General features: G+C 40.3%; 7 protein-coding genes and 2 long non-coding RNA genes across 20 annotated transcripts; 4 read left to right on the top strand and 5 right to left on the bottom strand.

The window, feature by feature from the left end:
• Window positions 1–6,238: 6,238 nt before the first annotated feature.
• LOC100559158 (cathepsin Z) lies at window positions 6,239–18,125 on the bottom strand. Its single transcript, XM_062978980.1, has 6 exons — window positions 17,733–18,125; window positions 13,539–13,702; window positions 11,697–11,876; window positions 10,161–10,311; window positions 7,655–7,817; window positions 6,239–6,912 (listed from the first exon to the last, which is right to left on the bottom strand). Exons 1-6 carry the CDS (start codon window positions 17,846–17,848, stop codon window positions 6,787–6,789), a joined length of 900 nt encoding a protein of 299 aa, XP_062835050.1. The 5' UTR covers window positions 17,849–18,125; the 3' UTR covers window positions 6,239–6,786.
• A 12,899-nt stretch (window positions 18,126–31,024) lies between these two features.
• nelfcd (negative elongation factor complex member C/D) lies at window positions 31,025–52,726 on the bottom strand. Of its 4 annotated transcripts, XM_008120491.3 has the most exons (16): window positions 52,709–52,726; window positions 52,370–52,471; window positions 43,248–43,360; window positions 43,000–43,109; window positions 41,683–41,792; window positions 39,519–39,626; window positions 38,873–39,025; window positions 38,392–38,522; window positions 37,279–37,444; window positions 36,823–36,957; window positions 36,150–36,289; window positions 35,500–35,614; window positions 34,748–34,843; window positions 33,178–33,318; window positions 32,522–32,651; window positions 31,025–32,405 (listed from the first exon to the last, which is right to left on the bottom strand). In XM_008120491.3, exons 2-16 carry the CDS (start codon window positions 52,376–52,378, stop codon window positions 32,371–32,373), a joined length of 1,692 nt encoding a protein of 563 aa, XP_008118698.1. In that variant the 5' UTR covers window positions 52,379–52,471; window positions 52,709–52,726; the 3' UTR covers window positions 31,025–32,370. The 4 variants fall into 4 exon arrangements, with proteins under 4 accessions (XP_008118698.1, XP_062835047.1, XP_003227364.2 ...); XM_062978977.1 differs by lacking the exon at window positions 52,709–52,726 and having other exon boundaries at window positions 43,248–43,357; window positions 52,370–52,463; XM_003227316.4 differs by lacking the exons at window positions 52,370–52,471; window positions 52,709–52,726 and adding an exon at window positions 44,723–44,871.
• A 9,503-nt stretch (window positions 52,727–62,229) lies between these two features.
• Window positions 62,230–312,614, bottom strand: gnas (GNAS complex locus). 4 transcript variants are annotated; one of them, XM_062978978.1, is made up of 12 exons: window positions 312,386–312,614; window positions 198,325–198,397; window positions 145,361–145,415; window positions 145,155–145,274; window positions 112,441–112,538; window positions 71,430–71,484; window positions 69,753–69,826; window positions 68,971–69,029; window positions 68,219–68,339; window positions 67,633–67,763; window positions 66,548–66,618; window positions 62,230–65,994 (listed from the first exon to the last, which is right to left on the bottom strand). In XM_062978978.1, exons 1-12 carry the CDS (start codon window positions 312,597–312,599, stop codon window positions 65,848–65,850), a joined length of 1,218 nt encoding a protein of 405 aa, XP_062835048.1. In that variant the 5' UTR covers window positions 312,600–312,614; the 3' UTR covers window positions 62,230–65,847. The 4 variants fall into 4 exon arrangements, with proteins under 4 accessions (XP_062835048.1, XP_016852845.1, XP_062835049.1 ...); XM_016997356.2 differs by having other exon boundaries at window positions 66,548–66,615; XM_062978979.1 differs by lacking the exon at window positions 312,386–312,614 and adding an exon at window positions 204,223–205,727.
• On the top strand, window positions 207,228–213,410 carry LOC134298525 (uncharacterized). Its single transcript, XR_010005634.1, has 2 exons — window positions 207,228–210,154; window positions 213,045–213,410. It is a non-coding gene; the product is annotated as an uncharacterized LOC134298525 (long non-coding RNA).
• Window positions 234,518–269,104, top strand: LOC103280685 (uncharacterized). The gene is made up of 3 exons (XR_010005633.1): window positions 234,518–234,893; window positions 250,578–250,686; window positions 266,907–269,104. It is a non-coding gene; the product is annotated as an uncharacterized LOC103280685 (long non-coding RNA).
• Window positions 312,615–333,306: 20,692 nt separating the features above from the next.
• On the top strand, window positions 333,307–341,612 carry LOC107983526 (piezo-type mechanosensitive ion channel component 2). The gene is made up of 8 exons (XM_062979784.1): window positions 333,307–333,313; window positions 333,669–333,770; window positions 335,005–335,047; window positions 336,823–337,057; window positions 338,404–338,596; window positions 339,619–339,832; window positions 339,973–340,135; window positions 341,380–341,612. Exons 1-8 carry the CDS (start codon window positions 333,307–333,309, stop codon window positions 341,500–341,502), a joined length of 1,080 nt encoding a protein of 359 aa, XP_062835854.1. The 3' UTR covers window positions 341,503–341,612.
• A 1,187-nt stretch (window positions 341,613–342,799) lies between these two features.
• Window positions 342,800–393,647, top strand: LOC100558965 (piezo-type mechanosensitive ion channel component 2). 3 transcript variants are annotated; one of them, XM_062978975.1, is made up of 44 exons: window positions 342,800–343,031; window positions 343,987–344,117; window positions 345,114–345,377; window positions 346,525–346,633; window positions 347,951–348,132; window positions 348,594–348,742; window positions 349,959–350,132; window positions 350,399–350,440; window positions 351,269–351,301; window positions 354,017–354,090; window positions 355,822–355,985; window positions 356,869–357,045; window positions 357,732–357,875; window positions 358,729–358,929; window positions 362,703–362,907; window positions 363,120–363,221; window positions 364,446–364,611; window positions 365,431–365,674; window positions 365,828–365,924; window positions 366,801–366,963; window positions 368,315–368,404; window positions 369,246–369,346; window positions 370,309–370,380; window positions 370,837–370,952; window positions 371,986–372,115; window positions 374,324–374,386; window positions 374,954–375,120; window positions 375,525–375,682; window positions 376,217–376,459; window positions 377,384–377,642; window positions 378,464–378,652; window positions 379,351–379,534; window positions 380,937–381,063; window positions 383,190–383,337; window positions 383,631–383,845; window positions 384,429–384,587; window positions 385,421–385,568; window positions 385,833–386,021; window positions 386,564–386,656; window positions 388,267–388,436; window positions 389,369–389,485; window positions 390,644–390,723; window positions 391,059–391,287; window positions 392,922–393,647. In XM_062978975.1, the coding sequence occupies exons 1-44, from the start codon at window positions 342,896–342,898 to the stop codon at window positions 393,175–393,177; spliced, it is 6,660 nt and encodes a 2,219-aa protein (XP_062835045.1). In that variant the 5' UTR covers window positions 342,800–342,895; the 3' UTR covers window positions 393,178–393,647. The 3 variants fall into 3 exon arrangements, with proteins under 3 accessions (XP_062835045.1, XP_016852843.1, XP_062835046.1); XM_016997354.2 differs by having other exon boundaries at window positions 374,951–375,120; XM_062978976.1 differs by lacking the exon at window positions 386,564–386,656 and having other exon boundaries at window positions 374,951–375,120.
• A 1,084-nt stretch (window positions 393,648–394,731) lies between these two features.
• On the bottom strand, window positions 394,732–415,769 carry npepl1 (aminopeptidase like 1). Its single transcript, XM_003227312.4, has 12 exons — window positions 415,583–415,769; window positions 411,717–411,902; window positions 409,596–409,766; window positions 408,273–408,362; window positions 407,859–407,940; window positions 406,504–406,646; window positions 405,717–405,794; window positions 400,807–400,907; window positions 400,059–400,182; window positions 399,158–399,334; window positions 398,138–398,248; window positions 394,732–395,789 (listed from the first exon to the last, which is right to left on the bottom strand). The coding sequence occupies exons 1-12, from the start codon at window positions 415,730–415,732 to the stop codon at window positions 395,631–395,633; spliced, it is 1,572 nt and encodes a 523-aa protein (XP_003227360.1). The 5' UTR covers window positions 415,733–415,769; the 3' UTR covers window positions 394,732–395,630.
• Window positions 415,770–425,841: 10,072 nt separating this feature from the next.
• Window positions 425,842–445,353, bottom strand: stx16 (syntaxin 16). 4 transcript variants are annotated; one of them, XM_003227311.4, is made up of 9 exons: window positions 444,583–445,353; window positions 438,660–438,671; window positions 435,275–435,382; window positions 434,508–434,648; window positions 434,001–434,163; window positions 433,355–433,446; window positions 432,726–432,869; window positions 430,894–430,974; window positions 425,842–429,504 (listed from the first exon to the last, which is right to left on the bottom strand). In XM_003227311.4, the coding sequence occupies exons 1-9, from the start codon at window positions 444,715–444,717 to the stop codon at window positions 429,400–429,402; spliced, it is 981 nt and encodes a 326-aa protein (XP_003227359.1). In that variant the 5' UTR covers window positions 444,718–445,353; the 3' UTR covers window positions 425,842–429,399. The 4 variants fall into 4 exon arrangements, with proteins under 4 accessions (XP_003227359.1, XP_003227357.1, XP_008118696.1 ...); XM_003227309.4 differs by having other exon boundaries at window positions 444,637–445,352; XM_008120489.3 differs by lacking the exon at window positions 438,660–438,671 and having other exon boundaries at window positions 444,583–445,352.
• Window positions 445,354–464,972: the final 19,619 nt, after the last annotated feature.

The following is a 464,972-nucleotide window of genomic DNA, read 5'->3' as shown; positions in this document are numbered from 1 at the left end:
AAAGCAGCGTGAAAGGTGCGCGTGGGGTGAGAGAAGAGAGAAAGGCTCATGCCTTTTCCTCGTCCCACACACACCTTTCCCGCTGCCGCCGAGGAAGGGATGCACGGGGCGAGAAAAAGGCATGCGCCTTTCCTCCCTCGCCCTGCAGGCATCTTTCCCGCCGCCGCCTCTGACAAAGGCCTGCACGGGGCGAGGGAGGAGGGAAAGGTGCACGCTTTTCCTGCCTCCTTGCTCGCCTTGCATGCTCCTTTTCCGCCTCCTCCCCCACCTGGGATGGAGGAGTCAAAACAACAATGGAGGCATGCCTGTGGCAAAAGGTAGAGACCTCCCGTTTTATCTTGCCAAGTAGACTCCCTCCTTTGCAACCCTGTCATGGATTCATTTTTCTTGAAGGCTAGCACTCTTCCAACCCCGAACATTACAGTATTATTATTATTATTATTATTATTATTATTATTATTATTATTATTATTGCCATTGTTGGTCAGGGGTGCTTTATGTTTTGGTTCACAAAGGGAGAAAGGGGTTGGACTCTATGGCCCAAGGGGTCTCTTCCAACCATGTTTATTATGGTGTTGTTGTTGTTGTTGTTGTTGTTGTTGTCATTGGGTGGCTATCTGTCAGCGGTGCTTTGATTATGGTGTGGTGCACAAAAGCAGAAGGAGGTTGGAGTAGATATCCCAAGGGGTCTCTTCCAACCCTCTATTATTTTTATGATGATAATGATGATGATGATTAACATTGAATCTGTATTTGTTCCCTTTTTGTTTTGTTTTTTACTTCAAAATAAGATATGTGCAGTGTGCATAGGAATTTGTTCATAGTTTTTTAAAAAACTATAATTTGGCCCTCCAATGGTCTGAGGGACCGTGAACTGGCCCCCTGTTAAAAAAGTTTGGGGACCCCTGATTTAAGGCATGACGGTTTAAGTGGTATCAAATTGTATTGCTGATGTGTTGTACAGTGTTGATGCACCCTCAAGCTCTGATGACCAGGATTCAAATCCCCACTCAGCCACATAACCATATAATAACCACGATGGTGCACACCTTCTTCTGACTTTCTATGCCAATATGGCATCTCCATATTATAACTGATTGGCACAAATATGAGCTGTTTGTTTCGAACATCTGTGCCAAACAGTTACAATAAAGGGCCCAGCACTTGGAGATGTGCCAGGACCTGAAGAGATTGCTTCATATTTGACGTCCGGAAATCACAGGCCATGTCCTCATTTCTCTAACATTACAGGAAGGTAAAACTTTTGAAATTATGTCTAGACATCCAAAGAAAATGGGTGGGTGGAGTTATAAAAGGGAATGGGAACACTGTATCTTGAAGAATTCAAGGTGCAGACCATTTTCACTGTCTCACTCTCTGCAATGTCAGAAATTTGAGGATTGAAAGAAAAGTCTAGGTAGGGGAGAGAACTGTTATTTTGGGGCGGGGGAAATGCCTTCTTTGACCCATATTACATTGCTGAATACAAACAAGACTGTATGGAAAGAAAGGGGCATGAGATTGTAGACCATGCATGGGCAAACTTCAGCCCTCCAGGTATTTTGGACTTCAACTCCCACAATTCCTAAAAGCCAGTAGGCTGGATGGCTGAAGTTTGCCTATGCCTTCCTTAGACCCAATTGACAAACTTGCAATCTCTGTATGTCTTTAAAAGGAAGAACAGGGCAGACTTCCTCTCTCTTCCATATTCCTTGGGGCCAAAGCCAGATGAACCTTGGAAGTGTTGAACCTGATGGGTTTCCCATGCTCCCCCCATCCTGATTTGCATTTTGGGTGGTGGTCTGTGTGGTATAATAATAATAATAATAATAATAATAATAATAATAATAATAATAATAATAATAATAACACCTGCTCCTTATCATTTGTGCAATGTCTTACTTCACAGATTTCTGCTCCAGGAAATTGTAGGGAATTCAACATGATGGATCACTGATAGCTCTGTGCAAAGTGAAGCAATGAAGCTGTGAAAAGAGATGGACAATTGGATGCAATTCAACCAACAAGTGATGGAATGTTTATTGTCTATTTCTTCACGACAGGAGGTTGGACTAGATGGCCCTTATGGTCTCTCTCAATTTGACGATTCTGTGAGTCAAGGTAGCACATCTATATACAGTAGAGTCTCACTTATCCAACATAAATGGGCCAGCAGAACGTTGGATAAGCAAATATGTTGGATAATAAGGAGGGATGAAAGAAAAGCCTATTAAACATCAAATTAGGTTATGATTTTACAAATTAAGCACCAAAACATCATGTTATACAACAAATTTGACAGAAAAAGTAGTTCAATACGAAATAATGCTATGTAGTAATTACTGTATTTACGAATTTAGCACCAAAATATCACAATTTATTGAAAACATCGACTACAAAAATGAGTTGGATAATCCAGAATGTTGGATAAGCGAGTGTTGGATAAGTGAGACTCTATCTATATATATAAAAGGGTAATGAAATTTCGGCCTAGGACAAACAACAAAACTACACATCCCAGAAACACTAAACTTGGCAGCACAACCCCTCATCCATGCCTCTACATTCATACAACAAAAAGCTCCAGCTACTACAGAAAATGGCCAGGCTTTGAGACTGCAAGGCTATTCACTGCTATTCCACCTGGCCAACAAAGGATTCCCATAAGCCACAGCAACGCGTGGTCGGGCAAAGCTAGTTGTATATAAAAGTCAAAGCATGTATGTATGTTGATTAGTTGGTTGGCTGATTTGTATTACAGAGGTCTTACATGGATTGGTGGATCTGGAAGGAAAAGGAGGGAAAGAAGGAAGGGAAAGGAAAGGGGAAAAGCTATCAGGAGATGAAAGGAAAGAAAGAGAAAGAAGGGAATAGAAGGGAAAAAGAACAGAGGGAGGAGAAAGAAAAAGAAGGGAAGAGAAAGGGAGAAGGAAGGCGGGGGGGGGGGGGGGAGAAAAAGGCAAAAGTAGGTTAGCAGTCCTGTCAAGTATACATTAGTACTTTCAATAAAACAGCTATGTGTGCATGTGGTTCTTGAACTATTATTGGATTGTAACTCCCATCAACCTTAACCATAATAGCCAATGGCGAGGCATGATGGAAGTTGAAACCCCACAACATCCAGGATGCCATGTGATCCGGCCCTGACCTGTGCGGTGTCACTGGTGTGTTGCCTTCCTCTGGCTAGGTCTTAGCGGCAGGGGATGTCTTACTGCCCTTAATACTGGTTTGCAGCTCAACTGCTCATGTGACTGCGCTGTAATTACAGAGAAGCCAAGCTGACAAAGGTCAGGCTGTAGTTGTCTTGACCTTCTGTGAAAAATAGAATAAACTTACAAATTTCAGCAATAATCTGGCGCAAAAATATTTCTAGAGAGTGCCATCTTGCTCTTTGTTATTATCACCTTGACCTACGATTTTTGTCTCTTCAACAACATTGGCCACGTAGAGCTGGAAATTTAGGACAAGGATGTATTTGCAGGATGAGTCACCCCCAATCTCTCTGGATACTGACGCAAGACCATGACAGCATTCTTGGACTTGGGATAAGAAACTCTTGAAGGTACAGAAGGTCTACATCCTCTGTATCTTGATGCAATTGTGACAAGACTAATCACTCGACTGCTGAGGCTGGCCAGTTATCACAAGCTCTTCTGTCACTATCTGAAGCAGTGTTTAAAATTCTCCTTCTTGAGTGGATCACAGCCGTCATTCAGAAAAGGACAGCCATTGTCAGCTCCTTTGGATTGACCTGGAAATTTCTTTTCCAGGTCAATCCTTTGACCTGGAAAAGAGGCATCCTTTTCGGTTCTTTCAAGGCCACAACTGGTCAGACTTCATGTGGAATACAGTGTCCAGTTCTGGGCAGCACCATTCAAGAAGGACATTGACAGGCTGGAAGGTGTCCAGAGAAGAAAAACCTTTAGACTGCTTCACCATTTTATTTCCCTGTTTCCCTTATTCCTATGTCTCTCTCTCCTGAGTTTTTAATTAAGTGTTCATGTGGCCTGCCCTGGTTTTCATTGTTTTCTCCGATTTGTGTTGTAATATATATATACGATGATTTTGCACTGTTATACTGTGTTATGATTTGCTGTTTATTTTGTTATATTGTATGGTGTCTGGGCATGGCCCCATGTAAGCCGCCCCGAGTCCCCATTGGGGAGATGGTGGCGGGGTATAAATAAAGTTTTTTTATTATTATTATTATTATTATTATTATAAATAGTAAACGGCCTGGAGGCAAGTCTAATGAGCAGCGGTTTAAAGAGCTGGTACGTTTAGCCTGAAGAAGAGAAGTTTGAAAAAGAACTTTGTAGTCATATTTACATTTTGTATGGCTGATATATTGAAGCTTGATTTCTGCTGCTATAGTGACTAGGACTGCTGATTTTTTAAGATCTACAGAGATACTCGCAGGAACACCTCAGCAAGTGAGAGTCCAAAAGTGGCAGGCTAAAACCCGGAACCTCAATCAGTGGCTGACACTGAATGAGAGAATCCCTCTTCCTGGGCACACAGAGGACTGAGTGACTTGGAAGGCGCTGAACAGACTTCGCTCTGGCACCACGAGATGCAGAGCCAACCTTAAGAAATGGGGCTACAAAGTGGAGTCCACAACATGCGAGTGTGAAGAGCAAACCACAGACCACCTATTACAATGCAGTCTGAGCCCTGCCACAGGCACAATAGAGGACTTTCTTATAGCAACACCAGAGACACGCCAATTGGCCAGCTACTAATCAAAAGCATCATTTAGTATAATGCCAAGTTGTTGTTCTTTTAAATTTTGTTTGTGTTTACAACTTCTACCCTCAGTTTGCTTCTGACATGATAAATAGATAAATAAATAGTGACAAGGACAATGGATTCAAATTAAAGGAAAAGAGATTTTGCCTGAATATTAGATGCTGTCTTCTTTGGATGTTTTCAAACAGAGACTGGGTTACAATGTTGGGTGTGCTTTGTTTATTCCTGACTGGCAAAATGAGATTAGTCTCTCCAATAATCCTGTGGTCTATCTCCAAACTCTTCTGTCTTTTCCTTTGTTCTTGATTGGAAGTTCTCTCCTGCCAACCCTCAGGAACAGAGGACACTGTCTTACACAGAATTAGACTTGGTCTGTAAACCAATCCAGTATCATCAACCCTGGTAGCCACACTGTGCTGTTGCAGGGAAATCGTTTCCAAAGGAATCTGTAAAAAACATGCATGGCATAGCCTCCAGCCTTGAGCCCTGTCCCTTCCCCATCCCACTCTCTCTGCTTTGAGGAACTTAAGTTCAGCTTCGCTGTGTCTCTTGAGTTTTCCTAGGCTTTCATCTGCTCCCTGAGTGTGGCAACTCTTCCAACCAACACCCTCCTATTTCGGGTGCCTACCTTTCTACCAACAAACCTTATCTGATCCATAAAGGTCATGCCATGGTTCTGATTCCTTTCTAGTTTACCGCAACACAGGACCCTAACTCCTCACCACCTCAAGAATGAGATGCCATTTGCCTTTAAATGACATTCTCCATAAAGCCTCTTTTGTGGAATATCTCTGGCTGCATCCCACGTCTTTTATTCTTGGGCACCCCACTATCTAGAAGAAAGGGTTTAAATATTGATTCATGTAGTACTTCTGTATATTTCTTCATTAAAACTGAATAAAGACGTTTCTTCAAATGTACTTGTTTCTAGACTTGGGGCTGCAAATGAAAGGATTTCTCCTACTGATAGAAAAATTTAACTCAATCCCATGAGGCATATGTTCCTTTCATTCAGGTTCTAAATGTATACAAATTTGCATGCGTACATATATATTTAATGCCCCAATTGAGTGTGATAACAAATCTTTCAAAATATAGCAATATTTTCTCTTCTGTAATCTCTCGGGGCATTTGTAAGTACTTTCACATGCTGTAATCTTCTTCTTTCTGTTGGAGAGATGGATCTAAGACCAACTTCCAAAGGTGTATGCAAAACACATAAGAAAGTGGGATGTATGGCCATGTTCCAGAAGCATTCTCTCCTGACGTTTCACCCACATCTATGACAGGCATCCTCAGAGGTTTCGAGGATGCCTGCCATAGATGTGGGTGAAACGTCAGGAGATAATGCTTCTGAAACATGGCCATACAGTATGACTATACCCCAAACTTCTTAAAAACTGAACAGAATATAGAAATGAATTGTAAAATATAGAATGGTGATACTGAGGCAGGAACGTGCCATAAAGGAAAACAAGTTATTTCTGGGTGTTGTCAAATCATGTTTAATTTCACTGAATCTTTAGCTGGGTTGGATCTATGCACTGCATACCAAAAAGGCCACTTTAACTCATTCTGTTACAAATTTTGAACACAAATGTTCCCAAGCAGAATATAAATGTATTTCATAGTTTTGTTTCCTTTACCTGTATAAATAATACGTGTCCCTCACTGGATATGTTTATCTCAGAGCTAACATTTTATTATCATGTTGTTGTCTGATTGCCATCAAGTCAGCTTTGGCTGACAGCGAAGGAGAGACTTCCAAGGCTTCCTGCCATTATCATCCCTGTTCAGGTCTTGCAAACTCATGGCTGTGGCTACCTTCCCTACCTGTAATATGGTTGCTCCTCTTTTCCTACAGCCTTTACAGAGCATAGCAAAGCCTTTGATTCTTATGTATCTCATGTAAAACTCTGGATCATTAAAGAAAAAAATGGTGTGAAGCACAACTGAAACTCTATCCTTCCCTTTTGTTAAGAAGTTTTAAAAAATCTTGCTACAAGATCCTTTTCATTTCAAAAGTGCAAAGACAGCTCAGCTGTGGCCACAAGGAAGGATGGGGTCCCCATAGGCGCAGCTCTGTTCCACAGCCAGGTTGTATTCTTTTCCTCTTCCTCCTTTGTATGCGCTCGTCACAATCCGAAGCCAGCCATGTTCCCCCTGCAACATATCCATTTGTATTAGTATATTTCTTGACATACAAGTCATGCAAATAATATTTGTGGTTTAGATTAAGGCAACACAACATGGATGTCTCTCCAGGCATAACATTGGCCAATAGTTCACCAAGGCTTAGTGCATAGACCTATTTTATTGACTCCCTTGGATGGCAACACCTTTAGAGGGAAAGCACATGGTGGTGCATTTGGCCTACCAGTCCCGAATTATGTATGCTGGTTCAGTAACACTGTAAAGCAGGCCTAGGCAAACTTGGGCTCTCCAGGTGTTTTGGACTTCAAATTCCACAATTCCTAATATGCCTTCTGCAAAGAGATCTGTTTTCATTCTATGCAGGAAAATACAGCCCCACACTTTTGCAAATGCTTTCAACCACTGTTCTGCATTACCAAAGTCTGCCATGGTCTATCTGGGAAATTCAAGCCATATCCCAATGCACCTGCACTTGCACCTCCACCTCCACGCCCGACATTTCCATTATTTATTTATTTACAGCATTTATATTCCGCCCTTCTCACCCCGAAGGGGACTCAGGGCGGATCACATTGCACACATAAAGGCAAACATTCAATGCCTTAACATAGAACAGAGACAGAGACAAGACGCATGCACGGGCTGGCCTCGAACTCATGACCTCTTGGTCAGAGTGATTTGTTGCAGCTGGCTTGCTATCCAGCCTGCACCACAGCCCGGACTTATATATTGAAAATATTTGGATTCTTACCCAGGGCTCTCCCCAAGAGTTCCGTACAATCCAGTATTCGGTTCCATTTTCTACTCCCCAGCCAGCAACGGAGACAATGTGGTTTATTATACGCAATAGTTTGAATTCTGCATAGAGTCCTCCAGTGTACTCATCCAGCTTTGATGTGGCCATAATCCCACAACTGTTGAAACATGACGAATAACAACAAAACTCTTTTAGGGCGCTAGTTAAAACAAGCAGCACTGAATGTTCAAAAGCCACAATCTGGATCTTGGGTTAAGAGCTTCAACCAGCACTTAGAGGAGGGAGCAAAAATGACATCTACATTAGCCTTTAGAATTTGGAGCTGTTGGCCATGATTCAAGCAGCCCACTAACCAGCTCCACCGGAAATCTTATAACGGTGGTTCAAAAGGCAATGCCTGCTATTTCTTATGCTTTGTAACAAAAAACAGCCAGGGCACTATCAAGACTAAGAAAAGGGCTCAGTTATCTGGTAGCATCACTGTGTGGGGCAGGATATTGACTTTGGCATGACAGTAAAAGCAGAGAGAAAAGGCAAGGTGCCGTGGTTGCTTTTTCTTCCCTTTCTTGTGTTTGGGCACATCCTTGCAGCCAATCAGTGTACGGTATGGCTCCTTTATTCACAGGACTGGTATCTCTAGATTCAATTAACCCATGACTACGTCCCCCAGGCAATTCTTTGATATGCTTCCACCAGAAGCTGACCACAGAGTCATGCTGGGAAGACCTAGCAATGCCTAGAAAGGCGATCTATTTAGGCCTTTCTTAGGCTGTCCAAAACAACAACTACTGCATGGTTTCACCAGAAGTCATTTGTTCAATATGGTTTGCTATTACTAGTGTTTTGGAAATTCAGGAACGTATTCCCTGTGGACATAGGGGTCATACTGTACTAAATACCTCCTACTGCAGTATCTAAAGTTGCATGTTCACTGGCATTATTGAGGGTATATGCTGTCAACAGGAATCAAACTGCAAAAATCTTTTGTTGACAATTTTCCCCAGATTTTACAGCAATGTTGAAGTCTATGCCTGAAAAGAGAAGTTAGACAAATCTGCTCAGAGACAGTCAATCACAGTTGCTAGAATGTTATGAAAGAGGGTCTATTGGGGAGAGAACAGCAATAACCTTGAGCAATGGTTCTCAGCTTTGTTCCTGTGGGTGTTTTAGACTTCAGCTCCCAAAATTCTTGACCACTGGTCAAGCTGTTTGGTGCTTTTGGAAGTTGTAGTCCCAAACACCTGGAGGACGAAAGGCTGGGAACCATGGATGTAGTAGAGGCTTGTTTGGAAAAGAGTCAGTTAAGTCACTCCAAGTCAGAATGAAGCCAATTAGGAAGAGAGGAACTGAGAAGTCCTGAAGCTGAAAATGCATAAGGAGGTGGGGAGTTAATATTTGGCTTGTTATATAATGAATATTTATTGGTTTTATTTTCTACAATTGTGTCTATCATTTATGGACTGAAAGAGAATTGGCCACACTTTACCAAAATGAACCGATAGATCACCATAGCCTCTGGCTCAATACAAAGGTCATCACGAAGCACGAGTACTAGATCCAGGGAAGGATCCTGAGGGTTAAAGGGCATAATGAATGACAAGAGCCTTAGGGTTGGAATTGTGTGGTCATCTTAGATAGAATTATGGTATATCCCATCATGATTTTTTGTATCCCAGTAAATCTCTAAGACAACTGAAGCACCAAATCCTTCTTTCTATAAGCGTTCTTGGTCTGTTAGCATAGGAATGTTTAACCTTGTTGAATCAGTGGACATGAGTGCTCCAAATTGTTTGTTCATTTTTGGGCAAAGCTTAAGAGCTAATTCCCAAATAATATAGTCTTAATAAAATAGAACATTCCAGAGTCTCAAACCACCTGAGTATAGGCAGTCCCCAAGTTACAGAGATCCGACTTACAAACAACTCATAGTTAAGAACAGGGGTGAGACAACAGGAAGTGAGAGAAACCTAACCCTCGGAAGGGAAATTCACTCGGGAAGAGTTATCATGGGGAAAAGGTGTCTCCACTGAAGTTTTATCACCAATCTTTGTTGTCATAATTTGGGGACTGCTTGGATCTTTAACTTTTTATATAAATTTGGATGTATACAGATGTCTCAGCAAGGTGGAATTCTGATGAATTTCAGCTCTTGAGGATTAGCCAGCATACTCTACACCAGTGCCGCTAAACAACCCACAGAGAATAGCTAGCAAGAGATGGTGTTCGGTCTTGTTTTTGTTCCAACAAACTAGTCTTCCAGCAGCACTGTTTCTGGTTTGCTGGGGGAGAAATAATCCAGAGTGTCAGGTCATGACAGGTTTGCTAAACAAATCACAAAGTCAAGGTAGCTGATTTGTTTAGAGCCTCCCACTGCCTGAATTCCTGTGGTTTCCTGAGTTGTTGTGTAGTGTGTCCCAGGACACTGTGGTAGATTGTTCATGGGATTCCGATTCCCGTGGTTGTTATACAATTTCCTGCCATTGAGGCTGCATTGCTTTACCTGATAGGGCCATTTGCATAGATTTCTGCCATCATTTTTTCTCGCCCGCTGATCGTTCCATAATCTGCCACTTTCCAGAGGGTGTAGTTCTTCACCACATGGCATTCGTCAAAAGTAATGCAAGTTCCACACTGGTTAAATTTCTTGCACTCTACAAAATTTAACAAAAAATATATAATTGATGCAGAAAGCAAACTCTCTTCCAACTGCTATATACAATGGGATGGATTTCTCCAACACACTGTTTTCTAATTTTCAGTCTGTCAAGGTAGACATGGCTAAGCAATTGTGTGTGTGTGTGTTCAGAAGGAACTGGAGATTCGAAATTTCCATCCTCTCAGAACATGCAAACAGTTTAAGGACAGTCGTTCTCAGTTTGATCTTCGTTGCACAAATGGAGCAGCCTACACTGTCTCTTCCTGTGCACCTTGGGTGCCTCCACCTTGCAGAATTAATGCAATTTGACACCACTTCAACTGCCATGGCTTAATGCTATGGAATTGTAAGAGTTATAGGTTTATAAGCTCTTTAACCTTTTCTGCCAAAGACTGCTCATTCACCACCAAAGTATAAATCCCAGGATTCAATATTTTTTTGAGTTTTAGAAAAGCCTTAAAAACATGGCTATGTGCTCAGGCTTTTAACGAATAAAAAACAAAGACGACCCAGACTGATGTATGGATAAAGCATGAGGATATTGGATGAACGGATTTTAACAATATGTTTTATATTTTATACTGTATTTAACTATTTGTAATAGATTTTATATGCTGTTTGTTTTAATGATGTGTCGGCATTGAATTGTTGCCAATTGTACGCCGCCCTGAGTCCCTTCGAGTGAGAAGGGCGGGATAGAAATATTGGAAATAAATAAATAAATGTGCCCCGGGTTTAAAAAACAGAAACTGGATATTTTAAAATATTCCATAAATAATGCCATTACATTTTATCATCAATGGAAGTGATTCTAAGCATACTTGGTAACTGTCACAAGAATTTGGAGAAACTGGGGCTGATTTGTTTTTGGAATACCCTTCCCAGAATCTTCTCGCTACTATGGATGCTAAACATTCTGGTTGAGAGGTTCTAGGTACCATAATCCACAAAAGTAACTTTTGCAAGATCTGGTTGTTAAAAAACTTCATGCTCGATAGTGACGACATTGTCTCTGGGGCCACAGTGCCTTCCCCTTGGCTCTGTAGCTTTCTGATGGTGTCTTTTGGGAAGCAAGGTCAACTAGCTGATGTCCAGGGATAGGTTAACAACACAGGCTTCCTATGGAAACCCCTATGCCCAATGTTGTATGAATGACAAACCGCTTTCTGCAGTCTGCAGGCATTCATACCGTTAGAAAGAAACTGGAGCAGAAGCATCCTTAGCACATGCGACTCCAACCTGCCCTAACATGAGGTAGGATGCGGGAATTACAAGCAGAAAGAGGAAGGAAAAAGTGGGAAGCGGGAATGCACGAAGCGAATAATGCACAATATCTATAATAAAGCAGGAATGCACCCCAGGGTTTCCCCATAATCTCACTTTGGTCCTTGGCCTGGTAATTGTTGCAGGTCTCATCCGGGATGCCGTGGTGATGCGCATACTCCCAGACGGCCAGGTGGTCCCCTCCGTGGCAGCTCCCTGCCTCGGCACAGTCGAGAACATGCTGGACGGAGAGGTAAGCCGAGGGCCAGGCAGCTTTTCTCTTGATATTGATGCGATCTGGAGAGAGGAACACAACCAGCACTTGGTGTAAGGCATAAAGGCGAGAGGTAGCATTCTGTTGTTCAGATAAATGTGGCAATGGTGGGAAGCTAAAGACAGAAACTTGAATTGGTGGTAATAGGGAGAAGAAGATAAGGGTTTTAAAGTAAACAGAAAACAAACTTAAGATCCAAGCAATGAGAGCGGATGAATTAAATATGACAGCTCTATGAGTCAAGCAACAGGTATCAGGTCATTTGATGGGTGGCAACTTTTGCTATATCATTGTTGGTACTGTATGATTACTGCAAGAAACGGGAAGGCTGTTTGTGGGAGTCTGGCCTCCCACTGCAAAATACTTTAACTTGCTTTAGATCTAGGACAGGCAAAGTAAGCTCTGGGTCCCAAAGCTTTCCACATTGAAAAAAAATTGCATTGACTTTGGAGTTATTTTTCTGCCTGAAAACAAGCCAAAACATACCCCAGATGTCTACAAATGTGGCAGTTTAATTTCCAAAGCTAATCACATCAATCCCACCCCCCAAAGAAATAAATAGAGCCAAAGGGCAACAATTATCCCAAAAACCAGTCAGAACTCAGGGAACATCACTGCTGATATACTAAAATGTAGCCATAAACGTGATTCTCCCAGACCATCTTTTTTTCCTCAACTTTTAGTGGCAGGTAAAAACTTTTGCTGTCAGACATTACTAAACTGAAGTGTGTTGAAAATGTTTAGAAAATGTATGATTAGGATTGTAAGTAGGTATAAAGTTTGAATGCATTTTAATATTTTTCAATGTTTAATGGCTTTAATAGTATACATTGTTTGATTGTTTCTCAGATTATCTTTTTCTATTTTATGTGTTCACATTGTTTTAAATAGGGGCCGTGGTGACACAATGGGTTAAACCCTTGTGCTGCCTGAACTGTTGACTGGAAGATTGAAGATTCGGATCCATGAGACGTGGAGAGCTCCCGTCTGTCAGCCCTAGCTTCCATGCAGGGACATGAGAGAAGCCTCCAAGCAGGATGGTAACACATCTGGGCATCCCCTGGGCAACGTCTTTGTAGACAGACGATTCTCTCACACCAGAAGCGACTTGCAGTATGTTCTCAATTCGCTTCTGACATGATGAAAAAAAATGTTTTTAATTAGCATTGTTTTCTATGTGTTTGTTAGTAGCCTTGAGTCCCTTGATTAGGAAGAAGATGGGACACAAACAAAGTAAATAAATAAATAAATGTATAAATAAAAATAATCTGCACCTCCTCAAGGCCTCTTGGAGCACCAGTTAGTTTTGTAAATAGGTACAGGGATAACAAAGGAAACAATTTAAAATATTTTAAAATGTAAAAAAATGTTTAAAATCAGAAATGGATTTGTTTGCTTGTTTGCATTATGGGCAGTTTATATAACCTTTGTAGCAGGAATGGGCAAACTTTGGTCTTCCCTCCAGGTGTTTTGGACTCCAACTCCCACAATTCCTAACAGCCTACCAGTTGTTAGGAATTGTGGGAGTTGAAGTCCAAAACACCTGGAGGGCTGAAGTTTGCCCATGCTTGCTCCAGCGGATCCTGGGACTAAAACCTGGCCCACATATCCGGCACTCTTACTATTCCTGGATGTAAAGAAAAGCACGAGAAGGCAACCACAACCCCACTATGAAAACCACTTACCTGCCAAGGCACTGGTGCTGCCGTGAGCCCAGCAAGAGCCGCAATACTTTGGGATGTGCTGGTTGCGAGTGGAGCTCACGTAATTGACTCCGTCTATATTTCGCCAGTCCCAGCTCTTTGGGAGTGCCGAGATGTTCAAATGTTCATGTGGACGAGGGTATGTTCTGTTTGAAAATGTAGGGAAGAAGAAGAAGAGCAAGTTAACACTTTTTCCCCATCCTCTGGAATGAGGAACAAAGTCATCCTCTCCTGACCTCAGTTTCTTTGATTGGTTGGCAGTCACAAGACTTTTCCCTGCAATGAACTTCCTTCCAAATATCAATGCTTTAGAAGTGAGTTATACACTTTTGTGCCATTGTATCCCATTTCTTAAGGGGTCTCAGTAGCATGATGGTGTTGCCTTCAAGGCCTTCTTGAGCCTCTCCACATAGGCATGTGGTTGTCCAGATGAGTGGTCCTTTACTCGGATCTAGTACTGTTCTTCCCAATTTCTATGTAGCGCTGTGAAAACTGAACAGTGATGAAAGCTGATAACATTCTGTAACACAATTTTTGTTTCTGGGTTATAAATGTCATTTCCTAATGGTTTCTATCATAAGAACATGGAAAAGGCTTATTAAACTGCAAATAACTTTGTTTTTGTGGGACATGCTTCAGCACATTTTGCTATAGTTTTCCAATGGATATCTCATCAAGTCTCAACCAATTCAACATAGTTTGTGGTAGCCACAAAAACAGAGTTTCTGGAGTATAACAACTACTTTCAAAGTAAGTACCACACAATTAAACAGAAAATAATGTTTCCAAACCAGGAACAGAAAATGTGTCATTTTTTTTACATAATGTAATAGAATCAGTTTGTTTGGAATGTGGGGGTGGAGAAGACTTCTATGGAGACCATGGACTGCCAAAAAGATCAATAAATGGTCCCTAGAGGAAATCAAACCTGAACTCTCCCTGGAGGCCAACATGACTAAACTGAGATTGTTGTAATTGGTCCATACTATGAGGATATGACTCATTGGAGAAGACAATTATCTTGTAAAGGTGGAAGGCAGTTGGAAAAGAAGACTGCATGGATCGATGGGTAGACCCAACCAAAGAAGCCACATCCTCAAGTCTGCAAGATGTGAGCTGTTGACAATAAGGTGCCTTGAAAGGTGTCTCATAAACTGAAGTCTTGATTTGACACTATTTGAGAACAACAAAGACTGTACATATTTACTGTGGGGGAAACTCTTCTGAGTAGCAATGAGCAATTAGGGAACATATGCTCCTTCCACAAGGTAAAAGGTAAAGGTAAAGGTTTCCCCTGACGTTAAGTCCAGTCATGTCCGACTCTGGGGGTTGGTGCTCATCTCCATTTCTAAGCTGAAGAGCCGGCATTGTCTGTAGACACCTCCAAGGTCATGTGGCTGGCATGACTGCATGGAACACCGTTACCTTCCCGCCAGAGCGGTACCTATTGATCTACTCACGTTTACATGTTTTCGAATTGCTAGGTTGGCAGAAGCTGGAGCTAACAGCGGGTGCTCACTCCGCTCCCCAATTTGAACCTGGGACCTTTTAAAGTTCAGCAGCTCAGCACTTTAACACACTTCGCCACCAGAGGCTCCTTCCACACAGCTGTATAAAATCCACATTGAATCGTATTATATGGCAGTGTAGACTTAGATACCCCACTTCAAAGCAGATATTGTGGATTATCTGCCTTGATTTGTCATTTTCACAAAGTGAAATGTGCTATTTCACAATGAAATTACATGCCTTCCACGCACACACAACAAAACAACACACCCATCCTTCTACACCCCCATTACCACCACACAGCCCCCAATGCCACATCAGTATGAAACCACAGAGATCAACATAGCCGCAGCTCTAGGATAAAAACTATCCTTCAGTCTGTTTGTCCTTGTCTTTGTCATCCTGTAATATCTTCCATATGGCAATAAGTCAAAAAATAATATGCTGAGTGAGATGGATCCCCAAGAATGCTCTGAGCTTTCTTAAGGCAGCAGGAATCACACAGTTCTTCCAACAAGGGGAGAGGGCAGCCAATGATTCTCTGTGTAGAAATAGTGACCCCTTAGAGCGCCTTCATATCTGTTGAATGAATTTCAACAAGGACAAATGTAAGATACTCCACTTAGGCAGAAAAAATAAATGCAACGATACAGAATGGATGATGCTTGGCTTGACAAGTCCATGTGAGAAAGATCTTGGAGTCTTCATGGACAACAAGTTGAACATGAGCCAACAGTGTGATGCAGCAGCTAAAACGGCCAATGGGATTTTGGGCTGCATAAAAAAGGAGTATAGTGTCTAGATCGAGGAAAGTCATTGTGCCTTTGTATTCTTCTTTGGTTAGACCTCACCTGGAATACTGTGTCCAATTCTGGGCACCACAGTTCAAAAGAGATAAGCTGGAAGGTATCCAGAGGAGGGAGACTAAAATGATCAAAGGTCTGGAGACCATGCCTTACGAGGAGCATCTTAAAGAACTGGGTATGTTTAGCTTGCAGAAGAGAAGGTTGAGAGGAGACATGATAGCCAGGTATCAATATGTGAAAGGCTGTCATAAGGAAGAGGAAGCAGGCTTGTTTCCTGCTGCCCTTGAAACTAGGACTAGGAGCAATGGGTTTTAATTACTGGAAAGGAGATTCCACTTGAACATTAGGAAGCACTTCCCAATCGTAAGAGCTGTTCAACAGTGGAGTGGAAGCTCCTTCCTTGGAAACTTTTAAGCAGTGGCTGGATGGCCATCTATCAGGGACACTTGTATTGTGCTTTTCCTGCATGGCAGAGGGTTGGACTAGGTGGCCCATGTGGTCTCTTCCAACTCTATTATTCTATTATTCCTATCTGCCACTGTGCAGCTACCAAATCATGCGCAGATGCAGTAGGTGAGGACACTCTCTATAGCACCGTGGTAGAAAGTCACCAGCAGTTTTTCATTCAGTTGGGGGGTTCCTTAGGAATCTCAGGTAGTACAGTCTCTGCTGGGTCTTGGGTAATATGGCTGTGTGGAATCACAGAATTATAGAGTTAAAAGAGACCTCATGGGCCATCCAGTCCAACCTCATTCTGCCAAAAAAAAATAGGAAAATCTCATTCAAAACACCCCTGATAGATGGCCATCCAGCCTCTGTTTAAAAGCATCCAAAGAAGGTGCCTCCACCACACTCTGGGCAGAGAGTTCCACTGATGAACAGCTCTCACAGTGAGGAAGTTCTTCCTGATGTTCAGGTGGAATCTTCTTTCCTGTAGTTTGAAGCCATTGTTCTGCGTCTGAGTCTCCAGGGCAGCAGAAAACAAGCTTGCCCCCTCCTCCCTATGACTTCCCTTCACGTATTTGTACATGGCCATCTTGTCTCCTCTCAGCCTTCTCTTCTGCAGGATAAACATGTCTAGTTCTTTAAGCCGCTCCTCATAGGGCTTGTTCTCCAGACCCTCCTCTGGACGCATTCCAGCTTGTCAACATCTCCCATCAATTGTGGTAGGAGCCCCCATGGCCTAGTGGATTAAAGCCTTGTGACTTGAAGTTTGGGTTGCTGACCTGAAGGCTGCCAGGTTCGAATCCCACCCGGGGAGAGCGGGGATGAGCTCCGTCTATCAGCTCCAGCTCCATGTGGGGACATGAGAGAAGCCTCCCACAAGGATGGTAAAAACATCCAGGTGTTCCCTGGGCAACGTCTTTGCAGACGGCCAATTCTCTCACACCAGAAGCAACTCAGGTTGCTCCTGACACGAGAAAAAAAAAAATCAATTGTGCCCAGAATTGGACACAGTATTCCAGGTGCGGCCTGAAAAGGCAGAATAGAGGGGTAGCATGACTTCCCTGGATCTAGACACTAAACTTCTATTTATGCCTTGAGTTGGTCAACCTTGGTCCAAAAGAAATCTTGGACCAGGCTGGAGGTTGTTGGCTGGAAAGAGCTTCTGAGATGTGTCATTCTAAAGGATGAGGATAGAAGGGAGGAAGGTGGAATGAGGTTAGCCCAGGCATGGGCCAACTTCGGTCTTCCCTCCAGGTGTTTTGGACTTCAACTCCCACAATTCCTAACAGCCTACCGGCTGTTAGGAATTGTGGGAGTTGAAGTCCAAAACACCTGGAGGGAAGGCCGAAGTTGGCCCATGCCTGGGCTAGATGGAAGAGAGAGAGAAGGAGGAGAGAAGGAAGCGATGCCTCACCTGAGTCCCGGAGTCTTCCCCGGCTTCGGCTGGTGGCAGCTTCGCCCTTTCTCCCAGGAGAGGCCGGCGGTGCCGAGGAGAAGCGGCAGGAGCAGGAAGAGGCCGGGGGCGGGCATGGCCCCTCTCCTTCCTCCTCCTCCTCCTCTTCTTCCTCGCAGGGCGGTGGCAGTGGGTCTTGTGCCCGGAGAAGCCAGGGCTGCGGCGGCTGAGTCTTGCTCCGCCAAAGGCTCTCTTGGCACGTCCGCAGCCTGGGAAGGAGAAGTCGGGCGAAGGAAGAGGAGGAGGAGGATGGAGCAGGCGCCCAAGGCAGTCACCGCCCTCACGTTGGCCTGAGACAGACGCAAAGGAGAAGGCTGTAGTGTGGAATAGGCATGGGCAAACTTGGGCCCTCCCTCCAGGTGTTTTGGACTTCAACTCCCGCCATTCCTAACAGCCGGTAGGCTGTTAGGAATGGCGGGAGTTGAAGTCCAAAACACCTGGAGGGAGGGCCCAAGTTTGCCCATGCCTGGTGTAGATTGTGTCTGGTGGTAGGTGGGAAATCCCATCATCCTTTGTCATTTCCTCCCAGTATTTAAAGTTGGCCATGTTTGGGTCTGTCCTCTGTGTGCCACGTTTGGTTCACTTCCATTGTTGATTGGGCTCACAGTGGATGTGGGTGAACTACAACTTCCAAAGATCAAATTAGATACTCCCCAAATCCACCAGTATTCAAAGCTAGGCATGCTGAATATGTGCTCCAAGTGTGGTTCAGATCTGTTGTTGGCTAGGTTAACGGGGTGGGTCAGTGCCCATTGTTGGTTGGGTTCACAGTGGATGTGGGTGAACTACAACTTCCAAAGTTCAAATTCAATACTCCCCCAAATCCACCAGTATTCAAAGCTGGGCATGCTGGATATGTGTGCCAACTAAGTGTGGTTCAGATCTGTTGTTGGCTAGGTTAACCGTGTGGGTCTGTGTGCCAGGTCCACATCCATTGTTGGTTGGGTTCACAGTGGATGTGGGTGAACGACAACTTCCAAAGTCCAAATTCAGTTCTCCCCCAAACCCACCAGTATTCGAAGTTGGGCATGCTGGATATGTGCTCCAAGTGTGGTTCAGATCTGTTGTTGGCTGGGTTAACGGCGTGGGTCTGTGTGTCAGGTCCACATCCATTGTTGGTTGGGTTCACAGTGGATGTGGGTGAACTACAACTTCCAAAGTTCAAGGCCAACCCCCCCACCCCCCGGACTCACTAATATTCAAAACTGGGCATGTTGGAGATGTGCACCATCTGTGGTTCAGATCTGTTGTTGGTTGGGGTAACGGTGCTCTCTGGATGTATGTGAACTAATCCTTCCCAAAATCAAGGTCAATTCCCACCAAACCCACCAGTATTCAAAGTTGGGCATGCTGGGTATGCATGCCAAATTTGGTCCAATCAATCATCAGTTGGATCTGGACCACATTTGGATAGGAGTGTAGAACTCCCTAAATTCAAGGTCAGTTCCCCCCAAACCCCACCAATATTAAAAGTTGATTATTTTGGGTATGGGTGCCAAATTTGGTCCAAATTCATTATCATTTGAGTTCACACAGCTCACTGGATGTTGGTGAATTATAACTCCCAACATTCAAGATCAATCTCCAACAAACCCCACCAGTTTTCTAAGTGGGCCATGCTGTGTATCTATGTATCTATACCCGTGTTTAATGGGATCGCACTCCCTCTGAAGACACAGGTCCACAGTTTGGGGGTCCTCCTGGATTCGGCACTGACATTTGATGCTCAGGTGTCAGTGGTGGCCGGGAGTGCCTTTGCACAATTAAAACTTGTGCGCCAGCTCGTGAAGTCTGACTTGGCCAAGGTGGTCCATGCCCTAGTCACCTCTAGACTGGACTATTGCAACAAACTCTACGTGGGCTTGCCCTTGAAGACGGCCCGGAAGCTACAATTGGTTCAACAATCGGCAGCCAGACTGCTAACAGAAGCCAATTGCAGGGAACGGTCAACTCCCTTGTTTAAGGAGCTCCACTGGCTACCAATTATTTTCCAGTGCAGGTTCTTACCTATAAAGCCCTAAACAGTTTTGGACCTGCCTACCTTCATGACCGCGTCTCCCCCATGAACCTGCACGATCTCTTTGATCAGCTTCGGAGGTCCTTCTCTCGCTCCCACCTCCATCACAAGCTTGCCTTGTTGGGATGAGGTAGCGGGTCTTCTTGGTAGTGGCCCCCCGGATCTGGAGCTCCCTTTCTAGGGAGATCAGGCAGGCTCCCACCCTAGCATCTTTTAAAAAGGAGTTAAAATCTTGGTACTTCCGGTGCACTTTTGAATAGCCTAGTCCCCATGAGCAAAATCCCAAAAATTAATGCACCATATCTTGCACTTTTCTATGCCCTCCTAGACTTAACTGGATTTTCTACCTCACCCTAATGTCAAGAACGCTTGCACTTTATCTCCTCACCCCAAAGCACTTTACAATACATCATTGCACCTTAGTTTTAATTGCCCTCCCTGTCACTCCTTTCTCCAAATTGGTGGTCCTCTTTATCTCATTATTTTATGTTCCATTTTTTTTACTGTTATGGTATTTGCATGCATTGTACTCATACTTGAATTTTCATTGTGTTCTATGTATTTGAATATGTTGTTTTATCTGTTTTACCCTGTTTTACTGTTTTCGGGCTTCGCCCTGTGTTAGCTGCCCCAACTTCCTACAGGGAGATGGAGGTGGGATAGAAATAAAGTTAAGTTTGGGTTCAGATCCATCATTGGTTGGGTTCAGTGTTCTTTGGATGTAGATGAACAACTCCCCCAAATCAAGGTCAATCCCCGCCCCCCCAAACCCCTCCAGTGTTTTCTGTTGGTCATGGGGGTTCTGTATGCCAAATTGGATTCAGATCTGTCATCGGTGGGGTCACAGAGCTCTCTGGAAGTGGGAGCCAATGCATGCATGCATACATACGTATGTTTTTATTAGCTATATATAGGATATATAGATATATTGATAATTTACATTTCATTTTATTTTATTCCAAAGGGGTGTACTCCCTCCCCCAAATTTATACATCTTAAACCATTTATAATTCTGGTATTATTTGCGATGTCTTCCCCAAACGTGTATACACCTGATAGTAGATGACAAGATAAACTTATATGTGAGGTTTGCAACTCTGTGCTTTGACTTTGCTGCATAGGAACGATTCGAACATCTTCAATGAAATTGTGATTTAAGATGGAATTGCAACTCTGATTAAACCATTGTTCTACCACATATTCTTCAATATAAATGCATTTGCTTCCTTGCACCATGGCTACTATTTGCTGTTAGGGGGATGCATACATTTTTGGAAGGCACTTTCCCAGCTGCCCTGTGCCTCAGAAGGTAATTTTGCCTTGAGGCATAGAAAGGTGCTGATCCCAGAAGCACAATTAACCTGCTGATCAGAATAAACAAACAAAAGTCTCAAACCCTTATCAGCATTCAGATAATTGTGTGTTTCACCAGTTTGTCCTGTCATCAATAATTTGTTCATAAAGTTTAATAAGAACTAGTAAGGTGTATGGATCTTGGCCATCAAGAATTGTTCAGATTCCTTGCACAGATGTGTGTGTGTGTGTATATATAGTATGTATGTGTGTACACACACAAACACACACACACACACACACATATACACACACACATACACAGAGAAGCATACAAATATATAAATGTTTACTTTGCATTTCTAGATCTCTTGCAAAAATTAATGTACACAAGTAGGTTCACTTTTTTTTACACAGCAGGTGTTGTGCGTCTGTAGTTCCATGCTGTGCACATAAACACTCCACCCCAATCTTCTTTGTGTTTGAGGCCAACCCAGGACAAATGCCTTTGCCTTACCTGCATTCAGTTGACCTGGATGTATTAAGTATTTTTAGGGCAGAGTCATAATTAGAAAAGGTAGCTTCAACTTAAGCTCCTTCCAATATCCTTCTGTCTCTGTCATTCTGTGTATATATATACATGTGTGTGTGTGTGCCTCCAAATCATTTGCTGACTTACGACACCTTCAGTTTCATAAACTTTTCTTGTGAGAAATGGATCCATGTGTTGCTCTTTCAGCAGCCCTGCCAACATATTAGCAATGAAAGAGATGAGACTTTCTCTTTCCAGGCCCTCCTTAAGACCTCGTATCCTCAAAGAGCACTCACAGGCTTTCAATTCTTGCATCGCTATGGCATCTAAGACCTGTTCATGGTGGTCTTCATAGGTTTGACTCTGCTCTTCCAGTCTTTCCACTCTTTTTTTAACAGATTTTTGGTCTTTGTCCAGTTTTGCAAGTTTATTGTCCATTTGGTCTTGCCTATTAGCAATTTTTTGTAAGTCCTGCTGCACTGCTCCTATTGCTTGTGTCAGATTTTCAAACATTGATCTAATCTCCAGGAGGGTTTGGTCAGGTGCTGCTGCTGCTGCTGCTGTGGAGACTTGTTTTTTTATTTTTTCAGATGCTGCAGGGACTGTGGCATAAGATGATATCAGGCCTTTCATCCCCGGCCCCGTCACTTTGGGGGAGCGTTTATCCATTTTTTTCCCCACTCCTTTTTGTATCTAGATCTTGACTTTTTTTTTCCTTTTCCTCTCCTTCTTTCTCCTCCTTCTTGCTCAAGGCCGTTCAAGGCCGTTCAGTTCTGTAGACAAAACAACTATTCCGGAGAGTGCTGCTTATTGGAATCTGCCAAGATGGGTGGTGGTGGGGATAGGTATAGTTAAACCTCAAACATAAGAGGAAAACAGTGTCTTTTAATCCAATTATTATTCTTCTGAATCTTAGTTCAATTAAAGTCCTTGCAACTATACATCTTCTGGATTGGAGACATCTGGATCAAGCCTCCTATCAGGCATGGTCAGTAGCATGCATATTCATAGTCTTTTGTTACGACCTGCCTCTTTCAGCACAGTATTACAGTGCAGCTTTTAAACTTTGGAATACAATACTTTTAGGCTCTTGTCTCTCAAGGAGTTAGCTTAGCAAATTATCTTATCTCCAGCAGGAAAAGTCCAAGCTTTTAATTGTCAAAGGAACTTATTTATAGCTTCAGTGCTCAGTGCTAAATCAAATAAACGTAAATCATGTGCTTACTTAAGAGAAGAAGAGTTGGAGCCTTATGCGGAGAGATCGTGGAGACGGGAGGATTTCTCTGTGCCTTCGAGCTTTCCATTCGAGATGCTCTTTGCCGGCAGACAAATGAGGAATTTGAGGGGTGAAGATAACCTTTCCCCTCACCGTCTATCTCCGATGCACGGAGCTGAGGCTCCATGCGGCTTTCTCTCCTCAGCTCCAACCGGAAGAGCAAGATCTGGACATTATTCATGCTTCAATTTCGTCTTGTTTCAGAATCAACTCAGCCTTCGCAAGACAAAAAAAAGTACCTAGGGACTGTATAGTACAATTTGTTGCCAAAACATTTAAGGAGATAGTGCTGAAAAAACAATATGAAACCCCAATTGTGATTGAGGGAAAGAAAATATTAATGATGAAGGAGATCCCGGGAAGGCTTCTTAGAAAAAGGAAAGAATTCAATGCACTGGTGGTTAAACTGAAGAACAAAGGCACCCCCTTTCGTTGGCTCTTCCCAAAGGGTGTCTCCTTCTACCATAAGTCAAAGAGACACTATATTACAGATGCAGGGAAGGTTGAACAGTTCCTAAGGAAATATGCCCAGGACTTTCCGGGGGGAGAACAACAGCTTGCAGGCGATGAGAGCCAGGGGCACAGAAGGGGTAAAGGGGTGCCACAGGAAAGGAAAGAGCGAAAGCAGAAGGAGCAGGAGGAAAATGAGAAGGAGGGCACCCAGACAGATGAAGAAAAAGAAGAGGAAGATGAAGTTGAAGAAGTGGAAGAAGATGAAAAAAGTGGGGGAACAGACTAACAAATAAAGGGACATTAAGAGTAATGAACTGATTATTGGGAAATACAATATGTTTCTTTTGCTGACTGGGATGGGGAATAGGTGGGGGGATGGGATTGAGTAGATTCAAATGTCTGTACAAAATTTAAAAATCATGTCTTGTAACATTAACGGTTTGAATAATGGCTATAAACGTAAGAAAGTGGTTCATTTCTTGCAGAAAATCAAATCAGACATAGTGTGTTTGGTTGAGACACATCTGATATACAAGGATAGTCACCTGTTAAAAAGAGAAAGGCTGGGCCATTTATTCACAGCATGTAACAGTAAAAAGACCAATGGAGTACTCTTTTATATAAAAAAAGATCTGGCACCAGAGAAAATATTCTGTGATGAGGATGGCAGAATATTAATAATTAAAGTATATATACAAAAAGCCCCGGTACTATTAGTTGGAGTCTACGCACCAAACAACAAACAAAAACTGTTCTATAAAAAATTGACACGTATATTAGCAGAATATGGGGAAAAGGAAATGTTATGGATGGGGGATTTTAATGGAGTCATGGTGCCCAAAGAGGACAGAGATAGTAAAGTTAAAAAGGACAGGAAGGAAGGCCGACTCCCAGGATCCTTCCTAAGGGAAATTCAGTATTGGGAACTTTATGATATCTGGAGAGTCCACAATCCAACAAGGAAAGAGTATTCATACTATTCACATAGACATGGCACATCCTCAAGAATTGATCTGATATTTGGCACTAAGGAACTAGTGGGTAAAACAGAGAAGATTGAATTATTACCAAGAGTATTAGCCGACCATAATCCGATATTAATGAAATTAAGAGTGGGATATAAAAGAAACAGAGCCTGGAGAATGAATGATTATATTTTGAAAATTAAGTCACATAGGGAAAAAATTAGAATGGGGATTAATAATTACTTTAAGGACAATGCTAAAGAAGAAATGAAGGAGGGAATAGTCTGGGACGCTGGTAAAGCAGTAATTAGAGGGTTATTGATACAACAAAACTCGATCTGGTACAAAGGAAAAAATAAGGCCCAACTGGAGTTGTTATCAAAAATCAGGACAAAGGAATTAGAAATAGAAAAAGAAAAAGGTACAAAGACAAGACTACAAGGTGAACTAAAAAAATTGCACCAACAATACGAACAGCTAATTGCTAGTGAAATAGAAAGGAAAGTTATGTATAATAGATACAACTTTTTTGAAAATGCAAACAAACCAGGGAAATTATTAGCTTGGCAAATAAAAGATGCAAAGAAAAAACCATTGATAATGAGGATAAAAAATAAAGGAGAAACTGTCACCGATTCACAACAGATACAAAAACTATTCGAAGAATATTATGCCAACTTATACAAAAAAACTCAGGGGGAGATTAAGACAATCTCCCAGTATGTGGAGGAGACAAACTTAGAACAAATTTCAGAAGCAATGAAAGCTGACTTAGACAAACAAATTACACCAGAGGAAGTAATCAGGACAATAAATATGGCTAAAGTAAATAAGTCCCCTGGGGCAGATGGACTTTCGACCCTATACTATAAAACGTTTAAGGAAGAGCTAGTACCACAGTTGGTGTCAGTGATGAATGTGGTCTTGAAAAAGGGGGAACTTCCAGAATCTTGGAAGGAATCCATAATTGTTTTAGTCCCTAAACAGGATAAAGATTTAGACTTAATTAAAAATTATAGACCAATATCATTGCTGAACTGCGATTACAAAATATTTGCCACTATATTGGCAAATAGAATTAAGCAAGCTCTAGCACAGATCATTCATAAAGACCAGGTGGGGTTTCTCCCAGGAAGACAAGTAAATCAAAACATCAGACTGATATTGAACACCCTGGAAGTAGCAGAAAAAGACCCAAATAGAGATTTGGCATTGTTCTTTATTGATGCAGAAAAAGCCTTTGACCATGTTAGATGGGATTATTTGGAAAAAGTGTTAGAAAAATTTGAAGTTGGCCACCAATTCAAAAGGGCAGTAGGGGCTATATACACTAATCAAAGAGCAAGGTTAAACATCAATGGTCAACTATCAGATTACATCGACATACAAAAAGGGACCAGACAAGGTTGCCCGCTGTCCCCACTATTATTTATTATGGGTCTGGAAATCTTAAATGTCAGAATAAGAGAAGAGAAGGAAATTACGGGTTTAAAGATCAGTGACCAAGAACTAAAAATTAGGGCTTATGCAGACGATATAGTCTGTATTCTAACTAACCCACTACAAAGTATTAAAAAAGTATTGGACATTATTCAAAGACATGGTGACATATCAGGATTTATTATAAACAAGGAAAAATCTAAGTTTTTAGTAAAAAATATAGATGCTAAAAGCTGTAAGAAACTGGAGGCCGCAGCAGACTGCGAGGTGATCCCAAAAGTAAAATATTTAGGTATATGGGTCACAAACAAAAATATCAATTTATTCCAGGATAATTACGTCAAAGTATGGGAAGACATTAAAAAAGATCTTACTAGATGGCAAACAATCCCACTAACATGGATGGGCAGAATTGCAGTAATAAAGATGATGGTACTCCCCAAAATGCTATTCCTGTTTCAAAATATACCCATTATCAAAGGAATAAATTTTTTTTGAGAAATTGAAAAGAAAGATTACAGATTTTATTTGGGCTGGAAAAATAGCGAGGATAGCATACCGGAATTTAATTGATGATAAAGGAAGAGGGGGGCTAAGCTTACCCGATCTAAGGACCTATTACGAGGCTGCAGCTCTGTCCTGGATGAAGGAATGGATACAATTAGAAAATAAGACCCTATTAAATTTGGAAGGATATGAATTAAGATTCGGCTGGCATGCATATGTATGGTACGATGGAGACAAATTAAATAAAGACTTTAATAAACATATAATTAGAGGGGGACTATTAGACATTTGGAAAAAATATAGAAAAGGTATGGAACCGAAAACACCCCTTTGGTTGAGGCCATTAGAAGCAGTTATAAGACCAGCCTTAAGTGTAGAAACAAGAACATATAAAGAATACCTTATTAGAGAAAATGAAGAATGGAAATTAAAAGGGCGGGAAGAATTGGAGATTAATGATTGGTTTCGATATCACCAATTGCATGAAAGATATAAAAAAGATATGAGGGTTGGTTTCGCAACTAAAAAATCAGAACTGGAAAGAATATGGGAAAAGGGAAATAAAGGGTTAATATCCAGATTATACAAATACATATTAAGTTATAATATGGAGGATAATACAGTCAAGACAGTAATGATATCCTGGGCCAAGGACCTAGGTAGGCCAATAGAATTGGATAACTGGGAGTACCTATGGAACAAAGAATTCAAATTCACAATATCTGGATCAATTAGGGAGAATCAATATAAAATGTTTTATAGATGCTATATCACCCCAGCAACATTGGCAAAAATAGATAAATCACAACAAGGTATTTGCTGGAGGTGTAGGAAACAGAAAGGGACATTCATCCACATGTGGTGGACGTGTATGACCATACAGGCATTTTGGGACAAGGTAATTAAAGAGACTAATAAAATGCTACATAATAAGATTTTAAAAAGCCCAGGATTGTGTCTATTAGGTCTACATAGAGAAAACAATAACCAAAAGGACCAATATAGCTTTGCGGCAGCAAGATTGACCATAGCCAAAGACTGGAAAGGGGAAAAAGGTTTAACTAAAAAGGATTGGAGAGAAAGAATGCGGGAATATATGCTAATGGCCAAACTTACCAACAATAGGAAGAACAAAAGTAATGAGGACTTTTTAGAAACATGGAAGCTGGCCATAGCATATCTGAATAAGGAGTCAGTAACATAGAGGAGTTCCATTAGGAATTTAGGGTTACTATTAACAAGGATATATAAATTGGCTTAAAGGCTTCATAGTGCTTCAGGGTTGGAAGTCATGGTGAAGGGTGCACGGGTGTGGGGAAGGGGTTTTATTTTATGTGGGATAGGGGTTTTGGGTGCATGCAGGGTTTGTTGTGTGTAATACGTTGTATGTTTTTGTTTTGTTTGAATATTAGGGTAAACTCTTATATTTAATTTCTAAAAATAAAATAAAAATGAATAGAAATGGATCCATGTGTAATGAGAAGTGGGGAAAAAAAGAAATTAATGGATGATGTTTTAAAATTAAGAAAGTGAGGACTTATTTTGCCAGCTGCAATACATGTGATGGTCAATTTTTGTGGCAATGGGTTCAGAGAGCAAAGTTGAGATAGAAAACCATATGCAGCTGAACAATGGAATTAAGATGTTGCTCAAATGATTAAGCAACCATCCTGGTCAAATATTTCATGTTAACAAGTGGGTGTATGGAAAAAACAGAACTCCAGCTAAAAATGGCCAGTGCAAAGTAAAAACTCAGACTGGTGAGGAAAGACAAATGGTAGAATAGACTTTATAAGGTCCTTATAAACAAAAAGTAACCCACAAACTTACTTTTTTTCCTTGCAATTTTTGTTTCTACTTGACATGGACTGACAAAATACCCAAATGAAAAAATGCTATAGATTCACAGTAGCACAATAACTAAAAGTGATACTACTAGGAATATACAATACTTAACTTGTGTGTGTGTGTGTGTGTGTGTGTGTATACAGTAGAGTCTCACTTATCCAAGTTAAATGGGCCGGCAGAACCTTGGATAAGCGAATATCTTGGATAATGAGGGATTAAGGAAAAGCCTATTAAACATCAAATTAGGTTATGATTTTACAAATTAAGCACCAAAACATCATGTTTTACAACAAATTTGACAGAAAAAGCAGTTCAATACACAGTAATGTTATGTTGTAATTACTGTATTTACGAATTTAGCACCAAAATATAACAATATATTGAAAACATTGACTACAAAAAATGGCTTGGATAATCCAGAAACTTGGATAAGCGAGGCATGGATAAGTGAGACTCTACTGTATATATATATATATCTATACACACACACACACACACACACACTTAACGTCAGGGGAAAACCTTTACCTTTTACCTATATATATAAAATGCAAATTCTTATGACTGTAAAATAACTACTGTTTAATTGGGGAGAGAATTTCAGTAAGTGTTGCTTATCCTTTAAAACACAATTTAAACTGCTGAAGATCTGGCCTCCTTTCCACCTTCCTACTCAAGCCAGAAGCTGGGTGAAAAGCTGATAGTATGGCATTTCAAACGTTTCCGTTCCTCCATCACTTTAAAGCTTTCTTCTTTATGTTGATACTCCCTGACGGAAAACGTGAGCAACAGCTACATTAGCAGGCTGCAGTGGGATTGCAAATGAGGAATTCCTCCTGAATTAGTTCCTCTTCTTAAGCAAAGCAGAAAGCATGAAGCTGCTCTTATCATCTCTCCCCAATGGAAATCAGGCATGCCTACATAAATATTTGAATGTGCCAAAACTGCACATAAACTGGAGAAAAGCTGAGCTAAAAGGTGTTTCACAGAACTATCACTCAGATCTGATTTTGATAGAATGCTTCTCAACTAGAAGCCAATCACAGTCAAGATGTGACATCGTTTAAACGTGACCTTGTTTAAAAGGGAATGTCAGCAAATGTTGCTTCTGTGACGATCGATCCCTGCTGAAATTCCTTCTTCTTCACAAAGAGTGCTGTTCCTTAGTGAATCTAGCACCACATTGTCTTGGGGGGGGGACTGCTGCAAGAGGCCACCTGAAACCAATATGCAGCCACAATGACCATGCACAGTCTCTTTCTCCTGTTATTGCTTAACGTCTCTCTGTTTCCAGCCCATCTCTACAACCAGGCTTTCTTGGGCCAAAGAATGGAGCTGCTACAAGCTGCTGTAAGGTCTGATGGGGCGACTATTCTGTCTCTCCACCTTTGTCCTACCACTTCCATGTTGCTGCTGCCTTCCAAGTCAACTGGACGCTTCTGACTTCGAATAGCACTGAAATCACAATAAGTGTATATACATCCTGTGGCCTTGGCCTCTATCAAGAGGCATCCTTAGGGACCCTTAATGTATGTATATTAAGGGCCCTAAGGATGCCTCTTAATAGAGGCTGGGCCACTGGGTGCTAAGAGATCCAATATCTACAGTGTTCTCCAAGTTATAATACAAGAGAATGGCAGCTGCCTTTGAGAAGAGGGGCTCTCACGAATTTATGTTCTAGTTGTGGCTGGAAAGTGACTTCCTGCCTCCCAACGATCATCTGAAGAATAACTCACTTCCTCAGAGGCACAGAACTGTTGCTGTTCCCCTTTGGACTCACTTTTCCGTTGTACTGCATTATAATCCAGAGGAATGGAGTCCAGGGACTCCTGGTTCTTCCCTCACTGTGGGTTCCATTAGTAGCCATCTATATATTTCCCTTCTAACTTTCTTCCAAGAAGTTTTGAGAGTGGCCCATAATCAACTTACCCAATTGATTGGGTAATTTTTACTTTTAAAAAAGATTTGTATACAGGTATATATAGTTCTAGCAAAGCATGATTGACAGCATGGATATTGGGAAAGAAGTTCATTGCAAGGAACAGTCCTGTGTTTGCAAACCAATCCAAGAAGTTGAGATCATTGCAAAAGAGAGGATGGCTTTACTTCCTCATTCCAGAGAATGGGAAAAGTATGACCTTGCTGTTTCTCCTCCCCCTTTCCAAAGAGAACATAATTTTCTTGGCATTCACATCTCTTCATTCATAAACAGTAGGTACTAGTGAAATATGTGGTTGTGGTTGCTTCCTTGTGCTTTTCTCCACATTCAGGATATGTGGGAAGAGTTTTCTCTCCTGGAAGCTCCATAAATGGCACATAATGTCATGAGAAACAATTCAGAATCCAGGAAAAACAAATAACCAGGAAGAGATGCCATTCCAATAAAGATGTTTCAAGCTACAGAGGAAAGAGCCACTGAATTTCTAACTATGACATAAAACGAAACAATGGTCAATTGACTGGAAATACTCAGTATATATTCCAAATTCCAACAAAGTGGACACAAACAAAAGTTACCATTGGATCATGGTCTACCTACCACCTAGTCAATTTTAAACCATTAATTTGAAATCTTCAATTCTATAACTATGTATTGTATTTTAATCTTTGGTTGACGTATTTTAATATGTGTATTTTATAGAAATATGTTTTAATATATGAATTTTATAGAATGCATTTTATGGTGCTGTGATTTAACTATGTTGTGCCCAGCCTCAAACTGTGAGGAGAGGTGGATAACAAATAAAATTATTATTATTATTATTATTGTTATTATTATTATTATCATCATCATCATCATCATCTCCCCTGAAGGCAATCTATATTTAGGACAAAGAGCATGTCAGGCAAGGTTGCATTTTATCCTATTTCATATATAAATATAACGCAATGTTGCTAGAAATTAAAAATAATGACCACTGATTATTTACTTCCATTTAATGCAAATGGTAAAAATAAAACAATTAAAAGACTTTCTACAACTCGGCTCAGTCGTCACTCAAAATGGAAACTTTATCAAGAAAACCAGATAAGAAGAACTGGAAGGGCACTTTGAAGAAACTCTAACCTTCAAGTTTAAAGTTAAAATATTAAATACCAAAGTCAGGATCATCCATGCCACAATATTTCTGATTTCTATGTCTGGTTGTGAAAGCTGGAAAATGAAAAACAAGCTGACAGAAACAATATTAACTCATTTGAAATGTGTTGAGAAGGAAAGTTTAACAGATTTCATTCCATGGATTGTCAACAAGACAAAGCCTTGAGTCTGTAAGACCTGAGCAAGGTTTACAAATCTTTCATTCATACAATCAATAAGCATTGAGGTTGATCGGATGGCAATTAACAAATGGGGTTAAGAGGAAGAGACTTTACATGAATTCCAGTGAAGAATATTCTGTGCTTGGTAGAACTATACTTTCTGCACCCATGACAAAAAACCTTAGTATGAATATAGTATGGCATCATCTTCTTATTCAGTATCTAGTTTTCTTATTGTTGTGATTTATCTAACACTCGGACTGTTAAAACTATAAAATCAAAGTATTTTTTTACCCAAAAGATAACTGGTTCCAAATTAGTCTCCCATGTATCATGCTGTTTTTCATTCTACAAAAGTAATGTCAAAGATGCACTATTGTACTATTATGTGGCTGCTATGCAGTCAAAGAAATTTAACTGTATTTTCACACAGCATTGCAATATATCATCAACAGATTTAAAAAGAACTATCATTATAGAACAGCAAAGACTAATTCTTTTCTAGGGGCTACAGAAAAAGATTTGGATAACACATAAACATATGTGGTAGTCAGATACACAAATCTTACAAAGAGATACAGATTTGTGAACCAGGCTCACAGTGGTTTTCTGGAATGCAATGGAAACCAAGTGTCTTGCAAGTACTTGGCAACTGAAAATTCGTGCTATATTTTTTCAGACTATAATGTCATTAACAACATCATTATTGCCTTGATTAACAACTAATCTGGAGTCAAAAGTAGCATTTCTCGATGCGCTTCAAAATGCTTAGGTCTTTTGGACTGGCGATCCAATAAATTCAGGTGGAAGTGGCAACATTCAAGAAAAGTAAAAATAAATTTGGAAACACACCAGAGCAACCTTACTAAGTCACCTGAAACATCAACCAGCAAACGGTTCTTTCGTCTTTTTTTCCCCACGGCTGTTTGCATTATCCTCTGCTGTAGTGCACAAAGAAGGGATATATAATCCATGGCATCATCAGCGAATAGGATGTTTTCTCCAATTCAGTTGACCACAATGAAATTTGATTTACAGTGAGCTTAAAATAGGAAACAAAAACGAAACAGGTTGTATTAGGAAGCCTTCAACTGATGCAGCTTGTTAGAATGGGAGTAAACAGAGATTCCAAACGCAAAACTGTGCGAAATATTTTACCTATGAATTCGGTGACAGGGTCGTGTTCCCCTTCCGTCTTAATAGTGCCGGCAATGCTGTCATTCTCCAGAATTGGAAGGAAAAGCTGCACAAAGTCAGAAGTATATGGAGGAGCGATCACATCCAGTACCTGATGGGATGTTAGGTGGCAAAAATAACACAGGTTAAGCAGGAGTCAGTATACAACAGCAACAAAGGCTCTGGTTGTTACGTAAGTTTGTTTTCTTAAGAAGAAAGGATTTCACAATTTTACATCCATATATGTTATTTGTGATTTATATGCAAATATAACAAGGAGCAAAAAAAAAAAAAAACCTTGATGATCTTTGCCAACAGAGAAACAAGTGACAAACACTCTAGAGCTGTAATCATGAAATAATGTGAGAAATGTAATTATCCAAAGATCACCAAAAAGATGCACTTGAAAATTCAAATGTATTTTGGCCTTCACTTCTTCACAACAGAAGCAAAAACCAACCCTTTGAGAACTGAGACGAACTGAAGGGAAGCATACTGTATTTCTTAAAAAGTTAATAAACATGTTATTAAAATATGATTTCAACACAGAAAAAGTAAGCACCATCATTATCCAACTTAATTCTCACCAAAAAACAACTAATATCATAATTCTAGACAATGAAAATGTACTCACTGACCTCTGTCACAAAGTATCTGATCAGTGAAATGTCTGTGTCCAGCTTTTCCAGGCACTTGCGGATGTAGCCGACCACCGGAAGGACATATCCACGACTCAGCAAGTGTACCATCCTGTCCAGGAGTGTCTTCTTGAGCTCCAGCTGAAAGGACGGAGAAGAGAATACTATGCTTGATGCTCGGTTGTGAAATGGTACTATATATTCATTGCAGCCAAAGCAAAAATTAGAAAAGTGGAGACCAGCAAACATTACTCAATTTCCTCCCAAGGACTCATAGGGATGGAAGGACTCTATGAAAGCCATACAACCCAAAGATATGAAAAGTGTGGTTTGTGGGCCAAATGAACCCATGAATCCCGTTTGTGCAAAATTTAGCACAATTTTTAGGTGACCTACACACTCCAAACTATACTAAATGTAGTGTTTCACCCTTCCAGGTGCCCCTCTTCAGCTCTAAATGATGAGGTGAAGCAAGTTCATCAAGAATAGATAGACAGGGGACATCCTCCTGGAAATTCCCAGCCCTTTATCTAGTACGAATCCCTAGAAAGAACCCACAGCAAATGCAGCTCTGAGAGCAGGCCTTCCAACCTCTGCTTTTTAAAAATAAACCTTCAACAAAAGAGAGCCCATCACTTTCTGACTAAGAGTGCCTCTATATTATCAACCTGTGGATAGATTTTTTGGCCTTCAGCTCCCAGAAATCATAACAGCTAATAAACTGGCTGGGATTTCTGGGAGTTGTAGGCCAAAATGCCTGGGGACCCACAGGTTGAGAATCACTGCTCTATATTGTAGAATTAATGCAGTTTGGCACCACATTTAAAGGCTCAATGCTATGGAATTTTGGGAGCTGTGGTTTGATAAAAGAATTTACACTCTTTGGGTGAGATGGTTGCAGACCTTGTAAAAGTACAACTACCTTTGTTTCAAGCAACTAAGCCCCAGGAGACATTTTGACTAAACAATGAGATTCCATTTAGCTATATAAAACCATTCATAAATATTAACTTTCATGGCCAGAATAATTTTGGAGCCTTAGCGGGAGAAGTGGCAGCTGTAATCTTGTACTCCCTTATGCAAGTTGTTTCCCCAATTCAACCAAATGGGGTGGAGGCAGAGCACCATCATCCCACCCCAGGACCAGAATGGGACTTGCTATGACTGGCAAGCTACCACCATCATCACTTACACTATGGAGCTTGTGCTATGTATTATTATGCATTATCTTGGTCCACATCTCCATCTAGTCCAGAATCTATGATCCACCAAGATATGGGACTCCCAAACTCCCATCAATTCCAGTCAGTAGCAGTGAGGAATAATGGAAGCTGCAATCTGAAATCATTTAAGACCTGCATGGGCAAACTTCGGCCCTCCAGGTGTTTTGGACATCAACTCCCACAATTCCTAACAGCCAGGGAGTTGAGGTCCAAAACACCGGGAGGGCCAAAGTTTGCCCATGTCTGATCTAGGAGTTCTAGAAATGGACAGCTTTGAAGAGTCACAATATTCAAGAATCTAGGCTACATCTCATGACTGACCCATGATTGACCAGTTTGTTCCTCACCTGCTCCATGACATCCAGTTGAGAGTGTTCTGTCTCAAAGAGTTTGACAAGTAGCTGCAGGACAAGAGGATGAAGCAGCTGATGGCAGGTACTGATCTACAAACAAAGAAACAAACACATTGCATATACCTAGTGTTGCCTGGGCACTGGGAGAAGCCCCCCCCCCCCCCCGCTTTCTCTTTCTTTCCTTCCCTCCCTTCATACCTTTTTCTCTTTCCTTCCTTTTTTTTCTGCTCTCCCTCTTCTCCTTTTCCTTCCTTTCCTTTCTCTTTTCCATCTCTGAGAGGGCCTACCTCACAGTGTCTCTATGATAAGAAAACCCTCTTTGTGACTTCTTCCTTCCCCCTATACTCATGTCACTTTTCTTTCCCAGTGACATCAAAGAGGGTCAGTTCACCTGGCCAACCTTTGTCTATCCAATGACATCAAAGAAGGCTACTTCACCTAGCAACAGCCTTTGTGGTATAAAAAGACAAACAGACTGACAAAATTTGACTTTAATAGATAAGGATGGTCATGAGACAACTGTCTTCAAACCAACATGTTTAAAACCTAAAGCTACGTACTGCTGTCCCTCATCACTGTGTTAGAAAGTTCATCAACAAAGGTAGATTACTACAAATGTCACCCCCCCCCCCTCGGACTAGCAGGATTACAATGAATCGTACAGCATTACAGACTTCAAATTTTTGGGGGGAGGGGGAATTCAATGTTGATCTCAGTGTAGCAAAACTACAAACCCTTGGCCCTACCTCGTCAAGTAACGCCAAGTGCACTGGAGTGTGATCAGTCTGAAGTTGGAAGTATCGGGGCTCCGAAACTGTCCAGTCGACCCATTTCAGAACACCCATCGCCACTACTGGAAACCTAAAGATCCAAGGGATGAACATAAAAAGTAGAATCCAATAAATCTGTGGTCAATTGGAAGTTTCCAGCTCTGAATGCCAACCAGGACTTCTCTATTGCCCTCTTAGGTAGGTACATTTTTTTCACTCTTGGGGACAACCTCTAAGACAGCTCCCAAACATTTTGTAGAAGTGAGTTGCTGTGAGTTTTCTGGGATGTATGGCCATGTTCCAGAAGCATTCTTTCCTGACATTTCGCCCGCATCTATGGCAGGCATCCTCAGAGGTTGTGAGGTCTCAACCTCTGAGGATGCCTGATATAGATGCAGGAGAAACATCAGGAAAGAATGTTTCTGGAACATGGCCATACATCCCAGAAAACTCACAGCAACCCAGTGATCCCAGCCAAGAAAGCCTTCGACAACACATTTTGTAGAAAACCTTAAATACAGAAGAAAAACTGCACACTTCCTTTAGATATATTTAGTCAACATGCTTTAACGCAAGCTTCATTTGGAAGCAAATGAGTCCAAAATGTCTCTGAAGGAGGCCCATACCTGATGCACTGGTAGAGGGTACTCAGTTCTGCCACAAGTTCAGAAGCTCCTTTGTTCTCGTTACAGCAAAGATTGTGAACGGTTTCCACTGCTTTCGAAGTGGACTTGAGCTCATCTTTGTTGATGCTGACCCTTTTGTTCTAAGGAGATAAAATATGGTTTCAAGAGACAAAAAGAGTCATGAATGCTTTTACCGTTTGCTACTAGTGCACAACTTTATTTGCCAGCTTTCCCAAAAATCTAATGGTTTTCATGTTCCCATATTCCACTTTCCGATTCCGGATTATGTGGAGTAAGAGGAGTCATTGACTGTTAGAGCAACAACTAATCCAGCAACATAAAATGGGCCATTTCACCTAGCATCAGCCTTTGTGTTATAAACAGACATATTTTGACTTTTATGTAATTCATATTTCTTCAACTGTAAGATGCACTGATTGTAAGACGCATCCAAATTTCAGTACCACGACTGTCAGTCAACAAAACTGCACCTGAGATACTCAGATGCACCCCATTTTTACAGATGTTTATTTAGGAAAAAAATGAGTCTCAGAACTGAAAAAATACAGTATATAGATGAGAACAGATCATAATCCTAACACACCCCTTCTCTCATGCTGATGTACCAACTATGGGGCAATTAAGCAGCACAAAAAAGCCCATTGATTTTTACCTTTTTCCATGTTTCCACAACACTGGCTGCATAGGCTAAAATATGGATATATTTATGCTTATGGTCCTGATTGATCTTAGCGCCAGGTTTAAACAATGACAGCATGAAGAGATCCAGGAAAGCAGGAACTCTGATCTGCAGGGGGAAAATCATGGCAAGAGTGAGAGTCTGCATAATAGCATTTGAAGAAAAAAATTAAAGCTGTTTTTATTTCCCCCAAAAAAGCCATGACTAGGCAAGTAAAGAGCCTACTGTTAAGACTACAAAACAGAATGAAGAGCAAATAATAATTATAATAAATAGCTGCACACTGTCTTCACAGGGGACATGGAATATGTGGATAATAGGAAGGTTATATACGACATTTGAATACAATTAGAAAGGGTTAAAATTATGAATAAATCTGGGGACGCAGCCCACGCTGTTGAAGGAGAAGCACAGAAAGCTTCTACTAACCAGTTCTACAGGTGGAGGATCCATGCTGGTGAACATTTTGAAAAGGACAGTGATGTCTGCTGGGTTCAGAGCTCCCTTTGACAGCATGGCTCCGAGGGCTTGACAGGCACGAGGGTATGAAGCAGCAGTTCCCAGCGCTAAGGTTATCTGACTGGCATCATGGCCCCTTGGTAAGAAGAAAACAAGAGCGGAATCAACAGAGAGGGCTTGTTTTAAGCAATCCACAGAAAGTCTGGCATTGGACCGATAGCACAAGAAACTGATTACTATGGAATCATTAAAGCTTGATGGCTGTTTAGAAGAACTGAAACACATTGTTAAGACCAATTATGGGCAAACTTCGCCCCTTCAAGTGTTTGGGGCTTCAACTCCCGCAATTCCTAAAACCTCATTACATTTTTGGATATAAAATGAGTAATGAAGAATCTCACACATTATGCTAAGGCAATGTTTATTTATTTATTTACAGTATTTATATTCCGTCCTTCTCACCCTGAAGGGGACTCAGGGCAGATCACATTATACACACATAGGGCAAACATTCAATGCCCATAAACACATCAAACAGAGACCGAGACAGACAGACGCAGAGGCAGTTTAACCTTCTCCTGAGGGGATGTTCGATTCTGGCCACGGGGGAGCAGCTGCTTCATCATCCACTCTGACGGCACTTCCTCATTCCAGGTCATAAATTAGTTAAACTTGCCTCCCCACTTTTTTTTATAAGTGGTACCTTATTTCCTACTTGATAGAGGCAACTATCTTTCTGGTTGCTAGGTCAGAAACGAGCAGGGGCTATTTTTTATTTTCAATTGACGGGTGCTCACCTCGCCACGGGCTGGCCTCGAACTCATCACCTCAAGGTCAGAGTGATTTATTGCAGTTGCTCAACAGCCTGCGCCACAGCCTGGTCCCCCTGCGCCACAGCCTGGCCCCCCTGCGCCACAGCCCGGTCTGTTCTCAGAGTACAATGAGTCCCCTCAGGTGAGAAGGGCAGGGTAGAAATGATAGAAATAAATAAATGATTCATGTTTCTTTCTGTGTTGGGCTAACCCAATAATGAAGGCTGTGGAGCAAATCAGGAATTAGTTTCAAAGTATAGTAAAACCTTACTTCTCGTGAGCAAAGCGTTGCACCTCCTGGGCGATCCTGCGCACCGCAGAGCCACCTTGTTCTTCTTGGGCTAAGATGGACATGATGGCTTGGGCAAAGAGATACGTGTGTTCACCATGGCACACCATTTTCTGCAAATCCACCAAGATACATATTCAGTGAGCATGTTTCATTCTGTTTTATTATTATTATTCATTTGGATATTGTGATGATTGCAAAACCTTGAAGAAAGTAAACTGTTTGTAGGCCTTAAGCTTTATCAAAATATATAGGCAGTGGTTCACTGCTTCTCCAGCATCAACAGGGAAATAGGAGGCATGGAGATGTAACATCCTGGGCAATGATCTAAAAGATGGAAAGGGTATCTAAGCACTCTTCAGGAAAGACACCTTGCATATCAAGAAACTATGAGACATTGTAGACATCACAGTTCCAAACCCATCCACTCTCACTGAAAAGGACAAAAAAAAGCAAAACTCACAGCAAACTCAGGTAGGTTCTTTTCCAGGTTTTCTTCTCCACCATCTAAGATGGTGGCCAGAGAAGTACGCAACACTCGAGAAAAGACTTCCAGCTGTTGGCATGCTGTTGACACGCTGGTTATCTCCCCTTGGTAGCCAGCGTCAGATATAAGCTGTGCAAAAAAGGACCATCAGCTGAGGTAACTTTTCTAGTCATGGTTCACTACAAGATCCATATACACTTTTTAGCAGTTAGCATTGCATTTTGCTATGAAAGAACTGAAAGCATTGCATTTTGCTATGAAAGAAACTGAAAGAACAGTTTAACAATGCCAAGTTTCCAGAAGAAATGACCCAAACCAGAGGAAATGTAAATAAACCATCTTCTCATAGTCAGGGGTATTCGCTTGGATCAAATCCTTTATCTTAGAGACAGAACTGTTTCACAACTGCACATAATATGTAACAGTGATTGCTACTCTCTCACTGGCATCTCTGCCATGAAAACTGAGCAAGTATTCCATTTATTCTTGCTGACACCCAAGGCAACAAACAGCTCCAATTAAATAACTGCTCATGTTAATGTTAATTATTCTCTTGTTCTATCTTGACAATAATAGGGACCTGACATGATTTTCAAGCTGACCAAAAGACAATATTCATTACCTTGACAGTAAAGTTTAACATAAGGCAATCTGGGTGAGCTTCAGCAAGTTTGTAGAAGAGGTCCCGCCATGTTGTGTGTGCTATCATTTGCTCAAGCCATGCTGGAGTCTGGCAAAAATGAGAACAAGAGAATGACATGGAATAAGGAAAACCAGTCTGAGCTTTTAGAAGGGCATCAGCATTACTGAAAGAGAAAACAGGGTAGCATTGCAGAGAATCATTAATTTGCACACTGGAGATCTGGGCTCAAATACATAATCAACCATGTAGTCACTACCAGTCATTTTGGAAGTATCTTATAAAGCTATTTTTCAAATCAGAAAGAGGATCTGCAATCCTGCACTTGGTCCTAATCAATAGAGGAGACTATGTAACTAGAAGCAAAACATTTCGTACTTTAGGAGAGAATGACTAACTAGTGCTAGAACTCATGATGGAGGGAAAGGCCAAAGAAGAATTGAGTCAAACATGAATCCTGAATGCCAGGAAATTTGATTCATCAAGCTCAGGGAAATACTGAGCAGAACCTCATGTCTAGATGTGCTAAAAGATAAAGACAATTTCATGAAGAATGTACTGCTGAAAGCACAACCACAAACAATTCAATGGGGAAGACGAATCAGCTGAAAAAGCCAATGTGACTGCACACTAAACTCGAGATGAAAGCAAAAAGAAAAGTCATGGACAAAGAATGAATCACCAAGGAAGCATAGAGGTGTGTAGCCCAAGCTTGGAGGAACACTATTAGGAAAGCTTAAACTCAAAATGAGTTGAGACTGACCAGGGAAGCAAAGAGCAACAAATAAAATTCCCTTCCAAATACATTTGAAGCTTGTTCAACTTGGTGAAGAGAAGATTGAGGAGCAACATGATCATGAAGAGTGTGATCATGTCACTCCTCAATCTTCTCTTCACTGAGCTTCACCTCAAAGGCAGCCACAAAAAGGAAGGTGCAGGAGTGGTGTTCTCAAGTATGTAACTAAGTTTAATGGTTTTAAGCTACAGGGTAGACTATAAATGAACATTAGAAGGAACTTCTTGACAGTAAGAGTGGTTCAGCAATGGAATCAATTGTCTAGAAGGGCACTGAGGTCTCCTACTTTGGATATATTTTGAAAGTGTGTGGATAGACAGACCCTGCTGGGGATGCTCTAGTTCAGGCATGGGCAAACCTTTTGCCTTGGGGCTGCATTGTGGGCCCAGGCAGGAGGGCCGGGCCGGGAGGGAAGGTGGCCAGGCACACGCTGAGTGGGACAAGCCTGGGAGGGAGAGGGCTTGGGAGAGAGAGGGACTAGGAAGAGGTGGGGCAGGGCCTGGGTCATCCTTAGTCTGTCCTCCTGGCATAATGACAGGGATGCTCACCCCATTCTTATGCCAGAAGTAAAACAAGACATGTGGTGACTGCCCCGATCCTCCTCCCCAATACTCCTCCCTCGATCTTCGGGCTGTCCTCTCGACATTATGCTAGGAGAAGGGCAAGACAGGTGGCGTTCGAGAGTGCTCTGGAAGGCTCTCAACTACTGCGTGCCTTCCTCCTCCATCCTTTCTGCATAAGGATGCAGTGGGCTGCCATATCCTTATGCCAAGAAGACAGGGAAAATGAGAAGGGCCTGAGGTAGGTGCCTAGGGAGCCGCATCCGGCCCCCGGGCCTTAGTTTGCTCATGCCTGCTCTAGTTGGAGATCCTGCACTGAGCAGAGGGGTTGGACTTAAGGTCTGTATAGCACAGGCATGGGCAAACTTCAGCCCACCAGGTGTTTTGGACTTCAACTCCCACAATTCCTAACAGCCGGTAGGATGTTAGGAATTGTGGGAGTTGGAAGTCCAAAACACCTGGAGGGCAGAAGTTTGCTCATGACTAAAAGAACCTTTAAAATCTATGTTTCTATGATCATTGATCTTCATGTCATTAAAATAATAATGAATGAAGCAGAGATACACCGAGTTAAGCATACACCAGTCGCAGAATCTGTTGCATGTTGGTAAAATCAAGTCTGAAAAAGATGCCAACATTTCTAGCACAAGACAACAGCAGCAAGAAGCCCTTCGCGCCATTCTGAGGCCCCCGTGTCTTTTCTACTGGCCTCATTTAAGTCCTATGAGATGGAACTGTTCTGAGAAGGACACTGATGTATAACATTATTTAGCTGCATTGTGTGCCTTACCTCTCCTTCCTCTGTGAAAATAGAATCTGCTTTTCGGGGATCAAAATGTTTAATGAGCAAACTTTTTAAGTGGTTCTCCACTGTCTCCTGGACTTGAATTGGCTCAACACCTGAAGCAACAACAGCAACAACAACAACAATAATAGAAACAAGTGTATTTGACAGATGAATATACATTTGTCAAGAAGGAATTCCTTAAGTTTTCCTGTGATTATCTCTAATGGGAAAAGAAAAGGCATCTTCTACCATATGTAACCAGGAGGAAATTAGTCAGAAGACATTCCTTTTACAATGATTTAACACAATAGTTCTAATGTGAGGGCCATATTTCCATTTATAAATGTTAGCTACTCAATTAATTTGTTCATTGAAAGTACAGCCAATTCTAAACCATGGATGCTTGTATCCCGTCAAAAGTAACTCCAAAAAGTAACACCACTAGGGAGATTATGGGTGGGATTTTTGGGAGGGTAGTGGGCTTTGAATGTAATTTTATTTATTTTTTGGCTTGTAACTGTATTTTAACTCTTGTTAAACAAATGTTTAATTATTTTTACATTTTTGTATCTGTCTTATTTTAAATTTTATTAGGTACGTTATATTTGTTAGCCGCCTTGAGTCCCTCTGGGGAGACAGACGGGGTTGAAATAAAGTCAATAATAATAACAATAATAATAATAATAATAATAATAATAATAATATCATCATCAGTTTTTATTCGAGTCTAATGCATTATTGAATCTAATGTGCACCTCAATTTTCAAATCCCTGAAACCCAAAAAAGTATTCACTATATTGTGCAAATCTAATTCGCTCCCTAATTTTGGGAAGGTAATTTAGTCAAAAAAGGTGAACATTAGAATGGAGTAAATACATTTTTTTTCCGTGTCAGGAGCGACTTGAGAAACCGCAAGTCGCTTCTGGTGTGAGAAAATTGGCTGTCTGCAAAGACGTTGTCCAGGGGATGCCCGGATGTTTGATGTTTTACCATCCTGTGGGAGGCTTCTCTCATGTTCCTACTAGAAGCTAGAGCTGAAAGACGGGAGTTCCCTCTGCTTCCGAATTAGAACCACAAACTTTCGGTCAGCAGTTCAGCCAGCACAAGAGTTTAAACCATTGTGCCACCGGGAGTTCCAGTAAATATGGTAATAATATTACACTCAGAATATTTTCTCCAAGTGATCAATAAGGAACAAGGACTATAAAGGCAACAGCAATTAAATTCCTATTGTTCTGCTACTCTTTTTTGGTATACTATTATAAAGGGGGCCTTGATGGAAATCAGTAGGCAAATAATTAAAACAGAGGGGAACAAACCTGTCTGAATGAGCCACTCAGCCAACAAATTTACTGTCTGGGCCACAGCAGTATAGTTCTCCGATAAGAGCTGGATCACATTTTCTGGAGAGCCACCTGCCTGGAAATACCTGTAAAGAGAATACAGCCATCCTCATTCAATGCAAATCTCAAAGAATCAAACACTATTAGATTTTAAGGGATCTCCATCTGCTTATAAGTACTAGAACCTCCTCTTCCTCTCACAGCTCCTCTTTGCCTGCACTCACCTTTTCAAGGTATTAAATATGGAGGGCTCCATGATATAGTCTCGGGTAGAAAATTTGTGCAAACACTCCTGCTGGACCTCAGCATCATCTTCTTCCCCATAATCATCATCCTGCTGTTTGAAAGGAGATAAGTGTTTTGTTAATGGTGATTTTCTTAGATATGCCATATTTGCTTGAGTCTAAAAGTTTTTAAGATCAAGTCAAGGGGTGTTGTGGCATACAGCTTTGAATATATTTTAAGGATTTTAAATACAGTAGAGTCTCGCTTATCCAACCTTCATTTGTCCAACGTTCTGTATTATCCAGTGCAGTCTGCCTTTTAGTAGTCAATGTTTTTCTAGTCAATGTTTTCAATACATTGTGGTGTTTTGGTACTAAATTTGTAAATACAGTAATTACTACACAATGTTACCGTGTATTGAACTGCTTTTTCTGTCCATTTGTTGTAAAACATGTTTTGTTGCTTAATTTGTAAAATCATAACATAATTTGACGTTTAATAGGCTTTTCTTTAATCCCTCCTTATTATCCAACATTTTCACTTATCCAACGTTCTGCCGGCCTGTTTATGTTGGATGAGTGAGACTCTACTATAGTACTGAAATGCTTTTAATGTAATCCGCTTTGAATCTCCTTTGTGGTGAAAAAACGCAGGGTATAAATAAACATAATAAGAATAATGCTCACCTTTTTTTGGCTAAACTATATTGCCAAAAATGAGGTGCGCATTGGGTTCGATGGTTGCATTATACTCGAGTAAATACGGTAGTTGTGTTAGTAGTTTAGCTTTCTTTATCATGAAAAAACCTTTTTCTGAAATTGTTTTCTTAATTTGTTGTCAAAGTATCATTGGGTTGTTGTGAGTTTTCCGGGCTGTATGGCCATATTCGAGAAGCATTCTCTCCTGACGTTTTACCCACATCTATGGCAGGCATCCTCTGAGGTTGTGCGGTCTACTGGAAACTAGGCAATAGACCTCACAGCCTCAGCTTAAATGGCTGAAGGGGAAAAGGAAAGGGCCTGAGGCTGTTAGGAATGGTGGGAGTTGAAGTCCAAAACATCCGGAGGTCTCAAGTTTGCCCATGCCCGAGTACATCCACACCATAGAATTAACGCTGTTTGATACCACTTTTAACTGCCATGGCTCAATACTATGGAATCATGGGAGTTGTAGTTTTGCAAGGCCTTGAGCCTTTTCACCATACTGTAGCTGCCACGATTCCATTGCAGTCCAAGTAAAGTCAAACTGCATCAGTTCTGAACCCCAAGGAAGCCTTTCTGGCCTTCTGGACGTTTTGGACTTCAACTCCCAGAATCCTTCACCATTGGTCAAGGCAGCTGAGGCTTCTGGGAGTTGAAGTCCATATATCTATCCTGGCAGAGATCAATGCTGTGTTCTCCCTCTGTTTGGTTTTCCAAACACAAGGGGAGAGACTTCCCGCCTGCTTTTGCTTTGCCCGCCTTTATGGCCTCACCGCCCCTCCGTCGGTGTCGTCGCCCCACTCGGCTGCGCTGGCGCTGAAATATTCAGGCTCCTCCATTGAGCTTCGCTGGCCACGCCCCCTGCCGCGGTAGCCCCTCCTTCCAACTTGGACTGAACCATTGCTGCTAACGGAGAGGGGGGGAGTCCTCACAGTGGTACCGCCCAAAATGGGGAAGCAAGAAAGAAACTAAAAAATATGGCTTCCAAAGCCTCAAAAAGAATGCATCTACACGCAATGGATTTAATGCAGTTTCACACCACTTCAAGAGCCAAAGCCTGGGATTTTTTGTAATTTTGCAAGGCTTTTATCCTTTGCCAAAGGCTGCAAGTGCTTCACCTTGATTTCATATCTTTGAGTTTAAAAGTGGTATGAAACTGGGTTAAAGCTACAGTGTAGATTACAGTAATCATGTCTTTAAATCTGTATGAGGGATATCTTAGAGATGGGACAAAACTCAATTTTTGCGCCATTTTAGAGTATATAGATATATGTGTGAATATATTTAATATGTAAGTAAATATTATATAAATATATACTTATAAAATAAAATATACTAAATATAATATAAAATATAATAATGTGTTGGATGTAATTCAGTAAGATTTATCTTGAGAAGTGTTGAAAGGCATGACAAGTCTTCTCGTAGGCCTTTCAAACTACATACAATATATATTTACATATCATTTATATATAAATTTATATATATACATATGTACATATCAAATATATTAAATATTATGTTTATATAAATATAATAATATAAATAATATGGACTTCCAACTCCCACAATTCCTAACAGTCTCAGGCCTTTTCCTTTTAGATGTTTATATAAATATAATATTTAATATTTAACATTTTATATAAATATAATAATATAAATAATGTGGACTTCCAGCTCCCACAGTTCCTAACAGCCTCAGGCCTTTTCCTTTCAGATGTTTAGATGTTTATATAAATATAATAATATAAATAATATAATATAAATAATTAATACTATAAATAATATTTAATTTGATATTTAATATTATGTTAGATGTTTATATAAATATAATAAAATAAATAATATATAATATAAATAATAATATAAATAATATTTAATTTAATATTTAACATTATGTTTGATGTTTAGATAAATATAATAATATAAATATTATATAATATAAATAATAATATAAATAATATTTAATTTAATATTTAATATTATGTTAGATGTCAGAACCCTGCTACTAGAGCCTGGATGTGGCTCTGAGTTTCAGGGTCACTGACAGTGATAAGACACCTGCGTCCCAGGACTCGGAGGAGAAACGGCTGATGGACTTGGCGGGGAATTTGCGCGGGGTTTTACTGAGCGGGAAGAGACTGTTCAAATGAGGGGGAGGGTATATAAAGGAGGGTTGGCCGGAGCCTCCCATTCTTGGCTTTTCTGATGTTCATGTTTCCTACAGTAAAAGTTCCTGGTGATACCACAGAGAGTCTCGTGTGTTCATTCAGGAGCGGCTGTGGTGAGCTGACACTAAGCCAAGAATGCGGACACCATCCCGCTGTAGCGGTGAGGTGTAACATGCAAGTGGAGGATGAAGAGCTCTTGGGCGCCGGAGGAGGAAGGTCGGAAAGGGCCACTCCCGAGACGGACGCTGAGTTCCACCAGCTGGCGGCCCTGGCGTCATCCACCGCTTATGCCCAGCCAAATGGGGTAACCCAGAGGCGCGGAGTGGTGCGGGGAGATAGCACCGGAGGAGAGGAAGGTTCCCCTTCCCCAGGCCCGCAAAAGATGGTGTTTCTGGAGGAGAGGATGTCGGCGATGGAGACCACCCTGGCAGTGATGTCGAGGGCGATGGAGCGCCTGGCGGTTTTGGCGGAGCCGGAGCGAGGAAGGGAACTCCGGGCTAGCTCAATGTGGGACGTGAGCATGGGAAGCAGCCAGGGCTTTGCAGACCTCCCAGCACCGAAGGGAAGGGAAATGCGAAAGGAGCCCGGTGCCCGGCCCAAGATCCAAACGAGCCTGACGCGGGTGGAGGAGAGTGACGACGAAGGGGAAAAGCCTCCGAGAATCCCGGCTACGCTCCCAACTGAGACCCTGGTGCCCCTGGCGAATGCCGGGCGTGGCACAGGACAAAGGGAAGCAGCAGCGGGGCCCACTGGCCCGCAAGGGGGCTTGCGACGGGCGGAGAATTGGGGATTGCCACCACAGGGACCCCTACCGAGACGAGAGGAACTAAGGATCGAGTTTGGGGGAGAGTCCTCTGAACTGGATTTTTTCCTGACCACGGTGAGGGGCTATATGGAGGACAATGCCCACACTTTTAGAACGGAATCCAGCCGGGTACGGGCCATTGGTGCAGTGTTGAAGAGGGGAGCGGCCAGCTGGTACGTTCAACTACACGCGCGGCGCGACCCATGTCTGGGGTCACTCCGACGCTTTATGGGGGCCCTGGAGACCCGTTTCCGAGATCCACTGGAGCAGATCCGGGCGAGGGAGGAGTTGAAGACCGTCTCCCAGGGGCAGAGGTCGGTATCTGAGTATGCGGAGGAGTTCCAATGCCTCGCTGAAAAGGTGCCGGAATGGTCTGCAGTGACAAAGATAGAACTCTTCAAAGAGGGGCTCAGGCGGGAGATCCTCTCCTGGGCGGTGCATCGTGATGAGCCTGACACACTGCGCGGATGGATTCAGCTGGCGGGGCGCATCGAGACATCGCTGGCCCAGGCGAGGAGGCACCGAGGAGGGCTACAGCAGCGGCCGCAGATGAAAGAGGGGAGCCGGAAGGAGGGATCAACCCCAGCCGGGAGGAGAACGGAGCCGACAGGGAACGTGAGCACCAGCAGGAGGGGCTGCTTCGTGTGCGGCCGTTTGGGCCACAGGGCTGCCGAGTGCTGGCAGAGAAAAGGGGAAGGCGGAGGCCCGCCCAAACCAAGAGCCGTGGCAGGGAAACGCGCCGAGGAAGAACCACCGATGAGGCACCACTCGGGGGGGTTGGTAAGTCAGGACAAAGCCATGATAGTGGTCCCCATTCAGCTGGAAAGTGGCAGCAAACAAGCAACCTGCAAAGCATTTGTGGATTGTGGATGTTCCAGGAACATCATCTCCCCTGAATTAGCCGAGGGATTGGGGTGCGAAAGAACGAACCTAGAATCCCCAATAGCTTTTTCGCAGTTGGACGGATCCACAGCATCGGGATCATTAGCTAAGTACAGTGCCGAAGATGTAAAGTGTAAGATAGGGAGTTGGGAAGGAAAGGTGTCATTTGTGATATCACAAATAGCCAGCTATAATGTTATACTAGGCATGCCATGGCTGGGGCAGGCCAACCCGCAAATCAACTGGGAGGATAAGAGCATGATCTTCAGGATGAAGTTGGAAGGAGGGAGCCAGGAAGTGGAAAGGGAGCCGGGGAAAAGGGGGGAGGAAGACTCTATCAGGATAGCAGAACTGGCAGATAAATTACCCCCAGAGTATCGGGATTTTGTGGACGTATTCGATGAGAAGGAAGCAGACAGTTTCCCACCGAAGCGGAGAGTTGAAGTGAAGATAGAGCTAGTCCCAGGAGCAGAGCTTCCTAAGGCAAAAATATACCCAATGTCGGCTAGGGAAAAGGAGGAACTGAGAAAATACATTGATAAAAACCTAGCGAGGGGTTTCATAGAGCCTTCAAATTCCCCTCTAGGGGCGCCTGTGTTGTTCAGGCGCAAAAAGGACCAAACGCTGAGGCTCTGCATTGACTACAGGGGCCTGAATGCAATCAGTTCTGGAAATAAATACCCCCTACCTTTAGTGAAGGACTTGATCGCCCAGTTATCGGAGGGACAGATATTCACTAAATTGGACTTAATTGAAGCGTACCATAAATTGCAGATTAAACCAGAGGACAGGTGGAAGACGGCCTTCTCCTGTGCATTCGGATTATTCAATTATCGTGTGCTCCCTTTCGGTTTGTGCGGCGGAGGCGCCGCGTTCATGCAATTAATCAACGAAGTGTTGCATCCATTGTTGTACAAGGGAGTCTTTGTTTTTTTAGATGACATATTGTTAGTATCTCGGACTAAGGAGCAACACATAGAACTAGTCAGGGAAGTCCTGCAAAAGTTGAGAGAAGCAAAACTGTATGCGAAGCTTGCCAAGTGCGAGTTCAATAAAGACCAGATAGACTTTCTGGGGTATAGGATTTCCTCCCAGGGAGTGGCGATGGACCCTGCGAAGGTAGAAGACGTGAGGGGGTGGGAAGCCCCCAAAACACGGAAGCAGCTGCAATCCTTCCTAGGGTTCGCAAACTTCTATAGAACATTTATCAAGGACTTTGCGCGCCTCACTTTGCCATTAACGGATTTGTTAAAGACTAAAGGTAGGGGAGAAACAGCCAAAGTGAAGGCCCCAGGGGCCAAACTGACCTGGACAATAGAATGCCAGGAAGCTTTCGAAGCCCTAAAAAAGCGTTTTACTGAGGAGCCTGTCCTACAGCACCCTGATATGTCTAAAGCCTTTGTATTACATTGCGATGCGTCAGACCGGGCATATGGGGCAGTTCTGCTACAGAAAGACGAGGGGGGGAACCTGAAGCCATGTGGCTATCTGTCAAAAAAGTTTAGCGATACAGAAAAAAACTGGCCGATTTGGGAGAGAGAAGCCTTAGCGATTCTAAAAGCACTAGAGTGCTGGAGACACTTTCTGGAAGGAAGTGGAACACCGTTTGAGGTGTGGACTGACCATAGAAATTTACAGTATCTAAGATCCCCTCGTAAACTATCAGCGAAGCAAATTAGATGGGCCCAATATTTCAGCCGTTTTGATTTCAGACTCAGATTCTTCCAGGGGAAACATAATATACTCGCTGACGCTCTCTCTCGGATGCCTCAGCACGGGGGAGGAATTCAGGAATCTGAAGGGAGTATTTTTCTTGATAAGCAATGGGGCCTGGCAGTACTAACTCGAACACAAGCGGCCAAAGAAAACAAACGTACTGCCATTTCCACGGGGGGAGGAGAAATATGGGAGGAAGAGTTGAAGCGAGCGTATGGAATGGACAAATGGTTACAAACAAACAAAGAAAAGGGAGAATTGTGTGGGGATTTGGTGTTTGTAAATAAGAAATTGTATATTCCTGAATGTTTAAGACGAGAAATGTTAAGGAAGTACCATGATAACAAGGGTGCGGGTCATCTAGGCCCCACCAGGACTATTAAACTGTTGGCCAAACAATGCTGGTGGCCCGGAATGAGGAAAGACGCCAGGGGGTACGTCACGCAGTGTGAATTATGTGCAGAGGGAAAAACACCACCGGGGAAGCCCCAGGGGCTATTGCAGAAGGTGGTGGAGGCCATGAGGCCATGGGAATGCGTAGCCATGGATTTTGTAGGCGAACTACCCCCCAGCAGAGGCCACAGATACATTTGGACAATATTGGACCTATTCTCAAAACAGGCACACTTTGTGGCTCTGCCAAAACTTCCTTCAGCTGAAAAACTTGCTGATTTGTATGTGAAGCATGTATATCGCCTACATGGGTGTCCCGACAAGATAATTAGTGACCGGGGAGTCCAATTTACTGCAAAATTTTGGGGAAAATTCTTACAGCTGTTAGGAGCAGAAAGGAACCTGAGCTCGGCCTTTCATCCCGCGACCAACGGGGGGGTCGAACGTACCCAACAGACACTGTGCCAATTCTTAAGGATGTACACCAATTATAGACAGGATGATTGGGCGGACCTTCTTCCGTTTGCTGAGATGGCTTTTAACGGGGCCGTACATTCGGCCACAGGTCGTGCCCCATTCGAAATAGTATACGGACAGGAGGTGGCACCTTTCCCCAGGCTACCCGAGTGGAAGGAAGGGGAGGGCCAGACCGACGAGGAATGGCCGGCCAAAATCAAGCAAGGGTGGCAAACCGTGGTAGAGGCATTGCGGGAAACACAAAAGAAGTACAAGCTCTTTGCGGATCGTAGGCGCCGAGAGGGGGACAAATTGGGCGAAGGAGATCTGGTTTGGCTGAGCACAAAAAACCTGAAATTGGGGTTCCCATCCAAGAAATTGGCTCCACGCTATATAGGGCCATTCAGGGTAGCAAAAAGAATAAACGAAGTGACCTATGAGCTGAGGCTACCAAAGGACCTAGGAAAGGTACACCCGGTATTCCATTGCAGCCTGTTAAAAAAGTATAAAGGAACTCTGGACAGCGGAGAACAATAGTTGTGTTTAATCTTTTCCTTCCAGGACGAAGGGGAGGAGGACGCCATGTCAGAACCCTGCTACTAGAGCCTGGATGTGGCTCTGAGTTTCAGGGTCACTGACAGTGATAAGACACCTGCGTCCCAGGACTCGGAGGAGAAACGGCTGATGGACTTGGCGGGGAATTTGCGCGGGGTTTTACTGAGCGGGAAGAGACTGTTCAAATGAGGGGGAGGGTATATAAAGGAGGGTTGGCCGGAGCCTCCCATTCTTGGCTTTTCTGATGTTCATGTTTCCTACAGTAAAAGTTCCTGGTGATACCACAGAGAGTCTCGTGTGTTCATTCAGGAGCGGCTGTGGTGAGCTGACAGTTAGATGTTGATATAAATATAATGCAAATGTGTTGTCGAAGGCTTTCATGGCAGGAATCACTGGTTTGCAGTGAGTTTTCCGGGCTGTGTGGCCATGTTCCAGAAGCATTCTCTCCTGATGTTTCACCCACATCTATGGCAGGCATCCTCAGAGGTTGTGAGGCCAGCCAGGAAAACTCACAGTAACCCAATAATAATAATGATGATGATGATGATGATGATGATGATGATGATGATGATGATGATGAAGAAGAAGAACAACAACAACAACAACAACAACAACAACAACGATGATAGACCCAAACAACAACAACAACGATGATGATAGACCCAAACCTACAATCCAAGACAGTTACAGTAGAGTCTCACTTATCCAAGCTAAACGGGCCGGCAGAACCTTGGATAAGCGAATATCTTGGATAATAAGAAGGGATTAAGGAAAAGTCTATTAAACATCAAATTAGGTTATGATTTTACAAATTAAGCACCAAAACATCATGTTATACAACAAATTTGACAGAAAAAGTAGTTCAATACGCAGTAATGTTATTTTGTAATTAAAGTAGAGTCTCACTTATCCAACACTCGCTTATCCAACATTCTGGATTATCCAACGCATGTTTGTAGTCAATCTTTTCAATACTTCGTGATATTTTGGTGCTAAATTTGTAAATACAGTAATTACTACATAGCATTACTGTGTATTGAACTGCTTTTTCTCTCAAAAATTTGTTATATAACATGATGTTTTGGTGCTTAATTTGTAAAATCATAACCTAATTTGATGTTTAATAGACTTTTCCTTAATCCCTCCTTCTTATCCAACATATTCACTTATCCAACGTTCTGCTGGCCCGTTTATGTTGGATAAGTGAGACTCTACTGTACTGTATTTACGAATTTAGCACCAAAATATCACAATATATTGAAAACATAGACTACAAAAATGCATTGGATAATCCAGAACCTTGGATAAGCGAGTCTTGGATAAGTGAGACTCTACTGTAATAATGATGATGATAGACCCAAAACTACAATTCAAGGCAGTTATTGGTAAGAGGCACTTTCCAGGTTCTGTCCAAATTAGAGAGAGTTTGTAATCAGTCTCACCTGCAACATGTTTGTAGAAGCGAATGGGCCACAAAGCTGCAAATTGCAAAGCTGTTTCTATGTTGGCGGCTCCCTTGGCCTCAGTGGGACTTCTAGTTCGCCCTGCAATGCAACCACACTGGAGAAGAAATGTGGCTCGACACCATTTTAACTGCTATGGACTCATGGGAGTTGTAGTTCGGTGAGGCAGCCGCTCTCTTTGGCAAAGAAGGCCTTGCTCAATCAGAGTGCTCACCAGAGCGGCATACAGGGAGCATACAACCGGCCTGTTACCTCAGCGCCACTGGCTGCCAGTGCTGGCTTCGGCCTATCAAGCCCTAACGGTTCTGGCCAGCTTACCTGTCCGAACACATCTCCGTGTATGATCCACCTCGGAGGTTAAGATCTTCTAGGGAGGCCCTGCTCTCAGTCCCACCTCCTTCTTCAGTCGTGACTGGTGGGGACGAGAGACAAGGCCTTCTCAGTGGTGGCCCCTCGGCTGTGGAACTCCTTCCCCAGTGATATTAGGTCAGCCCCCTCCCTCTTGACATTCAGAAAAAGAGCAAAAACGTGGCTTTGGAATCAAGCCTTTGGAGAATAATTATAGTGCAATAAATGGATTCGGAATTATGTGCAATGACTACTGGAATGGCCTGGATTACGATTGCGGATAGAGGTACCTTTTTAATAGTGATTGCAAAGTTCTTAAATGTTTTAATGTACAGTAGAGTCTCACTTATCCAACCTTCGTTCTGTGTTATCTAACGCAGTCTGCCTTTTAATAATCGATGTTTTTGTAGTCAATGTTTTCAATATGTTGTCGAAGGCTTTCATGGTCGGGATCACAGGGTTGTTGTATGTCTTTCGGGCTGTGTGGCCATGTTCCAGAAGTATTCTCTCCTGACGTTTCGCCCACATCTATGGCAGGCATCCTCAGAGGTTGTGAGGTATGTTGTATGTCTTTCGGGCTGTGTGGCCATGTTCCAGAAGTATTCTCTCCTGACGTTTCGCCCACATCTATGGCAGGCATCCTCAGAGGTTGTGAGGTATGTTGTATGTCTTTCGGGCTATGTGGCCATGTTCCAGAAGTATTCTCTCCTGACATTTCGCCCACATCTATGGCAGGCATCCTCAGAGGTTGTGAGGTATGTTGTAGGTCTTTCGGGCTGTGTGGCCATGTTCCAGAAGTATTCTCTCCTGACGTTTCGCCCACATCTATGGCAGGCATCCTCAGAGGTTTTGAGGTATGGATGACGTTTGGGTGCTTAATTTGTACAATCATAACATAATTTGACTTTTAATAGGCTTTTCCTTAAGCCCTCCTTATTATCCAACATTTTTTGCGTATCTAACATTCTGCCGACCTATTTATGTTGGATAAGCGAGACTCTACTGTATTTTAATTTTAATCTTGATTTTAATTTAAATGTTTATTTTAATTGTACAGTAGAGTCTCACTTACCCAACACTCGCTTATCCAACGTTCTGGATTATCCACCGCATTTTTGTAGTCAATGTTTTCAATACAAGCAATTATTCCTCTCCCTCTAATTAGGACTTTATTTTTCTTTTCTTTTTGTTGTATGAACATAGAGGCATGGATGAGGGGTTGTGTTGCCATTTAGTGTTTCTGGGATGTGTAGTTTTGTTGTTTTGTCCTAGGCCGAAATTTCATTACCCTTTTATATATATAGATTATTAGTATTATATTGTATTACATTATAATATTATTAATGTTATATGTATATACAATACATTATTAATGTATATAATATTGTATATTATATAAAATATATCTATATATATAAAAGAGTGATGGCATCACGGCAATTCACAAAACAACAAAAGTACAGGCCCCCCAACCTCAAAATTTGACAACACAACCCATCATCCACGCCTCAAGGTTGATACAACAAAAAGAAAAGAAAAATAAAGTCCTAATTAGAGGGAGAGCAATAATTTTTTTTATCCAATTGCTGCCAGTTTAGAGGGCTAATCTCTGCCCACTTGGTTGCCTAGCAACCAAGGGACAGCCAGGTTTCAGTTAGGGGACAGGCCGATTTAGGCCTCACTTAGACTTCTTCCACAGATTATCTAATTTGCACTGGATTATATGGCAGTGTAGACTCAAGGCCCTTCAACACAGCTATATAACCCATTTATAATCTTATATTATCTGCTTTGCACTGGATTATCTTGACTCCACACTGCCATATAATCCACTTCAGTGTGCATTTTATACAGCTGTGAAGAAGGGGCCTCATATAATCCAGTTCTAAGCAGATAATTTAAGATTATCAATATACAGTAGAGCAGGGGTCCTCAAACTTTTGAAGCAGAGGGCCGGTCCACCATCCTTCAGATGGTTGAGGGGCCAAATTATCATTTGAAAAAAAATACGAAAAAATTCCTATGCACACTGCACATGTCTTATTTGTAGTGCAAAACAGCAGCAGCAACAACAACAATGAAAGAACAATACAATATTTAAAAATGAAAACAATTTTAACCTACATAATCTTATCAGGATTTCAATGGAAAATGTGGGCCTGCTACTGGCCAATGAGATAGTCAAGTTAATTACGATTGTTGTTGTGTGCCTTCAAGTCATTTCAGACTTTGACTGAGCTGAAGTTTAAAATTAATTATTTATTTACTGCATTTATTTACTACATTTATATCCCACCCTTCTCATCCCGAAGGGGACTCAGAGCAGCTGTATGTACATACAATATATTATATTATTAGCATAGCACAATATTAGCATTATATATTACTATATTGTACTATACCACAATACTGTAATATTCTATGTAATATATAACATATAATTAATATTATTATATGGTATTATTATTAGTATTATATTGTATAACATAATATAATTATCAATATTATATGTATATACAATATATTATATTATTAAAACTGATATAAAAATATTATATTATAAAACTGAGGGCGGGGGCCAGGTCAATGACCTTGGAGGGCCGCATCTGGCCCCCGGGCCTTAGTTTGGGGACCCCTGCAGTAGAGTCTCACTTATCCAACGTAAACAGGCCGGCAGGATAAGTGAATATGTTGGATAATAAGGGATTCAGGAAAAGCCAATTAAACATCAAATTAGGTAATCGTTATACAAATTAAGCACCAAAACATCATATTATACAACAAATTTGATAGAAAAAGTAGTTCCATGCGCAGTAATGCTATCTAGTATTTACAGTAGAGTCTCACTTATCCAACACTCGCTTATCCAATGTTCTGGATTATCCAACGCATTTTTGTAGTCAATGCTTTCAATATATCGTGATATTTTGGTGCTAAATTCATAAATACAGTAATTACTATATAGCATTACTGTGTACTGAACTACTTTTTCTGACAAATTTGTTGTCTAATATGATGTTTTGGTGCTTAATTTGTAAAATCATAACTTAATTTGATGTTTAATAGGGTTATCCTTAATTCCTCATTATCCAACATATTCGCTTATCCAACGTTCTGCCGGCCCGTTTATGTTGGATAAGTGAGACTCTACTGTACTGTATTTACAAATTTACCACTAAAATATCACAATGAATTTAAAACACTGACTACAAAAACATTGATTATGAAAAGGCAGACTGCGTTGGATAATCCAGAACATTGTATAAGCGAATGTTGGATAAGTGAGATTCTTCTTTAATATGAAATAATTACTGGGATAGAATAATGCAGAACAATATAATCTCTAAAACCAGGACAGTAAATAAACAAGGGAATTCCAGACAGGAAACAATCAGGGCCAGCTAACACCTCCCAACAAAGTATTCCCATCATCAAAGTCTGGAAAATCCTCTGTTTTCTCAGGGCCACAGACAGTAGAAGCACATAAAATATCGCAAACAACACCACTCTGAAAACAAGGGAATTCCAGACAGGAAACAATCAGGGCCAGCTAACACCTCCCAACAAAAAATTCACTCAGGGAGGAAACAGCCAGGCTTTAAAGCTGCAAGGCCATTACATCCTAATCATTTTTCCTAATTGCAGCATTCATACTTGCCTCCAACAAACAAAAAAAAACCAATCAGAAATATTGTATATTCACAACCTTTAGGAAATAATATCCCCTGATGGCGCAGCGTGTTAAAGCGCTGAGCTGCTGAACTTCTGGACCGAAAGGCCACAGGTTTGAATTGGGGGAGCGGAGAGAGCCCCCACTGTTAGCCCCAGCTTCTGCCAACCCAGAAGTTCGAAAACATGCAAATGTGAGTGCATCAATAGGTACTGCTCCGGCGGGAAGGTAACACTGCTCCATGTAGTCATCCCACATGACCTTGGAGGAGTCTACGGACAACGCCGGCTCTTCGGCTTAGAAATGGAGATGAGCACCAACCTCCAGAGTCAGACACGACTGGACTTAATGTCTGGGGAAAACCTTTACCCTTGACCTTAACTACTACCAATTCCTCAATACTTTATTTCCCATACCACCATACTTCGCCACAGCAACGCGTGGCCGGGCACAGCTAGTTATATATATATTATATTATTCGCATAGCATGTTACAGAAGATATTTTAAATACATATTAAAATGAATTTTGTTTGTGCTTATATTAGAGTCTCACTTATCCAACATTCGCTTATCCAACATTCTGGATTATCCAACGCGGTAGTCAATGTTTTCAATATATTGTGATATTTTGGTGCTAAATTCGTAAATACAGTAATTACTACATAGCATTACTACATATTACTTTTTCCTTCAAATTTGTTGTATAACATGATGTTTTGGTGCTTAATTTGTAAAATCATAACCTAATTTGATGTTTAATAGGCTTTTCCTTAATCCCTCCTTATTATCCAACATATTCGCTTATCCAATGTTCTGCCAGCCCGTTTATGTTGGATACGTGAGACTCTACTGTATATTGTATAGTATTATTATATTGTATTATTATTAGTATTATATTGTATTACATTATAATATTATCAATATTATATGTATATACAATATATTATATTATTATTTATTATTGTATATCATATTGTATATTATATACTATATATATATATATAATATTAGCATAGCATGTTACAGAAAATATTTTAAATATATATTAAAATGAATTTAGTTTGTGCTTATATTAATGAGCCTTGTTAGCTCCAAAACCTTGTCTTTCGCCAATGATATCTAATGGCACTTCTGACTTCTATTCCAAAGAGGCACACAAAAAATGGTTTCTCAAAGCTAACCCGGAATAACGTTGCCAGACAGCACGAGGTTTTCCTCTTTGAATTGTTTTATCTATGGTAGTCTCCTCTCGCGGAGGTTTGTGGATAATGGCGGGAGGAGGCCTACGAAGGTTAAGTGGGCGAGGCCAAAGAGAGTGCAGTCCCAGCCTATCGACAACACTTCCGGTTATAGAGTGAAGCCATTCGAATGCATGCCTGGGAGAAGCGACTAGTCCTTCCCTCCCACTCTTAAGGATCTGTAATGACTTCATGTGGCCGCTTGGTGGCAGCAGTCGCTGGTCTGCAGACACTTTTAACACCGCTGGCGGAGTAATACTAAGGAATCAAAGAACTACATAGCCTTGAGCCAGGGGAGTTAAAAGCGGTGCCAAACCGCATTAGTTCCACAGTGTAGACGCCCCCATAGTTTTGAATAAAGCCCTGTTTGCTTATTAATACCACGAACTGTATCCATGCCTCATCTTTCTAGCAATCAAAACCTTTTAAAACAAATCTATTCAAATGGAAAAGGTTCAACATTGGATGCATCTGTACTGTAGAAGTAAAGCAGTTTGACACCACTATAACTGTGATGGGATTTCTAGTTTGGTGCCTCCCCAAAGCTACAAAATCCTATGGTTTCACAGCATTGAGCCGTGGAAATTAAAGTAGTTTAAAACTGAATTAATTCTATAATATAGATGCACCCAGAGACAATAATGATCTAGGTATAAAGCAGCCTTTTATGTGTCTAAATCAGGCCTGGGCAAACTTTGGCCCTCCAGGTGTTTTGGACTCCAACTCCCACAATTCCTAACAGCCTACCGGCTGTTAGGAATTGTGTGAGTTGGAGTCCAAAACACCTGGAGGGCTGAAGTTTGCCTAGGCCTGGTTTAAATGGTATGGTTTCCGAAGCTGGAGTCTAAAAAGCCTATTTAGCTTCAGAAAATGAATTTATAAACAGCTGACTTCCTTGCTGGTTTTATAAGCTTGTGTTTTCCCAATCGAATTACACACAGCATGATTGCATATCATGGGATGTTTTTGCCCCCATCTCTTCTAACTACCTTCATGGGACTTTGAAACCTCGCTGTAATCTTATGAAATTTGCCATATAAAGTAAGATGCGTTGTAGCCATAACAAAGCATAGAAACAGAACAGTGGGGATTTCCAGGAAAGGGTTACTAAAAGTAGAAGATGATAAATATGGCTGTCTTGCACACAAACAATAAAAGTGCGGAAAGCTGAAGTGATCAGGAATACACCTTGCTGGCCTTGAGAAGGAAAACTAAGTACAGTAGAGTCTCACTTATCCAACGTTCTGGATTATCCAACACATTTTTGTAGTCAGTTTTCAATACATCGTGATATTTGGTGCTAAATTTGTAAATAGAGTAATTACTACATAGCATTACTGCATATTGAACTACTTTTTCTGTCAAATATGTTGTATAACATGTTTTGGTGCTTAATTTGTAAAATCATAACCTAATTTGATGTTTAAAAGGCTTTTCCTTAATCCCTCCTTATTATCCAACCTATTTGCCTATCCAAGGTTCTGCCGACCCGTTTATGTTGGATAAGTGAGACTCTACTGTATCTGCATTGAATTACTATTATCAATTAAGATGAGCAAAAACCGGACTGGGAATGTGGTTTCAAGCTTATAAAGCTGGGAATCTACTGCAACTGGTTGGAAGAAAACCCCAACATCACTACAACAGAGTTGTTAAGGCTGGGGAAAATATAGAGATAAGAAGCACAGGAAAAGGCTTACAGCACAAGCTTGGTGACATTTGAATGCCTATTTCAAAACTAGACATTTTTTGCAAGATTGGATTAGAAAAGAGAGAGGTACATATCTCAGTCTATAAACCTCCCTTGCTTAGTTTCCAATATACCTCACAATCTCTGAGGATGACTGCCATAGATGTGGGCGAAACGTCAGGAGAGAATGCTTCTGGAACACGGCCATACAGCCCGGAAAACTCACAGCAACCCAGTGATTCTGGCCATGAAAGCCTTCGACAACACAAAATCATCACTGTATTGGATTTGGCATATTTTATTGAATATAAAGATTTCTACTATATAAAATGAGGATTTAAAACATTTGTCTTCAGATGTGCCTTTAAGCTAGGTAAATAAACAGTAGTCACTTTTACATAAGGCCATTCAAAAAAGTGGAGATAATCTGTTATTGTTGGTGGTTTGTTATTATATTTAAATAATAATTGCACGCGATTTACTATTTTTATTTTGGTTGGGGACTTTTGGCCCTTTCTTCTCCATCTTCCTTTTCTGCTTTTCAAGCAATATGAAAACGCTAAAGCTAACATCATTCTTTAGTTCAACCTTTATTCCTTTGGCTCGTATTCTTAGCTAAAAACAAATGTCAAGGTGTTCCAAACCTGGTTGCAGAGTATGAAATCACAAAAGACAAAAGCAAAGGAACAGTCAGCTATAATTCTCATTATTGCTTTTGGTGGTTATATACCAGGCATGAACAAACTTCGGCCCTCCAGGTGTTTTGGATTACAACTCCCACAATTCCTAAGAGCCGGTAGGATGTTAGGAATTGTGGGAGTTGTAGTCCAGAACACCTGGAGGGCCAAAGTTTGCCCATGTTTGGTCTATATAGCCAACTCCTGTCAAGAGCAGGAAAATGGCAAATCAAGCAATCCAGCTGGGCAAATTTTTGAATTCCACGAAAATTTTCTTTCTAGTACTAATGTTGTCATACCCCCCACCCTGCAAAAAAAAAAAAGAATCAGCAAATATGCCTACTTTAAGTGAAGATGCAGATTTTGGTCCTACATTCATTTGCAGATTCCATCGCTAACATGCCAGCCTTGGTGAGCTTCCTAAGTTATTCCTTGCAGCTTTTATCTATTTTTTTCTATTAGATTCGCTGGAATGTTTGCAACTTGCCAGTGTAGCTTTAATGTAAAAAATGTTTTCATACTTAAGAACTGCACATTATATATATATGACATTGGGCACACTTTAAAAATGACTATCTTCGCAATTCATCATCATTCTCAAATTGTTTTTTTGTTTCAAGCATGGTTTGTCATGCACAATTAAGGAAAATAATTAGGGTTTTAATCCGTAATGTGTAATGACGCTTATTCTTAGGTTGCAATGAAGTAACACGGCGTGTTCTTGGGGTACTGCTTATCAAGGGCAGTCGTGTCCATGTTTTTTCTCAGTAGGATATATAGTCATAATTGGTGACGTGTGTCCAAGACCTGAGTGATGGATGACTTCAGATGATTCACCAGAAATATAATTTTGCACCCACAAAAAAGGGTCCTGCTCTTTCAACCAATAGGCATTTTTGCATAGGTGGAGAAATTTACCAATGCATCTCTGCTGACTTTAAAAAATATATAATAATATATTTGGACGCTTAAAAAAAAAAGAATCTCATTGTAACTATTTTAAGCTCTGTTAAGAGGTAGTTTAATTTTATGTAAAACACTGTAAGACATATGCAAAATAGGGATATAAACTTTTACAAAGAATCTTTTTTTAAAAAAAAAATATCGAAGGTATGCTCCATTATTTTTGTTTTTATGTGCCCTTCTATGGTAAGAGATCCAAGAATGATGTGGGACATAAAAACTTTGTGGTAGTGGGATCTTTTCCCCACATTCACCATTACAGAGTTTTGCAGAGAAACCATATTCCCTGATTGATACCTTACCTTTGTAATGCCGGAGACACTTGTCCATGTTCTTGTTTTGCCTCTCTCCAACATCGGAAGAGGGAATATCTGTGCCACAGAGCTGTTGTCACAGTTTACTGGATCAAATGATATAAAAGTAGCTTCTATGTTGGTGAAGTGAATTATGATTTGGGCCCAATGGCTTATGGGGTGACGATGTTGGGAATAAAAGATGTAAAAACGGAGGTATTATGACAGATCATGATTATATTCCTGAAAAATCATGATCAAAATTTCACTCTAAAATGCTTTATGAAACATCACTCCATTTCAATATTCACTGAAATGCACAAGGGCTAAAATATTTTGGGGGAAACATATTTTATTCCTAGTTACCATCATCTAGTGATTTTTAATATGCTTTGAATAAATCCAGTCAGGCCTCAATGCTGTTTTCTTCCCTGCTTTTCCTGTCATGATAATGATGAAAAGGAAGGTGGTGACCATCTATTCCTGGAAATGCCCAGTACTCTAAAAATCCATTTTGCCAAATGACAATGTTGGTTGGGTTAAAGATGTTACTTCAGTAGCCCAAAGATTGGTTTTTAAAACAATAGCATTTTTACAATTTATTATTCAAACAAACTTTCTCAAGTTGTAAGACTTGATTGCAGAATGTCAGCAGAGTAATTCAAATGGTTTTGAATTACATGTTTGCAAAAACACCCTCTTCAACTAATAAAACAAACAACAAACCCCAATGTTTGGCTTACCAAAAAAGAGTTGAATAACTTTAAACCCTTAAATGAAAATATTCCCTTACATCATCTTGGATTTTTTTTTCAAAATGGAAAACCAAGTATTTGCATGTAGTATCAAAAATTCAGCCCTGGAAAAAATGTAGACTTTCACAATGAATGTTACAGGTAGAACAGAGACGCAGCCTGCTCAATAGTGAAGATGCAAATGTGACCCTAAAACTCTTGAGGTGGTTTTATTATTAGAAATTATAGTGTCTTTATTTGTAGCTAATGCACATATTAGACATTGTGATGAATTCTTAAAAGGTAAGAAAAAATCATCATGGCTGTTTATGTCAGACATTCCTGAAAGAGATGACAGATGCAAATTTCTCTAGGTTCATGACAATTAATTGAACAGGGTGTTCAAATAAATAAGTGGGAAAATAAAGGTAAGTGTTAGATTGTAATGGCTCAAATTACTGCAAAATTAAGGCAACTAAAGTAGAGACAAAAGAAAACACAGAATTGAACAGCAAGCATTGAAGCTTTATGGATTTTTTTGTATTAAAAATAAAAACAAAACAAAGAGAAAAGTTGTTAAAAATAAGACTTGTGTTTACCAGGCCACTAAACTGCATAAACTTAAGAGACAGACTAACAGAGGCAGTATGAAAATAAGACACACACACACGTCTCTCTCTTTCACTCTCTCCCCATACAATGTGCAGCCCAAATTCATTTAAAAATACTGCCTTCTTCCAGCAACTTTAACAAGCATCTCAAACATTTCCATTCAGATAAAGCTTTATAGAAAGTGAATTTTAATGGGGTGCTATGTGCGCATGCATTGCACACACACACACACACACTTTTGTTACATACGCTTGCTTCATCTTTTCACCAAAGGAAGATGTCTCTCTTATATAAGAGGTGATAACCTTTTTTGTTTTTCTCAAAGCACATATTACATTCCTTGCCAATAATTTGCTTTCTGGTTTGGTTCATCTGCCGTATTATCCCATCCCCATCCCTCCCCTCCCAGACTTTATGAGATAATAAAATACATTTGGCACTAAACTCAAAAAGGATTTTGGCTTTTGTAACAATAATTAAGGCTCACATTTTATACTATTATTATGTATGTATACTTCTGAAACCTCTGACTTTACCTCTGAAACCCCTGCAATAGGCACTAGCTAAAATTCATATACTGGCAAAGGTGTATTTCTGGGTCAGACATTGCCACCGGTTCCAAATGCTCACAAGGCCGTTCCTCCTTAAACATTTTAAAATGGTTAGTTTGGTAATTTACATTGGCTTAACTTCAGGCATAATAGGCTGCGATCCAAAGCAACTTATTTATAGTTGTGACAGGGAATGGCACACATGGTCAAAGCCTCCTCCTAAACAAGGAGGCAAGTTAGGTTTTGTACTAAGACATGGCTTAGCTCTCAATGAGCCCATTGGGAACTGCAGCAATAGAAAAAAAGAGCATACTGTGCTCTTCCCTTCATTATTACATGCAGCAGCAGGGCTGAAATGTGTGCTCTGTGAAGGGCGATGCAATAGTTCCCATTCTAATAGGGAAAGAGGCATTGTCATCATGTAGATCAGGCATGGGCAAACTTTGGCCCTCCGGGCATTTTGGACTTCAACTCTCACAATTCCTAATAACCAGTAGGTTGTTAAGAATTGTGGAAGTTGAAGCCCAAAACACCCGGAGGATCAAAGTTGGCCCATGCCTGATGTAGGGGAAATAATTTTCTCACTGCAGCTTTAATTCAAAAATGATCTTTCCTATGCTCCCTAATACACACAGGTCTTAAAGACATATCTGTAAAAATTATTGGATGCTTCTATAATGGGACCTTTCTCTAAGTGAGATGTTTTGTGAAAAACAAATACTAATGCATAAGAAGCAATTTAAAAATAGTTATTATATTAAGACCCATCCACCCTTCATTTTTCAACATGGGGCAAAGTGGAATATAGGCTAACACTGTTCTAGACATGTTATTATAGCTGTAATTTTTGACCATGTAGAAATTTGTACATGTATGTTTAGAAGACACATGAAAAAGTAATATGCTCACAAAGACATAAAACATCTAAGTATAAAATATAAAGCAGTGAAGTAGTTACTAAAATTACATGCTCTTATTGCTACAGTGATTTTTGCTCTCTTTTTGTTTAACTGTACCACATGTTGTTCTAAGCATATAATTTGCATAAATTATTCAAGTTTAAGAAAATATCCACACATCATTTTAAGCTACTTATATAGTTAATCTAAAACAAAGTTTTAAGGTATCTCTTTATTGAAAGAGAAATAAAATGTCATTTTGGAACTGAAATTCAGTGGCCAAATCTAGAGGCAAGGTATATATTGTCATTATGGGGAACTTATGCCCATTATAGAAATATTGTAAGGTGGAAAAGTATCTGACCCAGCATGAAGATGGCCAATGAGGCCTATGCAATGCCTGTATATTTGCTTTTTTGTTCCATTTTTTGTCTTTTTGCACACAAAAAAGACTATGAATGACAAAGACTAACATGTATAATTTGTAGCAAAATTTGGTTTATGTAGAAACAAGCCATGTTTTGCATTTGGATAGAGATTTAAATGAGTTAAAGCTAAAAATTAAAAAGCATGATGCTGCAACATCTGGTCACTTGTTGTAGACCTCACTTTTAAAGTGGTTAAGTTTGCACGATTTGTACTTTTTTCATATACTAAACAGTATTTTCCTCCTTCTTTTATAAACCAGAAAAAACCCTAAACTACAGATAATTTTCCCTACCTTGAGCAAATGCTGCCGATAGGGTTGACAAAGCTGTACAGCGCAATCAAACATACTTACATCTTAGCTCATTGCACAGGTACAGCCATAATCAAGGCACAAAGATCTTCTACAAGTTATTTTTTTTCAATAAAGTTGTACAAAATAATACATTTTACAGTCTGTACAAGAATAATAATCCAGCAGTAAAATAAAAATTGGGGGGGAAAGGGGGTAGGAAGAGGGAATCGGAAGGCGGGAAGAGAAGAGAAAGAAGGGTAGATTGTGAGGACTATAGTCCAGATGATTTGTTATATATATATAGATATTTATATATATATTATATATAAATATATATATAGCAGACAGGATCATCAATGGACAAACTGAAAACAGTGTGTGGTTAACTCTTTCTGCAATCACAAGCCATAATGCAGTTCATTTTGCAACATCCCCGGTCATCTTAAGACCGCCAAGGTTCAACAACACCTTTCTGAAGGAAGCAGTTGGTTTTGTACTGTCTAGGTTTCTTGTAGAATTGAATTGTCAGTCCTTCCACTCAAAAAGTCACATTCGGAGGCAGAGGACCGAACTCAATCGCCTGTCCTTTCAACTTGGTCTGTGACTTGGCACCTTCTTTAGTCTGATGCAGTGAATAGATACAAAGTTGAAATCATGGGATATATGATTTACGCCCACAGCAGTGCTAATTACCTAACATTGTCTCTCTCGTTTCCTTCGTTGGCTTTTTAATAGTTAACTTTTACTCCCAAATCCTCTCAGATGCTCCACCTTCAGGGCGTTATTAATTTTGTTTGTTTGTTTGTTAATGACAGTGTTAAGAGAAACCCACCCCCTCATTGCAGAAATGGCCTCTTACATTGCACAGGCCACTTACAACTGTTCCAAGGGGGTGAAACAAGCAAGCTTAGAAGTGCTGCTATTTGTCCAGCAAGGAGAAAAGGTCGAGGGATGCAAATCAGAGGGAGATTGCAATAGTTCTCTTCCACCCTATGTGGACTAGGGTTTTTTTCTCTTTTTAATAAGGAATAAGGAGTTCAAAACAGAGAAATGCTCTCCATCACAACAACTCATACTGGCGAAGGTGCATCCGTTGAATAATGTCCCGACAGTCATTGAAAACCCTCCGAATGTTTTCTGTATCCACTGCACACGTGAAATGAGGATAGCAGTAGTGCCTTCCATCTCCACTTGCTGTGCTGATTCTCTGCGGAAGCAACAGATATACAGTCGATGTCAAAACAGGTGGACAGCTCGGAAAACAGAGTAATAGTGGGACAGAATAAATAATCAATAACTTGTGGAATACTGTAATAAGAACTGCCCTTCTTATCTCATGTGTTCTCTAAGCCTCTCTATCAAGTTTTCAGAATTTAGTTCTTCCAGCATGGCAGTTGACCACAGTGTCACATTGGAAGACCTAGAGCAGAGCTTTCTAGACTGTGTGCTGCGACACATTCGTGTGTTGGCTGCAGTGTGCCTTATGTAAATGTAACAAGAAACTGAATCTATGTGAAATAAGCCATACATCGTACATTTTAATATACATGAAAGGTTTTCATGGGATGTTATGTTCACAAACATTTTGTTATTAAAATGTACGTATGTTTCTCTATCTCATGACTACTTGGATTGCTAATGCAGTCAGACTGATCCAGGCAGTCACTGAATCTCTTTTTGAATGAAAACAAAAATGTACTTGTTCTAAAACAAATTGATTGGAAAAAACAGAAAAACAAGTATGAGGAATCCATACTTACAAGAAATTCATCTCTAATAAAATACTTGGCCCTTGTAACTCTAGGATCCTCACCAGGTTCCGGTGTTGCTGCTCAATTAAAAATAGAATGACAGTTATCTTAAAATAGGAATTCGTGTAAATATCTTATTTTACATCCAAAGCAACAAATTGGAAAATATCTCAGTGCCCTGAAAATCCACTGTATGAGGTGTTTCAGAAAGATAAACCCGATTTGAAATCACTCTCTCTCTCTGCAACCACGAACGGAATTCTTACCACCTGAAAGGTAAGAGTTCCGTTCCAAAGCATTACCGCTAGATGCCTCTCCCCAGCCCTCAACCTCAGTCATTTGCAAGATAGCAACTCCATAACGTAAGAAGTTATTTCGTAGATTTCTTTCTGGCTCAAAATTGTTAGTAAAACCTGAAAGTCAAACCATTTGTAACTGTTTGTGTAAGTGTAACATGTTGCCATTGTGAAATATACTGCTTTGAAATTGGGTCCATCATTTTGAAACATATGTGTTACATTACAGAAACGGGGAACAGGGAAGGTACCTGCAGACTCTAAATGTGGGTAGACCCTTTTAAAAAAAGGAATATTTTTGTAAAGTGGACAGCAAGGAAGGGTTTCTTTGGACTTGAGAGGTCACTTTTCTCATACCTTTTGGAAAGGAAAAACAGCCTTTAATTAAGAAAATGAATAAAGGCTGATTAGGGTTGAGCAGCTGTAGTTCTCAAGCTTAACAGAATAGAATTACTTTATTGTCATTGCACAATGTACAACAAAATTAAATGCTTTCCCCAGCACACATCACAAAACACCACACCCATTCCTCCACATTCTAGCCACCACCACACAATCCCCAATGCTGTGAGCTGCCTTGAAGAAATGTGATCTAACAATTCTCAAAGATGAGAGAAATCTTACATTTTTGAAAAGTTAAAAGAATGTAATTATGAACCAGTTAAATTATGAAGCAAATAATTATAGGGCTCTCAAGGGGGGGGGGGGCTAATTCAATCCTTCTTTTCCTCCACTCCTCCCCATGTAAGGTTTTGTTTGTTTGCTTAATTAATGTATGCTGAACATCAAACTCCTTACCATCTTCTGGTGTGGTATAGCGAGCAAATTCTGAAAAGTAGTCTTCGATTTTAGATTTCCCTGCCAAAACTTTCTCTGCTAGCAAATCCTGTTTGTTCAGGAAAAGAATGACTGAAATGGTCCGTAGCCACCTACAGAAAAGCGACATCAAAAATCTATTAAAAATGTGAAAAAACCAACCATGTAAAAGAGGTATAGAGCATGGGGTCTAGTTTAGGGGTTGGGGGCAACCGCTCCACAGATAAATGATGCCAGGAAGTATAGTAGCCCCACTGCCTGCCATGACTAGGTAGATATTTGGCTAGTCTTGTTCTCATTTGTCAGCAATATGTGGAGCACAAAATAAGGAATACCCTTTTTGTTATCTGCAGTCAATGATTGCAGAACAATGAGAATTCCCTGCTACAGTACAGGAAGCAAACTTGGAAGAAGAGCAGGGTTGAGCTGCTCAATAGGGACAGGCATATACAAAATATACAATTAATGCAATCTTTATTTTACTAAACCAATGTATACTCCCTTCTATTTAACATTAAACACAATTCTAGCATTTTATACAAGTGAAGTGAAAATGAAAAGGATGGACCTGTTGTTCCAGATACTCTTGAAAAGGTTTAATGCTTCTTGAAGCCGGTTGGTCTGATTGTCCTCTCGTATAACCATGTTGTAGCTACTGCTGGCCACCACAAATATAATAGCAGTCACATCTAAAAAAAACAAAACAAGCATCAAAAATTCTATATAATCTTAAAGAATGTCCCCGCTAATCTTATTATGTTACTTTTATTATTCTACCTTCTAAAGGGGAAAAAAACTAGGAGAACCTTGGAATTAATGACGATGATGCAATACAAGCTCCCCTCTGCACATTGGGGAGGTCAGAATATACAGTAAAAATTACACAAGGAGAAGAAACAAGGTCAAAAAAACAAGTATGTGCAGAGCTGAAGAAAAGAACTATGCTGATGAAAAGGAGAAAGTATAGTAGTTAAATTGAAGTTCTAATGAGCTTGAGAAGAGAGAAAGCAAAGGTATCTCTTAGAGGAGCTATCACTTTTTGGACTACAGACATTAATAGGTACCAGACCCTTTCAAACACCATGTGCTCCTTCCTGTCAAATAATCTCGAAAGTAGTATTTACTGGAGAGTACAACAGAAATAGTAGTCTCCCCTCCTCCTTCAATGGACTGAAATAGAGGTTTGCTGATGTGCAAATTGTCCCAGCTAGTAGACATGCAATAAGCAGTTAACGGAAGTACTGTGTCCTATGCATGGAGGATATATGTATGCAATTCAATCTTCATTATGCAGCTGGTTTAACACATGCTGAATCTTACCATTAAAACACTGGATCCATTTTCGGCGTTCATCTCTTTGTCCACCAACATCAAACATACTACAAAAAAAATAAAATAAATAAATAGAACTGTCAGCAGCATACTGGAGTTTCCCTTATTTTACCTATATACATCTAACTCAAAGAAAGACTGCTATATAAGACAACCAGTGAAACAAGTTACTCATGTTCTCACTCCTACAATCAGAATCTTTTAAAAATGCCAGAATTAGATGGCATGCAACTATTTACAAGGGACGTGAAGAGCTGAAAGTGCTATTCCAAGTAACACACAAGTTAAAAGATAAAAACTGAGGCATATTTTGTTCAAAAACAACTTACACAAAAATGGATTTGTAAATTTCAGTTTGAACAAGGGCAAAACCCGGAAGAAAAGCTAATTCAAAGCTAAAATGACTTTGTCCAATTATAATTTTAACCACCATACTTCCACATGGTAGTCTACAATTAACACATGAGAAATGCAGTTGAATAAACTGGATTTATGTTATAGTTAATATCCATTCTGAACTGAAGCACCACTTTTACTCAAATGTGCTGTGAACCTTCAGGCCGTTTCCAATTTATGGGTGCCCAAGGCAAATCTATCACAGGGGTTTCTTGCAAAAAATTGTTCAGTGGGGGTTACCATGGCCTTCCTTTGTAACCTAAACTTGTTCAAGATTCAGTGGGTTTTCATGGCTAAGTGGGCATTTGAACCCTGGTCCTACAGAATCCTAGCTCAAGGCCTAAACCATTATGCCAGTTCATGCTTTTACTTACTGGAAATTTACTTTGTCCACCTGAAACTTGGTTTCAAATATTCCTGATGTCAGAACTCTGCATCTGAGAAGATCCTTTAAAAAAGAAGAAGTAAATAAACCAGTCATTAAGGAACCCCCTAACTCCAAAATGGTGACTTCTGGAAAGCATACAGGACTTAGGAATGGATTGTTCTGAATAATCTAGGTGGGGAAAGACAGTAAGCAGCACAGTTAGTTACAGTTTGGCTTCTACTTGTACGCTAGGTCTGCATACTATGCAAGGGATCCATTCTAGTACCATTTGCATAATGATTTTTGTGTAACATGGAACCCAATATTTTTGTTGAAATGAACTATGTCTTTGGGGTTCTGACTGAAGCATACCATATAATCACTTTGGATTCTCTGCCCAGAGAAGTGTTTTCTATAGCCTTCAGTGCAATTCTATGGCCAGTTTCTGGCAGAATGTCTGGTATAAATTGACTGTAGAATTATGTTGAAGGCCTTCTATAGCCATTTCCTAGGTCCTCCAGAGAGATCCTATGGTATTAAAAGCTCTTTGTGTATAAATGAAGAAGAGTCCAACAGACTTATGTAATAAGCAAGACCACTGTGTGACTTGTGAAATCTGTTCATTCTCTCTTTATATATCCCTTTTTCTCTTTTGCAAAAGAAAACACAAAATATTGCAGCAGTAACAAAAGTAAAAGCAAAAACTCCAATGCATACACAATAAAACTACAAGAATCAAATGTTACCAGCATTAACGGACCAAATCAAATTGCGAACCTAAACTATAGACCCACAGAATCAAAAGGATTTCTATTAAGCATTGACTCACCACTCACCAATTGAATCAATGGGTCTACTTTATTATCACACCTGATTATGAAGGCTTTCAGCTAAAAATCACTTCTGAAAGCATGATTATAGTAAAGCTTTTTTCTTTAAGCAATAATTGCTATAGTGAGCTGAATCAGATGGACCTATGTCTGGATTAAATTTGAGCTCATCTTTAGTATTATATGCGAGTAACATGATACCACAAGAAGAATGTAGGAATGTAGCATATGTGCACATACACACAGAAAGAATGAGTGTGAGAGAGATATGCAAACAGATTTCCATTACTAGTATGATTTTTCTTACTACTTATTAATTACAACTGCAGAGATTAAATACATAAATGCAAAAACTAAGAAATTCCCTAAATAAATAAAAAATAAGGTAGTGACAAGAGGAGGTGAAATTTAAAACTAGACAGGAAATGCTCTCAGGAAGTATACTGTATGTTGTCATGTATAAGTCGACCTCATGTGCAAATTGAGAGCAGGTTTTGAGGTCAGAATGACTCATGGATAAGATGAGAGTCATTCCACCGAGAAGGTAAAGTGGCATGGCTGCCTCAGGGGACCAACTGTTCTTGGCTGCAGCCACCATTTCCCCATCTAGACATTCAGAACGGACAGAAGCAGTTCCGCAGAGGAGAGAGCAGAGAAGGCCAGCAGCTCTTTTAAGCTCTTGCCTTTTGCCACTCTATTCAGAGAAGAGGATTGTTCCTTTTTAAAAGAAGAATAGTGAAGATGCAGTACTTATACTGACCCATGGAAAAGTCATTCCAGGGTTTTGGGGTTGATTTTTAAACTAAATTTTCAAGACATATACATGAGTATATAGGGCAAACATATCTCCTCACCTGGTCAGATGGTGTATAGTCATTTTGCTTGACTATGTCAATCTTGTCTAGAAAACTAGAAGGGAAAAAAGTCTCCTTGGTAAATCTGTCATAACTACAAATCATTTATAACTTAAATATAGCATTTTCAAGCATTTATTGTCTTTTATCAAATACTTTTATAATCACTGAATTTTATATTTTGATTTTTCTATAGGCCAAGAAAAGCTTACATTAATGTATATAGTGTACTTAGTACTGTCATCCAGCAGAGGGCCAAGAACATGATATTTAGCACTACAGAACTGAAATAGCCACTGTAATGAATGATAAGCTATAAATACAGCCAAATTCAACATTATATCATCACATTAAGAAATTAGGCGCATATCACATTTAAAAATAAGTACATATCGTATATTTAGACATCATTTAAGGATTTTTCTATCTGATTAGGGAACAGAAATTATACCTGAGACACCTTCCTTATTAAATAACAAAATAAATATGGCAATCAAACTTTGGAGCAGTTTTTACATAATAATAGATACCAACCCACTTGGACCGAGAACGTAAAGGCACATGAAGAGGAAAACTCATAACTGTGTTTATTAATATTAATCAGCCATTATGGGTTGGGAACAAATAACCTGATTACTAGAATAATCTGTAATGTAGTGATGCAAGGTTTCCCTTCCATACACATTAAATATCCCACAACTGGGATTTGAGATGCATCCATATTTAGGATATTTATATACATGACCTGCTATTCCAGCCAAAAAAGAGAAAGAGAAAAGGGAATGAAAGTGGGGGAGGCACAAGGAATAAACAACAAAAATGACAGAGAGACAGAAAATGTTGTGGAGTTTAAATAATTATGATCTCAAACCTGGGAGAAATAACTTAAGGGGATGTGATATAGGAAGGAGGAGTAACAATGTCAAGCAAGTGCATACAGATACATTTTCTCACACAATGTGCGATTACAAACAAAAACCCGACATAAGTTCAGTGAAACACTGTTGGGTACAATAAAGGGTTAAAATGTGGGGGATAGTGAAAGAAGAAATGTGGATTGTTTTTTTCAAGCATAAAATAAAGTCTATCAATGAAACAATAGTAAAATTTTAAAAGGCACAACATGTATTATCCTACCTGAACTCACTTTAATAACAAATATAATTTGCCTTAATTGCTTTTTAAAGGGACATGGAATATATACTACAAGTAATCATACATAGGCAACTGTTTGCTATTAGGTAGAGTATTCAAAATCAATTCCTGTTTTTATAGATAGGACTATTTTTGGCATGATGCTAAACTATAGTATTTAAATAAGTGAACTTGCCTTAGCCTCTGTATTCCTGTATCTGCCAACCTGGCACACAGCAACACATTTTAACACTGTATTATGATTCTCTATAGACTCATCTACACTGCCATATAATCCAGTTTCATAATGCAGATTGACTGCACTGAACTGGATTATATGGGAGAAGACTCATATAATCCAGTTCAAATCTGTTAATCTACATCCAGATGTAGATCCAGTTTATGATATCAACATATGCTGGGTATAGTTCTGTGGTACTTGCCAGTGGAGAGCAATGTGAAGAAAGTAAAGGTTGGTTACCTATAACCATGTTTCTCTGAGTGGTCACCTGTGAAATTCACACATATGGTATTTCTGGCGCCTGCGCAGACAGCTTCGGAATCTTCTAGAAAGCTCTTTTAGTACAAAATGGCAGTAGCCCCACCCACTCTCCCCATAAGTATATATAGCTAGTGGGAGGTGCTACTGCCTCAGTTCCTCCGCCGTGAATAGCAGCTTGAAGAACCGAGGCATGACAAAAGTGGGGAGGATGGGCGGGGATGTGCAAATTTCACAGGTGACCACTCGGAGAAATACGGTTACAGGTAACCAACCTTTACTTCTCCGTCATGGTCCCTGTGAAATACGCACATATGGTAGACTAGCGAGCTATTAATCATGGGTGAACAAGGGTGAACAGGGAAGCGAGGCAGCTGTCCTGGCAGAGGTCTTCCAAAGACACGCCCCTCAAGAAAGCCCATGGATTGGCCACCGCTCTTGTGGCCCGTGATTCTCGGAGGCAAGTAATAACCTGACAGCTGGAACACCAACAGATAGTGACTACAATCCACACAGAAAGCCATTGGGGCTAGAGTGAAAGGTCACTGGCACACTTCCAGCACCTGGGGAAGAGTCTGGGAAACTCTAAGTCCAGACATTCTGTGTATATAGTATTCTAAACCTTTGTAAACATCCAGGAAGTGAAGGGATTGTTCCAGAAGCAAGGATGGATTCTGAAGGAGGGGTGGTAATAATATGTCATGTGACATGCAGATTTCTAGAAAAACTTGGCAGAAGGCAATGTCCGTCCCAAACTGCACCTTATCTTTGAGGAAGTGGCGGTATGGTGCATCTCCTCAGAGTGGACACAAATCACCGGCTCGTCGTGCAGAGGTGATAAAAACAAGGAAGGTTGTTATCCTGGGGAGAAAGGCTACATCCGTTGAAGAGGCGAAATCAAAAAACAGCTTCGATAGACATGAGAGGATGATTTCCAAATCCCAAGCTGCAACATGAGAGGTGACAGAACGTTGCATGTTTTTGAAACCATGAGAAAAGCATAACCAAGGGGTCAGAGAAGCAATGAGGGCATCCTGATTTCCTCTTGTACCATAAAATGGTTGCCAAGTAACATTTTAGAGAAGATAAAGAGAGGCCCTTGTCCAACAAGGATAGCAAGAAAACCAGAATCACTGGAGTAGTGGCAGCAAACAGAACAACTTGTTTCCCTTTAGAGGCGTAGTGAAGCTGTCTCGCTTAAGATGTAAGGATACTTGATGGAGACCTCTGGGATGCCCTGATAATGGCTTTACTATTTAGAGAAGTGTTGGGGTCTATTCGCTGAGTCGCAAGGCATAGACAGTGCATATCAGGATGGTAGGCTTGACTTCCTTGGTTGGTCAACAAGTTAAGGGAGAGTTCGTAGGTGGATAAATTTCTACTAGAAGCCTCAAAGAATGAAGTGAATTGAGCCTGTCGAGATCACCAAGGGCGATCAATACGCGGATTGTATCTATTGCTCAGACTGAGCACAGCTTGTGTTAAGAGAAGAATGGAGGGAAGGCGTACATGAAGGTTAGGATCTAAGTAAAAGGAACATGACTCCTAGGCAATCATCTACCCATCTGACAGGTAGCTGTGTACAGCAGTGAGGGCAGTGAGTGGTGTCTGATGATGCAGACAGATCCACATTGGGAATGCTGCAAGCACCCGAACAGGGAAAAAACCTATTGAAGGTGGAGGCACCGTTCTTGGTTGGCATGAGTTGCTCTGCTCAGTTGGTCAGCTAGCACATTTTCTTCCCCTAGGAGGTGAAGGGCAATGAGTTGAATCCCTCTGGGGATGCACTAGTTCCAGATGCAGAGACTTAAGTGGTAGAAGCGAGAGGGAGTGCACTCCCTTTTTCTCATTGATATCGAGTTGTATTGTATTGTTGTTGTATTGCCCATTAGGATTAAAGTCATATTTCCCCCCAGGGAGGGTACAAACCCCAGAGTTTTCTTGACCACTAATGGTTCGAAGAAATTAATAGGGTTGAGGGCCTTCACCTTGGGCCAGGAGCTCTACACCTCAAGGTTTTCTGGATGTGTTCCCCATCCATGGAGGGAAAAGTCTGGGGTTCTGAGGAGTCAGAGGGCGGAGTGGGGGTTCCACACATTTGGACACATTTGACCGTCTAGTTCGCCAAAGGGGTATCTGACGGGCAACTGGAGGGATGGGGAGAAACGTACGTGTGCTGTCATGAAGGGGGTCACACAGTTCCAGAAGCCAGACTTGTAGGGAGAAGAGCTTCAGTCTTGCCAGAGGGGTGACCATAGTCGCTGAAGTCATAAGGCCCAGTACTGATTGGGCGAGCCCAGCCATAACTGACATCTGCTGGATTGCCTATGAGAACAACTATCTGAAGATGGAAAGTATGGGAGAGTGAAGGAATGTCAGACTGGAGTCAGGAGTTAGATTTCACAACCAGTAGCTCACTGTCAATAAAAAAATAAGCTGTTATGTCCGATAGCCTAACATAAGGGATAGGGGCCTGCAACGTCAAGAGCCAATCAGTATGCGAAAGTAGGCATCTGTAAAACGACAGTGATGAAGCCACTCCCTTCTTCAACTAGGGGAATATGATAAGGAAGTCACTGCTGTGCCCCTGAGGCAAAGAGGGTCACAACAGTGGCCATTCATCCAGTGAAAACATGCAAGGGGCAGCAGTGAGGCCAATGGCAAAATGTTAAAACTAAGGTCCTGATAAGCTATCATGAAGGAATGAAACCTACAGTAATCTTCCTGGATGGAGATGTGCAAATAATGGGTCCGTTTTTTACACATACAAGTGTTTAGTGGTCCATTTTTTACACATACAAGTGTTAAGACAGGTAGGCCACATAATCAGCAGAAGTGAGGTCAATGCGATAGAGAGGGTCTATTAGCTTGGACACAGTGGGAATGGGAGCCGGTGCAAGATCTGATGATCTGGCTAGCTGCAGAAGGAATGGCAGCGTGGGCAATATTGTAGGTGCCAGTGAATGTTGTTGCTCCGAAGAAAAAATGGAATCATCGACCGCAGCAGGTACTTTAGCCGTAAGCAGGCACAAAGCCCTTGTCATGTGCACCATCAAGGCAGAAAAGAACGTTGGCTTCATCAGGAGAGGGTAACTCCGGTTCATTTGGAATAACCATGGTTTCTGGGATGCTTTCTGAAGAGCCAGAGTTAGTGCTAGGATCCACCAGTGGGTGGAGTGAGAAGACCCGGTTGAGCTGAGAAGAAGCTAGACCTTGGTGCAGTTCCATAGAATGAACCATAGAAGGCGCCTTTGAGGCAGTAACCCGAGGAGCAACCATATAGGTGGCAACATTAGCCATGGAAGTGGAAGCTGCCATTTGGGTGGGAGGCATAGGGGCAGCCATTAGTGTGGGCAGAAAGTCCATAATAAGGGTACTGTTCTTGGGGGGGGGGACCATGCCAGAAGCCACCCTGGTTCGGAGGGGGTAAGGACCCCCATAAGACATCTCCCTATAATGGCCCCCCTATAGGGGCGCCACCTTGCATCCATTTGGCTGATGGGCCTCCGCTCGTGGGAGGAGCCTCAGGACTGACTCCTGCTCGAGCTTGACAAAGGAAAGGGTTCGAATCCAGTGGGAGGGGTCTTCGGGAGTTCCAATAGTGAGGCCATGGCAAGTAGGTGCAGGCCGCCTTTCCGGGCATCCAACACCAGCAGGTGGTCCCCCAAGCGGGCCCGATGCTAGCAGCAGGCCCAGTATTGGGGCTGGGTTGCACACACTCCAGCAGTTGAAAGATCGACATGAAGATGTGCCTGACGGCAGCTCTGCAGCCAGTGGAATGGGCTCGGCCATTGCCAAGGAAGCCAAGCTAGATTGGCCTATTGGCCCTTCCAATAATAATAATAATGATGATGATGATGATGGTCCATTGGTTCACTGGCCACTATAATAATAATAATAATAATAATAATAATAATAATAATAATAATAAGTATCAGCATCTGCACATAGGCAAATTGACCATTCCAATAATAATTATAATAAGAATATTGACATTGGCACATTGGCACATTATCCATAATAATAATAATAATAATAATAATAATAATAATAATAATAATAATAATATCCCAAATGTAGACTCTGCAAGGAAGCAGATGAAACAATAGATCACATCCTCAGCTGCTGCAGAAAGATCGCACAGACAGACTACAAGCAGAGGCATAACACTGTTGCTCAGATGATTCACTGAAACTTGTGCCACAGATACCATCTGCTTGCGGCAAAGAACTGGTGGGATCACAAGCCGGAAAAAGTTACAGAGAATGAACATGTCAAGCTATTCTGGGACTTCCGAATTCAGACAGACAGTGTTGGAGCACAATACTCCTGACCTCACGATCGTGTCAAAAACAGGCTCAGAGGCCTCCGGCCAGTCAAAACCAGCAAATTCCATACAAGCCAGGAAGATAGAGAGACGCCTGCGCACGCCACCACCATATCAGCCACCAGGGGCAGAGTTGGGGAGCTTTTTATCAGCAATTCGTGGAGCGACTGCTTTAGCTCTGCCCTTGCTCCCAAAGGAGGCAGAGGGGCGGAGGACGGTACCGAGCTGCTCTGCCCTTGCTCCTGAGAGAAGCAGAAGGCGGTACTAGGCTTCTCTACCCTTGCTCTCGAAGGAGGCAGAGGGGTGGAGAATGGTACCTAGCCGCTCTGCCCTTGCTCCTGAGAGAAGCAGAGGGGCAGAAGTGGGGCCAACCCACTCTGCCCTTGCTCTGCCCTTGTCTTTCTCTGTGGCTGAGAGTCTGTGACATGACCAAGGATTTCCATGGATGAGCAGGAGTTTGAACCATGTTCTCCAGAGTTGCAATCCAACACTAAACCACCATACCATACTAGGCTATATGCAGGACTGTACTACTGGTCTCAAAAAGTTGATCTGTTTTTTAAAGAACATGCATGGAATTTCAGTATGAATGTTCCTTCAAATGTATAAACAGATCTAGTCAAGTTTTTTTTTTTGTAATTTACAAGTTCACTGGCAGCACAAATTAAAACAAGTTCAAAAGTGAAAGAAAGGGATAGGTGAATCATAAATTTGTGAAGGAGAAAGTAGAGTCATCATAATGCTATATACCAAATGCAAGGTTATTATTATGGACTTTGAACTATACTGAAGGACATGTTTTTCATAGGGCATTCACGTTTAATTTTTACAGCAAATACTCAAAAACGTTTTTACTTTCCTGTTAAGCAGCAATGATTCTGCATATACTGGCACAGTCAGGGAATGAGTAAGATGTTTCTAAATATTGAAGGGGCAGTGGCACAACTGTCTTGTTGTCGTTTATGCAGACTATTTTTAGGTCTGTGATTTCCTTAAAAAACATCAGCCATCCAAAAGTAGTAGAGCAGAACTGGGGAAGGAATTCTATGACTACAAACATCTTAGGTAAAAGAAGCCTGGATGCCATAAGCATTCCTTCTGTCCCAAAACATGCCCCTACATTGAACAACTGGCCAGCATTCAAAAACAAAATATGTTTAGTGAATATCCTGACATTGTGCAGCAATTGCTAAGCAAGCCCACAGTATTTCCAGCTGCAATGTTTTCTCATTTGAAGATGTGCATGGATGTTCATTTCTGCACAATGGTGGCAGTATACTCCAAAGCGGCAAAGAGCACAAAAGATGCAGAAAAGGGGACAACCATACTCTTAACTGTATCAGTAAAGCAGAAGACTCTCCAAGAGGAAGCCACAACTTATGCATCTCCGGCAACTTCGAAGACATTAACTGAAGCAGTTTCATACTGGCCTGGCTTCAGACCAGGAAAAAATTGTACAGCTCAATTTCTTAATCTGGCTGAGCATATCGAGGAAGGCTATGAGAAAGGCCGCATTACTGGAACAGTTTTTGTGGACCTTATGGCAGCCTATGACACGGTGCAAAATAGAAAAATGCTGCATAAAGTCCCATATTACCCAGGACTATGATTTTACAAAAACTGTTCAGACCCTCCTAGAAAATTGCAGCTTATATGTGGAGTTTCAGGGCAGGAAAAGTAGTTGCAGGTGGCAAAAGAATGGTTTACCCCAAGGCAGCTTTCTTGTACCAACCTTGTTTAACATCTTTATGAACGATCAGCAACAGCCACCACTCACAAAGAGCTTTATATATGCTGATGACCTTGGCCTAACAACACAAGCAAACAGTTGAAAACCAACTCACTAATGCCTTGAAAGATCTCTCCAACTATTACAAAGATAACCATCTGAAGCCTAACCCTGCCAAGACATAAGTGTGTGCTTTCCATCTAGGTAACCATGAAGCCAACAGGAAACTGAAAGTTATCTGGGAAGGCTAAGAGCTCGAACACTGTTTCCACCCTAAATATCTTGGTGTCACCTTAGGTCGAACACTAACAGTTAGGAAACACTGTATGAATACCAAGCACAAAGTTGCTGCACGCAATAACATCCTGCAGAAACTTACTGCCAGTGAATGGGGTGCAGATCCAAAATTAATAAAAACATCAGCCCTGGCCTTGTCTTACTCAACTGCTGAGTATGCCTGTCCTGTCTGGCACAAGTCTGTCCACGCGAAGCAGGTGAACATAGCACTGAATGAAACATGCAGGATAATCACAGGATGTCTTAAGCCTACACCTGTTGATAAACTCTATAAGCTAGCTGGCATTGCCCCCTGATGTGCAACGGGAAGTTGCTGCTAACTGTGAGAAAAATAAGGTTGAATACTGTGACAACCATCCACTGCATGGTTATCAGTCTCCTTCCAGTAGACTCAAATCAAGGAAAAGCTTCATGATAACCACCACTCCTCTTAACGTTCCTTTACCAACAGCAAGAATATCCCTTTGGGCAGCTAAACCAAGGCAATCCCAACTGGATGGCCATCTATGAGGGTCTGCCTCCAGGGGCAAACTAAGAATGGGCAACTTGGAAGTCCCTGAACAGACTCAGAAGTGGAGTGGGCAGATCAAAAGACAACCTGGCAAGATGGCACTATCTGGAGGAATCCTCCACCTTGTGTGATTGTGGAGCAGAACAAACAACTCTGCAAATGTATGCTTGCCATAATGTCCTGCCTCATGTACAGAGGAAGAGTTTTTTAAAGCTAAGAAAATGCGGACGCTTTTGGTCTAAAACTATTTAGCTGCGCTTGTGATCTCTTTATTTTATCAGTTTTAAACGTATTTATTAAGCAATGCTTTTGACATGAAATGAATAAATATTGTTATGGTACACTATCATGGTCATTACTAAAGGCAGAATCACTGAAATGCTCTGCTGTTGCAATTCTCCTTTTGAGGGGGGGGGGGGTCCTTAAACACAGAGTGGATAGGCATCTTTCAAAAGTACTTTTGTTTGGTATTCTTGAACATCAGGTGTTGGACTAGATGTCCCTTGTAGTCCCTTCCAGCTCTTGTGTTTTTATGACAAATTAAGAAATAAATCTGCAACTATATTAAACTTTCATGCCTTTTACGTAATCACGTAGTCCATTTCAGTAAGCTAATGACCACTTTATGAACTTGGGATGGTGAAAATGCAAGATATTCTCTAGTGAGAGCATTTCCCTCAATGTCCCAGCTGCCACTTCTGTGGCCTCTGAGGGAAAGAAGAGCTGCTGGGCACAGGTCCATCATGCCTGAGGTCTGGCAGCTGGTGAAAACCACTGGCTCCAACATCCAGTGGAAAGTGATCACAGAGTCATCCTGGAGAACCTTGAGATTCCTAGAGAGGTGTTCTCTCAGGTTAAAAAAGGCTGAAAAAACACTTGTAGGAGACTGGTTTTTTTGCCTATTGCAAATCTCTGGGTTTCCAATGTTAATAACAATTCTAGATGTCTCCCTAGCAGATCTGTTGGTCACTCTTCCATTCTAGTGAAAACATGCTGTGCAAAAGGTCACAGACAAGTAAACTGCACAACAGAATGGAATTGTAAATCTGTTCTTAAACTTCAGCTTTTATGACCCCATGACAGATTGACATTTAATTCACATGAAAAATGTAGAACTATAATTTTTTATTTCTCAATAAAAAAGAAACAGAATTGCTAACTTTAAAAATGATGCTTTCTAACTAAACTCCCATCAATAGCACAGTTTGTCTCATCAAGAAGGAGACTGTCCCCAAAATAGCTCACTTAAAAATTAGATTGTATTAGCATTAACACAGTTCATATGCAACAAATAACATTTTGCATTCCCTCTGGACAAGATTTAGACTGTTAAAATGAACAAAAGTAATTGTGAATACCTAAGAAGCCATTTGTATTTTGCTTTACAGGCATGGATTTTATTGTCTGAAGCACATGAATATATTCTTTCCCTGTGAGGGAGACATTATTATTATTATTATTATTATTATTATTATTATTATTATTATTATTATTATTATTATTACTACTAGTACTAGTACTACTACTACACTGCACTAAGCAGGGGAGGGGTGAATAACCTCCTTACAGCCACTCAATCTATGCTAAAATGAGAGATCAATTTGAAATTTTCCAGTTTAGAGGTCAAGCACTGAAGAACATTGATGTTCTAAAAAATAATGATACGGTTTAAATTATTCAAAAGAGAAAGAATGTTCAACTGAAACACCTGCCCAATTCTTTTCACACCTCACCCCCCCCCCCCCTTTAAAGCCATTTAGAAATATCAGTTGCTGGAAAAATAGTCTATTATATAAATTGAGACAAGAAAGGGAGACATGTAAAGCAGCATTACACACTAAACTTTAGTTAGAAGCAGTAGTAAAAGAATCCTAATAATAATACTATTTATATCATTGTAGATAGAAAAACTGAAATCTCCTTATGTAAACATAAACATGAAACATACTCTATATATGTTCCATGCTCTACACCAGGGGTCCCCAAACTAAGGCCCGGGGGCCGGATGCGGCCCATCGAAGCCATTTATCCGGCCCCCATGACACAAGGGCAAAAAGGGGTTGGGCTAAATGACCCAAGGGGTCTCTTCTTCTCTTCCAACCCCCCCCTCCTCCTCCTCCTCCTCCTCCTCCTTCTTCTTAACATTGAGGCTGGGTGGCCATCTGTCAGGGGTGCTTTGCTTGTGCTTTTGGTGCACAAAGGCATAAGAGGATTGGACTAAATGTCCCAAGGGGTCTCTTCCAACCCTCTTTTTATTATTATTATTATTATTATTATTATTATTATTATTATTATTATTATTATTATTATCATTATTATTATTATTTTATTATGTCACAGCAAACAAGATAGATATGCTGGATTTCATATCACAAAATCACAAGTCGAACACTTCCCAAGTGTCTAGGACTGTATGATTTATTTTCAGATGATGCGCGCAGATCCCAGTAGGGTGGCCTTTTGCAGTTGGCAGATCGTTATTATTATTATTATTATTATTATTATTATTATTATTATTATTATTATTAACATTGAGGCTGGGTGGCCATCTGTCAGGGGTGCTTTGCTTGTGCTTTCGGTGCACAAAGGCAGAAGGGGATTGGACTCAATAGCCCAACGGTTTCTCTTACAACCCTCTTTTGTTGTTGTTGTTGTTATTGCTCGGTGGCCAACTATAGTCCGGCCCTCCAACGGTCCGAAGGATCATGAACTGGCCCCCTGTTTAAAAAGTTTGGGGACCCCTGCTCTACACTTTGAAACTAATGACATATAGTGAAGGCTAATTGCACAGATATCTTGCAATTTGTTTCTATAAATAGAAGTACACTAAAATAGTGTAACTTCATTCAAAATTACATACATTAAATATATATATATACTTTGGGTCTGTGGGAGACAGCAAATGTGGGCATAAAATAGCTTTCAGAGAGGAATGAGATTCAATTACGAAATCACTGGAGAACATTCCAGCCACTTGGAGGCAGAGGGGCACCACTGGTCAAATTTTCAAGCAAATAATGAGAAAGCAATGAAGTATGACTCTATATATCTGGAATCATCTTGTGTTAATTATTTTTCAGTTCCTTATATGGTCTGTGAGTGCACAAATGCATATATTTAAAAAATAATTAAAACCACTAAATATGAAGCTGATGACTACTGCGTTTGAGAAGATTACTGTATTGCACTGTGCTGGAAAAAAAAGAGAATGATTAAAAAAAACAAAGTCTTCCTTGAAAACTTTTGATTAGATTGTGTCCCTCCCTCCCCAAATGCATAATTCGAAATGCAAACATGCAAAATGCACAACAAGACAGCAAATGCTGTGTTTCACAACTGTGAGAGCAGAGGAGATTTGTGCCTTTTACAAATTGCTGGGGCCCTAAAGACCACCATTAGATAAAGGCAGAGAGAGAAAAAGAAAATCTATTTAAAGAAACTGTGAATGTCTGTCTTTTTTTTTTTAAAAAAAAATTCTGCCTGTCTAAAGTTAGTCTGGCTTAGAGGATGCACTAACTTTTCCAATCAGTTTTACATTACAGCACAAGTCCAGAAATAGCTCCCAGCCGCCTTGGCCTCTTGCACGGTTGTCATGACAATGGAACCACAGTGCTATAAATAGATCGTCAGCACCAAATCTTGTGAGACACATCTGGAACCGGGCCAGCCCAGCCCCAGCTTGACAAATAAAAATAGGCACAGGCGGTTGGAGATGCTGGAAAGGTACAATACATCTCTCAATCCGCGTACAAAGACAATCAGAAACCAGGCAGGGAAATAACTCTGATTGCTTTTTAATGCAAGATTAGTATTATGGTAGGGTTATAAAAACACGACAGCAACGTTATTTATACAAAAGCTGTAGTTATGTGTTTATGCCATTTTTTCCCCTTCCCCTTCTGCAGTCTGTGGCAAACCATGTCATTTGGAGATGCTTAACAGTATAATTTTTTTTCCTGTGAGGGAGGGTGTGTTTGTGTGTGCACACATGCACTCATATATAAGAAAGAAAGAAAGAAAGAAAGAAAGAAAGAAAGAAAGAAAGAAAGAAAGAAAGAAAGAAAAGAGGGAGAGAGAGTGGAAGAGATAGATGTTGCTTTTCTAGTATTTTTAAATATTATAGACTGAGGCTAGTTATTATTTTGGGTGAAAGATGACAACCCAGTTGTTTTAGAAGTTGGGAGGCAAGCAGGCAAACAGTCACAATTTTCAGGAATTCAAAAGGTTCCAAATGCCGTGTAACTGTCCTTCCTTCATTCTGCCTAGATTTATTTTAAAACATCCGAGTTCTGTTCTAGTTCTTAAAAAGTGTCTTCTGCCATGTGTGTGACTGCTCAGGAATTTAAAAAATGGAAAAGCTGATTAAAATTTACTTCCTGCACCCAAAAGGAAAGATTTACATCAATCCAGGCCAATGGAGCAGGGGAAAAAAATATCATGATATAGCCAAATTACTCTACCATATAAAAGGAGACATGAACATAGGAACACAATTTTAATGTTTCTTTTCTAGAAAGTACTGCAGTCAGTCCTGTCCTGGTCAGTTTAGATTTACAACAGCCCATATCGCTAATGATTTAAAAAAACACAAATCATATGAGTATTGTAATCTCTAAATAAAAGTATTTATGCTTACAGTGTGAACAGAATTAAGGTTAGAAAAAAATTAAGTAGGTTGGATGTCATAACAAGCCATGAACTTATTATGCTATGCTTGTACTCTTGTCTATTGTATCCCACCTCAAGCCTTAGGGAAAGGCAGGTAAGAAATAAAACTTATGATGATGAAGAAAAAAAAAATAAGTCACAGCAGGACTTGGACCCTTTCCTCCTCCAACCATTACTGGAACGAGGTGCTTTCAAAAACAGTATTTGCCTCTCTTGTTGTTTTACTAGAATAGCCAGATTTAATAAACTTTCAAATTTCAAACTTATAAATTTGACTTGTGTGGCAGAGAATGGAATCCCTTCAGATCCCACCGCTGCCACCAATTTATGTGAGGAGCCTTGATGTGGCAGGGAATGGAATCCCCTTTGAATCCCACCGCTGCCACCCATTTATGTGGAGATGCTGAGGTGACAGGGGATGGAATCCCCTTGAATCCCACCCACGCACACACACACACAGATGCCACCACTTAATAAAGATGTTTTATGAGAGATGATGTTAATTAATTATTTGTTTAATTATCTTCTTCGCTGCCACCAATAGAAGAGACGTCAGGCAGATGGCACTGGTTCTTATAAGCTTTCTCTATTTGTTTTACTTCAGATGTTGTTGTTGCTTAATGTAATATGAGAGTATGACAGAGGCTTGGTTAGAATAAAAACAAAACAAGTTTATTGCAGGTACAGAGCTTGATGGTTTCAGATAACTTGGTAAAGGCACTTCGCTTAATGGTTACAAACAAATATGAGGTGGTTAAACTTTCAAAAATACTTCTTTCTCTGGATTACACTAAACCCTGATCCTACTGGATCCCCTGGGATTAATGTTCTCTAATCCACAGGCTCTATAAAAGACCCTAGACAAATCACCTAACTTGCCTAGACTGGTCTAACCTAAATCTGACTCAAATCTTTCTATTTAAGCCAGTCTGATTCTCCACACAAGAATCAGATCCACCACTGTGACTGGAAAATCACAGACTCCTAAAATAAATCCTTTTATTTTAGGCCTGACTCAAATTCTTCTGAGTCACCCTGATTCTCTACCTGAGAACCAGTTCCTTCGCTGTGGATGGAAATCACAGACTGCTGGGTTTTGAAACATTCCCCTTTTCCTTTCCAAGCGGCGGTTGGCTCCGCCCCTGTTGCTATGGTAACCTGTTCTAGCATTCTAAGATGGCTACCTTCCCCCATACATATGGTCAACTGAAATACTCACCATTTTAAACTTAGCCAGACCTGGCTGTATAAACAAAATCAAATACACATATCATCTATAAACAAAATACAATTATACACTTCTTTACAACTTGTTTCAGACCAGCCATAATTAATGTTAACCACAATTTAATGTTCAAAAAGAACAATGAATAGTGGTTATTTAAAAAGAGAAAGACGACAAACACTGTGGTGGTGCAGAAGGAAAATATATGTGCCTAAAGTCTACCATGGTTCATTCTTGTTACAATAAACTATGGATCAATTTGACCCTTGGAAATTCTCAAAATCCTTCTACCCATCATAGGAACTATTTGAATGAATAGTGCTTTCAATAACACCTCAATTTCTCTCACTTCTGTGCCAGGCAAACCTGAAACGAAACACTGTTGATAAAAACCACAAAAGCATTTCAAGCCATTTGGTCTGGTTTTTTAAAAATCAAACTAAGTTTCATTCATAACAATAGAGGGATTGAGTATTTTTAGAACATCATCTCAGTCACCCTAGTGAATTACAAGATCATCAGTTTAAAGAATGGAGAATCGAAAAGATACATGTAAGTCTGCCCAAGTCCATAGAAGGCAAAGAAATCAAACCAGTTTATGTGTCAGTGTTCTACGTATAGAATCCTAAATCATATCATCTGCAAGTTATGGCAATTTTACATTACAGCATAATGAAAGCAAGAAACACATTTCATCAAATAGCTAAAAACATTGTAATTGCAGTTTAAATAGTCACAAAACTAGGCATATGAGTGTCATAACTGCTCTTTTAGAAATTGCAGAAAAGTATTGAGCCAACACACAAAATGTTAAACCGAAAAAGATTTGGTGTAAAAACAATGGGGTTTATTTGAATGATTTGTAACTAGTGCGGCTGTGAAAAATATTGAAAGAAAAATGAAAGGCTGCTCTAACATTATAAAGGAACTAATATAGGCAGCATTCAATGCAAACTGCACCATCAGCCCACAGGATTCCTTTAGGTCCCTACATGGATATTTTCATTTCTAAAAATTGTACAGTAAGCTTCCTACACACTCATGTCTATATGCAAGACTTCATCTCCCTCCTCCCTGCAACCACATACAATTTTGTCTGCATACAATCTGAACAATGTACATTTCAGAATGGAGCAGCTTGCATATAAATATCCTGGAAAATTTTACACTGTTAACATACTAGTTACATGTCCATTCAAAATTTCCATTTGTTTTTGCTGCAGAACCTAACATACCCAAGTGCCAAGGATTCAAATACCTATAGTCAATGCCAAGTGCTATTAGGTTAAGAAACTACACAGTCAGAACACACTTTTCAGTTAATCTTCAAAGCAATTATCCCACAAACAAAATGTGTTTCCCTGGCTTTGTATATGCAAATACAGAAGAGGGAGAAAAATGTGATCTTCTGCCGATACGTTACTGAGCCCAATTCAAAGTGCTGGTCTTGACCTATAAAGCCCTAAACGGTTCTGGCCCAATTTACTTGTCCGAACGAATCTCCTCCTATGAGCCAGTAAGATCACTAAGATCATCTGGAGAGACCCTGCTCTCGGTCCCACCTGCCTCACAGGCGCGGCTGGTGGGAAAGAGGGACAGGGCCTTCTCGGTGGTGGCTCCCCAGCTGTGGAACACCCTCCCTGGAGATATCCGACAGGCTCCAACCCTTCTGGGTTTCAGAAGGGCCGTAAACACATGGTTGTGTGCCCAAGCTTTTAATGAGTAAACGACAAAGTCGACATGGCCTGATTTAAGGATGAAGCATGAAGTTCTTGGACGAATGGAATTAATTATATATATATATATATATATATATATATATATATATATATATATATATATGTGTGTGTGTGTGTGTGTGTGTGTGTGTGTGTGTGTGTGTGTGTGTGTGTGTTTTTAAGGTTTTTATAATGTATTTTAACAATGTTATTAACGGATCTATATGTTTTGTTTTGCTTTTATGATTGTATTCTTTGGGCATTAAATTTTGCCAATTTCTGTAAGCTGCCCTGAGTCCCCTCGAGTGAGAAGGGGGGGGGGGTATAAATGTTGTAAATATGTATATTTGAATGAATGAAAATAAATAAACATTATATATATAAATGTTGTAAATAAAATAAAATAAATAATAATAGCGACACTGTAAGAACCTCTGATATCAATTTTGGTCCAATATAAATGAAATTATCTATGCTAGCTATCACAGCAGTGGCTACACAATATTTACACACAGAATAAAGCCCACTGTACTGAGCCTTTGGATCACTTTATGGACTAGGCATAGGCATGCTATATTTTACATATTTTGGCAGGGCATTATTAATTCCGAAGACTTTACTTCTTGAAATATGTACACAAAGCAAATAACTGATGCAAGCCCCTTAAGCTTATGTATAAGATCTGCTTGCCCAAATGGAAAAACTGATAACAGAGGGTAAAGAAATGAGGTAAACTGGATTATCTCATTACTGTCCCTTTTTGTAGTATGTGAAAATGATCCTGTTCTTTGAAAGCAGAACATTTAACTGCACTGGTTCCACATGTTTATGGAAGCTTGGACTTGAGTAACAGCAGGACTACATCACTTTGCATAGCAAGCTGAAGTGAGTTTTCATTTTATCACATGGTAGAAGAGCCTGCTTTTCAAAGAATTTTTTCCCCTATTACTTTAAAAGCTTCTTGAGGGGGGCTTTTCTGAGGTTATTTTTTTTTTGAAGTTTCTAACAATTTCTGTCTTTTTATACTATATATAGACATGCTCATGGACCTCCTCCCATATCAAATCATACTACAGTATTGTAGCGAAAATAACAGAGAATTTGACAAAATCAGCTCTATAAACATGTAGAAGCAAGAAAAACAATAAGTGCTTTTAGCGGACACAGATGAAAACATGTAATTTGAAGCATTTTGTAACTGGGCAATAATGACAACTCCAACAAGAGTGCACGTACATTAAAAGGCTCAGAAAGGAAAAAAGGAAGAAAGGAAGGGAGGGAAGAGTTTTAGCCTTCTAGATATATTGATATTGTACAGGTAAGCTGGGCTTACAAAAATGTTTTTGAGGTAGTTCAGCAAAGCAGAAATGAAATTCTATTTTAAACAGTAAATGCCATGGTATATAAAAGTAACAGGTTCATATTAGGCCCTACATCTTTGTTCACTTCATTCTAGGCATATAGAACAGTAATAAACATAAAGAAGTTACCTGTATTTACTCAAGTCTAGTGCGCCATTGAATCTCACCTCAATTTTTAAAACCCTGAAACCTAAAGAAGTATTTGCTGGCAAATGTAATGTGCAGTGGCAAAGAGTACACTCTTGATTTGGCCAAAATGGTGTGCATTACAGTTGCTGTGTGCTTAGAAATTTTTTCTTTAAAACACAAAAATTTTAGAGCACCAAAATTCTTAGCAACAGAAAGGAAAACATTGGGATGTGTCTATGCTGCAGAATGAATCCACTTTAACTTTCTTGGTTCAATGCTATGGAATCCTGGGGGCTGTAGTTTGAAAAGGTCTAAAGTTTTCTCTGCCAAAAAAGGCTGATGCCTCAATTAGAGATGAGATCCTTTAAAGAGGAGCTCCAGGTGCAGCTCCTAAAGCACCTTCCCCCTTTGCTTTGGTTCAGTACTAAGATGGCTGTATGACACGAATCTAATGCACACCCCAATTTTGGCAAGGTCATTTAGCCAAAAAGGTAAGCATTAGATTTGAGTAAATACTGTATTACAAATACTAAAAAATTAGTTTTCCTTCACATCAGATGTAAAAGTCTAAATGTAGAAGGGACAGGTGAGGGAGGGAGATTGCCAAAACATCACAATTTTTGAACCTTCTCCAAATATTTAACTGACCACTGTTTTTCATTACTGATATAAATGTAAGCTATATTTTATTTTCAAAAATCCTCATGAATCCAGTATCTAGTTCATGCTCCTGTAATAGTCCTTGGACAATTAGTCAACACATATCAATATTATATTTATTCCCAAGGTACAAACATTTTTGCAATACATAATACAATATCTAGTTTCTAAATTGTTCTGAGTGCAGTGAAATGGGGAATAGCAAATTCCCATTGCATCAAGGTGAATAATGTCTTGGGATATGCCACCTTAATCTTCTATATATATAAAAGGATAAGAAAATTTCGGTTTAGGACAAAACAACAAAACTACACATCCCAGAAACACTAAACTTGGCAACACAACCCCTCATCCATGCCTCTACGTTCATACAACAAAAAGAAAAGAAAAATAAAGTCCTAATTAGAGGGAGAGGAATAATTGGTTTTTATCCAATTGTTGCCAGTTACAAGGCTAAACTCTGCCCACTTGATCTCCTAGCAACCTATTCAGCCCAGAGAAGAGGCACAGTTAGGCCTCAGGCCTCTTCCCCACTGCCTATAAGATACAGATTATCTGATTTTGACTGGATTATATGGCAGTGTAGACTCAAGGCCCTTCCACACAGCTATATTACCCATTTATAATCTTATATTATCTGCTTTGAACTGGATTATCTTGAGTCCACACTGCCATATAATTCACTTCAGTGTGCATTTTATACAGCTGTGTAGAAGGGGCCTCATATAATCCAGTTCTAAGCAGATAAGATTATAAATATACAGTAGAGTCTCAGTTATCCAACATAAACAGGCCGGCAGAATGTTGGATAAGTGAATATGTTGGATAATAAGGAATTCAGGAAAAGCCGATTAAACATCAAATTAGGTCATGATTATACAAATTAAGCACCAAACATCATGTTATACAACAAATTTGACAGAAAAAGTAGCTCAATACGCAATAATGTTATGTTGTAATTACTGTATTTACAAATTTAGCACCAAAATATCACAATGAATATAAAACATTGACTACAAAAACATTGACTACTAAAAGGCAGACTGCATTGGATAATCCAGAACACTGGATAAGCGAATGTTGGATAAGTGAGATTCTACTGTAATATGAAATAATTACTGTGGTAATCCAGTCCAACCCAATTCTGCCATTGGACGATACAATCCAAGCACTCCCAACAGATGGCCAGCCAGCCTCTCAATAATAATAAGAATAATAATATCATACAATCCTAAGGTTAGCAGATACCCCTAAGGATCATCCAGTTCAACTTCCTTATATCATGCAGGAGGACACAACCCAACCACTTCTGACAGATGGCCATCCAATATCTTGACAATAATAATACACATCGAATCATAGAATCACACAGTTAGGAGACACCCCTAAAGGCCATCCAGTCCAACCCAATTCTGCCATGCAAGACACAATCCAAGCACTCCCAACAGATGGCCACCCAGCCTCTCAATACTAATACTAATACTAATAATAACAATATCATCATACAATCCTAAGGTTTGAAGTGACCCCTAAGGATCATCCAGATCAACTTTCTTCTACCATGCAGGAGGACACAATCCAAGCACTCCTGACAGATGGCCATCCAGCCTCTACATAATAATGATGATGAAGATGATGATGATAATAATAATAATAATAATAATAATAATAATAACAGAAACATAAAATCCAAGAGTTTGGAGAGACCCCTAAGGGCCATCCAGCCCAACCCTTTCTACTATGCAGCAGGACACAATCCAAGCATTCACAACACATGGACAACATATAAATACTATACAATACTACACAGGGACATTGACCCCCTCTACCCTCACCACTTTCACAGTATACAAACAACCAAATGCATACTAAACATAAAGACAACCATACAACAGACATTCAATACCACCACTACCTCAACAAGTTCTCACCAACACCACCAGACAACGCCACAGCAACGCGTGGCTGGGCACAGCTAGTTCCCTATATATTAGGGGAAAGGTAGGATAAAATTAAAGGAAGCAAGCAAATAAATATGGGGCCATGAACCAGGCATCCTACAGCCTTGAATATGTTCAAGATCCATTTAAAGCAGGGATGGACAACTACATTTTTTTTAACCCTATGTCTCCAGGCAGGCCCCATGTGATCTGCCAGCAAACTGAATTATCAAAACTAAAATGAGAAGTTACTTCAGGTTCAATATAGGGGTTATTTTTGTTTTGAGGGGAGGGGGCTTTTGCTTTGTGCTACTTCTTTAGTTCTTTAAGTTTGGCACTCTGAAATCTGATGAACAAATTTTGCAAGAAAAGATGGAAAGAGTCTTGGGATCTGGGGGAATGCAAAAATGTCTCATGGGGACAGTTTTCCCGCCTTTGTTTTAAACAAATATAATCTGTGCCAGAGACAGAGCCTTTCTATCCCGGCAGCTCTTCAAATGTGCAGGATGGCACAGCGATGAGAAAAACAACCCTGCAACTATAAATGTCCCTAATTCTACTTATCTCTTATTTACTGGGCTTCAGAAACTGAAAGAAACTGTAGCATTACAGCTCTGAAAAGCTACTCCAGGCACATAATGGAAAGATAGACAGGTGCTATTAAATTATTCAGCCAACAGATGTCTTAGCAATAATTCATAATGCGCTGTTTTAACCAAAAGGGAGGTTTTTTAAAAAATAAAATAAAACAGATTAAATAAACATTGCCAACCCCAGTGGAAATTAATTTGAATTTGTTTAGACTCTAGGAAAATAAATATGTTAGTGGAAGTTACTTAATATAGAGTTTTCTGATCCATAACATTATACAAGTCCACATGTCCAGAGTAGTGTTTGTGCGGACAAAATCATGGCTATTACATGATACCTAATAACTAAGAGAGAGAAAGAGGTTTACGTAAAGATTTTTTTTTTTTGCTTTTCTAGTTTGCAAAAAATGTAACCAACACAAATAAAACATTCGTTAGTATAATTTTTGTCTTTAAAAACAATACAAAATTGTACACGGAAGCTGCCTGAAACTTGAGGATACTATGATCAGAACAATACTAACAAATGTCATAAAATGTCTACTTTATAGATTTGTGAGAAATATGTAACAAACCTCAAGGGGGACTAAAATTTCCCATCAGCATGGATAAGGATTACATTTAACTTTATATAATCTTTAATTTGATTCATTAATGATTGGAAGATAACTTAGAAGTTAATTTAAAACACTGTAAATATCTATATATTTACTTATGATACACCATTAGTTTATACACCCAGAAATAGATTTAATTTTAATAAAACAGCAGGTACTCCTGAAAACATCTTTCACAGACATAAATCTGTCTAAAAAAGCTAATGTGATACTTAATCTTATTTATTTATTTATTTATTTACAACATTTCTACCCCGCCCTTCTCACCCAAGGGGACTCAGGGCGGCTTATAACAACCGGCAAAATTCAATGCCAAACAAATCAATAAAAACAGCAACACATCTAAAACCATTAACAATAATCCATAAAATACATTAGTCAAGCTTATAACATATAGTTACTTATTACCATTCTTCCAAGGAACCATTGCACATAAACCTAAGTTCAGACCATGTCAATATAGTACTTATTCATTAAATGCTTGCGCAAAAAGCCATGTCTTAATGTTCTTCCTAAAGCCCAGAAGAGTTGGGGCCTGCCGAATATCACTTATCATTTATGTTCAAATATATCTATTTCAGAATGTATAATTTAAAAAATTATTTTATACAATTTATATTTCAGAGTATATATACACTTTTTATAAATGTACTGATTTACTTATTCATTCCTTTACAATAATATAAAAAGTACTGCTATCTTATACAGTCTGTTAGTTTACAATAACATTTATTGTTTATTAATGAGGCATTAAGAAAACCAAGAAATGACTAAAAAGTTTTTTAAAAGTACAGATGCTCAAGACTGAACAATACTATCTGTCATTGTTTTTCTGTCAAATGGATATAGAATTTCTTTTCCTTGGGAATATAAAAAAATTGGTGGGCAAGAGGATGTTGCACTATAGAAAATTACAATATCACAATAGCACATAATATATAGTTAATAGGATAAAGTAACAGATATCTCCCCTGTCCTATATCTAAAGATTTTAATACAATAATATAAATTTAGGATAATTAATAATTTTAAAAGACTAACATATATTTTAACTATAATTTCTAGATGTATACATGAGTATATAGAGTAATTCCTCTTGTCATTAGAAGCTTACCTGGCAGAAAAGCCTTAGTACTACCCAGGACCAGAAAAATATGGTAATTCTGGAAAGTTATGGGAGCACATAAATATACATGGGAAGCGGTCAATTGTGAATATAAATTACAATTTATTGAAATAATTATTTTTAAGGAATTCCTTGATTCTTCCCAAATGTATGTCAAGACACAAATCACTAGAAATATGCAGAGTGGAATGCTTTGGCTTTCTGACTCACCTACTGCTATTATACCTGTACTACTCTCTGTTTCAAGTACAGTGTGTGCACATGCATACACAAAACAATTCCAGGATTTCCATTTGTTTTGCAGTACTATAATTAGAGCTTCCGGATTGTGACTTGAATTCTAAAGAGGAGCAGGGATTCTGGTTAGTATATGGAATCAAATAGCAGAAAAAGGCAAAGGATTAAATCTAGCTGTCAAAGGGTAAGTGTAACTGCACAATACTATGTTTAATTTGCATGCCAAATTTTGTAGCAAAACAATGTACTTCCCAAACTGTTATCAATTCATTGCTATATATGCATTGGCCCCAATATGTCAACACAAGAGTGGAATAATAAAGGAGAACTAAAATCTCTAGAGTGAAAAGTCATATGAGGAAACCTAAAGAGACTGAGTGCTTACAAAAAGACTTTGATACCCTATCAGTTAATATAATCACTATTATTTCATTTAGTAGAATTGCCTTGTTAAAATAGGTAAGTCCAAGAATAGAAATTAAAATGCTACCCAATTCTTTAAACTCTAGAATTTGTGCAAATATTGTGGCAAATGATTTCCACAAATGTCCCTTCTCCCTACCTCTGATTATTTTTAACAGGTGTGAGTCTCATACCTTCACTAATACTCATATACTATTTTCCTCAAGGTGCATCTACACTATAGAATTAAAGCAGTTTGGTACTACTGTAAGCACCATAGGAATTGTAGCTTGGTGAAACACCAGAATCCTTTGGCAGAGAAGGCTAAAGGTCTGGCAAAACATGATTCCACAGCAGCCAGCTATACCAGCTAAAGTGGTGTCAAAATACATCAATTTTACAGTGTAGATGCACCCTCAGTGTGAGCGAGTAAAAAACAAAACCAGGATTACTATTGACTGGAAGAACTGAGGATGGAAGATCCAAATTTATATACTTCAAGTATTAGCTAAATCAGGGATTCTCAAATTTTTTAAGCTGAGGGTCGGGTTCACAGTTCCCGAGACTGCTGGAGGACCAGACTATAATTTGAAAAAACCAAACAAAAAACCAAACAGATTCCGATGAACACAGCACATATTTATTTTAAGTACAAAAACATGAAAGACTACAACATTTAAAATGAAGAACAAATTTAACCAACATAAATGTACTGCTTTTGGCTGATGAGATAGTCAAGTTAATTAGGACTGCTGTTGTATGTCTTCAAGTTGTTTCAGGCTTAGGGTGACCTAAAGTCTAAAGTTTAGGGCGAGGGCTGGGTAAATGACCTTGGAGAGTCACATCGGCCTGCAGGCTTTAGTTTGGGGACCCCTGAGCTAGATACTTAGAGAGGTGGTCCCTGGACAATTTGTCGATGGTTGCTGGCAAGTTTCCAAGAAAGAAAGGAACAATTGTGCCAAAACAACATAAATTTAGTGTCAATCCCTGGAGCATTGCAAGCAAATAACTGCTGGTCCTACACATGAGATAGCCTGAGATGCATTAAGAAACAACATGTTTCATAAAAACACAAAAATGTAACAATATTACTTCTATTAATTAATCCAAATGATAATATCAGTTGACTTTCCATAATTTCTATGACAATTGTGATTATTGGATATACTTCCAATGACAAAATCTGAGGTTCTGTCACATGCTCAAGAACTAGCTGTGTCAGAGAAATGAGTCAGTTGTCTAAAGTTGTTCACATCTTCAGGACCTGAAGATTTCTCCTCTCCCACCTCCTGAAATGGTCTCAGGAGTGATTCCTTCCTGGTAACTGAAAACTAATAATGCATAAATCAAAAAGAGAGGAGTCGACCCCATCCCTACCTAATATAATCGGCCAGAAAGGTTGAAAAGCTTTTGGAAGCAAGTCAGCAAACCCAACCAAATACTGTGGTAGCCCTTCACAAGCTGGCCTACATAAAATTTGCAATTGTGATATATGCAAATGATTTTGTCTAATAAAAGGTCTCAGTTCACTACTAAGTGTTCAGATCAGAATTCCCATTAGTCAATAATCTCCAAAACACAAACCACAAAGGCAGCTCCACTGGAAGACATGCAGTGGATGTAAAATCTTTTCTTTTACTCATCACGACCACAATGTAAGCTTGATCATAAGCTCTTAGCTATGTTCAACTAGATTCACAGATCATTTTTTCTTGAGTATTATTCTAGTCACCTTCAAACTTGCTTCATTGCTCTCAGCTTGGATATATAATGAAAACATGTTTGAGTTTTGCATCCCAATTTTGCATTTATGCTTAAAGGAGCTGAGTTAGCACTAACCAACTAGAAAATGACATAGATGTTATGCTGATTTTACACTAGTTGCCATTTGAATATAGTTCTATTAACTATGAAATTGAACTTCACAGACACGGTGCATTATTTTTGAATATATACATTATGATTGTATGTTAGATTGTCAAATCAATAAAAAGGACTTTACTCAATAAAGAAAAGGAAAGAAAATCAATCTTGGATTTGTGGATTTGTGGCTAATAGCTTATTGAAAGTATTGACCTTGCATGCCATTCTACAGATTGGCACAAGGATCACCAGTATATAAATATATGGTACTATATAGTATTGTTAGTATTGTGCATACTAACACACAATAATTCAATGAAGGTGAATTCATTCAGGAAGCACGAAAAGACAGACACAATTAACTTCAGAATTTGCTATAAGAAGTAGTGATTTGCAGCAATTTCTGAATGATGCAATTAACATAACCAGAAGGAACATCGTTGTGACTTAACTTGTGTTGTGAATTTCTCCATAATAACCAAGGATTAAATTAACTATAGGTTTTTACCCAATTTTTTGTTACACACAACACTTGTCTTCCTATCAAACACAGGAAACAATTTAATTCCCTGTGCAACAAGCTAGGAAAAATAAATAAAATAATTAATTCTGGTATTAGAGTTATATTATATTGAGAAATTTCCTCAATTCTCTGAAAGACACAATCCCAAAAAAATTAGAACTCAGGAGACAAGATCGCTCTAGATCAGGCATGGGCAAACTTTCTAACTTGGGGGCCACATGATGGGTTGGAGCGGGGTGGGCAGGCCAGGATGGAGGGGGTTCTCCCCAAGTCCCCTCCCTGCCCTTTCCTCCTCTTCCTCTTCTCTTTCGGAGGCAGAAAGTGAAGGAAAGATGGGAAATGTTTGGATCCCAAAAGGGTTGGCCTTGGTCAGAATGAGATGGTGGACGAGAGAGAAAAAATGTATCCTTGAGACCTCATATTGCCTACTCCTGATATAGAATCCTAGAATCCTAAAGCTAGGAGAGACCCCCAAGGGCCAACCAGGCCAATCCCTGCTATGCAGGAAGGCACAATCAAAGTACTCCCGATAGCCTCTGCGGAAAAGCCTCCAGAAATGGAGACGCCACCACACTCCCAGACAACCTAGACCACTCTCCAGGAAGTTCTTCCTAATCTTTTCAGTCAAATCTCTTTCACTGCCATTTGAATCCATTGCTCCCTTGTGCCCTGGTCTCTAAAGAGCTAAAAGTTTTCCCCTGACATTAAGTCCAGACGTGTCTGACTCTGGGGGTTGGTGCTCATCTCCATTTCTAAGCTGAAGAGCCGGCGTTGTCTGTAGACATCTCCAAGATCACGTGGCCGGCATGACTGTATGGAGCGCCATTACCTTCCCACCAGAGAAGCACATATTGATCTACTCACATTTGCATGTTTTCGAACCGCTAGGTTGGCAGAAACCCTGGTCTCTAGAACAGCAGAAAGTCAGTTTTTCTCCTCCCTCCTCCTCTTCAATGGGACAGTCTTGTAAATCTTGAAACATGGTTCTCATGTTCCCACCCTACCTTCTCTTCTTCCAGTTAAACACCCCCCAGGAGGAAAGTAGGAGGGAAAGGGGGAAGGAAGGAAAGAACGAAGGAAGAGAGAGAAGGAGGGGTGGAAGAGAATGGGTGGAGGAAAGGGAGGGAGAGAGGGAGGAAGGGAAGGAGGGGAGAAGGAGGGAAAGACAAAAGGGAAGGAAGAAAGGAAGGAGAAAGAGAGAGAGGGAAGGAGGGTGGAAAGAGGGAAGGAAGGATGGAAGGATGGAAGGGAAGTAAGAAGGGAAAGAGAAAGTGGGAGGGAGGGAAGGAAGGAGAAAGGAAAGACAGAAGGAAGGAAGTATAGGATGGTAAGAGAGGAAGGCCTGAGAAAGGAGCCCAAGGGGCCACATCCGACCCCCAGGCCTAGGATTGCTCATACCTGCTATAGATCAAATGTGTCCCTGATGCTTTGCAGCCTCTCCACCACGTTGTTTTTTGTACGCTAAACAAATTGAGGTACACTAGTATGGATGCAACATTTCAGACTATATTTCCTTACATTTGTAGAGATGGAATTTTATTCTACTGTTTTTCTCACATTTTATCTTTCCTGGATATTCCCAAATTCTTTTCCCAGATAAAGACCAGAGGAAGTAGAGAACATAGCTGGTAAGTACTGCACAAATTCTTCACCCCATAATGCCTCTCTGACTTGGGTCAGAAGTACTTTGAAGGAGATGAGAGGGCCTTTCACATCATGATGTAATATTAAGCATAAAACCCGAAACACTTGAAACCAGGAATGTTCTGTATCTTTCCTGGATATTCCCAAATTCTTTTCCCAGATAAAGACCAGAGGAAGTAGAGAACATAGCTGGTAAGTGCTGCACAAATTCTGCACCCCATGATATCTCTCTGACTTGGGTCAGAAGCACTTTGAAGGAGGTCAGAGGGCCTTTCACATCATGATGTAATATTAAGCATAAAACCTGAAATACTTGAAACCTGGAATGTTCTGCTCCCCCTCCCAACCCGAGCTTCATATATGGGGAATGTTCCAGTATTTAAATTGTCTTGTTTCTCTCTGTCTATACATGGACAGGATTACAGAATACTTTTCACACTTCTTCCAGAAGTGTAAAATATTATGTACAAATTACTTTAAAAAGTGCTTTCTCACTACTTCTAAATCAGATTCTGCAAGTTTCATTGATTGACCACAAATAGATGCTTTTATAATTTATCATCAGCACAGAGGAAATGGGACAGTCGGGTGTATATCACCTCTCTCTGATTGGTGGGCACTTTTGCTGATGTCAGCATAGGGAGCCCATGATGGCTAGCAGCCCTCCTGGAGCTTTGCAGCTGTACAGCAGCAATGACAGGGAAGGGAAGGTGATGTCCCAGTCAGGCTGAATCAATGTTTTTGTTCTGGACTGGTCTTGAAATAATTGGCCCTAGACAAGCCCTAGAAGAGGCAGAGCTTAAGATAGGTAGCTCATGTAGATTTGTAATTTTGGAAAAGGTATTCAATATTACCTCTGGACCTAGAGGTAACTGTCAGGAGCCTCAAACAGTGTGCTTTATCCCCCCTCATTTATATTTTGTTTTGTTTCTTCTTCTTCTTCTAGTTTTCTAGTGCTTGTTAGCTAAAATGTTATTTTGGGATGAATTCTTGTTACCAAGACTCTGGAGAAGAGGCTGTAGCCAGCCTTACTGGAGAGCTGTGAAACTGGCCAATGATTTTGTATTACATCTGATTTTTCAGCACTAGTCTGTTGACAAGAAAGTGCTTAACTCTGATGTCAAACATGCTCTTCCTTTGCATTCTTGCTCTATTTTCTTTTGGCCTAGCTGGATATGCTTTCTTGTTCATATCATTTTGTCTTAAAACTATTTCTTAATCTCTTTTAACTTTATTTTACATTTTTGTATAAGTTGCATTTGTACACTAAATTTTTTTTTTAGAGAATGGACTAGAACCCTACTATCTTTGGATTTCCTGCAGTCTAAAACTGATGGCTTTTTCCTTTATCTGCTTATGTTAGATTTTCCCTTTTTTCATTTTAAGTTCCTTGAACAGAAGGCTTATTTACCATTGCAGCAAAATAATGTAGTTGAGTTAGTTGTTTAATATTTTTAAAATTGGTATCTTTTGATAACCCAGTTATTCACAAGAGGTTGATAGGGGTTCCATGAGAGATGATCGTTGAAAATAAATTGAAAATAAATAAAATAGTGTATGAATTTTTATGCAAGGGCTCCCTGAGACTCAAAAATTGTTTCATGGATTCTTCCATGGTGAAAAGGATGAGAAAAAGTCAGCTGTATTTATTTGGGTGGACAGAAGCTCTTTATACTCAGACAACAACTTTTTAAAGTGAGTCATCTGACCAACAAACAGGGCCCTCATCAACTTATGTTGATTACTAAGGAAATCAGTTATTAGGAGTGAAGCAGGATTCTTATCATAAGCAGAGGCTGGATACGGAGTAGGTTGGAGGGGAAATGAATCACAATTCTCCACCCTAAAAGCACTTATGAGAAAAGGTGTTTAGAGCTCTGAAAAAAATGTAGGCTGGCTGTGCTGTCATCTACATTAAAGGGTTGTCTTCCATAGAGACTAGTTTTACAATTAACAAATGTTTTGAGGTGAAGTACCATCTGTGTTTGTGTTCACATAGATTTCATAACCTTTGATTTTAAAATCAAATGTTGCATCAAAGCTGTTTTAAATATTCACATACTAAATTTTGATTTAAATATTTGAGGAAATGAGGCCTTAGGAATTTGTCAGAAAACAGCACACTTTCTCAAAGAGAGGATAGGATATGGTTTTACTGATACAGTGGTTATAACACCACTATTATTTATGAGATCATCACACTACACTGTTAATGTTATATTCCACTGCAACTGATGTGGCTGCCTCTTGTGAAATTTTGGGATTTGTAGCTTAGTGACACCCCTCCTTAAACTGCGAATCTCAGAAGGCAGCCACAACAGTTAAAGTGGAATAGCAGCACTTTAATAGTGTAGTGTAGTAATCTCCTTAAACACAGTTTATCATGAACCTACTCAGCTGTGAGTTGAACTACTGGTAATCAATTAAGGGAAACCACCGTCATGTTCTCAGCAGACTTATCTGGCAGAGTTTCAGCCTGCTTAACAATTTTGTAAATACAACAAAATAGCAGAGCATGTGAAAACTATCAATATGGTAAAAAAAGATTAAATGGAAAGACAACTCCAGTTGCTACAGTAACACATACTGAGTGGTAGCAACATCAACCTATTTTTAGGTCTTTTTCTTCTTCTTTTTTTTTGAAAAAGAAAACGGAAGCCAGATAAAAAATAAATTTAGTGACAAATGTAATAGTATGCATATTAAAATACTAAATATAGTAACTGTCAAGTCATCTTCAAAAATGGGAAGCGCAGTTCATGCAGCTCTGAGTCTGCGGCATACAAAGGCCTGTAGCAGACACTGTACTGGGAAATCAATCAGTCAGTGGTTATTTTCATAGCATTGGCTGCAGGCCACTTTTATCTTCTAAGAGAAATGGCCCTTTGCTTGCATTCATCCTATGGCTACTTGACCAAGTTTGTGTCATTCACCATTATGCTTTATTTTGTGAAGTAAACATGCTTTGAATGCACAAAAAAAATGATTTGTGGGGAAAGGTCTATGCACTATTGCACTGCTTAAACACTGTAAGCTGCTTCAACTTCCTTTAAATAACATCACTAGCGCAATCCACTTGAAAAAAAAAACTATTCTGACACCAAGGGAGATGTAAGTTTAAAAACTCCTCATATCTGAAGCCAAACAAGATTTTTTGGAATAAATGGTAAAACAAGATTGTGCATATTGGTTAATAAAACTGCTAGTTAGAATTCTGTATGTGTTTACATATACATGGCACCTGTTTATGCTTTTCTGTCTTATGTGCAGTGCATATGTGTATAAATGCTGTGACTTTTTCCCATTCTCTTGTATGTTAGAAGCATACAAATGTACTACTGAGCATATTCCAATTTTTAGAGGAAAGCTGCATTGGTTGTTTTTAATGCAGTACCAACTAAGGACACACTTGACCAATCCCTTCTGTTACAAAGCAGGAGTTGCTAATCAAACCATGGAGTATCTATAAATTTTATGTCTTAATAATAATAATAATAATAATAATAATAATAACAACAACTCTTTTTTTGTATGCCGCCTCCATCTCTCCGAAAGGACTCGGAGCGGCTCACATGGGGACAAGCCCAACCAGATCACAACATCATAAAATAATCACATCATAAAATGAGAAATTTAAAACACAACCATCATACTTAATAACAGAATAAACAAACCGTAGTTTAAAATAGCATAGAACTATAAAAACATAAAGAACAATCTTAATCAATCATCTGGGGGCCTTTGAGGAGTCCAATCCTAAACATGAGTGGGCAGGTATTGCACCCATTAAAAATTAGAACTGATAAATAAGGTATATGAGTCAGAATAAATGCATGGGGTAGGTAACACAAGGTGGGGGAAATGGTCTTGAGGTGGAGAACAATTGTGAGATGCCAGGACAGATTTCAGATCTGCGTAGGAGCCAGGTATGGAGGACTTGTCTAATCGAATGCACAGCAGAACATCTATGTTTTTAATTGTTTACGGAAGATAGAGAGGGTAGGTGCTAATTTAATCTCCCTGGGGAGAGAATTCCAGAACTGGGGAGCCACCACAGAGAAGGCCCTCTCCCGCGTCCCCACCAATCGTGCTTGCAAAGAGGGAAGAAGCGTTAGAAGAGCCTCCCCAGAAGAGCTTAGAGATTGCACAGGTTTGTAGGGAAAGATGCGTTCGCGAAGGCAGGCCAGTCCCAAACCGTTTAGGGCAGAGGTCCCCAAACCTTTTAAACAGGGTTTTTCACGGTCCCTCAGACCATTGGAGGGCTGAACTATAGTTTTTTAAAAAACTATGAACAAATTTCTATGCACACTGCATATATCTTATTTTGTAGTTAAAAAAACAAAACTAGAACAAATACAGCCTCAATGTTAATAATAATATTATAATAATAATTGGAAGAGACCCCTTGGGCCATTTAGTCCAACTCCCTTCTGCCTTTGTGCACCAAAAGCACTAGCAAAGCACCCCTAAATAATAATTAAAATACCATTATAAACACAAGCAAAAGCTTTGGAAGGCGCACACCAGGTGAGGGGGGAAAGGTGCATGTGGCGCGAGTAAGGAGGTGGGAAAGGCACATGTGTGTGCCTTCGCCCTGTGTGTGCATTCCTCAACAGCGGTGGCAGGAAAGGTGCATGAGAGGCGAGGGAGGAGAGAAAGATGATGTCCAACCCCCTTCTGCCTTTGTGTGCCAAAAGCACAAGCATGCTGAACGCACCTTCCTCGGCAGAGGAGGAGGGAGCCGCCACCGCCGGGGCCAGAAAAATGGCTTTGATGGGCCGCATGTAGCCCGCAGGCCACAGTTTGGGGACCCCTGGTTTAGGGCTTTATAGGTAATAACCTGCACCTTGAATTGGGACCAGAAATGTAAGGGCAGCCAGTGGAGCTGTTTAAACACGGGGGTTGACCACTCCCTGTAACTAGCTCCCATTAACAGTCTGGCTGCTGATCTTTGAACCAGTTGTAGTTTCCAAGCCGTCTTCAAAGGCAGCCCCATGTAGAGTGCATTGCAGTAGTCCAGTCTGGAAGTAACTAAGGCGTGAACCACCCTGGTCAAGTCAGACTTCTCAAGATACGGTCGCAGCTGGCCCACAACCTTTAATTGTGCAAAGCCCTCCCTCCCCCAGCCACTGCCAACACCTGAGCATCAAGAGTCAGCGCTGAATCTAGGAGGACCCCCAGACTGCGGACCTGTGCCTTCAGGGGAAGTGTGATCCCATCAAGCACAGGTTGCCACCCTATGCCCCGATCGGACAAACGACTGACCAGGAGGACCTCTGTCTTGTCAGGATTAAGCTTCAGCTTGTTGGCCCTCATCCAGTCCATCACAGAGGGCAGGCACTGGTCCAGGACCCGAGGGGCCTCCTTGGAGTTTGGTGGAAAAGAGTAGTAGAGTTGGGTGTTATCTGCATAGAGGTGGCACTGCACTCCAATACTCCAGATGACCTCACCCAGCGGTTTCATGTAAATGTTAAATAGCATAGGAGATAGAATAGAACCTTGCGGGACCCCACAGGCCAAAGGCCAGGGGTCCGAGCAAGTATCTCCTAGCTTCACCAACTGGGAACGATTCTCTTTGATTAAGTGCTATCAGCAGACAGAATCCTGTGAACTGAATAAACTTTAGACTGTGGAATGAGATTAAATGGCTAAATGAGCTGTCAAAATTTAAAACATAATTAAAAACATATCTCTTCCAGCAGGTCTACCCAATCAATTCTAATCTATGAATTTTAACTTTCAATTTTATTAGTATTGATGCTAATCATTGTTCTGTGTATTTTAATATTTTAATCATATTTTATCTGTGTGTTTTAATTATGTTGTACCCCATCTTGAGCTATGAGGAGAGGTAACAAATAACATTATTATTATTATTATTATTATTATTATTATTATTATTATTATTAATGTTAAAAATTCTGAAAATTGCTACTGTAAGTTGTTTTTTAAAAGGAGACCTTTAATTTTCATTACTGATGTATCACTGGAGAATGAAAATGAAATGGCTAGGATTTCTAACACCATCCTCCATGAACAATAGAAAATGACTAATCCGGTGTACCTAACACTATTGATGACAGTAGAAAGGGAGAATCGGAGTAGATCATATTTACTGATCACTTTAAGAATGAGCATGTTCATGAGCATGTTCAAAGGAAGTTGAACTTCATGGTACAGGTGCAAAAAGCAAGCAGAAACTGCATTCCACACTGACTTCCGTTCTATAAATGTGTAACTTCAGCATTTGCAATACATGGATCAGTATGGTCAATTAACTCTGTTATGCTGAATACAAACCCATATGGTTCAGACAGCAATTACTTTCAGTTTTTGAAATGGAAGTTTTCATGCATGTTTGAGGAACCTTCACTTCATAAGAAGTGGGAAGATTCTCTTTTTATACATATCCCTTTTGCAGTCTCCTGACTGGCAGAAAGCAGCCATTACATCCCTCCCCCAGGAGCCTTGCTAAAAATATGCATTTGCTTGCTTGTTGCTTTGTGTCTCATTTACATAAGTACTTTCAGGGCAAGGGGCCCTTTGCAGTAGATACAAGGTTCTCTGTGGCTGAGAGAAACAAAATCCAATCACTGACAACTGCCTTCCAGATACATATTCCACGTAAAGTTTCATCATTCCTCACACAGTTGTTGTACCCTGTTGCAGGACCTGTGTATAACAGAGTTCAAGCCTTGCCTTTCTGTATCACATATGCATTCAGTTTATCCTTTGTTCCTCATATAAAATCTAGAAATGGAATTCCTCAGATTCACAATATATAGAAGTCACTTTATCAAGATAGAATGTAGTAACATACAACACAGAGCATTTTACATTCATAATGGTCACAATACTATACAATACATCCAACTTACAAACAACTCATAGTTAGGAACAGGGGTGAGACAACAGAAAGTGAGTGAAATTTACCCCTCGGAAGGGACATTCATTCTCCTAGAAGAGTTGTTATGGGGAAAAGGTGTCTCAACTGAAGCTTTCTAACAAATCCTTGTTTCCACAACAAGCCAAATTGTTCAAAATCCAATTATCACAGGGACAGAAAGTGAGATAAAATATTCTGAGCAGGGTCACAAACAGCAAAAGAAATACCACAGGGGTGTTAACCCTTCCCTAAGGAGCCCTGGTGGCAAAGTGCATTAAAGCGCTGAGCTGCTGAACTTGCAGACCGAAATGTCCCAGGTTCAAACCCCGGGAGCGGCGTGAGTGGCCGCTGTTAGCTCCAGCTCCTGCCAACCTAGCAGTTTGAAAACATGCCAATGTGAGTAGCTCAATAGGTAGGAAGGTAACGGCGCTTCATGCAGTCATGCCGGCCACATGATCTTGGAAGTGTCTACGGACAACGCCTGCTCTTCGGCTTAGAAATGGAGATGAGCACCAACCCCCAGAGTCAGACATGACTAGACTTAATGTCAGGGGAAAACCCAAACCCAAGCTATCCAAAGTGTGCGTGTATATATGGAGGGGGGGGAGGGGGGCTGGATTTACACTTTAAAATGTAGTTGTTCTGACTGGCAAACAAATTCAACTTAAGAAAAAACCTATCCTATTCGTAACGGTTCCGGCCCAGCTGTACAAACGTATCTTCTCCTATGAACCATCTCGAAGATTAAGATAGTCTGGGGAAGCCCTGCTCTCGGTCCCACCTTCTTCGCAAGGGCGACTGGTGGGGGTCGAGAAACAAAGCTTTCTCAGTGGTGGCCCCTTGGCTGTGGAACTCCCACCCTAGCGACATTAGATCAGCCCCCTCCCTCCTAGCCTTCAGAAGGAAAGTAAAAACCTGGCTCTGAGATCAGCCTTTCAGAGAATATCACAGTGTAATAATATATTTGGAATATGTGCAATGACTACGAAACAGCCTTAAACTATGATTTCCAGATGGCGTGATTTTAATATTGAACGTAATGTTTTGTTAATGTAATGTAATGTAATGTTGATTGGGGGAAATCCAACCCCAAATAGGGAAACAAGTTGTCCAGGAACACCTGGCCGCTCTAAACGAATTCAAATCCCCAGGGCCAGTTCAGCTACATCCAAGAGTATTGAAGGAACTAGCGGATGTTATTTCAGAACCACTGGCAATTATCTTCGAGAGTTCTTGGAGAACGGGAGAAGTCCCAGCAGATTGGAGGAGGGCGAATGTGGTCCCTATCTTCAAGAAGGGAAAAAAGAACGACCCAAACAATTACCGTCCGGTCAGCCTCACATCGATACCAGGCAAGATTCTGGAAAAGATCATTAAGGAAGTGGTCTGCGAACACTTAGAAACAAATGTGGTCATTTGTCAACACGGATTTACCAAAAACAAGTCATGCCAGACTAATCTGATCTCTTTTTTCGATAGAGTTACGAGTTGGGTCGATACAGGGAATGCTGTGAATGTAGCATATCTGGATTTCAGTAAGGCCTTCGACAAAGTCCCCCACGACCTTCTGGCAAGGAAACTAGTAAAATGTGGGCTAGACAAAACTACGGTTAGGTGGATCTGTAATTGGCTAAGCGAACGAACCCAAAGGGTGCTCACCAATGCGTCATCTTCATCATGGAAAGAAGTGACAAGTGGAGTGCCGCAGGGCTCTGTCCTGGGCCTGGTTCTGTTCAACATCTTTAATAACGACTTAGACGAAGGGTTAGAAGGCACGATCATCAAGTTTGCAGACGACACAAAACTGGGAGGGATAGCTAACACTCCAGAAGACAGGAGCAGAATTCAAAACGATCTTGATAGACTAGAGAGATGGGCCGAAACTCACAAAATGAAGTTCAACAGGGACAAATGCACTTCGGCAGAAAAAATGGAAATCAAAGATACAGAATGGGGGACACCTGGCTTGAGAGCAGTGTGTGCGAAAAACATCCCCATATTATACAGGGAGGCTTGTAGGACAGTATCATGATGTACCAAAGAGTATTCCTTTTTAAAATCCTTCCTTCTGAAACATGCTCTGCTCACATAAGCATCAAACAGCGCTACAATACTCTTGTTCTAAGCTGTTCAGTCCTATTGTTACACTGAAAATTCTATTAAAATGTTGTATTATGATTTCTCAGAATGCTGCATTATGATTTTGAATAGGATAATTTCATAAAGTACCGATTAATTGAAGCAGGTCAAAATACATATTTGATTAAATTTATATAGTGCATTGTGAAAATTGCTGGATTTACAATATGCAAGACTAATCTTTTTTAACATGTCAATTTCATTATACAGTAGAGTCTCACTTATCCAACGTTCTGGATTATCCAACACATTTTTGTAGTCAATGTTTTCAATACATCATGATATTTTAGTGCTAAATTTGTAAATACAGTAATTACTACATAGCATTACTGCGTATTGAACTACTTTTTCTGTCAAATTGGTTGTATAACATGATGTTTTGGTGCTTAATTTGTAAAATCATAACCTAATTTGATGTTTAATAGGCTTTTCCTTAATCCCTCTTTATTATCCAACATATTCGCTTATCCAACGTTCTGCTGGCCCGTTTATGTTGGATAAATGAGACTCTACTGTACCAGATTGCACATTCTTTCTTGCTGTTGATAGATTTTTTAGATTCTCCACAAGGGGGACCACATTTAGCGGTAATGTATTCTTGGAATTTTTATTTTCTACATCCATCCATAATTATTTTGAAGTTCACTAAAACGGAAAATTATGTTAGTAACTGCATTCTATCATGTAGCTGAAACAACAGCATCAGAAAACTGTTTCCTAGAGAGCAACAGACGCAATTCAGATGTTATGCCAAACCATGCAAGTTCCCCTCCTGTTTTCCTGGTTATTGATAACTGCAATGCAAAAACATGCACAAGCAACTTGTGAGCTAAATAAGGTCCACTGCTCCCCCTCTCCCAGACCAGTTCATTTTTTTTTCTCAGTTATATAAACCAAAGGGACAAACTCGACTCTGAGATCTTACACCTTTTATTAGACAGCAGGAATATGGACAGGAATATGGCAATTAGGGCCTGATTGGAATAGTCATTTGGAAAGATAATTGGCACAACTCCACTAAACCATGACCAGTAAGGGCAAGGCTGTTATATTCTGATAAATTCTTAATTTCTGTAACCAGCCTGATTATTGCAAATCTAGTTTGTCTGAAACACAATCTTTGGTAATTAAAAAAAAAAGATTCAAGAACTACAAGGTTCTCTCCTATAAATGATGTTCATCTCCCTACAACATTCTGCAAATTCTGCAAATATTGAAGTGAGAGCAGTACAGCCTGCTGTAACTACATTACCAACCTCTTTAAGGCATCACATATTCCCTTGAAATAGCAGCCAGCCAGTAAACATGCTGAGGCACACATGCAGGAAGCAGCATGAGAATAAACTCCCTTACGCTACTTCCAGCCCTTCCTGAAGTCAGAGGGGTGTGAAACAGCTTGAAAATGGCTTCCCTTGCCCTATTTCCTTTTCTACCTGAGTTAAAATCCAGGAAACTTTAACTGAGAGATATGCATAGAAACACTTTAAATAGTGAGCCTATCAGTAAAATCACAAAGAAAATTATAGGGACATCTTTTTTTGGGAGAGGGGCTGAGAACAGACAGAAAGCTTTTTGAATGTTTCATTATAGGGTCATTTATGAGGCAAAAGAACATGGGCAGATTTATTCATGGAACTATATCACAATAAATCTCTATATTCTATATATTTATGTAGACTTCCCTCACCATTAAAGCAATAAATAAAGGATATGAATGAAAGCATCATTCCAAAATAAAATACAATCTTAATACAATAAAATAAAACTAATTTCAACACAAAATGTATGTTTTATTGTAGAGTTTGATTATATTATGGAAGCATGATTATGAAATCCTATGTACTATGTTATAGGCGGAAAAATAAAAATTACCCACATGTCAATACTATGTCGACATATAACAGATCAGTTTTTCTTGCAGATATTAGGCCCACTACGGAAAAGATAATCAAGAACAAGAAACTTCTCCACTGCACGTAGCCCATATTCAATATGAGCTATCGTATTTTGCAGATCGCTCATATTTAAAATAATTACTATGCATTAAAACACAAACTCAGCATTTCTTTATTTGTTCTTTCTCAATTTCATTTTAATTTTATAGAGATTACATCCACAGGATATTTCCAGAAGAATGAAACCAGTTTCATAGGAACCTGGAATGTAAGATCTATGAGCCAGGGCAAACTGGATGTGGTTATTCATGAGATGTCAAGATTAAACCACAGCTGCTGAAGAAGCAGAATTAGATAAGTTCTACGAGGATCTGCAGCACTTAGTGGATAACACACCAAAAAGAGACATTATTCTCATTACAGGAGATTGGAATGCTAAGGTGGGCAGTGAAATGATAACCGGGATCACAGGCAAGCATGGTATGGGACAACCAAATGAAGCAGGACAATGCAGTCATGCCAGCCACATGACCTTGGATGTGTCTACGGGCAACGCCAGCTCTTTGGCTTAGAAATGGAGATGAGCACCAATCCTCAGAGTCGAACACGATTAGACTTAAGGTCAGGGGAAAACCTTTACCTAAATTTCTTTTCTACCATTATGGCAATGCACTGCTTAAGAGGGAAGTGGTCCATAACATTGCTTTATGAGCTAGTGGAATCAATTTATTTAAATTATGAAACATGAAATTATTGAGGGGAAACCCAGTGAATTAAATCAAGTTTCACTTTACACTTTTTCAAATATGTTTGAAATGTAATAAATGAAATACATTTTGTTTACTAATCAGGACAGTAAAGTAAAATATCCAGGAGGATATAATGTAAGTCAAATTTCTTTTTGTTGAGAAAACAAATGGTTTTTATAGAATTAGAAGAGACAGCCAAAAAATTGAAATTTCTTAAACAGCAGCATTTTCAAAATGCTAATAAACCGGGAAAATGGCTAGCCTGGAAAATTAAAAAGAAAAAACAGGCCAGGACAATAAAGGAAATAAATTCAGATGGGAAAAGACACACGACAGAACAGGAGATAGTGACCCAATTTAATAAATTTTACAGCAATAGACTTGGAGAGTAAAATCACTTATATAGGTCCGCTGGTTAAACAGGTTTATTAGGGTTGGTGGTGATAATTGGTTTTAGACAGTTTCTTAAATGGAGTATTAAATATTACATCAATATTCCTCAATTCCTATCGTAGTTTTGCTGACTGGTAAAAAAAAACCCTTTTTATATAGCGCCTATGTCTAATCATTGATAGCTAGTGCATTAAATATAGTAAATGTCCCCTGGAGAAAGAAAGAGGAAACATGACACTAAAGGCACAAGGAAACAATAAATATAGTAGAGGATCTTGAACCAAAGCATTCACATGAAACTGCTTAGACCACCTGGTCATTCTAGTTGCTTTAATATTATTCCAAAAAAATCCTCTTAAAAAGTACAAACAGTAAATATACAACACCCCCAAAATTGCAGGTATTTGCTTTTCATATGTCAGGGACTTATTACCACTCGTAAAAAACTCCAAAACTAGTCTAGCCAAAATACATGCTTACACATTCCAGGTTCTTATTTCTAAAAATAAAAGGAAACTGATAGTAAATTTACTACAGTTCTCTAACAGTAAACAAACATAAACCTTTTTTCCCTCTTTCAATTATGTGGTTGTGAAAATAATTTCTGATGGTACAACTCAAGAGAAAGAAAATGCTTGCTATTTTCAAGCTATACCAAAACCCAAAAACTACTGAAGGCCTATTTCTCCCCTTACTCTGAAGGAGGAGGGATAAATCAAATAAAATTCTGAGAATAATTTACTTCCAATAGCAAACACAAAAAGCTAGATCCTGAGAACTGTGAGTGGGAAGAAGCGTTCATAGGAGGATTTTCCTCTCCTCTCTGTGCTGTAGCCCTTGGTATACCTTGAAAGATTAAATAGTGTGAATGGGATATGGGGACTGCTTTACGAACAGGAATCTGCTCCACATGTATCTTCTGTGTGATTTTGAACAATTGCCTGTTGCTTCAACAGGATCTATGGGACCCATTCCAAACTGCTCAGCAGGGTCCCATAATCCTCTGAAGAGGCTCCTCTGTGAAGCATAGAGGCACAGGATATTGGTTAAGAAGACACAGTTCTGTACTGTATTCTGTATTTTCATTCCAGTGAGTAAACTTTGAAGTGTGTTCTATTTTAACAATTTCATGCTAGCAAAAAGTTCTACATTTATCTAAATCAATTCACAACAGTAACCTTTCATAAAAAACCATTGTCTTTTTAAAAAAAAGGATTCCATACATCACTGTTGCAAATTATTGTACAGAAATCAATTCTTTAATATATACACAATTGCAAAAAACTGAAACAACTGCATGCTAATTGCTGAATGGCCCAAGCAATCTTATTTATTATTATTATTATTCAGTTTATTATGTTTATTTATATCATTTTTTCTCTCCACAAGGAGACTCATATACCTTTTGCAGATATTACCTACTACGGACTTGAAATACAAAATGGGTCTATGCTTTTTTAACATATTAACAGAAAAAGCTACACACACACATATATATTATACATGCAAAACTAACTGCTCTTGTTCAAGAAGTAACAAAATGATAGTGGTCAGGAGAAGAAAACCACAACATTTTTTTCTCAAGTTCAGCAATGATCAGTTTCTGACTCTTGTTTTAAGTATATTATAAAATCATTTTCTCTATAGACAATAAAGTTACAAGTATTTTATGAGAGAAACATTTTAAAAGTGTTTCCCACATTTATTCCCACCCCCACAAGAAACAACTGTAAGAGAAACTATACTTACTACTGCGCACAATCGATCAACTGATACTCATTAGATCTTTCATAGCAAGCTTTCACACCTTCATCTTGCCAAAGTGTTTTTGTATGTTCATAGAACTCCTAAAAAAAAGACAAGGAGGGAATAAATAACCAGGGAAAATGCACAGAAAAAGGAAAACAAAAGAGCACCAAGCTTTTACATAACAAACAACTAATAAAATGATATAGTCCTTCAGAAATTTCAACCACAATTCAGTTTCTGAATTAGCCAACAACCTGAATCTCCAGTTAATCAGGTTCAGTAAATATGTCAAAACAGACACAAATAAAAGGATTAAAATCTTTTGTGAAGTCTCAAGAAATCACTCTGTAAAAATGCATTGTCATCAATACAGCAATGTGTTTCTGAGAAAACAGAAAGTGTATGCAAAACTACTATGTGTCCCACAACTAGGAGCAATACATGATGCAAAGACATGGGAAGAGGCCTTTCTCTGCTATGACAGCCTAGTTGTGGAATTCTCTCCTCTTTGATATCTGATTGACATTAATGGTGAATTAATTTTGTTAATTCACCATTAAAAGTTAAAAAGTTAAAAAGTCTTTGGCTGTAAAATCTTGACTAAAAACTCTGTCAAAAAAGTTTTCCATTTGTTTTAATTTGCTTGCAAATGTTTTATAGATTTTAGTCTGTGTTAATGTGCTCTTTGCTGCTTATGTTTTAGGAAAAAATAACATCTGAGTACTAAATCCAACTGTCAAAATGTTACCATATTTTATTCAACTGACAGTGATTGTATCTGTTTGAATACACCAATTACTTCGTTGCAAAAAGCCAATCAGATTCTTCATTTATGTTAATCACAGGGCTCTTCCAGACAGGACAAAATCCCAAGAGGAATTGGAATTGAAAATCCCAGTTCCTCTCGGGATTGAGGACACACAGCTGGCCCAGACCCTGGGATTTTGCAAGGGAGGTGGCTAGGTGCTCTCCTGTGCTGATCCAAGATCGGCACAAGTGGGCTGTCAAGACCCAGGCTACAGAACACTAATAACCATGCGCAGAGGCCAGATTCTATCTAATATCTTTATTAAAGAAATATATAAAGTCAATAAAAACAAGTGAAGAATATAGTTCAGAAGTAGACCTTTCAGGAAAGGTCAAATATAGTCCAGGAAAATAATGTCCAATATGTGATATTAGAGTCCAAAGTTATAATCCATTAACCGAAACACACACTTTGCCAAGCAATAGTGTGGGGAGATGACAAGGTCTTTTAGTCCATTGAAGCTTGACAACAAGGCTGGAAAACAAACTCGATTCTTGGCTAGAACGAGACTTGAAACGGGGCAACAAGAAGCAAGAACAAGGTCCGTGGCGAGGTCCGCGGCAAACGTGAAACAAGGCAGGCTTGGAACTTGGTCCGGGAAACAAGGAACTGGGGTTACGAAGTCCACACACGATCTCACTCCTCAAGCTGACGAATTGACTCCGCAAGGTTTCCTTTGCGGGGAAACTCCTAAATAGGGTCTCGTTTCCCGCCAGAAGAACACTTTCCCTGGAGAACAAGAAGTGAAACCCAACCCTGTCCAGATGCATGACTCCTTAGAATTTCCCAAGGGAAGCAGACCTAATCAGCTAGTTGTTTGGCTGCGATTCTGAGGCTCCGGCGATTAGCCTCCCTGGCTCCTCTATCTCTATTATAATTGTCCTTTCGGGAAAACGGGGGAGAATTCTGCCCAAGGCTTGTTTGGCTGACTTCTTGAGGGCAAACATCCTCCAGGTGCAGGGGCTCCGATTCTGGCTGAACCGGTGGAAAACCCATGTTTTCCTCCTCGTCTGCCACAATAGTACTAGGAACGGGACTACAAGGCCCATGAGACATCACATGGGCAAAGGCACTGCCAGCCTCCCCCTCCCTGCTGTCCATTTTCCCCACATCCCGGAGGAAGACTCCAACAAGACCTGAAGCCTTTTCCCCTCTCCCTTCTCCCCCGAAAGAGCCAAAAGAGAGCTTTAGGGAGGGAAGGGGGATTCCTTCTCCAAGGCCCTCTGTTGGCTCTCCAAGGAAGAAGGGAAGAGGCTTCAGCCTTGTTGGAGTCTTTCTCCAGTAAGCTAAGGGGCAAATGGAGAGCAGGGAGGGGGAGGCTGGTAGTGCCATCCCTCTTCTCGAGACTGCCAGAGCCTGAGGAGGAGGTATTGCTGTGAAAACAGACAATGGGACCACAGAAGGTAATCTCAAGAGTCTGTTTCCATATGCCCCATACCTCTAAAGATCTGGGCCTTCAGGAAAAGTCCGGATTTTTAGAGATATTTTTAAAACCTGGATTAAATCGAATAAATTCAGTTTACTCAAGTTGTAAATGGATTAGCCCGAAAAGTCATCTGGACACCTCAGGCTAATCTGTTTCCTAGGTCACGTTTTAGGGTTGTGTAGAAGGGGGCATGGTTTCACTGACTTTTACTCCATTTTCCTGTCTTTCCCTGAATTAGTCACATTTATCTGATTTTCCAGAAAGTGGCAATCCCAACATGGTTGCTAATATTTCTACATATAAAAGTAATTTTCGATATTTAATGAACAGCTATATTTTTTAAATTAACACCTTTTCTATATTTGTTATGCAAATAATTTTTGTTGAGATGATAACAATAACAATGGAAGTGATGCATATGTAACTACTGACAACCCAATGTAATTTTTAAATAGCCTATTCTTCATTATTCATGAGTTAAACTTTAAATACAGGATAGAACATATAGAACAAGACAAAAATAAGTATACTTTATCAATAAATTGAGAACCAAAAAAAAAGGAATTTTGAGAAAACATTTGGAAACTGTCAAAGCTTCTTAGAGACTTCCATTAAGTTAAGAATTCTGTACCATTCACCTATATTGATTTGTTTTAAAATCCAATACAACAAAATTCAAATGCACATAGTTGTGATATCTCTTCATTAGAACAACCAAAAGGCACAAAATATATTATGCAAGTTTTGGAAACAAACTGACTTCTTTCTTAGTCAAATGATGTTACAAAATTCTGTCTGAAGCAGCAAGATCTGGTGTAAATATAACTCAGTTTTGATTGTCCTTTTAAATGAGATAACTACTGTAAGTATACTTCCGTGTAACTATCTTGTCAGTTATTCCACTTTCACATCTTAAAAGAGCAGCATGTGGCCTCACATAATTACACTATACTAATTTGTCTGGAAAGCACTGCTAAATTAAGATTAAATATAAAATTTCCTGTCATCTTACCCTACCAGTTGCCTAAGGGGTGGTATAGGGCAAGACCGAAGCTCCTGTTATTTATTCAACCAAATAATCCTTTAAATACAAACTTTTCAAGTCTTAAATTGATCTCTAAATAATGGGATGTGTTTTCAAGCAGCATTCTTTCTCCAGAAGTAATAAAACACATAAGGACAAGAGGGTAAGGCATAAAGATGGTACCCTGAGGCACCGAAGGAACGTCATGTGGAGTGTGAGCTATAGAGTTAAAGCTATAGCTAACAAGTTAGATCAATTCAGATTCTACTTTTCTTGATAGCAACATCTTCTAAAGTGGACTACACTCCAGGAGCAGTTATGCTATCTTTCTGGGGTGGTTATTAACTTTCCACGTAAAATGAGAAAAGGTTGTTAAGTCCATAATCTTTGAACTTCTTGACTAAGATCCCAAAAAGCAACTACAGTTGGTGATATAAAAATATCTGAGATATGCACCGCATGAATTATGTTTCAGTTGGCAATTTTCCAACTTAAATGAACTCTACTCCCAAAGATGCTAATACAAGTTATTTGGCTGTAATGAGTGAAAATTCTGATTGCATATTAGTTACAAATTCTTTAGTTAGAAATTATATTAATTACAAATTCAGTGAAAAATTAGGTGGACTTTTCTGCTTCAACTAATGTATCTCCCCCCCCCCTCCAAAAAAAAAAGTTTCGTTTACAACATTTGCATTAGACACAGCAACCTTTATAGTGGCCATTTGTACATGGCCAAAAGATGGAAAAAGCAAAATGAGTGCAGTTTTAGAAATATGGTAAATACTCATGTTCAAATCTAGAAATTTTAGTAACAAAATCAAAACAAAAAACCTGGGTTGACTTATCCATGGGTTAATATAAGTAATTTAATTATTATTTTAAAAAAAGGAGTATCCCCTTCTCTGGTGAGATTTCGACGATGCTGGGATCTGCCAGGTGTGCGCCAGTGGGGTAGGCGAGCATCGGCGTGAAGCAGCCTCCAATGAGGCCGGTAAGGACTGTTTACCAGTACTGGCGATGGGTATGGAGCCAGCCTTTTTCTTTTCCCATGACTTGTTTCTCCATTTTGTAGACAGACTGGAAGGTCTTTCCTGGCGTTGGAGAGATTGGTGACAGGAGGGGTTGAATTGTTGCTTCCGTCTGTGTGCTCTTCAACACCTCCTGGGCCCTCTTGAAGGCATCATCACGGAGGAGGCTGAAGGCGGATTGATGTGATCGATCTGGAGGATCTTACTGATGCCATCATGCTCGATGCCGATGGGGGTTGGGCTGGAGGCTTCATGGCCTTCTTAGAAGCTTTCAAGGTTCTCAATGTTGTGGAGGACTTCAATGAAGCTTTCGGTGGAGCTTCGCCACAGCCTTTGTCGAGCCCAAGGTTGACAGCTGTGTTGCCATGGAGGGGGCTAAGGCCTGCTTTAGAGCAACACCCGAAGGTGCAAAGTTCTGTTCCTCCTGGACTGCACCATAAGGGCTTGGCAGTGCAGGCATGAGCTAACAAAGTGTGTGTCTCAGAGCTAGAGGAGACACTTCGAGTCACCATCAGAGTCCGGTATCTTTGACGCACACTGAATACATCTCTTGAATATCATTTTTGACATAGCGACTGGAGTTCTGAAGAGCTGCTGCAGCGGAAGAAAAAACTGGGGTGTGAGGAGCCGGGGCTCCTTTTATGCCCATGGGAAGAATTGGGGGGGGGGGGCTATTTTAAAGTAAAATAGCTTGGGATGCTGCAGTTAAGAGCCTGCACAAGTGCAGTATACTCCACAAGTGTGCATTCACAGAGAACTCGAAGAACTATCTTTCTTCTGACTCACTGCTACTGCCAGCTCCTCAAGCCACTCATAGCAAGGAGATTTACATCTAGCTATTTCCCCATATCCAGTCACAGATTGAGGACATCATTGGTGTCCCTGAGAGGTCTCAAGGGATGATATGCTCATTCTGCACCTGGCTAAATTCCCATGGCCAGTCAATTATCTGTTCTCCCTGCTCTTGAAGACCACTGAATGGCTGTGGATTGGGGGGGGGGGGGTAATAAAAACAAAATGGTGAATCAGAGAAGTGGCCTTTGGTCACTGTGAAGGAAGGAAAAAAATACCAAGCTCCAAAACAGCAATTTAAAAAAGATACACACAGGCATATATTGAATGTAAGCTTGCATATGTCGCTAACAGGATGCTAGCTGGATTCTTTTAAAAATAAAGTTATTATTATTATTATTATTATTATTATTATTATTATTATTATTATTATTATTCATACAATAGGGGTAGGAATTGTATGATCCCCAGGAACGGTTGAAATGCAGCTCTCAACAGCCCTAGCCAGCATAACTAATGGTGACAAATGTTGGGAGTTGCACAATTAAGAGTGCTGCACAGTTCCCACCTCTGTGTGTGTGCAAAAGAATTTGAAGGGATACCTGAGGAAAAATACCCAAGGTGTTTTATTTGCGTCACGTCAATAACCCTGAAGTGAAAGATTAAGAAAAATGAATTACCTCAGAAAACAATGGTAATACAGAGATGTGGATTTTTCAAACTAGGAAGATCATCAATCAAAGCCAGAACTTTTCTGGACTTTACTTTGACCAAGGGGTTGCAAACAACTTTCAAAGAAGCTATTAAGAAGCTGAAGTAGTAGCTGTTTCTGCAATCTGTTGGAAAACACATCTCAATTCTCTCAAGGGCTCACTATCCCCTCAGTATTACTGGAGTTCTTCAGAAAACAGATATGAAGAATAAGAAAGTTGGAGGAATTCCTTGTTTCTCCAGTCTGCTAAAAGAATGCCTTAAAACAATGGTAGTGGTACTACACTGAAAAGACTAAAATAGGGCTCCCTAGCTAGCCATAGCAATTGTCAGAGACAACAGATATTACTATTACCTAAAATGCAACTCCTGGTTCACAGGCTAATATAGTTATATTTCTGAAATGACCTAGAAAACCAACAACTCAGATAAAACATCATTAAATATGACCAGTAGAGGGTGCAAAGAATGAAAAAAATGCAGAGGGGAATATTTTGTACAGAACCTAGTAAATTAACATTTTTCAAGCCTAAATCCTCTTATATTGGGGTCAACATCTCCCCAATTTCACAAACTGTCAAAAGAATGGGCCCAACGTACACACTACCATAGCTTAGAAGGTTTGGGCTCATTGCTACATATGTGATATACAGACAGTCCTCAAACATCCGATTCCTAGTTACAAAGAGGGGTGAGACAACAGGAAGTGAGAGGAAAGGGAAATTAACTCCTGTTAGAATTATTATGGGAAAAGATGTCTACACTGAAAATGTACCCCCAATCCTTGTTTTTATGACAACCCAAATTTTTCAAAATCCAATTGTCACAGGAAAGTGAGGTTAAATTTTCAGAACAGGGGCACAGACAGAAAACAAACACCACAGGGATGTTAACCCTTCCCTATGTTATCAAAAGCTAACACACACACACACACACACAGTAGACTCTCACTTATCCAACATAAACGGGCCGGCAGAACGTTGGATAAGCAAATATGTTGGATAATAAGGAGGGATTAAGGAAAAGCCTATTAAACATCAAATTAGATTATGATTTTACAAATCAAGCACCATGTTGTACCACAAATTTGACAGAAAAAGTAGTTCAATACGCAGTAATGCTATGTAGTAATTACTGTATTTACGAATTTAGCACCAAAATGTCACAATATATTGAAAACATCGACTACAAAAATGTGTTGGATAATCTAGAATGTTGAATAAGCGAGTGTTGGATAAGTGAGACTCTACTGTATATATAGTTGGAGTTTCACTTTAAAATGTACCTGTTCCGACCTACAAACAAATTCAACTGAAGAACTATTCTACAGAACCTATCTTGTTTGTAACCCGGGAACTGCTTATACCACCCAATGGGCTGGGCATGCCTTGAATGGCTTACAATTTTGCGTATATAGTTTAATATTTTAGTGCTTCAAGTTTTAAGAACTTAAATGGTTTAACTTTTTTTGCATTTACAGTAGAGTCCTGCTAATCCGAGTTCTGCTAATCTGACACTCCATATTATCCAAGGCAAAGGAGCGAGCAAGTGAGTGAAGGAGGGCAGCATAGGCCCTTCCCCGCTCGCTCGCTCCTTTGCCAGGCTGGGCCCCGGCCTGATGAAGGAGCCGAGGGACAGAGGGCGGGTGAGAGGAGGGCGGCAAAGGCCCTCCCTCCCTACCTTGCTCCTTTGCCAGGCTGGGCCCCAGCAACACCGGAGCCCGGCCTGGCGAAGGAGACGAGGGACGGTGGGCGGGTGAGATAATGAGGGCGACAAAGGCCCTCCCTTGCTCACTTGCTCCTTCGCCATGCTGGGCTCCGGTGCTGCCAGAATCCATCATGGCGAAGGACCGAGGAAGCTAGCGAGTGAGGGAGGGAGGGCCTTTGCCAGGCTGGACCCCAGCAACACTGGAGCCCGGCCTGGTGAAGGAGCCGAAGGATGGGCAAGCGAAGGAGGGAGGCAAAGGTCCTCTGTGACTCCCTCACTCACTCCTTCGCCAGGCCGGGCCCTGGTGCTGCTGGGACCTGGCGTGGCAAAGGAGCCGAGGGACAGAGGCAGGCGAGCGAAGGAGGGTAGCAAAGGCTCTCCCTCGCTCACCCTCTCGCTTACTCACCCCACCAGGTCCCGGTCCTGCCATCGCCGCTACTGGGACCCAGCCTGGTAAGTGAGTGAGGGAGGGAGGGTGGGTGAACGAGCACCCACCCTGTTATCCATCAGTTTCGCTTATCCGTCATTCTGCCCGCCAGTTTATGACGAATAAGTGAGACTTTACTGTACATATTTTTATGTATTCACATTATTTTAATTAGTATTGTTTTGTATTTATTGTTCGCTGCCTTGAGTGCATACATTATTTCTTTACATACGCAAGACACATACACACTCCCAGAAAGTTTTCCATATAAATCCAAAGCTTACGAAGCCATCCCTGTCATATCTTGTAATAAGCACATTAGCAACGAAGAGAAATAGTCTAGTTCTTTCATGCTGATTCTTGTTGCCACAACATCAACCCATCTGCTGTCACATTATAGTACAGCATCCAAGGCAACTACAGCAATGTAGGTATTCCTGAAATTATATATTGGAACCTTTTACTAGAAGCACTCTAGGTATTCTATTCTGCTATGCACAAATAACTGGACAACTCTGAGCATGAGGCAGACCACAATCATACAAATGTGGAAAAACATGATTCAAAAGATATTATCTCATCAGAATACTGTGTTGCTCTCAAGTGCATAGACTCTTGTTAACAAGAGGTGAAAGATTTTCTATAAGGTAGGCCCTCTTCTCCAAAAGTCAATTAAAATAAATATACTCTCTATATATACACTCATGTTAAGTACAGACTTTTTAATAAAAAAATAGACAGAAAAAACTGGGTTCACTACCCCATGAGTCCATGCAACTTTTATTTAAAAAGAATTGATTTCCTTCTCTAAGTGGACTGACAAAAGACAAAGAAGATGCACTGAACCTCTACTCTGTGCAGGATGGTACCACTTCTGGCCTTTCTGGGTGCCTGGGTAAAAAGATAGCAGTGACAGCCAAAGGCAGCTGGCCCCTGAGCTGATGCTGGCACTCACCCTCACCTTCAGCTCACCCTCAGATTCATGAACATTTTCCTGCTCCCCTTCTTCTTCTGAAGAGGAGGAATCCCTGCGAGTATGAGCAGTAGAATAAAACCTGAATGCAGAACGCTTTCTAAGTATAGACATAATATCTTTTCATTATTTTATTTTTATCCATTCTGTGTTTAAAGAACAACTTGTAAGCCACTGTATGTTCCCAATAGGTTCCACGGTATCTATGAAAGACTGTATGGTTTATTGAGTACATACTTGAATTGTTGGAACTAAATAACAAAAGTAAGTAGTATGTATTAATAGTTGTTAAATTTACTAAGCCAGAAAACACTTTGTACAATTGTATTAATGTTATCCAATACTTGCAGACCCTACCACCAGACGAAGACTATAAGTAGTCGAAACCGGTTGTGGATCAGGGGTCTACTCTTCTTTGAAGAAGAAACAAGAAAATAACCAAGAAAGTTGATTACCATTCATCATAGTGTGAATGCAACAGTTTGATTGGCTTTTGTAACCATTTATCTGAAATTTATATTCGTTTATTGTGTATAATACAATGTTTAATGATATTTAATACATTGTTATTCATTCTATTTAGTGGACACTTGTTAGTTCAAGTCCTTGGGAACCCCCCTTTTTTTCTTAAAGCTCTTATTTCCCCATTATCTGCTTTACCTTTTGAAGAGCAAAATATCATTCTAAAGCGCCTGATGATGCGGAGATTGGTTTTAGTAGACAAGCAACACTCAAACTAATATAAACCAACTGAGATGGAAGGGATTATAAAGGAAGAATCTGCTTACCCAGACAAGGAGAAAACATATAAGAATGAAGGATGTCTTACTGCTACTTATCAGGGAAAAGGCAAAATACCTTAAGAATAAAAGAAACTATAACTTCAATCAACACTACGCAACCCACAACTATGTCAACTATGCTAAATGCAAGACCCTGCGCATGGACCGAGATGAAATTTTTGGAAGATCAGGAGTCAGGATAGCCAATAGAAGAGAGCGAGCCTGCATACCAACCACGGTTCGAGATCTTTTCAATGTTAGCAGACTCAACTCACAGATGGGTATGATTGAAATTTTAAATGAAGATGTAGACACCCAGAGGATAGGGAAAGTTTATTTATCGTGTCAAAAGCAAACAAAGGGTACATTTGTAATGTATTTAGAAACACAGAGTTTTAAAAACATGGCATTATACTAAATGTCCTTTGACCAGATGCTGGCCACTTGGAGCGCCTCTGGTGTTGCTATAAGAAGGTCCTCTATTGTGCATGTGGCAGGGCAGACTGCATTGTAAAAGGTGGTCTGTGGTTTGCTCTTCTCCACACTCGCATGTCACAGACTCCACTTTGTGGTCCCATTTCTTAAGGTTGGCTCTGCATCTCGTGGTGCCAGAGTGGTCTGTTCAGTGCCTTCCAAGTCGCCCAGTCTTCTGTATGCCCAGGGGGGAGTTTCTCATTCAGTATCAGCCATGGCTTGAGGTTCCAGATTTTAGCCTGCCACTTTTGGACTCTCGCTAGCTGAGGTGTTCCTGCGAGTAGATCTTAGAAAACTATTTCTTGATTTAAGGCATTGGCGTGCTGGCTGATATCTGAACAGGGGATGGGCCGGAAATGTCACTGCCTTGGTCCTTTCATTATTCACTGCTACTTCCTGGCGGATGTCAGGTGGTGCAATACCAGCTAAACAGTATAACTTCTCCAGTGGTGTGGGGCGTAGACATCCTGTGATAATTTGGCATGTCTCATTAAGAACCACATCTACTGTTTTAACATGGTGAGATGTGTTCCACACTGGGCATGCATATTTAGCAGCAGAGTACCAAAACGCAAAGGCAAATGTCTTTAATGTCTCTGGTTGTGATTCCCAGATTGTACCAGTCAGCTTCCGTATGATATTATTTCTAGCACCCACTTTTTGCTTGATATTCAAGCAGGGCTTCTTGTAAGCCAGAGCACGGTCCAGTGTGACTCCCAGGTATTTCGGTGTGCTGCAATGCTCCAGTGGGATTCCTTCCCAAAAAATCCTCAGAGCTTGAGATGCTTGTCTGTTCTTAAGATGAAAAGCACATGTCTGCATTTTAGATGCAGGAATCAGCTGGTATTCCCTGTGATAGGCAATAAGAGCATTTAAAGCTTCTGAGAGCTTCTGTTCAACGATTTCAAAGCCCCCTGCCTGGGTGGTGATGGCACGATCGTCAACAAAGATGAAACTCTGTCCCTTGTGGCAGTGGCTGATCATTTGCATAAATGTTAAACATTGATGGAGCAAGCACACTCCCCTGAGGCAGGCCATTCTTCTATTTTTGCCATTTGCTTCTTTGGCCCTGAAATTCAACAAAAAAGCTAGTTTTGTAGCAGATTTCCAATGAAGAGGTGGTAATCCTTTGTGATATTAAACATTTTCTCAGAAGAAGGCGATGATTTACAATGTCATAAGCTGCTGACAGGTCTATGAAGACAGTTCCTGTAAACTGCTGCCTTTCAAAACTATCTACTATGTGCTGAGTCAGGTTCAACACTTGTGATATGAAGCTTTTGCCTTTCCTGAAGCCAGTTTGCTGTGAAATCATACAAAGGTATGATTTTTTCCATAATTCTATGAAAAATTCATCTCAACAGAACTTTCTAAAGGTAGCACAACAAGGAGATTGGTCTACAGCATTTTGGGTTATTACAGGAAAGTAACCATAAAAGCCCTAAACAGCCCCAGCCTAGTTTACCAATCCAAATGCATCTCCCTCTATGAACCACCATGGAGATTAAGATCTTCCGGGGAGGCCCTGTTCTCGATCCCACCACTGTTGCAGGCACGAGTGGCGGGGATGAGAGACAGGGCCTTCTCAGTGATTGCCCCCCAGCTATGGAACTCCCTCCCTGGAGAAATTAGATCAGCCCCCTCCCTCCTGTCCTTTAGAAAAATGGTAAAGACTTGGCTGTGGAACCATGCCTTTGGGCCTTCGCAATGAGGCAATAATAGGACACCTACTCCACTGACCAGAGCCAGTATGGTGTCCTGAGTTGGTTCAAACAGCTGATTTTAAAGTAGATATAACTGATTTTAATGTTTAATGTTATTGATGTTATCAATGTTTGTGTATATTTATAATTATTTTATGCTTGCCATATATATGTTATGCTCTACCCTGAGTCCCCTTCAGGATGAGAAGGGCAGAATATAAATGTTTTAAATAAATAAGTAAGTAAAGGAGTAACCACGTGCAATTGAAAACAAAACCCTTTTCACTCATCACGCAGTGCATATTTAAAAGCCTTGAAAATAATGTACCCACCAATTTTGTCAACTCTCTCCTCTAGATCATCAGATGTATTCCAGACAAAACTTACACAACAATGGAGGCTTTTGTTTGGAGGGGGGGAATACCTGCATTTATTAGTGATACGGTATTTTATATACTGACAAAATGAGGAAGGGTATCTTCAAACAAACATCTATGCATTTTAGCATAAACGATGCATAAACTGACCATAATACAATTTTATGGTAAAATGTAAAAACACAAGAAAGACCTGTTTTCTGAATGCTTGCTATTTATTACTTATATCTTAAGAAGTCAGTGCTGCTTTAAAAGAGAGAGAGATACAGACACAAACATACAATCTACTGAAAAGTGTGGACAAGGATTACACAACTCTGCAGTTAAATTCAATTTTGTTAAAACAAAGTTCAGTGCCCCATGAAACTACATCTTTCATAACAGGAGTTTTAAATAGGTCACTGCCTAGTAAACCTTATGATTAAAGGTCGAACAAAGTCAGCAGAACCTACAAACTATCTACAGACCCACAAAGAAAATCCAACAAATGCTACGGTCAGCGAAGGACAAGAGGGATCCTTTTACCTCTGCAGGAGTCTACCGTATACGATGCAGCTGTAGACAAGTCTACATCGAGACCACCAAACGCAGCGCCCAAACACGAGTCAAAGAACATGAAAGGCACTGCAGACTAACTCAACCAGAGAAATCAGCCATAGCAGAGCACCTGATGAACCAACCTGGACACAGTATATTATTTGAGAACACAGAAATGCTTGACCACTCCAATAACTATCATGTCAGACTACACAGAGAAGCCATTGAAATTCACAAGCATGTGGACAACTTCAACAGAAAGGAGGAAACCATGAAAATGAACCAAATCTGGCTACCAGTATTAAAAAATTCAATATTCAGAACAGTAAATAAGAAGCAACACTCTGAAAACAGAGAAGTTCCAGACATGGGAACCAGGGGCAGCTAACGACTCTGAACAAAGGATGCCCCCAGGCAGGAAGAAGCCAGGAGATGAAGCTATTCAATGCTAATTAAGGTGATTAACTACAACATTCACACTGGCCTCCAACTGACAAAAAGTTATTCTCTCACCCTGGACTTTCCACAGATATATATAAACCTTCCTTGCTTAGTTTTTCCATACCTCACAACCTCTGAGGATGCCTGCCATAGATGTGGGTGAAACGTCAGGAGAGAATATTTCTAGAACATGGCCATACAGCCCGGAAAACAAACAATAACTCAAAGTCAGGCTCTTCACTTTAAAAAATGACATACGTATGGATATATATATTTCAACAGTTTAGGTTTTTTTTGTTTTTTTTTTTTAAATCCTTTGGCTCTAAAATTACAACCATGCTTTATCAACTGTGGCCATGCTGTTCACCCTCCCGTGAGCTCAGCAGTTCTTTTGTATACCACTTTCTGTTAGGCTAATAAGAATATACCTGTTGGAAGTCATCACAGAAGCACGATAAAATCTTATAAATAGGATTTTGCACATTCCATGACAATTTAGATAGATGGTTACAATATCATCTTTATTTGTTCAAATTATTAAATTTTTGCATAAATTTAATAATGGCAAATTATCACATCTCTTTCACTACTCACTTCATATACAAAAGGTATACTGTGCTACATTATCATGTCTTGATCCAGTGGAAGATGGGCACGATTAAGCTACCAGAAGGGACAATAATTTCCTACTATCAAGCTTTTCTGAGGGCTGCAAGAAAAGCCAAAATGCTTGTGAATCCTCCTGCACTTTCTTCTCGCCTTCCTTTATGTTGCACTCTTTAGGAGTATTTATATGTCAAAAACAGTTACGTTGCAGAAGAAATGCAAGACTGTAATCCGGGAAACCAGCTTGAAAGCATCTGGATAAGAATCAAGGGAACCGGGACTCAAAAAGATCTTGTCGTGGGTGTCTACTACAGACCTCCGAGTCAGGATGAAGGACTTGATGAAGCCTTCTGTCAACAGCTGACCAAACAGGCACAAAGAAGAGATATAGTAGTCATGGGCGATTTCAATTATTCCGATATTTGCTGGAAAACAAACTCAGCCGAGAGTACAAAGTCCAACAAATTCCTCACTTGCCTTGCAGACAATTTTATGGTCCAGAAGGTAGAAGAGGCAACAAGGGGATCAGCAACTCTTGATCTAATCTTAACAAATGTGGAAGACCTGATCAATACAGTTGAAGTGGTTGGATGCTTAGGGGCAAGTGACCATGTACTCCTGGAGTTTGCAATACAAAGGAATGCTGAAACTAAGACAAGTCAAACACGCATTCTCGACTTTAAGAGAGCTGACTTCCAAAAAATGAAGGAATTACTGAGCGGCATTCCATGGATGCCAATATTAAAAAACAAGGGAGTTAAGGATGGATGGGAGTTTTTCAAAAGTGAAATACTCAAGGCGCAAATGCAAACAGTGCCAACAAAGAAGAAAAATAAGACAAGTGCAAAGAAGCCAGAATGGATGTCCAAAGAACTTCTAACTGAGCTAAAACTCAAAAGTGACATGCACAAGAAGTGGAAAAGGGGAGAAATTACCAAAGAAGAATTCAAACGTATAGCCAACACCTGTAGGGAAAAGGTTCGCAAGGCTAAAGCACAAAATGAGCTCAGGCTTGCCAGGGACATAAAAAACAACAAAAAAGGCTTTTTTGCTTACGTTGGTAGAAAAAGGAAGAAAAAGGAGGCGATAGGGCCTCTGCAAGGAGAAGATGGGGTGATGGCGACAGGGGACAGGGAAAAGGCAGAACTGCTCAATGCCTTCTTTGCCTCGGTCTTCTCACAAAAAGAAAGCCATCTTCAAACTCAGCAACATGGAATGGACGAAGGATTGGGGGAAATCCAACCCCAAATAGGGAAACAAGTTGTCCAGGAACACCTGGCCTCTCTAAACGAATTCAAGTCCCCAGGGCCAGATCAGCTACATCCAAGAGTATTGAAGGAATTAGCGGAAGTTATTTCAGAACCACTAGCAATTATCTTCGAGAGTTCTTGGAGAACGGGAGAAGTCCCAGCAGATTGGAGGAGGGCGAATGTGGTCCCTATCTTCAAGAAGGGAAAAAAGAACGACCCAAACAATTACCGTCCGGTCAGCCTCACATCGATACCAGGCAAGATTCTGGAAAAGATCATCAAGGAAGTGGTCTGAGAACACTTAGAAACAAATGCGGTCATTGCTAATAGTCAACACGGATTTACCAAAAACAAGTCATGCCAGACTAATCTGATCTCTTTTTTCGATAGAGTTACGAGTAGGGTCGATACAGGGAATGCTGTGGATGTAGCCTACCTGGATTTCAGTAAGGCCTTCGACAAAGTCCCCCACGACCTTCTGGCAAATAAACTAGTAAAATGTGGGCTAGACAAAACTACGGTTAGGTGGATCTGTAATTGGCTAAGCGAACGAACCCAAAGGGTGCTGACCAATGCGTTGTCTTCATCATGAAAAGAAGTGACAAGTGGCGTGCCGCAGGGCTCCGTCCTGGGCCCGGTTCTGTTCAACATCTTTATTAACGACTTAGACGAAGGGTTAGAAGGCACGATCATCAAGTTTGCAGACGACACAAAACTGGGAGGGATAGCTAACACTCCAGAAGACAGGAGCAGAATTCAAAACGATCTTGACAGACTAGAGAGATGGGCCGAAACTAACAAAATGAAGTTCAACAGGGACAAATGCAAGATACTTCATTTCGGCAGAAAAAATGGAAATCAAAGATACAGAATGGGGGACGCCTGGCTTGACAGCAGTGTGTGCGAAAAAGACCTTGGAGTCCTCGTGGACAACAAGTTAAACATGAGCCAACAATGTGATGCAGCAGCTAAAAAAGCCAACGGGATTCTGGCCTGCATCAATAGGGGTATAGCGTCTAGATCCAGGGAAGTCATGCTCCCCCTCTATTCTGCCTTGGTCAGACCACACCTGGAATACTGCGTCCAATTCTGGGCACCACAGTTGAAGGGAGATGTTGACAAGCTGGAAAGCGTCCAGAGGAGGGCGACTAAAATGATTAAGGGTCTGGAGAACAAGCCCTATGAGGAGCGGCTTAAAGAGCTTGGCATGTTTAGCCTGCAGAAGAGAAGGCTGAGAGGAGACATGATAGCCATGTACAAATACGTGAAGGGAAGTCATAGGGAGGAGGGAGCAAGCTTGTTTTCTGCTGCCCTGCAGACTAGGACACGGAACAATGGCTTCAAACCACAGGAAAGGAGATTCCACCTGAACATCAGGAAGAACTTCCTCACTGTGAGGGCTGTTCGACAGTGGAACTCTCTCTCCCGGGCTGTGGTGGAGGCTCCTCCCTTGGAGGCTTTTAAGCAGAGGCTGGATGGCCATCTGTCGGGGGTGCTTTGAATGCGATTTCCTGCTTCTTAGCAGGGGTTGGACTGGATGGCCCATGAGGTCTCTTCCAACTCTACTATTCTATGATTCTATCTTCTAGCAACTGGAGTTTGCTTATGCTAAAATATCTAGAGAATCCACAAAAAATAGGGCTGTGGTGGCACAATGGGTTAAACTGCTGAGCTGCTGAACTTGCTGACCATAAGGTTGGCAATTTGAATCTATGGGATGAGGTAAGCTCCTGCTGTTAGCCCCAGCTTCTGCCAACCTAGCAGTTCAAACACATGCAAATATGAGAAGATCAATAGGTAGTGCTCTGGTGGGAAGGTAACAGCACTCCATGCGGTCATGGCGGCCACATGACCTAAGAGGATCTTTGGCTTGGAAATGGAGATGAGCACCACCTCCCAGAGCCAGAGATGAGCACCACCCCTCAGAGCCGGAAAGGAAAGCCTTCACCTTTATCTGTGTTTTGTTGTTTCTAGGCATTGAATGTTTGCCTTTGTGTATGCTAGAATCCACTCTAAGTCCCCTTGGGGAAATAGGGCAGAATACAAATAAAGAATTATTATTATTATTATTATTGACACAACGACGTTGTATGACACAGCAAACAAGATAGATATGCTGGATTTCGTTTCACAAAACCACAAGTCGAACACTTCCCAAGTGTCTAGGACTGTGTGATGTATTTTCGGATGATGCGTGCAGATCCCAGCAGGGTGGCCTTTTGCAGTTGGCAGATCGTAATTTTGTCAATGTCTATTGATTCCAAATGCCGGCTGAGATCTTTTGGCACGGCACCCAGTGTGCCCATCACCACCGGGACCACCTGCACTGGTTTCTGTCAGAGTCTTTGAAGTTCAATCTTGAGGTCCTGATAGCGGCTGAGTTTTTCCTGTTGTTTTTCATCAATGCGACTGTCACCTGGGATGGCAACATCAATTATCCAAACCTTGTTCTTTTCCACAACTGTGATGTCTGGCGTGTTGCGTTCCAGAACTTTGTCAGTCTGGATTCGGAAGTCCCACAGTATCTTTGCGCGCTCATTCTCCAATACTTTTGCTGGTTTGTGATCCCACCAGTTCTTTGCTGCTGGCAGGTGGTACTTGAGGCATAAGTTCCAATGAATCATTTGGGCCACACAGTTGTGCCTCTGTTTGTAGTCTGTCTGTGCAATTTTCTTACAGCAGCTGAGGATATGATCAATGGTTTCTTCAGCTTCCTTGCACAGTCTGCATTTTGGGTCATCAGCTAATTTTTCGATCTTGGCCTTAATTGAATTTGTTCTGATGGCTTGCTCCTGGGCTGCAAGGATCAGGCCTTCTGTCTCCTTCTTCAGGGTCCCATTCGTGAGCCAGAGCCAGGTCTTCTCCTTATCAGCTTTTCCTTCAATTTTGTCAAGGAACTTTCCATGCAGTGTTTTGTTGTGCCAGCTGTCAGCTCTAGTTTGTAGTGCAGTTTTCTTGTACTGGTTTTTTGTCTGTTGTGTTTTGAGGAGTTTCTGATTTTTGACTTCAATCAAAGCAGGTTCTTCACTTTGCTTTACATATTCTGCCAGGGCATGTTCTCCTTCTTTGACTGCTTGTTTTACTTGTAAGAGTCCTCTGCCCCCGATCTTCTAGGCAGATATAGCCGGTCAACATTACTGCGAGGGTGCAGTGAATGATGAATGGTCATGAGTTTTCTTGTTTTTCTGTCCAAAATTGTCCAGTTCCGCCTGTGTCCAATTTATAATGCCAGCAGTATATCTTATGACATATTATTATTATTATTATTATTATTATTATTATTATTATTATTATTATTATTATTATTAAAATGTCAATGCAAGTTTGCTAGGCATACTTATCCTTTCCATTGTAAGTTATAAGTCCCATTTTCCATGTTTATGAAGACAGCAGAAATTTCAAAATCTGCCTGGATTCAAAACAACTCCGTTTTTATAATCTTTTTGGCCTAGTAAAGTGAAGATCTAGTGGTTCTACAATGTTCTAGGAGATACAGTATTTTTGTGTGCATATCATATTTTGCCTAGTCACCAATTTCAACAGCTTCTGCATTCCTCTTCAGTGCTGCATGTTAACAGCTTACAATAGTCAGAACTAATATTATCTTAAAGAAACTGAACATTTTACTTGTAGTAAAATATCCGTAGCCAGAGGTGTACTTGTGACATTCTGGGGCTGACTACAGAATCTTTGGCCTTTTATTTTTCAAAACCAGTTTAGAAATTTTATAATGTTTTCATAGTACTCTCATGTTTACAAACAAGAATGTTGGAATATTTTGGGGTAATAATTCCTTCTTAAATTGCATAATACATCCCAATAGGGCAGTGGTTCTCAACCTGTGGGTCCCCAGATGTTTTGGCCATTAACTCCTAGAAATCCTAACAACTGGTAAACTGGCTGGGATTTCTGGGAGTTGCAGGCCCAAACACCTGGGGACCCACAGGTTGAGAACCACTGTAATAGGTCAAGAAAGAAGTGTAAATAACATCATTTATTAACTATTATCACCTCCCAAAAAGATCATCTTGGCTTTCTTTAATTTATGGTATACTTGTGTATCATGCAAGGGATCTATTCCAGGATCCTTTATGGAACACGAAATTCATGTATAATCTTGAAACCACTTTTTCTGATCTGCAAAGAGCATTTGTCTTGGATTCCGGCCGAAACACATCACAGAATCGTGCAAGAGGACCTAGTGAAGCATAGGGAAATGTTCTCTTTTGGAATCCAATGCAATTCTATGATCAAGCATAGAATCTCACTGGAGGCCTAGAAAGAACACTTCTCACTAAGGTATTCAAAGTTCTTTGCATATATAGTGTTCCCTCATTACTTTGCATATATAGTGTTCCCTCACTCCCTCACTCACTTTTTGCGGATTCACTGTTTCGCGGTTTTTCAATAAACTCTAAAAGACTATTATAAATCATAAAAAAATACAATTTACAGTCTAAGGAAGGGAGAAAGGAGAAGCCGAAGGGAGAGAAAAGGAACCCAAGCGGCAACAAGAGGAGAAGGAGGTGATTTATCCACACATGATTGGTTGATAAAGACTTAAAATAGTGTATAACTACTAAAATAATGTATAAATATTAAAATAAATACAGCCTCCCTACTTCGCAGATTTTCACTCATTGCGGGTGGTCCTAGAACCTAACCCCAGCGATAAGTGAGGGAACACTGTACAGTACTGTAATGGAAACACAACCAGCTAGCTTGCAGACCATTCTCTTTCAGCTTCTTGTTCACATTTCTAATGTTTTAGGAAAATTGGGAGCTTGGGTCCCCTCATTATTTATTTCATTTTTCCTTCAATTCTGTTTGTGCTTTTAATGCACTGCACTTTCCTCTCTTGTTTATCTGATAATTCTGAGTAGTTCATAATATTTTAAATACAGAGCCCTGCAAACTACTGATCTTCTAGAAAGTTACCATTAAGAGAAACAATAATTTCGGATGATTGGTATTAATAATTGTTCATCCTCAATATCACACAAGCATATTTTCTGGTGTTGCTGCTCTAAATCTAGATAGATTTTGGAAAATAATAAAATTAATACCTAAGGGTGTTTTTTTTTGTTTTTTTAATATTCAGATTTAACCCCCCCCCCCCAAAAAAAAAAACCCAACCCTTAACTCTGGGACAATGTTATGAAGGGATGCATCAACAGGAAAACTAACCAAGATTACATTGTGAAAAAAGCAATGTTTAGTTGCAATAAATATTATTACTAGTACAACTGAAGCAGACATGGAAGAGTAGCAAAAAGTTCAACCTGTTTTAAAAAAACTGAAGATCTTTTCAAAACTCGCCTACTCACGTTTGCTTCGAGAGAGAGCTATTCTGAGCATGCATTCCTGAAAGAACAGTTTGTATAAAGAGGACAAAGTGCACATGCAATTGGGAAGGCAGGAACTGAAGGAAAAACAACACAGAAAAACAAGGAAAAAGAGAAGGGCAAATCCCCTTGTGCTCTTTGCAACTTGATGAGTGCGTTACACTTGTTGATTCAATGACCATAGAAAGAAAACAGCAGATTTAGCCATGACTTTTGATTTTACAATAAAGTAAGCGATCCACATTTGCTGGGCTTATGGGCACGGGACCTCCCATGAAAATAAAAAACCATTAATAAACAAATTGCTATTTTTTAACCTGAGAGTATACATCTATTGGAATTTCTTGACTCTATGGAAGAGGACCACAGAATTGCAGTGGGGGAGCTAAAGATTCCTAGAGAGAAGTTCTCTCTCTAGGTCTTCCATCACGACTGGAAAAAGCTGACCACAGAATCACAGTGAAGGAACTAGAGATTCCCAGAGAGAAAATTTTAATCAACTCTGTGAATAATCAAATCCACAAAAGCCAAAACAGTAATAAAAAAGTCCAAAGAAAATAATAGTTTAGTTCTTTGAGGTTACTGTTTATTTTTCAGTGTTAAACTGGTATTATTTACAGGACTTCTAAGAGTGATCACAATGCTTGAAAAGTCTGTGATTCAATTCATGAATCAAAAAAATTACTCAAAATTTTCTATGTCATGTGAACTACCATGAGTATGCAGGGATCAGTATAATACAGTGGGTCCCAAACTTTGCACGCCCAGCTGTCTTTGACGTCAGCTCCCAGTATTTCTGACTGTTGTCCAAGTCAGCTAGGGTTTCCAAGAACTGAAGTCCAAAACACCTGGAGGACCACCGTTTCAGCATCTCTGTCTAGCACATGTCATAGCACTAACCATTTTTAATGAAGTAATTGTAAGTTTTACATTTTGAGGATATGCAAGTGTGTATAGAAATCAATGTCCAGCAAGAGATGTGTGAACTTCATGGTTGTGGTTCATTGTACCCCCCTACCAATTAAGATCATGAGCTTTAAATCCAAACTGAAACTTTAGTTTAACCAAGAACTGGAATTACCCCACAAGTAACTCAATCCAATCTATCTTTGCTTATGAGTGAGAACAACCCCGAAAGTGTTTTCAGCCTCAAAGGGCGCATATATTTATTTCAAATTATGTAATTACTTTTGTATTATATAATTACTTTTTTACAACTATCACCAATGTAGGTAACACACTGACAAAAGGCAAAGAAGACACACATCCTTCAAATCCTTTATGATTAAAATTTTGGTGAGGAGTCAAGAGTTCAGAAGAACAAATGTAAAAAGCAAAACATGAAGTTGTAGGAATTTTGTACTATAGAATTAATGCAGCTTAATACCAGTTTAACTGTCATCGCTGAATGCTATGGAATCCTTGGTGCTGTAGTTTGGCAAAGCATTAATACTCTTTGTCAAAGAAGGATAGACCTCGGAAAACTATGACTCTCATGATTCCATAGCTTTGAGCCATGACAGTAAAGCAGTGACAAACTGCATTAACTCCACAGTGTAGATTCACAGTTTGTTTGACGATCTTTATAAGCTTATGTGTATATTTGTAAAATAGCATCAAAGGGTTAAGCTTGCAAAAACACTAAAAACCACAAAATGCTTTGCTGGCTGGGAACCTCTTTCTCACTCTAATTATTTCCAGTAAAAACCTGATTTACTGTATATTAAACAAAGTAGCTGGTTGAAGTAGTTTGAGGATGCACTGTTTCCTTTCCTTCTTAGAAAACTGTAAGATGGTGCACTGACCAGCAATACTGAACTCCAGAAATCTTCATAAGGTCATTGTTAACAGCTTTCCAATTGCCAGTATTTAATTTCTATGTATACAACTGTAGTATGAAAACGTATATGAACTAAAATGAAACCTGCACTGCATTGCTTGTGTTCCAGCCTTAGGCTCAATTGGAAACTGCCATTGCTAACCAAACCATTCAGATAATTCAACACAAAAGGTGAGGCTATACATCCAGTTCTGCAGGTGCTGTCATATTTATTTAGCAGCTAAATGAGAGGCTTTTTTTAGAAACAGGAAGTGTGTTCAGCGAGCTGGCCAGCCAGCCAACCTAACACTGTATAAAAAAGCAGTACTGTTGTACAGCCTCTCTGGATGTCTAACAAGGCCTCATTTTATCTGTGCACACACAAAGAAGAAGCCCTCTTTTCCTAACTCTCTCACAATGCATGTGTATTATAAATAACACAAGTTGAAGCAAATCTATTTTACAGAGTGTGCAGTGAGCACACTAGAATAGTAATTCTTGTTTTTGCAAACTCTCAACCAGCTAGCAGAAGTACGGCAATCCCTGTACGTTCTTCAAATACAACCAGCTATGAAGCAGAAAAAAATAAAAATAGAAGATTTTTAGAAAATGTTGTGAATGTAACAAGAACATTTAAATCCTAGTCCTTTCAGTGGCAGAGCAAAGTACCTATTCAGGCTTTCTCATTAAAATCATTGGGAAGGATAAATCTGTTTTTTGGACAACTGTATTACCCCAACAATATTAATACTTATGAATTTAAATGTTAAATTATTCATTTAGGAATATATGTATCACCCATCAAAAGAGTTCATGTATGTTTCTATGGAAACACGTACATAAAAGCAATAATAAAACTAACACAAGGAATCCCAATTAATACAACAGGCTGCGATATAAGTTTTTTAGAAAGACTGAGGAAATGAGTTTGCCTGATGGTGAATGTATAACTGTAAGACAATTTCAATAGCAGGTTCCAAAAAAGTTTTCTTCCTGGTCACCACCCACCATACCTCTGATGAAGGAGTGGGTGGCAGGAAATTGAAGAACTTCAGCAGATTTTTAAAAAGCATTTTACTCTAGTATTCACTCCTCCAAGAGGACCAGGATGGTTTGCAATTAATTACAAAAACAACAACAAACAAGGCAAAATCCCTGTGACATGATTTCTGAAGATAAGTCCTGCTTATCTTTGTGACCGTGTCTTTCCCTACGAACCGGCACAGGCTCTTAGATCTGCCGGGGAGGCCCTTTTCTCGCTCCCGCCTCCGTCACAAGCACAGTTGGTGGGGACGAGGGAGAGGGCCTTCTTGGTGGTGCCCCTCCCCAGCTCTGGAACTCTCTCCCCAGGGAAATCAGACTAGTCCCCACCCTGTCCACATTCCGTAAAGACTTGAAGACATGGATATTTCAACGTGCCTTTGAACAATAGGTCAGCTTGTAATTTATCACTACCCAGTCCGAATTGTTTACTGTCCTGGCTTCCAGCACTTTATTCCCATTCCTGGTCCTATTGTCCTGCGTTTTGCACAAGCCCTTCCTTTTCCCTTGCAATAGTATTTATCCCACTTTTTGATCTTCTGATGCTCATTGATTTATTTTATGACACTTTTATACTGTGGTCTTCACTGCTTTTAATTATATTGTTGTTATGTGTTTTGTTTTATTTCTTGTACACTTATTTTTTGGGCTTGGTTCCCATGTAAGCTGCCCCAAGTCCCTTCAGCGAGATGGAGATGGGTTATAAGAATAAAGTAGTAGTAGTAGTAGTAGTAGTAGTAGTAGTAGTAGTAGTTGTTGTTGTTGTTGTTATTATTATTATTATTATTATTATTATTATTATTATTATTATTATTATTGAGATAGCAGAAAATAAAACAGAACAGCGCTTGACACCTAGATAGTCTGGTGTAAGATCTGCTCTTTCCTTAGAGGTCTACGCCTTTTAAGACTTTAAAGCTTTCCACGAGCACTCTTGATTTGGATTCAGTAAGGAAAAGCAGTCAATGATATTCTTTCAATATCTGCATTTTGTCCCTTGCAGTCTATTTCCAGTAAAAAGCTTTACAGCTGCATTCTTCAATAAATGCAATTTCCAAAAAGCCTTACATACTACACACTGCTCTTACCGATTTGTCTAGCCAAGATCTTACTAGAACATTGATATCTTGAGTGTATTTTTGGCAGAGTAAATTTTAATAAACAAATAACTGTAAGCAAGGACATCCTGTCTAGGAAAAGGCATGCCAGCCCCATTTGGTATAAGATACTTTATGCCACTGAAGAAACCTGGACAACTCTTGTGGTGCTGTTGAGCAAAGGTTTTAAGAGCTTACTCTGCCTAATGATATTGACTTGTACAGAAGTATCTAAGCATAATTGTGTGCAAAAATAAAAAGAGCAATCCTGCAGCATCAATATAAGTACCAATCCTGTAGTTCCCCACCATCAAAATGTTACCAAAAATGTGCACAAATCTATGCTGGCTGCTTGCAAATTTGGGGAGAAAAACGACTCATTCTTGGCCATATGCTTAGCTTAAGAGTGTCTTTTGACCAATTAAGAGGTTGGGGGAAGAAGGCATTTGTTATATTCTTATACAGGTTGCGCACCCCTCCTTCAAAAAAAAAAAAAAAAGAGAGAGGTAATTTATTCAACAAGTCTACCAAATAATCTTCATTATGTTCACAATCTTAGTTAAGGTAAATTCATATCACTACAGGGCTATTAATTCATTGCAACTCATCCCCCTCCAAAAAAAAAAAATTGGACCACAGTGAAAAACAAGTATAACCTTACATATGCAAAAGATAAAAGTACATAATTTTAAAATACACTCTTTTTGATTTGCTCTCTGAAAAAAATTAGTAGCCCTCAATTGTAAAACGTTCAAAACATGGAAACAAAACAACAAAACAAAACAAAGCAAAGTGAATGGATTGGCAAAAGTCTCTCTTCTCTTTTATTCCACCTTTTTTTCCAAAAATATTTCCATTTTAATTACACAACTGGATTTTGAGCTAGACTGACTAATCCAAAATTACCCAATTAAATTTATAACTGAGGGAAAAGTTAAACAGGGGCATCTCTGGTCTAAGACCAAAAACTCCATTAAATAGACTGCAGGGGTTCACTCATCATTGTATGGGATTGTTGTGACAGTAAGCTATTAACTTTCTCCTCTGGCTTTCAAATATACTGAACTAAATCTGACCAATCATTTACTATACAAACTTAAATGAATTTGATAATTCTTTGGTTCAGTGAGAAAATCTGTTACACAAATGCTATCCTTTGCTTTGTCATTCTTTGCAGACATAAACTTCAGTCAAATGAAATAATCGCTGTTGTGAAATGCATCACAGTTGCATTATTAAACTAGTAAAATAAGAACTCTAAAGTGCTTTAGCAAAAGTAGCCATGTCTATGCTGGAAATACTACAGTAGAGTCTCACTTATCCAACACTCGCTTATCCAACGTTCTGGATTATCAAACGCATTTTTGTAGTCAATGTTTTTAATACATTGTGATATTTTGGTGCTAAATTCGTAAATACAGTAATTACTACAGCATTACTGTGTATTGAACTACTTTTTCTGTCAAATTTGTTGTATAACATGAAGTTTTGGTGCTTAATTTGTAAAATCATAACCTAATTTGATGTTTAATAGGCTTTTCCTTAATCCCTCCTTATTATCCAAGATATTCGCTTATCCAACGTTCTGCCGGCCCGTTTACGCTGGATAAGTGAAACTCTACTGTACTTAAATAAGTTGACATAACAGACTTACACGAGCTCATGTATGAAAAAACAATCTTTTCCTTACTCAATGAAATATGTCCATAGTTTGATCAGGCACACAAAACGGTCTTGATATTACTTATTGCTGATCTGACACAAATATGAGTTGTTGTGTTTTCTTTTTTTACCTGGAAAGGGTAATCTTTAAGTTCTTGGGCATAATTCGTGATCATAAGGGCTTTCTAATATAAATACTTTTTAAAAATGATTAATGTTCAAACAAACTGTGTGAAGCTACTCCACCCTTTTCTGCTCAATGACTCACCAATAGATGGTTCCCTTTTAAATTTAAGGTATGTTCTCCAAACTTTCTTTATTACATTTTCAATCACAGCAGCTTCTCACCCCCTTATATTGGAAAACACCTATTTCAATTTTTTTACTGTTGAAGCAACAAGGCTGCTCTTAAAAAGCAGGAAAACCTCTCATCTTTAGAAGGCTCCTCACATTCAGTAATGTGTCAATCCTGGTTCTGTAACAGCCAGCCATTTTGAAAATATTTTTATATATCAAAGATTGAAATCTACTTGCTGATTTTTTTTTCTCACTGCCAACCCTCCACTACTGCTTACTATTTGTATTCTTGTGTGTTTTCAAGTAATGTCTTACTTAGGATGACCCTAAAGCTGTACACATCACAGAGTTTGTTCAGAAGGGGTTTGCCTTTGCCTTCTTTTAAGGCTGAGAAAACGTGACTTGCCCAATGTCACTCAATGGGTTTTCATGGCTGTGAGAGGATTCAAACCCTGGTCTTCCAATGTTCCAGTCCAACACTGAAACCACTCCACCATGGCTCACTATTGGTATAACCATTACAAAATACAGGAAGCAGTAATTATAAAAAGGAGATGTTACTGTAATCTATTAAGCACCCAAATTCTTTATTTTTTATTTGGCAAGTCACAGCTAATAGAAAACCCAAGTACTTTGACTTCAGAGGTTTAGTGAACCTTTACCAAATGTCTTCAATCTTTAACCGTTTCACATCATCAAACATGATCATGGTTTCAACAAGAAGGTCATGTTGAACACTATTCTTTATTAAATACAATCATCTTCAGCTCAGTTTTGTGCTTCGTGCTGTGGTATAAACCACATCCTTACTTAAACCTGGCACCATAGCACACATGTTCATTTCAAACTTAGGTTTTCTCTTTCTCTGTTTAACAGTTAAGAAAATTGTTCTAAGATAAAGTGAAAATGATGCAAAACTGTGAAGCGCAAAATGTGTGTTTCACTCTTTTTTAAAGAGTCAATCTTCAAATCCATGTTCATTTTAATGTAAAAGATATTCTAGAAGCCCTTATATCTGAAGTATTTTTTGCAGATATTTCAGTTAAAGAAAACTGTTGCTCCATATTCACAAAGAAATTAACATTTTTGCTTTTGCGTTTTTTGTGTCATCTGATAATGTCTAACCTGGTGTAAGAAAGAGTGGCTGTTCTGAGGTTGGCTTCTAATACTGATAGATAGGAAAAGTTGTAGGCATTTAGTTATTTGTTATCTAGTTATTTGTTGAGCTCAGAATTTAATTGCATTTACATTACAAGGGGGGAATTAGCTATTAAATTCACGCTAAATTGTTCAAATGCAAGCCTGTATCTTATCAAAATGAAACTGCAAAAAAAAAAACCCATAATTTTACTCATGGTTTACCATCTCATTTCCGCTTTAAGGTTTGGATAGATGTAAAGAGATGCATGTTTTTGTAGACCCCATACGCATAACTGGAAATGTTTCGATTTTCCCTTTCCCCTTTGCCTACAATAACATTTTCTTAAAACTCCACCCTTCTTTAGTTGACTGATTTCCACATGAATCTTAAATGTCTCATGTTTTAAAACTACAACAACCACTTCCCTGTGTTTGGTAAAAACACAAGGAGAATCATTTTGATGTAAAGATCACTCTGTTTCCATATTGCTCATAATACTTCCTGGTAGTCTTGATCTCATAACCTAGTCATTATAATTCTCCAAACTTGAAAGACAAATAATAACCATAAAATGGGTTTTTAAAAAATCAAAGAGAACTTTAGTAAAGAATCAACTGTGTAATTTAAAATGCCCTTTTCCCTATACACTATATCTTATTTAAATGATTCATAATTTCATTCTAGAATTAAGTGAACACTAAAATTCAAGTCGCTTTAGTTAAATATAAATTTGATTAAGTAACCTACTGATGTTAAAATTCACTTTCATATCTTCAGCTTCTGGGAACATTTTTTTCCTTCAAGTAGATATATTATGCATATATTTATGTGCAATTATTTCATAAATGGCATCATTCCAGTCCTTTGATAGTGAACCTTCAATTACCATGAAAAAAGAGGGTAAGATGGTCTTTGAAAAACATTCTTTGACCTCTCTCATGTGACCTGGAAACCAGATTATAGTGCTTGGTACCAACAGAGATAGTGTTTGTTTACATCCAACACCACACATTTCTGCCTCTCAACTGGGCTACCTTTACCTGTCTTTGAAATCCTGCATCCTGCCAGAGACAGGCACCTCAGAAATAAGCACCCTGAAGAGCTATGGAAATTATAACCAAATCTACAACTTTGAAGTTGACATGGAAAAAGAGTCTTTCTTTTACATCTGTTGGCATTTGATCCTCATAGAAATCTTCCTAATTGTGCAGCTTTCTTGTGATGGTAACAGCATCTCTCTTCAATCTCTTGGCACTTTTTGGACATTTCAAAGTTAATTTAGCTTTCCCAGTAATTTTGTCCTAGTTTTTTATGTACAGCTGTTTCTTTCCTGGACCCCCTTTCCCACAAGGGCACCTAAAATCCTCGTATTGAGAAACTAAGACCATATTATCTCACTCTCACAAACAAGTACTCTACATCAAATAAGCAATGATTTTAGAAGGCAGAATGTAAGAATGCATTTCACAAAGCAATGAACATAAATATTTTCACAAATATATGTTAAAACAAAGGCCATGAAAAGTTGACTGACTTGCACATGAACTGACAATATTTGCTGCATGTACTACTTTTAAGAAAAAGTCAAGTCCCATTCAATTGTTTCGTGAGCATGTTACTTTAAATCTACAAAGAAGAGAGTGTTCTAGTTCTGCCCCCTTCATTCTCGCTTTCCTCAAAAGAAAACATTTGAAAGAAGAAAGCCTCTTGTATTATGGAGGCTCTTTGTGTAAGCAGGAATGTGAACAATCAAGATTCTCACTCATCTCCATGATGAGAAGAAATTCTTTTTCAGATATATGTTTCATGTGAGTAAAAGAAATAACAGAAAGGGTGGGGTGACTAGGCTCTCTCTTCTTTGCATGTTAGAACAATACGTAGTGACTTTGCATATTAAAAATATGTGAATAGATAAATCAGATAAATGCTGAATTGCAAGACACAACAGCAACATGATGAGCTGTACTGTAGTTTGGAAAATGGATCAAAATAAGGTTTCTCTCCCAAGTATTCACTATCCAACTGTACACAGAAAAGGAAACTACATAAACTAAAGATTATAAATATTCTATTTTTCTCTGAGGATTACTATTTTCAATTAATGTGCCTAGAGAGCTAAGAGCATTGGGATATTCCCAATTAGAAATTACTTTTATGGATAATTAATAGACAAGCTTGTTTTTTTGGTTCAGAGGAACACCACCAACAAATGAATACACATGGGACTACTGACTGTATGTTCCATAGAGACATATATAAGAGAGCACTCTAATGCAATAAATAAGCGATAATTGGAGCATCACAGATTACTCAGAATCATAATGGGAATACTATAGATATGAGCTCTTGTCTCAACATTCTGCCATTGTGTTTTTACTAGAACCACAACCCTGCTGTAAATAATCAGATGCAACACCAAATTTCAGAACTGGAAGGATGGCAGAATGCAAACACCAGCATCCCCCCCTAACCCAACCCTTTGTCACTGGGGCAACTGTAAAATATTCCTAAAATGAGATTGCTTACTAGGTCACATTTTTTTGCCTACAAACTGCCAAAGAGGAGGAGGATGAAGAAGTTGCTATTTTGAGGAGGGGAGGGGAGCAGAAATTCCTAACAGCAACAGGAATTTCCATGGCAGGATATTTGAAGTGTCTTAGAAGAGTTATCTGCAACACTCAAGAAACCATATAAAGGTAATCCTGGAATTATGCCAACCTCCCTATGTGAAGTGACCTACATTCAATCTAAACTGCTAGTGCCAACTGGATCTATTCATTAATTTCTAACAATTGAAAGATTATTAACCATGACTTCCTGTGAAGCTCTTGCATGGTTGGAAAACAGTCTGCAGTCCTTACCAGCTATGAGGCTATGCAAGGCCATCAAAAGCTTCTAGTCAGCAACTGAGATGAAGGCAATAAATTGCAAAATTGCCAACCATGATTTTTTTTGCCACCAAGAAGCAAATTTCGTTCAAATATTTAGTCTAGTTCCCAGATGCAAATTGTTGAAACAAATTTAGAGATAACTGACAAAAATCTCTCACTTGCAATGGTGCTTAAGCTTTTATTCGAAACATTATCTCTTTACAAATCATAGAAATCAACAAAACTGTATTTCTTATTTTAAACCATAATAAAATGCTTTTCACAGTGAATGTTTCAGCTAAATTTCAAATGGCAAGAACCAAATATATGACTCAAAATTCAGCATTTTGGCCCATAATAGGTACAATAACAGTGACCAAAACTTATTTTTAATCCTGAAATAAAATCTCAAGATTGATTGGTGTTGAATAGAAAATAACTGAATGCCAAATATTCTCAAATGAAACACAACAGTCCCCGCTTATTTTTCTTTCTCTGTCACAGTCTTGTTATTTTACTGGATCCACAACAAAACAACCATCAAGACATATGTAACCTTTGATTAAATTGAAAAGGTGAAATCCACTCTTAATCCCAACTAGAGATGTCCCAAATATGGTAGGTAAACATTTGCTTTCACTGATTCAGCCAGCACACTGCAGTTGGAATATACAACTGGTTTAGCTCATGGTATGCATTACAATAACACTTAGGAATGACAGCTTCCTTGATAGATAACAACCTTAACAACAATTGTGCTTATCTTCATAAGCAACCAGCCATCACCAGTTCCAGAGGCTAGGTTATAATACTGTATGCTACTATCCATGCTGGTACATAGTTATGCACACAATCTTACTTGCTGCATGCATCAGTCCTCACAAAAGGGTATGGATATGGTCTCCAATATGGATTTACCTCCTGACATTGCAGTTCAGTAGCTAGCAGTCAACATGCAATTCCTTTCTTTCACATAGAGAAGAGCACATATAATCCTGAAAATCACAGGTTCTTTGATCATGGACACCTATCTTTACTGATTGAAAATGCTAAATATGTGATAGTCTCATCTGTATTGAACAAGTTGCTATCTCTCAAAACATTACTTGCTATTTTGTCATTTTAAAATCACTAAGACCACAAACACAGCAACAATCAAAATGTTTACAGCCAAAGGAAAGGCATGTCAGTTCTGGATGTGATGATCCATGCATATTGAAATGAACATATCTTCGACATCATTTGTTACAAACTGAAAGCAAACGTTTGGAAAGATTTGTGACAGATATTTTGCTTACTGTGAACTATTCACAAGTAATGTTCATCACAAAAGGAAAAACAAATGCAGCTCACTACAAACAAAAGGGACAAAGAATTTATTCCATAGACTGAAGGAAAGTAGAAACAAATAATCTTTCGTTTTACGTGTTTACATTTTAGTCTTGAATTTTGTCAGGATGCCTAGGTGCTCTAGTTTCTCATTTTTGTTTGTAAAGAATGTGAAATTAGTTTTCAAAAGCTAAATAGACACATATAAATAAGATCTTAACAAAAATCTGTGAGAATGTGCCCGGTGGATAGGGTTAGATTCAGGCTCAATCATGCTTAGGAGAATGTTTTAATCAGTGGGACAGGTTAGGTACGACTAACATAAACCCTTTTGATTCAAGGGCTCATTTTTGCAAAACAGTAAAAAGGAAACACAAGAATTGTATATTGAACTTGGATCTGAGCTCAAATTCCAGTTTATTTGCAAAGGTCTGTATTTATTAAAAATAAAATAAATAATTATAACATAAATATTCTAAATGCAAAGATCATATATGAAATAAGTTTAAGTCCTCCGTATACAAAAATGCTACAGAAATACAAATTGTAGTCATTACCTACTACTATAGTAGCAACAACAGCCCCAACATTTTTTTTCAAATTAAGAAAGAGATTGGCTAGTGCAAAGAACTAAAACAAAAGATAAAAAAGGAACTTCTGTATTTGTACTACGTTACAGACATTGTCTGTTCACTTAAATGCACTCCTGTACTTCAAGCTCTTGTTCTGCTTCTAACTGAACAGAAGACCATTAACAAATACATTTTACTTGGAAAAGATATTTTGCTCTGATATCCAGTAAACATCATTACAACTGAAGTATAACTGAAGACCTATGCAAAGAAGTATACAAAACAGAAAATAGTTAATAAGCTACTTCCATATCTACCAGCACTTTACCAGTCAAACTACATTTAATTGGAATATTAACTGAAAAAAATTCACTGAAAAGTTCAGTGAACTATATCATATTTTTGCAAAAGTCAGCATAAACAAGAGTTGAAAATCATTCCCTTACAATTATCAATACAAATTTATACTTACTGTTGGGAAGTCGAAATCTATCTGACTTGCTAGGTTTAATATATAATCAATTCGGAACTGGTTTTCTGGATTAGCTAGCTCAACTGGAGGTGCCAGGTTTCCCATTGCTGTGACTATTGTCTGTAGAGAAATTGGAAGGGGGTATTATCAGAAAGGGATGACTTAAGTGATTAATCAAAAAGCAACCATGGAATGGTTGTACTTACCTCTATAGCTTCCTTAATATTGTTTTTAATATCCTGAATTTTCATTTTCTTCTCCCTGTAACCAAGAAAAAATAAATTATATTTCTAGATTGTGAACAGATAGTATTGAAAGAGAAAATGAAGTGTGACTTTGTATTATGAGAAGTAATATTTAATAAGGCATCTAGCTAGCCAGTTGCTTGCCAATGAACATAATAATAATAATAATAATAATAATAATAATAATAATAATAATAATAATATATTCACCATCAGTACACATGGTGTAGTAAAATAACCAAGCAGAGAGCATACAACCGTACTTGTATATACATATACATGCATAATACATACATAAATCTATATCTATCTTGGGATTCCTTTATTTTATCAGTTTTAATCTTGTTTTATGCAATGTTTTGGACATGAAATAAAAAATCTATATCTATACCTATATACATAGATAATACTCACAGGGGACTAAAGAAGTAATACAAATATAAACCTAATAAGACATTTGGACCTGCTGCTGTTTCTAAAGGCAGCCCCACACAGAGCACATTGATGGAATCCCAGTGGGATGTAATTAAAGCATGTGTTACCATGGCCGGATCTGACAACTCCAGGAATGGGCTCAGTTGGTACTCTAGTTTCAGCTATGCTAATGTATGCCTTGCTACCACAAAAAGCTAATAATTAAATAATGATGTACTTTAAGGTGGTGCAAAAATCTTTCAGCTGACAAACTGATAGGTAGTCATCATTGTCTTCACCACAGGAGCATTCAAGTCCCTATTTCTGTCTGTGTTACCATGGCCCTGTGACATGTTCAGTAAACAAAGAGTCTTATTGCAGCAATAAACATATAATCTCAATTTGTGTTTTGAAATGTTTACTAGGTCTATGTTTTCCATGACAATTGTGTACTGGGTTTCCTAAAGACTATGGCATGTGAGTAGTCTGACTATTAACTTTTTCAAATGCAATTTAGTAATGGCTCAAAATACGATGAAGGCAGTGGTTTGCAGAAGTTCTAAGCATTAAAATCATTTCAGCCTGCTGACCAGCAATGTGTTTCAAGGAAAATATTATTTCTGAATAGCAGTTGTTCAAAAAATTGCTAGTTTTTAAAATATTTAAACATAATTTTTCCAGGTCAAATAACATTTTCATGACACCAACATAATAATTTCTTGGCATTCCCACTTTGCTACTTCAAGGATACCTACTACTATGGAAGTGTATGCAATCAGAGGAAAACTGCTGCTCAGGTATGAAAGGGCCAATGCACTGTGCAGAGTAGCTGGATCTTGCGACTTATCCCATCCCATAAAAATTAATTTTCATACCATTACAAATTCAGCTAATGTAAGCTTTTTCAAAATATAGAAAAACTGAGCAAATTGACACACTAAACACACAGTGCTTTTAAAACAAGAGAAGACCACTGAAGGCTTGAATGTAGATCAAGAGACAATCAGTATTTGATACAGAATATGTGCTTTCATGTTGCCTATCAAATTACAGTGACCACATGAATCTCATAGAATTTTCTTAGACAAGAAAAAGTGAGAGGTGCTTTAGCCAGTTCACCAAGTATGGTATGGCCTATAGCACCAAGTATTTGTTGGCAGTCTCCCATTCAAGTACTAACCCAAGCTAACCTTACTGTTTTCAGATCAGAAGGGACCTGTTATATTTAGGATATTTAGGCAAGAACTAGAGCACTGCTTCTTGAACTGCAGGTCTCTCAATCCCAAATGGGATCTTCTTAGCTCAATGTTGGGATCGCAGAAAATTTAGCAACAGTCAAAAGTTTCCGAGTGCGAACTAGAGAAGGGCTTCTTAAATCTTTCCTCTCAGGACCCCTTAGGCCCTAATTGTTTTAAATGTGACCCCACATGTAGGTATACAGAATAGTCATAAAAATCAAACATTTACTGATTATAAATCAGCATATACAATGAATAATAATAAATAAACTTTATTTGTATATCGCCCTCTCTCCCCAAAGGGACTCAGGACGGTTTCCAACATGTAGGGCAAAACATTCAATTGCCAGAAAGAAAATCATACAAACAATACATCAAAATAAACACATTCAACAATATAATTGTCAGGATGTGTCCATACCAGCTTGAAACGAGCTGCTCCATCCACCCCATGACATGGCTGTTGAGAAGGGGAGGCTGGAAGTATGGATAGGAGTGAATATGAGATAAGGATAATCTGGACTGGGGGAAACAAACTGTAGGATGCTGGTGAGAATGGAATGTAGCTAGCGGGAGGGGGCATGGGTCAGCAGAATGATATACAACGAAATTGGCAGGAACTATTCAGAGATGTCTTTCTATTGCCAGTAGTAAGAAGGAAAATAAAGCTGTATCCAAGGATTTGCCTTCGTGAGCGTGCTTTTATTCTGAGCGTCCTGATTCTGACAATAATAAACCTAAAGAACTTTTAAAAACTAAAAAAATCTATATAAATAAAAATGTTCTGTCCACTTGTAGGACCGAGTTAACAACAAAATCACTGGACCAAATGCCTCCAAATTTGGCCACAATGCACCAACCCATCCAAGGTATGTCCTTCACTAAAAAAAAAAACCAAAAAAAAAAAAACCCAAGAAACGAACTGGCCTATATCTATTTTTCACTTTCCCCCCTCCCTTTTCGGCCCGAATGATATGCTCTCCTCTTTTCCCTTCACTCTCTGCACTTGCCCTGAGGGGGCCTACTGTGTTTACAGCTGACAGGGGAGCCCGGAGCATGGAGAAGAGAAGGTAGAGAGAGAGCAAGCTGCCAGGGCTGTTCTTCTTGGAGGGGCTTCCCTCCCTCCTCACACACACAGGAACACATAGACCTCCAATCAGAAACTGGGGGGGCAAGGGAGGGAGAACAAGGAAGAGCCATTCTCCCCCTGGCTGCCAGTCAGAAGGGCAGGCCCTGCCCACTTTGTGTCATAGCAACCTCCTCAGCCACAATGGCGCCTGGGGGATAGGTAGGGTTCACTTAGGTCTCTTCCACACTGACTATAAAATACAGATTATCTTATTTGAACTGAATTATATGGCAGTGTAGACTCAAGGCCATCCACACATATAACCCAGAATGCCTAGGCACATAATCCACAGTATCTGTTTTGAACTGGATTATCTTGAGTCCACACTGCCATATTATCCAGTTTAGTGTGGATTTTATAGAGCTGTGTAGAAGGGGGCCTCAAGATAATCCAGTTCAAAGCAGATAATATAAGATTATAAATATAATATATAATAATTACTGTGGTATAATAATACAGAACAGTGCAATCTCAAAAATCAGGACAGTAAATAAAGAACAACACTCTGAAAACAGGGGAATTCCAGACAGGAAACAATCAGGGCCAGCTAACACCTCCCAACAATGGATTCCCCCAGGGAGGAATCAGACAGGCTATGAAACTACAATGCCATTAAATGCTAATCAAGGTGACTAATTGCAGCATTCCCTCTTGGCTCCAAAGAGAAGAGTACTTTCACCCACGCTGGACATTATTCCACAGGTATATAAACCAGACTAGCCTGGCTGTTTCCTACCTAGGGAAATCCATTGAAAATGAACAAAACCTGGCTCCCAGCATTAAAAAAAACTCTAAAACCAGGACAGTAAATAAAGAACAACACTCTGAAAACAGGGGAATACACTATTGGAGGGGTTTGAGACAACTGATTCACCATAGTGGGAATTCAAGTTTACCCTACAACACAGAGACCACACTGAACCCCAGAAGTGCTGTATCTAGACCAAACCTGCCCAACATTTTAAGTACAGTAGAGTCTCACTTATCCAACATAAACGGGCCGGCAGAATGTTGGATAAGTGAATATGTTGGATAATAAGGAGAGGTTAAGGAGAAGCCTATTAAACATCAAATTAGGTTATGATTTTACAAATTAAGCACCAATACATCATGTTATACAACAAATCTGGCAGAAAAAGTAGTTCAATACACAGTAATGCTACGTAGTAATTACTGTATTTACGAATTTCGCACCAAAATATCATGATATATTGAAAACATTGACTACAAAAATGCGTTGGATAATCCAGAACGTTGGATAAGCGAGTGTTGGATAAGTGAGACTCTACTGTACTGATGGAGTTTGTAGGCGTTAACCAGGTGTGATGTGAGCTGGAGTTCACACACAGCCTTATGCATTTTGTACATACAGTAGAGTCTGACTTATCCAAGCTAAACGGGCCAGCAGAAGCTTGGATAAGCGAATATCTTGGATAATAAGAAAGGACTAAGGAAAAGCCTATTAAACATCAAATTAGGTTATGATTTTACAAATTAAGCACCAAAACATCATGTTATACAACAAATTTGACAGAAAAAGTAGTTCAATATGCAGTAATGTTATGTTGTAATTACTGTATTTATGAATTTAGCACCAAAATATCATGATATATTGAAAACATTGACTACAAAAATAGCTTGGATAATCCAGAAGCTTGGATAAGCGAGGCTTGGATAAGTGAGATTCTACTGTATTTCCAAGCATATAACATATATTATATACAGTAGAATCTCACTTATCCAACGTAAACGGGCCGGCAGAACGTTGGATAAGCGAATATGTTGGATAATAAGGAGAGATTAAAGAAAAGCCTATTAAACATTAAATTAGGTTATGATTTTACAAATTAAGCACCAAAACATCATGTTATAAAACAAATTTGACAGAAAAAGAAGTTCACTACGCAGTAATGCTATGTAGTAATTACTGTATTTATGAATTTAGCACCAAAATATCACGATGTATTGAAAACATTGACTCCAAAAATGCGTTGGATAATCCAGAACGTTGGATAAGTGAGTGTTGGATAAGTGAGACTCTACTGTACCACCACTTCATTACTTTTTTTTCAAAACCAGCAAACTACGCCACAGCAATGCATGGTTGGGCACAGCTACTATCATCCTAAAATACCAAAAACCCGTTAAAACACACTTGAAGTAAGAATAAATATTAAAAACCCATTTCATTGTAGCTCCATTAGTAAAAGGTTCAACAAACCAATGGCCAGGATTGCAAAATGATAATGGCCAAATATAAAAGGGTTGGGCTAGGGATAGTGCATCAATGTATCATAGGGTCTGGGAAGTAGACGAAGTGCAGAACAGAGTGTGCTATCTGATAACCTAGAGACTGGGCCTAGGAAATAATCATTCTCTAAAATTTGCTGGAACATCCAGGTTTTCGGATCCCTATGAAAGGAGAACAGTATGGGAGCTTGCCTAATTTCCCTAGGGTATTTCAGAGACAAGGGGCCACCACAAAAGAAGGCTCTCTCTCTCGTCTCCACCAACCGTACTTGTGACAATGGAAGCAAGCAGAGAGCCTCCCCAGCAGATCTTAAAGCCTGTGTCAGTTCATGGGAGGAGATGCGATCACAAGGATAGGTAGGGCCCGAACCGTTTAGGGCTTTGTAGGTCAAAAACCTGCATCTTGAATTGGGACCGGAAACTTATCGGCAGCCACTGGAGCTGATTTGATTGGGGCATTGTACGTTCCCTATAATTTGCTCCAGTTAGAAGTCTAGCTGCTGATCTTTCTACCAATTGCAGTTTCCAGGCCGTCTTCAAAGGCAGCTCCACGTAGAGTGCATTACAATAATCCAGTCTGGATGTCAGCAAGGCATGGACCACTGTGGCCAAGTCCAGCTTCTCAAGGTACGGTCGCAGCTGGCACACAAGCTTTAACTGTGCAAAGGCCACTGCCAACACCTGGGAATCAAGCGTAAGCGCTTGAGTCCAGGAGGAGGCTGTGGACTTGTGTCATCAGGGGGAGTGTAACCTTGTCAAGCACAGGTTGCTACCCAATATCCCGATTAGCCTCACAAGTGACCAAGAGGGCCTCTGTCTTGTCTGGATTAAGCTTCAGCTTCTTGTCTGGATTAAGCTTCAACTTCTTCCAATCCATAACACCTGCCAGGCACTGGTTCATGATCCGGAAGGCTTCCTTGGAATTCGATGGAAAGTAGTGGAACTGAGTGTCATCTGCGTACAGATGACACTGAACACCAAAATGAAACCGCTGACCTCACCCAGCGGTTTCATGTAGGCGTTAAAAAGCATGGGAGATAGAATGGAACTCCACAGGTCAGGGGTCTGAATAGGTATCTCCCAGCTTCACCAACTGAGTACGATCCTCCAAGAAGGATACCATGGTGATGGTATCAAAAGCTGCTGAGATGTCCAGGAGAACCAACAAGGACTTGCTTGCTATGGCTGATTTTCCTTTTATGAAGTACAGCTGAAGCATTTTCTGCAGAATTCACTTAAAACAGATCTGTTTAAATGTCTAGAACAGCCACCTAGGTCATGTCCAGAAATGTTTTACTGTTGCCAAATTCTTTGGGGCCCCAACATGAAGCTAAGGGGTTGGGACTCACAGTTGAAGAAGCAGTCATCTAGAGTATGGCCAAGTTTTATTGGAGTATTATGGTAGAGGGAATAAGAATCATTCTGAAACTTCCTCTATTGCACAGCTATATTTGACCAGGCCTGCTTTATTTTCTTTTAACACTAATCTAAAGGGACAAGCAATATAATATAGACCAGATTTATTCAGATGTTTCTATTCCTAAAATATTCGCCAGAACACCTCCCCCCCCGAATGTGTTTGACTCAAATGCTGAGGTGCACCCATATGAAAAATATATATTGTAATGTCTACTTCAACTAGCATTGTACCTCTTGTAACTCTTGTACCTAGTAGTATCTGTTAACCTTATTGCAACAATGATCATACTCTTGTTTTGTTCTCTGATCTATGATCATGTTATTAATATAAAAATACTATGTAATACAAAATATCGTAATTATTCAGTATTAATGAACTGATCAAAATAACAATGTATCTTCAAATTGTATACAGTAGAGTCTCACTTATCCAACGTTCTGGATTATCCAACGCATTTTTGTAGTCAATGATTTCAATACATCGTGATATTTTGGTGCTAAATTCGTAAATAGAGTAATTACTACATAGCATTACTGTATATTGAACTACCTTTTCTGTCAAATTTGTTGTTAAACAAGATGTTTTGGTGCTTAATTTGTAAAATCATAATGTAATTTGATGTTTAATAGGCTTTTCCTTAATCCGTCCTTATTATCCAACATTTTCACTTATCCAACGCTTTTATTTTTCAGTGATTGGGTTTTTTTTTGGGGGGGGGGCAAAATTCTGTTCGCCTACACTTGAAAATTACCTAGGGCCGGCTCTGTCTCCACCCAAGAAGTAAACGTCTTCTGATTTCCTGTCTGCATCTGCAGTCATTTTCACGCCTAGAAATACAAAGTCTGACACTGCCTCCACATTTTCTCCCTCTATTTGCCAGTTATCAAACAGTCTGGTTGCCATAATCTTGGGTTTTTTATGTTTAACTGCAACCCAGCTTGTGGACTTTCTTCTTTCACCTTGCTTAGAAGACTCCTCAGCTCCTCCTTGCTTTCAGCCACCAGAGTAATATCATCTGCATATCTAAGGCTGTTAATATTTCTTCTATTAATTTTAACTCCAGCCTTGGATTCATCAAGCCCTGCACGTCGCATGATGTGTTCTGGATACAAGTTGAATAGGCAACGTGAAAGTATGCTGAACTCCTTTCCTAATCTTGAACCAGTCTGTTGTTCTGTGGTCTTTTCTTACTGTTTCTACTTGGTTGTTATACAGATTCCTTAGGAGATAGACAAGGTGACTCGGTATCCCCATACCACCAAGAACTTGCCACAATTTATTATGATCCACACAGTCAAAGGCTTTAGAAAAGTCAATAAAACAGAAATACAGTGTTCCCTCACTACTTTGCGGTTCGCTTTTTGCAGATTTGCTGTTTTAAGCTTTTTCAATAAACTCTAAAAGAATATTATAAATCATAAAAAATTACAATTTATAGCCTAAGGAAGCAAGGAAGGAGAAGCTGAGGGGAGATAAAAGGAGCCCAAGCGGCAACGGGAGGAGAAGGAGGCGATTTATCAACACATGATTGGTTGATAAAGACTTAAAATGGTGTATAACTACTAAAATAATGTATAAATGTTAAAATAAACATAGCTTCCCTACTTTGCAGATTCTCACTTATTGCAGGTGGTCCTGGAACGTAGCCCCTGCAATAAGTGAGGGAACACTGTAGATGTATTTCTGAAACTCCCTACCTTCCTCCATTATCCAGCAGATATTGGCAATTTGGTCTCTTATTCCTCTGCCTTTTCTAAACCCAGCTTGTATCTCTGTCAACTTCGCTCCATGTATTGCTGGAATCTACCTTGCAGGGTCTTGAGCATTACCTTACTGCCATGTGAAATAAGTGCCACTTACGAAAGTTTGAGCATACTTTAGCGTTTCCCTTTTTTGATTTTTTCCAATCTGACGGCCATTCTTGTGTTTTCCATATTTAATGGAATATGGCATGCATCACCTTGTAGCATCACCTTCCAAGATTTTAAACAGCTCAGCTGGGATCCTGTCGTCTCCTGCTGCCTTGTTGTTAGCAATGCTTCTTAAGGCCCATTCAACCTCACTCCTCAGGATGTCTGGTTCTAATTCACTCACCACACCATCAAAGCTATCCTCTATATTATTATTCTTCCTATACAGATCTTCTGTATATTCTCGCCACCTATTCTTGATCTCTTCAGCTTCTGTTAGGTCTCTGCCATCTTTGTTTTTGATCATGCCCATTTTTGCCTGAAATTTGCCTCCGATGTTTCTGATTTTCTGGAAGAGATCTCTTGTCCTTCCTATCCTATTGTCTTCTTCCACTTCCATGCATTGCTTGTTCAAAAATAGTTCCTTGTCTCTCCTGGCTAACCTCTGGAATTGTGCATTTAATTGGGTGTATCTCCCCCTATCGCTGTTTCCTTTCACCTTCCTTCTTTCTTGGGTTACTTCCAGTGTCTCAACAGACAACCATCTTGCCTTCTTGGTTCTCTTTTTGTTTGGGACGTACTTTGTTGCTGCCTCCTGAACAATATTGTGGACTTCTGTCCATAGTTCTTCTGGGACTCTATTTATTAAATCTATTCCCTGAAATCTTACTTATTCTTCACCTCCACTGTATATTCTCTAAGAATATTAGTGAGATCATATCTAACTGTTTTCCCTAATCTGATTTAGTCTGATTCTAAATTGTGCAATAAGAAGATCATGATCTGAACTAGTCAGCTCCAGGTCTTGTTTTCACCAGCTGGAAGGATGTATGCCATCTTTGGCTGCAAAGGATGTAGTCAATCTGATTTTGGTGTTGACCATCTGATGAAATCCATGTATAAAGCCGTCTTTTAGGTTGTTGGAAGAGAGTGTTTGTTATGCACAGTGAGTTTTCCTGGCAAAATTTTATCAGCCTATATCCCACTTCATTTTGTTGTCCCAGACTATGCTTGCCTGTAATCCCAGTTATCATTTGACTACCCACCTTAGCATTCCAGTCTCCTGTAATGAAAATAATGTCTCTTTCTGGTATGTTATCCAGTAGGTGCTGCAGAACCTCATAGAACTGATCTACTTGTTAGTTTATTCCCTTTAAACCATTCATTTTAATTCCGTTCTTTGGACCATCAGATACTGCTTCCTCCATAGACTGTAGCTTTCTAACAGTAGTAACTCTAAATTTCTTAGCAATAATACAGTAAATACAACATTTTAGAAAAACTTCCTGACCCTACCCCAGGTTAATACCATACATCACATTGTACTATCAAAACTCAAATAGTAATCTAGTTGTATGTCTGTCTTAACATTCTTCTTCTTTCTATTAATGATTTGCAATCACTAAACAACGTCAAAAAGCCAATCTTTAAATATTCTACCGATATATTCCGCAAAAAGATTTCATTTACTTTGAAAACCTTGTACTTATTTATCTTTAAGAAGACAAGTTAGTTTGTCCAATTCCACTAGGCTAAAAGGTTTGGCCAACCATTCAATCATAGATGGAATAACACTTTCTTTCCAGTGTCTGACATACACTATTCAGGCTGCTGCTGTTATATTTTGAAAGAAAACCATATTTTTCTTACTGGTTCAAGTTCAAGTTCACTTTATTACAGACAATGACCAGCTCATAAGAAGAGGGACACAGTCCCACACAACACATCAGGTCTAAGGGTCGGGAAATTTAAAATTTTAAAACTTCAAAACTTTAAACCTCTAAAACTTTAAAATAAATGCATTGCCAGGAGGACATCAAGAGAGGGAATTGGGGTGCTCACGTGGCACAACGAATAGTCAACAGAGGAGGGAGCAACACCCATACTATAATTAAAAGACTATAATCCCAATTTCCTGCTAGTATGAAATCTTGATTTGCACTAGCTTGTGCTATTAGTCATCGACTGCCGTATTTTAATCGCTGCTGAGCAGAACTTGGCGACATTATAAGTTATAGCCGAGTTTCTACCTGAAAATAAGCAGGGACATGTAAAATTGTCCAGAGCACCCTGGGTGCTTGTATAGCCATGGCTTAATGAGGCAGGATCAAATATCTCTATAGAACAGGCACTGAAGAAGCACATGTTCCATTGTCTCTATGTATCCTGAGTCACAGGAGCACAGTCTCTCGGTGTATGGGGTCTTCTGGTAACAACCTTCCAATACAGCAGATGGGAGGGCCTGTCAACGTCCCAGAGTGAACGCCCTCCAATGGCTGGAAACCTCTAGTGTTGATAGATATTTCTTAAGGGAGGTACAAAACCTACTGACTCCATTGATAATAAAGGATGGGGCATTGGCTAAGTTGAATTGTCGCTCAATGTCAGTTATTCGTTTGCTTAATCAGAAATTTGGCTTGGTCGTAGCCCATACTGGTTAACAGTCCAGGAGAGAAGCCCAAGGATGAAATTTTGGCTGCTACTGCTTTTTTCCATCTGGACTGAAAGTCATCCAATATAGTAAGAGGTGCAAGACCAAGGGGTGCGAGGGATAGCCTAAGCCAATAGTTCAGTATAACCACCCACACCCTGGCCTCGATTCTCAGGAAGCCAGTCACCAGACGTAGGGTAGTGTTGGAAATACACCTTGGTACCTGGAGGGCCAATCTTAAGAATTTAGACTGCACACTCTCCAATGAGGTGCAGTCAGAAAAGGGGCCTAACTGGGCACCATATAGAAGTTGTGCAACTGGCTTGGAATCAAAAAGTTTGAGTGCTGCGGGTATGTATGTATCTTGACCTGAGATATTTTAGTATAGCAGACAAGCTCCTTTGAGCAATTTCAGCCACATGGTCTCCATGGGCTTTTCTGTTGCCGGCGGATTGGAGGAATATCCCCACATATTTGAAGCATGGGACCTACTAGATTTTATTTCCATCTATATTCCAGATGTGAATCTTGGGTCTTTTGGCAAACACCATGATTTCAGTTTTTGGGTAGTTGAGTTGCAATTGGTTCACACTGCAATATTGTGCCAGAGCTCTCAATGCTCTTTTAAGCCCAATAGATGTTCTTGAGAAAAGAGCAGCATCATCAACAAAAAGTAGGGTGGATATATGTCTACCTGCCAGTCTTGGTGGGTGCAAGTCCATTTTAAGGAAGAGGTCTACCATGGAGTTGATGTAAAAACGTTAAATAATAATGAGGCCAGAATGCAGCCTTGTTTTACACCTTTCTCTGTTCTAACAGCGTTGGTGAGGTGGCCTTGAGGGTTGCATTTAATTTTGAGAGGCTCTTTGTGAAGCTGACAGATAAGATGAAGTAACTGTCTATAGACTGAGGTGGTTTCTAATTTTTCCCATAGCTTGGTCCTAAAGATGGAGTCAAAGGCTGCTTTAAAGTCTTTAAAGTCCACATATAGTGATGTTATGCTATTGGTGGAATGTTTTTCTATCAGATGTTGGAGCACTAGGAATTGATCTATGGTAGATTGGCCTTCCCTAAATCCAGCTTATTCATCAGCTAATATGCTTTCTTGTTCTATCCAATCCTGTAGTTTCCATTTTAGGTGTTTTGCATATATTTTGCTAATGGTGTTAAGTAGGCTGACTGGTCTATAGTTCGCTGGGTTGTCCCCTTTTCCTCTCTTTTTGTAAATGGGGACAATAATTGCCAGCTGCCAATCCTTAGGGATTTGACCATACTTGTCAATGCAGCTAAAGAGTGATGCTAGAATAGGTGGACAAAAGTCCAGATTATTCATGATGACTTCTGAAGGAATCAAATCATCTCCTGGGGCCTTCCCTTGCCTTAATTGGCTGACAAGGTTCTTCCATCTCTGTCAATGTGACCAGAGGCCATGAAGGAAGATTTTCAATATCTAGGGTTAAACTGGCATTCCCAGTGGAGTGATTCATGTATACGTCCTGGAAGTGTGCTTCCCAGGTTCCTGGGGGAATATATACTTCCATGGAGGGGTGGACATAGGATTGTGTGTATGATGTAATATGCCAAAACATAGCCGAGTCTCTGGCTTGGACAGCATGGATGAGCCGTACTCAATTGTTTTTTGTTGTTTTGTTTTTTTGTCTTCCCTTTTTTTCCGAGACAACAGGAGCCTGTAGCATCTCTTTTGATGAAATAGCTCTTGTGCAGCTGTTGCTGAGTTATTGGAAAGAAAAGCCTGGTACATGGAAGCGAGTTATTTTTTTTAGCATTTATGCATTTCTTGTTAAACCAGGGCTTGGAGTGGTGTTGATGTTGTCTCTTTGTTACTGTGTTGGTGCATATTAGTTGCTTCTAGAGCTCTTCGGTTATGGTGTTGTAATTCCCTAAAAGAGCACTGGGAGTTGTAGAAGATGTTAAGCCGGTCCTTAGGTTCAGTAACTGTTCTGAAGCCAACAGCTCAGTAACTCTTTGGTTCAACCCTGGAGTCCATTTGGCTCGACAATAGGTTTTTCCTGCTGAAAGCAGGAGAGGTTGATAGCAATCCACTATTTCTTGGATGGGGGTGAATAGTTGGAGGTGGATTGGAAAATGATCACTATCGAATTTTGGCATGACTTCTAGGGATTTAGCATGTGGTCAAAGATCCCTAGAAATGCTGATATAGTCGATGGCACTCATTTTATATCCAGAGAGGAAGGTGAATTCTGCTGGGTGGTCTCCTTCCAGAGCACCATTTAATATGTGTAGGTTGAGCCTGACAGCTGTTTGAGCCAGGCATAGATCTGCAAAATTCAATTTCTGATCCTTTGATTATCGCATAAGGAGGGGTATATCTTAATCAGGCTTGGGAGGGAAGAGTCTTATGGCATCTATAAAGCAAGATGTCATTTGGGCCCATCCTAGCATTGAAGTCTCCTACCAAAATGTCAGAAGCATTTGGGTTCTGCATTATGAGATCAGCAACATATATTTCCAAATCGGACCACTGGGCTCTGGTCTGTAATTTCCTCTTCAGTGGGGGCATATATACATTAACTACCAGCAGCATGTGATGTGGAAATTGGATCAGCACTGCCATTGCACTCTTTTTGGATGGAGGTAGGGGTCGAGTGCAGACACATAATGAGGTGGAAACCAGGATCCCTATTCCTCCTTTAGTTCTCCCGCATTTTGCCCCTGGCTCTGCCCTCCCCGTACATGAATGGAATCCGCTTAATGTCAGTTCATCCACTGTCCAGGTTTCCTGGATTAGTAAAATGTGTTGATGAGATTACTGATTGCTTATATTCTTTCTATTTTAACTGATTTTTTCCTCTTGTTCCTCCTACTCTTTTTAATGTGTTTTGTACATTAAAATAAAGAGAGAGAGAGAGAGAGGAATGATAAAAGTCTGCTGATCAATGAAATATCAAGTTATCGATTTCAAGGAAGTTTTTATACATGTCTTCTTATTTTGACCATATAACATACATGATTATCTTCAGAAAATATGCACAGGAGAAAAAAATGTCCAGGACGTAAGTTAATTTTAAATTTAAATTAAAGAGAAAGGTGGCCGAGTCTTAGCAGGGAATTAGGTTTCAAGGAAATTCATATAGCATTGCTATGTTTGAAATAACTAAGAGGGGTGGGGATGGATCCTGTATATTTGGTATTGAATTTAGCCTTATGTGGAGGCATTTGACCCCAGTTTACACATTCTGTCCTTTCCCATCTACACATCTTATACAGAGAACTAATGAACTGTAGTAATAGGTTTAGGAGTTGGCTAACTATACAATGACTACAAGTCCCCAATTCAATTATTGGTTAGTACAGTAGAGTACAATAGCCAGGCTGCAGTTAAACATCAAGAAAACCAAGATCATGGCAACTACACCTATTGATAACTGGAAAATAGAGGGAGAAAACGTGGAGGCAGTGACAGACTTTATATTTCTAGGCACGAAGATCACTGTAGACTGCAGCCAGGAAATCAGAAGACGTTTACTTCTTAAGAGAAGAGCAATGGCCAACCACGATAAAATAGTGAAAAGCAGAGACATCACACTGGCAACTAAGGTCTGCATAGTCAAAACAATGGTATTCCCCATAGTAACCTATGGATGTGAGAGCTGGACCATAAGGAAGGAAGATAGATGCCTTTGAACTGTGGTGATGGAGGAAAATCCTGAGAGTGCTATGGACTGCCTTGGACTGCAAGAAGATCCAACCAGTCCATCCTCTAGGAAATAATGCCCGGCTGCTCACTGGAGGAAAGGATATTGGAGGCAAAGTTGAAGTACTTTGGCCACGTCATGAGAAGACAGGAAAGCTTGGAAAGGATCATGATGCTGGGGAAAATGGAAGGAAAAAGGAAGAGAGGCCGACCAAGGGCAAGATGGATGGACGGTATCCTTGAAGTGACTGGCTCAAACTTGAAGGAACTGGGGGAGACGACGGCCGACAGGGAGCTCTGACGTAGACTGGTCCATGAGGTCACGAAGAGTCGAAAACAACTAAACGAATGAAGAACAGCAGAGTCTCGCTTATCTGTCATAAGCTGGCGGGCAGAATGACGGATAAGCGAAACTGACGGATAAGAGGGTGGGTGCTCATTTGCCCACTCTCCCTCCCTCGCTCACTTACCAGGCCAGGTCCCAGCAGTGGCAACGACAGCACCAGGACCTGGCAGGGCGAGTGAGTGAGTGAGAGAGAGAGGGGAGGGGGCTTTGCCGCCCTTCTTCGCTCACCCGCCTCCATCCCTTGGCTTCTTCGCCACGCTGGGTCCCGGCAGCACTAGGGCCAGGCCTGGCGAAGGAGCGAGTGAGCGAGCTAGTGTCTTAGCCGCCCTCCTTCACTCGCCTGCCCTCCGTCCCTCGACCCCTTCGCCAGGCCAGGCTCCAGTGTTGCCAGGGCCTGGCCTGGCAAAGGAGCGAGCGCGCAGGGGAGGGAGGGCCTTTGCCGCCCTCCCTCGGTTCCTTCGCCACGCCGGGTCCTGGCAACACCTGGCTCCAAAGCTTCCAGGAACACTGGCTTTATACTAGAACAAAACACAACTCCCAACAAACAACTGAAACTACATATAAAGCAAAGTTGATGCCACCTTAAGAAATTGGCAACTTAAAAGAGAAGCTCATCACCTAGAACCCTAAAAGTGCATTCTAAATACAATTCAACAATCCATACAAAACAACATTAAATTTCAGTTAATGTAATCTGCAACTGCAGGACAGAAAAAGAGAAGGACAGGTTGCTTACTTGTAACTGTGTTTCTTCAAGTGATAGTCTGTGAAGTAATACGACTGGATTATACTGTGCCTATGCAGTACCCTAATGGAATTTCCAAAATCTTTAGTGGTTTGAATTTTGGCCATGACTCCACCCTCTCTCTCCCCAGGCATAAACATGCCAGTTCGCCAGCAGGCTTCTCAATTCCATGGCCGCAGCTGCCGCCTTAGAAGAAAGTGGAATGGCCCAGAGGGGAGGAAGGGCAGGGTTGCATGAATTCTCAGATGACCACTCGAAGAAACACAGTTACAGGTAAGCAACCTGTACTTCGTCTTGGTGGTCTTTGTGAATCACACAACTGGCCACTATCAAGCTGAAGTACTGGAGGCGGGAACATGCCACATAACTGCATAACTGAGGTAGATATCATAGAAGTATGATTTTATATGAAACACAAAAAAGGAGTACTGAGTGACTGAATGCTGTGTCCTTAGATGATCGAGCATCAAGTCTATAATGCGATACAAAAGCCCAAATGGCCGGTCGACATATTGAGACCAGAGGAACCCCTTTAAGGAAGGCAGTAGAAGCAGTAACTGCCTTGGTGGAATGGGGATGTACAGCTGATGGAGATCCCTTTTGGCAAAGTTGTGACAGAGTTCAATAGTGGAGCCTATCCACTTTAACAGTCTCCAATATGGATGTCCAGAGACTGAGGGCAGCAAAACAGAGAAAGTGTCGATTGGATTGTTTTAAGGGGTTGGTGTGCTGTTGGTAGAAAAGCAGCACCCTGCGAACATCCAAGGAGTGTAATCTTGGCTCAAACAGAAAAAAAAATTCACACATATTCCTGAAAAACCCAGAGACACTGCAATAAAATATGGAGCTTGGCAGACAAGGTCTATGATATGAACTCACTCAAGGGAGCAAACACCTTTGAAACCACTCTACACCGAGGCTTATTATGCAGGAGAAGTAGATCCAGCAGATCTGGACCATTTGAAAACATGAAACCAGTAATCTTAGCTGAGAGCCCAGAAATGAATTATGTATTCTGAACAATGTCACAAATTAATGACTTCTTTAAAAGCTTTAAGAGAAAGGGGGGAAGGGGCACAGTGTGGAATTTTCTAAGTGCATTTGTGAAATGAAAATACAATACAAAGTGATGATGCCCCATAAGGCAGAAAACCCTGAGCAGAAAACACCAAAACAACTCCAGTATCCAGGAGAGTAGCATTGTAAAAACTAAACTAAGCTGTTGTCTTATTCTTCGTTTATGTATTTGCAGGACCCCGGAAATTGAGGATTTGCCTCACTATTTGTTTTTCTGCCCTCTGTATTTTGAGCCAAGAACTAAAATCCTGGGGCCTATTCTTTATCTCCTTCAATACTGTGTCGGAAAGGATTTTCTATCTTTTGGCTGACACTAACCCTGTGGTCACTCACAAGGTGTCTCTTTTTGCCCTGGCAGCATAGAAAATTTGGACAAGACTAATTTCTGAAATTGCAGTCAACTGTGCTGGGGATGCTTTTAAGTAATGGTGATTGTTTATATCAAAGGTGTTCCCTGCTTAAGTTTTAATAATACTGTATTTACTTGGTTTTACCTGGTAAGTATCTTACATAGTATTTTAAGCGTGTATCTTGACGTTGATATATGTAGCATTTTAATTATTTATATAGGATTTTAATGGTGTATTTTATATTGTATTTAATAATCTGGTTTTCATGTATTTATTTGTTTACCTTATATGTGGAAAAACCTATGGTCTAAGCACCGAATAAAACATAATACTTATTCTATGTATTGCAATCAAATCTACAATTAAAATAAAAGAACCAAAACATATCACATCACTGAAAACCTGTAACATAATAATAAGGTTATACATTAACTAAACCAAATCTGAGATTTATACATTGGATTACAGCCAAACAACAGGAAACAGTTTCATAGAATCACAAATCTGAAAACTGATTCCAAACTAATAAAATATCTTGAACTTAATTACTTACTGCATTTCTATACCGCTTTTCTCATCCCTGGGGGGACTCAAAGCGGTGTACAAGATAGTAAATGTCAAAAATTCAATGCCAAACATATATATCAAAACAATACATAACATATCTAAACCAATAATATAATTCATATTTTAACTATGAATTAAAACAATTAAAAACTAAGCAAAAGCACATCAAACATGGGCATAAAATACGAGGGTTGAGTGAAAAGTAATGCCTCCACCTTCGTTACTTCGTTTTGGATGGGAATATTTTAATAAATCAAACACAGAAATAATCCTTAGAATGTGCTTTTTAAGTACCACTATTAACTTTTCCACATAATCACCAGACAATTGGATAAATTTCTGCCAACGATGAACAAGTTTTCTGAAGCCGTCACAGAAGTCGACACTCCGTTTCTGCAACCAGCGTCTCACAGTTCTCTCAACGTCTTCATCAGAAGCATAATGATGTCTCCGCAGAGCTTTCATTATTGGGAACAGATGGAAGTCAGATGGTGCTAAATCTGGACTGTGTGGAGGATGTCGTACGGTGTTGACATCCAGTCTCTGAAGTTCTGGGTACCCATCGTGCGCAGATCTTCCGATAGCCAATGTGACCCACACGTTCCTGTGAAATGCTGGTTATGCTTGAAATTTCTCTCTGAGTGATATGATGATCGCCATGAATCAATCTGTCAACCTTTTGCTTGTGAAACTCGGTGGTTAATGACTCTTTGTTTATCACACAAGTTAGATGTTCCCACCTTAACTCACTCGCCCAACAACGCACAGGACTCACATCAACACAATCACCATAAACAGCTTGCATTCTCTGATTAATCTCCTTTGGGGTGACACCTTCTGCTGTCAAGAATTCAGTGACTGCACGTTGCATACGTCGCATTGACCGACCGACAGCGCAGGGTTCCATACTTCGCACTTTAACAACACAACTGTTCAATGCTAAGGTTTCCCGCCAAATGGAACTGTAGAGGAGAGTCTACTGAACAAGCCAGTACCTGCCTCATACCAGTACTGCCATCTGTTGAGGAGTTACGAAGGTGGAGGCATTACTTTTCATTCAACCCTCATATATTAGACATTTTAGACATTGCACCAATCCCATGGTTGTAATATAGCTGCTTCAATAGAACTATCCCTTGCTGAATGCCTGCTTGCATAGCCAAGTTCTGAGTTGTTTCTGAACTCAAGGAAGGAGGGGGGTAATCTAATCTCACTGGGGAGGGAGTTCCAGCAAGATTACTTGCAGCCAGTGCTGACAAGGATCCATTGGATGAGATTGTTATAGTTGTTCCATCCTATCAGTGGGGCCAGTTCCAGAAAGTAGCATTGACTGATTCCTCTCCAGCCTATACCACAAGATTCTACCATGGCTACTACCATGCTTTTCAATGTTGCTTTGAATCCCATTTTGCAAAATAGATGTGATTGATTGATTGATATATAACCACATCCTAAATGCCTATATGAAATTACTATCAGCAAAATATGGGTTTGGATGATTTCAGTATGCTGATGAAATTCAGCCTAACATATCATTCGAGTCAGCTGGGACCAGAACCTGGAGGTTGTGATAGGATAGCAGAAGGATCTTCTCTCATCTGCGAGCAATTTAAACCTACTACATTAACTCAGAGAACATTTGGGAGTAAAATCTAGTCCAACCGATTTTGAATGATGACTGGATGGCAATCAAGTGTAAGAAGCCTATGAAATCAGTATTAACTGTAAGGAAAGGAAACTGTAATTAAACATTGATACACGAGGTACCCTTTATCATCAGTGCTGCCTGCAAAACTCATAAACGGTAAGGACAACAAAAGGACAGTTTTAATGATGAATTTAAGACTTGCATCTTATGCTTAATCTTTTTTTGTGTATTTCAATATGTATTTTGTGGAAATATGTTACAATATGTGTATTTTAAAGAATGTTTTTAGATGAATGTGTGTTTTAGCAATGTTGTAACACACCTCAAGCTGTGAGTAGAGGCTGGCAAGAAATAAAAAGTATTATTATTATATCGACAATTTTATTAGCTTTAATGGTCATATTGATAATGACTGGATACAACCGCCTATCCACAGCACAGATTTATGGAAGAACCCCTTTGGGCAGGAGGAAAAAGTGATGTGATAAAATTCTTTGAAGTCATCCTCAAGGTATACTACATTACCAGAATTTGGGCAACCTTTATGTATGAAACAATCCTTATTGAGCAATATAAAATCCGAGTTGTTGTCTATGTAACCTTCAGCTCGGCTGTCTTCATGAATGTTTCAAAATGAAAGATTTGCTCAGATTGAGACAAATCTTTTCTACTGTTGTCACATGACAGTTTATTTTTGATTTGGTGTGTTTCAAAACACACACCAGCTTCTTTCACAGGTTGCAGAACTGAGCTTTTCAGGCTATCTGTTGTCAAGAACTGGCAATTATTATCTCCAATGTTAGGAAGATGTTTCAATGTTTCAGGGACTGGTACCATATTTCTTCCCATATTCTTTCCTGCAGCTAATTGATCATGGACCACTTCTTTCAGTATTATATTGGCATCTCATCACTTCTATGTGTACGGCTTATCTTCACTATTTTGAGAAGGAAACACTTTTTCATCATCCTTGCTGATTAAAAACTTCTACTAATATGAAGAAGAGCATGAAATCCAACACACAATACATGGGAGAAAGTGAAATCCTAGAAATGTGTCTTCAACTGGGTCCCTAATATTTGTGCCTTTTAGCTCTTTAGCCCCAGACAATCTGGCCAACAGTCAAGGAGGGAGGAATTGTAGTCTTAAACATTTGGAAAGAACCCAGATGAAAAAAAGTGTGTGCGCAACACAATTCACAATTCAATCCAATACATTAGTTACAAAGGTACGTCAATTAGTCTGTTATAACATAAAAAGAAAGGAAAGAAGTATAGTAGCATCTTTAAGAATAATCAATAAATTTTGGCATAAGTTTTGATGGACCAGGTAAACTATAGTTGACAAAAACCTATGCCAAAACAAAGTGCCTGGTTTTAAAGATACCATAGATCTTCTTGTCTCTTCATTTCCACAGAAATATGATCTGCATTTTCTTTTAAAGAGTTGCAAGTCTACATTCAAAAAGCTACTGGAACAAATTCACAGGATACAAACTGTTCCAGCTTTGCTACTCTGATTGTAATAAGCTTCAAAAATGTTACTTTTGACCTTCTGGTCTGATCAGTTTCCCTTGTCGTAGAAGGGCAAGAACAACCTGTGGACAAAATTCCCCCCTCCCAAAAAATTGGAAGTCCATTAACAGAACATTATACAATTCTGAATAAAATTTGAGTGTTGTCAGAATTCATGCTTAAGAAAAAAAAATTCATGTGACTAATTTTCTGAAGTTTAAGTACTTAGTTATCTTACACAACACATCTATCACAGTTTTGCTGTAATCACAATTATAATTCACTATGTAAGTAGACCAAAGATTTTGGAAGGAAGGATTTTAATACTTTGTGTCTCAGTGATAGGAAGTAATAAGATTCAACTCCACTAAAATCTTTTAGAAGGGCAGGGGAAAATCTGACAGCTACTGCTTCCTAATAACAAATATTCAGACAACTAGAGTTGGCACCTTTCAAATACAGTAGTCTCACTTATCCAAGCTCTGCTTATCCAAGGTTCTGTATTATCCAAAGCAGTTTGCCTTTTAGTAGTCAATGTTTTTGTAGACAATTTTTCAATAAATTGCGAAATTTTGGTGCTAAATTCATAAATACAGTAATTATTACATAACATTATCGTGTACTGAATTGCTTTTTCTATCCATTTGTTGTAAAGCATGAGGTTTTGGTGCTTAATTTGTAAAATCATAACTAAATTTGATGTTTAATAGGCTTTTCCTTAATCCCTCCTTATTATCCAACATTTTTGATTATCCAATGTTCTGCCGGCCCATTTATATTAGATAAGTGAGACTCTACTCTGAATGGATAAAGATAAAGATATAAAGATTGTCTCACAAAGAAACGAATATGTAAAAAGAAAACAATCCTCCTGTTGGTGGTGGGAATTGTAAATGTTTTGTATGTCTACAGTATGTATTTTTTGTGTTTTAAAAAATAAAAAAATCTGTATAAAAAAAATGACTCTACTATATAGTCTAACTCAACTAATATACTAGGTGTATTGTAATGATACTAGACCACCTACAAGTATCAAACAGTATACCAAAAAGAGGACTTAGAATCATAGAATCATAGAATAGTAGAGTTGGAAGAGACCTCATGGGCCATCTAGTCCAACCCCCCGCTAAGAAGCAGGAAATCGCATTCAAAGCACCCCCGACAGATGGCCATCCAGCCTCTGCTTAAAAGCTTCCAAAGAAGGAGCCTCCACCACAGTCCGGGGGAGAGAGTTCCACTGCCGAACAGCCCTCACAGTGAGGAAGTTCTTCCTGATGTTCAGGTGGAATCTCCTTTCCTGTAGTTTGAAGCCATTGTTCCGTGTCCTAGTCTGCAGGGCAGCAGAAAATAAGCTTGCTCCCTCCTCCCTATGACTTCCCCTCACATATTTGTACATGGCTATCATGTCTCCTCTCCGCCTTCTCTTCTGCAGGCTAAACATGCCCAGCTCTTTAAGCCTCTCCTCATAGGGCTTGTTCTCCAGACCCTTAATCATTTTAGTCGCCCTCCTCTGGACGCTTTCCAGCTTGTCAGCATCTCCCTTCATCTGCGGTGCCCAAAATTGGACACAGTATTCCAGGTGTGGTCTGACCAAGGCAGAATAGAGGGGGAGCATGACTTCCCTGGATCTAGACGTTATTCCCCTATTGATGCATGCCAAAATCCCATTGGCTTTTTTAGCTGCCGCATCACATTGTAGGCTCATGTTTAACTTGTTGTCCACGAGGACTCCAAGATCTTTTTCGCACACACTGCTGTCAAGCCAGGCGTCCCCCATTCTGTATCTTTGATTTCCATTTTTTCTGCCGAAATGAAGTATCTTGCATTTGTCCCTGTTGAACTTCATTTTGTTAGTTTCGGCCCATCTCTCTAGTCTGTCAAGATCGTTTTGAATTCTGCTCCTGTCTTCTGGAGTGTTAGCTATCCCTCCGAGTTTGGTGTCATCTGCAAACTTGATGATCGTGCCTTCTAACCCTTCGTCTAAGTCGTTAATAAAGATGTTGAACAGAACCGGGCCCAGGACGGAGCCCTGCGGCACTCCACTTGTCACTTCTTTCCATGATGAAGACGACGCATTGGTGAGCACCCTTTGGGTTCGTTCGCTTAGCCAATTACAGATCCACCTAACCGTAGTTTTGTCTAGCCCACATTTTACTAGTTTGTTTGCCAGAAGGTCGTGGGGGACTTTGTCGAAGGCCTTACTGAAATCTAGATACGCTACATCCACGGCATTCCCTGTATCGACCCAACTCGTAACTCTATCGAAAAAAGAGATCAGATTAGTCTGGCATGACTTGTTTTTGGTAAATCCGTGTTGACTATTAGCAATGACCGCATTTGTTTCTAAGTGTTTGCAGACCACTTCCTTAATGATCTTTTCCAGAATCTTGCCTGGTATTGATGTGAGGCTGACCGGACGGTAATTGTTTGGGTCGTTCTTTTTTCCCTTCTTGAAGATAGGGACCACATTCGCCCTCCTCCAATCTGCTGGGACTTCTCCTGTTCTCCAAGAACTCTCGAAGATGATTGCCAGTGGTTCTGAAATAACTTCCGCTAGTTCCTTCAATACTCTTGGATGTAGCTGATCTGGCCCTGGCGACTTGAATTCGTTTAGAGTGGCCAGGTGTTCCTGGACAACTTGTTTCCCTATTTGGGGTTGGATTTCCCCCAATCCTTCGTCCATTCCATGTTGCTGAGGTTGAAGATGGCTTTCTTTTTGTGAGAAGACCAAGGCAAAGAAGGCATTAAGCAGTTCTGCCTTTTCCCTATCCCCTGTCACCATCACCCCATCTTCTCCTTGCAGTGGCCCTATCGCCTCCTTTTTCTTCCTTTTTCTACCAACGTAAGCAAAAAAACCTTTTTTGTTGTTTTTTATGTCCCTGGCAAGCCTGAGCTCATTTTGCGCTTTAGCCTTGCGAACCTTTTCCCTACAGGTGTTGGCTATACGTTTGAATTCTTCTTTGGTGATTTCTCCCCTTTTCCACTTCTTGTGCATGTCACTTTTGAGCTTTAGCTCAATTAGAAGTTCTTTGGACATCCATTCTGGCTTCTTTGCACTTGTCTTATTTTTCTTCTTTGTTGGCACTGTTTGCATTTGCGCCTTGAGTATTTCACTTTTGAAAAACTCCCATCCATCCTTAACTCCCTTGTTTTTTAATATCGGCGTCCATGGAATGCCGCTCAGTAATTCCTTCATTTTTTGGAAGTCAGCTTTCTTAAAGTCCAGAATGCGTGTTTGACTTGTCTTAGTTTCAGCATTCCTTTGTATTGCAAACTGCAGGAGCACATGGTCACTTGCCCCTAAGGATCCAACCACTTCAACTGTATTGATCAGGTCTTCCACATTTGTTAAGATTAGATCAAGAGTTGCTGATCCCCTTGTTGCCTCTTCTACCTTCTGGACCATAAAATTATCTGCAAGGCAAGTGAGGAATTTGTTGGACTTTGTACTCTTGGCTGAGTTTGTTTTCCAGCAGATATCGGGATAATTGAAATCGCCCATGACTACTATATCTCTTCTTTGTGCCTGTTTGGTCAGCTGTTGACAGAAGGCTTCATCAAGTCCTTCATCCTGACTCGGAGGTCTGTAGTAGACACCCACGACAAGATCTTTTTGAGTCCCGGTTCCCTTGATTCTTATCCAGATGCTTTCAAGCTGGTTTCCCGGATTACAGTCTTGCATTTCTTCTGCAACGTAACTGTTTTTGACATATAAAGCTACTCCCCCTCCTCTCCCCTTTGTTCTATTTCTGTGAAAGAGGTTATAGCCCTCAATGGTTAAATTCCAGTGATGGGAGTCATCCCACCAGGTTTCAGTGATGCCTATGACATCGTATGTGTGGTGCTGTGCTAGGAGTTGGAGTTCGTCTTGCTTATTTCCCATGCTCTGAGCATTAGTATACAGACATGTAAGCCCCTGTGACCTCCCCTCGAACTGTTTATTTGGGATTATTGTGCTCTCTGTACTTGGTCCTTGCTGTGTTTGTGCAGCCCTCCGTTTAGCCTTTTGGCGGTTCCCTGTGGTCGTGGGTAATATAGTGTTCGCCAGGCTGTTGTTCCCCTCCCCCAGTGGATTTAGTTTAAAGTGCGCCTGATGAGGTTTGTGAGTCTGTGTGCAAAAATATGTTTTCCTACTTGTGTGAGATGCACCCCATCGCTTGCCAGTAGTCCATCCTCTTGGAAGAGTAGACCATGGTCAAGGAAGCCAAAATGCTCCTCTTGACACCATTTTCTGAGCCAGTTATTGACCTGTACTATTTTTCCGGCCCTTGTAGAGCCATGTCCTACAACGGGGAGGAGGGATGAAAAGATCACATGTGCATTATACAGTTTTAGCTTTGTTCCCAGAGCTCGAAAATCATTTGTGATCTTTTGAAAAGTATGCCTAGCGGTGTCATTGGTACCTACATGAATCAACATAAGGTGGGGAGGGTGATGGGGCTTTAGGAGCCTGCTGAGCCTCTGAGTGATATGGTGTATTTTTGCCCCCAGGAGGCAGCATGTTTCTCGAGCCATCCCATCCGGTCTGGAAATGATGGCTTCCGTTCCTCTAAGGAGGGAGTCACCTACTACCAAGACCTGTTTCCTTTGAGGATTGACAGGGTCCCTTTTGTGCAAGACAGTGTGTATGTCCCCTGAAGAGTGTTCCTGTTGAAGTGAATCATGTAGGTGTAAAGTGTTGTCCTCCTCCTCAACATCCCCAGTGCATTCATCAATGACAATCCATTGAGATACATCCGAGAGCCCATTACTCTCCCAAGGACGTTCCTGTTGCTCCTGGTCTATGATTGGGGATGGAGCATTTGCATGATTACATAAGTGTGACTGTGGTGATGCACTGTCCCTGTCAGGGCTATCCCCTGCGCATTGATCCAGGGTGGTCCACTGAGTGGTATCTAAGAAACTGTGGTCCTCCACAAGATGTGTTTCCTGATTGTATGTTAATGATGTAAGAATTTCAAATCTGTTGTGTAAATGCAGCTGAGCAGAGGAGTTCTGCGGAGGCTGCCTGGTCCTGCGTCTCCTTCTATGGGTGACCTCCTTCCAAGCCTGAGGGTTGTCTACCTTTGAGTTGATCTCCCCATAAGGTTCCTGATCATGGTCTTGGTGGTGTTGGTGTGATGCAGGCTGCTGATCTACAGCAGCATGTTGTGCAGTGTCCAAGAAGAGCTCGAGTGCCTGAATGTCCTTAAGGGTCTTAATACGGTGCTCGAGCTGTTGGATCCTCTGCTCCATCAGAGTCATCTGTTTGCATTTGGAGCAGATGTAGTTGTCTAGTTTTTGTGTGAAAAAGCGGAACATGCCACAGCTGGTGCATGTGATGGGAATGTTTTGCTTTTGTTGCATCTCTTGGTGAGCGTGGTGGCCAAGTGGGATCTTTGTACAGTTAAGTAATATGCACGCACTTTATGTGCAAACTGCAACAAACTACCTCTTTGTGTATTTGTTTATGTTGCTTTGTTTCCTGTATGTACTGCAAAGGGTAGTTAGTAAAGGTGCCCTTCTGGGATCAGGCTCTGGCAGAAACTCACACTGGCAAATAAAGCTTTCCCAGAAACTCAATTAACAGGGGACAATGCCTGCTGTCAATCAACTTAAGTACCTGGCTCTCTTTCAACACAACAGTCACACAACAGTTAGACTTTGACCACAGGAGCCAAGCCCACACTCAGTTTAAAATCTTCGCCAAATCTTAGCCAAATCCTACCTGAAGCCAGGGAGCAAGAATGTCCTCCTGCTGCCTCTGCTTCTGCGAGAACCAACTGCCCTTCTGGGATCAGGCTCTGGCAGAAACTCACACTGGCAAATAAAGCTTTCCCAGAAACTCAATTAACAGGGGACAATACCTGCTGTCAATCAACTTAAGTACCTGGCTCTCTTTCAACACAACAGTCACACATATTCACTTGCATATTACAAATGAAAATTTAAATAAACTGGAACAGTAAGTAATGACTGATTGTCCACTTATTGTCCCACCCACTTATCTATGCCAGTATCCCTTTCTGACACCAATTTAAAGCAATGTAGTCCCACTGAAGTTGTCACCTGGAAAGGCACTAACTGCCTCATCACACTAGAGCATAAATCCACTTTAAATCCGGTTTCTGCCTCCTGCAGAATTTGTAGTTTGCTGGGGCCCAGGACCTGTCTGGCTGAGCTGTTTAAAGCCCCCTCCCTAAAGTGGATTTAAAGTGGATCCAGGCTCCAGTGTGATGAGGCCCTAAGAAAAGCTCTATGCCTACCCAACTCCACACATGCCTTACCTTTATCCCCCCCTCCCCGCACTACAGTATTTTAAAAATAGGATTCTAAAAAGAATCAAGTAAAAAACAAAGTGTGAATCAGCTTTTTAATTCAACATCATCACAATCACATGTAATTATATAAAGAGATTCTAAAAATAACATGCTGTATTACTGTTTTCATATTTACATCACAAAATTTAAATATATTGCTAAAGTAGATTGCAAGCAACTAGCAATACTGTACTCTATAAAATAACAGCTATTTTAAAATGTAACATTATCATAAGGACATCCATATGAAACAGATCCAACATAAACTAAAAATCTTCAAAATACTGAGAAAATAAAAAGGGTATTTTACTCTATGGGAAGCAGAAGTTTCTGGGAGAACATTCAAAGCTAAAGCAATCCTATTGGAAAGATCCTCTTCTCAGTTGCCTCCGCTGAACCTAATATAGCAGAGGATCCCGAATCACAGCTTGTGACAATATGTGACCATATATCAAATCAAATATGCCAGATATCCTAGTTTCCAAGCAGCAAAAACATTTAAAAAGTGAAAACCAGCTTTTGAACTGGGAAGTCAAGCTGATGAAGCAGGGAAATCGGCAATGCACAGCACATATCAACTTAACTCTAGTCTGTAGTCTGACAGCTACATTTTAGGAAAGTTTCTGAACCATTTTCAAAGACATACCCCAACATAAGGCACAATAGTAATCTGGAAATGTTATTTTATTCCAGGTTTTTAAAATCTGTTTTCAGGAGCAAAGTTAGGGAAAGGTGGGTTGGAACGAAACTAGAAGGGATCCTGGCAGTGAGGGATGGAACCAGTAAATATGGGTTTCCAAACCAATATTACTGTGTATGTCAAAACATTCATTGTTAATGCCAAGACAGAGAAAAATCTGTCAGTTGTGAGAAATTTCAGCCCCCTTCCCTAAACTTTGACCAGACAAGTCCATTCCTAATCAACAAAAGGCATTCACTTATAAAATCTGCAGAGTCTCAAACTCTGTTTGGGTTTCTCATGAAACTAAATCGGAAACCAAAACACTGTTTAGTTGAAAAATAAAAATGTGGGGATCATCATACTAGAACATCTCTCTCAAGCCTCTTTGAAGATGAATACTACTACACATGTAGATGCATACTAATACATAACACATATTCGTAATAGTTTCTTATTCTTGGGAAAAATAGATATTTCTTTAAAAATATGCCATCTTTACAAAATTAGATAGTGCTATTGTTGGACTAATCAACTGAAACTACTAATGTAAGCTGTTCCACTTTGATTTCTGTAGAAGCCCGAGGTCAGTATAAAATTGTTTCCACTTAATTTTCCAGTTAAGATATGATGGTTGCAGTGTGACGTAAACAAGAGTTGCTGGAGGCATTCTGCTGGCAAGGTTGTGCCTCTTGAGAAATGTTCAAGGTAACTATTTGACTTAACTGCATATTTATTACTGAATGCCCATTATCAAAACAGAGGGGAAAAGTCAGTAGGGTAAAGCTTTTCACCTCAGGCTATTCATCTTAATAGCGTGTCATTAATATAAAAGGAAATAATTACTGAAACATTTATATAGCCCCATACTTGAGCACCTTATGGCATTTTTCAATAACAACTTTAGGTTTTCGTTACATTTAACTCATCTCTCAATCAATAAATATTATGTGTACTAGCTGTTCCCGGCCACGTGTTGTTGTGGCTTATGGGAATCATTTGTTGGCGAAGTAGAATAGCAGTGAATAGCCTTGCAGCCTCAAAGCCTGGCCGTTTTCTTCTTATGGGAATCCTTGTTTGGTGAGCTGGAATACAATGGAATAGGCTTGCTTTTGGAAGACTGGGTACTTGCGTTCTAGGGGAATGTTTTTTTGGGCTGCTAGAATTGCAATGAATAGCCTCACAGCATCAAAGCCTGGCTGCTTACTACCTAGTGGAATCTTTGGTTAGTCAGCTTCAATAATACAGAGTAGTATTGCTGCTTCAAAGCCTGGCCATCTTCTACCGAAGTTAATCCTTTGTTGCACTGAATAACTTTGCAGCTTTAATGCCTGGCTGTGTTATACCTAGGGGAATCCTTGTTTGGAGAGCTGGAGTAGCACCCTCAATCAAAGAGCCTTTTTGAAGCTTGGCTACTTCTTTTGTTGGGAAATCATTGTTTAGCCAGCTTGAATTGCACTGAATAGTCTTACAGCTTAAAAGTCTGGCCATAGGGGCATCCTTCTACATAGGGGCATCCTTCATTGGCCAGGCTGAATGGGATGGAATAGCCTCATGGCTTCAACGCCTTGGGGTTTTCTATCTAGGGGAAATCTTGGTTGGCCAGGATGAACACCACTGAATAGCCTTGCTGCTTACAAGCCTGGCTGCTTTCTACCTTGCGGAATCCTTGGTTGGCCAGGTTGAATAGCAATTAATAGTCTCGGTGCGGCAGGTATGAATGCTGCAATTAGTCACCTTGATTAGTATTTAATGGCCTTGCAGTTTCAAAGCCTGGCTGCTTCGTGCCTAGGGGAATCCTTTGTTAGGAGGTGTTAGCTGGCCCTGGTTGTTTCCTGTCTGGAATTTCCCTTTTTTCAGAGTGTTGCTATTTACTGTCCTAATTTTGTATTATACCACAGTAATTATTATATATTACATTTATAATCTTATATCATCTGCTTCGAACTGGATTATATGAGGCCCCTTCTACACAGCTATATAAAATCTACACTGAACTGGATTATATGGCAGTATGGACTCGATAATCCAGTTCAAAGCAGATATTGTGGATTATGTGCCTTGGCATTCTGGGTTATATAGCTGTGTGGAAGGGCCTTGAGTCAACACTGCCATATAATCCAGTTCAAATCATATAGTCTGTATTTCATAGACAGTGTGGAAGAGGCCTAACTGAAGCCTGGCTGTCCCCCAGAGCCATTGTGGCCGAGGGGGTTGCTAGGAGACAAAGTGGGTGGGGCCTAGAGGGGGCAGGGCCTAACCTTCTGGCTGGCAGCCAGGGTTGAAAATTGCTCTTTTTCGTCCTGTAATTTGGACTTTATTTTTCTAGGTGTTTTTATTGAAATACATAGATTGGATGACTATGTCTTTTGTGGCCAAATTTATTTATTTATTTATTTATTTCAATTATTTATACCCCACCCTTCTCACCCGAGAGGACTCAGGGCGGCTTAAAAGTGACAATTGATGCCATTACCCTGTTATACAATGAACTAAAACGTTAAAACAGTTAAAACAGTCATAAAATACAATATACAAAGTTTAAAACAATGCAAAGTGCTTATGCCATTCATTCACCAGACCTTATACAAGAGCCGTAATTCAGACCGCGTTGAAGCCAACTCATGCTTATTCTTCAAATGCCTGTGTATATAGCCAGGTCTTCAGTTTTTTCTGAATCCCAGAAGGGATGGGGCCTGCCGAATGTCACTGGGGAGGGAGTTCCACAGCCGGGGAGCCACCACTGAGAAGGCCCTGTCTCTCGTTGTGATGTCTCATGGGCCTTGTAGTCCCGTTCCTAGTACTATTGTGGCAGACGAAGAGGAAAACATGGGATTTCCACCGGTTCAGCCAGAATCGGAGCCCCTGCACCTGGAGGATGTTTGCCCTCAAGAAGTCAGCCAAACAAGCCTTGGGCAGAATTCTCCCCCGTTTTCTCGAAAGGACAATTATAATAGAGATAGAGGAGCTAGGGAGGCGAATCGCCGGAGCCTCAGAATCGCAGCCAAACAATTAGCTGATTAGGTCTGCTTCCCTTGGGAAATTCTAAGGAGTCATGCATCTGGACGGAGTTGGGTTTCACTTCTCGTTCTTCAGGGAAAGTGTTCTTCTGGCGGGAAACGAGACCCTATTTAGGTGTTTTGCCGCAAAGGAAACCTTGCGGAGTCAACTCGTCAGCTTGAGGAGTGAGATCGTGTGTGGACTTCGTAACTCCAGTTCCTTGTTTCCAGGACCAAGTTCCAAGCCTGCCTTGTTTCACGTTTGCCGCGGACCTCGCCACGGACCTTGTTCTTGCTTCTTGTTTGCCTCGTATCAAGTCTTGTTTAGCCAAGAATCTAGTTTATTTTCCAGCCTTGTTGTCAAGCTTCAATGGACTAAAGGACCTTGTCATCTCCCCACACTATTGCTTGGCAAAGTGTGTGTTTCGGTTATTGGATTATAACTTTGGACTCTAATATCACATATTGGACATTATTTTCCTGGACTATATTTGACCTTTCCTGAAAGTTCTACTTCTGAACTATATTCTTCACTTGTTTTTATTGACTTTATATATTCCTTTAATAAAGATATTAGATAGAATCCGGCCTCTGCGCATGGTTATTGGTGTTCTGTAGCCTGGGTCCTGACACTCGTCCCCACCAGTCGTGCCTGTGAGGTGGGTGGGAGCGAGAGCAGGGCCTCTCCAGATGATCTTAAGGTTCTCGTGGGCTCATAGGGGAAGATACGTTCGGACAGGTAAATTGGATCAGAAGCGTTTAGGGCTTTGTAGGCCAAGACCAGCACTTTGAATTGGGCTCGGTAGCATATCGGCAACCAGTGGAGCTGGCTTAACAAGGGAGTAGTACGCTCCCTGTATGCCGCCCCAGTTAACAATCTGGCTGCCGGCCGTTGTACTAATTGGAGCTTCCGGACCATCTTCAAAGGCAGCCCCACGTAGAGTAATCCAACCGGGATGCGACCAGAGCATGGACCACCGTGGCCAAGTCAGACTTCCCAAGGTACGGGTGCAGCTGGTGCACAAGTCTGAGTTGTGCGAAGGCTACCCTGGCCACCGTCGAGACCTGGGGTTCCAGTCCTCGGCGGTGTGATTGGGTTCAGTGGTTTTGTTGTTTACTCCATAGTAAAGTCACACAATACATTTTTATATATATAGATAATAAACATTTAACACAGCCAGCCAAAATCCATGTCTGAAGTTTTAAAACTTTTGAATTATTTACATCACAATCCAAAACTATGGGAGAGTGAAATTATTTTGCATAGTTCTTGTTCATCATCTTTATGCTTCAATACTGTTTAACTTAAAAAGCGACTGGGATAATTTAGAAACAGTTTTTATACTTCTGTGCTATTCGGAAATCTATCTTATCCTATCTTTATTATTGGCTGCATGAACGCTCTTTCTGAAATAATTCTGTATTCGTGCCTTTCCGATAAATAAAACAATGATTCTTGTGTTTATCCAATGGAAGAATATTTTGATATTTGTTTTCATCTAAAGTATTTACAATCTAGTTTTCTAGTATCAAAGATGGCAAATAAAATAGAACTATACAATATATTACTCAAGGAGTAGCTCAAACTGAAGTTTTATAACAAGAGCCACAATACAAAAAGCGAAGAAGCCCCGTTCCTGGAGCGGAGCGAAAGAGAGAGGGAGAAGCTGCAGATCCTGGCCCCCCAGTTCCTCCACCTGAAATACTGCCAATACCAACTGGTATTCATTAATGGTCACCCATTCAAATATTAACTAGCATGGACCCTGCTTAGTTTCTAGGCTCACAAAAGGCCTTGTGTCGTTGGAGTATTTAGTCCCCATAAAGGGACTTATTTCAGGGTTTTTTCATCAGATGTACTTGTGGTTCCCTTTTGCAATTATTTTGGTAAAGCTCTAAGTAGACTTGGGGCTAAAGTCTAGGGTCACAGCCTAGCCCTTCTAGTGTGCATCTACACTGCAAAATTAATGCAGTCTGACACTACTCTAAATTGCTATGGCTCAGTACTATGCAATCCTAGGAGTTATAGTTTGATGAGGCATCAGATTTTTTTGGCAGAGAAGGCTAAAAATCCTATAAAACTACAGCTCCCAAGATTCCATAGCAATCAAAATGGTGACAAACTGCATTAATTACAGTGTGGATTCCACCAAGGGCTTTGGAATCACCGAGGATGCACTTAGAACACCATGATTCAGTGCTGTGGAATCATGGGAATTGTACTATGGTGATGCACTAGCTCTTTTTAGTAAAGAAGGTAAAAGGCCTTGGAAAATTACAAGTCCCATTATTCCATAACATTGTGTCAGGGGAGTTCAAATGCTGTTAAGCTGCATTCCTTCTACAGCATAGATCAGTAGTTCTTCGAGTGTGCTCTACAGAGCCCTTGGGACTCCAGGAAGAATACTGAGGGGCTCTGCACTTCCCTCCTCCCCCCCTCCCCCTCCAAGCTTTCCTTCCTCTTTGCTCTACGCGGGGCGGTGACCTTACCGCAGCGGCCTGCCTTCCCAGGCCCAGAAGATGGAGACAAACACGCCGCTGTCAAGCATGCTTGGCAATGGCATATTTCTCTCCCAAGCTCTTCTTTGAGCCCCAGGAAGCCCGCACTCCTTGGGCCCAGAGAAGGGAGAGAATAACTTCACTGTCAAGCACGTCTGGCAGTGGCGTGTTTATATCCTGACTCTTCTCTGGGCCCAGGGTAGGGAGACACATGGGGCTGCCGAGTGATCTCCAGAGAGCCTCACAGTTGCAGTGGCCCACATTCTTCGGGTCCAGAAAAGGGAGAGAAACACGCTGCTGTCAAGCATGCATGGCAATGACGTGTTTCTCTCCCCAGCTTTTCTCTGGGCCCCAGGAAGGCAGCAGCCCACATTCCTCGGGCCCAGAGAAGGGAAAGAAACACACTGATGTCAAGTATGCTTGGCAATGGCATGTTTCTCTCTCTGGCTTGTCTTTGGACCCCGGGAAGGGAGTGGCCTGCCTATCCCCAGGCCCAGGGGAGAGAGACAAACACGCTGCTGCCGAGAGCTCTTCAGAGAGCTTCTCCGCTGCTCTCCAGAGTGCTCTCTCTGCCTCAGCTCTCCTCTCAGCCTGGAGACACAGCAGGCCGCTGCATTAGAATACTGAAAGGGAGGCTAAAGCAGATGGGGCCGGGGCAAAGAGCCCAAAGGATCATATCCGGCTCATGGGCCTGGGTTTGCTGATGTCTGCTCTAAAACCTTCCCTTGACTTATTCATGAAGTGAACTCATACATGAATATACACAGTAAATATTAGGTATGGTATAGTATCACTCTTCTGTGGATTTTGTTTTATGTAGTATGTGTTATTATTCTACCAGTTTTCAGTACCAAACACAGCTAAATATGTTATACTAGATGAAATAAAAGAAAAGGTACAAAGTCAGCCACTCAATTTATTCAGCCTTTTTCAACTACTGAGCTAAAAATTATCATATAAATAGCCAATGTGGGGGTGAATTAACACAAACATACATCTTCCATTGATCTTTTGTGGATGCTTAGTAGGATATATTCACATTCACACTTTCAGTGTTATGAAGATGCATGAATTAAACAAGCTTCCCACACATTTCTTAGCTTCAGTGGTTAGTATGTATCCTTCCACTTTTCCCATGGTTACTATTTCCTGTCCCTATCTAACTTTGAAATCCATGAAATTTCATTTCCCTCCCACCAAGTGCAGTTCTATAATGAGTTATACATTGTACATACTGTTATATTAAATGTTTATGGATAGTTAATGAAGAAGTGATGATGTGGAATTAATTTACTTTTAGGTCACTTCTGGACCTATCTTACTTCATTGGCTCACAGCAACAGGCCTCCAGATTTCGTATACTGAATTAAATTCAGTACATCATCAAAATCCCTTTGTCGAAGGAAAATCTTTTCAATCACCAAGTGATATTTACAATTTGAACTTGACTAGAACATCACTAAATTAATATCTGTGGAGCCTACCGCATTCTCAAGCTGAATGGAAGGTCCATGCTGTAACACGCCCTTCCCTTCTGCCTTGAGCTCTCTTGCCCCCTTCTTTCTGCGTCGTGATCTCTCACCTCCTCCCTTCTATCTCATACTCTTTCGTCCCCTACCTTCTGCTTCATGCTCCCTCGGCCCCTTTCTTCTGCCTTTCACTGTTTCATCCACTCCCTTCCACCTCGAGCTCTCTCGCAAGTGCACCATCAAAGCCCTCCTGACAGGTGCCCATCCAGCTCCTGCTTAAAAATCTAGGAGTTGTAGTTTAGTGAGGCACCTGAACTTTGTGGCAGAGATGACGAAAGACCTTGAAAAACTACAACTCCCAGGATTCCATAGCCTTGAGCTGTGGCAATTAAAGTGGGGGTCAAACACATGAATTCTCTCCCCTCCCCAGCCAAACGAGCTACCACTATGCAAACACACCCACATCATGCCCCCCTTCTCTCCCAGCCCGGCCCATCTGTCAAATTTTGAAATGCAATGCAGCCCCAATGTGAAAAAGTTTGCCCCGCCAGAACTAACAGATCTGAGTTGCAACAAAAATAGTGGTCATTATGCATTCATTTGTCCTAGGGGGCACTACTAGGTTCCTCCTGTAAATAACAAAATTTGCTATCTTCAAAAATCTCAATTTTTTTGTATTTACAGTATGTATCACTTCTCACCTCACCAGAGCCCTCCAGGCAATGTTCCAAATAAAAGCATTAAAATATTTAAACTATTCACTATATAGATACAATGCAACTCCCCTTATCCACAGAGTCAATATTCACAATTTCACTAATCTACATTCCACATTTTTGACTGGCCTTAAAAAATAACTTCTAAACTGTTTATTTTCAATTTTCTCTCTAAAAAGCTGTTCTCAAACTGATGGTGGTAGTAGCCTTCAGTAAAGCAATGAATGATCCTTAATTGCCCTTTGCTTCTCCTGTACCTGCATAGGATACACCCATTTTACTGTTACAATTTGATATCCTAGATCCAAGGAGATATATGTCCCTAAAAATAAATGGGAGTATGTGTGCTAACATGTATTGTTCCGGTTACACTAGGAGAAAACTGTTCTTGTTATTGCTTTTTTCTACTGTTAGATCTAGCACACCTAGAAAAAACATACCTTGGAATCCCAGTGGTTGAAGCTTCTTCTCATCAAGAAAGACAAGAAAAAGTTGAATTATACGAATGTGAAGACATCAAATAGGGGCCAGAATGGAAAAGTAAAGCAGAGAAACATTCATACATTCTTTGAGATGTTAGGGTACAGTCTATTCACAAGTATTTACAAGATTTGGAAAAAAATGTACTGGTCAGCCCACTGATTATTCAAGAAGCTAAACTTAGCAAGTGGTTCTCCATACATCCTGCCAGCACAAGTTGTAATTGAGTGTGAAATGCCTATGTCTCTCTTGAAAAAGCATCTGAAAAAGAATAAAATATAGCCCAGAAAGCCATATATTTTGCTCAACAACATTAGGAAATTTTTCTGGAAGACGTGAAAGGTTTTGAACATCACAACTACACATATAAAGAGTCAAACTAAAACACAGAAAGATTATTTAATTTTTCAAGCTCATCTAAGCCAGACAGGAACAAATATGCAGCATTTTAGAATACACTTTATAAATCTGTTGTCAGCAGACCAATTAATCCAAGTTACTTTCATGAAAGCCCTCAAAGCATGACAAATTACAGGTAAACTCTTCAGGATCTACTCCTTTCAACTGTTTTCCTATTTTAAAACAATTTGGGGACAGAAGAAAACTCAGCCAAATCAGAAATAAAAGGCACAGGAGTTTTTGTAAATTAAAACAGATTAGCACATTAGCCTATCAAATGTATTTTAATATGTATAAGCACAGGAAAAACAATTTCCTGAAGCTTGGAAGCTTACATACTTCTTAAATACTGGTTAAATAGATGACACTAACTTAAGTTCACACACACACACACACACACACACACACACACACTGCTACTGCTTTTCCTATCAATAGTTGGTTTGGAGCAAGGAAGTAAGATTCAATATAGCTAAATTTGCTTAACTTCTATTTAAGTGAAAAGACCTTACTCTATATATTGTTATTTAGTAGCTCTTGGTCCTATAACACAATGAGAAAGAATCTGGATCCTAGATCCTAAGAGACCATTTCATCTTGCATGATTTTTGTGGTGCACATCAACTATGCATACTATGAACAAGGACATACAGAGGCACATTATCTGAAATTGTTCTCCAGCTATTAAATTTATATCTTGGCCTTTCTCAGTATAGGACCGTACTGAGAGAATGGCAGGATATAAACTGAATAAATAATAAAATAACATTCTATTTATCCGAAAAAAATAATTTTTTGCCAAAACATTTCATAGAATCATAGAGTTGTGGGCCATCTAGTCTAACCCCCTGCCAAGAAGCAGGAAAACCGATAGATGGCCATCCAGCTTCTGCTTAAAAGTCTCCAAAGAAAAAGTCTCCACCCCATTCCGGAGCAGAGAGTTCCACTGCTGAACAGCTCTCACAGTGAGTTCCTAATGTTCAGGTGGAATCTCCTTTCCTGTAGTTTGAAGCCATTGTTCCATGTCCTAGTCTCCAGGGCAGCAGAAAACAAACTTGCTCCCTCTCCCCTATGACTTCCCCTCTCGTATTTATACAGGGCTATCAGCCTTCTCTTCTGCAGGCTAAACATGCCCAACTCTTTAAGCCGCTCTTCATAGGGCTTGTTCTCCAGACCCTTGATCACTTTAGTCGCCCTCATCTGGACACATTCCAGCTTGTCAACATCTCCCTTCAATTGTGGTGCCCAGAATTGGACACAGTATGATTCCAGGTGTGGTCTGACCAAGGCAGAGTAGAGGGGTAGCATGACATCTCTGGATCCAGACACTAGACTCCTATTTATGCAGGCAAAACTCCCACTGGCTTTTTTAGTCATCGCATGACATTGTTGGTTCATGTTTAACTTGTTGTCCATGAGGACTCCAAGATCTTTCTCACACATACTGCTATTGAGCCAGGCATCCCCATTCTGTATCTTTGCATTTCATTTTTTCTTGCATTTGTCTCTGTTAAACTTCATTTTGTTAGTTTTGGCCCATCTCTCTAATCTGTTTAATCATTTTGAATTCTGCTCCTGTCTTCTGGGGTACTGACTATCCCTCCCAATTTGATGTTGTCTGCAAACTTCTAACCTTTCATCTAAGTCATTAATAAAGATGTTGAACAGAACCGAGTCCAGGACAGAACCCTGCAGCACTCCACTCATTACTTTTTTCCAGGATGAAAAGGAAGCATTGGTGAGCACCCTCTGGGTTCGTTCACTTAACCAATTACAAATCCATAGTTTTGCCTAGCCCACATTTGACTAGTTTGTTTGCCAGAAGGTCATGGGGGACCTTGTTGAAGACCTTACTGAAATCCAGATACACTACATCCACAACATTCCCTGCATCTACCCAGCTTGTAACGCTATTGAAAAAAAAGAGATCAGATTAGTCTGGTATGACTTGTTTTTGATAAATCCATGTTGATTATTAGCGATGACCGCATTCATTTCTAAGGTTTTACACTTCCTTAGTTATCTTTTCCAAAATCTTGCCCGGCACTGACGTGAGGCTGACCAAATGGTAATTGTTTGGGTCATCCTTTTATCCCTTCTTGAAGATAGGGACCACATTTGCCCTTCTCCAATCTGCTGAGACTAGTCTCGTTCTCTAAGAACTCTAAAAGATGATTGCCAGGGGTTCTGAAATTACTTCTGCTAGTTCCTTCAATACTTTTGGATGTAGCTGATCTGGTCCTGGCGACTTGAATTCGTTTAGAGCAGCCAGGTATTCCTGGACAACTTGTTTCCCTATTTGGACTTGGATTTCCCCTAATCCTCGGTCTTTTCCATTTTACTAAGGTTGAGGATCGCTTTCTTTTTGTGAGAAGATTGAGGCAAAGAAGGCATCAAGTAGTTCTGCTTTTTCTCTATCCCCTGTCATCATTACCCCATCTTTTCCTCACAGAGGCCCTATCACCTCCTTTTTCTTCCTTTTTCTACCAAAGTAAGCAAAGAAGCCTTTTTTATTATTTTTAATGTCCCTGGCAAACCTGAGCTCATTTTGTGCTTTTTAGCCTTGCGAACCTTTTCCCTACAGGAGTTGGTGATTCGCTTGAATTCTTCTCCCCTTTTCCACTTCTTATGTGTCTCTTTTGAGTCTTAGCCAAGTTAGAAGTTCTTTGGACATCCATTCTGGCTTCTTTGCACTTGTCTTATTTTTTTCTCTTTGCTGGCACTGTTTGCAATTGCGCCTTGAGTATTTCACTCTTGAAAAACTCCCAACCATCCATAACTTCCTTGTCTTTTAGTATTGTCATCCACAGAATGCCGCTCAGTATTTCCTTCATTTTTCGGAAATCTGAGAGATTTCCAAAAAAGCGATCCTCAGATTTAACTATTCACAGCTTTAAAATATTCAACAATAATAAAAATATCACAAAGTAAACCTTGATTTTGCCATTTTACATAAGGGGCATGATTTTATTATGCCATCATATTATTATGCCATTGTAAACCTGAGACTTGAACATTCAGATTTTGATATCCACTGGGATTATGGAAACAAACTCCAGCAGATACCAAGGGTTCACTCTACATGTTATCACTTGCTTACAGCAAAGGATATCACCCCTATATGGAATAGATCTGTCCTCCTTTAGCCACCTGACTGAATGTTCAAGATTCTACAAGAAAAAAGTTATGTTCTCAAACCTGCAACCTGGTTCTAAGTTCTGCCCGCTCATATCATCTCTTAGTTTTCAACCACCACACACAGAGAGAAAAATAAGGTTTCAGACTGATAAAGACTGAACAGTATCCACACTGTAAATAAATATGCCACATTTCCTATTGTGAACTGGTTGGTTGCTATTGACATTGCCACTGGTCTTGTACTCTATTTTAGGTATACAGCACTGCAATGCATCCTGCTACATACAGAGGCTAGTGCATTTCTGGAGTCCCTTCAGCTTCAAATGGTTGAGCTTGTGAAATCAATACTCTGTACACCTTCTTCCTTTGGAAAACAACGTTTATAGTCATTCTAGGCCACAATGATGAAATTACTCTAATCAGGGATAGGGAACTGCCATCCAGATGCCATCTGTGCTCTACAATGCCTTTGGCTTCAGTGCACTGCCTCTTTCTTTAACCAATTCAGCAATTAGGCATATGAAGGGAAAAGCTCCCAGAAGTGCCAGTGTGAGACCTCCTTTTATATAAGTGTAACACTAGGAAGAGAGAAAAGAATGGTTAGATTATATGAGAAAGTATGAGTCCCCACCCAGAACTATGATGCAGTCCTCAACAGACTGCTTCTGAGGGAATGTAGTGAAGGTGGGAGAGGCTATTTACTCCTGCTCTAAATAAATGCATTTTAGCTCCTCTTTCACCAACTAATGAGCTAAGGTGTGCTGACCTTGAGAAGTCAGTCTTCTTTGATCAGCTATAATTAGCTGTTTTCCAGCAACCTGCTCAGGCCTAAAGAATAGGCATAACTGGGCTCGTACCTAATGGTGTTTCCCTTCTCAAAGAAAGCTGTTTAAATCAGCAGAGATAGCCAACCCTGGAACAGGGTGAACAATCTTGACAATTCTCCCTACAACACACCATACCCCATTGTACCATGTAACTGTAAGACCCTTTGGAATAATTGTGAGAGGGGATGACAGGGATGGCAAGGAGGAAAAGGAACTGCTGAAAATTCAGAAGGTCAATAAACTTTGCCGAGTGGGGAGAAACCACTGAATACACCCAAAATGTATGTGCTGTACTAAAATCATTTTCCAAGCATTAAAATGCAGGGAATACACAATTGTGAAACTTTTCTGCACATCCTACTACTACAGCATTTAGTATGCCTCTAAATGAGTTTTACTATTCATTTATTTCCATCTCACCTGATTAAAGAAATGTTGGAGACATGATAATAAAATGTGGAACTGAAAATAAAAACAATTCCAAATAAAATCAGATGCATATCCAGGAAGAACACCAAGAGTTAGCCTGCATGCTCTGCTTAAGGGCTGAAATGAATGAACTATGTGGAATTTTCAGGGGAGGGTATGGAGCTAGCAATTTTAATTAATTTATTTTATTTACTTTATTTGTAGCCTATCTTTCTCCTGATAGAGAGACTCAAAGCAGCCCATTTCCTTTATACACTTTGCTTTACTACTGCACAAGAAAAGATGAACAATGTCAAGAGGCCTCTCATGTTGGAATGCCATTCTAATTTATGCAAAGCTATTATTTATTTCCAATATTTCTATCCCGCCCTTCTCACCCGAAGGGACTCACGGCGGCGTACAATTGGCAACAATTCAATGCCGACACATCATTAAAACAAACAGCATATAAAATCTATTACAAATAGTTAAATACAGTATAAAATATAAAACATATGGTTAAAATCCGTTCATCCAATATCCTTGTGCTTTATCCATACATCAGTCTGGGTCGTCTTTTGTCTTTTATTCGTTAAAAGCCTGAGCACATAGCCATGTTTTTAAGGCTTTTCAAAAACTCAAAAGGGTTGGGGCTTGCCATATATATTTGGGGAGGGTGTTCCACAGCCGGGGAGCCACCACCGAGAAGGCCCTGTCCCTCGTTCCCACCAGCCGCACTTGTGAGGCAGGCGGGACTGAGAGCAGGGTCTCACCAGATGACCTTAGGGATCTTCCTGGCTCATAGGAAGAGATACGTTCGGACAAGTAGATTGGGCCAGAACCGTTTAGGGCTTTATAGGTCAAAACCAGCACTTTGAATTGGGCTCAGTAGCATATCAGCAGCCAGTGGAGCTGGCTTAGCAGAGGGGTGGTACGCTCCCTGTATGCCGCCCCAGTTATTTATCTGGCTGCCCCCCGTTGTACTAATTGGAGCTTCCGGGACGTCTTCAAAGGCAACCCAATGTAGAGAGCGTTGCAGTAGTCCAGACGGGATGTAACCAGAGCGTGGACCACCATGGCCAAGTCAGACTTCCCAAGGAACAGGCGCAGCTGGCGCAGATGTCTAAGTTGTGCGAAGGCTCCCCTAGCCACCGCCGAAACCTGGGGCTCCAGGCTCAGCGATGAGTCCAGGAGAACACCCAGACTGCAAACCTGTGTCTTCAGTGGGAGTGCGACCCCATCCAACACAGGCTGTAACCCTATTCCCTGTTCGGCCCTACGACTGACCAGGAGGACCTCCGTCTTGTCTGGATTCAATTTCAATTTGTTAGCCCTCATCCAGTCCGACACAGCGGCCAGACACCGGTTCAGGACCTGAACAGCCTCCTTAGTGACAGGTGGGAAGGAGTGACAGAGCTGGTCATCATCTGCGTACAGATGACACCTCACCCCGAAACTCCGGATGATCTCTCCCGACGGCTTCATGTATATGTTGAACAACATGGGGGACGGTACTGAACCCTGCGGGACCCCACAAGTCAATGGTTGTGGGGCCGAGCAGGTGTCCCCCAATGACACCATCTGGGAACGACCCTCCAGGAAGGACCGGAGCCACTGCAGAACAGTACCCCCGAGCCCCATCCCGGCAAGGCGCCCCAGAAGGATACCGTGGTCGACGGTATCGAAGGCCACTGAGAGGTCTAGCAGAACCAGCAGGGACACACTCCCCCTGTCCAGTTCCCGGCGTAGATCGTCGACTAAGGCGACCAAGGCTGTCTCGGTACTATGCCTCGGCCTGAAGCCAGACTGTGCCAGATCCAGATAATCGATATCTACCAAGAATGCCTGGAGTTGTGCAGCCACCACATGTTCCACGACCTTGCCCAAAAAGGGGAGATTGGAAATAGGCCGATAGCTGTCCAATTGAGTGGGGTCCAGTGATGGCTTTTTCAACAGCGGTTTGATTACAGCCAATTTAAAACTCGCTGGAAATATGCCTTCCCGAAGGGAGGCATTGTCACGACCCGGCTGCAGGGCACCAATAACCATACACAGAGGCCAGAATCTATCTAATATCTTTATTGAAGGAGTATATAAAGTTAATAAAAACAAGTGTAGAAAATAGTCCAGAATTAGACCTTTCAGGAAAGGTCAAAATTAGTCCAAAGAAACAATGTCCAATATGAAATATTAAGGTCCAAAGTTGTAATCCAATAACCGAAACACTCACTTTGCCAGGCAAAGTGAGGGGAGATGACAAGGTCCTTTAGTCCAAGAACTTGAACGAGGCTAGGAAATAACTTGACTCTCGGAAAAACAAGGCTTGAATACAAGACAGCAAGGAACGAGAAACAAGAACAAGATCCGTGGTGTTTACTTGGCAAAATCCGGGAAACAAGGCAAGGCTGGGTCTTGGAAAGCAAGGCAAAATCCGTGGAAGAACAAGGCTGGAAAACGAAGGCTTGAATCAGGAACAAAGGCTTGGAAGCGGAGTAGCTGTCCACACACACTACTCCAGTTGCTGACGAATTGACTCCGCAAGATCCCTCCGGGAGCAAGGAACCTAAATAGGCCTTGTTTTCCCCACCAGAGAACACTTCTCTGGGGAACCAGAACCGAAAGTCAATCTCTGTGTCCAGATGTATGACTCCCTAAAATTTCTCATGGGAACAGGCTTAATCATCTGAATGCTTTGCTGCTATTCTCAAACTCCTGCGATTAGCCTGTTGCACTCCTTTCTGCTGGAGAATGTAATTACGGCGCGAAAAAGGGGGAGAACTCGACTCCGGGCTTGTTTGGGAGATTTCTGGAAGACAAACCTCCTGCAGGTGCAAAGGCTCAATTTCTGGCTGAAATGGTTCCCTTTCTGGCTGAAATGGAGGAAAACCCAAGTTCTCCTCTTCGTCAGTCACAACAGCACTAGGAATGGGACTACAATGCCCATGAGTCATCACACTATCCCCCTCCTCAAGCCCCCTCTCAAACTGGGACTCTCTCCCCGAGGCGCGAGGCCGCGGCTTGGCGGGATAGGTCTGATGGAAGCGGCGGGTTAGATCAGGAGCATGAACCGTGGAAGCGTCTTCCCAAGAGCGCTCTTCGGGGCCAAAACCCACCCAGTCAATGAGATATTGTAGGCGGCGGCGGTGAAAGCGAGAATCCAAAATGTCCTGAACCTCGAACTCTTCTTCTCCGTCCACCAAAACAGGGGCGTGGCCCGGCCGGTCTGCATCAGGGCGCACACCATCCGCCGGAAGGAGCAGGGAGCGATGGAACACTGGATGAATGCGCATAGAGCGCGGAAGTTGGAGTTTGAAAGTCACGGGGTTAAGTTGCGCCACCACTGGATAGGGACCAATGAAACGGGCATCTAGCTTCCGGCAGGGACGGTGGGAGGGCAAAAAGCGAGTGGACAGAAGAACCCGGTCTCCTACCTTGATTTCGGGGCCCGGCTGGCGATGCTTGTCAGCGTGGCGTTTATAGTCCTCCTTGGCTTGGTCCAGTTGCTGGAGCAAAAGTTGCTGCACTGCTGTGAGTTCCTGCAGCCAGTCCTCTGCTGCGGGAACTTCTGAGGTTTCAATGACAGGAGGAAAGAAACGTGGATGGAAGCCATAGTTTGCAAAGAACGGGGTTTCCTTAATTGAAGCCTGGACCCCATTATTGTAGGCAAACTCCGACAGTGGTAACAGGGAAGCCCAATTGTCCTGTTGGTAGTTTACATAACAGCGAAGGTACTGTTCCAAAGTGGCATTGGTGCGCTCAGTTTGCCCATCTGTTTGAGGATGATGAGCCGAAGATAAACGAGAGTCTATGCCCAATAGTTTTTGTAGTGCCTTCCAGAAGCGAGAGGTGAATTGGGACCCACGGTCAGTGACCAAACTCTTGGGCAATCCATGCAATCTGAAAACATGTTGGAGAAATAGATCTGCAGTCTCTTTGGCCGTGGGAAGGCCTTCACAGGGAATAAAATGGGCTAACTTGGTGAAAAGGTCCACCACCACTAGGATCGTGGTGAATCCACAGGAAGGTGGTAGATCAGTTATAAAATCCGCAGAGATTATTTCCCATGGGCGAGATGGGGTAGGAAGGGGATGCAGAAGCCCTGAGGGCTTTTCCCTTCTTGTCTTGGAGCGCTGGCATACTGGGCAGGTGTTGACATATTTTTCTACATCCTTGCGGATCTTGGGCCACCAGAAATCTCTTAGGATCAAATGCATAGTTTTGAATAGCCCGAAATGCCCTGCTGGCTTGCAGTCATGACACAAACGAAGTGCCTTTTCCCTGCCCGGTCCTGGGGGGATGTAAACATGATTTCTATAGCAAAGCAGCCCATCCTTAAGCGAAAAGGGGAAATGTAGTCCTTGGCGAAGTTGATCCTGCGCCCAGGCATCTGCTTGCTGACTAGCCCTGATTTCTTGAGCACAAAGGGGCCCTGGAGTAGAGGGAGTTGATTCAATGGGAGTGGATTTGGTGTTCCCCACTGTGAGCGTGGCAAAGTTCCCGGGTTGTAGCAGCTGGGACTCAACGGTCTCCTTGCGTCCTGCAGCGTATTCCGGTTTCCGTGACAGAGCATCTGCTTGCTTGGTCTGGGCTGGGGTTACATAATGAATTTGGAAGTTAAAACGTTCAAAGAATAAAGCCCAGCGTTGTTGTCTCTGATTTAGCTTGCGGGCAGTTCTTAGATGCTCTAGATTCCGATGATCAGTATGGACTTCAATGGGAAATTTGGCCCCTTCTAACCAATGTCTCCAAGTTTCAAAGGCTGCCTTTATGGCCAATAGTTCCTTTTCCCAAATGGTGTAGTTTCTCTCTGGTGCGGTCAATTGACGGGAATAGAAGGCACAAGGATGAAGATGATCTCCCACCGGTTGTAGGTGTACAGCCCCAATTGCCACATCGGAGGCGTCCGCCTGCACAACAAAAGGGGTTTCAGGATCTGGGTGCTGAAGGATTGGCTGGGACGTGAATAATTTCTTTAGTTGCTGGAACCCTTTCTCTGCTTGATCTGTCCAGCGGAAGGGCTGTTTCCCACGGATGCAGCTGGTGATTGGATCAGACCAGCGGGCAAAATCTGGAATGAACTTGCGGTAATAGTTCGCGAACCCCAAGAATCGTTGCACCTCTTTTTTGTTGGTTGGCGCCCGCCATTCCAATACTGCTGAAACCTTTGCCGGGTCCATGGAGAGCCCTAGTGGCGAGACGCGGTAGCCCAGGAAATCTACCTCTTGTAGATCAAAAGCACATTTTTCCAGCTTGGCATAAAGTCCATGATCCCGCAATCGTTGTAACACCATTCTGACGTGGTTCTCATGTTCTGATTGTGATCTAGAAAACACCAAAAAATCGTCCAGGTAGATGATCAAGAACCGATCTAGATAATCCTGAAAGATGTCATTGACAAAATGCTGGAACGTTGCGGGAGCTCCACATAATCCATAATTCATAACTCGGGACTCGAATAATCCGAATTTAGTCTGGAAGGCGGTCTTCCACTCGTCTCCTTCTCTGATGCGAACTAGATTATACGCTCCCCGAAGATCCAGCTTGGTGTAGACCTTGGCTCCTCGAAGTCGGTCTAGTAGGTCCGAGATTAAGGGCAGGGGATAGCTGTTCCGCTTAGTGATATTGTTCAATGCTCTATAGTCCACCACCAAGCGTAATTCCCCCGACTTCTTTTTCACAAACATCACTGGGGAAGCGGCTGGGGATTGAGAGGGTCTGATGAATCCCTTGCGAAGGTTTGACTCTATGAACTCCCTGAGAGCTTCTTGCTCCGGTTCAGTCAGGGAGTAGAGATGTCCTCGCGGAATCGGGGCCCCCTCCACCAAGTCAATGGCACAGTCATAAGGTCTATGTGGGGGTAATCTCTCGGCCTCTTTTTCATTGAATACATCCCAATATTCTGAGTACTTCTTGGGCAAGGTGATAATGGGTTCAGTGTCTGTGGCATGGCAGATCTTGGCTACAAGGCAATGGTTTTGGCAATATTTTGAAGCAAACTGCAGTTCTCTGTTGGACCAGGAGATGCTTGGGTCGTGAAGTGTCAGCCATGGAATTCCCAAAATCACAGGGAAATGGGGAACCTCGGTAACAAAGAAGGAAATCTCTTCCATATGTTCCCTTATCCACATTCTGGTGGGTTCCGACCACTGGCTTACGGGACCCGTCTTGAGGGGGCGGCCATCGATGGCTTGCACCACACGGGCATTCTTGAAGTCATGGTATTGTAATCCCAGAGAGTCGGCATACTCTCTATCAATGAAATTGTTTGTGGCTCCTGAGTCTATCATGGCATGGACCATGACTGGCCCCTTTTTTGCTGACCACAAGGTGACCACTAGAAGAAATAGGACCCCGGTTGGCGGCTCTTGAGTGGGTTTTTTGACCGGGTTGGCGAGCCTCTCTACGCCCGGTCGCTGGCTTCCCCCGCCGGCTGTGCGCCAGCCGCCTCAGACGTCTTCGTCTCCGTGGAGGACGCCGCCGCTAGACGGGCGGGGGGCTTCCCTTTGGCTGGGCACTCTCTGGCGAAGTGGCCCCCGTTTCCGCAGTACCAACAGAGATTTAGGCGTTGGCGGCGGGCCTTCTCGGCGGCATCTAACCTGGGACGTACATTACCCAACTGCATCGGCACCTCCTCGCTCCCCCTGGGGTATGGGGCTGGTGGCGGGGGTCTCCATACTGGACGCGGCTGGACGCTGGTGGGAGCGGGAGATTTCACCCCAGCTCTACCGCTCTGGCCTCAGACCCATTGTTTTCTGTTGGCAAGCATGACTTCAGCTCGTAAACATTGATCAATGAGTGCTTCAAGAGAGTGAGGGGGACCCACTTTGGAAATTTCTTCCAACATCTCGATGTTGAGACCCTCCCGAAATTGTCCTCTGAGGGCTATATCATTCCATCCGGTGCTGTGGGCCAGCACTCGGAACTCGGCTATGTACTGGGACAAGGGTCTGTCCCCCTGAGAGAGGCGCCGGAGTTTATGGCCGGCTGCCTCCAAATTGTCTTCGATCCCCCAAGTCGCCTTAATGTGATCCAAGAAGTGTTGCGCTGATCTTAGGTGTGGGGAAACTTGGTCGAACAGTGCCGTCGCCCAGTTGGCCGCTGGCCCGTCTAAAAGGCTGTAGATCCACGCCACTTTGATGTCTTCTTGGGGAAACTCGGCATTGCGGGCCTCTAGATAAGCTTGGCATTGGCGACGGAAAACATGAACCTTAGAAGCTTCTCCAGAAAACTTGGTTGGCAATGCCAGGGCCGGGAGTCGGATTCCGCGTTCCTTCAATCCCTTTATTTCTCCCTCCTGCGCATTGAGCTTATCACGGATGCGGTCCACTTCGTCCTTGTCGATGGTGTAGCTAAGTGGCTGGCCACCCGGCACGGTTCCGGTAGACATTCTGGCCTAGGTTAATTGGTGCTTAGGGTGGCGGAGTCAAACTGTCACGACCCGGCTGCAGGGCACCAATAACCATACACAGAGGCCAGAATCTATCTAATATCTTTATTGAAGGAGTATATAAAGTTAATAAAAACAAGTGTAGAAAATAGTCCAGAATTAGACCTTTCAGGAAAGGTCAAAATTAGTCCAAAGAAACAATGTCCAATATGAAATATTAAGGTCCAAAGTTGTAATCCAATAACCGAAACACTCACTTTGCCAGGCAAAGTGAGGGGAGATGACAAGGTCCTTTAGTCCAAGAACTTGAACGAGGCTAGGAAATAACTTGACTCTCGGAAAAACAAGGCTTGAATACAAGACAGCAAGGAACGAGAAACAAGAACAAGATCCGTTGTGTTTACTTGGCAAAATCCGGGAAACAAGGCAAGGCTGGGTCTTGGAAAGCAAGGCAAAATCCGTGGAAGAACAAGGCTGGAAAACGAAGGCTTGAATCAGGAACAAAGGCTTGGAAGCGGAGTAGCTGTCCACACACACTACTCCAGTTGCTGACGAATTGACTCCGCAAGATCCCTCCGGGAGCAAGGAACCTAAATAGGCCTTGTTTTCCCCACCAGAGAACACTTCTCTGGGGAACCAGAACCGAAAGTCAATCTCTGTGTCCAGATGTATGACTCCCTAAAATTTCTCATGGGAACAGGCTTAATCATCTGAATGCTTTGCTGCTATTCTCAAACTCCTGCGATTAGCCTGTTGCACTCCTTTCTGCTGGAGAATGTAATTACGGCGCGAAAAAGGGGGAGAACTCGACTCCGGGCTTGTTTGGGAGATTTCTGGAAGACAAACCTCCTGCAGGTGCAAAGGCTCAATTTCTGGCTGAAATGGTTCCCTTTCTGGCTGAAATGGAGGAAAACCCAAGTTCTCCTCTTCGTCAGTCACAACAGCACTAGGAATGGGACTACAATGCCCATGAGTCATCACAGGCATTCACCACCACCTTCACCCACTCGGCCAATCCCCCTCTGGCTTCTCTCACCAGCCAGGATGGGCAGGGGTCTAGGATGCATGTGGTAGCCCTCACCTCTCCAAGCATATTACCAACCTTCAAATTATGGTACACTCTAACACTCTTAACATGAGAGACAAGAACAGGAACTTTAACCACTGTTAACCAATTTGAGTATGACTTGCAGTATGTTCTCAATTTGCTTCTGACACGATAAAAAAACACTTTGCATCTCTTTAAGAGAAAAAAGTTATATAAATAATAAGAATAACTATAACAACAACAGCTTTCCACTTTTGTCACCATACATTTTCCACTCCTGTCACCACATAACTGGGATTCTATTAAAAAAGAGTGCATAACGTATACACTTTCCAGGGCTTTACACTAAAAAAAACTGTCACCAATTATGACATTGCTAACAACAACTGAAAACTACAAATAATGTGAACTGTAAAGTTTCACTTTATATACTGAAATTGAGAAGTTTAGTTTAATATTTAAGAGATATTCCAAAAGTGTACTATTTAATATAGTCAAATCTAGTACATAATTATATCATTTATAATATGCAAAGTCTAGCACACTTTAAGTTGGTTACAATTATATTACTTCTTCAATTGTTTCAACACATTTCAAATATCTAATATGTTTCACAAACAAAGTACGTCACCACTATCTTTGCATTGCAATTTTGAGGCTGTGAAGAGTTTTTAAATTGTGCATTATGTGCATTATGTGCAGTCCTGCCTAGTTGCTATAGCATGTACTCCTAGTAAATATGGTTTCTTTTTAAAGTAAATGTGTAGCAAAATTACATAGTCAAAGACAGACAGATTATTTTGGACTATAATTCCAAACATATGTAGAATTGTGAAAAAGACATTTTTCCCAAAGGTAACTTCCAAAATCAACACAGAAACAACAGAAATGTAGCATGCATCACAAAATCTAGCATACTAATCAGCAAATTAGTAACCAAGCCCCTGTAGATACCTGAAACCATGGACAATAGCAAACCCTATATTTTGACAATACTTGGGCAGGAATCATATCACAGAATTGGACTGGAGGACCTAGAGAGGCCTAAAAACGTACTGGGGGTTTTGGTGATTGGATAAGTGAACATTGAACCCATGGATATCAAATCTGTAAATATAGAGATTGTATGGGTAATTCATGATGGATTAACAGCAATTAACATGTTCTCTGATATTCAACCTGGCAAAAAAATTCCAATATACAGTAGAGGCTCACTTATCCAAGCTAAACGGGCCGGCAGAAGCTTGGATAAGCGAATAACTTGGATAATAAGGAGGGATTAAGGAAAAGCCTATTAAACATCAAATTACATTATGATTTTACAAATTAAGCACTAAAACATCATGTTATACAACAAATTTGACAGAAAAAGTAGTTCAATACACAGTAATGTTATGTTGTAATTACTGTATTTACGAATTTAGCACCAAAATATCACGATATATTGAAAACATTGACTACAAAAATGGCTTGTATTATCCAGAGTCTTGGATAAGTGAGGCTTGGATAAGTGAAACTCTACTGTACTAGGGACTAGTACCATAATGTTGTCATATTATTATGGTGTTCTTGCCATAAACTCACTGTTGACAGCTGATGAAACAGCACTCATCCACAGAACAACACCTGAAGAGCAGTGATTTCAACTATGCAATGAAAATTAGCATTCATTATGCATAAATTATGGTATTCAGAAATTCAATGACTCTTTAAACATACCACATCTGTAGCATTTTAATTTAAGGGCTATTATTTGTTGAATTTTAAATTTAGGAAATGTTTTAAAATAAAATTTAAAAAGAACTTGAATCTTACAAAAGCAAACTTCCCTACTATGGAAAAAATCAGATTTGCCCTAAACACTATATATATTAAGATGTAAGGCATTTTTCTAAATTCTCAAAATAAAAAGTCATTTGAAACAGAAACCCTAAAATACATTCAGAAGTTCAATAAACACAACAACCAAGATAAAGATTATTGAAGACAAGTATTATACCTCCTGCTCCCATAAAGGCACAAATCAAGACACACAATCTCAAATAGTCTTGCCACATCAGGAATTACACTTTTCTTCTAAAACGAACAAGGAGCTGTATGAATCCACGTCCAGCATTTGACAGGGTACTATGCTTGCAAACCACCCTTTTTTATTCCTTGCCTGAGAAAATCCTATGAAATTCATGGGATCACCATAAGTCAAAAGACAACTTAAAACCATGTACACACTAAGGCAGCTATCAACCATTGTAAAATATACTACAACTACCACTGGAGACTCAATTTCGAAAATGATATAAGTAAAGTTAGAAAAGGCAATAGAGCATTGCAAGTAAAGTTAGAAAAGGCATTTCCCTGCATTGCTAAAGTATTTTTGATTTTAAAAAAGAACAGAAAATTAGAAAGGCAAAGAAAATGGTTTTTTATACTTTTATTTAAAAATTACGTATTTCAAACAGGTTGACCCAAAGACATCTGTTGGTAGTACATTAAGACAAGATACAACATCTCCTCACACTTTTTTAAATGAATTGCAGACATGAGATGAATTGATGTCTATTAGCTTAGATTGCTTTAAAGAGGGATTAGATGAATTTACACATAAGCCTCTCAGTGACAATTAAATATATCTACACAGATTGTCCACATTTAGTAGTATTTAACTGACTATCAGTTGTCAACAGGCACAGCAGTTAAAGGTTTTGTCTTTCTAGGAAAGACTATGCTTGCAGCAAGAATCTGGGCTGGTTACTGTGGGATAAAAATGCTGAATCTTTTATTTGATCAAGCAGAGATCTTGTTATTGCCTAGCCATCATGTGATTGATGGAACCCAAAACCCTCATTATGTTAGCCCATGCGCTCATGAGATTTTTTACACATCTTTAAAAAATCTATCCCCACAATATATCACAAACTGCTTTTGCAATTCACCCCTCCTGCCTCCAGTTTCAATACTTGCTAGCTAACCATTTCTGTCCCAGACACGTGAGACAAAAAAAAAACCCTTGGGCATAGTGAACTAGCTAAGCAGATTTTTGGATCATGGCCAGATGTTTCCAAATAAGAACTAAGAAGCATTACTGTGGAATTCAAATGATGAAAGTAAAATTCTATAAAAAGTTCGATTGACTTGCAATTCCAATTATTAACGGCACTACTTAGTATTAGAAGCACACATTATTTACCACAAGCTACAGGATGTTAACTTAGGGTATAAAGTTAAAAAATAAGTTAATTGGCTTAAAAACTGGGCAAAGAAAATTCTTTAGTCATATGATTTGTTTCAAGTCATATTCAGAAAGAGAAGACTTTAGGGTACTTCCAAGACAGTGATGGTGTTGTTACATAAAACTATGTCATTATACAATAACAACTATGCCTTCACTCTTCACAGTACTTGGATCATCAAAACAAGGAGACCAAAGAACCCTTTAAAGTAATTTTATTCCAACTATATATATCAAATGGCAACCATAAAAGCCTCTGTAGTCCAAAACATCAAACTAACACACAATGGTTTGCTTAATGCTGCTTTATCAAATGTATGCGGTTTACTTTGTGCTTTAATGCTATGTGCAAAAAGTGTTCAGCTGCTACAGAAGTTAGTATGTTAACCATAATGTGGGAAAACTGCAGCAAAATCTTTGGCTCTGCAAAGTCTGACAAACAAAATTTTGATGAAATCGGCTAACAACAGACTTCCTTATATGTCTGTGGACTTCATTTTCCATACATCGAACTGAAAAATCAATACATGCACACTAAACTGGCACACCCAATTTCTGTAGATATCATAAAACTGAGAAAAATAAAAATAATCAGTTCTTCAAATAACACAGTAGGAATATAAATACACTTACTCTGCATTAAATCCATTCACGTGCAAGATTCTCATTTGTTTGACAATTGTGCTTTTACCAGATTCACCAGCACCTAGAAAATGAAAATAAATCAGTTTAAGAAAGAAAGAAATCCAGGAGCACATGTATTTTTTATTCAGAGGTAAAATCCACAAGCCTGGGTTATTCAATACAAGACTGAAAACTGAAAGGAAAAAAAGACTGTAATTGCCACTGGAAACTGCAATTGAAGCTAAAAATAAATGTCCAGCTGAAGTCGTGTGTCAGAGCCAAAGTCTGAAATATTTCACTATCCTTTTCCCCACCCCCAGTTTCCTCATCAAAATAAGCAGAACAAGGAAACTAAGGCATTGACAACTTCAATATCTTAAAGAAACAGGAAAATGATCTGAAAATACTACTTCAAATCAAATGAGGAAAAATAAGGATTCACTACAGTTCTTACTAAGCAAATCACTTATCTTCAAAGATGGGAAGATTTAATCATACCAGGAGCCAGTTACACACATTTAAACAACGAACACAGACACTGCTATTTGAAAACACAAAATTCTGCCATCATTCCACTCCAGGATTACCCAACAGCCTTCTCCTGTTCTCTTGCTCCCAGTTTCTCTTCACCTGCACATGCTATATGCCTCACTCATAACCACCAAGCTGCATATCAAGTCTACATTTTGAGAATACGGTCTTGTTCACTGCATGAGAAAACACCCTTCATTCTGTTTCCTACAAGTAATCCCTTTCTCCTTCTCTCACTCAATGCACAAGGTTTTCTCCTTAACAAGTCAGCATGTTGCACTAAGTCTGCAGTTGTGGGTGTGAGACAAAAAAACAACCCTCACTCAGATCAAGATATTCTAAGACTACAGCTACTGGTTTTTAATATCTCTATTCAAAAGCTCATTCCCCTCCCCTACATTTTTTCTTTCTTTTCTCTCTCTCTTTTTTTTTTTGCAAGCCCTATCTTGGTGATAGTCATTAGATGCTTTAGCATCTTTTGGCTGCTCATTTTTCTACACAGCTTCCAAAGCTTGGAGGGTGGGAGTGGGGGCAGAAAAGGGCTCACGAAAGACACTGCTTGTATTTTTCTGATGCCAGGCTTTTCCCAGCACTTACTTACAGTGCAAGTTTCCATTTTGAGCCTCTCACACAAACCTAAGTTTCAGCAGCTATATATCAAAGTATATTTTCCTGGAGAAATTCTCATTTGGCCTTTCCCATTAGCTCTCTGAATCTGCCCAGCACTCCAATCCCCTTTTAACCTTGACAAACTATTAATATTATCAGCCTCCTGCAAAAATGGCTAAACATTTTATTACTAAGATGAGATCTATTCTCTCTAGTCCCATCTCATTCTTTAAAAATACTGGTAAAAAACAAGTTCAGTAGTATTGCTCCATGATGGCAAATAAATGCATGAAGTGCTTCCCTGTTACAGCTGCCTTATACAGCCAAAAATGGATGTCCTATCCTGCCAAGCTGTGGGAAAGGTGATCAAATGCAAGGGTGTTCCCTACAACCTTCTGAAAATGTATTGCAATATCCTTCTACAAGAGAGTTAAAACTACATAGAAAGCAGTACTTTAGTAAAGACTAAGTTAAATATCTAATCATTACTTTTTCAGTAGTTCCATTTTTTCTTTACAGACAAAGCAGAGAACATTTCTGGCTAGTATGTTAAATCAACTGCTTTGCAAACTAAGACACCAGACTGAGGACCCTAAAATGTGTGAAAACTTATGAAAAAATTGATCAGATGAAAGGTGTTAATTTTATTAAATATTCTTAATGTGTTCCCAACTATTCTGCAATATTGTTGTCCATTTATGCTTTTAATTTATGATTGTCATGTTAACAATACTGCAACAATATAGATTTTTACTACCTCATTGTTTCTGTGTTTTATAAAATTGTGCATATACTGTAACTGCAATTTTTAAAACAAAACCACATAATAATCATATCGCGAACACATAAGGAAGCCATGTTCTAGCTTAGAGCCCGCAAATCTTCTCCAGTCTTCTAATGACCAATGTTTTAAAAAATGCATTAAGATCTCTACATATTTTTGATTGGATAATTAAGATGCAAAAATTGATATTCAACCTAAGTCTTTAAAAAGTTACACTGAAGTGAGCCCAAACTATTCAAGCAGACTTAAATAAGAACAGAGCACTTGTGACACACTGCATATGCACTGTGAAAACATTGAAGTATTTTCTTTAAAAATACTTTTTAACACAGAAGATGTTACTAATACTTTTCCATTTCAAGTTTACACCTTTTTGTTTCTCCACATTAATTACTTAAACCACTCAACACAGAATATTCCATAGCACATCGAAAGCTTGGAGCACTCATTTTTGCCATTCCAACTATCAAGAAAAAGTAATATTGATTGTATGTAGCACACCTAGCCAATCCTGCGCATCTGAAAACTTGAGGCCATTAATTGACAATAATCAAGTACTGGCACATACTAGCATCATGACACCTAATCTGCATGGTAGAAAATAAAATAACATTAACTCTGTGCCAGCTCAGCAAGTAGTGTTTTGGAAGAAACTGCTGAAAATACACCAAAAGGCAAACATTTGATATTAAAATTGATACGGCCACATAAAGGCTACCCTGTGCCCAGAAATGTTCTGTTATCTGTCACTCAGTCCTATTTTGAGTATTACAAATGATAGTAAAAGTAACAAATAGAAAAATGAGAGGCCAAATCTCTCCTTTCACTGCTTTCAAAAGTGTATCCTTTTGGTCCAACTTTCATTCTTTCCCCTTAAATCCTCATAGCAGGACCATTTCCTTTTTGCCACCATACTTTCTCCTTCCAATTTTTTTCCATCATTATAGGTTCCAAGAAACTATGCCTTATATTGTAATAGGCTGCCACTTAAAACACCACTGATAGCCCCCTCAATCAGAAATAGTGCCAGAGCAATGGTTTTTAAAGATAAGTGCTCCAACAGCCCCCTACACATGGTGGTTAATTATATAGTAAATCTTTTATATAGAAACCATGTCTGGGGCGATGAAGTCCAAATAACCAAAAGACTTTAAGTTATCTGCACCTGCTGATCTTTGTATTTTCTGTCTCTTTCACACTCAGGTAGGGTTATAAGCCTGTTATAATCTAGACTCTGAGGGTGTAATTTATTTGCATAGCCTGAAAATAATGTAGAAAATTATATTCAGGCTATATGTATACATTATATATGAAATGCATATGAATTTTATGTTTAGACTTGAGTCTCACCTCCAAGATACCTCATTATGTATGTACAGTAGTCTCACTTATCCAAGTTAAATGGGCCGGCAGAACCTTGGATAAGCGAATATCTTGGATAATAAGGAGGGATTCAGGAAAAGCCTATTAAACATCAAATTAGGTTATGATTTTACAAATTAAGCACCAAAACATCATGTTATACAACCAATTTGACAGAAAAAGTAGTTCAATACGCAGTAATGTTATGTTTTAATTACTGTATTTACGAATTTAGCACCAAAATATCATGATATATTGAAAACATTGACTACAAAAATGCCTTGGATAATCCAGAACCTTGGATAAACAAGTCTTGGATAAGTGAGACTCTACTGTACATGCAAATATGGGCATTCTAAATAGGAAAAAATCAAATCCACAAGACTTCTGATGCCAAGCATTTAGGATAAGGGATACTCTGTCGGTATACATGAAACACGCACACATTTTGTGCTCAGGAATGAGTCTCATAACGCATGTACACGCAAATACAGGTATTCTAAATTTGGGGGGGGGGGGATTTTGAAATCTACTACACCTCTGGTCACAAGTATTTCGGTTAACAGATACCTAACCTGTTTAAGGTACATATGTGATGTTTTAAATTTAGATGTGGGCCTCATCTCCAAGACAGAAATATATCCCCATGTACAATATATGCAGGATATAGGTATCCTACATCTGAGAAAATCCAGGCATTTCAGATAAGGGATGTATGAAGCATACTTGAATGTCATGTTTAGACTTCGGCCTCATCTCCAAGATACCTCATTTTGTAATATATGCAAATACAGGTATTCTAAATTGAGGGGGGGGATCAGAAATCTACAACACCTCTGGTCACAAGTATTTCGGTTAACAGATACCTAACCTGTTTAAGGTACATATGAAACATATATGATGTTTTAAATTTAGATGTGGGCCTCATCTCCAAGACAGATATATATCCATATGTACAATATATGCAAATGCAGGCATCCTAAATCTGAGAAAATTCAAAGTACTTCAGGTCCCAGGCATTTAAGATAAGGGATATATGAAGCATATGTGAATGTCATGTTTGGACTTGGGCCTCATCTTCAAGATACCTCATTTTGTAAGTACTGTATATGGAAACAAATACAGATATTTTAAATTGTGTGTGTGTGTGTGGGGGGGGGGGGGATCCAAAATCTACAACATCTTCGGTCACAAGCATTTTGGATTACAAGACACTCAACCTGTGTATGTATGTATGTATGTATGTGTATGTGTGTGTGTGTGTATATATATATATATATATATATATATATATATATATCTGAAACATAAATGGTTTTTTTTTTATTTAGACATACGCCTCATCTCCAAAAGATATCCTCACATACGTAATACACATATGCAAATACAGGTACCCTAAATCTGACAAAATCTAAAGTACTTCTGGTCCCAGGCATTTCAGATAAGGGATATATGAAGCATACTTAAATGTCATGTTTAGACATGATTTTGTACGTACAGTAGAGTCTCACTTATCCAACGTTCTGGATTATCCAACGCATTTTTGTAGTCAATGTTTTCCAAACATTGTGATATTTTGGTGCTAACTTCATAAATACAGTAATTACAAAATAACATTACTGCGTATTGAACTACTTTTTCTGTCAAATTGGTTGTATAACATGATGTTTCGGTGCTTAATTTGTAAAATGATGACCTAATTTGATGTTTAATTAGGCTTTTCCTTAATCCCTCATTATCCAACATATTCACTTATCCAACGTTCTGTCGGCCCGTTTATGTTGGATAAGTGAGACTCTACTGTATAAGCAAATACGGGTATTCGAAATCTTTAAAAACTCGGAAATCTGGAGCACCTCTGGCACCAAGCATTTCGGATAAGAGCAAGCATAGGCAAACTTCGGCCCTCCAGGTGTTTTGGACTTCCACAATTCCTAACAGCCTATCGGCTGTTAGGAATTGTGGAAGTCCAAAACACCTGGAGGGCCGAAGTTTGCCAATGCCTGCATAAGAGACAGTCATATCGGAAGACCAGCAATGGGGGGTAAAAGCAAGGGGGGCACAGCCGAGGGGCATTGCCTTCTTCTTACACGTTTCCTCTGGCCATTCTCCGTCCCCCACGAGAACCAACACCCTCCCGATCCCTTTTTCGCGGCAGTTGCAATACGAGGAGCCAACACCGGAGGGCCCGAGGCCTACTCTCCCTTTCCTTTTCTTCCCAGGGCCCTCCTCGATTATAACCAATGCTGGACGACCCCCCTTTTCCGTGTTATTTTTCAGCCCCCTTTCTCTTTTCCCCGCGAGTGTCCTTTGGGTGGGCCTGGGCACGGCCTGTCAGATCAAGCGAGGCGGGTGTTTGGGGCCTTCCTCGCGGCCTTCTCCGCCTGGCCCTTGCGGGGCCCACTTCCTTCGTGGCTCCGAGAGGGGGAAACAGGGGTGGGGAGCGTCAACTCAAGCCAAAACCTGGGCGCCTCTCCTTGCTGTTTCCCAACAGCAGACTGCCTTGCTTTCCGTTTGGTTTTCTATCCCCGCCTGCCCAGTCACTGCTGGGCCCAAAAGGAAAAGGGAAAGGGGAAGGGGGTGCTCTGTGTTTGGGATCCCCTCTCCCAACGGGCCCTTACCCAGCAAAAGGAGCCGGTGCGTGGCCCGGTAGACTTGCTTGTCCTTCTGCAGCTGCTTCTCGATCTTCTTGTTGGCCTCCCGCTGCGCCTTCTCCTCGTTGCGCTGATCCTCCGTCTTGCTGTTCCCCAAGCAGCCCATTTTGGGGGGCGGGAGGGGCGGGTGGAGGTCCAAGGGGGGGAAAGGGAAGGAGGGGAAGGGGAGAGGGAGGCCGAGAAGAGGCGAGAAGGCGGAGAGGAGCAGGAAGCGAGAGAAACAGCGGCAGAGAGAGAGGGAGAAGAAGGCGGCTGTGTGCGGACGCTGCCGCCGCCGGGGAAGGAAGGACGGAGGGAGGGAGGGAGGGAGGGAGGGAAGGAGGGAGGGGGAGCCTCTCTCTCCCTCTCCTTCCCCCCTCTTTATTTCGGCCTTCTCCTCACTCACTGCCCAGAAGGAAGGGAAAGGAAAGGAGGAAGCAAGGAAGGAAGGAAAGAAGGGGAAAAGGAGGGAGCAGGCGATGACTTTGCGGCTACTGCTCAAGCCGGGCCTCCTCCTCCTCCAATGCCTCGCAATGCGGATCAACCCGAAATAAATATATATCTATCTAGAAGTGGGGTGCAGAGGCGAGGCAAGGGTCTGGCAGCCACCAAAGGCGGCAAAAGGAGGGGGTTTCTCAGCAGGAAAAGCACGGCCTTTCTTTCCCCCTTCTCCAGCTCCTCCTCCCCGATTCTGCAGCAGCAGGAACAGCGAAGAAATAATAATATTTACAAAATATTTTTCCTCGAGTAAAATAGCTCCAACTTCCACGCCGGTGAGGTGAAGGTTATCTCTTTATATAGATAGACATATATATCAATATATAATATTTGTCAATATATATATTTATAGATATATATGCGGCGTCTCTTTCCTCTTCTTCTCTATTTTTAAAAATCCACGGCAGCAGGCTCCCAATAAAAAGGAGAAAAAAGAAAACACCCTTTCCAAAATCCTGGGCGCGGAGTCTAGAAAAATGTCTGTTTTTTTCTTGCTTGCTCCTTTTTCTCTCTTCTTTGCAACAAAACGGCCTAAGCTAGAAAGAGTCCCCCAGCGGTGCTTCCTAGGCTGGGCTGGGTAGTGAAAAATAATATATAAAGATAAATATATATATATATATATATCCTCTCTCGTCTTGATCTTCTGCGGCGAAGGCGGCTGGTCTCGCTCCTTAATGGTGGTTGGAAAAATCCAAGGAAAGGAAAGAAGGAAAAAGCGAGCAGAAAGAGACAAGAAGCAGAGAGAGAAAAGGCGAAAGCAAAGCTGGCCGCTCTCTTCTCCCTTCCAAAAATATACGAAAATGAGGAGGGCTGGAATGCCTTCCTGTCTGTCTCTCTCACTCTCCCCCCACTTTTTTTTTTTTTTTGCTTCTTCTTTCCCTCCCTTTTTATTCTTTTCGTCCTCCCCTCATTTTTTTTTTGAAAATGATAATGATATTAAAAGGCCTCCCGAGGAAGGGGGAGGCGGGTGGGGCGAGGCCGGGCGGGCGGGCGGGTAGGCAAGGCAGGCGAGGCGGGCCTCGCTTCTTCCCCTTCCTTCCCTTCCCTTCCTCGTCCGAAGGAACCCTGGGAGCGCAGGCCATTCACATGATCCCCCGACGTCAGGCGCCCTCTCTTCAAACGGCCCCCGCGAGGAAACTGGGCGGGGAAGCGGGCACGGAGGAGGCCGCAAGGAAGGCCCACTGGGCCCGCTCCTCGCCTCAGCAGGCCTGGGCCAACTTGGGCCTTCCCGTCGGGTGTTTTGGGCTTCAGCGCCCAGGCTTCCTAACCGCCTCAGGCCTCTTCCTTTTACCCCTCAGCCGCTTAAGCGGCTGAGGGGAAAAAGGAAGAGGCCTGAGGCGGTTAGGAAGCGCGGGCGCTGAAGCCCAAAACACCTCAAGGGAAGGCCCAAGTTGGCCCATGCCTAGGCCGCAGTTTCATCCTACACCAACATCCCTGAGGAAATACAAAGTCGCCCAGGAGCGTGTTTCTCTCCACAAGGGTCTGGAGAACAAACCCTATGAGGAGCGGCTTAAAGAGCTGTGCATGTTTAGCCTGCCGAAGAGACGTCTGAGAGGAGACACGATGAATAAATACGTTACGGGCAGTCATAGGAAGGAACTAGCTGTCCTGGAGGCTAGGGTGTGGAATAATGGCTTCAAACTACAGTAGAGTCTCACTTATCCAACATAAACGCGCCGGCAGAATGTTGGATAATTTATTTTTTGGGTTGTTGTATGTTTTCCAGGCTGTATGGCCATGTTCTAGAAGTATTCTCTCCTGACGTTTCTCCCACATCTATGGCAGGCATCCTCAGAGGTTGTGAGGTATGGAAAAAGTAAGCAAGGAATGTTTATATATACAGTAGAGTCTCACTAATCCAAGCCTCTGGATAATCCAAGCCATTTTTGTAGTCGATATTTTCAATAAATCGTGATTTTTGGTGCTAAATTCGTAAATACAGTAATTACTACATAGCATTATTTCATACTGAACTACTTTTTCTGTCAAATTGGTTGTATAACATGATGTTCTGGTGCTTAATTTGTAAAATCATAACCTAATTTGATGTTTAATAGGCTTTTCCTTAATCTCTCCTTATTATCCAACATATTCGCTTATCCAACTTTCTGCCAGCCCGTTTACGTTGGATAAGCAAGACTCTACTGTATCATGATATTTTGGTGCTAAATTCGTAAATACAGTAATTACTACATAGCATTACTGCGTATTGAACTACTGTTTCTGTAAATTTTGTTGTATAACATGATGTTCTGGTGCTTAATTTGTAAAATCATAACCTAATTTGATGTTTAATAGGCGTTTCCTTAATCTCTCCTTATTATCCAACATATTCGCTTATCCAATGTTCTGTCGGCCCGTTTACGTTGGATAAGTGAGACTCTACTGTACATGAAAGGAGATTCCACCTGAACATTAGGAAGAACTTCCTCCCTGTGTAAGAGAGCTGTTCAGCAGTGGAACTCCCTCCCGCAGGCTTTTAAGCAGAGGCTGGATGGTCATCTATCGGGGGGGGGGGGTGTTTCGAATGCAGTTTTCCTGCATTTTATTTATTTATTTATTGGGGCCCCTGGTGGTGGCGCAGTGTGTTAAAGTGCTGAGCTGCTGAACTTGCAGACCGAAAGGTCCCAGGTTCAAATCCCAGGCGCGGAATGAGCGCGGGCTGCTAGCCCCAGCTCCTGCCAACCTAGCAGTTCGAAAACGTGCAAATGTGAGTAGATCAATAGGTACCGCTCCGGCGGGAAGGTAACGGCGCTCCGTGCAGTCATGCCAGCCACATGACCTTGGAAGTGTCTACGGACAATGCCGGCTCTTCGGCTTAGAAATGGAGATGAGCACCAACACCCAGAGTCGGTCACGACTGGACTTAACGTCAGGGGAAAACCTTTACCTTTTTATTTATTTATTTATTTACAGTATTTATATTCCGCCCTTCTCACCCCGAAGGGGACTCAGGGCCACATTGCACACATATAAGGCAAACATTCAATGCCATAACATACTGTGTTTCCCCGAAAATAAGACAGTGTCTTATGTTAATTTTTGCTCCCAAAGATGCACTAGGTCTTATTTTTAGAGGATGTCTTATTTTTCCATGAAGAAGAATTAACATTTATTGTTGAACAAAAAAAATTAACATTTATTATATACTGTACAGTAGTTGTCATCACAAACAAGCATAACCAGACAAATTGTGAATCCTATCAAGAATTTCTTGTTACTGTCATTATTTCCATGTACAACAATCTATGGTACATACATTTACCAATCCTGCATGCTTCCAAACACAAACTTTGCTAGGTCTTACGTTCGGGGGAGGCCTTATATTTAGCAATTCAGCAAAACCTCTACTATGTCTTATTTTCAGGAGATGTCTTATTTTCGGGGAAACAGGGTAGAACAGAGAGAGAGACAGATGCAGGCACGGGCGGGTCTCGAACTCATGACCTCTTGGTCAGAGTGATTTGTTGCAGCTGGCTACGGCAGTGATTCTCAGCATGATGTTTTCAGCCTACAACTCCCAGAAATTCCAGCCAGATTACCAACTGTTAGGATTTCTGGGAGTTGAAGGCCAAAAACATTGGGTAACCTCAAGTTGAGAACCACTGTTCTAAGGGTTATATTGCAGTGTGGACCCAGATATTTCAGTTCAAAGCGGGTATTGTGGATTGTCTGCATTATATGACTGTGTAGATGGGCCCTGAAGGGGAAACTTCCCAGGCCTGTCTCCCCTTCAGGATACAACTTTCATACTACAGTAGAGTCTCACTTATCCAAGCTAAATGGGCCAGCAGAATCTTGGATAAGCGAAAATCTTGGATAATAAGGAGGGATTAAGGAAAAGCCTATTAAACATCAAATTAGGTTATGGCTTTACAAATTAAGCACCAAAACATCGTGTTATACAACAAATTTGACAGAAAAAGTAGTTCAATATGCAGTAATGTTATGTTGTAATTACTGTATTTACAAATTTAGCAACAAAATATCATGATATATTGAAAACATCGACTACAAAAATGCCTTGGATAATCCAGAACCTTGGATAAGCGAGTCTTGGATAAGTGAGACTCTACTGTACTTATCTTTGACCTCAGCAGTTTTGCTTTGGCTGTGTGAAGGGAGATCATGGGTTGAATTGATGGAAAGAAGTAAAAGAGAGGAAGGAAAAAAGTGCCCCCTCCCAAAAAATGTAGTATTTCTCTTCTTCAAGCCACAACTTCCATTCTAGTTCTGTCTCTTTACCTCAGCCTTGAGGTGGAATTAAACTACAAATGAGGAGAAGGGAAAGGCAAGGTCTTCAAAATTAGGGTTTCCCAATGTTCTCAAGACTTTGGGATTCATTTCCCCTGGAGGGTTAGGATCCTGTTCAAACCACAACACGAGATGACGGTTTTTGATTAAATTAGCCACTTTTTAAAGAGATTTAATAGATTGCCACATCCATGAGAATATCACAGATGTCCCGATTAATACAAGACAGCTCCCACCATCCCTATTTTGTTCACACCATGCCCATCTTTTCATGCAACTCTTAACTGGGAAATAAATGCCTCTTTTAGCCTCCCTGATCATGAAAGCGTTGGCTGAGGGGGGAAATAAGTGGCAAACATATTTTAAGATTATTATAATGAAGCATCATCATGGTGTATGTGCAAGAGCTTACATACACAGGCTGAGTTTCCTTTATTGTGTATCATCCAGTTTTGGGGAACAATCACTGTACAGCACAAACACAAAGGCAATTATGGCTCTTCTTTCCAAAATGTCACTTTTCCCTTTCGAAATTTATTTTCTCCAGCAGTGAACATAATGGCACTGGAATTTGGAGAACTACTATACAGTATATGGAATATGTCTGTTCTGCTCCTCAAATGGTGTCAAATGGCCTGTGACACCATTTGATGGGCAACAATAAACCTGAATCCAATGGGAGAAGGGGGGATCTTCTCCCATTATCTTAGATCCCACCATTCAATAGATTGCTCTTAGTCTATCCCCTTCATAGCATTTTCAAGAAGCTGAAAAGTCTGCATTTGCCATCTCAGTCATGCACACCTAACTCTTCATCTAATTCTACTCATTTTGGTAGTAAAGTTGAGGTCAGCCCAGCTCTGAGCATGTTGTTGCTAAACATTTTTTGTTATAAGCAGCACCACAAATTAGAAGAAGAGTCAGGCAGGTGTTAATGTGACCTGGGGACTGCAGAATCTTTACTCCGATTTTGAATCTCGTTTCACTCATCTTTCCTAAGACCCCCGAATTGTACCCATCCTATTCACTTTCGTTACAACTATTTATGGACCAAATCTTCACCCCCTCCAGCCATGGAAACTTCAAGCAAGTAACGCCCTCTCAGCTCGAGCAGAAAGCAATGGAAAACCCGCTTTGTGCAAACCTTACAAGAAAACCTCATCATAAGGTAACTTAATTCAGAAATCACTCAAAGGTACACAACAATGATAACAATAAAGTCAGATTCATCCAGGCTATCATATTTTCAATTTCTATGTGTGGCTGTAAAACAACAGAAATAAAAGCAGCTATCTATAATGTGGTGCTGGAGATACGATGGATTGCTAAAAAAGACAAACTGGCCCAAGAGCAAATCAGACCTGAACTCTGCCCTGTAGCACAGATGAGTAAACAGAGACTGTTGTATTTTGGGCACATCATGAAATAATGGATAGACTCAACACAGTGTTGAGTTTGGAAGATCTCGACTCGGCATTTTAGAACTAGAGCTCTTGAAGGTCTGTCATTGGTAGAGTGGACATAAGTAGAAGTTGACTTAAAAGCAAATCACTGCTACTGCAAAGAAATAATAAAATAACAAGGGATAATAACAAATATCCAAACAACTACAATCACAAATCCCATACATCAATTTAAAAACAAGCTGACTTTCTGGGGTGAGGTGTGTGGACTTTCAGTTTTTGGTACCCTACATATCTAAACAGGCAATGACCTCTCCCACTCAAAATTAGCTGCTATCTTTCTTAGTTCTTCCTAAATTTCTGAAGATATTTTGGGATACCATGAATGGGCAGCAACATCACCCAAATAAAGTCATTATTGTATAAACAAATATAATTTGATCGGAAACATGATTCAAATAAATGTCTGATATTACTAGAACATCAAGATTCTAGTAATACAGTAGTAGAATTTTGGTACCCACTATTGACATGAGGGATGATTTGAGATATAAAGTTTCTCTAAGGCAGTGGTTCTCAACCTGTGTTTCCCCAGATTTTTGGCCTTCAACTCCCAAAAATCCTAACAGCTGGTAAATTGGCTGGGATTTCTGGGAGTTGTAGGCCAAAACACCTGGGGACCCACACGTTAAGAACCACTACTCTAAGGTATACATTCATACAATTAGTAAGAACAGCATTTCCTCTAACAAAGATGATCCTTGAGGAAAAGATGTGTTTTGCTCCAAAGGAAACTTGGCAAGTCTAACATCAGAATATATACTGACAACTGATTCATTGTTAGGAAACTGATTGCCTTTGCATGTGATGGCATTGAATATTGTGCTAGCTGCCAGATTTGAATTAACCTTGTGTTGAAATTGTCATGACAGCTTTTGCACCTGTTCCAGGTGCAGAATAAAAATTCTGAGTATTCCTGTAATCCTCTATGCTCAGTTCCCCTGAACTGGAATAAAGGTGCAAGATGAAGCAGCCATTCACACAAAGATGTTCCTCTCTTTTAATCAACTCTTTTAAGCGCTTGTCACAGAACCAAGATCTGTGCTGTTATATCAAAGGAAAATGAATTTTTAAAATAGTTTCTTTAAATGGCATAGTTATCCATGTTTAAGCTAGGAGGTCCTCCCTAGTCCTTTTCCAAATGGGATGGTCACTGATGGATTTTTGTAACATGCACAGCAATTTACATTTACATCAAATTTAGTTACAAAATAGTTATTTTATTTTTATATCCCATCTTTCTTGCAAGGAGAGGTAGGTTATACAATTATTATTATTATTATTATTATTATTATTATTATTATTATTATTATTATTACTATTACATAAAACACAAAACAGTTCATAGCAGAGATTATATACAGCCAAATAAGTTATTTCTTCAATAAGAATCATTATTTTAATATTGAAAACACTAAAGCAATGCAACAGCATTTGAAAACCTAACACATCTGATATGTGGGATCAGCAATCCCCCCCCCCCCCCAAACAAAGGTCTCAAGGACTAGGACCATATCTGTGTCCATTGGCTTTACTTTAGTTTTTTATTTCCTTTTCCTTTTCTTCTTTCTTTCTTTCTTTCTTTCTTTCTTTCTTTCTTTCTTTCTTTCTTTCTTAAAGCTTGTGCGCCAGCTGCGACCATACCTCGTGAAGTCTGACTTGGCCACGGTAGTCCACGCCTTAGTCACCTCTAGACTGGATTATTGCAATGCACTCTACGTGGGGTTGCCCCTGAAGACGGCCCGGAAACTTCAGTTAGTCCAACGTGCGGCTGCCAGGTTGTTAACTGGAGCAAACTACAGGGAGAGATCTACTCCCCTGTTTAAGGAGCTCCACTGGCTACCGATTATTTTCCGGTCCCAATTCAAGGTGCAGGTTCTTACCTATAAAACCCTAAACAGTTTGGGACCCGCCTACCTTTGTGACCGCATCTCCCGCTATGAACCCACTCGTCCTCTTCGTTCATCCGGTAGGGCACTTCTTTCGCTCCCACCACCATCCTAGGCTCGGTTGGCGGGGACGAGGGAGCAGGCCTTTTCTATTGTTGCTCCCCGGATCTGGAATTCCCTTCCAGAGGAGATCCGGCAAGCACCCACCCTGGCTTCCTTCAAAAAGCTGCTTAAAACCTGGCTCTTCCGCTGCGCCTTTGGATAACCGAGCCCATAGCTATAGTAGTTGCACAGGCCACCTCTTTGACCTGAAACACTGCACTTTATTCCTCTGCCCGAAATCATCTTAGAATATAACATTGTATTTTAGTTCTAGTGGTCCCTCCAGGCCATCCTCTCCTCCATCCCAGTGGTCTTTTTCCCCCTCTTTCTTTGCAGATTCATGTTATTTGAGTGATTATATTCCTTCTGCTTATGTGATTGTTTTAGTCAATTGTTATGTTTTGTTTTTGTTTCTAATTCTTATACCGTTTTATAGTGTTTTCAGTGTTTTATTGTACAATGTTTTATGCTAATTTTATATTGGAAACCGCCCTGAGTCCCTTTCGGGAGAGAGGGCGGTATACAAATAAACTTTTACTTCTTTCTTTCTTTCTTTCTTTCTTTCTTTCTTTCTTTCTTTCTTTCTTTCTTTCTTTCTTTCAAGGAACATGTTAGAGATTGGCAGTCAAATGGCTGAGGACCATCATCAATCCTTGGACCACAACTTCGAGTAGTATTTTCCTAAAATACTCTTCTGTACAGTTAATTGTCAAAGGTCTGTTTCATTTTTTCAAAGTCTGCTACTCACTGAAGGTAACCAGACAGTGGACCATTCTGTGGGAGAGAGTTCCCCACAGCTTGACAGGTTCCAGTAAGAAGAAGGACTTCCTTGTGACTTCACTAAATATGCCTATGGGTGCAATAGGGCTGAGAAAGAACTGTTTGCTAATATCTCAGAACTCAGAAAACTTATATCGAATAATGGGAATCTGAAAATAAACATGTGTTCTTGGCCTTGTTAACAACCTTTTATGACTTTGTCGTAATTTTGATTATTTGAATACCATGGGAAAAACTGTTTTTGTGCTGGCCAAAGCACATCAGGATCCTTAGGTTTTCATTGTAGTCTTGAGAGCAAATTATTGGTAAGGGAAATGAGATATGGCTATTTGCAAGTTATTACTTTCTAAAAAGGTTTCACGTACTGTATTTTAAAATCATACACTGGGAGAGGGGGCACAATAGTAATAAAAGCTTGCTCAGTCCTGACAGTACTAGATCTCATAAGATCTTGGAGGGTAAACAAAGCCAAAATGGGTTAGTATTTAGAATAGAGACCACCAAAGAATACCAGGTGCTGCAGGCTCCATTTCAGGGGAAAGCAATGTCAAACTATTTCTAAGCAGGAAACCTGTTTCATTCACTACAGATGATTTGGCCTAAAATTCCTATCATCTCCATACATTATGGCCAGTACTTTAGGGAGTGTCATTCAAAATCCTTGGAAGTCCAAAGACTCTCCATTGATGTCCTAACTAACCACACATAATCCACAGTAGTTTCTAGGCTACGCATGGATGATCTCACTCACCCTCATAGATTCTTTATTCAAAGCCCCCAACAACATAAGAAAATACAAAATTATTACCACTGCAGATTAGAAATGTTGAAACGTGGCATATAGAGCAACCCTAGGGGCTGAGTCAAGAGTGCACCTCCCAGAGACTCAAGCAATCCCTTCTCATATATGCTCATCTATAAATCTAGAAATTTTATTCAAAAAATTGGTGCAGGTCCTGCATTGACTTAACCACGATTCTATATAAATACTATATCTTAACCCTTAAAAAGGTGAAAGGGAAGACCTTGGTTCAAAGATAACCTAAAAGCATCATTGACACCATCTACCTTCTCTACCACAGCACTGCTTCCTGCCTTTTTTGAATGCCTGGGTGGGAAAATGCCAGCTGCCTCCCCCTGAGGCAGTGCTGGGGCTTTACCTTTTCCACAAAATAATCTTCGATTTATCTACAGGTCACATCAAAATCTATAATTTTGGTCCCCAAACCTGTTCTCAACTTATATGGGGTCAATTTATACATGAGAATATATCCTGCTGATCTCATTATGAAAAGCTACCTCTGTCTTTAGATGTTAAGCAAAGGACTCAAGCAAGATCTCTGGGAAAGTGGAATGCAAATGGCTCTCTAGTGCATCTTTAAATTTAATTTTCTTTGTGAACGTTGATTATAGATTGTGATGATAGAGAAAAGGAAACTATTACCTCAATATTTTCAATAATGGTAGAAGTAGGCTTTTATTTTTAAAATAACAGCAAACAATGTAGAAGAAATGAGATTTTTTCATATATATTTTTAAAGCTTTATTTTCCCCTCTGATTTACATGTTATCTGGAATTCAAGATTTCACATTCTCTATATCTTCTCATATTTTTTTTCTAAAAAACTCCGATTCCTCTCCAATATAGTTCTAGTTTTATACTATGTCACTCAAACATATCCTTCTCTGAATACAGTAGTTGTTTTATTTTAATATTTATGTAATCAGTACTGCTTCAAGTACTGACATAACTTTCCTTTCATTTGTCTATGCAGTATCTTGATGGGTATTGTTATGGTTGAGCCTTATGGCTCCGATACTGGGAGACGTGGTCGTAAGACTCCTCGGAAGTCAGACTCTCTTGAGGAGCGAGAAAGGAAACGGCTGCGGGGCTTATTTGCAGAACCAACTGACGAAGACTCCTTTGAGGGTTTTACCGAGGGAATGGAGGAAGAGATGGTTAGCTCAGAGGAGGATGACATGGAATGGACTCGTGTAAGAGAGGATCTGGGTGCCACTGGCAATGATAGTATGGGAGGCGATTGGCAGGTTTCAGGATTAGACCCGTGGACAAGCTGGAGGGATGGAACAGGATCCACAGCTGGGGATGCTGTGGGGCGTAGTCAAAGGTGTTTTAGCTCTGATGAGGATGATGATGAGGCACCTGGAATTAGGGTAACAGCTGACAGCGATGAGGAGTTGTAACTGGCATAAAATGGGGTTTAGAATCCAGGGCTAATTGCGTTGGGCAAGGTAATCTGGACGAACGCTTGGGCTCTTGTTGGGAACTTCCTGAAGACGGGTGTGATTCGTTTGCTGAATACGTAAGTTACCAAGGACACTGGGCATAGACGGCGGGAGGAACTGTGTGGGCTTTTCCTGTGCAACTTGTGCTTAATCTTAATAGCTTGGACCTCCGTCGTCTTTTTGACGGACACTAATTGCCTACTCTGGACTGACTGACTGACTGACTGACTGACTACGACCTCGGACTATCCCTTGTGGCTATCGGTGGAACTGGTGAACTGAAGACTTCTGTACCTGGCTTTCGACCTCGGACCGGATTGAGACCCCGCTGACCGCTGCTGCCCTGATTGATGTGTTTGAACCTGGAGTTCGCTCGCTGCTCGGAGGAGTAACATCTTTGTTACTCAATCACAGCTTTTGGGTAGCAGAGAGGAATCTGCTGCCAGTTATTTGTGTTTCTTTGAATCTTGTTTACCAGCTTTTGTTTGTTTATAGTGCCAGGCTGAAGTAAGCATTTTTGGTTTAACCCGGATTAAACTCCAGTTTAATCCGGTTTATCTTTTGAAACGTTTTTTCAGTTTCTTTTTCTCTAAAGGCAAGTGTTTGCCTAGCCCTTTGTCTTTTACGGGCGTTTTTGGTTCTGTAACTTTAATAAACTGTGTTGAATCTTATCTGGTGGCGTTCTGTCTGTGACAGATTGCCCAACGCCAGAAAAAAGTTTTCTAGTTAGGTAATTACGTCAAGAAGACGATGGAGGAGCTTAAGGCTCGGTTTGACCAGCTGCAGGCTGCATTTTACGCTGCACAAGCAGCACAGCCGGCTAAAGGACATGTTATGACTCCCGAACGTTTTGATGGGTCTCGAAACAAGCTGCCCACTTTTTTGGCGCAAATTGAGCTTTATTTTTCCCAGATTAGCGCACAGGCTTTTCCTACGGACACCAGTAAGGTGGCATTTATTTTGAGTTTATTGACCGGTCCTGCGGGACAATGGGCCACTAATTTGATTTTGGGAAATGACCCAGTCAAGGACAATTTAAATGATTTCAAGAAATTATTAACTGACACTTTTGGTGATCCTCTCCGTATGGAGAATGCTAGCTGGGCTCTTTATCGGTTAAAACAGGGAAAGGGGTCTGTTTTGGATTACTTAAACAAGTTTAACTCTTATCGTCATCAACTGGACTGGGGGGAGAACGCGTTTATGCTCCTGTTTATTGCTGGCTTGAATGACTATCTCCAGGATGAATTGGCGCGTTTAGAGCCGGCAGGAGACTGGGACGCTTTAGTAGCTAAAGTATTGCGTTTGGACGCCCGGTTCGAATCTCGCAAACAGTCTAGGGCAATGTATGCGCCATCTGTATCTGCGCCTAGGGCACCTGTGATAAAAGGGGAGGAACCTATGGAACTCGGGGTGTTTAGAAAACTGTATGGCAGAAAAAGACCGTAGGAGACAATTGGGATTGTGTTTGTATTGCGGGAATGCTGGGCATTTTGCCAGGAATTGTAATGTTAAGCCTTCTCAGCTTTCGGGAAAAGGCCAGCCCTAGTGCGACGTGAGTCCAACGCATTAGGGCTTTTAAAGCAGTCACTTGAGGGGAAGAAACATGTCTTTGTACCCATTTCTTTATCTGTTGGGGGAAAAGAACTTGCTTCTACTCTGGCACTGCTGGACTCAGGGGCTACGGTCTCATATGTGGATGTTGGGTTTGCAAGGAAGCATGGGCTTCCTACAGTACGTAAAGCATGCGATATATGGGTGGAAGGAGCAGATGGGAAACTACTGGAGTCTGGGGTGGTTAACCGTGAGACCTCAGAAATAACGTGGGAGGTACAAGGAGTAACTGGAAAGTTTGTGTGGGACATTACACGGTTACCAAGATACAATGTAATCCTGGGAATGGATTGGTTAACTTTAGTAAATCCTCAAGTGGATTGGGTGAAGCGTACTATAGCTTTTAAGAGGCAGGAATGTTTTGCTCTAAATCCTTCTCAGCTTGACATGGAGGGAGTGCCTGCTGAATATAGAGAATTTCAAGACGTGTTTTGTAAGAAGGAAGCGGATAAGTTGCCGCCTCATAGACCATACGATTGTGCCATTAGACTAGTTGAAGGTGCTAAGTTGCCAGCAGGAAGGTTATACGCTTTAACAGTACCAGAAAGACAAGCCCTGAGGGAATTTCTTGACGAGAACCTGGCTAAAGGGTTTATTCGCCCATCTATCTCTCCAACTGCTGCACCTGTGTTCTTTGTAGCTAAAAAGACAGGGGAGCTCAGATTAGTATGTGACTACCGGGTTCTTAACAAACACACCATTCGTGATAGATATCCGCTACCTTTGATTTCGGAATTACTGTCGAGAGTGCAAGGGGCTAAGATCTTTACCAAACTTGACCTACGGGGGGCGTATAACTTGATTAGAATACGGGAAGGAGACGAATGGAAGACGGCATTTAACACGTGTTTCGGATGTCACGAGTTCCGTGTAATGCCTTTCGGACTTTGTAATGCGCCTGCTGTCTTTCAAAGATTCATAAATGATGTATTTAGAGACTTAATTGATCAATTTGTAGTGGTTTATTTGGATGATATATTAATTTTCTCTAAAGATGAAAGGGAACACCAGCAGCATGTTAAGCAGGTACTGCATCGTCTACGGGGTAATGGGCTTTTTGCTAAGGCTTCCAAATGTGTTTTTCACGTGCCTGAAGTTGAGTTCCTGGGACATGTAGTTTCGGGAAAGGAACTCAAAATGGATCCGCACAAAGTTGACGCAGTCAACTCGTGGCAAGAACTCAAGACTAAAAAAGATGTACAGCGGTTCTTGGGATTTGCTAACTATTACCGAGAGTTTATCCCAAACTTTGCCAAACTCACTGTACCTTTAACACAACTTTTGCGTAAGAAACAACCATTTGTGTGGGGACGGGAGGCTCACGATGCGTTTTTACAGTTGAAGTCTAGCTTCCAGGCAGACAATATACTAATCCATCCAGACATTGACAAGCCGTTCATAGTAGAAGCAGACGCTTCTAGTTATGCGTTGGGGGCTGTATTATCTCAAAGGGATTCATCAGGGACTTTGCGTCCCTGTGGATTTTACTCTCGGCAACTAACACCTTTTGAACAAAATTATACCATCTGGGAAAAAGAATTGTTAGCTATCAAGGTGGCTTTTGAGGTGTGGCGGCACTGGTTAGAGGGCGCACGGCATCAAATTGTGGTCAGATCTGACCACAAGAATTTGGAACATTTACAAACTGCCAAAAAATTGAATCAACGCCAGATTCGATGGGCTTTGTTTTTCTCTAGGTTCAATTTTAAAGTTCAGTTTGTGGAAGGGAAGGTAAACTTGCGGGCAGATGCATTATCTCGCAAGCCCGAGTTTAAAACCTGTGAACAGACAGTGTGCCAGACAATTTTGCCTACTACCTCTTTATGTGTGGTGGAGAACGAGGCTGGGTTACATGCCCAAATCCTAGAGGCTCAGAAAGATGATAACTGGACTCAAGAGCAGCTCATACTACTGTCGGTAGGGAATCGTACTATGCTGCCTCATTTACAAGATCAAGAGGGGGTATTGGTACGAAATGGACAGGTTTATGTACCGGCGGGTGCACTCAGGTTGGAAATTATTAGGGCACATCATGATGAACCCATGGCTGGGCATTTTGGCAGGTTTAAGACCGTACAACTCATTACTAGAAATTATTGGTGGCCAAAAATGCGACAGGACATTCTCCGTTTTTGTGATAGCTGCGCCGTTTGTCAGCAAAGTAAGACGCCTGTCGGGCGCCCTAGGGGTTTATTGTCTTCCTTGCCTGTTCCTGAGAGACCATGGCAGATTATTTCCATGGATTTCATTTCTGATTTGCCTAGGTCTGGGGGTTATACATGTATTTGGGTGGTGGTGGATTTATTTTCTAAAATGGCTCATTTTATACCATGTTCGACAATTCCAGCAGCTCCTACATTGGCTTTATTATTTACCAAACATATTTTCCGTTTACATGGAGCTCCCGAGGTTATTATTTCTGACAGAGCTCCGCAATTTGTGTCGCGTTTTTGGAGACATTTCCATGAGTGTTTGGGAACCAAATTGAATGTCTCTTCTGCTTTTCATCCACAAACAGATGGTCAATCTGAGAGAGTTAATGGGTTGTTGGAGCAGTATTTACGTTGTTTCTGTCTGGAACAACCAAGTGCTTGGGTAAAATGGCTGTCGGTGGCTGAATTTGCCTATAACAACGCTGTACATACATCTAGTCAACACACCCCATTCGAGTTAACTTATGGCTTTCATCCGCGGGGAGGGGTGGCGCCGTCAACCAATGTGGTTTCCTTGGACCCGGTGTACCGTTCCTCTGAAATGGCTGCCTTACATGATGTTGCTCGTCGGCTGTTATTAGAAGCTAAGGCAGCGCAAAAGACTCAAGCCGACCGTCATAGACAAGCCGGGGAAGAGTTGAAGGAAGGGGATATGGTTTGGTTATCTTCTAAATATATTAAACAGGCTGGGGGAACGTTTGCGCCACGGTATTTGGGACCTTTTCCTATTATCAAAAAAATCTCTTCTGTGGCATTTAGACTGCGTTTGCCTTCTTCTTTCAAGATTCACCCTGTCTTTCATCGTTCTTTGTTGAAATTAGATACTTCTGGGCGCCGTAACACTGTAGCTGAAGACATCACTGCTGTGTCTCCACCTTTGGAGGAGGAGGCCTTTGTGAGAGGGGATAGTGTTATGGTTGAGCCTTATGGCTCCGATGCTGGGAGACGTGGTCGTAAGACTCCTCGGGAGTCAGACTCTCTTGAGGAGCGAGAAAGGAAACGGCTGCGGGACTTATTTGCAGAACCAACTGACGAAGACTCCTTTGAGGGTTTTACCGAGGGAATGGAGGAAGAGATGGTTAGCTCAGAGGAGGATGACATGGAATGGACTCGTGTAAGAGAGGATCTGGGTGCCACTGGCAATGATAGTATGGGAGGCGATTGGCAGGTTTCAGGATTAGACCCGTGGACAAGCTGGAGGGATGGAACAGGATCCACAGCTGGGGAATGCTGTGGGGCGTAGTCAAAGGTGTTTTAGCTCTGATGAGGATGATGATGAGGCACCTGGAATTAGGGTAACAGCTGACAGCGATGAGGAGTTGTAACTGGCATAAAATGGGGTTTAGAATCCAGGGCTAATTGCGTTGGGCAAGGTAATCTGGACGAACGCTTGGGCTCTTGTTGGGAACTTCCTGAAGACGGGTGTGATTCGTTTGCTGAATACGTAAGTTACCAAGGACACTGGGCATAGACGGCGGGAGGAACTGTGTGGGCTTTTCCTGTGCAACTTGTGCTTAATCTTAATAGCTTGGACCTCCGTCGTCTTTTTGACGGACACTAATTGCCTACTCTGGACTGACTGACTGACTGACTGACTGACTACGACCTCGGACTATCCCTTCTGTGGCTATCGGTGGAACTGGTGAACTGAAGACTTCTGTACCTGGCTTTCGACCTCGGACCGGATTGAGACCCCGCTGACCGCTGCTGCCCTGATTGATGTGTTTGAACCCAGAGTTTGCTCGCCGCTCGGAGGAGTAACATCTTTGTTACTCAATCACAGCTTTTGGGTAGCAGAGAGGAATCTGCTGCCAGTTATTTGTGTTTCTTTGAATCTTGTTTACCAGCTTTTGTTCGTTTATAGTGCCAGGCTGAAGTAAGCATTTTTGGTTTAACCCGGATTAAACTCCAGTTTAATCCGGTTTATCTTTTGAAACGTTTTTTCAGTTTCTTTTTCTCTAAAGGCAAGTGTTTGCCTAGCCCTTTGTCTTTTACGGGCGTTTTTGGTTCTGTAACTTTAATAAACTGTGTTGAATCTTATCTGGTGGCGTTCTGTCTGTGACAGGTATCTTTCAGGAAAAATTGATGACAAATCTTGTGCAGTGACATCGGACCAAGCCACTAGGGCATACTGTGTGTGTGTATCCATTTAAAATTTGTAAGGAAATGTTAGTACAAAATGTTATTGGCAAATTAACCAATTTATATAGCTTTAAACACAACATCTCACAAATTCTTAAACTGCTGAACTGGTTGTGACTTGAACTTCAGTTCCAGTCTTAATTCAAAAAGGTTGATTATTATTTATACCTCTTGAAGCCTGGAATACCTAAAAGCCCACTTTCCACTGTATAAATGTGAACAAACACTGGTATCCAGAGGAAATCTTCCTTTATCTTGTTTGTGTGTGTGTGTGTGTGTGTGAAAGAGAGAGAGAGAGAGAGAGAGAGAGAGAGAGAGAGAGAGAGAGAGAGAGAGAGGGAGAGAGAGATATTATTTGGGCTTGGCCCCATGTTTAGACCCTGCGGGGAGATGGAGGCAGGGTATAAAAATAAAGAAGTTGTTGTTGTTTTATTTGGCATCAGAGGTTAGGTTGCAACAGGATTCCTTAAGACTGCTTCTGCTCTGGGTCACACCACTGCTTGCATGTGGAAAGAAGTGGATATATCATTCTTGAGTGCTCCAGCTGACAATGCTCCAGCACTCCATACTTCAATGCAGTTACCTGGATTTTAAGGTGAGTTTTGAAGATCAGACTAAAAGATGAATTGTAGCTACATCATGGTGACATGTCTGCATGTCTAAGGCAGGATCTCTTACAACGAAGAAATGTAGACCAACAAAGTGACATTAGATCACATAAAATAGGCATTTCCAAGTCTTTTGGAAAAAAAAAGGAATAGAAAGGAAAAAAGTACCATTATATATTGTATTCTGATGTATCTTTCCAGTTATCAGCATCTGACTGAGTTTTTTGTGTGCCAGAAGCGACTGCAAGCTGCAATTGGCCGTCTGCAAGGACGTTGCCCAGGGAACGGCCAGATGTTTTGATATTTTTACCATTCTTGTGGGAGGCTTCTCTCATGTTCCTGCATGGAGCTGGAGCTGATAGAGGGAGTTCATCCATGCTCTTCCCGGGTTGGATTTGAACCGGCAACCTTCAGGTCAGCAACCCAGCCTTCAAGTCAGCAGTCCTGCCAGCACAAGGGTTTAACCCACTGCACCACCGAGGGCTCTGATTGGGTGTGAACCCCATCTACTTTATTACTTATATATAAAATAAATGGATACTATATAGCATCTAAATAATTATGCTGAAGAAAAAGCTGCTGTGAAAATGGATTACAATGGAGAAAGCACAGTAAATAATCAAAGCTCTTCTAGAACTCTAAAGCTCAATAAAGCATACTGTACCAGATTTTCCTTCCTACCAAAGATATTTTCAACTAATGCTACTCACCACGGTGTTCACAAATATTTCCAGGACAATCACCTTAGACATTTCACAAGTGTGAAGATGGCAGAAAATATCTAAAATTATCTTCTTTGTAGAAGGCTCACTGACTGGGACAAAGCCAGTGCCCGTTTTAGTGATCAATGAAGAAATCAATTCTTATCAATTCTTTCTATGGATTCTATCAATTCTATACTGCAACACTCAGGGACAAAGGTAAAAAAGAGAACTCGTGCATCAATTTTTATCTTGTTCTGAGGTGGTACTTGGGAAGTATCTTTTGATCCAGACAGAAATATGCTCTCCATCTTCTTACAAAAGAGAAGTCAAAAGTCAGCCATACATTCAACACAGAGAGAATGGCTCGTTTCCTGGATAAATGATGTTTTCCCGAATGTTTAATGTGTTTTATCGTTAAAATAAATTCCAAACAAACATATCTGAAGAACCATTAATTGGCAACATAGCATAATGAAGTCTGATTTCAATCACTATTAAAACATAGAAAATTCTATTAAATAAAGCTCACTGGTGCCAAGAAAGAAAAAACCTGAAATAATATTCAAGGAAAGATGCACATGATAAACTGTTTAGACAAACCTAGATGATTATCATATATTCCTCATGCCAGAAACATCTAAAGCAAGAGGAGTAGCAAACACAACAATCTACTTTAGAAAATCAATATAATCAACAGACATAGGCTTGATGGTTTTTGAAAATGTTTAGAAACACTTTATATATAACGCACAAGCCAAATTCATCCTCAACTAAATGCCCATACTATGAAGATCATTGATGAAATTGAGACTGAAGATTTATTTAGAACAATACCAACTCAAGATCTGCCCAACACAACTGCCAAAGTCAGTACGATAACAATAGGAGAGTGCCATTTATTAAAATATATGCAAATATAGATGTGTGAGAAGGAAAGGTTTATTGCAGGAAACTCAAATGCAGAAAGAAAGAAGACTAATTTGTTGAATTCAAAAGCTCAATCCAGTGTCATTTACATTAACAACTGGAATAATTTAATCAGGTAAATTACTGTTCATTGATTTTTATATATAATATTAATTTTTGAAATGGATTATAGGAGTTACAGAGAATGACATGAACATTTTCATCTGTAGTGATATACTGTAGTTATTTGCTTCATCCAACGTGTTCTGTTTAAAATTGCTTGTCTTACACCACAGCACTTTTTTCAGGAAGACAGCAAAGCCCATAATGTGATTGTTATCTGAGGAGGGTGAGAACCTTACACCTCTGGAAACAGGAACATTTTCCTGCACAACTGAGTCACCGCAGCCTTTGACTCCCTACTCATAATAAAGGCTGGAAAGATCAGTGACAGAGCACATGTGTTTTTTAAGCAGTAGCCACAGAAACCAAGTTCAGTCTGTGGCGTTTCCAGTTTTAAAAGATCAAGTATCTAATGAACTTGCTATTATTTTGCCTCAATACTTGTTAGCTTACATCTCCTCGTCTTACTAACAAAATAAAGTTATGTTTGTACTTACTTATTTTGTTGTCTATCTATGATTCACATGACATATGTGAAATGTTTGCGGGAAAAGTTCATGAAGGAATCAAAGAAGCCCAGAGACTGATGAATACATGAATTGTTATAGCAGCCCAAAATATCAACCCTTTGCTGTTTTTCTGTGGCTAGCCTTCCACCTAGGTCACCTAGCTTCAATCAAACCGGGTGACCCACTGAAGCAGGGCAATGATGGAGGAAGGTAGACTAGCGTTGTTTCTACAGTGTAGGAATTTAATGCAGTTCCACACCATTTTAGTTGCCATGGCTCAATGATATAAAATCTTAGCAGTTGTAGTGTGATGAGCAACCTGGGAAGGTTTGGAAGAGTGAGAGAAGCCAAGACAGGAGGGAAGGAACAGTGAGGAGAACTTTTCACTAGTGCGAGTTCTAAAGAAGTACAGTCGACTTAATTGCAGCTTGGTCAGCAAAATAATACAAAGAAGTTAGAAAATAAAATAAATAAAAATTAGAACGGAGGAATCACAATATTTTCCCTACTACTCATCATTTCCAGGCAGATAAACAATGAAGGGAATGCTAGCCTTTGGGTCTAAAAGGGTTTGGCATAACTGGTAAGAGTTGTTCCCCTTCCCCCTTCTTTTTTCCCACTCACTGTTTTCATGCTGATGTTTCTCTTACTTTGCTTACTTTACATAATATCACAGGCAATCAGTATTACACTTTCTTTTTTTCCTCTCTCATGTTAAGATTCCAGGGGCCTTGCAAATGAAAAAAAAATGGGGCAGGGGATTGACCCTGAAATTTCAGGTTAAAAAAAAAGCTGGTTTACTCATGAATTTTAACTGGTTAAGCTAAACCTATGAGATGCAAAAATTAGAGTTCCTCCAGATCTGTAAGCATTATCTCAACCAAATGTTGATAATTTATCCACACTATCATTACCTACCTTTCTGCCAATTTACATTGTAATAGCAGCAATAGCTAACATAGTGAAAGTGATCAAATTTTGAAATCACAGATGATGAATCAACATTTTTGATATGAGGATGATATAATCCATCAAAACTGACATCAGAATCAGACTCCCCAGGTTAAACTCCATAAGAAAAACTTAAGTTGAAATACAATTTATGATGTTTTCAGGTATATAACAACTATGATAATGGTAATTTGTGTATGCTTTAAAAATATATATATATTCATTTCTCCTAAACTAGCAAGTATTTTTGAATAACAAGGTACCAGATTAAAGGTATTCTAATGCAGTTTCTAAAAATGAAATAATATGTGTGTCATTGATCTTGATTTTTAGATATTCCAATTTAAAGTGAAAATATATGTATTAGAGATCTTTCAAAATGCTGTATCTGATTCTAATCAATTTTTTGTGAAATTTGAACACAGTTATAGATTTTATTATGTAGTTTCATTTGTTTTCACCCCATGTAAACTAGTCACACCACAGCTCTCTTGTTCTTCCCTCTTTTAGAGCTCTCTCTAAGGTGTGAAACAGACATGCATCCACCTCCACTGGGGTGTGAAATGGACACACATCCACCTCCGCTAAGGTGTGAAACAGACATGCATCCACCTCCACTGAGGTGTGAAACAGACACGCAGACATGCATCCACCTCCTCTGAGGTGCGAAACAGACATGCATCCACCTCCACTGAGGTAGGAAAAAGACACCTCAGTGTCTTGCTTCTCCCACTGGGATATAAAAGGAAGGCATGAAAGCAGCTGTGGGTCATTCCAAACACAGCTGTCTTACTGTGCAATTGTCTGCTAGTTTGAGTTGCTGTTCTGAGACTTAAAGCCCTGTTAGTTCCTGCTAGTGTTTCCTTTCATCCACCTGACTCCAGAAGATTCCTAAATATCTATGAAACCAACTGAATGTTAATGAGTTCATGGCAAAAAAGAAAAAAACCCAACTTTTGAAGATAAAGAAGGCAGCATGTTGAGAACCATTGGAGCAGCTGGTACTGAAGAATATGCACACCTGGATTGCAGGTAAAAACTGAGGAAATTGAAGTGTCTACCACTGCTTCATCTAATCCAAGCCCTGCCAAAGAAACCAGGGAACAGGAGCAAAGACAAGAAGTTGTGTCATTAGACTTTATGTGAATACAACTGTTTCTGATGACCAAGTGAAAGCTCAATTAGTGCAAAATTAATGGACTCCATTGCCAGGATATGTATTTCCTGTGGATAAGAAGAGGCATCTACATTTTCTACCTAAATGGCTCAACAGATTTCCCTGGTTAGCCTACTCATTTCACGTACAAGGTACACTCTATAAGTACTGTGTGGTGTTTGGGGGAGAAGTTGGGGATAAAGGTGATTATCAGAAACTTGGTGCATTGGTTGCTAAATCATTTGTGTGATTGAAAGATACATATAATCAATGGATACAAAAAACCCAAAAAAAACATACCATCAGAACAACTTATGTTTGGCTGAAAACTTTTTGTTAATTCAAAGTGGAAAATGTAACCAATCATTATGATAAAGGAAATAAGAAAAAACAAACAGAAAGAAACTTCTGCTAATTGTGGGAACTATTGTCCTCTGTGACCAACAAGAACTGGCTGTAAGAGGAAGAAATTATTCAGAACCTATTATCTGTGAATAACCTTTGCACAATGATGGTAATTTCAGGGCTTTATTGAGATCTTGTGCCAGATCAGGAGACACTGGCCTGAAAAGTCATCTCAAAACTGAAGCTATGTATGCCCATTATATTAGTTCTCAAATACATACATGGTGGCAAGATAGTAAAAAACGTTGAAAGATGCAAGGCATCACAGTGAGAACACTTAAAGAACTAAAAGAGAGTCCTCTATACAACAATGAGAATTCTTCCCAAGCTGGATGCCTTCTTTTAGCTATTCTGAATGCTGAATTTGTATTAACCATACACATCCTAAGAAAACTTCTGTCACCATCCCTTCAGCTTAGCAAAGCATTACAAATAGTAGGTATAGACATTTTGGCAGTCTGCAACCTGTCAACAGTCTCCTTAGAAAAAGCCAGGGAGGTGTGCACAGAATCTGTGAAAGAATTTCAGGACATCTTTGACACAGACTCCATCAGTGATTGAGTCTATGGAAGGAGAAGTGAGGATTCCTTGCATCTGTTCAAGGCCGACTTGTAAAAGCAACATCTAGGCAACTTCACCAACACCGATGGAATATTATGGGCTAAATGTGTGCATCCCATTTCTGGACCTTTTCTGCAGTCAGCTTCAAGAAAGGTTTACAAGGCATAGGGAAGTAGTTCAGGAACTGCAAGTGTTCCTATTAATTGTGGCCATTTAAAATACAAATTGAAGAAATGTATAGAACTTTGCAATGCATGCCTTCAAGATACTGACACACTGATGGAAGAGTTTGACTTGTGGTATAGAAAATGGAAAAAAAAAGATTACACCTGCAGAAAAAAACCATCAAATGCACTGGAAGCATATCTTGTCTGGGATATGCAGTATTTTCCTAATGTGAAGAAACTTCTTCAGATTTCTGCAACATTGACAGTGTTAATAGCTACAAATGAAATGTCAAATTTACAAATGAAACCCAGCCGACAACGGATCTGAACCAAACTTGGCACACAGACCCAGCACGGCCAACACTACTTCATACATGCTGGAGTTGTGGGTGATGCCCTGGGAATCCCACTCATTCCGACCGACATGGCATTCCAGTTCAAATGACTTTCATTACCAATACGCCTTGCGTTTGCAATGACTATCAATAAAGCACAGAGGCAATCTTTGCAAGTATGCGGTTTGAAATTAGCAAACAAATGCTACTCTCCAGAGTCGGTAAACTGTCTGATTTTAATGTTTATGCAAAAAAAAGACAAAGCAAAAATGTAGTAAATCCATGAGCATTACAATAAAATGATTTTTGGGGGGAAAGAACTCTTTTTCCTTCCTTTCCATACATTCCACATAGACACAGCAACGCAAGGCACGGTATTGAAATGAATGATGTGTTTTCTCGCTGAATCTATGTTCGCTACAATACTTTTATTTACTTTCAGATTCATTACATATCATACTGAGCCTCAGCAAAGTGTGGCCTGGTTTAGCTAGTCTTAATAGGACAGAAGGGTTTTTTTTCCCTTCTGTCCTATTGCTAGTTCTTAATCTGTTACCATATTTTTTTATCACCAATCAGAATGATACATTTCAATAGTTTAATATAAGCATGAAAATGTCTTGGGCCATCTCTCATTCCTACTGTCCCAAAGAGGCAAGAATGCCCTGACTTGCACTTGGTTGGGTAGCTCAAGGCTGGTGTCTCTTAGATGCTAACCTTTCCTCCCACTCAGGATTAAAAGGGCTGTTAAGAACTTATAGACTCGGCTTGATTCCTTGTCTTTCTCCCTTCCATTGTTCTATCCTCATCTAATAAGGAAGAATAATAAAATGATTGCACTGAAATAATTCATAGTGACACCGTTCTGCTGTTGTCTTTTCAGTCATCTATAGAATAGCAGTTCCATATGACTTTTTAACCTCGTTGGCTCAAAGTCTGCTAATAAAGCTCACAATTCTAACTTTTTGAATACACACACGCACACAAGAATTCAGCCCTGCACATGGGTGAGCATTAGCTAGAGGAAAACAATGCAGCTATTTTTACATCTGAAATGCCTTTTGTCAAAATAAAATAGGCAGGGGGAGTGATATATCCCAGATGAGGATCTGGCACTTTGACTAAGGCTGGAGTTAGCAAAATTGATGCTAAAATATTATTATAGGAGCAATCCTCCCCCATCTCTTTTAGGACAGTGTGAACTAGAATATTTGCCAGAATGTGACAGAATAAATGATCAGTTATAGTTTATGTAGAGCTTGTAAACATTCTTATTTGGAAGTATAACTCCCAGTATCCTTCATCTGCAGATTCTGGGAACTGTAATACAACTACCATTTCTAGAATTCCTTAGCCAATATGGCCAAGGGTTGGTTTAGGGATTCTGAGAGTTACAGTCCAACAACTTTTCCAAACTCTGAGTATATGTAGTATACTGCTTTTCATATTTGGATGTTAAGAGTACATTTAAGTCAATGTCCATAAATTAAGAAAATGTCCAGTATATCTCTAAAAAACAGATACCCACCAATGAATAAAACCTGTTGATGTCCCTCATGTTTTAGCCATAGTACAATATCATACAATTGTAGTATAATATATTTTGTATTAATTGAAAAAGTGCAAAATGCAATTATTGGAAGGAGGAGGAGGAGAAAGGGAGACAGAGAGGGAATTCAAAATGGATATACAAGATGGAATTAACTGTTGATTTAGTTACAATTGTAGTAGATAATTATAGCAAGCCAGAAGGTTAACTAGGCATTGTCCAGGTGGTTGTTGATAATTTGCTTATAATTGAATAAATCATTTCACAATCATATTTTTTTATAACAAGCTCCATGAAAAAGGTTCAAGTGCAGTCATGAAAAAAATTCTGATCTAATATATCTAAGGGCACTTTCACACTATAGTTAAACACGTGCCAAAGCGGGTTTAAAAAACCCATTCGGCGCACGTTTAAGTCCCCACCCTCACCCGCAAAAAACCTGGGCTTTCCCAGTGGGGTAGCTACATGCCATCCTGGAAACTGCTGGGATAGCATCCAGCCACTCTGAAGCCTTCAAAACGATCCTTAAAACTTAGAAAAACATATAGGGCTGCCATTAAAGTAGAAATGATGCGCAGGAGAGAGGCGGCTGAGGAGGAAAATTGCTCCCCCCCCCCCAATCTCTTGGTGTGTCATTTCTATGTGCCAGGAGGATGCAAGGAAAGTTTTTAAAAAATGTTTTAAGGTTCGTTTTGGGGGCTTGGGGGGCGGGAGACCAAAAAACCGTGTTAGCTGTGTGGATTGAGCCTGGGGATCGCATGATGCGGTCCCTGGGCCCAATCCACACTGGGACCACACCTGGTAAGACCCGGATCTTACCAAAGATCCAGATCTTGCCAGGTGTTGAAATTAATTCAGAACAAAGCAGGAGAACCCTGCTTTTTTCTAATTAATTCACTTTTACCTGAGGTGTCATTTGGTCCTACATTTTTGGGCCTGTCTGGAAGACCCTAACTTCACTACTTTCAAGTTCTTTTGCTGAGGTGTAATTTTCAGCTTTATTCACTCTCTGTACTACTTATCAATTTCATTTCCTGTTGAGAAACATCTAATTCAGAACAGCAAAATGGACATTCTGTTGCACTAAATAATGAGTGTGAGCTTGTGGATGTAGGCAGCTTATCAAATTTTATTCATATAAACAAGTTTAGCAGTATATTAATTCGTTAGTCTATACCTCTGAGCACTGGAATTTATCAAGACCTATCCCAGCAAAAGAATGACTAGAGGTTCATATTCCATTCTTAGCCCACCTAAGATTATTGACTGTCTAGATCACAATGAATAAATGTGTGTGTGTGTGTGTGGGGGGGGGGGGGGGAATAATTTGGAAAATTTCCCACCCCACATCCCATTTCCTCAATGAAACATATCTTTGCAGTAGCTACTTTTTCTATGCTTTACAGATTTGTCTCAAGTTGAGATGCAAACTGCACACAGACAGTTTTATATGCGAATGTCTACATATTCACCTATGGGACAAGTGGTTGGTAGGTGAAGGGGAAACATATAGGTTTTAGAAAGATTATTGACTTTTGAAAAATATGTCAGCGACAATATGTCAGTGAAAGTCACCTCAGTAGGTGGTAAATTCTCCTTCTCTGGAAGTCTTTATACAGAATAAATTGGATGGGAAACTCCATGAGTGCTTTGGAATTCCTATATGGTAGGGAGTTGAATTAGATGGCCCCAGTGCTCTTTCCAACTCTACAATTCCATGATTTTAAGCCACCTGCTACAAAAGTACTCCACATAGAGCATTCTTGCAGAACATCAATGAGAAATAGGTGCATGTACAGATTCAGACCTCATCAATGGCATTTACTCAATGGTGCAAGGAAATTACTTATATGCTTGTTTCTAAAGTTGCACTACACAACATCAAGAAAATGTATGAAACCAGATCTCAAGGCCCAGTCTTGAATTCAGAAAATCTCCTCTGATTTTCAGTGTATGGAGAAGAAAACTCAGGGCAAGAGCATTGCCTTAAAAATTACATAGGCTGCTTTGGAACAGCTACTATCAACTGCTTTGGAAGAGCTACCGTATACTTCAAAGCAGACCTTGAAAGCACCTCTGTGGCTGAACTACAATCCCCAAGTGTTTTTAAAAACAGTACTTTTATGTAAGTGCCTTTAAGTCATCTGTTGGCTTTTGGTGACCCTTTCATAGGCCTTTTCTTAGGCAAGGGGTGCTAAGAGGTAGTTTAACCTAGTCTTCCTCTGAAATAAGCTTACAGGGCCTTTATTGTCTTCGTGATCTCCCATTCTCTCTGACATTGTTTCCAAGTATTTAGCACAAAAGTAATGTTTACTGAAGTGTTAAAAACAGAGCTGGGGAAAATGGTTTTTATCCTATTCAGTGCATAGCTTAGAAAACATAATTTCCAAAGAGACAAATATTTTTGTATTTGCTAGACTTAATGTTTATTATTTGAATTACATGTTCTGAGCGGCTGTGGTTGATGTTTAACGTATCATGCTTAGAAGTATGCACAGGGACTTGCCTAGATTTCAGGTTTTGGCCATGAACTCTTAGGGCCTGGGCTGCTCCTAATCTGGCAGTCCTAGTTTGGGGTTACATTGTTGCCTCTGGGAAATTGTTATATATATATATTCATTCTGAAAGCCTGACCAAGCCAAGATGATACGAGTGGAACTTCCCTCTTCAAAGCTGCCTTCAAATCTGGGGGGAATTTTCTCTCTCCAGCCATAAAAATTATTTAGGGTTACAGAGGACTATTGCTTTGTTACTCTGTACTGAGAATAAAATCCATTCTTCCCAATTATGAAAAAACACACACACATACACACACCAAAAAAAAAAAAAAGGGGGGGGGGGTAGAATATGTGGCAGAGGTGCTGTGACTTCTACCAACTTGAAAATCCCACGGTTTTTATTTATTTACTTTTAAAAGGATTCTGAAAATAGCCAGTGAAAATATATAAATTCCACAAAGACTGTGTTTTTTTTAAAGCACAAAGCATGTTGTATGTTCTTCCCTTGGCAAATAGTACACACACACACACACACACACACACAGAGAGAGAGAGAGAGAGAGAGAGAGAGAGAGAGAGAGAGAGAGAGAGAGAGAGAGAGAGACTACTCTGGTCCATGAGCTAGTTAGATCTAACATCCGTTTTAATTTGCCTTTCAACATCAATATTATTTTTGTTTAATCTGTTGGTTATTTCAGTCCAAAGCTTATTATGAACTTTCAACTAACCCAATCCTGGTGTATTAATATAAAAGCACATTTGGTTACTGCTGAGCTGGCTGGACAGGTCTGCACTTTTTAATCCCTTCATAACTTAGTGCACTTGACAATGCTTACCTTGTGCTTTAGAAGGACCATCTGTTTTCATTACTTCAATCCACAAAGATGCTTGTCTCCAAACTATGTCCTTCAGTTCTCTGCATGTTGAAACTGATTTTTCTGTGTAGCCATCTTGTACATGAAAAGGAGTTCTAATGCCAACTGAAATGCTTTAGATTTCTTCTGCGGTTTAGGCATGCACAGTGGGATTTTTATTTTTTATTTTTTTTAAACGCAACAATTTTAACACACACGGATTAATTTTCCACGCCACTTCAGTCTGGAAGTGGTTCATCGTGTAAGACTGGGGTGAGGAGGCAGCAATTTGAGAAAATGCAGTCCCTCTGTAGATGGAATTTCTTCCCAGTACAACAGTAGTGGGATTCCCATTCTCATTAACCCCATGGCAAATGGTTAGGATGATAGGACATGTAGTTTCGCAACTAGAGGGATTATTCTCAAAATACTGATTTTTTAAGAGTCCCAAACTGTATAACTTCTCAAAGTTTTGTAATAACCTATCTGTACACTCTGTTTTTTTATGCAGGAGTGAAGGCTATGTTGAAAAAGAGTGGAGCCTTTTGAGTTGCAAATGTAGCTAAATTGTATTCTGTTCTGTCCAATGCGTGTTTTTTGTTATCAATATCAAGTCTCTGGCATGGGTCAGAATATAAGATTTAGATTTTAGAATTACAGAAAGACACTGAAATATCAAATAAAGATATCTGAAGTGAACACGTGTTGGCAGAGTTTGAGGGGGGCACTATGTGAGATTTGGTTGTCTACACTTTCATTGTATTTATTATGTAACCCACCAGGATCCTTAATAAAAGAAAAGTCAAGGATTTTAGGAGACAGAGTAAAAGAAATGTCCAAATGCTGCAGAACTAGAGAAAAAATCCCAAGAATTGGCAAATACTCGACCAGTCAATTAGCTATACTCACTTAGAGACAGCTCAGAGAAGACATTTATAAGCTTGAACTATAAATCAAGTAATTTGTATCAACTAATTGCAGTACAAATATATTTCCTATAAAATTGCAAGCTCTGCTGATTGATAGCATAGAATTGTAATGGGATTTGCATTTGTGCAATGATATTAAACTTTGCAGCCACCAAAAACAGATTAAACAAAAGCACATTGTTGTTTTAAAACAAACCATAAATATAGAATATAAGCTGGGTTACAAGTGAAGACATAAATGAAGCAATGAAATTAAGGTATTAGTATTCGCAGCAAGGCTGCGAGTCCTGCAAATTCTTAATGGCCGAACCCCAATTGAGGGTATGAGTAAAATGTTAAGAGTACGTAGTATGGTTACTTTCTTATACCTCATAAAAACTACAGTAATGTAAGGGGCAGATGTAGCTTGTTTTTGATATATATATAGGTAAGACACAGTCCTTTGTTATGTAGATACATTCATGTGGGACCAAACACATAAGTACCAAAGTGTAAAGAAATCTGAGAAGTTTGCATCTTAATCTCCTGAAATGATTGCCCTGCATGTAACAAAAACAAAAAATAAAACTTTCATATCCTCCAACAGTAATTTGATGGAAAAGAAACACTGTCAAATATTTGCATAAACCTAGCCTCTTTATTTTTTCCCCAGCCCTGAATTGTTATCGCAAAGTTTTCCAGATATAACTCTCCCTTGAATAGCCTTGGCTACATTCAAGTCTCTGTTATCCAATATTTTGCCACACCTCTCAAGCAAGCTTTCCTTGCAATCAATAGGTACAGGAGATGCATCTACTCATATAATCTAAGAAAGAAAACAGCCTCCAAAGAACTGTTGTTTTCTCTGCAAACTGTCCCTTGCAATACTGACATCTCTAACTTTCTTACAGAATTTTAAGGTTATGCAGAAATGTACCTTCTTGTTGTCTTCTCTGATTGCTATTTCTTTTCATTAAAACACATCTCCCCCCTCCAAAAAACAACAACAACCCCACTTTAAAAAAGAATGTCCCTGCCTCTACTGAGAACACAAAACAAGCCAGCTCCAAGGGCTAAAAATAGACTGTTCCATTCGGAATGCAAACTATTCAGTCTTCAAAACTATTTATACAGTGTGAATTAATTGCAGATGGCCAATTCGTATAGCAAGGTCCCAGCAACCGATAAGAAAAGTGCTACTACCTTCGCCGGATTGAAACCAGGTAAAAATTGCTTTAGGGAAGGGATATGCAGTTGGGGATAATGTAGTTTATTTTAAAATCTTTCAGGGTGGGAAATGCAGTTTATAAAATAAGCATTTGTTTTGGCTCACTCTCAAGAGGTTTAGAAGATGTACGTTTTCCCTCCATCCTTCCCTTGTGCTGAGTTGCTGCTGGGTTTCTACAGAAAACAATGAGATGGATAGTATCTGACTAATATAAAGCTGGTGATTTGGGTCATCTGTCATGCATTTTAAAAACTGCATTTTACAACTAAACTTTAAACACACACACACATATGCATCTTCTCTATGAGCTCGTTTAGTAGAGTTAAAATATTTAAAACACAGCCTTACTATTTATCCCTAGATATTGATATTTTAACAACTCACATGCGACAAACTCCCTTTGATATAGCCATTGGCAAAGAGCATCTTTTCCAATGGGTGTTTATCTCATACTGGCAATGAACCAGAAGATGACATGACAAACAAGATGGGCTTTGTGGGAGTTAAGATGGAAGGCAGTATTTTTTTTTTTGCAAGTAATCAGATCCACTGCAAGTTAGCAAAATATGCTTAAGATTTTCAATGTTTCTGTTCCTTGCAGCTGTCAAGTGAACAAGAAGAACTCGTAAATTGAACAGAAACTTTGGGGAGGGGAGGATATATAAAACGATTTAAAATCTTTACTGTGTCAATAACAGGTGCCTTCCTCTTTATTTTTAACATGAGGTTTATTGATGTAGAATAATTTAATGCTGGTATGCTGCAGAATTTTAATATCTGACATAGGGCACATTCCAAGTGATGTCAATAAAACGTAAAGCCTGCTGGAAATGCTTAAGGCTACAATCCTATGCACACATAACTGGAAGCAAGTCCCATTGTACTCAGTGGGGTTTACTTCTAAGTAAATATGAATATGAATCTCTACTGTGCATTTGTGTAGTGTTACAAGGCCAAGGGGAATGCTGTTTTGTTCTTTCCTGTTTTGTGAAGACAGGGCTACAGAGAGACAGAGAGCTTTCAGGATCAGCAGGAGTTGTTGGTTTTGGTGTGTATGTGTGTCTGGCTTTGTTGATACTACTTTTTATAATCATTTATTAATACCTGGGTTTGACTCTATAGTAGGAGAAAGACAACAAATACAACGGGTAACTAACCAACTTAATAGTCAAGCATGGTGCCAACATGCAGAGAACTGGGAGCTCTTTATCTTCCAGGCTGTACATGAAGGAAGAATTCAGAACCCCATAACATAACATAACATAACATAACATAACATAACATAACATAACATAACATAACATAACATAACATAACATAACATAACATGGGTTATGACCTTGAATTTCCACCACCACCCCAATTTCATACCTATGGGAAATGAGCAGTGCTTCATTTCACAAGGAGAACCATACAATGAGGTACACAGTGACAGAAAGCATCAATAGTAGATTTAATAGCCTACCTGAGAAATCCAAAGAAAGGGAAGCTAAATTAGGTTTCGTCTAATGCCAGGTTTTGCTAGGTTTGGTGGTGATGGTGTGTGTCCTATGATGGAAAACACTGGCGAAGTCTAATCTGCAGTGGTTGTGATCCCAGTCTCACCTTCTGCCACAGCCTGGAGGAGAGTGATTGTCAAGTGACCACAGGAATCAAGAGATGCCCATACAACTGTATGTAAAAGCTTTCCCAGGGCACTTCAACACTGACCACTTAGTTCTGCTTCAAACTGGTGCTGAAGAAAGAGGCCTTGTGTTGCAGATGATGACACTGGAAATCATGGAACTAGCCTGAGGCCCAAATATTGATTACACTCACCGCCGAGGCTTGTCTAGAACCAGTTCCAGGATCTGCAGCTTGACAGCTGTGGAGAATGCATTTTTTAAAAAACAAAGTGGAATGCGTATGAGCACATTAGCAGAGCGCTTCTGGTATCTGCATAGCGATTCACATTTTGTAGAGCCAGGACCGGCCCGAGGAAATTTAAAGGGGTATGCAAAAAACATTTTTGCGCCCCCCTGCGCTGCAGGAAGCGTGGCTGCACGCCATGGGAGGCGGGGCCAGGTCTGGTCCCGCCTCCCGTGCCCTGACCCCGCCTCCTGTGCCGGGCGGCCACGCCTCCCGCGGCACACGTCCTGTCCCAGCCAGGCTGCGGCGGGAGTCCTTCCAGGCCTGGCTGGGTCTTTGTCGCCTCCTGCAAGGACTCCCGTCGCAGCGCATGCGTGCCGTGGGAGGCGTGGCCAGTCCCGCCTCCCGTGGTGTGCGTCCTGGCCCAGCCAGGCTGCGTGCGGTGGGAGTCCTTTGAGGCCGCGGGGAAGACCCAGCCTGGAAGGACTGCTGCCACACGCAGCCTGGCTGTACCAGGGCACGCCCCGCGGGAAGCAGAGCCAGACCTGGCCACGCCTCCTGCGGTGCGTGACCACACCTCCCAGGGGCTCAATAGCGCCCTTGGGAAGATGACGCCCAACGCGGGGGCTTGGTCAGAGTACCGTGTTGGGCCGGGCCTGTGTAGAGCCGATGTTGTTCTGCAATGTGGTTTACACCACAGCGCACTGTTGTGTATTACAAGCTTTATTTCAGACTTTCCCCCAACTTTGCTTGTGTCAGATTAAGGCTTAATGCACACAACAGTGTGCTTTCAGGCCATGATTTTTCTAGCAGCCATGCTTTGAAAGAAGTTTTAAGCTATTTTCAATGGTCAGCATAGATGAGGGCCCTATCTACACGGTCATATAATTCAGTTTCAAACTGCATTATATGGCAGTGTAGATAGGGCTGGGGTCTCCAATTTAGTTTCCTAGTTTGAGAAACCCATCTTTCACTATAGACTGAACTACACCGCCAGAGCCTTATTTATTTATTTATTTCCGATATTTCTACCCTCCCCTTCTCCCCGAAGGGACTCAGGGCGGCTTACACAACTGGCAGGACCACTACCAGTACATCATAATACAATAAAATAAGAATAAAAGTTAAAATAGTTAAATAACATAGTAAAATACATTATATAAAAGATTTAACACAGTGCAACACCGAATATATATGCCAATCACCCATCAGACCTTGTGCAAAAGCCTTACTCAGTTTGCAGGACTGCAGGACTGCTTCCCAAGAACAACCCCATTGTCCCACAAAAATGACAGATGGGCCTTTCTTGGCTGTATGGAGAAACACTTTTCTCAGTCCCACCATCCTTATATTCACTTTTGGTGTGAACATAAGAGAGGGGCTTCTCCAAAACTAATACCAAACTCTAGCACTTTGTGAGTCCACTGGAGCTCTAAGATCATTTGGAGAGTCTGTTCTTGCTGTCCCACCACCTTCCAAGGCTTGTTTGATGTGGACAAGGGAAAGGACCATCTCTGTGATTGCTCCCAGATTTTGGAACTCCCCCAATAGAGAAATCCTAGTGGCCTCAACTTTGTTTTCCTTCCATTATTAAGTGAAGAAATTTTGTGCCATTAGGCTTTTGGAAATCGACTAGGGTCAACATTGAATGCTGTGTGGTGGTGTTTTCAAGATTAGCATGTTGCCTTTTAAGGAATTTTAATGCTTAAACTTGGTCATTTTAACTTTACAATTCAATTTTATGATGGGGGGGGGGAGATATTTTAATTTGCACTTTAAAAACGTATCATTAGCTATCCTGAACCTCAACATTGAGAGAAAGATGGAATATAAAAATAATTATGACAAAGACTCCCTTCCTCAGCAGGTTATACTGTCATAAAATCCAGATTATCAAAGCAGATAATCCACACTATCTGCTTTGAACTGGATTATATGAGTCTACACTGCCAGACAATCTAGTTCAAAGTATATAATCTGGATTTTATAGGGAATGTAAAAGGGGCCTAAGCAGACTCCTTCTTCCCTGACCATTTATTACCAGTTGAAGGTATTTTTTATTCCATCAGACTTTGGGGGACTGATGTTTTACAAGAAAGGAGCTCTGTAATGTTCTTTTACTCCTTATTTTTCAATCGGACATTTAAATAGTTTCAATTTGTTATACAGTTTAGTACTATTGCAGCTATTACTTTTTAAATTGTTTAGCTACATCTTTTTGTATCTGTATTTTTTATTTTTTAAGCAACCTTTCTGTGTTTGGGTAAGGAGAGCTATATATAAAGAAGAAAAGAATAGAGTAGAATAATAATAATAAAAAAACAGCAACACCTATCCTTGTGGTTCCTTTTAAGACTAGTAAACCTTATCTTCTTTGACCACACAGCCCACTCCCCGCATATGGTAAACTGGACTGCAGGCAACAGTAGTTTATTTCCAATAAAACACGTTAGTCTTTTGAAAATCCCTTCAACAGTGAAAGGATTTCAAAAATTTAATAAACAACATACTTTGTTGCTTTGCTGCTGCAGACAAACTTGTGTCTACCAAGAACTGATATATTTACTGATTCGATACTGAATGGAGATTAATGTTTAAACAATACATAAGGCTATAGAGCAGGGGTCCCCAAACTTTTTTAACAGGGGGCCAGTTCACGGTCCCTCAGACCATTGGAGGGCCAAATTATAGTTTTTTAAAAAACTATGAACAAATTCCTATGCACACTGCACATATCTTATTTTGAAGTAAAAAACAAAACAAAAAGGGAACAAATACAGATTCAATGTTAATCATCATCATCATTATCATCATAAAAATAATAGAGGGTTGGAAGAGACCCCTTGGGATATCTACTCCAACCTCCTTCTGCTTTTGTGCACCACACCATAATCAAAGCACCGCTGACAGATAGCCACCCAATGACAACAACAACAACAACAACAACAACAACAACAACACCATAATAAACATGGTTGGAAGAGACCCCTTGGGCCATAGAGTCCAACCCCTTTCTCCCTTTGTGAACCAAAACATAAAGCACCCCTGACCAACAATGGCAATAATAATAATAATAATAATAATAATAATAATAATAATAATAATACTGTAATGTTCGGGGTTGGAAGAGTGCTAGCCTTCAAGAAAAATGAATCCATGACAGGGTTGCAAAGGAGGGAGTCTACTTGGCAAGATAAAACGGGAGGTCTCTACCTTTTGCCACAGGCATGCCTCCATTGTTGTTTTGACTCCTCCATCCCAGGTGGGGGAGGAGGCGGAAAAGGAGCATGCAAGGCGAGCAAGGAGGCAGGAAAAGCGTGCACCTTTCCCTCCTCCCTCGCCCCGTGCAGGCCTTTGTCAGAGGCGGCGGCGGGAAAGATGCCTGCAGGGCGAGGGAGGAAAGGCGCATGCCTTTTTCTCGCCCCGTGCATCCCTTCCTCGGCGGCAGCGGGAAAGGTGTGTGTGGGACGAGGAAAAGGCATGAGCCTTTCTCTCTTCTCTCACCCCACGCGCACCTTTCACGCTGCTTTCCTCGGCGGCGGCAGCGGGAAAGCTGCCCGCGAGGTGAGGCAGGAAAGGCACATGCCTTTCCCTCGCCCAGTGCGGCTCTTTCTCAGTGGAGGCAGCGGGAAAGGTGCATGCAGGGCGAAGAAAAGGCGTGCACCTTTCTTTCCTCCCTCACCCCGCGCGCACCTTTCCCGTTGCCTCCCTCGGCGGCAGCAGCAGGAAAGCTGCCCGTGGGGCGAGGGCTGAAAGGCGCATGCTTTTTCCTCGCCCCGTGCGGCCCTTCCTTAGTGGTGGCAGCAGGAAAGCTGCCCATGGTGTGAGGGAGGAAAGCCGCACACCTTTTCCTCGCCTCATGAGGCCCTTCCTCGGCGGCAGCGGCCGGAAAAGTGCCCATGAGGAGAGGTTGACAAGAAACTTCTCCTCCTTCTCCACACCACACTTTCTTGGTAGAGGAGGGAGCCACCACCCCGGGGGCCGGATAAATGGCTCCGATGGGCCGCATGTGGCCCGCGGGCCTTAGTTTGGGGACCCCTGCTATAGAGCCTAGTCAGGGAAAGGAGGAGGCATATATCATATTTAGACTGGTACCTGTTTGTTTTAATAATAATATGAAGAGACTCAATTTCCAGTTTCGATAATCAGAATCACAATATTTTCCCTATATTTTTCCTACCCACCACTTGAATAACATTATTCTCTCTGGTTTAGCTAGGTAGGTATGCAAAAATCGAATAGCAAAATTCTGTATTCTTTCTTTAAAAAACAAAAAGAGACTTGTAGCTCTCATTCTGTGCTACCAGTGTGTGACTTTTCCATTCATTTCTGAATACACGTTTTACTTGGTTTGGTATTGCTATTTAATTCAACATGCTATAAACATCATTACATCCTGAGAACTTTTAGCCATGGAGAGAAAAGAAACTAAAATCTCTAAGATAAACAGGATTCCATGTTGATCAAATCAAATACAATAGATTTTCACAGAGTTACGTCCTATTTTGTACTGGAAAAATTACAATGTAGTTGTTTCCAGGGGATCCAAATAATGCCAAGAAAAAGAAACTGAATAGTCGAGTCCCCTGCCTCAAATCCCAGTGTGTCTCCCCTTTGTGGCTGCGTAATGATTACATTCCCGAAATTGCACTTTGTAGCTTTCTTGAGGAATGTTGTGCTAAGTGTTTGGACAAGAGGGAAAAGGTGATGGCAAAGAATATGGGATTTTTTTAAAGTCAGATTTGTAGGAAAACCTCACAAGAAGGCTCAGATGGACTTTGATAAGCATACTTGTACCAAGTAATAAATATTAATGGAGGTCTGTTTAGGAGTTATTAAGCATTTGGAATGCTTTGTAAATCCTCTGCCTGTCTCTTGAATGTGTTTATTGCACCACTGGTTTATGCATCATCGTAATCTTTTCCATTATTTCAAGGATTTTTATGAGGCATTTCTCACAGTTGTGTGCGGCTTTGCCTCCCCACCCTCAACCCCATTCACCCTTCAATCTAAAAAATTCTCCCTGAACCCTATCATAAGATAACTCCATCTTCTCTGCCACCCCTCTCCCCCAAATTCTGCACCAATAGTAACATTTCTCAGTTTTGACAGTAATGGAAATTAGGCTGAATTACTTCTCCCTCTTCCAATGAAAATGGATTTATTTACATACACAATTCTTCACCAATAGCACAGCTTTTTTCTTGTGCTCTTTGACCTTTTATTTTTTTTAAAAAACTTTTTTTCTTGCAAGAAGCTTCCCCTACCTTATTACCTTTACATGGGAAAAGGCAATAATTAAATAAATAGGTCTGGAAGCCAACTAAAATTATTGATCCTTTAATCGTGTGCCTTATCTTGTAACTAATTGATTGACTGAAGTAAAATAAAAACCATGTGTTGCTGAAAACACATCAACATATTTCCCAAAGCCAAAGGGATCTCAGGGTTGTTGTATGTCTTTCAGGCTGTGTGACCACGTTCCAGAAGTATTCTGGAACATGGCCAGAATACAGGAGAGAATACTTCTGGAACATGGCCACACAGCCCAAAAGACATACAACAACCCTATGATCCCGGCCATGAAAGCCTTTGACAACCCAAATGGATCTTCAAAACACAAATGGGCCCTGAATTTTGAGACTTTCCAGTGATAATTTGGCCTTCCTGAACAAAACTTTTGACTACTGTAATGAATTCAATGATACTGTAGTTAATCAATTTTGTCATATTAGACATATTCAGTATTGATTTCCTAGCAATAATTAATAATATTAATTTACTTTATCAACATGGAATTTTGCAGTCTGACATAAGGAAATAAAGGGGTAGAAATGGATGGGAGAAAGGGGATCATCAATCTATTCCCCAAAAAAGCTGTAAGGCTCAGATTATTCACTATCTACAGGTATAGTTTTGTTAATTTGTCACAACAACAAAAGAGTTGTGTGAAAATAACAAGCCTCACACATTTCTTATAGCACAAGTTTTCATGGACCCCAGCCCTGAAAAACTCAGGGAAAAGGCAATATGAGAGCATTGTCACCTATATGAATTCTGTTCCCCACCTCCATGAAAATTTCCCCAAAACTGTAGCACTGCAATAACGTAAAACTTTAGATGATCATGTAGAAATACAATTAAGGCTTCCAAAGACAAGTTAGCAAGATAATACATACACAACATATATAAGAATACTAGATGTGAATATGGCAATGACCTCACTCTCCGCAATACTAGAAATTTGGAGACGGAAGGATTGAATGTTGCCCTCCCCAGTAGCTACCTCTCTATATTATAATTAATATTAAAAACACAAGATGGCTCAGAACTGTTTGAAGTTTTATTGCATGGGGAATGACAGAAAGAAAGAAAGAAATAGGAGATGTGTGAGGTTGGCTTTGCGGGACATCCTCCACAAGATAGTGGAAACTCCTTTGTCAGTCTCTGGCACTGCTTCTGTTGCCAAGCTTCATTCGCCCACCATCTTATGAAAAGCAAGAACAAGACTAGGAAGGATATAATCTCTTTTTTGAGGTGTTGGTGTTTGGGAACCAAAAGAGCAAAAGGTGACTGAACTGGTGCAACAGCAGTAACAAAATTGTGAGCCCACTGGGCAGTGTGGAATTGGTGAATTTACTTTTTGGAATGCTCCATCCAGAGACAACCACTCACAATGTTGGATGGGAAATTCTGAGCGTCACAACCTGTAAGAGCAATGTTTCCCAGTTTTGCATGGTGGTTGTGATAGGTTTCTTCCCCCCATGTATCCCTCTCACCATCACCACCTCAAAATCAACAAACCTGTAGGGACCACAGGCAAGAATAACAAGAGCCAAAAGTGATCACATGATGTTTTAATAATTCCTAATTAGGCCAAGGAATCAATTCCAGGACAAACAATTTTCTTGTGATTTTTTTTCATGAGTAATAGCTCAAATTTCCTAATTGACTTGAAATCCATTTTGCTTTATAGTGATCTTATCACAGGGTTTTCTTGGCTAAATCTGTTCGGTTGCCACTGCCTTTTTCCGAGGCTGAAAGTTTATGTCTGGGTTTCTTCAAACAAATTAACCTTTAATGCATATATTTGGAGAAATCCTTTGTTCATCTAACCTGCTGCAATCCGTGTTGCCTTGTGTACTAACACCATGACTTCTCACTTTTACCTACCAAGAATTACTTGCTGTTTCTGTAGCTCCCTCAGGTTTCAGGAGGAGAATCAGAAACTCAATACTAGCCATGGAGTTGTGCACACACATCTTTACATCTGTTCGACAACAGAGGACTTGCTAACTCTGGATGATAAAAAAAAACACTGACCACTAACATACTAACTGTTTGTTCACAGAGGAAGCTCCTCTGTTCATAAACACATTACCTAATTTGCTTTTGTTCCTCTTCTGTTCCAAATGAATAAGAAGCAAAAGTAAGGAAAGATTATTTCAGAGCACAGACACCCACTTGTCCGCAGCAAGGAAACCTCAGAATTCAAAGAGAAAGCACAAAATTACTGTGAGGCAGTGAAATTCGATCAGCTCAAAGGTCTGCAATAGAAGCTGATTCTATGCATGGACCTGATCTTTTTTCTCTCTCCTCCATTTAATGAACTGACCAAAGACATTTTGCAGCCTACAGCAGAGCAACTAATTGTACTAAACTTCACCTGCACAAGTCAAGTCCCAGAGTACCAAATGGCAGCCATGTCCTTTGGGTAGAGGAAATTGAAAATCTTCTTCTCATCCCTTTCTGTAAAAAATGCACTAAGAAAAAACAAAAGAGCAATTTTCTATCCTTTCATGACCCAAATCTGTGGCCTGGGTGTCTCAGCCTATGCCTGTGGTTGCTTTCCATTGCTCTAGGACCCACTTATTTGTCTTTTTGACTATCTGTGGTATCTGTGAAATTCTCTACCACTATCACATTTCAAAAGAGTTGATTTTTTCCCCCCATCAGCATTCTTCACTGTCCAGCTTTCACCACCATACATGGAAATCTTAAACACTAGTCAACCTTGGCTACAGCCTGGAAAACTCACAGCAACCCAATCCTGGCTATGGTATTCCATGATGTATCTTTACACTTGGTGACCATATCTAGTTCTTTCAATAGTAGCCCTTCCAAGTCTTAGATTTATTCCGATTTCTTCACTTTGCTTTTCATTTCTGAAAACCATATTGAATAAATGATTAACTATTTCAATGTCTTCATCATCCCCCTTTAAACTTACAGAAATAGCTTATCATCATTATTTTTGTTTGTTTTTTAAATTTGACTATAACGCTGCTTTAGCATTTTCTTCCTCAAACTTTTCTCAATAGTCATTCCAAGTCTTTGTTATTTTTTGCAAGTCCTATGGTGTCACCTATATATCTTAAATCCTTGATAGTCCTTCATCCAATTTCTATGCCTTCTGGTGATCATTTAGGTTCAATAGCACAAATCTATTTTACATACTCTTCAAGTTCTAGAGCAAGGGTAGGCAACTGTGGAATGCCAGGGCGTCACATTGCTCCCCTAGAAGGCATTAAAGGGCCATAGCTATTCCTGCAAAAAAAGTTTTTATTGGCCTCAAACTCCTCTAGGGGCGAGGGGCATTTTCACCACAAAATGTGGAGGGCCACAACATTTGGTGGAAATGCACCCTACACCCCCTAGTGGACATTTCAGAGCATTGTTCTTGAATTTATTTATTTTTTGTGCAAAAATTGGGTTTTGGCCCCTAGGGGATCCAAGGCCTCCAAATGTGGTGGGAAAGCAGTCCTCACCCTTAGACTACATTGAGTTGGGGAGAAGGCATTCTGAAAAACAATATGTTTTACCCTTGATGTGGTTCTGGCCCCCAAAAATGGTTCATTGGCCACAGTTTACCCAACCCTATATCAGAAGGCTGTTCTTCAGGTTGTAGTTGGCAAAATGATTGATATTGCAAATTTCTTTACCTATTTTCTATTTTTTGTAGTCCCTGCACTGTACCACAATCTACTCCTGATCTTACAGATTAACACTTCCTTAAGGCCAGGTAACTAAGGGCCCTTTCACACAGCTATATAACTCAGAATATCAAGGCAGATAATCCACAATATTTGCTTTGAACTGGGTTATCTGAGTCCACCCTACCGTATATTCTATCAAATATACTATCAAAGTACCAAATTATCCACATTATTTGTTTTGAACTGGATTATAGGAGTCTGCACTGCCATATAATCCAGTTCAAAGAAGATAAACTGGATTTTATATGGCAGTGTAGATGGGGCCTAAATGCCTTCTTTTCTTCCAGTCATCTTTTAGGGTTCCAATCCAGTTCCTGATCTATTTAGGTTCCTGGTCTGTCTTTTAAAAGAACTAGGATTCTCAAAGATTCTATGTGTGTGGCTGCAATTTGTTTTTAAATAGTTTCTGCTTGTTGTTTGTTGTTGGTTTTTGCACAGAGCATACACCGCTCTGCTCCAACCAGTCTCAAATTGCTGCAGCTGTGTCTGGATTACCAATTGTTTTTTAATTGCTTGAGCAGAATTGTGAACAATCTAGACTGACTGGGGACAGCACCGGGGAGGAAGGAGGGTAGTTTCCCAAGGGCAAGCATTTGAAGCTTCAGTTTGCATAGTGTAGCAATATTTGAGCTAGCAACAGACCTAAAATTAACTAAAATCAAGTAAAATTGAGAGAGAGAGAGAGTTTAAGTATGTGAGACTTCTCCAACTTCATCTAGGGTTGCCTTGCATTATTATTATTTTTTTTAAATCCCCAATCTTTACTGTGTGACTGCGAGATGACCTTCAAGGGAATGAGGATATTGAGACTCCGACTTTGTAACCTCTCACACTTAGCACTGAGACTCGAACCCTAAACATGATTTTCTGTTAGTACCTGCCTGGAAATGCTGAGCTTCCCCTGTCTTGAAGACAGTCCCATGGTTCTTGCTGGTTTACATCAGCAGTAGCTAATATTAGCACAGATAAAATGTTATATGCTTAAGTCCAATAGGTTGGGGAGGAGGGGTCAAAAAGGAAGATTCCTGATTCTGAAGCTATGGTTTGCCGAGGCCATACTAAAACAGTATTGAGAGGTTTTTTTTAAATGGTATTGTTGTTCATTACAATCCCAGCTCCTCACACCCTTGTTGGGGAGTCAGAAATTTGTGTTGCCAGGACACATATTTACCTGTATGTACAGACAAAAGAATGTTCTCTTATGCAAAACATAAGATTGACTCTGCCTTTAGAAAAAGAGCAAAATCAACATAGCTGGGAGGAGTCAGCCTCTACAGCAGGGGTCCTCAAACTTTTTAAGTCGAGGGCCGGTCCACAATCCTTCAGACTGTTGAGGGGCCGGATTATCATTTGAAAAAATAATACAAACAAATTCCAATGCACACTGCACATGTCTTATTTGTAGTGCAAAAAAAACAACAACAACAACAACAACAACGAAAGAACAATACAATATTTAAAAATAAAAATAATTTTAACCAACATACATTTATCAGGATTTCAATGGGAAGTGTGTTCCTGCTTCTGGCCAATGAAATAGTCAAGTTAATTAGGGTTGTTGTTGTTGTTGTGTGCCTTCAAGTCATTTCAGACTTTGGGCAAGCCTAAAATGTATTTATTTATTATTTATTTATTTACTGCATTTATTTACTACATTTGTATCACACTCTTCTCACCCCAAAGGGGACTCAGAGTGGCTTACAAATTATATGTACATACAATGTATTATATTATTAGCATAGCACAATATTAGCATTATATATTACTATATTGAACTATACCACTATACTGTAATATTGTTAGTAATATTATATGTAATATAGAATATATAATTAATATTATTATATGGTATTATTATTAGTGTGATATTGTATTACATTATAATATTATTATCAATATTATATGTATATACAATATATTATATTATAAAACTGAGGGCGGGGGCCAGGTAAATGACCTCGGAGGGCCACATCCGGCCCCCGGGCCTTAGTTTGGGGACCCCTGCTCTACAGTGTGGAAGGAAACAGGGCAACAAAAGAGAAGGTGGAAACTCCAAGTAGCAAAGGTGAAGTCTTCTTTGGTGACTCTGGTAACTAAGCACCCAAAGGCTTTAGAGTTTACCTGAACTCTGCAACCTGGGAGTTCAATTATCAGGGATCATAAACATTATGGCAGTGATAAGGTGGAGTGGTATTATGCCAATACAGTCTAGAAGTTTGTGGGCATTTCCAAAGAACGCCACACCACAACTATGACATTATGAAACAGGCAAGGCTGGTGTGCTTAGATACCATCATCTACAGGTTGAAAGCCTTGGAAAAGTTAGTTTTTAGATTTCAACTACAAGTCTTATGTTCCTCCAACCAGCATGGCCAACATTTTATGAAGGCAGCCTGCTCCTCTTTCTCCACAGGCAATTTGCATGCATTCCACTGTAAGTTATGTGCATTGATAGCATGCTCAAAGCACTGCACTGAAAGCATCGGATTCTGTCTGATCTTGGAAATTAAAGGCTTGTTTCAAACCCAAAGTGGACAGGAAGTGTCTTGGGTACTTTCAGGGCCATAGCCAGAAAAAATTTTTGGGAAGAGTTTTGAAAATTTCGGGGGTGGGGTGGGGGTGGGGTTGAACCCCTGACCCACCCGCCCCCCAGGTTCAGACCTGTCAATATCTGCTTGAGATAGTGCCTGGAGGGACTCTTAATTTCTTGCGTACATAGACTTAGCATGGAGATTTGGTTAACCAGTTAAAATTCATGTGTAAACCAGGTATTTTTTTAACCTGAAAAATTTGGGGGGAGGGGTTGAACCCCTAACCACCCCCCCACCCCACCACCCCCGGCTACAGGCCTGGTACTTCTGGTCCTTAATGCAGGATATACTGGGATGAACTGGTTTGGATCTGGCTATGTTTCCACTGCTAGATGACTTCAGTAATAGCAATCCAAAAATAAAAGTGACAGTCCAGCAAAGCCAAGCTAGTTTTTGGCTACGCTAGACCATGTGGACTCTGGCTGGATCTACACTGCCATATAATCTAGTATCTAATTAGATTATCTGCTTTGAAATGGATTATATGAGTGCTCTGTCATATAATACAGTTCAAATAAGATAATCTGAGATCAGAAACTGAATTATATGGGGCCTCAGTCCTGCCACTACTGTTTATCAGGCATGGAGTGGGTGGCCGCTTCCAGGATTAGTTTTGCATATTGTTACTCCATACTCGCTATGGATTAATCAATGAGTATAGATAATCCCTAACTAAAGTCAGCCCAGGTTAGTACAGTAGAGTCTCACTTATCCAACACTCGCTTATCCAACGTTCTGGATTATCCAACGCATTTTTGTAGTCAATGTTTTCAATATATCGCGATATTTTGGTGCTACATTCATAAATACAGTAATTACTACATAGCATTACTGCATATTGAACTACTTTTTCTGCAAAATTTGTTGTCTAACACGATGTTTTGGTGCTTAATTTGTAAAATCATAACCTAATTTGATGTTTAATAGGCTTTTCCTTAATGCCTCCTTATTATCCAACATATTCGCTTATCCAACATTCTGCCGGCCCGTTTATGTTGGATAAGTGAGACTCTACTGTACTTGGATGCAAGGTCATCAATGACTGTTAGGTGCTGCAGCCTATATTTTAGAGGAAGGATTTGGCAAAACCATATCTGGACATTCTTGCCTATGAAAACCTTATGACCAATTCATGGGATTGCCATAAGTGACAGGTAACTTGAAGGCAAGGACATGCAAAATGTTCTGCTCAACAAGAAGAAAGAAACTTGGGTCCCATCTAGGGCCCCATCTACACTGCCATATAAAATCCAGATTATCTGCTTTGAGCTGGATTATATGGCAATGTAGACTCATATAATCCAGTTCAAAGCATATAATGTGGATTATCTGCTTTGATAATTTGTATTATATGGTAGTGTAGATCCAGCTTTGGAGGGTATACATTCCACATTCCTGTAAGAATCCAGTCCATATGTGGTGGGATGTGGGGATGTTCTGAAGAAAGATAATTGCAAACTTGTTTTCTAAGGTCCCTCTGAAAAATTAAACGTATAACTGATGGATGTGTTTGCTTTTAGTACAGCTGTTACTGACACAGAGAAAACAATGCAGAAGAGAGAAATTAAAGTATCCAAAGAAAGAAAGAAAATTTACACAGATGCTTAACCGAAAAGCTGCACCACTACACACTTGCACATTTGTTCTGTTCCAAACTGACCACAAAAGGAGCCATTGTTCTGTTTAAATTGCCTAGGTGGGAAAAGAAAAAGAGCTTGAACACACAAAATTTTTCAGATACCTAACAAGTGCAAAAAGTGTTCCTTGAATGCCTCTCTCTGGCTGTGCAATTGTCCTACATTTGAGACACAAAGGCCCCTTCTACACTGCCATATAATCCAGATTATCAAATCAGATAATCCACATTATATGCTTTGAACTGGATTATATGAATCTACACTGCCATATAATCCAGTTCAAAGCAGATAATCTGGATTTTACATGGCAGTGTAGAAGGGGTCTAAGGTTTAGCTTTAACAGGCAGCTTCAAAGAAGGCAGACTAAACAAACCAAATGGCATTTCCTTCCAAGAAGATAATAGTCTTCCTCTTAAAAAATATAGCCACAAAAATGAGCTTTTCTTTGGATTTTCTGAAATGGATTTGCACACTTAAGGATAAAAAGCAAATGAGTTACCAGTCCAATGTTGTGCAAGGCGAAGAAAAATGCATTTCTGACAAGCTGATGGTTCCATGATGGTTTATTAAAACCTTCGTATAACCCTTTCTCTCTGTCTCTAACCAGGAAAGTCCAGAAAAAGCAAACACAATTTTTAGAATCATAGAATTGGAAGATGCCACAAGGGCCATCCAGTCAACCACCTGCTCTGCTCTTCCATCACTAAAGGGAAAAAGTAAATACAAGTTTTTTTATCCATGTGCATGAAATGTTTTATAACTCTAAAAATTTCTCATTTAGCCACACTGGCTGTGGAATTCTAGGAAGTGTACTTTTAAAAAGTAACTTTTCAGTACTATAAGATTAATTCAGGACTGCAATGCCTTTCGTAATTTTCACAATTTTTTGACTGTATGCCCATTTACAGTAGAGTCTCACTTATCCAACATAAACGGGCCGGCAGAATGTTGGATAAGCGAATATGTTGGATAATAAGGAGGCATTAAGGAAAAGCCTATTAAACATCAAATTAGGTTATGATTTTACAAATTAAGCACCAAAACATCATGTTAGACAACAAATTTTGCAGAAAAAGTAGTTCAATATGCAGTAATGCTATGTAGTATTTACTGTATTTATGAATGTAGCACCAAAATATCGCGATATATTGAAAACATTGACTACAAAAATGCGTTGGATAATCCAGAACGTTGGATAAGCGAGTGTTGGATAAGTGAGACTCTACTGTATTACTAGGTGTCTTGGAGTAATTTCTGACTGATAGCAAGCCTAAGGCGAGCCTATCATAGGGTTTTGTTGGAAACATTTGTTCAGGCGCAGATTGCCCTAGACTTTCTCTGGGTCTGAGAGAGTGTGACTCACCCAAAGTTGCCCAGTGGGTTTCCTTGGACAAGAGGGGATTCAATTCAGTCATATCCCAATTTTCAAACCACTACCACATGCTGGCTCTCGCCTATTACCAGATACAGTAGAGTCTCACTTATCCAACATAAATGAACCGGCAGAACGTTGGATAAGCGAATATGTTGGATAATAAGGAGGGATTAAGGAAAAGCCTATTAAACATCAAATTTAGTTATGATTTTACAAATTAAGCACCAAAACATCATGTTATACAACAAATTTGACAGAGAAAGTAGTTCAATACACAGTAATGCTATGTAGTAATTACTGTATTTATGAATTTAGCACCAAAACATCACAATGTATTGAAAACATTGACTACAAAAACAATGACTACTAAAAGGCAGACTGCGTTGGATAATCCAGAACGCTGGATAAGCAAATGTTGGATAAGTGAAACTCTACTGTATTAAAGTATAACATAATCTGATTTAGGGTGGATCTACACTACCATATAATCCAGTTTCTGAATCCAAATTATCTGATCTGAACTGGATTATATGAGTCTAGACTGCCATATATATGATCCAATTCAAAGCAGATAAACTACATTCAGAAACTGGACTATATGGCAGTGTTAACGGGGCCCTAAAGCAATCTGAAATGGGCAGGTGCAATGGTCCAGACTTTTGTCCTAAAATAAACTTGTATGACAGAAATGTACAATTATATAATTGAAATCCATGATCTGCAGTAGCCTAATTGCATTTAGAAAAAGCTCTCCTCGTAATATACATCTCTTTTCTCTAATGATACAGCCTCTAAAAGGGGTTAGAGGTGCAGGACCCTTGTGAAAGTGGAAAAACTGTGAATAAAAACCCACTCTTTTTTTACTTGGGATAACACCCCTTTAAAACAATCTAGATCCTGCAGTGCAAATTTATGGTCAACTTCTGCCATTTCAATATGATGTACACTTCCTTGTGTTCCAACCTTGGGAGAAAGGCAGGGTACAAATAAAACAAAACAAATCCCTTGATGGGGACAAAGAGTAATGCATGTCCTCCGCAGTTTCATCCCAAAGCAGAAAGTCAGTTTTTGTTCCCAAAATAAGAGTAAGTTTTCCTCGGCTCTGGGACACCTGGCCAATTAGTTGCCTCAAACTTTCCTCAAAGGAGATTGTGTCTTTGAGCTCGATGTTTCATGGGATTATTTTCAAAGCCCCAAAGTAGTTTTGTTTGCTTTTGAGACCAAAAGCCAAAGAAAAGGGTTTTTTTTAAAGGCAGGACTATTTATAGAGAGCTGGCTACATCCGTAATTCTGAAACCGTGACCTGCCGTAGCCCCATAAGAAAGTCAATATTTTGTTAAATATGAGTATTGTTAAACGTTCACCACTGACATTTCCTGGTCTCTGCTAATTCTCCTTCACAGTAGAATTTAACTTCCTTGCTGGAATTTCCCCCAGCCCCTTGCACTTGCTTTGGGAGTTTTTCATTACGGGAGGAGCAGCCCTAAACTAACTGCTGACTGGCTTGAAATATCCTTTCCACAAATCCATCTTCTACCCAGAAAGCCTATAACAGCTTTTCTCTTCTCTAATATTTTGCCCCTCCATTTCAGTTTGCACGAAAGCTGCACATTCACAGTCAAATATGGCAAAACATAGCAAAACCACATTCCAAAAGTACATGGAAACAAATTTGCTTTGTCATTGTAAAAGGAACCATTTCTAGTTCCACTTGAAGTTACTTTTGGGGCACTGTTGGCCCTTTCAGCAAGTCCTATGCCATTTTCCAATCAGTCCTAATGAACTATTCCCCAAGAAACTGCCTTTTTCAAAGCTGCGACATATAACAAGGGTTCGCTTTTTGAGGCACTGACTAAACAATGGGAACACGTAATTTGTGAAATGTAACTTCCCAAGCTCTGTTATGCCCTGGCGAGAGGGACAGGATGGACCTTGACGACTGAGAGGAGAGAAATTTGAAGAGAACTGGACCTTCTGGTTAAACTATTACAGAACTCAGGCTGGATCTACATTGCTAAATAATGAAGTTGGAACTGCATTACTGTATATGGCTAATGTAGACCCAGACAATCCATCTTGAAATGTGTTATATGAGTCTACACTGACCATAAAAAGCAGTTCAAACTGCATTATTTGGCAGATCCAGCTGCAGGCAGTATCCATACAACAGAATTGTATTTAGTTAGATACCATATTAACTGAGGGCCCATCTACACTATCATATAAAATCCAGATTATCTGATTTGAATTGGAAAATATGGCAGTGTAGACTCATATAATCAAGTTCAAAGCAGATAATCTGGATTATTTTATTTTATAATATGGATTATATGGCAGTGTAGATCCAGCCTGACATGACTCCATGCTCTGGAATTCTGAGATTTCTAGTTTTGTGAAAAATATAAAAAGAGCAATGGCAAGAAAGATGACATACCTGAGCAACAATTTACCTTAATATCAGCTGGAGCAAAGAAGAGTTCATATTGTTGGTCAGAGGATTTTGGGAGCTGTAGCCCAAACTCCATTTTCCAGCTCTAGTCATCCCGAAGCCCAAGAGACCTTGCCTGTGTTTTGGTACATTCAGGCAAAAGCCTGAATCCTTAACAAAAAGCCAGGCATCAATGGCAGATGTTCCAGGGCTCGCCAGCAGAGTTGATAAGAAAAGGTAATCCAACCAATTCAGCATTTGAAAACAGCTGGTATGATGCAAAGGGTATTCCTGGACCTCTACCAGTGAAATCTGGAATCTATTCTCAGCCCAAAAGCTAAGCAGGCCCATCATTATTTCTGCTTTTTGTATGAAATTAAATAGAAGAATTTCATAGGAGCAAAATGGAATGCCTCCATATATACCACCCTGCATTTTGTCAGGAAAAGTGGGGCTGCAGGATGTAATAAATGAATAGTAGCCAAGAAATGTGTGATGCAGAAAAGATGGGCAGAAGATTGATTGGGATCTATAAATACATCCCTGGGCCATGTGCATAGTGCCCAACAGGGTATTTTCTTAAATTAACAACAACAAAACGATTTCATAAATTATACTGATAAAACCAAGAAAGTTAGCAGAAGGGGATATGGGAACCAAAAGGGGAATTTTCTGTGGAAAGACTGCTATGGCCCAATGTTAGAGAATAATGGAGTTGCAGTTTTACAAGGTTTGTCACCTTCTCTGCCAAAGGGTGCTGGTGCCTCAATAAACTATAAATATCAGGATTCCATATCATTGAGCCATAGAAAATTGCAATTAAAGTGATGTCAAACTGCATTAATTTTACCTTGTAGATCCACCCTCTGTTCTGTCCAATTCTGAAACTTTGAAGGGAGGCATTGCTGGACTCAAACTTTTAATTCTTAGTGTATTTATTTTCTACCAGGCTTCAGTGGGCTGATATTGGGGTCTAGAGGAGGAAGGGGGATTTAGATATCTCAAGCCCAAAGTCTGTTCACGCCTGAGTTTAAAAAGCACGTCACAGTAGAAGAAAGAAAGACAAGAAATCAACAAGCTGTCTTTTGAAAGGAGTGTTTAAATTGGAACAGAGGTGGGAAGTCCAAGCCGTAATTTTAAAAGAACTTTACTCTGAGGCATTAAAAAAAATCTCCTGTTCGATTCCTGCTAGCACTTCTACTGCTAGGTCACTCAGCCAACCTTCCATCAAAGGACTGTTTTTATTGCAACCCCAAATCAATGCATAAACATCAGGATAGCCACTAACAGCACCACAAGGTACTTCTGAACACTTCTGGCTCAGAAGCTGTGCAGGCGCCAGGCAGGCCAACGACAGCAAACCGAGTGTATTAAATTCTTTTAAGCGAAGCAGCCCTGGTCCCATCTCACAGAACTTCCTTGACACATCCCAGTCTTCTGACTGGGATTACGCTAATATGTTCTCCCTGGCTTGGGGTGGCAGAAACCACGCAGAAGGAATGCCTGCCATAGCTGGCCGCTGCTCTCATATGCACATCTAGCACATGTATAAAACATTAGGGCCAAGAATCACACGCCGAAGAAGCCAGATTTGGAACATTTGTGCCCACGCCTAGCTGAGTTAAAAATTATTTGTATCTCCACTGATTTCTATGAGCAACTCTCTAGGGATATTTTAAATAGTTTCTCAGTGTGGACTAATGCGCAACCTAACTTTAAAATTACAAGAGTTTTTTTCTATACTTCTATGCATCTACACTGACTGCTTAATGCACTTATAAGTAAGCTTCAGACTGTGGTGGCTAGACAACAAACTCCCATGAAAGCATGCAAAAGAAGCTCCTTAATGCATATCAGCGCTCTAATCAACTATCCAGACCTTAAAATGGTTCCAGGATGTCCTTTGCAAGCATCTGCTCAATGAAACCACTTTCTTCAATACTGTTTTAAAACTGGCTTAAGGGGTCAGTGTACATGTGGCCTGTTTCTCTCCTTCAGTTATAACTTCCTTGTATAGACAATGCAGTTTGGTTATCGCTACAACATTGTATTTATTTATTTATTTACAGCATTTATACCCCGCCCTTCTCACCTGAGGGGACTCAGGGCGGCTCAGGGAGATTGGCAAAAATTTAATGCCCAAAACATAATTATAAAATCAGCACAATACATATAAATCAATTAATAATACTATTTAAAATGCATTATAAAACTTAAAACATAAACACAATTAAATCCATTCATCCAGAACTTCGTGCAAAAACCTTAATTCGGACCATGTCAACTTACATGTGCATTCTCCAGATGATTCTATGATATCCTTCCACTGAAAATTACAATTGACTAGCATTGGAGGAGCATGCAGATCTCTAGAGAATTTGCTTGCTCCCCCAACATTACAAGTCTGTAGTAATTTTCTAGGTTCTCCAGAGTGACTGTGGAATTGATTCATCTCAATAGGGTTTGCTATTATCCATGTTTTCCTGTCACCACAGTAAGTTCAGGAATGTATACTCCTTAAATCTTACTTATGAAGCAGATTGTTGAGATGTATCACAATGGAGGAACTCAGGCGAAGAGTGACAGGGTTAGATCCTTGATGAACATGAAGGGAATAGGACTTCAACCTGTGTTTCCTCTCCACTGCTTTTCTTCCCTACATTCAAAATTGATCTCCATCCAACAGTAGAAGATATTCAGATTCCCACTGTAGATATAGTTTCTGTACTCCCCATGCAGCAAGCAGAAGCATAGCACCAATTTCATATGAGACAGAGAAGGGTGGTGAATAATAATTGGCCATATCTTGCAAAGACAATAAATTGTATTTCCTTGACGCTGTCCTTAGTGGCTGCTGAAGTGGATTTATAATGCATAAGAAGTGTTCCGATTAGTCACTAAATAATTCTGAGCACATTTTTTCCACTAATTCAAGCCAGGAAGAACAATCAGCTACACTCCTTAAAAATATAGTGCACTATATTGATACTGGACATAATAGTGCAGTTCCATAGCCTAGGACCCATCTCAAACATGGATAATACAAGCAGAATTTCTACAACCTATGAGAAGGGGTTATACTTTTTTTCAAATAACCATATGAGCAAAGCAATCCTGTGTCGGGATTGACAAAGAACATCCATCCCCAGTCCTGCAGGTTATGGATAAAGATAACATCATGATTGTTCTGAATAATTACAATTTCCACCTTATAGATGGGTGGGTGACAGGGGGAAGTTTGACATCTCTGGGCTAGTAGAGAACTTGTGGCTAGAAAAAAGCTGACAGAAGATCTAAAGGCAACCTCTTAATGCAAAATAAACTATGTTAAACCAGTTTAACTTCCCCTTAAACGCAGGGACCTTCTACACAGGCACTAAATCCAACTTGAAACATGCTTGAGGCTGAGGTGTCTACAAAAATGTACACCCCCAATAGGAGCTGAAACATGAATCCAGCTGGAAACAGGGTGTTAAAAAATCATGACAAACTTAAGCTATAAAATGCGCTGAAGCCCATGAGTGTATATCCCATGTAGGGAAGGCATTATTGTCAAATAGGTTGCTTCTTTTCAGGAGCATTTTGTCAAAATTTCTTGGATTGGATCAATCTGGACTCAGCACATCTTTGTGGCCACTGTTGCAGCTTCCAATCAGTTCATGGGGTGCCAGTGTAGGCACTCCACAGCAAACTAGATCTTTTAAATCCACAGACTAAATAGCTATGTAGAAGCAGCAAAATTTGGGGAATTCTCCAGAGTTTTTGTGAAACTCTGGAGCAGCCCAGCACTTAGAGCAAAGTGTGGACAGCATAACTGGTTCCAAATTGAATCAGGCTGATATCCACATGAGCTAATGATGTCATCCTCATTTGCTTGTGCTGATGGATGCATGGAAAGAAAGACTGATTAGGACCGTGTTGTGCCCTATCATTGCTGCAGATTGCCACAGAGCTCTGGAAAGCTCCTGCCCAGCATCAGGCACTTTGGCTGACATCAGCAAATATGCCTGCACAACCAGGGAGAAGCGAAGGATCTCTTCAACGTCTGTAGCCTTCTGGCTGTATCAACAGAACAGGAAGAAAGGTGACAGTCTGGCTGAGCCGAACTGGTTTCAGCCTGACTGGGCTCTGCTCTGCAACAACTGCAGGATAGGCACAGTGTGTATGCCACCTCTGGGGCCAGTCTAGGATATTGCTAAGCCTGATTGGTCCTTGATTTTTTTGGTATACTAGATGAATCCAGACTCTCCCTTTAGGAAAAAAGTCTCCAACATCTCAAAGAATTTTCTGTCCAGCCATATGACATATTATATTTTTTAAAAACAAGTAATTTAAATTGAATAGAACTGCATTATTTTTGGCCTTATTGAAACATACACACACACTGTTATCTGAAATTTAGGGCAAATGAAAACCAAGATGTTTGCAGTTCAGTCTGACATCAAAGCTATAGCCATTCTGCTAAGCCAAAATGCCTGTTCTGTGGGATTCAGATCAAAATTACTCATGGAATAAAAGAAACATTCATGCCAAATGACAAACATTAACTACCCTTCTTTGTATTTCCAGTGAATCAGTAGATTTAAAGAGAAAAAGTTAAGTGCTTTTCTTTTCAGTTTGCCAAAGCATGGAGAGTTTTTAACAGATTAAAGGCAACACTGATGGTATGCATACAATTTTCCTAATTCTTCCATAAGAGAACCATATTTGATTTGCTAGCTCAATGTTTCCTGTACTTGTTTGCCATGTCTTCTACTTTCTAATGAACTCAACTTCTGACAAAGTCCCTCACCTATCCTTTATATTCCAGGTCAATGGGTAGAAATCCCTGCATGTTGCAGCATGTGTGATAAGCTCACTCTTCAATTAATTAAGTAATAGAATCAAAGTTGCAAGAAAAGAGGCAAAAAATCAAATGGGAAGATCCAAAGGTGTGGTTATTTATGAGGCCTAGACAAGTGAGAAAGTAACTTCCTTCTGTTCTCCTGCTCCCTCATTTTTAAACCTATGGAATGAGATTCAAAAGCCATATCAGTATTTATTACGCCAAACAGGATAGGAAACAAAATAGGGTCATTGAGAAACCACTATACAAGGAAACATCAGAATAAAAACAAATAAATCAAGATACTCCTCCTTTCTCTCTCTAGGATTACCATAGACAACCATGGCCCCATCTGCACTGCCATATAATGCAGTTTGGATCTGCATTATATGGTCAAAGTATGATCTGCATTATATGAAACTGTACTGACCATAAAATGCAATTTCAAATCGCATTATATGGCAGTGGAGATGGCGCCAAAGTACATGTGTTTCTGGGCATTATTTCTTTAATAGAAAATTTTGTACAAAATAGGATTAAAAAAACAGAAAGGTTCCTACACCACAAAAAGAAAAGTAATTAATGTTTCATCAAACCTTTCTTTATTCAGAACTAACAACATGCATGTATGAAATAAAACAACCAGGTCAGGCAACTCTTCTATAAGGAAACAAAAACATTCTGAACCACTTGAAGGTTTCTTCCAAACCTAGCCAAGCAGGATTTTTCTTTCTTTCACCAGTCATTTTTGTGAAGGTTTCATTTTGTTGGCCAGGTCAATGCTTATTTTAAACATGCTGAGGGTAAATGGAAAAGCTTGTTTATCTGCCTCCCTTTTCTTTGTGGAGGCAGCTATTGTTTACCATGCCTGTTGTAGGAAAGCCCTACAGAAAGACTGGCAAAACAGCTCAATTGTATTGCACTGTTGCAACTTGATATCAAAAGTCTGTGTTGCTCCAACCATTCTTCATACTCCTTTTAGTGCTGATACTGCTAAAAATCAAAATAAGCTGATAAAGAGGAAAAAGTGTGGACAGGGCAAATGTAAAATAACTTAGTAAAAAGGAGCTTCATTGTCAGAGGATGTGCTACCTGGAGTTTGACTGTAATAGTGAAATGCTGAATGTGTTAAATACAGAGTGGAGTTTCACTTTTAGAAAGGAAGGAGTTACTATACTAAGTCTGCTCATTCCGCAGCTCACGTCTTATCACTTATCATTATAGAAAGGGTAATCTGCCAAGTTATTGTATCCTTGAAAATACAGAAAATGCTCTCTGGTGGCTCCAGGTGGCCAGTTCAGTGACTGCATTGTGGGAATTCTGAGGGCCCTTCCAGACAGGCTCAAAATACGGGACCTGTCTCACTTTTACCAGAAGCATCCAAATGACTCTTCTGAAAAAAAAAAAACAAATTATTGTGGAGTAAGCCAGGGTTTCCCAGGTTTACTCCGCATTAATTAAACACCTCAACAAATCTGGGCCTTACTGAAAGGCCTGGGTTTGTTGAGATGCTTGGCCTGTGGGTACTGACTTCCAGGACTGCTTCCACAGTCCCAGGGATGAGTTCCCACAGCCATCCTGCTTCTTCGGGCTTCTAAAAGCCTGGAGGAGCGGGATAACACCCACCCTCTCCCCTCCAGTTTTCCATTTGGGTCCCCAAACTTACCAGAGAGGCCTGCTGGCAGCACAGGCCTCTCCTTGCAATCCTCCTGACATGAGAAAATGACCCATCAGTAGGGGGGAGAGAAGAGGAGTGAAATCCCTCCTCCTTCCCCCACCTCTTGACACACCATTTTCTCACACCAGGAAGACTGTAGGGAGAGGTCTGTGCTGCCAGCAGGCCTCTCCGGTAAGTTTGGGGGCCCAAATGGGGGGCTGGAGGGGTGGCTTTATGCCATCCCAATTTGACTCAGGATGTCCCACCCCCCAGAGAAAGCCCGTGAATGGGGACTAAAACCCATGTGGAAGTGGCTTATTTTAACCCATTTCTGCATAGCTTTTAGTTATGACTGGAAGTACTCTGAGAAGAAATTGCAAACATTGTAAATCTATTTTCCTTGATCCGCCCCATGACTCTTATCTGCTTCATGCTATGGGTTGGATCAAGAATGGGCAAACTTTGATCTTCCAGGTGTTTTGGAATTCAACTCCTAGGAATCCCAGCTAGCTTACCGGCTGTTAGGAATTGTGGGTTTCCTAGGAGTTGTAGGATTCCTAGGAGTTGAATTCCAAAATACCTGGAAGACGGAGGTTTGCCCATGCCTGGCTTAGATTCAGTCAATGCATACACCCAGTAAGGAGTAATAGGCAGTAATAGCTAGATATTGAAGTACAGTTGGCCTTCCTTATCCATTGATTCTGCATCCATGGATTACATCGTCCATGTCTAATTTAAAAAAAAAATCCAAAAAGCAAACCTTTATTTTGTCATTTTATAGAAGGGAAATCACTTTACTGAATCCATGAATTTTGGTATCCAGAGGGTGTCCTGGAACCAAGCTCCAGCAGATACTAAAGAACTGCTATATGTTGTTAAAAGAATGAACACCAATATTTAACATGAAGGAGGTGCAACTTGAGATGAACCATGGCCCTTTATGTAGCCTCATGTTGACCTCTAATTGAGCTAAATATTGGTTAAGAATTGGGATAAAATCATTAGATGGAGCCCGTTTTCTTGCCTGCCTGCCTTCCTGTCTTTCCTAGAAGTTCTCCAGGGAACAGCTGCCAACACTTCAGAGACTAGTATGAGTTCACATACCACTCCTTTGAGTTGCAGTGATGTAGAAGACTATATTTTGATAGATGACACTTTGGGGCAATGGCTGCAGATAGCCCATAAAATGAGTGGTAATACTGATTTCATTTATTGGGATTATTAAATACATAAGATCTAGGTATGAAACATTAATTTAAAAGTACAAGAAACCTTATATAGTAAATCCTCTGACTGGTTCTTAAAAACCCATCTATACTCTTCAGAGCATAGTTATATGTATTAGCGTACCTGTTTGCATCATCCCCTTTCTGATAATGGAAGGATGTCATGGAACCAAGTCCCAGGGCTGAATTTCCAAGCCCTGGACTTGGAGTCATAACATAAATAATCCTGGATGTCTCATGGAAGCACCTGGCAGAAGAAGATAGAAGAGCCTGGGAACTCGGGGTTGAAAGTATAAACAATTATAATTGGTAGAGTGTGTGGGGATAGTAGAAATGTGATACAGGGGGTGGGATTTGGTGATGATATTTACGTGTGGTGTGACATTGCAACAAAGGTGATAAAAATGATTGTATGTAAACATTAGGTCATTCTCGACTTTTCCAAAGTCATGTATTCTTCAATAAAGATTGGGTTTGAGAGCAGCTGTCTTTGATCTGCGTTCAGACTGGTCCTTTGAAGTGAGCCTGACATTTAAGTCGAGAATCCCGTTCTCACCCTCCTGCGAATTCGCAGTGAAGTGAAGATGAGTAGAGAGGGCGATCAAAGCCCAAATGGAGCAGGGAGGCCTTTGCCAGGGGCCCGGCCATTGGGGGAAGAAACGCTGCAAGCCATCGCTTCCTCTACGGGGTACCCCAGGCCGAACGGCGTGACCCAGAGGATTCCCAGAGGAGGAAGAGGCGTCTCGGCAGCTGCAGAAACCAGTTGGGGATCTGGAGGGAGCATGCCGGAGACCGTGGCCCTGTGGTTATCCATCTTGGAGACTAATTTGTCCAGGCTGTCGGAAACCGTGGGGAGATTGGTGCCAACTATTGGAAGAGAATCTCCAGAAGGAGCCCACCCGATATGGTGCCGAGAGAGAGCCAAGTAAAGAAGAGGCTTGGAGCCAGAGGGGCCAGCGCGCCTCGACGCAGAGCCCCGTGGCGGCAAGGGGCGAGGGGGATGAGGAATACTGGCAGGAACTGGAGTTCCGGGACAGAATGGCGCGCGAGGTGGAGCGCCAGCAAGCTCGGGGAACTCTGAGGCCGCCAACTCCAACAGGACTCCCAACCCCCCGAATGGGCGTCGGGGTGGAAAGACCACTGGGACCAGGGATCGGGTCCAGTGGATTAGCAGAGGAAGGAGGAGAGGAGCCGGAGATCCAGGAAGAGGAGGAGGATGTGCCGTACGACGAAGGAAGGCGAGGTGCGGGGGCTACAGCGAGGCCCGCATTCGGATGGGTGGAAGGGCCGACAGCAGCGGCAGAATTTCGGGAGCCGCGAGGAACTACTGCCGGGATGGGGCGCGGCGTGTTCAAAGGGGCCGTCCAAGGAAACCCGATGCAACCCTTCCCCATGCCTCCCATACAGCATCAACGGGCCGCAGAATGGATGCATAGGAGGGAAGAGCTCAAACTGGAATACGGAGGGGAATCATCTGAACTGAACTTTTTCCTCATTGGCATCAGAGGATACATGGAGGACAATGCACACACATTCCCCTCCGAAGGAAGCATGGTTCGGGCCATCGGCAACACACTGAAGAGAGGAGCGGCCAGCTGGTATGTGCAACTACATGCCAGACGCGACCCGTGCTTGAGATCAGTGCCCCGCTTCCTCGCCGCACTGGAAAACCGGTTCAGAGACCGGCTAGAGCAATTGAGGGCTCGAGACCAGCTTAAAGGAATAAAGCAGAGGGATAAAACGGTGCCCGAGTACGCAGAGGAATTCCTCCATCTCGCGGAAAGGGTGCCAGAGTGGTCTGAAGTGACCAAAGTGGAGATATTCAAAGAGGGACTACGCCCCGAGGTTTTTAGTTGGGCAGTGCACAGAGACGACCCAGAGACACTACAGGGCTGGATACAACTGGCGGGGCGCGTCGAATCCACCCTGGCCCAAGTAAAGCGCTTCCGGAGCGGCGGCGGCGGTCAGCAAAAACCGGTAGCGAGGGGTCGAGGAGAAACGAGGAAGCAGGAAAGGCCCGGAGGGAGGCCGGGGATCCCCTTCAAAGGAGATGACAACAGACCCAAGCTGGGATGCTTTGTATGTGGGAAGACGGGCCATCGAGCAGCAGAATGTTGGGCCCGGAAGGGGGAGCCGCCAAAACCCTCAAAGCCCAAGCCAGCAGCCGGGAGACGAGCGGAGGAGGAGGTGCGAGCCCCAGAATCTCCGGAGAGGCTGGTGAGTCAAGACAAACGCATGCTGGTAGTGCCAATCTGCCTATCGGGGTTAGAGAATCGGGCCACCTGCAGGGCATTCGTGGATTGCGGTTGTTCTAGGAACATTATAACTCCGGAATTAGCAGGAGCGCTAAAATGCCAGCAGACGCTGCTTGACTTGCCTTTTCGCAGCTAGATGGATCAGTTGCGGCTGGGGAAGTATCTACGAAGGAAATACGGGGGGTCCCATGTAAAATAGGCAAATGGGAAGGAAGAATATCCTTTGTGATAGCCCCTATTGCCACATACAATGTCATACTAGGAATCCCATGGCTCGAACAGGCAAATCCCGAGGTAGATTGGAGAGGAAAGAGCCTGGCATTTAAAGAGCAACAAACACAATGGGAGATAAGTAGAATAGCAGGAGAGGAGGACGAGGGAGATGAAGCAGGGGAAATAGACCCACAGCTATTGCCACCTGAATACAGAGACTTTGTGGATGTTTTCAATCAGAAAGAGGCAAGTAAATTACCTCCCAAGAGGAATATAGAAGTAGAAATTGAAATAACCCCAGGAGCAAACTTACCAAAACCAAAAGTATATCCCATGTCTGTTCAAGAGAAGGAGGAATTGAGGAAATACATTGATAAGAACCTGGCGCGAGGCTTCATTAAGCCATCCAACTCCCCTCTTGGAGCCCCAGTGTTATTTAGGAGAAAGAAAGACAACTCTTTAAGATTGTGTATTGACTATCGAAATTTAAATGCAATTACTAAGGACAATAAGTACCCTATGCCCTTAGTAAAGGATTTGATTACCGTATTGAAGAAAGGGAGCATATTTACTAAGCTGGATTTAATCGAAGCGTACCATAAATTAAGAATCAAACCCGAGGATACTTGGAAAACTGCATTTTCCTGCGCATTCGGCCATTTTGAATATTTAATTTTACCATTCGGATTAAAAAACGGCGGCGGTTGCTTTATGCAGCTTATAAATGAAATACTGCACCCACTGTTGTACCGAGGAGTATTCATATTTCTGGATGACATCCTGATCGTGAGCGAAGATAAAGAAAAGCACGTGGAATTGGTCCGGGAAGTTTTGCAAAGACTAAGGGAAGCAAAGCTGTATGCAAAACTATCCAAATGTGAATTCAACAAAACTCAAATTGACTTTCTGGGGTACCGGATATCTCCAGAAGGGTTAGCTATGGACCCGTCTAAAGTATCAGACGTAAAAGAATGGGGAATACCTCAAACAAGGAGGCAATTGCAATCATTTCTGGGATTTGCAAATTTTTATAGATCGTTCATAAAAGGCTTTGCGCAAATAACCGCACCCCTTACTGAACTTTTAAAAACAAAAGGGAAAGGGGAGACAGCAAAAGTGAAAGCTACTGGCGCCAAACTGAGTTGGACGCCAGAATGCCAAAAGGCATTTGAAACCCTAAAAGGACGCTTCACAGAAGAACCTGTCCTAAAACACCCCGATATCCGGAGCCCTTTCATAATTCATTGCGATGCTTCAGACTGTGCATACGGGGCAGTACTATTACAAAAAGATCAAAATGGGAACTTAAAACCTTGTGGATATTTGTCTCGGAAGTTCAGTGAAACTGAAAAATGTTGGCCCATATGGGAAAAAGAAGCATTAGCCATATTAAAAGCCTTAGAATGCTGGCGACACTTCCTCGAAGGGAGTGGAATCCCATTTGAAATTTGGTCTGATCATAAGAACCTCCAGTACTTAAAATCTCCTCGAAAATTGTCCCCTAAACAGATTAGATGGGCGCAATACTTTAGCAGGTTCGATTTCCAATTAAAGTTTTTCCAAGGGAAACAGAATGTCTTGGCAGACGCTCTTTCACGCATGCCACAACACGAGGGCATAACCACAACAAAAGAGGGAACATTATTTTCCGATAAACAATGGGGTTTAGCTGTCAGTACGAGAGCGCAGACCCAAAGAGAGAACACTGCTACTATCGAATTTGACAAGGAAAATAGTTGGGGAAAAGAACTGAGACAGTCATACGAAGGAGATCAGTGGATCGCATCCAACGCAGAAAAGGGGGAGCAGAAGGGGGGATTTTGGTTTGTGAACAAGAAACTGTATATCCCAGCAATATTAAGGATTAAGATTTTGCATCGTTTCCACAATAACCAGAGCGCTGGTCATACAGGGATTACAAAAACAACAAAGGCGATAGCAAAACATTGTTGGTGGCCAGGGATGAGGAAGGACATAAAGAATCATGTTATTCAATGTGATGATTGTGCCAGAAATAAACCGAGAGGAGGGAAGCCAATGGGACTATTACAAACAGTAGCAGAACCTACCAGACCTTGGGAATGTGTAGCTATGGACTTTGTGGGGGAACTGCCGGTTAGCAAGGGACATCGTTATATTTGGACGGTATTAGACCTGTTTTCTAAACAGGCCCACTTTATAGCACTGACGAAACTACCATCGGCAGAGAAACTGGCTGAATTGTACATAAACCATATTTATAAACTTCATGGATGTCCCAGTAGAGTGGTTAGTGACAGAGGGGTTCAGTTCACAGCAAAATTCTGGGAAAAATTCTTGGAAATGCTAGGAGCAGAAAGGAGTCTAAGTTCTGCCTTTCATCCCATGACAAATGGGGCAGTAGAACGTACTCAACAGACACTTGGGCAGTTTCTTCGCATGTACTCTAACATGAGACAAAATGACTGGTCTAAGTGGCTGGCCTTCGCAGAACTGGCTTTTAATTCGACTATACACTCCGCAACAAATAAAACCCCCTTTGAAGTAGTTTACGGGTATGAAATACAGCCTCTGCCCCAATTGCCAAGATGGACAGAGAATGAAGAAACGGGGGCAGGGAAATGGAAAACTCAAATGCTAGAATGTTGGAGTCAAGTAACTGCATCCTTAAAGGAAGCACACAAAAAGTATAAAACATTCGCAGACAGAAAAAGGATGGAAGGCGATAAATTGGAGAAAGGAGATTTAGTGTGGTTAAGTACACAAAACATCAAGTTGGGGCTACCTTCGAGAAAACTGGGCCCCAAATATATTGGACCATTCAGAATACAGGGTGTTATAAACGAAGTGACTTTCCAATTGGCATTGCCGAAAAGTTTAGGGAAAATACACCCAGTATTCCATCGCAGTTTACTGAAAAAGTATATGGGTACTTTGGACAAAATGGACACATAGAGTTATTGTTTGATTTATTTCAGATTTGTGATGAAAGAAACACCGAAGAGGAGGATGAAGAAAAAGGGGGCGCCATGTCATGGAACTAAGTCCCAGGGCTGAATTTCCAAGCCCTGGACTTGGAGTCATAACATAAATAATCCTGGATGTCTCATGGAAGCACCTGGCAGAAGAAGATAGAAGAGCCTGGGAACTCGGGGTTGAAAGTATAAACAATTATAATTGGTAGAGTGTGTGGGGATAGTAGAAATGTGATACAGGTGGTGGGATTTGGTGATGATATTTACGTGTGGTGTGACGTTGCAACAAAGGTGATAAAAATGATTGTATGTAAACATTAGGTCATTCTCGACTTTTCCAAAGTCATGTATTCTTCAATAAAGATTGGGTTTGAGAGCAGCTGTCTTTGATCTGCGTTCAGACTGGTCCTTTGAAGTGAGCCTGACAGAAGGAGATGAATAAGTTCCTGAGCAAGATCTGATTTTGGTAGTTAAGCAAAGTCAGCACTGGTCAGCCCAGGCATGGGCAAACTTTGGCTCTCCAGGTGTTTTGGATTTCAACTCCCACAATCCCTAAATGCTTGCCGGCTGTTAGGAATTGTGGGAGTTCATATGGTGGTCCTGTAATACAGTTCAAGAATTCTGGATAAAAGTGGTCAAAGAAACAAACAATATGATAACCAAAAAGGTCAAGAAAAACCCGGAAATGTGCTTATTAGGTTTATTTAGAAGGCGTATTAGCGCAGGAGATGAAGAAATTTGCCAATATGGTTTTGTTGCAGCAAGACTAATAATAGCTAAAACATGGAAGGGGGAAGAAAAGCTAGGTATTAAAGACTGGAGAGATAAACTGGGGGAATATATCCAAATGGCCAAGCTGACAAATAGTAACAGAGGAGGAAATAATGAGGGTTTTGTAAACAAATGGAGGCTGGCACTTGGGTATCTGGAAAAGAAGACAAAGGTAGATTTGATGACTGACATAAAGGGGATTTAGCGAAAGAAGATATGTGGGTAGTTGATGGTTAGTTACGTGATACTTACTGAGGGGTATCGGAGGTCTAGGGGGTTGGGTTCACGGGTGAGGGGTTTGGGGGACAAGGATAAGTTAAGGTATAACAACGGTACAGCCACTCTGTGAATATCCATTAGTTTAACAAGCGCTGGCTGTACACTACAGTGCAAATCTTTATATCTTTCTGTATTTTTTTCTTTTTTTATATGTGTGTATTTTATTTTACTTCTTGTTTTTCACTTTCATGATTGTCTGTTATAATTTCTAAAATAATAAAAAAAAACTTTTAAAAAAAGGAATTGTGGGAGTTGAAGTCCAAAACACCTGAAGGGCCGAAGTTTGCTCATGCCTGGGTTAGCCCTTGGATGGGAGAATATCAAGGACAGCCAGACTATATTGCAGACAAAGGGACTGGCAAAACAGTCGAGTACGAGAAAACCCTATAAAATTTATGTGGTCACCCTAAGTTGGTAGTATAAGTCAGTCCTGGGCTATTCAATAAAGTGACAATGTTAGGGTCACAGGTCTGCATTTTCTCAAGATGTTTTTGTTGTCATGAGTTAAGATGTTCTGGGGGACATCCATGTAGGCAGGAGAATTAGAAACTAAATTAAAATGTGGACATTATGCCATGTATAGTTTTATTTATCTGTCCCCACCCCCATCCATCTGTCAGCTCTGGTCAAAGGATTCCATGAGGTTGATATGAAAATAGTAAGAATTTGGGAAACCTCTTTACTTGAGGAAACTGTTGAATGATACACAAACACATTGTTTACTCTTTAAGTATCCCTCAATGTATTGAAAGAAAAGTTGCCTTATTTTCAGAGAGCTGGTCACAAAGTATTGGATATTTGCAAATAGTTTTGTTATTTGTTGAGACAAAGTAATTCTGTGTTACCAAGCCAAAATAACTTACAGGACATAACTTACAGGACAAAATAACTTACAGTCTACTTAGAACTATCAATGCAACTCATTCCTAGGCAAATGTGTTTAGGAGAAATTAAAACATTTACTAATTAAAATATTTTATAATTATTTCATATATTAAAGAAACATAAAGGATGATAGATATGTTGGCCTACATTCATGTAACAAATGGATGGAAGGGGAAAATATAGCACTTATTATGGAAAAATCTTTAACATATCCAAAATTGATAGGATGTCCCAAATGTTCCTAATAAAAATATCATTTAAAATTATCCCTAATTTTGTGTTTAGCTTTTACTGTTATAGTACATTCTCTGAAGACGTTAATGCTGCTTTTCTTCAACTATTGTGCTTGAGTATCTTACAGATATGTCAATTTCTCTTATCATATCAAGTACTGTGAACAAATACAAATGTTATCATCTTGACCAGACAAAGCATAAAGGTTTGCAATAGAAGGAAAATGTGAAATAAAAATTTAAATCCTTATAAATATATACATTTTGCACATGATTTAATTAAACACTTTATAGCTGAATCAATAACTGATCACAAATGTAAAGTTTAAATTCAATATTACAAATACCTTAGTGGCAACAGATTCCCTTTTTTAAAAAAAAAAAGTAAGAAAGAAAATGACCAAATCCCACAGTTTAATAAACCCAAAGCAAAATTTATCATTAAGAATTAATGACATTTCCTTCCTCTCTTCCTCATTCTCTAGTGAATTTGAACAATGTAACTGAAATTGTCTCAAAACCCCAAAATACTCTTGTTCTTAATTTGCAGCTCCAATAATTAACATTTTCTCCTTGAGCAATTCAGCTTTCTGTCATTAATGATGTTCAGCACAATCCTTGTTTATTTCATAACCAAGCTCCCCTAACTTCAACAGTTACTTTCTAATACATATGTATTAGCTTATAATACCTCATATATAATATTAGCTTATATATGTAACTACAGCCTTCATTGATTATTGTACCAGTTCAGACAATTAACATTTCTAGCCTTCAAGTTCACATTTTATATATAAACATGAATAAATACATGAATAAATATTAACTTGACATGATATGCACTGCATTTGGTTTAATCCATAGCTTTTGCTCACAACAAATAAGAGTCACAATCCAAATTACCGTATTACGAGAGAAGAGAAAAAGAAAGGGAGAGAACTGGAAAAAACAGCAATCTTTTTGAGCTAATTTGTGTAGCAGACCAACCAAGGACTTTTTCCTAAACAAATAGTGAAGAGAAAGACAGAAAGATTGAAAGAAAGAGAGTTAAATAAGCTAGCAGGGTTTTGTTAGTCTTCTCACAATCTTTGGACAGTTTGTCTTCAACATACAGTATTTTACACAGTGCCTACATTATATAGGTATAGCAGAAATATGTATTTCATACATACAATGTGAACTACCTTGCAAGGACAAAGACAAAACCTTGCATAGAAACCTGCACTTGTAGGCGAGGAGGAGGGATGGGGGAATTGTAATATACTCGAAGTCTTACATTTTCCACGGACTCTAGGGCTTCATTGCCAGGAATACAAACTTGTCAGTTAAGAAACAATGAACAGTGTGGGAGTCATTGCAGAGTAAACAAATAGAGAGTTGGGCCAGACAACAAATAGATAAATAAGGCATTCAATTGTTTATTTTGTGCATTTTGTTTACACACACACACACACACACACAAATATTCTGTTTTCAAATCTATTTTTTCCTTGGCTTTCCCAGTTTCTTTAACAATAACGGGGGGGGGGGGGGGGGCTATTGTTTCTCTTTTTAAACATTATTAGAGCAAGTTCTGTTTTTAAAGTATGAACAGATCCTCCCTTAACAGCACTGTTAACTTTTCAACAAATATACAGTATTTATTTCAAAATCTGCAAGTGATTAAAGGTGTGCAAAATGTTCAGATGCCCAATAAACAGCCAGCAATTGTTGATAAATGTGAATTATTAAAATGGGCAGAGACTTTATCAGACCCCTGAGCGATCTGGAACAAAACAAGTAAATCCATTCCTTCTTACTGTGCCAAAGGCAAAAGAGGACTATATACATTTCCATATTAGTAATACTAGGCTGTTGTTTTTTTAACAAAATAAAAAATATTCAGCTTGGATTCATCAACCTAATTTCTGCATTCAATTAGCAAGCACTGAATGTGGCAGATCAAATTAAGTATTGCTCTGAAAGTTAATAAAAATGACACACAAAATTGTGTATGTTCCTCTTCCTGAAGACAGAAATGTTTTCTTCTTTTGCTTGTTTTGTACAGAATGAAATTGTTTCCAGCCTTTGTTTGCATGTTCAATACAACTAATTTTTTTTAAAAAAATTGGAAAACAGGCAGAAGAATGTACAATTCTATTAGTAAGCAAACTTAAAAATTATGCAGCTACTAACCAAACACTTAAGCTCCTTAAATATTGACACTTGCTACTTCATACTTCTGTCTCAAACTACATACTTAGCTATATTATCTTAGAAGCAAGGTACTTTATGCTTCAGCAGTTCAGTGGTTTTAAAAAATCTGGTAAATATTAATTCTATGTAAAAGAAGCATCTTTGAAAGGGATGGTGAAGTCCTTGTCTCCATTTCTTTTCTTTTTTAACTCAAGCCACAAAAACAATTAAAAATGCAGAAAATTCCTAGAAATATGTCATCTTTAATCTGGAAAGTATTGACTATAAAAAAAAAACCTCCAGGAACCAAATAAGACACAAAAGTACAAACATCTTTTGAAGGAGCAACAAAGCAAATAGAAAATATTTATGACTGAAGTAATTCTGAGGAAGGGGACTTTCTGTTCTCCAGGTTTTCAATCTGAAGGGTAGTTTAGGAAGAACAACGCCTCCCAAATGCCAACCTGTCAAACTAGGAAATGCCCACATGTGGGAACACACAAATTTGAGTTGAAATGCTCCCAAACCAGGTGGATGAAAAGGTAGTTAAATATGAGCAAGGCAGTCCTCTAGCAAAGTTTTAAAGGGGGAAATAATCACCCTAGGAACCTAAAGGAAACTTAATTCTTATCAAATTCCTTGCTACAGATCTGAGTGCAGAATTAACAGCATGCCCAAGTGTCTGATTCCTGTACGGTTTTGCCTTCCTTATCTAACCCAGTCAAAATAAGCACTGCATTTACCACCAAACAGGGAGAAACAAGGGGAGAAACAAGGAGAGGGGATGGAAGAAAAAGAATGAAGTCTCCACAATCCTTGCAATTCTCTGCTTCCAGTTTGAGACCCTTCCCCAAGTCTCTTAATTCCCCCCCCCCAATCCCAAAGCTTGCCCTATCAAGTTTCCTCAAAACTATTTTTACCTATATTCCCACTTTAAAAAGTCATAATTCTGTACCCAAATGCCTCTCTTTTTATAAGACATTGAGGAGAGGCCACACAACACCCTTCGTTTCACACACACAAAAAAAAAAGTTTTCAAGGTCTTCATGCCATTTCTTATCCCATAATTCAATGGCCATAGGAGTCTGGAAAAAGAGCCTTCACCTTAACTCCTACTTCTCTACACCCCTTAAGTCAATTTCATATAAAAGGAAAAGAGAAAATGCCCTCCACCCTCCAGAAATCACAAGGCAAGCAATGCAATTCTGTAAAACATATACTATCATTCCATCTCCTCCCTGCTTCTCTCTTGCTTTGGCTCTAACGTGCAGATGAAATCTTGGATAAGGAAAATTATATTTCAAGCTGGTCTTAATAAAAGCTACATGAAAATAATTAAAAATAATATCATTTTTTTAAAAAACCAAACAAACCTGTAAACCACTTTTTAAAAAAATCCCTAAACCAAATATACTATCAATAAATACAAACATCTCTCCCTACTTGTAGCCAAAAGGTTAAACACATTTTTCTCTTGTCCTTACAGTGCATGCATCTGTATGTAAGTATGTGTATGTTTTTATGTATGTGTATGTTTTTATGCATGTGTGTGTGTGCATACACGTGTATGTATGTGTGTGTATGTCTATCTATCTATCATCTAGCTATCTATCTACCACACAAAATATATACACTCTTTAATAGCTAATAGTAGCTATGGTGACTATTTGAAAGCTAAGCAAATACATTTATATCGAAGAATAAATGTTATAATAATGATTAAATTGGAATTACAAATTCCATGTTGAATTCCCATTTTATGTAAAGCGTTCAAATCGTCGTCCCCTGCACAGCAATGCACTGCTCACATTGTCAGAGCACAGAGTTCAAAACTTCACTTTAAAGTTTATCTAGTAATTTCACAACACTTACCCACAATTGGAATCTTTGGTTTAGTTAACAGTATATACTTTTTGAGGGGTATATATACATACACACACAGAGAAGTATAAGATATGTTATTTGGAATACCTTGTAACACCCACACTCACTCACACACTTTACATGCTGAAAAGTAAATCAAAGTGGAGAGAGGACAGGCAATGGGGGTAGGGGGAGGCAGAGAAGAGATAAAAGCCCAGCCTTGCTGCCTGGATCAATGGGCCCATTCAGTCTGTAAAAAAAAGGGGGTTCTTGCCTGGGGGGGGGGGATGCCACCCTTCTGCAGCCGGACCATGGAGGAGGACAGGGCTGGAACAGAAGGGAAAAATGTTCCCTGGGGAGCTTCACCAAATTGCCACACATTTATTTTCAGCAGCTGCTATTTTTAAACCTGCCCCTGCTATTTTTAGAAGCAGCAGTATTTTTGCATGTGCTGAACTCTGACCTCCCCCAGGCAACCCACTGTTCCTCCCTCCCTCTCTCCAAAATCCCCCCCCCCCAAGTCACGCACACCTCCCTGCTCTTTCCCCATCCCACTCCCTTCCCCGGCCTCCACAAGGCTCCAAATTCATAATCCATTTCTCACATGGCAGTTCCTCGTGGCCCGCACCACTTTCCCTTAGCTTTCCTTTCACGCTCCCTTTAACTATTCACTAACTTCTTCATACACACACACACACACACACACAAACTCTTTTCACTGAACTGCACCCTAATTTCTTTTTCAATCACTCTTTTATTTCAGTCATAACTATATACTAACTTTTCCCTCCTCCTCCTCCTCCTCCTCCTCAGTCATGCAGATTTTCCCCACAACATTGAGCCAAAGGGTGCATCTACACAGTAGAATTAATGCAGTTTGACACCACTTTGGGCCCCTTCCACACAGCTGTATAAAATCCACATTGAACTGGATTATATGGCAGTGTGGACTCAGATAGCCAAGTTCAAAGCAGATATCGTGGATTATTTGCCTTGATATTCTGTGTTATATGGCTGTGTGGAAGGGAATCCTGGGATTTGCAGTTTGGTAAAGCAGCAGCCAAACTACATGATTCCATAACATTGTGACATAGCTGTTCGAGTGGTCTCAAACTGCATTAATACAGTGTAGATGGATCCAATTGAACCACATTTTCATTCACTTAGAGCCCTTCTTCACTGCCATATAATCCAGTTCAAAGCAGATAATCTGGATTTTATACAGCTGTGTAGAAAGAGCCTTAGAAATACTTTTTTTCCACATGAAACCCTCTTCCTCAATTCTCTTTGCACAGTGTCTCTGAAAAGAAGCACCCGCAAAATACTTCTTTTTTCAGCTAATCCCTCCAAATATTCACCTTTCCTCAGTTTATTTCCTAGAATAGAAGTACAGTAGAGTCTCACTTATCCAACATAAACGGGCTGGCAGAATGTTGGATAAGCAAAAATGTTGGATAATAAGGAGGGATTAAGGAAAAGCCTATTAAACATCAAATTCTGTTATGATTTTACAAATTAAGCACCAAAACACCACGTTTTACAACAAATCAACAGAAAAATCAGTTCAATACACGGTAATGTTATGTAGTAATTACTGTATTTATGAATTTAGCACCAAAATATCGCAATGTATTGACAACATTGACTACAAAAACATTGGCTACTAACGAATTGACTACAAATAAAGATAGAATTGCATAAAATTAACTTCCAGTAACAACATTTTTGGAAATTAAATCTATAAAAAGTTCAGTTCTTGCTGCCTAGAGAAACAGCTGTTGATCCGGATGGGAGGCTGACTACGTTGGATAATCCACTTCACTTCACTTCTTCACTTCACTTTATTTCTTAATTAGTCACTCTCCATCAGAGTGCTCTGAGCGACTTACAATTTAAAATATTATTCCACAATATAAAAACATTCAACAGTGACTATTTGGCAAATTTGATCTGATTTGCTTAAATGCACAACCAAATCCAGAATGTTGGATAAGCGAATGTTGGATAAGTGAGACTTTACTGTACATCTTTTCATGGTTTGAAAAAAAAAGTGGCAATTTCCTTCCCAACTGGATGCTTCTGGGTGAAATAGGGATTCAGAACATTTCCAGACACTTGGACTGCATCTACACTGCAGAATTAATGCAGTTTGACGCCACTTTAACTGCATGGCTCAATGGAGTTTGTAGCTTGCTCAGTCACCAGCATTCTTTGGTAGAGAAGGCTAAAAACCTTCTTGCAGGATTCCACAGAATTGAACCACAGCAATTAAAGTGGTGCCAAACTGCATTAATTCTACAGTGTGGAAGCACCCCTTTGCGAAAACATGAAAGTTGCAGGAATGGAAAGTAACCATTTGCAACGAATGCATTGGTCCATACACTCATCCTAAGAAGTGCCAAATAAAACTGAAGTTGCCATTGTCGGGCATCAAATATCCAAACTTGGGCCGTCCGGGTGTTTTGGACTCCAACTCCCACCATTCCTAACAGCCTCAGGCCCTTTCCTTTTCCCCCTCAGCCGCTTAAGCGGCTGAGGGGGAAAAGGAAAGGGCCTGAGGCTGTTAGGAATGGTGGGAGTTGGAGTCCAAAACACCCGGACGGCCCAAGTTTGCTCATGCCTGCCCTAAACATTTTCTTTTCTAAAGGGCCTTTGTGCATCAGATTTGGCCAAGCTATATAACAATATATGAAAAACAAAGCAGCCCCTCTATCCCGCACTGCCCACCCTTCGGCACCACCTCACTCAACTGGTGGGAAAGCTGTGCAAGAGTGCAAAGTCCGTGCCTGATCGCCCAACAAATCTCCTTTCACTTCGGCTTTCATTCTACCCTCCCAGCACATTCCTGCCAAGAAAAGTGCTAAAGGGGGGAGGGAGGGAACTGAGGGAAATGAAGCAAACAAACGCCACTGTTGCTACGTTTTGCACTTTATACCCTTTTATATTTACAATCCTCTCTCGGGCTAAAAATAGCAACTCATGATCCATTTATAACTGGCCGGACATGCCCTGGAGCTGCTGGGCGAGGAGGGGAGTGCTCTGCGTTCCTTCTACCTGAGCTCATTCGGCATTTAAAGGAGCCATCGTAAACTCACCCGTTCTGGGCCCCAGTTCCCTTGCCCTGAAGCACCAGTTCCTTCTGTTCGCTTCAGAGCTGGGAGGACTTAATTCTCAGTTCAAATGTGCCTGGGAGTTTATCACACAGCTTGGAAAGTTGCTTCTGAAAAGTCAGTTAAAATACAGACGCTACTTCTAAAAAGTAAAGTGAAAAAGTATCGTCCCCAGTAAAAAATTTCATTGTCACTGCTAGCGACGGTTAAAAGTACCTTGGATGCACAACTTTAAAAACTGCCTTAGTTGTTACTTTTTTGCTTGTTCTGTACTACTTTTGGGAAAGGAGCTGCTAGGATCAATAGGAGAATGTTATGAAGTGTGAAAAAACTTATGTCATTTTAAAAAAAATAACCTTAAATATAGCTTTGTATTATTACACAATTGATTAAGTAAATAAATGCAACCCTACGATGAGTATTTATTTAATGTATATAGGTAAAGGTAAAGGTTTCCCCTTGTCATTAAGTCTAGTCGAGTCCGACTCGGGGGGGGGGGGTGCACATCTCAATTTCTAAACTGAAGATTTACTGTATTTGTTTACTGTATTTATATACCACTTTTCTCACCCCTGGGGGGACTCAAAGTGGTTCACAACATAATATTGGCAAAACTCAATACCTAAAGTACATGTAAAACCAAATCATAAAATCTAAATGAGAAACATATAACTATGCATTAAAATCAAGAAGACCATTAAAAATAAGATACAGTAGAGTCTCACTTATCCAACATTCTCTTATCCAATGTTCTGGATTATCCAACACATTTTGGAGTCAATGTTTTCAATACATTGTGATATTTTGGTGCTAAATTTGTAAATACAGTAATTACTGCGTAGCATTACTGCGTATTGAACTACTTTTTCTGTCAAATTTGTTATGATGTTTTGGTTATGAAGTTGTCCGTAAACACCTCCTAGGTCATGTGGCCAGCATGACTGCATGGGGTACCATTACTTTCCCGCCAAAGCGGTACCTATTTCATGTTTTCGAACTGCTAGGTTAGCAGAAGCTGGGGCTAACAATGGGAGCTCATCCCATCCCATGGATTTGAACTGCCGACCTTTTGGTCAGCAAGTTCTGCAGCTTAGCGGTTCAACCTGCTGCACCACCACAGCTGCCAGTTTAATTTATATAGAGATTAGCATTTAACATTTATCATAAATTTTAGTATTTACATTTTATCTACCTCATGAGGAGGTAGAAAAGTGGAATACAAATTAATCAGTACCCAATACATGTGCTTTAGCAAGAGGAATCCAAAGCACAAGTGGTATAAACTAAACCAAGATTGTTATAATTACATGTGTGAAGAAACACCATGCAAGTGGCTCATGCACGCTTTCTTGGAGAAGGGAACTACAACAACCAGAATCCTGCATCTAGCTATATGAACCTAAGGAGCTGTCACCCAAAAAAGGCAACTGAACCATTTTCTGGTTTTATCTCAAAGCATGACATCTTTGGGAGATTCCCTGGGAAAAGTGAAAGGTCATACTGAGAACACAGTGACACTCTTTATGAGTTAACAACCACATGGTTACTGCATAATAGGAGATAAAGCTATATTTTGTCACAGAGGTGTTCTTTACAAGGCACAACAAATCCATGTGCCTAGCAAGAGATGTAAATGTTTGATCATTTCATTCTCTATGGAAACAATGACTATATTTAGCAAATTTCTTTCTGTTGTAAAAGGTCCTGAAAAACTAAATCGTTTGTAAAGATTATTTGTAGTTTGGGACTTTCCCACCTTTGAAAAAACCTTTGCACAGAAAATTGCATTTCCTGCACAAGATTCTTGTTTTTCACATAGAAAACTATGTTTGGTAATTTTTCTGCAGAGAAAACATGATTTTTGTACTGAAAGCATCACTTATATGTAGAAAATGCAGTATTCTGCACAAAACACTCTTAACACTAGCTCTCTCACACAGAAAAGTCATGTACTGCAAAGATTCTCAACAAGGATGAATTATCCCCTTTTTGAATGCTGTTAAATATTTTCAAATATTTTTCCATCCCTAGTGCTTACTGACATAGACATATGACAGAACTCTGTCCCATGAAACAGATGTGTGTTTCGGTCATATACGCAAGTGTGTCCCTGTCTTGCACATGTCATTTTCTCCCTCTGTATTTTAATAGGAAAGTTGTATTGGATGAAATGGCCCTGGATGCTTGAATCAGCACGTGGCAAAACTCTTATTCAGGAAAACAAAAATGTGGAATACCCTCTGTATTCTAACGAAAATTGGTTGAGTCAGGGGTCACATTATCGCCCACAGTTAATTGGCACAAACCGCAAACAGCAATTAGTTACAGGTCACCTGGAGTACTCAAGGCTTATTTTTAGCTCTGAAAGGCAAAAGCCTGTGCAAACTATTTTTGGAATATTTTACTGGGAATTAAACATGTTGAGGTGATGGGGCGTGAAAAATGATGTTTGAATCTTGGCTGAATGTACAAGTCAAATGAAAAACAATGACACACGTGCATATACACACATAGACACACGTACAGGTCTCCGTGCCGAGCAAAGTTAAGGATAGTTCTGTGCCTGCTGTTTTTATAATTGGTTTTTATGTGGCGTTAACATTTTAATATGACATTCAGGTGTAATTCCCCTTCACATAACAACTTAACATTTGAGCAGAACTTTTAGACATAATTTGCATGATGCAACAGAAATACAATCTCAGAAACCCTTGCAAGATAACATAGGCTAGAATTGCAGATACGAAATCAAAAACCAGCTGCTGAACAAGCTTGTTGCCCAGACAGGCCTGTAGCGAGGGGGGGGGGGGGGGTTAGGGGTTCAACCCCCCCCCCCCCGAAATTTTTCAGGTAAAAAAAAAACCTGGTTTACTCATGAATTTTAACTGGTAAACCAAATCCCCATGCTAAGTCTATGAGATGCAAAACATTAAGAGTCCCTCCAGGCACTATCTCAAGCAGATATTAACAGGTCTGTAGCCTGGGGGGTGTGTGTGTGTGCTAGGGGTTTAACCCCCCCCCCCCCAAAATTCAAAACCCCTCCCGAATTTTTTTTCTGGCTACGGCCCTGTGCCCGGATAAGATCTGAAAAGTGAATTCTGAGCTTGCCACTTTGGCCGTTTCACTCTGTTTACAGGGGGGAAGCTGGTAAAATTTACTAGGGCCCAGAACTACATTTAAATATCTCTGTTTCTTCATCATTTGTCTGCTTTTAAAACATCCATTAAAACATTTCAAAGAAAATAGGAAAATCCTGCCAGTTGTCAATCAATATAAGCTCTAATCAAAGAATTGTTTATATATTAAGAACAAAATTGAGTAATTTTTTAATGCAACTCTTAAAAAAATATACAATGCACATTCGGGGCATGCACAAGGACAGCTCACAAACTCGGGTCATGAAGCAAGCATTTCTGAATAAAGATTTTCAGCTGGCCCAAAAGTTGTTATTGTCATATAGGAATAAAGTGTTGCTAAAGCACTCTGGAGAGATGTTCATCAAACGTCTATATCAAATGTTTATCAGGACAGTCCGTCATCTTCCAGGCGGGGCAATGCAGTCCCAGACCCCTGATAGTTCTTCAGTCCTGCTCTAAAGATTAAGACCATACTTTTGAATTGAGACTATAAACTTTTTGACATCCAGTATAGCTGTGAGAACACTTACATTCACTCCTGAAAGAGTTATCATAGAGAAAAGCCATCTCCACTGAAGCTTTATTGCTAATCCTTGTTTCCAGAACAAGTCAATTTTTTCAAAATCCAATTATCACAGGGACAGAAAGTGAGGTGTTTTGCAAAGACAGCAAAACAAACACAGCAGGGATGTTAACTTTACCTATCATATCATAGGCTTAAATATATATTTTTTTGGCTGGAGTTACACTTAAATGCACCTGTTCTGACTTAAAAACAAATTCACCTTAAGATAAAACCTACAGACCCTTTTTTTTCATAACTTAGGGACTGCCTGTACTCCAGTTTGGAAGAAAGCAGTGCATTGGTAACTGTGGTCAGGTACAGCTATTTCAGGCAGGGCTACAGCTAGCAGAAAATGTGGAATTTGTAGAAAACACTCCTGTGCACAGGTGCTATCAACTGCTCACCTGAGAACAATGCATGTAGGAGCTGTGCAACAAGCTATACACTTTCAAGAGTCACCCAAGGGAAGTGCAATCCTATCTGCATCTGGCTCCACAGCACTCCCCAGATCTCACACCCTCCAACATCTGACGGTTGAAAACAAGGACACATGTAGCCAAACAACATAAGATGGCAAAGGTTCCTAATAAAGAAGAATGCACAAACAAGGAGAAGCTGCAGCAGTTTGTTTTTCCCTGAGTCAACTTGGGAAGGACAGGATTCTGATCCTTCTCTCTCCCCTCCCCCCCCCCCCCCCCCCCGCCATTAGACTAGAAGTGAGTTTTCAGAGAGGGAAACTTTATTTGTTATAACTGGGCAGGGAAATAATAAGAGCATTGTTAAAGTACTAACACCAAAAATTCAGGGTTGGTTGAAATGTTGTGTTGGTAGTTCTGAAGTTATCCTTTCTAGCAAAAAAAAAAAAAGAGAGAGAGCTAATTTCTTCTCCTGGATATATGAGGTGCAGTGATAACTCTTTATAAAGGTGACTGCTTGCTTCCAACTTCCAACTCAGTTTAACATAAAATTATATGTTAAACTGAAAAGTGGACACCTGTCTACTTCCACTTCTGTTAATGGTGTGTGGGTGAGGTGGGAGGTTGTATAGGCAGTCTATGTGGCCTTCACATGATCCAGACAGAAAATGGTCACCTGAATCTGCTATTTACTTTCTATTTGAAAGAAACCCTATTATGGGATTTTCGTGAGAATATTTATTCAGAGGAATTTTTTCCTGTGCAGAGCTGAGAGAGTATTATTTGCCCAAAGTAACCCAGTAGCTTTCTATGGCTCAGTGGGATTCGAAACCTGATCTCCATAGCCACAGTCCAGTGCTCAAACTACTAGACTACATTGACTCTACGTGCTTCCTTTTGTTGCCGTTTGCTGAATATATTCAAATATTGGAACACATGAGGGCGCTGTTGTGATGCCTTTAAATGACTTCTGAAGACTCGAGGACAACTTTTGGTGGGTATGCTATGTTTTTATGTGCGCTATCTGTGCTTCACTCTTGCCCCAATTAACATTCTTGTTTCTAAACAGTGGCCCCGCTACTGTTCCAAACAAGGAGCAGAAGCCTGTTCTCAACGAAAGATCATCCAAGGCTAACATCACATAATCTCAAATATTTGCAAGAAGACATGATAAATGGAATGGAGATGGAGAACAGTTTATTCATATATGTTTTTGCAAAACTAAGGGGATGTTTTAAATAAAACGCACACAAAAGTATGAAATGTGTCTTTCATTGCCCAAAATAAAGCAAGAGCTTTGGAAACCATCATCCAATTTGATTTCTTCTGATTAAGAAGCGCCTCCACACACAACATGCTTTAGTTCTGCTCTAACATAGGCTTTTCTCCAGCATTGAGGGGTATCATAGTTAAAGGAAAGCATTTATTTATATAGAAGATAATATATGAGGAGAAAATAGATTGCATGCCTAGTTATCCTAACAGTATTGTCAGCTGGAAAATCACACATAATTTGTAAATGGAAAATCAGTGATCATTTAGTACTCTTTGGAAAACTTTAGACATGTGGCATCCCTTGCAATATTGTTATTCCTCTTTTCACTGATTGTTTCATCCTTTCCTTCCTTTGTGTTGAACTGGAATTATAAGAAGGATTTGTTCCAATAGCCAACTCAGGCTATTTTTCACAGTTTGAAAGGTACAGTTACTTAGACAATGCCACAGAGGCTTTGGGGACACAACTCATGAATTGGATTGGATTTCATGGAATCTCAGGCTATTTCATTTTGTGTAGTAGGAGCCCCTGGTTGTGGGTTAACCCTTGTGCCGGCAGGATTGATAACTTGAAGGTTGGGTTGCTGACCTGAAGGTTGCCAGTTCAAATTAAACCCGGGGAGAGCATGGATGAGCTCCCTCTATCTGCTCCAGCTCCATGCGGGGACATGAAAGAAGCCTCCCACAAGGATGGTAAAAACATCAAAACATCCTGGCGTCCCTTGGGCAACATCCTTACAGACGACCAATTCTCTCACACCAGAAGTGATTTGCAGTTTCTCAATTCATATAGCATAACCTATACCTTCAGTGTAGTCTAAACTCTGGACAAGTGGCCACTGTCAGGGCAGAATATGAAGAAACAGAAAGATTTCCAATTGGCAAGAGGGTCACACATGCCTTATTGTATCAAACTGTTTAAGATTATATGCAGAACATATTACATGGGGGAAAGGGTGAAAATTCGGGGGAGGAATATCAACAATTCATGATACCATGTTTCTCAATGTGTGCCTTCATTTCCGATTTATGGAAACCCTAAGACTATAATGGGGGTTTCTTAGCAAGATTTGTTCCGAGGAGGTTTGCTTTTGCCTTCATCTAATGGGTTTCTACAGCAAACTAGAGATTGGTGATAGTGATAATGACTCCAGAGTGATATTCCAACACTCTATTCCCATCATTCTTAATCTAGAATGACACTATCCAATGCATCTGAAGGACTGGTGTTTGAAGAAGGTAGCTCAAAGACAGTTTTAAACCATTTATGTGAAAGTTCTCCACATTTTAACTTGTTTAGCTGCCACACTCTCACAACTAAACATAGCTAAATACTAAATCCTTCTTGACAGAAAACAATTAATATCATAGTTTTCTAAAAGAGGGCTAGGCACTTGTAGGAATGGATTCTCAGAACATAATCCAAGTATGGTTCTCATGGCAGCTAAAGCAGGACAGGTCGACTGTCATTTACCGTAACTAGAGTTCCAAAATCCAAAATACAACAGAAGTCTTTACATGGGTGCCTGACATAGTAATACCTTGACATTTTGATGGTTCAATGTGCACAAACTTTGTTTCATGTACAAAATTATGGAAAATATTATGTATAAAATTACCTTCCTGCTATGTGTATGGGTTTATATAAAACATCAATGAATTTTATGTTTAGACTTAGCTTTCATCTCCAAGATACCTCATTGAGGACACACATGAAAATACAGGGGAAAAAATCTGGAAAGAATCCAAAACACTTCTGGTCCCACTTCTGTTAATAGGAGTGGATGTCTAGCATTCTGGGTTGTTGTATGTCTTTCGGGCTGTGTGGCCATGTTCCAGAAGTATTCTCTCCTGACGTTTCGCCCACATCTATGGCAGGCATCCTCAGAGGTTATAATACCTCACAACCTCTGAGGATGCCTGCCATAGATGTGGGCGAAACGTCAGGAGAGAATACTTCTGGAACATGGCCACACAGCCCGAAAGACATACAACAACCCTGTGATCCTGGCCATGAAAGCCTTCGACAACACGTCTAGCATTCTCTTTGTCAATTAAAAGGATCTTTAGATCCAACAGTAACTTGATGGATACTTAAATATTTCTGTGCCATGGGATTGACTGAGATAGGGACATAGTCCAATCAGTCCTGCTTTGGAGCAAACATCACAAGACAGCCATATAAATAGGAGAGCTGTATTACAAAGTGGTGACTTTATCCCAAGGGGGCAAGATCAGCAGCTGATCATAAATCTAATTGCCATTTATTATTTTTAAAGGAATTTTGCCACTATGTCAATGTTAGCCACAAGCTTTGGTCTTTATTACATTTCCACCACAAGAGCAGAATTGTGGGCCAATCTTAAATGTTTATCTGGCTTATGCAAGTAACAATAAAACATTTGAAGCTGCATCAGAGGAAACACATTAAAGGAGGCTGCTCAGTGGAAAAATTGATGCTATATCAAGAATAATCCACTTAACAAAATGGAAATCTCATGCTTTTACAATTCTCTCTGTCATTTTTTTCTTTCTCCTCTCTCCCAGATCAGACCACCAGAACTTCACATTTGTTCAGTACAAATCCCAGCAAATTCCCAAGAGCCAATAAAACCCTTTCTGGCCTAAACAAATCATACAAGACCAAGGATAGTGACAGTGAAGCCCATGCTGCCAAGTCATATTTGAGCCCTGATAAAAACCCTCCCCCCACCATTTTTTGTTTTAATATAAAAAAGGACTAGAACCTTGAAAATATTTTTGAGCTCTAAAGGAGACAGCAATATAGTACATCTACACTGTAGAGTTAACGTAGTTAACACCACTTACTGCCATGACTCAATACTATAAATCACGGCAGTTATCGTTTGGTGAGGCAACATCACTATTTGACAGAGAAGCCTAAAGACCTTGTAAAACTACAACCACCGTGATTCCATAGCACTGAGCCATGGCAGTTGACGTGGTATCAAAGTGAATTAATTCTACAAGGTAGATGCAACCTTAATAAAGATGTTGGAAATGTTACCATATTGGATTGCAGCATCCAAAATTCTCCAGATAGTTAGAAAATTCTTGGATTACAAGATCTGGAATTCTCCAGGTAGCATGACAAAAGCCCCATCCATACCACCATATAATCCAGTTTCTGAATCCAGATTATCTGCTTTGAACTGGATTGTATAGCAGTGTAGACTCCTACAACCCAGTTCAAAGCAGATAATCTGGATTCAGAAAGTGGATTATATGGCATTGTAGATCTAGTCACATTGTGAATTATACTCCAAAAAGCTATTTTTTCCAAGATCTATTTAGGTACTATAAACATATTTTATAAAAAAAAACTTTACTCAGCATTCTGAGGTTTTTTTGTGTCATTGGTAATGTTTTCTTCCTTATTTGTTTATCTGTAAAACTATGTGCCATACTGTCTTTATGGTACCAGTGTCCCCAGGGTGATGGATGATAACAAAAGGCATAACCTTTTTCTTCCTTGTGGCCCAAGGTGATAACAAACAAATGACGACAACTGAATCTGCTTATTAGGTATTCCATATCATTGGGCAGAATTTGAAAATGCAGTTTCGTTATAATATAGCTGCAAGAATCTTCTTAGCCAGCAGGACCACTCTTTGAGATTGTAAGGCAAAAATGTTACGTTTCTAAGTTCCACAGAGTTTTTAATATTTCTTCTTGTTCTCAGGATGATCCCCTATTGAAGTATAAGCCTTGGCAGACTCCAATTGAAAAACAGCCTCTGGTTCTGGCCTTGGCTTTCACCTTCCATAATGGACTTGGACCAAGCTTGCCACCGGTGCATCAGTTGCCCATCTCTCCATTTTGATCCATCTAAGTCAGAGGTTCTCAACCTGTGGGTCTCCAGATGTTTTGGCCTTCACCTCCCAGAAATCCTAACAGCTGGTAAACTGGTGGGAATTCTGGGAGTTGTAGGCCAAAACACCTGGGGACCCACAGGTTGAGAACTACTGATCTAAATAATAGCTTCCTTTTGTGTGTGTGGTAAAAACGTGTCTGTCTCAGATTTATCGCCATCCACGATATATCCCATAACCAGAGTCAGCACATGAAATGTACACATCACTCTTACCAAACAATGGTAAGCTGTACACATCACTCTTACCAAACAATGGAAAACATAATCAAAAGACAGCCAAAAACATATCATACTTTATTTGCATACTGGTATTGCACAAAATGTGCAATTGACCACACTCATCCCCTTGTGAGTTTTGTGTAAACCACAAACATCCTACAGTCTATGAATAGTGTTTTTTTTTAGACAATTTTCTGTGTCAAAGACAACTTGGGTATGCATCCTGTGGCCTCAGCCCTTATATTCAGTTCTGCACCAACATGAATAGATAACAGGGACTTATTTATAGGAACTGAGCAATTCTTTGCTGTTATTCCTTGCCTTGTTCTGGGTTCATGGCACATTCAAAAATTATTTAGAGGGGAAAACTGAAATCTTATGAAGTGTCATAATTTAAGAAAAGTGTGGCTAATTGATTTTTAATAGATCTACATGACTATGGGCTAGAGAGTTTAATGTCAAGTTAAGGCGTGTTTATATTCGGCAAGAGAAGGACATTTATTTATTTGAAAAATCGAGTCATTTCCAAAACAGAAAGTACCCGTGATGAAAACTGGTAATATTATGATTCCAGTATATATATATACTGGAGCCCCAATGGCGAAGTGTGTTAAAGCGCTGAGCTGCTGAACTTGGAGATCGAAAGGTCCCAGGTTCAATTCCCGGGAGCAGAATGAGTGCCTGCTGTTAGCTCCAGCTCCTGCCAACCTAGCAGTTCAAAAACATGCAAATGTGAGTAGATCAATAGGTATCACTCCGGCGGGAAGGTAATGGCGCTCCATGCAGTCATGCCAGCCACATGACCTTGGAGGTGTCTACGGACAACGCTGGCTCTTTGGCTTAGAAATGGAGATGAGCACCAACCCCCAGAGTCAGGGGAAAACCTTTACCATATATATATATATATATATATATATATATATATATATATATATGTTATCCCACTTCTGCTCATCCAACACTCCATATTATCTGACACCCTGGCTGGCCAAGTCCTGGTTCTGCGTGAGCGAGGGAGGGTGGGTTGCAATGGTGGCAGCGGTGGCAGAAGCAGGAGCCTGACCTCCCCTTCTTGCCTCTTCCAGACCCCGGCTCCCTACCCCACTCAACCCGGAGGCAAAGACGGCAGCAGTGGCCACCTTTGCCACCTTCCCTCGCTTGCTCACCTGCCCTCTCTCACTCACTCGCTCACTCACTGGGCCATGTCCTGGTTCTGCCGCCGCTGCCAGGACCCAGTCCAGTGAGTGAGTGAGCGAGCGAGGGAGAGCAGGTGAGTAAGTGAGAGAGGAAGAGCCGGCAGCAAAGGCAGCAGTGGCAGCAGAAGTAGGAGCCTGGAAAAGGCGGCCAGGCTCCTGCTTTTGCTGCCGCTGTGCATTTGCCATCCTCTCTCACTCACCCACCCTCCCTTGCTCTCTCGCTCACTCACCGGGCGGGTCCCAGTTCTGCCATCACTGCCGGGACCCGGCCCAGTAAGTGAGCAAGGGAGGGCGGACAGCAAATGCGACAGTGGCAGCAGACGCAGGAGCCTGGAAGAGGTGGCCAGGCTCCTGCTTCTGCTGTGTTGCGCCTTTGATGCCCTCCCTCACTCACCGGGCCAGGTCTTAGCGGCAAAGGCAGTGGCAGAACTAGGACCCAGCCCGGTGACTGAGCAGGCGAGCGAGCGAGGGCGGCCAAGGCAGCTGCTGTCACTGCCGCCTTTGCCACTGGGACGAGCGGGGTAGGGAACCAGGGCCTGGAGGAGGCAGAAAGGGGAGGCCAGCGAGGAAGCGACCCCTCCCTATTAATCGACATTTTCACTTATCCAACATTCTGCCCACCCGTTTATGTCAGATAACTGAGACTCTACTAATGTATATAATGTCTTTGCTAGTCACATTGTTTACACAATACATTCTCTTCAATGCAGGATGAACCACTTAAACACTGTCCCTTCCCATAACTTTCTTGATTTGCTGCACTTTTGCAGGCTCTCCCCTCCCCGCAAATATTTTTTTTCTCTTAACACTACAAACGTGGCAGGTTTGTGTCTCTCTCCTTTTCACCTGTCTTTCTAAACACTTGAGGTTACCAGAAAAGTTTATTTCAGAAATTTGACACGCTGTCCAAGAGTTTGCAGAAAGGAATAGAAGTTCAAAAATGATCTGTCCAAGTTGCATGTTCCTAAATAAGAATTTGCAGTGGTATGCATTTTTGTATTTCACACTATCAGTGTTTGCACATATACAATTATATTAAACATGCTAAGAACAAGGAAGGGGCTATAGAACATGATCAATGTGCTAACTATATTCTATCCTCTGGTGGCAAAATATAATGTCTATTAGTACTACTGATTAAACCCCTGGTGGCACAGTGTGTTAAAGCGCTGAGCTGCTGAACTTGCGGACCAAAAGGTCCCACATTCAAATCCCAGGAGCGGAATGAGCACCCGTTGTTAGCCCCAGCTCCTGCCAACCTAGCAGTTCAAAAACATGCAAATGTGAGTAGATCAATAGGTACCGCTCTGGCGGGAAGGTAACAGTGCTCCATGCAGTCATGCCGGCCACATGACCTTGGAGGTGTCTACGAACAACACCGGCTCTTCGGCTTGGAAATGGAGATGAGCACCAACCCCCAGAGTTAGTCACGACTGAACTTAACATCAGGGGAAAACCTTTACCTTTACCTAAATTTATTTTACCGTGTGATTTTAGCATTGAACTACCATTGCAGAGAGCAAGGTTCCAGTCCATGCCATGAAACCCTCTGGATAACCATCAGTAAGTCACACTCTCTCAGAGGAAGGTAATGGCAAGTCTCTTTTGAATAAATTGTACCAAAGAATCCCTGCAATAGAGTCGCCTTAGGGTTTCCATAGGTCTAAAATGACCTGAAGGCACTCCACAACAACATAGGAAAGGAGACGGGCAGTGGCTGAAAACACTAAGATGCATCCTTAACAATTGCGCTTCTAATAACATAGCACCACAATCAAGTTGTTGTCGATGTGGGAACATAACAATTAATGTTTTGACTCCCGGCCATGTTAAATAATAAATACCACTGCTACTTTTGACTATGAGTGGGCGCTAAAGCTCTGGAATGATTTCTATCCCAAGTGCTTCATCATTTACCACTAGTAAAGCATCACACGTGCCTTAGTGCTTGGCAATGACATTTTTGAGGAAAACGAGAATGACAAGTAGCTCCAACACAAAAATGGGGGGGGGCTCAATTTCCCCAAATGAGTTATGAGGATGATGAATCCCCCTGCCCTTCCTTACATTGTTCATGCCTGTCCACTGAGTTGTAATGTTCACACAAAAATATACTCACCTTACGTAATATCACCATGGGGAAGACACAGTTTCATGCAGATGAGGGAGGACCAAGAAACAGTAGGTAAAGAAGGGGGAGGAATTTTCTTCATTGTGAAAGATCTTCTACGGAGTCTCCCAGTAAGAGTAACTTTCCATTGGTTTGCGTGACATTTCTGAATATATCCTTTGATGCAAGTCATAGGCTAATAAGATCAGAACAAGGATAAGTTGCCAGCAATTAAAAAAAACAAATTAAAAACAAAATATCCTTAAAATGAGATTAAATAATTTGAATTGGTGATGGGAATGACAGCGTTGATGGTGCATATACTAAAATAATGTGCAAACATAAACAACAAAATATTAATAGGAACTTTTCCCCTCATATTTTCTGCCCTCATAGGTAAAGGTAAAGGTTTTCCTCTGACATTAAGTCCAGTCGTGACCGACTCTGGGGGTTGGTGCTCATCTCCATTTCTAAGCCGAAGAGCCGGCGTTGTCCATAGACACCTCCAAGGTCATGTGGCTGGCATGACTGCATGGAGCGCTGTTACCTTCCCGCCAGAGCGGTACCTATTGATCTACTCACATTTGCATGTTTTCAAACTGCTAGGTTGGCAGGAGCTGGGGCTAACAACGGGTGCTCATTCCGTTCCCGGGATTTGAATGTGGGACCTTTTGGTCTGCGAATTCAGCAGCTCAGCACTTTAACACACTGTGCCACCAGGGCCCATACTGAACATTAAAATCCTAAAAAGAGCAAATGTGTTGAAGTATTATGCTATTTGTTATGACAGACTTTGGTTTTGTATTTTTTTTGTAGAAACATACATATATATTTCTGTTATCAGGAGCTATTTGCTGGAAATTTCTGGCACCAGCTCCAACACGTCATTCCCATCCTTGCGTGGGTTTCTTGTATCCCAATTAAATTTTATTTCAGTCCTCATATTTCCAGCATTTGGAAATAGAGTTTTGATATCCAAAGTAAGCAGATAGCCAACATAGCAAATTAATAAGAGTTCTGGGTGCAACTAAACTTTACTGTCTTGCACTTCACAACGCTAGAAATTTGGGGACTGAAGTAACATTTTATTTAGGAGCAAAATTCTTATGAGTCTATGCTCACATTTTGCCATCTCCTGCACTGCCATACTCCTGCGTCCCAAAGATATCCCCTTCCTCTTTCCTTCCCTAAAGCTAAAGCTGACCAACAAGGTTTTGGTTCTTGCTGAAAGTCTTCTTAGAATGCCTCTTTAGATAGACATTACATTTGCTCTCAGGCAAGGAGTCAAAGTCAACATTTCAGAAAACACACCCTGTGTAATTTCCAGGTCTGAGGAGTGTTACTACGCACTGAGAGAGTGAAGGCAGCAGAAGTACCTTTTGTCCTGTTTGACTTGGTGTAAAAACATAGTCTTCAGACAAGGAAGTTTATATTTCAAATAATATTTGTACCTACATGTGGTCAAGTACATGATTTAGCAAGCCTTTCCTCTACTTCAGCCACCCTCTGTGAATGGCCATATACATAAAGCCAGCAGAAGCATTTTATTCATTTACAAATCTCTTGAAGCAGCTGGTTCCCAATCTATATCAATTAGCATGGGCAAAAAGGCATGCTGCACTTCCTCAGCACTTTATAGCTCTTCCTACCCCTGTATTGCTAGACTTTCCATCACTTGATTTCAAAATAAATCCCAGCTTGTGTAAACTCTGTTGAAAATGTATAAATTTATCATAGTGGGAAACAATGTTCTGTTTGTGCTGCTTGGTTTGCAATGAATCATTCACACATGCAAGCCAATACTCTGCATTCAAACCATGAAGAACACACACATGTTAATTAAGTTTTGTGATGTTTTGTTTTGGAAAAGTCAAGGAGACATGAGAGCAATAAGCAGATATGGAGCAAGTTTACACTGGTCAATAAACCTGGGATGTGTTGTCGAAGGCTTTCATGGCCGGGATCACAGTGTTGTATGTTTTCCAGGCTGTATGGCCGTGTTCCAGAAGTATTCTCTCCTGACGTTTCGCCCACATCTATGGCAGGCATCCTCAGAGGTTGTGAGATACCTCACAACCTCTGAGGATGCCTGCCATAGATGTGGGCGAAACGTCAGGAGAGAATACTTCTGGAACATGGCCATACAGCCCGGAAAACATACAACAAAACCTGGGACGGACCAGGCTGTTGCAGGAGCCCCATAGAGGCATCTATACAAACAGGGTAGCCACGATGGCCAGCTCACACATTGCTCTGTAGCCAGCTGGGAGTAGTGATGGTGGCAACACAGGCATGATCTGCTGCCTTTCCCTGGTGCTGATGTCCATAGGGGAAAACGGATAGCAGCAGTGCCCCATGTGAACAGTGGACCAGTCCAAATCAGACCCACTGCCCCAAAGCCATGGGGTTAATAAAGCATATTAAGCAAACTCCAGAGCATTCTCCAATGTTTCCTGCCATGGAGCTAAACCAGATTAACCCACAATATTCAGCAGAAGTGGCAAAATGTTGTGAGTACAGCCAGCCCATATAGATGACCCCTGAAAGTACTGCCCAACATGACATTTATACTCAAGAAAGACAAAAGTAGAATCATAATAACTGAATCATGGATTTGGAAGTGACTGTAAAGTCAATCAAACAAAAGTATTCCTAAGATATGACCATCCACAGTTTCTTCGTAATCACCAGTGAATGTCCACTATCCTTCAAGATAGTTTGTTGTGCTGTCAAACAGCTCTCACAGTCAAGATGTACTTCCTGAGATTTAGTTAGAATCTATTTTCTTGTAATTTGAATCTTGTAGTTTGGGTTCTAGTCTTCAGAACAGCAAAAAACAATCTAAAACATCATGTTTCTTAAATCTAAAGATAATGTTTGCTTTGAAAACAATATTGTAAACTTTTATTACAATATCTGTATGCAAAAGGATCTTGTAGCCCCTTAAAGACTAATGGGAGAATGAAGTTGGTAGTATAGTACAGTCTCACTTATCCAAGATAAACGGGTTGGCAGAACATTGGATAAGCGAAAATCTTGGATAATAAGGAGGGATTAAGAAAAAAGCCTATTAAACCTAAAATTACATTATGATTTTACAAATTAAGCACCAAAACATCATGTTTTACAAAAAATTGACAGAAAAGCAGTTCAAAACACAGTAATGTTTTGTAGTAATTACTGAATTTACAAATTTAGCACCAAAACATTGCAACATTTACTACAAAAACAATGACTACTAAAAGGCAGACTGCCTTGGATAATACAGAATCTTGGATAAGTGAAGCTTGGATAAGTGAGACTCTACTGTATAAGCTTTCGAAGGATAAATATATTTCCACTGAAGCGTCTGAGGAAGTAGACTTAGGCTATGTCTACAATGGCCAAATAATCTGGACTCACTTCTCAAATGCTGCAGAGAGTCCACATGATGCATGGCTAGAGCATCAGCAGAAATGGAAAGCTTTGGAATGGTGCTAAAGTTTTGAATTGAGTGCATATATCGGAGTCAAATGAGCTCTGGATCCAGCAAGAGTCACTGTCCATAGTTCCAGCAGACCAACTGTTGCATTGCTGGCCCCAAGCAGGTCTCTTGAAGAAGCCCATTGGCAATGTTGCTTCTGATGAAGTCACACCGGAACCAAGCCATGTGAACAGTAGAAGTGATGTCGCCAGCAAGTACCTGTGAGGGAACTGCTTGTGTCCGGCAATGTACAGTATTGGCAGCCTCAATGTACCCTTGGCAATTGGCCATTGGACGTGTGAAGGGCTCCAGGGTTGCTTCCAGTCTTCATACGGACATTTCCAAAGTGGTTTAGCCCAGATTAATTGGATGAGTGTTGACATGACCTTCATCTACAAAAATTTACAGATTTTGTTCACACGGTTAATCTCTAAAGTGTTACAAAATCCTTTTGCATATTGATATTCCAGACTAACATGGCTATGTCTTGGAATGTTATGCTGTAATACATATGGAAACAACACAGAAAACTAAATTAAATGAGTGAGAAACAAAATGGATTAGATAAGGAAACAAAGAGTATTTCTAGAAACAAAACAAAACATGTATTTCCACATAAACTTCCTTCCTGAATGCTGAAGAAATTGTAGTATCACTACTGTATAAATTGTTAAAGCCCTATTTATTGCAGTGAGGAGGGCTATTCTTGAGACTATTCGCAGATGATGAAATATGTTTCTACACAAGACCATTAGTGGGGTTTTTTTTTTCATTATGTGAAATAATTAAATTTCCTGGCAATGACAGAAAGAATGTGATGTGCCCATTGGGAATTGATATTGAAAACATGAGGTATGGCATGTGTAGTGAAGTTAACTAACTTTGTTATGAGCCAGGACACATAGAACATTTTATCACTGACAACCGTCAAATTGTAAAATTCCTGGTACTAGGTCAAGAGAGTTGATGGTTTTGTACAACATAAGAAGTATTCTAATTTTAATTTTAGTGTCTCATGGATAGGAGTCAAACTTATAGAATCATAGAATAGTAGAGTTGGAAGAGACCTCATGGGCCATCCAGTCCAACCCCCGCTAAGAAGCAGGAAATCGCATTCAAAGCACCCCCGACAGATGGCCATCCAGCCTCTGCTTAAAAGCCTCCAAAGAAGGAACCTCCACCACAGTCCGGGGGAGAGAGTTCCACTGCCGAACAGCCCTTCTCACAGTGAGGAAGTTCTTCCTGATGTTCAAGTGGAATCTCCTTTCCTGTAGTTTGAAGCCATTGTTCCGTGTCCTAGTCTGCAGGGCAGCAGAAAACAAGCTTGCTCCCTCCTCCCTATGACTTCCCTTCACGTATTTGTACATGGCTATCATGTCTCCTCTCAGCCTTCTCTTCTGCAGGCTAAACATGCCCAGCTCTTTAAGCCGCTCCTCATAGGGCTTGTTCTCCAGACCCTTAATCATTTTAGTCGCCCTCCTCTGGACGCTTTCCAGCTTGTCAACATCTCCCTTCAACTGTGGTGCCCAAAATTGGACGTAGTATTCCATGTGTGGTCTGACCAAGGCAGAATAGAGGGGGAGCATGACTTCCCTGGATCTAGATGTTATTCCCCTATTGATGCAGGCCAGAATCCCGTTGGCTTTTTTAGCTGCCGCATTACATTGTTGGCTCATGTTTAACTTGTTGTCCACGAGGACTCCAAGGTCTTTTTCGCACACACTGCTGTCAAGCCAGGCGTCCCCCATTCTGTATCTTTGCATTCCATTTTTTCTGCCGAAGTGAAGTATCTTGCATTTGTCCCTGTTGAACTTCATTTTGTTAGTTTCGGCCCATCTCTCTAGTCTGTCAAGATCATTTTGAATTGTGCTTCTGTCTTCTGGAGTGTTAACTATCCCTCCCAGTTTGTGTCGTCTGCAAACTTGATGATCGTGCCTTCTAAGCCTTCGTCTAAGTCGTTAATAAAGATGTTGAACAGAACCAAGCCCAGGACAGAGCCCTGCGGCACTCCACTTGTCACTTCTTTCCATGATGAAGGCGACGCATTGGTGAGCACCCTTTGGGTTCGTTCGCTTAGCCAATTACAGATCTACCTAACCGTAGTTTTGTCTAGCCCACATTTTACTAGTTTGTTTGCCAGAAGGTCGTGGGGAACTTTGTCGAAGGCCTTACTGAAATCCAGGTACGCTACATCCACAGCATTCCCTGTATCGACCCAACTCGTAACTCTATCGAAAAAAGAGATCAGATTAGTCTGGCATGACTTGTTTTTGGTAAATCAGTGTTGACTATTAGCAATGACCGCATTTGTTTCTAAGTGTTCGCAGACCACTTCCTTAATGATCTTTTCCAGAATCTTGCCTGGTATCGATGTGAGGCTGACCGGACGGTAATTGTTTGGGTCGTTCTTTTTTCCCTTCTTGAAGATAGGGACCACATTCGCCCTCCTCCAATCTGCTGGGACTTCTCCCGTTCTCCAAGAACTCTCGAAGATAATTGCCAGTGGTTCTGAAATAACTTCCGCTAGTTCCTTCAATACTCTTGGATGTAGCTGATCTGGCCCCGGGGACTTGAATTCGTTTAGAGAGGCCAGGTGTTCCTGGACAACTTGTTTCCCTATTTGGGGTTGGATTTCCCCCAATCCTTCGTCCATTCCATGTTGCTTTCCAAGAATTATAAAAGGTTAAGGGACAGACTGTGCTAATTCCATTTCCGGTAAAATGATATTGGACTTCTGATATGATCAATGAAGGTTCTGGCTTTGGAAATTGTGTCAATTACCAATTCTGAGTTTTAATGAACCAAAACAGAACAAATAAAAAACCCGGGAGATAAATAAATGATTGATGGATCATGTTGATTGTATTTGGAAAGAAACAGCACTGTGTTCAAACAACAGGTATTCATACACAGGTGCACAATTGCATAATTATGGCAAAACAAATAAAAAACAAACCAACAAATAAAAAAACAGGGAATAGGAAAGCAATGTGACTTCACTCTTCTTGGTGACATAAAGTGCGAGAAGAGGAGAATCACAGCCACTCACGCCACATGACTGCCAAAATATCTGAACTACAATGAAATGATACAATTGCACCAGAAACAACCGTTGAACAGCAGCACTTTTTCCCATCAATGAAAAGGTGCAATCCAAAAAGTGATGCAAATGCAATGCAACAATAGGAGAGTCATGATGGCGTGTGATAAAGAAAAATCAAACACAGAACTAACCCAGTGCAATCATGCAACAAACCTATTGTGTGATAAAGTCCTAAAACATTGTAGAATTATAAACTTACTACAAATCCCATGGCAACGTCCTATGGAATCCTGAGTTTGTAGCATAGTATATAAAGCACTAGAATGTGCTGATTTTGCCCAAAAGATGACTGAGAAAGGAGAGAGAATAATGATTTTTATTTGGATCCTCTAAGAGTCTTTGGATCACGACTCACCTCCCCATACTAGAATTCTAGCCAAAACCCAATAGATTCCTGTGGCCCTGCTGGTGATCTTTCTTTCAACAAAGAACAGCAGAGCATCTGTGTGTGTTCTTTAAAATAATAAATGCTCAATTAAATCAGCACAGCTCTACCAAAAAAACCCTTACATAGTGTAAAAAAAATGAAAGAATGAATATGTAAATAAATTATTGAATTGCAACAGTGAACAGTATAACTTCAGGTATGCTGTCAAAAGTATGTGAATGTCTTTTATTTCTGTGTGAAAATGACTCATGTAGGAGGAAAGGAAAATAGGAACCTGAGATCTCAAGTTACTGGACTCTTAACTTGGGTAGATTCCTGGTATTCTGAAATTCTGCTGAATCCCACTTTTGTTAATAAAATGGCAACAGAAATAAAAACAGAGTGATGCTTTCTTCCCACATACCCCTCTCGACTGGTATGAAAGTATTTATAGATTGCTCTTCTAAATCGTTGACTAAATGTGCCAATGATTATGCAGACAGTGTTAAATTGATCCCCAAAGAAGTATTCAGCAAAGCAGATAAGCTGGTTGGGGAGGAGAGAATATATGTTTCACATCTTCAATTCCTTTTAGGATGAGCATAAGGGTTTTCTTGGCAAGATTTGTTCAGAGGGAGCTTGTCAGTGCCTTCCCTGAGTCTGAGAGAGTATGACTTGCCTGAGGACAACCAGTGGATTTGAATTCTGTCCTTCAGAGGTAAACCCACCTTGGGTAAGTCACCCTCTCTCAGTCTCAAAGGAAGGTAATGGCAAACTCTTGCTGAGAACACCTTGTAACAGATTTGCCTTCATGAAGCAAAGGCATTCTGGCACAGTGGTTCGGAAACTTTCGTCCTCCAGATGTTTTGGACTTCAACTCCCAGAAGTCCTGGCCAGTATGGCCAATGTTCACAAATTCTGGAACCTGAAGTTCCAAACAGGCAAGATCAAGGGGCAATTTTAGCTTGAACAGAAGTGAATAGATCAATCTAGGAACCAGGACAACATCCATCACGAGGAGTGTTATGTTCATTCTGTCTTTCTGCCATAAATGATGATCAAGCCAGCTGACGTCAACCAAATGGAAACTGGCATTTAAAATGAACCAAAGCACCAATATAAATTAGTTAAAAAGACTTCAATAAAATTAAGGCATCAACTCCACCCATCAGTTCAAACCTATTCAACAAACTGGCAAGCCAGCTCAACACCCAAAAGACTAGCTGGAAATTCTGTTAGTCCAATAAAATGAAATTTAGTACAGTAGAGTCTCACTTATCCAACATAAACGGGTCGGCAGAATGTTGGATAAGCAAAAATGTTGGCTAATAAGGAGGGATTAAGGAAAAGCCTATTAATTTTACAAATTAAGCACCAAAACATCATGTTTTACAACAAATCAACAGAAAAAGCAGTTCAATACACCATAACGTTATGTAGTAATGACTGTATTTACGAATTTAGCATCAAAATATCACAATGTATAGAAAAGATTGACTACAGAAACACTGACTACTAAAAGGCAGACTGGATTGGATAATACAGAACATAGGATAATACAGAAAATTGGATAAGCGAGACTCTACTGTAGTATACAAGTCAATAATACTGCAGGGTATAGGACTTTTAGACAAATATAGAATATGTATTTATTTTATGTTAGAACTAAATTAGGCATCTGCTGCTAAGAATAATATGTGTAGACAAGGAAGATGATGTGAACTGAGAAGACTAAGTTGAAGATGTTGGAAGAATTCAGTACTTACTATACAGTATATGACGTGTTTATATTGATTGTGTATGGATTGTTTACTGTTTACTCATAGATATGTTAACTGTGTCATTAATAAACATAATTTTAAAAAATAAAACAAACTTTTCCAAAGACAACTTCATAAGTGTTTATCCATTCATCATTTTTAATCCATAAGAGTTGGCAATCAAATCTATACTATCTCTGGCCAATGAATTCATATAAAGGTGTATAATTTGAAAAGAATTGACAAAAAAATTGCCTCCCCCCCCCAAAAAAAAACAAAACCCTGGATCAATGCAGGAATAGGAACTCAATGTGGAGGCAGTGATCAAAAGGCAGAGATATTCTAAATTAAGAAGAAAAAATAACAATACTTTTGAGATTTGAAAACTGAATTTCATTGTTTGATTTTTAAGCAGAAGTTTACATTTTATTTAAGAAAAAATGGCAGAGCCCCCAGTGGCACAGTGGGTTAAACTGCTGAGCTGCTGAACTTGCTGACTGAAAGGTCGGCGGTTCGAATCCAGGGAGCGGGGGAAGCTCCCGTTGTTAATCCCAGTGTCTGCCAACCTAGCAGTTCGAAAACATGCAAATATGAGTAGACCAATAGGTACCTGCTCCAGTGGGAAGATAACAGCGCCCCATGCAGTCATGCCAGTCACATGACCTTGGAGGTGTCTACGGAAAACACCGGCTCTTCGGCTTACAAATGGAGATGAGCATCAACCCCCAGAGTCAGACACAACTAGACTTAATGGCAGGGGAAAATCTTTACCTTTACTACCTTGGCTGTTAAAGTGGAAAGTCCATTTTAAATTTGCGGGATTGGGGGTACAGTGGTGATTGTCTTGTGTGGGACTTGAGTGTTTATTCCTGTTGTGTTTTTGTACTTTCTTCTGTCTTTTCTTATTGTTGTAGTGTTTGTCTTATTAAAACACAATAAAAAGTATGGACGGGGGGAAAAAGACAAAAGACGAAGAAGAGAAACCCAAGAAAGAATTTTAAACCACAGATAGTTAGGAAACAGATTGTCAGGAAAGGTTTTCAATCAAGAAATTTAGTGCTTCAAAAGCTCTAAATGTGAATCACATTTCAGTACTGAGACCTCCTCAGAGTTTCTTACAAGTTCACTTCTAAGTCAATTAGAGAATTTGTCTCACACATGTGGCTTCTTAGACAGCAAAAAAAGGACAAAAGAGGAAGAGAAACAAGAATGCAGGAAACAGGACTGAAAATTCATGACTAATTCATTCCTAAAATACATGTACATGTAAGTAAGTGCCTTTTGTTTTTTCATATAACTAGGTTGTTAAAAATTGACAGCTTCAGCTAAAGAAGCAGAACCGGTCAGACACATGGTTGCTTTGAAGAGGAAACTTGAGCGAGATGTATCTGAGTCCACACATGGGATGTGCATTATTTCTGTGGTACATCGTATTTATGTATTATTTTAAAAGGTGGGGGAAATGTGACCTCCACTATGTTATTGGACAGCGGATCCCTGCAGCTTTAGTTCATGTTACCAATGATGAACAATGCTGGTTGCACTCCTTAAGCTAGTCTGCTTCTGTTGGGTGCAGTGATGAATGCTTCTGGTGAAACAAATCCATGTGGTAAAACTCACTGCTTACTGATAAACCTGAGAAAGTGATGCAACTTCCATTGTATTTATCAAGTTAGAGCAAAATGTAGTATCTTAATTTTTCTCCACTGATTAAACAAGGACAATAATTGAGGTGGAGTTGTTTCCTCTCTCTGTTCTGTGCAAGAACTAGGTCTAGTCCTTTGGTGCTGTACTAGAACTAAATGATGTAATAAATGTGTTACAGCCTTTTCACTGATAGGATCCAGTATCCCCTCACAACTAAGGCCAGAACTGGAACCTCAACTAATTCTACCCAAACAACTCCCTGCTAGAAATTCAATTCTACCAGCTTTCCACTGGCTAAAAGGGGCATCTGGCTGGAGTGACATCCCGTCCCGCAGACAAGGCTGATGGCAGATGGATTCCCAAGGCTTATATCAAAGTGTACAAGTATGAGAACTGTACAAACAGATTAACAACAAAGGAAAGTTCACTTCCCCACTCCATTCTCAGATTCTCTGTCTTTTTCCAGGCTGAAATTACAAAGTTAACCCAAAAATATCAGACACTAATACAAGTCACTGAGCCTTTCTGTATCTTTGGACACTGCTAAGAATTGGCCACAAAACTAACTAGCCCTGTGTTTTCATGGGTCATAGAATCATAGAGTTGGAAGAGACCTCATGGCCATCCAGTCCAACCCTTGCCAAGAAACAGGAAAATTGCATTCAAAGCACCCCCGACAGATGGCCATCCAGCCTCTGTTTAAAAGCCTGCAAAGAAGGAGCCTTCACCACAGTCCGGGGCAGAGAGTTCCAGTGCTGAACAGCTCTCACAGTGAGGAAGTTCTTTCTAATGTTCAGGTGGAATCTCCTTTCCTGTGGGTTGAAGCTGATGTTCCGTGTCCTAGTCTCCAGGGCAACAAAAAACAAACCTGCTCCCTCCTCCCTATGTTGTTGTTTATTCGTTCCATTGCTTCCGACTCTTCGTGACCTCATGGACCAGCCCATGCCAGAGCTCCCTGTCGGTCGTTGCCACCCCCAGCTCCTTCAAGGTCAAGCCAGTCACTTCAAGAATACCATCCATCCATCTTGCCCTTGTTTAACCCCTCTTCCTTTTTCCTCCAATTTTCCCCAACATCATTCTCTTCTCTTTTCTGTCTTCTCATGATGTGGCCAAAGTACTTCATCTTTGCCTCCCTATTACTTCCCTTCACACAAAGCATTCACCTCAAACCCACTGTGAGCAGTCCATACTACGGCCAGTTCTGAAGCAGAAGCACTGCTTCCAGTTGTTAATCTGGACGAGAAGAACAGCAAGTGTGCGATGAATCTTTCTGGAAACTCCAGAAAGACCTCGTGTGATTTGACATGTGGAAAGGCAGATCCAGGGTGATCCAGTGTTCACACACCAGAAAGACACACCGTCGTTTCTCTGGCCAAAAGAAGTTTCCCAGCAACGCCTTGCTAGTGGTTGCTTCTGGTTATATTCTATGGCCAGTCACCCGGTTATGACCTTACGGAAGTGATGCCACCAACAAGACCCTACTGTGGAGTTGCTTTTTGTCAGCAAGGCAGAAGTGGTGCCCAGGAGAAGAGGACATTGGTTCCAATATAGCATTTGCCCGGCCATCTGTGCGGACTGCAGAGGGGATTCAGGGCACTACCACACTGTCAACTTCTTTTTTGTGGACTCCTTGGAGCTTCAGACTCTTTTGCCTGGTGTAGATGCAGCCGAACACTCCAAACCCATCTTCCTGGGAGCAGATGCTCAGTTCACTGCTCTCTCTCACACATATAGGACTTGCATTGGTTGATAAAATAGGCCAGCCAATCTTTATATTTTCATCTAAATATTAAAGAAGCCACCCAGGGAGCTGAACTCTGCCCAAAACTGTTTTAGCACCTGGAGTAACTCTTCTAAAATTCAGACTAAAGCAAAACATTTTCCCCCAACTCTCCCAGATAAATGGCTTTTCTCCATTTACTTGGGCATAAAGATCTACCACTGCTAACCAGATATTCTGGGAATTGTCTTCCAAAGAGCTCACAAAAATGTAGCTGGAGCAATCATTTACTAGAAACATGTGTCAGTGTATCCTGCGAGCATGCTAGTAAATCAAAACGTGGATTTTTGTGTGGATTGTTCAAGTGAGTTGAACTGAACTATATAACTGTGAGTCTGCCCTGGACATTCTTCCATTTTTATTACAGAATGAAACATAATAAGCAATTCTTTCAACATGTTTGAACTGCATCTTTTTTGGCTTCTACTTTTGTTTCCCACTGAAACTGAGATTAATCCAAATTATTCTTAGCATTTATAATGGTTCTTTCCTGGAGCCCCCGGTGGCGCAATGGGTTAAACCCTTGTGCCAGCTGAACTGCTGACTGAAAGGTTAGAAGTTTGAATCCGGGGAGCGAGGTGAGCTCCCGCCTGTCAGCTTTAGCTCCCCATGCGGGGACATGAGTGAAGCCTCCCACAGATGATAAAACATCAAACATCCACATGTCCCCTGGGCAATATCCTTGCAGATGGCCAATTCTCTCACACCAGAAGCGACTTGAAGTGTCTCAAGTTACTCCTGACATGAAAAAGGTACTTTCCTGAGTGTTTAGCATATTTCACAAACATTATCCTAATAATATTTAAAACAGGGATGGGTAATTGCCACCCCTAAATGTTTCAAACTTTAACTTGCAGAAAACTGAGCCATTACAGCCAATGGCAAGGAACCGTGGGAACTGTAGTTCTGAATATCTGGAGGCTTCCTACTTATCTTTCACCAGGAAGAGTAGTAGTACAATGCCCAGGAGAACATTACAGGAAGGGATAAGTGTACTGTACAGAAAGCATTACTGATGCTTGGAAAAAAATGATTTTGCTAAGACCATTGATTCACTACATTTTTACAAGTTCATGCCAAACAGCAAAGCTCCAAAATTAACATTTCTCTGTGTCCTTTCTAAATGTCTTAGCACCCCAAGAACCATTCCCAGGCCAAGATATTAAGGGAAAAACAGCAAGAAGAGGGAGAGAAGCCCAAGGCCTGAAATTGGAGGGCTAACTTGGGTAAGGGGTCTGAGTTACTCAGTTGCCCTAAACTGACCTGAGTAAAAAAAGGTTGGTGGGAGGATAAGAGGAAAGGGACCAGCCTATTTTCTCTTGGGAAGACATTACACAGCCTTGAATCAGTCACCAAGAAAGCATTTTATAATTTCAAAGTAGGAATCATACAGTCACTGGTCCATATACAGCCCTTTGCAGATTTTGTTCCATCTGATAATTTCACTGAAAAATAATTAAAATAGAGAGTGGGAACCTTTTTTGAGTCACAAATTGGCCATAGGCAACCAAGTCCAATATAACAAATAACCTGTGAGAAAGTGCTTCTTCAATGATTCCCTGTTGCAACTGGGGTGCCATTGTGGTCTGCCAGAGATGAAAGGAGACAAAAACTGCCTTCCAACTTGTGGAAAGTGTCCACTCTGATATACAGTAGAGTCTCACTTATCCAAGCCTCGTTTATCCAAGCCTCTGGATTATCCAAGCCATTTTTGTAGTCAATGTTTTCAATATATCGTGATATTTTGGTGCTAAATTTGTAAATACAGTAATTACAACATAACATTACTGCGCATTGAACTGCTTTTTCTGTCAGATTTGTTGTAAAACATGATGTTTTGGTGCTTAATTTGTAAAATCATAACCTAATTTGATGTTTAATAGGCTTATTATCCAAGCTTCTGCCGGCCCGTTTTGCTTGGATAAGTGAGACTCTACTGTATATATTTTCCTACTAAGTCCAGGGACTGTGTCCACCTTTCAGAGATGCAATGGAACTAGTGACCCTTATTAAAGTAAAGAAGTATAGCTAAATCTAACTGGAGGACCATTTCCATCTTCCTTCAACATAATAGCAGATGACCATCAAAATATCACAAGCCTGCCGTGATGGAAAGAGCCAGGTAACAGAAAAGAAAGCAGAAAAAATATGACGGTGCTGGTTATCTACTAGCCATTCCTTTACCTTTTATCTTTTCTAGTACATCCACTATATATCCATCCAAGTGTCAGAAAGAGATGATGTACAGCTGCCAAAGCAAATACCATATATCCTCAAAGCCACCTGTACATCATTCCATAATGGGTAGTGAAGAAGTAATGCTTCTCTCAAGGGAATCTTCCATCTAAGGATCCACATGAGACCATGGGTATCCAGGACAGGTAGGAAAAATAACTACATTTGCACCGAGATTGCTGGCTGCTTTGAGACTTAGCACTTTTTTTAATCTCCTGAAAGGCTGAACGCCAAACCACAAATGAGGAACCTTTACAGCCTATTGCAACATTTGGACCTGCTAAAAATAAGCAACTAGAAGCTATCTTTTAGGCCTCTTCCACACTGCCCTTATATCCCAGTATCTGATCCCAGATTATCTGCTTTAGAATCATAGAATCATAGTAGTTGGAAGAGACCTCATGGGCATCCAGTCCAACCCCCTGCCAAGAAGCAGGAAATCGCATTCGAACTGAATTATAGCAGTCTCCACAGTCAGATAATCTGGGATCATATCCTGGGATATAAGGGCAGTGTGGAAGCAGCCCTAGTTGCTTATATCAAGGTCTTTCCATACAACACTTAGCTCATGTCAAGTCCATTGAGCAGCAGATTCCACTGTAAGGACTGACCACATCAAGAGGTGAGTGAACAGGCAGAGTGGAAAAAGACTATTGTGCAGTAGTCCAGTGTAAAAGAACTTCAGAATCTGTGTGCCTTTAAAAGATGAATTTTCACAACTTTTCTCTTGCAGATTGATTAACTACACATGCAGAAACATTCTCTTCCATGCATTCTACCAGTGAGTACAGAGAAAATACAAATACAAAAAGGTACATAATGCAGTAGCTGCACTGAAGCAAAGCAAATTGGTGTCTGCAACAGAAAATTACTGGGTTTGGACCACAACTTCCAAAAACTCAGGCCCCTTCTACACTGCCATATAAAATCCTTATTATCTACTTTGATTTGGATTACTGTATATGGCAGTGTTGACTCAAATGTTCAAGTTCAAAGCTGATAATGTGGATTATCTGCTTTGATAATCTGGATAATATGGCAAGACAGAAGGGAGCTCACATACCCTATGGTCATTGGCCTGCTCAGTGTCTGAAGAGAAGATTATATGAGGACCCACACTTCCCATTGGAATATTGCCTAGAGTCCTATCAGAAGGAGGAGGAAAGGATATGTGTTAGAAATCTAAGGCCCTTTCTACACTGCCATATAATTCAGGTTATCAAAGCAGATAATCCACATTATCTGTTTTAAACCAAGGCTGAATCTATACTGCCCTATATCCAGGATCTGATCCCAGATTATCTGTTTATCCCAGATTATCTGGCAGTGTAGATTTATATAATCCACTTCAAAGCAGATAATCTGAGATCGGATCCTGGGAGATAGAGCAGTATAGTCAGCATGACCACTGATGTATGTTTTCCAAACCTTGGGAACAAGATGACTATACTTTGTCTCTTTTTTCATAATCAATTTGTTTCATAAAGATCAAGTAGACAGAACATATTGTAAAGAACAAAAATAACTTTCGGGCCTTGCATCGCACATTTTAGTGCAAATATTAAGACACAAATAGTGTTCAATTCAGCAAGTATTGCAGAATGTCATGCCACAGTCCACTTCAAAAAGGGTCATGACATGCAGCTGTTAATAAAATGCTGTAGTATATAAAAAGCCACATGTTAAATTCATAAAATATATAGTGGTTTATTTGGATGATTTTAAAGTGATTTCACTGTGGAATTTAGCTTGACTGGGACACACATCCAGAGAGTCTTCGTATCTGAAAGTCTTCTTTCTAGGCAATGGCTTTGGCTTCAGGTAGGAATGCCTCCCAGTATTTTTGGTCAAGGCCGTTTTAAGACAGTAAGGGCCCTTCCACATTGCCATATAACCCAGAATATCAAGGCAGATAATTCACAATATCTGCTTTGAACTGGGTTATCTGAGTCCACATATTATAATAATAATAATAATAATAATAATAATAATAATAATAATAATAATAATTTATTTATATCCCACCCCATCTCCCCTTGGGGATACAATCCAGTTCAATGAGGATTTTATATAGCTGTGTGGAAGGGGCCCCGCATCCTTAGCAATCCAACTAAAATATATGTTATCTCAAAGCAGCTGATATCTTATGGAGGTCATTCTGCTATGGCATTCCAAACATTCACAATGAAATGTGTTACAACTTGTGCCTACAAGCCTCAATAAAAACTACAGCTCCACCTAGTTAATTTCCTTCTCCTCCCTCCATTTCTCCCAGATCATTTACTGTAATGATTTTGTCGTTAATTTAGCTTTCGGGGAGAACATTGGCGTAACATTTCATTTCTATGCAAGTAACCCAAAATGTCCAGGATTGAGCTGATTCTTCAGGTCACTAGAAGTTAAACTGCTGAAGATGAGACACGATGGCTGAATCTGCACTGTAGAATTAATACACTGACACTATTTTAACTGCCAGGGCTCAGTGCTATGGATTCATGGCAGCTGCAGTTTTACAAGGTCTTTAGTCTGCTCTGCCAAAGAGTGCTGGTACCTCACCAAAATACAATTCCCACGATGCAGTTAAAATCAAACGGTATTAATTCTTCAATGTAGAATACACACATCCCTGTATCCCAGAATATCAAGGCAGAAAATCCCACAATATCTGCTTTGAATTGGGTTATCTGAGTCTACACTCAGATAGTGTGGGATTTCTTGCCATGATATTCTGGGATATAGGGCCTTGTAGAATGGCCCTAAGATACTCATTAAACATTGACAGTCCCTGGTATGCTTTTTCTGCAGAAACTTGGTACATGCACTATCTTCAGTTGTTCAGTAACAGCTTGTTCTCAGATAAAGGTAGAACTCAGACTTCCAGTGCAATCATACAAATGTGTTTCCCTGAGTTCAGTGACATTTCCTCCCATGTAGGTGTGCCTGGGACTGTAGCCAAAGAGTGTTATCTCTACATTGTAGAATACACTTTGATGCTACTTTAACTGCCATGGCTCAATGCTACGAAATCATGGGAGTTGTCATTGGTGAGGAAAGCACTCTTTGGCAAAGAAGGCTGAAGACCTTGTAAAACTACAACTCCCATGTTTCCATAGTGATGTCAAAATGCATTAATTCTAAAGTGTAGATGCACCCTTAGACACTGCTAGGATAGACTAGCTGAAATACATTTTATGTTAATCATGGCTAATGGAAGTCCCATGGATCAATGAGGTCTTCATGTAAGTCTGAATATAACTTGAAAGATTTCCAGCAAACTTTTCTAAAGTGCAAATCTAAATACTGCACACTTTTAAGGAATTAAGTCCCAAAAATTAACTCAATCAGTATTACGTTGGAACAAACATGTTCAAGATCCATTTACGCAACAGAAATACGTAAAACAACATGTTTAGGAGCAGCAAATACCACTTAATCTCATGGTATAATATTATCAAGCAAGAAAGAGGAGAGAAAACAACAAAAACATTTTGTTCAACATCCATAAATTGTATGTTAACTTAATTACATGTAATAAGAAGTATAGTTTAATAAGAATCACATGAAAGACATGAATTGTTCAAGAAGAAATAAAAGGCGGGGAAGAATGTCCCAGCCAAATGCAGCTGATACCTAAATAGAATTTGTATAATTCAGTCTTGCACAAATCACTCCAATTAGTTATATTGAGAGCGGGACAACCGTCCGCAGGCCCCTTCCACACTGAATTGGATTATATGGCAATGAGGACTCAGACAATCCAGTTTAAAGCAGATATTGTGGATTATCTGACTGGATATTCTGGTTTATATAGCTATGTGGAAGGTCTCCTAATCTTATCCATCTCAAAAGCACTGGTTTGTGACTCCAGGATCTTCAGGGAGGATTCGTATATATTTGCAGGATATTGATCTGGAGAAATTGGTGGACATTATGTCTGAAGAATGGAAAGAACTTGGGAAAACAAGTTTGTTAATAAAGTCCTAATTCAGAGATTGGAAGCCCGAGGCAAGAGCCAATATGGTGCAGTGATTACAACATTGGACTATATGAGAAGAGTCTTATCACATTGAGGAATTTCCCAGTTGTGGGAAACTTCGGCCTCTTTTCAAACACTGAGCTCATCACATGAGTTGAACTACTTCTGGTTGTTATGCATAGCCCTCCATGGTTAAAAAGAGGCAGAAGTGTCCTGAAAGGAAGGAACTCCATCAATCAACCTCATCACATTGAGAACGATCCCCCTGATAGGTCATTTCCACCTCTTTTCAGCCATGGAGAGGCTTGGAGCTCATCACATGTTTCAGAGTTGAAAAGAGGCAGAAATATCCTGAAAGAAGGGGACTCTGAACACGGGAAAGCAATCATGTTCAGAGCTCCTACCTCTTATCACACTTTACTTGCATCTTTACAACTGAAAAACAGACAGGATGAGAACCATCAAAAGTTTTCCATCCTGTTTTATTGCACAATCATCAGCACTCTCTTGCACCCTATAGGGGCCACAGTGGCGCAATGGGTTAAACACTTGTGCTGCTGAACTGCTGACCTGAAGGTTGGCAGTTCGAATCTGCGGGATAGGGTGAGCTCCTGCTGTTAGCCCTAGCTCCTGCCAACCTAACAGTTTGAAAACATGCAAATGTGGGTAGATAAATAGGTACTGCTTTGGCAGGAAAAGCATAAGATGCTCCAAGCAGTCATGCTGGTCACAGGAGCAGGAGGTGACAACACAGGCTCCTTGGCTTGGAATGGAGAAGAGTGCCTCTCCCAGAGCCAGCGATGAATGCCGGCTCCACAGCCGGAAATGAAAGGTGAAGCCTTTGCCTTTGTGTGTGTGTGTGTGTGTCTCATTGTATTGTAACAAAGCATTGAATGTTTGCTTGTATCTGTTTATATACTGTAATCCGTTTTGAGTCCCCATGGGCAGAAGGGTGGAAAGTGTTATTGTTATTATTATTTATTGATGCAGAACCATGGAAAGAAATGGTTTTAAACTGGTGTCAGTCTCCTTTAACGTAAGGGGCTTTGGGCAGGGCAAGGGATCTCTTCCTTTCTGGATGTTGTTGTTTCTCCTGATTTAAAACAATAAAAGTAATACTGACCTGGTGATGAATGTAAGATGAATATATTGCCAGTTCTTAAGTTTCCATCTATATATATAATAAAAGGGTAATGAAATTTCGGCCTAGGACAAAACAGCAAAACTACACATCCCAGAAACACTAAACTTGGCAGCACAACCCCTCATGCATGCCTCTACGTTCATACAACAAAAAGCTCCAGCTACTCCAGAAAACGGCCAGGCTTCGAGACTGCAAGGCTATTCACTGCTATCCCACCTGGCCAACAAAGGATTCCCATAAGCCACAGCAACGCGTGGCTGGGCAAAGCTAGTCTATATATATAAAAGAGTGATGGAATTTGAGCACCGAGCAAAACAACAAAACTAAACACCCTCCAAACTCCAAATTTGACCACAGAATCCATTATCCACGCCTCCAGGTTGAAACAACAAAACATCGGGTCAGAACCTCCACGGGATCCACTCACCCCACACTCCTCCAAAACAAGGGCTGGAGAGGGAATGGCCAGCTTGGCCTTTCCCCTCTCTCTGTTACCCCTCCTCCCATGACGTCACAACGGCTGTTCCCCCGCACGCGCCCTGCCCGCAAGCCCCGCCCCCTGGGAGCCGGAGCCACAGCTTCTCCTTCTGGCTGCCTCCTTCCCCTCACTCGCCACCATCATCAGGATCTCTCACCAGAGCACCCTCCTCAGCTTCTTCCCCAAGTCAGGGAAAACGCCAGCCAAGCACACCCACGACGAGGAAGTCACAGGTACCTCCTCCAGGCCAACTTGAATACCATTGAATAGCCTTGCAGCATCAAAGCCTGGCTGCTTCATACCTAGGGGACTCCATTGTTGCCCAACTTCAATACCATTGAATAGCCTTGCAGCATCAAAGCCTGGCTGCTTCATACCTAGGGGACTCCATTGTCGGCCAACTTGAATACCATTAAATAGCCTTGCAGCATCAAAGCCTGGCTGCTTCATACCTAGGGGACTCCATTGTTGCCCAACTTCAATACCATTAAATAGCCTTGCAGCATCAAAGCCTGGCTGCTTCATACCTAGGGGACTCCATTGTCGGCCAACTTGAATACCATTGAATAGCCTTGCAGCATCAAAGCCTGACTGCTTCATACGTATGGGGAATCCTCTTTATGCCACCTTCCATGCCACGAAGAAAACCCCACTAAGGACTACGCCACTACAGCTAGTGATTATATAAGAGGGGTGATTCCCTACTCTTAAAGGGCTGGCCACCCATGTTTTCCCCTCTCAATGTGATGAGGTTGTCAGGGAGGTTGGTATGGAGAAGAGAAGGTTAAGAGGGGGCATGAGTAAAGTTTAAAAGGCTGTCAGAGTGAAGATGGCACAAGTTTGTTTTTTTGTTACTCCAGGCACTAGAATATGGAGCAATGAATTCAAAATACAGGAAGAGAGATCCCATTGAAACATTAGGACGATCTCCCTGATGGGAAGAGCTGTTTTGAGAATGGGAATGCCTTGCATCAGGGTGTGGTGGAGTCTCCTAAACTGGATGACAAACCCCAGCAACTTTAGGAAACACAGTCCATATTGAGGAATGCAGGAAATTGTAGTACAGCATCTGAAAGACCTCATGATTCCTGCCACTATTCTGTTACTATGCAGTACATACACACGTGCACACACCCATTTAAATTAGTTTTAAGTACCTAAGCCAGACTGGAAGAAGTCAGAATTTGTGAGTTTATGCATCTATGGCAGGCATGAGCAAACTTGGGCCCTCCAGGTATTTTAGATTTCAATTCCCACAATTCCTAACAGCCTTAGGCCCTTTCCTTTTCCCCCTCAGTTGTTTAAGTCAGTGTTTCTCAACCTGGGGGTCAGGACCCCTGGGGGGTTGCAAGGGGGGTATCAGAGGGGTCCCAAAAAACAGTATTTTCTGTTGGTCGTGGGGGTTCTGTGTGGGAAGTTTGGCTCAATTCTATCATTGGTCTGGTTCAAAGGGCTGTTTGATTGTAGGCGAACTATAAATCCCAGCAGCTACAACTCCAAAATGCCAAGGTCTATTTTCCCCAAACTCCACCAGTGTTCAAATTTGGGCATATTGAGTATTTGTGCCCAAGTCTGGTCCAGATCCATCATTGTTTGAGTCTACAGTGCTCTCTGGATGTAGCTGAACTACAACTCCAAAACTCAAGGTCAATGCTCACCAAACCCTTCCAGTATTTTCTGTTCACCATGGGAGTTCTGTATGTTGAGTTTAGTTCAGTCCCATCATTGATGGAGTTCAGAATGCTCTATAAACTATAAATCCCAGCAACTACAACTACCAAATGACAAAATCAATCCCCATCCCAATGTCCAACAAACCCTTCCAGTATTTTCTGTTCATCGTGGGAGTTATGTGTGTAGAGTTTAGTTCAGTTCCATCATTGGTGGAGTTCAGAATGCTCTATAAACTATAAATCCCAGCAACTACAACTACCAAATGACAAAATCAATCCCCATCCCAATGCCCAACAAACCCTTCCAATATTTTCTGTTCATCGTGGGAGTGCTGTGTGTTGAGTTTAGTTCAGTTCCATCATTGGTGGAGTTCAGAATGCTCTATAAACTATAAATCCCAGCAACTACAACTCCTAAATGACAAAATCAATCCCCATCCCAACCTCACCAGTATTCATGTGTGCCAAGTTTGGTTCAGTTCCATTGTTGGTGGAGTTCAGAATGCTCTATAAACTATAAATCCCAGCAACTACAACTCCCAAATGACAAAATCAATCCCCATCCCAATGCCCAACAAACCCTTCCAGTATTTTCTGTTCGCCATGGGAGTGTTGTGTGTTGAGTTTAGTTCAGTTCATCGTTGGTGGAGTTCAGAATGCTCTATAAACTATAACTCCCAGCAACTACAACTCCCACATGACAAAATCAATCCCCATTCCAATGCTCAACAAACCTTTCCAGTATTTTCTGTTCATTGTGGGAGTGCTGTGTATTGAGTTTAGTTCAGTTCCATCGTTGGTGGAGTACAGAATTCTCTATAAACTATAACTCCCAGCAATTACAACTCCCAAATGACAAAATCAATCCCCGTCCCAATGCCCAACAAACCCTTCCAGTATTTTCTGTTTGCCATGGGAGTGCTGTGTGTTGAGTTTAGTTCAGTTCCATCGTTGGTGGAGTTCAGAATGCTCTATAAACTATAAATCCCAGCAACTACAACTCCCAAATGACAAAATCAATCCCCATTCCAATGCCCAACAAACCCTTCCAGTATTTTCTGTTTATCGTGGGAGTTCTGTGTGTTGAGTTTAGTTCAGTTCTATCGTTGGTGGAGTTCAGAATGCTCTATAAACTATAAATCCCAGAAACTACAACTACCAAATGACAAAATCACCACCACCCAAACCCCAATAGTATTCAGATTTGGGCATATCGGATATTTGTACCAAATTTTGTCCAGGTAATGAAAATATATCCTGCCTATCATTTACATCATGATTCATAACAGTAGCAAAATTATGAAGCGGGAATGAAAATAATTTTATGGTTGGGGGATCACCACAACAGGAGGAACTGTATCAAGGGGTCAGGGCATTAGGAAGGTTGAGAATTATTGAGGAAGACTGAGAGTTGTAGTACAACGTTTGGAAGACTTCATGATTCCTGCCACAGTACATGCCCCTAAGTTTGAACCAGACTGGAAGAAGCTGGAACGTATGAGTTTATGCATCTATGGTAGTAGGCATGGGCCAACTTGGAGGCTGCTTCCAGGTGTTTTGGACTTGAACTCCCACCCTTCCTCACCGCCTCAGGCCCCTTCCTTTTCCCCCTCAGCCGCTTAAGCGAAAAGGAAAGGGCCTGAGGCTGTGAGGAAGGGTGGGAGTTGAAGTCCAAAACACCTGGAAGCAGCCTCCAAGTTGAATATGAGCGACCCCCGAAGCCTTACCCAGGAGCAGGAGGCGGTGCGTCTGCTTGTACTCCCTCTTCTCGACTTTGAGGCTCTTGTCGATGATCTTGCTCCGGTTGCGCTCGGCTTTCTCCTGGAGCCGCAGGTGGGTCTTCCACTCTCCCCCGCGACCCGCCATCTCGGCCTCGCCCGCGACGTGGGCAGAGATGGGCAGGGGGTCCCCGCCGGAGCGGAGGCTGTAGCACATCCCCATCGTGGCCGGGAAGGAGGGAGCCAGGGCGTCCCACGGACGAGCCTTCTTCCACTAACTCCTGCCCGCTGCCCGCCTTGGCGCCCACGACGTCTCTTAAGGTGGATCCGCCTCCCAGCGCGCATCGGACACGCTCTCTCTCTCTCTCTTTCACCCTCTTTTTTCGCGTTAACCCTCTTCTCCAATAAACAATAAGGCCGTTCTTTTCCCCTATCTACACTGCCACATACAATCCAGATTATCTGCTCTGAACTGGATTGCGACGGCCGACAGGAAGCTCTGGCATGGGCTGGTCACGAAGAGTCGGAAGCGACTGAACAATCCAGTTCAAAGCCGACAATCTGGATTTTATGTGGCAGTGTATTAGGACCCTTGGATAGGACAGTGACTCAGGGTGTATCTTGGAAGGTTGAGAAAGTATTCCTGGGAAGAAGAAAAAGAAAGGGAGATATTACTGAGTGGATCACTTGATATCACAGTGAGGGCAGGATAGGTAGACATAACATTTTACCACTCAAGTTGTGTTACTGCTACACAGCCACAGTGTTGAGGGAGGTTTCTTCAGGTCACTTGAAATATCTAATTGTTGCTACTCTCTGCTTTGAATGTTTGCCTTTGCTTGTTGGTAACTGCCTTGCCCACAGAGAGATAGAGTGAAATATTATTATTATTATTATTATTATTATTAATACACTTTATTTATATTCTGCCCTTCTCGCCAAAGGAACTTGGAGTGGATTATAGCATACAATTGAAGGGAGATGTCGACAAGCTGGAATGTGTCCAGAGGAAGGCAACTAAAATGATCAAGCCCTATGAGGAGCGGCTTAAAGAGCTGGGCATGTTTAGCCTGCAGAAGAGAAGGCTGAGAGGAGACATGATAGCCATGTACAAATACGTGAGGGGAAGTCATAGGGAGGAGGGAGCAAGCTTGTTTTCTGCTGCCCTGCAGACTAGGACACGGAACAATGGCTTCAAACTACAGGAAAGGAGATTCCACCTGAACATCAGGAAGAACTTCCTCACTGTGAGGGCTGTTCGGCAGTGAAACTCTCTCCCCCGGACTGTGGTGGAGGCTCCTTCTTTGGAGGCTTTTAAGCAGAGGCTGGATGGGCATCTGTCGGGGGTGCTTTGAATGCGATTTCCTGCTTCTTGGCAGGGGGTTGGACTGGATGATCCACGGGGTCTCTTCTAACTTGATTATTCTATGATTCTACAAACAGACACAGGCAAGCACTCAATGCCTTGTTGTTACAATGACATACAATGAGACACAAATAAACAAAGCCAAAGGCTTCTTTTATTTCCGGCTGTGGAGGTGGTGCTCATCTCTGGCTCTGGGGAAGGTGCTCTTCTCCATTTCCAAGCCCAGGAGTCTGTGTTGTCTATAGACACCTCTTGGTGTGTGTCTGGCAAGACTGCTTGGAGAGTCTTTTTGTCTTTTCCCGCCAAAGCAGTACCTATTTATCTGTATGTCTTCAAACTGCTAGATTGGCAGGGGCTAGGGCTGACAGCGGGAGCTCACCCCGTCCCATAGATTCAAACTGCTAACCTTCAGGTCAACAGTTCAGCAGCACAAGGATTTAAACCATAGCATCACCACAACAGGTATTATTATTATTATTATTACAGGTCATTATGCACTCTTTAGTGTATTGCTGCATTTCTGACACAGAGGAAAGGATGGAAGGGAAGATGGCAGCAGGAAACCCATTTAAATCATATACAGGTAGTCCCCAAGTTAAGGAAAAAGATAGGTTCTGGAGGTTTGTTCTTAAGTTGATTTTATATGTATGTTGTAACAGGTACATTTTGAAGTGTAACTCCAGCTATGTGTGTGTGTGTGTATATATATATATATATATGTGTGTGTGTGTGTGTGTGTGTGTGTATGTATATGTATGTATGTGTGTGTGTGTGTGTGTGTGTGTGTATATATATATATATATATATATATATATATATATGGGGGTTCTTTCGAGAGGATAGGGAAGGGTTAACACCCCTGTGGTGTCTGTTTTGCTGCTTGTGCCCCTGTTCAGAATATTTCACCTCACTTTCCATTCTTGTGAGAATTGGATTTTGAAAAATGTGGCTTGTTGTGAAAACAAGGATTGGCAATAAAGCTTCAGTGGAGACACCTTTTCCCCACAATAACTCTTTCAGGAGTGAATTTCTCTCACTTCCTGTTGTCTCATCCTCATTCCTAACTGTGAGCCATTTGTAAGTTGGATGTTTGTTACTCGGGGGCTCCTTGTACAGTTATAGACAGTAACTTTTGTGTCAGCCCTCCTCATAGGTCATCTTGTGCAGTTAACACTACTCTAAAAGGTTATCTGACAGGAGTCCTTAAAGTAAGGCCCGTGGGCTCAAAGTCATTTACCTGCCCGCACCCTAAACTTTAGTGTTAGGGTTGACCTAAATCTGAAATGACTTGAGGACACACAACAGCAATCCTAATTAACTTTTGACTCGCCCATCCCATTGAAATACTGGTATGTTTATGTTGGTTAAGATTGTTCGTCATTTTAAATATTGCATTGTTCTTTCATCTTTTTGCACTACAGATAAGATATCTGCCATGTGCATATGAATTTGTTCATTTTTTTTCAACCTATAGTGACTATAGGTTGAAAAAAACATGAACAAATTCATATGCACATTGCAGATATCTTATTTGTAGTGCAAAAAGATGAAAGAACAATGCAATATTTAAAATGAAGATAGTCCACCTCCTAGCAGTCTGGGGGGACTGTGAACTGGCTCTCGGCTTAAAATGTTTGAAGACCCCTGATCTGTGAACTTGAATTTTAAAATTTTACATAACTTATTATATTTATTTTCTCAGGTCTGTAGCTAAAATTTAGCATTTCATTCACTTATGAATGTATTCAATAAATTACAGTAATATTTGGTTCATTTCCTATCACATATTTTGTTGCCTATCTCAAAATACCGCTTATGTTTAGCTATACTTTAACATTGCTGTAGGTGATAGACCCCATGGTTAATCACACATGATGACAATCCAGTTATTCTCATTGCTGAATGTCATAAATCTATCTGCCACTCCATTCTGAGAAGGGGTCAGTGGTTTTCACATGACAGGCAAAGGGGTCCATAGAAGAAAATAACTCCTGGTCTGTAAGCATTTTGTGCATTATTTTGGCAGAAATTTATTTTGTGTAGGCATATCCCTGTATGTAGCTATAACTGCAGAATATTATTTGTAAGTCCATCTTACATGCACTGTACTGTATCAACATTCCTAGAAAGCTAAAACTCTGTGCTGATTTATTTTCTGAAACTTTAAATGCGGATGCATTTTGGTTAGAGCTGTCATTAAGACCCAATTACAACCATGTAGCTTTGTCTGCAGGCACTATAAGTCCATGCTCTGGTCTTTGTTCCTGTCAGGTTTATTTATTTAATGTATTTACAATATTTATATTCCACCCTTCTCACCCTGAAGGGGACTCAAACAAAACACATATACGGCAAACATTCAATGCCGATTATAACAATGACAAGACAGACAACAGATAGAAGTATGTGTATAGGCTTTCCCATCTTTTGGCATCTTTGGAGGCTGTGCTTGTTTTTGGCCAGCCCGGGGGGGGGGGGGGGGGGAGATGTTGTCACGTAATCTCCCTGCCAAAGAGCTTTCTTTGTTTGTTCCTTTTTCAGAAAATGCCAAGCCTAAATACCTCCCCACTTTAATCCAGTTCCTATTTATCTACTCACATTTGTTTTCAAACTGCTAGGTAGGCAGAAGCTGGGCTAAAGTTCAGGAGCTCAGTCTGACCCAGGCTTCGAACTATCAACCTTCTGGTTGGCAAGATTTATTGCAGCTTGGTGAGTAACCTGCTGTGCTAAAGCATGGCCCATCCAGTTTTTTTAAAGGATGAGGGGGTTTTTTGTGTCAAATTTGATGTTTTAGCTACAATATTTTGCTGTGGTTGTGGTATGGGAGCTTACCTGTATTTCATCTGAATGGCATTCAAGAGTTTCCTTAAGTAACCCACTTTAATTCTTTCAATTACATTTCAGTGAGAGTTAGTAGTCTGTTCTCAAATATGGATTTTCTTCTTCCACAGCCATTCTTTGGTAGATGTGCTTATATGTTTAGGTTCATTTTTGTGTTCCACGACCCACTTTTGGTTCATCGTTAGCTCTCAGACAGAGAGCTCAACATTCTTTAAACTCTTCTGATACACTGTAAGATTCATAGTGCGGTCACTGATGGGAAGCCATTCACATCTTGAGGCAACAAAACCAAGCCTGAACCATCACATCACATTCTTAACACAATGCTTGATGGTTGGGACAAGAATTTTTTGTTCAATTCAATGTTTTTGTCCCCCCCCCCCCCAAAAAAAAAAGGAATATTTTTCATTCAGACCCCATAGTTCTGCCTGTGTCTCATCTGTCCAGAGAATACTGTTACAGAAGTCTGCAGCAAATTTCAGATGGACAGCAATGCTCCTTATAGAGAGGAGGGCTTTCATCCTAGCTATATCCCTATGAACCCTATTCCTGTCCAGTCTTTTCCAGGCTGTGGAGTCATAAATGTTCAATATAAGCCAAAGTGAGAGAGGCCTGCAGATCCTTGGGAATTGTTTCTGATTACACTTTGTAAACTATGTTTGACAGTGGTTGCAGAAGCTCCAACCGAGGATGTAGCCATGGACTGTGGGAGTTTGGTTATTCCCTCTGCTTAGAATTATACCCTGCCAAATGAAATGTCCCTCCATTCCCCAAATTTCCAGCAATGCAGAGAGTGAAATATCAAAAAAGAATTTGCATCTACAATTCATATTTACTGTGTTTGCCTTCCCTCTTTAACTCCCTGCCTCTTTTTTTGAATGCCTAAACTCTGTTTCTAAATGCTCAACTGGAGTCTTATATTCCTTGCAATGCTAAAAATTTGGGGGCTGAAAGAAAAATAACATGGGACAGTATTCTTACTGAAGGTAATCCTCCCCCCAACCCCATTATATTCCTGTATCCAGTTTCTGGGGAATTGTTCTGTAACTTTTTCCAGACAAAATAACAATACAATTTATTTATATTTTGCTCTATCTCCCCGGAGAGACTCAGAGCAGATTACAGAACACATATAAGGCAAACATTCAATGCCTTTTACACAATGACATACAATACACAGTCAAAGGTAAAGGTCTTCCCCCTTTTTCATCTCCGGCATCCGGAGGCGATGCTCAACTCCGGCCATGGGGAGGTGCTCTTCTTCCATTTTTTCCATGCACAGGAGCCTGTTATCCATAGATATCTCTGATCGTGTTGCTGGCATCTTTTGCATATCTGCACGGGGTGCCCTTTTACCTTCCTGCTGAGGCGGTACCTACTAATCTACTTACATTGCATTCTTTCAAACTGCTGGGTTGTCAGAAGCTAAGGCTGACAGTCAGGAGCTCACCCTGACTCACGGTTTTGAACTGCCAACCCTCCGGTTGGCAGATTTCCTGCGGCTAGCGGTTTAGACATAGTCCAAAGCCTGAAAATTAATTAGGGTTGGATACAATGAAAGCCAAGCTACAGATGGATCATTTGCTTATTTTAACTATCTATCCTATAGCGCTTTAGCCCTGACTGTTCTTCTCAAGTTCCTTCCCATTGCTTAAAGAGAGAGTCTATGAGCTTCATGTCATGCACACTGTCATGTCTCAGATTTTTCCTGCCTGCTGGACCTCCTGTGCCAGCGAATCCACACAAGGGAATTGCATATTCTTGCTCTGGTGGGGCTTGGTCCCTTGCATGCATTGCCTCCAGAACTATCTCTGCCGTCTGGATTCAGGAGTTTCACAAACTAGGAGCGCTTGGCTTCCAGGCATAGACTGGATTTCATGTCCAGAATCTTGCACCTTGGCCAGCAAGCTGCTCCAAGTCATGATATTCTTGAAAAGAACCAGAAAATAGGAGTTTAATACAAAAAAGAATGACAAAGGTCATGACTTCTTAACAGTCCTTTCTCCTTTCTCCTTTGTTTTGGTTTCTGAGAGCACTGGAAGATGAGTAAGGTTATATTTAGTGCCTCGGCACACCGTGAGCGTTTTTTTGTCTGCAAAGAAACAAGAGCCATCTATTACCTTTAGTGGGTGAAAACAAAACAACATGAAGATGTACAAGGAGGAATAGCCAGATGAATGACACACAGAGAAAACTTTAACAGATTTTTTTGTAATGAGAAAAAATAAGATGGCAGAAGTAATCCAATTTGCACTTCCAAGAATTTGCAGCACTTTATCAGTCACCTCATGTTTACAATATTTATATGATGCACCTTACCTAGTCTACTTTTACAACCTCTCCATTTTAATCCATGTTTTTATTAGTTCTTGTCATTTGTTTTTATTGGCTAATGTTTAAATTTTTATAATTGTGCATTTTTTTTTGTCTATTGTTGTGTTTTATATTGCTATTGTTTTTATTTGGGCTTGGCCCCATGTAAGCCGCCCTGAGTCCCCTTTGGGGAGATAGAGGCGGGGTATAAAAATAAAGTTATTATTATTATTATTATTATTATTATTATTATTATTATTATTATTATTATTATTATTATTAGAGGGCTGGTGAGACTACAAAATGAAGATGACATTACTCTGACTTCAAAAAATCCAATGACTTTTTTGTGTGTGCCAGGAGTGACTTGAGCCTTGTCTGGAAGCTTCCTAGAAAGGCAAATATTGTTGAACTTTGGGCAGTACCTTATGACTTTCTGTATATAGCACATCTCCTGTATCTGTAGGGGAGGCATTTTTCAACTTATTGTGGACACAGGAAACAATGAACAGTAGCAAACCCTATTGAAATAAACAATGTCTGCTGGGAGTTACCATATAGTCACCCTGGAGGACCTATGTATAAATTCTTCCTTTTTTCACCCATTTTTCACAGACACATCAGAACGTTCTAACTTCTAAGGACCAGTTAAGCCAATCATTTATAGACCAGATCTGATGTAATGAAATCATCCCAATTTGTGTCTTTGTGATCCAAATTGTATTCAGACAACGGGTGTATATTAATCTTTCAGTATCGCTTTATAATAATCAAGATGCAAATTAAGATATAAAGCCAAGGACAAAAGATATCCATTGCCTTGTTTAATTAGTTTTGACTGGTAGCAAATGACAATCATCATGACCAATTCATTCTTTTTGAATGCCAAAGTAAAATTGTAGCTTGCAGAGCCAGCTATCAGGAAGTGGGACTTTTTTTTCTGGTTATGTCCTGATTGTGGATTACTCTCCTCAAGGAGATATAGCTGGTATATTCTTTTTTTAATCCTGGCACCAGCCTATCTTATTTCAATAGACTTTTTGTGTTTAGTTTTGGTGTGCTTATCCATGGGTTCACCTGGGATTTGTTGTATTTCGGCTCTAGCAGCACAGTATATGAATGCTTGCTTCGATGGATCTTCTATTTTGCTGAGCGTATTTTAACTTAATTGTTGTTACTACTATAGGAATGTTTGTCATCTGTATAAAGCAGAGTGTGGCAAGGTTAACGTAATATACATATGTGATAGAGACAGGAGTCATTGCTCAGAATGCTCTCATAAAGTAAAAAGAAAGCTTACATTTATTACTCAGGAAATCTATATTGGAATAGAAAAGGAGCCAGTTAAAAAAGACTTAGTTGCACAAGTGTCGTTACACAGATCAAAGCTAGCTCTCATTTGTGTGGTTTGTTTGGACTAGCGTCCCATAAATGCTCCCTTCCCATAAAAAGGGAACAAGGTGGCAAACTGTATTCTTGCAGAAGAGGGAAGTGACCTCAACAGATCAGCAAGCAAAAGGTCTGAGTATATCGAGCACATGTGTCAAACTCAAGGCCCGTGGGCCGAATCCAGTCCGCCATGTCATTTTATGTGGCCCTCCAGGTGCAGGACTACAACTCCTGTGTTCCTCATTATTAGACAGCGTGACTAGGACTGATGGGAGCCATGATGCAGTAACATCTGGAAGGCTGCAGTTTGCTCTGTTTAGTTAACATAGTGAGGTTTGAATTTAGAACGAAGCCTTGTGGTGATATCTGACTTTAACATGTCCTTTAACCTTTCTCTAACCTCAGAGCAACAAGTGCTATTGGATTGCAATTCCCATTATCCCCAGTCTGCATGGTGGATAAAAATTATGGGAGTTGTCATTCAATGACATCTGGGGACCCAAATTAGGTAAAAACAACCACTATGTTAAAAATATAGTTGTCCCTCTACATCCACAAATTCTCCATCCATCGATTCAACATCCCTTTGAAGGCAACCATAAGGCTGATGTGGCCCTCGATGAAAACAAGTTTGACACCCCTGATATAGAGCAAAGAGCAAAACAGAGGTGAAAGAAAGAGCAGACATCCTCTAGGTTCCCCCTCTCATCACTTTATAAAAATGTTATTTCCTCTTCCATGCAGCACATAAGCATTTCCTAAACACTTAAATACCTCTCTCCTATTTTTATTTTGGATAGATTACTGGTTTGATTACAAGCCTCAGTAAGTCTTGCTGGAGAAGTTTGTACTTTTTTTGTTCAGCTGTTTTAAGTACAAGTGTAGAAAGGTAATGTGGGTGTTAAATTGAGTGATACTATATATTAGGTGTAGATCACAAGATCTTTCCATTGTTGTTGGATTGCAAGCTCCTTTCGTCCCAATCAATACAGCTAATCTGGAGGAATTCTGATCTAACAGCTGAAGGACCAAATGATTCCCACCTGGTATAAGTGTTTACATGGAAGTAAAGCCCACCATATATAATTGTAATCCTCAAATTACAGAGTATGATGTCCCTGATGTTCTTCTTAAGATGTGTTTTCCCAAAGACAATTCACCAGCCAATTTTTGTCCAATAGCTCAACCTGTCTATTATATCCCTTAGAACACACTAATTAATCCTGTCCTCCAAACTTTTCAGATACTTTAAAATGTCCCAATTTCTCCCCCCACTTCCCCATTTGTCCTCATCTTACTTCAGTTGTTACAAATTGAGTTCAAAATACAGAAGTAATCTGCATTCAGTGAACTTAGTGGGAGGATAAAGGAGGCCAGGATATGAGGAGGGAACAACATCTTGTCCTTCTCATTTGACTCAGGTAAAGGAAATTGTTGTGGCCTTTACTGGCTTATGTGTTCTTCTTCCTTAATGCTTTTTACCATCTTGACCACATTCTGACATTGCTTGGCCACATGTGTCCTAGTTTTCATCTACGAATCCTTGAAGGGTCTGGATTATTTTCTTGATGGTCCCTATGTATGAGCCAGGCCCAGTCCTGCTTGACTTCCATAGTCAGGTAAGATTGGGTATGTAAGTATAGTGGTATACAGGCTAACCATAAAAATTCGCAATAGCATAGCTGCTAACGGTTACTAAATGTTAAGTGCAGTAAGACTTGAAATACGCCTAAGAAGAATGTAAGAGCAAAGGATGAACTATATTACCTTTAAATCCTCTCAAATCAGCAGACAACACATGAAAACTATAGTGTATTCGCTATTAGCCTTTTTACTATACATTTTAAGAATCGCATGTTGTGAATAAAAATAAGGGGTATAAGGGGATGGAACTTGTTTCACAGAAGTCTCTCCTCCCTCTTTTCCAATAATTATACTCCGGTCAATTTACTTAGAATCCATGCCTACATAAACAAATAAGTTAATAATTGAAATATTTAGTTCATGTATTGGAGAGAATGGACTTTGTGTTATTGCCCAAATAATGCCTTAACTAATCTACTCATTTCAAAGGGGCCAGATCTTAGAAAATGGCAATGCAAAATGCAGAGGGGGACCAGGCAAGGTTTACTGTGGTGTTGGAGACCCTACTATAATAAGAAATGGAATAACTTTTTAAAAATGGCAGAATGAGATTTCAAGATTTATCTGGCATGCAAGGGCACCCAGAATAAAAATCAAAACAATGTATAATGCTAAGGAAAGGAGCATCTCCAAATCATGCTGGTGCTTTTGCAAGTGTTGGAGCTCTGTGGCCACCATGACTATGGCTACAAGACAACAAAAGTAAGCATGGATGTCCAGTGGCACCAAACTGGGTTTGCTTCCAGTGGATTGTGGATTTCCCATTGCTGAAGTGGCATAGAGGCAGCCAGTGTGGACTCCCCTGGGGCTGATCCAGAATATTCCATTCAAGATCAACATAGAGGTATTTGGTCCATGCAGATGTATCTGATGTTCCTTATTATGGCATACTGTTATACAAGTAAATGGGGCTTTTGTTCAGCAAAAAAAAAAGCACTGCTACTTTTGCTCAATATCAAACTGTGATTGAGAAATGACAGAAATAGTAGATTTCAGTGACCCTAATATAGTCCAGCCACCTTGGTATAATTTAATCTGTTTGCCGGGAACAATTGGAATCAGGTTTCTTAGTCAATGAATGATGACGTTGGGACTTGCATATTCCCGGTCAACAATTGCTGGGAGCAACCCTCTCTGTCCACACAACATGCGTAATATTTTGCCATAAACATCATGCTAAAACACAAGCAGGTGTCCTTAAGGTGGAAACAGTTAAGAAGTTCTACTTCTTGTAAAGAGCTGTTAAAGAAAAGCAAGCTAGATGCAATTAAAATTTATACAGTCTCTTGTTTACTTACCTGAATGTTCATGACGATAGTTGTATCTTTTTGCAGTTCTATGCAGAAATGTCTGTTTTATGGACAGCAGGGATTTTCTTCCTCCTAGAAACCAATGATAAGAACCCAGCAAGGCCAGTTCAAGGCATTTTGCTGCCTGAGACAGTGTCGTCAATACCCCATCTCCTCCTCACAAACCAATTTATTTTGGGATGTGATCTAGAATAAAAACAGAAGAGTAACAAATTAAGAAGAAAAAATTGCTGTGCTATTAAAATCAGCTGTTTCCCTCTGCCTAATGGCATGTTCCTCAGAATCCACCTCTATAGACATGACAAAAGGAGATCTGCCCAGAAAGAAAGATGGCAGCTATATTGCTAATCAGATTTGTTAGGCCAGTCACTATTTTTAGACATTAGAATCATAGAGTAATAGAAGTAGAAGGGACCACATGGGCCATTCAGTCCAACCCCCTACCATGCAGGAAGGCACAACTATATCTAGACCTTGCAATGAGTCACAAGAAAATATAAGGATTGCATAGAATGGAGTAGGGGGAAACAAAAAACGTCTGGAGTGTTGCCTGCAGATGATATTCTTTTATGTTAATGTCATAGTGCTGAGAGGGGAGAGCAATTCTGGAGTCCCATCTACTTGGGCCACATACCTAGGAGCTGATCTGGATCAAGGCTGTGCAAGTTTGCACAGCTAGCCACTGAACTGGTTTGGCAACTGGTGGATGTTTACACTGTATGGCACTGAGTCAGCTCAGTGGCTGGATAGAGTCCACACAGTGTAATCGCACCAAATTGGACAGCACTCTTACCATCCCTCTCGTTTCCAGCTTAGTGGTAGTCACCTGGTGTAGAATTTCTTGTGGTATCGATTGAGGCTGGTCGCCGCACCAGAGTGATATGGGAGAGATTATTGGGAAAGGAGGCACCACTCTCTCTTTTGGAATATGAACCAGACCAACTGTTCACACTGCCACGATGTGTGGTCAAGCTCCAAAACTTTGGGGAAGTTCTGGAGTATCCTGCAACATTAATGCAGGACAAGGCTGCTTTAAGTAGCTGTGGCAGGCAGTAGGATGAATTGACACCATGCATCATGTGGATGCCACAGGATCCAGTCACTCTTGACGCACCTCATTTGGCCCATGTAAATGAGCTCCTCAAAGTAGTAACCAGCTGCAATAAATCACTACTGACCGAGAGGTCATGAGTGTGACACCTCAGGGCAGCGTGAGCACTGGGAATCAGACATGAAGGCCAATAAACAATCTAATATCTTTATTAAGGAAATAAAGGAGACAATTAAAAATAAGCAGAGTCTATAGTCCAGCAGTAGACCTTTCAGGAAAGGTCAAATATAGTCCAGTAATATGAAAGTAGATGTCCAGTATTAGAGTTCAAAGTTTTAAATCCAGTAACCGAAACACACTCAAACCTTTAGGCTGTTTGAGTGGGGATTAAGGCAAGACCTGTCAAAGAGTTCCAGCGCTCAATCCGAGGCTAGGATGCAAGTCAAGGCAAAGTTAGTCGTGGTAAATCTGAATCACTGTCCAGGCTTGACAGGGAGATGAGATGCAACGCCGGTCTACTCAAGAGTAGCGAGCTGCAGAACTAGAGTCGATGTGAATTCCTCAACTGATACGTTGAACACCGCAAAGGCCAGTTGGCGCCCAGAACTTTTATGGGACTTTGCTCTCCTCTCAAGCCAGGTGTCTGAACTCTTTCTCAAGGGAAAATGACTAAAGTCAACAACTTGCCAGATGCAATCCTCCCTGAGAACTCTCAAGGGAACCGGCTTAATTAACGCTTGCTTTCTCAGCTAATCGATCGCTTCTCCTCAAAATCTGTTTTTCCGCGCGCAAAGCCTCCCAAAACAATTTGCGGTCAAACATAGCGTTCTCTGGAGAACCGGGCTGTGAATCAAGGCCCTTTTTAATTAACTGTGGGCTAAAACTGTCAACAGGGGACATCTGGAAGGGAGCGGAATTGTGCAGAAATGGCAGAAACCCTATCTCTTCTTCGGTCTGCTCCCTAATGGCGATGGGGTCATGACTCGGGGGTCTCTGAGACACTACAATGAGTTTGAAACCCGGGTCGGGTTAAGCCCCCGACCATTGCTGTTGACCTAAGCAGCCGAAAAGACAGTTGCATCAGTCAAGTAGGAAATTTAGGTACGCTTTATGCGGGAGGCTAATTTAACTAATTTACAACACCATAAAACTGCCAGCAGCACGTGGAAAGGAATGAGGAAGTACAGCACTCAGTGTCACTCGTGGATGATGAAGCAACAGTTCCCCCTGTGGCCGGAATCGAGCATACTCTCATGAAGCTGGAAATGTTAAAATTGCCTCTGTGTGTGTCTATACTGTATGTTGTTTGTCTGATGACATTGAATGTTTGCCATATATATGTTCATTGTAATCAACCTCTAGAGTCTCCTTTGGGGTGAGAAGGGCGGAATATAAATACTGTAAATGAAAATAATATATATTCATTTTCAGGATTTTTTATTTCAAAAATTTAATGCCTTGTCTACTTGCTTTTCTGCTTCTTTCTATCTCTCTCTCTAAATCATGCAGGTGTTTCTTGTTCAACCAGTAGCTTTGTAATGGGTAAAATAGCACCTTTGTTGGGATCCAAAGTACCGTTAATCATTTAAGGTGGTCATGGTTTTTCAGATTTAGACAGGACAGGTATGAAAAATAATACCATATATAAATGAAGACTTCTGTTCTGCAAAAAATAAGTACCCTAGATGAACTCCTTTTAGGGCATTTATGAGAACCTGTGAGTCTTTCTTGAACATGGATATTCAATATTTGTTGAGGTTTCCTCTCCTGAATATTTCTCTCCTGTCCAACCACAATTTGGCCACCTTTGTTGTGAAAGAAGGAGGAATGTTCTAGCCATTGTTTTCTTACACAATTGCTGTCTCATTTGATTTGCTTTTTGTTTATCTGCTGTTATTATCAGCACCCTAATTTTCCATTCCATTTTGAAACGTCCTTTCCTTTGGTATCAATTACAGCCTAATTGCTATATTTCTCAAGCTGACTTCCACTGTTTTCCTGATGGGTATTTTTATTTATGCTTTCCCGTTATCAAAACTGCTTTCCACCAAAAACTTCCTGCCAAGGTAGATATAGATATTTCCATGTCAACAAACCTTCTGAAAAATACATGGTGTACTCTTTTGGAGACTATGCATAATCAGACACCATTATAAGACTTCTAAGTTATCTTCCCATTAAGGAATGAGAATGTATCTACACCATAGAATTAATTTAGACTGAAACTTCTTTAACCACCATGGCTCAATATTATGGAATAGTTTTAGTTTGGTGAGGCACCAAAACTATTTGGCAGAGAAGGCTAAAGACCTGATAAAACTATAACCAGGTGAAACTACAACCATGATAGTTAAAGTGGTGTCAAACAGCATTAATTCTACAGTGTAGATGCACACCAAGCCTACTTTACATCATGTTTTTTGTGTGTGTCAGGAGCAACTTGAGAAACTGCAAGTCGCTTCTGGTGTGAGAGAATTGGCTGTCTGCAGGAAGTTGCCCAGGGGATGCACAGATGTTTTAATGTTTTACTATCCTTGTGGGAGGCTTCTCTCATGTCCCCACATGGGGAGCTGGAGCTGACAGAGGGAGCTCATCTGTGCTCTCCCCGGATTCGAACGAGCAACCTTCAGGTCAGCAACCCAACCTTCTGGTTAGCAGTCCTGCTGGCACTAGGGTTTAACCCATTCCTCAACCGGCGGTTGTTTTACATCATGTTTAAAAGGTCTCATAGTTTTCTCAAAAAAAAAATAATCTGTCATTTCTCTGAAAAAATTAAATGGATTTGTAGAGAGATCTCTGGCCATCAAACCAGCATTGCCTACTCTGATTGACAAAAGTTATTTTCTGTGCTCAACTGAAATAATTTCCTGTAATAGACAGTCAATGTTGTCACATAGATATTTTGAGATATACAACAAGATATGTGATGTTAAATGAATACTGCTGTAATGAAAGTTAACAGTGGACCTCCAGATGTTCTTGCACTGCATCACCTCTAGTCCCTCATCACCGGTAATGCCGTCTGGAAGATTCTAGAAACTACAGTCCAAAAAATAACTTTTTGTCTTCTAGTAGAAATCTTGCAATGGAGAAGCCAGGGATTAGACTTAGAAGCTTCTGTATTCAAACCGTGTCCTCTGCAACTGAGAGAAAAACCTTGACACTTATGCTAGTATAAAACCAATATACTTTTATGGTACAGCATAATTAAAGATGGATATAGACCAGGTGCTGAGGTTTAAGGAGGTATTGAATATTAAGAGAGATCTAGGAATAAGAGGCATTAAATTAAAGAGGAATAAATATTTGAGGTGGAATGGGGAATTTCAAACATTAAACAAATTATTAAAATGTGTAATTTGTGACTATGTAATCAACAGGTATCATATCAATTAATTACTTAATACTTAATTTATACATTAGTTTATTTTCTAAGTATCTCTTATCTCTGCTAAGAAGTGAAAACATCAAGATTTTATGCCATGGCAATAAGAATTAAAACGACTCCTGGAGATGACTTGTAAGAACAGGAGAAATTGCAAATTAGGCTGTTAGCAGTTGTCTTGGATAGCCAATCCAAGTTATTATTCTGTCTAAAGAGATGTTGCCTCTCTTCCATTCTCATTTGCAAACATTAACTAGGTTGCCACTCAAATGTAACTCAGATTCCTGGCAAGCAATGTTTTTCCATATGTGTCCAAACTGTGTTGATACAATAGTCACTACTCTGGTCATCTCCAGGGTGACTCATTTATTTATACTTCTTCACCCATGGTGGAATAACTCAGAAAGTACTACCATCATTAAAATTTCACATCAATGTACTAATCAAGGTGGCCAATTGCACCATTCACACTTGCCTCAAGCAGACAAGAGTTCTTTCTCCAACCCTGGACCTTTCACAGAAATATACATCCCACTTGCCTAGTTTCCAAAAGACCTCACAACCTCTGAGGATGCCTACCATAGATGTGGGAGAAACGTCAGGAGGAAATGCTTCTGGGACATGACCATGCAGCCCAGAAAACTCATAGCAACCCAGTGATTTCGGCCATGAAAGCCTTCAACAATGCAATTTCAGATCTTTTTCCAAGGATTGGTGCACCAAATATGCAAGTTCATCTATGAGCATCACTGAAATGACCACTAACTTATCTCATATTCTTCATAAGAAAGCTTTAAGCATATTCCATGAACAGAACAAATTTCCACAGAAAATTGTGGAATCTAACGTTTCTCAAGTCTTGCCTAACTAACTAACTAAGTGAATAGTGATACTTGAAAAGTAAAACTGAGAAGCATTAAATTCCATAAGAATTAATCCAGTAAGATTTTAAGTCTATCACTCTTAAGTCACTTATCTATCACTGCTGACGTTAATTCAGTCTTTCTAATGCAAGTGATTTGTAAAAACTAAACTACTGTATATGTCTACTGGGGATCTAGATGAACATATAGTTGTATTTGATTAACCTGGATGAAAGAATAGTACACAATGGAACTCTCATTTCACAATCTCACTCCTTGCAAGCAAGAATGGTCACACTGGAAGCTACAAAATTTGAGAAGAGTTGCATTTTCAGTGTCAAAAGAATCTCCCCCCAAAATGTGTTACAAGAGGGACATACCAAGATTCTGGAGTGCTGAAAACAATACCCATTTGGCATCTGAAGGATAATTCTCTGGTACTTCAGTTCATTCTGGAAAGCAACCAGGTAAAACAAACTTGGAAACAAAAAGAGACCAATGCGGATCCATCAGAGTACTTTTTCTGCAGCAATGGAAAAAGAGGATTGAAATGTTGTGTAGTAGATGGAGAGGTCCAGATGAATCAATACTTCCCATTTTAGAGAACATGAAAGCTGCTGAAGAATTCACCAGATTCCATCCTTCTGTGAAAAATTAATATGAGCAATCGATTAATAAACTGGCCACATTTCAAATTAGTTTCAAGTGGCACAAGTTTACAGAAGCTATAAAGAGGAACAGTACAAAGGGCATCTTCTAAAGACCTTTCCTTGAGTCCGGAGGCAGAAGCCTGGCAATTCATGATGTACTCTCTTTCTGTGGCTATCTCTGGATATTCCCCCATGTGCTGAACAGAGAAGACCATGGCAGATGGTTTAGCTTGCGGGTTAATTTTCCGATTCGGTTTGTTGCTTTCTTTGATAGCAGGTAAGAATTTTATATTTGTATCCAAATATATATTGCCTCCAGGGTGATAGAGAAAGAGAAAAAGAGAACCAGAGGCATAGAGAGAAAGAAATGGGGTGGATTTGGGCATATTAATTTACTGAATTTATAGCAAATGAACCAGCAATCGGCCAAAGAATGAATATAGTCCAGCTAATTGAATAGTTTTAATTGTCTTCAGTTGAGATTATAGGGGCATTTGCTCAGCAAATGGTTTTGGGAGTTGTGTTATCTCATTAACTTTATTTCAATGGTTCTCAACCTTTGGGTCCCCAGATGTTTTGGCCTTCAACTCCCAGAAATCCTAACGGGCTGGGATTTCTGGGAGTTGTAGGCCAAAACACCTGGGGACCCACAGGTTGATAACTACTGCTTTATTGGGTGATGACTGGTGACTTCCATGTCAGATTTGCATGCCAACTTTAAAGTAGCTTTCCTCAGTGCTGAATCCTATTCTCCAAATGGATTCAGCACCTTGGGATAGGGTGGACCTATGGATTTTTGTGATACCCAGAAATCAACAAAATATATTTTGACAGCAACATTTCCCACTCTTGTTTCTTGAATGCCACCAAATGCACTCTATCGGGTATGCAAGACAGTCCACTCACATTTGAAGGCCTCTCAATTAAAAATACATTCTTTGCAATTTCTGCCTGCAATATTCATAAATAACCATGAGAATGCAGTGATGTATTTCCATCACATTTTTCAGCTTAGCCTCAGACATTTTGGGCTCAGGAAAAGCATTTTTGAAACCTAAAATATGCTTAAAATGCTCCCATTCTCCACAAACAAAAAGTGGCTTGAAGGTACACAATATAAAAATGGTGGGCAACAAGAAAAGAAGACTATGTTACAAGTGGATAGACTCGATCAAAGAAGTCACAGCCTTGAGTTTGTAGGACCCGAACATTCCTAGGGTTGCCATAAGATGAAGTTGGCTTGTTGGCACCTAACAATGAATTATCCTCCCACCCAAACTCAAATTCTGACAATTCTATATCACAACTATTTTTTTTTGCTTCATTTTCATCACAGAGTGTTGGCTGTAATTTTAAATGATGGAAATAATAAAATTGTGAGAAAGATGCTTTCACACACATGCTTTTCCTGTTGTTAAACCCATTAATTTTTTCACATTTCATCATTGGGAATGTACACTGAACAAATCCTTATTTTAAACATCTTACAGAGTAATTCTTTATCTGTCTTTTCAGGTGTATACCCGACTGAGTTAAAATAATACTTAAAGTCACACAAATGGACATAAGATAACTTTTGGGAGCATTCCATCAATTGTTTTGTGAAAAGTCCTGTTGGGTTGTGACACTACAGGAGGGATGGAGTCAACTGCAATCTCTCTTTAGATCAACAACAATGGAAATGAATTACTGTAGCTACCATAGCTGAAGGGCTGGTCTAACTGTGGGTGCATCTACACTGTAGAATTAATACAGATTGAGTCTACTCTGAGTGCCATGGCTCAATGTTATGTAAACATGGGAGTTGTAGTTTTACAAGTTCTTTAGCTTCTCTGCTGAATGGTGCTGCTGCTTTGCAAACTACAATGCCTAGGATTCCATAGCACTGAGCAATGGTAGTTAAAGTAATGTCAAACTGCTTTAATTCTGTTGTGTAGATGCACCCTTAGAACCACTTTGCCAGGATACAAATGTATAGGGGCTTTGGATTCTGTGAATTTGAAGACAGCTTCCACGATGCCTCCAGTGTGTCTCCTTTTAGCTCTCATAACAATCAAAACATTGCCAGAAATACATCTATGCTAGTGTGAATTTTTACTAGTATAATGATGGATACTCCAGGAGTTTAAATCTATTGGCTCCCTTAATAACACCTGGCAAAATCATGGCACATGCCAAATTTCAAACCCCAAACTCCCTGGTCCATAATTACCTACAATACACAGTTTTGGATTTGTAATGTATTAGGAAAGGACACTCATTCTGGTAATAACACAGTGGATGAAATAACAATCTAGAACAAAAGATTGCCTGGAAAATGACTAAAAGGATCAAGGAAACTCAAAGGAAATTGTTTATCCAAATTGTCTTGCTGTGGTGTTGTGGTAATAATTTAAACACAGCTGTCTCTCTAGATAAAATTTCCATCTTATTGTTGCCTGCCCTCCTTCATGTTTGGATGATGATTTAGTGGCCCAGGCTGCCTTCCAGTCAGGTGAATGATAGAGTTGAATGCATTTCACCACTTCACAAAGCATCTTGAGGAATGGAGGCATGTTTTAAAACACTCTCTTGTTACATTGCCTAAGGACCCTTCTACACTGCCATATAAAATCCAGATTATCTGCTTTGAACTGTACTATATGGCACCATAGACTTATATAATCCAGTTCAAAGCAGATAATGTGAGCTATTTGCTTTGACAATCTGGATTATATGGCATTATAGGAGGGCCTGGAGCCCCTGGTGGTGCAGTGGGTTAAATTGTTGAGCTGCTGAACTTGCTGACCAAAAGGTTGGCGGGTTGAATCCGGGAGCAGGGTGAGCTCCCGTTTTTAGCTCCAACTTCTGCCAACCTAGCAGTTTGTAAACATACAAATGTGAGTAGTTTAATAGGTATCGCTCTGGTGGGAAGGTAATGGCGCTCCATGCAGTCATGCCGGCCACATGACCTTGGAGGTGTCTACAGAAACACTGGCTCTTCGGCTTAGAAATAGAGATGAACACCAACTTCCAGAGTCGGATACAACTAGACTTAATGTCAGAGGAAAACCTTTACCTTAGGATGGGCCTAAGAGGGCCAGAACCTTTGTCCCTCAAGTTGTAGTTTCTAATTTCTAAAGAAATTGGTTTTTTAAAGGAAGTGTTCAAAATGTGCACTTAAAACCAGCTCATGATATTTTGCTAAATGGGTCAAAGCCGTAAACCATGTCCCTATCCACACTATAGTCATGATACATAATATATGTGTGTGTGCGTGCGCGCCTTCAGATCAACTGTCAACTTGACCCCACAAAATTTAATAGATTTTTCTTAGGAAAGGAGCACTCCGAGATAATTTTGCCATTTCCTTCCCCTGAAGTATAGCCTACAACACCTAATATTTATTGATAATCTCCCATCCAAATGTTAACCAGGGCTGACCCTGCTTAGCTTCCAAAATCAAACAGTATCTGGTGCCTTTAGGGTATTTAGTCTGCTCGTGATACAAGGCCAATGAAGATGTTTTGATGGAAAATCCCACACACAACAATCTATTGCTGGCACTAAAAACACAACAAAAACAACAGATTAATAATGTTTGCTGCCTTTTCCATTTGTTCAGAATCTGCTGCCTGAAGCCTTACTGTGCCAAACAGTAGGACCAACCTGCTGCTCACAACCACTAAGCCATTCTTTGTTATTATTTTGTCCAGTCACATTCAATGTGAAAGACTTCAGATTTAAGATTCTGATGAGTGGTTGCTAATCAGAGCAGACAATACTGAGCAGGGAACTCACTACACAGTGATTCCGCTTTGCCATTGCTACATCTGATGGCGTTCTAGGATTTGCAGAATATGGATGGTATTTAAAACTCTTAAATGCATTCTTCCATAGGATGTTGCCATAGTAGTTAAAGCAGAGTTGTAGCACCATAATTCTGGAGTGTGCACAGCCCTAGTGCAAGATGGTTTCAATGCTTCATATTTATTACTGTGTAAAATGATTAAAATTATATGTTGCGATTATATGTGGCTGCTTTCCCAGCTATAGGTTTCAGATACAATGGACTGTCTGTGGTCTACCTCGTCTTTCTCCTGCTTCTGCCACTCTGCCCAAAACCGAATGCTGTCACAATGAAAGGTAGGTAGCTAATATGTTCCAAAACCATCAATTTTGCTAGGGGTAGCAGCAATCATGTTAGCTAGTAATGAAGCAGAACATATAAGTTGCATGAACTGCTAAGCTGATTATGCCCTACTCCTGTGTGCCTATAGCAGGCATGGACAAACTTTAGCCTTCCGGATGTTTTGGACTTCAACTTCCACAATTCCTGTTAGGAATTGAAGCCCAAAACACCTGGAGGATGTATGAGAGTCCAGAAGCAGAAGGGACGGGATTAAAATAGGATACCCCTCTATGAGGTTTGACACAATCTACAAACTATATATTGTGTACTGTCATCTTTCAAAATAATGATTATGTGCTTGTTTTTCAGGGTCTACTGGGCAGCTGCTTAGAGCAATCAGCTGTACTAGCTTCATCTTCTTCGCAGTCCAAATGGCTTTTCAAATTGCATTCTACTACCTGCCACCTAACGGTAACGTCAATACAAAATCCAATAGCAACAACCTGTCCCAAAAACAAACAATAGCTTGATAGAGTTCCTTGTGTTAAGATTTTCTCTGTGTTAGGGAAAGTTTCCAGAAATACAGCAGGATACTTATAGTTGAGCATTCAGTTCACAGCAAGCAGTGTGTGAAGTGCCATGTGGCTGTAAAGAATTTGGAGCTTAGGAGGCAAACAAGCAGAGTTCTGCCTTTAAGATTACAAAAGGTTTATTTACAAAAATAAGAATAACTATACTTCTTAATGGGGCCCCTGGTGGCACAGTGTGTTAAAGCGCTGAGCTGCGGAACTTGCGGACCAAAAGGTCCCAGGATCAAATCCCGGGAGTGGAATGAGCGCCCGCTGTTAGCCCTAGCTCCTGCCAACCTAGCAGTTCGAAAACATGCAAATGTGAGTAGATCAATAGGTACCGCACCGGCGGGAAGGTAATGGTGCTCCATGCAGTCCACATGACCTTGGAGGTGTCTACGGACAATGCCGGCTCTTCGGCTTAGAAATGGAGATGAGCACCAACCCCCAGAGTCGGTCACGACTGGACTTAATGTCAGGGGAAAACCTTTACCTATACTTCTTAATAGTAAATAACTGGATCTGAACTACTCTAACTCCATCTCTCTAGGGTTTAAAGGAGAGGAAAAAAATCTCCAAGCACACATCTCTCCTGACACACAAGCAGAGAAAGATCTCAATACTCACAGCACACAATAAGATGCAAAAGTAGAAGTTAAAGATAAAAGGCATGCATCTGCAAAGTATCAATTCATTCCCTCAGCCTATTCTAAAGCTAACTAACTACTCCTCATTGAGGACTGGAGACTTGTGCAGTATGGGGTTGAATTCCAAAACTTTGTAGGACAGGGTGGAGAAAATGTCATTTTGCATTCCCTTGTTTAGTCCCTGAAATCACACTTAAGCAAAATCTCTAAAGTCCTTCTTCCACATTTTGAGCTTATTTCAGTTGATTTTTCATCCCCAAACTAATTGATTTGCCTCCAACTCACCTTTGAATATGGCAATTTAGTCTTCAGCAGCCTCAGTATCTTGGGTATTCCACAAAATTTCTCTGTATCCTACAAAACATCCTAAATAAAAATTGGAAGTGATATTTTTGGGGGGAAAGGGGGAGAAAATAAGACAGAGACTTTGAAGGCCGATCTTGAAAACTCTGATAACGATCTGTCATTTCTGTGTTTTCCCCATACTAGATTTCTTATGGGAGGAAGTGCTGAGCCACATTGGTTTTCTACGGTAAGTCTAAAACAGTAATTTAGTTTCTGTTGTATATTTCTTAAATACTGTATACCACCTTGGACTCCCAGGTATAAGTACCACTTTGCCTCCCCTCTCATTATATCACAATCCCATATCATCTCATTGGTAATGAAATACAATATTCTATTTTTATTTTGAAGTGATATTTTCCAAATTTCTGAAATTACACATAGAGGCATCTCTCTAATGTCTTAAATATCACTTCCCTTTTTGGACCTCTGTTGAACTTACCAACTCATTGTGAAAGTGACTGTTCGTTCAGTAACAATAAAGATATTTGGCACTTCATCCTCCTACAAGCCATGTCTCCTTCTCATCTATGCACAAGAAAGACAAGGATCAAGAGCTTTTGAGAAATCACGTCAAATATAGAGGCATAATTCTTTCTCAAAGCATAATTTAGAATGTAACTGCATTAAGTGCTTGAATCAGAAATAAAGCAATGTGAGAACTTTCTCTGTGCTAAAGGTTGATCTGGAGAGCAATTCACTCCTTAGAAAGGCTATTTATTTATTTATTTATTTATTTATTTATTTATAGTATTTATATTCCACCCTTCTCATCCCAAAGGGGACTCAGGGTGGATCACAAAACACATATACGGCAAACATTCAATAGTATTATATTCAGACAGGACAGACAACAGTACAGATAGAGATATACAGGCATTTCTCATCTTTGGCATCCTGGAGGTTGTGCTCGATTCCGGCCACAGGGGGTGCTGTCGCTCCATCCTCCATATCAAAGAGCCTTGTTCACAACTTCCTCCTTTTTTGATTGCTGGCATTTTTCTGGTCTTTCCCTTATGGTGCCATTTAAATTCTTCCCCGCTAAGCAGTATCTATTTATCTACTCACAGTTGTTTTCGATCTGCTAGGTGGGCAGTGAGCTGGGCTGAAGGTTGGGCACCCACTCCCGGCCTGGACTTCGAAATTGCAAGATGTATTGCAGCTAGTGGTTAACTTGTTGTGCTAAAGCCCGGCCCTTAAGCCCGGTTGGTTATTTTGCTCTGGTTGACCAGCAAATTTTACATGATCTGAAAAAAATGGAAAATAAACTGTCACAAATGTCCTCAAGTATTTAAAATTTAAGTTCAATTTCTCTCCTCATGATTATAGGATTGCATTGAAATGGCAGGGTCACCTTGATTTCCAGGCTCCTTTGAAATGTACTTCTCCATCTGTGTATATATGTGTGTATATATGAATGATAGAACTTTGTTCACAAAACAGAAATAAAGAAGCAATATTGTGACAATCCTATGGAATACGGAATACTGTATTCTGTTTGTTGAAAAATGTTTCTGCCAGTTTGTTAAGAATTAAAGCAGATTGTAAAGAAATGAACACCATTTAAAACTATTATTTAAATTGGTATTTCATTTCTTGGGCTATCCAGGAGCAACCCACAACATGCTAGATGCTGGTAGCTTATTTGTGTTCAATGGTCCAATCATTTCTTGTAGCAATAGCAACATAGCAATAAGGAACCATCAAAATTAATAACATGTAGGATTGATATCAGGAAGTTTGTGCTCTATACCAAATGAACGTACTGATTTCTGTTAACTTTGCCATGTCATTCTCTGTAAAATTAATATATTATTTACATTCATAAATTACATGATGGACATATTTATGACTTTATGATGCACTCGCTTATTACAGTTAAAGTGAAATTGCAAATGGTGTAGAACCAGGCTCTAGAAACCATGATTAATCTAGAATATTAACTTGCTTTTTATCTTGTAGGTTTAGCCGTCTCAGTGCTGGAAACATCATACGTCTTTTGTCCCCTGATGTTGGAATATTTGTTATAAGCCTCACAGTCACACAGCTTTGCAAAAAGATGGTGAAACACCAGAAGCAGAAACTGCAACATCATTCCAGAAGCCAAGATCTTTTCTGTTATGATCAGGAAAGAGACATGGTGGTGGGAGATGAAGAAGAGGTGGAAGAAGAATGGGAGGAGGAAGAGGAGGAAGAGGTAGAGGACATAGTAGAGATATAAATATTTGTTCAATTTCTGGACCTCATAGCATATCGAAAGGTGGTATAATGGGATAAACCATTGTGCCAACTGGACAGCTGACCTAAAGGTTGGGTTGCTTACCTGAAGGTTGCTGGTTTGAATCCGCGAGATGGAGTGAGTTCCCGTCTGTCAGCTCTAGCTTGCGGGGACATGAGAGAAGCCTCTCAGCAGGATGGTAACACATCTGGGCATCCCCTGAGCAATGTCTCTGTAGATGGCTAATTCTCTCACACCAGAAGTGACTTGCAGTATGTTCTGAAGTAGCTTCTGACACGATAAAAAAAAAAGCACACGAATAAGAACCAGAAAGTAGAATGGCACATGCTTTCCTCACAGAGTAGAGAAAACCAATGTAAAACTGTATTGCTTAGCAAGAATGATAAAGTAAGAACCAGAGGCAGTCTCTGAGTTAAAGACATCAACTTACAAATGACCCATGGCTAAGAATGGGGGTGAGACAAAGGGAAATTTACTCCTGGAAGAGCTATTATGGGGAAAAGGTGTCTCTCCACTGAAGCTTTATCACCAATCCTTGTTTTCACAGTTCAGTTCTGTTTGTAATGAAAAACACAGTTAACTTTAGGAGTGGCCGTGGCCTGAGCTCTGAGCTGGAGCAAGTACCTCACATCAAAAACACAGAGTGAGATGCACCATGAGAGATTATGTAACTTAGGTGTGCATTGTTCTTTATCAGGCACGGGCAAACTTCGGCCCTCTAGGTATTTTGGACATCAACTCCCACAATTCCCAACAGCTGGTAGGTTGTTAGGAATTGTGGAATTAAAGTCCAAAATACCAGGAAAGCTGACTTTTGCCCGTGCCTCTCCTATATAGACTATAGCCATTGAGACTTAAATAGGCCACATGTCCTTAAAGTTAAAAATAATAATAATATCAATGCTTGATAGACCTGCAATATTCAAAATAAAGCAATATGTCATGAAGATTTCAGAAGGGAGCAGCTGTGTTTAATTCTAGTGATTTCACTTCGTTCCTTCTGAACAAAGAGTGTAGGTAAACAAATAAGCAAAATATTTCTCTGTTTTTTCTAAAACTATGATGGGTTCATGGAGATAATTTTCGTTAATGGGCATGTCAACATGACCATAATGGTTTGTATATAGGATCCTAATAATAATCAAATATTCCACAATAATTTATCTGCAGGAAGGTTTTTATTAGTAGTATCCTATTAGGAGAAAAAAACATATAATATTGTCTTAATGACCTAGAAGGAAGCATATAGTAGTATCTGTTTCCTTCCATTTACTTGACGAGCTTAATTGGTTCCATGTTCACAGGAATTTGAAACAGAAACGGAAGACTCTGAGGGTGAAGAAATTAATGGATCACTTGGAAAAGACAATCTGAGAAACAGCCAGCCAGGCTTCTTTCAGAAAATCACATTGTTCCTAGTTGGCTTGAAGATCCTCTGTGAAAGTCTATTCAATGCTGCTGGCAAAGTGGTGGCTGTGCTTCTGCTGGGACTAGCAGGTAAAAGTGCCCTCAAGGACAGATTCACACATAGTATATCTATTGCATTTTGAGCTAGATCCAACATAGCACTTAAAAGAGTTTTCTTGCATAGAAAGAAAAAGGCAAGATGTAATATTTAAAGTTTTGTTTCCTCCCCTCAGGCTACTCTGCCTAGAAGGCCACTTGGAGCACCACAATAGGGTTGCAACATGGGAAAAGGAAGCCATGTAGATCCCAATGGCCCCCCTTCCTTCAGCAGGGAACCTCTGTTGGATCCCAGTTTTTTTTTTCCATTAAAGGAAGAAGCACTTCCATTCACATAATAGACAATCTAGATCCAATGTTTGTAGCATTACCTAATATGTCTTGAACATGCGGCCGTGGCTCACCCGTAGCTCACCCATTGTAAGCAGAAACTCCATATCTCAGAACATCATCTCAGCATGCTTTTCAAGGAAGTATGTTCATTCTTGGAGCCTCCGGTGGCGAACTGTGTTAAAGCTGCAGACTGAAAGGTCCCAGGTTCAAACCCCGGGAGCGGTGTGAGCGCCCACTGTTAAGCTCCAGCTCCTGCCAACCTAGCAGTTTGAAAACATGCCAATGTGAGTAGATCAATAGGTACCGCTCCGGCGGGAAGGTAACAGCACTCCATGCAGTCATGCCAGCCACATGACCTTGGAGGTGTCTACGGACAACGCCGGTTCTTCGGCTTAGAAATGGAGATGAGCACCAACCCCCAGAGTCGGACACAACTGTACTTAACGTCAGGGGAAACCTTTACCTAACTTTTACTATGTTCATTCTTGGCTTTATGTAGGTTGCATGGGAAGTATGACTCTGAATACAAGCTGGTAATGAACAACAGCAAGGAGAAAGTTACTACCGTTGGCCCTCCACTTTTGTGGGGGTTATGTGTTTGTCATGTTCTAGTCCCGGGCAAATGGTGCCACTTGATTTTTCAGCAGAAACAATTTCAAAGAAAATGTAGTTATGACGAGTGTATAAATCTGCCCTCTGAACTTTGATTTTCTCACCCATAGGTATTATCCAACCTTCTGCGACATCTGCCGTCTATTTCTCCATCTTCATGGGTTTATGTTCCTGGTGGTCTTGCCATCGCCCAATCAGCCCAGTTGCCTTTAACAGTTTGTGTGTTTTGGTTGCAGTATTCAGTGCCGGACACTTGACTTCTCTTTATCTGTACCAGCTGCCTTATGTTCAGTACCTTGTTCCCCCTGAGGATATTTACGTCAGGTAAAGAGATAAAATTTGCATGGTAGAAAAATGCAAAGTGGTGAATATGACCCGTGAACTGTTTCAATGTGATATCAATTTCCCCTCAGTTGTTTAAGAAAATTAAACATCAATATAATCACTGTTTTCCCCTTCTCTAGAGTCTTGGGCTTTGTACCACTCCTCAAGACAAATGTAACAGTGCCTTGGAAGCTTCAAGTCCATTCCCAACTAAACTGGCCACCAGCTTTGAATCCTTTTGCACTTCTTGCTCTGTACTATACACTGGTCACATTGCTCCAGCAGTGGGCACTGCCTGCTAAGGTATGGGATATATTACAATGCAACAGGCACTGAAAATGTATTCTTGCTGATTCGTAGCCTCAGGCCTGAATTGTGTGTTGAGTCCACAGAACTTTTCACCTATTAACACATTATGACATTTAGCAGAAAAATTATAAACAAATCATTTGAGGGCATATTAGGTTAAAACATTAAATATGACTAAGACCAAATAAAAATGTAACCATGTAAGACTAACATAAAAAAAACCAGTAGATTATGTTATAATAATTGTCTATGCTCTATCCTTCCAAAGTGGTTACTATCAGGCATTGATTAACTATAGTTTTGTTTTAAGAACATTAGCAATACATTTGGCAATTTGTTCTACTGGTAATACTTTAGTTCTGCCTGCCAAAAATAATGCAGTTTGAAGTCCTTTACAGGCAATGGAATATATAGCAGAATGGAATCTAATTCTCACTAAAAACTGCAATCTAATAAATCACATTTTCTAGTCTTTATTAACTGTCCGTCTAGGACACAATTTCAAATCAGATGGATTTTTAAAGGCTCTCTGTAACTGCTAAAAGAAACTGCTTTTGAGGCTGTCTTCTCTCTTTAACAATAAATTAAGAACTGGAAATAATTGCTGACTTTGACTTTATGCCTTACTTTAATGATGTACAAACACAGTTTGGCTATGACTGACTCCTGAAAAGTATGTTATGCAGGAATCATTTGAATCCACCACTTAAGCTCTGTACCTCTTTAACTGGATTTGTGACAAACTTGTGTGATTGACTTCACAATTTAATTTCATTAACTGAAGGTAAGTGTAAGTTACAATGAGCACTGAGGCCAGAGAATGTGTAGGCATTGGTCACATAGAAATAGTTACTGACTTTAATTTCATACGCCACCATAATTGACTCATTGCATTGGGCAAGCGAATCTGCCTGTTTAATAGCAAAGCAGTTAAAGGCCCCATCTGCACTGTCATATAATGCAGTTTGGCACCAAAGAGATACAATGATAGGGAGATTAAGAGATGCCTGAAAGAGGGGCTCAAGGGAAATAAGCCATGGGTTTTGTTGAGACTGAACATCCCTCTGCACATATTTCATTTTGCCCTTTGGTGATTATTTTTGAGTTCTCTTCTTCCTACACAGTGTTTGCAAACTGTGTATTACAGCATGAATTGGCAACTATTTTCAGATCTATGTGCAAAGAAAATAGTAGGATGATTTTCATGGGACTTTCTTTTCAATTAATGTATCATGCAGGAAAGAAAGGAAGAGGCCAACCAGATGCAAACCGATGAGTACATAGAAGTGAAAATGGGTAGTGAACTCTGGGTGACTTCAAATGAAACTGACAAGGTAAGGCACTTTGTCATGGGCATCTGATGTGTCATGCAAGTTACTTGTGATGATCAGTACAGCATGTTCATGGAATGACTTGTATTCAAGGATACAAGGACATCTCTGAAATCTCTGGGATGGGATGACCACTTGAAGGAAGGGAGCAAAAATAGTTACAAGCAATGCTATTACATGTAACTGGTTAATTTTGGAAGCAAGGAGAGTGTAACAAAGTAAGAAAAAGTAACAAGCAGTTCAACAAGCAACATAAAATATCATTTGCTGAAACATTGTAATGGCAAAGGATTATTTTTCACTGTAATGAGCAACAAAACACTTCAAAAAGTAATCTTACAAGGTCTGCTTAGCAGTAAAGAATCACAGAATTAGAGTGAGAGAATAATGTGAATTAATTATAGGGTGCCTTTGGGCCCTTCTAGACAGGCCCTACATCCCAGGATCTGATCTCAGCTTTTCTGCTTTCAACTGGATTATATGAGTCCACATTGCCAGACAATCTGATATAAACAGAAAACCTAGTATCAGATCCTGGAATATAGAACCTGTCTGGAAGGGCCCTTCATTGCACCTTAGGGGAGACTATGTGGAGCCCCCAGTGACGCAGCGGATTAAACTGCTGAGCAGCTGAACTTGCTGACTGAAAGCCTTCTTTGGAGGCTTTTAAGCAGAGGCTGGATGGCCATATGTCGGGGGTGCTTTGAATGTGATTTCCTGCTTCTTAGCGGGGGGTTGGACTGAATGGCCCATGAGGTCTCTTCCAACTCTACTATTCTATGATTCTAAAGGTCGGTGATTCAGATCCGGAGAATGGGTGAGCTCCCACTATTAGCCCCAGCTTCTGCCAACCTAGTCATTCGAAAACATGCAAATGCGAGTAGATCAATAGGTACCACTCTGACGGGAAGGTAATGGCGCTCGATGCAGCCATGCTGACCACATGACCTTGGAGATGTCTACGGACAATGCCGGCTCTTTGGCTTAGAAATGGAGATGAGCATCAACTCCCAGAGTCAGACACAACTAGACTTAATGTCAGGGGAAAACATTTACCTTTTATGCTATTTATCTCCATACTTGCTCAGCTTTATTTGTAAATAAATCATCCTAACTATGAGCATTGGTGTTGTTATTATTGTCATGCCTTTTCTTCGGTTTGGGACTCAAAGTAGTTTACAATAGTTAAAACAAACATAGCTTTAAAATCACAGTTTACAAGTTAAGAATGGAATTAAATTGTTGTAATTTGAAAGTAGTTAAAAGCACAAACAATTAAAAGGAAAATAGGAAAAGAAGTATTAGAAAATGCTAGAAGTCTTTCTTTTTGAAGAAACCCAGCCACCATTTCAATGCTGCCAATGCAACTTCTCTTCACCTTGGTCTTGGATGTTGTGAAACCTCAGCTGTATGACACATCCAAATGGTTTCCCTTTCTGCCCAGGTGGCTTCTTCTTTAAATGGAAGCTTTCAGGATGGTCCCCTCTTGCAGTGTCAGAGCCATAACAGCTGTGATATGGATGCTTGCACCACTGAAGGAAACAGCATTTCCTTGTCAGGTATATTTTGACTGTATGGACGGTGAATATACACATGGTTAGATTGAAGATCTGAATGTTTCATAGGAGAGCATTGCCAGATTAGCACCAAATCTAGAGGAGCAGCTCTGTAAGTAGTGTAGAAAACAGAAAATGAAAAAAGACTACTCTAATTAAAGGCCGACAAATCTGTGTTTGGATATGCTTTTGGAGACCAGAAGCCAGTTCACCAAATGTATTTTATTATTTATTTATTTATTTATTTACAGTATTTATATTCCGCCCTTCTCACCCCGAAGGGGACTCAGGACGGATCACATTGTACACATATAAGGCAAACATTCAATACCATATAACATAGAACAGAGACAGAGACAGATGTAGAGGCAATTTAAACCTTCTCCAGCTTCCAGCTTCCTGGGGGTATGCTTGATTCCGGCCACAGGAGGAGCAGCTGCTTCATCATCCACTGCAACGGCAATTTCTTCATTCCAGCGGTGGCTGGATGATGTTTATGGTGTCGTAAATTAGCCTCCCCACATATAAGTGGTACCTAAATTTCCTACTTGATAGATGCAACTATCTTTCGGGTTGCTTAGGTCAGCATCGAGCAGGGGCTATATTTTATTTTTAATTGTCGGGTGCTCACCCCGACACGAGCTGGCCTTGAACTCATGACCTCTTGGTCAGAGTGATTTATTGCAGCTGGCTGCTAACCAGCCTGTGCCACATCCCGGCCCCTGAAGTATCATCCTCATTTGACAGGAAGAGTGTATATATGCAGAGCACAGAGACAAAATGGGAAGAAAGAGCTTTTCTTCCACTTTTCAAAGGACACTCTATTTAATCACAGGATGCCTTCCTGAAAGTGAAATTCTGTGAGACCTGGCTTGGAAAATGTCATTAACTCAAGGCTGATAAATTCTCAGGCACTCCGGTTTTTTATCCATTGATCCAAAATGTACATTTCTTGCAGAAGATAGACTACTCCTGGCAAATGCAACTGATAAAGGATATGACATTGAAGAAAATGAATCCAGTACCTTCTCAGCATTGGCGCAATTCATGATGAATCAGAGCTACATCACTGCCCTGATTGCCATGATGGTAAGATACAGACATAGCATTTCTCCCTGTGCTTTTGAATTGCCACCCATGCTTTCTTAGCCTCCCTTCTACACTGCCATATAAAATTCAGATAATCTGTTTTGAACTGGATTATATGGCAGTGTAGAAGGGGCCTTAGCCCATGGTATTTGGAGTACTGAACAAGAGCAGAATAGGCTAACTGGGTGTTGGTATAACTGAAAATGACTACCAATATAGGAGTTAGGTTACATTTTTCAAGATCAAACAGTCTTTCAAATGAATAATTTTGCCACACTGAGGCCCCTTTCACACAGATGTATAAAATGTATAAAATCCACATTGAACTGGCTTATATGGCAGTGTGGACTCAGAATAACCCAGTTCAAAGTACAGTAGAGTCTCACTTATCCAAGCCTCGCTTATCCAAGTTTCTGGATAATCCAAGCCATTGTTGTAGTCGATGTTTTCAATATATCGTGATATTTTGGTGCTAAATTCGTAAATACAGTAATTACAACATTACTGCGTATTAAACTGCTTTTTCTGCCAAATTTGTTGTAAAACATGATGTTTTGGTGCTTAATTTGTAAAATCATAACCTAATTTGATGTTTAATAGGCTTTTCCTTAATCCCTCCTTATTATCCAAGATATTCGCTTATCCAAGCTTCTGCCAGCCTATTTAGCTTGGATAAGTGAGACTCTGTAGATATTGTAGATTATCTGCCTTGATAGAATATCAAGTTATATGGCTGTGTGGAAGGCCCCTGAGAATCCAATATATTTGGATAGTGAATACGGTTTGCTTAATATCACAGCTTTGTCCTCAAGTACTAGCAAGATATTAACAGGGATGGATGAATCTGTCAGTTGCAACTGTAATTCTACTCAATTTTTTTATTTTGTTCATATTTACATTTAGTCCATCACATTTCAACATCTATCTACCTATCATCTATCTGTCTCTCTTTAATATCTGCACAAAACTGAAAGTTTTTAATGTATTCTTTTGCAGGTTTGGAGCATTACTCACAATAGCTGGCTGACCTTTGTTCTGCTGCTCTGGTCTTGTACTATTTGGATGGCACGCAACCGTCGCCTCTGTGCCCTGCTTAGCTCACCTTTCCTTGTCACCTATGGAAATGTTTTGGTGATACTTACTTATTTTGCTGGGATCAATGTTACACAGGAGGAACTGTTTCCTAAAGTGCCAACCTCACTGCTTGTTGACCTGGATTTGAAGTCTTATTCTCTACCTTGTGTTCATCTGGGATCAAAGGTGAGCATATTCCAAGTATTTCTGGGTCTTTATTGAAGGATGTTTATTTTTATTTCCTTTGAACTCCGTGAGGCCCCTTTCACACAGCTGTATAAAATCCACATTGAACGGAATTATATGGCAGATAATCCAGTTCAAAGCAGATATTGTGAATTATCTGCCTTGATATTCTGGGTATATTGGCTGTGTGGAAGGGCCCAGATACACATAGAAGAGCAGTCATGCATAATGATATTTTTTTTTGTTTGCACACATAAGACATGACAAACAAGGAAAATATGTAGGTAACTACTAAGGCAAAGCCCGTGATTATGTTATTTGCATGTACATTATATTTAGGTTATTTTAAATTATATCTTAAACCAATTTTCCATAACTACCCACTCAGGCTGGTCCATTAAGTTGATTTATTTCTATTGCACCTAATTCCGCAAATCTTTGGGCACAGCACATGGAGACACTGGAGAGACCTTGTGCATGAAAAACATGTGTTATATCATTGAGCTATGTCTCTTTATTTGTTATATTATTTAGAGCTGTGTTTTCCATTCTCTCGTCTTACAAGTGTTTTGAACATCAGTTCCCAGAATCCCTTATATTTGGCCCAAATAGCCGAGGCTACTAAAAGTTGAAGTCCAAAATGTTTGGAGGACTAAAATTTGGGAATCACCTAAACCCTTCTACAATGCCTTATAACATCCAGATAATCAACTTTGAACTGGATTATATGGCAGTGTAGACTCAGGCCCCTTCTGCACTGCCATATAATCCAGGTTATCAAAGCTAATAATCTACATTATCTGCTTTGAACTGGATTATATGAGTCTACACTGCCAGATAATCCAGTTGAAAGTATATAATATGGATTTTATATAGTAGTATAGATGGGGTCTCATATAATCCATATGATCACTTCCATTATGTCAATTTCCTCAGAAAAGCAGGAAAAAACTTTAAAATGAATTATTATAAGCAACTTGAATTTGAAAACATTGCTGTGTAATCCATCTAAGGCATACAGAGTATACATACACATGTGTTCATGGGATATCAGACCACTCCATCCTCGGGCTCCACAAGATGACAGAGTCATACAGATAATTTCTTTTCCTCTTCAAATAGAAATACTATTACAATTTCATTGCAGATTTTATATCTGTTTACCTTCTGGCTCTTACTGAAGCAGCACATGATAGAAAAGCAAAGCCAGAGGAAAGCAGAGGAATCACTCAAGGAAGTGACGGTAAATAAAACTGGTAAGGTGACTTAGCACTAAATACAGTACTAGGTAGTAAAATGGTGTCCTTTATATAAAATAGCAAAATCAAGGTTTTCTTTGGGGAATTTTTTTTAAGTGCAAGCTGTGGATGGATCGATCAGTGAATGCAGAATCTGTGGATACAGAGGAACTTTTTTTACCTTTGAGTAAATGTGCATAGGATTATAGCCATACAATGCAATCCTATTGTAAAGCAATGTGTTTGGCCAGATCAAAAGACAACCTGGCAAAATGGAAGAATCCTCCACCTTGTGTGACTGTGGAGCAGAAAAAAACAACTCAGCACCTGTATAATTGCCCATGATGCCCTGCCTCATGCACAGAGGAAGAATTGTTTAAAGCTACAGACAATGCGGTTGCTATTGCCCGTTTTTGGTCTAAAATTATTTAGTTGCTTGTGCTCCATCTATTTTATCAGTTTTATACTTATTTATGCATGGCTTTTTGTTGTGGTAATCTCTGAGCAGTTCGACTCAATTTAACCCTCTCTGGGGGAGATTCCACCAAAAACAGCAGAGTAGCAAAAGCAAAAGCTTTCAAATGCAACAGTTACTTACACAGGGCGAGCAAAGAGAAGCCTTTGACCATTTAGGATTACAATGGACTGCAGAGTCTCAATAAAATTTCAAAAAATATTTATTCAGGTAAAAAGAACTCCATTGTAGATAGAAAGGCTTGGGAGCTGTCTAGTCTACTCTAGACTGGTTTCTAAGGAAAAATAAGAAAGGAAAAATAACAAACATCTAAATAGTTACATCTTGCCTGGAGAGATGGCGAGATGCTTCTTGTTAGCTTGAAGAACAAAGGGAGAAGAGAGAACCAAAATGGTTCCAACCTCATGGTCCAGTTTATTGGGGCCATAAAACACATTCTGACCAATGAGGAGTTAGTGTCCCTAAAGAATCACATTTCTACTAACTTCAAAGTAAGGGATGTGACGTAAACAGGATAGAGTGAAACACAGTAAAGCCTGTCTAGGCATGTTTTGGAAACAAGGAAAGGATTCCCTCAATCTAACTCTATCATCTATCTAACTACATTTAGACTTGAGTAGTCCAGGATGATTCCCAACACTTTTGACACTAAATAAATAAATAAATGCAATCCTATACATGTTTCATGAAATGTAATTTACACTGTGTTAAGCCAAGTTTCATCTTAGGTGCATATGCCTATATCCTTAAACTATAAGTGGACAGACATTGTAGGATAAATGCAAATGCATTTTTTAACCATAATTGTGAACAACTGGAAAATGTTAGTGGTCCTGAATTGATGTAAATTCCTGTTACAGAAATGGATCAACAACACAATATCCTTCTGGATATGCTTGGTTCTCTGGTGAAGGGGATGCTAGTGAAGTACTGGATTTACTTCTGTGCCGTGATGTTTTTTATTGTCAGCTTCAATGGCAAAGTGGCCCTGTACAAAATCCTTTACATTTTGCTTTTTCTGCTAAACGTTGCTCTGTACCAGGTAAGCAAGTCTGAAATCTAATTCATCTTTTATCTATACATGAGATTATTATTTTGATCATTTTTTATTCAGAATAATTCTTCCTGGTAGAGGGGAGTAGGGATGGAAAGAATATTTTTAGTATTTGAAAACTAATAAAAATATGCTTTACAAGTATTTAGCAACTATGACAAAAAGAGTCCCGGACTGATGAGAACCTTCACAGTTTGGGATTTATTCTGCACAAAATTTGTGTGTGGTTGTATTTTATAGAAATCAGCATTTTCTACACAGTAAATAGCTGTTCTGCTTGGAAAATAATATTTCAATGCTGAAATGTTAATATTCAAACTTTGCAGCTGTAACTGAACTTGTCCTGCCTATATATCTTATACATATCCATCTCTAGAATGTTTGTCAGATCTTATTTTGAGGTCTAAGACTAACTGACGAATAAAACTGATTTTTTGTTTTTGTTTCAGGTTCATTATAAGACGTGGAGACGGATTTTGAAAGGCTTTTGGCTCACTGTTGTCTCTTATTCAATGGTAGTTCTCATTGCTATCTATTCCTATCAGTTTGAGATGGTTTCTGCATTTTTCCTAAACACCTTGCAAATATCAGAGGAGAGGTAAGTTTAAATATTGCATATAAACTAATCTAAATTCCAATTTTATCTTATTCTCTTATTAATAACTCTTCATAAAAGGTTGCATTCTGCTCCCTTCTCACTGTACAAACCTTGAAGCTCTTTCTCTAAAGGTTTGACAGACTGGACCAAGCTTGATAGACAAATCTTTTTGGCATTGCCTTGCCATATCGTCTCATGAATTGATGTTACTTCCCTACAAAAAAGAAAGCCTTGTTAGTGAATAATTGTTTTCTGGACTGGAACAATATGATACTTCAGGCGTTTGCCTGCATTGACCTGGAATGTGTGAACCATATATTTGTAATCTGATAGATGTTATCTTCTATATCAAGTATTTTTTCCCTGGGAAGTACGTTCCTATGGGGATCCTGGGGGTTCCTTTTTGTTGTTGTTAACTGACATCAAGTTGACCTCGACTTATGGTGATCCTATGAAGGAGAGACATCCAAGTCAACCTTTATCAATGACCCTTCTCAGGTCTTGCAGTCTCAGGGCTGTGGCTTCCTTGGTTGAGTCCATCTTCCTCATTTCCTACAACTTTCCATCTTACCAAGTATTATTGTCTTTTCTAGTGAATCATGTATTTTCATGGCATATCAAAAGCATGGCAGCCTCAGTTTAGTCTTTTGAACAGAACAGTGAATGTCTAGTCTGCTTTAAAAAGCACTAGAATAATTCCAGGTGAAAAGTTAGGGTGACCTAGATCAGTGCTTCTCAGGCTATTGATGTTAAGGTCAGGAATCTTTTTTCCTCTAATGTGTTAGAGACTGATATCCATATCTGTGTCTATATCTGTGTCCATTGTCTACAATTGTTTCTTATTTTTCTGGAAATTTTTCTGGAAACCACAGATTGGCACTGATCTAGGGGCCCTCACTTTGAGAAGCATGAATAGATGGCAAACTAAAATCCAGAATTTGGTTATATTTAATGAACTAAATTCAAAATGGATTTACATCTACTTCTAGTTTTGGTTTATTTCAAAGATGGGGTCATTTTTGGTAGGCTATACAGCTCCTAAGATAGCTTTGGGGCAACTTTGGTGGCATTTCAACTCACCCAAGTTGCCCACTAGTGGTTTCAATGAAGCATATCCTTTGTGCTTACTAATGCTTATGGATCTAGGAGGTACAATAACGAAACCTCCCCACTACTAACCAAACTTGTGCATATCTTTCTTCTTTACACATCACAGATTAAGAGACATGGGTCTTGAGCGATTCAGCACCATGGAATTGTTCACAAGGATTCTGCTTCCTGGTGCCTTTCTTCTGGCCTGTATCCTTCAGCTGCATTACTTCCATGATGATTTCTTAGTGATGACAGATATAAGCAGTATTTCCATCAGGCCAGTATCTTCATCTGGGAGGTATTCTGCATGATCTATTGAATTTATATGCTGCCATAAAATATATTTATGCATGTGTAGCTGAAATGTAGATTAGAAAGTAAAGATTTGGTCTGTCCTGCAAGAGATTACATTTGTCTTGAAGATTCAAGTGTCTCCTAATTCAGTCTTTCACTTGGATTTATAGACAGAAATGCAGTTAAATGTGAGTGGGCTACTTATATCTCTTTTGGGTGATGTCTGATTTTCCCACAATGAATTATGTATAAAATTATTTTCCTTTCCAGCGATAAGAAGACCGAGACTCAGATATACCTTCTGGCAAACATGTAAGTTAACTTTATGTGTTGGATCTCTTCTTTGACTGTGACTATTGAGAAGGACAAATTACACTCTTTCCTTTTCCATCCCCTACGTTTGCACCATGAACTCACTTGACATAAATCAAGGACAAAGAAAGACACTGGGGTGACAGAGTATTATTTGGGACTATCCAATTTATGAGGACTATCCTGATTTGCCAGGGATGGTTGTGATTCATTCCTGAATCCACATTTTCAGCTGCTTTTTTAGTGTCCAAGTCTCTCTCTCATCCTCCCACTGCTCATGAACTCAAAGTGCCAATGTTGTTTGTGGGAGGCTAAGGAAAAAGCAAATTGCTGCAGCCACTCCTAGTTTGTGTGTTCCTTGTTGGTTGTAATTTATGCCATTTGGACCACACTCTGAAATTACTTGGCCAGATGTGTCATAATTTTAATCTGTGAAGTTTTGGAGGGCATGCACAGGCTTCACTAAATGTCAGGTTTTTAATAATGCTACTAGGGCCTCTTCTACACTGCTATAAAATCCAGATTATCAAAGCTGATAATCTGGATTTTATATTGCAGTGTAGAAGGGATCTATGTTTCTTGATACAGTTTCTGGTCTCAGCATATCTTATCTGGCCTTTAATAGGGAAGACCAGCAGTTCTTATGGAGCAGCCATATACTGTATCAGTGGTGGAGCACACTTCTGTATGGAAGAGGTCCCAAGTTCAGTTTTTGCCATCTCTAGTTAATGGGATCAGGAATCAGATTATGAAAAAGATACATTTTAAAATCTTCCCTATTGGCATTGCAATTCCTCACATTGCATATTTTGCCTTTGACATTTTCAGGCTAAAGGAAAACATGCAGAAACTACAAAACAGGTGAGCTTAAAACTAAAAAGTGTGTTCAGTATAAATACTATACTTGGTTGTTGTGCATTTTCAACCTTTGTAGTCTTTTGATGTGCAGAGAAAATATTACAGTACCTTGTCCCTTTTCCCTTAAGAAATGCCAGAATGCTATTAAATGTGCCTATCATGTGCTGGACAGATAATCGAGGGTATAATTATATTACGCACATATTCCACCCACATTTTTGCACATGGCTAAACTTGAATTAGAGCTATTGTGTTTAGGTTGATACCCTGAAGTGAGCATCCATTAGGGCTGCACAACTTGTGATTCTCTTAAAAGGAAATTATTGCAAGTTTTCTACAAGAAATCATTGGGGCTCAATAAGTGTCCTGCTTTTTGCTGCCAACCCAAGATTATTATCATGCTACAATACATGGCCAGAGGGCTCTGCTGGGCTTAATGCATCATATGTTATTCATTCATGCTTAGCCTATGTGAACCAGTGATATAAATTACCATAGATAGTTAACTAGGGAAGCATGGTATATATTCATAAGCCAATAACAAAGGAGCCGTGGTGGCTCAATGGGTTAAACCCTTGTGTCGACTGAACTGCTGACCTAAAGGTTGGGTTGCTGACCTGAAGATTGGCAATTCGAATCCCCGAGATGGGATGAGCTCCTGTCTGTCAGCTCTAGCTTGTGGGGACATGAGAGAAGCCTCCCAGCAGGATGGTAACACATGTGGCTGTCCCCTGGGCAATATCTCTGTAGATGGCCAATTTTCTCCCACCAGAAGCGACTTGCAGTGTGCTCTCAAGTCACTTCTGACACGATAAAAAAAAGCTAATAACAGGTCATGGCATTTGAATTTTACCATTTAAAGATGTAACTTTCTTATGGGTTATTTAAAACCAACAAGAGATAACATTTCTTTAAGTGTGATTTTCAAGAGATGGAAGAAGAAACCCATGATTGATAGTGTCTGACACTCCTTTCAATTTGCATCTAGAAATAGTAAGGAGCTTCCATGTGTTCTTCAAGGATTCAGTCTAGGAAAATACAAGTACATTTTATCATAGGAAATAATAACAACAACAACAACAACAACAACTTTGTTCATGTATCCCACCACCATCTCCCCAAAGGGACTCGGCGTGGCTTACACCCAAAAACAGAAAATAAAACAAAACACAATTTTAAAGTACAGTTAAAAAAACATATAGACATGTTAAACGACAACTTAAAAACTCAATTAAAACAGCACTCATCAACCGGTGGCGGTAAGCTACTGTAAACATGGCCAGGCTGTAAAGCTGTCATTGAAGGAGATCCCTTTAACCACCAGAATAAATAATATGTTATTTATATGGTGAAAGTATTTAATCTTGTAACCCCTCAGCCTTTGATATATTTAGACAACATTAAATGTAGGAAATCATATTTGTATATTGGTGGGGGGAGGCTTTTTAGTGTGATTTATTTGGGATCAATAATAACGTCTTGGAAACGATGGACACAGTCACTTGGAAAGGCTGTGCAGTAAGTGGGAATTGCAGGGAAGGGCTTTAGGAATTCTCCTGACTTACCCGCCTCCATTTTTTAAAAATTGGGAATTGTGCAGGAGAATTTCACAGTGGATTTCCCTCATAATTTAATGATATAATAATATACAATAATATTATACTATACTAATATTATATTATATTGTATATACATGTAATATTAATAATAATATTATGATGTAATACAATGTAATAATAATAATAATTCACTATTATAATTGTATATTTATATTACATGCAATATTACTAATAATATTGCAATATAGTCATATAATATAATATATATGCTTTGCCATATTACATTGCACTTTATTGACCATTTTAGCTGTGAAACTACCTCTCCCCATTTTGAAATATTCTGCACTTTGCCCAGATCCGTGTATTAGTTTCCTGTTTTTAACATTTTATGCTGTATGTGGATTTTTATGACTGTTTTATTGATGCTGATGTTTTATTGTTGGGATTTGTTTTATTGTCTTGCTGTTGTTATTATATTGTTGTGTGGGGAAAGGCCCCATGTAAGCCGCCCCGAGTCCCTTCGGGGAGATGGGGTGGGGTATAAAAATAAAGTTATTATTATTATTATTATTATTATTATTATTATTATTATTGTTGTTGTTGTTGTATGTATATATACTTGTAAACCGCCCTGAGTCCCCTTCGGGGTGAGAAGGGCGGGATATAAATGTTGCTAATAATAATAATAATAATAATAATAATAATAATAATATTGTAATGGAATGATCTGAACGTGGTATCAACACTTTGCTGACAATTAACTATATATTTAGTTCCATTGTCTCTCTGTTCTATTGTTGGTATATTTCCCAGACTTGAAACCAGTGTCACTCTGTGATGATTAAAAATCATTAATCCAGAATGATGATGATGATGATGATGATAATACTTTATTTATAACCCGCCTCCATCTTCCCGAGGGGACTCGGAGTGGTTCACATGTGGACTGAGCCTATGTGAATCAAATATAAGCAAATCCTATTGGTTACCTCATTTTTAAAAAACGCCAGAAAAGATATGTCTTCCAAGGACCAGATTTCCCCATGCTATCCATAGCCTTGAGGGTTTATCTGAATATCTTGAGCCCTATTCAATAACCAAAGCAAAGCCACAATAACAAAGTAGTTGATTCTTGGATGTTTTTCTCTGTCTGCAACAGGCTGGCTGCTGAACAATTACAGGAGCTGGATCCGTCTGTGAACACTGTGGGGAAGAGTCATCCTACAAATCTGGGTAAGGATGATGAATTAACTCTTCTGCTGAAAGCATAACAGCAACAGCATTACTAGGTCATTGAGTCCAAATTTCCCACATTGCCCTGGAGTGACTTTTTTTTGTCCTGGTTATTGTTGGAAACTGAATGCTGACTGGTTTGATTTGGTTGCCCAGAGCAGGCATAGAATCATAGAATCATAGAAGTTTTGCATGGGCAAACTTTGGCCCTCCAGGTGTTTTGGAATTCAACTCCCACCATTCCTAACAGTCTCAGGCCCCTTCCTTTCCCCCCTCAGCCGCTTAAGGAAGGGGCCTGAGGCTGTTAGGAATGGTGGGAGTTGAAGTCCAAAACACCTGGAGGGCCAAAGTTTGCCCATGCCTGAGCTACAGGGTTAAACGGAGTCAAGGGCAGGACTCTTTGTAAAATTCTCCCGTGTGATGCATTTCCTTTTCCAATCAAGATAGTTTTAGAAAAATGTACATTTGTTTTGCAACAATTGTAAAAATGTATGTTGAAGTTATCTACTATAATAAAAGTGGTTTTGTTGTTTGTTTGCTATTAATTTAAATAAACAACCAAAAGTTTGGAGAGAGTGCAGCAGTTTGCTTTTGCCAGAATCTACTGTAAATTAACAGAGTGCAAACTCTGGTCCCCTCTACACTGCCATATAAAATCCAGATTATTTGATATAATATGTATTATATGGCGGTGTAGAAGGGGCCTCAGCGCAGATGAAATAAACTGAGGACAAAAGGGAAAGTGAGAGGAGGAGAGAGAACTCGGAGATAATAAAAGCAACTGGAAAAGTAAGATTAATTAGGACTGTCTCTGCCTAACTACTGAACATAATTTTAATGCTGTGTTCTTATCTTTCTAGTATTCTTCACAACTTTCAACATTATAAAGCATATTTCATCATACAGTAGAGTCTCACTTATCCAACATAAACGGGCCAGCAGAATGTTGGATAAGCGAATATGTTGGATAATAAGGAGAGATTAAGAAAAATCCTATTAAACATCAAAATAGGTTATGAATTTACAAATTAAGCACCAAAACATCATGTTATACAACAAATTTGACAAAAAAAGTAGTTCATTACACATTAATGCTATGCATTGAAAACATTGACTACAAAAATGTGTTGGATAATCCAGAATGTTGGATAAGTGAGACTCTACTGTATTTAGTCTTCAGTACCACTTAAGACATATCAATTGTATGGTGATAAACCAGTCAAATAATTGATTGCTGTAAATTTTCCGGGCAGTATGGCTATGTTCAAGAAGCATTCTCTCCTGACATTTTGCCCACATCTATAGCAGCCATCCTCAGAGGTTGTGAGGTCTGTTAGAAACTGTTGCCTAGCTTCCAACAGACCTCACAACCTCTGTGGATGCCTGCCATAGATGTGGGTAAAACATCAGGAGAGAATGCTTCTGGAACATGACCATACAGTCCGAAAAACTTATAGCAATCCAGCGATTTCCGCCATAAAAGCCTTCAACAACACACAGTCCAATAATTCCATATGTATGAGATGGGGTAGAGATAACTCAAAGATAATTTTCTGCACCTTTCCCATATCAAGTTGTGCTTATGTGAAGTCACAGCAGTAGATCTGCCTTATCTTTCTTTGCCATGTTCTTACTTAAGGCAAACTCAAAAGCACAAACCTTTTTGCAAATTTCAGACACTGTTTATCTGTTTTGCATTTAAAAAAAAAACCAATTTATCTCTTGCCGTAGAGGAAAAAATGAATAAATGGACAGATGTGGTTGACAGTTTGGTGCCTCATGTCCTGAAGTTCTTGACAACAGTTCAGTCAATGCAAGCATTTGCGTGGAGAGTTCTGGAGCTGCACATCCTCAAGATTACATCTGTTTGGATTGTCTGGATCACTATTCAGGAGGTTAGCAAATAAGTATCTTATTCAGGATTTCCTGTGCTTCATGTCTCGTTGTGGTTAACCCCTAAGTCTGCAATGAGAAAGTATCACAGCTTAAAGTGAGAAAGATGGCTTGTAATGTTAATGTCAATACAAAAAACTACCTGAACATTGCTAGGCTGTGCTGACTTTGGGGATTTTGGGGACTAAAATCTAAAAAAGTAACTTTTATTTATTTTTTTCAAAATGAGCAAAGAAACTGAAAGACTAGAACATTACAAAACTACAACTTCTAGGATTCCAGAGCATTGGACCATTGCAGTTATAGTGATGTCAAACTGTATTAATTCTGTAGTGTAGATGCACTATAGAATTTGTTTGTTCATTACCTTCATTCCATTAATTTATTAGTTCCACATTACATTAATGGGGTGCAGTCCATAAACCTTGAACCAAATAAAAGTTCCCAACCTTTGGACCCACCTGATTTTAGTGTATCACCCTTGTTCTCATACACTTCTTCAGACAAAAACAGATTATGCAAATCGCATAATTAAATCTTGAAGCAGAATATAGAATCATAGTTGGAAGAAACCACATGGACCATCTAGTCCATCCCAGGAAAAGTACAAAGTACCCATCCAGCTTCTGTTTAAAAGCCTCCAAAAGAGCCTCCTCCACACTCCGAGGCAGTGAGTTCCAGTATTGAACAGCTCTTCTTACAGTCAGGAAGTTCTTCCTAATGTTCAGGTGGAATCTCCTTTCCTGTAATTTGAACCCATTGCTCTGAGTCCTAGTCTCTAGGGCAGCAGAAAACAAGCCTTCTCCCTCTTCCTTAAGACATCTGTAATAAAACAATTTGTCAGAAACTGATTTTGGGTTTTGCTTGTTTGATACTGTCTTGCAGGTGTCCTTGATGAACTATGTTTTCTTCATTCTGTGGACCTTTTCTCTTCCATATGCAAAGCTTCGCCCATATACCTCAAGAATCAGCACATGTTGGTCCTGCATGATGGTTATCTGTAAAATGATGTACCAGCTGAAATTTGTCAAGCCTTTGGAATATTCCTCCAACTGCACACAGGTCAGTTTACTTATGAATTATCAGGATCCAGATGTCATGAGCACTTTCTGGTTTGGCTTGTAACATGCCTTTCCATGTTAGTGGTTTGCTTCATTAATATTAAACTTTCAGCAAAACATGAAAAAGTCAATTTTGGGACGACAGTGTCCAGAAGCACCCAGCCAGCATGGGCATTCCCAAAAGTAACTTTTCCAAACTCTGGCTTGAAGTATAGAAAAATAGGAATGGAAAATGGCAAGCATCTTATTGCAAAAGGGTTTCTGCAGTATTTTCCCCATGTGAATGCTCTCACAACTTAGACCCTGATAGTCGCAATGTAGAATGTGCAACTTGCACAAGTGTTATGAAAGGCAGCTCTTGTGTGCCCTTGGCTTCCTTTGGAAGGAGATATTTCCAGAGTTTTGTGGTGGTTTTGATATATCTAGGCTAATTTATAAATGGACATGGTGAGCATACACCAATCAAACAAAATAGCATGCTTCCTAAACCCAACAATGTACAGAACCATCTCTGTCCACATAACACCTAACTATGAATAAAAAGTCACACATGACAAAGAAAGATTTCAGTGTCTTCTAAAAAAAGAATAGCTCCAGATCTGTAGCCTGATGTTGGGAAGCCATTGTGCCTGCTTAGCTTTTAATTTTAAAACATTTTGCATTTGCTAGACGTTATTGTCTCCTCAGGGTCTTCATCTGAATACAACATACTCCTATACCAATGTGGAGGAGTTACTGGAGAAATCATTGTTGTACACTGCACCAGTTGACCCAGCGCATTGGGTTGGAGGGTTCTTGAAGTGTAATGATAATGTACTTCCATGTCTAAAGGTAGGAAATGTATTTAGCCATTGTGCCTATGGAAAGCAAGAAATTAGATTTTATGGTCATTGCCAAAACTGGTGGTTATTTATGGGATAAGGTCTTCATCATGTTCGTCCCATCTGTTAGCATGTGTAGATGATTCTTCTAGAGCAGTCAGCAACCAGATACTGATTAGTAAAGGTAAAGGTTTTCCCCTGACATTATGTCTAGCCGTGTCTGACTCTGGTGGTTAGTGTTCATCTCAATTTCTAAGCTGAAGAGCCTGTGTTATCTGTAGACACCTCCAAGGTCATGTGGCCGACATGACTTCATGGAGTGCTGGTTTACCTTCTCGCCTGAGCGGTACCTATTGATCTACTCACATTTGCATGTTTTCGAACTGCTAGGTTGGCAGAAGCTGGGGCTAACAGCGGGCCTCACTACACTCCCCGGATTCAAACCTGCGACCTTTTGGTCTGCAAGTTCAACAGCTCAGTACTTTAATACACTGCACCACTTTATAGGAGGGCTAGACAAGCTTTGCAGGCTACTCTGTACTGTTATGGATGACATTTGGTGAAACTGGAAATGGTGTTTGTGTCACTTTGGAATGGGGTATTGCTATTTTAGTGGCTCCCCACAAAATAAACCCCCTTTCCAGAATGTTTTAAATTCTCTTGTTTGTGCGTTTTCCCTCCAGACTCAAAATGCATATTTTACCAATGTGGGAGTGGTGACTGAGGGGCTTTGGCTAAGTTAGTGGAGCTCCAAAGGGATTTTGCATCCTATAACCTGCACAATTCCCACACCTGCTTTGTAAGTGAAGAAGTACTGAGAAATACTAATCACCACCGCAAAGGATTGTTTCTGTGTTTAATAGAACCATCTCACCATCCTGATTCTCATGGCTCTTGAAGCAACTGTGCATCGCCACCAGTGTTTCTACCGTATACAGAACCAGTTGATGTTGCCTGCCACAGGGAGCCTTTTTCATAACATTGCTCGTGAGAATTTGGATGATGGACTACTAAGTTGCATCAAATACTTTATGAACTACAGTTTTTACAAGTATGGACTAGAGGTAAGAAATGTTAGCAAAGAGATTGTATGATATTATTGGTGAGCTTAAAGGGCATGAACAAAGTCATGGAGGAAGGAAAATTACTTGACACAAGTCATGATACTGGACATCAAGAGAAAGAAGCCAAGGCAGAGTGTTTGTAGTCCCAGTTTATGTCACTGTATGTCATTGTCTACACACACAAGGATGGAGAAAGCAGGTTGTGATCTCCACAAAAATGTATACAAAAATGTGGAGTAAGATGAATGTGGACTGGACTTGATGGTTGAATACATCATTTATCATTGATCTTATAAAAGATGCAGTTGTGATGAGACCAGATGGTTGTGTGTTTGATGGTTGAATGGGCAGAGTGAGGAGGAGTGGTTCATTGGAAAAGTGTTGATGAGCCAAGGGTGTTATGGTAGACCATGCATGGCAGGTTCCTGAGGTGTTGGGAAAGTGATCAATATAGCTATGCGTTTTGCTGTTGTTTTGCCTTTTGGTTTTCTTCAAGCCTAAATAAAAATGATAGTCTTTCAGTGGTCCTTCAATGTTTTAAGGTGCTTTTGATAATACAAAGTTAGCTAGAAGGAGTGTGATAACTGTGATTTAGTCCAGGAAGAGGAATATAAGCTGAGGTTTAATGAAGGGGAAGATCTAAGCCTCTCTTAAATGAGTCCTCTAGGATATGAGTTACAATACCAGTCACTTCTTGGGGAGAAGAGAGAGAGGACTGTTGCAATTTATTATGGTTCCATAACCTTGACCAAAAATGAACATCCAGCTTGACTTGACTCCGCCAAGCTGTAACATTTCTAAGATCTGTGTGGAAAGGCTTTCTCTTGGTCCCACTAACATCAGAAGCACGTCTAGTTGAAGACACCAGAAACCCTTTCCCGGAGGCCTGGCAGGTCTTACTGCCTTTCTGCCAACACCTTTTTATTTTGGAGGCATTTGGTTTTTAGTATGTTGCAGCTTATGGTGCTTTTGAAAGCAGGGATTGTGTTCATGTTTCTATTTTATCATGTTTTGTACACGTCTTTAAAACCACTTTTAACTTGAACTTTTAACTTGAGTTTATTAAGAATAGAAGTCTAGATTAATTGTATTTTAATCTTTGTACTGAGAGTGTTCCGTCTCCCAGGGTTTTGATTTTACAAGTTGTCCATAGCCACAGGAATAGCACCTGTTTGCATTACTTCCAGGGCTGTTGCAGATTCTGCAGCAACCTGATAGTTTAGCTATTAGCACAGTTTGTAGTCTTTGCTGCTTGCAGCTTGCAAATGTATCTATTTGTTCTGGAGACCGCCCCTTTTCCTGGGGAAAGGAGGCTCCATTTTGAGAAGCCTCTGGCCTTCTAGACAGAAGAAGAAAGAACTTAGATGTGCTTGAGTGGCCAAGCCAGGCCAACTCTGACAAAGCCATCGTAAGTACTGACCTGCCTTTAAAACCAGTGCCGAGCATAGATAGGGAAAGACCTGTTCTTTCTAAAAATAGTAGCTTAGCACTGGGGCAGAGAATATTTCAGGATTTCTCTACCATTGGAGGAAGTTCTACCTATGTCACCTCAAAAACTAGCTTGGAGCTTAGATACCCTGTTTCCCTGAAAATAAGACATCCCCGGAAAATAAGACCTAGTAGAGGTTTTGCTGAATTGCTAAATATAAGGCCTCCCTCGAAAGTAAGACCTAGTAAAGTTTTTGTTTGGAAAGCATGCAGGATCGGTAAATGTACATACCATAGATTCTTGTACATGGAAATAAAGGTAGTATCAAGAAATAATAATCTATATATATAAATGAGTGATGGCATCACGGTGACCAACAAAACAACAAAACTACAGGCTCCCCAACCACGAAATTTGACAACACAACCCATCATCCACACCTCTAGGTTGATACAACAAAAAGAAAAGAAAAGTCCTAATTAGAGGGAAATGAATAATTGTTTTTATCCAATTGCTGCCAGTTAGAGGACTAATCTCTGCCCACTTGGTCTCCTAGCAACCCACTCAGCCCAGGGGACAGGCCGAGTTAGGCCTCACTTAGGCCTCTTCCACAGATTATCTGATTTGCATTGGATTATATGGCAGTGTAGACTCAAGGCCCTTCCACACAGCTATATAACCCATTTATAATGGACTTAATGCCAGGGGAAAACCTTTACCTTTTACCTTAACTACCACCAATTCCTCAATACTTTATTTCCCATACCACCAGACTTCGCCACAGCAACGCGTGGCCGGGCACAGCTAGTACAGTAGAGTCTCACTTATCCAACATAAACAGGCCGGCAGAATGTTGGATAAGCGAATATGTTGGATAATAAGGAGAGATTAAGAAAAAGCCTATTAAACATCAAAATAGGTTATGATTTTACAAATTAAGCACCAAAACATCATGTTATACAACAAATTCAACAGAAAAAGTAGTTCATTACACATTAATGCTATGTAGTAATTACTGTATTTCTGAATTTAGCATCAAAATATCACAATGCATTGAAAACATTGACTACAAAAATGCGTTGGATAATCCAGAACGTTGGATAAGTGAGTGTTGGATAAGTGAGACTCTACTGTAATAATAATAATAATATAATAATAATAATAATAATAATAATAATAATAATAATAATAACTTTATTCTTGTATCCCACCTCCATCTCCCAGAAGGGACTCAGGGCAGCTTACACAGGGACAAGCCCAACAACAACATAAATTTACATACAAACAGAAATTTAAAACAGTAATTTTAAAACAGTATAGCAATAAAATATAATATAGAAATTCTTAAAAGGATTCACAGTTTGGTTATGCTGTTTTGTGATGACAACTACTGTACAGTAGATAATAAATTTTCATTTTTTAAAAATTCAACCATAAATGTGAATTCGTCTTTGTGGAAAAATAAGACGTCCCCTGAAAATAAGACCTAGCGCATCTTTGGGAGCAAATATTAATATAAGACACTGACTTATTTTCGGGGAAACACGGTAGTTATAGACCTGCTCCTTCTGATAGATCAGGGCTAGGGTAAAGAGGATCTCAGGATCTCTTTGCCTTTGGAGGAAGTTAAACCAGCAACTAAAGGGGAAAAGCAAGAAAGGAATATCTGCAAGGTTTTATAAGTTGACTGTTTATATTTGCAACCTTAACTACGTGTGCTAAGTCTGCCATGGACTTTGTGAAAATAAAATTTTGTTTGATTGTTCAACTTGAAGTGTTTTTGGTCACTGGGATTTCCAGAGCTTCTAAGTAAGGCCCCCACAGTTCACCTGGGCAAAGGAAGAAGCACATCTAAAAGCTTTAAAAGGTGCCTGGGTGTGATGGCATAGAGAGGTATTTTAGTTGCATTGTGTATATAAAAGGTTGTATGCTGCCTTGGATCCTATGCTGGAAGAAAGGCAGAATATAAATTGGTAATTAAATTTATAAAATAACAGATACAAGTTGTGAGCTTCTTATGGTGACTTTGGGTGGCACATTGCTTTCTTGCTGGTTCCATGTCATTTGTTTAGAATTAAACTCCTAGGGAGATACAAATGGTCTAAATATTGCTGACTTTAAAAAATAATCTGAAAACACATGCATGCTAAACAGCATTTGGTGCTCAAAAGTCATTCCAGCTGCTTTCTGTGTGCATTTAAATTGTAACTGTATGTCCATGCTTTTGTAATCTAACCTCTCTTTTGAGAATTGTGCATCTTGAATGGTGGTTAAACACTTCTTAAATAGATAATAAGGAACATTTTTGAAATGATTTGCTCAGTGACCTCTTCTGCTCTTTCAGACATGTTTTGTAGCTACCTTTAATGTGATTAGGCAGCGCATGGATTTCTATGCCCTAATTCATGCCAGCTGGCTAATTTACCTGTTGAGCTGCCATCGGAGGAAGGCCATAGCTGAAGTCTGGCCCAAATACTGTTGCTTCCTTGCCAACATAGTGGCTTTTCAGTATCTGCTTTGCATTGGTCTCCCACCTGCTCTCTGCCAAGGTAAATACTATTCTGGGTAGCAAGAGGGTAGTTGCATTTTGGGAGAGCATACCATGGTATTATTGGATAGCTTGAATGTAGGCTGTGACATCCAGTGGCTTTCCAATGTTTTTCCTCTTGACAGCTCCCTTTGATTCAAAGATGTCTGGACAGTAAGCCCATCAATTGGTTTAAAATGCTTTGTATAATACAGATAATCTCTTTGCTGGCAGATTATCCATGGAGAACCTCTCGTTGGCTGCTCCACTCAAATTTAATTAAGTGGCTGTATCTGCCTGATTTTGCCAAGAGTCCTGATGCTAATTTCCTCCTGTGTAAGTATATTAATCTCTTGATTGGATATCTTTGATCTTTTTAAAGAGAGAAAACATGGAACTTAATAACAATAATAATTTCTATGAAAATATCTCTAATATCTTAAGTCCTCGGGAAGAGCCTACAATTAAAATTATAATGAATCCCAGACATGGATCTAATGTGTGTGTGTGTGCTGTGATATATGTACTACTACTACTACTACTTGGGGTGGCACAGTGTGTTAAAGTACTGAGTTGCTGCCTGCTGTTCTTCAAAGCCTGTTTCCCACACTTCATAACTTAAAGTGCCTTTATTACAACTTTAAAAAGTGCCAACAGCAGGTTGGTTGGAAACAAAGGAGAGAGAAGCTGTAAGCTGGGTGTGTAGCAAAGTTTTAGACAGCCATGTGTATTACTTCAAATGTGAAGCATATAGCTAAACCTTCATCTCCTCTCTACCTCCACCTTCCTCTTTACAGCTGCTTGTGTTTTCCTAATGTATTAAATAAATACAAAATAAATCTGCTCTAAAACTGTTTGCCAACTCTAAGTTTAAAAAATAGTATGAGCTTGTACAGTTTTTCAACTAATTTAATCCATAGCACCATAACAACTACAGAACTCAAATGAACCTGCTTACTTAGAAATAAGCAAAAAATATGTTGTGTGTTAAAGCGCTGAGCTGCTGAACTTGCGGACCAAAAGGTCCCAGATTCAAATCCCAGAAGCAGAATGAGCACCCGCTGTTAGCCTCAGCTCCTGCCAACCTAGCAGTTCGAAAACATGCAAATGTGAGTAGATCAATAGGTACTGCTCTGGCAGGAAGGTAACGGCGTTCCATGCAGTCATGCCGGCCATATGACCTTGGAGATATCTACAGACAATGCCGGCTCTTTGGTTTAGAAATGGAGATGAGCACCAACCCCCAGAGGCAGACACGACTGGACTTAACGTCAGGGGAAAACCTTTACCTTTCTTATAGTCATTCATAGCTATAAAGCTCAAGGAGAAGGAATTCCCATTTTTGTTTTGGTAAATTGGGAGGGGGAGATAATTCTTCTGTGTACTTTTTTTGTAACTGACATTGTCATTCTTTAAGAATGTGTGTTTATGTATATTTTATTGGGTGTTTAATAAGTGCCCTATCTACCTTCTGAAGAAAAATATAAATAACATGTAAGGGGAACCCAGTGTATCAATAAGCACGAGTGACGTCTTCCTCTGACTTCTCTCTTTTGGCAGATGACTTCCTGCTTCTGCTCTTTGCCTCCCTCCAATGGCAAGTATTTGAGGATGAGAATAAACCTGTTGTGAGGATACAAGCTGGAGATAATGTAGAAATCAGCCGAGAGCTCGATCCAATGGACCTCAATGAGTACAGCCCAGTACCAAGCTTTATCCACTGCAGGTAAGAAACTAAAGGTGGGAAACAAGTTTGTGTGCACGTACTTTCCCCTTGAAATAGAGGGATTGAGTTTTGACAACAGAAGTGATTCTATTACAGATCTAGCCTCCCTTATTAGGAATTACAAATAATTCTAAATAATTAAAACCAGTATAGATTAAAAACATATAAATATCATTTAAGTAAGTTTGAATGTTTCTATGTGTGCTATTTGAAAAGGAAGTCAAAATTGTTAAAAGAATCTGGGAAGGTAATAGGAGCAAAAGAAGGCACTTCTTGGATATCTTAAATCTCAAACAGGCTCATATAGGGAAATAGGTTCCTTCAAGTAGCTTGGACCTGAGCTGTATAACACATGCTGCTAAATGACAGAAATTTATTTAATTAATCTAGGTGATAGAGGATGCTTTCCAAAAAAATGCCAACATATCACTTTATCAGAAGTGATAGAAGCCCCACCCCATAGCAAGAAAAAATGTGCCAAAATATGCATAAATAACAATAAAATAAAACTGCATTTTGGATGTTGTGTAGTCAAAATGCAAACATGACACTCAAAGAAAACTGGATTGCCTCAAAACACTGACCAAAACACAGGATGATTCAACCAAATAGGAGATTCTATTTTTAATCTGTCTAGAGCCTAATATTGACCTTTGTGATGTATCTAAGGTGAAAGAAAGCAATTAAGTAAATAAATACAGAAAGTGAATTTATCACATCAAGGAGTAACAATTCATTCCATTTTACTAAGTTCCTCAGCTGCGACATGCAAACTTTTGTTTGTTTATCCTTATCTTCCTGTTATTTCCTTCTGTGCAGGTCTTACCTGGATTTGTCAAAAGTGATTGTGTTCAGATATCACTTCTGGTTTGTCCTTTGTCTTATTTTTATGACGGGGACAACAAGGATTAACATCTTCTGTGTGGGCTACCTTGCGGCCTGTTTTTATTTCATGCTCTTTGGAGGAAGCCTTCAGCTGAAGCCTGTCAAAGATATCCTCATACTATGGGACTATCTCATTGCATACACAGCTTTGGTCATAACAATGAAGAACCTCCTTGCTGTATGTATTGTTATTGTTACATATATATTGTAAGGCGAAATTGAAATAGCATTCCTAAAATATCTTCCCAGGTAGAGCACAAGGCTGGGATGGGAAAAGGGAAAGGGGGATTACTACTAAACTATTACTTTTTCCTTCTCGCTTTGCCTGCAGATTGGAGCTTGTGCTTACCTTAATAAATTGCAAAGAAACCACTGTTGGTTGATTCATACATTTGGTATGTTCTGCACAGTATCAGGATATAATATAGGTAAGTTGTGTGTTTTTTCTATTGCAATGGCATGGGACTTGCCACTGAGCCATGCGTAACATTTGCTGAGATGTGTTGTCGAAGGCTTTCATGGCCGGGGTCACAGGGTTGTTGTATGTTTTTCATGCTGTATGGCCCTAGACTTTCCACAGATAGATATTAACCTCTTTGCTTAGTTTTCTCCATACCTCACAACCTCTGAGGATGCCTGCCATAGATGTGGGCGAAACGTCAGGAGAGAATACTTCTGGAACATGGCCATACAGCCCGAAAAACATACAACAACCGTTTGCTGAGATATTCTACAGTGGAATAAGCTGCCTGGTAGTGGAGTTTCTTTGGGGGTTTTTATACAGAGACTGGATGGCCATGTGTCAGACGTGATTAAAATGTGTATTCCTGCATGGCAGGAAAGTTGGATAAAATGTACTTGTGGACACTTCCAGCTATAAGAGTTTTTCTTTTTATGTCTTTACTATGCCTTTTTGGAATATATGGAGACTTCTTTTTTGTCACCAGAAAGAGAACTCAGTGTCAGATCATAAAACTTATACCGTTATATAATGTTTCTTGTATGTAGCAGTGGCTCCAAACATTTCCAAGCAAATATGACTTCTATGTTGCTACTTGTTTAAACACAAGAGATTATCTTGATTCCAGATTTCTTATATACCACATTGCCTACCAATTCCCAAAGCACTTCATGTAACAAAATGCATGTATAACCCATTAACCCACAGATATCTCATATGTAAAAGAAGCAGAGGTCAATCATGGCCTCCTTATTGTTAGCATTAATCATACTATAATACAATATTATAGTAGTGAGGTCAATTGCATATGAAAGATATGTGTGCATATTTTCCTGCTTTATAGATCCACCTGATGATGAGATATGTGAACTGCCTGAGAAGGATGCAGGGATCGGTTGGGATGTAATATGCTTTATGTTTCTGCTGGTCCAGCGTCGGATTTTCACAAGCTACTATTACCTCTATATTGTAGCAGATCTCAAGGCTGCTAAGATCTTAGCTTCCAGGTACATACATGCCAAGCATTCAATTGATTACCTCAAAAAATATTTGACTCATTGCTTCAGGGGTGAGGAGAAAATGTACCACAGACCAAGTTCATACACTCCAACTAGCAAGCAGAATATGCCAAAGAAATATGTAGCCTGGTTGGAAATGGTCTGACTGCTGGTCCATCACTGTGAAGACCATAACTGTTTAGGTCTTGCAAATTAATAGTTGAAGGTGGTTGCTTCTGCTTCCTTGTGACTAGATCCTAGTTTACTGAAATAACATTATCTCTGTGTGAAGCAACCAATGGATCATGCCAGTGAGGCAGTTCTTTCTTGCATTCTATATGATCTCGTCATTTTGTATAGATGTCCCTGGAGTAGAGTGCTATCCTATACTTGCAAAATAGTGCCTATACCAGGCATGGGAAAACTTCAGTCCTCCAGGTGTTTTGGACTCCCAACTCCCACAATTCCTAACAGCCTACTAATAAACTTACCCATTGTAGAATGCAAATAAGTTCATGTCTTGAATAGTTTGGTAGTATCTATTTACCAAAATAGCTTGATTTGTCTCATCTATTTTGAAGAAAATGTATTTGCCTGTGACTGTGATGGGTGACTTCTTTGCTCTCCCAACGAAGTGTCATCATATTTGCTGCTGCATCATTAGATATTATGGGTACAGCATGAGGATTTTGGATGAATGGATTTTAATCATATGTTTTATATTTTTATATTGTTTTAATTGTTTTAATTGGATTTTCATTGCTGTTTTAATTATGTGTAGGCATCGAATTGTTGCCAATTTTGTACGCCGCCCTGAGTCCCTTCGGGTGAGAAGGGCGAGATATAAATGTTGGAAATAAATAATAAATAAATAGATATTGGCAGCAGAGTGATGTTAACACAGACCTGGGCAAACCTCAGCCTTCCAGGTGTTGTGGACTTCAACTCTCACTTCAACTCTCACAATTCCTTACACAATTCCTCATTGGCTGTGAGGAATTATAGGAGTTGAAGTCCAAAACAACTGGAGGACCCAAGTTTGCCCATGCATGTGCTAGCATCTCCATCAGGAATTTGCCTTTAAAATAAAGTGACATGAAGTGCACACCTTAAAGGTAAATATGTGACAGGCAAGTTGCATCAAATCCATGTCAGTTGAGAAGATGGTGATGTCTATGGACTCAGTGGTCACAAAATGCTATTGGTTATGATGGGAAAGAGGAAACTGGAGTCAAAAACAATGACACCTGGAGGATGGGAATAATGATCCTATACTGCATTGGCAGAATGCAACTAAGTGGATCTCTAAGTTCATGGCAACTGACAACATGGAAGGCTCTTAACTTCTGTCCCTTCACAGAGGAGCAGAGCTATTTAAAGTAAAACTGAAGAAAACGGTGGATCTCAGGATCGAAGAAGAGAGAAAATCAATGGAAACAATGAAGAGGCAGTAAGTTCTCTCTTTTATTCATGGGACTATACAGCAGTTGACTCAGAAGTAAGGAAGACGGGTGTTTGCTATACATTTCCCATTGTACTAAGCAGAATAAACATTGGGGCGAACATTGATAGCAAGAGTGACAGGGAATGTTGCTGATGAAAATTGTACTTTTTTTTATCTGGAAGTATGTTCATCGGTTATATTGTAATGCCAACCAGTCTTTAATATTATATTTCTAGGCAAGGGCTGGTTATTGTGAAGATGCAGCTCCCTTGTTAAAACACTAGCTACTTGCTGTTTCCATGCACAATTCATAATTCAGGCCTGTACACCCTGGGTTTAGGCTGTCAGGTTATACTTTTCTGTATGATCTTGCCCCTCTCTGAGATCTTCAGAGGAGGCCCTTCTCCCATTCACTTTCATCATCTAAGTCTTGTTTGTTGGTACCACAAGGGAAGGCCTTCTCAGTGGTTGCTCATAGGCTTGGAAACATCCTCCCTGTTGCCATTCCTTTTCAGGATGAAGTATTTTCCATTCTAAAAAACTTTTAGAAAATAATTGCAATGGGTTTAAGAGCATGTCATTCTATTAATTTTAATTTTTGTTTTACATGATTTTAATTCTGTGGATAATTTAATAACATTCTAATCGCATTTTAATTCATGCATTTGTATTGTCTTTACCGTATTTGCTTTGTTTTTCTCAGCCACTGTGAGCCCTAGATTTGAGAGAAGAAAGCAGGATATGTGTGAATAAATCTAATTTGTGAAGTGACTGGAATAAAGATTTAGAAATACATGGAAAATTCTTTGTATGAAAGATAACACTTGTTCTCTTTCTAAATCTGTAGAATGGACTTGATGAAGCCAAAGCAGAAAAGGGTTAATGGCTTGGATAAAAGAACGTCAGAAACAGAAACTGTGCAGGAGTCTGAAAGGGAGAAAGATTCTGGTAAAAAACAATATTATTTTTAAATGATGTACACAGTTAATGCAACCTCATTTCTTGGATAATTATGAATTACCGTATATACTCGAGTATAAGCCGACCCGAATATAAGCCGAGGCACCTAATTTTACCACAAAAAAACTGGGACAACATTGACTCCAGTATAAGCCGAGGGTGGTAAATTTCAGAAATAAAAATAGATGCCAATAAAATTACATTAATTGAGGCATCAGTAAGTTAAATGTTTTTGAATAATTACATAAAGCTCAAATTTAAGATAAGACTGTCCAGCTCTGATCAAATCATTATTCTCATCTTCTTCAATGTAAATGTGCTTATGTATCATTTTAATAATAACAGAGTAAAATAATACATGTAATAATAATAATAATAATAATAATAAATAGAGGAAAATAACACAAGTAATAATAAATAGAGGAAAATAATAATTACAATAATAATAAGATCAGAGTGAAATAATAAATGTAATAATAATAATAATAATAATAATAATAATAATAATAAAAATAGAGTAAAATAAATGTAATAGTAGCAACAATAATAGAGAAAAATAATAAATGTAATACTACCAATAATAATAGAGAAAGATTATAAATGTACCATATATTCTTGAGTATAAGCTGACCCAAATATAAGCCAACCAGGACCCTCACCCGAGTATAAGCCAAGGGGGTCTTTTTCAGTCTTAAAAAGAGGGCTGAAAAACTAGGCTTATACTCGAGTACATACAGTACTATTCCCTGGCATTCAGGGAACTAGGAGTTCGCATTTACTATGAGTTTAGATTGAAAATTCTTTACAAAAGTATATGTACAAATAGCATGAATTACCTAGGTGAGTTTTTCAAGTATGTAGATCCTTGCATACAGCCATATCTTTGTATCTTTCATTGTCTATTCTTTGCTCACTTTGAATTGAAAAGTTTGTTTCTGGTACCTTTGCAGAAGATGGTGGTAGCAAGAAAGAAAACGAAGGCAAGAAGACGTGGTGGCAGCCCTGGGTGACTCACACATCAAGTATGTACATTTCCTATGTGTACAATGCATATCGAACTGCTGTTTCACTTGCCTTGGCAAGTTTGTTTGCTATGTGATGTTCTATACTTGTTTAATTACTGCAAAAACTTCCGAATCTTAAAGAATGAATTACTTAGATCAATTGATTACACTTTTTTATTTATCTGACACATAATCCTAATTAACTAGATCGCATTTGATATTAAAATCCACATGATTTTTAACACAAGGGACTTTAAAAATGTTGAATGATTGAAGCATGGATTTCCTCCCACCCTTTTGGTACAAATTCTGGCTGAATAAGCTTAGTGGATATGTTCGTGATTTCAGATTTGAAACCAGGTCTTATAAAATGATGTATAGTAGAGAGTACAAGTTTTGTGCATGTAAGATGATGGACTTCCATAAGAGTGTTTTGCGTTCTTCGCCATGCCTGTTTTCCAATATTGGTTTCAGTGATTCGAGGTGGGAGCTATTGCCTTTTTGAGACAGATAGTGAGGATGAAGAAGAGGAAGAAAGAGTTGCTGAAAAGAATGAAGAAGAAGCCCTGAAGAAGAAAACAGCATTCCAGGTGCAGCACTTGTCCCTGTGTAACGTGGGTATGCTATAATTCAGGAACCAGGCAAAAGACTCAATCTTTTCAGCAGTGCAATCCTCTGCAATCTGCTTATACACAAATCGCGTTGTGTATTGCAGCTTCAACCAGTATGATGCCCTGCAGGTGTTTTGGACTAAAGTTCTCCTTATGCAAGCAGAAGCTCTGGTCCAGGCATGAGAAAACTTTGACCCTCTAGATGTTTTGGACTTCAACTCTCACAATTCCTAACAGTCGATAGAAATTTTCTGGTAGCCTGAAAATTTATAGCAATCCAGCTAGTAGGCTGTTAAGAATTGTGGGAGTTGATGTTCAAAACACCAGGAGGGCCGAAGTTTGCCCATGCCTGCTCTAGTCCCATTCCTCTCAAGGTCACAGGTCTGGGAAATGATGGTGTATGTATCATGAAAGCTAATTGTGGTGTGGTATATCTGTAAGACGGAAACAAAGTACTGTGGGGATTGTTTGAGCTGAACAACTGGAAAGAGGACTGTTGTCTCCAGTGAGCTGAAGAGCTTCATGTAGAAGATGGAGCATGATAAAGCAAAAGGTTGGAGCAAACCTATTCCTTGTGGCTCCAGAGTGGAGGAGCAGAACCAAGGGGTGGGAAATTCAAAGAAGATTTCCTCTAAACAGAAGAGTTATGGCTGTTCACCATTAAAATGAACAGTTTCAAAACTACCAACCTTTAGATAATTTGATAAGGTGATAGCCTTCACTTGTTATTCTTGTTGTATTTTTAGTGCTGATTGGGTTGTAAATTTTAGCTCTTTTTATTATGTTCTATCATGGAATCAGTGACAGTAGATATTTTAGGCCAATTAATAAAATAATGAGTGTGGTACCAAGATTGTACTGATGGTGAAGTTATAACTGGGACCATTCTCAAATGCCCTAGTTTCCACATCCTAGTGATTTCCCAGAGCTATAGATCCTTACTATAAATCTGTATGAAATTGATAGCTTTAAATTGATACTATTATTGAATAATAGTCTGCTCTCTATTCAGCTTGCTTATGAAGCCTGGATAATGAGTTCAAAATCAGCTCTAAAAATGAGAGAGCAAGATGAAATCAGAGCACAAAGGAAGAAAGAAGAGGAGGAGGAGGAGGAAGAGGAGAAACAGAGTCAATTGAAAGGCAAGTAGATACCTTATTAGCCGTGTGCAATTTGGTTAAAATCCGTGTTGTTTTCAGTACTCCCCCCGATCCATTTTTCGGAAGCTTCCCAAAATCAGGCAGGCAAAATTCTGTTTTTCGATCCAGGAGCTAAAAGATCAATTTTTGCTCTGGAAGATCTTGCCTGTTGGTAGCAATCGGGGAACTGCTCACCAGCTTGAGCCCGGGCTGTGGAGCAAGCTGGTGAGCAGTCAGCTGCAGCCAGCTGAGACCAATCACTCTGACCAAGAGGTCATGAGTTCGAGGCCAGCTCGGAGCCTGCGTTTGTGTTTGTCTTTGTTCTATGTCAAGGCATTGAATGTTTGCCTTATATGTGTAATGTGATCCGCCCTGAGTCCCCTTCGGGGTGAGAAGGGTGGAATATAAATACTGTAAATAAATAAACTTCTGAAGCTCCCCTTTCTGTCATTTTTAGGGCATCAGACTTAAGAAACCACTTTTTCTGGGGTCATCTCCCCGCATATCCTTCAACTAGGCCTGGGGAGTAATGAAATTCTCCCCATAGGGACTCAAGAGAGTCAGGCTATCCCCCCTTTCAGTAAACCACCCCAATATTTAAACAAATTCCCCCCAAATGCACACTCACCCTCATTTCCCTTGTGAAATAGTAAAAAAAAGTAAGATATTAAACTAATAAAAATAAATGAAATTGCCAAAGAAAAAGATTGGAATTGATTTCAAAAGCAAGCAAAGCAACCCTAAGAGCAGCAAAGGCACTGAGATAGAACATGGAGCTAGCTAGCATGTGAGCAGCTTTCTTCTTCTGATTGGCTCAGGGAGGCAGCAAGGCTCACAGCCTCTCAGTAGCAACCTCTCCCCATGACGTCAATAGAGTTGCTGAAGCCTCCTTCTCCTCTATGGAGAGTAGGAAAGATTGCAGAGCCATCTGGCTATGTCCCCGTAGCCAGATGTAAAATGACCACATCTGCCATTATGACCTTTGGAAAACCATGGAGGACTTCAGTACATGATGTAATTACAGGCAGTCCCTGAGTTACAGACATCAGACTTACAAATGACTCATAGTTAAGAACAGGGGTGAGACAACAGGAAGTGAGAGAAATCCATCCCCCAGAAGGGAAATTCACTCCTGAAAGTTATGACTGTCAAAAGGTGTCTGAATATTTCTCCCCAGTCCTTGTTTCTACAAAAAGCCAATTTTTTTCAAAGTCCAGTTCTCACAGGGAGAGAAAGTGAGGTGAAATCTTCTGAACAAGGGTACAGACAGCAAAACAAACACCACAGGAGTGTTCCATATGCCTCCCCTATGCTACCTATGCTACCCAAAACACACACACACACACACACACTGTTTCTAACTTGGGGACTGCCTGTACTTCACTATGGGGACATAGATACGTCAATGAAAGCTATTGCTTTCATAAAGCACCGAATGGCAATGATGGGGGCCTTCAGTTCTATGGTAGGTCTGGATAGTGGCTCAGCATAGCATAGTTCTGCATGTGGAACTGTTACGCTATGTTAAGTAATGCAGAATTGCAGCCATTATGTAGTACAATTTCCCATTGTACCATTCCAAAATGGAAGTGAAGATAGCATGTTTTAATCATTCACCATTAAAATAGCATCAAACTTTCTCCATATGGAAAGTTTGAATTGTATGGTTTCCTTGCTTGGAAATCACCCTGAGTGCCCTGAGGAGACAGGGCGATAGATAAATAAAGTTTTATTTATTATTATTACAGTAGAGTCTCACTTATCCAAGCTAAACGGGCCGGCAGAAGCTTGGATAAGCGAATATCTTGGATAATAAGGAGGGATTAAGGAAAAGCCTATTAAACATCAAATTAGGCTATGATTTTACAAATTAAGCACCAAAACATCATGTTATACAACAAATTTGACAGAAAAAGTAGTTCAATACGCAGTAATGTTATGTTGTAATTACTGTATTTACGAATTTAGCACCAAAATATCACGATATATTGAAAACATTGACTACAAAAATGGCTTGGATTATCCAGAGGCTTGGATAAGTGAGACTCTACTTTATGTATTATTTATTATGAAGTATTACTTTGTACCCTTTGCAATGCAATTCCAGTTGCAAAATTAGGATCCTCGTGTAATTTCAGAGCAGATACAGGTCTGGGTTCATAATTCTGAAATGCTTCTAATGTTTTATTCCGGTGTCCTTTATCCATGAAGAAGCAGAAACCAATGAAGACAGTTTGGAGGCATCAGCCACTGGGGAAGAACTGGATGAACCAGGTGATTAATTCTGCTATAAGAAAATCTATGTATGAAATTGTTGACAAACAAATTTTCAGGATCAGTTATGGCATCACAAGAACCTTTACAGTGGTGCAAGGAGCTCTACATACATACCTGCAAGAAAGAGTAATTCATCTATAGCACTGCAAGTAGGATAAGATGTTCAGAAAAGGTCTTGCTCAAGATTAAGATGGCCAAGTGTCTTTTTTACAGAGTTTATGTTCAAAAGCATCCTCTATTAATTACATTTTCATTATTTAGTATGTCTTTAACTAAAACAATAATGACCAGTTGTAATCCAGTTGGTAATCCTATCTACCTTGAATCTTGAATTTTTTAAAGTGTTGACTTACTATCTGGCAGTGAATCTAATAGACATATTGGTGCTAGTAGCAGGGGCTACCAACTGAGGTCAAAGATACTACATGGTTTTTAGAAATCATTGTGGGATTACTTTACAACTAAAGCAAAAGCTTCAGCAAAAAGGGCTTTATTTTTGATAGTCTAAGAAGTATAGATCTGCAGAGCGCTATTTTATACATATCACACTTCTCTTTTTAGTAGAAACGATCATGCAAAGAATAAACAGCATTGTCAAGTTTATCTGGGTCTTTATCCAAGCATTGTTGGATGATACCACGGAAGCACTGAATTCCCTATGTAAAGGTGATCTGGACATAGCAAATGTGCTGAAAACAGAAAAGTGTGTACTTTGGCGAGAGATTAACAAGGTAAGGTGTGTTTCATTTTGTGAAGTTTCACACTGTTGAAGAGTAGGAAGTTGCTGATTAGGCTTGAAGATTAGTTATAGGATTCTATCCTTAAAGTCACAGTATTTAAGATTGTCCACTAAATTATACATATTCCTAATCGGGTAGGAATGTTCCAAGCATGAAAGGGGTTTCCATTTCACTTCTGAAAATGTACAGCTAGCATTTCAACTTTAATTGCTAGACTAGAATAGACCTATTGGATGAATGGAATTTTTGTAAGAGGACCTATCAAATTCCCATTGATCCACTGGTCCTAGCTGGAAACTAACAACTAGCTCCCAGCTCCAACAGTCCACCCTAGTTCTTTCTACAATCTTTTATTCATCTCACTTGATTGCATTCTCTGGTTTTTTTACTTTAAGGGAAAAGAGCCTTCTGTAGACACTGTTCTTCAGTATTATAACTTCAAGGAAAGCCAGCCACAGTATGGAGAAAGTAAGACTGAAATGACAGAAATTAAAGGCAATATATTTAAATACCCACTTGAAGAGAACAAAGAACCCTCACATAGACATCTTAGGTGAGCAACAATTGTTTGTAGCAAGTTAGAAAGACACACAATTCTTTCCCAGCTATTGCAAAGTTTTTTACCTGTGTGAACAAAAACATTATGTGCTTTCCAGCCAAGGAAATGGAGGGTGAGGAATTCTTGGTTCTCCAAGTGTTTTGGATTTCAGTTTCCGGAATCTACATTCTTCATGGCCAATGCTAAAAGACTGTAGAAAGCACAGTTCAAAACATCTGGAAGGCCAAATGTTCACCCCTTCTCCTGCTGTTGATTGGATGAATGAAATGACAAGATGTCTGCCTCAGCTATAGAATGATTGTTTATAAATCAGGAATGTCTTTCAGATTATGTCAGAATCCCATCAGCCCCAGCCAGTGTCAACTATGTAATCCAACAATGATGAGAGCAGCAAAAGTCCCCCGCTTCTGGTTTAAACATTCCCTTGATGAAAGAAGCCCATCATATGAGAAATAATATTCCAAATTACGAGCATTAATTGAGCCAAAAGTTTCACAAATGTTTTGTTTTTGTCCCTTCGGAAAACAGGAGCTCAAGAAGAGCTGTCAGAGGTGCTTCTGGAAGAGAGAAGAAAGAAGAAGTGAGCCCTGCAGGATCATCACCTCACAGCTTAATTCCATCCTCTTTGTGTGCAGAATCTCGTGGTCTGAGGAGGTCTTCATTGGACATGGAAGAGCCAACAGATTTCCCGTTTGCTAGAGATAAAGAAGCAGGCCGGTCTCTGAACAAAGTTCCTGCTGTGATGACAGCCAGTGAACTGCTTCTGATTAGGCAAGGATTAAGAATATCTGTTATGACAGTGTTGCAAAGTATTGTTGCTTCTGAAGAGTTGAACTTTCAGGTGGTTAACTCATAAATCCCTGAAGTCTGCACATGAGGGAGATGGCTTCTTAACTATTTATTCCAACATGCTATCTATGCAACATCAAGTCAGAAAAAGTTTGCAAGATCATACAAAGTGATTTTTCTTAGTGGTAGATCTTGAATGTCTCCATTTTACTCCATGAACTGACTCAAGCATATTGAATTTCTGAAATTGTCTGGTAACCAGTTGTTGGAAAGGAGTTTTTGTGCTCATGACCTACCTTTGGGCTTGCCCTGGGCACTTGATTTGCCACTGTAGAAACAGAACGCTATTTTAACTTGTAAGTTTTTCCCCAAAGTTGTCAGGATGGCATTATTTTTAAATATGTTATAAGCAGCTTCAGCGGGAACTTCTGTGTTTTTAACAAAAAAAGTGAATATTGGGACTTACAGTTAATAAGTAATATAGTAGCATAACCAAAATGAAACCTAGCCTGAACTTGTGGGCTGTCCAAATGCAGTTGCTTTTTGCTATCAGCTGGGATTTGGTTTCAGGTCCCCCACCAGATACGAAAAATTATGAATGCTAAAATCCAATTGTATAAAAATGCAGAATGAAATGGCACCCCTTATATGAAATAGCAAAATCAAGAGTTGTGCTGGCAGACACTACATAGCAATGTAACAATGTGATTTCATCTTATAAAATGATGCCCTAGATGTGTTGATAATTATGTACTTATTTATTTTACTTAGCTTATTTTGTTATATTCTGAATTATATTCCTGTCTGAATCAATTTACATATGCAGTGTAATTCAAGAATGAAGAATCTAGTAGAAATACTGAAAATAGTTAATCTACATTAATTTTTCCTTTTATTTGGGCCCAGGACATTTCATGACAATGAACTGGAGCAGTCAGATAAATTTTACCAGCGTCTTCCTCGCCTTCTGAAGCTGGGAATTGCTTTGTACAATGCAATGGAGTCTAAATCGGAAATGCTGTGTTATTTTGTGATCATTCTAAATCACATGGTATCTGCTTCCATCCTCACTTTGGTTCTTCCTATTTTGATATTTTTGTGGGCAATGTTGTCTATTCCAAGGCCTACTAAGTTCTTTTGGATGACCGCCATCATTTACACTGAGGTGCGTGTTTTCAGCAGACCCTGGTTTTATGGCCAAACTCCATAGAGTGGTGCCAAGTCTCAAACCATTTCAGTAATGATCATTTGAAGATCATCTCAATCACAAACTATATGTTTTGTATCATTTTGTCACTTGACAAATAAATTTCTTACAGAATTCAGTTTTCAGTTTCTTTGCTTCTAAATCATTAGTATGTTAGAGGACAGACAGATCCTTTCTAGCCTAGAGCAGCAATGCTGCATGTAATTATCAAACTTCGTCTTTATGATGCTTATATATAACTATTATGCATTCTTCATTGTATCATATATCCTTCTTTATCCTTCTAGAGAAAGTCATAACTGCTTCAGGCTTTTTAACAATCTGCCATTACCTTGCAATATCTTGTGATGTGTCTTCTTTTAGCCGTTTTTGTTTGTGTTACTTAGATGCTTTTTTACGTTAACTTTTCACCTACACTGTGCTGCCCATTGCAACATGTAAGGAATATGTGTATTGTCCATCTATAGACCTAAATTCAGTTTTTAGTCCCAACTAGGACATAAGTACTGAAAGAATAGGATTTGCACAAGTGTTGATTTACTATCACCAGTTAATTAAATAATCAGTGGGTCTGCTGTAGTTGGGACAGTAAATTCATAGAATCATAGAATTGTACTTAGACCACATATTCTGAAAAATTATAATTATGATTTTTTTAAAAAAGTTAATATAATCAAAATCTGCTGTAAGCCTAGTGTGTCTAAACATATCTATGTGAAATCCAGTTTCTTTTGAGATAATTTCTTTACAGTAGGATGCATGTTTCCTTTTCCTACTAGATAACAGTTGTGGTGAAGTGCTTTTCCCAGTTTGGATTCTTTCCTTGGACCACTAAGATATATTGTGGCCTCAATGCTGAAGAGCCATTTGTTTTGCCAAATATTGCTGGAATCGAGAAGAAGGATGGCTATGTGCATTACGATCTGGTACAGCTACTGGCTTTGTTCTTCCACAGGTATATCTTGAAGGTACTGGAATGATAAATAGCTGTTTAAGAACATGAATGAAGAAATATTTTATAGAGTATATATACACATTAGACTATAAAAAGAGCTGGGTTGAAACATACTATCTAATCCACCATACTGTTCACAATATTACCCCCATTCATATGTCTATGGGAAGCCAGAAAAGAGGACACAAATGCAAAAGTAACAGATAGACAGACAATCCACCTTTAGAGGTGACCATCATGAGAAGAAGCCATTAGTGGCTTTAATTTCCATAAATGCATCTAATCACCTTTCTGAGTTATCCAAATTGTTGGCCATGAGGGCTTCTTGTCTCAGAAAATTGCAGTTTAATTGTGAGCTGTACATCCTTTCATTTGTGCTGAATCTCCCACCATTTAGCCTTTGTGATTGATCCCAGTTTCCAAGGTCCAATTTGTAAAAGAGAAAACCTTATTGCATCTTTTACATCTTTCATTACTTTAAGGCAGAAATGGTCAGAACATTTATATATAGATAGATTATATAGTAATCAAAACAGTAAAATGTGGGGCTTACTCAATGAAAGCACCAATGACAAACAACTTTTTTGGGCAACTTATATGTGCTTGGTGCAAATTTAAAACATAACTTTTCAACTTCTGTTTCATTTATTGTCTTCTGCTTTTGAAAAACATTTGTAGTATTGTCTTATTGAAGTATACAATGATTTTCAGGGCTATGGACTATGGGATACTAAGGATGTCAACATACTGAACTCCAAAGAAAAGAATGGGACAGAGAGACCAAAGGAGAAAGGATGCAGAGACCATCTGAAGAAAGGTCAACCTGGATCAGCAGCACAGCATCTTTTGAAATCCCAAGGTCTCTCAAGGAATATATTCAGAAGGGCTAATGAAGGTAGGTGGATGTATTGAGGGGCCACGTGTGTATTCCCTTGCCCTACTCAGGTATATGGGGAGATATCTGGGGAGATACCTTCTCAGGCCTTCTCAGACTTTTAGCTGGCTCCATACGTGGACCGTTTGGATGAGAAGTAGACACTTCTTGAAAACCTGAGAAATGGTTTTTCCTCCCTGAGACACTTCAGGGATAGCATCTATGGTTAGGTATTTTTTAAAAGTGGAAGCCAACTTCGCATGTTTAAGGTTGGAACATGTGTGTGTGTCTATTTAAATGTTCCAGAAAGATTTCCAGAAGAGGCAACTTACCATCACTATTTCCCAGAAGAAGAATGATGTAAGACTGTACTATGCAAAATAGTGGTCCATCAGTGCCAGTGAACATCACTCATGGATATGCAGCACAAAAAGTCACAATTGTAGTCAGTGGGCACAAATGTGACCCTTGGTCACTGGCACACTGTATGGAAACAACTTCCAGCCCACATCTCCAACAGAAAGCTTTAAATGCACTGGACTAAGAGAGTCTGGGGTTCTTGCAAAATGAAGGAAAACAATACCCAGGGAAATACTTTGGCTACCCAGATATAGAGTACTGAGAGGAAAACAAAAATTTTGGGGACACCATGAGGTCTATCTGGGATTAACTCACAGATATAAGATATCTTAGGCTCTTCTAACCAAGAGACCCAGTGTTGGTGTAGAAGTCTGAGCACTGGATTACATTCTGGAGACCAAGATTTGTTTCTCCTCTCAGCCATGGAAACCCTTAGGTCAGTCATGCACTTTCACTTCCAGAAATTCCCACTTTGGGGTAACCATAAGTCAGAAACATTTCAAAGTCACACAACAACAACTCAACCAGGGTTTTGAAACATTAATCTTTATGACTACAACTCCGAAATCCCCAAGGAAGCATGGCTAACTGGAAATGTGAGAGATGTCATACAAAATGGTTGTTCCAGAGTGTTTCTTGACTCACTGGAATTAGATGGGCATATGTATATATCATTTGTATTTGTTGATATCTTTCATTTACTTTTTAACCATCACCCCTTGCTATTTGCTTGTGTTGTATTGTTGGCTTTGATTTGTTTACACTTCTTTTTTTAAAAAAGTGAAAACTTCCTTTCTCCATTACATGGTTATGAAGCCAGCAATTGGCGAGGAGCCTCCAGGGTAAACATTGGCACAAGAGCTTTCATTTTAATATTACACTGGGGTCAGTGTAATTATGCCTGAAGGACTGCCAGTAGATTTCATGTCTGTGTGGGTGGCGGATGAGGTCTCATGTGTTCAGCAAGTGGACCCCACATGAGTTGCTAAGAGCTTACGAAGAGGAATTCCTTTTATGAAATAAATACTTCTTCGAGCTGAGAGTTTGTTTTTCTTTTTGGCAGACAAAGCCCTAAAAGAGGCCAAGAAGAAATGGAGCTGGTTCAGGAAAAAAAACACTGGCAAGAAGAGACTTACCAAGGAAACACTATACCAGCAGATACTAAAGGCAAAGAAGTTGGTGATTAAAATGTAAATGGGGTATATTTTATGGAATATTTTGACTATCTATAAAGAAAATCAAATGTTGGAACTTGAATAACCAGGCAGCCAAGGGTTAGGGGCCAGGGTAAGGGCTAGTAGGAAATGGGGGTGGAACATAGACTTCATTCTCCTTGTAATGCTGTCTTGTTCTCTCTGTCTGCACATCTGTATATACTTACAACCTGTAGTTCCATCATGATGAATGTATCTTACCCCATCACTGTGGGATGAAACCCCCTCATTTGAACCACAGGGTGCCGGATACACATATCCATGCTTAGTGATGGGAGGAACAAAATCTCTTGAGTCCTATGAGTTTTCTGCATTCAATAATGGATTTTAAGATGCATGTTGTTGGAAAAGAAATTGCCATGGTAATTTTAAAAGATTTCAGATGTTTTACTTAGGTGATAATTTGCTTCAATTGATTTGTTAATGGTGTCACCAGGTAATTAAAAAAGAGCTGAATATCATAATGGCTTGTTAGATGAAATATGGATTGAAGCCACTGATGAAGTTAAAGCAAAGGCTAGCAGGAGAAGCCAGAGCTCTGAACACATATTTTACATGTAGAAGGTCCCAAGTTCAGTCTATTTCAAGGCTACTGAGACCTCTCCCTCAACCAGTACTCATGATTATAGGCAACTCTTGGCTAGATAACTCAGGATTTTAAGTCAGCATCATATCCTTCATAAACACAAACAAAATTTGATCATGTCTGTTGACAACTGGAAAGGTTTGCTTACAAAGATCAGATGCTGCTGAAGTTATCTGCTTTGGTATACTCACTTGTGATATGCATTGCTTTCCCCAAAACTTCCTTTTTGGCTCAGAATGTGGTCAGCACTCAGCAAATGCTCAAGGCCGGTTTCTGTACCATGCAAATCTTTATTTATTTATTTATTTATTTCCATCATTTCTATCCCGCCCTTCTCACCCGAAGGGACTCAAGGCAGCTCACAATCTGACAAAATTCAATGCCAATATACAATACAAAAGATAAAACATAAGCAATTAAAACAGTTAGCTAATATAACAAAATACAATAAATAGATTTAAAACAATACAATATAAAATACTCGAACCATTCGTCCACAAGACCTTGTACATGAACCTTAATCCGGAAAGAGTCGAAGCCAAAAGAATCCACTCATCAAACGCTTGCTCACAAAGCCATGTCTTCACTTTTTTTATCATGACCTTGTAAAGGCAGTTTTGGATTATACACCAATTAAAGAAATCTTATATTTTAACTCCTTAATCTAACCTTCCCTGATCAGTTGTCCTCCATATATATTAGACTACAACTCCCTTCTGTCCCAGGTAGCATGGCAGTGATGGCTAAAATGTTGGAGATTATAATCCAACAGATCTGGAGTACAGCAAGTTGAGAAAGGCCACCGTAATAAAACATGCAAGCACAGACTAGCCCTTATGTGACTATGAACCAAATTTGATTATAGCATTATATGTTAAAATGTTTTTCCTTTGGCACAAACTATCTGTATAATTGGCATAATAGCCTCTTTGAGAATCATGGCAATCACATGATTTAAACCTTAATGCTTCCTGACATTCCTATCTTGATGCCTTTCCCTTGCCTTGGTTTTTAATTGGTGGGAGAACTATCTAAACATATTTGCTTAATGCACACATTTCATATTACATGTAGTTTGGATTTCAGGCGACAGTGGTTTGTACATTTAAAAAATGAGGAAGCAAATACAGAAGGCTTTTAAATGATTGACAGTTTCCTCTTAGGAACACTTGGGTCTCAAGTAACCTTCTCCAACCTGATGCCATACAGATGTTTTGGGTTACAAGCCTTGTGATCTCTGACCATTGATCATGTTGGCTGAACTGGTAGGTATTGGGCTCTAGAATAGTTCAAGAAAGTACTAAATTCAGGAGGTCATGAACAAACTTACAGATGTAGCACTTTTAATACCATGACCCTATCCAATGGAATCCTAGGCTTGAAAGTTTCATGACGGGATTTAAACATTTCAAAAACCAAGTATTCTGGATGCATAACGTCAGGCAAGCAAGTTATCTTTCCACAAATGTGGCTCTGATTTTCAATTTGACTAATTTAGATTATTTTTTACCTACAGTGCTCTGCAGATCTATCGGCCTATCAAACAATTCTTTTATGACATTATTCACCCTGAATGCAGTCCAATCTGTGATGTTTATGCCATCATGTTCCTAGTTGATGTGATTAACTTCATTATTGTCATATTTGGCTACTGGGCCTTTGGTGTAAGTAGGAGTATGCATTGTTTCTTTTCTTGGATATTTTGATTTCTGTTTCAATTATGTTTGCAAATGTAAACAATCATAAAATGGGTCTCAGAGATTTTAATGGAACCTAAGTAAAATAATGGAAGTCTGGATGGAACTCTCTGATACCAACTTTTGAGTTTCAACATAATTAAAGTATCAGCTATAGCCTTGTAATGTTGATATGTCCAAGTACTGTGGTTTGAAACCTTAGGGTGCTCCTGTTTTTTTTTTTTATGTCCGGATTAAATTAATCTTCTAATTTATTTCAGAAACACTCAGCTGCTGCTGATATCACAGAATCTCTTTCAGAAGATCAGGTACCTGAAGCTTTCCTTGTGATGCTCTTGATACAGTTTGGGACAATGATAGTTGATCGAGCAATCTACCTGAGAAAGAATATGTTTGGGAAATGTGTTTTTCAAGTGGTTCTTGTCTTCGGCATCCACTTTTGGATGTTCTTCATCTTGCCTGGAGTAACAGAAAGGTAGAGCAAAGTGTGTTGTAGAGTGTGGAGTCTTTTGCTACCAACAAATTTTAGCAGATAGTGAAAAAACATCCACCTGAATAGTTCTGGTGAAATGAATAGAGAGATATGTGAACAATGGAAAGCAGAGTTTGGTGACAGTCTTATAAATCTGAAAATTCTGTAGCTCAAATATTTCAGTTTAGAATCTAAAATAAATTCAGAAAAATTATTTGAATATAGTAAATTTGTAGGTATTCTGGATGCAAAGTTTTGAAGAGCATAAAGCATTACTTAAATGGAGAAACAGCAAGGATGGTATGAATGAGATGTTGACTACAGATGGTATGCAGAAGGAGTCATATACATCTGTTATGTATCACACCATGTATAATGCCACATACACTAGTGATTCTATATACACCAGGGCCAAAACTTATATTTAGGTTTGCCTCTTCATCTAGACAGCTGAAGTGTATACATTGCTACTTTTATAAGGCACACTCAGCCTAGCTTGTTATTGATATCCAAATAGATGAGAATCATTCTGTAAATGATGGAAATGAGGAAGGTCCTGACTATGTGGCTTTCTGTTTATTTTCAGGAGGTTTAACCGAAATTTAGTTGCTCAACTGTGGTACTTGGTCAAGTGTATTTATTTTGGTTTGTCAGCATATCAAATCAAGTGTGGCTACCCCAAGCGAGTCTTGGGCAACTTTCTGACTAAGAGTTACAACTGCATGAACCTCTTCTTATTCCAAGGGTAAGCAGCAATTTTTCATGGGAGGGTAGAAAGGCCAAATTGCGTGGTCATGAAACAAAAGCTGTGCTATTCACTGCAGCTGGACACTACTAGAATTTCAAAATTATCATATACATGATACACTTTCACCTGGAATACAGCAATCAGCAGAACCTTGTTGTTCAAGACAAACAGATAAAAAAAACTTTGAGACCTCCTGGGTCTTCACATCTGTAACAAGGATGGCTCCTCTTCATGTTGATTTTATCTACTTAAATGCAATATTGTTGTAGGCTTGCTCAATCATACTACATTGCAGAGGATACAAAAATTGATTCTGGTGGCTCAGTTCTGCCTTGCATGGACTTTGTTAGCTCTTTCTGCCCTGCAAGAAACGTTGAAAGACCTTTGTCACACACACTGGGGATAGAAGGGCCACAGCCTGATATTTTCACTCTGCCGTAAGTATTTGGACATGAGAACTTTTGGTAAAGGTGACAGTTCCTGAAGCACATCTATAATGTAGACCTCAATTAGCATAATAGCCATTTGCTGTATGGATTTTAGTTCTCCGGGAAGGTATCAACTCTCTAACGAATTTATGAGCAACTTTAACAGACTATACAAACTATAATTTCTAGGATTCATAACAAGTTGATATAAAGGAAATACGTAGCATGGAGGGCTTCAGAGTTTAAGAATTTATATTACCGTACATGGTAAAAATAGTGGAAATGTTTTTTTCTGGAAAGTCTTCCTTGAAAACTTATTTTGCTAGATATTCTGTTTGAGGTGCTTGTTGAAAATCCCCAACTGACTATATTAACCAGCCCTCTTTCTCTTTCTGTGGGTAGATTTCGACTGGTGCCTTTCTTGACAGAGCTGAGGGCTGTCATGGATTGGGTTTGGACTGACACCACCCTCAGCCTGTCCAGCTGGATTTGTGTAGAGGATATCTATGCTAATATTTTTATCATGAAATGCTGGAGGGAATCTGAAAAAGTGAGTGATGTTCTTTTTGGATTACTTGTAGCACTCTCAATCAAGTAGAGTAGAATGTGATGGTTTGCAAATCAGTAGGGTCTAAGTGCATTCAACTCTGTGATGAACAGTGGCCTATATTTTTAATTTCACATTCACAACATGTAGCTTTTTAACAATGGAGTAGTACAAGGTTCACTGAATTATAAAGAAAACTGTGAGCTTATAGGATATAGCTGGATGGGCATCCAAAATCAATGATAATTGGCATTTTCTGTTTTGCAGAAATATCCCCAGCCTCCTGGGCAGAAGAAAAAATTGATTGTGAAATATGGGATGGGAGGCTTCATTGTCTTTGTACTCATCTGCATTGTGTGGTTCCCATTGCTTCTTATGTCACTGGTGAAGTCAGTGGCAGGAGTAACGAATCAGCCTCTGGACGTATCTGTCAAAATTACCATCAGTGGTTATGAAGTAAGTAATTACAGTATGCTTTTTAACTTAATAAATAATAGGGAAGTATCTCACTGAGAAAGGTCTCATCTGGGAACTTGCTTTCAGTCAGAGTAAATAATACTAATCTAACTCAGTTTAAGGCAGCTTTATATTATATCGGATTTTGAAATGGTGATATGACTGGTCAAATAATTTTTTTAAAATTATATTGGGTGTCTAGAACAGAACCCGAAGCTTATGTGTCTTCAAAAATGTCCTAAATAGTGTCTTCTCTAGAAAATGCTTGAAAGAAATGCCTTCATTTGTGGGCACTGGGTCTCCCAGCCTTGCAAAAACCCATTTCCCTGTTCAATACAAACTGAAAGAGTAAAGGTGAAATCTGTACAATTATTATGAATACTGTCACACATCTAGTCAGTATTTCAAACCACTTGACAGAACATTACTGGTACAAAAATGCCTTTGAACGTAATTATTAATTGGGATGATTTGCTTGCCTCTGTAATGAAGCTGCAGGTTTTAACACAGATTTTCCACAATTTTTCCCCACTTTTGCCCAGTCCTTATTTACCATGAGTGCTCAGCAGCAAAACCTGGTTCCTTTCACTCATGCAGCCTATAATGGACTCACCACGCAATATGCTCTTTATCCTGTAAGTATATTTATTAAACACAATGAAAGTCCAAATCATTAGTAATTCCTTCTCTGATGCTGCCAGCCCTGCCGGGAATTATTATCAGTTTGAAGGAAATGACATGCCAGGACTCAGTGAACTAATGGAGTTTTCCCTGAAGCGGATTGTGGTCACCCAGCAGTCGTGGGGGGAAATAACACTGCCCTTATTCAGAAGCAAGCTGATCTCTATTGTTCATTTCATTTCATTCGAAAGCTAAACTTTGACACCATAAGAATGTTCTTTGCTTCTTTGCACTTGGCAAGGTCTAGTTCAAATTAGGCCAGACCCTCTGGATCAGGGAATATAATTATAAAAGCCATGGAGTGGAACAATTCCAACCAAAGCTGACCTATATATGTCATTCATCACCTTCCTTGTGTTGTATTATGTTTTTAGAGATGAATCTGGTTTACATTTTACATTTTAATGAGGAAGGAACTTGCTTCCATGGTAGGCTAAGATAGGCCCCCTTTTTGTTATCCCTCTGCTAGCAGTAAATACATTTTTTGGTTCAAGATCCTGAAAAGTTGCAAGATAGTACATAAGGCTCATGATCTTATAAATATTCAACAGGAAGCCAGCCTGTACTTCTACATGCTAAAGTTTTGCATTACTGAAATTGAATAAATTTTGAGAGTGGAAGAAAATAGCATTGGAGGGGGGAACATAAATCTTATTGGGAGGTATGCCTTCATTTTTCACCCTCCCCTAATCACAATTCTAATTTGCAGTTGTATACAGATGGTGACTGGAATTCACAATCACATGTATAAATGCACATTCATGGTTAGTTTGTATTCATAATCTCTACATATTCAATAGAAAATACATAGGGACCATGAGAATCCCCAATTTGGACTTACTGGGAAGGAGCCACTGCAAGTGAAGGGATTCTGGTCTCCTGTTGACCAGGAAACAGCAGACCAATGATTCCACTTTACTCCTACCAGCGATCTCCAGCACAAAGTGGAATTATGGCTCAATTCCTGCATCTCTTGCACCAGGGATCACTTGAGAGAGAGAAGCAGAAATATCAACTGCTGCCTCCCATTCAGCAGGAGAACAGACACCAGTCGCTCACAGTGGCTGCTGTTCAGTATGTGTGACTAGGATAGGACTATTTCTAAATCATTCATCTAAAATTGTAATTGTGTTGTTGAAGGCTTTCATGGCTGGAATCACCAGGTTGTTGTGCATTTTCTGGGCTGTATGGCCATGTTCCAGAAGCATTCTCTCCTGACATTTCACCCACATCTATGGCAGGCATCCTCAGAGGTTGCGAGGTATGTCGTAAAACTAAGCAAGGGAGGTTTCCACAGATATATAAACCTCCCTTGCTTAGTTTTCCATTATACCTCACAATCTCTGGGGATGTCTGCCATAGATATGGGTGAAACGTCAGGAGAGAATGCTTCTGGAACATGGCCATACAGCCTAGAAAATGTACAACTACCCACTAAAATCGTAATTGCTATCTTTCCCTACATTGTAAGAAAACAGGTTCAAATTTAGTCATAGATAAGGAGGCCTTTCTCTTCTCTTCCTTGCTATTTTAAAATTTCCCCTCTGTTTTTCCCCCTGTGCAGTCAGCTATGCAGTTTATAGTCAACTATAATCCAGAGGACATTGTAGTGGCTAAAATAAAAGGCAATGCCAGTCTGCTGTGGAATATTAGTCCTGGAAGTCGGAAAGCGATGATAGCTGAGCTCTCCAACTCTTCTGCAATCTATGTCAACTTCCACTGGACTCTTCTCAGGTTAAAAAGGGAGCATTCTGTTGCATCTCTGTTTCATGGCTTTGTTTAATGAAGCCACATTCTGTTCTTCAGAACTTGAATATAATTGATTAAATGTTGATTTATTATGGTGAGGTGGTTAATTTTTTTTTTACAACACTTTAAGAGCTGTTGGCTTAATCATTAAACCACAATGTTAATGGTTTAAGTAAGAATGTATGTTTCCTGTTATTTTCTGCGGAGGTGTACTGGACAATGGTTAATTATTTTAGCCTTTCTTTTTAAAGGTAACATATTACAATTCATTAATAGATTGTTAATGGTAATTTGTCATTTTTGAAATAACGGTACCAGTACTGCACTTATATTAGCATTAATGTTTTTATGTGCTTTCTTCTATTAGTACAGCCATCCATAGAGCTAATATTGAAGAGCCCATAACTTCTCCGACATAAAATCAAAGGTTGACCTATTGGCCAGAATAAATTATTCCAAATCCAAATCAGAATATTACTTTTATTCTGTATATTCACAAAATATTGTGCAAGTTTTCTGAGACCCACAAAATTCTTGATGAGGCGACGTTAACAGCACAAAACAGGGTTGGTGGTAAGCTGATGTTCACCTCCATTGTAACCAGACATAATATCCATGGTTTGCCAACCTTTCCATATCCTAACACGCTTCCTGTTTGGTTTATCATTTTACCTGATGAATTCCAGAGAACTGTGAGCCTCAGGCAGTATTTTGTGACCTGTACTTTCACCAGATGAAAGGTATTTACTACAACTTTGTAAAACCTTCTAGAACAATTTTTTAGAATCCTTTCTAAAGAAGGCTTGCCTAGTAAACTCCTGTTGGCTAGTCTTGTCATAGAAGTACAGAATGCACATAATCGCCAAAGTCCTTACTCCAAATGCCATAATCAGTCTTTGATTTTCTTATTAAATCAGAAATGCCTCTCTTGTGAAGAACATTGAAGCATCAGGCATACACACTGTGAGATATGAAGAGAAAGAAATACGGGAGCAAGTGATTGAAATGCTGTGTGGGACCAGGGAAGAACCAGTGTTAGTATTTTATGTTTGTCTCAGTATTAGTTTCAGAGATCAACAACCTGGTTTATAGTAGCTCTCCCCTGTTGTGTCTTCCCAATATATAGTATATTAGTTTTTAGTATTCCATATATGAGTTCCTCTTTGCTATATTTTGGCCTCTGTAATATATTGTCCAAAAAAGGAACTCTTCCAGGGTTTAGTAATGGTAATTGATTAGACTTCTCCTACTTCTCTGTGATTTTTTTTGTGATCCTTTCTCAAAGCCATCTGAACATATGGTCATGGCTATATTTTGGAATTTGTTACATAAACTATTGAGGAAAGAGCACAATAAAATATTTTGTTGCTGTTCCCATAGCTGTGAGCTTCTCAGCAGAACTAGGTACATGATAAAACCAGAACTACGTTCTATAGCATCTCCAAGCCTTCTATTCTGGGTTGTCATTGGAGGTCATGACTGAAAGCTTAATTTTGGGAGTCATTTCCCACATACTTTCTTCTGTAGTATATACGTTTATTTGGAAGTGATTCCTACTGCATTCAACTGAGATTTCTTCCTACTAAGAATTGTAGCCTCAAACAGTATGATGGCTCCTTCCATAGAGTTACTCTTATCACTCAAAGCCATTAATATTCTGTTTGAACAATTTCACAATTTATTTTCAGCCCAAATTAATTTTCCTGGACAAAGCCATTAACAGCATACTGTTACCGTGTTGTTGTTGTTGTTGTTGTTGTTGTTGTTGTTGTTGTTGTTATGTGTCTTCAAAACAGTTTCCTGACGTATGGAGACTCTAAGGGAAATCTCTCATGAGGCTTTCTCAGCAAGATTTTTTCAGAGACAGCTTGCTGTTGTGTTCCCCGAGACTGAGAGTGTGCGATTTGCTCAAAATCACCCAGGGGAAACTGTCTGAAGGTTCATAACAACAACAACAACAACAACAACAAGATGAGTTGAATAGCAATCTCAACTCTGGTCTTCAGAGTCATAGCCCAGGTTCAAACCAATAGAAATTACTCAAACATAAATCTGATTGAGTTCAGTAGGCTTTAATCTCAATTGAGTGGGTATAGGATTATGACATACATTAATTAAAAACTATGTTGAAGCCTATAATGATCGTAACATGGTAGTAAGAACTTCAGTATTCAGAGATTTTCTCCTTTCAGATTGCTTCCTGGTGTGTTACCAAGATATGTGAGAGCTACTGGAGGAGCAGAAGCCAAAATGGCACACAGATTGCAAGTTGGTAAGTGTCCCTACATTCATATTAAACCAAACCAAAGCTGTCCCCTCTGAAATGGGATGAAAAAGAGGACCTGACTCGCCTCTTATGATAACACAATTATGCAAAAGAAAGCCAAACAAATTTCAAAGATCTGATAATATCAAGCACTTATGAAATAGTGGGGGACAGGAATTGAGTTCAGTCTCATTATGATGAATGGAGCGGTGAAAAACGCACAGCATTCTCACTGTGGATGGTGCTTTAAGCTGGGCAGAAGGCATGGGATACATAGGGGACTCTTGGAAGATATTGAAAGACACAATAAGCTCATTGTCATATCATTCTATTTTAAACAGCCCATTCCAATAACCCAAAGGACATAGAAATGATGGCATTTTTCAGAAATATAACAATAAAGTTGCAGCAGCTGCCTGACAAGAGGACTTCAAGCCATGTGCCCGAATGGTGGATTGTTAAGGAGCAAAGACCTGGCTGCTTGGGAAACGGATGCAGTAAAAACATAGAGCTCTTTATCTACAATGATAAGGTCAGCCCTTCCAGCCTGGGATTCCTGGCAGCACATGGGTAAGGATATGAAGGTAGAATTAGCCAGATTGTCATTAGGACTTATCCTTTCCAAGATTCTTGTTATGTCCTGTTAGGGAATATACATTCTCTCTCCTCATGGGAATTTTGTGAACTTCTCTTGTTAAAATACTTTATGTTGCATATAACCACACATATTGTCCAATACCAGTGACACATTTCGGATTCACTCCTATTTCAAATGTGAAGAATTCTGATGTGATTGCCCAAGAGCTAAAATTTAAATTTGGGAAGTCTTCACCATTTTTTTTTTTTTTGCCAGAAGAATGATTTGCACAAGTGGTGTCTGGTAAGAGGGTTAAATGTAAGACCTATCATGATTTCAAGAATATTCTTTATGCAATAAGGGAATGGGGTTTCTGAACAACCCAAATGACAAGTATGCTTCTTGTTATAGAAAGTATTTCAGTATTCTTCCACATCAGCTCTTGTCATCTTTGTGGATTTTGTTGAGAGGAACATTTTTTCCGTAGATTGTAAAAATAAGCTCCCAGATCAGACCATAAACTGAAAAACACAACAGCATGGTGAGATCTTGTACATGCATCTCCTTGTGAAAAGTTCTTGAAATTCAGTATTGGCTTCTCTGCAGCATAAATGTAGCCGTATAGACTCACTCTAGCAGAAACTCTTCAAAGGCTTTTAGCTTTTCAATAATTTATGCTAGGAATAGGGAATGAATGGTCCTCTGGGGATTGGACTGCAACCCAGATTCATCCATCCAGCCAATTTTAACAACAGCTATTTCTGAGCTACTGATATCCCCACATAGTATTGCCCACTTCAGTCATCTACAAACACACAGGATCACTGTGTCCACTGAGGGTTCATGATCTAGGTCTCATATAGTTAAAAGCTCTTTACCACAGATTTGGAAAAACCCTTTTTAGGCATTTGGAAGGCATAGGAGTGAGATCAAATGTTTTATCAATGTCTGCATGTGCCCTCTGCGGTGTTCTTTGCTACTCTCCATGAATCGAGGACTACTTCCAGAGGCACAGAATGAGTTGCTTCTGCCAGCGGAATCTCTTATTCTTAAAACATGACCTAAACAGTGTGGGATCTGAAATTGGAATACAGTTTTTGAGCATGTTTGCTGGGAAATCAGAATCCTAATGCTAGTGCATGACTGCATTTAGATCCTTCTCCTTCCAAGATTCACAACCCTTGTGACAACTCTCCCTTTGTATATGCAAAGTCTAGACTTTTGCAAATGGCTATCAGGTTATGGTCTGTTGAGCAAGGAGAAGAAAAATTACTGGCATTGGCCAATCCTTGTAAGCTACATTTTTCAGAAAGACTAGATCAGCTAGTTCTAAATTTCAAGAAACTATAATAAGGAACTACCGGCTGTTAGGAATTGTGGGAATTGAAGTCCAAAACACCCGGAGGGTCGAAGTTTGCCCATGCTTGTTCTAGCATGTTTCTCAATCCCCTCTAATGTTTAGATTTTGATGCAAAGCAGAGGTTTAGAAAAACAATTTAGGGTCTACTAACCTACCTGAAAAGTACCTATACTGTTAAAGTGGAATACATTTGAAACATTCCATACATATCGCAGATATTCTCCTGATAACAATAATGTTGTCCCCCCCTCCCCCAACCGGTTTCAGCATCGTTGGTCTCTACATGTCTGTAGTTCTGGTCATCGGGAAGTTCATCCGAGAATTTTTCAATGGAATTTCACGTTCCATCATGTTTGAAGAGTTGCCAAATGTGGACCGCATCCTGAAACTCTGCACGGACATCTTCCTGGCAAGGGAGGCGGGAGAACTTGAGCTGGAAGAGCAGCTCTTTGCCAAACTCATCTTCTTGTACAGATCTCCTGAAACAATGATCAAATGGACCAGAGAAGCCAAGGACAAATAGAACCAGGGCATCCACCCATGATCACTGCTAATGCATTGATCTGGGTGGCAAATGTTGGGTGAAGCAGTTGAAGAACTTGGTTGAAGCACATCAAGATAGTCATATCATTCACGCTCAGTGCTGTATTTTGAATAGCTACTCAATCAGTATAAACTATGTGTTCTATTTAATACCCTAAATCTCCAATGAGAGAATAAATATGAAAAGAGAGTAATATACTAGTCAGCTGAAGTGAACTGGCATTTCAAACAATTTACCCAGTAAGTGCCCAAAAGCAGCACTATTTTTTTTCGCTGAAAAATGTACATTTTACAACCATAAGTTCTATTTTAAATAAGTCAATGTTTGGAAAAAAATGAAAACTGTTTTTTTTTTTTTGAGATTTAGCAAACTATTCACTATATATCTATAACACAAAGATGAAAGCAATGTACTATGTATGCATAAATAAAGTCAATACGACATCCTGAGGATTCCTTTCTCTGCTAAGATGACCAGATGCTGACGTGAACGAGAGATAAGCTGGCTATGGTGGATGCAATGATGGGGGAAATGCTTTAAATAAGCAGTCAGAGGAAGTGTCTAAAATTACCAATGCTCAGACACCAATACAGAAAATGTTTCATCTACTTAGTCTAGATTAGACAAAATTTAACTGCCATTCCCAACTAGAGTAAACACATTCAATTAATGGAATTAAGGTTTTACTTATTGTTCAGTAGCTGTCCAACTTCTTTTTAAAGCCATCGAGTAAGAGGCCCACCACCTCCCTAAACAATTGGTTCCACTGCTGAACCGCTCTTCCTGTCAAGATTTTTCTTCTAATGTTTAATCAAAATCCACCCTCCTGTAACTTCTAACCTAGATATGCTTTCTAAAGCTGCAGAGAACTAGCTTTCATCCTTGTCTTGAGATATTTAGAGCACAGTAATGTTTTCACCACACTAGTATGTCCTCCTCCTTCAACCTCTTGTTTATTTAGTTTTTCATACCTCTTATCATTCTTGCCTTTCTCTGAATTTGCGTCCACTTCTCTACATCCTTTTTAAAATGAAGAACATACAACTAAATGCAGTACTCCTATTTTTATCAGTGCATAATGCAGTGGGACTTGCCTTGATATGGAAATCATGGTTTTATTAATGAAGGCCAATATAACATGTGCCTTTTGTTTGTATGTTGCAGCATTACACTGACCCATATTCCACTTATAATCATCAATACTCCTAGTGTCCTTTCTGCACATAGTACTGTTGAGACAAGTATGCCCCATCCTATATCTATGCAGTAGCTTAGAGCAGTGGTTCTCAACCTGTGATTCCCCAGATGTTTTGGCCTTCAACTCCCAGAAAGCTGGTAAACTGGCTGGGATTTCTGGGAGTTGTAGGCCAAAACACCTGGAGACCCACAGGTTGAGAACTGCTGGCTTAGAAACTGTTAGACTTTTTCCTTGTGAATTCATTTAGCATGGTCCCTTACTGCTGTTCTCCAGGCATTTTTTTTGAGAAAAATATATATTGGACATCTCATTTAATGAGCCCACACACGCTGCAATAAGAGGAGAAGGGTTTTATTCTAGCGTGGTTACTTCCCATAAACACTTTCATTCTAAACATTAATGCAGTTCATCAATGGAAGAGTGTGAGAGCATCACAGAGAAATGCAATGTCTCACTCTTCAAGCCATATTAACAACAATGAGCAAAACTTTTAACATGCAAGAATGGCATCATAGGGAGTTTTTCAGTTGATACAGAAAATACGGCCTCCCTTTGTGCCATGCCAAAACACCGCTACAGAACAAAGCAGAGCCCAAAGTGGTTTTGTCCCAAAGTTGCCACCAAAATAGAAGCACGCCATCAATCTTCCCTCTGTGACATGAAACAAGGCAGCGGCAGTTCCTATCTATCTTGTTCCTGACCTGCTGGGATTTCTGGTGTGTCACCCAGCTAGTGAAAGTGGGAAGAACAGAACCAGAAAGGAATGGCTTAGAAGTTGCCTCGTCTGCCTTACTCTCAGGACATGAATAAGTATGGACACAAAGTCCAACTTGCAAAATGTTCCCTTTGTTGTTGTAGGATGAGAGGCCGAGGAGCTAAGGAAGCCCTGGGAGATTGAAAACCCAAGAAAATACTTTTGAAGGCTCTATGGGCAGCAAGAGGTTAAGCTGTTGTATTAATAGGCTCAGATATTTTTTTTAAAGGGACACAGAGGCTCCTCAATAAAGACTGGAAGCAGCAAAGTCATTACATGTTTGGTATAAATCCAAAGTATAAGGTGTTCATAAAAACCAACAGAATGAGATAGGGAAACGTTAAGCAATGACAAACTGATTTTTTTCCTTTTCCTTTTTTTAAAATGGCTATTTCTGACACGGGGAACTCTCGTGGTGTTAGAAACTCATCAGTGCAAAATGAGGTAACCCCAGTGTGCCATCTCCAAAAGGCGTGAGCCCTAAACCAAGCGCCGTCTCTTGGAGTCTCTCCCCATGTCGTCCTCGGGGGAATCGCCATTGCAGCCCAAGGGAGACACCAGGTTCAGCAGAGGGTCTTCGGAGGCACGGCCAAAGAGGGACAGCAGCAAAGCCACCCCGTAACCTGTGGCCCGTTCGCCCTAGAAACAACAACAGCAAAGCTTCACTTTATCAGCCTTGCCAAACCTCAAGGCAAATAGAAGAGGCATGCCAATGCAAAAGATTTCAATATTGAGTTGAAATGTGTCTGCTTGATTTTGGTTTCATAAATGAGAAAGAGATACACAAATTACCATAATCAAGAGCTCCATGGCTGCAACGCTACTTCCAATGACCTATGAACAAGTCCCATTGAACTCAGTAACTATAACACTATAACATAATTAATCTTTGTGCATGTACAATTAGCTGAAATGTTGGCTAATACTATTCTGTTCAATATTTATAAACTGTAAACCAGACCTATCATGCAGTAACTTTTGGGATTCACGCTGGAGATCATTAGGTCTGAACATGAGGCTGGATGGCCATCTGTCTGGGGTGCTTTGAACGCGATTTCCTGCTACTTGGCAGGGGGTTGGACTGGATGGCCCATGAGGTCTCTTCCAACTCTACTATTCTATGATTCTATGACGCCAAAACGCTACAGCACCCCAACCAAAGGGTTTCCAAGACATTGCAAATTGGGACGCTGGGAAACAATTGGAACCCTTATCCAGTTGCAAGGCATCCTAAGACAAGCATCTGCAGCTGGACCATCAAAGGTCCCAACAGCTGCTCAGCTCAACACCCTGCCACTGGGAGAACAGTTCAGCCACCACTGTTTCCCAGGGCACTAATGTGGAGCTTCCTGGAAACCCCTTGTGTTTCTGGCTAAAGGTAGGGGTTTTGGGGGGGCGGCTGGGGAGACATCGACAGAAGTAGCTACAATGACAGAGCCAATGAAGGATCCCAGCCAATATATTTTCCGACGTTGATTTCTGGGAGAAAAAATACGGGTCGGTGCTGTGCATCAATCAGCTTGAATACAGTAAGACCACCCCATAATTGCAGAACCCATATCTGTAATGCCACTTACTCGTGCCCAGCGGGAAAATTGCTCTCTCTAGGACAGTGGTTCTCAACCTGTGGGTCCCCAGATGTTTTGGTCTTCAACTCCCAAAAATCTTAACATCTGGTAAACTGGCTGGGATTTCTGGGAGTTGTAGGCCAAAACACCTGGGGACCCACAGATTGAGAACCACTGCTCTAGGAATTTGCTAGATACTCCAGGTGATTCTATGTTATAGAATCATAGAGTCATAGAATAGTAGAGTTGGAAGAGACCTCATGGGCCATCCAGTCCAACCCCCTGCCAAGAAGCAGGAAATCGCATTTAAAGCACCCCCGACAGATGGCCATCCAGCCTCTGTTTAAAAGCTTCCAAAGAAGGAGCCTCCACCACACTCTGGGCAGAGAGTTCCACTGCCGAACAGCCCTCACAGTGAGGAAGTTCTTCCTGATGTTCAGGTGGAATCTCCTTTCCTGTAGTTTGAAGCCATTGTTCCGTGTCCTAGTCTGCAGGGCAGCAGAAAACAAGCTTGCTCCCTCCTCCCTATGACTTCCCCTCACATATTTGTACATGGCTATCATGTCTCCTCTTAGCCTTCTCTTCTGCAGGCTAAACATGCCCAGTTCTTTAAGCCGCTCCTCATAGGGCTTGTTCTCCAGACCTTTGATCATTTTAGTTGCCCTCCTCTGGACACATTCCAGCTTGTCAACATCTTCCTTCAACTGCGGTGCCCAGAATTGGACGCAGTATTCCAGGTGTGCTCTGACCAAGGCAGAATAGAGCATGACTTCCCTGGACCCCTATTGATGCAGCCCAGAATCCCATTGGCTTTCTTAGCAGCCACATCACATTGCTGGCTCACTTCCCCCAGAAATTACCACCGTTGTGTCCAAGCGCATAGAAAATTCCTAGGAAGAATACAGCTCTAGGAACTGCTAAATCCTCCAATGCAACTTATTGGTATGCAGAGGCTGGAAGTAAGGTAATTTAATGTTCGTTTCATATAACCACCATCAGTATAAGCAAGGTGTTTTTTAACATACTCACACTAAAAACACCTACCATCCAATCTCTTCTGCTTTATAGAATTGTACAACTGTAAGGGAACTTGTACTTTTCAAGGGGTTGCGCATTATCATGTCATTCGCTGTTTGGTCACTCAAAGATGTTTTTTCTGACCCTTGGACTCATCCCAGGCCCCTCTCTACCACCCCTTAAAAACAGATGACATTTTACCTGAGGACACCATGAAAGAGTAGTGAAAAAACTATACAAAATCAAGAAGTATTACCGAGTATCTAAGAGTAGAAGGGCCAACAACACTATGCAGGTGAGAGTTCGAATGAGTTCAATCTTCGAATGAGCAAACCAACTTCAAGTTAAGGATGGGCATAGCTCAAGACAGGCAGACACAGCAAGAAATCATACTTCACTTACTGCATGGACAGGTGCTGCAATGTCTATATGGACCCAGATACCAGGCCAGTCAAATCCAATATGCGAAGCAATAAAAAGTCCGGCACAAGAGCTGGGGGAGTTATCACGGTCCTGGGAGGAAAAGCAAAGGCAGGTTTTGAAACACATCAAAAGAGCATTAAAAAAAATAGCATTGACCGACACGGTGCTCAAATGCATTGGCTTTTTACATCTACCAAGTTGTGCAGGCCTGGTCTAAACATTAAATTAATTTATGATTCAAACCCACCGTATACACAGCCTGAAGATAATTTCATGCAGTAGTTTTAATAATTTTGCACATGAAAAGTTTGTGTACACTGAACCATCGAAAGGCAAAGGCATAACTATCTCAGCCACCCATAAGGACAATTTAGGAGAATTTTGGAATTCTGGAAATGGGATGACCAACATATTGTATGTTCTACTGCTAGGAATGGAGAAATAAGATTGTCATTCATGCCTCAGCTCCCAAAATACTTAGGTTGGTCTTGTTGCACCTTTACTTTGGTGAGAATGGAGCAACATTTTCTGTGCTGCCTCAGCCAGCAAGATATCTTGATCTGTCAAATGCTTTTAAGTTAAAGGTACATTAAAATTCTACAACAATTAAAGGAAAGCAAAATGCTGAGAGTATTTCTTTTTATAGTTCTCAGCTGTATGTAGGGTATTCTCGGGAGGCCAACCACAGTGAGTCGTGGAGGATGAAGAGGAACAGAGAAACCATCTCTAACTCAGATGCAGAATCCAAACAAACAAGATTCTTTCACTCAGTAACCCCTAGATGTGTACATTTTACACCTCCCCCATTATAATTCTGCCTCCATTCACAAACTATTTCCACAAGAAACCAATCTGATTTTAAGCATGGTTGAGCTGCCTATGAAAATTAACGGCGGACAAAGCTTTTCATCCATTTTGCCATAAAATAAGTGTACTATCCAAAACACAACCTAACAGTTACATTCAGCAATGAAATAGCAATAAATATAAGAAACGTACGGCCACAGAGTTCTTCATGTCAGCTACAGCTGAGGTAAATTCGGTAAAATGGAGCTCAGGGCAATAGACGAGGGGATGCACGAGGTCTCCGCAATTTCTGCCCGCTTTAACACATGCTCTTTCCCATTCTTCGTTATTGGTGAGGACGGCTGCATGGTATTTCCCTGTGGCAATTCCCTAGTAGTGAGAAACATAAAGTCTAAGATGATCCCGGCCATAGTGAATAGTGCCTCAATCTGATTCAGGTCACAGGTGACAAAAGATTAAATTACTCCTGCAGTTGTTCTAACTCAGGCATGGGCAAACTTCGGCCCTCCAGGTGTTTTGAACTTCAACTCCCATAATTCCTAACAGCCTACCGGCTATTTGTCAAAAGTAATTATTCTGGGAAACAGGAAAGAAAAATGTAAATAAGATGAAGTGAAGACATCAAAGTTGCCTGTGCCCCTTCCCACATTTTTTCCCTACCTCTCTAGTCAATGAAAAGACTTGAGCAGGTCTGTTGGTGACTTGGGGGGGGGGTCTCTTGGAGGTCTCTCATGCATAGGCTTGCCGTAAAAAAATTAATTTGATGGCAGACAATAACAACAAACAACATTTAAATTCTTGCAGGTAACTACTCAATCAACTGCTTCCTACTTTTCCTTACAATTGCAAGTGAGAGCAGTTCAAATAAAATTGTTTAGTTTTGCAAACGATGTTTGAATTCCAACCTAGTGAGCCTCCAAGTGACATTCCTACAACCGTCTTTGCAAACACTGCTTCCTACAGAACGCCATGCAAATGTGCCAATACTGGGATGAAATGCTGGAAAGGCACTCTGGACCTAAAGCAGATATCAGCAGGCAGGCATAGCAAGAAGCAGCATTTGCATTCCTTCCTTCCTCCCTCTCCGAAGTACCTGAGCACCAGTGAGAGTGGCCATATCAAGAATGATGTCAGCACCAAGGTCTTTGCGAGCGTATGCCACTCCATCAGCAAGGACCAACCGGCCTTCAGCATCGGTGTTGTTGACTTCCACAGTTCTGGGAAGGGGAGAGGAATTGTTCAGGAAACAGGCACCATTTCCAGCCCTTCTTTTAGAAAATGCATTCATTCAATTTCCACTTAATATCTCTAGCCTTAGAGATCTCCTAGACATAAACAATGATCTGACTGTACTCTTTACATACCAAAAACATTGCCAAGAGGGTTCTCAACCTCTAACAATGATCACCCATATATTGCATAATTGATTCCACTTGGGTACTTGTGTGTATAACGAAGCCCAAACTCCTTGATAATTTGTTCATGAAGCTTTTGGCAAAATTTATCCTGTCACTGTTAATGACAGCTCCGTGGGATACTACTGACTTGCTCCTGCTTACTGACAATGTATTCACTGAGCCTATGACTCTTGAGATTTCACCTGGCATTGCCCATTCACTTCCATGCACATCCCAAAACTTAGAAATTAGAAATGAAAGAAGATATTCTTGGTCATTAAACCCTGAAACCAATGCTGCTACTTTTGTAATCATGGGCACCTTGAGGCAATTCACTATTTCAAAGAGCACATATTCTGGCTCAGCAAAACTTTTCAAGGTAACAAATTCTCTATTAAAAGCATCAGCAGTATGTATGATAATGAAGAAAAAAATCAGTCTTACTTTCCTGAGTAAAGAACATGGATATCATCAGGTCTTGTTGCATTTGGTCCAACGGAATTCTCAGCCAAACAAAAAACTGCATGAAGATTATCTTTAAAGCCCTATTTGTGCAAGGAAAAGACAGGTGTGATCCAATGGAAGGTACAAAACAGTTTTAATCACAAAACAGTGAAAGAGAAATATCAGTATCACTTTTATTCTTCATAATAATTGCAAAAATACATTTAAAATAGCAAATAATGACTCTCTTGAGTACCTATATTTGGAAAAAGGTGAGAGATAAATTAAGCAAGTAAATAGATATACAGAAAACCATATATTTAAATATCTAAAATAGTTAACATTTTGTTTTTAAATGAAATAAGACAATACAATTATTGTCACAGACAGAACGCCAGCGAGTAAAACAAAACTTAGTTTATTGAGGTTACAGAACTAAAAACGCCCGTAGGGAACAAAGAACAGGGCAAACACTTGACTTCAGTGTGATAAGTAACAAAAAATAGCTCAGTTTGAGCTTAAACGGTTCAAAGGAATAAACCGGGTTAAACAGAAGTATAATCCGGATTAAATCAAAAGTGCTTACTTCAGCCTGGCAAACAAAAGAGGATCAACAGGAGTCAGTATGTAAACAACAGACTGGTAGCAGATTCCTCTCTGCTACTCAGAAACAGCAGGAGAATAAACCAGGCTTGTTTATTCCTTCCTGCAGCGAGCAAAAAGCGTAGAGGTAGTCAGGATTCGGTTTAAGGTTCAGCGGCCAACGATATCCAGGTCCAGGCGCAGCAGTCAGGGTAACGGCAGTCAGCAGGGTCCCAATCCGGTCCAGAGGTCAATAGCCAAACGTAGTCGTCAAGAAGTCCAAAGGTCTCACCGATAGCCAGCAGAAGGGATAATCCAGAGTCGAAGTCAGTCAGTCCAGCGTCAATTCAGTGCGAGTAGATATTGCCCGTCAAAAAGACGACGGAGGTCCAAGCTATCGAGATTAAACACAAGTTGCACAAAGAAAAACCCCGCACAGTTCCTCCCGCCGTCGATGCCCAGTGTCCTTGGTAACTTACGTATCCAGTAACGAATCACACCCGTCTTCAGGAAGTTCCCCAACAAGAGCCCAAGCGTCCGTCCAGATTACCTTGCCCAACGCAATTAGACATTGGTCCCAAACCCCAATTTATCCCAGTTCAAGCTCATCATTGCTGTCAGCTGCCATCCCAATTCCAGGTGCCCCAACATCATCATCCTCATCAGAGCTTAAGCACCTTCGACTACGCCCCACAGTATTCCCAGCTGTGGATCCCGCTCCATCCCTCCAACCAGTCCATGGGTCTGATCCTGCAACCCGCCAATCACCTCCCATGCTTTCATTGCCCGTTTCCTCAACACCCAAATCCTCCCTCACACGAGTCCATTCCATGTCGTCCTCCTCCGAGCTGGCCATCTCTTCCTCCAAACCCTCAGAAAAACCCTCAAATGAGTCCTCATCTGTCGGCTCTGTAAACAAATCCCGGAGCCGTTTTCTTTCACGCTCCTCGAAAGTGTCTGACTCTCGAGGAGTCTTACGACCCCGTCTTCTATCACCAGAGCCCGAAGGCTCAACCATAACAATTATATAGCAGTTAAACAAACAAAACACACTCTTGCTTATTCTATGAAACCTTGTACAAATTGGGTTTTTAACAACTACAGCTGAAAGACAAATATATGGGGGACAAATACATCTCTATATTGCAAGATTTTTCGGCTTGTTGTGGAAACAAGGATTAGTGAGGAAGCTTCAGTGGAGACACCTTTTTCCCCATGATAACTTTTTCATGAGTTAACTTCCCTTCTTTTTGTCTCATTTCTGTTTATAACTATGAGATGTTTGTAAATCAGACATTTGTATCTCAGGGACTGTCTGTATTGTGCAATGCCCCATTTCAATTCTCTAATATGGTTGCATATCATGTGGGCGACATACCTCCATCACTGCAAATGAATGACAGTCCATGAGGAAGGATCTCAGCCAGTCCTGCCCCCACAAATCTTTCTAGTTTTTTTAAAAAAAACCCAGACCTTCTTATCTCTTTTCACTACAGAGAATATAAACCACTAACCAGACAGCAATTTGTCAGGAGCTTGACACCTTTCCAGACAGGCAGCAAATATAGGGAGACTACTAGACATGACAAGTGGGTGGGCTGTGACTAGGTAGATGTTAAATCATGCTGGAGTGCATCAGACTAGCACTTCTGCTGAATTCTGTCTCCTTTTTAACAAAAACTCCCTTTATTGTTGTAAACTTTGAGAGACCCAAACTATTTATCTTTCACTTGGAGAGGTTCATCCTGGGTTGAAGATAAGACATTTCATACAATTCCCTCCATGAATCGTGCTGTTTAAAGCAGCTGTCCTGAGAAAACCTAATGCAGCATGTGAGTGCCTCCTGCCCCAATTTCCCAGCCGGCCCACTGCTCATGATATGCTTTTAGAGTCCAAATACCTAATGGACAGAGGGGAAATAAGACAAGCTGCACTGGGAAGATTCACAGTACTAGGATATCTTGTCTGATTGGAATTCCTTGGGCTAGTATTTTTTTTCCTAGAAAAGCATCCATGTGTCACAATATTCCCATCTGGTGGAATTATTCACTGCCTTGCCATTCCCCGTGTGCCTTCTTTCTATGATACATATCACATAAACTATTTTCTGCCAAATTTCTAATTTTGGGGTTGGGATTCATTTCTAAAGTCATAGGCTGGGGTTCTAGGAACAATAAAGCAGAGAGCCTTTTTTTATAGATTAGGGCTTTTTAAACATTTTCTGCTTATTCTGCCTGAGAAACGTTTTCATGACCCATTTTGACCAAAGAAATTTTTATGCAATCCTGGGTATATAGGCATATTAAATTGGTAAAAAAAATCAAACATTTACTCATACCGTGTTTCCCCACAAATAAGACAGTGTCTTATATTAATTTTTGCTCCCAAAGATGCGCTAGGTCTTATTTTAGGGGATGTCTTATTTTCCCATGAAGAAGAATTCACATTTATTGTTGACCAAAAAAATGAACATTTATTATATACTGTACAGTAGTTGTTATCACAAAACAGCATAACCAGACAAACTGTGAAGCCTATCAAGAATTTCTTGTTACTACCAATATTTCCATGTACAACATTCTATGGTACTTAAATTTACCAATCCTGCATGCTCTGGTGTTCTGTTTGGCGGGCATGCTTCCAAACAAAAACTTTGCTAGGTCTTACTTTCAGGGGAGGCCTTATATTTAGCAATTCAGCAAAACCTCTACTAGGTCTTATTTTCTAGGGATGTCTTATTTTAGGGGAAACAGGGTAATAAGTAAATATTTGCAAGGCCTGCTGATTGTCCTTTTTGTGGAACCCAGCTGAAGCATTTGCTGAACATTTTACTGTAAATATTGTACACCGTTGCTAAGAGATGTCAACCACATCACAGTCAGATACAGTGAAGACATCTGCCCTTGCGCTTTGCTACTCTGCTGCTGAGTACGTATGCCTAGTGTGGAACACATCTCACCACGTTAAAACAGTGGATGTGTTCTTAATGAGACATGCCACATTATTGCAGGATGTCCATGCCCCATACCACTGGAGAAATTATATTGTTTAGCCAGTATTGCACCATCTGATATCTGCCAGGAAGTAGCAGCTAGCAATGAAAGGACCAAGACAGTGACATCACCGGACCATCCTCTATTCGGATATCAGCCAGCAAGCCAATGTCTTAAATCAAGAAATAGCTTTTTAAGATCTACAAAGATACTCGCAGGAACAACTCAGCAAGCGAGAGTCCAAAAGTGGCAGGCTAAAACCTGGAATCTCAATCCATGGCTGAAACTGGTTGAGAGATTCCCTCCTGGGCACACAGAAGACTGAGCAACATGGAAGGCACTGAAGACATGAACAGACTATGCTATGGCACCACAAGGTGCAGAGCCAATCTTCAGAAATGGGGCTACAAAGTGGAGTCTGTGACATACAAGTGTGGGGAAGAGCAAACCACAGACTACTTACTACAATGCGGTTTGAACCCTGCCACATGCGCAAATGAGGACCTTCTTGCAGTGACACCAAAGGAACTCCAAGTCAAAGGACATTTAGTATAATGCCAAGTTTTTAACTTTGTGCTTCTAAATACATTACAACTGTACCCTCGGTTTCGCTTCTGATACGATAAATCGGTGGCATTCAGAAACCTTTTCCTTTCGTCAAACTTTTCTTGGATCCAAGTTTAAGGAGAAGTGGTAAAGATCATAAAAACTATAGATCACTATGAAAGAAATATGTGTGTCACAACATTTGATGTTCTTGATGCGTAACCTGCACTCTGGACAACCTCTTAGGACAGAATACAGAGAAACAGAATGGTTTCCAATTGGCCAAGGAGTCTGGAAAGGTTGCATATATCAGCTTAAATAGAATGTGTAAAGCAAGATTATATTTAGAGGATGGAGGCAGGAAAACTGGAGGAAAGAACATCCACAATTTAAGATATGCAAAAGACACCATACTCCAGTTGGAGAAAATAGTAAACAACTGAAAATTCAAAGACATATTTAGAATTGAACAGAAAGTAAACCAAAATAATGACCACAGATGGACTATATAATTTTAAAGCAGACAATAAAGATACTGACATAACTTAGGATTTTCCATACTTGAGTCTGCAAGATAAGGTCTCTCTCATTCATAGGGACACCATAGGTTGACATTGGCTTGATGGCAGTAAACAACAATAACTGAAGAGCTGACATGGTTTGGGTTATCTCACATTCAAAACAAGGGAAAATAGTGATAATATCTATATCACTGAACACCATCTATGTCATATGGCTAAAGCAGACACATTTGATCCAACTTAGGTAAATAAACTAAAATTCACTCACTTGCTTTATGGTAGCTTTGAAGGCACCCAAAACAGCAGCAGCTCCACCACAATCTCGCTTCATCCCAGGCATTGTTGTCTAGCCAAATGCAAGCAGACACACATTGAATTTACAGAGGAAACTGCATTGCTAAATACTGAAAGACTTATGGGGCAAACCAACAGATGCCTATATAGTAGTGAACTGTAATAAATACAAACAGACCTCGCTCCATTTAAGGGTGTACTATTAGTCTGGATGCTAAAACAGAACCTATGCCTACACACTACACTTCCTTATATTCATCCTTCTTCTTTACTGTAACTTTTCATTCTTGTCTAAATCTTGTGTATTGATATGAAATGTTCATGGGAGTGCAAGGATATGTCATTATAAGGGCATGCCTACCCAGTGGAATGTGTATCTTTTTGCACAATTTGTCCAGGGTATCACCAGGTCTTACATAACACTATGTAACAAAATTTGAGAAAAAAAATCCTGTTCCTGGTTTGAAAGTGTCATTTCCTGTTTCATTATGGGGTACTTACTTTGAAAGAGGTTATTATACCCCAAAAACTTCGTTTTTGTGGTGGCCACAAACTATGTTGAATTGGTTGAGACTTGATGAGATATTCATTGAAAAACTTAAAGCAAAATGTGCTGCAGGGTGTCCTGCAAAAACAACGTTTTTGCAGTTTAATAAACTTTTCCTATGCTTTTAATGAAAAAAACTGATTAGGAAATGACATTTATAACCTAGGAACCAAAATCGTGTTACATAGTGTAATCAGATGCTAGATATACACACCTTCCCTTTGATGCTGAGTCCTCCGGTATCATAGACAATCCCTTTCCCGACCCAGGCGATGGTCTGTGTGGCACCTTCAGGGGTATGGCTGAGCACAGCTAGAGCAGGAGGGTGCACAGCAGCTTTGCCAACACCATAGATACCTGCAAATGGAGGACAGGAGGGACTGAGAATGTCATTTTGTCACAGAAGGCAAAAGCATAATGTTGATTTACTAAGGGGGCATCTGCACTGTAGAATTTAATGCAGTTTTATGCCATTTTTAACTGCCATGGCTCAATATTATGAAATTTTAAGATTTGTATTTGGTGAGAAAACCTTGTTCTTTGGCAGAGAAGACTTTGTAAAACAACAACTCTCACAATGTCATAGTATTGAGCCAGGGCAGATAAATTGATGCCAAACAGCATTATTCTACAGCAGGCACGGACAAACTTCAGCCCTCCAGGTGTTTTGGACTTCAACTCTCAAAATTCCTAACAGCCAGTAAATTGTTAGGAATTGTGGGAGTTGAAGTCCAAAACACTTGAAGAGACGAAGTTTGCCTGTGCCTGCTCTAGAGCCTAAAAAACTCAAGGAGATAAAGCCCCTGGCTGCGCTGAGCGGCTTTCCATCAAACTAACCCTGTTCCCATTCTATCGTTGTATTCTATACCTAAAACTCCAATAAAATCTATTTTTAAAAAGGAGATAGAGCCCCACTGTATGAGTACACAATGCTTGTACTCAGAGGCTCAGCGTAGTTTCAGAAGCAGCCCCTTCCTCCTCAACATGACTCAGGACGGATCTATATTGTACCATGAATGCAGTTTGACACCATTTTCACTGCCATGGCTTAATGCTATGGAACTATAGGAGTTGTAGTTTTACCAGGTCTTTAGCCTTCTCTGTCAAGGAGTGCTGTGCATCCACAAACTATAACTCCATTGAGCCATGGCATTAAAAGTATGGATTTCCCCTCAAAACTAGAAGGGCATCTTCAATTCAAGATATTAGATCCACCAATTACCTACCCCATATTTCCAAATGATTTGAAGCTTCAAATGTTATTAAAACAAGTTACTTCTAGATTGCACCACGCAAGACAAGAAACAGAAGCAAGAGGCTGTAAAAGACCATCTTATGCGCAAGAGGCTTTCCCTCAGTTTCCATCTTCCCACTTCCAGAAGAAGGTTCCTGTATTGCTCATGGCATTATTTGAGGGGTTTCAAGGAAAACTGTATTGGAAGAATGCCCAAGAAATCCCCATTTTCCCCGAGGATGGGCTCATGTCCTCAGATTAGATCTTGGATTAAAATCAGAAATGGAATCAACAACCATTTTGACATGAAAGTAAATCCTTTTGGGTTGACTAACCTCCAAATCCCTTCTCCTTCAGTTCTGCGTTTCGGAAAATGGTTGGAACGATTCCTAAGTCCTTTCCAACTTTTTTAATTTCCTTCAGAGACAGACAAAAGGAAGAGACTTGAGTTAAAATGGCCACACAACTTTTTTCTGATCAAATTCAAACTATACCATCCAAGCAACTATGCAGCAATGGTAGACTTTTTTCTCAACACAAGCAGCATCCATCGCACTCATCATTATATTATCTCTATTTCTGATGTAAAATAAATGCGGGGAAATACTTTTTCAGGTATGCTACCTTATTTGTTAACTCTAAGAAGTCTCTCTTAGCATTCATTAAAACTTGCAAAAGTGAAAAATGCCCAGTGCTTTCCAAAGAGATTGATTCCCTACAAATTGCCTTCATTGTAAGAGATCACCAACCTCCAGAAAGCTGTCCGTGTTCATTTCATTGCATGGAGTATCTACAATCCGAGCAGCCAGCCTTACACCTTCCGTAGCACTTTCCAAACACTAGAAATCATAACACAAAGATAGGAGAAAGAAAGATAGGATTTGCATGTGCATATAAATGTATTGGGATTATGGATTACGACCTGTTAGGATCATAACCTATTGGGTAGCAGAGTTTTAGGAATGTTCCTTGAGTTTATTAGGTAACGGATGATCACTGGGCATGTAGATATTTTCTTTCTATTCAATGCTCTCAGCAGACAAAGATTCAAGTAGACTTCTTTTAAAGCAGTGGTTCCCAACCTTTTTTTGACCAGGGCCCACTTGACTGGGGATCACTTTGACCAGGGACCACTCTCCAACATTAGTACCAAAAGAGTTACGAATCAGTTTTTGCTCAACTTTGGATTCGGTTTGGTTATTTGAGGTGCTGATTCAGAAAACTTGGATAGACCACATCAGCAATGTATTTTTAAAACTCAAATTGTGAACCACCTTGAGTTTCATATTGGGAGAAAGCTGAAATGAATCTATCTATCTATCTATCTATCTATCTATCTATCTATCTATCTTTCTTTCTCTCTCCACCCTTGTCCTACATGGATAGGATAATTTTGGGTTAAATAATAATTCACATTCCAAGGATGACTTTACTATTACTACAAAGGTTACTGTGGTCAGGATACTAAGGGTTAATCAAGAACATCTTTTTTAAAAACAAAGAACATTGAAAGCTAAATGTTTTAGAATTGTTTGAGCACTGGACTACGGCCATGGAGATAAGGGATTGATTTCTCATTTGACCATAGAAATCTACTGGGTGATCTTGGGCAAATCACACTCTTCGTGCCAGAAAACCCTGACTTGAAGGCACACAACAACAACAACCACCACCATCACCAAAGGAACAGTTGATGCTTGCATTTATGCCTCATGTGAACTAGATTGGGATTTTGATCAGACCTAAACCCATCAGGAAAAACTAATACTAAACTACAAAACTCATTAATTTTTGATCACAGAGTGTCTAACAGAATACAGATGCTTGTAGCTCTTTCAGAACAGAGAGAATATCAGCTCTGTCACATTTTACACTCTAAATCGTTTAAATGTTTGCAAATTACAAATCATGTAGCATTATATTTTTAAACCCTTAAAACTATCACCCATTTAGCTAGAAAAGATATTTTTAAAATGACCCTAAGATGAAAGAGAAATTCAGATCCAATGGCATTATGTGCACATCTAAAGGATTGAACTTGTTCTGTTGCAAGGGAGAAATCAGCAGCTTACTTTAAGCATTTCCAACTCTACTGGGCCATTGTTCTGCCCAACCAGGAAAAACTCCACTATCACGGTTCTCTTCTCTATGCGCCTGGATACACTCGAGCGCCGTGTAAACAGCGGGAAAGCCCTGGCTATGGCACAGGCAGAGGCAAAGACCTCCGAGCGCTCACAGACCATCTGAAACAGAAGCGGAAAAACAATGGGTTACACAAGCCTAAGGCATAACATGAAATCATGTGTAGAGATAAAGACAATGTAAGAACAACTCAGTGATTTAAAATATAATAAAACCGGGAGGGAGAAGAACTGGCCTTAATATTAAGTGTTAACTGGTGTGTAGGGATAGCACTGATAGTCTTTGGCTGATGTTGAAAGATTTCCAAATATCCATAATTCTTTGAAATAATTAGAAATACTACTACTACTACTACTACTACTACTAATAATAATAATAATAATATGTGCAAAGATATTGTGGGACTTCTGAATCCAGACTGACAAAGTTCTGGAACGCAACACACCAGACATCACAGTTGTGGAAAAGAAAAAGGTTTGGATCATTGATGTCGCTATACCAGGTGACAGTCGCATTGCCACAAAACAACAGGAAAAACTCAGCCGCTATCTCCTGAAGATCGAACTTCAAAGACTCTGGCAGAAACCAGTATAGGTGGTCCTGGTGGTGATCGGCACATTGGGTGCCCTGACAAAAGATCTCAGCCAGCATTTGGAAACAATAGACATTGACAAAATTACGATCTGTCAACTGCAAAAGGCCACCCTACCGGGATCTGTGCGAATCACCCGAAAAGACATCACACAGTCCTAAATGCTTGGGAAATGTTCGACTTATGATTTTGTGATACGAAATCCAGCATATCTATCTTGTTTTCTGTGTTATACAATGTCGTTGTATTTGTTAATTACCCGCTTTATAGATTGACATGTGTTATTTTAGGCACATGGCATGTATTAAGTATGATTTTATTTGCCATAAAAACAGTCATGTTTGATATATTAAAAGGAAAGTTGGCCATAAACTCATGCTGGAAGGCCTAGAGATTTCCGGAGAGAACATATTAATCTAATCTGCTAAAGTTGAACCAAAAATGTGAAAGGTTAATTGTAAATAAACGTTTGCAGCATCCAAAATTATTTTTGGTGCTTGGAAACATCTCATAAGCACTTCTATGGAAGCATCTCATAGCACTAAATAAACATGCAGAATAATCGCAGGATGCCTTAAACTTACACCTGTTGATAAACTCTACAGGTTAGCTGACATTGCCCCCTTCCCCCGATGTGCAACGGGAAGCTGCTGCTAACTGTGAGAGAAATAAGGTTGAACACTGTGAAAGCCATCCACTGCATGACTATCAGCCTCCTCCCACTAGACTCAAATCAAGGAAAAGCTTTATGAGAACCACCACTACTCTTAACGCACCTCCAGCAACCACAAGAGTATCCCTCTGGGCAGCTAAACCAGGCAATCCCAAATAGATAGCCCTCCATGAGGGTCTGCCTCCAGGGCAAACCAAGAATGGGCAACTTGGAAGTCCCTGAACAGACTCAGAAGCGGAGATCAAAAGACAACCAGGCAAGATGGCACTACCTGGAGGAATCCTCCACCTTGTGTGATTGTGGAACAGAATAAACAACTCTGCATATGTATGCTTGCCCATAATGTCCAGCCTCATGGACAGATGAAGAGGGTTTAAAGCTACAGACAATGCGGTCGTTGTTGCCCAACTTTGGTTTTATATAGTTTTATATTTAGCTGCTTGTGATCTTTATTTTTCAATTTTAAATGTATTCATTATGCAATGCTTTTGACATGAAATAAATAAATAAAGCACTTCTACCCATCTCTTATAAATAAAGCACTAATTAAATAACCAACATTAATCCTAGCTTCCCAGTGACAAAGGACTCTTGCCACACCCTGGACTCTCCACAGATATATATATATTTCCTTTCCTTGCCTAGTTTATCCATACCTCACAACCTCTGAGGATGCCTGCCATAGATGTGGGCGAAACGTCAGGAGAGAATACTTCTGGAACATGGCCACACAGCCCGAAAGACATACAACAACCCAACCAACCATTTGAGTCCACTTTCACTTACAAGGATGCACCTGTTAGCCCCACCCGGAAGACAGTTTCGAATGAGACGTGTAAGAAACTGGGCGGCCGATGGACTATTGTGCCGAGTGACCCGGGAAGGCAGAGCCGCGACGGTGGCATAGTTCAGATAAAGGGGGCAGCTGTCAGTCGGGTTGGGGTTCAGGGTGCTCAGCGCAGCTTGCCATACCTGAGAACAAAATAAAAAGCACAGAAGGTCAAAGACTTCCTAAAGGAAGGCACCAGACTTTGGCTGAGTAGGAAAGTTTCCACACAACTATAAGAACCTCTGGGTTGACACTAAATACCTACCCCATAGAAGCAGAGGCTACACTGTGGATCCTTTCTTTTGGAAAACTATGGCAAATGCTGTCATGGGACCTTGACGCAGTACAAACGCCTCCAATGCGATACTGTTGGCCTTATGGCAGCACTTGACAGTTTGCTGTTGCCATCAGATACACCCACAGTAGGGTCTACTAACTGGGCAGAGGGCAGCAGGTGTGCCAGAGTTTTGTAATATTCCATCATTTCTAAAGTGACAATAAGTAATTATAAGGATCAGGACCACCTCTGCAGCAAGTATTAAGGATTTAATCACCTGGCTAGCATTGACTAATTTACAGCCAGGGTGGGGAGCTGGAAAAATAATAAAACAGCAGAAGCTTCTCTGTTTGTTGTTGTCGTTGTCAGAGTGTTGAGTTGTTGGAGATGGAGATTCTAAATCTGAAGGTTTAATGAAGAAAACCAGATAGAAGCTGATACTATGGAGAAGGTATAAACTGACTGGGAGTGTTGGAAAGAAGGGCTAGAGGAGAGACCAAAACATCTGCTGGATGTATGTAAATGCTGCTGTAAAATGTTTTCTACTAAAGATTCAAGTTGACGTTAAGAGAGAATGCTTCTGGAACATGACCATACAGCCCGGAAAATTCACAGCAACCCAGTGATTCCGGCCATGAAAGCCTTTGACAACACAAGTTGTGCTTGTCTGCTCCTTAACCAGAGAGGGGTGCTTTTGCTGAAGAAGGGGGTTGGCTTGTTGCTGAACAAAGAGCCCCAACAGATTTGCTGCAACAGGTGTAGCTTCACTGCAGGTACCTTTAAAATGTCTACCTGTTGGTTCTGTTTATCAGTATAATAGCAGGGGCTTCAAATCGCCTATCGATTTATGGTGATCCAATGAATTTCTCAATGTTCTTTTAAGGCAAGAGGTGGTTTTGCCATTTCTTTCCTCTGTAGCAGAGCTTTCTAAACATTTCATGTTGGTGACACACTTTTTAGACATGCAACATTTCGTGACACAGTAATTCAGCTTTATATAAGAGATATGGAAATACAGTAGAGTCTCACTTATCCAACGTTCTGGATTATCCAATGCATTTTTGTAGTCAATGATTTCAAAACATCATATTTTGGTGCTAAATTCGTAAATACAGTAATTACTACATAGCATTACTGTGTATTGAACTACTTTTTCTGTGAAATTTGTTGTATAACATGATGTTTTGGTGCTCAATTTGTAAAATCATAACCTAATTTGATGTTTAATAGGCTTTTCCTTAATCCCTCCTTATTATCCCACATATTCACTTATCCAACGTTCTGCCGGCCCGTTTATGTTGGATAAGTGAGAGACTACTGTATACATAAAATGTAATAACGAAATGAAGGGGGACATAACACATCTCATGAAAATCTTTCATTTATATGTATTGCTGAAGGCTTTCATGGCCGGAATCTTGGGTTGCTGTGAGTCTTTCCGGCTGTATGGCCATGAAAGGCTTCTGGACATGGCTATACAGACCGAAAGACGCACAGCAACCCACTTTCATTTATATTTTTAAAAATATGTGGTTGCTTGTTTCACATAGACTCAGAAGTTTCTTATTAGGTTTGCATGACACACTGACACACTAATGTGTTGCGACACATCATCTGGAAAGCTTTGTTCTGCAGTACACCAAGGTTTTTTTTCTTTAACAGAAGTGGGTGACGTAAAACCCTCCAGATATTAGAGCTAAAACCTTCCAGATATTAGAGCTGCCAGCATGAAAATGAGAGAAACTGCCTCTACCTTTCATAGTTGTGTCCTTCCATAGTTCCAATCTCAGCACCTGTTGCATGCTACTTGCCTGAATGACAAGTAATATACATAGCACTGAGCTATGGCAGTTAAAGTGTTGTCAAACTGCATTAATTATTCTGTGTGGATGCACCCTGTGAGGGTCAAAAATTCTAATGCTGTTTTTGGCAGTTTTTTGCCCGTACTGCCCATCATTCTTTGTTCAGTCCCTCAAAATGGGTCTTCAACAGCACCATAAATATCACTTAAATGTGTCTTTTTTCCTTCTGGACCTCATACAGAATCAGAGTTGGAAGTGACCTCACGGGCCATCCAATCCAACCCTCTTCCAAGAAGCAGGAAAATCACATTCAAAGCACCCCCCGACAGATGGCCATCCAGCCTCTGTTTAAAAGCCTCCAAAGAAGGAGTCTCTATTACACTCCAGGGCAGAGAGTTCCACTGCTGAACAGCTCTCTCAGTGAGGAAGTTCTTCCTAATGTTCAGGTGGAATCTCCTTTCTTGTAATTTGAAGCCATTGTTCTGCGTCCTAGTCTCCAGGGCAGCAGAAGGTTTCATGACTCAAATCTTCACCAAATTCTTCCACAGCTTGGTTTGATCGGTGTTGCTTAACTCTCAGGGCATGTGAAGACATACATGCATTACTCAGCAGACCCTGTATCTCATCCTTCTGACTTACTCTTCAAAATCCAGCATATATGACATATTATATGTCCAAACATCATATGGCAAAAACTGATTATCTCCATCTACATCAGGCACGGGCAAACTTCAGCCCTCCAGATGTTTCGGACTCTAACTCCCACAATTCCTATCAGCCTACCGGCTGTTAGGAATTGTGGGAGTTAGAGTCCAAAACACCCGGAGGGCTGAAGTTTGCCCGTGACTGATCTACATTGAAATGAATGCAAAAATACAGCATATATGTGACATATTATGTCATATATAATGACATATTATGTCCAATCACTGAATGGATCAATATTTATGCTCCAGCCACTGGTTTCCTTGGCAATGCATTGCAAAGCTGATTATCTTCATCTACATCAGGCATGGGCAAACTTCGGCCCTCCGAGTGTTTTGGACTCCAACTCCCACAATTCCTAACAGCCGTAAGCAATGCATTGCCAAGGGACCCAATGCCTGGAGCATAAATATTGATCCATTCATTTATTTGACATGATGTGTCATTTATATGTAGATCAGGCATGGGCGAACTTCAGCCCTCCGGGTGTTTTGGACTCCAACTCCCACAATTCCTAACAGCCGTAAGCAATGTATTGCCAAGGGAACCAATGCCTGGAGCATAAATACTGATCCATTCATTCATTTGACATAATGTGTCATTTATATGTAGATCAGGCATGGGCGAACTTTGGCCCTCCGGATGTTTTGGACTCCAACTCCCACAATTCCTAACAGCCTACCGGCTGTTAGGAATTGTGGGAGTTGGAGTCCAAAACACCCGGAGGGCCGAAGTTCGCCCATGCCTGATCTACCCTATGAAATGAATGCAGTTTGATGCCCTTTGAACTGTCATGTCAGTCATGGGAGATGTAGTTCTACAAGGCCTTTCAGCCTCTTCTGCCAAAGAGGGCTGGTGCCTGGACAAACTACAAATCTCACTGATACAAGAGCTGCAGTAATTCTTGTGTAGATGCAGAATAGGCCTTGGAAAGGGGAGAGAAGCCCTTGGATTTGGGTGTATGTGTGTCTTCATTGGAAAAGAAACCCCATGGTGTTGGGGGAGGCAGGAGTGGGAGGCGCCCCCCTTTGCCCCTTACCTCCTCGGACACGCGTGGCTGGAGCTTCCCGCGGAGGTGAGTCCAAGGCAGGCGCTGCAGGTTGGGCAGGCGGCCCAGGATCAGCACCGGGCGGCTCTGTGGGTCCGACGCGCCCGCGCTGCCCTCGAAGGACAACCCCACGTTCGCCATCTTCCCCGCAGCAGAGGAGGAGGAGGAGGCCGGGGAGGCTGAGCTCCTCCCCGGCCAGGCCCCTCCCTCTTCCCGCCCTCCCTCTCTGCTTTCTGGGCGAGGAAGGCATGCACGGCCCTCCCTGCTGCAGGAAGGAGGAGGAGGGAAGCAAAGGACTAGAGAGGGACCCTGTTGCTGCTCATCATGGTCATGGTCATCATCAGAGCTGGAAGAGACCACAAGGGCCATCTACTCCAAGCCCTTACCATTTCTCAACTCTCATCTGATTTTTTTTGTTACTTCAGGGTGCAGATGGACTTTATGGCCCTTGGGAAAACTATGATGATGATTATAATGATGATTTTAGGGTGTGATGGACCCTAGAGCTATTGGGAAATATCATCAGAGTTGGAAGAGGTCACAAGTGCCATCTACTCCAAGCCCTTACCATTTCTCAGCTCTCAGCTGACTTCTTTGTTACTTTAGGGTGCAGATGGATCTTACTGCTCTTGGGGAAATGATGATGATGATGATGATTTTAGGGTGTGCTTCTTTGTTACTTTAGGGTGAATATGGACCTTATGGCCCTTGGGAAAACTATGATGATGATGATGATGATAAATTTAGGGTGTAACTAGTGGGAAATACCATCATCATCAGAGTTGGTAGAGACCACAAGGGCCATCTACTCCAAGCCCCTTACCATTACTCAGCTCTCAGCTGACTTCTTCGTCACTTTAGGGTGCAGATGAATCTTCTTGCTCTTGGGAAAATGATGATGATGATGATGATTTTTGGGTGTGATGGACTCTATAGCTATTGGGAAATATCATAATCATCAGAGTTGGAAGAGACTACAAGGGCCATCTAACCCAAGCCCTTACCATTTCTCAGCTCTAAGCTGACTTCTTTGTTACTTTAGGGTGAAGATGGAACTTATGGTCCTTGGGAAAATGATGATGATTTTAGGGTGTGATGGACCCTATAGCTATTGGGAAATATCATCATGATCAGAGTTGGAAGAGACTGCAAGGCCATCTACTCCAAGTCCTTACCATTTCTCAGCTCTCAACTTAATTTATTTTTATTTGAAGAGGGTTACTTTAGGGTGCACATGGACCTTATTGCCCTTGGGAAAACTGTGATAATTATTTTTTTAAGGGTGTGATGAACTGTATACCTATTGGGAAATATCATCATCAGAGTTGGAAGAGACCACAAGGGCCATCTAGTCCAAACCTTTCCCCTTTGTCAGCTCTAAGCCTACTTGGAGGGGGGTGGGGTTAGGGTGCAGATGGACCCTATTTTCATTTGGAAATTTATTATTATTATTAGTATAATCATAGAGTTGAAAGAGACCACAAGGGCAATCCAGCCCAATTTCTTGCCATTTGTCATTTTTGAAGCATTTTTTGTGCGTGGGGGATCTGCAGAGTGAAGATGTACCTATTGCCATTAGAACATTTACTACCACTACTACTACTATTGTTATTATTATTAATAACAATTAGAGACATGGAAGAGAACATAAGAGCCATCCAGTCCAATTTCCTGCCATTTGTCAGTTCTGAGCATATATTGAGGAGTCAGATAGGTTATTTATTTATTTATTATTAGAATAATGAAGTTGGAAGGAACCACAATGGCCATTTGTCCAACCCCATGCTATTAGTTTGTTCTGAGTGTACTAACAAACACCTTTACAGGTGGCCCACACATTCAAAAGCTATATAGCGAAAGAAGGAATCTTCTGCAATGTGTTATCACTCACAAAGCCTTTTTTTCATTTTGTACCCAAAACACAAACCTTGTATTCTCAATTTTGAAGTACACAGTTCTATGGCAACAATATGTGTCCATTGCCTTAAATAGCAAGGAACATACTGTAGGAATGCCTGAGTTTGTGCTGAAAAATGTTCAGTGTGTTTATGCACAGCACACCTCGCATTGAGGAAGAACAAACTTCATCCCTGCAACGGATCAACTGGCAATTGCATGAAAGTGGGGGAGAGATCACCATTAAGTGGCAAATCACAATCAAATTAGTTGTTTTATGATTGAAATGTTTTGTATTAAGTTGACTACTTTCAAATAAACATATCCTACTGAATCAGGCACAAAACTAAACAATTAGAAAGACTCTGAGGGTTGCTGCTCATCTCCATTTCTAAGCCGAAGAGCCGGCATTATCCGTAGACACCTCCAAGGTCATGTGGCCGGCATGACTGCATGGAGCGGCATTACCTTCCTGCCAGAGAAGTACCTATTGATCTACTCACATTGGCATGTTTTCAAACTGCTAGGATGGCAGAAGCTGGGGCTAATAGCAGGAGCTCACCCCACTCCCCGGATTCGAACCGCTGACCTCTCCCTCTGTATAGGGCTGAAGGGATGGGCTGTTTGGTAATGTTGAGGGGACAGAAACAATGAGCACATCTCTCACCCTTCATGACCACAGTTGAAGGGAGATGTTGACAAGCTGGAAAGCGTCCAGAGGAGGGCGACTAAAATGATTAAGGGTCTGGAGAACAAGCCCTATGAGGAGCGGCTTAAAGAGCTGGGCATGTTTAGCCTGCAGAAGAGAAGGCTGAGAGGAGACATGATAGCCATGTACAAATATGTGAAGGGAAGTCATAGGGAAGAGGGAGCAAGCTTGTTTTCTGCTGCCCTGCAGACTAGGACACGGAACAATGGCTTCAAACTACAGGAAAGGAGATTCCACCTGAACATCAGGAAGAACTTCCTCACTGTGAGAGCTGTTCGACAGTGGAACTCTCTCCCCGGGGCTGTGGTGGAGGCTCCTTCCTTGGAGGCTTTTAAGCAGAGGCTGGATGGCCATCTGTCGGGGGTGCTTTGAATGCGATTTCCTGCTTCTTAGCAGGGGGTTGGACTAGATGGCCCATGTGGTCTCTTCCAACTCTACTATTCTATGATTCTATGATTCTATGACTAGAATCACATGCAAGGAACAATTTTTGAGGCTAAGAGAGTGTGACTTGCCCAAGGCCATCCAGTAGGTTTCATGGTCAAGTGGGGATTTGAATTCTATTCTCCAGTGTCATAGCCCAATACTCAAACCACTATGCCACACTGGCTGATGGAATATTACTGAGCAACAAAAGCATCCCATAAAAGTTAACAATGCCCAATTACACAAAGACCCATTGCAATAGGTGCAGCACAATCAGGTATGGCAGCTGTTATCATTTCTCTGTCAACTCATCTGTTGATCTTTGACTTTACTCTGGTCTCACTGGTCTTTTCCATTGAATCTCAACTCCAAAACCACCAGGAATGCAAATAGCATGTAAAATATGAAATGTAATGGAAAAGCTCTCGACCATTATCACATTTGAAATACAAAATTTAAAACAAACATCTTTTCTTGCAAACTGCAATTGTCTTACATGGTATTATGATGGTAGAACAGAAGGGATCCAAAACCAACAAATCTTACATTAAGTCATTAGAAATTAAGAGGATTCTAATCTAATTTAATGGTGCTTGAATTTATGTCAAGCTCCATAAAGCACACACCACTTAATGCTTATTAGTGGGGGAGTACAATGTACAAACAGAACATTGGAAACAGAAGCTCTTTGACAAGCTGTCAGAAGATGGATATTATTCTTGTGTGTTACAGAGATACTTGTCTGGGATTTGCATGAAAGCACATGCTACGTCTTTCTAATGAATTCTGCATCTTTGATTTTTCCTTTTGGTTCATTTTATATTAATTTTGATCAAGTTTGATTTTTCTTTCGCCCCACCCTCAAACCTTGCTCTTGCTCCATTTACGAAAGGGGGGGGGGGGAGGGAATCTCTTCATTCAAATCTTTTCTGCATTTTGCTTCTTCTCATAATTTCCTACCAAACTCTCTTGCTTTTTCTGTATTTTTATTTCTGGGTGCACTTAGTGCGTTTTAAGTTGATTTATTTATATTGCAAAAATGGCATTTAAAGGTTCTCGCAGAAGCAGAGGAAGCAGGAGGACATTTTTGCTCCCTGGCTTCAGGTAGGATTTGGCTAAGATTTGGCTAAGATTTTAAACTGAGTTTGGGCTTGGCTCCTGTGGTCAAAGTCTAACTGTTGTGTGACTGTTGTGTTGAAAGAGAGCCAGGTACTTAAGTTGATTGACAGCAGGCATTGTCCCCTGTTAATTGAGTTTCTGGGAAAGCTTTATTTGCCAGTGTGAGTTTCTGCCAGAGCCTGATCCCAGAAGGGCAGTTGGTTCTCGCAGAAGCAGAGGAAGCAGGAGGACATTTTTGCTCCCTGGCTTCAGGTAGGATTTGGCTAAGATTTGGCTAAGATTTTAAACTGAGTTTGGGCTTGGCTCCTGTGGTCAAAGTCTAACTGTTGTGTGACTGTTGTGTTGAAAGTGAGCCAGGTACTTAAGTTGATTGACAGCAGGCATTGTCCCCTGTTAATTGAGTTTCTGGGAAAGCTTTATTTGCCAGTGTGAGTTTCTGCCAGAGCCTGATCCCAGAAGGGCAGTTGGTTCTCGCAGAAGCAGAGGAAGCAGGAGGACATTTTTGCTCCCTGGCTTCAGGTAGGATTTGGCTAAGATTTGGCTAAGATTTTAAACTGAGTTTGGGCTTGGCTCCTGTGGTCAAAGTCTAACTGTTGTGTGACTGTTGTGTTGAAAGAGAGCCAGGTACTTAAGTTGATTGACAGCAGGCATTGTCCCCTGTTAATTGAGTTTCTGGGAAAGCTTTATTTGCCAGTGTGAGTTTCTGCACCTTTACTAACTATCCTTTGCAGTACATACAGGAAACAAAGCAACATAAACAAATACACAAAGACGTGGTTTGTTGCAGTCTGCACATAAAGTGCGTGCATATTACTTAACTGTACAAAGATCCCACTTGGCCACCACGCTCACCAAGAGATGCAACAAAAGCAAAACATTCCCATCACATGCACCAGCTGTGGCATGTTCCGCTTTTTCACACAAAAACTAGACAACTACATCTGCTCCAAATGCAAACAGATGACTCTGATGGAGCAGAGGATCCAACAGCTCGAGCACCGTATTAAGACCCTTAAGGACATTCAGGCACTCGAGCTCTTCTTGGACACTGCACAACACGCTGCTGTAGATCAGCAGCCTGCATCACACCAACACCACCAAGACCATGATCAGGAACCTTATGGGGAGATCAACTCAAAGGTAGACAACCCTCAGGCTTGGAAGGAGGTCACCCATAGAAGGAGACGCAGGACCAGGCAGCCTCCGCAGAACTCCTCTGCTCAGCTGCATTTACACAACAGATTTGAAATTCTTACATCATTAACATACAATCAGGAAACACATCTTGTGGAGGACCACAGTTTCTTAGATACCACTCAGTGGACCATCCTGGATCAATGCGCAGGGGATAGCCCTGACAGGGACAGTGCATCACCACAGTCACACTTATGTAATCATGCAAATGCTCCACCCCCAATCATAGACCAGGAGCAACAGGAACATCCTTGGGAGAGTAATGGGCTCTCGGATGTATCTCAATGGATTGTCATTGATGAATGCACTGGGGATGTTGAGGAGGAGGACAACACTTTACACCTACATGATTCACTTCAACAGGAACACTCTTCAGGGGACATACACACTGTCTTGCACAAAAGGGACCCTGTCAATCCTCAAAGGAAACAGGTCTTGGTAGTAGGTGACTCCCTCCTTAGAGGAACGGAAGCCATCATTTCCAGACCGGATGGGATGGCTCGAGAAACATGCTGCCTCCCGGGGGCAAAAATACACCATATCACTCAGAGGCTCAGCAGGCTCCTAAAGCCCCATCACCCTCCCCACCTTATGTTGATTCATGTAGGTACCAATGACACCGCTAGGCATACTTTTCAAAAGATCACAAATGATTTTCGAGCTCTGGGAACAAAGCTAAAACTGTATAATGTACATGTGATCTTTTCATCCCTCCTCCCCGTTGTAGGACATGGCTCTACAAGGGCCGGAAAAATAGTACAGGTCAATAACTGGCTCAGAAAATGGTGTCAAGAGGAGCATTTTGGCTTCCTTGACCATGGTCTACTCTTCCAAGAGGATGGACTACTGGCAAGCGATGGGGTGCATCTCACACAAGTAGGAAAACATCTTTTTGCACACAGACTCACAAACCTCATCAGGCACACTTTAAACTAAATCCACTGGGGGAGGGGAACAACAGCCTGGCGAACACTATATTACCCACGACCACAGGGAACCGCCGTAAGGCTAAACGGAGGGCTGCACAAACACAGCAAGGACCAAGTACAGAGAGCACAATAATCCCAAATAAACAGTTCGAGGGGAGGTCACAGGGGCTTACATGTCTTTACACTAATGCTCAGAGCATGGGAAATAAGCAAGACGAACTCCAACTCCTAGCACAGCACCACACATACGATGTCATAGGCATCACTAAAACCTGGTGGGATGACTCCCATCACTGGAATTTAACCATTGAGGGCTATAACCTCTTTCACATAAATAGAACAAAGGGGAGAGGAGGGGGAGTAGCTTTATATGTCAAAAACAGTTACGTTGCAGAAGAAATGCAAGACTGTAATCCGGGAAACCAGCTTGAAAGCATCTGGATAAGAATCAAGGGAACCGGGACTCAAAAAGATCTTGTCGTGGGTGTCTACTACAGACCTCCGAGTCAGGATGAAGGACTTGATGAAGCCTTCTGTCAACAGCTGACCAAACAGGCACAAAGAAGAGATATAGTAGTCATGGGCGATTTCAATTATCCCGATATCTGCTGGAAAACAAACTCAGCCAAGAGTACAAAGTCCAACAAATTCCTCACTTGCCTTGCAGATAATTTTATGGTCCAGAAGGTAGAAGAGGCAACAAGGGGATCAGCAACTCTTGATCTAATCTTAACAAATGTGGAAGACCTGATCAATACAGTTGAAGTGGTTGGATCCTTAGGGGCAAGTGACCATGTGCTCCTGCAGTTTGCAATACAAAGGAATGCTGAAACTAAGACAAGTCAAACACGCATTCTGGACTTTAAGAGAGCTGACTTCCAAAAAATGAAGGAATTACTGAGCGGCATTCCATGGACGCCGATATTAAAAAACAAGGGAGTTAAGGATGGATGGGAGTTTTTCAAAAGTGAAATACTCAAGGCGCAAATGCAAACAGTGCCAACAAAGAAGAAAAATAAGACAAGTGCAAAGAAGCCAGAATGGATGTCCAAAGAACTTCTAACTGAGCTAAAGCTCAAAAGTGACATGCACAAGAAGTGGAAAAGGGGAGAAATCACCAAAGAAGAATTCAAACGTATAGCCAACTCCTGTAGGGAAAAGGTTCGCAAGGCTAAAGCGCAAAATGAGCTCAGGCTTGCCAGGGACATAAAAAACAACAAAAAAGGTTTTTTTGCTTATGTTGGTAGAAAAAGGAAGAAAAAGGAGGCGATAGGGCCACTGCAAGGAGTAGATGGGGTGATGGTGACAGGGGATAGGGAAAAGGCAGAACTGCTTAATGCCTTCTTTGCCTCGGTCTTCTCACAAAAAGAAAGCCATCTTCAACCTCAGCAACATGGAATGGACGAAGGATTGGGGGAAATCCAACCCCAAATAGGGAAACAAGTTGTCCAGGAACACCTGGCCACTCTAAACGAATTCAAGTCCCCAGGGCCAGATCAGCTACATCCAAGAGTATTGAAGGAACTAGCGGAAGTTATTTCAGAACCACTGGCAATCATCTTCGAGAGTTCTTGGAGAACAGGAGAAGTCCCAGCAGATTGGAGGAGGGCGAATGTGGTCCCTATCTTCAAGAAGGGAAAAAAGAACGACCCAAACAATTACCGTCCGGTCAGCCTCACATCAATACCAGGCAAGATTCTGGAAAAGATCATTAAGGAAGTGGTCTGCAAACACTTAGAAACAAATGCGGTCATTGCTAATAGTCAACACGGATTTACCAAAAACAAGTCATGCCAGACTAATCTGATCTCTTTTTTCGATAGAGTTACGAGTTGGGTCGATACAGGGAATGCCGTGGATGTAGCATATCTAGATTTCAGTAAGGCCTTCGACAAAGTCCCCCACGACCTTCTGGCAAACAAACTAGTAAAATGTGGGCTAGACAAAACTACGGTTAGGTGGATCTGTAATTGGCTAAGTGAACGAACCCAAAGGGTGCTCACCAATGCGTCGTCTTCATCATGGAAAGAAGTGACAAGTGGAGTGCCGCAGGGCTCCGTCCTGGGCCCGGTTCTGTTCAACATCTTTATTAACGACTTAGACGAAGGGTTAGAAGGCACGATCATCAAGTTTGCAGATGACACCAAACTCGGAGGGATAGCTAACACTCCAGAAGACAGGAGCAGAATTCAAAACGATCTTGACAGACTAGAGAGATGGGCCGAAACTAACAAAATGAAGTTCAACAGGGACAAATGCAAGATACTTCACTTCGGCAGAAAAAATGGAAATCAAAGATACAGAATGGGGGACGCCTGGCTTGACAGCAGTGTGTGCGAAAAAGATCTTGGAGTCCTCGTGGACAACAAGTTAAACATGAGCCTACAATGTGATGCGGCAGCTAAAAAAGCCAATGGGATTTTGGCCTGCATCAATAGGGGAATAACGTCTAGATCCAGGGAAGTCATGCTCCCCCTCTATTCTGCCTTGGTCAGACCACACCTGGAATACTGTGTCCAGTTTTGGGCACCGCAGATGAAGGGAGATGCTGACAAGCTGGAAAGCGTCCAGAGGAGGGCAACTAAAATGATTAAGGGTCTGGAGAACAAGCCCTATGAGGAGAGGCTTAAAGAGCTGGGCATATTTAGCCTGCAGAAGAGAAGGCTGAGAGGAGACATGATAGCCATGTACAAATATGTGAGGGGAAGTCATAGGGAGGAGGGAGCAAGCTTATTTTCTGCTGCCCTGCAGACTAGGACACGGAACAATGGCTTCAAACTACAGGAAAGGAGATTCCACCTGAACATCAGGAAGAACTTCCTCACTGTGAGGGCTGTTCGGCAGTGGAACTCTCTCCCCCGGGCCGTGGTGGAGGCTCCTTCTTTGGAGGCTTTTAAGCAGAGGCTCGATGGCCATCTGTCGGGGGTGCTTTGAATGCGATTTCCTGCTTCTTAGCGGGGGGTTGGACTAGATGGCCCTTGAGGTCTCTTCCAACTCTACTATTCTATGATTCTATGATTCTATGAATTGCATCTATTTGCTTATCATATCCAGGACTCAAAATGGCACTGTCTGAGCCACTTCACTGGTAAGAAAACAAACTCTACGAGATGGCAGTTGGTACCTTGGCTTCTAAATGGTTGAGGGGGTTACCTTCAGATTGATTCTTAAAATCCAAAATTAAATGCCCAATTTTACTTGCATAGTAAAATGATAAAATGAATTTGCAGAATCCTGACCATACCGAAATCCTAACTGTACAAATGTTGTGGAGTTTGTGTGTTCTCTTTCAAGTTTTCCTTTTCATAATTTCTGTCCTGTCAGTGGCCATGATGGAAATTAAAGTACGACGCCTGTATCTGTGGGGGCTGTATCCAGAGTTTCATTTATGTATGACTTCTGTAGGTCTTTTCAAGGTCCTGCAGCACACTTCTATGATATTCTTGGATCAGAGGCCCTTCATTTCAATAGTGTTTGCTGTTTTTCTGTGGTTCTGTGTTTCTACAAGAATTCCAGAAACATATCCCCCATGAATGTTTTGGAGGGGGGATTAATAGTTTCCAAAATCAAGGTGGTTCTCCAAAACATTCAGTGGCCTCTGATTACAGAATCACATTTAATTTACTATTTGTTTTGAAGTCAAAGAGATCAATTAAAAAATAGCAATCTGCAGGGGTGTATGATCACTATTTCTACAGTAAGATACTTTGCAACATTGCAGTTATGGGGAGTACCAGGAGCTCTGTAAATATTTATAATTACTTTACCTGCTCCCTAAAAATCGCAAATAGTTTAGGTTGAAACATCATACACATTTTTGCCTTTCCTTCAGAGGCTGGAAACAAACACCTCTGCTTAATAATTGCCATGCTAGCAGTCCTACATTATCTTCAAGGCCATGCAATTTCCAACCCTGCTGTAGAGCACTATGTGCCCTGATGGTTTGGTATAAATAAATAATGCTACCACCACAGGCATAATGTAGACACTCACTGTGTTCTACCATACTTTATTTCTTATTTCCTTTGAGAGTGGCAATGCGTAAAAAACAATGTTAACACCAGCATGTTGAACATTAGCACAATGGAAACAAAAAGGAAAACAATTGTTATTTGGGGTTGATTCTTCATTTAACAGCGGACACATGATTTTGGTCTATCTCCAAAACGAGTAGCCTGTGCCTGGGCCACATCAGTGTATTTTGCACTCACATTGTTGAAGCTCTTCTTGCACACATAAAACCCGCTATCAGGGCAGAACAATGTATGTTTCAGAGATAGATATGAGATCCAGATGATCAGTCAGCAGGCTTCAGGCTCACAATTTTCTTTGCTTGTTACATCTACTAAATAGAGCCAGGTATAAAATATTGACTTGTGGAAGGGGATAGATGGAGAGAAAAACAGCAGCAGAGTAAGGAAGAGAGTGCTTCTGAGGACGTACTTAGGCCAAGAATACATACAAGCAATGAGCTCAGAGTCCTTTCATTAAAAAGTCAAATCCCCAAGTTTCCTCAATCTGACATCATAAAACTTTTCATTGATTTACCACAAATTATCCAGACTTGCCAGCACACCCTGACATAAGTGAACTGGGACCTTCTAGTTCAGTGGTTCTCAACCTGTGGGTCTCTGGATGTTTTGGCCTTCAACTCTCAGAAATCCAAACAGCTGGTAAACTGGCTGGGATTTCTGGGAGTTGAAGGCCAAAACACCTGGGGACTCACAGGTTGAGAACTACTGTTCTAGATGCTGTTGGACTCTGACTCCCATCATCCATTGACAAGAATGCTGGAAGTTCTCATCCAGCAATATCTGGATGGGTCCACTTTGCACACTCCTGAACAAAACCAATCACTGCATTGGAACTAGGTACTGTGAACTGTATAAAACTATATAACTGTTTATATATAACTAAATACAGCATAATCCCCATATCTACATGGGTATCTTCTTTTAAAAAATTGCTAGTTCCTCTAGGGTGGGTCTCTTCAACCTGGAGCCCTCCAGGTGTTTGGCCCCCCCACTCCCAGAAGCCCTAGCCAGCCTTGTTCAATGGTCAGGAATTCCTGGAGCTGAAGTCCAAAACACCTGGAGGGCTGCAGGTTGAAGAAGCCTGCTATAGGGCAACTCTATAGTAACATCTGGTGGAAACATACCATAGAATTGCTTGGATGATAGAGAATTCTTAGGATATATTTTGTCGGATGCAGGTAGGTGAAACTGGGTACCAATCCTCTGTGTATAGGGGTCAAACTGTTTAGCAAGATGTCAAAATATAGCCTAACCAAATTCTAAACCACTTGTTCTTCAGTTTAAGTAATGTTTGCAAATATGGCAGGAACAGCACAAGAACTCTTTCAACTTCAACTTTCAAGGGCCCTTCCAGACAGGCCCTATATCCCAGGATCTGATCCCAGGTTTTCTGGTTTAAACTAGGGCTCCTTCCATACAGCTGAATAAAATCCCCCATTATCTGCTTTGAACTGGAATATATGGCAGTGTGGACTCAGATAACACAGTTCAAAGCAGATATTGTGGGATTTTCTGCCTTGATATTCTGGGTTATATGGCTGTGTGGAAGGGCCCAACTTATATGAGTCCCCACTGCTAGATAATCTAGGATAAACTGAAAACCTGGGATCAGATCCTGGGATATAGGGCTTGTCTGGAAGAGCCCTACGGTTCTATGAAAACCTAACTCTGTAGCCCTTGAACCCCCCTCCCTGTCCTGCTTTCAGCAAATATGCAATAGATCAAGGGCCAATGCCACAACATCCAGATACAGAGACAACACCTTCCTCAAGAGTATGCAAATATTTACTAGATTCTACTGTACTTAAAGCCAAGGGTGGAGTCATTCCTTGAAAGACAGCATATGCAGGAATTCAGGTATCATTCTCACTGAGATCTAGCTCCACAATCTTAAAAAGAAGAGCACGGAAAACTACTTTTGGACTAGAACACCGAACATCTCCAGAAATCATGCAACCTGCAGTTGAAGCCCCAAAAATAGGATTTCAAATTGTGGCCTACTGTTCTCCAGAGAGTCTGAATGGTGCAAAGAGCTCAATGAATGTGGAAAGCTGCAAAAGAATAAATAGACAACATGACCAGTTATTATCATACTGATGGGCTGAAAGACAAGCAGCTGAAAAACACTGGCAAGCTGTGCCAATACATCACAACAGAAAGAGTTGCAGCACAAACAGCTTTAAATAAATTAATCGATATGGAATGTGTGTGTGTGGGTGTTTAAGGATTAAGCAAGGCCCCTGAAACTGCAAAGCAGTTTGAGGATCCAGTTAAACTGCTACTGTTGACAGCTAAAAAGACCCATCTGCAGTGTCAACTGCTACATTAATGGAGCCAAGGGATCTTGATGCACATAAGCCAGTAGTATAGCACTTCATCACAGCTGAAAAGTATGCCACATTTCTCCTGAGCCCTCCCTGTAGTCAAATGATTAAAAAAGCGAAATGTTCTATCTAAACATACAATTCAAATAATCATACCACTTTATTTATTTCATCCTGTTGAAATAGCATGTGTGGATACCACCATGACTTTCTAGTTCAGTATTTACAAACAGAAATTGAAATACAACACAGTTGATTCTTATATAATAAAAAGACACATACTCTTTGGGGCAAGAGGAGAAAAGCGGGAAAGCAAAATATTTTCTTTCAACCCTGGGCTTAATAGCTGAGTGTTTAAAATACATGCAATTAAAAAAACAGTGCATGATCAGTTTAGGAGAAAGGTGCTGGAGAGGAGAAAGGGCATTACTAATTACTTTAATCTTAGGACTTAATTTTGAATTGATAGTACTGATTATGGTTGAAAGTTACATTTACATTTCTTAGCTATCACTCTAGAAGGAAGGGTATAGCAATGATATGAAGCCACAGAATGAGTTATCTGTTGCTTTTTTTAAAAAAAAAAGTTTGATTTGAATGAGTTTACACTAATTATTAATTCTAGGTGAAAATTAAGTGAAATCAAATGTGTTATTTTTTAAGGCATTTGTACCTCGAAATCATAGTTTTTGGTATCGTGCCCGAACAAAAACTTGGAAAGTTTGCAAAAGCTAAGACTCTCTCTAGTATAAATGATGACATACAACACCATCAGCTTCTCAATGAAGAAAGGAATTATAGTTCTTGAAATACCTTCATTCTTAAGCGTTTCTTTACAAAAGCATGTTTAGTGTTTCAAATGTCTGATTTTGTGGCACTTCTTCCAAATCACTGGATTTTTTGTCCACATAATTTTGCAAACCATCAACTCTCATATTCGGTCAACGTATAAAACGTAGAGGGAATATCTTTAGGAACATTGCACAGACTTTGCACCACTAGGGTTATACATTCATCCCAAAGTCAGCTTTCAAAGCACTGGCTCAACCCATTCATATCAGAAACAAATAAACCAAGAAAGGAAGGGGGGGGGGGGAGAGAGAGAGAAACAGAACACACAAAAATCCATCCCACCTCCCCAAATATACATACACAAAAAACATTACAGGAGTGTCACTTAACGAGATTTTACAGCAATGAGGATAACGATAAGGACAATTATTATAACAGACAATATTACAATGACCAGCATCTTCCGATTCTTCTTTTGATATTGCTCAGCCTGCAGAGATAGAAAAGAGAAATTCAGAGTGCTCACTGTGGCAACATGTATGGCTAATTAAAGAAATCATTTCCACGCAGATTGTGTAAAATAAATGTAGCAACCTGCAATTAGCACCTGAGAGTAGAATAAGCAATAAGTTAAATTCAGTCTGCACTATGTGCTACTAAGATGCAAGAACTGAAGAATGAAAAATCAGTTTGTTTATTTACTAACAGTCATCCTGCAGAATGTATAGCCCAATCCTACACAGGTCTACACAGCTCTCTTTCAGTTTTTTCTCATGTTTTCTTCCTGATTTATTCTATTATACATTTTGAAACTATAGTGCCATCTACTGCAAATATTTATTGGGTTTGTTTACAAGAACTTCATGTTATATTGTTTTAAAGTTGGTGATAATACATCTTCCACTTTAGAACAATCAATCTACTACATTCTTAACTGCTACTTTTGGCAGTGCTCACTTTTATTTTGAGCAGCTGAGAACAGTGAAAGCTTAAATGTTTTGCAACAACACTGAGGCAGTACTGTCATATTTCACTTGCCATTTCTCTTGCAAAGAAAGACACTATACAAGTACAGTAGAGTCTCACTTATCCAACATAAACGGGCTGGCAGAATGTTGGATAAGCAAATATGTTGGATAATAAGGAGGGATTAAGGAAAAGCCTATTAAACATCGAATTAGGTTATGATTTTACAAATTAAGCAGCAAAACATATTATACAACAAATTTGACAGAAAAAGTAGTGCAATACGCAGTAATGCTATGTAGTAATTACTGTATTTATGAATTTAGCACCAAAATATCACGATGTATTGAAAACATTGACTACAAAAATGCATTGGATAATCCAAAACGTTGGATAAGTGAGACTCTACTGTATTTCTATTAAATTAGTCCCATTCTATTAAATGGCTCTTACTTGGAAAAATAAATTGCAGATTTACTATTACAGCTGTATGTTTAACCTTCATGTACCAGGATGGAAACTGTTTTAACTCCACAGAATAATGTTGCATTGCAGAATCTGCATAAAACTAGACACATATTGCACATTTTCTGCAGCATTGCCATCAGAACAGTTGTAAATAATTCCTCAAAATTTTGGTGACTTATCACCCACCTTTTAAAAAAACAAATAAAATCCACCTGGGACTGCCTGTATTCCCACTGATCTTACTAAGATCTGAAAATATTCAACAATTAATTTAAGATAACTTTATCCTCACAACAGACATGAGTTAGATTATGACCCTCTCTTGTAAATCCAGGGAAACAACATATATAGAATAAGATTTCTATCAGATCTTTGAAAATAGTTACTATACTGAATGAAGTACTGATATCCAGAATTACATCTTAATACTCTTTTGGTGCTTTACCTTATGTAGCTGTTTTAATCCTTCTTCTGTTTTAACACATGATTGTTCAACATTGAAATCAATCCTGTCGAGAACTGTACCCTGAACAAAAGGAAGTATGTTAGAGAAATAGACAGAAGTGAAAGGAATAAAGAAATTAAAGAATCAGCAAGATTTTGCTCTAAAAATTAAAGTCAACAAATTACCACGAAAACCTTTAGAATCAAGACAGCAACAGATAGTAAAAGCCATGAGATCGTCCCATTATTGTGAAGTTAACCCCAGTACCTTAAGCAGAAAATCCTGACTTCAGAGTAAACAGACTATGGGAAAAGTTACTTAGTAGCTCTGATATCCCTCACTTAAAGTAAATAAAGTACTAGCTGGTCTTTTGTTCAATATGTATGATACCGTAAGTAGACTTGTGATCTTGTAACTTTTGGGATTCGCATTTATGGTTTCAATGATTGAACACAGAATTCCACCTCTTAAGTCAGGAAATGATCCAGCTGAAAGGTTTCTGAGGTGCTGCAGATTGTAGTGCTGGTAAATGATGGTAGATTTCAGGAGAACCCACAATCGCTTTTGAAAGCAGTCAACACAGCCTTCAACATGGGATCTCAGGCTCTACCTTTTCACTTCTACTCCTCTGTCATTTAGTATCACAGATTTAATACCTAGGTGGATCTTTCTTCAGCCATACTATAAAGTTGGTGCCACCATCATGAATGCCCTATTCCCATCAGATACTCAGAGATTATCCCAAAAGGGCAATGGAAGCATGTCTTCAGGTCCTGAATAAAAGCATGAGGCAATAAAAATAGGAACCCTTGAAAGATCTCTTGTGGATTTGACTCATCCACTTATGCAGTTGGGGGCCTAAATACCCTTAAGGCACAAGACCCCATCTGATCATGGAAACTAAGCAGGGTCAGCTCTGGTTAGTACTTGAATAGCAGAACACCATAGAATGCTTCTGGCTAAATTTCAGAGAAAGGAACTGAAATAACCCACCTAAGAATTTTCCTTATCTAAGAAAATGCTTTGATTTGCATGGGATCACCATAAGTCAACAGGTGACTTGAAAGCAGATACAGCTGTGCACTTGTTGTCTTCTGCTGGAATAAGCCTTGAATCTTTTGAAGGAATGTTTCTCTGAATCAACTTGGCCAATGCAATATTTTTTGTCTTTTCAAACAATCTACAGACATATAAACCCCATTACCTCATTTCCTAAGGACCTCACAACCTCTGAAGATGCCTGTCATACACGCAGGCAAAACCTCAGGAAAGAATGCTACTGGAACATGGCCATACAGCCCGAAAAACCCACAGGAACCCAATCAACTGATTTTTCTTAAGGCAACAGAACTATTTATGGTCATGAACAGTGGCTAATTTTATGAAGCTCAAATGTTGCTATGGTCATAGAAAAGAGAACAGTGGCACTTTTTAAAAAAGGTCAAAACTGAGGGAAAAAAACTACACAAAATTACATGGAAGAACTATGACTTTTTATACAGTGTAATACAAGATGAGCATTCCTTATCCAGAATTCCAAAATATTTCAAAATCCAAAATTGTTCATATGAGTGGCTGAGCTAACAGCACCTTTGGTTTCCAGTTGTTCAATGCACACAACTTTGTTTCCTGGACAAAATTATTAAATATAATTGTATAAAATTACATTCATGCGATGTATGTAAATAAATTTTGGATTTGACTTGGATCACATCTCCAGGAAAAAAATATTCGTGTTCCAAAATCCAGGGAAAAGAACCCCATACACATCTGGTGCCAAGTGTTTGGATAAGGGACACTCAAACTATATTTCAGTACCAAGATCAACTTACCTGTTCAACTATCATAGTTCCTAAATCTCTAAAAATTTCATTGAGATCAGAAATGGACTGTACAATTTGTCGGATTTCTCGCTCCCGTTCTTCCACCAATACTGTGTTTTGTTGCACTAATACTAACTGGTCATCTGTAAAACCCTGATTTAAGAAACAAGATATGAAATGTAAGTAGTTGTCCCAACGGTAATAATAGCAAATACAAGAGACTGGCAGTGTTACTCAACCAATGCTGCAATCTATTTCAGACAAAACCACATGTCACTAAACCTAAAGCATGGGATGTCCTCCTTTTTTCAGTTCTACATATACATATATATTTTTTACATTCTTCTTTTCTGCCATTCCCATCTTTTGCATTTTCATTAAGAACCAAAAGGTGATCTACCCCCTCGATGAAGAAAGCTGAGAAAGTCTGACTTTATATTACAACTCATGGCAACTCATATCCTTGAATCTAAAAATTGCCCATAACTAAACTGAATGATTACGTAGGAAAATAAAGTAGAACAGCATCCAAACAGTTATCAGACTAGGTAAATATGAATTTGCTTTTGACATGCCTCTTGCTATAAGATAGATAATTTAATCAAATCTGTGGTCAACATGACAGATTCCGGACTTACCCGATCGTATAGTGTTGTGTCTTCTCCATCATCCATAAGCGGGACTGAAGTGTCAAAAAAATGTTTGGATCTTTCTTCACGATTCTTTACACCTGCAAGAGCAGTGAAACAACAGTGATTAAAATAAAGGATTGGCCACTATATATTTAGCATGGCCGAATGAATTTTAGCACATAGGTGCTGTCTGATATAAGCACTCATTCACAGAGTTAATGTATCTGAGCTGAATCCTCAATGATTGTGATGCACCATAAGACCATGGAAGGGACGGAGAATGGAAGGAGAAAAGCTGAGCCTAAATACTAGCTTCTTAGATATGGAAGGGATTCTATATCAGCAGTCATTTCAATGGAACAATGTTACACTGTCACAGCCTGCAACATGGAGCACTGTTTTATCCAATGCACCAAACTGTGGACTTTTCTACATTGACCTTATAGACCAGTGGTTTTCAATCTCTGGGTCCCCAGATGTTTTGGCCTTCAACTCCCAGAAATCCTAAGAGTTGGTAATGTGGCTAGGATTTCTGGGAGTTGTAGGCCAAAACATCTGGGGACCCACAGGATAAGAACCACTGCTATAGAATAACCCAAAGAAAGAAGATGATGATGCTCAGTATGTAGGTGTCATTTGGTTCTTGGCTTACGTTTGAGATAGTCAGACTGCCCATGCCTGAAGCTGGTGGACAAATCCTGAAGCGTTTGGGCTAAGCTAGAAACAACATTCTTCAGAAGCCGACGCTCTTGGTCTGTACAGCTTCGAGACCTGCCATGTAACGTCTGGACTGCTCTCTGACACCTGTGGAATAGCTTGGAGATGGAAAGTGGGGCAGGGAAGGAAGAAGAAGCCATTTCCATTACCAAATGAACATTTCAAGCTGCAACCTGTAAAACAAACCATTAAAAAAACTTTATAGTTCTTATGGAAAGATAGCTCGCAGAAGCTGTGTTGACTTGTATACATTACATCTCCTTTTAATATTTTTATAAGCCACTTAAAGAGTTTATTTTGAGCAAGAGACAAGCTTTCCAGGACAATAAAACCACTGAACTGCAGCACAATTTCATTCAGTAACTGACTAAGAAGAGAAACACTGACACAAGAACTAAAAAAAGATGTACAATTCATGTCTGAAAGAGAACCCCACTGATACCTGTGTGATTTCTTGGGTAGTTATTTCTATTGCATGTTCCTCTTCACTGCTATCATCCAGAGTTGGTCTGTTCATATGTTTATCATGGAGACTAGCTAGTTCTTTCATTTTCTGCTTTATCCTGGAGATCTCATACCGAATCTAAAAAGCCAAAAGTCAAACAAAGAAGAAATGCTCAGATAAAACCAGGCTAATAACTTGGTGGGATTACATTAAGAAATTTCTTATCTAGTTTCCACAGATTACATAGCTTTGCAGCTGTTTCTACATGTGTAAGAAATACAAGTAGCATCTTACTGTCAGCACTGAATACTGTAAGCTATGCCATTATATCAATGACAATAACTTCCCAGCTATTTCCCTAAGGAGATACATCACTTTCAATCCTATATTGCCTCCTTCCTTAAATGGCTTGAAATAAAGTGAAGCAAAGAGCTCCGCCTCTTCAAACAAAGCAGAAGGTAGAAAACATTTCAATAGTATTCCAGTAAGGAATTAAACTCACATCTGGTCCTGCACTTTTGAAACCTCTATTGTGCCATTTTAATGGTTCTAAATGAAGGTGTTTTTATACTTTTAACTTTTACCTTCTAGGAATGCCTACTGCATTTTTAATATTGGATAGTGGTTTTTTTTGTAATTTTGCATTCTATCCAATATCTGAATATCAAAATCAAACAAACCAAACGATCCTAGAACAATTGCCCGCTGTTTTTACTCAGACACATTTACTTATAACTATATCCATTATCTACACATGAACTCACTTCTTCTATTCCATCAATCCACTTTGGAGGTAGCCTCTTTGTTACACAGACAGCTGCTTCAGGATCTAAACTAATCCCAGATACTAGTGCCATACGATCATCCGCAAGCTGTAAAAAAAAAACAAAAAAAACCCAATATGTATTTAAACATACAATAAAGAATTTGATAAGATTCCAGATTAGAAGGCTCATATTATATGACTTAGGGCAATGGCATTCTTGGTGTTGGAAGATGCAGCAGCTTCTTCAATTGTTTTCGCTGCTCTCTTGTCAACTAAGGATGAGATGGTTGAGACACATAGAAATTAGGAACATCACCTTGCCTTTGCTGCTAGTTTGTTTCCTCTGTCAGCTACCTATCCCAAATATTATAGACATTATCTGGTTCAGCCAGAGTTAAATAACCCTCTATTGAGAAGCCCCCAGGCTGAACTCTATCCATCTTGTTTTTCAGGCATGCGTGTCATGAAAGAAGACACAGTATAACATGACTGCCTAACAGCACTATCTCTCAATGTAGATTAGGAAGATCAGGCTGACCTCTCCTAAGAATATATTTCTTCAATAACTACTCCTTCTGTTGAGGATTCTAAATTTACTTCCTGTTGGCTTTTGGTTCATCCTCCTAAAAAGGACACTTCTGTTGTTGCTGGAGTAAAGGCTCCAGTAAGAACTTATTTCCATCCATCCCTTCGTAATGCTTGGAAGCTTATTAAAGGAAAGGCTTCTCAATGGGAAAAAAACAGTATTGGTGAACAAAGATCCTTGACAGCTCTCTTATCATTCCTGATCATTATGAATCATACATCTGCAGATTAGATTTGCAGAGTTTGCTATTGGACAAGGTCACAGTTCATTTTATTCATAAGATAACTTCAGAAAGCCTGACTGGTCTTCATATGACCTAAGGGTATAGACCTGGTATTGAAAAGGTCAATTTTACTATGAAAGTTACTGTAATTAGGTCTTCCGCAAGAGGTTCTGTTTCTGTCTTAGAATATTCTCACAATTCTTTGCATTGAGTGAGTGTTTAGTGACAAAAGACCACAACTGTTGATGTAGAAACCATTGTCTGAAGTTCAAATGAAAATCACTATCACTGATTCAAGGTAAAAATGATTTTGTTATACGCAGTACCTAAAATCTTTAAGCTTACGAGTTAGCCATCACATTCGATTTTTTTTGTCAATTATTGATTCCTAGCCAAAGCATCATACACTTATGTAAAAAGAAGCCAACATGTCATCATTATTTCCTGCTAGCCAAAGCAAGAGTAGCAAGCAAACAAAAAAATGATGGGCTTAAGGAAAAGGAATGGAAGGCTTGCACCACCACTTAAATGTACAGTAGAGTCTCACTAATCCAAGCCTCGCTTATCCAAGCCTCTGGATAATCCAAGCCATTTTTGTAGTCAATGTTTCCAATATATCGTGATATTTTGGTGCTAAATTCATAAATACAGTAATTACAACATAACATTACTGCATATTGAACTACTTTTTCTGTCAAATTTGTTGTATAACATGAAGTTTTGGTGCTTAATTTGTAAAATCATAACCTAATTTGATGTTTAATAGGCTTTTCCTTGATCAGTCCTTATAATCCAAGATATTCGCTTATCCAAGCTTCTGACGGCCCGTTTAGCTTGGATTAGTGAGACTCTACTGTATAATTATTATTATTCTACTACTGGTCTGCGATCATCCACCTAAAGGCAAGGAAATACATACATGCTAAGAGGAAGCATTAGTTTGATTTTGTTGCTTTATACACCACTTTCTGAGCATACGTGCATGTATATATGTACAGATAAGTGTGAATGCATGAAATGATGGTATCCTGTAATTAAAAGGGAATATGATCTGCATATATTCATTAAAAAAATTCTGGACCAAGGCTAATAGCTATTAAATAATAAGCTTAAGACTATTATAAGTTTTTTTTTTGGAAATGAGGAAGCATCTGAATTTTGAATGCATCTCTTATCACTGTGCATGAATGTATTCATACTGGTATCATGATTGTAGTAACAGGGCCACCCTTTCTCCCCCAAACTCCTACAACTTGAAGAAACCCTCTGTAACTGTTCTACTTCACCTAATTTTTAATTGTGCATTTTATAGCCCACCACAGCTCTTTGGGATAGCATAGGTTTAATCTGTAATAGTCTCAATTTGTAAAAACAAACGGTAGATGGAGGAAATTGAAACACAGAGGGAGGAAATTCCTTCCTTAAATACAGAAAGAAGCAAGCTTAAGAACAGGATTTAATTAGCCCTTGCTCCATCATTCTGAGACAGAGCTTTTTGCAATTAAATCCTGTCTACTTCCTCTTTTCAGGCACAGCCAGCTGGAGGTTGCTCCTGACAATGCAAACCATGGAAAGGCATTGTTTCTTCAGGAAACTACAAAAGCTCTGATGTTCGCCTGAAAATTAAAGGAAGCATTAGACTCAAATGGAACAAGAAGCTCAGTTTTTAATGTGCTTATATTATTTATGGATTTTGAAACAATTTGTTGTCGAAGGCTTTCATGGCCAGGATCACAGGGTTGTTGTATGTCTTTCGGGCTGTGTGGCCATGTTCCAGAAGCATTCTCTCCTGACATTCTCTCCATAGATGTGGGCGAAACGTCAGGAGAGAATGCTTCTGGAACATGGCCACACAGCCCGAAAGACATACAACAACCCTTTGAAACAATTACTTTGTTTGGACTTTAGTGCCTTCTATTTGAAGGAGATGTTATACTCAAAACAATTCAGTGTGTGAAAGCAATTTCACAAAAGCAGATCAAATGTGAAAAATGAAACAGCTTCCTGTTTTAAAAAAAATCACTACCTCCAAATGAAAAATGAGCCTCGTATCTAACAATTCACATATTTAAATCCAAAGCTATTGCATTAAAATCAAGGCACTTTAGTATTATTCCATTCTGAAACATCACACTCCCCACTGGACATTTCTGTTTGGCTTTAGTTGGCTGTTGTATATTCAGAAAACACCAAAGAGAAGGAGACTTTCCCCTGTTTCCGTTTTGCAAGACAGCAAAGGCATCAGTCTGATTGCATTGAGCTGATCAGAAATTAGGGAATACGGAGGAATGAAGATTTAAACAGAATAAAGAGGCATGGGAAAAACACTTCACACTCTTAACGTAATGCAAAACTTTGACCAAACTCAATAATCAGATAAATTATAATGAATTACATGGAATTGAAACATGCAAGTTAGCTGCATGAGATGGACATCTTCAAAACTGTCTTCTGTGATCTCTCTTAAGTAACCCAGAACGAAGAAATTTGAGCTAAAGGTGTGTCCAGTATAAAGAAACTTATGTACAATACTTTCTTTGAAAGATCATCAGTATTAGTCAAGCAGAACTATACCTCGTCCAGCTCCTGAGGTGGTTTGTGGATCCCATCAGCCCCATCCATATAGGGACAGCAAAGTTTTAAGAGAGGGAAACAAAAGAACAGGACAGAGCACAGGGTACAGTCAGTTGAAGGTACACAGGAATTTTATTGTTCAATGCTGCCAGTTTAGCAAAGGAAACAAAACAGTTTCATCAAATCAGTATCAGCTGTTCAGTGGGCTACTATTTAGCCTGGTGGGCTGTTGCATCTTTTCCTTTTAATAAATTTCAAATCATCGTCTTTGATCCGCAGAAGACATGATGCTAGCAACATCTTTAATCACACTAGGAGAATTGAAGGGAAAATGTCTAGGATGGAAACTAGCATTTTGGTGCATGTCAAATTCAGTTATCTTCTCCATGAGCAACTATAGTTAAGATAAAAAATTAAACCTTTATTTATGGATTTGTTAAATCACAACCTTCTAATAGCATCAATTTACATAAATGTTATTTATTAACTGCATCCTCTTCAGGGAAGTTAGTTAATTGATTTTACTAGAAACTCACTGTAAAATATTTTATCTCAATGAGCTAAGTCCACAGCTTGGTACTTATCTAAAACTATTCAGCACTCTCTATTATATTAACAAAATGTTAACATCTTAGCAAAACATGCCTTTGTTTTTTTTTACAGAACAGAAAAACAAATCCAGAACAACGATGAATCTCATAAATTCCATGTTCAGAGAATATTGCCAATGGGATAAAAACAGAATTTTTCTGAATTGAGTTTTCAATATGCTGATACCTATGGAATTACATTTAAATCTCAACAAACCTTCTATGCTTCTTACATAGATGCTTGTTTAAAAGATGTGTGTCAACACACACAGTCAGAAATTCCAGGGAGGTTGTAATCCTATCTACTTTTTGGAGCTACTATAGTTTTCATAGCTATAGCAATACATTGGCATTGGTTAATTTTTGGATGCAAAGGGAGATGGTTGTGCCTCTTATTTACATAAATTACAGCGATGCCAGGAATTGGATGAACATATATAAATCCCAGATGAATTTTGTGAATGTCTGAATGCTCAAATCGGATTGTAAGCATTACTCAGCCGTATCATTGGGATCGGCAGCATTCATTTGCACGTGTCCAAAAAGGAGAGATACATGTTTGCTTTCAAACATCCATCAAACTTATCAGACTGTTTACTCACAAATGTCAATCAAATTTGAGATGTACACAATGCCAAATCAAGCTGTGTAAGTCAATTTAATTGTTCACTGTATTAAGTGTGTAAATACACAAAACTTTCTCCAAATAGAATCACAGAATCATAGAAATATAGGATGTTATCATTAAATTAAAGTAGCCTTAGATACAGAGGAAGCTTCTGTAATATTTTGTCATTTAAAATAGAGTTAATTTTAGTAAGACATTCCTACTTATTTCATACCGAACAAGCGAAAACCAGTTTCAGGCCATGCTGGCGTTGACTTTATCTGAACCAGAGCCCAGAAAAATAGTTCTTTTTTATCCAGGTTAGAAAAATATTTTCAGAATATAAAGCTCTTTTGTAGCTAGTTACTGTTATCCTATTACCTATTTCAGGGTCAACTTTTTTAAAAGACTATTTTCTAGAGACTTTGCAAATACATGTTAAAACTGCAGATTCCTAAGAAACCTTGGGGATCCAAAGACTTTTCATTATAGTCAAGAGAAACTATTGGTAAGAGCTAGAGTGCAGTGCCAAAAAAGAAGCACCATGGAAAATATACTGCCAGATGTGACCTTTGCCACTGTAAAAATGTTATTTAAATTGTGTAATTGTAAGTTCACAAGTTGCTGGTTACAAAGCAAACTGTTTACACAGTTGAATCAATGAGTTGAATCTTAAATATAAAAAATGTCTATCCATGCAGAAAGTGGTGTTCATGCAAACAAGTGGAAAAGACGTGAAAACAGATCTATATATTTATTAGTGGGACCTTTCTCAGATAGATGAATGATCTGAACTAAAAAAGGAAATGAAAACAGCTGATGTGGTTCTTGTCAGTTCCTAGCCAGAGGAATCTGTGTATTTTTAAAGCAAGGAATTTAGGACATGCCAAACAGGCTGCTTTAGCTATTTGAATATGTTTGAAAAACATCAGAATATTTCATTCATATTAACTGTGATTGACTTTTTTAAAAATAAGAAAACTTTGTCAATACAGACACATTTACCACCACCCACATGCTAAAACAGGGAAGTCTACATAGCTCTGGAAAGCAAGTTGTTAAGAAAAACCATAGAGAAGAGGTCAGCAGCCTACAACTTTAGAGCCATGTGGCCTGCAACCTACGAACCTGTTAGAAATCTATGATCATCTGTCCCACCACCCGCTCAAACCTGTTTGGTGGGAACATGGGAAAGGGCCTTTTCAATGGCTGCTCCTAGACTGGAACTCCCATCCGAAAGAAAACAGGATGGCCCCATCCCTTCTGGCCTTCTATAAGCAATTAAGACATGTCTTTGCAGATAAGAGGCATACTGCTAGGAAAGTTGTGCCTGGGGTTTTGGCGGGGAGGGGACTGTAGGTTTTGAATGTATTTTAATGGTATTCCTTGTATTTTAACTTTTATATCCACCTACAAATGTTTAATTTTAAAATTGTATTTGTCTTATTTTAAATTTGTATTAGGTGTGTTATATTTGTTAGCTGTCATGAAAGCTGGGATAGAAATGAAGTCAATAATAACAGCAATAATAATTCCAAAAGTACCTTATGTGTAATCAGACTCAGTAAGAGCAAACTGACTTTTCCTTAACAGTTAACTGAATGGCAGAGGAGGGCAAGTAGATGTGTTTGCTTTTGGCTCTGGCCCTGTCCACTCTTGACTTCAGAACCACACACTACAGGCATATAACCCGGACAAGATTACTCTGAAGCACGCCTGTACAACCTGCAGCCCTCCAGTTGTTTGTGCCTCCAACTCCCAGAAGCCCTAGTTAGACTGTTCAATGTCAGGAATTCTGGGAGCTGAAGTCCAAAAGACCTGGAAGGACAAAGGTGGTGCAGGCCTGCTCTGAAGTAATGTAGCCCATTAGTTGTTTAATTGTTTCAGATGTGGCCCTCAAGATGTCTTTTGACTACAACTCCCACAATCCATCATCCTTGTTTATGTTGGCTACAAATGATTCCCAATTTAAAGCAAGAACACATCTGAAGGGACACAATCACCTATCTCTGTTTTAAAGGACATAGAACTTCAGTTTTTGTTATTGTGTGCCTTCAAGTTATTTTCAACTTACTACAATCTTATCATGGGGTTTTCTGAGGCTAAGACTGTGTGCGACTTGCCCAATATCATCCTCTGGGTTTCCATGGCTAAGTGAAGATTTCAACCCTATGTTTCAGTGTGAAATTGCCTATTTTATTCTCAGTAAAAGAGCATTCAACAAGGAAATAAACAAAGAAAATGGGGAGCATTTGGTTAGGTAAAATGCTTTACTTTAAGAATATTGACACAGCAGTAACAAATTGCTAATAGAATTACCAATAAAATGAATAGGGTGATGTGCTTATTATGGAAAAGAAAGAACAGAAATGCTTGTGTTAGTCTAAGACTGAAACATCCCAAATGCTTAAGAGATTTGACATGTTCACACACTTTCAGTATCAAACTGGCACCTAAAGATATTATTCTCAATTCCAAAATATTATTCTGACATCACTGTTCCATCTAGACAAATACTGTCAACTCTAGATATCTAGGGTTTCAAACAAGGATTATATCTGGAGAACCCTGCTATTCCCTAGTAATTTCCTATCCAAGTACCAGTTAGGGCTGATCTTGCTTAACTTCTGAAATCAGATGACACTGAGGTCTGTTGAGTAAACCAGTGGTAGATGATACATGTGATGAAGAAGAGTTAGAGCAAATTTTATTTATTTACCTATCTACACAAGTTCAAGTGACAGGAGTCACACTGTGTTTTGCAAAAAGAATATTGGGGATTTACATTTCAAACATAAAGCAAATCAGTTGTGGGATAGCACAGGAGAAGTTTCCCACCCCATTCATTTCCGTAAACACATCATCTGTATTCACCCATCTCCCCCATTTGTATAATAAAAAACGATTTAAGGAAATCACTGCCACATGGAATGACCACTTCCAAAGATTGGGGGTCTACTGTGAGGGAATGCCCTCCTTTCCCATTCCAGTCAAAGAAATAGCTGTTTTTCAGTTTTAAAAACAAACACTTTCTAATATTTGGACATAGCTTAATTTATTATGTTAAGGAAAAAAAACCAATTCATTCTTCCTACACGTGATAAAGCCAATATAAAATGTTTGCCCTGAGTATCTTCCAACTGGCCTGGCAAATCAAAACAACTGGGAAACAAAAGAGTAAAACAACTTATTTCAGGCTCTCCTACTTCCTGGGGATGGGGAGCAGTTTAAGTAACAGCATCTTACAGTATTTAAGGTTCTATGCCTTCAATTTGTTTTACTATAAATTGTAAGCCACTTTGGATCCCGTACTGGGAGAAAGGCAGGATAAAGATTAGATAAATAACTGAGTGCAAGATAGGAAAATGAGAGGAACACCACAGTTCACCTCCCTTCCAAAAAGCAATGCAAAAAGTAGAAAATCTGAGTGAAACATGCAGCCATCAAAAGACCCATATTTTCTTTCCTGTCAGCTACTAAATAAAGGTGTCCTTAGGTACTGTATATGAAGGAACATAACACACACTATTGAAGACCTACATCCATCTGAAAGCTGTGACTGGCTACAAGTCCCTGTTGAACATACACTGGAACAAACAGTCTTTGCTTCTAAGTGTGTTTGACATTATTTACCTTTAAAAAAGCCAATTCACTATGACAAGGGGTAGAGAAACTTACACCCTCTAGGCATTTTGAATTATAGTCATCACTGTCCTATATCATGTTATATGCTGGATGTGGTGACAGAAATGAATTTGCCAAAATACTCTCATCACTCTTTTCCTAAGGAGAAAAATCTACACATAGGATGTATCTATACCAAGCATGGCAAACTTTGGCCCTCCAGGTGTTTTGGACTAACTCCTACCAACTTTTAGGAATTGTGGGAGTTGAAGTCCAAAACACCTGGAGGTCTGAAGTTTGCCCATCTATACTGTAGAATGAATGCAGTCTGACACCACTTGAACTGCCATGGCTCAATGCTATGGAATCATGGGAGTTCTTGTTCTGCATGGTCTTTAGCTTTCTCTACCAAAGTGGTATCAAACTGCATTAACTCAACAGTACAGAAGCACCTTAAGAAGGTTTCCTTTAGAGCTCACGTAGATCAAGGTTCCATGTTTTTTGTTTTAAAAAAAAGGGGAGATGGCTGGGAGTTTTATCAGGGTTTTGGGGGCATAGGCTGCATTGCCCCTTTCCTTGCTTGTCAGTTAGAGGTGTCAAACTTCATTAATTCTACATGGTTTCAGAACATGCGAGTCCCATAATAGAATAAAAAACCCAACCTTGGGGGGGGGGGGGGGGGGGAGAGAACAAATCTCTTAATGCAACAAATCCTTATGGAGAAAATAAACAGAAAAGGGAGGAGATGAAAGGATGAGAGAGGAAACAAAGAGTGATAGAGAGATAGAGACATGCTTGGGCTGCTGTCTGTTTTCTGGGCTATATGGCCATGTTCCAGAAGCATTATCTCCTGACGTTTTGCCCTCATCTATGACTGGCACCCTCAGAAGTTGTCACAACCTCTGAGGATGCCTACCATAGATGTGGGCAAACGTCAGGACAGAATGCTTCTGGAACATAGCCATACAGCCCAGAATACTCACAGCAAGCCAGTGATTCTGGCCATGAAAGCCTTTGGCAACACAGAGACATGCTTGCTATCAAGACAGTTGGCACTTAAAACAGAGAAATGTGGGATACAGTAGGACGAAGGGGGACTCACCGCAGCAGCCATGCTACGTGAAGTCAGAGGGCTGGAGGAGCTGTAACTACTCACTTGCTCAGCCAGCAGCTGCCGACTTTGGATCGCGTTGTTCCGCAACAACAAGAACGCATCTGTTAAACGCCGGGTGGCCATGGCGCTAGACTTAGGGGAATCCCTTGCACCAAAACCCCAATTATTAAGCTATGATTCCCACAGGTGGCCCAGATTCCTAAGCTAGCTTCCCCTCAGTGTAAAGTCCTTGTAGACATTGATATGGAAGGTTGAGAGGATCTAGAAACCATGAAAGGAGCATTGAAAGGGATTACTTTTCCCCTATCTTTCTCTCCCCTAGATCCTTGTTAGCTTTCCCCCTTTTTAAAAATCAGGACCAAGTCCATAAATAAGCTATGGATCCCACAGAAAGTGTGCTCTCTCTCAATCTAGACCCTTAAAGGAGCATGAATAAATATTGTAATAAATCTCTTACAATATCTGGACTTCTTTTAAAGCAGAGTTGAGAAGATTGAGAGGCCCTTTAACCAAAACAATACAGAGGCCTTTCCTCTATCTCTCTCCCCACAGATTCCTAAGTTCGCTTTCCCTCAGAGCAAAGTCCTAGATACATATCTGGACCTTTGGAGGGGGTTTGAAAAGCCTTAAAGGGACCCTGCAGGTTCCTCTCTCTAAAGAATCCCCCCGGGGACAAGGCTGGACGCTATCCCCGGCCCCCTCCCGCGCCCCACATCTTGCCTTTCCCCGGACCCGGATGGATCTGACCACTTCCGCATTGTGCCCGGGGAAACCCTTCCCCCGCGCAGCAAGGAGCCGAGAAAGAAAGGTTCCGGGCGGTGCCAGGACCGGATGTAGGGAAACGAGAAAAGAGAGGCGCAGTTGTCTCAGCGTGCGAGATGTTTTGAAGTTCAACTCCCAGAAGGCCAAGGCAGGTTGTCTCTTGATCAGGTGTTCTGGGACTAAAATTTGGGGATCACACAGTACAGCAGGCATGGGCCAATTTGGGCCTTCTAGGTGTTTTGGACTTCAACTCCCATCCTTCCTCATCGCCTCAGGCCCCTTCCTTTTCCCCCTCAGCCGCTTAAGCGGCTGAGGGGGAAAAGGAAAGGGCCTGAGGCGGTGAGGAAGGATGGGAGTTGAAGTCCAAAACACCTAGAGGGCCCAAGTTTTCCCATGCCTGCAGTAGAGTGAATGCAGCCTGGCATCACCCAATGCTATGGAACGCTAGGAGTTGTAATGGTAAACTACATAAATTCTACAGTGTAGACCAGGCCTGGTCCTACTTGGGCCCTCCAGGTGTTTTGGACTTCAATTCCTAACAGCCATTAATCCCTGTGAGGAGCGCCTTAAAGAGCTGGGTATGTTTAGCCTGCAGAAGAGAAGGTTGAGAGGAGACATGACAGCCATGTATTATGTGAAAGGGTGTCATAATAATAATAGTAATAATAAAACTTTATTTATCCCCTGCCACCATCTCCCTGCGGGGTCTCGGGGCGGCTCACAATGTTACAAAAGTAACAACACAATTATATTAGCACAAAATGCACGGGTTAAAACACAATAAGATAATAAAACAAAACAACTACCCTGTTTCCCCTAAAATAAGACATCCCCAAAAAATAAGACCTAGTAGAGGTTTTGCTGAATTGCTAAATATAAGGCCTCCCCCAAAAGTAAGACCTAGCAAAGTTTTTGTTTGGAAGCATGCCCGGCGCCCACCAAACAAAACACCAGAGCATGCAGGATTGGTAAATGTACATACCAGTTGTATATGGAAATAATGGTAGTAACAAGAAATTCTTGACAGAAGTCATAGTTTGTCTGGTTTGGTTATGTTGGTTTGTGATGACAACTACTGTACAGTATAGAATAAATGTTCATTTTTTTTTGTTCACCAATAAATGTGAATTCTTCTTCATGGAAAAATAAGGCATCCCCTGAAAATAAGACCTAGCACATCTTTGGGAGTAAAAAATAATATAAGACACTGTCTTATTTTCTGGGAAACACGGTATCATGTCAGACTACACAGAGAAGCCACTGAAATCTACAAGCATGTGGACAACTTCAACAGAAAGGAGGAAACCATGATAATGAACAAAATCTGGCTACCAGTATTAAAAAGCTCTAAAATCAAAACAGTAGATGGGAACCAACACTCTGAGGGCAGAGGAGCCCCAAGGATGGCTAATGACTGAACAAAGGATGCCCCCCAGGCAAGAGACAAACCTTTCCAATGCTAATTAGGGTGATTAAATGAAACATTAATGCTGGCTTCCAACTGATAAAGGACTCTTGTCACACCCTGGACTCTCCACAGATATATATTTTTTCCTTTCCTTGCCTAGTTTATCCATACCTCACAACCTCTGAGGATGCCTGCCATAGATGTGGGCGAAACGTCAGGAGAGAATACTTCTGGAACATGGCCACACAGCCCGAAAGACATACAATAACCCTGTAATAAAACAAAAGTTAAAACAAAAGTTAATACAACAGAATAGTATCAAACAACCACCAATACAGTTCAATCAACTTCATAGGTGGGGGGGACTGTAGCAGCAATATAAAATAGAATCATTATTAGATTAAACTGCCCAGATAAGAGGGACCTATTAAAATTCAGACTAGAATTAAGGAAGATAATAATAATAATAATAATAATAATAATAATAATAATAATAATAATATATTTTTCTTTATATTCTGCCTTATCTCCTCGAGGGAGCAGGCTTCTTTTCTGCTACCCTGGAAACTAGGACTCGGAGCAATGGGTTCAAGTTACAGGAAGGGAGATTCCATCTGAACATTAGGAAGAACTTCCAGAGTGTACAAGCTGTTCAGCAGTGGAACTCTCTGCTGTGGAGTTGGGTGGAAGCTCCTTCCTTGGAGGCTTTTAAACAGAGGCTGGATGGCTATCTGTCAGGGGTACTTTGATGGTGCTTTTCCTGCATGGCAGGGGTTTGGATTACATGATCCATGTGGTCTCTTCCAACTCTTATTATTCTATCTGAGTGGTTCCCAACCTTTGGGCCTCCAGGTGTTATGGACTTCAACTCTCAGAAATCCCAGCCAGTTTACCAGCTGTTAGGAACTATGGGAGCTGAAGTCCAAAACACCTGGAAGCCCAAAGGTTAGGAACCACTGTTCTATGTAAAGAGAATGATTCTATTGCAATATTCTATTCTAAAAAGCTTATTGCCTTTAAAATGGAAGTGGACAATTCCCAGAGGCCAAATGGACTTCCAAAAATATGCCAAAACAAACAAGGATATATTCCTATTACCTGCTTTTTGTGTTTTAGCACCTTGTTAACTTGGATGCTACTGGAACAGTTCTTAGTGTGTCCGGCCAAGTTTTGAGTAAAAATGTGACAATGCACAGCATGATTGGTGGAAGTGATTGAGCGAGCAAGTTTTCTCTTCTTTACTACTTTTGGCTTTAAGTCAATCTTGAGTCATAAGTAGCAATCTGTGGGAAATCAAATGAATCCAGGGTCATAGATAAAGCCAGATGTCAGAACAGACAAGGAATGAATAGTTGTACACAGAGCCAGTAGTAGGACTGTGCATTTGCTTTGATCAAAGGCAAGATTCAGAAATGAAACATGTCACTTCAGAAAAGTCCAGGCTTTGTTTGAGACTGTGGCTCCATCTACACTGCCATGAAATGCAATTTTATACTGCATTATATGGTCAGTGAGGCTGGATCTACACTGTCATACAATCCAGTTTGTGAATCTAGATTATCTGCTTTGAACTAGATTATATGAGTCTACACTGCCATATAACCCAGTTCAAAGCAGATAATCTGGATTCAGAAAGTGGAAGGTGAGGCCGGAGACTCATAAAATGCAGTTTAACTGCGCTTAATTGCATTATATGAATCAACAGTGACCACATTGCATTATGTGGCAGTGAAGACAGGGCAAAAGTGGCCCAAAATGGACTGATTCTAAAAGCCTTTTGAAATTAAGGTGGAACATTAAACATCTCAGGCTAGTCAGTTTAAAACCAAAACTCTTTGTATAAGGGAAATGTTGGGGATTGGTACTGGAGAAAAGTAAGAGTGCTGCACATAGAAGAAGCAAATAGATCTCACACCAGTGTTGTGGATGGATGCTATGTTGCAGTAAAAAGTGTGTGCTTTACCCTATAAAACCAGATACGGGATATCTACACAGTAGAATTAATACTGTTTAATACTACTTTAACTGCTTCTGCTCAATGCAATAGAATCCAGGGTTTTGTACTTTGGTGAGCCACAAGTAATTTTTGGCAGAGAAGGTTAAAAAACTGCAACTCCAAGGATTTCATAGCATTGAATCATGACAGTTAAAGTAGTGTCAAACTGCATTAATTCTATAGTGTAGATGCACAGATGGAAACATAGCTTCTTTGGCTGAGCATTACAGAGAAGTAATAAATCTAAAAGCTTACAAAACTGCATTGCACATGTACATGCACAGGTATGCACATGTATGACTACAATTCTCTGTATCCTTGGAAGAATAGCTGGACACAAGCGTAAATAAACATTGAGGAGAAAACTGCAAAAGGCTTGGGATATATATTCATGCCAAAGGCTTGAATGGAGAAACTGATGTTTTTTACATCCAGTATGATTTCCATCCTTAAAGCAAATGAATAAAACTTCTTTTGGCCGTTAGTGCATGGCTTTCTCTTCATACATTTTCTTTGCAGCATTGAAATGACTGTAGAGGGTGCTACTGGGTAATGAGAACAAAATGAAACCCTTGATATTCCAATTCCTTTATTTTGCTGAAGCATTGTTTATATTTACAATTTACACGCAGGAACAATCTATAAGCAAGAGAAAGAGTTGTTGCTTGTATGTTGTGAAGCGTAGATTGAATTAATATCAGCCTGATTTACTCTGCAGGAATCGTGTTTCTTTTTTTCTTTTCTTTTTTACCTTTTTCTATAATAAATTTGCAATATCTTCTGTTTTGTATAATTTGTTTTGAGTATCACTTTGATGCTATTTTAATTCTCATAGCTATGGAATCCTGGGATTTGGACTTTGGCAAGACATTACAACTCTCTGTCAGAGAATTTGAAGTACTTCATGAAGCTACAGGTCTCAGGATGACATAGAATGAAGCCATGGCAGGTAAAGTGGTATCAAAGCACTATAAGTATAGGGTGACAGAAAGGATGTCCTATTCCCTGTTTGGTGCCCAGTTGTCAGTGATTTCAGCTAACTACTAACATGCAGATTTGGAACCCGGTGCACTTTGCTACTCCAAAGGCCAGAGACATGAACCAGGTTTAAAGGCAAAATTAATATTGACTTTTGCTTCACTTGAAAATGAGTGTGGATTGGGCTCAGTGTTCAAGATAGATCTCTCATGGCATCTATGTAGTCTTCCTGACTATTAATGAAAAGATGTATATGGTGGATGGATGGGGAAATAGGGTCACATTCATGAAGCATAAGGTTACCAAGCAACTTTAGTGCAGATATTGAAATCTTTCAGCATAATAAAACAAGGCAACATTTAGTTTCTAACCATACGGGGAGTCACTGAGTATGTGTTTCTTTATAAAGAAAAGGCAATCTCTAGTGGAACTTGAACCAGAGCTTTCTAGGAATCCTTAGATTAACACCAGCACTTTGAGGTATTTCTGGCAGTCTAATACAGTAAGACCCCTGTATCCACAGGAGATGGTTACATGAAACCATAGCTATGATTGTACACAATTCCAAACATATTATCTCTAGGAATTTACTATAGCTTCCAATACAACTCTGTGTAACTTCTGGGAGAAGCATGCCATGAAATTGTCTGGAGGACCTAAGCAAATACTCAGAGAAACAGTTTTTCAATTGATGCATGTAAGTGAAACCATGCCTATGGATCCCACAGTTATGGAGATCATACTGTATATTAAGGATCTGTTCTTTCTTTAAAATAATCCACCAGGTTGAACAGAGGCTGAACAGTCTTTAAGGGCAATCCCACGTGAAATATATGCTGTAGTCTAGTCTGAAGGTCTCAAAGCCATGAGTTATATCTAGCTGCCAAGCCTGATGTGAAACAGACAGGGCTACAACATGTGTCTGTATGTCATGATGACTTTTAAGGAGATGACTTAGGACATTTTCCAATGAAAAAGCAACCCTATTTTTGTGTCAATGGGAAGAACAGTGTTAGACTTCTGTGTTCTCTCTCTTTGCTTCCTTTGATCCTGTTGTCTCCATTAATAATTACAGCAGGCACCTTCTCTTGGAGTACTTATCTTCTGCATCTGAACGTTTCTCCCTGTTAGCAAAGTGAAGCAAGCTGATTCATACAGCAGTTAATGTGCTTGAACGTGGTCTGATGTTCTTTCCAGCAATAACAGCCCTAATCGGGGATGGATCTGTTTCATGCAACAACTGCTTTAAAGATGTCTTTCCAAAGAAATTAATAGCCATTGCTCATTTAAATGTAAAAATAACCAGTGAAATAACAAAGATATTTTTAAAGCTCAGAAACGCTGCATAATGTATATTTTCTTCTTGGAACTTTAGTGGAAATAGCCTGGCTCTGTTTTATATTAAATATCATTTCATCATTAATCATCTTCAGCAGGATGGTGGTGGAAAAAAAAAGAGGTCACTGACTGGTGGCATTTCTCTTTTTTAGCAGCAGGAGGCAAGCAAGAGTAGGTCTTCCATGTGTTTGGTCTGACCTTTCCTATGATAATATTGTACCCAGCTGGTTCATTTGCTTGACATAACATCAATTTTCTCATTTATAACATAAAGCTGATTTCAATACAAATGACTCACCCGGTATAATCAATGCACTAAGATATGGAACTTATTTATAAAGACTTTAATTAGCTATAAAAATGGAAGAAAAATTATGGGAGTCAGTGGAAAGAAAATATGACACAGAATCAACAGTCTAATGAAGGGCTACAGTATAATTATCATAATGGCAGACTTTAATCAAAACGCTTTCAAACGCTGGCGGCTTGGCGTGGATGGGAGCCAAGCAGTGAAAGTCAAACATGATGTGGACTTTGCGGAGTTGTAGCTGCTGGAGGTATTTGCCATCAAGTCTGTTTCAAATTACGGTGATCCTACAAATATGGCTCCACCTACACTGCCATAATAAGGCAGGAATGAAGGGGTAGGAGGAAATGGCCATATAAGGAGGTACGAGCAGGCCAGGAACACAGCCGATGGGTTATCACATGGTTTCCCTGAAATCATGTGTTTTGAGAGAAACGAAAGTAATGACATGTAATACTGCACCACAAATATGCACCAATGGTTTGATATGTGGGCGGTCGTAAACTGAACCCACTGAATTGTATAAATAGACACTCGACCCTGTCTGCGGGGTTCTCCCTTTTCAGCATCTAGTTGTGCGTGGGATGAACCTCTGCAGCTGCAGGAAACTTTTAGTAAACTGCTTTCTTTGGAAAAAACCTCCAGTTGTCTGTCTCCTACTTCCACTGCGTCCGCACAGACACACAAGCCGAGAAGAGGGGAAGTCTGGTTTCCGCTACATTTTCTGGTGACCCCGACGTGATTCCACAATAAGACGGGCCAGGAGATCGGAGACGGATCCCGTTGGCGGGACGGTCCCAACTCGGCGGTGGGGGCCAGAGGCAACTACCGTGAGACGAGAAGGGGCCCCTGAATATTGTAAGACCGGCTGCGGTACTTGCCTCTGATGCCAACGCCGGCCGACGGTGGGAGCCGCAACGACAGCGAGGTTCCAAAGAAACCAGGCAGGGAAAAGGATCCAGGGAAAAGTCCAGGGGCGAAGGTTGGTCCGACGTCTACAGCAATCTGGCAAGTATAGTGGTTAAAATGAGACACTAAGGGAACAGCGCCGGGAGGGACACAAAGGTTCCCAGGGAGGTATAAAGGGGTTCTGTCTTGTTATTCCTGACACACACCGTTGAGTGTCCAGGTGCCCAGTCCAAGGCAGTCCCCTCTATTAGGCAGGATGGGAGGCAGTGGGTTCAAATCCACCACCCCATTACAGTGTATGTTAGACAATTTCGGCTCAGTTGCAAGTAGAGCCGTAGAAGGAATTCCCCAGAGAACAAGACTTGTGAGGGTGCCCCAAGACCAAGTCGTGCAGGACTCATGAGGAGTCGCAACTCCCGGGGAAAGGAAAAAAAAAAAAAACTGTTTGATTTCTTTGTTATGTGTGGGGAATAATGAGTTTCAAGTTCTGCATGTTTCGTGGTAATATTGAAGTGAAAATGAAAAATGAGTCTATAGATTTACACAAAAAATGTTGAGCACAAATATCTAGAAATGTTTTATTACGGTTGAAAAAATCTGATCCGAAGAGGGTCTGTCTGTGTTAGTTTGCTTTTGCTGACAAGCTGCAGAGAGGCGAGAAAAAGGGAGGGAGTTAAAGTGGTGTTGAGGCTCAGAAAGTTTTTTTTTTCCTTGTTATTTCTGAGGAACAAAGGCTGTTTTCTTAAAAAGTTTTCCTTTGCACCTGGGCCTCATGCCAAAAAGATAGTGGGAAAATCTTGGCAACAGTTCAAGGTAAAAACTCCCTGTTATTCTTGTTAAAACTCAGGCGAAATGCCCAGAGAAAGATAATGGAATTCCAGTGGACAGCCAAGGTCAATGAAAGCCGCTGTAAAAATGTAATGTGAATTTAATATGAAAAAAAGAAAGAAAGAAAATGATGATGTAAATGTGTGTATATATATATATATATTGGGGTTCTGTCTTTCACCTGGATCTTAAATCCTTGCTTTTGGACTTATTTTGGGACAACTGGGTGAGAATGTTTCATGAGCTGAGATAGAGTGTGTGACTTTATCTAAACAACTAACCACTAATCAGAATTCCTGTGGACCTTGTGTGAATGAGATGTATGTGTTGAATTCAAAATGCATAAAGAGTTATAAACAATGTTAGTAGATTTGTTCAGAAGCAATTCGGAAGCTGTAGATATTTTTTTTGGAAAAAAAAAATGGTCTTAGGCTTGAAAAAAAAAAATCCTTGTTTTGAAAGAACAATGCTTCAGTGTTTTTAGAGAACATGGTGCTACAGACTTTAAACCCCTTACAGGTTATAGGGAAATGTTGGAGGTTCTTTTTTTTTTTGCAGCACTTTGGAATACAAGGAGAGGAGTTATTGGTTGTAGAGACTTTGTATGGAAAACTGTCACAAGTTGGCAGTGCAAGAAAAAAATATATATATATATTTGTTTTTGAAAAAAAAAATTTGACCCCATATTCCTGACACAGAAGGATTAAGAACTGACATTGATTTTTAAATTTTTGATTGACATTTTATTCAAAAAGGGAGCTAGTGCCCAAGTGATAAAAAGTTATCCTTTTGAGAACCAAAGACATGATATAATTGGCTACGTCTCATGTTGCTTCATAATAATTTTGTGAGATTTGGATTCTGGACTTTGTGATTTTGGCCCAACTCTTTCTAAAGGTTACGGAAAGGAAGGACTAGGACTTTTGTAAACGGGACATTAGATCATGCAAATAGGGGCATTTTTTTCCATCGCCCCCAGCCTGGATTTTGCCAGATTTGAGAAGCGGCAGGAGGCTTTTCAACGTGTGTTACTAACAAATTTTGAGCTGTTCAACGAGTCGGTGTAAAAGGGGAATTGAGTAAGTTTAACACTGCAGCAGGACTGGAGTGGAAGATTGCATTGCAGCAAGTGGATACACGATTGTTAAATCGTTTGCGGAAAGGAAAAGAAAAAGATGTGGAGAAGAAAGATTTTGTTGGATTTCAAGACAGATGAGTGTGTTGTCAAAGGCACAACCTCTGAGGAGGCCTGCCTTGGATGTGAGCGAAACGACTAGAGAGAGTGCTTCAAGAGCCATACAGCCTGGAAGGATGAGTATTTCCCTCCCCTTCTTTTCCCTCTCATTGTTTTTTGCTACAGGTCCTGAACTCCTGTATGGGATAAACCCAGAAGTCTATGAGACAAGTTTATTGAGAGGCCTGGGAGGGCCTATAGGTGTTGCTGAGTGCTAAGGCTGTGATGGAGTGTGGCATAAGGCTGGAGGCTGTAAGGGCTGACCAACTCAACAACATACAATTTTCTATTTTGACCCAACTCTCCTGGATAGGACCTTTTGTAATGGGACATTGCAAATAATTCGGATTTTTGACGGATTTGAGAGACAATGAGGGACTTTTTCATATGCCATCTAACAACCTTGCTTTTTAAGCCAAAAGGAGGATATAGCACGGAGGCAATGTGACAAAGAATAAAATAAGTTAACCATTGCAGCAGGACCAGAGTAAAAAGGATTACTGCAGATCGCGAAAGAAGGCCCATGGAGGAATCATTTCTCAAGAGGCCATGGAGGGGTCGTTTGGGAGCTGAATAGTGGCCTACCTGCCTCACCCGTGGAGAGACAAGGGATTTCAACAAGATTGGCTGAGACAAAAGTGATGCCGAACAGGATGATCGACAGATGGGTAATCCGTTCCCCCTCCCCCATTCTCTCTCACTGTCTTCCTGCTTTCTTTTTCAGCTTTTTGGACTCCTGTTCCTAAATTGGAGATCCATAAGGCATTGTTACTGAGAGGCCTGTTTTCCAAAATGGAGATCCATAAGGCATTATTACTGGAAGGCCTGTTTTGGAATCAAAAACCCGTAGGAGTTTAAGTCTACCCCACGCCACACATACTGGGTATAACAGCTAAAGCCCTGTGAGAGATGGAGATTTTCTTTACAGACTTTTCTTTACACAGAGACAATTCTTAGAGACTAGAGACTTGATTGGACAAAGAGACTTTCTTCAAATTAACTGAACATTATTCCTTTGATCAAGGAAGAGGAAACACACCCCCAGTTTGACTTTATGCCAAAGACTGAAAAGACCTGAAAGTTGGACATGTATGTGAATGGCCACCTCTGGCCATAGCAACAAATCCATCATCGGAAGAAGCCAAATGACTGGGCTAGATCAGAATTCTACTGTGGACTATGTCCTTTCTAAAACCTGATTAATATTTTTAATCCTCATGTGTTGTTTACCTCTGGTGATGAAACTATGTACAAATGCTATTCTGCGCTCATTTTCCACTGAAAAGATAGCTTGGCTGCAAGCTAGAAGGGATTGGAGGGACCCATAAGTCTGCTCATTTAGTTTGCTTCAGCTTTTGTATACACGCTTCGCAAAAAAAAAAAAAAAAAAAATGGGGGAATAAGGCAGGAATGAAGGGGTAGGAGGAAATGGCCATATAAGGAGGTACGAGCAGGCCAGGAACACAGCCGATGGGTTATCACATGGTTTCCCTGAAATCATGTGTTTTGAGAGAAACGAAAGTAATGACATGTAATACTGCACCACAAATATGCACCAATGGTTTGATATGTGGGCGGTCGTAAACTGAACCCACTGAATTGTATAAATAGACACTCGACCCTGTCTGCGGGGTTCTCCCTTTTCAGCATCTAGTTGTGCGTGGGATGAACCTCTGCAGCTGCAGGAAACTTTTAGTAAACTGCTTTCTTTGGAAAAAACCTCCAGTTGTCTGTCTCCTACTTCCACTGCGTCCGCACAGACACACAAGCCGAGAAGAGGGGAAGTCTGGTTTCCGCTACAATATAATGCAGTTTGAAACTGCATTACACGGTCAGTGTAAATTCATATAATGTAGTCTAACTGTAAAAAATGAAAAATGAAATTTGTTACAAAAATTTCAGATTACGGAGACTCAACTTGTGTTCTCTCTCCCCCCCCCCCCCCCCCCGAGTTATTGTTGGAAATAGCAACCTCCCAAGCCTCTCACTATTTGATTTATTAACGTATATATTTGCTAACTTGTATTCTATGTATATGGCCAGTTTGACTTACCTCTTTGGTGTGGGTGGGGTTATAGACGTGATTATATTGAGCATGTTCAGACTCAGGATTCCATTTTGTATTCAGTCTGCTTTACACCTCTGTGGAGGTGGATGCATGTTGCTGTTTGGACTTATAGAAGTATACTTATTGTATTACTGTTCTATCTTTTATATATTGCAAATTGTATTTATGCTGCTGTTTTGCTCAATAATGCTGTTCGGGCCCGTATGGTGAATTAATACAAGATGTTTATGAGCAAACAAGATATGTTATTTTTCAAAGAAGACTTTGGTTTTTTAAATCTCTGAGTGCATACTTTAAACTAAAAGGTTTTTAAAGGGAGTGTATATCTTTTGGGCAGTTACAAATGCAAAGAAACAACCATCCTCTGCTAACCAAATATATTTTTGTACTGGCATGTCTTTTATCCTTGCCAGTTCAAAGACATGGTTCTTCAGTTTGATAGCTGAGTTACCTGTGTGCCAATACATGAATGCTTGTGAATATCACTTGTTCAAAGAGTTGCCTTCTGACAAGGTCATGCTTTTCTTGACTAGTGGTTTTCAAAAGGTGGTCTCCACATATTCATGGAGATTTACATTTGCCAAACGGATATGTGCCCAGAGACTGGGTGCAGTTATTTTCAATAGGTTATGCAATAGTCATGCCATGTGATGATATGTCCAAAGTATGCTAGCTTCAGCTTAGTCATCTTGGTTTCAAAGAGATAGTTTATTTGCTTTAGATCATTTATTTGTTTGTTTGTTTTTTGTCAGTTTAGGGTATACACAGAACTCTCTTCCAGTATTTCATTTCAAATGAATTTATTTTTTGCCTATCAGCTGTCTTCATAGTCCAGCATTCATGTACTGTCATAAATACTGTGCCATGGATGATTCTGATATTTAACAATATTACCATAAATGCTACTGCATAAGCAGAGTTATGAGGCCCCATCTCCACTGTCATATATTGCAGTTCAGTGCAGTTAAACTGCATTATTAAACTGCATGACTTGGTAGTGTAGATGGGGCCTGAGTTACAATTTTGAAAAAGAGAGCAAAACTCTAAATTATGATAAGACCCATAGGCTTTGCCAGAGATGGATACATAAGGTCTATGTTAAATACCTAGCAATGCCCCTAACAAGAACATAACCTAATAACACAACCCAAAGCTGGAGAATAAATTAACCAGTAATGAAAGAAACAGAAATACTGCTTTGCTGGATCATGCCAAGGTCTTCTTAGTTCAAACCATTCTGATTCCAACAAAACAATTCCCTCTAACATTTTGGAGATGTAAATTCAAACATAAGTGGCCAAATCATCCCAAAGTGTGGTCAAGATGGCAATCATTATGAATGGACAAATGCATGTAAGCTGGGATAGGCTGAAGCCACTTGCTTTTGTCCAAAGTCTACTGGGAAGGGCAAGACTTCCACCCCCACCCTTCTCCTTCTGCTGAGTTAATTAAGTGCAAACCAGTTTTTCACTTTTGCAGTAACTGAACTAAGCTGACAACAAAAGGGGGCAGTTGGAGGAAGAGAGAGAAACTGGGACATTCAAAAAGGAGTTAAAAAAGTGGGACGATAGAAAATTAATCAAAGCTGTTCGTGTAATAACAGGACACTCTGAGGATATGTAATAGACCAAAGTTCAGGGAATTTTTCCTTTTGGACTCCAACTCCTAGCCCACAGTGGCTAGGGAATTTTCAGAATATTAATCCAAAATTGAGCTGCTAGTCTCAATTTCTTGTGTGCCTTCAAGTCATTTCCAACCTAAGGAGACTCAAAGGGAAACGTATTTCAGGCTGAAACAGTGTAAGTTCTGTTAGTATTTCTATCACTGTATTTTTTCAATTCTAAGAAGCACTCTGCCAATATAAACTTCTCTAAAAATGGGGTGCATCTTAGAATCGCAGGTGCTATATATGAACCTCTGCTTAAGAGCATCCCAACAAGAGTGTTTGAGTTAAGAGCAGTCACTCGGCCCGAGTTTCACTTTGACATAAGAGTAGCATTTTGAGTTAAGAGCTAGTGCCAGAGGAAGCTGTGGTGCAAGAGACTGCTAGCATGAGAGCACATGGCATTTGGGCTTCAAGGAAGCAGCCTCAGTTCCTTGTGCCTCCATGCCTCATGCTCTTGTCTGCTTTGGGAAACTGTTGCCCGCTTTGCTCTTGTTCGTTTTGTGGAACTTTGGGTTAGTTGATTTTTGTGTGCTTTTCATTCCTGGTATGTTTGACTTCATGAAGAGAGAGAGGAAAAGAGAGCAAGGGACGGAGGTAGGCTGGAATGAGTACAGTATAAAGAAAATGATGCTGCTGTTTCTTTCCTTTGTGCTTCCTTTGTGCAGTCTAGATTCCCACAAAATAATATTCCTGAGCTCTGCAGAAGCTAGCTCTCTACTTTCAAGCTGAATTTAAAGGATATGGTTGTTGAATTGACATTGCTTTTATTGGAAAGAGAATCATAGAATCATAGAATCATAGAATAGTAGAGTTGGAAGAGACCTCATGGGCCATCTAGTCCAACCCCCCGCTAAGAAGCAGGAAATCGCATTCAAAGCACCCCCGACAGATGGCCATCCAGCCTCTGCTTAAAAGCTTCCAAAGAAGGAGCCTCCACCACAGTCTGGGGGAGAGAGTTCCACTGCCGAACAGCCCTCACAGTGAGGAAGTTCTTCCTGATGTTCAGGTGGAATCTCCTTTCCTGTAGTTTGAAGCCATTGTTCCGTGTCCTAGTCTGCAGGGCAGCAGAAAACAAGCTTGCTCCCTCCTCCCTATGACTTCCCCTCACGTATTTGTACATGGCTATCATGTCTCCTCTCAGCCTTCTCTTCTGCAGGCTAAACATGCCCAGCTCTTTAAGCCGCTCCTCATAGGGCTTGTTCTCCAGACCCTTAATCATTTTAGTCGCCCTCCTCTGGACGCTTTCCAGCTTGTCAACATCTCCCTTCATCTGCGGTGCCCAAAATTGGACACAGTATTCCAGGTGTGGTCTGACCAAGGCAGAATAGAGGGGGAGCATGACTTCCCTGGATCTAGACGCTGTTCCCCTATTGATGCAGGCCAAAATCCCATTGGCTTTTTAAGCTGCCGCATCACATTGTAGGCTCATGTTTAACTTGTTGTCCACGAGGACTCCAAGGTCTTTTTCGCACACACTGCTGTCAAGCCAGGCGTCCCCCATTCTGTATCTTTGATTTCCATTTTTTCTGCCGAAGTGAAGTATCTTGCATTTGTCCCTGTTGAACTTCATTTTGTTAGTTTCGGCCCATCTCTCTAGTCTGTCAAGATCGTTTTGAATTCTGCTCCTGTCTTCTGGAGTGTTAGCTATCCCTCCCAGTTTGGTGTCATCTGCAAACTTGATGATCGTGCCTTCTAACCCTTCGTCTAAGTCGTTAATAAAGATGTTGAACAGAACCGGGCCCAGGACGGAACCCTGCGGCACTCCACTTGTCACTTCTTTCCATGATGAAGACGACGCATTGGTGAGCACCCTTTGGTGCCAATGCACAACACAGTTGCCCCAATTGAAGGCATATTGAAGGCATATTCTATATTTAGCATTACTCTTTACATCAGGACCACAAACTGCATTCATTCTACAGTGTAGAATGAATGCAGTTTGAAATCACTTTAACTGTCATGGCTCAGAATCATGCTATAGAATCACATGAGTTGTAGGTTTACAAGATCTTTAGCGCTGGTTCTGTTCCCTGGTTCAATACCATTGAGTCATGGCTGTTAAAATATTTTTTTCATAATGTCAGAAGCAACTTGGGAACATACTGCAAGTCGCTTCTGGTGTGAGAGAATTGGCTGTCTACAGAGACGTTGCCCAGAAGATGCCCACATGTATTACCATCCTGCTGGGAAGCTTTTCTCGGGCTCCCGCAAGCTAGAGCTGACAGAGGGGAGCACATCCTGTCTCAAATTGGCAATCTTTAGGTCAGCAACCTAACTTTCAGGTCAGCAGTCCAGCCAACACAAGGGTTTAACCCAGGGGTCCCCAAACTAAGGCCCAGGGGCCGGATGCTGCCCTCCAAGATCATTTACTTGGCCCCCGCCTTCAGTTTTAGGCTCGTCCAAAGTCTGAAATGACTTGAAGGCATACAACAACAACAATCCTAATTAACTTGACTATCGCATTGGCCAGAAGCTGGGCCACACTTCCCATTGAAATCCTGATAGGTTTATATTGGTTAAAATTGTTTTTATTTTTAAATATTGTATTGTTCTTTCATTGTTGATGGGTTTTTTTGCACTACAAATAAGACATGTGCAGTGTGCATAGGAATTTGTTTGTATTTTTTTTTCCAATGATAATTCGACCCCTCAACAGTCTTAAAGATTGTGGACCGGCCCTCTGCTTAAAAAGTTTGAGGATCCCTGGTTTAACCCATTGTATCACCGTGGCTCCTGAATTAACAATAGTGTCAAACTGCATTAATACTATAATGTAGATGTACCCTATGATACAGCTTTGCAATAGCTAACTTCTCTTTAAGGAGCCCTAGCAGTAGTTGGAAACTTTGGAAGGATCCGAAATAAATTAGTTGCATGATGTCACTGTACATTAACGGAAACCAGACCATTAAAAAAAAGAACTTGTTAATACTGATTAAATCCAGAGTGCTAAAGAAACTGACATGCAAAATCTTTCTTAGTGTGTGGAAGATTTCTGTTTTGAATAGAAACACTCCAAAAAACTCAAAAGCGAACCATACTTCTTAAAGGGAAGCAGGAGGGTACCAAATGCAAGAAGAGTTCTTCAAAAGACACCGCTGCCTTCTTAAGTTTTTCTTTTCTTTCTCACACTCAGTATGGCTAGTTGTATGAAACCATACAAAAATCTTACAGCAACAGAAAATAGATAGGATAGAATCTTTTGTACAGTTGCCAATTGATTCATCCATCCAAAATTCATCTCTACTTGAAAAAAACAAAACAAAGCAAACTATAATTTTGCCATTTTATAAAAGGGATACAATTTTGCTATGCCGATATATATATATATATATATATATATATATATATATATACACACACACACACACACACACACACACACACACACACACACACATACACACACACACTATATATACTAGCTGTGCCCAGCCACACGTTGCTGTGTCTAATGGGAATCAGGTGGAATAGCAGTGAATAGCCTTGCAGCCTCAACGCCCGGCTGTTTTCTTCTTATGGGAATCCTTGTTTGGTGAGCTGGATTGCAACGAAATAGGCTTGCTGCTTGGAAGGCTGGGTACTTGTGTTCTAGGGGAATGTTTTTTTGGGCTGCTAGAATTGCAATGAATAGCCTCACTACTTCAAAGCCTGGCTGCTTGCTACCTAGGGGAATCTTTGGTTGGTCAGCTTCAGTAGTACAGAGTAGTACAGAGGGCTTCAAAGCCTGGCCGCCTTCTACCAAGGTTAATCCTTTGTTGGTCTGGTTGAATTGCACTGAATAGCCTTGCAGCTTCAATGCTTAGTGTGTTATACCTAGGGGAATCCTTGTTTGGCGAGCTGGAGTAGCACCCTCAATCAAAGAGCCGCTTTGAAGCTTGGCTATTTGCTTTGTAGGGGAATCCTTGTTTGGCCAGCTTGAATTGCACTGCATAGTCTTGCAGCTTAAAAGCCTGGCTGCTTTCTACACAGGGGCATCCTTCGTTGGCCAGGTTGAATGGGACAGGGTAGCCTCGTGACTTCAAAGCCTGGGGGTTTTCTATCTAGGGGAAATCTTAGTTGGCCAAGTTGAACATCACTGAATAGCCTTGCTGCTTGCAAGCCTGGTGGCTTTCTACCTTGTGGAATTCTTGATCACCCAGGTTGAATAGCAATTAATAGTCTTGGTGCGGCAGGTATGAATGCTGCAAGTAGTCACCTTGATTAGAATTTAATTGCCTTGCAGCTTCAAAGCCTGGATACTTCCTGCCTGGGGGAATCCTTTGTTGGGAGGTGTTAGCTGGCCCTGGTTTTTTCCTGTCAGGATTTTCCCTGTTTTCAGAGTGTTATTCTTTATTTACTGTCCTGATTTTAGAGATTATATTGTTCTGTAATATTATACCACAGTAATTATTATATATTATATTTATAATCTTATATTATCTGCTTAGAACTGGATTATATGGGGCCCCTTCTACACGGCTGTATAAAATCCACACTGAACTGGGTTATATGTCAGTGTGGACTCAAGATAATCCAGTTCATAGCAGATATTGTGGATTATGTGCCTTGGCATTCTGGGTTATATAGCTGTGTGGGAGAGACTTGAGTCTACGCTGCCATATAATCCAGTTCAAATCAGATAATCTGTATTTTATAGGCAGTGTGGATGAGGCCTAAGTGCACCCTGCCTGTGCCCTGGGCGCTATTTTGGCTGAGGGAAGTGCTAGGATATGAAGTGGGCGGGGCCTAAAGGGGGTGGGGCCTACTTTTCTAAGCCTTTTCGAAAGGGGGAAAACAGCTTTTCCTCGTCCTCTTATTTGGGCTTTATTTTTCTAGGGTTTTTTTGTTTGAAAAACTTAGACTGTGGCCAAATTAGGTGTGATTTGGTTCAGTGGTTTTGTTGTTTACTCCATAGTAAAACGGCGCATAGGACTCTAGCATCCATGAATTTTGTGTCCAAAATTTTAAGTATGCAGATACAATCCCAAGAATATGCAAATGCAGTCAAAAGAAAAAGAACTGGAAAGACGCAATACTCCCTGGAGGCACCAGAGAGGAAGAATCATGCTTTTGTTTCTATATTTATCAAATTGAAAAGAAGCCCAATGACGAGTGGGGATAAAATGGCATTGTTATTGCTAGGAATGATTCCAAAATAGTATAACAGTGATCTCTATTACGCCAATTTGCTAATGTGTATGTGTGTGTGTAAAGAAATCCTTGCAAAAGTTAGTTTGCAAGGGAACTCTGCTGAGGAGCTCTTTCTGCAGAGGCAAGGCCACGCCTAAAACAATGTATCTGTTTGATGCAGGTGGCTGAGAAATGACAGTTGGAATTTGAGCTTGCAAGAGAGAGCACAGGGAAGAAAGGCTCTCTAGCTACTATGCTGTATATATTGATGCTGATTGATTAGGTTATTGATCTTATGCAACTACATGGACATTGTATGATTGCAGAACTGTTTTGTATTTCAACTCTACAAGCAAGAGTAAAGTTTCCTTTGTTCATTTCAATTCCTCTGCCTGGTCTGAGTTTCTTTTGCACATGGTGTTAACTGGACAATACTGGTTCCGCTACGCTACTCTATACTCTCACCTGGTAACAATTTCTAACCATTGGTCCTCCAGGTTTAGGGACTTCAACTCTCAGAAGACCTGGCCAATTTGTCCAATAGCGATTCTGGAAACTGAAATGCAAAACATCTGGAGGATCAAAAGTTGAACATCAGCAGGTTGGCTATTTTAAAAACAAACAGAACTCCACAAGAATAAATGCAGCTACTTTTTAACATCTTTGTCTTGTCTGGAAGAGACCTACATTTAATTTGTACTGCTTTGGGAAATGTGGAATGTATCTACACCAGGCATGGGTAAACTTCATCCCTCCAGGTGTTCTGGACTTCAATGGCTGTCAGGAATTGTGGGAGTTGGAGTCCAAAACATCTGGAGGGCTGAAGTTTGCCCATCCCTGATCTACACTGTCATCAAATCAATGCAGTTTCACAGTACTTCAAGTGCCATGACTCAATGTGATGGAATCCTGGGATTCGTAGTTTGGTGAAATACCAGCACACTTTGGCAAATAAAGCTACAACTCCCAGAATTCCATAGCATGGAGACAGGACACTCAAAGAGGTGTCAACGTGCACTAATTCTGCAGTGTAGATGCATCTTTGGACTGCTAAATATTTCAGGTTCTCCAAGCATTATTAATGGTTGCTACTCTATTGTTTACTCTGAAGCAAGTCTCATGCAGACTTTAGAAATAACTTAAATGTTGGCAGGGGAATTTTGGGAGTCAAGTGTCCAAAAAGCACAGTTTTCAAGTGGCCTCTAGAAATGTGTGAATTCTAGGACTCATTGCATACCTGGGAAAGTGCATAGGACAAGCTTCACTATCTTTCTTGCTGTTGCACTTCTCCTTAATGCTCAACCAAAGCAGCTGCAAGAATTTTCTTATGGCTGAAGATGTCTTGACAGAAGCACATAAGCCCCCCTTCCCACAACCCTCCCTTGCCTAGCGGGGTTTCATATACATATTCCAATAATATCTTGCCATTAATGATTTGGCTGTGAGTTGGAGAGGAGAAAAATGGTTGACTTTGGCCAATCTAAACGGTCACCGTTGATTGGCCTTGATTGTGTCATTTAACTTATGAGGTGAGGGCTGATGGAGTGACAGCAAGTGAAGGATTTTGCCTGCCAATACGGTGACATTCGCTTCTAGGTTGGAATGGAAAATACGATCCTTTTCTGTCCACAGCCTGAGTGGCAATGATTTGTGGGTCTCTATAATAAGGCTGAAAGAATTTCATGACAAATGCATATGTGGTTCAAGAAGTTGGGTTTCTCCTAGTTTGTCATCAAGTACATACGTAAGCCCCTAAACCCAAAATGTATTTG

This window comes from Anolis carolinensis, chromosome 4 (genome assembly GCF_035594765.1).
Source record: "Anolis carolinensis isolate JA03-04 chromosome 4, rAnoCar3.1.pri, whole genome shotgun sequence".
NCBI lineage: Eukaryota > Metazoa > Chordata > Lepidosauria > Squamata > Dactyloidae > Anolis > Anolis carolinensis.
The sequence above is the reverse complement of the archived record's forward strand: the minus strand, read 5'-3'. Positions and strand labels throughout refer to the sequence as shown.

Coding starts and splice junctions, on each gene's coding strand:
- stx16 (XM_003227311.4), bottom strand. CDS start 444,717: ATGGCCACCCGGCGTTTAACAGATGCGTTCTTGTTGTTGCGGAACAAC. Junction 432,870..433,354: donor ACACAACACTATACGATCGG/GTAAGTCCGGAA, acceptor TTCTTAAATCAG/GGTTTTACAGATGACCAGTT. Junction 430,975..432,725: donor GAACTATGATAGTTGAACAG/GTAAGTTGATCT, acceptor CCTTTTGTTCAG/GGTACAGTTCTCGACAGGAT.
- nelfcd (XM_003227316.4), bottom strand. CDS start 44,788: ATGGAGGAGCCTGAATATTTCAGCGCCAGCGCAGCCGAGTGGGGCGAC. Junction 43,361..44,722: donor ACGACACCGACGGAGGGGCG/GTGAGGCCATAA, acceptor CCTTTCAAACAG/CAGGATGATGATTATGGGGA. Junction 32,652..33,177: donor TCAGATACTTTGTGACAGAG/GTCAGTGAGTAC, acceptor ACATCCCATCAG/GTACTGGATGTGATCGCTCC.
- LOC100559158 (XM_062978980.1), bottom strand. CDS start 17,848: ATGCCCGCCCCCGGCCTCTTCCTGCTCCTGCCGCTTCTCCTCGGCACC. Junction 11,877..13,538: donor CAGCACCAGTGCCTTGGCAG/GTAAGTGGTTTT, acceptor TCCTCTCTCCAG/ATCGCATCAATATCAAGAGA. Junction 6,913..7,654: donor ACTCTTGGGGAGAGCCCTGG/GTAAGAATCCAA, acceptor GATATGTTGCAG/GGGGAACATGGCTGGCTTCG.
- LOC107983526 (XM_062979784.1), top strand. Junction 338,597..339,618: donor GCTTCTGCTGGGACTAGCAG/GTAAAAGTGCCC, acceptor TCTCACCCATAG/GTATTATCCAACCTTCTGCG. Junction 339,833..339,972: donor CCTGAGGATATTTACGTCAG/GTAAAGAGATAA, acceptor CCCCTTCTCTAG/AGTCTTGGGCTTTGTACCAC.
- LOC100558965 (XM_016997354.2), top strand. CDS start 342,896: ATGGTTTCCCTTTCTGCCCAGGTGGCTTCTTCTTTAAATGGAAGCTTT. Junction 357,046..357,731: donor ATTCCTCCAACTGCACACAG/GTCAGTTTACTT, acceptor TTGTCTCCTCAG/GGTCTTCATCTGAATACAAC. Junction 388,437..389,368: donor TTCCACTGGACTCTTCTCAG/GTTAAAAAGGGA, acceptor TTATTAAATCAG/AAATGCCTCTCTTGTGAAGA.
- gnas (XM_062978978.1), bottom strand. CDS start 312,599: ATGGGGATGTGCTACAGCCTCCGCTCCGGCGGGGACCCCCTGCCCATC. Junction 68,340..68,970: donor ATGGATCCAGTGTTTTAATG/GTAAGATTCAGC, acceptor TGTTTTTTTTAG/ATGTGACTGCTATTATATTT. Junction 65,995..66,547: donor TTATTAGAGATGAATTTCTT/GTAAGTATGGAT, acceptor TTGCTTCCGCAG/AGAATCAGCACAGCAAGTGG.
- npepl1 (XM_003227312.4), bottom strand. CDS start 415,732: ATGGCGAACGTGGGGTTGTCCTTCGAGGGCAGCGCGGGCGCGTCGGAC. Junction 409,767..411,716: donor GGGCTAACAGGTGCATCCTT/GTAAGTGAAAGT, acceptor CTTCTGTTTCAG/ATGGTCTGTGAGCGCTCGGA. Junction 407,941..408,272: donor ACACGGACAGCTTTCTGGAG/GTTGGTGATCTC, acceptor CTGTCTCTGAAG/GAAATTAAAAAAGTTGGAAA.